This window comes from Rattus norvegicus, chromosome 1 (assembly GCF_036323735.1).
Source record: "Rattus norvegicus strain BN/NHsdMcwi chromosome 1, GRCr8, whole genome shotgun sequence".
In the NCBI taxonomy this organism is placed as follows: domain Eukaryota; kingdom Metazoa; phylum Chordata; class Mammalia; order Rodentia; family Muridae; genus Rattus; species Rattus norvegicus.
Window position 1 is genome coordinate 246971757 of NC_086019.1, and position 576716 is coordinate 247548472.

Sequence of the window (576716 nt, forward strand, 5' to 3'; positions counted from 1 at the left end):
ACCCAGATGCCCTACAACAGAGGAATGGATACAGAAAATGTGGTACATCTACACAATGGAATATTACTCAGCTATCAAAAACAATGACTTTATGAAATTCGTAGGCAAATGGCTGGGACTGGAAAATATCATCCTGAGTGAGGTAACCCAATCACAGAAAAACACACATGGTATACACTCATTGATAAGTGGCTATTAGCCCAAATGCTTGGATTACCCTAGATGCCTAGAACAAATGAAACTCAAGACGGATGATCAAAATGTGAATGCTTTACTCCTTCTTTAAAAGGGGAACAAGAATACCCTTGGCAGGGAATAGAGAGGCAAAGATTAAAACAGACACAGAAGGAACACCCATTCAGAGCCTGCCCCACATGTGGCCCATACATATACAGCCATCCAATTAGACAAGATGGATGAAGTAAAGAAGTGCAGGCCGACAGGAGCCGGATGTAGATCGCTCCTGAGAGACTCAGCCAGAATACAGCAAACACAGAGGCGAATGCTAGAAGCAAACCAGTGAACTGAGAATAGCACCCCCGTTGAAGGAATCAGAGAAAGAACTGGAAGAGTTTGAAGGGGCTAGAGAACCCATATGTACTACAATGCCAAGCAACCAGAGCTTCCAGGGAGTAAGCCACTACCTAAAGACTATACATGGACTGACCCTGGACTCTGATCTCATAGGTAGCAATGAATATCCTAGTAAGTGCACCAGTGGAAGGGGAAGCCCTGGGTCCTGCTAAGACTGAACCCCCAATGAACTAGATTGCTGGGGGGAGGGCGACAATGGGAGGAGGTTGGGGAGGGGAACAGCCATAAGGAAGAGAAGGGGTGAGGGTGATGTTTGCCCGGAAACCAGGAAAGGGAATAACACTTGAAATGTATATAAGAAATACTTAAGTTAATAAAAAAAATTAAGAGGCATGGGTGTATGGGGGTCACTGAAGATCTTGGTAGTGGACTCCACAATGAGGGCTACAAAGTCTGAAAATGGGTCTGTGGGTCCTTGCAGAACCTTGGTAAGTTTCCCGGAGACTGCCCCTCTATTAGGCAATGCTTTCCAGGCTTTAATGGCTATTTCATTAATCTGGCTATAGACCTGATCTGGATAACCAGTCTGGTCCAGAGCAAATCTGCCTATTCCCAATAGCATGTCAGCGTCCCAATGTCTCTGAGGGTCTGCTCCTGAAGGCAAATTGATGGCAGCTTGAGTGTTAGCATTTTCATAAAGGAAAGATTTCCAATCCAAATATTGACCCGGAGAAAGACAAGCTCTGGATAAACTCACCCAGTCTCCAGGGGTGAGACAGTATCTGCCAAGAGCCTCAATTTGAGTGATAACAAAAGCTGCCTTGACTCCATAGGTTTTGACTGACTCTGCTAATTGCTTTATTGTCTTAAAGTCAACAGGTTCATGATGTTGCTGCCCATTTACATCCAGAAAAACTGGAAAACTCAATCCTAACTCTTTGCATACTTCTGGGCAAAAAGAGTACCTCCTGCAGGCTTCACCATCCTTTGACATTGAAAGTTATACAGAGGTGCAGGGGGTGCCATTGGTATAATTGCTTTCTTATCTAATTCTTTGACTTGTTTCTGCATAGCATAGGCGTGTGGCCAGTCAGGATGATAAATCTCTTTCTCATACAGAGTGGCTTCTTCCTCAAGGTCAACTAAGTCATTATCACTAAGCTCTGAGTCACTAGACATTCCCAAGGTCAATGCCTTTAAGGAGGGATATATTTTCTTTGTCTCTAGGTCCTGATTATTACCTCTGTCTCTGTCTATCCTCTCCTTGGTCTTTTCTGTCTTTTCCTTTACTTCTTTTCCTCCTTTTCTTTTCTTTCCTTCCTTCAAAACTTTCTCTCCTTCTGACATACTCTCTTGTTGCTCTGTAAGGATTTTCTGACCTGTCCTAACAGCTTCTTCACATCGTTTATCTTCTAAACAGGCACGAACCATACACCAAAGCAGCTTTTTCCCTGGTTTAAGCTTGCCGTCTGTAGTTTCCCAATCCAGATCTTTTCCTCACTTGTCCCATGCTCTTAACTTGAGCGATCCTGACACTATAAAACACGGAGCACAATGGTTACATTCATCAAAAAAACTCAACAGGATTTTCTTTTCGATTTTAAGCTTACACTGACCAAGAAGCTCCTGAAGAGCTGACAGGAGTGGGGTGGAGTGTGAGTTTCCCATGCTTTTATGACTTTATTTATGATTGATTTACGAGCAGGGCGAGCTGGCATGTTTATTTACACACGATCTTGTGGCTCATCATTAGTGGGCTCTTCCCAGCAAATGCATTCGTGTCCTGGATGATGGCAATTCAAACAGTAGCAACACCACAACACAAAAAGAGTATAAGGCAAAAGTGCTAGTCCAACCCACAAAGGATCAAATGAGAAAGACAACATTGCTGTGTTCCACAAACCCTTTTGCCTCTAAACCAAGGCTTTCATCGTCTCTGCTTACACCAGAGAACCTTACTTTGTAGCCTTTATACCAAAGCTTTCATCGTCTCTGCTTACTCCAGAAAACCTTATTGTCCCATTAGAGAAATTTTATGATCCCTATTCCCCGGGAGCTTTATGGTCCCTTATTCAGAAGCTAATTGCCCCTTCTGGGAACTTACCGACTTTGCCTGTCCTGAAAACTAAAGACTTCTGAACTCACGAGAAAAGAGAATTTTCTCGGGTCCCCATACTTGGTCACCAGTTGAAGCACCCACCTCGACCAGCAAGGAAGATGCGACACCGTTGGATTCTTCTCAACAGCCTTTATTGCAGGAACACCTCATTCTTGATACGGGGGACTCCAGGGAACAAAGGCACTCGCCTTAAGTACAAAACAGACAGTGGCTGTAAAATTGTCCTCCGGGGATTGGTGGAGTATGAGATACCTTATTAGCATGCATATCACCCTGGCTTTGTAAATGCCAGAGGAAATGCCAAGGACACAGCTAATTGGTTGTAATACCACAAACGACCACTAGATGTCAGCGCCATCTTTAGCCGCTCCCAACATCAGCCAATTATGGGAACAGAATGTTCTGCTTTCAGGCATGTAGTCTTTCCTGTCTACTGGTCTTCAGCTGTTCCTGTGGGCCTGTGTCCTGAGTCCACCAGGCAGGTTGCTTGGAGCAGAAAAGTTGGCCTTACCTGTGGTCCCACGGCTCAAGTTTGCTTGTGGGGGGATGCTTTTGAGCTCTCAGTGAGGGCGGCAACCAGGAGGGCCTGCACCGCCTTTTCTGGTAGCCCCTGTGCACTGGGGTCCCAGATGGCGTTAGGTATTTTCCTCTGGTGTCCGAAATGTGGGCAGAGTGTATTCTCTTCTGGCTTCCCAGGCCTCTCTGCCCCTCTGAATGTTTAGCTCTCCCTCCCATCGGATATGGGTGCAGAGAACTGTTGACTGCGTCCCTTCAGGTCTGGGTGGTGTCTCTGTTTTTGGCTTCTTTATTAAAAAAAAATCAAGTGTCCATAGGTGTGTGTGTTCATTTCTGGACCTTTGATTTGAATCTATTGATCAGCTTGTCTCTTTCTTTACCAATACCATTTTTTCACTATTGCTGGGTAGTATAGCTTGAGGTCAGGGATGGTGATTCCCCCAGAAGTTCTTTTATTGTTTGGGAATGTTTTGCTATCCTGGGTATATTATTTTTTCACATGTATTTTGAGAATTGCTCTTTCAAGATCTTTAAAAAGTCATGTTTGTATTTTGATGGGGATTATATTCAATCTGTAGATTTCTTTTGGTAAGATGGCCATTTTCACTATGTTAATCCTACTTATCCTTGAGCGTGGGAGATATTTCCATCCTCTGATAATTGTCTTCAATATCCTTTTTCAGACACTTAAACTTCTTGTCATATAGACCTTTCAATTTCTTGGTTAGATTTACAAGATATTTTTATTATTCATGGTTATTGAAAAGTGTAGGAAATATCCTAAATTTCTTTCTTGGCCAGTTTATCACTTGTATAAAGAGTTCTTTGAGTTAAATTTGTATCCAGTCACTTTGTTGAAACTGTATGTCAGCTGTAGAAGTTCTCTGATAGAATTTTTGGGGTCACTTATGTATACTATAATATCATCCATAAATGATGACATCTTGAATTCTTCTTTTCCAAGTTGTATCCCCTTGATCTTCTTTAGCTGTCTTATTGCTCTGGATAGGAATACAAGTATTATATTGAATAAATAGTGAGGAGCCTTTCCTATTCCCTGCTTTAATTTTTTCTCCATTTAGCTTGATATTGGCTATTGACTTGCTGTATATACCTTAGATTATGTGTAGGTATGTGCCTTGTATCCCTGATCTCTCTAGTACTTAAAAAATTTTATTAGATATATTTCTTCACTTAAATTTCAAACGTTAGTCCCCTTCCTGGTTTCTTGTGCTGCATAAGCCCCCATTCCCTCCCCTCCCCCATAAGGGTATTCCCCCTATAACTCCCCCATTTTGCCCCCCATATTCCCCTGCACTATGGGTTCAATCTTGGCAGGATCTGGTGCCCCAACAAAGCTATTCTCTGCTATGTATGCAGTTGGAACCCTGGTTCAGTCCATGTATAGTCTTTGTGTAGTGGTTTAGTCCCTGGAAGCTCTGGTTTGTTGGCATTGTTGTTTTTATGGGGCTGTAAGCTCCTTCACCTCTTTTAATACCTCCTCTAATTCCCCCCAAGAGTGTCCTAGTCTCAGTTCGGTGGTTTGCTGCTAGCACTGACTTCTCTATTGGACATGCTCTGGATGTGTCTCTAAGGAGAGATCTATATTCAGTCCCTTTAAGCATGCACTTCTTAGCTTCGTCAATCTTATCTAGTTTTGGTGGCTGTATATATATATATATATATGGGCCACATGTGGGTCAGGCTCTGAATGGCCATTCGTTGGGTCGCTGCTCTAAACTTTGCTTCCATATCCCCTCCTATGGATATTTTTCCCCTTTTAAGAAGGAGGGGGAGCAGCCACATCATGGAGGGGAGTTGGATTTTCAAAGCACCTAAGGAGATGATTGTAAGAATTTTTTATACAGTTTGTTTATATTGTGAACTATATTGATGAATTTTGTTATATCAAGCAATCCCCAAATCCCAGGGATGAAGCCTACTGGATATATTGTTATTATTATTATCATTATTATTATTATTATTATTATTATTATTATTATTATTATTATTATTGTTGTTGTTGTTGTTGTTGTACTATTATTATTTATTTTCCTTTTAAAAATATTGTATATTTCTTTATTTACATTTCAAATGTTATTCCATTTCCTGATTTCCTGTCCATAATCCATCTATCCCCTTCCACTCCCTTTCTTCTATAAGGGTGTTTCCCTCCCCATCCACCCTCACTTAACGCCACCCCAAAAGCCCCTTACACTGGGGGTCCAACCTTGGCAGGACTAAGGGTTTCTCTTGCCATTGGCGCCCAACAAGGCCATTCTCTGTTACATATACAGGTGGAGACATGGGTCAGTCCATGTGTAGTCTTTGTGTAGTGGTTTAGTCCCTGGAAGTACTGGTTGGTTGGCATTGCTCTTATGGGGTTGCAAGCCACTTCAGCTCTTTCAATCTAATTCCTTCCATGGGGGTCACATTCCCAGTTCAGTGGATTGTTGCTAGCATTCGCCTCTATATTTGACATGCTCTGGCTTTGTCTCTCAGGGAGGATCTATATCCGGTTCCTGTCAGATATATTTCTTCACTTAAATTTTAAACGTTAGTCCCCTTCCTGGTTTCTTGTGCATAAGCTCCCATTCCTTTCTTAGTTTCATGAATCTTTTCTAGTTTGGTGATATATATATATATCTATGAAAGGCTGTTCCTTCAGTTTCTGCCTAAACTTTGCCTCCATATTTTTGGTCATTGCCTCCATATTTTTTGGTCATTATTTTTCTTGAGCTTCATATGGTCCATGGATTGCATCTTGGGTAATTTGAGCTTTTGGGCTAATATCCACTTATCAATGAGTGCATACCAGGTGTGTATTGCTGTGGTTGGGTTACCTCACTCAGGATGATATTTTCTAGTTCAATCCATTAACCCATGAATTTAATAAAATCATTGTATTTGATAGCTGAGTAACATTGCATTGTGTAGATGTACAAAACTTTCTGCATCCATTCCTCTTTTGAAGGACATCTGGGCTCTCTCCAGCTTCTGGCTATTATAAATAAGGCAGCTGTGAACAGAGTGGAGCATGTGTCTTTGTTGAGTGTTGGAGCATCTTTGGGTATATGCCCAGGACTGGTATAGCTGGGTCCTCTGGTAGTGCAATATCCAATTTTCTGAGGAACTTCCAGACTAATTTCCAGAGTGGTTGTACCAGTTTGCAATCCCACCAAAAATAGAGGAGTGTTCTCTATTTCCACATCCTTGCATCTGCTGTCACGTGAGGTTTTTATCTTAGCCATTCTGACTGGTGTGAGGTGGAACCTGAGTGTTGTTTGATTTGCATTTCCTTGATGACTAAGGATGTCAAACATTTCTTTAGGTGCTTCTCAGCCATTCAATACTCCTCAGCTGAGAATTCTTTGTTCAGCTTTCTACTCCATATTTTAATAGGGTTATTTGGCTCTGTGGAGTCTAAGTTCTTTAGTTCTTTTTATATATTGGATATTAGCCCTTTATCAGATGTAGGATTGGTAAGTATCTTTTTTACAACCTGTTGGTTGCTGTTTTATCCTAATGACAGTGTCCTTTGCCTTACAGAAGATTTGCAGTCCATGAGGTCCCATTTGTCAATTCTTCTATTTTTTTTTTCGGAGCTGGGGATCCATTTGTCAATTCTTGATCTTAGAGCATAAGCCATTGGTGTTTTGTTCAGGAAAATTTCCCCAGTGCTCATGTGTTTGAGACTCTCCCCCACTTTTTCTTCTATTAGTTTGAGTGTATCTGGTTTGATATGGAGGTCCTTGATTCACTTGGACTTAAGGTTTGTACAGGGTAATAAGAATGGATCAATCTGCATTCTTCTATATGCTGATCTCCAGTTGAACCAGCACCATACGTTGAAAATGCTATTTTCTTTCCATTGGATGGTTTTAGTTACTTTTCAAAGATCAAGTGACTATAAGTGTGTAGGTTCATTTATAAGTCTTCAATTCTATTCCATAGATCTTCCTGCTGATCTCTTTATCAGTACCATACAGTTTTTTACCACTATTGCTTTATAATAATTCTTGATGCTGGGGGTGGTGATTCCCCCAGTTCTTTTATTGTTGAGTATAATTTTCACTATCTTGGGTGTTTTGTTATTACAAATGAATTTGCACATTGCTATTTCTGTCTCTGAAGAAATGAGTTGGGATTTTGATGGGGATTGCATTGAATATATAGTTGCTTTTGGCAAAATGGCCAATTTTGCTATATTAATCCTGTCAATGCATGAGCATGGGAGGTCTTTCCATCTTCTGAGATCTTTAATTTCTTTCTTCAGAGACTTGAAATATCTTTTCATACAGATTTTTCACTTGCTTGGTTAAAGCCACACTGAGGTATTTTATATTATATGGGACTATTGTGAAGGATGTCATTTTTACTTATTTCTATATCAGCCTATTTTTCCTTGGAGTAGAGGAAATATACTGATTTGTTTGAGTTAATTTTATACCCAGTCATTTTACTGAAGTTGTTTAAGAGGCTTAGTATTTCTCTGGTGAAACTTTGGGGTCACTTAAGTATACTACCATATCATCTTCAAATAGTGATATTTTGACTTCTTCCCTTCCAATTTGTATCCCTTTGACCTCCTTTAATTGTTTGATTGCTCTGGTTAGGATTTTGAGTACTATATTGAATAAATAGGGAGAGAGTTGGCAGCCCTGTCTAGTCCCTGATTTTAGTGGGATTGCTTCAAGTTTCTCTCCACTTAGTTTGATGTTAACTACTGGTTTACTGTATATTGCTTTTCCTATGTTTAGGTATAGGCCTTGAATTCCTAATCTTTCCAGGACATTTAACATGAAGGGATGTTGAATTGTGTCAAATGCTTTTTCAGCATCTAAGGAAATGATCATGTGGTTATTATCCTTGAGTTTGTTTATACAGTGGATTATGTTGTGCTGCATTTCCACATATAGAACCATCCCTGCATCCCTGTGGTGAAGCCTACTTGATCATGATGGATGATGGTTTTGATGTGTACTTGGATTCGGTTTGCAAGAGTTTTTTTTATTAGATATATTTATTTATTTACATTTCAAATGTTATTCCCTTTCCCAGTTTTCTGTGCATAAGCCCCCTTTGCTCCCCATGCATCTCCTTTATCCCCCCATTCCCCTGCACTGTGTGCCAACATTTGCAGGACCAAGGGTTTCCTCTTCCCCTGGTTCCTCAACAAGTCTATTTTCTGCTGCATATGAAGCTGGAGCCCTGGGTCAGTCCATGTATAGTCTTTGGGTAGTGGTTTAGTCCCTGCAAGCTCTGGTTGGTTGGCATTCTTGTTCTTATTGGGTTTTAAGACTTTTCAGCTCTTTGAATCCCTCCCCTGATTTCCCCAAAGGGGGTCCTGTTCTCAGTTCATTGATTTGCTGCTAGCATTGACCTTTGTATTTGACATGCTCTGGAAGTGTCTCTCAGTAGAGATCTATATCTTGTCCCTTTCCGCATGTACTTTTTAGCTTCATCAATCTTATCTAGTTTTGTTGGCTCTCTATATATGGGCAACATGTGGGGCAGGCACTGAATGGCCGTTTCTTCATTCACTGCTCTAAACTTTGTCTCCATATCCCCTCATATGGATATTTTTGTTCCCCCATTAACATTTTGGTCATCCTTCTTCTTGAGCTTCCTGAGGTCTATGGATTGCATCCTGGGCAATTCGAGATTTTGGGCTAATATCCACTTATCAGTTAGTGTATACCAAGTGTGTTTTTCTGTGATTGGGTAACCTCACTCAGGATGGTATTTTCTAATTCATTCCATTTGCGTATGAATTTCATGAAGTGATTTTTTCATAGGTATGTAATACTCCAGTGTGTAGATGTATCACATTTTTTGCATCCATTCTTCTGTTGAAGGGCATCTGCACTTTTTTCTAATTCTTGCTATTATAAATAAGGCTGCTATGAACATAGTGGAGCAGGTGTTTTTATTGTATTTTGGAGCATCTTTTGGGTATATGCCCAGGAGAGGTATAGCTGGGTCTTCAGGTATTTCAATGTCCAATTTTCTGAGCAACCTCCAGACTGATTTCCAGAGTAGCTGTACCAGTTTGCAGCCCCACCAACAATGGAAGAGTGTTCCTCTTTCTCTATATCCTCACCAACATCTCCTGTCACCTGAGGTTTTGATCTTAGCCATTCTGACTGGTGTGAGGTGGAATCTTAGGTTTGTTTTGATCAGTATTTACCTGTTGACTAAGGATGTTGAACATTTTTTAGGTGCTTCTCAGCCATTCGGTATTCCTCAGCTGAGAATTTTTTGTTTAGCCTGTACCCCACTTTTAAATAGGGCTATTTAGCTCTCTGGAGTCTATCTTCTTGTGTTCTTTGTATATTTTGGATATTGGAGTTTTATTAGATGTAGGATTGGTAAAGATCTTTTCTTAGTCTGTTGCTTGCCATTTTGTCCTAATGACAGTGTCCTTTGCCTTACAGAAGCTTTGCAATTTTATGAGGCCCCATTTGTCGATTCTTGATCTTAGAGCATAAGCCATTGGTGTTCTGTTCAGGAAACTTTCCCCAGTCCCATGTTTATGAGGCTTTTCCCCAATTTTTTTCCTCTTAGTTTAGGTGTATCTTGTTTGATGTGGAAGTCCTTTATCCACTTGGACTTAAGCTTTTTACAGAGTGATAAGAATGTATTGATTTGCATTCTTTTTCATTCTCACCTCTACTTGAACCAGCACCATTTTGTTGAAAAAGCTATCTTTTTTCCCATTGCATCATTTTAGCTCCTTTGTCAAAGATCAAGTTACCAGAGGTGTGGGGGATAATTTCTGGGTCTTCAATTCTATTCCAGTGATTTATCTACCTGTCTCTGTACCAATACCATACAGTTCTTACGACCACTGTTCTATAATAGTGCTTGAGGTCAGGGATGGTAATTCCCCCAGAAGGTCTTTTATTGTTGAGTATAGTTTTCTGATGTCCTGGGTTTTTTGTTATTCCAAATGAATTTGCCAATTCTTCTTTCTTTCTTTCTCTATGAAGAATTGAATAGGAATTATGATGGAGATTGCATTGAATCTGTAGATTGCTTTCGGTAAAATTGTCTATAGTTTGGAAAGTATTGGTATGAGGTCTTCTATGAAGGTTTGATAGAATTCTGCACTAAACCCATTTGGTCTTGGGCTCTTATTGGTTGGAAGACTTTTAATAACTGCTTCTATTTCTTTAGGAGTGATAGGATTGTTTAGATGGTTTTACTTTGGTACCTGGTATTTTTCTGGAAAATTGTCCCTTTCTTCCAGATATTCAAAGTTTGTTGATTATAGGCTTTTGTAGTAGCATCTGATGATTTTAATTTTTTTTCAGATTCTGTTGTTATGTCTCTTTTTTATTTCTGATTTTGTTAATTTGGATACACTCCTTGTGCCTTCTGGGTAGTCTGGCCAAGGGATTATTTATCATGATGATTTTCTCAAAGAACCAGCTTCTAGTTTGGTTGATATTTTTGTATAGTCCTTTTTGTTTCTGCTTAGTTGATTTCAGCCCTGAGTTTGATTATTTCCTGCCTTCTACTCCTCTTGGATATATTTACTTCTTTTTGTTCTAGAGCTTTTAGGTGTGCTCTCAAGCTGCTGATATATGCTCTTTCCTGTTTCTTTGTGCAGGCACTCAGAGCTATGAGTCTTTCTCTTAGCTCTGCTTTGATTTTTTTCCCCAACTTTTGGTATGTTGTACCTTCTTTTTCATTAAATTCTTGGAAGTCTTTAATTTCTTTCTTTATTTCTTCCTTAACCAAGTTATCATGGACTAGAGCATTGTTCAACTTCAATGTATATGTGGGCGTTTAGTTGTCATTGTTGTTATTGAAGACCAGCTTTAGTCTTTGGTGATCTGATAGCATGCATGAGATTATTTCTATCTTCCTGTATCTGTTGAGGCCTGTTTTGTGACCAATTGTATGGTCAATTTTGGAGAAGGTACCATGAGGTGTCTAGAAGAATGCATATCCTTTTGTTTTATGATGGAATCTTCTGTAAGTATCGTTTAAGTCCATTTGGTTCATAATTCTGTTAGTTTCTCTATGTTTCTTTTCTGTTTCCATGATCTACCCATTGATGAGAGTGGGATGTTGAAATCTCCTACTATTATTGTGTGAGGTGCAATGTGTGCTTTGATCTTTAGTAAGGTTTCTTTTATGTATGTAGGTGCTCTTTTATTTGGAGCATAGATATTTAGGATTGAGCGTTTATCTTGGTGGATTTTTCCTTTGATGAATATGAAGTGTCCTTCCTTATCTTTTTTGATGACTTTTGGTTGAATGTCGATTTTATTGGATATTTGAATGGCTACTCCAGCTTGCTTTGTCAGACCATTTGATTGGAAAATGATTTTCCAACCATTTTCCTTGAGGTAGTGTCTGTCTTTGTCTCTGAGGTGTGTTTCCTGTATGCAGCAAAATGCGGGGTCTTCTTTATCTATCCAGTATGTAAGTCTATGTCTTTTTATTGGGGAGTTGAGTCCATTGATGTTGCGAGATATTAAGGAATAGTGATTGTTGTTTCCTGTTATTTTCCTACTTAGAGGTCGATTTATGTTTGTGGTCTCTCTGCTCATTTCATTGCAAGGAGATTACTTTCTTGCTTTTTCTGGGGTGTAGTTTCTCCCCCAATTTTGGGCTCTTCCATCTGTTGTTCTTTGAGTGCTGGACTCAAAGAATGATATTATGTAAATTTGTTTTTTTCATGGAGTATCTTGGTTTCTCCATCTATGTTAATTGAGAGTTTGATGGATATAGTAGCCTGGACTGGCATTTTGCTGTCTAAGGGTCTGTATGACATCTGTCCAGGATCTTATGACTTTCACAGTCTCTGGTGAGAAGCCTGGTGTAATTCTGATAGGTCTGCCTTTATATGTTACATGACCTTTCTCCCTGCTTTTAATATCCTTTTTTTTGTTTTGTGCATTTGGTGTTTTGCCTATCATGTGATGGGAGGAATTTCTTTTCTGGTCCAATCTATTTGGAGTTTTGTAGGCTCCTTTTTTGTTAATGGGCATCTCTTTGTTTACATTTGGGAAGGTTTATTTTCTATAATTTTGTTGAAAATATTTGCTGGCTTTTTAAGTTGGGATTCTTCATTCTTCATACCTATTATCCTTCGATTTGATCTTCTCATTGTATCCTGGATTTCCTGGATGTTTTGGGCCATTGTTTTTGGATTTCACATTATCTTTGATGGTTGTTTTGATGTTTTGTGTGGTATCTTCTGCCTCGAGATCCTCTCTTCTATCTCTTGGTGATGCTTGCATCTATGACTCCTGATCTCTTCCCATGGTTTTCTATCGCTAGGGTTGTCTCTCTTTGTGCTTTCTTTATTGTTTCTATTTCCATCTTTAAATCTTGGATGATTTTGTTCAATTCCTCCACCTCTTTGGGTATATTTTCTTGTAATTCTTTAAGAGCTTCTTGTATTTCCTCTTTAACTGCTTCTACTTGTTTACTTGTGTTGTTCTTTATTTCTTTAAGGGAATTTTTATGTCTTTCTTAAAGTCCTCCTCCATCATCATCATCATCATCATCATCATCATCATCATCATCAAATGTTATTTTAAATCTAAATCTTGCTTTTCTGGTGTATTTGGATATCCAGTATTTGCTTTGGTGGGAGAACTGGTCTCTGATGATGCCAAGTAGTCTTGATTTCTGTCACTTAGGATCCTGCACTTCCCTCTCAAGATCAGGTTGCCTGTGGTGTTAGCTTTTCTTGCTGTTTCTGACAGTGGCTTGATCCTCCTGTAGGCCTTTGTGTCAGCACTCCTGTAGAGATGTTTTCCTGTTTTCTTTCAGTTTTTATTTGTTGAGGAATGCCATGATGGCAAAAGCAGAGAACATGTGTTGAATTAATATGTTTGAGTTTTTACTTGTTTGGGCTGTAGCCAATATGTGTATGGAACTGTTGTAACTTTGACTACCAAAAAGTATGTTTGAGAAACATGGGTGACATCAATTTTCCATAAGGTGTTTTATTAGAGGCCTCTTGGGTTGGTGTCCACCATTTGTAAAGTGAGAATGGTTATAAAGGATGCACAGGAAGAGCATGTTTTCATTATCCTTTGGAGTTGAGCCGGGGTGATGTGGGGGAAGCTGGCATGAAGCCGTTTTATATTTGTATGTATGCAAATAGAATTGGTCTGTTTGTTCAATGGAGACCCCACTATTTAGTAGAACTGACTTCATGATGGAAGTACCATTTAGGACAAAAAACTCAGAGCACAGACAATACTACCAGTCAAAATGAAAACAAAACAAACAAAAACTAAAAAACAAAAAACCAAAAAAGGCTTTAGTCATCAAAGTCCAGTTCTGGGAATGTCTCTAAATGTATTATTCTTCCTTTTTGGCTTCCATAATTCTGTTTCTAGCTTTCCATCATTCTTGTTAAGTGAAGTATGTCAATATAGAATATGGTTTTTGTGCTGAAAAGTTTATCATGAGGAAGACTCAGGGCTACTTTGAGATTCCAAACAATTAAAGCAGTTAGCAGATGGCTAACAGGCTTACTGTTGGCTTAAACCTATGTCTAAGCAGTCTTCCTTGGTGGGTACCTTTATGACACCTTCCTTGATGTCTTTCCAAGAAAGACAATTACTCTTCACTGTACTTCCTGATGTTGGAGGATGGATAGTTTGGGCAGCCCTTTGAAAAGTAATGCTGTTTATCTTATTCTATCCTGAAACCATAGCTCAGACCAGTTCTGAGACCAGTTCAGTAAAGGGGAAGGACCAAGGTGAGCTCATGCTGCTTATATACTGATACCTCTGACAGTGATGTGTAGCTCAAGATTTTATTTGCTAACTACAATGATTTTGGTGCAAAATACAATCGGTTAGGACCTATGTCTCTAGCTGTTCCAAATTCTTTGTCCTCAGCTAGTACCCTGAACATTGAGGCCATTAGGATCTCATCAGTTTAAGAGCTTACCAATTTCCAATATAAATTCCAATATAAATTTGTATATAAAGTCTTATGTTTTTTAGTCTAGTAAATGGAACTTTGTTTCTTTGGGATTTTAGGTCAACATGGGTCAGGCAACAAATTCTGGTTATCTTACGCAGGATAAAAGGACAAGATGACTTTTGGTAACCAAAGGTCTAAAGATTATTAAAATAGAACTTTTCTGACCTCCATGTCAGAATACAATGATCTAATTATTAACTAGATTTGAAAGATGATAAGGATCAAACATTTTGATCTCAATGTCAAGTATTAACAAATAATGTAATTATTAACTAAGTTCACGTTTGTTTTAAATAGGATTTAATAAGGTTGATATTGAATCACAGTACACAGTCAGTAAAGGTTGGTAGATGCAATAGAACTGAATGTCTATATGGAGAAAAAAAAGGACAAGATAAGGACTCACACCCTGGCTCTACTACCTATAGTCTCTGTCTGCCTAGCCAACGGACAGAATATGCAAGGCTTACCTTTTAATCCCTGGTGGTAATAATTTTGGCCTAGAAAAAGAAAGTAGAAAAAAATCAGAAGAAATACTGAAGTCAGAATATGTATAATATGATTTATGAAATACTGTATAACATAGTCTTAAAAGACAGTTTTCTGTTTCAAGAGAGCTTATCAATATCTTTTTAGTAATTTAGAACAAATATGATGCCATCTCTACAAATTCAGACTTTGCGTGAGCTTTGCCATTATACTTAGAAAAATAGCTCCAACATACAACAAAGACACATGCTCCACTATGTTCATAGCAGCCTTATTTATAATAGCCAGAAGCTAGAAAGAACCCAGATGCCCTTCAACAGAGGAATGGATACAGAAACTATGGTACATCTACACAATGGAATACTACTCAGCTATCAAAAACAATGACTTTATGAAATTCATAGGCAAATGGATGGAGTTGGAAAATATCATCCGTAATGAGGTAACCCAATCACAGAAAGACACACATGGTATGCACTCAATGATAAGTGAATATTAGCCCAAATGCTCCAATTACCCAAGATGCACAGAACACATGAAACTCAAGAAGGATGACCAAAATGTGGATGCTTCTCTCCTTCTTTAAAAGGGGGACAAGAATACCTTTAAGAGGGGATAGGGAGGCAAAGTTTAGAACTGAGACTGAGGAAACACTTATTCAGAGCCTGCCCCACATGTGGCCTATACATATACAGCCACCAAATTATTTAAAATGGATGAAGCAAAGAAGTACAGGTTGACCGGAACTGGATATAGATCTCTTCTCAGAGACACAGCCAGAATATGACAAATACATAGTCGAATGCCTGCAGCAAACCACTGAACTGAGAACTGGAGCCCCGTTGAAGGAATCAGAGAAAGGACTGAAAAAGCTTATGGGGCTTGAGACCCCATATAAACAACAATGCCAACAAACCAGAGCTTCCAGGGACTAAGCCAGTACCTAAAAACTTTACATGGACTGACCCTGGGCTCCAAATTCATAGGTAGCAATGAATAGCCTAGTAGAGGCACAAGTGGAAGGGGAATCCCTTGTTCTTGCCAGGGCTGAACCCCCACTTAAAGGGATTGTTTGTGGGGAGGGCATTAATGGGGGAAGGGGAACACCCATATAGAAGGGGAGGGGGAGGGGCCAGGGGGATGTTGGCCTGGAAAATGGGAAAGGGAATAACATTTGAAATGTAAATAAGAGACCTGATAAACAGTTCTCTGCACCCAAATCCCATGCGAGGGAGAGCTAAACCTTCAGAGAGGCAGACAAGCCTGGGAAACCAGAAGAGACTGCTCCCTGCACACACATCTCGGACGCCAGAGGAAAAAGCCAAAGACCATCTGGAACCCTGGTGCACTGAAGCTCCCGGAAGGGGCGGCACAGGTCTTCCTGGTTGCTGCCGCTGCAGAGAGCCCCTGGGCAGCACCCCACAAGCGAACCTGAGCCTCGGGACCACAGGTAAGACCAAATTTTCTGCTGCAAGAAAGCTACCTGGTGAGCTTGGGACACACGGAAGCAGAATTTCTCTAGGACCCGGCACGTTCTGTGTTTACCGGAAGTCCCACACCCGCGGATCCCGGCCCGCAGCAGCTCTCTGCTCCCAGACCCGGTGAGAGAGAGACCCAACCGCCTGGTCAGGTGGGCACTCCTGAGGCTGCAGAGCGGAAGAGACCACCAACACTGCTCACCCCTGCCCACATCCCTGGCCCAAGAGGAAACTGTATAAGGCCTCTGGGCTCCCGTGGGGGAGGGCCCAGGAGCAGCAGGACCCCTGCCTGAGACACCGCAGGAACCTGAAAGAAACAGACTGGATAAACAGTTCTCTGCACCCAAATCCTGTGGGAGGGAGAGCTAAACCTTCAGAGAGGCAGACAAGCCTGGGAAACCAGAAGAGACTGCTCCCTGCACACACATCTCGGACGCCAGAGGAAAAAGCCAAAGACCATCTGGAACCCTGGTGCACTGAAGCTCCCGGAAGGGGCGGCACAGGTCTTCCTGGTTGCTGCCGCTGCAGAGAGCCCGTGGGCAGCACCCCACGAGCGAACTTGAGCCTCAGGACCACAGGTAAGACCAAATTTTCTGCTGCAAGAAAGCTGCCTGGTGAACTCAAGACACAGGCCCACAGGAAGAGCTGAAGACCTGTAGAGAGGAAAAACTACACGCCCGAAAGCAGAACACTCTGTCCCCATAACTGACTGAAAGAGAGGAAAACAGGTCTACAGCACTCCTGACACACAGGCTTATAGGACAGTCTAGCCACTGTCAGAAATAGCAGAACAAAGTAACACTAGAGATAATCTGATGGCGAGAGGCAAGCGCAGGAACCCAAGCAACAGAAACCAAGACTACATGGCACCATCGGAGCCCAATTCTCCCATCAAAACAAACATGGAATATCCAAACACACCAGAAAAGCAAGATCTAGTTCCAAAATCATTTTTGATCATGATGCCAGAGGACTTCAAGAAAGACATGAAGAACTCCCTTAGAGAACAAGTAGAAGCCTACAGAGAGGAATCGCAAAAATGCCTGAAAGAATCGCAAAAATCCCTGAAAGAATTCCAGGAAAACATAAATAAACAAGTAGAAGCCCATAGAGAGGAGACACAAAAATCCCTGAAAGAATTCCAGGAAAACACAATCAAACAGTTGAAGGAATTAAAAATGGAAATAGAAGCAATCAAGAAAGAACACATGGAAACAACCCTGGATATAGAAAACCAAAAGAAGAGACAAGGAGCTGTAGATACAAGCTTCACCAACAGAATACAAGAGATGGAAGAGAGAATCTCAGGAGCAGAAGATTCCATAGAAATCATTGACTCAACTGTCAAAGATAATGTAAAGCGGAAAAAGCTACTGGTCCAAAACATACAGGAAATCCCGGACTCAATGAGAAGATCAAACCTAAGGATAATAGGCATAGAAGAGAGTGAAGACTCCCAGCTCAAAGGACCAGTAAATATCTTCAACAAAATCATAGAAGAAAACTACCCTAACCTAAAAAAAGAGATACCCATAGACATACAAGAAGCCTACAGAACTCCAAATAGATTGGACCAGAAAAGAAACACCTCCCGTCACATAATTGTCAAAACACCAAACGCACAAAATAAAGAAAGAATATTAAAAGCAGTAAGGGAAAAAGGTCAAGTAACATATAAAGGGAGACCTATCAGAATCACACCAGACTTCTCGCCAGAAACTATGAAGGCCAGAAGATCCTGGACTGATGTCATACAGACCCTAAGAGAACACAAATGCCAGCCCAGGTTACTGTATCCAGCAAAACTCTCAATTAACATTGATGGAGAAACCAAGATATTCGATGACAAAACCAAATTTACACAATATCTTTCTACAAATCCAGCACTACAATATAAAGGATAATAAATGGTAAAGCCCAACATAAGGAGGCAAGCTATGCCCTAGAAGAAGCAAGAAACTAATCGCCTTGGCAACAAAACAAAGAGAATGAAAGCACACAAACATAACCTCACATCCAAATATGAATATAAAGGGAAACAATAATCACTATTCCTTAATATCTCTCAATATCAATGGCCTCAACTCCCCAATAAAAAGACATAGATTAACAAACTGGATACGCAACGAGGACCCTGCATTCTGCTGCCTACAGGAAACACACCTCAGAGACAAAGACAGACACTACCTCAGAGTGAAAGGCTGGAAAACAACTTTCCAAGCAAATGGCCAGGGGAAGCAAGCTGGAGTAGCCATTCTAATATCAAATAAAATCAATTTCCAACTAAAAGTCATCAAAGAAGATAAGGAAGGACACTTCATATTCATCAAAGGAAAAATCCACCAAGATGAACTCTCAATCCTAAATATCTATGCCCCAAATACAAGGGCACCTACATACGTAAAAGAAACCTTACTAAAGCTCAAAACACACATTGCACCTCACACAATAATAGTGGGAGATTTCAACACCCCACTCTCATCAATGGACAGATCATGGAAATAGAAATTAAACAGTGATGTCGACAGACTAAGAGAAGTCATGAGCCAAATGGACTTAACGGATATTTATAGAACATTCTATCCTAAAGCAAAAGGATATACCTTCTTCTCAGCTCCTCATGGTACTTTCTCCAAAATTGACCATATAATTGGTCAAAAAACGGGCCTCAACAGGTACAGAAAGATAGAAATAATCCCATGCGTGTTATCGGACCACCACGGCCTAAAACTGGTCTTCAATAACAGTAAGGGAAGAATGCCCACATATACATGGAAATTGAACAATGCTCTACTCAATGATAACCTGGTCAAGGAAGAAATAAAGAAAGAAATTAAAAACTTTTTAGAATTTAATGAAAATGAAGATACAACATACCCAAACTTATGGGACACAATGAAAGCTGTGCTAAGAGGAAAACTCATAGCGCTGAGTGCCTGCAGAAAGGAACGGGAAAGAGCATATGTCAGCAGCTTGACAGCACACCTAAAAGCTCTAGAACAAAAAGAAGCAAATACACCCAGGAGGAGTAGAAGGCAGGAAATAATCAAACTCAGAGCTGAAATCAACCAAGTAGAAACAAAAAGGACCATAGAAAGAATCAACAGAACCAAAAGTTGGTTCTTTGAGAAAATCAACAAGATAGATAAACCCTTAGCCAGACTAACGAGAGGACACAGAGAGTGCGTCCAAATTAACAAAATCAGAAATGAAAAGGGAGACATAACTACAGATTCAGAGGAAATTCAAAAAATCATCAGATCTTACTATAAAAACCTATATTCAACAAAATTTGAAAATCTTCAGGAAAGGGACAATTTCCTAGACAGATACCAGGTATTGAACTTAAATCAGGAACAGATAAACCAGTTAAACAACCCATAACTCCTAAGGAAATAGAAGCAGTCATTAAAGGTCTCCCAACCAAAAAGAGCCCAGGTCCAGACGGGTTTAGTGCAGAATTCTATCAAACCTTCATAGAAGACCTCATACCAATATTATCCAAACTATTCCACAAAATTGAAACAGATGGAGCCCTACCGAATTCCTTCTATGAAGCCACAATTACTCTTATACCTAAAACACAAAGACACAACAAAGAAAGAGAACTTCAGACCAATTTCCCTTATGAATATCGACGCAAAAATATTCAATAAAATTCTGGCAAACCGAATTCAAGAGCACATCAAAACAATCATCCACCATGATCAAGTAGGCTTCATCCCAGGCATGCATGGATGGTTTAATATACGGAAAACCATCAACGTGATCCATTATATAAACAAACTGAAAGAACAGAACCACATGATCATTTCATTAGATGCTGAGAAAGCATTTGACAAAATTCAACACCCCTTCATGATAAAAGTCCTGGAAAGAATAGGAATTCAAGGCCCATACCTAAACATAGTAAGAGCCATATACAGCAAACCAGTTGCTAACATTAAACTAAATGGAGAGAAACTTGAAGCAATCCCACTAAAATCAGGGACTAGACAATGCTGCCCACTCTCTCCGTACTTATTCAATATAGTTCTTGAAGTTCTAGCCAGAGCAATCAGACAACAAAAGGAGATCAAGGGGATACAGATCGGAAAAGAAGAGGTCAAAATATCACTATTTGCAGATGACATGATAGTATATTTAAGTGATCCCAAAAGTTCCACCAGAGAACTACTAAAGCTGATAAACAACTTCAGCAAAGTGGCTGGGTATAAAATTAACTCAAATAAATCAGTTGCCTTCCTCTATACAAAAGAGAAACAAGCCGAGAAAGAAATTAGGGAAACGACACCCTTAATAATAGACCCAAATAATATAAAGTACCTCGGTGTGACTTTAACCAAGCAAGTAAAAGATCTGTACAATAAGAACTTCAAGACACTGAGGAAAGAAATTGAAGAAGACCTCAGAAGATGGAAAGATCTCCCATGCTCATAGATTGGCAGGATTAATATAGTAAAAATGGCCATTTTACCAAAAGCAATCTACAGATTCAATGCAATCCCCATCAAAATACCAATCCAGTTCTTCAAAGAGTCAGACAGAACAATTTGCAAATTCATCTGGAATAACAAAAAACCCAGGATAGCTAAAGCTATCTTCAACAATAAAAGGACTTCAGGGGGAATCACTATCCCTGAACTCAAGGAGTTTTACAGAGCAATAGTGATAAAAACTGCATGGTATTGGTACAGAGACAGACAGATAGACCAATGGAATAGAATTGAAGACCCAGAAATGAACCCACACACCTATGGTCACTTGATTTTTGACAAAGGAGCCAAAACCATCCAATGGAAAAAAGATAGCATTTTCAGCAAATGGTGCTGGTTCAACTGGAGGGCAACATGTAGAAGAATGCAGATCGATCCATGCTTATCACCCTGTACAAAGCTTAAGTCCAAGTGGATCAAGGACCTCCACATCAAACCAGACACACTCAAACTAATAGAAGAAAAACTAGGGAAGCATCTGGGTCACATAGGCACTGGAAAAAATTTCCTGAACAAAACACCAATGGCTTATGCTCTAAGATCAAGAATCGACAAATGGGATCTCATAAATCTGCAAAGCTTCTGTAAGGAAAAGGACACTGTGGTTAGGACAAAACGGCAACCAACAGATTGGGAAAAGATCTTTACCAATCCTACAACAGATAGAGGGCTTATATCTAAAATATCCAAAGAACTCAAGAAGTTAGACCGCAGGGAAACAAATAACCCTATTAAAAAATGGGGTTCAGAGCTAAACAAAGAATTCACAGCTGAGGAATGCCGAATGGCTGAGAAACACCTAAAGAAATGTTCAACATGTTTAGTCATAAGGGAAATGCAAATCAAAACAACCCTGAGATTTCACCTCACACCAGTGAGAATGGCTAAGATCAAAAACTCAGGTGACAGCAGATGCTGGCGAGGATGTGGAGAAAGAGGAACACTCCTTTATTGTTGGTGTTATTGCAGACTGGTAAAACCATTCTGGAAATCATTCTGGAGTTTACTCAGAAAATTGGACATTGAACTGCCTGAGGATCCAGCTATACCTCTCTTGGGCATATACCCAAAAGATGCCTCAACATATAAAAGAGACACGTGCTCCACTATGTTCATCGCAGCCTTATTTATAATAGCCAGAAAATGGAAAGAACCCAGATGCCCTTCAACAGAGGAATGTATACAGAAAATGTGGTACATCTACACAATGGAATATTACTCAGCTATCAAAAACAACGAGTTTATGAAATTCGTAGGCAAATGGTTGGAACTGGAAAATATCATCCTGAGTGAGCTAACCCAATCACAGAAAGACATACATGGTATGCACTCATTGATAAGTGGCTATTAGCCCAAATGCTTGAATTACCCTAGATCCCTAGAACAAACGATACTCAAGACGGATGATCAAAATGTGAATGCTTCACTCCTTCTTTAAATGAGGAAAAAGAATACCCTTGGCAGGAAAGGGAGAGGCATAGATTAAAACAGAGACTGAAGGAACACCCATTCAGAGCCTGCCCCACATGTGGCCCATACATATACAGCCACCCAATTAGACAAGATGGATGAAGCAAAGCAGTGCAGACCGACAGGAGCCGGATGTAGATCGCTCCTGAGAGACACAGCCAGAATACAGCAAATACAGAGGCGAATGCCAGCAGCAAACCACTGAACTGAGAATAGGTCCCCTGTTGAAGGAATCAGAGAAAGAACTGGAAGAGCTTGAAGGGGCTCGAGACCCCAAAAGTACAACAATGCCAAGCAACCAGAGCTTCCAGGGACTAAGCCACTACCTAAAAACTATACATGGACTGACCCTGGACTCTGACCCCATATGTAGCAATGAATATCCTAGTAAGAGCACCAGTGGAAGGGGAAGCCCTGGGTCCTGCTAAGACTGAACCCCCAGTGAACTAGTCTATGCGGGGAGGGCGGCAATGGGGGGAGGGTTGGGAGGGGAACACCCTTAAGGAAGGGGACGGGGGAGGGGGATGTTTGCCCGGAAACCGGGAAAGGGAATAACATTCGAAATGTATATAAGAAATACTCAAGTTAATAAAAAAAAAGAAATGTAAATAAGAACTACCCAATTTAATAAAGTTGGAAGAAAATAATAATTAGAATAACACATATCATTCCACTTAATATTTGAATATTTTTGATTCTCTTCTGAATAGTCTGGTCATTTTAAACTATGATTTGTAACATCCTTGAGTACCTACAATTTATTAAAGTCAGAGGAAACTACTCTGTCTTCAACCTCATTATTTATTATGTAGTAATTTTTATTCTTATCAATTACAGAATTATGATGACAGTTTTATGTCAAGTTGACACAAGCTAGTGTCATTTTGAAAAAGTGAACCTCAATTGATAAAATGTCTCCCTAAGAACTGGCTATAGATATAGTTTTAATTAGTTATTGATTGAATAGAACCCATCTCCTGATGGGTGGGGCCAACACAGGAGGGTGTTCCTGTGTTTTAGGAGAAAGCAGGATGAGCAAGCCTTGGGAAACAAGGCAGTAAGAGGCACCCTTCCATGACTTCTGTATCAAACTATACTTCCTGAACCCTACCCTGCCTGAGTTCTTGTTTTGACCTCTTCCAACGATGAACCATGATGTGGAATTGTAAACCAATTAAAGTCTTTACTCTCTAATTTGCTTTTGGTTATGATATTTCATCACAGCACTATTAACTCTAATTTAGACAAGAATAAAAAAATACAAAACACCTTTTCTTGGGGAGACAATATATTCAAGGACTCACAGTTCCTCAAGTACTTTCTGCTTAGTTATCAGATGTTTCTGTGGTCAGTTATACTGAGCTAGTTTTACTTCTAGAGTGATGTGAAGGGTGCAATCGCAATACTTTTCTTACATAGTCATATAGCTGATAGAGTGGTGATTTTGTGGAACTCCTAACTGATGTGATGGCTCTTTTGCCTGATCTTGAATCTCTTTTCCTTTCAACTCTGTTGTCTTATCCAGTCTCAATATGAGGGCCCTTGTGTTGATTTACTGTATCCTTATTTGCCCCATTTGACTGTCATCTCTTGAAGGCCTGCACGTTTCTGAACAGAAAAAAGTGGGGGAGTAAATCTGGGGGAAGAGGAGAGGTAGGTGGAAAATGCAGAAGTAGAGGCATGAGAGGCGTGGATGTACGATATTAGATGAGAATCTATTTTAAATAAAAAGGTATAATAAAACTACAGAGAATAACTATGGCCATAAGAAAATCTCATTGAATTCATTTTTTATATAAATTTTGTGATACTGACAGTTCTTCTGTTTGTCTTTTCACCAGTAGAACAAATAACAAGTCTTTATTTTCCATGACTTGTATTATAGGACGGGATAATACATAACCTTTTATTAAAGATGTCTGAGTAACACTAGACATACTTTATTTACTTAGTTGTATTCTTCAGTCTTTTAAATACTTTTTTTAAAAAATTATTTATTCTTTTTGATTTACATGCCAGATTATGTTTCCCTCTGGGTCCACCCTCTGACTGTTCCACATCCCATATCTCTTCCACCTCAACAACCTCACCATTTCCAAGAAGATTTCCACACCAACCACTTCACAAGACCTCTTAAATCCTTGAGGCTTCCAGTCTTATGATGCTTAGGTGAATCTTCTCTGACTGAACACAGAGCCAGCAATCCTTTGCTGTATATGTGTTGGGAGCCCCATATCAGCTGGTGTATGCTGTCTGGTTGGCAGTTCAGTGTGTGAGAGATCTTGGAGGTCCAGTTTAATTGAGACTGCTGGTCTTCCTACAGGGTTACCCTCCTCCTCAACCTCTACTAGCATTCTCTAATTCAACCACAGGGACCAGCAGCTTTTGTCCATTTGTTGGGTATAAATATTTGAATCTTACTCTTTCAGCTCCTTTTTGGATCTTTCAGAGTGCAGTCATGATAGGTCGGTTTTTGTGAACATTCCATGGCCTCAGTAATAGGGTCAGGCCTTGAGGCCTCCCCTTGAGCTAGATCCCACTTTGGGACACTGAATTTAATAGAAGAGAAAGTGAGAAAGGTTCTTGAACTTATTGGCATAGGGGGAATTTTCCTAAATTGAACTCCAATGACTTATACTCTAAGATCAAGAATTGACCTCACAAAACAGAAGGAAAGCTTCTGTAAGGCAAAGGACATAGTCAACAGGGAAAATCAGAAACCTACAGATTGGGGAAAGAAACTTCACTAACTTGACATCTGATAGAGGGCTAATATACACAATCTATAAAGAATTCAAGAACCTAACCACCAAAGAACCCAAAAAACCCAATCAAAAAATGGTGTATTAAATGTGTATAAATCTACACTTATTGAGAATGCTTGTGTAAATGTTTAATATTTGAAGTTAAATACACAGTTAAGTATGCCGTTAAACTTGGGCATGGTGGCTCATGTATACACTTCTAACCTTGGGAAGCTAAAGCAGATGAGTAGATAGTTTGAGGTATATCATGAGATATTAAAGCATGAAGAACAGCTTATTTTTGTTATTGTCACTAGAATAAAGTCCATGTAAAAGACAGATTACAGATCAGAAGCTAGCTGATTAGTCAATTATGCCATATTGATTCTGTAGCCACATGATAAAAGCTCTAAGCTACCTGATCAGAGCTGTGTCACTAAAGAGAAACTCAATGGATCTGGTCATGTTGCTGGTGCTCACTCTCTCCTGTCTCATTCTCCTGTCTATCTGGAGACAGAGTTCTGGGAGAGGAAAGCATCCTCAGGCCCTACTCCTCTCCCAATTATTGGCAATTTCTTTCATCTAGATTTGAATAACATCACCCAATCCTTAACCAGTGTAATTATGCTCCTCTAGTACCTTGCAAAGAAAGATAAATATAACTCTTTTAAAAATTTCTTTTCATTTTGAGATTATAATTACATAGTTATTATTTTGAGATTATAATATATTCTTCCTCTTTTCTCTTTCCAATCCTTCCCATATACTCCTTCTTGTTCTTTTATATAATCCGTGGCCATTCTCTTATTATTGTTGTTACATGCATATAGATATATTTATATATATATATATATATTCCTAAATATAAGCTGTAAAGTCTGTATAACATTATTTTTGTGTACATTTTCAGGACTTGCCCAAACGGCATTGTAATCAATAATTGTAAAGCTAAAAACCTGTAAAGGTCATTTTTTATCCCCATCAGAAATTGAAGAAAAAGCAATTTTTATGGTGAATTAGAGAACTTTGGGTATTTACATATTATAATGACATTTGGAAAATTGCAAAAACTATGTATACTTCTCATCTTTATTTTATTTCTGTTTCCATATTTTTTGCTAAGTCTCTGGAAAGGGACACATGATACCATCCACCAAGTCAGGCAGCACTTTAAATCTCTGTATTTATTAGCATTTGGTGCTGAAGTTCTCTAAATAGCTGATGTTTTATTAAAAGAAACTATCCGTAGATGACGCAAAACACAGGAAATAAGAGAACTAAACATATTTGATACTATCCAAATTGACTTTTCTTCTGTGCCTGGGACCATGAATGCCTCAGGGTGAATCTGTTCTCTTAGCAGATGCCCATGCTGTGTGCTGCTTCAGTGGTGCACCATCTCCACATCTCTAGTAATGATAGAATGAACTTAGGGTCCCCACTATGGATTTTCTCTCTTCTTCCTGGGGCTAAGCTGCACAGGAAAAGCCTTATAGGTGTTGCTGAAACTGTCATCTGAGCATTGATACTTATTTTATTATGAGTGAACATGGAATTAGATTGTCCAGGTATCAAGTGATAAAAAAGAGTATTTTTAAATGTTGAGTACTCTTAGATTTTTAGTTTATTATTATTATTATTATTATTATTATTATTATTATTATTATTAAATTATTTACCTCCCAAATGTTGCCTATTACTCCCTTGAAGAGTTCTTCTTCATTCCCTTTCTCTTTTGTTTCCGAGAGGGTGACTTAGTCATCCCCCTTTCCTGGTATATAAAGTCTCTGTAGACTTAGTCTCATCCTTTCCCACTAAAGCCAGAAGCCATGTTTAGTCCTCTGCTATACATGTGTGAGAAGCCTTGTACAAGTTTGTGTATGCTCTTTAGTTTGTGGCTTATTCTCTGGAAACTCCCAGTGGTCCAGGTTAGTTAACACTCTTTGTCTTCCTGTGGGGTTGCTATCCCCTTCAGTTTCTTCAATCCTCCCACTCTTCTTTACCCTTCTTATAGTCCAATGTTGAACTGTAAATATATATCCTTTTCAGTCAGCGGCTTGTAGAGCCTCTCATTGGAAAGAAATGCTAGGTTTCTGTCTGTAAGCACAACATAGCATCAGTAATAGTGTCAGCATTTGGTGACTGCCCATGGGATAGAGTCTTTTATTCATGAGCAATTCATCCCCAAAATGAATTTGGAAAACTCTTGCTTCAAGTACTTACTGAAACATGATCAAGAGACTTGCTGAATATTTTGATGTGACTCTTTATTGTAATCTAAATTTCAACTGTCTGGGTCATCACATTGTGACAACACTGAAAAGTAACAATTACCCATTATTATGCTTTTCAATTTCCAGTTCTCAAAAGTGAATGGCTCTGTGTTCACTCTGTACTTTGGCATGAAGCTCATTGTGATATTGCATGGATATGCAGCAACAAAAGAAGGCTTGATTGATCACGGAGAGGAGTTTACTAAAAGAGGAAGCTTCCCAGTAGCTGAAAAAATTAATAAAGGCCTTGGTAAGTGTACATGTTTATGAGTGAGCTGGGTAGCATTCACAGTGAGGAAGAAGATAGAGAGCAAAGGCCAGACTTGATCCTGGGGCTCAGACTATGCCTCTCTAGGGTTGTGTCTTCTCCAATGCTCTCCTTCTTCCTGGGATCACATTGTAGTTTCTATTCCCATTTGTTCAGGAATTGCTTTTAGCCATGGAAATAGATGGAAAGAAATAAGACGCTTTACACTCATGACCTTGCAGAATTTGGGTATGGGGAAAGAGAGCATTGAGGACCGTGTTCAAGAGGAAACACAGTGCCTTGTGTAGGAACTGAGGAAAACCAATGGTGATCATACTTTCCTGTTTTGACTTTTCCATCCTGATACAGGTTAGAGTCCAATGGATCTACTGGTATTATTCTATTCAAAATGATGTTTTCTCTGTTGCTTTTGAATCAGGTATCATGAACACAGCATTTATTTTAATTTTCTAATAACTTACATCCTTAGAACAAACATACATTATTTATTGCTAGTCGTTTTTACCACAGATCAATTGCTATTTAAAATGGTGGCAGTGACTTCATCTACATTTAAAGATTCCAAACCAGATGTTATTTTTTTCATTTTCTTGAACTACTTTCATCTCCCCAACTTCACTGATGTGGCAATGTGTCTTGAATGCTCATTTTCATAGTCCTGGGTACTTATGAGTCAAAGTATATTTTCATTCCTTAGCTGTATTTAATAGAATTTCGTCATGATTTGAAAACTTATCATAATTTCATTTTATTATGATTTGTATGCTTTAAGAATTTACACATGACAGTATTAATCTTCAAACACAAAGAACTTAATAAAATGACTTGTTTAAGTAACCTTGAATTGTTTTCATTACCAACATCTCATTTTTGCTAATTATATTACATATCTGTCTTCTGTTGTGTAAACCATTTCTCTCTGTATTTGCTGTTTTGGCTTAGGTGATGAACAGATCTTCAATTACTATGTGAATGCTACTCAACCCTGAAATACATTTCATAGAACAGTCAAGTTATCTGCTTAAATTATGAAGAAACTTGTCTTTAAGTACTTTCTCCAAAATAAAATGAAGACTGACAATCATATTTTGGTGAAGTTTAAAATTTCTCCAGGGATTTTACCCATTAACAAAGATAAAGTGCCCTCTTGGTATATTTTAATAACATATTACAATTGTTTCCCATTCCTCAGGCTCACCCTGTGACCCTACCTTCATCTTGGGCTGTGCTCCTTGCAATGTCATCTGCTCCATTATTTTCCAGAATTGTTTTGATTATAAAGATCAAGATTTTCTTAGCTTGATGGAAAAACTCAATGAGAACATCAAGATTGTGAGCAGTCCCTGGATATAGGTGAAGAAAATTCATCTCCTCCTGAAAGCAAAGTTATGACTATTCTTTTTCACAGATCAAATTACAAGGGGACTAATAGTGATGTAATGGTACCCATGCCCTGCCTAGAGTAGTATGAATGGGACCTCTGGAAGAGAGGTCTATGTCCTTCGCTAAACCAACAGATAAATAAAGCACAAATGCCAAGAAAGCTCAAGCTGCTTATCTTCCTATGTGATGTTATTTTTATTTGACACACAGAGAGGTTTTTCTACAAATTAATCCATTGATTTTTAGAAAGATATTCAGTCACTCATAGAAGAACATTTTTGAACTACTCACAAGTTCTTGTACTATCAATAGTTAAAACCTACCCATTTCTGTATTTGGCATAAATAACAGTGTAGACAGAAAATATTCTTCTAAAGATATTTTGGATAATGATACGGGAAGCACTGAAACCACTGAAATGTTTGCTGCTTTATTTTGGATCCTCCATGACAAGGGAACAGGAAGAAATGATAATATGAATGGTGGATCATGAATATCTTCACAATCTTTCCCTGTGATGAATTAGCATCTCCAGCTCTCTGCCTATATAGTAGTTATGGACCACAAAGAAGTAAATAATGGTGTGTACTTTTTGTCAAGGAATCTTTAGAGGCGCACACAATTCCACGTTCTCACTTCATGTCAGAGATTGGATGATTGAAAAGCTTTCTGCAGTAAATTATGTACCCTATTTTAGCATGTACTAGCATCCAAAGTGTAAGGATTACATTACTTAATATCATATGATATTTAAAATTTGTAGGCAAAATTGAATTATTACTGAATATGAAAAAATTCACTGTGAACCAGGATTATATGGGCAGGATTTTCTTCCTCAATTTTTCTACTACATAGAATTTATATATAATTTTATTATGTATAAAATGGAGCAACTCTTTTTCAAGGTGAAAATAAACCATTCATGGGACTATAAATCAAAATCAGGCTTGCTAGATTATAGTATTTATGTACTTCTTTATTATACCTTATGCATTTAATAAATTCTTGGTGTTTTTCCTTGTAGTTCTGCAGTTCTTTCCCTGTTTTCATTGATTATTGTCTGGGAAGTCATATGACATTAGCTAAAAAATGTGTATCATACTAGAAACTACATTCTGAAGAAAATAAAAGAACATCAAGAATCACTGGATGTTACAAATCCTCATGACTTTATTGATTATGACCTAATTAAGTGGAAGCAGGTAAAGCGTTGATATATACTCATTTATTTCATTTTTCAAGTATTTTCTCATTCACTGAATACTTAAATATTTGCCAGAGCTTTGTAAACACTCAGTTCAGTGTCATTTGAACACTAACTTGAATAGTTATTGGGTGTGTGAAAATACAATATGGATTCAGGAACACATAAGGAGAATTGGTTAATTAGAACACATTGCCATTTATCTTAGCACATAAAATAAACAAAACCGAGTAGAAAGACAATATTAAGTGCAGCAGAGATGGAAACTGACCCAAATCATGCCATAAAGTATAAGTTATTGTGACTGATAAACTTTGTATTTTTTTGTTTTTCCCTGCTTTTCCAAATTCATGCCATTGTGTGATTTCATTTATTATTTATTCAATACATTGTGTAAGAAAGTATTCATTTGTAATTATCATTTTGTGCCTTAAGCATTTTTCAAACAGAAATGAGATTTTATTTTATTTTAATTTTTATGTTTTTTGTTCTATTCTTTATTTTTATGGTCCAGTCTTTATTCCTCTCTCAGTTCGCCTTCTGATTGTTCTTCATCTTATTCTTCCTCACCACCCTTGTCTACAAAAGGTTGTCCCCACCAGCACTAGGCCACCAGACCTTCCCACTTCCTGGGGCCTCAATTCTCTGAAGGGTTAGGTGCATCTTCTCTCACTGAGGTCAGAGCAGGTAGTTCTCTGCTGTAGATGTGTTGGGGGCCTCATGTCAGCTGGTGTATGCTTCCTGGTTGGTGGCACATGGTCTGAGAGATCTTGGGGATCCAGGAAGACTGCTGGTCTTCCTATGGGGTCACCCTTCTCCTTACCTTCTACTAGTTTTACCCTAATTCAACCACAAGGGTCAGTAGCTTCTGTCCATTAGTTTCCTATAAGTATCTGCATCTGATTCTTTCAGCTGCTTGCTGAGCCTTGAATTGGATCCCAATTTGGGCCTGTCACTGGACCTCCTTACCTTCAGTCTCTTCTCCATTTTTGTCCCTGCAATTCTTTCAGACAGGAAAAATCTGGGTCAGAGTTTTTGACTGTGGGATGTCAACCCCATTCCTTCACTTGACAATCTGTCTTTCTACCAGTTTCCTCTCCTGACTGTAGGGCATTACTTTTTTTAAAATTTAATTTATCAATTTATTTATTTATATTTCAAATGTTATCCTCCTTCCCAATTTCCCCTCCAAAAGCACCCTACACCACCCTATCCTCCTGCTTGCATGAGGTGGCTCCCCTACACACCCACTCACTCCACATCACTGCCTTAGCATTTCCCTACACTGGGGCATCAAGCCTTCAAAGGACCAAGGGCCTCCCCTCCCATGGATGCCAAATAACTCTGTCCTCTGCTACTTCTGCAGCTGGAACCCTGGGTCCTTCCATGCCTATTCTTCGGTTCGTGGTTTATTCCCTGGGAGCTCTGGGTGTCTGGTTGGTTTATATTGTTATTCTTCCTATGGGGTTGCAACTCCCCTCGGCTATCTCAGTCCTTTCTCAAACTCCCATGTGTGTCAGTCTCTGGTTGGTATGTCTTTCAGTCTCTGCTCCATTCTTTCTCCTTCTATTTCCTTTAGCCAGGAGAAATTCAGGGTTAAATTTTTGAAGGGTGAATGGCCCCATCACCAACCAGGGGCTGTGCCTAACCTCTGGATATGGTCTCTACAGGTTCCCCCTCCCCTTTGTTGGGTATTTCAGCTAATATCATTCCTGTTGGGTCCTGGGAGCCTTTGCTTTCCTGGCATCTGGGTCTTTCTGTTGGCTTCCCCCTGTTCCCCGTCTTTCATCACTACACACCTCTGTTCAATTTCTTGACCATCTGAACATCTCCCCTGTCTCCTTCCACATCTGATCCTGCCCCCTTCTTTTGCCTCTACCCCTCCTCTCTTCCTCCTATGTCCCTCCCACTTATACCTCCTGTTGTTACTTTGCTGCCCTTTCGATGTAGGACTGAAGCATCCACACTTTGGTCTTTCTTCTTCTTCAGATTCTTATGGTCTCTGAGTTATTCTGAGCTTATGGTCGGTATTCTGAGCTTTTGTACTAATGTCCACATATCAATGAATACATACCATGTGTGTTCTTTTGTGATTGTGTTACCTCACTTAGGATGACATTTTATAGTTTTGTGAGTTTCATTGTTTTAAATGGTGGTGTAGTACTCCATTTTGTAAGTGTACCAACATTTTCTGTATCCATTTTTCTGTTGAAGGACATTTGGTTTGTTTCCATTCTTTGGCTATTAGAAATAAGGCTGATATGAACATAGTGGAGCATATGTCCTTGTTATATGTTGGAGCATCTTTCAGGTGTATGTCCAGGAGTGTATAGCTGGGTCCTCATTTGGTACTATGTCCAATTTTCTGAGGGCATTTCTTCTGGAGTCCCTCCCTTTGTGTCCTGAGAATCTCTCACCTCCCAGGTCTCTGGTACCTTGTAGAGGGTTCATCTACAACCTATCTCCCAAGGTTGCCTGTTTTCACTTTTTTCAGCTGATCCTCAGGGCTTTAGTCCTGTTTACCCCCAATACCAGATAATGTTTCCTCTTTTGCCTGTCTTCTTTCCCACCCTAGTCCCTTCTTCCTTCTGCGCCCCACGATTGCTTTCTTCTCCCTGTCAAGTGGATTGAGGCATCCTCACTTGTGTCCTTTGACTTGTTAGCTTCCTTGAATTCTATGGACTGTATCCTGGGTATTCTGTACTTTTTTGGCTAATATGCACATATTAGTGAGTACATGCCATGCATGCCACTTTGGGTCAGAGTTACCTCACTTAGGATGACATTTTCTAGTTCCATCCATCTGCTGGCAAAACTCAGGATGTCCTTGTTGTCAATAGATAAATAGTATTTTCTTACGCAAATGAATCATGTTTTCCCTATCCATTCTTCCATCGTGGGACATGTGGGTTGTTTACAGCTTCTGACTGTTACAAATAAAGCCACTATGAACAAGTGGAACACATACTCCTGTAGCATGGTGGGGCATTTTCTGGGTATATGCCCAGGAGAGGTATAGTGGGTCTTCAGGTATATATATATTTCCAATTTTCTGAGGAATCTGCAAACTGATTTCCAGAGTGGTTGCACCAGTTTGCAATCCCACCAGCAGTTGAGGAAGGTTCCTTTTCTCCACAACCTTGCCAACATGTGCTGTAATGTGAATTTTTGATCTTAGCCATTTTGATGGGCTAAGGTGGAATCATGGGGTCATTTTGATTTGCATTTTCCTGATCACTGAGGACTTTGATCATTTCTTTAAGTGATTCTCAGGTATTCGAGATTCCTCTTTTGTGAATTCTCCGTTTAGTTTTATACCTTATTTTTTCATTATTTCCTGCATTCTACTCCTTTTGAGTGAATTTATTTCTCTTTGTTCTAGAACTTTGGTGTGCTGCCAATAGAGCAACATGAGCCAGGCAAAATATTACTGCTAAGTGGGAGATGGGAATGCAGGGAATACCATGATGTATCAATAACATTGAAGACCTAAATATATCACATGCTTGAGCTATAGAACATGAAGAAATAAATCAGACATGATGATCTGTATACCAGAAGACATCCATGGAGATCTGTGGGGGTGGGGGACAGCTGAAGCAAACAAACCATTACACTCTTTGAGGGGGAATAGGGAGCCATGTCAAGGTAGCCACTTTCTTTCACTGCTATTATGTTGCTGAAAGGCTAGCACAAGTAGGGAGTGGAATTGTATTTGAAGCTTCTGCTATGGTTGGCACAAAGTGGTGAAGCACTGGCAGGGGGCTAGGATAGCAGGTAAAATGCAGTGGACAGGTTGGGGCTACTGGGTAGGAAGTGACTGTGGTGTGTTGCCAGGGCAGCATCTAGTGGCAGAATCTCTTGGAGAGAATTCTTCCTCCTCCTCCTCTTCCTCCTCCTCCTCCTCCTCTTCCTCCTCCTCCTCCTCCTCCTCCTCCTCCTCCTCCTCCTTTGCACTTGATCTGCCATATTCTTGGTTGACGGGGTGGTGTCAGGCATTTCTGTTAGGAACCAAGATAGGCTTAGGTTGATCCGGTGGGAAAACGTAAGTCAACCACACCCAGTTTAAGTTGAGGGTCTGGTCCCTTCCAAATTCCATCCAAAGGACCATGTCCATATATTATGGCAGGGGGAGATAAATTTGGTGTGTGTCAGTGGAGGAAGATAGGAGGGTGTTTGGAGTTTTTGTAAATGTTAAATTTGTTTAGTGTAGACAGAGCTATTATTAATTGTACATTAGGGGGTATGTGGTTGTCTTTTGTTTTTGAAATTGGATTTCAAGGGTTTGATGTACTTTTTCTACTATTCCTTGAGGGAAATCCCTGTATGGTGAACAATTTCCCAACATGTGCAGAAGGTTTTGAATTGAGAGCTAGTGAAGTCAGGGAGATTATCAGGTTTTATCTGTTGAGGAATGTCATGATGGCAAAGGTAGAGAGCATATGGTGAATTAGCTGTTTTGACTTTTCACTTATTTGGGCTGTAGCCCACATGTGTATGGATCTACTGTAACAAAAGCATACTTTTGCCTAGCAAATTGAGAAACATAGATGACACCAATTTACCCTCAGGTGATTTATTAGAGAGCTCTGGGGTTGGGGTCCATCATTTTTAAAGCCGGGATGGTAATAATTGATGCACATGAGGAACATGCTTTTATTATCCTTCAGATTTAAGCCAGGGTGATGTGGGGGAAGCTGGCATGAAACCCTTTCATATTTGTGTGTATACAAATAAAATTTGTCTGTTTGTTCAATGGAGACCCCCACAGCTTACTACAACTGACTTCATGATGAACGTACCCTTAGGACATAAAACTCAGAGCACAGCCAATACTACTTGCCAAAATGAAAACAAAACAAACAAAACAAAAACTGAAAAACTAAAAACGAAAAAAACCCCTTAGTCATGAAAGTCCAGTTCTGGGAAAGTCTCCCAATGTATTATTCTTACTTTTTGGCTTCTGTAGTTCAGCTTCTAACTAATCATATTTTTAACTGAAGTATGTTAGCATAGAGTATGGTATTTGTGCTTAAAAGTTCATCATAAGAAATGCTCAGGGCTACATTGAGATCCAGAAAAACCAATGCTGTTACCAGCTGGCTAATAGATTTACTGTTGGCTTAAACCTATGTCTGAGCAGTCTCCTTTTATGGGTACCTATAAGACACCTTCTTTTGTGTCTTTCCTATGAAGACAATTACTCTTCATTGTGCTTCCTGATGTTGGAAGAAGGATAGTATGGGCATCCCTTTGAAAACCAATGCTGTTTGTCATATCCCATCCTGAAACTATAGTTTAGACCAGTCCAGAGACAAGTTTAGTAAAGGGAAAGGACCAAGGTTAGGTCATGCTGCCTATGTACAGATACTTCAGATTGTGTTTTGTAGCTCAAGGTTTTATCAGCTACCCACAATGATTCTAGTGGGAAATAAAACAGGTTAAGACATATTTCTCTAACTATTCCATAGGCTCTGACTTCAGCTAGTATCCTGGGCATTGAGGCCATAAGGATCACATCAATTTAAGAGCTTACTAATTTCCAATATAAATTCAAATATAAAGTTTTATGCTTTTTAGTCTAGCTTATGTCTAGTAAATGTAACTTTGTTTCTTTGGGATTTTAGTTCAATGTGAGTCAGGCAGCAAATTCTGCTTAACTTACACAAGATGACTTTTGGTCACCAAAAGTCTAAAGAATATTAATATAGAACTTTTCTGACTTCCATGTCAGAAAACAATGATCTAATTATTAACTAGATTTGAAAGATAAGGATCAAACTTTTTTGATCTCAATGTCAAGTATTATGATGTAATTATTAACTAAGTTCATGTTTGTTTTAAATAGGATTTAATAAGGTTGATATTGAATCACAGTACACAGTCAGTAAAGGTTGGTAGATGCAATAGAACTGAATGTCTATGTGGAGAAAAAAAAAAGGGCAAGATAAGGACTCACATCCTGGCTCAACTACCTGTCTCTGTCTGCCTAGGCAAAGGACAGAATCTCCAAGACTTACCTTTTAATCCCTGGTGGAAATAATTTTGGCTTAGACAAAGAAAGTAGAGAAAATCAAATGAAATACTGAAGTGAGCATTTTAAGAAAATACACAGAATATGTATAATATGATTTATGAAATACTGTATAACAGTTTTAAAAGACAATTTTCTGTGATAAGAGAGCTTAGCAATATCTTTTTAGCCAATTTAGAACAAGTATGATGTCACCTCTACAAGGATGCCACTGCGTGAGCTTTGCCATTATAATTAGAATAACATATATCATTCCATTAATATTTGAATTTTTATGATCCCATTCTGAATGGTTTGGTCATTTTAAACTATGATTTCTAACATTCTCAATTACCTATGATATATTAAAGCCAGAGGAAACTGCACTGTTTTCAACTTTCATTATTTATTGTATAGTATTTTTTTCTTATCAATTACAGAGTTATGATGACAGTTTTATGTCAAGTTGAAACAAGCTAGAGTCATTTTGAAAAAGTGAACCTCAATTGATAAAATGTCTCTCTCAGTTCTGGCTATAGATATATTTTTAATTAGTGATTGATTGAAGAGGACCCAGCTCATGATGGGTGGAGCCATCTATGGGAGGGTGTTTCTGTGTTTTAGGGGAAAGCAGGATGAACAAGCCTTGGGAAACAAACCAGTAAAGTCATCTCTCCATGACTTCTGTATCAGTCTCTACTTCCTGAACACACCCTGCTTGAGTTCTTGTTTTGACTTCCTCCAATTATGAACCATCCTGTAGAATTGTAAACCAATTAAAGACTTTCCTCCTTAATTTGCTTTTGGTTATGATATTTCATCACACCATTATTAACTCTAATTTAGACAATAATAAAAAATAGAAAACACTTTTTCTTGGGGAGACAATATATTCAGTTACTCACAGTTCCGCAAGTATTTTCTGCTCAGATATCAAATGTTTCTGTGGTCAGTTATACTGACCTAGTTTCTCTTCTAGAGTGATGTGAAGGGGGCAATTCCAATACTTTATTAATGTAGTCATATAGGTATACAGCTGTACTTTGGTGATTTTGTGGACTGCCTAACAGAGGGTGTAGCTGTTTTGCCTGAACTTGAAACTTTTTTCCTTCCTACTGTGTTGTCTTTTCTAGTCTCAAATAAGGGCTCTTGTATATTTTTACTGTATCATGATTTGCGCCATTTGACTGTCATCCCTTGAAGGCCTGCACTTTTCTGAATAGAAAACCGAGCATCGAGAGGAGTAGTACTGCGGAGAGAAGGGAGATGGAAGAAACAAGGAGAAGTAGAGGGATGAGAGGCCTGGATGTATGATATTAGATAAGAATCTATTTTAAATAAGAAGTTGTAACAAAACTACAGTGAGTAACTATGGCCATAAGAAAATCTCACTGAATTCATTTTTTTCTATGTACTGTGTGATACTGACAGTACTTCTGTTTGTCTTTTCACCATTAGGACAAATAAAAAGTATTTTCCATGGATTGTATTTTATGATCTTTTATTCAAGATGTCTGAGTAACACTAGGCGCACTTTTTTACTTAGTTGTATTTATCAGTATTTTTTATTGGATATATTTCTTTATTTACATTTCAAATGTTATTTCCTTTTCTGGTTTCATGTCCATAAGACTCCTAGCCCCTTAGCATCTCCCATAAAAGTGTTCCCCCCCATACGGACCACTACAATCCCCCTGACATTACCCTGCACTAGGGGTCCAACTTAGGCAGGACCAAGGGTTGCCCCTTCCACTGGTGCCCCAACAAGACTATTCTCTGCTACATATGTAGTTGGATACCTGGGTCAGTCCATGTATAGTTTTTGGGTAGTGGTTTAGTCCCCAGAAGCTCTGGTTGGTTGGCATTGCTGTTGTTATGGCATTGCAAGTCCCTTCAGCTCTTTCGATCCTTTCTCTAATTCCCCCAAATTGTGTCCCATTCTCAGCTCAGTGGTTTGCTGCTAACGTTTATCTCTGTATTTGACATGCTCCTGTTGTGTCTCTCAGGAGAGATCTATATCTGATACCTGTTAGCATGCACTTCTTAGCTCCATACATCTTATCTAGTTTTGGTGGCTATATATGCCACATGTCGGCAGGGTCTGAATGGCTGATCCTTCAGTTTCTGCTCTAAACTTTGCCTCCATAACCCTTCCTATGGATATTTTTCCTTCATTTTAAGGAGTGAAAGCACCCGTATTTTGGTCATGCTACTTCTTGAGCTTCATGTGGTCTGTGAATTGCATCTTGGGTAATTCGAGTTTGGGACTAATGCAGACTTATCAATGAATGCCCACCATGTGTGTTTTTCTGTGATTGGGTTACCTTACTCAGGATGATATTTTCTAGTTCATTCCATTTGCCTATGAATTCCATGAAGTCATTATTTTTTTTCTTTTTTTCAGAGCTGGGGACCGAACCCAGGGCCTTGCGCTTGCTAGGCAAGTGCTCTACCGCTGAGCTAAATCCCCAACCCCAGTCATTATTTTTGATTGATTAGTAGTACTCCTTTGTGTAAATGTACCACATTTTTTGAATCCATTCCTCTGTTGAAGGGCATCTGGGTTCTTTCCATCTTCTGGATATTGGAAATTAGGCTGCTATGAACATATAGGAGCATGTTTCTTTGTTGTATGTTGGAGTACCATTTGGGTATATTCCCAGGAGAGGTATAACTGGGTCCTCAGGTAGTGGAATGTCCAGTTTTCTGAGGAACATCCAGACTGATTTCCAGAATAGTTCTACCAGTTTTCAATCTCACCAACAATGGAGGAGTGTTTCTCTCTCTCCACATCCTTGCAAACATCTGCTGTCACCTGAGATTTTTATCTTATTCATTCCGACTGGTATGAGGTGGAATCTGAGAGTTGTTTTGATTTGCATTTCTCCGATAACTAAAGATGTTATTTCTTTACATGCTTCACAGCCATTCGATATTCCTCAGCTTAGAATTCGTTGTTTAACTCTGTACCCCACTTTTTATAGGGTTATTTGGCTATCTGGAGTCTAACTTCTTGAGTTCTTTGTATATTTTGGATATTAACCCTCCATTAGATGGAGGATTGATAAAGATCTTTTCCCAATCTGTTGATTGCCGTTTTGTCCTAATGCCGGTGTCTTTTTCCTTACAAAACTTTGCAGTTTTTTGAGGTCTCATTTGTCTATTCTGGTTCTTAGAGCATAAGCTGTTGGTGTTTTGTTCATGAAGTTTTCTCCAATGCCTATGTGTTCGAGCATCTTCCTCACTTTTTCTTCTATTAGTTTCAGTGTATCTGGTTTGATGTGGAGGTTGTTGATCCATTTGAACTTGTGCTTTGTACAGGGTGATAAGAATGGATCAATCCACATTCTTCTACATGCTGACCTCCAGTTGAATCAGCACCATTGTTTGAAAATGCTATCTTTTTTCCATTGGATTATTTTAGCTCCTTTGACAAAGATCATGTGACCATGGGTCTGTGGGTTTATTTCTGGGTCTTCAATTCTATTCCATTGATATAATCTGCCTGTCTCTGTACCAATAACAGTTTTTATGACTATTGCTCTGTAATACTGCTTGAGGTTAGGGATGGTGACTCCCCCAGAAGTTCTTTTATTGTTGAGGATATTTTTCTCTATCCTGTTTCTTTTCTTATTCCAAAGGAATTTGCAAATTGTTCTTCCTATTTCTATGAAGAATCGAGTTGGAAATTTGATGGGGATTGTATTGAATCTGTTGATTGCTTTTGGCAAAATGGCCATTTTTACTAAATCAATCCTGCCAATCCATGAGCATGAGAGATCTGTCCATCTTCTGAGATATTCTTTAATTTCTTTCTTCAGAGACTTGAAGTTCTTGTCATACAGATCTTTCACTTGCTTAGTTAACGTCATATCAAGATATTTTATTTATTTATTTGAGACTATCATAAAGGGTGCCATTTCCCTAATTTCTTTCTCAGCCTGTTTATCCTTTGAGTAGAAGAAGGCTACTCATTTGTTTGAGTTAATTTTATCTCTAGACATTTTGTTGAATTTTTTTAGCTGGTTAATAGTTCTTTGGTAGAACTTTTGGGGTCACTTTAGTATACTATCATATCATCTGCAAATAGTCATATTTGACTTCTTCCCTTCCAATTTGTATCACTTTGACCTCCTTTCTTTGTCTGATTGCTATGGCTAAAACTTTGCATACTACATTGAATAAATAGGGAGAGAGTGGGCAGTCTCATGTAGTCCCTGATTTTAGTGGAATTGCTTCATATTACTCTTCATTGATTTTAGTGTTACCTACTGTTTTGCTGTGTGTTGCTTTTACTATGCTTAGTTTGGGCCTTGAATTTCTGATCTTTCCAGGGCTTTTGTCATGAAGGGGTGTTGAATTTTGTCAAATGCTTTTTCTGCATGTAATGAAATGATGATGTGGTTCTTATCTTTGAGTTTGTTTATATAGTGGATTACATTGATGGATTTCTGTATATTAAACGATCCCTGCACCCCTGGGATGGAGCTACTTGATCATTATGGATGATCATTTTAATGTGTTCTTGGATTTGGATTGCAAAAATTTATTGTGTATTTGTCAGTCGATATTCATAAGGGGAATTGGTCTGAAGTTCTCTTTCTTTGTTGAGTCTTTGGTTTTGGTTTAAGAGTAGTTGTGGCTTCATAGAAGAAAACTGATAGTGCTCTGTCTGTTTCTATTTTGTGGAATAGTATAGACAGTATTGGTATGATGTCTTCTATGAAGTCTGATAGAATTCCGCACTAGTCTTTTAAATACTTTTTAAAAATTTATTTATTATCTTTATTTAACACTCTAGAATATGTTTCCCTCTGGGTCCACCCTCTGACTGTTCCAATCCCGTATCTCCCCCACTTCAACAAACTCCCTATTTCCACGAGGATTTCCCCACTGCCACCCCATCAGACTTCTTAAATCCTTGAGGTTTCCGGTCTCTTGAGGGTTAGGTGCATATTCTCTGACTGAACACGGCCTGAGCAGTCCTCTGCTGTAGATGTGTTGGGAGCCCCATATCAGCTGGTATCTGCTGCCTGGTTGGAGGTTCAGTTTATGAGAGCTCTCGGAGGTCCAGGTTAATTGAGACTGCTGGTCTTCCTAAAGGGTTGCCCTCATCCTCAGCCTCTTCTAGATTTCCCTAATTCAACCACAGGGGCTGGTAGCTTCTGTCCATATGTTGGATATGAATATCTACATCTTTCTCTTTCAGCTGCTTGTTGGGTCTTTCAGAGAGCATTCATGATAGGTCCATTTTTGTGAACACTCCATAGCCTCAGTAATATTGTCAGTCCTTGGGGCCTCTCCTTGAGCTGGATCCCAGTTTGGGACACTGATTTTAATAGAAGAGGAAGTGGGAAAGTTTCTTGAACTCACTGGAAAAGGGGAAATTTCCTAAATTGAACTCCAATTGCTCATACTCTAAGATCAAGAATTGATAAACGGGACCTCGCAAAATTTGAAAGCTTCTGTAAGGCAAAGGACATAGTCAATAGGGAATATCAGCAGCCGACAGATTAAGGAAAATTATTTCACTAACTTGACCTCTGATAGAGGGCTAATATCCAAAATCTATAAAGAACTCAAAAAGCTAACCATCAAAGAACCAAACAACCCAATGAAAAATGGGGTATTAAATATTTATAACGTTACAGTTATTGAGAATGCTTGTGTAAATGTCTGAGGTAACAAATATTTCAATTATACACACAGTTAAATATACAGTTAAACTTGGGCATGGTGGCTCATGCATATACTTCTAACCTTGGGAAGGTCAAGCAGATAAGTACACAGTTTGAGTTATATCATGAGATGTTTAAGAACGAAGAAGAGCTTATTTTTGTTATTGTCCCTAGGATAAAGTTCATGTAAAAGAAAAAGATCAGCAGGTAGCTGATTAGTCAATTATGCAATATTGATTCAGCAGCCACATGATAAAAGCTCTATGCTTCCTGGCAGAGCTGTGTCAATAAAGAGAAACTCAATGGATCTGGTCATGTTGCTGGTGCTCACTCTCACCTGTCTTATTCTCCTGTCAATCTGGAGACAGAGTTCTGGGAGAGGAAAGCTCCCCCCAGGCCCTATTCCTCTCCCAATTATTGGCAATATCTTTCAGCTAAATGTGAAGAACATCACCCAATCCTTAACCAGTGTAAGTATGCTTATGCTCCTCTTTTACCTTGCAAGGAAAGGTGAATATAACTCTTTTAAAAATTTCTTTTCATTTTGAGATTATAATTACATAATTATTATTTTGAGATCATAATATATTCCTCTTTCACTTTTCTCTTTCCAAACCCTCCCATACACTCCTACTTTTCTTTTATACAATCAATGGCCATTCTTTTATTAATTGGTACATGCAAATAGGTATATTTATATACATATATTCATAACTATAGCGTATAAAGTCTGTGTAATCTTATTTTCATTTACATTTTCAGGACTTGCCCAAATGGCCTTCTAATTGATTAATGATTGTAAAGTTAGAATCCTATGAAGGTTCATTTCTATCCCCATGAGAAATTGAAGAAAAAGCAATTTCTATGGTGAATTAGAGAACTTTGTGTCTTTACATATTAAAATAACATTTGGAAAATTGCGAAAACTATGTATACTTCTTTTCTTTATTTTATTGCTGTTTCCATATTTTTTGCTAAGTCTCTGGAAAAGGGCATATGACACCATCCACCAAATCATGCAGCATTTTAAAGATGTGTATTTATTATCTTTTGGTATTGAAGTTCCCTAAATAACTGATGTTTTATTAAAATAAAATATCCATAGATGAGGCAAAACACAGGAAATAAGAGAACAAACATATTTGATACTATTCAAATTGACTTTTATTCTGTGCCTCAGGGTGAAACTGTTCTCTTAACAGATGCCCATGCTTTGTGCAGCTTTGGTACTACACAGTCTCCACACTTGTGGTAATGATAGAATTAACTTGGGGTCCTCACTATGGATTTTCTCTTTTATTCCTGAAGGTAAGCTGCACAGAAAAAGGCTTACAGGTGTTGGTGAAATCGTCATCTGAGCATTGACACTAATTTTAGTATGAGTGAACATGGAATTAGATTGTCCAGGCATCAAGTGATAAAAAAGAGTGCTTTTAAATGTTGAGTACTTTTACATTTTTAAATTAATATTAGTTATTATTATTATTATTATTATTATTATGTTATTTACCCCCCCAATATTGACTATCATCCCCCTTGCATAGTTCTTCCTCATTCTCCTTCTACTTTGTTTCTGAGAAGGTGCCCCTTATTCATCTCCCTTCCCTGGTGTATAAAGTCTATGTAGGATTAGGCACATCCTTTCCCACTGAAGCCAGACAAGGTAGTCCTCTCCTATATATGTGCCGAAGCCTCAGTTCAGGGTTTGTATTCTCTTTAGTTTGTGATTTAGTCCCTGAAAACTCCCAGTGGCCCAGGTTAGTTAACACTCTTTGGTTTCTTATGGAATTGCTATTCCCTTATGTTCCTTCAATCTTCCCACTCTTTCTTACTCTTCCTACAGTTCGATTTTTGACTGTAAACATCTATAATTTTGTCAATCAGTTGCTCTTTGAGCCTCTCATAGGAAAGTCATACTAGGTTCCTGTCTGCAAGCACAACATTGAATCAGTAACAGTTGCCAGGGTTTGGTGACTGCCCATGGAATGGATCTTTTATTCATGAGCAATTCAGCCCCAAAATGAATTTGGAAAACTTTTGCCTGAAGTACTTACTGAAATACAATCAAGAGACCTGCTGAATATTTTGATGCGGTACTTTATTGTATTCTAAATATCAAGTGCCTGGGCCATTGTGACATCACTGAAAAGTGACAAGTACCCATTGGTTGCTTTTCAATTTCCAGTTCTCAAAAGTGTATGGTCCTGTATTTACTCTTTACTTTGGCCTGAAGCCCACTGTGATATTGCATGGATATGAAGCAGTAAAAGAAGCTTTGATTGATCATGGGGAGGAGTTTGCTGAAAGAGGAAGCTTCCCAGTAGTTGAAAAAATTAATAAAGACCTTGGTAAGTATGCATTTTTATGAGTGAGCTGGGTAGCATTCACAGAGAGGAAGAAGATAGACAGCAAAGGCCAGACTTGATCCTGGGGCTCAGACTATGCCTCTCTAGGATTGTGTCTTCTCCAGTGCCCTCTTTCTTTCTGAGATCACATTGTAGTTTCTATTCCCATTTGTTTAGGAATTGCTTTTAGCCATGGAAATAGATGGAAAGAAATACGACGCTTTACCCTCACAACTCTGCGGAATTTGGGCATGGGGAAAAGGAACATTGAGGATCATGTTCAAGAGGAAGCACGGTGCCTTGTGGAGGAACTGAGGAAAACCAATGGTAAGTAAATTTTTGTGTTTTGAGTTTTCCATCCTGTTAGAGTACAAAGCATCAAAGGATCTACTGGCATTACTTTACAACAGCTTTTATTTTAATTTTCTAATGAGTTCCATTCTTAGCGCGAACATAACTTATTTATTGCTGATCATTTTAGTACAGAAGAGTTGCTATTGATAATGGTGGTAGTGACATCATCTACATCTATAGATCCCAAACCAGATGATATTTGTTTTCATTTTGTGGACCTACTTTCATCTCCCCAAATTCACTGATGTGGCAATGTGTCTTGAATGCTCGTTTTCATAGTCCTGGTTAATTATGAGTCAAAATATAATTTCATTCCTTGGCTATGTAATAGAATTTCATCATGATTTGAAAAATTATCATAATTTCATTTTATTATGTTTTGTATGCTTTAAGAAATTACACATGACAGTATTAATCTTCAAACACAAAGAACTTACTAAAATGACTTGTATAAGTAACCTTGAACTGTTTTCATTAACAACATCTCATTTTTGCTAAGTATATTACATATCTGTCTTCTGTTGTGTAAACCATTTCTCTCTGTATTCGCTGTTTTAGCTTAGGTGATGAACAGATCTTCAATTGCTATGTGAATGCTACTCACCCCTGAAATACCTTTCACAGAACAGTCAAGTTATCTGCTTAAATTATGAAGAAACTTGTCTTTAAGTACTTTCTCCAAAATAAAATGAAGACTGAAAATCTTATTTTAGTGAAGTTTAAAATTTCTCCAGGATTTTTATCTATTTACAAAGATAAAGTGCTCTCTTGGTATATTTTAATAACATATTGCAATTGTTTCCCATTCCTCAGGCTCACCCTGTGACCCCACGTTTATCCTGGGCTGTGCTCCTTGCAATGTCATCTGCTCCATTATTTTCCAGAATCGTTTTGATTATAAAGATCAGGATTTTCTTAACTTGATGGAAAAACTCAATGAGAACATGAAGGTTTTGAGCAGTCCCTGGACACAGGTGAATAAAATTCATCTCCTCCTGGAAACTTGTGACTATTCTTTCTCTCAGGTCAAATTACAAGGGGACTAATAGTGATGTAATGATACACATGACCTGCCTAGAGTAGTATGGATAGGACCTCTGCAAGGGAGGTCTACATCCTTTGCTTAACCAACAGATAAACAAAGCACAAATGCCAAGATGGCTCAAGCTACTTAGCTTCCTATGTGATGTTATTTTTAGTCATTGACTTTCAGAGAGCTTTTTCTACAAATTAATCCATTGATTTTTAGAAAGAAATTCAGTCACTCATAAAAGAATATTCTTGCATTACTCACAAGTTCTTGTACTGTGAAAAGTTAAGACCTACTCATTTCAGTATTTGGCATAATTGCTCAGTGTAGACAGAAAATAATCTGCTAAAGGAAACTTTGGATAATGATACAGGAAGCACTGAAATCATTGGAATATTTGCTGCTTTATTTTGGATCCTCCCTGACATGGGAACAAGAAGAAATGGTGGTATGAATGGTTGTATGGTGTGTAGGTCACTAATGTGACAATCTTTCCATGTGAGGAATTAGCATCTCCTGCTCTCTTTCTATATTGTAGTTATGGACCACAGAGAAGTAAATAAAGGTGTATAATTTTTGTCCAAGCAGCTTTAGAGACCCACACAATTCTATACTTTCACTTCATCTCAGAGATTGGCTGATTGAAAAGCTTTCTGCAGTAAATTATTTACCCTATTTTCTTAACATATACTGGCATCCAGAATGTATGGATTACACTACTTTATATCATATGATATTTAAACTTTGCAGGTAAAATTGAATTATTACTGAATGTGGAAAATTCACTATGAACCAGAATTATATGAGCAGGATTTTCTTCCTCAATTCTTCTATAGCATAGAGTTTATATATAATATTATTATACTAAAATGGAACAACTCTTTTTCAAGGTGAACCTAAGCCATATATGTAACTATAAACCAAATGAGAATTGCTGGATTATAGTATGTATGTATTTCTTTACTATACATTATGCATTTAATAAATCCTTGGTGTTTTTCCATGTAGTTTTGCAGTTTTTTCCCTGTTTTAATTGATTATTGTCCGGGAAGTCATACGACATTAGCTAAAAATATATATTATATTAGAAACTACCTTCTGAAGAAAATAAAAGAACATCAAGAATCACTGGATGTTACAAATCCTCGGGACTTTATTGATTATTACCTAATTAAGTGGAAGCAGGTAAAGCATTTATATATATTCATTTATTTCATTTTTCAAGTAAATTCACAGTCACTGAAAACTTATTTGCCAGAGCTTTGAAAAGCCTCGGTTCAGTATCATTTGAAAACCAACCTGAATAGTTATTGAGCCATGAAAGTACAATATGGATTCAGGAACAAATAAGGGGAATTGGTTAATCAGAACACATTGACAGTTATTTCACCACAAAAAGTAACATAACTGAGGAAAAAGACAATATGAAGTGCAGCAGAGATGTAAACCGACTCAAATCATGTGATAAAGTATAAGAAATTGTGAATAAATAAGCTTTGTATTTTTTCCACTGCTTTTCCAAATTCATGCCATTATGGGATTTTCATTTATTATTTATTTAATATATTATGTAAGAAAACTATTCATATACAATTATCATTTTGTGCCTTAAGCATTTTCTGAAATAGGAAAGAGATTTTAATTTTATTTATTTTAATTTTTGGTTTTGTTTTATTCTTTAATTTTTTTTAGGTTTTTTTCATCTTTATTAACTTGAGTATTTCTTATTTACATTTCGATTGTTATCCCCTTCCCGGTTTCTGGGCCAACATCCCACTAACCACTTCCCCTCCCCTTCTCTATGGGTGTTCCCCTCCCCATCCTCCCCATTACCATCCTCCCCCCAACAATCACGATCACTGGGGGTTCAGTCTTGGCAGGACCAAGGGCTTCCCATTCCACTGGTGCTCTTACTAGGCTATTCATTGGTACCTATGCAGTTGGAGTCCAGGGTCAGTCCATGTATAATCTTTGGGTATTGGCTTAGTCCCTAGAAGCTCTGATTGGTTGGCATTGTTGTTCTTGTGGTCTCAAGCACCTTCAAGCTCTAAAAGTCCTTTCTCTGATTCTTTCAACATGGGTCCCGTTCTCAGTTCAGTGGTGTAATGATGGCATTCACCTATGTATTTGCTGTATTGTGGCTGTATCTCTCAGGAGATCTACATCCGGTTCCTGTCAGCCTGCACTTCTTTGCTTCATCCATCTTACCTAGTTTGGTGGCTGTATATATATGGGCCACATGTAGGGCAGGCTCTCAATGAGTGTTCCTTCTGCCTCTGTTCTAAACTTTGCCTCCCTATTCCCTTGCAAGGATATTCTTGTTCCCCTTTTAAAGGAGTGAAGCATTCACATTTTGGTCATCCTTGAGTTTCATGTGTTCTGTGCATCTAGGGTAATTTGAGCATTTGGGCAAATAATCACTTATCAATGAGTCCATGTGTGTTTTTATGTGATTGGGTTACCTCACTCAGGAGGATTTTCTCCAGTTCCATCCATTTGCCTATGAATTTCATAAAGTCACTGTTTTTGATAGCTGAGTAATATTCCATTGTGTAGATGTACCACATTTTCTGTATTCATTCCTCTGTTGAAGGGCATCTGTGTTCTTTCCAGATTCTGGCTATTATAAATAGGCTGCTATGAACATAGTGGAGCATGTGTCTTTGTTATATGTTGGGGCATTTTTTGGGTATATGCCAGAGAGGTATAGCTGGGTCCTCAGGTAGTAATGTCCAATTTACTGGGGAACCTCCAGACTGATTTCCAGAATGGTTGTACCAGTCTGCAATCCTACCAAAAATGGACTGTTCCTCTTTCTCCACATCCTTGCCTGCATTTGCTGTCACCTGAGGTTTTGATCTTAGCCATTCTCACTGGTGTGAGGTGAAATCTCAGGGTTGTTTTGATTTGCATTTCCCTTATGACTAAAGATGTTGAACATTTCTTTAGGTGTTTCTCAGCCATTCCGCATTCCTAAGCTGTGAAATATTTGTTTAACTCTGAACCGCATTTTTTAATAGGGTTATTTGTCTCCCTGCAGTAGAACTTCTTGAGTTCTTTGTATATTGTGGATATAAGGCCTCTATCTGTTGTAGGATTGGTAAAGATCTTTGCACAATCTGTTGGTTCTTGTTTTGTCCTAACAACAGTGCCCTTTGCCTTACAGAAGCTTTGCAGTTTTATGAGATCCCATTTGTTGATTCTTGATCTTAGAGCATAAGTCATTGGTGTTTTGTTCCTGAAATTTTCTCCAGTGCCCATGTGTTCAAGATGCTTCCCCACTTTTTCTTCTATTAGTTTGAGTGTATATGGTTTGATATGTAGCTCCTTGATCCACTTGGACTTAAGCTATGTATAAGGTGATAAGCATGGATCGACCTGCATTCTTCTACATGCTGACCTCCAGTTGAACCAGCACCATTTGCTGAAAATGCTATCTCTTTCCCATGGGATTGTTTTGGGTCCCTTGTCAAAAATCAAGTGACCATAGGTGTGTGGGTTCATTTCTGGGTCTTCAATTCTATTCCACTGGTCTATCTGTCTGTCTCTGTACCAATACCATGCAGTTTTTATCACTATTGCTCTGTAATACTGCTTGAATTCAGGGATAGTGGTTCCCCAGGAAGTCGTTTTATTGTTGAGGATAGTTTTAGCTATCCTGAGTTTTTTGTTATCCAGATGAATTTGAAAATTTTTCTGTATAACTCTCTGAGGAATTGGATTGGTATTTTGATGGGGATTGCATTGAATCTGTAGATCCCTTTTGTAAAATGGCCATTTTTCTATGTTAATCTTGCCAATCCATAAGCATGGGAGATCTTTCCATCTTCTGAGATCTTCTTCAATTTCTTTCTTCAGAGGCTTGAAGTTCTTATCATACAGATACTTCACTTGCTTGGTTAAAGTCACACCGAGGTATTTTATATTATTTGGGACTATTATAAATGGTGTCATTTCCCTAATTTCTTTCTCGGCTTGTTTCTCTTTTGTGTAGAGGAAGGCTACTGATTTATTTGAGTTAATTTTATTCCCTGCTACTTTGCTGTATGTGTTTATCAGGTTTAGTAGTTCTCTGGTGGAATTTTTGGGATCACTTAAATATACTATCCTATCATGTGAAAATAGTGATTTTTGACTTCTTCTTTTCCAATCTGTTTCCATTTCATCTCCTTTTGTTATCTGGTTGCTCTGGGTAGAACTTCAAGAAATATATTGATTAAGTAGGGAGAGAGTGGGCAGACTTGACTAGTCCCTGATTTTAGTGGGATGGCTTCACGTTTCTCTCCATTTAGTTTAATATTAGCTACTGGTTTGTTGTGTATGTCTTTAAATATTTTTAGGTATGGGCCTTGAATTCCTATTCTTTCCAGGACCTTTATCATGAAGGGGTGTTGAATTTTGTCAAATGCTTCCTCAGCATCTAATGAAGATCATGTGGTTTTGTTCTTTCAGTTTGTTTATATAATGGATCACATTGATGGTTTTCCATATATTAAACCATCCCTGCATGTGTGGGATGAAGCCTACTTGATCATGGTGGATGATTGTTTTGATGTGCTCTTGGATTTGGTTTGCCAGAATTTTATTGAGTATTTTTGCATACATATTCTTAAGGGAAATTGGTCTGAAGTTCTCTTTCTTTGTTGGGTCTTTGTGTCATTTAGCTGAAAGGGTAATTTTGGCTTCATAGAAGGAATTCGGTAGCACTCCATCTGTTTCAATTTTGTGGAATAGTTTGGATAGTATTGGTATGAGGTCTTCTATGAATGTCTGATAGAATTCTGCACTGAACCCATCTGGACCTGTGCTCTTTTTGGGTTGGAGACCTTTAATGACTGTTTTTATTTCGTTAGGAGTTGTGGGGTTGTTTAAATGGTTTATTTGTTCCTGATTTAACTTCAGTACCTGGTTTCTGTCTAGGAAATTGTCCATTTCCTTCAGATTTTCATGTTTTGTTGAATATTGCTTTTTGTAGTAGTATCTGATGATTTTTTGAATTCCTCTGATACTGTAGTTATGTCTCCCTTTTCATTTCTCATTTTGTTAATTTGGACACAGTCTCTGTGTCCTCTCATTAGTCTGGCTAAGGGTTTTTGTATCTTGTTGATTTTCTCAGAGAACCAACTTTTAGTTCTGTTGATTCTTTGTATGGTCCTTTTTGTTTCTACTTGGTTGACTTCAGCTCTGAGTTTGATTATTTTCTGCCTTCTACTTCTCCTGGGTGTATTTCCTTCTTTTTGTTTTAGCGCTTTTAGGTGTGCTGCCAAGCTGCTTATATATACTCTCTCTTGTTTCTTTCTGCAGGCACTCAGATCTATGAGTGTTCGTCTTAGCACATCTTCCATTGTGTCTCATAAGTTTGTGTATGTTGTACCTTCATTTTCATTAAATTCAGAAGTTCATTAATTTCTTTCTTTATTTCTTCTTTGACCAGGTTATCATTGACTAGAGCATTGTTCAACTTCCATTCTTCTCTTATTGTTATTAAAGACCAGCTTTAGCCCGTGATGGTGTGATAGGACACATGTGATTATTTTTATCTTTCTGTATCTGTTGAGGCCTGTTTTATGACTGATTATATGGTCAATTTTGGAGAAAGTTCCATGAGGTGGTGAAAAGAGGGTATATCCTTTTGTTGTAGGATAGAATGTTCTATAAATATCTGTTAAGTCCATTTGGTTCATGATTTCTCTTAGTCTGTCTATGTCTCTGTTTAATTTCTGTTTCCATTATCTGTCCATTGATGAGAGTGGGGTGTTGAAATCTCCTACTATTATTGTGTGAGGTGCAATGTGTGCTTTGAGCTTTAGTAAGGTTTCTTTTATGTATGTAGGTGCCCTTGTGTTCGTAGCAGAGACATTTAGAATTGCGAGTTCATCTTGGTGGATTTTTCCTTTGATGAATATGAAGTGTCCTTTCTTATCTTGTTTGATGACTTTTATTTGAAAATTGATTTTATTTGATATTAGAATGTCTATTCCAGCTTGCTTCTTCAGACCATTTGCTTGGAAAGTTTTTTTTCCAGCCTTTCACTCTGAGGTAATGTCTTTCTTTTCCTCTAAGGTGTGTTTACTCTAGGCAGCAGAATGCAGGGTCCTCATTGCGTATCCAGTTTGTTAATCTATGTCTTTTTATTGGGGAGTTGAGTCCATTGATGTTAAGAGATATTAAGGAATAGTGATTGGTGCTTCCTGTTATATTCGTGTTTGGATGTGAGATTATGTTTGTGTGCTTTTCTTCTCTTTGTTCTGTTGCCAAGACAATTAGTTTCTCGGTTTTTCTAGGGTATAGCTTGCCTCCTTATTTTGGGCTTTACCACTTATTATCCTTTGTAGGGCTGGATTTGTAGAAAGATATTGTGTAAATTTGGTTTTGTCATGGAATATCTTGGTTTCTCCATCTTTTTTATTGAGAGTTTTACTGGATACAGAAACCTGTGCTGGCATTTGTGTTTTCTTAGGATCTGTATGACATCTTTCCGGGATCTTCTGGCTTACATAGTGTCTGGTGAGAAGTCTGGTGTGATTCTGATAGGTCTGCCTTTATACGTTATTTGACCCTTTTCCCTTACTGCTTTTAATATTCTTTCTTTGTTTTGTGCATTTTTTGTTTCGACTATTATGTGATAGGAGGATTTTCTTTTCTGGTCCAATCTACTTGGAGTTCTGTAGTCTTCTTGTATGTTGATGGGCATCTCTTTCTTTAGGTTAGGGAAGTTTTCTTCTATGCTTTTGTTGAAGATATTTACTGGTCCTTTGAGCTGAGAGTCTTCACTCTCTTCTATACCTATTATCCTTAGGTTTGATCTTCTCATTGTGTCCTTGATTTCCTGTATGTTTTGGACCAGTAGCTTTTTTCGTTTTATGTTATCTTCGAATGTTGTGTCAATGATTTCTATGGAATATTCTGCTCCTGAGATTCTCACTTCTATCTCTTGTATTCTGTTTGTGGTGCTTGTATCTATAGCTCCTTATGTCTTTCTTTGGTTTTCTATATCCAGGGTTGTCTCCCTTTGTGCTTTCTTTATTTCTTTTATTTCCGATTTTAATTCCTTTGCCTGTTTGATTGTGTTTTCCTGGAATTCTTTCAGGGATTTTTGTGATTCCTCTCTATATGCTTCTACTTGTTTATTTATGTTTTCCTCAGTTTCTCTAAGCGAGTTCTTCATGTCTTTCTTGAAGTCCTCCATCTTCATGGTCAAATGTGATTTTAAATCTAGATCTTGCTTTTCTGGTGTGTTTGGATATTCAGTGTTTGCTTTGGTGGGAGAATTGGCTCAGATGATGCCATGTAGTCTTGTTTTCTATTACTTGTGTTCCTGTGCTTGCCTCTCGCTGTCAGGTTTTCTCTGGTGTTACCTTGTTATGCATTTCTGAGAGTGGCTAGACTGCCCTATATTCCTGTGTGTCAGAAGTGTTGTAGCCCTGTTTTCCTGTTTTCTTTCAGCCACTTATGGGAACAGAGTGTTCTGCTTTTGGTGTGTAGTCTTTCATGTGTACTGGTCTTCAGCTGTTCCTGTGGCCTGTATACTGAGTCCACCAGGCAGGTCTCTTGGAGCAGAAAAGTTGGTCTTACCTGTGGTCCCCTGGCTTGAGTTGCTCGTGGGGGGGCAGCTTTTGAGCTCTCTGTTAGGGCAGCAACCAAGAGGGCCTGTGCAGCCTTTTCCTCAGGCCCCATGCACCGGGGTCACAGATAGCTTTAGGTGTTTTCCTCTGGAGTCAGAAATGTGGCAGAGTGTAGTCTCTTCTGGCTTCCCAGGTGCGTCTGCTCTTCTGAAAGTTTAGTTCCCCCTCCCATGGGATTTGGGTGCAGAGAACTGTTGACCAGTTACCTTCAAGTCCGGCTGGTGTCTGGACTGCAGGGAATCTGCCATTCGAGTGCCTCTATCTTCAGGTTCCCAGAGGCCGTATACAGTTTCCTCTTGGGCCAGGGATGGACAGTATTCATGGTTTCTCCCACCCTGCAATCTCAGGAGTGCCCACCTGTCCAGGTTGTGAGCTCTCTCTCCCAAGGGGTTTGGGAGCAGGGAACTCTGGGCAGGGATCAGTGGGGTTGTGGCTCCAGGTAAAAACCGGAAGTGTCCAGTCCCAGAGGAATTTTGCCTCTGTGTGTCCTGAGTCTACCAGGCATGTCGCTTGGAGCAGAAAAGTTGGTCTTACCTGTGGTCCCTCGGCTGAAGTTGCTCATGGGGGGCTGCTTTTGAGCTCTCTGTGATGGCGGCAACGAGGAGGGCCTGTGCTGCCTTTTCTCGGGGCCCCTGTGCAAAAGGATCCCAGATTGAATTAGGTGTTTTCCTCTGGAGTCAGAAATGTGGGCAGAGTTTAATCTCTTCTGGCTTCCCATCCATGTCTGTCCCTCTGAAGGTTTAACTCTCCCTCCCAAGGGATTTGAGTTCAGGGAGCTTTTGATCAGATCCCTTCGGTTCTGGGCGGTGTCTGGACTGCAGGGGACCTCTTTAATGTTTTTTACAGTCCAGTTTTTATCTCCCTCTCAGTCTGCCTTCTGATTGTTCTTCATCCTATATTTCAGCAGTGCCCCTGTCTCCAATAATTTGTCCCCAACAGCATCATGTCACTAGATATTCACTCTTCCTGGAGCCTCAATTCTCTCAAGGGTTAGGTGTATCTTCTCTCCCTGAGGCTAGACCAGGTATTCCTCTGCTGTATATGCACTGGGGGCTTCAAATATGCTGGTGTATGCTGCCTTGTTGGTGGCAAACAAGGAAGACCTTGGGAGTCTAGGAAGACTGCTGGTCCTCCTATGGGGTTCCCCTCTTCCTCACTTTTTTCCAACTTTTCCGTAATTTGACCACAAGGGGACATAGCTTTTGTACTTCAGTATCCTGTAAGTATCTCCATCTGACTCTTTCAGCTGCTTCCTCAGCCTCTCAGACAGCAGCCATGCTAGGCTCCTGTTTGCAAATGCACCACAGTATCAGTAATAGTATTAGACCTTGGTGCCACCCTTGAGCTGGATCCCAATTTGGGCCTGTAACTGGACCTCCTTTCACTCAGTCTCTTCTCCATTTTTGTCCCTGCAGTTCTTTCAGACAGGAACAATTCTGGGTCAGAGTTTTTGACTGCGGAATGGCAACCCAATTCCTTCACTTGACATTCTGTCTTTCTACCTGAGGTGGACTCTACCTGTTCCCTCTCCAACTGTAGGGCATTTCCTTTTTTAAAAAAATTTACTTGTTCTTTTATTTATTTACATTTCAAATGTTATCCTCCTTCTCAGTTTACCCTATTCCCCTGTATGAGGTAGCTTCCCCACCCACTGATTCACTCCCAACTCACTGCCTTAGCATTCCCCTACACTGGGATATCAACCCTTCATAGGACTAAGGGCCTCCCCTCCCATGGATGCCAGATAACTCCATCCTCTGCTACATATGCAGCTGGAGCCCTGGGTCCTTCTATGTGCCTTCTTTCATTGGTGGTTTAGTCCCTGGGAGCTCTGGACTGTCTAGTTGGATGATATTGTTGTTTTTCCTATTGGCTTGCAACCCCCCTCAGTTACCTCAGTCCTTTCTCAAACTCCCATGTGTGTCAGTCTATGGTGGTCTGTCATTCAGTCTCTTCTCCATTCTTTATCGTTCTATTTCCTTTAGCCAGGAGCAATTCAGGGTTAAATTTTTGAGAAGGGTGAATGGCTCCATCCACCACTCAGGGATGTGCCTAACCTCAGGATATCGTCTCTACAGGTTCCCTCTCTCTTTTTTGGGGTGGTGGTGGTATTTCAGCTAATGCCATCCCTGTTGTGTCCTGGGAGCCTTTGTTTTCCTGGCATCTAGGACTTTCTATAGCCTACCACCCAGTTCTCCATCTTCTATTGCTACACACCTCTGTTCAATTTCCTGATCCTCTGAACATCTCCCCTGTCTCCTTCCAAACCTGAGCCTCGCCCCCTGTTTTTCCTCTCCACCTCCACTATTCCTTTCATGTTCCTCTAACACTAAACCTCCTGTGATTACTTTGCTCCCCTTTTTAAGTAGGACTGAAACATCCATACTTCGGTCTTCTTTCTTCTTGAGCTTCAATGGTCTCCGAGTTGTGTAGTCGGTATTCTAAGATTTTGTCCCAATATCCACTTGTCAATGAATACATACCCTGTGTGTTCTTTTGTGACTGTGTTAACTCACCCAGGGTGATGTTTTCTAGTTCTGTGAATTTCATGAAATCATTCTTTTTAATGGCTGTGTAGTACTCCATTGTGTAAATGTACCACATTTTCTGTATCCATTTTTCTGTTGAGGGACATTTGGGTTGGTTCCATTCTCTGGATATTATAAATAAGGCTATGATCATAGTGGAGCATGTGTCCTTGCTATATATTGGAGCATCTTTCCGGTATATACCCATGAGTGTATAGCTGTGTCCTCAGGTAGTTCTATGTCCAATATTCTGAGGGAATTTCTTTTGGAGTCCTTCCCTTTTTGTCCCGAGACTCTCTCACCTCCCAGATCTCTGGTACATTCTAGAAGGTTCCCCTACAACCCATCTTCCAAGGTTGCATGTTTCCATTTTTTTTTATCTGACTCTCAGGGCTTTAGTCCTGTTTCCCCCAATACAAGATAATGTTTCTTCTTTTGCCACCTCAGCTTCTTTCCCAGCCTGGTCTCTTCTTCCGTCTGATCTCCCGCCTACCACGATTGCTTTCTTCTCTCTGCCATGTTGATTGAAGCATGTTCAGTTGTGCCCTTTGGCTTGTTAGTTTTTTGAATTCTATGACTGTATCCTGGGAATTTTGTACTTTTTGGCTAATATGCATATATTAGTGAGTACATGCCATGCATGTCCTATTGGGTCTGAGTTACCTCACTCAGGTTGCCATTGTTGTTAATAGGTAAATAGTATTTCATTGTGCAAATGAACCATGTTTTCCTAACACATTCTTCCTTTGGGGGACATATGGGCTGTTTATAACTTCTGTTTGTCACACAGAAGGCCACTATGAACATAGGGGAAGACACACCCTGTGGCATGGTGGCACATCTTCTGGGTATATGCTGGGTCTTCAGGTAGATATATTTCCAATTTTCTGAGGAACCTGCAAGTTTATTTCCAGAGTGGTTGTGCCAGTTTGCAATCCCACCATCAATGGAGGAAGGATCCTTTTCTCCACATCATTGCCAACATGTGCTGACACCTGAATTTTTGATTTTAGCCATTCTGATTGGTGTACTGTGGAATCTCAGGGCCATTTTGATTTGCATTTTTCTGATCACTGAGGACTTTGATCATTTCTTTAAGTGATTCTCAGGCATTCGAGATTCCTCTTTTTTGAATTCTCTGTTAAGTTTTATACCTCATTTTTGAATGTGTGTTTTTTTTTTGTTTTTTGGTGGTTAGCTTTTGAGATTTTTGTATATTTTCAATACTAACCCCTATCAGATGTCAAGTTACTGAAGATTTTTTTCAATCTGTTGTATTTCAATTTGTCCTAATGACAATGTCCTTGTCTTACAGAACTTTTCAGTTTCATGAGGTCCCATTTATCAATTCTTTATATTAGAGCCTGAGCCATTGTAGCCATTTTATTTAGGAAATAGTCTCCTGTGCACATGAGTTCCATGCTCTTTCCCAATTTCCATTTTCATACATTGTACATTCAAAGTATCTTGTTTTAGGGTTGAGTTGCTTGACTCACTTGGACTTGAGCTTGTGTAATGTGACAAATATTGTTTTTTTCTGTCTTCTTTGTCAAAGATCAAGTGTCTGTAAGTTTGTATTGGTACAGGGACAGAAACACTGGTCAACGGAATAGAATTCAAGATCCAGAAATAAAATTACAAACTTACAGACACTTGATCTTTGACAAAGAAGACAAAAAATATACAATGGAAAACAGACAACTCCTTCAAAAACTAGTGTTGGTCTAACTGGCAGACTGTATGTAGAAAAATGAAAATAAAAAAAAACAATATTTGTTGGGATTTTACTGGGGGTTGCATCTAATCTGTTGATTGCTTTGGTAGTGTTATTTTGTTAATTCTACCAATTCATGACCATAGGAGATCTCTCCATTTTCTGAGATCTTCTTTGATTTCTTTCTTGAGAGTTTGTTTGTTTACTTATTCTTTCTTTCTTTCTCTCTCTCTTTCTTTCTTTCTTTCTTTCTTTCTTTCTTTCTTTCTTTCTTTCTTTCTTTCTTTCTTTCTTTTTGCACTCCAGATTTTATTCCCCTTGTGATCCACTCCCTGGGAGTTCTACATCCAATACCTGCTCCCTGTTTCCCGATACTCCCCACCCACCAGTTTCAAGAAAGATGTCACCACCGTACCCATCCCAACAGACCTCTAAACTTCCTAGGGCTTCCAGTCCCTTGAGGGTTAGATGCATCTTCTCTGACTTAACCCAGACCTGGGAGTCCTCTTCTGTATATGTGTTGGAGGTCTCATCTCAGTTGTTGTATGCTGCCTGGTTGGTGATCCAGTGTCTAATCTCAGGGTCCCAAGTTAATTGAGGCTGCTGGTCCTCTTACAGGGTTGGCCTCCTCTTTAGCTTCCTACAGCTCTTCCCTAATTCAACTGGAGGGTAAGCAGTTTTTTTTTCCATTGGTTGGGTACGCATATCAGCACCTGACTCTTTCAGCTGTTTGTTGGGTCTTTTGGAGAGAAGTCATGGTAGGTCCCTTTTTGTGAACACCCCATAGGGTCAGTAATGGTGTCAGGTCTTGGGCTTCCCCTTCAGCTGGACCCCACTTTGGGCCTGTCACTGGACTTTCTTTTCCTCAGGCTCTTCTCCATTTTCATCCTTGCATTGCTTTCGGACAGGAAGAATTATGGGTCAGAGCTTTGGTTGTGTGATAGCAACCCCATCTCTCATTTAATGACCTGTCTTTCTGCTGGTGGCGAATTCAATAATTTCCTTCTCCCCACTGTGGGGCCTTTCATCTAGGGTATCTGCCCTCTCTGATTCCAGAGAATCACTCACTTCCCATGTCTCTGGTACATACTAGAGTGTCCTCCCAACCTCCTACCTCCTGAATTCACCTGTTTCAATTCTTTCTGCTGGCCTTCAGTGCTTCAGTCCTTTCACCCACACAATATAAGATTAAGTTACACTCTCCCCCAACACCTATCTCCTTTTCCCAACCTGTAGGATATCAATTTGTCTTATTGACTATGTCTGATGCCTTACAGAAGCTTTCTAGTTTCATGAGGTCCCATTTATCAATTCCTGAATTTAGTGCATGAGCCATCGGAGTTCTCATTAGGAAATTTCTGCCTGTGCCAATGAGTTCAAGGCCCTTTCCCCTCTTTATGTTCTATTAGATTCAGTGTATCTGGTTTTATATTGAGGTCTTCAAAACACTTGCACTTGAGCTTTGTGCATCGTGACAAATATGGGCCTATTTGTAATTTTTTACATACAGACATCCAGATAGAATGGCACCATTTAATGAAGATGCTTTCTTTTTTCCTTTGTATATTTTTGGCTTCTTTGTCAAAGATCAAATGTGCTTAAGTGTGTCGTTTTATTTGCACATCACTTCTCTGCATCCTATCCTCTAATTCTTACAGCTTTTCTACCACTTCTTAGCAGGAATATGGGATTAATAAAGGGCTGAGTACACGGACTCTTATTTTTTGCACTTTTATAATACACACATCTCTGCATAGACTTCTAATCTGTAAACAGAAACTTATTGTACCTAAATTTATAACAGCACAAGTTTATGTACACACACACACACACACACACACACACACACACACACAGTAGTTGAACATTATGACCATTAGCATTATAACATCAGTAAGCTGTAACCTCGGGTTTTTGGCTTCTCCATCCATGGGCTTTTAACCAGCAACACATTTCTGGGTACTAAATTCCTTGCTGCAGGCTTTAAAACTAATCCAAATGTAGTTGGGTATCTTGTAATACTCATAGTTTTATTTACCAGTGAATATCCAAGATGGTGACGTTATATGACCACTGATATAGACCAGAGGTTCCAGATGCAGATTAGGGATAGGATTTGACCCTGGGTAAGGACCGCAGGTGAGGGAGGAGTTTCTCAATCTTTGGTAGTGGAAGCTATGGACCTGAGTGGAAGTATCAGCTATTCTGGACTAAGGCACACATAGAGTGGCAGTTGAACAACTCAGTACAAGTTGCATTGAGCCAGATAAATCTGAGTAACTTAGAAAATGTGCACAATAGTAAAACTGTAGATGGGAAATTGAAAACTACCTAACCAAATTAAGCTAATGAGAAGTAAGTATAAGTCAGTCTTATTAGCTTTACTGCTATCAACACTTTGTATTTAGGACTTATGAACAAGCAACCAGGGTCACAAATTAATTTTATTTGTAATAAAATGCCAAGACAAGGTAGTCACTTTATTATTTGTAGTATAGGACTACTAATTATATGGAATGTGTGCCTGCAAACCTGACATATGTATATGGGTGCATATGTGTATATGCACATGCATGTGTACAACTCTGTATATGAATATATGATCATATATACATATAACCTAACCGTGAAAGGTTAGTATCATTTATAAGCTTCTCAGAAATGACTGTTTTGAGCTCAAATGCTGATCTCTGTGAACAGCAATATTTTGTGATCTGGAATGTAAACTGAGAAAGACATACTTCTTAAGAATATTTAGGAGAAAACCAATGAATATTCTATATATCATTTAAGTAATTTACGCACATGTATTACATTGGCAATGAAGTCAGAAGGCATAGTATGCAATCAATTTTTAGATTCTACATTTGGATCCAGACACACTGCTAAGTGGACTTAGAAAACTGTGTATGTAGAGCAGCACTTAGTTATTGTCTGCTATGTAGCATTTGGTAAGTAGAGAATATATAGCAGAGGGTGGCATTGTCCAGCATCAATAGGAGGAAAAGCAGTTGGTCCTTGGAAGTCTCCTGTCTTCAATGTGGGGTAATGCAAGAGTATAGACGTTGGAGTGGGTAGGTGGGAGTGGGAGCATCTTCATAGAAGGAGAGGGACGGGAGTAGATTCTGGGAGAGGAGGGAAAGGGGATAACATTTGAAATGTAAATATATAAAGTGTCCAAGAAAATTTAAATGAAAAGAAAAATAAATAATAAAAAGTTTTTTTTGTTGGATATTTTAAAATTTACATTTGAAATGGTATAGCCTTATCCAGTTTCCCATGCATAAACCCCCTATTCCATCTCCCCCTTCCTCTGTTTCTGGGAGAGTGTTCCCCCAGCCTCCCATCCACCCCTACCTAACTCTCTGCTCTGACTTTCCCCTACAATTGGGCACCAAGCCTTGGCAGGACCAAGGGCTTCTCCTCCAATTCGGGGCTGACAATGGCATACTCTGCTACATATGCACCTGGAGCCAGGAGTATGTCCACATATACTCTTTGGATGGTGGTTTAGTCCCTGGAATCTCCGGTTTGTTGGTATTGTTTTTCTATTCTTTTCTTTTTTTTTTGTAATTATTTGAACTTATAATATTTCCTTTTATTTATCGGCTATTGTTCCTTTTTTTTTATTAACTTGAGTGTTTCTTATTTACATTTCTATTGTTATTCCCTTTCCTGGTTTCTGGGCAAACATCCCCCTAAACGCTCCTCCTCCTCTTCTTTATGGGTGTTCCCCTCCCCATCCTCCCCCCATTGCCTCCCTACCCCCAACAATCACGTTCACTGGGAGTTCAGTCTTAGCAGGACCAAGGGCTTCCCCTTCCACTGGTGATCTTACTAGAATATTCATTGCTACCTATGAAGTCAGAGTCCAGGGTCAGTCCATGTATAGTCCATAGGTAGTGGCTTAGTCCCTGGAAGCTCTGGTTTCTTGGCATTGTTGTTCATAAGGGATCTCGAGCTCCTTCAATCTCTTCGAGTTCTTTCTCTGATTCCTTCAACGGGGGTCCCGTTCTCAGTTCAGTGGTTTGCTGCTGGCATTCGCCTCTGTATTTGCTGTATTCTGGCTGTGTCTCTCAGGAGCGATCTACATCCGGTTTCTGTCGGCCTGCACTTCTTTGCTTCGTCCATCTTGTCTAATTGGATGGCTGTATATGTATGGGCCACATGTGGGGCAGGCTCTGAATGGGTGTTCCTTCTGTGTCTATTTTAATCTTTGCCCTTGGCAAGAATACCTGCCAAGGGTATTCTTGTTCCCCTTTTAAAGAAGGAGTGAAGCATTCACATTTTGATCATCCATCTTGAGTTTCATTTGTTCTAGGCATCTAGGGTAATTCAAGCATTTGGGCTAATAGTCGCTTATCAATGAGTGCATACTATGTGTGTTTTTCTGTGATTGGGTTACCTCACTCAGGATGATATTTTCCAGTTCCAACCATTTGCCTATGAATTTCATAAAGTCATTGTTTTTGATAGCTGAGTAGTATTACATTTTGTAGATGTACCACATTTTCTGTATCCATTCCTCTGTTGAAGGGCATCTGGGTTCTTTGCAGCTTCTGGCTATTATAAATAAGGCTGCTATGAACATAGTGGAGCACGTGTCTTTTTTATATGTTGGGGCATCTTTTGGGTATGTGCCCAAGAGAGGTATAGCTGGATCCTCAGGCAGTTCAATGTCCAATTTTCTGAGGATCCTCCAGACTGATTTCCAGAATGGCATTGTTTTTCTTAAGGGGTTGCAAACCCATTCAGCTCCCTCAATACTTTCTCTAACTTATCCAATTGGGACCCTATTTTCAGTTCAATGGTTGGCTGCAAGCCAACCTGTATTTGTCATGATCTGGCAGAGTCTCTCAGAAGACAACAATATCAGGCTCCTTTCAGCATGTACTTCTTGGAATCAGCAATATTGTCTATATTTGGTGGCTATATATGGGCTGAAACACCAAGTGCAGAGTCTCTGTATGGCCTTTCCTTCAGTCTGTGCTCCCATCTTTGTCTCCATATTTCCTCTTATGAATATTTTTGTTCTACCTTCTAAGAAATACTGAAGCATCTACACTTTTGTTGTCCTTCTTGAGCTTCATATGGATAGTTGATAAGGTAATCAGAGCTTTTGGGCTAATATCCACTTATCAGTGAGTGCATGCCACGTGTAATTTTTTGTGTTTGGCTTACTACACTGAGGATGATATTTTCTACTTTCATCCATTTGTGTAAGAATTTCATTTTTCATGAAGTCATTCTTTTGAATAGTTGAGTAGTATCCCATTGTGTAACTGTACCACATTTTCTGTCTCCATTCCTTTCTTAAAGGACATCTGTGTTCTTTCCAGTGCCTGTCTATTATTAAGAAGGCTGCTGTGACCATAGTGGAGCATGTCCTTGTTATACAGTGGAACATCTTTTGGGTATATGCTGAGGAGTGGTATAGCTGATTCCTCAGGTAGTCCTATGTCCAATTTTCTGAGGAAACTCCAGACTAATTTCCAGAGTGATTGTATCAGCTTTCAATCCCAGCAACAATGGAAAAGTATTCCTCTTTCTCCACATCCTCGCCAGCATCTGCTGTCACCTGAGTTTTTTATCTTATCCATTCTGACTGGTATGAGGTAGAATCTCAGAGTTGTTTTGATTTGCATTTCCCTGATGTCTAGGAATGTTCAACATTTCTTTAGGTACTTTTCAGAAATTCCATATTCCTCACTGAGGATTCTTTGTTTACTTCTGTACCACATTTTTAATAGGCTTATTGGAGGTAGGTGGGAAGGGGTTGTTGGTTGGTTGGGGAAACACCCTCATAGAAGAAGTTGAAGGGAAAATGAGCTAGGGGCTTATGGATTTCAATCGAGGAAAGGGGATAATATTTGAAATGTAAATAAAAATATCCTAGTGAAAAAGCAGAAACAATAAATTATTATTATTATTATAAACAAGGGAATGAAACAATTTGGATTCTTCTACCTACTGACTGCCATTTGAAAAACACCATATGTTGAAAATGCTATCTTTTTTTTCCATTGGATGTTTTTAGCTCCTATGTTAAAGATCAAATGACCGTAGGTGTATATGTTCATTTCAGTCTCTTCATTTCTATACCATTGATCTACCAGTCTGTTTCTGTCCCAATACCAAACAGATTTTATCACTATTACTCTGTAATACATCTTGAGGTCAGGGACTATGATTAACCCAGAAGTTCTTTTATTGTTGAGAATAGTTTTTGCTTCCCTGGGTTTTTTTTTTTTTTGTTATTCCAAATGAATTTGCAAGTTGCTGTTTCTAATTCTATGAAGAATTGAGTTGGAATTTTGATGGGAATTGCACTGAATTTATAGATTGCTTTTGGCAAGATGGCCAATTTTACAATATCAATCCTGCCAATCCTTGAGCAGGGGAGATCTTTCCATCTTCTGAGGTCTTTCTTCAGAGACTTGAAGTTCTTGTCATACAGATATTTTGCTTCCTTGATGAGAGTTCCACAGAGGTATTTTATATTAATTGTGACTATTATGAAGGGTGTCATTTCCCTAATTTCTTTCTCAGCCTGTTTTTACTTTGTGTAGAGGAAGGCCACTCATTTGTTTGAGTTAGTTTTATACCCAGCCACTTTGCTGCCATTTACCACATTGAGGATTTCTCTGGTAGATCTTTTGGGGCTATTTAAATATACTGTCATATCATCTGCAAATAGTGATATTTTGAGTTCTTCCTTTCCAACTATATCCTCTTTGCCTCATTTTTTTCCAATTGCTCTGGGTATAATTTGAGTACTACATTGAATAAGTAGGGAGAGATTGGGCAGCCTTGTCTAGTTCCTGATTTTAGTGGGATTATTTAAAGTTTCTCTCCATTTAGTTTGATGTTGGCTACTGGTTTGTTGTATAGTGCTTTTACTATGTTCAGGTATGGGCCTTGAGTTTCTGATCTTTCCAAGACTTTTAACATGAAGGGGTGTTGGATTTTATCAAACGCGTTTTCAGCATCTAATGAGATGATTATGTGGCTTTTTCTTTGAATTTGTTTATTTAGTGAATAATCTTGATGAATTTCTGTATAATGAACCATCCTTGCATCCCTGGGATGAAACCTACTTTATCATGATGTATGATCATTTTAATGTGTTCCTGGCTTTGGTTTGTAAGATATTTATTGAGTAATTTTTCATTGATATTCATAAGAGGAATTGGTCTGAAATTTTCAAAGAGACCAATCAGTATGACTGTGCTAGAGCATAGACTTGTAAACTTTTTTTTTCTGTGTAGGGTCAGCTCGTGAATACTTATTTTCCATAGAAAGAACATATGGCCACAATCATTTGGTGCCATCTTTCTATTAAAAATGGACAACAGGATGTGACATAGATTTGTAAAAATTTATTCATAAGTGCAGGTACAGGTTATGATTTGCTGTCTTTCATGCCGTACTTTGTTGTCTGGAATAAAGAATTAGAATTGAAGAATGCATGCTTTTACTAGTCTTTCCCAGACAATTCCCATGGTCTGGACCACTGTACTAGGGCTAACAAAATAAGAAAAAAGGACAAAATATGACTTCTCATGATTTTTCTGAAGGATCCACCAGAACAATAAGATAAAATGAATTTCAGGAAACAAAAGTACCTGAAGTAATATGAGAAAGGGAGATGTGTATTTTTCACAGATACTAACATAGATAAGGTGATTTAAATTGTGTTAATAGTGTTATTACATAATATCAAACACTGTAGTGTTACTTATTTTTAAATTAGGATATATGAATAATCATATCCTGACTAAATATCCATAGATATAATATGATGAAATCCCTATCGTACGCTATCTGCTAAGCTTTATTCCTCATTTTCATAATTATGTTATATATACTCTCTCCTTCATCCTAGTAGAGCTATTTGTGTGTATTTCCCCTGTCTTCATGACCTATTCTCTCCTCAGTTTATATGGTCCAATTATTCTTCCCTATACATGGCATGTTACTAGTGAACTCGCTTATGGAATGGAGCCATGGTATTTTCATATTGTGAGACTATTTTTTCCCCATTCCTTCTAGATATTTGAACTTTTATACTTTTTACAAGTTCAACTTTGGTGCAAATTTGCAGCAGTATTGAGTCCATAAAGTTGTGAACAAAGCAATGAATAACAAATGTGTAATATAAGCTTGTAACATCTTGCACAGTGTGTAACCACTTTCTCAATTCTATTGATTTAAGAGTAGTACAAATACCTTAAAGAAAGAACTGGTTTATTTTACTACAGTGCAAGCAGTTTGGATTATAGACCAGTTGTAGCATAACAGAGACCCCCATATTGTTAGAGTCAAATGCCTTTGATTTTTTTCTCACTATATTTAGCATATGGATTTTTGTTTTTAATGAATGAACAACAATCTTGTTTACATCCTTTTAAGTCTTGATGCTAATTTTTATCATACAAATTTAGATGTAGAGTATCTCTGAATTCAAGCAAAAATATATGAGTGTACGGAATGAAATTTAGATCCTCTGTATTAGTCTCTGCAATGTTGTGCTAATTTCTTCTGGCACTATATTTTCAGTTCTGTGTTGGTAACCAGGCAGAAAATGGGGTGATATTGTAGAATCATTGTTATCATAGGTGCTTGTAAACAATTTACCAGAAAATTACATCAATCAGTTCTTAGGAAAGTCACAATCCACATTTGGAATTTACACTTGAGAACTTATCAGTCACTGTGACTGATTTGTTTGGTGCTGGGACAGAGACAACAAGCACAACACTGAGATATGCTCTCCTGCTCCTGCTGAAGTATCCAGAAGTCACAGGTAAGGACACAGGTGGTGAACCTTGGCATTCTCATAGTATGCTGGGAAGACGTTGTTGATGTCCTGTGTATTATTCTTAGAAAAGTCTGCCCTTGACTTTTTGTGCTACTGGCCAGAAAGTGTAGGATGAATGAGAGGAATGAAGAGACTATGCACATAGGAAAAGAATGCTGTTAAGTGTCTAGGTTCTTTTGGAGATAATCTGGGACAGGCACGTACAGTCTTCTTTGGCTTGTTTTGCCTCTACATTTTTTGTCCCCAAATTAGGTTTTCAGAGCAGGCAACTTTTTGTACTTACCTTCTTTGTTTCTAATAAACCTAATTTTGAGGTATACAGAGGTGAAAACTTACTTCACTGAAATAAGCATGAATTCTGGAATTTCTGAGCTTATCTGAGATAATGTCTACCCTGAGAAGGAGTAAAAATAATCAATTCATTAGAAAGTTATTTCCATATAAGGCAATAGTTATAGAAAAGGAAAGTTATTATTTCAAATATCCATTTCCATGCAACCTATATTGCTCACACTTATTCCAGTTATACCAGCAGCATTTATTTTAAATATATTATTATAGAAAAGTTATTCTACTATTATTATTTTACAGTATTTATTAAGTTATCTATCATGCTTCTAAATAGGTCTGTATACTTAAAATTTAAGAAAAAATATATTACTGGATAGAACAAAAGTTTCCCTATGACACTTATGTAGCCAGATACCTTTAAATGTTACTATTGCACATGTGGTAAGTATGCAGTTTTAATGCTTTCATTAGTCTAACATCTGGAGATAGAAAAAAAGGAAATAACAAAGTGCGACAGACGTTTTTCTTATATTATTGTCATCAGAGAAGGAGAGCATCCATAAGAACTGTCTTAATTTCTTCCAAAGGGGACGTGGTTCCCTCTGTTTCCTCTTTTTTTTTTATTATTAACTTGAGTATTTCTTTTTTTTTTTCAACTGAAAATTTTTTTTTATTAACTTGAGTATTTCTTATATACATTTCGAGTGTTATTCCCTTTCCCGGTTTCCGGGCAAACATCCCCCTCCCCCCTCCCCTTCCTTATGGGTGTTCCCCTCCCAACCCTCCCCCCATTGCCGCCCTCCCCCCATAGACTAGTTCACTGGGGGTTCAGTCTTAGCAGGACCCAGGGCTTCCCCTTCCACTGGTGCTCTTACTAGGGTATTCATTGCTACCTATGGGGTCAGAGTCCAGGGTCAGTCCATGTATAGTCTTTAGGTAGTGGCTTAGTCCCTGGAAGCTCTGGTTGCTTGGCATTGTTGTACTTTTGGGGTCTCGAGCCCCTTCAAGCTCTTCCAGTTCTTTCTCTGATTCCTTCAATAGGGGACCTATTCTCAGTTCAGTGGTTTGCTGCTGGCATTCGCCTCCATATTTGCTGTATTCTGGTTGTGTCTCTCAGGAGCGATCTACATCCGGCTCCTGTCGGTCTGCACTTCTTTGCTTCATCCATCTTGTCTAATTGGGTGGCTGTATATGTATGGGCCACATGTGGGGCAGGCTCTGAATGGGTGTTCCTTCAGTCTCTGTTTTAATCTTTGCCTCTCCCTTCCCTGCCAAGGGTATTCTTTTTCCTCATTTAAAGAAGGAGTGAAGCATTCACATTTTGATCATCCGTCTTGAGTTTCGTTTGTTCTAGGGATCTAGGGTAATTCAAGCATTTGACTAATAGCCACTTATCAATGAGTGCATACCATGTATGTCTTTCTGTGATTGGGTTAGCTCACTCAGGATGATATTCTCCAGTTCCAACCATTTGCCTACGAATTTCATAAACTCGTTGTTTTTGATAGCTGAGTAATATTCCATTGTGTAGATGTACCACATTTTCTGTATCCATTCCTCTGTTGAAGGGCATCTGGGTTCTTTCCATTTTCTGGATATTATAAATAAGGCTGCGATGAACATAGTGGAGCACGTGTCTGTTTTATATGTTGAGGCATCTTTTGGGTATATGCCCAAGAGAGGTATAGCTGGATCCTCAGGAAGTTCAATGTCCAATTTTCTGAGGAACCTCCAGAATGATTTCCAGAATGGTTTTACCAGTCTGCAATCCCACCAACAATGGAGGAGTGTTCCTCTTTCTCCACATCCTCGCCAGCATCTGCTGTCACCTGAGTTTTTGATCTTAGCCAATCGCACTGGTGTGAGGTGAAATCTCAGGGTTGTTTTGATTTGCATTTCCCTTATGACTAAAGATGTTGAACATTTCTTTAGGTGTTTCTCAGCCATTCGGCATTCCTCAGCTGTGAATTCTTTGTTTAGCTCTGAACCCCATTTTTTAATAGGGTTATTTGTTTCCCTGCGGTCTAACTTCTTGAGTTCTTTGTATATTTTGGATATAAGGCCTCTATCTGTTGTAGGATTGGTAAAGATCTTTTCCCAATCTGTTGGTTGCCGTTTTGTCCTAACCACAGTGTCCTTTGCCTTACAGAAGCTTTGCAGTTTTATGAGATCCCATTTGTCGATTCTTGATCTTAGAGCATAAGCCATTGGTGTTTTGTTCAGGAAATTTTTTCCAGTGCCCATGTGTTCCAGATGCTTCCCTAGTTTTTCTTCTATTAGTTTGAGTGTGTCTGGTTTGATGTGGAGGTCCTTGATCCACTTGGACTTAAGCTTTGTACAGGGTGATAAGCATGGATCGATCTGCATTCTTCTACATGTTGCCCTCCAGTTGAACCAGCACCATTTGCTGAAAATGCTATCTTTTTTCCATTGGATGGTTTTGGCTCCTTTGTCAAAAATCAAGTGACCATAGGTGTGTGGGTTCATTTCTGGGTCTTCAATTCTATTCCATTGGTCTATCTGTCTGTCTCTGTACCAATACCATGCAGTTTTTATCACTATTGCTCTGTAATACTGCTTGAGATCAGGGATAGTGATTCCCCCTGAAGTCCTTTTATTGTTGAGGATAGCTTTAGCTATCCTGGGTTTTTTGTTATTCCAGATGAATTTGCAAATTGTTCTGTCTAACTCTTTGAAGAATTGGATTGGTATTTTGATGGGGATTGCATTGAATCTGTAGATTGCTTTTGGTAAAATGGCCATTTTTACTATATTAATCCTGCCAATCCATGAGAATGGGAGATCTTTCCATCTTCTGCGGTCTTCTTCAATTTCTTTCCTCAGTGTCTTGAAGTTCTTATTGTACAGATCTTTTACTTGCTTGGTTAAAGTCACACCGAGGTACTTCATATTATTTGGGTCTATTATGAAGGGTGTCGTTTCCCTAATTTCTTTCTCGGCTTGTTTCTCTTTTGTATAGAGGAAGGCAACTGATTTATTTGAGTTAATTTTATACCCAGCCACGTTGCTGAAGTTGTTTATCAGCTTTAGTAGTTCTCTGGTGGAACTTTTGGGATCACTTAAATATACTATCATGTCATCTGCAAATAGTGATATTTTGACCTCTTCTTTTCCGATCTGTATCCCTTTGATCTCCTTTTGTTGTCTGATTGCTCTGGCTAGAACTTCAAGAACTATATTGAATAAGTAGGGAGAGAGTGGGCAGCCTTGTCTAGTCCCTGATTTTAGTGGGATTGCTTCAAGTTTCTCTCCATTTAGTTTAATGTTAGCAACTGGTTTGCTGTATATGGCTTTTACTATGTTTAGGTATGGGCCTTGAATTCCTATTCTTTCCAGGACTTTTATCATGAAGGGGTGTTGAATTTTGTCAAATGCTTTCTCAGCATCTAATGAAATGATCATGTGGTTCTGTTCTTTCAGTTTGTTTATATAATGGATCACGTTGATGGTTTTCCGTATATTAAACCATCCCTGCATGCCTGGGATGAAGCCTACTTGATCATGGTGGATGATTGTTTTGATGTGCTCTTGAATTCGGTTTGCCAGAATTTTATTGAGTATTTTTGCGTCGATATTCATAAGGGAAATTGGTCTGAAGTTCTCTTTCTTTGTTGTGTCTTTGTGTGGTTTAGGTATAAGAGTAATTGTGGCTTCGTAGAAGGAATTTGGTAGTGCTCCATCTGTTTCAATTTTGTGGAATAGTTTGGATAATAATGGTATGAGGTCTTCTATGAAGGTTTGATAGAATTCTGCACTAAACCCGTCTGGACCTGGGCTCTTTTTGGTTGGGAGACCTTTAATGACTGCTTCTATTTCCTTAGGAGTTATGGGGTTGTTTCACTGGTTTATCTGTTCCTGATTTAAGTTCGATACCTGGTATCTGTCTAGGAAATTGTCCATTTCCTGAAGATTTTCAAATTTTGTTGAATATAGGTTTTTATAGTAAGATCTGATGATTTTTTGAATTTCCTCCAAATCTGTAGTTATGTCTCCCTTTTCATTTCTGATTTTGTTAATTTGGACACACTCTCTGTGTCCTCTCGTTAGTCTGGCTAAGGGTTTATCTATCTTGTTGATTTTCTCAAAGAACCAACTTTTGGTTCTGTTGATTCTTTCTATGGTCCTTTTTGTTTCTACTTGGTTGATTTCAGCTCTGAGTTTGAATATTTCCTGCCTTCTACTCCTCCTGGGTGTATTTGCTTCTTTTTGTTCTAGAGCTTTTAGGTGTGCTGTCAAGCTGCTGACATATGCTCTTTCCTGTTTCTTTCTGCAGGCACTCAGCGCTATGAGTTTTCCTCTTAGCACAGCTTTCATTGTGTCCCATAAGTTTGAGTATGTTGTATCTTCATTTTCATTAAATTCTAAAAAGTTTTTAATTTCTTTCTTTATTTCTTCTTTGACCAGGTTATCATTGAGTAGAGCATTGTTCAATTTCCACGTATATGTGGGCATTCTTCCCTTACTGTTATTGAAGACCAGTTTTAGGCCGTGGTGGTCCGATAGCACGCATGGGATTATTTCTATCTTTCTGTACCTGTTGAGGCCCGTTTTTTGACCAATTATATGGTCAATTTTGGAGAAAGTACCATGAGGAGCTGAGAAGAAGGTATATCCTTTTGCTTTAGGATAGAATGTTCTATAAATATCCGTTAAGTCCATTTGGCTCATGACTTCTCTTAGTCTGTCTACATCACTGTTTAATTTCTGTTTCCATGATCTGTCCATTGATGAGAGTGGGGTGTTGAAATCTCCCACTATTATTGTGTGAGGTGCAATGTGTGTTTTGAGCTTTAGTAAGGTTTCTTTTACGTATGTAGGTGCCCTTGTATTTGGGGCATAGATATTTAGGATTGAGAGTTCATCTTGGTTGATTTTTCCTTTGATGAATATGAAGTGTCCTTCCTTATCTTTTTTGATGACTTTTAGTTGGAAATTGATTTTATTTGATATTAGAATGGCTACTCCAGCTTGCTTCTTCTGACCATTTGCTTGGAAAGTTGTTTTCCAGCCTTTCACTCTGAGGTAGTGTCTGTCTTTGTCTCTGAGGTGTGTTTCCTGTAGGCAGCAGAATGCAGGGTCCTCGTTGCGTATCCAGTTTCTTAATCTATGTCTTTTTATTGGGGAGTTGAGGCCATTGATATTGAGAGATATTAAGGAATAGTGATTATTGCTTCCCGTTATATTCATATTTGGATGTGAGGTTATGTTTGTGTGCTTTCATTCTCTTTGTTTTGTTGCCAAGACGATTAGTTTCTTGCTTCTTCTAGGGTATAGCTTGCCTCCTTATGTTGGGCTTTACCATTTATTATCCTTTGTAGTGCTGGATTTGTAGAAAGATATTGTGTAAATTTGGTTTTGTCATGGAATATCTTGGTTTCTCCATCAATGTTAATTGAGAGTTTTGCTGGATACAGTAACCTGGGCTGGCATTTGTGTTCTCTTAGGGTCTGTATAACATCAGTCCAGGATCTTCTGGCCTTCATAGTTTCTGGCGAGAAGTCTGGTGTGATTCTGATAGGTCTCCCTTTATATGTTACTTGACCTTTTTCCCTTACTGCTTTTAATATTCTTTCTTTATTTTGTGCGTTTGGTGTTTTGACAATTATGTGACGGGAGGTGTTTCTTTTCTGGTCCAATCTATTTGGAGTTCTGTAGGCTTCTTGTATGTCTATGGGTATCTCTTTTTTTAGGTTAGGGAAGTTTTCTTCTATGATTTTGTTGAAGATATTTACTGGTCCTTTGAGCTGGGAGTCTTCACTCTCTTCTATACCTATTATCCTTAGGTTTGATCTTCTCATTGAGTCCTGGATTTCCTGTATGTTTTGGACCAGTAGCTTTTTCCGCTTTACATTATATTTGACAGTTGAGTCAATGATTTCTATGGAATCTTCTGCTCCTGAGATTCTCTCTTCCATCTCTTGTATTCTGTTGGTGAAGCTTGTATCTACAGCTCCTTGTCTCTTCTTTTGGTTTTCTATATCCAGGGTTGTTTCCATGTGTTCTTTCTTGATTGCTTCTATTTCCATTTTTAATTCCTTCAACTGTTTGATTGTGTTTTCCTGGAATTCTTTCAGGGATTTTTGCGATTCCTCTCTGTAGGCTTTTACTTGTTTATTAATGTTTTCCTGTGCTTCCCTAAGTGTGTTCATGTCTTTCTTGAAGTCCTCCAGCATCATGATCAAATATGATTTTGAAACTAGATCTTGCTTTTCTGGTGTGTTTGGATATTCCATGTTTGTTTTGGTGGGAGAATTGGGCTCCGATGATGGCATGTAGTCTTGGTTTCTGTTGCTTGGGTTCCTGCGCTTGCCTCTCGCCATCAGATTATCTCTAGTGTTACTCTGTTCTGCTATTTCTGACAGTGGCTAGACTGTCCTATAAGCCTGTGTGTCAGAAGTGCTGTAGACCTGTTTTCCTCTCTTTCAGTCAGTTATGGGGACAGAGTGTTCTGCTTTCGGGCGTGTAGGTTTTCCTCTCTACAGGTCTTCAGCTGTTCCTGTGGGCCTGTGTCTTGAGTTCACCAGGCAGCTTTCTTGCAGCAGAAAATTTGGTCTTACCTGTGGTCCCGAGGCTCAGGTTCGCTCGTGGGGTGCTGCCCAGGGGCTCTCTGCAGCGGCAGCAACCAGGAAGACCTGTGCCGCCCCTTCCGGGAGCTTCAGTGCACCAGGGTTCCAGATGGTCTTTGGCTTTTTCCTCTGGCGTCCGAGATGTGTGTGCAGGGAGCAGTCTCTTCTGGTTTCCCAGGCTTGTCTGCCTCTCTGAAGGTTTAGCTCTCCCTCCCACGGGATTTGGGTGCAGAGAACTGTTTATCCGGTCTGTTTCCTTCAGGGTCTGGCGGTGTCTCTGGCAGGGGTCCTGCTGCTCCTGGGCCCTCCCCCACGGGAGCCCAAAGGCCTTATACAGTTTCCTCTTGGGCCAGGGATGTGGATAGGGGTGAGCAGTGTTGGTGGTCTCTTCTGCTCTGCAGCCTCAGGAGTGCCCACCTGACCAGGGGGTTGGGTCTCTCTCTCACCGGGTCTGGGAGCAGAGAGCTGCTGCGGGCCGGGATCCGCGGGTGTGGGACTTCCCGAGTATTTCTTATATACATTTCGAGTGTTATTCCCTTTCCCGGTTTCCGGGCAAACATCCCCCTCCCCCCTCCCCTACCTTATGGGTGTTCCCCTCCCAACCCTCCCCCCATTGCCGCCCTCCCCCCATAGACTAGTTCACTGGGGGTTCAGTCTTAGCAGGACCCAGGGCTTCCCCTTCGACTGGTGCTCTTACTAGGATATTCATTGCTACCTATGGGGTCAGAGTCCAGGGTCAGTCCACGTATAGTCTTTAGGTAGTGGCTTAGTCCCTGGAAGCTCTGGTTGCTTGGCATTGTTGTACTTTTGGGGTCTCGAGCCCCTTCAAGCTCTTCCAGTTCTTTCTCTGATTCCTTCAATAGGGGACCTATTCTCAGTTCAGTGGTTTGCTGCTGGCATTCGCCTCTGTATTTGCTGTATTCTGGCTGTGTCTCTCAGTAGCGATCTACATCTGGCTCCTGTCGGTCTGCACTTCTTTGCTTCATCCATCTTGTCTAATTGGGTGGCTGTATATGTATGGACCACATGTGGGGCAGGCTCAGAATGGGTGTTCCTTCAGTCTCTGTTTTAATCTTTGCCTCTCCCTTCCCTGCCAAGGGTATTCTTTTTCCTCATTTAAAGAAGGAGTGAAGCATTCACATATTGATCATCCGTCTTGAGTTTCATTTGTTCTAGGGATCTAGGGTAATTCAAGCATTTGGGCTAATAGCCACTTATCAATGAGTGCTTACCATGTATGTCTTTCTGTGATTGGGTTAGCTCACTCAGGATGATGTTTTCCAGTTCCAACCATTTGCCTACAAATTTCATAAAGCCGTTGTTTTTGATAGCTGAGTAATATTCCATTGTGTAGATGTACCATATTTTCTGTATCCATTCCTCTGTTGAAGGGCATCTGGGTTCTTTCCAGCTTCTGGCTATTATAAATAAGGCTGCGATGAACATAGTGGAGCACGTGTCTTTTATATGTTGAGGCATCTTTTGGGTATATGCCCAAGAGAGGTATAGCTGGATCCTCAGGCAGTTCAATGTCCAATTTTCAAAGGAACCTCCAGACTGATTTCCAGAATGGTTTTACCAGTCTGCAATCCCACCAACAATGGAGGAGTGTTCCTCTTTCTCCACATCCTCGCCAGCATCTGCTGTCACCTGAGTTTTTCATCTTAGCCAATCGCACTGGTGTGAGGTGAAATCTCAGGGTTGTTTTGATTTGCATTTCCCTTATGACTAAAGATGTTGAACATTTCTTTAGGTGTTTCTCAGCCATTCGGCATTCCTCAGCTGTGAATTCTTTGTTTAGCTCTGAACCCCATTTTTTAATAGGGTTATTTGTTTCCCTGCGGTCTAACTTCTTGAGTTCTTTGTATATTTTGGATATAAGGCCTCTATCTGTTGTAGGATTGGTAAAGATCTTTTCCCAATCTGTTGGTTGCCGTTTTGTCCTAACCACAGTGTCCTTTGCCTTACAGAAGCTTTGCAGTTTTATGAGATCCCATTTGGCGATTCTTAATCTTAGAGCATAAGCCATTGGTGTTTTGTTCAGGAAATTTTTTCCAGTGCCCATGTGTTCCAGATGCTTCCCTAGTTTTTCTTCTATTAGTTTGAGTGTGTCTGGTTTGATGTGGAGGTCCTTGATCCACTTGGACTTAAGCTTTGTACAGGGTGATAAGCATGGATTGATCTGCATTCTTCTACATGTTGCCCTCCAGTTGAACCAGCACCATTTGCTGAAAATGCTATCTTTTTTCCATTGGATGGTTTTGGCTCCTTTGTCAAAAATCAAGTGACCATAGGTGTGTGGGTTCATTTCTGGGTCTTCAATTCTATTCCATTGGTCTATCTGTCTGTCTCTGTACCAATACCATGCAGTTTTTATCACTATTGCTCTGTAATACTGCTTGAGTTCAGGGATAGTGATTCCCCCTGAAGTCCTTTTATTGTTGAGGATAGCTTTAGCTATCCTGGGTTTTTTGTTATTCCAGATGAATTTACAAATTGTTCTGTCTAACTCTTTGAAGAATTGGATTGGTATTTTGATGGGGATTGCATTGAATCTGTAGATTGCTTTTGGTAAAATGGCCATTTTTACTATATTAATCCTGCCAATCCATGAGCATGGGAGATCTTTCCATCTTCTGAGGTCTTCTTCAATTTCTTTCCTCAGTGTCTTGAAGTTCTTATTGTACAGATCTTTTACTTGCTTGGTTAAAGTCACACCGAGGTACTTTATATTATTTGGGTCTATTATGAAGGGTGTCGTTTCCCTAATTTCTTTCTCGGCTTGTTTCTCTTTTGTATAGAGGAAGGCAACTGATTTATTTGAGTTAATTTTATACCCAGCCACTTTGCTGAAGTTGTTTATCAGCTTTAGTAGTTCTCTGGTGGAACTTTTGGGATTTACTTAAATATACTATCATGTCATCTGCAAATAGTGATATTTTGACCTCTTCTTTTCCGATCTGTATCCCCTTGATCTCCTTTTGTTGTCTGATTGCTCTGGCTAGAACTTCAAGAACTATATTGAATAAGTAGGGAGAGAGTGGGCAGCCTTGTCTAGTCCCTGATTTTAGTGGGATTGCTTCAAGTTTCTCTCCATTTAGTTTAATGTTAGCAACTGGTTTGCTGTATATGGCTTTTACTATGTTTAGGTATGGGCCTTGAATTCCTATTCTTTCCAGGACTTTTATCATGAAGGGGTGTTGAATTTTGTCACATGCATTCTCAGCATCTAATGAAATGATCATGTGGTTCTGTTCTTTCAGTTTGCTTATATAATGGATCACGTTGATGGTTTTCCGTATATTAAACCATACCTGCATGCCTGGGATGAAGCCTACTTGATCATGGTGGATGATTGTTTTGATGTGCTCTTGAATTCGGTTTGCCAGAATTTTATTGAGTATTTTTGCGTCGATATTCATAAGAGAAATTGGTCTGAAGTTCTCTTTCTTTGTTGTGTCTTTGTGTGGTTTAGGTATAAGAGTAATTGTGGCTTCGTAGAAGGAATTTGGTAGTGCTCCATCTGTTTCAATTTTGTGGAATAGTTTGGGTAATATTGGTATGAGGTCTTCTATGAAGGTTTGATAGAATTCTGCACTAAACCCGTCTGGACCTGGGCTCTTTTTGGTTGGGAGACCTTTAATGACTGCTTCTATTTCCTTAGGAGTTATGGGGTTGTTTAACTGGTTTATCTGTTCCTGATTTAACTTCGATACCTGGTATCTGTCTAGGAAATTGTCCATTTCCTGAAGATTTTCAAATTTTGTTGAATATAGGTTTTTATAGTAAGATCTGATGATTTTTTGAATTTCCTCTGAATCTGTAGTTATGTCTCCCTTTTCATTTCTGATTTTGTTAATTTGGATGCACTCTCTGTGTCCTCTCGTTAGTCTGGCTAAGGGTTTATCTATCTTGTTGATTTTCTCAAAGAACCAACTTTTGATTCTGTTGATTCTTTCTATGGTCCTTTTTGTTTCTACTTGGTTGATTTCAGCTCTGAGTTTGATTATTTCCTGCCTTCTACTCCTCCTGGGTGTATTTGCTTCTTTTTGTTATAGACCTTTTAGGTGTTCTGTCAAGCTGCTGACATATGCTCTTTCCTGTTTCTTTCTGCAGGCACTCAGCGCTATTAGTTTTCCTCTTAGCACAGCTTTCATTGTGTCCCATAAGTTTGAGTATGTTGTATCTTCATTTTCATTAAATTCTAAAAAGTTTTTAATTTCTTTCTTTATTTCTTCTTTGACCAGGTTATCATTGAGTAGAGCATTGTTCAATTTCCACGTATATGTGGGCATTCTTCCCTTATTGTTATTGAAGACCAGTTTTAGGCCGTGGTGGTCCGATAGCACGCATGGGATTATTTCTATCTTTCTGTACCTGTTGAGGCCCGTTTTTTGACCAATTATATGGTCAATTTTGGAGAAAGTACCATGAGGAGCTGTGAAGAAGGTATATCCTTTTGCTTTAGGATAGAATGTTCTATAAATATCCGTTAAGTCCATTTGGCTCATGACTTCTCTTAGTCTGTCAACATCACTGTTTAATTTCTGTTTCCATGATCTGTCCATTGATGAGAGTGGGGTGTTGAAATCTCCCACTATTATTGTGTGAGGTGCAATGTGTGTTTTGAGCTTTAGTAAGGTTTCTTTTACGTATGTAGGTGCCCTTGTATTTGGGGCATAGATATTTAGGATTGAGAGTTCATCTTGGTGGATTTTTCCTTTGATGAATATGAAGTGTCCTTCCTTATCTTTTTTGATGACTTTTAGTTGGAAATTGATTTTATTTGATATTAGAATGGCTACTCCAGCTTGCTTCCCCTGGCCATTTGCTTGGAAAGTTGTTTTCCAGCCTTTCACTCTGAGGTAGTGTCTGTCTTTGTCTCTGAGGTGTGTTTCCTGTAGGCAGCAGAATGCAGGGTCCTCGTTGCGTATCCAGTTTGTTAATCTCTGTCTTTTTATTGGGGAGTTGAAGCCATTGATATTGAGAGATATTAAGGAATAGTGATTATTGTTTCCCTTTATATTCATATTTGGATGATAGGTTATGTTTGTGTGCTTTCATTCTCTTTGTTTTGTTGCCAAGACGATTAGTTTCTTGCTTCTTCTAGGGTATAGCCTGCCTCCTTATGTTGGGCTTTACCATTTATTATCCTTTGTAGTGCTGGATTTGTAGAAAGATATTGTGTAAATTTGGTTTTGTCATGGAATATCTTGGTTTCTCCATCAATGTTAATTGAGAGTTTTGCTGGATACAGTAACCTGGGCTGGCATTTGTGTTCTCTTAGGGTCTGTATGACATCAGTCCAGGATCTTCTGGCCTTCAGAGTTTCTGGCGAGAAGTCTGGTGTGATTCTGATAGGTCTCCCTTTATATGTTACTTGACCTTTTTCCCTTACTGCTTTTAATATTCTTTCTTTATTTTGTGCGTTTGGTGTTTTGACAATTATGTGACGGGAGGTGTTTCTTTTCTGGTCCAATCTATTTGGAGTTCTGTAGGCTTCTTGTATGTCTATGGGTATCTCTTTTTTTAGGTTAGGGAAGTTTTCTTCTATGATTTTGTTGAAGATATTTACTGGTCCTTTGAGCTGGGAGTCTTCACTCTCTTCTATACCTATTATCCTTAGGTTTGATCTTCTCATTGAGTCCTGGATTTCCTGTATGTTTTGGACCAGTAGCTTTTTCTGCTTTACATTATCTTTGACAGTTGAGTCAATGATTTCTATGGAATCTTCTGCTCCTGAGATTCTCTCTTCCATCTCTTGTATTCTGTTGGTGAAGCTTGTATCTACAGCTCCTTGTCTCTTCTTTTGGTTTTCTATATCCAGGGTTGTTTCCATGTGTTCTTTCTTGATTGCTTCTATTTCCATTTTTAATTCCTTCAACTGTTTGATTGTGTTTTCCTGGAATTCTTTCAGGGATTTTTGCGATTCCTCTCTGTAGGCTTCTACTTGTTTATTAATGTTTTCCTGTGTTTCCCTAAGTGTGTTCATGTCTTTCTTGAAGTCCTCCAGCATCATGATCAAATATAATTTTGAAACTAGATCTTGCTTTTCTGGTGTGTTTGGATATTCCATGTTTGTTTTGGTGGGAGAATTGGGCTCCGATGATGGCATGTAGTCTTGGTTTCTGTTGCTTGGGTTCCTGCGCTTGCCTCTCGCCATCAGATTATCTCTAGTGTTACTTTGTTCTGCTATTTCTGACAGTGGCTAGACTGTCCTATAAGCCTGTGTGTCAGGAGTGCTGTAGACCTGTTTTCCTCTTTTTCAGTCAGTTATGGGGACAGAGTGTTCTGCTTTCGGGCGTGTAGTTTTTCCTCTCTACAGGTCTTCAGCTGTTCCTGTGGGCCTGTGTCTTGAGTTCACCAGGCAGCTTTCTTGCAGCAGAAAATTTGGTCTTACCTGTGGTCCTGAGGCTCAAGTTTGCTCGTGGGGTGTTGTTTATGAGCTCTCTGTGGCGGCCGCAACCAGGAAGATCTGTGCCACCCTTTCCGGAGCTTCCGGGCACCAGGGTTCCAGATGGCATTTGGTGTTTTCCTCTGGAATCAGTAATGTGTGCAGAGTGCAGTCTCTTCTGGTTTCCCAGGCTTGTCTGCCTCTCTGAAGGTTTAGCTCTCCCTCCCACGGGATTTGGGTGCAGAGAACTGTTTATCCGGTCTGTTTCTTTCAGGTTTCGGAGGTGTCTCAGGCGCAGGGGTCCTGCCGCTCCTGGGCCCTCCCCCACGGGAGCCCAGAGGCCTTATACAGTTTCCTCTTGGGCCAGGGATGTGGGCAGGGGTGAGCAGTGTTGGTGGTCTCTTCCGCTCTGCAGCCTCAGGAGTGCCCACCTGACCAGGCGGTTGGGTCTCTCTCTCACCGGGTCTCCCTCTGTTTCCTCTTAAAGGGGAGTGTGTACCCTGGAGAAAGCACCTGAGTGTGCCAACTCAAAAGTTACTTTTAAATACATTCAATATTTTATCATATATGAAGTTCACCTCTCAATTTTATGTAATTTACATTAAAGTGACTCTAGCAAAAATATGAATAATAATTAATAATTAAAGGGTAGGAGAAATGGAAAATGGCACATGATTAAGAGCTTCACAAAAATACTTAAATACAACAGTGTAATGAGGAACAAAGAAAAATGGGGCAGGGAATATGACACTGTAACATAGATATCAGATGAACATGTAAGCTACATTTCTACAGTTACAGTATGGATGTCGATTGAAAACAATAAGGAGCCAACATAGGGTTATAAAAGGTTTATAAAAGGGGTCTCTTCTTGCTTGGGCTCCCTTTCTACCCACAGTCCTGCAGTGACTAAGTGTCCCCCATGGAAGAAGACAGAGTTGCTTTTAAAGAGTCAGCCTAAGTAGCCCTGTATTCAAAGATCTTTAGTGGCTGACAGAGAAAGAGCAATCTACAGGGATGAAAGGGGAAGAGTTACCATGTTCCAGTTCCAGAAATGAGAGGATCAGAGCACCTTTCTCTAATTTGCTTGTGAATTTTAGTGGCAAGATCTACCTCTTAGTTAAGTTAGTAACTGTGTGTGTGTGTGTGTGTGTGTGTGTGTGTGTGTGTGTTATCTATCACCTTAATAAATCATTCTAAATACTCTGCAATGTGAAGAGAATGAAACCACTAATCCAAGAAACAGTCACAGAGTTTCAGAACATCAGACTAAATATAAGCATGACATCCTCTAGAAAGATCCCTGAGTCACATGTAAACACTTGCCTTGAGACTGCTGAGCAAAAATGTAAGCCTGGACTCCAGTATTCGTAGAAATGTGTCTTTTCTTAATGAAACACCTGAGAATATTTTTATCTACTCCTCTGAATCAGGGTCAAGGAAGTCATGGGCTCCAGGAATCAGAACAGCCCACATAGAAAGATAAGATAAGGGCTAGGTTTCTGGACACACGACCTATAGATATCTCTATTCTGTTTTTACCATGTGGATCCTGTATTCATGAACAAAGATGAGGAAAAAGGAGAAGTAATATGTGGTCTGATGCCTACATCAACTGAGCTTTTATTTCAAGAGCTATGAATTTAAATACTTAGAAACAATTTTAAACTCATAAAATGGAATATTACAAACTAAATATAAATGACTAGTACTAGTAGAAGATAATCAAATTTTTCATGATGGAGAATCATATTTATATACTGTCAATGAATCTCACAGTGAAAATTGGAATAACTAATTCTGAAATCCAACACATTGTTCATGAAGTAACAGAAAGTGTGATGCTTGTGTTGTCTTTTTGAAGCTGTCTTTTAGTATATGGAATATAACTGTAATTCATGTTTTTCATTTTTCACAACAGAAGATATGTTATGTAATTGGCTGCATAGCAAACATTAATTATTTACAAATATGGTTATACTTCAGAAGCACTTGTTGACTTTGATGGTGACCTATTATGAACATTATATCCCACCAAATTTCTCTCTCTCTCTCTCTCTCTCTCTCTCTCTCTCTCTCTCCCTCCCTCCCTCTCTCTCTCTCTCTCTCTCTCTCTCTCTCTCTCTCACACACACACACACACACACACACACACACACTAAAGATATTTTAAGATATATTTTTGACAAAAATTCAATGTTTGATTTCTAATTATCTTTATCAGAGTATGATATGATGTTATTTATGTTGTTATGCTATTTGAAGTATTTACTTAATCCTTTTGTTCTTGTTATTATAATAATACATAGTGATGTATTGTAACAGCTATTAGTGAGATAGTGGTATGCATCTATATATAGCATATCTGCATGTCTTAATGTACTCCTGGATATAAAATGCATTTGTAATGCTACTTTTGTGCATCATGTAGTCATGCATTGTGATAAACAGTTTACTTCTTTCCCATTTCAACACTTCTACTGTGACCAACCAGCTAAAGTCCAGGAAGAGATTGATCGTGTGGTTGGCAAACATCGCAGCCCTTGCATGCAGGACAGGAGCCGCATGCCCTACACAGATGCCATGATTCATGAGGTTCAGAGGTTCATTGACCTCATTCCTACCAACCTGCCACATGCGGTGACCTGTGACATTAAGTTCAGGAACTACCTAATACCCAAGGTAAGTTTTCCTTTTCTCTGCTGCACATCTGTGCTATGTGCTCCAGTCTTCTCAGTCACACTTTACCTTTGATTCCTATATTTTTTCTCCCCATTCACGGTGTTCCCTTGAGATTGAGGATATGATTGAATCCTTAATCCTTATTTTTTTCTTTTCCTTATTTCTCTATCCATGCTTAAACTTATCACTTCTATCATACTTGCCCTGTTCTTTGATAGTATACACATTCAATTATACCCCTTTATTACATATTTTTTCCCTTGGACTGTGAGTTTCCCATTGGGAATGCTATGTAGGTTTCCACATAGCTTCTTACATACATCATATTTTGTTTAAGCCTTCATTTTTATTGCCAACTTTCCCTTTCATATAACTTTACTACCTCTTTGAATCCTGCCCCCAGTATTGTCCTTTCTACTTTCATTTAACATGTATTCTACTACCCCCATGCATTTCCACTGACAATAACCTGCATTTAGCTATCTAGCCTCCACATATACCCTAAGTTAAAAAGCCTAAAACACACAAATATTTTAACCAGGACTCTCAAGATAGAGAAAATATGTAGCATTTGTATCTTTGAGCTGTATGACCTAAGTAAGTATACATTTTTCTCATGAGTATGAGAAGTGTTTTCTTCTTTTGGGTAGGGTCATCCCAGCATTTCTGGATTTAACCAGTCTGGTTGTGATGAATAATGTTTTTGATATGAACTTTGGAAAGGTAAATTTTATTCATCTGATGAAGTTGTCATCTAGGTTTACTGCTAAATGAGCACATCCTTTCTAGTTCTTTTTGAACTCTGGTTGGCTGGTTTAACTCAGTTCTTTTGGCCCAAACTTCTCTCCAAGCTGACTGATTCAATCTGACTTCTCTCAGATTCTCACCCAATTCCTCCTCTGCTGGGTATCAAACTAACTCTGGCAATCTATTCTAATCTTTGGACTCTTTCATATTGTCTGAGTCATTCTGCCTTTACTTGTGTCTAACTTGTTCTCCTTGAAACCTGTCTCTGTAAATCTGCCCCTGTTAAAAACTGCTGCTGAACTCCACAAAATGAACTACCATGAACTCCACTCCTTTCTCCTGTCTTTTAGATCACTGAACTAATGGAACTAATTGAATGGAAGTCAGAGATTTATATGTCTCTCTCTCCTGAGTGCTGGGATTAAGGGTGAATGCTACCATTCCTGGACCTATGCTTTGGTTTAAGTGAAACTTGCTCTATGCAATACTGGTCTTGAACTCAGAGGTTTGCTTGCCTTTGTCTCCTGGAATTTAAGGCATATCTGTATTACAGCCAGATCGCACAGATCTAGAAGGAGTTTGGATATGATCCCTTTCCCAAGCAGCTTGCTTAAAATTCTGCTAGAGATGATGATTTCACTACTGAAGTACTGACCTAAAATTGATCTGAAGGCACTTTAGTAACATCACTGTCACAGTTCTCATACTCTTCCTATGCTTTCTCTGCCATAAATATACCCGATATTCTTTAAACTTAATCTTACCTATGGACCAGAAGATTGAACTATGTTATTTACTATTTTCCTTATAAGTCATGAATTTTTGTAACTTGCTTGTTTGTTACTCTTCTGTGTGTCATTACAGGGAACAACAATAATAACATCACTCTCATCAGTGCTGCATGACAGCAAGGAATTCCCCGACCCAGAGATATTTGACCCTGGCCACTTTTTAGATGGGAATGGAAAGTTTAAGAAAAGTGACTATTTCATGCCTTTCTCAGCAGGTAATAGAAACTCATTTCCATGGTTCCAGTGACATGCAGAACCGTGGGGACTTAGAGTGTGACTCCACATGTGCTGATAGATTTGCATCTGCATGATAAGGAGCATAATTTTCATTGTGTATGCACTGTCCTTGATATGATCACCTTCTTTGTCAGGGTATGAAAATGAGTGTTGTGATTGTTTATCAGTTGTTCATAAATCGAGAAACCTAGAGTATAGGGAATTTGCTTTCTTCCTTTAGGTACATTACAGAAATACCAAGGATACCATTCTAGAAACTAAACTTCACTAACATTTTACTTACTCCCCATGAAAATGGAGACTTCTTCAAAATTAAATTCCTTCTTTGCTCTTACTCACCTCCAGACTGGATAATAAGCTATGTCTCCTAAAACATAGAAAAGCACCAAGGGGCCTAAAACATATACAGGAAACAGAGGAGTGATTACTTCATGCCAATACAGTATAGTTAATGCATGTGAGATTATCACATATCCCCAGGCCAGAGGGATACTGGGAAAAGTTCATACCTTGCTCTTTCACACACTACATTTTGTACAAAACATAGAGCAGCATTCTCATTAAAATGTCTAGCTTACTCAAAGGGTATAGGTCACAAATAATATTCAAAAGAACATGGAGATCATTTCATTGAAGTTTCTTAACCAATTGAACAGGAAATTTTCTCTCTTTTGAAAAATTTTCAGATCACCTTAGTTTGATGAAAATATTGTAGATATGCCATCATGCCCTGCCGTGGCCCAGGGTTCCCCTCTCCCAAATTCAGGGTATGAACAGTGGATATAAAGTACATTTCTAAGTGTGTGTGCTACCTTAGTTTTATGTTCTTTATGAAAAAATTAAAAACCGCCCCCTCCACAACTTTCCTGGTGCTTTGAATATAGGTAAGATCATAACATCCATCTAGCTGACTAGTACTTTTGTATGATGTATTCTTTGATATCATATGTTAGTTTGAAAAATGACTCTTTTTGTCTAAAATGTTTTTTCCTTTAGCCATCCATTAATCTAAAAAATGTATGCTTTAACTCAGTAGTTACTGTTATCCCCTTGTATTTTTTGTACCAGTGCAATACATCTCAGGTCAACACCGTATACAAGGAATAATTACCTTTTTTGGCATTTCCCTCCTAGGAAAACGGATGTGTGCAGGAGAGGGCCTAGCCCGCATGGAGTTATTTTTATTCCTGACCACAATTTTACAGAACTTTAAGCTGAAATCTGTACTTCAACCAAAGGATATTGATACAACTCCAGTTTTCCATGGATTTGCCTCTCTACCACCATTTTATGAGCTGTGCTTCATTCCTCTCTAAAGAGATCAAATTGCCTGGCTCCTGATGTGTTGTATTTTCTCCCTTCAAATAACTCCTATATTCTTCAAGATTCAAGAAATATCCATATTGCATTTTCCAGTTTCTGGAGTCACTGCTCACATATATCTGCACTTCCCTATTCTCTGTAACAGTCTCCCCATCTCATGTACCTATGTAGATCTAAATTTGAGTTCTTACTGTGGTTTAGCTGTAGCACTGGTAATTCACAAAAATTTATCTTCTTTATGTTCTCAAAAATAAGATCTTTTGATTGAGTTGCCTTTGTTCAGTGTTTCCTTACAATTCAGGCTAAAACCAAAACACTAGATTCTCAATATATCATGTTGTTCCATATAATGATAACAGAGCATGTAAAGTGGCAGTTCTGGGGAGGAACAGGTTCCCCCTGTTGCCCTTTTCATTCAAGTCTGAAGACCCAACCTTCATCTTCAGTGCATGTCTCAAAGTCAATGCATGTGCTCGTTATACCAGGGTTTGAGAGGCAGGCACAGGAGGATCCCTTGGGTTTCCTGGTCACCCATATTAGATTAATAGCCGTACTAGGGAGATAAACTGTCTCGCAAAACAAGACAAGATGTTTCTAAAAGAAACAGTACTAGTAAAAGTTTTACTTCTGGCCTTTACATAGATATGACTCTCTTCTCAACTGTTTTTTTTTTTTTTTTTTTTTTTTTTTTTTTTTTTTTTGGAGCTGGGGACCGAACCCAGGGCCTTGCGCTTCCTAGGCAAGCGCTCTACCACTGAGCTAAATCCCCAACCCCCATGACTCTCTTCTCAAACATCCAACTATTCATGCACACACTATCTTCCCCTTTAACTAATATAAACGGGAATGTGAATGGGAGATTAGTAAGAAAGCTTTTTTTTCCTTAATGTTAAGTATAGCCACTAGCAGTATTTGTGTTTGAAACATATAAATGCTGATGAGGAACTGAAGCACTCTGTAGACAAATATAATGAAGACAACTCACAGGGAGGAATAAACATGCAGGTTGTGTCAAGATTTGCTTTCAACAATACTGACAAAAGACTCTTAGTGCTTTTTCCTTTGATTTATTCTTTCTTCATATAGCATCTCCTCACTACAGCCCCTCCCCCAACATTCCACTTCTTCAAGTTCCTCTTGAAGGAACCATTATTCTTCCCCAGATCCATTGTTCTTTCATTTCCCTTCAGAAAATAGCAGGCCTTCTAGGGATATCAAGCCAACTTGGTATAAAAAGGTGTGACAAGATTAGCCACAAATCGTCATATCAAGGTTCGACTCGACAAGGAAGAGGAAAATGGTCCAAAGAGTAGACAACTGAGGCAGAGATACCCAGACTCCTCCTGTTAGGAGTCCTCAAAACACTAAGCTATGCAACCACATCATGTATGCAGAGGACCTAATGCAGACCCATTTGGTCTTTGCTTCCATCTATGTGAACTGTTATGAGCTCTGAATAGTTGATTATCTAGGCTGTGTTCTCATGATGATTTTTTTTTGTATACATGTGCTTTTAGGACTGACCACTTGGTATTTGTGCTAGTAAGAACTTTTTCCCATGGGATTTGGGTGCATGAAACTGTGGGATGTTACCAGTTCACTTCCGGGCAGAGCCAAAAACAGGAAGGGCTCTGACCCCAAGGAATTCTGCCTCTGTGTATCCTGAATCCACCAAGCAGGTCACTTGGTAGCAGAAAAGTGGGTCTTATGTCTGCTCTTAACTGTGGTGGCGCTTCTGGGACTGTCTTCCAGCTCTAGGCGTGGGCAGGAATTAAAGGGTCCTGCCCCTAATTGCTCCTATAGGTTCTTGCACCCAGTGGCCACAGATGGCACTGTGCAATTCTCTTGGGTCTGGACTGTGGGCAGAGGATCTTCTCCTCTCACTTCTCAGAAGTATCCACACTTCTGAATGTCCAACTCTCTCCCCCATGGGATATTGGTGCAGGGAGCTGTTTGGCCAGTTCATTAAGGTCCTGGGCACAGAAAATTAATTATTCCATTTGTTTACACTTCAAATGATATCTCCCTTGCCAGTTAACTCACTATACCACACCCATGCCATCTACCATCTCCCCTCTCAGCTTTGCCTACATTAGGGTGCTTCCCACCCCATCCACCCACTCCTGCCCCACCATTCCAGCATCCTCTTATGCTGGGGCATCAAATCTCCCCAGTACCTCTGGCTTTCCCCCATTGATGTCAGGTAAGGCCATACTTAGCCATATATGTATCTGGAGCCGTGGATCCTTCCCTGTACACCCCTTGGTGCTATAATTCCTGGGAGCACTAGGTAGTCTGGATAGCTGATGTTGCTCTTCCTATGGGGCTGCAATCCCCCTCTGCTACCCCATCCCTTCTGCTGTCTCCCCTACCAGAGGCCTGGAGCTCAGTGTGATGGTTGGCTCCAAGCTTCTACATCTGCACTGATCAGTTGCTGGCTGAACCTCCCAGTTAACAGCTAGACCAGGTTCCTGTTAGCATTTGCCTCTTGTCAACAGCAACAGTGTCAAGATTGGTGTCTGCAGACAGAATAAATACCCAGATGAGATTGTCCCCCCATGGTCCTTCCTTCAGTCTCTGCTCCATTTTTTGTCCCTGTTCTTCCTTTGAACAGGAATATTAATGTGTTAAAAACCTTGTGATGGGTGGATGGCACTTTACATCAAATGGGGGTTGTGCCTATCTACTGAAAGTGGTCTCAACAGGTTCTATCTCCCCTTCCCTGTGCCTTTTGGCTAAAGTCATCACTGTTGAGTCCCTCAAGGGTATCTTAGACCCTCCACTCTCTACCCCATTTCTTCATCCCCCACTGCTACATATTGCTACTGTATCTCCTGACCCTCTGTTTCTCTCTCCTGTCTCTTTCAGTGCCTGATTCTGCCCACCTTTTTTCCTCTCCTGTTCTCTTCCTCCCAGGTGGCCCCTCCGTCCACTTCCTGAAATTGTCCAGTACCCGCTCTATGAAGGACTGAAGTGTCCACACCTACTCTTCCTTCCTTTTAAGTTCCATATAGTCTGTGGGTTGTGTCGTGGGCATTGCGGTCTTTTGGGCTAATATTCACTTATCAGTGAGTACATACTATGTGTGTTCTTTAGTGACTGTGTTACCTCATTCAAAATAATATTTTCTAGTTCCAACCATTTGCCTAAGAATTACCTGTAGTCGAGAAAGAACTGGAAGAGCTTGAAGGGGCTCGAGACCCCATATGCCCAACAATGCCAAGCAACCAGAGCTTCCAGGGACTAAGCCACTACCTAAAGACTATACATGGACTGACCCTGGACTCTGACCTCATAAGTAGCAATGAATATCCTAGTAAGAGCACCAGTGGAAGGGGAAGCCCTGGGTCCTGCTAAGACTGAACCCCCAGTGAACTAGACTGTTGGGGGGAGGGCGGCAATGGGGGGAGGGTGGGGAGGGGAACACCCATAAGGAAGGGGAGGGGGGAGGGGGATGTTTGCCCGGAAACCGGGAAAGGGAATAACACTGGAAATGTATATAAGAAATACTCAAGTTATTAAAAAAAAAAAAGAATTACCTGTAGTCATTTTTTTAGTACCTGAATGGTACTCTATTGTATAAGTGTACCATATTTTGTGTATCCATTCTTCCCTTGAGAGACATCTTGGTTGTTTCCAGCTTCTGGCTATTATTAATAAAGCTACTATAGACATAGTGGAGCATGTGTCCTTGTAATATATTGGAGCATCTTTTAGGTATATGCCCAAGAGTGCTATAGTTCGTTCCTCATGTAGAATTATATGTAATTTTCTCAGGAACTGCCAGATTGATTTTTATGCCTCTGACTACTACAGTCCTTCCTCCCACTCTTATGCATGGGTCACGGGCCTCATATTAGACCAGTCATTTGCAACACTGTATCTTCAATTAATAAGAGACCTCACTAAGGCCACCCTTTATTTATTTGGAGATCCTTTATCCACTTGGACTTGAGCATTGTTCAGAGCAATAAGAATGGATTGATTTACATTCTTCTATATGCTGTTCTCCAGTTGAACAAACACCATTTGTGGCTATCCTTTTGACACTGATGGTTTTAGTTCCTTTGTCAAAAATCAAGTGACCATAGATGTGTGGGTTCATTTATGAGTCTTCTATTCTATTCTTCTGATCTATCTGTGTGTCTCTTTTCCAATACCATGCAATTTTTATCACTACTGCTTTGCAATACAGCCCGAGGTCAGGGATGCTGATTGCCCTAGAAGTTCTTTTATTGCTGATGATAGTTTTCACTGTCCTGGATTTTTTGTCATTGCAAATGAATTTAAAAATAGCCCTTTCTATCTTTATGAGGAACTGAGTTGGAATTTTAATAGGGATTTCATTGAATCTGTAGATTGCTTTTTGGCAAGATGGCTACGTTTACAATATTAATCCTGTCAATCCATGAACATCTGAGATCTTTCCATCTTCTGACATCTTCTTCAACTTCTTTAATCAGAGATTTGAAATTCTTGTCATAGACATCTTTCACTTGTTTGGTTAGAGTCACACTGAGAAATTTTATATTGTGACTATTGTGAAAACTGTCATTTCACTAATTTCATTCTCAGCCTGTTTATCCTTTTAGCAGGGGATGGCTACTGATTTGTTTGAGTTAATTTTATATCTAGCCACTTTGCTGAAGTTGTTTATCAGGCTTAGGAGTTCTCTGGTTGAAATTTTGGGGTCATGTTGTATACTATCATATCATCTGCAAATAGTGATATTTTGAATTGTCTTTGACTTCGTTTTATTTTCTGATTGCTCTGGCTAGGATTTCACGTACTATATTGAATAGGAGGCAATGAGTTGGCAGCCTTATCTAGTCCATGATATTGGTCAGATTCCTTGAAGTTTGTCTCCATTTACTTGATGTTGGCTATTTATTTGCCATATATTGCTTTTACTATGTTTAGGTAATGGCCTTGAATTCCTGACCTTCCCTAGACTTTTAACTTGAAGTGGTGTTGAATTTTACCAAATGATTTCCCAACATCTAATGAGATGATTATGTGGCTTTTTCTTTGAGTTTGTTTATTTAGTGGATTATGTTGATGGGTTTCCATATACAGAGCTATTCCTTCATCCCTGGAAGGAATACTTGACCGTGATAGATAATCATTTTTGTCTGTTCTTGGATTCTGCTTGTGAGAATTTTACTGAGCAGTTTTGTGTTATAAGGGAAATTGGTCTGAAGTTCTTTTTCTTTTTTGGGACTTTATGTGGTTTAGGCACAAGAATAATTGTTGCTTTATAGAAGGAATTGTGTAGTCTTCCTTCCGTTTCTATTTTGGCGAATAGTTTGGACAGTATTAGTCTTAGGGCTTATAGGAAAGTCTGACAGAATTCTTCACTAAAACCTTCTGGTCTGGCGCTTTCTCTGGTTGTGAGACTTTTAATAAGTGCTGCTATTTCCTTAGGCATTGTGTAACTGTTTCGATGGCTTATTTGATGTGATTTAACTTTGGTACCTGGTATCTGTCTAGAAAATTGTCTATTTCCTCAGATTTTCCATTTTTGTTGAACATAGGCTTTTGTAGTTATTTTCGTGATGTTTAAATTTAGACATTTTCTTTTCTTATGTCTCCCTTTTCATTTCTGATTTTGTTAATTTGGATAGTCTCTCTGTGCCCTCTGGCTTGTCTGTCTAAGAGTTTTTTTCTATCTTGCTGATTTTGTCAAAGAACCATCCCATGTTTTCCTTTATTCTTTGTATAGTACTTTTTGTTTCTCCTTAGCTGATTTCAGCCCTGAGTTTCATTATTTCCTGCTCTCTACTATTCCTGAGTGTATTTGCTTCTTTTTGTTCTAGAGCTTTTAGGTGTGCTGTAAAGCTGCTTATGTATGCTCTTTCCAGCTTGTTTTGGAGGCACTCAGTGCTATGAGTTTTCCTCTTTCACTGCTTTCATTGTGTTACATAAATTTGGGTATGTTGTGCATTCATTTTCATTTAATTCTAAAAAGTCTTTAATTTCTTTCTTTATTTCTTCCTTGACCAGGTTATCATTGGGTAGAGCATTTTTCAGCTTCTATGTGTATGTGGGCTTTCTGTCATTTTGGTTTTTATTCAAGATCAGCCATAGTCTATATTGATCTGATAGGATACAATGTATTATTTCAATCTTCTTCTATCTGTCGAGGCATGTTTTGTGACCAATTATATTGTCAGTATTGGAGAAGATACCATGAGGTGTCAACTAGAAGATATATTGTATTCTTTTAGGATGAAATGTTCTATAGAAATCTGTTAAACACATTTGGTTCATAACTTCTTTTAGTTATTCAGTGCCCATGTTTAGTTTCTCTTTCCATGATCTGTCCACTGCTGAGAGAGGCATGTTGAAGTCTCCCAGTATTATTATGTGAGGTGCAATGTGTGTTTTTAACTTTAGTAATGTTTGTTTTTGAATGTAGTTGCCCTTGCATTTGCATCATAGTTATTCAGGACTGGGAATTCATCTTGGTGTCAATTTCTTTGATGAATATGAAGTGTCCCTCCTTACCTTTTTTGATAAGTTCTAGGTGAAAGTCAATTTTAATCTATATTAGAATGGCTACTTCAGATCTTTTCTTGGGATCATTAGCTTGGAAATATTTTTTCTCCATCTTTATTAAATTGGGTATTTTTATTTACATTATAATTGTTATTACCTTTCCAGGTTTCCAGGCCAAAATCCCCCTAAGTCCTCCCCTTCCCCGTTTATGAGGGTGTTCCCCTCTCCATCCTCCCTCCATTGCCACCCTCCTCCCAACAATACCGTTCACTGAGGGTTCAGTCTTGGCAGGACCAAGGGCTTCCCTTCCACTGGTGCCCTTAGTAGGTTATTTATTGCTATCGAAGCAATTGGAGCCCAGGGTCAGTCCACGTATCATCTTTGGGTAGTGGCTTAGTCCCTGGAAGCTCTGGTTGGTTGGCATTGTTGTTCTTATGGGGTCTCAAGCCTCTTCAAGTTCTAAAAGTCCTTTCTCTGATTCCTTCAACGTGGGTCCCGTTCTCAGTTCAGTGGTTTGCTGCAGGCATTCACCTATGTATTTGCTGTATTCTGGTTGTGTCTCTCAGGGGAGATCTACATCTGTTTCCTGTCAGCCTGCACTTCTTTGCTTCATCCATCTTATATAGTTTGGTGGCTGTATATGTATGGGCCACATATGAGGCAGGCTCTGAATGGGTGTTCCTTCAGCATCTGTTCTAAACTTTCCCTCTTTATTCCCTCCTAAAGGTATTCATGTTCTCCTTTTAAAGAAGGAGTGAAGCATTCCCATTTTGGGGATCCTTCTTGAATTTCATGTGTTCTGTTTATCTAGGGTAATTTGAGCATTTGGGCTAATATCCACTTATCATTGAGTACATACCATCTGTATTTTTCTGTAATTGTGTTACCTCACACAGGATGGTATTTTCCAGTTCCATCCATTTGCCTATGAATTTGCAGAAGTCATTGTTTTTGCTAGCTGAACAATATTCCATTGTGTAGATGTATGACATTTTATGTATGCATTTCTCTGTTGAAGGGCATCTGGATTCTTTCTAGCTTCTGGCTCTTATAAATAAGGCTGCTCTGAACATAGTGGAGTATGTGTATTTATTATTTTGGGGGGCATCTTTTGGGTATATGTCCAAGAGAGGTATAGCTGGTTCCTCATGTAGTTCAATGTAGAATTTTCTGAGGAACCTCCAGACTGATTTCCAGAACAGTTGTATCAGTCTGCAATCCCACCAACAATGGTGTGTTCCTCTTTCTCCACTTCCTTCCTAGCATCTGATGTAGCCGGAGTTTTTGATTTTAACAATTCTGACTGGCATGAGTAGGAATCTCAGGGTTGTTTTGATTTGCATTTCCCTTATGACTAAAGATGTTGAACATTTCTTTAGGTGTTTCTCAGCCATTTGGCATTCATCAGCTGTGAATTCTTTGCTTAGCTTTGAACCCCATTTTTAATAGGGTTATTTGTCTCCCTGCAGTTTAACTTCTTGATATCTTCGTATATTTTAGATATAAGTCATCTATCAGTTGTAGGATTGATAGAGTTCTTTTCCCATTCTGTTGGTTGTTGTTTTGACCTAAAAACAGTGTCCTTTGCCTTACAGAAACTTTGCAGTTTTATGAAATCCCACTTTTCAATTCTTGATCTTAGTGCATAAGCCATTGGCGTTTTATTCGAGAAATGTTCTCCAGTGCCCATGTGTTCAAGGTTCTTCCCCAATTTTTCTTCTATTAGTTTGAGTGTATCTGGTTTGTTGTGGAGGTCCTTGTTCCACGTGGAATTAAACTTTGTACAGGGTGATAAGAATGGGTCGATCTGCATTCTTGTACATGCTGACCTCGAGTTGAACCAGCACCATTTGCTGAAAATGCAATCTATTTTCGATTGGATGGTTTTGGCTCCTTTGTCAAAAATCAAGTGACCATGGGTGTGTGGGTTCATTTCTGGGTCTTCAGTTGCATGCTACTGGTTTATCTGTACCAAGACTATACAGTTTTTATCACTATTGCACTGTAATACTGCTCGAGTTCAGGGATAGTGATTTCCCCGGAAGTCGTTTTATTGTTGAGGATAGTTTTAGCTATCCTGGGTTTTTTGTTTTTCCAGATGAATTTGCAAATTGTTCTGTCTAACTCTCTGAACAATTTTATTGGAATTTTGATGGGGACTGCGTTGAATCTGTAGATTGCTTTTGGTAAAATGTCCATTTTTTACTATGTTAATCTTTCTAATCCATGAGCATGGGAGATCTTTCCATCTTCTGAGGTCTTCTTCAATTTCTTTCTTCAGAGGCTTGAATTTCTTATCATACAGATCTTTTACTTGCTTGGCTAAAGTCACACCGAGGTATTTTATATTCTTTGGGACTATTATGAAGTGTTATTTAATAATTTCTTTCCCAGCTTATTTCTTTTTTGTGTAGACATAGGGTACTGATTTATTTGAGTTAATTTTGTACCCAGCCACTTTTCTGAAGGTGTTTATCAGTTTCAGTAGTTCTCTGGTGGAACTTTTATGATCACTTAAATCATATCATATCATCTACAAATAGTGATACTTTGACTTCTACTTTTCCAATTTGTATCCTTTTGATCTCCATTTGTTGTCTGAGTGCTCTGGCTAGGACTTCAAGAACTATATTGTATAGGTAGGGAGAGAGTGGTCAGCCTTTTCTAGTCCCTGATTTTAGTGGGATGGCTTCACGTTTCTCTCCATTTAGTTTAATATTAGCTACTGGTTTGCTGTATATGGCTTTAACTTTGTTTAGGTATGAGCCTTGAATTCCTGTTTTTTCCATGACTTTTATCAGGAAGGGGTGTTGAATTTTGTCAAATGGTTGCTCGGCATCTAATGAAATGGTCCTATGGATTTTATCTTTCAGTTTGTTTATAGAGTGGATTACGTTTATAGTTTTCCATATATTCAACCATCCTTGCATACCCAGGATGAAGCCTACTTGATCATAATGGATGATTGTTTTGATGTGCTCTTAGATTCGGTTTGCAAAAATTTTATTGAGTATTTTTGCATTGATATTCATAAGGGAAATTGGTCTGAAGTTCTCTTTCTTTGTTGGGTCTTTGTGTGGTTTACGTATAAGAGAAATTGTGGTGCAACAAACCCAAACTTATGGTACAAAATGAAAGCTGTGCTAAGAGGAAAACTCATAGCTCTGAGTGCCTGCAGAAAGAAACAGGAGAGATCATATATCAGCAGCTTGACAGCACACCTAAAATATCTAGAACAAAAAGAAGCAAATACACCCAGGAGAAGTAGAAGGCAGGAAATAAACTCAGAGCTGAAATCAACCAAGTAGAAACAAAAAGGACCATTCAAAGAATCCACAGAACCAAAAGTTGGTTCTTTGAGAAAATCAACAAGATAGATAAAACCTTATCCAAACTAACAAGACAACACAAAGAGTATGTCCAAATTAACAAAATCAGAAATGAAAAGGGAGACATAACTACAGAATCAGAGGAAATTCAAAAAATCATCAGATCCTAGTATAAAAGCCTATATTCAACAAAACTTGAAAATCTGCAGGAAATGGACAATTTCCTAGACAGATACCAGGTACCAAAGTTAAATCAGGAACAGATAAACAACCCCATAACTCCTAAAGAAATAGATGCAGTCATCAAGGGTCTCCCAATCAAAAAGAGCCCAGGTCCAGATGGGTTCAGTGCAGAATTCTATCAAAACTTCATAGAAGACCTCATACCAATACTATGCAAACTATTCCACAAAATTGAAACAGATGGAGCGCTACTGAATTTCTTCTATAAAGCCACAATTACTCTTATACATAAACCACACAAAGACCCAACAAAGAAAGAGAACTTCAGACCAATTTCCCTTATGAATATTGATGCAAAAATACTCAATAAAAATGTGTCCAACCGAATCTAAGAGCACATCAAAACAATCATCCACCATGATCAAGTAGGCTTCATCCCAGGCATGCAGGGGTGGTTGAATATATGGAAAACCATCAACATAATCCATTATATCAACAAATTGAAAGAACAAAACCACTTGATCATTTCATTTGATGCTGAGAAAGCATTTGACAAATTTCAACACCCTTCATGATAAAAGTCCTGGGAAGAATAGGAATTCAAGACCCATACCTAAACATGGTAAAAGCCATATACAGCAAACCAGTAGCTAACATTAAACTAAATGGAGAGAAACTTGAAGCAATACCACTAAAATCAGGGACTAGACAAGGATGCCCACTCTCTCCCTACTTATTCAATATAGTTCTTGAACACATGGGCACTGGAGAAAATTTCCTGAACAAAACACCAATGGCGTATGCTCTAAGATCAAAAATTGATGAATGGGATCTCATAAAACTGCAAAGCTTCTGTAAGGCAAAGGACACTGTTGTTAGGATAAAACAACAACCAACAGATTGGAAAAAGATCTGTACCAATCCTACAACTGATAGAAGGCTTATTTCCAAAATATACAAAGAACTCAAGAAGTTAGACTGCAGGGAGACAAATAACCCTATTAAAAATGGGGTTCAGATCGAAACAAAGAATTCACAGCTGAGGAATGCTGAATGGCTCAGAAACACCTAAAGAAATGTTCAACATCTTTAGTCATAAGGGAAATGCAAATCAAAACAACCCTGAGATTTCACATCACACCAGTGAGGATGGCTAAGATCAAAAATTCAGGTGACAGTTAATGCTGGCGAGAATGTGGAGAAAGAGGAACACTCCTCCATTGTTGGTGGGATTGAAGACTGGTACAACCATTTTGGAAATCAGTCTGGAGGTTCCTCAGAAAATTGGACATTGAACTACCTGAGAACCCAGCTATACCTCTCTTGGGCATATAGCCAAAAGATGCCCCAAAATATAACAAAGAAACGTGCTCCACTATGTTCATAGCAGCCTTATTTATAATAGCCAGAAGCTGGAAAGAATCCAGATACCCTTCAACAGAGGAATGGATACAGAAAATATTGTACATGTACACAATGGAATAGTACTCAGCTATCAAAAACAATGACCTTATGAAATTCATAGGCAAATGAATGGAACTGGAAAATATCATCCTGACTGAGCTAACACAATCTCACAAAAACACACATTGTATGCACTCATTGATTAGCGGATATTAGCCCAAATGCTTGAATTACCCTTGATGTACAGAACACATCAAACTCAAGAAGGATGACCAAAATGCAAATGTTTCCCTCCTTCATTAAAAGGGGTCAAGAATACCCTTGGGAGGGAATAGGCAGGCAAAGCTTAGAACAGATGCAGAAGGAACACCCATTCAGAGCCTGCCCGACATGTGGCCCATACATATACAGTAACCAGTATAGATGTGATGGATGAAGCAAAGAAGTTCAGGCCGACAGGAACTGGACGTATATCTCTCTTGAGGGACACAGCCAGAATACAGCAAATACATGGGCAAATGCCATCAGCATACTACTGAACCGAGAACGGGACCCTGTTGAAGGAATCTTATAAAGGACTGAAAGAGCTTGAAGGGTCCAGTGACCCCATATGAACAACAGTGCCAACCACCTAGAGCTTCCAAGGACTAAGCCACTACCCAAAGACTGTACATGGACTGACCCTGGACTCCAACTGCATACATAGCCATGAATATCCTAGTAAGAGCACCAGTGGAAGGGAAAACCCTTGGTCCTGCCAAGACTGAAGCCCCAGTGAACGTGATTGTTGGGGGGAGGGCAGTAATGGGGGGAGGATGGGGAGGGGAACACTCATGGAGAAGGGGAGGAACAGGGGTTAGGGCAGCGTTGGCCCAGAAATCGGGAAGGGGAATAACAATCGAAATGTAAATAAGAAATACTCAACTTAATAAAGATAAAAAAAAAAAAAAAAAGAAAAAGTAACTGAGATGTGTCCTGAAAGAAGACTTGTGTAGAGGCCAGTACTGGACAAGCTTGTCAGCCTGTGGGAGACAGTCACGACCTGGGTGTGTTTCCACAATCGGAGACGTCAAAATCAGACTCTCCATTGCCGTATTCTACTTTGTCTATTCTTTTAGGTTTGAGAGTTGGTTTGATCCTTGTGGGTAAAGCCATGGGCCATAGGTTTCTTGAACTTTTTCTGCCAAATGGAAGACCAAGAGAGTTTTGGACACAGGGGTCTAGAGCCTTCAGTGTTTCTCTGAGCACAAAACAGGATAACAGGAAGGCTCTGTCCAGCAGCTGCGGGGAAGTGTTCCTCTAGTCTCATGCTGGGGAGCTAGAAGGGAGAGGAAGCTGAAGCATGGAAATCTAGAAGGACATATACAAAGGAGGCGTTCCTGGTTCGCAAGCAAATCAAGGGCATGGGGATTATTCCATTTCAGCCTCACAAGGTTGACCCAAGGCTCTTTTAAGGCCCGATGTCTGCCCAGGTCTTTGGCCCCTTTATTTCAGGATCTTCCTCAACTCTGATTTTGTTGAGGCTGCTGCCCCAGGTTGGCCTCAAAGAAGCCCTTGTTTGGAGTAGGTGTGTCACTGTAGGCATGGGCTTTAAGACTCTCATGCTAGCTGCCTGGAAGTCAGTATTCTGCTAGCAGCCTTCAGATGAAGATGTAGAACTCAGTTCCTCCAGCACCATGTCTGCCTGGATGCTGTCATGTTCCTGCCTTGATGATAATGAACTAAACCTCTGTACCTGTAAGCCAGTTCCAATTAGATGTTGTCTTTTAAAGACTTGCCTTTGTCATGGAGTCTGTTCACAGCAGTGAAACCTGAACTGAGACTCTGCTTGAATATGGGTGAAGTAAAATGATTTAGACCAGACTCGAGAAATCTTGGTCCAGCAAAAATATAATTAAAAATCTATCTGAGCCAGGGAAAAAAAGAAAGAGTAATTGTGGCTTCATAGAAGGAATTCGGTAGGGCTCCATCTGTTTCAATTTTGTTTAATAATTTGGGTAGTATTGGTATGAGGTCTTCTATGAAGGTCTGATAGAACTCTGAAGTAAACCAGCCTGGATCTGGGCTCTTTTTGGTTGGGAGACCTTTAATGACTGCTTCTATTTCGTTAGAAGTTGTGGGGTTGTTTAAATGGTTTATCTGTTCCTGATTTATATTCGGTAACTGGTATCTGTCTAGGAAATTGTCCATTTCCTGCAGATTTTCAAGTTTTGTTTAATGTAGGCTTTTGTAGTAGGATCTGATGATTTTTTAAATTCCTCTGATTCTATAGTTTTGTCTCCCTTTTCATTTCTGATTTTGTTAATTTGTACACACTCTCTGTGTCCTCTCATTAGTCTGGCTAATGGTTTATCTATCTTGTTGATTTTCTCAAAGAACAAACTTTTGGTTCTGTTGATTCTTTCTACGGTCCTTTTTGTTTCTACTTGGTTGACTTCAGCTCTGAGTTTGATTATTTTCTGCCTTCTGCTCCTCCTGGGTATACTTGCTTCTTTTGGTTCTAGAGCTTTTAGGTGTGCTGGTTTACTGCAGAGTTCTATCGGACCTTCATAGAAGACCTCAAACTAATACTATCCAAACTATTCCACAAAATTGAAACAGATGGAGCACTAATGAATTCCTTCTATGAAGCCACAATTACTCTTATACCTAAACCACACAAAGACCCAACAAAGAAAGAGAACTTCAGACCCATTTCCCTTATGAATATCGACATAAAAATACTCAATAAAATTCTGGCAAACCAAATCCAAGAGCACATCAAAAAAATCATCCACAATGATCAAGTAGGCTTCATCCCAGGCATGCAGGGATGGTTTAATATACGGAAAACCATCAACGTGATCCATTATATAAACAAATTGAAAGAACAAAACCACATGATCATTTCATTAGATGCTGAGTAAGCATTTGACAAAATTCAATACCCCTTCATGATAAAAGTCTGGGAAAGAATAGGAATTCAAGGCCCATAGCTAAACATAGTAAAATATTTATACAGCAAACCAGTTGCTAACATTAAACTAAATGTAGAGAAACTTGAAGCAATCCCACTAAAATCAGTGACTAAACAAGGCTTCCCACTCTCTCCCTACTTATTCAATATAGTTCTTGAAGTTCTAGCCAGAGCAATCAGACAACAAAAGGAGATCAAGGGGATACAGGTTGGAAAACAAGAAGTCAAAATATCACTATTTGCAGATGATATGATAGTATATTTAAGTAATCCCAAAAGTTCCACCAGAGAACTACTAAAGCTGATAAACAACTTCAGCAAAGTGGCTGGGTATAAAATTAACTCAAATAAATCAGTAGCCTTCCTCTACACAAAAGAGAAACAAGCTGAGAGAGAAATTAGGGAAATGACACCCTTCATAATAGAACCAAACAATATAAAGTACCTCGGTGTGACTTTAACCAAGCACGTAAAAGATTTGTACACTAAGAACTTCAAGACACTGGAGAAAGAAATTGAAGAAGACCTCAGAAGATGGAAAGATCTCCCATGCTCATGGATAGGTAGGATTAATATAGTAAAAATGGCCATTTTACCAAAAGCGATCAACAGATTCAATGCAATCCCCATCAAAATACCAATCCAATTCTTCAAAGAGTTAGACAGAACAATTTGCAAATTCATCTGGAATAACAAAAAACCCAGGATAGCTAAAACTCTTCTCAACGATAAAAGGACTTCAGGGCGTATCACTGTCCCTGAACTCAAGCAGTATTACACAGCAATAGTAATAAAAACTGCATGGTATTGGTACAGAGACAGACAGATAGACCAATGGAACAGAATTGAAGACCCAGAAATGAACCCACACACCTATGGTCACTTGATTTTAGACAAAGTTGCCAAAACCATCAAATGGAAAAAAGATGGCATTTTCAGAAAATGGTGCTGGTTCAACTGGAGGTCAACATGTAGAAGAATCCAGATCGATCCATGCTTATCACCCTGTACAAAGCTTAAGTTCAAGTGGATCAAGGACCTCCACATCAAACCAGATACACTCAAACTAATAGAAGAAAAACTAGGGCAGCATCTCGAACACATGGGCACTGGAAAAAATTTCCTGAACAAAACACCAATGGCGTATGCTCTAAGATCAAGAATTGATGAATGGGATCTCATAAAACTGCAAAGCTTCTGTAAGGCAAAGGACACTGTGGTTAGGACAAACGGCAACCAACAGATTGGGAAAAGATCTTTACCAATCCTACAACAGATAGAGGCCTTATACCCAAAATATACAAAGAACTCAAGAAGTTAGACCGCAGGGAGACAAATAACCCTATTAAAATGGGGTTCAGAACTAAACAAAGAATTCACAGCTGAGGAATGTTGAATGGCTCAGAAACACCTAAAGAAATGTTCAAAATCTTTAGTCATAAGGGAAATGCAAATCAAAACAACCCTGAGATTTCCACTCACACCAGTGAGAATGGCTAAGATCAAAAACTCAGGGGACAGCAAATGCTGTCGAGGATGTGGAGAAAGAGGAACACTCCTCCATTGTTGGTAGGATTGCAGACTGGTAAAACCATTCTGGAAATCATCAGTCTGGAGGTTCCTCAGAATATTGGACATTGAACGACCTGAGGATCCAGCTGTACCTCTCTTGGGCATATAGCCAAAAGATGCCCCAACATATAAAAAAGACACGTGCTCCACTATGTTCCTAGCAGCCTTATTTATAATAGCCAGAAGCTGGAAAGAACCCAGATGCCCTTCAATAGAGGAATGGATACAGAAAATGTGGTACATCTACACAATGAAATATTACTCAGCTATCAAAAACAATGACTTTATGAAATTCGTAGGCAAATGGTTGGAACTGGAAAATATCATCCTGAGTCAGGTAACCCAATCACAGAAAATCACACATTGTATGCACTCATTGATAAGTGGCTATTAGCCCAAATGCTTGAATTACCCTAGATGCATAGAACACATGAAACTCAAGACGGATGATAAAAATGTGAATGCTTCACTCCTTCTTTAAAAGGGGAACAAGAATACCCTTGGCAGGGAATAGAGAGGCAAAGATTTAAACAGAGACAGAAGGAACACCCATTCAGAGCCTGCCCCACATGTGGCCCATACATATACAGCCATCCAATTAGACAAGATGGATGAAGCAAAGAAGTGCAGGCTGACAGGAGCCTGGATGTAGATCTCTCCTGAGAGACACAGCCAGAATACAGCAAACACAGAGGCTAATGCCAGCAGCAAACCACTGAACTGAGAATAGTACCCCCGTTGAAGGAATGAGAGAAAGAACTGGAAGAGCTTGAAGGGGCTCGAGACCCCTTATGGACAACAATGGCAAGCAACCAGAGCTTCCAGGGACTAAGCCACTACCTAAAGACTATACATGGACTGACCCTGGACTCTGACCTCATAGGTAGCAATGAATATCCTAGTAAGATCACCAGTGGAAGGGAAGTACTTGGTCCTGCTAAGACTGAACCCCCAGTGAACATGATTTTTGGGGGCGGGTGGCAATGAGGGGAGGATGGGGAGGGGAACACTCATAAAGAAGGGGAGGGGGAGGGATTAGGGGGATGTTTGCCTGAACACCGGGAAAGGGAATAACACTCGAAATGTAAATAAGAAATACTCAAGTTAATAAAAAAAAGATAAACAATAATTCAGGTATAGAAGTCTGAGATCACTAAGACAGGATAAATAACAGAGTATGTCTCCAAGTTTGACAAATACATATAAACTGACCATTATGAATGTAATCTTACCTGATCGCTCTCATAAGTATTATTGTTGCTTTTAGTTTATTCTTGTAATTGGAAAAAGCCTTTGATTGAAACAAAAGGGAGAACTGTAGAGAAAACCTCTTGTATGGTATAGAAGAATCACTTGTCAATAAAATCGCTGTTGATTATTAGCTTAGGCAAGAAAAAGGGAGGTGGGACATCTGGCACATGAGAGGATTATGGCAGAGAGACAGACCAGGTTACCAGGCACATGGCAGAACTCAGAGAAGAATAACAGGGTGATTAATTTATCAGCTAGTCAGAGAATTAGCCAAAGAACCTGTCCAAGGCATTGTTAATATACATAAATATCGTGTTCTTCTGGGAGCTTGGGGCTGGGAAAAGCATAAATTAAGGGAAAATATGGAGTTGGGGATTTAGCTCAGAGGTAGAGCGCTTGCCTAGCAAGTGCAAGGCCCTGGGTTTGGTCCCCAGCTCCGGAAAAAAGAAAATAGAAAAAAAAAGAAAATACAATACAAATACTCCAATTGTTTTCTGTTTTCACGAAAACTTAGCTCATATAGAACTGTTTCTAATCTTGATCCTATTTTATAAGATTTTAAGCTGAAACCTTTCATTCACCAGAAGGGATTGGATATAAAACCAGTGTCAGACAATTCACTTCTTTCCCATCCTCACATTGGAGGTGAGATATACCCATAATAGAAGGCAATCTTTTCCTTTGGGACTCTGGGTTGTTGCCAAAAGACTCCCACTGGGGTTTGTGTAGTAGCACAAACAATAAGATATAGGAGGGCAGTGTAATGTATCTGGAATGAGATCTGAGAGGAAATAGCTTGACCTCTCTGTTGTAGTGCCAAGATGGCCTGGGGGGGTGAGGGTTTAGGGGGACAATGGATGAGAATCCCCTGAAAGAATTTTATTGAGAGGGACTAGAGCCTCAGGGGGAATTTTAGATGGGGGTGGATAAATTGGAGGTTTCCAAGTAATTGTTGAAAATCTTGTAAAGTTTTAAGGGATGAAGCTGGAGCTCAACTTTGGGGGTATGGATCTGTTCTAGTTTAAGTTCATACCCCAGGTAGGAATAGGGGTCTTGTGTTTGAATCTCTTCAGGGGTGATTTTAAGCGCCTGGGAGCTGAGTGTCTCTCAAAGATGTTGAAAACATGAAAGGGCTTGCTGCTGGCCAGGAACTGCCAGTATTACATGATCCATATAATGGAGGATATATATCTGTGGCCAAGCTCTCCTTAGAGGCTGGATTACATGGGCTACATATTTTTGAGCCAGGGTAGCACTGCTGGCCGTGCCCTGAGAAAGGACCCACCAATGAAAGCAGCCCATGGGCCACTGGAAATTAACTTGGGGAATTCTAAATGCAAAATGGTGACAATCTTCAGGGTGAAGAAATATGATAATGAAGCAATCTTTTAAATCAATAACAATTTTAAAGAGCTTGACAGGAATGGTGGTAGGAGATGGAAGATCAGGTTTTAGTGCTCCTATGGGTACCATAATTTTATTTACCACACAGAGATCTTGTACGAGTCTCCATTTGCCAGACATTTTCTTAATAACAAAGATCGGGGTATTCCAGGGGGAGGAGGATGGCTCAATGTGGCTAGCTGCTAATTGTTTCTGCACTAACTGTCTTGCAGCAGCCAATTTTTTCCTGAGTTAGCAGCCACTGATCAACCCAGACTGGGGCAGTATCTTTCCAAGAGATCTTTTCTGCATGAGCCTGGGGAACAGGCATGACTGCGATCTCTAGGGAAAATGTGAAGACAAGAATCTCAAGCCTCTTCGATCTAGCCTTTGTGTCATTGTCAATGGTTCTTTGATACCCTGTACCTGTTTTCCCAATCCTTGTCCAGGTAGGAGTCCCTGGGCTAGCTTCTGTTTTGTGACCACCTCATTAGGGTTACACATGAAAACATTCATCTGGAAAAGGAAATAACAAAGTGCGACAGACGTTTTTCTTATATTATTGTCATCAGAGTAAGTAGAGCATCCAGAAGAACTGTCTTAATTTCTTCCAAATGGGACGTGGTTCCCTCTGTTTCCTCTTTTTTTTTTTTATTATTAACTTGAGTATTTCTTATATACATTTCTAGTGTTATTCCCTTTCCCGGTTTCCGGGCAAACATCCCCCTCCCCCCTCCCCTTCCTTATGGGTGTTCCCCTCCCAACCCTCCCCCCATTTCCGCCCTCCCCCCATAGACTAGTTCACTGGGGGTTCAGTCTTAGCAGGACCCAGGGCTTCCCCTTCCACTGGTGCTCTTACTAGGATATTCATTGCTACCTATGGGGTCAGAGTCCAGGGTCAGTCCATGTATAGTCTTTAGGTAGTGGCTTAGTACCTGGAAGCTCTGGTTGTTTGGCATTGTTGTACTTTTGGGGTCTCGAGCCCCTTCAAGCTCTTCCAGTTCTTTCTCTGATTCCTTCAATAGGGGACCTATTCTCAGTTCAGTGGTTTGCTGCTGGCATTCGCCTCTGTATTTGCTGTATTCTGGCTGTGTCTCTCAGTAGCGATCTACATCCGGCTCCTGTCGGTCTGCACTTCTTTGCTTCATCCATCTTGTCTAATTGGGTGGCTGTATATGTATGGACCACATGTGGGGCAGGCTCTGAATGGGTGTTCCTTCAGTCTCTGTTTTAATCTTTGCCTCTCCCTTCCCTGCCAAGTGTATTCTTTTTCCTCATTTAAAGAAGGAGTGAAGCATTCACATTTTGATCATCCGTCTTGAGTTTCGTTTGTTCTAGGGATCTAGGGTAATTCAAGCATTTGGGCTAATAGCCACTTATCAATGAGTGCATACCATGTATGTCTTTCTGTGATTGGGTTAGCTCACTCAGGATGATATTTTCCAGTTCCAACCATTTGCCTACGAATTTCATAAACTCGTTGTTTTTGATAGCTGAGTAATATTCCATTGTGTAGATGTACCATATTTTCTGTATCCATTCCTCTGTTGAAGGGCATCTGGGATGTTTCCAGCTTCTGGCTATTATAAATAAGGCTGCGATGAACATAGTGGAGCACGTGTCTTTTTTATATGTTGTGGCATCTTTTGGGTATATGCCCAAGAGAGGTATAGCTGGATCCTCAGGCAGTTCAATGTCCAATTTTCTGAGGAACCTCCAGACTGATTTCCAGAATGGTTTTACCAGTCTGCAATCCCACCAACAATGGAGGAGTGTTCCTCTTTCTCCACATCCTCGCCAGCATCTGCTGTCACCTGAGTTTTTGATCTTAGCCAATCTCACTGGTGTGAGGTGAAATCTCAGTGTTGTTTTGATTTGCATTTCCCTTATGACTAAAGATGTTGAACATTTCTTTAGGTGTTTCTCAGCCATTCGGCATTCCTCAGCTGTGAATTCTTTGTTTAGCTCTTAACCCCATTTTTTAATAGGGTTATTTGTTTCCCTGCGGTCTAACTTCTTGAGTTCTTTGTATATTTTGGATATAAGGCCTCTATCGGTTGTCGGATTGGTAAAGATCTTTTCCCAATCTGTTGGTTGCCGTTTGGTCCTAACCACAGTGTCCTTTGCCTTACAGAAGCTTTGCAGTTTTATGAGATCCCATTTGTCGATTCTTGGTCTTAGAGCATAAGCCATTGGTGTTTTGTTCAGGAAATTTTTTCCAGTGCCCATGTGTTCCAGATGCTTCCCTAGTTTTTCTTCTATTAGTTTGAGTGTGTCTGGTTTGATGTGGAGGTCCTTGATCCACTTGGACTTAAGCTTTGTACAGGGTGATAAGCATGGATCGATCTGCATTCTTCTACATGTTGCCCTCCAGTTGAACCAGCACCATTTGCTGAAAATGCTATCTTTTTTCCATTGGATGGTTTTGGCTCCTTTGTCAAAAATCAAGTGACCATATGTGTGTGGGTTCATTTCTGGGTCTTCAATTCTATTCCATTGGTCTATCTGTCTGTCTCTGTACCAATACCATGCAGTTTTTATCAATATTGCTCTGTAATACTGCTTGAGTTCAGGGATAGTGATTCCCCCTGAAGTCCTTTTATTGTTGAGGATAGCTTAAGCTATCCTGGGTTTTTTGTTATTCCAGATGAATTTGCAAATTGTTCTGTCTAACTCTTTGAAGAATTGGATTGGTATTTTGATGGGGATTGCATTGAATCTGTAGATTGCTTTTGGTAAAATGGCCATTTTTACTATATTAATCCTGCCAATCCATGAGCATGGGAGATCTTTCCATCTTCTGAGGTCTTCTTCAATTTCTTTCCTCAGTGTCTTGAAGTTCTTATTGTACAGATCTTTTACTTGCTTGGTTAAAGTCACACCGAGGTACTTTATATTATTTGGGTCTATTATGAAGGGTGTCATTTCCCTAATTTCTTTCTCGGCTTGTTTCTCTTTTGTATAGAGGAAGGCAACTGATTTATTTGAGTTAATTTTATACCCAGCCACTTTGCTGAAGTTGTTTATCGGCTTTAGTAGTTCTCTGGTGGAACTTTTGGGATCACTTAAATATACTATCATGTCATCTGCAAATAGCGATATTTTGACCTCTTCTTTTCCGATCTGTATCCCCTTGATCTCCTTTTGTTGTCTGATTGCTCTGTCTAGAACTTCAAGAACTATATTGAATAAGTAGGGAGAGAGTGGGCAGCCTTGTCTAGTCCCTGATTTTAGTGGGATTGCTTAAGTTTCTCTCCATTTAGTTTAATGTTAGCAACTGGTTTGCTGTATATGGCTTTTACTATGTTTAGATATGGGCCTTGAATTCCTATTCTTTCCAGGACTTTTATCATGAAGGGGTGTTGAATTTTGTCAAATGCTTTCTCAGCATCTAATGAAATGATCATGTGGTTCTGTTCTTTCAGTTTGTTTATATAATGGATCACGTTGATGGTTTTCCGTATATTAAACCATCCCTGCATGCCTGGGATGAAGCCTACTTGGTCATGGTGGATGATTGTTTTGATGTGCTCTTGAATTCGGTTTGCCAGAATTTTATTGAGTATTTTTGCGTCGATATTCATAAGGGAAATTGTTCTGAAGTTCTCTTTCTTTGTTGTGTCTTTGTGTGGTTTAGGTATAAGAGTAACTTTGGCTTCGTAGAAGGAATTTGGTAATGCTCCATCTGTTTCAATTTTGTGGAATAGTTTGGATAATATTGGTATGAGGTCTTCTATGAAGGTTTGATCGAATTCTGCACTAAACCCGTCTGGACCTGGGCTCTTTTGGTTGGGAGACCTTTAATGACTGCTTCTATTTCCTTAGGAGTTATGGGGTTGTTTAACTGGTTTATCTGTTCCTGATTTAACTTCGATACCTGGTATCTGTCTAGGAAATTGTCCATTTCCTGAAGATTTTCAAATTTTGTTGAATATAGGTTTTTATAGTAAGATCTGATGATTTTTTGAATTTCCTCTGAATCTGTAGTTATGTCTCCCTTTTCATTTCTGATTTTGTTAATTTGGACGCACTCTCTGTGTCCTCTCCTTAGTCTGGCTAAGGGTTTATCTATCCTGTTGATTTTCTCAAAGAACCAACTTTTGGTTCTGTTGATTCTTTCTATGGTCCTTTTTGTTTCTACTTGGTTTATTTCAGCTCTGAGTTTGATTATTTCCTGCCTTCTACTCCTCCTGGGTGTATTTGCTTCTTTTTGTTCTAGACCTTTTAGGTGTGCTGTCAAGCTGCTGACATATGCTCTTTCCTGTTTCTTTCTGCAGGAACCCAGCGCTATGAGTTTTCCTCTTAGCACAGCTTTCATTGTGTCCCATAAGTTTGAGTATGTTGTATCTTCATTTTCATTAAATTCTAAAAAGTTTTTAATATCTTTCTTTATTTCTTCCTTGACCAGGTTATCATTGAGTAGAGCATTGTTCAATTTCCACGTATATGTGGGCATTCTTCCCTTATTGTTATTGAAGACCAGTTTTAGGCCGTGGTGGTCCGATAGCACGCATGGGATTATTTCTATCTTTCTGTACCTGTTGAGGCCCGTTTTTTGACCAATTATATGGTCAATTTTGGAGAAAGTACCATGAGGAGCTGAGAAGAAGGTATATCCTTTTGCTTTAGGATAGAATGTTCTATAAATATCCATTAAGTCCATTTGGCTCATGACTTCGCTTAGTCTGTCAACATCACTGTTTAATTTCTGTTTCCATGATCTTTCCATTGATGAGAGCGGGGTGTTGAAATCTCCCACTATTATTGTGTGAGGTCCAATGTGTGTTTTGAGCTTTAGTAAGGTTTCTTTTACGTATGTAGGTGCCCTTGTATTTGGGGCATAGATATTTAGGATTGAGAGTTCATCTTGGTGGATTTTTCCTTTGATGAATATGAAGTGTCCTTCCTTATGTTTTGATGACTTTTAGTTGGATATTGATTTTATTTGATATTAGAATGGCTACTCCAGCTTGCTTCTTCTGACCATTTGCTTGGAAAGTTGTTTTCCAGCCTTTCACTCTGAGGTAGTGTCTGTCTTTGTCTCTGAGGTGTGTTTCCTGTAGGCAGCAGAATGCAGGGTCCTCGTTGCGTATCCAGTTTGTTAATCTTTGTCTTTTTATTGGGGAGTTGAGGCCATTGATATTGAGAGATATTAAGGAATAGTGATTATTGTTTCCCTTTATATTCATATTTGGATGTGAGGTTATGTTTGTGTGCTTTCATTCTCTTTGTTTTGTTGCCAAGACGATTAGTTTCTTGCTTCTTCTAGGGTATAGCTTGCCTCCTTATGTTGGGCTTTACCATTTATTATCCTTTGTAGTGCTGGATTTGTAGAAAGATATTGTGTAAATTTGGTTTTGTCATGGAATATCTTGGTTTCTCCATCAATGTTAATTGAGAGTTTTGCTGGATACAGTAACCTGGGCTGGCATTTGTGTTCTCTTAGGGTCTGTATGACATCAGTCCAGGATCTTCTGGCCTTCAGAGTTTCTGGCGAGAAGTCTGGTGTGATTCTGATAGGTCTCCCTTTATATGTTACTTGACCTTTTTCCCTTACTGCTTTTAATATTCTTTCTTTATTTTGTGCGTTTGGTGTTTTGACAATTATGTGACGGGAGGTGTTTCTTTTCTGGTCCAATCTATTTGGAGTTCTGTAGGCTTCTTGTATGTCTATGGGTATCTCTTTTTTTAGGTTAGGGAAGTTTTCTTCTATGATTTTGTTGAAGATATTTACTGGTCCTTTGAGCTGGGAGTCTTCACTCTCTTCTATGCCTATTATCCTTAGGTTTGATCTTCTCATTGAGTCCTGGATTTCCTGTGTGTTTTGGACCAGTAGCTTTTTCCGCTTTACATTATCTTTGACAGTTGAGTCAATGATTTCTATGGAATCTTCTGCTCCTGAGATTCTCTCTTCCATCTCTTGTATTCTGTTGGTGAAGCTTGTATCTACAGCTCCTTGTCTCTTCTTTTGGTTTTCTATATCCAGGGTTGTTTCCATGTGTTCTTTCTTGATTGCTTCTATTTCCATTTTTCATTCCTTCAACTGTTTGATTGTGTTTTCCTGGAATTCTTTCAGGGATTTTTGCGATTCCTCTCTGTAGGCTTCTACTTGTTTATTAATGTTTTCCTGTGTTTCCCTAAGTGTGTTCATGTCTTTCTTGAAGTCTTCCAGCATCATGACCAAACATGATTTTGAAACTAGATCTTGCTTTTCTGGTGTGTTTGGATATTCCATGTTTGTTTTGGTGGGAGAATTGGGCTCCGATGGTGCCATGTAGTCTTGGTTTCTGTTGCTTGGGTTCCTGCGCTTGCCTCTCGCCATCAGATTATCTCTAGTGTTACTTTGTTCTGCTATTTCTGACAGTGGCTAGACTGTCCTATAAGCCTGTGTGTCAGGAGTGCTGTAGACCTGTTTTCCTCTTTTTCAGTCAGTTATGGGGACAGAGTGTTCTGCTTTCGGGCGTGTAGTTTTTCCTCTCTACAGGTCTTCAGCTGTTCCTGTGGGCCTGTGTCTTGAGTTCACCAGGCAGCTTTCTTGCAGCAGAAAATTTGGTCTTACCTGTGGTCCCGAGGCTCAGGTTCGCTAGTGGGGTGCTGCCCAGGGGCTCTCTGCAGCGGCAGCAACCAGGAAGACCTGTGCCGCCCCTTCCGGGAGCTTCAGTGCACCAGGGTTCCAGATGGTCTTTGGCTTTTTCCTCTGGCGTCCGAGATGTGTGTGCAGGGAGCAGTATCTTCTGGTTTCCCAGGCTTGTCTGCCTCTCTGAAGGTTTAGCTCTCCCTCCCACGGGATTTGGGTGCAGAGAACTGTTTATCTGGTCTGTTTCTTTCAGGTTCCGGCGGTGTCTCAGGCGCAGGGGTCCTGCCGCTTCTGGGCCCTCCCCCACGGGAGCCCAGAGGCCTTATACAGTTTCCTCTTGGGCCAGGGATGTGGGCAGGGGTGAGCAGTGTTGGTGGTCTCTTCCGCTCTGCAGCCTCAGGAGTGCCCACCTGACCAGGCGGTTGGGTCTCTCTCTCACCGGGTCTCCCTCTGTTTCCTCTTAAAGGGGAGTGTGTACCCTGGAGAAAGCACCTGAGTGTGCCAACTCAAAAGTTACTTTTAAATACATTCAATATTTTATCATATATGAAGTTCACCTCTCAATTTTATGTAATTTACATTAAAGTGACTCTAGCAAAAATATGAATAATAATTAATAATTAAAGGGTAGGAGAAATGGAAAATGGCACATGATTAAGAGCTTCACAAAAATACTTAAATACAACAGTGTAATGAGGAACAAAGAAAAATGGGGCAGGGAATATGACACTGTAACATAGATATCAGATGAACATGTAAGCTACATTTCTACAGTTACAGTATGGATGTCGATTGAAAACAATAAGGAGCCAACATAGGGTTATAAAAGGTTTATAAAAGGGGTCTCTTCTTGCTTGGGCTCCCTTTCTACCCACAGTCCTGCAGTGACTAAGTGTCCCCCATGGAAGAAGACAGAGTTGCTTTTAAAGAGTCAGCCTAAGTAGCCCTGTATTCAAAGATCTTTAGTGGCTGACAGAGAAAGAGCAATCTACAGGGATGAAAGGGGAAGAGTTACCATGTTCCAGTTCCAGAATTGAGAGGATCAGAGCACCTTTCTCTAATTTGCTTGTGAATTTTAGTGGCAAGATCTACCTCTTAGTTAAGTTAGTAACTGTGTGTGTGTGTGTGTGTGTGTGTGTGTGTGTTATCTATCACCTTAATAAATCATTCTAAATACTCTGCAATGTGAAGAGAATGAAACCACTAATCCAAGAAACAGTCACAGAGTTTCAGAACATCAGACTAAATATAAGCATGACATCCTCTAGAAAGATCCCTGAGTCACATGTAAACACTTGCCTTGAGACTGCTGAGCAAAAATGTAAGCCTGGACTCCAGTATTCGTAGAAATGTGTCTTTTCTTAATGAAACACCTGAGAATATTTTTATCTACTCCTCTGAATCAGGGTCAAGGAAGTCATGGGCTCCAGGAATCAGAACAGCCCACATAGAAAGATAAGATAAAGGCTAGGTTTCTGGACACACGACCTATAGAGATCTCTATTCTGTTTTTACCATGTGGATCCTGTATTCATGAACAAAGATGAGGAAAAAGGAGAAGTAATATGTGGTCTGATGCCTACATCAACTGAGCTTTTATTTCAAGAGCTATGAATTTAAATACTTAGAAACAATTTTAAACTCATAAAATGGAATACTACAAACTAAATATAAATGACTAGTACTAGTAGAAGATAATCAAATTTTTCATGATGGAGAATCATATTTATATACTGTCAATGAATCTCACAGTGAAAATTGGAATAACTAATTCTGAAATCCAACACATTGTTCATGAAGTAACAGAAAGTGTGATGCTTGTGTTGTCTTTTTGAAGCTGTCTTTTAGTATATGGAATATAACTGTAATTCATGTTTTTCATTTTTCACAACAGAAGATATGTTATGTAATTGGCTGCATAGCAAACATTAATTATTTACAAATATGGTTATACTTCAGAAGCACTTGACTTTGATGGTGACCTATTATGAACATTATATCCCACCAAATTTCTCTCTCTCTCTCTCTCTCTCTCTCTCTCTCTCTCTCTCTCTCTCCCTCTCTCTCTCTCTCTCTCTCACACACACACACACACACACACTAAAGATATTTTAAGATATATTTTTGACAAAAATTCAATGTTTGATTTCTAATTATCTTTATCAGAGTATGATATGATGTTATTTATGTTGTTATGCTATTTGAAGTATTTACTTAATCCTTTTGTTCTTGTTATTATAATAATACATAGTGATGTATTGTAACAGCTATTAGTGAGGTAGTGGTATGCATCTATATATAGCATATCTGCATGTCTTAATGTACTCCTGGATATAAAATGCATTTGTAATGCTACTTTTGTGCATCATGTAGTCATGCATTGTGATAAACAGTTTACTTCTTTCCCATTTCAACACTTCTACTGTGACCAACCAGCTAAAGTCCAGGAAGAGATTGATCGTGTGGTTGGCAAACATCGCAGCCCTTGCATGCAGGACAGGAGCCGCATGCCCTACACAGATGCCATGATTCATGAGGTTCAGAGGTTCATTGACCTCATTCCTACCAACCTGCCACATGCGGTGACCTGTGACATTAAGTTCAGGAACTACCTAATACCCAAGGTAAGTTTTCCTTTTCTCTGCTGCACATCTGTGCTATGTGCTCCAGTCTTCTCAGTCACACTTTACCTTTGATTCCTATATTTTTTCTCCCCATTCACGGTGTTCCCTTGAGATTGAGGATATGATTGAATCCTTAATCCTTATTTTTTTCTTTTCCTTATTTCTCTATCCATGCTTAAACTTATCACTTCTATCATACTTGCCCTGTTCTTTGATAGTATACACATTCAATTATACCCCTTTATTACATATTTTTTCCCTTGGACTGTGAGTTTCCCATTGGGAATGCTATGTAGGTTTCCACATAGCTTCTTACATACATCATATTTTGTTTAAGCCTTCATTTTTATTGCCAACTTTCCCTTTCATATAACTTTACTACCTCTTTGAATCCTGCCCCCAGTATTGTCCTTTCTACTTTCATTTAACATGTATTCTACTACCCCCATGCATTTCCACTGACAATAACCTGCATTTAGCTATCTAGCCTCCACATATACCCTAAGTTAAAAAGCCTAAAACACACAAATATTTTAACCAGGACTCTCAAGATAGAGAAAATATGTAGCATTTGTATCTTTGAGCTGTATGACCTAAGTAAGTATACATTTTTCTCATGAGTATGAGAAGTGTTTTCTTCTTTTGGGTAGGGTCATCCCAGCATTTCTGGATTTAACCAGTCTGGTTGTGATGAATAATGTTTTTGATATGAACTTTGGAAAGGTAAATTTTATTCATCTGATGAAGTTGTCATCTAGGTTTACTGCTAAATGAGCACATCCTTTCTAGTTCTTTTTGAACTCTGGTTGGCTGGTTTAACTCAGTTCTTTTGGCCCAAACTTCTCTCCAAGCTGACTGATTCAATCTGACTTCTCTCAGATTCTCACCCAATTCCTCCTCTGCTGGGTATCAAACTAACTCTGGCAATCTATTCTAATCTTTGGACTCTTTCATATTGTCTGAGTCATTCTGCCTTTACTTGTGTCTAACTTGTTCTCCTTGAAACCTGTCTCTGTAAATCTGCCCCTGTTAAAAACTGCTGCTGAACTCCACAAAATGAACTACCATGAACTCCACTCCTTTCTCCTGTCTTTTAGATCACTGAACTAATGGAACTAATTGAATGGAAGTCAGAGATTTATATGTCTCTCTCTCCTGAGTGCTGGGATTAAGGGTGAATGCTACCATTCCTGGACCTATGCTTTGGTTTAAGTGAAACTTGCTCTATGCAATACTGGTCTTGAACTCAGAGGTTTGCTTGCCTTTGTCTCCTGGAATTTAAGGCATATCTGTATTACAGCCAGATCGCACAGATCTAGAAGGAGTTTGGATATGATCCCTTTCCCAAGCAGCTTGCTTAAAATTCTGCTAGAGATGATGATTTCACTACTGAAGTACTGACCTAAAATTGATCTGAAGGCACTTTAGTAACATCACTGTCACAGTTCTCATACTCTTCCTATGCTTTCTCTGCCATAAATATACCCGATATTCTTTAAACTTAATCTTACCTATGGACCAGAAGATTGAACTATGTTATTTACTATTTTCCTTATAAGTCATGAATTTTTGTAACTTGCTTGTTTGTTACTCTTCTGTGTGTCATTACAGGGAACAACAATAATAACATCACTCTCATCAGTGCTGCATGACAGCAAGGAATTCCCCGACCCAGAGATATTTGACCCTGGCCACTTTTTAGATGGGAATGGAAAGTTTAAGAAAAGTGACTATTTCATGCCTTTCTCAGCAGGTAATAGAAACTCATTTCCATGGTTCCAGTGACATGCAGAACCGTGGGGACTTAGAGTGTGACTCCACATGTGCTGATAGATTTGCATCTGCATGATAAGGAGCATAATTTTCATTGTGTATGCACTGTCCTTGATATGATCACCTTCTTTGTCAGGGTATGAAAATGAGTGTTGTGATTGTTTATCAGTTGTTCATAAATCGAGAAACCTAGAGTATAGGGAATTTGCTTTCTTCCTTTAGGTACATTACAGAAATACCAAGGATACCATTCTAGAAACTAAACTTCACTAACATTTTACTTACTCCCCATGAAAATGGAGACTTCTTCAAAAATTAAATTCCTTCTTTGCTCTTACTCACCTCCAGACTGGATAATAAGCTATGTCTCCTAAAACATAGAAAAGCACCAAGGGGCCTAAAACATATACAGGAAACAGAGGAGTGATTACTTCATGCCAATACAGTATAGTTAATGCATGTGAGATTATCACATATCCCCAGGCCAGAGGGATACTGGGAAAAGTTCATACCTTGCTCTTTCACACACTACATTTTGTACAAAACATAGAGCAGCATTCTCATTAAAATGTCTAGCTTACTCAAAGGGTATAGGTCACAAATAATATTCAAAAGAACATGGAGATCATTTCATTGAAGTTTCTTAACCAATTGAACAGGAAATTTTCTCTCTTTTGAAAAATTTTCAGATCACCTTAGTTTGATGAAAATATTGTAGATATGCCATCATGCCCTGCCGTGGCCCAGGGTTCCCCTCTCCCAAATTCAGGGTATGAACAGTGGATATAAAGTACATTTCTAAGTGTGTGTGCTACCTTAGTTTTATGTTCTTTATGAAAAAATTAAAAACCGCCCCCTCCACAACTTTCCTGGTGCTTTGAATATAGGTAAGATCATAACATCCATCTAGCTGACTAGTACTTTTGTATGATGTATTCTTTGATATCATATGTTAGTTTGAAAAATGACTCTTTTTGTCTAAAATGTTTGTTCCTTTAGCCATCCATTAATCTAAAAAATGTATGCTTTAACTCAGTAGTTACTGTTATCCCCTTGTATTTTTTGTACCAGTGCAATACATCTCAGGTCAACACCGTATACAAGGAATAATTACCTTTTTTGGCATTTCCCTCCTAGGAAAACGGATGTGTGCAGGAGAGGGCCTAGCCCGCATGGAGTTATTTTTATTCCTGACCACAATTTTACAGAACTTTAAGCTGAAATCTGTACTTCAACCAAAGGATATTGATACAACTCCAGTTTTCCCTGGATTTGCCTCTCTACCACCATTTTATGAGCTGTGCTTCATTCCTCTCTAAAGAGATCAAATTGCCTGGCTCCTGATGTGTTGTATTTTCTCCCTTCAAATAACTCCTATATTCTTCAAGATTCAAGAAATATCCATATTGCATTTTCCAGTTTCTGGAGTCACTGCTCACATATATCTGCACTTCCCTATTCTCTGTAACAGTCTCCCCATCTCATGTACCTATGTAGATCTAATTTTGAGTTCTTACTGTGGTTTAGCTGTAGCACTGGTAATTCACAAAAATTTATCTTCTTTATGTTCTCAAAAATAAGATCTTTTGATTGAGTTGCCTTTGTTCAGTGTTTCCTTACAATTCAGGCTAAAACCAAAACACTAGATTCTCAATATATCATGTTGTTCCGTATAATGATAACAGAGCATGTAAAGTGGCAGTTCTGGGGAGGAACAGGTTCCTCCTGTTGCCCTTTTCATTCAAGTCTGAAGACCCAACCTTCATCTTCAGTGCATGTCTCAAAGTCAATGCATGTGCTCGTTATACTAGGGTTTGAGAGGCAGGCACAGGAGGATCCCTTGGGTTTCCTGGTCACCCATATTAGATTAATAGCCGTACTAGGGAGATAAACTGTCTCGCAAAACAAGACAAGATGTTTCTAAAAGAAACAGTACTAGTAAAAGTTTTACTTCTGGCCTTTACATAGATATGACTCTCTTCTCAAACATGCAACTATTCATGCACACACTATCTTCCCCTTTAACTAATATAAACGGGAATGTGAATGGGAGATTAGTAAGAAAGCTTTTTTTTCCTTAATGTTAAGTATAGCCACTAGCAGTATTTGTGTTTGAAACATATAAATGCTGATGAGGAACTGAAGCACTCTGTAGACAAATATAATGAAGACAACTCACAGGGAGGAATAAACATGCAGGTTGTGTCAAGATTTGCTTTCAACAATACTGACAAAAGACTCTTAGTGCTTTTTCCTTTGATTTATTCTTTCTTCATATAGCATCTCCTCACTACAGCCCCTCCCCCAACATTCCACTTCTTCAAGTTCCTCTTGAAGGAACCGTTATTCTTCCCCAGATCCATTGTTCTTTCATTTCCCTTCAGAAAATAGCAGGCCTTCTAGGGATATCAAGCCAACTTGGTATAAAAAGGTGTGACAAGATTAGCCACAAATCGTCATATCAAGGTTCTACTCGACAAGGAAGAGGAAAATGGTCCAAAGAGTAGACAAATGAGGCAGAGATACCCAGACTCCTCCTGTTAGGAGTCCCCAAAACACTAAGCTATGCAACCACATCATGTATGCAGAGGACCTAATGCAGACCCATTTGGTCTTTGCTTCCATCTATGTGAACTGTTATGAGCTCTGAATAGTTGATTATCTAGGCTGTGTTCTCATAATGATTTTTTTTTTGTATACATGTGCTTTTAGGACTGACCACTTGGTATTTGTGCTAGTAAGAACTTTTTCCCATGGGATTTGGGTGCATGAAACTGTGGGATGTTACCAGTTCACTTCCGGGCAGAGCCAAAAACAGGAAGGGCTCTGACCCCAAGGAATTCTGCCTCTGTGTATCCTGAATCCACCAAGCAGGTCACTTGGTAGCAGAAAAGTGGGTCTTATGTCTGCTCTCAACTGTGGTGGCGCTTCTGGGACTGTCTTCCAGCTCTAGGCGTGGGCAGGAATTAAAGGGTCCTGCCCCTAATTGCTCCTATAGGTTCTTGCACCCAGTGGCCACAGATGGCACTGTGCAATTCTCTTGGGTCTGGACTGTGGGCAGAGGATCTTCTCCTCTCACTTCTCAGAAGTATCCACACTTCTGAATGTCCAACTCTCTCCCCCATGGGATATTGGTGCAGGGAGCTGTTTGGCCAGTTCATTAAGGTCCTGGGCACAGAAAATTAATTATTCCATTTGTTTACACTTCAAATGATATCTCCCTTGCCAGTTAACTCACTATACCACACCCATGCCATCTACCATCTCCCCTCTCAGCTTTGCCTACATTAGGGTGCTTCCCACCCCATCCACCCACTCCTGCCCCACCATTCCAGCATCCTCTTATGCTGGGGCATCAAATCTCCCCAGTACCTCTGGCTTTCCCCCATTGATGTCAGGTAAGGCCATCCTTAGCCATATATGTATCTGGAGCCGTGGATCCTTCCCTGTACACCCCTTGGTGCTATAATTCCTGGGAGCACTAGGTAGTCTGGATAGCTGATGTTGCTCTTCCTATGGGGCTGCAATCCCCCTCTGCTACCCCATTCCTTCTGCTGTCTCCCCTACCAGAGGCCTGGAGCTCAGTGTGATGGTTGGCTCCAAGCTTCTACATCTGCACTGATCAGTTGCTGGCTGAACCTCCCAGTTAACAGCTAGACCAGGTTCCTGTTAGCATTTGCCTCTTGTCAACAGCAACAGTGTCAAGATTGGTGTCTGCAGACAGAATAAATACCCAGATGAGATTGTCCCCCCATGGTCCTTCCTTCAGTCTCTGCTCCATTTTTTGTCCCTGTTCTTCCTTTGAACAGGGATATTAATGTGTTAAAAACCTTGTGATGGGTGGATGGCACTTTACATCAAATGGGGGTTGTGCCTATCTACTGAAAGTGGTCTCAACAGGTTCTATCTCCCCTTCCCTGTGCCTTTTGGCTAAAGTCATCACTGTTGAGTCCCTCAAGGGTATCTTAGACACTCCACTCTCTACCCCATTTCTTCATCCCCCACTGCTACATATTGCTACTGTATCTCCTGACCCTCTGTTTCTCTCTCCTGTCTCTTTCAGTGCCTGATTCTGCCCACCTTTTTTCCTTTCCTGTTCTCTTCCTCCCAGGTGGCCCCTCCGTCCACTTCCTGAAATTGTCCAGTACCCGCTCTATGAAGGACTGAAGTGTCCACACCTACTCTTCCTTCCTTTTAAGTTCCATATAGTCTGTGGGTTGTGTCGTGGGCATTGCGGTCTTTTGGGCTAATATTCACTTATCAGTGAGTACATACTATGTGTGTTCTTTAGTGACTGTGTTACCTCATTCAAAATAATATTTTCTAGTTCCAACCATTTGCCTAAGAATTACCTGTAGTCGAGAAAGAACTGGAAGAGCTTGAAGGGGCTCGAGACCCCATATGCCCAACAATGCCAAGCAACCAGAGCTTCCAGGGACTAAGCCACTACCTAAAGACTATACATGGACTGACCCTGGACTCTGACCTCATAGGTAGCAATGAATATCCTAGTAAGAGCACCAGTGGAAGGGGAAGCCCTGGGTCCTGCTAAGACTGAACCCCCAGTGAACTAGACTGTTGGGGGGAGGGCGGCAATGGGGGGAGGGTGGGGAGGGGAACACCCATAAGGAAGGGGAGGGGGGAGGGGGATGTTTGCCCGGAAACCGGGAAAGGGAATAACACTGGAAATGTATATAAGAAATACTCAAGTTATTAAAAAAAAAAGAATTACCTGTAGTCATTTTTTTAGTACCTGAATGGTACTCTATTGTATAAGTGTACCATATTTTGTGTATCCATTCTTCCCTTGAGAGACATCTTGGTTGTTTCCAGCTTCTGGCTATTATTAATAAAGCTACTATAGACATAGTGGAGCATGTGTCCTTGTAATATATTGGAGCATCTTTTAGGTATATGCCCAAGAGTGCTATAGTTCGTTCCTCATGTAGAATTATATGTAATTTTCTCAGGAACTGCCAGATTGATTTTTATGCCTCTGACTACTACAGTCCTTCCTCCCACTCTTATGCATGGGTCATGGGCCTCATATTAGACCAGTCATTTGCAACACTGTATCTTCAATTAATAAGAGACCTCACTAAGGCCACCCTTTATTTATTTGGAGATCCTTTATCCACTTGGACTTGAGCATTGTTCAGAGCAATAAGAATGGATTGATTTACATTCTTCTACATGCTGTTCTCCAGTTGAACAAACACCATTTGTGGCTATCCTTTTGACACTGATGGTTTTAGTTCCTTTGTCAAAAATCAAGTGACCATAGATGTGTGGGTTCATTTATGAGTCTTCTATTCTATTCTTCTGATCTATCTGTGTGTCTCTTTTCCAATACCATGCAATTTTTATCACTACTGCTTTGCAATACAGCCCGAGGTCAGGGATGCTGATTGCCCTAGAAGTTCTTTTATTGCTGATGATAGTTTTCACTGTCCTGGATTTTTTGTCATTGCAAATGAATTTAAAAATAGCCCTTTCTATCTTTATGAGGAACTGAGTTGGAATTTTAATAGGGATTTCATTGAATCTGTAGATTGCTTTTTGGCAAGATGGCTACGTTTACAATATTAATCCTGTCAATCCATGAACATCTGAGATCTTTCCATCTTCTGACATCTTCTTCAACTTCTTTAATCAGAGATTTGAAATTCTTGTCATAGACATCTTTCACTTGTTTGGTTAGAGTCACACTGAGAAATTTTATATTGTGACTATTGTGAAAACTGTCATTTCACTAATTTCATTCTCAGCCTGTTTATCCTTTTAGCAGGGGATGGCTACTGATTTGTTTGAGTTAATTTTATATCTAGCCACTTTGCTGAAGTTGTTTATCAGGCTTAGGAGTTCTCTGGTTGAAATTTTGGGGTCATGTTGTATACTATCATATCATCTGCAAATAGTGATATTTTGAATTGTCTTTGACTTCGTTTTATTTTCTGATTGCTCTGGCTAGGATTTCACGTACTATATTGAATAGGAGGCAATGAGTTGGCAGCCTTATCTAGTCCATGATATTGGTCAGATTCCTTGAAGTTTGTCTCCATTTACTTGATGTTGGCTATTTATTTGCCATATATTGCTTTTACTATGTTTAGGTAATGGCCTTGAATTCCTGACCTTCCCTAGACTTTTAACTTGAAGTGGTGTTGAATTTTACCAAATGATTTCCCAACATCTAATGAGATGATTATGTGGCTTTTTCTTTGAGTTTGTTTATTTAGTGGATTATGTTGATGGGTTTCCATATACAGAGCTATTCCTTCATCCCTGGAAGGAATACTTGACCGTGATAGATAATCATTTTTGTCTGTTCTTGGATTCTGCTTGTGAGAATTTTACTGAGCAGTTTTGTGTTATAAGGGAAATTGGTCTGAAGTTCTTTTTCTTTTTTGGGACTTTATGTGGTTTAGGCACAAGAATAATTGTTGCTTTATAGAAGGAATTGTGTAGTCTTCCTTCCGTTTCTATTTTGGGGAATAGTTTGGACAGTATTAGTCTTAGGGCTTATAGGAAAGTCTGACACAATTCTTCACTAAAACCTTCTGGTCTGGCGCTTTCTCTGGTTGTGAGACTTTTAATAAGTGCTGCTATTTCCTTAGGCATTGTGTAACTGTTTCGATGGCTTATTTGATGTGATTTAACTTTGGTACCTGGTATCTGTCTAGAAAATTGTCTATTTCCTCAGATTTTCCATTTTTGTTGAACATAGGCTTTTGTAGTTATTTTCGTGATGTTTAAATTTAGACATTTTCTTTTCTTATGTCTCCCTTTTCATTTCTGATTTTGTTAATTTGGATAGTCTCTCTGTGCCCTCTGGCTTGTCTGTCTAAGAGTTTTTTTCTATCTTGCTGATTTTGTCAAAGAACCATCCCATGTTTTCCTTTATTCTTTGTATAGTACTTTTTGTTTCTCCTTAGCTGATTTCAGCCCTGAGTTTCATTATTTCCTGCTCTCTACTATTCCTGAGTGTATTTGCTTCTTTTTGTTCTAGAGCTTTTAGGTGTGCTGTAAAGCTGCTTATGTATGCTCTTTCCAGCTTGTTTTGGAGGCACTCAGTGCTATGAGTTTTCCTCTTTCACTGCTTTCATTGTGTTACATAAATTTGGGTATGTTGTGCATTCATTTTCATTTAATTCTAAAAAGTCTTTAATTTCTTTCATTATTTCTTCCTTGACCAGGTTATCATTGGGTAGAGCATTTTTCAGCTTCTATGTGTATGTGGGCTTTCTGTCATTTTGGTTTTTATTCAAGATCAGCCATAGTCTATATTGATCTGATAGGATACAATGTATTATTTCAATCTTCTTCTATCTGTCGAGGCATGTTTTGTGACCAATTATATTGTCAGTATTGGAGAAGATACCATGAGGTGTCAACTAGAAGATATATTGTATTCTTTTAGGATGAAATGTTCTATAGAAATCTGTTAAACACATTTGGTTCATAACTTCTTTTAGTTATTCAGTGCCCATGTTTAGTTTCTCTTTCCATGATCTGTCCACTGCTGAGAGAGGCATGTTGAAGTCTCCCAGTATTATTATGTGAGGTGCAATGTGTGTTTTTAGCTTTAGTAATGTTTGTTTTTGAATGTAGTTGCCCTTGCATTTGCATCATAGTTATTCAGGACTGGGAATTCATCTTGGTGTCAATTTCTTTGATGAATATGAAGTGTCCCTCCTTACCTTTTTTGATAAGTTCTAGGTGAAAGTCAATTTTAATCTATATTAGAATGGCTACTTCAGATCTTTTCTTGGGATCATTAGCTTGGAAATATTTTTTCTCCATCTTTATTAAATTGGGTATTTTTATTTACATTATAATTGTTATTACCTTTCCAGGTTTCCAGGCCAAAATCCCCCTAAGTCCTCCCCTTCCCCTTTTATGAGGGTGTTCCCCTCTCCATCCTCCCTCCATTGCCACCCTCCTCCCAACAATACCGTTCACTGAGGGTTCAGTCTTGGCAGGACCAAGGGCTTCCCTTCCACTGGTGCCCTTAGTAGGTTATTTATTGCTATCGAAGCAATTGGAGCCCAGGGTCAGTCCACGTATCATCTTTGGGTAGTGGCTTAGTCCCTGGAAGCTCTGGTTGGTTGGCATTGTTGTTCTTATGGGGTCTCAAGCCTCTTCAAGTTCTAAAAGTCCTTTCTCTGATTCCTTCAACGTGGGTCCCGTTCTCAGTTCAGTGGTTTGCTGCAGGCATTCACCTATGTATTTGCTGTATTCTGGTTGTGTCTCTCAGGGGAGATCTACATCTGTTTCCTGTCAGCCTGCACTTCTTTGCTTCATCCATCTTATATAGTTTGGTGGCTGTATATGTATGGGCCACATATGAGGCAGGCTCTGAATGGGTGTTCCTTCAGCATCTGTTCTAAACTTTCCCTCTTTATTCCCTCCTAAAGGTATTCATGTTCTCCTTTTAAAGAAGGAGTGAAGCATTCCCATTTTGGGGATCCTTCTTGAATTTCATGTGTTCTGTTTATCTAGGGTAATTTGAGCATTTGGGCTAATATCCACTTATCATTGAGTACATACCATCTGTATTTTTCTGTAATTGTGTTACCTCACACAGGATGGTATTTTCCAGTTCCATCCATTTGCCTATGAATTTGCAGAAGTCATTGTTTTTGCTAGCTGAATAATATTCCATTGTGTAGATGTATGACATTTTATGTATGCATTTCTCTGTTGAAGGGCATCTGGATTCTTTCTAGCTTCTGGCTCTTATAAATAAGGCTGCTCTGAACATAGTGGAGTATGTGTATTTATTATTTTGGGGGGCATCTTTTGGGTATATGTCCAAGAGAGGTATAGCTGGTTCCTCATGTAGTTCAATGTAGAATTTTCTGAGGAACCTCCAGACTGATTTCCAGAACAGTTGTATCAGTCTGCAATCCCACCAACAATGGTGTGTTCCTCTTTCTCCACTTCCTTCCTAGCATCTGATGTAGCCGGAGTTTTTGATTTTAACAATTCTGACTGGCATGAGTAGGTTGTTTTGATTTGCATTTCCCTTATGACTAAAGATGTTGAACATTTCTTTAGGTGTTTCTCAGCCATTTGGCATTCATCAGCTGTGAATTCTTTGCTTAGCTTTGAACCCCATTTTTAATAAGGTTATTTGTCTCCCTGCAGTTTAACTTCTTTATTTCTTCGTATATGTTGGATATAAGTCATCTATCAGTTGTAGGATTGATAGAGTTCTTTTCCCATTCTGTTGGTTGTTGTTTTGTCCTAAAAACAGTGTCCTTTGCCTTACAGAAACTTTGCAGTTTTATGAAATCCCACTTTTCAATTCTTGATCTTAGTGCATAAGCCATTGGTGTTTTATTCGAGAAATGTTCTCCAGTGCCCATGTGTTCAAGGTTCTTCCCCAATTTTTCTTCTATTAGTTTGAGTGTATCTGGTTTGTTGTGGAGGTCCTTGTTCCACGTGGAATTAAACTTTGTACAGGGTGATAAGAATGGGTCGATCTGCATTCTTGTACATGCTGACCTCGAGTTGAACCAGCACCATTTGCTGAAAATGCAATCTATTTTCCATTGGATGGTTTTGGCTCCTTTGTCAAAAATCAAGTGACCATGGGTGTGTGGGTTCATTTCTGGGTCTTCAGTTGCATGCTACTGGTTTATCTGTACCAAGACTATACAGTTTTTATCACTATTGCACTGTAATACTGCTCGAGTTCAGGGATAGTGATTTCCCCGGAAGTCGTTTTATTGTTGAGGATAGTTTTAGCTATCCTGGGTTTTTTGTTTTTCCAGATGAATTTGCAAATTGTTCTGTCTAACTCTCTGAACAATTTTATTGGAATTTTGATGGGGACTGCGTTGAATCTGTAGATTGCTTTTGGTAAAATGTCCATTTTTTACTATGTTAATCTTTCTAATCCATGAGCATGGGAGATCTTTCCATCTTCTGAGGTCTTCTTCAATTTCTTTCTTCAGAGGCTTGAATTTCTTATCATACAGATCTTTTACTTGCTTGGCTAAAGTCATACCGAGGTATTTTATATTCTTTGGGACTATTATGAAGTGTTATTTAATAATTTCTTTCCCAGCTTATTTCTTTTTTGTGTAGACATAGGGTACTGATTTATTTGAGTTAATTTTGTACCCAGCCACTTTTCTGAAGGTGTTTATCAGTTTCAGTAGTTCTCTGGTGGAACTTTTATGATCACTTAAATCATATCATATCATCTACAAATAGTGATACTTTGACTTCTACTTTTCCAATTTGTATCCTTTTGATCTCCATTTGTTGTCTGAGTGCTCTGGCTAGGACTTCAAGAACTATATTGTATAGGTAGGGAGAGAGTGGACAGCCTTTTCTAGTCCCTGATTTTAGTGGGATGGCTTCACGTTTCTCTCCATTTAGTTTAATATTAGCTACTGGTTTGCTGTATATGGCTTTAACTTTGTTTAGGTATGAGCCTTGAATTCCTGTTCTTTCCATGACTTTTATCAGGAAGGGGTGTTGAATTTTGTCAAATGGTTGCTCGGCATCTAATGAAATGGTCCTATGGATTTTATCTTTCATTTTGTTTATAGAGTGGATTACGTTTATAGTTTTCCATATATTCAACCATCCTTGCATACCCAGGATGAAGCCTACTTGATCATAATGGATGATTGTTTTGATGTGCTCTTAGATTCGGTTTGCAAAAATTTTATTGAGTATTTTTGCATTGATATTCATAAGGGAAATTGGTCTGAAGTTCTCTTTCTTTGTTGGGTCTTTGTGTGGTTTACGTATAAGAGAAATTGTGGTGCAACAAACCCAAACTTATGGTACAAAATGAAAGCTGTGCTAAGAGGAAAACTCATAGCTCTCAGTGCCTGCAGAAAGAAACAGGAGAGATCATATATCAGCAGCTTGACAGCACACCTAAAATATCTAGAACAAAAAGAAGCAAATACACCCAGGAGAAGTAGAAGGCAGGAAATAAACTCAGAGCTGAAATCAACCAAGTAGAAACAAAAAGGACCATTCAAAGAATCCACAGAACCAAAAGTTGGTTCTTTGAGAAAATCAACAAGATAGATAAAACCTTATCCAAACTAACAAGACAACACAAAGAGTATGTCCAAATTAACAAAATCAGAAATGAAAAGGGAGACATAACTACAGAATCAGAGGAAATTCAAAAAATCATCAGATCCTAGTATAAAAGCCTATATTCAACAAAACTTGAAAATCTGCAGGAAATGGACAATTTCCTAGACAGATACCAGGTACCAAAGTTAAATCAGGAACAGATAAACAACCCCATAACTCCTAAAGAAATAGATGCAGTCATCAAGGGTCTCCCAATCAAAAAGAGCCCAGGTCCAGATGGGTTCAGTGCAGAATTCTATCAAAACTTCATAGAAGACCTCATACCAATACTATGCAAACTATTCCACAAAATTGAAACAGATAGAGCGCTACTGAATTTCTTCTATAAAGCCACAATTACTCTTATACATAAACCACACAAAGACCCAACAAAGAAAGAGAACTTCAGACCAATTTCCCTTATGAATATTGATGCAAAAATACTCAATAAAAATGTGTCCAACCGAATCTAAGAGCACATCAAAACAATCATCCACCATGATCAAGTAGGCTTCATCCCAGGCATGCAGGGGTGGTTGAATATATGGAAAACCATCAACATAATCCATTATATCAACAAATTGAAAGAACAAAACCACTTGATCATTTCATTTGATGCTGAGAAAGCATTTGACAAATTTCAACACCCTTCATGATAAAAGTCCTGGGAAGAATAGGAATTCAAGACCCATACCTAAACATGGTAAAAGCCATATACAGCAAACCAGTAGCTAACATTAAACTAAATGGAGAGAAACTTGAAGCAATACCACTAAAATCAGGGACTAGACGAGGATGCCCACTCTCTCCCTACTTATTCAATATAGTTCTTGAACACATGGGCACTGGAGAAAATTTCCTGAACAAAACACCAATGGCGTATGCTCTAAGATCAAAAATTGATGAATGGGATCTCATAAAACTGCAAAGCTTCTGTAAGGCAAAGGACACTGTTGTTAGGATAAAACAACAACCAACAGATTGGAAAAAGATCTGTACCAATCCTACAACTGATAGAAGGCTTATTTCCAAAATATACAAAGAACTCAAGAAGTTAGACTGCAGGGAGACAAATAACCCTATTAAAAATGGGGTTCAGATCGAAACAAAGAATTCACAGCTGAGGAATGCTGAATGGCTCAGAAACACCTAAAGAAATGTTCAACATCTTTAGTCATAAGGGAAATGCAAATCAAAACAACCCTGAGATTTCACATCACACCAGTGAGGATGGCTAAGATCAAAAATTCAGGTGACAGTTAATGCTGGCGAGAATGTGGAGAAAGAGGAACACTCCTCCATTGTTGGTGGGATTGAAGACTGGTACAACCATTTTGGAAATCAGTCTGGAGGTTCCTCAGAAAATTGGACATTGAACTACCTGAGAACCCAGCTATACCTCTCTTGGGCATATAGCCAAAAGATGCCCCAAAATATAACAAAGAAACGTGCTCCACTATGTTCATAGCAGCCTTATTTATAATAGCCAGAAGCTGGAAAGAATCCAGATACCCTTCAACAGAGGAATGGATACAGAAAATATTGTACATGTACACAATGGAATAGTACTCAGCTATCAAAAACAATGACCTTATGAAATTCATAGGCAAATGAATGGAACTGGAAAATATCATCCTGACTGAGCTAACACAATCTCACAAAAACACACATTGTATGCACTCATTGATTAGCGGATATTAGCCCAAATGCTTGAATTACCCTTGATGTACAGAACACATCAAACTCAAGAAGGATGACCAAAATGCAAATGTTTCCCTCCTTCATTAAAAGGGGTCAAGAATACCCTTGGGAGGGAATAGGCAGGCAAAGCTTAGAACAGATGCAGAAGGAACACCCATTCAGAGCCTGCCCGACATGTGGCCCATACATATACAGTAACCAGTATAGATGTGATGGATGAAGCAAAGAAGTTCAGGCCGACAGGAACCGGACGTATATCTCTCTTGAGGGACACAGCCAGAATACAGCAAATACATGGGCAAATGCCATCAGCATACTACTGAACCGAGAACGGGACCCTGTTGAAGGAATCTTATAAAGGACTGAAAGAGCTTGAAGGGTCCAGTGACCCCATATGAACAACAGTGCCAACCACCTAGAGCTTCCAAGGACTAAGCCACTACCCAAAGACTGTACATGGACTGACCCTGGACTCCAACTGCATACATAGCCATGAATATCCTAGTAAGAGCACCAGTGGAAGGGAAAACCCTTGGTCCTGCCAAGACTGAAGCCCCAGTGAACGTGATTGTTGGGGGGAGGGCAGTAATGGGGGGAGGATGGGGAGGGGAACACTCATGGAGAAGGGGAGGAACAGGGGTTAGGGCAGCGTTGGCCCAGAAATCGGGAAGGGGAATAACAATCGAAATGTAAATAAGAAATACTCAACTTAATAAAGATAAAAAAAAAAGAAAATATAACTGAGATGTGTCCTGAAAGAAGACTTGTGTAGAGGCCAGTACTGGACAAGCTTGTCAGCCTGTGGGAGACAGTCACGACCTGGGTGTGTTTCCACAATCGGAGACGTCAAAATCAGACTCTCCATTGCCGTATTCTACTTTGTCTATTCTTTTAGGTTTGAGAGTTGGTTTGATCCTTGTGGGTAAAGCCATGGGCCATAGGTTTCTTGAACTTTTTCTGCCAAATGGAAGACCAAGAGAGTTTTGGACACAGGGGTCTAGAGCCTTCAGTGTTTCTCTGAGCACAAAACAGGATAACAGGAAGGCTCTGTCCAGCAGCTGCGGGGAAGTGTTCCTCTAGTCTCATGCTGGGGAGCTAGAAGGGAGAGGAAGCTGAAGCATGGAAATCTAGAAGGACATATACAAAGGAGGCGTTCCTGGTTCGCAAGCAAATCAAGGGCATGGGGATTATTCCATTTCAGCCTCACAAGGTTGACCCAAGGCTCTTTTAAGGCCCGATGTCTGCCCAGGTCTTTGGCCCCTTTATTTCAGGATCTTCCTCAACTCTGATTTTGTTGAGGCTGCTGCCCCAAGTTGGCCTCAAAGAAGCCCTTGTTTGGAGTAGGTGTGTCACTGTAGGCATGGGCTTTAAGACTCTCATGCTAGCTGCCTGGAAGTCAGTATTCTGCTAGCAGCCTTCAGATGAAGATGTAGAACTCAGTTCCTCCAGCACCATGTCTGCCTGGATGCTGTCATGTTCCTGCCTTGATGATAATGAACTAAACCTCTGTACCTGTAAGCCAGTTCCAATTAGATGTTGTCTTTTAAAGACTTGCCTTGGTCATGGAGTCTGTTCACAGCAGTGAAACCTGAACTGAGAATCTGCTTAAATATGGGTGAAGTAAAATGATTTAGACCAGACTCTAGAAATCTTGGTCCAGCAAAAATATAATTAAAAATCTATCTGAGCCAGGGAAAAAAAGAAAGAGTAATTGTGGCTTCATAGAAGGAATTCGGTAGGGCTCCATCTGTTTCAATTTTGTTTAATAATTTGGGTAGTATTGGTATGAGGTCTTCTATGAAGGTCTGATAGAACTCTGAAGTAAACCAGCCTGGATCTGGGCTCTTTTTGGTTGGGAGACCTTTAATGACTGCTTCTATTTCGTTAGAAGTTGTGGGGTTGTTTAAATGGTTTATCTGTTCCTGATTTATATTCGGTAACTGGTATCTGTCTAGGAAATTGTCCATTTCCTGCAGATTTTCAAGTTTTTTTTAATGTAGGCTTTTGTAGTAGGATCTGATGATTTTTTAAATTCATCTGATTCTATAGTTTTGTCTCCCTTTTCATTTCTGATTTTGTTAATTTGTACACACTCTCTGTGTCCTCTCATTAGTCTGGCTAATGGTTTATCTATCTTGTTGATTTTCTCAAAGAACAAACTTTTGGTTCTGTTGATTCTTTCTACGGTCCTTTTTGTTTCTACTTGGTTGACTTCAGCTCTGAGTTTGATTATTTTCTGCCTTCTGCTCCTCCTGGGTATACTTGCTTCTTTTGGTTCTAGAGCTTTTAGGTGTGCTGGTTTACTGCAGAGTTCTATCGGACCTTCATAGAAGACCTCAAACAAATACTATCCAAACTATTCCACAAAATTGAAACAGATGGAGCACTACTGAATTCCTTCTATGAAGCCACAATTACTCTTATACCTAAACCACACAAAGACCCAACAAAGAAAGAGAACTTCAGACCCATTTCCCTTATGAATATCGACATAAAAATACTCAATAAAATTCTGGCAAACCAAATCCAAGAGCACATCAAAAAAATCATCCACAATGATCAAGTAGGCTTCATCCCAGGCATGCAGGGATGGTTTAATATACGGAAAACCATCAACGTGATCCATTATATAAACAAATTGAAAGAACAAAACCACATGATCATTTCATTAGATGCTGAGTAAGCATTTGACAAAATTCAATACCCCTTCATGATAAAAGTCTGGGAAAGAATAGGAATTCAAGGCCCATAGCTAAACATAGTAAAAGCTTTATACAGCAAACCAGTTGCTAACATTAAACTAAATGTAGAGAAACTTGAAGCAATCCCACTAAAATCAGTGACTAAACAAGGCTTCCCACTCTCTCCATACTTATTCAATATAGTTCTTGAAGTTCTAGCCAGAGCAATCAGACAACAAAAGGAGATCAAGGGGATACAGGTTGGAAAACAAGAAGTCAAAATATCACTATTTGCAGATGATATGATAGTATATTTAAGTAATCCCAAAAGTTCCACCAGAGAACTACTAAAGCTGATAAACAACTTCAGCAAAGTGGCTGGGTATAAAATTAACTCAAATAAATCAGTAGCCTTCCTCTACACAAAAGAGAAACAAGCTGAGAGAGAAATTAGGGAAATGACACCCTTCATAATAGAACCAAACAATATAAAGTACCTCGGTGTGACTTTAACCAAGCAAGTAAAAGATTTGTACACTAAGAACTTCAAGACACTGGAGAAAGAAATTGAAGAAGACCTCAGAAGATGGAAAGATCTCCCATGCTCATGGATAGGTAGGATTAATATAGTAAAAATGGCCATTTTACCAAAAGCGATCAACAGATTCAATGCAATCCCCATCAAAATACCAATCCAATTCTTCAAAGAGTTAGACAGAACAATTTGCAAATTCATCTGGAATAACAAAAAACCCAGGATAGCTAAAACTCTTCTCAACGATAAAAGGACTTCAGGGCGTATCACTGTCCCTGAACTCAAGCAGTATTACACAGCAATAGTAATAAAAACTGCATGGTATTGGTACAAAGACAGACAGATAGACCAATGGAACAGAATTGAAGACCCAGAAATGAACCCACACACCTATGGTCACTTGATTTTAGACAAAGTTGCCAAAACCATCAAATGGAAAAAAGATGGCATTTTCAGAAAATGGTGCTGGTTCAACTGGAGGTCAACATGTAGAAGAATCCAGATCGATCCATGCTTATCACCCTGTACAAAGCTTAAGTTCAAGTGGATCAAGGACCTCCACATCAAACCAGATACACTCAAACTAATAGAAGAAAAACTAGGGCAGCATCTCGAACACATGGGCACTGGAAAAAATTTCCTGAACAAAACACCAATGGCGTATGCTCTAAGATCAAGAATTGATGAATGGGATCTCATAAAACTGCAAAGCTTCTGTAAGGCAAAGGACACTGTGGTTAGGACAAACGGCAACCAACAGATTGGGAAAAGATCTTTACCAATCCTACAACAGATAGAGGCCTTATACCCAAAATATACAAAGAACTCAAGAAGTTAGACCGCAGGGAGACAAATAACCCTATTAAAATGGGGTTCAGAACTAAACAAAGAATTCACAGCTGAGGAATGTTGAATGGCTCAGAAACACCTAAAGAAATGTTCAAAATCTTTAGTCATAAGGGAAATGCAAATCAAAACAACCCTGAGATTTCCACTCACACCAGTGAGAATGGCTAAGATCAAAAACTCAGGGGACAGCAAATGCTGTCGAGGATGTGGAGAAAGAGGAACACTCCTCCATTGTTGGTAGGATTGCAGACTGGTAAAACCATTCTGGAAATCATCAGTCTGGAGGTTCCTCAGAATATTGGACATTGAACGACCTGAGGATCCAGCTGTACCTCTCTTGGGCATATAGCCAAAAGATGCCCCAACATATAAAAAAGACACGTGCTCCACTATGTTCCTAGCAGCCTTATTTATAATAGCCAGAAGCTGGAAAGAACCCAGATGCCCTTCAATAGAGGAATGGATACAGAAAATGTGGTACATCTACACAATGAAATATTACTTAGCTATCAAAAACAATGACTTTATGAAATTCGTAGGCAAATGGTTGGAACTGGAAAATATCATCCTGAGTCAGGTAACCCAATCACAGAAAATCACACATGGTATGCACTCATTGAATAGTGGCTATTAGCCCAAATGCTTGAATTACCCTAGATGCATAGAACACATGAAACTCAAGACGGATGATAAAAATGTGAATGCTTCACTCCTTCTTTAAAAGGGGAACAAGAATACCCTTGGCAGGGAATAGAGAGGCAAAGATTTAAACAGAGACAGAAGGAACACCCATTCAGAGCCTGCCCCACATGTGGCCCATACATATACAGCCATCCAATTAGACAAGATGGATGAAGCAAAGAAGTGCAGGCTGACAGGAGCCTGGATGTAGATCTCTCCTGAGAGACACAGCCAGAATACAGCAAACACAGAGGCTAATGCCAGCAGCAAACCACTGAACTGAGAATAGTACCCCCGTTGAAGGAATGAGAGAAAGAACTGGAAGAGCTTGAAGGGGCTCGAGACCCCTTATGGACAACAATGGCAAGCAACCAGAGCTTCCAGGGACTAAGCCACTACCTAAAGACTATACATGGACTGACCCTGGACTCTGACCTCATAGGTAGCAATGAATATCCTAGTAAGATCACCAGTGGAAGGGGAAGTACTTGGTCCTGCTAAGACTGAACCCCCAGTGAACATGATTGTTGGGGGCGGGTGGCAATGAGGGGAGGATGGGGAGGGGAACACTCATAAAGAAGGGGAGGGGGAGGGATTAGGGGGATGTTTGCCTGAACACTGGGAAAGGGAATAACACTCGAAATGTAAATAAGAAATACTCAAGTTAATAAAAAAAAGATAAACAATAATTCAGGTATAGAAGTCTGAGATCACTAAGACAGGATAAATAACAGAGTATGTCTCCAAGTTTGACAAATACATATAAACTGACCATTATGAATGTAATCTTACCTGATCGCTCTCATAAGTATTATTGTTGCTTGTAGTTTATTCTTGTAATTGGAAAATCCTTTGATTGAAACAAAAGGGAGAACTGTAGAGAAAACCTCTTGTATGGTATAGAAGAATCACTTGTCAATAAAATCGCTGTTGATTATTAGCTTAGGCAAGAAAAAGGGAGGTGGGACATCTGGCACATGAGAGGATTATGGCAGAGAGACAGACCAGGTTACCAGGCACATGGCAGAACTCAGAGAAGAATAACAGGGTGATTAATTTATCAGCTAGTCAGAGAATTAGCCAAAAAACCTGTCCAAGGCATTGTTAATATACATAAATATCGTGTTCTTCTGGGAGCTTGGGGCTGGGAAAAGCATAAATTAAGGGAAAATATGGAGTTGGGGATTTAGCTCAGAGGTAGAGCGCTTGCCTAGCAAGTGCAAGGCCCTGGGTTTGGTCCCCAGCTCCGGAAAAAAGAAAATAGAAAAAAAAGAAAATACAATACAAATACTCCAATTGTTTTCTGTTTTCACGAAAACTTAGCTCATATAGAACTGTTTCTAATCTTGATCCTATTTAATAAGATTTTAAGCTGAAACCTTTCATTCACCAGAAGGGATTGGATATAAAACCAGTGTCAGACAATTCACTTCTTTCCCATCCTCACATTGGAGGTGAGATATACCCATAATAGAAGGCAATCTTTTCCTTTGGGACTCTGGGTTGTTGCCAAAAGACTCCCACTGGGGTTTGTGTAGTAGCACAAACAATAAGATATAGGAGGGCAGTGTAATGTATCTGGAATGAGATCTGAGAGGAAATAGCTTGACCTCTCTGTTGTAGTGCCAAGATGGCCTGGGGGGGGTGAGGGTTTAGGGGGACAATGGATGAGAATCCCCTGAAAGAATTTTATTGAGAGGGACTAGAGCCTCAGGGGGAATTTTAGATGGGGGTGGATAAATTGGAGGTTTCCAAGTAATTGTTGAAAATCTTGTAAAGTTTTAAGGGATGAAGCTGGAGCTCAACTTTGGGGGTATGGATCTGTTCTAGTTTAAGTTCATACCCCAGGTAGGAATAGGGGTCTTGTGTTTGAATCTCTTCAGGGGTGATTTTAAGCGCCTGGGAGCTGAGTGTCTCTCAAAGATGTTGAAAACATGAAAGGGCTTGCTGCTGGCCAGGAACTGCCAGTATTACATGATCCATATAATGGAGGATATATATCTGTGGCCAAGCTCTCCTTAGAGGCTGGATTACATGGGCTACATATTTTTGAGCCAGGGTAGCACTGCTGGCCGTGCTCTGAGAAGGGACCCACCAATGAAAGCAGCCCATGGGCCACTGGAAATTAACTTGGGGAATTCTAAATGCAAAATGGTGACAATCTTCAGGGTGAAGAAATATGATAATGAAGCAATCTTTTAAATCAATAACAATTTTAAAGAGCTTGACAGGAATGGTGGTAGGAGATGGAAGATCAGGTTTTAGTGCTCCTATGGGTATCATAATTTTATTTACCACACAGAGATCTTGTAAGAGTCTCCATTTGCCAGACATTTTCTTAATAACAAAGATCGGGGTATTCCAGGGGGAGGAGGATGGCTCAATGTGGCTAGCTGCTAATTGTTTCTGCACTAACTGTCTTGCAGCAGCCAATTTTTTCCTGAGTTAGCAGCCACTGATCAACCCAGACTGGGGCAGTATCTTTCCAAGAGATCTTTTCTGCGTGAGCCTGGGGAACAGGCATGACTGCGATCTCTAGGGAAAATGTGAAGACAAGAATCTCAAGCCTCTTCGATCTAGCCTTTGTGTCATTGTCAATGGTTCTTTGATACCCTGTACCTGTTTTCCCAATCCTTGTCCAGGTAGGAGTCCCTGGGCTAGCGTCTGTTTTGTGACCACCTCATTAGGGTTACACATGAAAACATTCATCTGGAAAAGAATGTCTCTCCCCAAGAGATTTATTGGCAAGTCAGGTATTACATAGGAGATCACAGTTCCTGAGTTTCCTTTTGGATGTGTCCACCTAATGGTCTGAGTGGTAATCTTAGGATTTTTAGAGTGTCCAATTCCTTGTGGGTGGATGGCTGAGTCAGGTAACATCCAGGCAGCTGGCCAGAACCTGTCAGAAATAACTGGCATCAGCCCCTGAGTCTAAGAGTCCTTGGAAGGTGTTTCCATTCAGAACCAAGTTAAGCATAGGCTGAGAAGAGGATATCTTTTGGGCCCAATAATTCTCTGATATCCATCTCTCTCCTGGAGCTCTGGCATCTTTATGATGTGGATTTTTGACTGGCATCTTGGGGAGTAACAACAACTGTGCGATTGCTTGTTGTGTGGGTATGAGTATCGGGGCACCTGTGATGCTGGCCGGGACCTGTATTTCTCCCTAGTGGTCAGGGTCTATAACCCCAGGAGTGATCTGGAGTCCCTTCAGGGATTGGGAAGATCTTCCCCAGAACCAAGCCAAGAGTATTTGGGGGTAGGGGGTCTGGAAACTTTCTTCAGGTGTTAATATTGTACTGGAGGAGGCACAGAGGTCCAATCCTGAGTTGTTCTTCGTGGTTTGGCAGAGATGGGCAATTGATTTGATGAATGGTGACTGGTTTGTTGAGGACAAACCCTATTGCCCCGGGACCTGTCCTGAAAGTGGGGGCCAGAAGCTGTCCCTGTGGAGAGTTTCCCAACTGCCATGGGAGCAGGGGACATCTTTGGCTGTCGGTTTTGGATCTACAGTCACTAGCCCAATTTTGGCCTCTAAGGCATAGGGGCACAACGTACTTGGTGGAGCCCATATTGGGGGAACATTCTTCTGTCCCTCAATTGGAGGGTTTTTTATTTTAGCAAGGGTGAGGGCATACTCTCATGAAATGACTGATCTGTTTGTAGTTAAAGCAGGTTTTTTTTGAGAATTATTTAACCCTGCCCTTTGAAGAGCAGCACCAATTGCTAGGCCAATTGCATGGCTTGTTCCCACCTGTGGGCAAGCTAATAAGTAGCATTTATTCGTCATCTCTGCTTCAATTCCTGCCTTCATGTTCTTGTCCTGACTTCCCTGGAAAATGGACTGCTACCAGAAAGTCTAAGCACAGGTAAACGTTTCCCTTCTCAAGGTTGTGATAGTCATGGTGTTTATTTTAGCAGTAGAAATAAAATTCCTAGAAAACATTAGTGTAATGACAGGAATTTCAGGAAAATTAGGTTTGAGAAAGACATGTTTGATATTCAGTTTACTAAGCCAGTTAGTACTGTGTTCATACTAGATTTAGAAAAAGACTTTTTTTTAATCTAGTAAGTACATTTAGACTATTACATGACTTTAGTGGTTCACTGTGCACAGATCGTTAATAGGGAAGGTCCTAACAGATCTGAATGAAATAAACCTGCACGTAAATTGTATTTCTAAACTGCAAAATCTATCACAAGGGCACAACGAGGGGGCAGAAAGGGAAACAAAATACAGGAGAAAATATCAAGACCTAATGTGGAGCAGTGACTGAAGGAAAGGCCATCCAGAAACTATCACACCTAGGGATCCATCCCACATACAGTCACCAAACCAAGACACTATTGCAGATGCCAAGAGGTGCATGCTGTCAGGAGATTGATGTAGCTCTCTCCCGAGAGCCTCTACCAGAACCTGACAAATACAGAGGTAGACGCCCATAGCCAACCATGGGACTGAAAATAGGGTCCCCAATGAAAGAATTAGAGAAAGGACTGAAGTAGCTGACGGGGTTTGCACCTCCATAGGAAGAGCAAAAATATCAACTGACCAGAATACCCAGAACTCCTGGAAAACAAACCATCAACCAAATAGTACACATGGAATAACCCATGGCTCTATCCACATAAATAGCAGAGGATGGCCATGTTAGGCATTGATGGAAGGGGATATCCTTGGTCCTAGGAAGGCTAGATGCCCTAGTGTAGGTGAATGCCAGGGCAAGTAGGCAGGAAGGAATGGGTAGTTGGGTTAGCACCCTAATAAAAGCAGGGGGTGGAATCGGGGGTCTCCAGGGGGCAGGAAAGGGGATAACATTTGAAATGCAAATAAAGAAAATATTCAAATTAAAAATGGTATTCTCATAGTTTAAAATCATGGCATTAGCTAAATGGCATTATTTTACTAATAGAATCCAATTAATTCTTTCTATCTCATTCCCTTCTTAATTTGTTTATTTTAAAGAAGAATAAATATTAATGATCAGTGAGGTATCTCTGTAGAACCAGACACTAAAAACTGAGTATAATATTAGGTTTTCCAAAAGGATTTTCTTTTCTGAGTTTTTAAAATTTTTTATTAGATATATTTCTTTACATACATTTAAAAGGTTATTCCCCTTCCCGGTTTCCTGTCCATAAACCCCCATTCCCTCCCTTCTCCTTCCCCTCCCTCATACAAGTATTTCCCCTATACATCCCCATTACTGTCACTCCATATTCCCCTGCACTGTGGGTCCAACTTCGGTGGGACCAAGGCCTTCCCCTTCCCCTAGTGGCCCAACAAGGCTATTCTTTGCTACATATGTAGTTGGAGCCCTGGATCAGTCTATGTATAGTCTTTCAGTGGTGGTTTAGTCCCTGGAAGTTCTGGTTGGTTGGCATTGTTGTTTTTATGGTATTGCAAGCTCCTTCAACTCTTTCAATATTTCCTGAAATCACCCCGGGGGTCCTATTCTCAGTTCGGTAGTTTAATGCTAGCATTGACTTCTGTGTTGGATATGCTCTGAATGTGTCTCTCAGGAGAGAGCTATATCCGGTCCTTTGCAGCATGCATTTTCTAGCTTCATCCATCTTATCTAGTTTTGGTGGAGATATATATATATATATATATATATATATATGGACCAAATATGAGTCAGGCTCTGAATAGCCATTCCTTGAATCGCTGTTCTAAACTTTGCTTCCATAACCCCTCCTATGGATATCTTCCCCCTTTTAAGAAGGAGTGAGAGCATCCTCATTTTGGTCATCCTTCTTGAGATTCCTGTGTTCTAAAGACTGCATCTTGAGTAATTTGAGCTTTTTGACTAATATTCACTTATCAATGAGTGCATACCAAGTGTGTTTCTCTGTGACTGTGTAACCATACTTAGGATATTTTCTAGTTCATTCCATTTGCCTATGAATTTCATGAAGTAATATTTTTGATAGATGATTAGTACTCCATTCAGTAGATATACCACATTTTTTGAATCCAGTCCTCCATTCAAGGGCATCTGGGTTCTTCCCAGCTTCTTGCTATTATAAATAAGGCTGTTATGAACATAGTGGAGCATGTGTCTTTGTTGTATGTTGGAGCATCTTTTGGGTATGTGCCCAAGAGAGGTATAGCTGGGCAATGTTCAATTTTCTGAGGAGCCTCCAGACTAATTTCCAGAGTGGTTGTACCAGTTTGCAGTCACACCAACAATGGAAGCATGTTCTTTCTCCACATCCTCGCCAACATCTGCTGTCACGTGTTTTATCTTAGCCATTCTGACTAGTATGAGGTGGAATCTCAGGGTTGTTTTGATTTGCAATTCTCTGATGAGTAAGGATGTTGAACATTTCTTTAGGTGCTTTTTGACCATAATCATAAGCAGAGAATGCTTTGTTTAGCTATGTACCCCATTTTAATAGGGTTATTTGGCTCACTGGAGTCTAACTTCTTGAGTTCTTTGCATATTTTGGATATTAGCCCTCTGTCAGATGTAGGATTGGTAAAGATCTTTTCCCAATCTGGTGGTTGCTGTTTTATCCTAATGACTTTTTTTTGCAAAAGCTTTGCAGTTTTATGAGGTCCCATTTGACAATTCTTGATCTTAGAGCATAAGCCATTCATGTTTTGTTCAGGAAAATTTCCCCAGTGCTCCTGTGTTCGAGACCCTTCCCCAGTTTTTCTTCTATTAGTTTGAGTGTATCTAGTTTGATGTGGTGGTCCTTGATGCACTTGGACTTAAGCTTTGTACATGGTGATAAGAATAGATCAATTTGCATTCTTCTACAACACCATTTGTTCAAAATGCTATCTTTCTTCCATTGGATTGTTTTAGCTCCTGTGTTAAAGATCAAGTGACTCTAGGTGTGTGGGTTCATTTCTGGGTCTTCAATTCTGTTCCACTGATCTATCTGCCTGTCTCTGTACCAATACCATGCAGATTTTTTGACTGTTGCTCTGTAATACTGCTTGAAGTCAGGGATGGTTATTCCCCCAGAATTTCTTTTATTGTTGAGTATAATTTTTGCTGTCCTGTATTTTTGTTATTCCAAATGAAATTGCAAATTGGTCTTTCTATCTCTACAAAGAATTGCGTCAGAATTTTAGTGGGGATTGCATTGAATCTGTAGATTGCTTTTGGCAAAATGGCCATTTTGACTTTTAATCTTGCCAATCCATGAGCACAGAAGGTCTTCTGATCTTCTGAGATCTTCCTCAATTTCTTTCTCCAGAGACTTGAAGTTCTTGTCATACAGATCTTTCACTTGCTTGGTTAAGTTCACACCAAGATATTTTGTTATTTGGACTATTGTCAAGGATGTCATTTCCTCAATTTCTTCCTCAGCCTGCTTATCCTTTTAGTAGAGGAAGTCTACTGATTTGTTTGAGTTAATTTTATACCCTGACACTTTGCTGAGGTAGTTTATCAGGTTAAGTAGTTCTATGGTGGAACTTTTGGAGTTGCTTAAGTACACTATCATATAATCTGCAAATAGTGATATTTTATTTCTTCCCTTCCAATTTGTATCCCTTTGACCTTCTTTTGCTGTCTGATTGCTTTGGCTAGGACTTTGATTACTATATTGAATAAGTAAGGAGAGAGTGGACAACCTTGTCTAGTCCCTGATTTTAGAGGGAATTGCTTCAAGTTTCTGTCCATTTAGTTTGATTTTATCTACTGGTTTGCAGTATATTGCTTTTACTATGTATAGATATGGTCCTTGAATTCCTGGTCTTTCCAGGGCTTTTATCATGAAGGTGTGTTGAGTTTTGTCAAATGCTTTCTCAGCATCTAATGAAATGATCATGTGGTTTTTATTTTTGAGTTTGTGTATATAGTGGATTCCATTGATGGACTTTCATATATTAAACCATCCCTGCATTCCTGGGATGAAGCCTACTTGATCATGATGGATGATTGTTTTGATGTGTTCTTGCATTCAGTTTGCAAGAATTTTATTGAATATTTTTGTGAAATATTCATAAGGAAAATTGGTCTGAAGTTCTCTTTCTTTGTTGGGGCTTTGTGTTTTTGGTATAAGAGTAATTGTGGCTTTATAGAAGGAATTTCGTAGTGCTCCCTCTCTTTTTATTTTGTGCAGTAGTTTGGACAGTATTGGTGTGAGGTCTTCTATGAAGGTCTGATAGAATTCTGTACTGAACTCATCTGGACCTGGGCTCTTTTTGGTTGGGAGGTATTTAATAACAGCTTCTATTTCTTTAGTAGTTATGGTGTTGTTTAGATGGTTTATTTTTTCCTGATTTAATTTTGGTACCTGGTATCTGTCTAGAAAATTGTCCATTTCTTCCAGATTTTCCAGTTTTGTTGAATATAGACTTTTGTAGTGAGATCCGATCCTTTATTTTTTTAAATGTCCTTAGATTCCGTTGTTATGTCTCACTTTTAATCTCTGATTTTGTTAATTTGGATGCACTTTCTGCGACCTCTGGTTACTCTGGTTCAGGGTTTATCTATTTTGTTGATTTTCTCAAAGAACTAGCTCCAGGCTTTGTTTATTCTTTGTATAGTACTTTTAGTTTCTAGTTGGTTGATTTCACTTCTGAGTTTGATTATATTCTGCCTTCTACTCCTTTTGGGTTTATTTATTTCTTTTTGTTCTAGAGCTTTTAGGTGTGCTGTCAGGCTTCTGACATATGTTCTCTTCTGTTTCTTTTTCAGGTACTCAGAGCTATGAGTTTTCCTCTTAGTAATGCTTTCATTGTGTCCCATAAGATTGGGAATATTATATCTTCATTTTATTAAATTCTAAGTAGTCTTTAATTTCTTTCTTTTTTCTTCTTTGCCCGAGTTTTCATTGAGTAGAGCATTATTCAACTGCCATGTATATGTGGGATTTCTGTCATTGTTGTTGTTATTGAAGACCAGACTTAGGGTGTGTTGATCTGATAGGATGCATGGTTTTATTTCTATCTTCCTTTATCTGTTTAGGCGTGTTTTGTGACCTCAACAAAGTTTTGTGATTATATGTTCAGTTTTGGAGGAGGTTCCATGAGGTGCTGAGAAGGTATATCCTTTTGTTTTAGGATGGAATGTTCTATAAATATCTATTAAATCCATGTGGTTCATAATGTCTGTTACTTTCTCTACGTCACTGTTTAAGTTCTGTTTCCATGCTCTATCCAGTGATGAGAATGGGGTGTTTATATCTCCTACTATTATTGTGTGACTTGCAATGTGTGCTTTGAGCTTTAGTATGGTTTCTTTTATGAATGTAGGTCCCTTGCGTTTGGAGTATAGATATTTAGGATTGAGAGTTCATCTTGCTGGATTTTTTTCCTATGATGATTAAGAAGTGTCCTTCCTTATTTTTTTAATCACTTTAGGTTGAAAGTCAATTTAATTTGTTATTAGAATGGCAACTCCAGCTTGTTTCTTCGGGACATAAGCTTGGAAAGTTGTTTTCCAGCCATTTACTCTGAGGTAATGTCTGTCTTGGTCTCTGAGGTGTGTTTCCTGCATTCAGCAAAATGCTGGGTCCTCTTTAAGTATCCAGTCTGTTAGTGTATGTCTTTTTAGTGTGGAATTGAGTCTGTTGATATTGAGAGATATTAAGGAACAGTGATTGTCACTTCCTATTATATTCGTTGTTAGATGTGGAGTTATGTTTGCCTCTTTTGGTTTCATTGCAAGGAAATTCTAATCTTGCTTTCTGTACAGTGTAGTTTGTCTCTTTGGTTTGGAGTTTTCCATCTATTATCCTTTGTAGGGCTGGATTTGTAGAAAGATATTGCATAAATTTGGTTTTGTCATGGATTATCTTGTTTCCTCCATCTATGCTAATGGAAAGATTTGCTGTATACAGTAACTTGGGCTGCATTTGTGTTCTCTTAGGGTCTATAAGACAGCTGTCCAGGATCTTCTGGCTTTCATAGATTCTGGTGAGAAGTCTGGTGTAATTCTTATAGGTCTGCTTTATTTATCACTTGACGTTTTTCCCATACTGCTTTTAATATTCTTTCTTTGTTTTGTGTATTTGTTGTTTTAACTATTATGTGACAGGAGAACTTTCCCTTCTGGTCCAATATATTTAGAGTTCTGTAGGCTTCTTGTATGTTTATGGGCATCCCTTTCTTCAGGTTAGGGAAGTTTTCTTCTATAATTTTGTTGAATATATTTACTGGCCCTTTAAGTTGGGAGTCTTCACTTTTTCTGTACCTATTTGATCTTCTCATTGTGTCCTAGATTTACTGTATGTTTTGGGCTAGGATCTTTTTGCGTTTTACGTTGTTTTTGACAGACATGTCTCTGTTTTCTACGGTATATTCTGCCCCTGAGATTCTCCCTTCTATCTCTTGTATTCTGTTGATGATGCTTGTATCTACAGCTCCTTGTCTCTTCCTTTAGTTTTCTATATCCAGGGTTGTCTCCCTTTGTGCTTTCTTTATTGTTCCTATTTCCATTTTCAATTTGTTCACCTGTTTGGTTGCATTTTCCTGTAATTCTTTTAGGGATTTTTGTGTTTCCTGTAATGGTTCTACTCATTTACTTGTGTTATCCTGCATTTCTCTAAGGAATTATTCATGTCTTTCTTAAAGTCCTCCATTATTATAAAAAATGTGATTTTAAATCTAAATCTTGCTTTTTTGCTGTGCTTAGATAACCAGTATTTTCTTTGGTGGGAGTACTGGGCTCTGATGATGCCAAGTAGTCTTGGTTTCTGTTGCTTAGGTTCCTGTGTTTGCCTCTAGACATTGGGTTGTCTCTGGTGTTTGCTTGTCTTGCTGTTTCTGGGAGTGACTTGAACCTGCCGTAGGCCGCTGTGTCAGTACTCCTGTAGAACTGTTTTCCTGCTTTCTTTCAGCCTTTCCTGAGTACAGGTGGTCTGATGTCAGGTGTGTTAGTGCTCCTGAAGACTGTCCTCCAGCTCTAGGCATGGGCATGGATCAAAGGCTCCTGCCTCTAATTGCTCATGTAGGTCCTTGCACCCTTCGGTCATAGTTGGCACTATGTGATTCCCTCTTGGATCTGTAAGGTGGGCAGAAGGTAGTCTTCTCTGACTTCTCAGTAGTATCCACATTTCTTTGGTTCCAGCTCTCTCCCCTACTGGATTTTGGTGCAGGCAGCTGATTGGCCAGATCAGTTCAGTCCTGGGCACAGAGGAGAACTGTGGGTACTGGTGGCTGTCTGCTCCCATATCCCTGTGTCCAGAGTTACTATGCAGTTTCCCATTGGAAAAGGCATGTGGGCTGATGTGTCTAGAGCTGTCCTGCAGCCTTGGAATGTCTGCACCTCTGGGTGGTCTGCTCTATTCCCCCTTCTTTTCCAATTAAAAGCCAATGTTGCATGTGTACTTTAAAGAACTTAGTTATTTCTACCTTTGTACATATAGCTCTTAATATATCCTAATAAATCAATGTAGTACTGTATTTTTAATGAGTCTGTAAAACATATCCCCTTGTATTGCTAATAAATAATTAAAAGTTGAAAAAAAGGATGGTTCAGAGCAGATGAAAGGAGTACACTGGTTTTACATGAATGCAATGTCTCAGCACATGTGTTGAAACTGGTATAGCTCAAGGGCAAATTGACAGAAAGTTGAGTGCTGTGGTATTGAGTATTGAGTATGTGGAAGCCTTTATAAACTTTGCACCAGTACATTCAAGGCAAATATAATATAATAGCACAGATATAGAAATATGAAGCTCCACCTAGGTGTGGGAAGTTATATACCTAGAGTAGATATTGTACATTTCTCTTCTTTATATATTCTGGTGTGAAGAGTGTTTTCCAAGTCACAAGCCTCTTAAACAGAAATCTATGTCCTGTGAAATAGACAGATGAATCATGGAGAAATATTGTGCATTGTGGAGGACTCACTAAGGTAAAGGCCTAATGTACACTGCTTTGCCAAACAGTACTTTTTTGACTAAATATTGGATAAAAATTATGAGAGATCTTTATTATGTGTTGGGGCTGTTAGTATTTCTTTTAAACAATCTTACCTGACCGAGACCAATTGTATTTTCTTAGAAAGGATAGTAGTAGCTCTTCAAATACATGGTATCTTTAACATAATGCTAAGCTTTGGGGTGCCTTGTAGATGTGAAATAACTTAGAACAGTAAAAATAGCAGTTTGAGGGTTTATACCTTGAACCTGCATGGGTTGAAGCAGAACCCTCAGGAGCCATAAGGCTTTTAGTTCAGCAACAAGTGTTTCTTTCTTTTATCTCCTCAAGAATTATTGACTAAGGAAATCTACAAATTTCTCCAGATCATAAGGGTCTTACTGCTATTGTTGGCTACACACTATATGGCAAGACCCTGTCCCAAAAAGCAACTCACATTTTGGATACAGGACATGGAGAAATCTGACTGAATGTGAGCTGGAAGTTTTCTCATTTCCAAGTAGTTTTTATACTACTTGAAAGTAACATACGAGCTCTCATGGACGGACTGTCACCAATAGTCCTACTTAGTTGAGGACCCTCATATGAGGGAAGATGTGTCAGTTGATATAATAATGAAGTTTCCAGGTAGAGTGTGAGAAGCAATATATAGGAAGGAATTTGCATTTGACTGTGTAAGTTAGGGTTTTTTTTTTCCTTTGGCTAGGAAGGTTGGTGATAGGCTATGTCGAATGAATACCATTTCAAAATGTCTAACTCAGTACATTGCCTTGATTTTTTTTAAATGTTGGTTGTAATTTTGTACTGAGACTTGTGTAACTGGAGGTAGCTGGATGAGTACAAATGTGGGCCTGTTAAGGCTCAAGAACGCTTGACCTCTCAGTGATGTGAACTAAGGAGAGGACAGAAATTTGGGCCAGGGACTGAGGTTCTAAGGATCTTTTACCTGCTAGTATTGGGGGATATGAAGACTGCAGAAGGCAGACTAGGGCCTCTGATTATATAGAGCCTTTACCTTGGGGATTCCTTAAACTAGAACATCAGTGAAATTTAATTATTTTAATATCAGGCATGATTACTATGAAGAGTTAATACCCCTCATCATAGTTTTAATCAGTTCTTACTTTACATGTTTGACACTATTATCTCAGCACACAAGAACACTGTACCTTGTGTTTAGGTTTGCCACAAGACAGGCCTTTACCATGGACTATTTTTATATCAGCACTAGAGTGTGATCTAATCCAATAACACAGGTGGTTTATTTTCAGCATGAACTGGATTATAGTGATAGAGTGGAGGGGCATCTTGGGAAGTAAGGCTGTATAGCAATACAAGAAAAAAACAGCAGGGGCTGACTTTTTTATTAACTGGTTGAAAATATGGCTTCTTCCTATGCAGCTGATGTCATGTGGCCCAGGTGGGCAGAACAAGATAGAGACAGTCCGAAGTCCAACGTCACAGGGCCTGGGCAGTCAGAACACCACCAAGATTATCATGCCCAGTCCCAGGAGGCTGAGTTGGGCAAAGCAAGCCTTAGAGGATCCCCAATCTGGTGCTATGTGGCATGGGTGTGGCAGACAACTGCTGAGACAATCTTAGACACCCAGAAGCCCTGGGTATCACTAAGTTGAGCAAGTATTTGGTGGAGAGATGGAAGAGAAAGAGAAATAGAAGGATGTGTGCACAAGGAAGAGAGTTGGAACTGGACACTTGAGAGTAATGAAGAGCACCCTGATATGAATAGACAGCAATGCTGCCTAAGACCATTGTGAAGTCCTGGTCTATGCTGCCACCAAAGGTCATGTCTTGGTCCATGGCCCCAAGACACTAGGAGTCTGTTTTTGGCAAAGGATGTCCCTGGTCTGTTCTGCCATTTGGGTCCATGTTGATGTCTGAGAACTGTGCAGAGATGGCCTCTTTCTTTGCCTGTGCCTTGTGCAAGAGCTGGCTCTACTACTCTCCAGCTGCAACACTCTAAGAGCAGGTTCTGTACCTCATTCAGAAAGTACAGTAGAGCTGGTTCTGGTTGATTGTGTGTCAGCCCTGAATGTATGAGAGTAAGAAAGCTGCCCCTGCCATTTTCCTACCATGAGGAAATGGATTGTGTACTGGAGAGATACCTTCTCCATCTGCCATGGTTGGGGGTGATGGATGTATGATCATGGAAGAGCTAGCTCACCCCACCTTAGGTGCAGCACTGGGAGAGAGGCCTTGCATCTTACCCTGGGCAGCACAGTAGAGCTGGCCCTGATGGCAATGACATGGATGAGCCAGCTTGTACATTAAGAGAGTGTGAGAGTTGGCCATGTCCCTTGTTGGCTATACCATTGGGTGAGCTAGCTGGGACAATGCTGAAGACCTTGGCCTGGTGGTGTGCTGTAGGAGATCTGGTGTGATGACCAATGTAGCTACCACCTAGTCCCAAATACTGTGCTTTGAATTGGCCCACCCAAATATCTACATTATCTATGAACTGTTGAAGTGAACGAAAAAGCAGCCCCTGCAGATCGAAAGATATAGTCTCTCTATGAAAAATGACAAGAACAGGATATCTGAGAAGAGTTTCTGTGCATATTCACTATTGATGGTGTAGCAGAAGCCACAGGCTTTCAGCTAGACCAGTGCCCCACTGCAGTGAACATTAGCAATAAGGGTGTGTGGGAAAAAAGGATGCACTGTGGGGCAATTGTGGAAAACTAGAGTTTCCATAGTAGGATTTGTTTTTAATTTTAGTTTTTAATTTTTTATGTATTCACTTTACATTCAACTCACTTTCCCATTCCTTGTCACTCCTTCCCACAGGTCTTCTCCAATACCCTCTCTTCTGAGTGGATAGAAGTTCCCTGGGTATGTACTCAACCTGCCTTTTCAAGTCTCTGAGAGGATAGGTGCTTTCTTTCCCACTGAGACCTGTCAAGGCAAGACAAGCTATAAGTCTATATCCCAACTGCTGGCAACAGCTTTTGGGATAGGTTCCTTTCTAGTTGTTTGGGAACCACATGAAGACCAAGCTGCGCATCTGCTACATATGATGGAGGAGGTCTAGGTCCAGCCTGTGCATACTCTTTAGTTGGTGGGTCCATCTCTGAGAACCCCAAGGGTCCAGATTAGTTGGTTCTGTTTGTCTTTCTTTGGAGTTCTAATCTCTTTAAGAGTTGCAATTCTGCCTCTTCTTCTTATATAAGAGTTCCCAAGCTCCATCCACTGTTTGGCTGTGGGTCTCTGTATCTGTCTGAGTCAGTTGGTGGATAGATTCTATCAGAGGACAGCCATGCTAGACTCCTGTCTGCAAGCATAACAAAGTATCAGTAATAGTATCAGGATTTGGTGACCATCCATGCAATGGGACTAAAATTTGGCTGTTATCGATTGGCTGTTTCCTCGGTATATGCTCCTTTAACAATCCGTACATTTTTTGTAGACAGGATAAGTTTTGAATCAAAAATTTAGTGAGTTTATTGGTCCCCCTGTCTCTCAACCTAGGTTACTGTCTGGCAACAGGAGGCAGACTCTTAAAGCTCAATATCCCCAAACCTGTGAGTCATAGCTAAGGACACCTCCATTGATCCTTGGGTGCCTTCCCTATCTTAGGTCTTGCACAGACACAGAAACTATGATGGGAACAATTATAACTGTAGTGGGCCCTCAGATATAAACACAATTGACTTCATGATGGATGTACCATTCAGACCATAAAACTCAGCACATAGTCAATACTACTTGTCAAAAGAGAACAAACAAACAAAGGAACAATAACAAATCCCACAAAAGCAAAAACAAAAAACAGGAAAACACAAAAAACCCAAAACCCCTATAAGTCCTTAGTAATCAAAGTATAGTTCCGATAAAGTCTCTACATGGATTAACCTTGCTTCTTTGGCTTCTGTTAGTTTTGGCTAACCATTGTTAACTGAAGTATGCCAACATAAAAATGTCTTTTTGTGTGTGTTCTTAAAGCACATTATGATAAAGGCACAGGGCTACACTGGTATCCTGAACACTTGTAGTACCAGCTTGCTAATAGACTCTCTATTGGCTTAACCATATGTCTAAGCAATCTTCGTTGGTGGGTACCCATCAAAAATAATCTTCTTTGTCACAACTTGTTATCCACTTCCCATATTCTCTTTTTCTCTAAAGACAATTACTGTTCATGGACCTTCCTTATATTGAGAGAGCAATAATGTGGGCAGGCCTATGGAAACCAATGCTGCATGTTGGACCCCATCCTAAACCCATAGCTCAGACAAGTTCTGAGACCAGCTCAGAAAAGAGGAAGGACCAAGGTCATACTGTTAATATACTGATACTTCTGAGGGTGCTGTGTAGCTCAAGATTTTATCAGCCACCCACAATGATTCTGGTGCGAAATGCAGCAGGTTAGGAAATATGACTCTGTCCACTTCAACTAGTACTATAGGCATTGAGGCCCTTAGAATCTCACCAATGTAAGATTTGACTAACTTTAAATATTAGTCTAGCTTCTGCCTAATAAATGGAACTTGTTTCTTTTAGATTTTAGGTCAACATGAGCCAGGTAACAAATTCTGTTTACCTTGCAAAGACAACAGGGCAAGATGACTTTGGATCACCGGATGTCTAAAGATAATTAAGGTCATACCTTTTCAATCTCCATGTCAGAAAATGATGAGCTAATAATTAACTGGTTTCAAAACATCATTAAGATCAAACTTTTCTGACCACTGTGTCAAATATGATGATGTAATTAGTAACTAAATTCATGTTTGTTTTGAATAGGTCCGAATAAGGTTGATTTTGAATCAGAGTACACTGTCAGTAAAGGTTGGTGGATGCAATAGAGCTGAATTTCTATATGGAGAAAAAAAGGGCAAGATAAGGATTCACACCCTGGCTCAACTACCTATATTCTCTGTCTGCCTAGGCAAAGGACAAAATGTACAAGGCTCAGCTTAATGGCCAGTAGAAATAGTTTTGTCTTAGACAAAGAAAGTAGAGAAAATCAGAAGAAATACTGAAATGAGAATTTTAAGAAAATCCACTGAATTTGTGTAATATCATTTAGGAAATACTGTATAACAGTCTTTTCTTAAAAAAAGATCTTTTTGCTTGTTTTGGCAGTACATATACCAAAATTGGAATGATATAGAGAAGATTAGCATGACCCCTGTGCAAGATGACATGCAAATTCGTGAAAAATTCCATATTTTTAACAAGTAGAAGCCCATAAAGAAGAAACAAAAAAATCCCAAAAGAATTACAGGAAAACACAACCGAACAGGTGAAGGTATTGAACAAAACTGTCCAGGATTTAAAAATGGAATTATAAAGAATAAAGAAAGCACAAAGGGAGACAACCCTGGAGATAGAAAACCTAAGGAAGAGACAAGGAGTCATAGATACGAGCATCTCCAATAGAATACAAGAGATAGAAGAGAGAATCTCAGGGGCAGAAGATACCATAGGAAAATTTGTACAACTATCAAAGAGAATGTAAAACACAAAAAACTCCTAGCCCAAAAGATCCAGTCAACACTGGATGTAATCATTAGGATAATAGGTATAGAAGAGAGTGAAGACTCCCAGCTTAAAGGGCCAGTAAATATATTCAACAAAATTATAGAAGAAAACTTCCCTAATCTAAAGAAAGCGATGCCCAGAAATATACAGGAAACCTACAGAAGTCAGAATAGATTGGATCAGAAGAGAAATTACTCCCATCACATAATAGTTAAAACACCAAGTGCACAAAACAAAGGAAGAATATTAAAGGCAGCAAGGGAAAAACGTCGAGTGACGTATAAAGGCAGACCTATCAGAATTACATGAGACTTCTCACCAGAGACTATGAAATCCAAAAGATCCTGGGCAGATGTCATAAAGACCCTAAGAGAATAAAAATGCCAGCCCATGCTATTATATCCAGCAACATTCTCAATTAACATAGAAGGAGAAACCAAGATATTCCATGACAAAACCAAATTTACACAATATCTTCCTATAAAGGATATAAGATGGAAAACTCCAACACAAGGAGAGAAACTATGTCATGCAGAAAGCAAGAATATAATCTCCTTGCAATGAAACTAAAAGAGAGACACACAAACATATTTCTACCTCTAACAACGAAAACAACAGGGAGCGACAATCACTATTTCTTAATATATGTCAACATCAATGGAATCAATTCCCCAATAAAACGTCATAGACTAACAGACTGCATACATAGAGAGGACCCAGAATTTTGCTGCATACAGGAAATAAACCTGAGAGACCACAGCAGACTCTACCTCTGAGCAAATGGCTGGAAAAAAATTTCCAATCGTATGGCCTGAAGAAACAAGCTGGGGTTGCCATTCTAATATTGAATAAAATTGACTTTCAACTAAAAGTCATCTAAAAGATAAGGAAGGACACTTCATGTTAATCAAATAAAAATTCACAAAGATGAATTCTCAATCATAAATATCTATACTCCAAATGCAAGGGCACCTACATTCATAAAAGAAACCTTACTAACGCTCAAATCACACATTGCACATCCTACAATAATAGGTTCAGCGCTCCACTCTCATCAATGGACAGATCATGGAAACAGAAATTAAAAAGGGACATAGAGGAACTAACAGAAGTTATGAACCAAATGAATTTAACAGATATTTATAGAATGTTCCATCCTAAAACAAAATGATATACATTCTTCCCAGCACCTTATGGTACCTTTTCCAAAATTGACCATATAATTGGTCACAAACAGGCCTCAACAGATACAGAAAGATACAAAAACGTCCATGAAGCCTATCAGATCACCACAGAACGAAGTTGGTCTTCAATAACAACAATAATGACAGAAAGTCCAACAGACACATGGAAGTTGAACAATGCTCTATTCAATGAAAACTTAGTCAAGTAAGAAATAAGGAAATTAAAGACTTCTTACAATTTAATGTAAATGAAGACGCAACATACCAAATTTATGGGACATAATTAAAGCTGGGCTAAGAGGAAAACTCATACCTGTGAGGGCCTGAAAAGAAAAAGGGGAGAGCGTATGTCAGCAGCTTGACAGCACACCTAAAAGCTCTAGAACAAAAAAATGAGCCCAAGAGAAGTAGAAGGAAGGAAATAATCAAGCTCAGGGCCAAAATCAAACAAGTAGAAATGAAAATGACTATACAAAGAATCAACAAAACCAGGAGTAGCTTCTTTGAGAAAAATAAAAAAAAAAGATAAATCCTTAACCAGACTAACCAGAGGTCACAAAGAGTGCATCCAAATTTTCAAAATCAGAAATGAAAAGGGGGACACAACAACAGAATCTGAGGAAATTAAAAAAATCATCAGATCCTACTGCAGAATCCTATATTCAAAAAAAGTCTGGAGGAAATTCACAATTTTCTAGACAGATACCAGGTACCAAAGTTAAGTCAGTAACAAATAAACCATCTAAACAACTCATAATTCCTAAATAGAAGCAGTTATTAATAGTTTCCCAACCAAAAAGAGCCCAGGACCAGATGGGTTTAGTGCAGAATTCTATCAGACCTTCATAGAAGACCTCATACCAATATTGTCCAAATTATTCCAGAAAATAGAAACAGAAAGAGCAGTACCATATTTATTCTATGAAGTCACAATTACTCTTATACCTAAACCACACAAAGACCCAACAAAGGAAGAGAACTTCAGACCAATTTTCCTTATGAATATTGATGCATAAATATTCAATATAAATCTTGCAAACCAAATCCAAGAACACATCAAAAGGATCATCCATCATGATCAAGTAGGCTTCATCTCAGGATGCAGGGATCATTTAATATATGAAAACCCATCAATATAATCCACTAAATAAACAAACCCAAAGATAAGAACCACATGATCATTTCATCAGATGCTGAGAAAGCATTTGACAAAATTCAACACCCCTTCATGATAAAAAGTCCTGGAAAGATTAGGAATTCAAGGCCCATATCTAAACATATTTAAAGCCATATACAGCAAACCAGTAGCTAACATCAAACTAAATGTAGAGAAACTTGAAGCAATCCCACTAGAATCAGGGACTAGACAAGGCTGCCCATCCTCTCCCTACTTATGTAATACAGTACTCGAAGTCCTAACCAGAGCAATCAGACAACAAAAGGAGGTCAAAGGGATACAAATTGGAAGGGAAAAATCAAAATATCACTATATGTAGATGATATGATAGTAAACTTAAGTGACCCCAAAATTTCATCCAGAGAACTACTTAACTTAATAAACAACTTAAGCAAATATTCAGGGTATAAAATTAACTCAAACAAATCCCTGGCCTTCCTCTACTCAAAGGATAAACAGGTTTGGAAAGAAATTAGAGAAATGACACTCTTCACAATAATCCCAAATATTATACAATATCTTGGTGTGACTTTAACCAACAAGTGAAAGACCTGTATGACAAGAACTTCAACTCTCTGAAGAAAGAAACTGAAGAAGATCTCAGAAGATGGATGGGTCTCCCATGATGATGGATTTGCAAGATTAATGTAGTATAAATGAACATTTTGCCAAAAGCAATCTACATATTTAATGCAAATCCCTTCAAATCCCTTCTCAAATCTTCATAGAATTAGAAAGAGCAATTTGCAAATTCATTTTGAATAAAAAGAAAAAGTGAGAATAGCAAAAGTATATTCAAAAATAAAAGAACTTCTTTGGGAATTATCATACCTGACCTCAAGCTATATTACAGAGCAATAGTCATAAAAACTGTATGGTATTGGTAGAGAGACAGGCAGATAGATCAGTGCAGTAGAATTGAAGACCCCCACATGAACCCAGACACCTGTGGTCACTTGATCTTTGACAAAACAGCTAAAACCATCCAATGGAAAAAAAGATAGCATTTTCAACATATGGTGCTGGTTCAACTGGAAGTCAGCATGTAGAAGAATGCAAACAGATCCATTCTTATCACCATGTACAAAGCATAAGTTCAAATGGATCAAGAACTTCCACATCAAACCAGATACACTCAAATTAATTGAAAAATTAAGTGTGTATGAGTATCGAACACATGGTCACTAGGGAAAATTTATTAAACAAAACACCACTGGCTTATGCTCTAAGATCAAGAATCAACAATGGGACATCATAAAACTGCAAAACTTTCGTAATGCAAAAGACACTGTCATTAGGACAAAATGGCAACCAACAGATTGGGAAAAGATCTATACCAATCTGATAGAGGACCTATGTCCAAAATATACAAAGAACTCAAGAAGTTAGACTCCAGAAAGCCAAATAACCCTATTAAAATGGTGTATAGAGGTGAAAGAAACATTCTCAGCTGAGGAATATTGAAAGACTGAAAAGCACCTAAAGAAATGTTCAACATCCTTAGTCCTCAGGGAAATGAAAATCTAAACAACCCTGAGATTCTTCCTCATACCAGTTAGTACAGCTAAGATGAGAACCTCAGGTGACAGCAGATGCTGGAGAAGATGTGTAGAAAGAGGAACACTCCTTCACTGTTGTTAGGATTGCAAACTGGTAAAGCCTCTCCAAAATTAGTCTGGAGGTTCCTCAGAAAATTGGACATTGCACTACCTGAAGAGCCATCTGTACCTTTCCTGGGCATATACCCAAAAGATGCTAAAACATACAACAAAGACACATTCTCAACTATGTTCATAGCAGCCTTATTTATTATAGCCAGAAGCTGGTAAGAACCCAGATGCCCTTTCACAAAGGATTGAATTAAAAAATGTGGTACATCTACACAATGGAGTACTACTCAGCTATCAAAAACAATGACTCTCTAAAATTCATAGGTAAATGGAATGAACTCAAAAACATAATCCTGAGCAAGGTAACACAATCACAGAAAAACATACATGGTATTCAGTCATTAATAAGTGGATATTAGCCCAAGAGCTTGAATTACCCAAGATGCAATCTAAAGGCCACAGGAAAATCAAGAAGAAGCATGATGGAAATTCAGATTCTCCCACCCCTTGATCAAAGGGGTAACAAAAACATCCATAGGAGAGGATACAGAGGCAAAGTTTAGAACAGAGCCACAGAGCCTGAAGGAACAGCTATTCAGAGCCTATACCACATGTGGCATATATACATACATATATATATATGTATATATATATATATATATATATATATATATATGTTTGAAAATAAAAAAATGCATGCTGAAAGGGACCAGATATAGATCTCTCCTGAGAGATACATCCAGAACATGTCAAATACAGAGGTCAATGCCAGCATCAAACCATTGAACAGAGAACAGGACCCCCTTTCAGGGAATTAGAGGAAGGATTGAAGGAGCTGAAGGAGCTTGCAAACCCATAAGAGCAACAATGCCAACCAAGCAGAGCTTCCAGCAACTAAATCACTACCCAAAGTCTATACGTGGACTGACCCAGGGCTCCAATTGCATGTGTAGCAGAGAATAGCCTTGTTTGGGCACCAGTGGAAGGGGAAGACCTTGGCCCTGACAAGGTTTGACCCCTAGTGCAGGGGAATATTGGTGGGGGGCTGGTAGGGGAGTAGATGGAGCGGAATACACGTATGGTGGAGGGGGAGAGGATGGTTGCTTATGGACAGAAATCTTGGAAAAGGAATAACATTTGAAATGTAAATAAAGAAATATATTTAATAAAAATAAAATAAAATAATAAAAATAAAGATTTTTTTTTATTGTATATGAGTACCCTTTAGCTATTTTCAGACACACCAGAAGTAGGCATCAGATCACATTATAGATAGTTGTGAGCCACCCTGTCGTTGCTGGGAATTAACTCAGGACATCTGAAAGAGCAATTAGTGCTCTTACCCAATGAGTCATCTCCCTAGCCCCATAACATAGTCTTAAAAGACAATTTTCTGTTGTAAGGGAGCTTAGCAATATCTGTTGTCAATTTAGAATATCAGGCCATCTCTACAAATCAAGCCTTTGCTTGTGCTTTGTCATTATAATTAGAATAACACATATCATTTTATTCTTATTTGATTCTTTATAGTATCTATTTCTTCCCACCCCATTTTGAACAGTCTGGTCATTGTATACTATGAATTCCAACATCCCTAAGCAACAATGTTTTATTAAAGCCAAGAGTGATATGAAGGGGACAATCCCAATACTTTTCTTACATAGTCATATAGCTGCTAGCTATAGTGTTTTTGTGGAACTCCTAACAGGGGGAGTGGTTCTTTTGCCTGATCTTGAAACTCTTCCCCCTTATTGTGTTGTCTTTTTTAGCCTCAACATGAAGGCTCTTGTCTTGCCTTACTACTATGTCTTGATTTGTCCAATTTGACTGTCATCTCTTGGAGACCTGCAATTTTCTGAAGAGAAAAAGAGGGGGAGTAAATTTGGGAAATAAGAGAGATGGGAGGAGCTGGAAAGAATTGTGGAGGGAGGAGTGGCCTGGATGTATGGTATTAGACAAGAATAAATTTTCAATAAAAAATTGTAATAAAACGTCAGTGAGTAACTATGGCCATAAGAAAATCTCATTGTATTCAACTTCCTTTTTCTATGAACTGTATCATGGTGACAGTACTTCTGTTTGTTTTTTCACCATTAGGACAAATTGATTTTATATGAATTGTGTCATATAGAGGTCATGGACAAGATAATGCATCTTCTTTTATTCAAGATATCTGAGTAGCACTAGACACACCTTATTTACTTAGTTGTATTTGTCATAGTGTATGAAATTACACTTATTGAGAATGCTTGTGTAAATGTTTATGGTAACAAATATATATTTTAAATATATAGTTAAACCTGGGCATGGTCACTTCTAACCTTGGGAAAGTAAAGAAGATTGGTAGATAGTCTGAGCTATAACATGAGACTTTTGTAAACATGAAGAACAGTGTTTTATTGATCACATTTTTGTAATTTTGTGTTTATCACTAGGATAATGTCCACATGAAGGATAGATTAAAGAGCATCAGCTAGCTAGTTAGTCAATTATGAGGACATCTTGATTCTGAGCCACAGGATAAAAGTTCTGTGTTGTCTGATCAGAGCTGGTTCAGTAAGTAGGAACTCAATGGATCACACTACTGGTACTTACACGCTCTCTCTCATTCTCCTCTCACTCTGAAGACAGAGTTCTGGGAGAGGGAAGATTCCTCCTGGCCCCACCCCTCTTCCAATTATTGACAATTTACTCCAGCTAGATATAAAGAATGTCACTCAATATTTAGCCAATGTAAGTATGTATAAGTATACCTTATGCTCCTTTAGTACCTTGCAAAGAAAGATAAATTGGACTGTTCTCTTAAATTATTCATTTTATATTATATTTACATTAGTATTATTTGATATTATAATATATTACACTTTCTCCTAACATGGTGAAAGATGTGACTTGTTCCTTACCAGAGACCTTTAGCAAAAATTGTTGGAAATGATTGTAAGACAAAAATGGGAAGAAGTATACAAGCTTTTGCAATTTTGCAAGCTGTCCCATACACTTCTTGTTCTATTTAAAAATCCATGGCCTATTCTTTTTATTAAGTGTTATTACAGGTGTATATGTACTATATATATATAATTCCTACATATAACCTCTGTAGTCTGTATAATGTTATTTTGTGCATATTTTCAGAACTGGTCAAACCAATAATGTAATCATCGATTATAAAGTTAGAAACCTGTAAAGTTGCATTTCTTGTCCCCATCAGAAATCGAGGAAAAAGTGATTTCTATTTTAAATTAGAGAACTTTTGGGTCTTTGCATATTGTAATAACATTTGCAAACTTGCAGAAGTTGTGTATACGTCTTTTGATCTTCATTTAATTGCTGTTTAACATAGTTTTTTCTTAAGTGTCTGGTAAAGGGTACAATACCTCCAAGGGAGGCTGCACTTTAGAGATGCAGTTTTATTGGATGTAGCCTTTGAATAACTGATGCTCTCTGAATAACATGCTTTATTAAAAGAAATATCTATAGATGTGGCATAATACAGGGAATAAGAGAACTAAACATTTATGATCCTATCTAAATTGATTTTTATTCTGTGTCCAGGACCATGACTGCCCCAGTGTAAGAAACTGTTCTCTTAGCAGATGCACATGCTGTGTGCAGCTTGTAGTAATGACAGAATGAACCTGGTGTTCTCACTACGGATTTCTTTTTCTCTTACTGGATATTTTATGTCTTTACATTTCAAATGTTATTTCCCATCTGGGTTTCCCCTCTGCAAACCCCCTATCTAATCACCCTTCCAGTACTTCTCTGAGGGTGCTCCCCCATCCCACCAACCCAATCCCACACCAGCGTCCTGACATTACACTGGGACAGGGAGCCTCCACAGGACCAAGGGCCTCTCCTCTCATTGGTGCCAGATTAGGCCATCCTCTGCCACATATGTAGCTGAAGCCATGGGTCACTCCATATGTACTCTTTGGTTGGTGGTTTAGTCCGTAGAAGCTGTGGGATGTTGGCTTGGTTAATACTGTTGTTCTTCCTCGGGGGTTTCAAATACATTTAACTCATTCAATCCTTTTCCAAACTGTTCCACTGGGGTTGCTGTGCTCAGTGCAATTGTAGTCTACAGTCAGCCTCATCTGTATTTGTTAGGCTCTCATGAGAGAGATATATCAAGCTCCTGTCAGCAAGCACTTCTTGGCATCAGCAATAGTGTCTGGGTTTGGTGTCTGTATAAAGGATGGATCCCCAGGTGGGGCAGTCTCTGGATGGTCTTTCCTCAGTCTCATTATGTATTTCCACTCTTTTTCTAGGGGCTAAGCTCCACAAGAAAAGTTGTACAGGTGTTTCTGAAACCATCATCTGAGCATTGATACTTATTTTAGTATTGAGTCAAAGTGGAATTAGATTGCCCAGGCCTCAAGTGTTAAAAGAATACCAATGTTGAGGGTTTTTTTTTTAATTGGATTTTTTTAAATTTACATTCCAAATATTATTCACTTCCCCAGTTTCCCATATATAATGCCCTATCCAAAACCCGCCTCCCCATTCTTCCATAAGGGTGTCCCAAGCCATTCTTGCCTCCCTGACCTGACATTCCACAACATTGGGGGCAGGGTCCAGCCTTGGCAGGACCAAGGGCTTCTCCTCTCATTGGTGCTCAACAAGGTCATCCTCTGATACATATGCAGCTGAAGCCATGGGTCTGTTGGTGTGTAGATTTTGAGTTGTAGTTGAATCCCTTGGAGCTGTTGTTGGTTGGTATTATTGTTCTTATAGTGTTGCAAGCCCTGTCAGCTTCTTCTACTTTTTTTTTTAATCTCTTAAGTTTTTTTTTAATTGAAATGAGAAGACCATGTTATTTGTCCTATCTTACATATTACTCTGATAATCTTTTAGTTTTGACTTTCATTACCATGAATCAAGAGGGCAGGGACAGTGTAAACAATCAGAAGACACAGAGCGTACACCAGCCCAGGAATGCTCATGTATGCCTTTCCAGTCCACTCATCTGCTGTGGGCGATAGGTTTCCCCATTCTATTTTTTTATTATTTTTTTCATTATCTTTATTAACTTGAGTATTTCTTATTTACATTTCGATTGTTATTCCCCTTTCCGTTTTCCAGGTCAACGTCCCCCTAACCCCTCCGCCTCCCCTTTTATATGGGCTTCCCCTCCCCATCCTTCCCCCATTACCACCCTCCCCCCAACAATCATGTTCACTGGGGGTTCAGTCTTGGCAGGATTACCACATGAGCGTGAATGATATTTTCTTTCTTTTTTTTCCCAATTTTTTTCTTTTTTTCTTTTTTCTTTTTTATTTACTTGAGTATTTCTTATTTACATTTTGAATGTTATTCCCTTTCCCGGTTTCCCAGCAAACATCCCCCAAATCCCTCCCCCTCCCCTTTTTTATGGGTGTTCCCTTCCCCACCCTCCCCCCATTTCCGCCCTTCCCCCAACAATCACTTTCACTAGGGGTTCAGTCTTAGCAGGACCAAGGGCATCCCCTTAAACTGGTGATCTTACTAGGATATTCATTGCTACCTATGAGGTCAGAGTCCAGGGTCAGTCCATGTATAGTCTTTAGGTAGTGGCTTAGTCCCTTGCAGCTCTGGTTGCTTGGCATTGTTGTTCATAAGGGGTCTGGAGCCCCTTCAAGCTCTTCCAGTTCTTTCTCTGATTCCTTCAATGGGGGTCCTACTCTCAGTTCAGTGGTTTGCTGCTGGCAATCGTCTCTGAATTTGCTGTATTCTGGCTGTGTCTCACAGGAGAGATCTACATCCGGCTCCTGTCGGCCTGCACTTCTTTGCTTCATCCATCTTGTCTAATTGGGTGGCTGTATGTGTATGGGCCACATGTGGGGCAGGCTCTGAATGGGTGTTCCTTCTGTCTCTGTTTTAATCTTTGCTTCTCTATTCCCTGCCAAGGGTATTCTTGTTCCTCCTTTTAAAGAAGGAGTGAAGCATTCACATTTTGATCATCTGTCCTGAGTTTCATGTGTTCTATGCATCTAGGGTAATTCAAGCATTTGGGCTAATAGCCACTTATCACTGAGTGCATACCATGTGTGTTTTTCTGTGATTGGGTTACCTCACTCAGGATGATATTTTACAGTTCCAACCATTTGCCTATGAATTTCATAAAATCATTGTTTTTGATAGCTGAGTAATATTCCATTGTGCAGACGTACCACATTTTCTGTATCCATTCCTCTGTTGAAGGGCATCTGGGTTCTTTCCAGTTTCTGGCTATTATAAATAAGGCTGCTATGAACATAGTGGACCACATGTCTTTTTTATATGTTGGGGCACCTTGTGGGTATATGTCCAAGAGAGGTATAGCTGGATCCTCAGGTAGTTTAATGTCCAATTTTCTGAGGAACCTCCAGACTGATTTCCAGAATGGTTGTACCAGTCTGCAATCCCACCAACAATGGAGGAGTGTTCCTCTTTTTCCACATCCTCGCCAGCATTTGTTGTCACCTGAGTTTTTGATCTTAGCCATTCTCACTGGTGTGAGGTGAAATCTCAGGGTTGTTTTGATTTGCATTTCCCTTATGACTCAAGATGTTGAACATTTCTTTAGATGTTTCTCAGCCATTCGGCATTCCTCAGCTGTGAATTCTTTGTTTAGTTCTGAACCCTATTTTTTAATAGGGTTATTTGACTCCCTGCGGTCTAACTTCTTGAGTTCTTTGTATATTTTGGGTATAAGGCCTCTATCTGTTGTAGGATTGGTAAAGATCTTTTCCCAATCTGTTGGTTGCCGTTTTGTCCTAACCACAGTGTCCTTTGCCTTACAGAAGCTTTGCAGTTTTATGAGATCCCATTCATCAATTCTTGATCTTAGAGCATACGCCATTGGTGTTTTGTTCAGGAAATTTTTTCCAGTGCCCATGTGTTCGAGATGCTGCCCTAGTTTTTCTTCTATTAGTTTGAGTGTATCTGGTTTGATGTGGAGGTCCTTGATCCACTTGAACTTAAGCTTTGTACAGGGTGATAAGCATGGATCGATCTGGATTCTTCTACATGTTGACCTCCAGTTGAACCAGCACCATTTTCTGAAAATGCCATCTTTTTTCCATTTGATGGTTTTGGCAACTTTGTCTAAAATCAAGTGACCATAGGTGTGTGGGTTCATTTCTGGGTCTTCAATTCTATTCCACTTGTCTGTCTGTCTTTGTACCAATACCATGCAGTTTTTTATCACTATTGCTCTGTAATACTGCTTGAGTTCAAGGATACTGATTCCCCCACAAATCCTTTTATTGTTGAAGATAGTTTTAGCTATTCTGGGTTGTTTATTTTTCCAGATGAATTTGCAAATTGTTCTGTCTAACTCTCTGAAGAATTGGATTGGTATTGGAATGTTATTGGATTGGATTTGATAGGGATTGCATTGAATCTGTAGATCGCTTTATAAGACTTGCTTTGGCTGTGGTGTCTGTTCACAACTGTGAAACCTTAACTAAGGCATTGTTGTTAATATCATTATTGTTAATTATCATTTTTATCATCATCATCATCACCACCACCATCATCATCATCATTATTATTCATTCACTTCTGTAATTTTGCACTTCATCCACTCTTGCAGATTTCTTCCCCCATCATCTCTCCCCTGTCATTCTGAGAGTGTATCTTCAACCTATTTCCCCCTTCCTCACATATCAAATTTCTACAGGATTAGGAACATCCTCTCGAACTAAGGCAAGACAAGGCAATTCTCTGCTACATTTGTGGAAGGGGGGGCTTAAACTTTTCAGGACATGCTTTTAGGTTGGTGGCATAGACTTTGGGAGCCCCCAGGTGTCCAAGTTAGGTGACAGTGTTGGTCTTCCTATGGGGTCACTATACCCTTCAGTTCCTTTAATCCTTCCCCTACTCTTTAGTAAGAAGTTCTCTGACCTCAGTCCAATGCTTGGCTGTGAGTAACTGCATCTGTTTCAGTCAGTTCCTGGAAAAGCCTTTCAAAGGACAAACATGCTCAGCTCCTGTCTACAAGCATAATATAACACTGGTAACAGTGTCAACATTTGGTGTCCTGCCTATGGGATGGAGTCTTTTATTCATGAACAATTAAGTCCTAAAATCAATCTGGAAAACTCTTGCCTCAGTTATTTGTTGAACATGATCAAGAGACCTGTTGACTATTTTGAAGTGACATTTAACTGTAATCCAAATACCACCTGCCTGGGTCATCACAAGGTACATTGTGACATCAATTACCCAATATTTTGATTTCCAAATTCCAGTTCTCAAAAGTGCATGGCCCTGTGCTCACTCTGTACTTTTGGATGAAGTCCAATGTGGTGTTGCATGTAGATGAAGCAGTAAACGAAGACTTGATTGATCATGGGGAGTAATTTGCTGTAAGAAGAAGCATCCCACTAGCTGAAAAATTAATAAAGGCCTTGGTAAGTAAGTGTGCATGTTCATATGTTGGCTGTGTAGCAATCATAGTGAGAAACAAGATAGAAAGAAAAGCCAGACTTGATCCTATGGCTTATCCACTGCCTCTCTATGGTTATGTCTTCTCAGATGCCCTTTCTCTTTCTGGGATCACATTGTTGTTTCTGTTATTATTTGTTAGGAAAGTTTTTAGCCATGTAAGCAAGGGAAAGAGGCAAGACCTTCACACTCATGACCCTTCAGAATTTAAGAATGGGGAAAGGGAACATTGAGGACCATGTTCAAGAGTAAGCACAGTCCTCAGACACAAAACCTGCCTTCAGAGAGCTGGTATGACAGGAACACTCTGCCTCCTAAACCAACAGCCCAGAGGTAGGACCTTACTTTCTCTCAACTGACTCCCATAAAGAGACCCACCATTAGTGGAAGGATTCAGAAGCCACCAGGTAGCCTGGAACAGGACACTTCTAGTCTCCATCTATGCCCAGAGCTGGGGCTGTTCCACATCTCTCTGAACCAAAAGCTGCCAGCAGAGAGCAGGTCTCCCAGGAGCACTCTTATTTCAAAGATCACAGGCTCATGGGCTCATAGGCTCACAGGGTCACAGGCTTACAGTCCCACAGACCCAAATTAGAGACACGCTCCACTCAGAGACTGTAAGACCAACTAACATCGGAAACAACTAGATTGTGAGAGGCAAGAGCAAGAACCTAAGCACAAGAAACCAAGACTACTTGGCATAATCAGAACCCAGGTCTCCCAACACAGTAAATACTGGATATCCCAACATACCTGAAAAGTAAGATTTGGCTTTAAAATCACATCTCATGATGCTGTTAGAGGACTTTAAAGAAGGACATAAACAACTACCTTAAAGAATTACAGGAAAACCCAACCAAAAGGGTGAAGGAATTGAACAAAGCCATCTAGGATCTAAAAATAGGAATAGAAACAATAAAGAATTTACAAAGCAGGATAACACTGGATATAGAAAACATAGGAAAGAGATCATGAGTCATAGCTGCATTCATCACCAATAGGATACAAGAGATTGAAGAGAGAATCTCAGGGACAAAAGATACCATAGAAAACATTGACATAATAGTCAAAGAAAATTCAAAAGCAAAAATCTCCTAACCCAAAACTTTCAGGAAATCCAGGCCATGGGGACCCACATGAAGACCAAGATGCACATATGTTGCATATGTACAGGTGTACAGGTATGTTCAGTCCATACTTGCTCTTGGTTGGTAGTTCAATCTCTGGGAATCTCCAGGGGTCCAAGTTAGTTGATTCTGTTGGAGTGCCTATCTTCTTGTGGTCTCTCAATCCTTCCCCAACTCTTTCACTAGACTCTCTGTGCTTTATTTAATGTTTGGATTTGTGTATCTGTATCTGTTTCCATTGGCGTCTGGGTAGAGCCTCTCAGATGACTGTTATGCTAGGCTCTGGTCTCCAAGCATAATCTATTATGTCTAGTATCCTTAATAGTGTCCAGGATTGGATTTTGCTCATGGGATGGATCTCGATTTGGTTGGCTCTTCCTCCATCTTTGCTCCTTCTTTGTCTCTGCACATCTTGTAGGCAGACTACACTTTAGGTAGAAAGTTTTGTGGGTGAGTTGGTGTCTTTATTTATCCACTTTGAGTCCTGCCTGGCTCCAGGCCATGGTCACTTCAGATGCCACATCCCGCACTGCTAGAAGTCTCAGGTAGAGTCACTCCCATAGATTCCCTGGGGCCTCCCCTTTGAGATATTTATTAACAAAGAGTGTAGTCTATGACATGGAAGGACATTTTAGAAGAGAAATATTATTAGGATTCCTAATGTGGAGGAAACAACTGGCAAAAAAAGTGTTTCTAATTTCCAAGTCATTACATAAGGACTTGATATTAATAATAGGTATTATGAATTCTATTCAATTTTGTAATCAATATGCACTAATATTTTTTTCAAAATGACATAGAAATGCTTCAAAATATGTGTTGATGGGTGAAGATACATGCCAATAAATGAAATGATATGAAGAAAAGCGTCAAGAAAAAGTTTACACAAAATCTTTAATCTTAGATAGAGTTGCAATGATTGCTGATACGCCATGCATCACTAACAGCTCCTTCCTCAAAAATCAAGCAAAATATAGTCTACTTGAGCTCAGAGCCTCATCTCTCTCTAAGTATTCTGTAATTCTTATATTTGATAAAGGAAAAGTTGATCCAAAGGCCCAAAATGTCTTATAAGTAAGTGAAATTGTACCAGAATCAATATCTCTCCAGGCATAAAAAGATATCTGATTGTATGCATACATATAATCTATTTTTTGGGGGGGGATTTTAGAGTTATATAATATGATAACAACAAACTTCTTCTTTCTCTGCTGTAAATGATGAGAATAACCCTGACATTGGGCCACTGAAGTTCTGAACATTATAAAATAAATAAAGCTTTTTGACTCTAAGGTTAAAGAATATAATTATTAACTAGAGTCATGTTTATTTTTTGTGATAGTGGTTATCATCAATATATTTACATAATGAATAGTCAAGTAATTATGGACATAATAGTTCAGAATTGAGCTGTTGTTTATGTAGAAATGTCCTCCTTAGCCTCAGACATTTGAACACTAGGTACCCTGTTGGTACTGCTGTTTGGGAAGACTTAGCTGGTATCAGTTATTGTTATTTTCTCTGTACAGAATCATGCTTAACCAGTTTCATATGTGCAGTAGTGGAAAATGGAGAATCATGAAACTTTTCTTCAAGAATCTATAATAAAGTCAGGGTAATAAGCATGCTCGTTAGATATTCACAGTGGATTTTAAATTCTTCCAACTATGATCTGTGAGATACTGACAGTTCTTTTTGTTTCACCACCCTTAGAAAAAGAATAATGGTCTTTTATAATTGAGTAAAGATGTGTGACTGACATGTATGTTTTCTGTTCTTTGTTTTGTATTGGACAAGAGTAAAATAAGGAGCTATAAAGCATATGTTATTGAACAAAATCTGTTGGAATGTTTAGTATAGAAAATAAACATTTTAAGTATGCATGATCTTTGTGGTATGTAAATATATTTCTGGTTATTAGGGCAATGTAGCAGAAGAGCTGTCAGTTAGAGACCTGCCTATGTTATATAGTATGATTTTGTTAAAAATAAACATATTTCATTGAGTATATAAATATCATAAGTAATATATGACTTAAGTCATATATGGAGGAGTTTTCTTGAATCTTAAAATTAATATATTAATTCTGAAGAATTACCACACATTAGAAAATATTTGTTTACTTTTATTATCAGTAATTGGGCACCAATCCTTAGTATTAGCCAGAAATTCAAATGGGCACTGTATAAAGGTCAAAGTAAATGATATCTTATATTTATCTCTATCAAAGGGACAAAGATCACTTGATAGAGAGCAAGTGGGATTAAAGATTCCCTAATGGACTAATCAATGATGCTCAAAGAGGTGCATGTTGTTTCAGCATGTTATAAAATCTCTGTGCTGCCTGATCACAACTGCATCAGTAAGGAGGGTCTCCATGGATCTGGTCACTTTCCTGGTACTTACTCTCTCCTCTCTCATTCTCCTTTCACTCTGGAGACAGAGCTCTAGGAGAAGGAAGCTCCCTCCTGGCCCCACTCCTCTCCCAATTATTGGTAATTTCCTCCAGATAGATGTCAAGAACATCAGCCAATCCTTAACCAAGGTAAGTATTGTCTGTGATCCTGTAATAACTTGATAAGGAAGATAAATTAGAACTTCTTTTAAATGAAAATATAGTACTGAAGACAGTAATGTTATAAACAATCATAAAGTCATACCTCTCACCAAGTATTGTGTAGCTTATGCCTTTTATAACTGGCACTTGTCAGGAATTGAATAATGAGCAAGGTTTCATGTTGAAGAAAGTTAGGTCATGGCATTAATTTATTAATTATTTTAGTAACTCAAATCCTGACTGTAGCTTCTTCTTAGCTCTTCCTAATATTTGGTTGTGAGTTTCCATCTATTTCCAACTGCTGATTGTTGAAGCCTATCAGATGACAGTTATGCTAGTCTCATGTCTGTAAGTATAGCAGAATATCATTAATAGGGTCAAGGATAGGCTTTTTCTTAAGGAATGTCTCTCAAGTTGGGCCAGGCATTGTTTGGTAATTTCTTCAAATTTTGCTCCAGCTTTATCCATACACAACTTGTAGACATGAAAAATTGTGACTTGAAGGTTTTGTGGCTGGGATGGTGTCCCTGCCTGTCCACTAAAGTTTTGCCTGGTCTTAGCAGATGGCTATTTTAGCGTCTATATCCCCTACTGAAACAGTTATGGCTACAGTCACCCTCATAGATTACTGGAGTTTCTATTTTACTAGGTTCCTAGCTTGTTCAAGAAGGATTTTCTTTTCTTTTCTTTCCCTTCCTTCCTTCCTTCCTTCCTCCTTCATTCCTTCCTTCCTCCCTCCCTCCCTCCCTCCCCCTCTCTCTCTCTTTCTCTCTTTCTTTCTTTCTTTCTTTCTTTCTTTCTTTCTTTCTTTCTTTCTTTCTTCCTTTCTGTCTGTCTTTCAATACACACCACAGGGGATCAATGAGTTTGAGGCCCTTTCCATGTTCTCTCAGATAAATCATCTAAACTGACCCACGAGCCCAAGGCAAGAGAAGCAGTCATTAGAAGTCTGCCAACCAAAGATTAAAACAGGGGCAGAAGGAACACCCATTCAGAGCCCGCCCCACATGTGGCCCATACATATAGAGCCACCCAATTATACAAGATGGATGAAGCAAAGAAGTACAGGCCGACAGGAACCGGATGTAGACCTCTCCTGAGAGCAACAGCCAGAATACAGCAAATACATAGGTGAATGCCAGCAGCAAACCACTGAACTGAGAACGGTACCCCCATTGAAGGAATCAGAGAAAGGACTGGAAGAGCTTGAAGGGGCTCGCAACCTTACATGAACAACAATGCCAACCAACCAGAGCTTCCAGGGACTAAGCCACTACCCAAAGACTATACATGGACTGACCCTGGGCTCCAACCTCATAGGTAGCAATGAATAGCCTAGTAAGAGCACCAGTGGAAGGGGAAGCCCTTGGTCCTGCCAGACTGAACCCCCAGTGAACGTGATTGTTGGAAGGAGGGCAGTAATGGGGGGAGAATATGGAGGGGAACACCCATATAGAAAGGGACGGGGAGGAGTTAGGGGGATGGTGGCCCAGAACCGGGAAATGGAATAACAATAAAATGTAAATAAAAAATACCCAAATTAATAAAGATGGAAAATAAAAGAATACTTAAAAAAATATAAATGTTACCCCCTTTCCAGGTTTACTGTCCGTCAGCCCCCTAACCCCTCCTCCCTTTCTGTAAGAGTGTTCCCCTTCCCATCCATCTCCCCCTAACCTCTGTAAACAATCCCCTGAAGTGGGATTCCAACCTTGGCAGGACCAAGGGCTTGCCCTTCCATTGGTACCCCAACAAGGCTATTCACAGCTACATGTGTAGTTGGAGCCCAAGGTCAGTCCATGTATTGACTTTGGGTGGTGGTTTAATTCCTGGAAGTGCTGGTTGGCTGTCATTGTTATTCTTTTGGGGTCGCAAGCCCCTTCAGCTCTTTCAATTCTTTCTCTAATTCCTCCAACAGGGGTCCCATTCTCAGTTCAGTGGTTTGCAGCTAGCATTCGCCCCTGTATTTGACATGTTCCGTTGTGTCTCTTGGGAGAGATCTATATCTGGTTCCTGTCATCATTCACTTCTTTGCTTCATGCATCTTATCTGTTTTGCTGGATATATGTGTGTATATATATATATATATATATATATATATATATATATATATATATATGTATGTATATGGGCCCCATGTGGTACCGGCTCTGAATGGCCATTCCTTCAGTCTCTGCTCTAAATTTTGCCTCCATATCCCCTCCTATGGATATTTTTTATTTTCCCTTTTAAGAAGGAATGAAGCATCCACATTTTGTTCATCTTTCCTGAGTTTCATGTGATTCATGCATTGCATCTTGGGTAATTCGAGCATTTGGGCTAATATACACTTATCAATGAGTGAATACCATGTGTGTTTTTTGTGATTGGGATACTTCACTCAAAATGATATTTTCTAGTTCCTTTCATTTGCCTATGAATTTCATGAAGTCATTGTTTCCATAGCTCAGTAGTACTCTATAGTGAAGATGTAATACATTTTCTGTATCCATTCCTTGATTGAAGGGCATCTGGGTTCTCTCCAGCTTCTGGCTATTATAAATAAGGCTGCTATGAACATAGTGGAGCATGTGCCTTTGTTGTATGACAGAGCATCTTTTCTTTTGAATATATGCCCAGGAGAGGTATAGCTGGGTCCTCAGGTAGTGCAATGTCCAATTTTCTAAGGATCCTCCAGACTGATTTCCAGAGAGGTTGTACTAGTTAGAAATCCCACCAACAATGGAGAAGTGTTCCTCTTTCTCCACATCCTCATCAGCATCTGCTGGTGGCTGAGTTTTAGATTTTACCTTTCTGACTGATTTGAGGTGGAATCTCAGGGTTGTTTTGATTTGCATTTCCCTGATGACTAAGGATGTTTAACATTTCTTTAGGAGCTTAGCAGCCATTTCATATTCTTTAACTGTGAATTCTTTGTTTAGCGCTGTACCCCATTTCTTTTTTTTTTTATTAACTTGAGTATTTCTTGTATACATTTCGAGTGTTATTCCCTTTCCCGGTTTCCGGGCAAACATCCCCCTCCCCCCTCCCCTTCCTTATGGGTGTTCCCCTCCCAACACTCCCCCCATTGCCGCCCTCCCCCCATAGACTAGTTCACTGGGGGTTCAGTCTTAGCAGGACCCAGGGCTTCCCCTTCCACTGGTGCTCTTACTAGGATATTCATTGCTACCTATGGGGTCAGAGTCCAGGGTCAGTCCATGTATAGTCTTTAGGTAGTGGCTTAGTCCCTGGAATATCTGGTTGCTTGGCATTGTTGTACTTTTGGGGTCTCGAGCCCCTTCAAGCTCTTCCAGTTCTTTCTCTCATTCCTTCAATAGGGGACCTATTCTCAGTTCAGTGGTTTGCTGCTGGCATTCGCCTCTGTATGTGCTGTATTCTGGCTGTGTCTCTCAGGAGAGATCTACATCCGGCTCCTGTCAGTCTGCACTTCTTTGCTTCATCCATCTTGTCTAATTGGGTGGCTGTATATGTATGGGCCACATGTGGGGCAGGCTCTGAATGGGTGTTCCTTCAGTCTCTGTTTTAATCTTTGCCTCTCCCTTCCCTGCCAAGGGTATTCTTATTCCTCATTTAAAGAAGGAGTGAAGCATTCACATTTTGATCATCCGTCTTGAGTTTCGTTTGTTCTAGGGATCTAGGGCAATTCAAGCATTTGGGCTAATAGCCACTTATCAATGAGTGCATACCATGTATGTCTTTCTGTGATTGGGTTAGCTCACTCAGGATGATATTTTCCAGTTCCAACCATTTGCCTACGAATTTCATAAACTCGTTGTTTTTGATAGCTGAGTAATATTCCATTGTGTAGATGTACCACATTTTCTGTATCCATTCCTCTGTTGAAGGGCATCTGGGTTCTTTCCATTTTCTGGCTATTATAAATAAGGCTGCGATGAACATACTGGAGCACGTGTCTCTTTTATATGTTGAGGCATCTTTTGGGTATATGCCCAAGAGAGGTATAGCTGGATCCTCAGGCAGTTCAATGTCCAATTTTTTGAGGAACCTCCAGACTGATTTCCAGAATGGTTTTACCAGTCTGCAATCCCACCAACAATGGAGGAGTGTTCTTCTTTCTCCACATCCTCGCCAGCATCTGCTGTCACCTGAGTTTTTGATCTTAGCAATTCTCACTGGTGTGAGGTGAAATCTCAGGGTTGTTTTGATTTGCATTTCCCTTATGACTAAAGATGTTGAACATTTCTTTAGGTGTTTCTCAGCCATTCGGCATTCCTCAGCTGTGAATTCTTTGTTTAGCTCTGAACCCCATTTTTTAATAGGGTTATTTGTTTCCCTGCGGTCTAACTTCTTGAGTTCTTTGTATATTTTGGATATAAGGCCTCTATCTGTTGTAGGATTGGTAAAGATCTTTTCCCAATCTGTTGGTTGCCGTTTTGTCCTAACCACAGTGTCCTTTGCCTTACAGAAGCTTTGCAGTTTTATGAGTTCCCATTTGTCGATTCTTGATCTTAGAGCATAAGCCATTGGTGTTTTGTTCAGGAAATTTTTTCCAGTGCCCATGTGTTCCAGATGCTTCCCTAGCTTTTCTTCTATTAGTTTGAGTGTGTCTGGTTTGATGTGGAAGTCCTTGATCCACTTAGACTTAAGCTTTGTACAGGGTGATAAGCATGGATCGATCTGCATTCTTCTACATGTTGACCTCCAGTAAAACCAGCACCATTTGCTGAAAATGCTATCTTTTTTCCATTGGATGGTTTTGGCTCCTTTGTCAAAAATCAAGTGACCATAGGTGTGTGGGTTCATTTCTGTGTCTTCAATTCTATTCCATTGGTCTATCTGTCTGTCTCTGTACCAATACCATGCAGTTTTTATCAATATTGCTCTGTAATACTGCTTGAGTTCAGGGATAGTGATTCCCCCTGAAGTCCTTTTATTGTTGAGGATAGCTTTAGCTATCCTGGGTTTTTTGTTATTCCAGATGAATTTGCAAATTGTTCTGTCTAACTCTTTGAAGAATTGGATTGGTATTTTGATGGGGATTGCATTGAATCTGTAGATTGCTTTTGGTAAAATGGCCATTTTTACTATATTAATCCTGCCAATCCATGAGCATGGGAGAACTTTCCATCTTCTGAGGTCTTCTTCAATTTCTTTCCTCAGTGTCTTGAAGTTCTTATTGTACAGATCTTTTACTTGCTTGGTTAAAGTCACACCGAGGTACTTTATATTATTTGGGTCTATTATGAAGGGTGTCGTTTCCCTAATTTCTTTCTCGGCTTGTTTCTCTTTCGTATAGAGGAAGGCAACTGATTTATTTGAGTTAATTTTATACCCAGCCACTTTGCTGAAGTTGTTTATCAGCTTTAGTAGTTCTCTGGTGGAACTTTTGGGATCACTTAAATATACTATCATGCCATCTGCAAATAGTGATATTTTGACCTCTTCTTTTCCGATCTGTATCCCCTTGATCTCCTTTTGTTGTCTGATTGCTCTGGCTAGAACTTCAAGAACTATATTGAATAAGTAGGGAGAGAGTGGGCAGCCTTGTCAAGTCCCTGATTTTAGTGGCATTGCTTCAAGTTTCTCTCCATTTAGTTTAATGTTAGCAACTGGTTTGCTGTATATGGCTTTTACTATGTTCAGGTATGGGCCTTGAATTCCTATTCTTTCCAGGACTTTTATCATGAAGGGCTGTTTAATTTTGTCAAATGCTTTCTCAGCATCTAATGAAATGATCATGTTTTTCTGTTCTTTCAGTTTGTTTATATAATGGATCAACTTGATGGTTTTCCGTATATTAAACCATCCCTGCATGCCTGGGATGAAGCCTACTTGATCATGGTGGATGATTGTTTTGATGTGCTCTTGAATTCGGTTTGCCAGAATTTTATTGAGTATTTTTGCGTCGATATTCATAAGGGAAATTGGTCTGAAGTTCTCTTTCTTTGTTGTGTCTTTGTGTGGTTTAGGTATAAGAGTAATTGTGGCTTCGTAGAAGGAATTCAGTAGGGCTCCATCTGTTTCAATTTTGTGGAATAGTTTGGATAATATTGGTATGAGGTCTTCTATGAAGGTTTGATAGAATTCTGCACTAAACCCGTCTGGACCTGGGCTCTTTTTGGTTGGGAGACCTTTAATGACTGCTTCTATTTCCTTAGGAGTTATGGGGTTGTTTAACTGGTTTATCTGTTCCTGATTTAACTTCGATACTTGGTATCTGTCTAGGAAATTGTCCATTTCCTGAAGATTTTCAAATTTTGTTGAATATAGGTTTTTATAGTAAGATCTGATGATTTTTTGAATTTCCTCTGAATCTGTAGTTATGTCTCCCTTTTCATTTCTGATTTTGTTAATTTGGACGCACTCTCTGTGTCCTCTCGTTAGTCTGGCTAAGGGTTTATCTATCTTGTTGATTTTCTCAAAGAACCAACTTTTGGTTCTGTTGATTCTTTCTATGGTCCTTTTTGTTTCTACTTGGTTGATTTCAGCTCTGAGTTTGATTATTTCCTGCCTTCTACTCCTCCTGGGTGTATTTGCTTCTTTTTGTTCTAGAGCTTTTAGGTGTGCTGTCAAGCTGCTGACATATGCTCTTTCCTGTTTCTTTCTGCAGGCACTCAGCGCTATGAGTTTTCCTCTTAGCACAGCTTTCATTGTGTCCCATAAGTTTGAGTATGTTGTATCTTCCTTTTCATTAAATTCTAAAAAGTTTTTAATATCTTTCTTTATTTCTTCCTTGACCATGTTATCATTGAGTAGAGCGTTGTTCAATTTCCACGTATATGTGGGCATTCTTCCCTTATTGTTATTGAAGACCAGTTTTAGGCCGTGGTGGCCGATAGCACGCATGGGATTATTTCTATCTTTCTGTACCTGTTGAGGCCCGTTTTTTGACCAATTATATGGTCAATTTTGGAGAAAGTACCATGAGGAGCTGAGAAGAAGGTATATCCTTTTGCTTTAGGATAGAATGTTCTATAAATATCCGTTAAGTCCATTTGGCTCATGACTTCTCTTAGTCTGTCGACATCACTGTTTAATTTCTGTTTCCATGATCTGTCCATTGATGAGAGTGGGGTGTTGAAATCTCCCATTTTTATTGTGTGAGGTGCAATGTGTGTTTTGAGCTTTAGTAAGGTTTCTTTTACGTATGTAGGTGCCCTTGTATTTGGGGCATAGATATTTAGGATTGAGAGTTCATCTTGGTGGATTTTTCCTTTGATGAATATGAAGTGTCCTTCCTTATCTTTTTTGATCACTTTTAGTTGGAAATTGATTTTATTTGATATTAGAATGGCTACTCCAGCTTGCTTCTTCTGACCATTTGCTTGGAAAGTTGTTTTCCAGTCTTTCACTCTGAGGTAGTGTCTGTCTTTGTCTCTGAGGTGTGTTTCCTGTAGGCAGCAGAATGCAGGGTCCTCGTTGCGTATCCAGTTTGTTAATCTATGTCTTTTTATTGGGGAGTTGAGGCCATTGATATTGAGAGATATTAAGGAATAGTGATTATTGTTTCCCTTTATATTCATATTTGGATGTGAGGTTATGTTTGTGTGCTTTCATTCTCTTTGTTTTGTTGCCAAGACGATTAGTTTCTTGCTTCTTCTAGGATATAGCTTGCCTCCTTATGTTGGGCTTTACCATTTATTATCCTATGTAGTGCTGGATTTGTGGAAAGATATTGTGTAAATTTGGTTTTGTCATGGAATATCTTGGTTTCTCCATCAATGTTAATTGAGAGTTTTGCTGGATACAGTAACCTGGGCTGGCATTTGTGTTATTTTAGGGTCTGTATGACATCAGTCCAGGATCTTCTGGCCTTCATAGTTTCTGGCGAGGAGTCTGGTGTGATTCTGATAGGTCTCCCTTTATATGTTACTTGACCTTTTTCCCTTACTGCTTTTAATATTCTTTCTTTATTTTGTGCGTTTGGTGTTTTGACAATTATGTGACGGGAGGTGTTTCTTTTCTGGTCCAATCTATTTGGAGTTCTGTAGGCTTCTTGTATGTCTATGGGTATCTCTTTTTTTAGGTTAGGGAAGTTTTCTTCTATGATTTTGTTGAAGATATTTACTGGTCCTTTGAGCTGGGAGTCTTCACTCTCTTCTATACCTATTATCCTTAGGTTTGATCTTCTCATTGAGTCCGGGATTTCCTGTATGTTTTGGACCAGTAGCTTTTTCCGCTTTACATTATCTTTGACAGTTGAGTCAATGATTTCTATGGAATCTTCTGCTCCTGAGATTCTCTCTTCCATCTCTTGTATTCTGTTGGTGAAGCTTGTATCTACAGCTCCTTGTCTCTTCTTTTGGTTTTCTATATCCAGGGTTGTTTCCATGTGTTCTTTCTTGATTGCTTCTATTTCCATTTTTAATTCCTTCAACTGTTTGATTGTGTTTTCCTGGAATTCTTTCAGGGATTTTTGTGTCTCCTCTCTATGGGCTTCTACTTGTTTATTTATGTTTTCCTGGAATTCTTTCAGGGATTTTTGCGATTCTTTCTGGCATTTTTGCGATTCCTCTCTGTAGGCTTCTACTTGTTCTCTAAGGGAGTTCTTCATGTCTTTCTTGAAGTCCTCCAGCATCATGATCAAATATGATTTTGAACCTAGGTCTTGCTTTTCTGGTGTGTTTGGATATTCCGTGTTTGCTTTGGTGGGAGAATTGGGCTCCGATGATGCCATGTAGTCTTGGTTTCTGTTGCTTGTGTTCCTGCGCTTGCCTCTTGCCATCAGATTATCTCTAGTGTTACTTTGTTCTGCTATTTCTGACAGTGGCTAGACTGTCCTATAAGCCTGTGTGTCAGGAGTGCTGTAGACCTGTTTTCCTCTCTTTCAGTCAGTTATGGGGACAGAGTTTTCTGCTTTCGGGCGTGTAGTTTTTCCTCTTTACAGGTCTTCAGCTGTTCCTGTGGGCCTGTGTCTTGAGTTCACCAGGCAGCTTTCTTGCAGCAGAAAATTTGGTCTTACCTGTGGTCCTGAGGCTCAAGTTCGCTCGTGGGGTGCTGCCCAGGGGCTCTCTGCAGCGGCAACAACCAGGAAGACCTGTGCCGCCCCTTCCGGGAGCTTCAGTGCACCAGGGTTCCAGATGGTCTTTGGCTTTTTCCTCTGGCGTCCGAGATGTGTGTGCAGGGAGCAGTCTCTTCTGGTTTCCCAGGCTTGTCTGCCTCTCTGAAGGTTTAGCTCTCCCTCCCACGGGATTTGGGTGCAGAGAACTGTTTATCCAGTCTGTTTCTTTCAGGTTCTGGTGGTGTCTCAGGCAGGGGTCCTGCCGCTCCTGGGCCCTCCCCCACGGGAGCCCAGAGGCCTTATACAGTTTCCTCTTGGGACAGGGATGTGGGCAGGGGTGAGCAGTGTTGGTGGTCTCTTCTGCTCTGCAGCCTCAGGAGTGCCCACCTGACCAGGCGGTTGGGTCTCTCTCTCACGGGGTCTGGGAGCAGAGAGCTGCTGCGGGCCGGGATCCGCGGGTGTGGGACTTCCGGTAAACACAGAACTTGCCTGGTCCTAGAGAAATTCTGCTTCCGTGTGTCCCAAGCTCATTGGCAGCTTTCTTGCAGCAGAAAATTTGGTCTTACCTATGGTCCCGAGGCTCAAGTTCGCTCGTGGGGTGCTGCCCAGGGGCTCTCTGCAGCGGCAGCAACCAGGAAGCCCTGTGCCGCCCCTTCCGGGAGCTTCAGTGCACCAGGGTTCCAGATGGTCTTTGGCTTTTTCCTCTGGCGTCCGAGATGTGTGTGCAGGGAGCAGTCTCTTCTGGTTTCCCAGGCTTGTCTGCCTCTCTGAAGGTTTGTACCCCATTTCTTAATGGTGTTATTTGGCTCTCTGGATTCTAACATCTTGAGTTTTTGTATATTTTGGATATTAGCCTTCCATCGGATGTACAAGTGTTAAAGATATTTTCCAAATCTGTTGGTTACCGTTTGTTCTAATGACAGTGTTCTTTGCCTTACGGAAGCTTTGCAGTTTTTTGAGTTTCCATTTGTCAATTCTTGATATTAGATTATAAGCCATTGGTGCTCTGTTCAGGAAAGTTTCCCCAGTGCCCATGTGTTCAAGACTCTTCCCTACTTTTTCTATTACTTTGAATGTATCTGGTCAGATGGGGAGAGAGTACTCTCCTCTTGTTTCTCAGAGTATATAGCTCCCCCCACTGCAAGTGATTTGGGTATAGGGAACGGTTTGACTGGTTCAGTTCAGATCTGGGCACAGATCTGGATCTTGGGGCTCCTGCAGCTGACTGCTGCTATATATATTTTTTTAACTTTTTGAAACTTAATTTTTATTTTAAATCTTTTTTTTATTAACTTGAGTATTTCTTATATACAATTCGAGTGTTATTCCCTTTCCCGGTTTCCGGGCAAACATCCCCCTCCCCCCTCCCCTTTCTTATTGGTGTTCCCCTCCCCATCCTCCCCCCATTGCCGCCCTCCCCTCAACAACCTAGTTCACTGGGGGTTCAGTCTTAGCAGGACCCAGGGCTTCCCCTTCCACTGGTGCTCTTACTAGGATATTCCTTGCTACCTATGAGGTCAGAGTACAGGGTCAGTCCATGTATAGTCTTTAGGTAGTGGCTTAGTCCCTGGAATATCTGGTTGCTTGGCAAGGTTGTTCATAAGGGGTCTCAAGCCCCATTCAAGCTCTTCCAGTTCTTTCTCTGATTGCTTCAACGGGGGTCCTATTCTCAGTTCAGTGGTTTGCTGCTGGCATTCGCCTTTGTGATTGCTGTATTCTGGCTGTGTCTCTCAGGAGCGATATACATCTGGCTCCTATCGGCCTGCACTTCTTTGCTTCATCCATCTTGTCTAATTGGATGGCTGTATATGTATGGGCCACATGTGGGGCAGGCTCTAAATGGGTGTTCCTTCTGTGTCTGTTTTAATCTTTGCCTCTCTATTCCCTGCCAAGGGTATTCTTGTTCCTCCTTTTAAAGAAGGAGTGAAGCATTCACATTTTGATCATCTGTCCTGAGTTTCATTTGTTCTAGGCATCTAGGGTAATTCAAGCATTTGGGCTAATAGTCGCTTATCAATGAGTGCATACCATGTGTGTTTTTCTGTGATTGGGTTACCTCACTCAGGATGATATTTTCCAGTTCCAAACATTTGCCTACGAATTTCATAAAGTCATTGTTTTTGATAGCTGAGTAATATTCCATTGTGTAGATGTACCACATTTTCTGTATCCATTCCTTTGTTGAAGGGCATCTGGGTTCTTTCCAGCTTCTGGCTATTATAAATAAGGTTGTGATGAACATAGTGGAGCACGTGTCTTTTTTATATGTTGGGGCATCTTTTGGGTATATGCCAAAGAGAGGTATAGCTGGATCCTCAGGCAGTTCAATGTCCAATTTTCTGAGAAACCTCCAGTCTGATCTCCAGAATGGTCGTAACAGTCTGCAATCCCACCAACAATGGAGGAGTGTTCCTCTTTCTCCACATCCTCGCCAGCATCTGCTGTCACCTGAGTTTTTGAACTTAGCCATTCTCACTGGTGTGAGGTGAAATCTCAGGGTTGTTTTGATTTGCATTTCCCTTATGACTAAAGATGTTGAACATTTCTTTAGATGTTTCTCAGCCATTGGGCATTCCTCAGCTGTGAATTCTTTGTTTAGCTCTGGACCCCATTTTTTAATAGGGTTATTTGTCTCCCTGCGGTCTAACTTCTTGAGTTCTTCTTATATTTTGGATATAAGCCCTCTATCTGTTGTAGGATTGGTAAAGATCTTTTCCCAATCTGTTGGTTGCCGTTTTGTCCTAACCACAGTGTCCTTTGCCTTACAGAAGCTTTGCAGTTTTATGAGATCCCATTTGTCGATTCTTGATCTTAGAGCATAAGCCATTGGTGTTTTGTTCAGGAAATTTTTTCCAGTGCCCATGTGTTCGAGATGCTGCCCTAGTTTTTCTTCTATTAGTTTGATTGTATCTGGTTTGATTTGGAGGTCCTTGATCCACTTGGACTTAAGCTTTGTACAGGGTGATAAGCATGGATCAATCTGCATTCTTCTACATGTTGACCTCTAGTTAAACCAGCACCATTTGCTGAAAATGCTATCTATTTTCCATTGGATGGTTTTGGCTCCTTTGTCAAAAATCAAGTGCCCATAGGTGTGTGGGTTCATTTCTGGGTCTTCCATTCTGTTCCATTGGTCTATCTTTCTGTCTCTGTACCAATACCATGCAGTTTTTATCACTATTGCTCTGTAATACTGCTTGAGTTCAGGGATAGTGATTCCCCCTGAAGTCCTTTTATTGTTGAGGAGAGTTTTAGCTATCCTGGGGTTTTTGCTATTCCAGATGAATTTGCAAATTGTTCTGTCTAACTCTTTGAAGAATTGGATTGGTATTTTGGTGGGGATTGCATTGAATCTGTAGATCGCTTTTGGTAAAATGGCCATTTTTACTATATTAATCCTGCCAATCCATGAGCATGGGACATCTTTCCATCTTCTGAGGCCTCTTCAATTTCTTTCTTCAGAGTCTTGAAGTTCTTATTGTACAGATCTTTTATTTGCTTGGTTAAAGTCACACCGAGGTACTTTATATTATTTGGGTCTATTATGAAGGGTGTCGTTTCCCTAATATCTTTCTTGGCTTGTTTCTCTTTTGTGTAGAGGAAGGCTACTGATTTATTTGAGTTAATTTTATACCCAGCCACTTTGCTGAAGTTGTTTATCAGCTTTAGTAGTTCTCTGGTGGAACTTTTGGGATCACTTAAATATACTATTATATCATCTGCAAATAGTGATATTTTGACTTCTACTTTTCTGATCTGTATCCCCTTGACCTCCTTTTGTTGTCTGATTTCTCTTCAGATCATATAAATCTTTTGCCGTGCTCCTATATTTCTATGCTCAGAGTCACTACGCAGTTTCCTCTTGTGACTGTGATGTAGGCAAATGTGGGCAGAAGTTGCAGTCTGTACTGCCCTGCAGTCTCAGGATTGCCTGCACTTCTGAGTGTTCTGTTCTCTCTCCCATGGGTTTGTGAGCAGGGAGCTGTGGGCTGGGATCAGATATGTTCTGGCCACAGTCAGAAACCAGAAGTGCCCATTCCCAGAGTACTTCTATCTTTGTGTGTCCTGAGTCCACCAGGCAGGTCACTTGGAGCAAAACAGTTGGCCTTACCTCTGCTCTCAGGCATATAGTTGCTTCTGACAGCTGGCTTTCAGCTCTTGGTGAGGGCAGCAACTGGAAGGGTCCTGCCTCTATTGCTCCTAGTTCCCTGTTCCCAGGGCAGAGATGGCACTAGGTATTTTCCTCTTTAGACCAGAAGGTGGGTAGAGAGTAGTCTCCTCTCGTTTCTCAGGAGTGTCCACACTTCTGAGGGTCTAATTCTCCACCCCCACGGGATTTGGATGCTGGGAGCTGTTTGACCTGTTCAGTTCAGATCTGGGCACAGATCTCCACCTTGCTCCTGCAGATGACTGCTCCTATATTCCTGTGTCCAGAGGCACTATGTGGTTTCCTTTTGGGCCAGGGATGAGGACAAGGCTAGGCAGAAGTGGCAGTCTGTTCTGCCCTGCAGTCTCAGGATTGCCCGCACCTCTTGGTGTTCAGCTCTCTCTCCCATGGGATTTGGGAGCATGGAGCTGTGGGCCAGGATCAGAAAAGTTACAGCCACAGTAAGAAACTGCATTTTTATTGATAAAATAACCAATGATTATGAATTGCTGTTATTCTCATGATAATGGTGTGTGTGTGTGTGTGTGTGTGTGTGTGTGTGTGCATACACCTTCTTTTGATTTTATTTGTAAGGAATTATTTATTTCTTGTGTTTTCATGGGTATAGTCAATATCCTTGAGTTAAAGTTTTCCTTCCAGTATCTTCTATAGGGCTAGATTGTTGAAAGATATTCTTTTAAATTTGGTTTTGTCATGGAATATCCTACTTTCTCCATCTATGGTGAATTTGAATTTTGCAGTGTATAGTAGTTTAGGTTGGTTTTGATGGTTTCACAGATTCTACAAGACATTTGTCTGGGATCATTTCATTTTTAGAGTCTCTATTAAGAATTCAGTATAATTCTGTTAGGTCTCCCTTTGCATGTTACTTGGTATTTCTTCCTTGGATCTTTAAATATTCTTTGTTTGTTCTTTAGGTTTTATGTTTTCATTAATATACAGTGGAAATATTTTCTTTTCTGGCTCAATCTAGTTGGAATTTTGTAAGCTTTGCATATGTTCATAGTCAGTTTTTTCTTTAGCTTGGGGGAAATTTTCTTCTATGATTTGATTGAAAATACTTTCTGGGCATGTAGCTGGCAATCTTCTTTTACTACTATCATTCTTTGGTTTGGTCTTTCATACTGTCCCAGATTTTATTAATGTTTTGTGTCAGAAACTTTTTATATTTATCATATTCTTTACAGATGAATTGATTTATTCTATCATACCTTTTTATGCTTGTGATTATTTCTTTGATATCTTTTAATTTGTAGCTTCTGTTCTTTTACCTAATTGTTTTATCTCCAGGATTTTTATATTTGTGTATTTTTTGTTTGTGTTTGTTGCTGTTTGGTATTTATTTGTTTGCTTACTTATTTACTTATTTATTGCTTTATTTCCATTTTGAGAACTTAAACAGTTTTATTCATTTCCTCGTAAAGTCCTCTATCATCTTTATTGGATTTAAGGTCATTTTTTCATGTTTTAACTATGTTAGCATATATGCGGCTTGCTAGAGTAGAATATCTAGGCTCTGGTGGTGCCATTTTGCCCAAGTTTTTCTTGATTTTGTTCTTAAGCTGCCTTTTACCAAAGTGACTGTCCCAGTTACTGGCAGGCCTCCAGGAATGCAGGCAGAGTTTTGAGCTGCACAATGGAACACAAGAGACCATGTGCAGCTTAGGACCCTTTGGTATGATTTAGAGGGTATTGGTTTGCAGGGACCTTGGAGGTGAGCATTTTTACCTGGTTTCCCCCACTGCATGCAGTCTCAGAGAATGGAGATACAGGGACAAAATGGAACACAGGGGGTAACGTTCAGGTTGCTTTTGCTTGGTGGCCCATGGAGGCAAGCAGTCTGGGGCTGGTTCTTACCAAATTATCCTTGAGCATGTAGGTCTCCAGAAAAGTTGGAAGAGCTCAGGGGACAGGGCATAGATCGTTGGTGATGGGCATATGAGAAATGGAAGGCACACTTTGTGAGGGAGGGGTCCAAATGCTTATCCCTGGTGCTTTCAGGCCTCCAGGAATGCAACTGAGCTATAAGTTGTAAATGGCGCTCCAGCTCAAAACATTTTTTAAATAAAAAATAAAAATCCACTCAAACTAGAAAATTTATGAATATTTGTTTTCTTTTTAAAAAACAGCTTTTCCGATTAGTTTTGTTTGGGAGTCAATAGTGAGTAACATTTTATTCAATAAGTCAGGTATACTTTTAGACATATATCTTTATTGAGGTTATCTACTTGACACTGGACTCTAGAGAACTAATACCTAATTTATCTAAATACCAATGGACATGGAGTAACACAAGAAATGCAAAAATATCATTCTGCATATTTACAGATATTCATATCCATTTTTGGTTCATGCATGCCTAAATCTGGTGTTAAGAATACTGCCATATAAGGGACCAGTTTTTCAGGAAATACTGTATACCTGTGGTGTTCACACCTGCTTCTGCAGTGTTCATTCTCTGTGTTTGTGGTAGCAGTAAGCCAAATCTGGACTCATCAATAGAATCATTGGTGTTGTCTTAAAAATTTACACTTCAAACATTAATTGGGCCTAATTTTGCTGATTTATGTCTGCATCATTAAAATGCAAAGACAATGTTAGTGTGAATGAGGTTTACACTATGTAGATTAAGATAACATATGTTTGCTAGTATTTGCATTTTCTTTCCTATTTCCAGTTTTCAAAAACCTATGGCCCTGTGTTCACTCTGTATTTGGGCTCACAGCCCACTGTCATATTGCATGGATATGAAGCAATAAAGGAAGCTCTGATTGATAACGGGGAGAAGTTTTCTGGTAGAGGAAGCTATCCAATGATTGAAAATGTTACTAAAGGTTTTGGTAAGTAAGTGTACATATTTATGTGTGTGTTGTACCATGTTTATATTAAGATATAAGTTTGAACGAAAGAGGTGGACTTCCTTCTTAAGCACAGTAGGACACCTCTATGGCTTCCATTTTCATCTGTTCCTAGCATCTATTTCCAGTATCTTCTCATTTCTTTAGGCATTGTTTTTAGCAATGGAAACAGATGGAAAGAGATGAGACGATTCACAATCATGACCTTTCGGAATTTGGGAATAGGAAAAAGGAACATTGAGGACCGTGTTCAAGAGGAAGCACAGTGCCTAGTGGAAGAACTGAGGAAAACAAAAGGTAAATACAAATTTATACATTTACATCTTAGTTAGGGTATGCATGGCTAAGTTATGTTGATAATGTTCTATCTAAAACAATTTCATTGTTTTTAATCAGAAATAACAATATATGCTTCATGTAATTTTATGCTGAGTTGTGGAACTATGTAGTCTTATTAGAATAGATGTGGTTTCCCCATTTTGTATCATTTCATCAAAGAATAAATGCTACTGATAAAGGTGGCAGAAGATATTTGCTTACATTTTCTTGAACTACAGATAAATTACACTGTATTAACTACAGATTCATTCCAACATCAAACTAAATGGAGGGAAACTTGAAGAAATCCCACTAAAATTAGGGACTATCCAAGGTTGCCCACTCACTCTACATTTTCAATATAGTAGTTGGAGTCCTAGCAAGAACAATTAGACAATTAAAAGAGGTTAAAGGGATACAAATTGGAAAAGAAGATGTCAAAGTATCATTATGTGCAGATGATATGATAATACAAATTAAGTGACCCCAAAACTTCCATGAGAGGAATGCTAAACTGATAAACAATTTCAGCAAAGGAGTTACGTATAAAATTAACTCAAACAAATCAGTAATCTTCCTCTACTCAAAGGATAAACAAGCTGAGAAAGAAATTAAGGAAAAGACACCCTTTACAATATTCACAAATAATATAAAATACCTTGGTGTGACTCTAATCAAGGAAGTGAAACATCTGTATAACAAGAGCTTCAAGTCTCTAAAGAAAAAAGTTGAAGTTCTCAGAAAATGAAAACATATCTCATGCCCATGGATTGGCAGGGTTAATATAATGAAAATGGCCATTTTTCTGAAAGCAATCTACAGATTCCATTCAATCTCCAGCAAAATTCAAAGTCAATTCTTCATCCACCAAACCCAGTCACTACTGCTGATACCAAGAAGTGCTTGCTGACAGGAGTCTGATAGAGGTCTCCTGAGAGGCTCTGCTATATCCTTACTAATACAGATGATGATGCTTGCAGCTAACCACTGGACTGAGCACAGGGATTCCAATGGAGGAGTTAGAGTAAACACTGAAGAAGTTGAAGTGGTTTGCAACCTGATAGGAAGAACAACAATATCAACTAACACTAACTAGACCTCTCAGAGCTTCAGGGACTAAACCACCAACCAAAGTGTTGGGAGACATTTAATGACTGCTTCGATTTCTTAGGGGTTACAGAACTATTTGGATTGTTTATCTGACCCTGATTAAACTTTGGTACCTGGTATCTGTCTATAGAATTGTCCATTTCATCCAGATTTTCCAGTTTTGTTGAGTATAGTCTTTGGTAGTAGGACCTGGTAATTTTTTGAATTTCCTCAGTTTCTGTTATGTCTCCCTTTCCATTTCTGATTTTGTTAATTTGTATACACTGTCTGTTCCCTCTGGTTAGCCTGGCTAAGTATTTATCTATCTTGTTGATTTTCTCAAAGAACTAACTTGTGGTTTTGTTGATTCTTTGTATAATTATTTTTGTTTCAACATGGTTGATTTCAGCACTGAGTTTGATATTTTCTACATTCAACTTCTCCTGGGTGTATTTGCTTATTTTTTCTAGAGTTTTCAGGTATGCTATCAGGCTTGTTGGATACATTATATATGATTTTACAACCAAACAGCTCTGCCAAGGGTCATGCAGGAGAAATGACAAATGGCTTTAGAATTTATGTAATTCAGTCCATGGGTTACCATAGCACTATGGGAGGGCCTTTTTGTGTCACAGCCCTGAGACCTATGTGTCCCGTGGACATTATGCTGTTATGGAGTTCTGCTCTGTTTGTTGCACTCTTAGTTTAAGAGTTATATGAAAACTTTAAGCAGGCTTCCATTCCCTCACTGGGAAGTCTTGGTGGCATTCACAATATTAGTGCCTGATTTATTTTTGGCATTACTACTGGAACACTACCTTAGAGAAGAACTTAGAGATTTAGATTGTGAACAATGACTACCACCCTTAGAAAACTTTGGGAAAAATAAGTCAGTTAAGCTTGGTTGAGATAATTTTTATTACTGTTTCCTATGTAAAAAATCTTAGGGAACAGTGTGAAGTTCAGAAAGGTACACTTTTAGTTAAGCTAGGGACCTTTTATGGTCAGGGAACAAGAACAGTGTCATTATTCTCTGATGTCATTACATCTCATTGAGGATGGACTGGTGATAACTGATTTCATATATCATATTTTGCATTCAGCTTTCCGATATGATTTATTAACTATTGTTGATGAGTAGATGTACATTTTGAGGATTTAAGACAGCTATGACTGTGAGTAAGAGAGCTGAACACCCAAAGTGCAGACCATCCTGAGACCTCAAAGCAGACTGCCACTTCTACCCACTTTTGCCAATATTGCTTTTTCAAGAGGAAACTTGATAGTGCCTCTGGACACAGGAATATAGGAACAATCAGCTGCATATACCTGCCATTCTGGTCTTTGCCCAGAACTGAACTGAACTGGACAAACAGTTCCCTGAACCCAATCCCTCAGGGGAGAGAGTTGGACCTACAGAAGTGCAGACACTTCTGAGAAATCAGAGGAGACTACTCTCTGCCCACATACCCCACCCAAGAGGGAATCACGTAGTGCCAGCTGTGCCTGCTGGATGCAGGGAACTAGGAGCAGTCAGGCACAGGACCCTTCTGATTCTTGCCTTCGTCGAGAACTGAAAGACAGTAACCAGGAGCACCTACACACCTGAGAGCAGAGGTAAGACCTATTTTTCTGCTCCAAGTGACCTGCCTGGTAGACTCGAGACACACAGAGGCAGAATTCCAAATCCAAACAACCCTGAGATTCCACCTCACACCAGTCAGTCTAAGATGAAAAACTCAGGTGATAGCAGACGCTGGCAAGAATGTGGAGAAAGAGGAATACTCCTCCATTTTTGGTGGGACTGCAATCTGGTTCAACCACTCTTGAAATTAGTCTGGAGGTTTCTCAGAAAATTGGACATGGCACTTCCTGAGGAGCCAGCTATACTTCTGCTGGGCATGTACCCAAAAGATGCTCCAACATACAACAAAGACACATGCTCCACTATGTTTACAGCAGCCTTATTTCTAACAGAAGCTGGAAAGAACCCAGATGCCCTTCAAAGGAATGTATTAAGAAATTGTGGTACATCTACACAATGGACTATTACTCAGTAATCAAAATCAATGACTTCATGAAGTTCATAGGCAGATGGAATGAACTAGAAAATATCATCCTGAGTGAGGTACCCCAATCACAGAAAAACACGTATGGTATGCACTCAGTGATAAGTGGATATTAGCCAAAAATCTCGAATTACCCACGATGCAATCCACAGACCACAGGAAGCTCAAGAAGAAGGATGACCAAAATGCAGATGCTATCACTCCTTCTTAAGAGGGGTAGCAAAAATGTCCATAGGAGGGGATATGAAGGCAAAGTTCACAGCAGTGACTGAAAAATGGCCATTCAGTGCCTGCCCCATATGTGACCCATATGTATACAGCCGCCAAAGCTAGATAAGATTGATGACGTTATGAAGAGCATGTTGAAAGTGATTGCATATACATCTCTCCTGAGATACACAACCAGAGTATTTCAATTACAGAGGTGAAGGCTAGCAACAAACCACTGAACTGAGAATGGTGCCCCCTTTGGGGGAATTAGACTAAGGGTTGAAAGAGCTGAAGGGTCTTCAAACCCATAAGTACAGCAATGCCAACCAACCAGCAATTCCAGGGATTAAACGACCATCCATATACTGATCCAGGGCTCTGACTGAATAAGTAGCAAAGAATAGCTTTGTTGTGGCACCAGTGGAAGGGGAAGCCCTTGGTCCTGCCAAGGGTAGACTCCCGGTTCAGGGGAATGTTGGGGGGGTTATAAGGGGTGGTTGATTGGGGAAACATCCTTATGGTGGAGAGAGAATGGGAGGGTGATTATGGACAGGAAACCGGGAAAGGGAATAACATTTGAAATGTAAATGAAGAAACATGTCTAATAAAAAAGATAGATATGACTGATTTTTATATAAAAGTTTAGATTTGTGATTATGATTTTACAGGATTACTTTTAAAGATAAATAGTATTGTAATACTTCTTTCTTTATAACAGCAAATTGCTGCCTTCCAGTAAGAGAAAAAACCATGAGAAACTCTCTTGCTTGCTTACATTTTGTTAAACTATAGATGTTGCTTGTTTATGAATGCATATGATTTTTTAAGATTAATTTGATCTTTACATGTGCTATGTAATATTATATTTCCTAAAGTTAGGAGAAAACATACTGTTTCTTCATAATCATTCACCAGAAGAAAACTAACATGTAATCACATTATAATTATATACTGCTTGAAAGATTTTGCTGGGATATATGAGCTGTAGAAGAAAGAATAAACTAAGATAGGGTGTGGCTAGAACATTGTTTCTCTCATACATCAACTATGTGTATGTGAATGGTTTGGCATGGACATTGCCTCTCACAGCCATCAGCTGTAAGTGTGTGTGTGTAGAGTTTGTGCAAATGGGACTTGGAACATTGTTCCTTCCATCCACCAGTTGTGTGTATGTATGTATGTATGTATGTATGTATGTATGTATGTATGTATGTGTGTGTGTCTATGTATGTATGTATATATGTATGTATGTAATACTTGGACTTTGCATGCTGGAGCTTTTTTCTAACCATTCAATAGGTGAATATTTATTTGTCTGTCTGATCATCTGTATGCGTGTGTGTATGTTTGTATGTATATACGCAAGCATATTTGTGTGTATGAAGTTGGACTCTGCTTTTTGATTTGTCCATTCTATCTGTGAGTGTGTGTGTGTGTGTGTGTGTGTGTGTGTGTGTGTGTATGAACTTTCTCTTTCATCCTCTTTCTCTCTGACCCCAAGGAGTTAAAAGAGTTCATAGGGTTTTTTTTTTGTTTGGCTGTTTTTTTTGGGGGGGGAGGACTGGCAATATAGAGTGCCAGACCCAGCCAATTAAGCTCCCTTCCTTCAGCAAATATGTCTGCTGAGCAACTTCTCTAATCTGCCTTTAGCAGCAGCCCCTGTAGGTATCTCGATCAACCCTTGTCAGTGACTTTAAGCACTGACCTCCAATGGTTCAGTTTACCCACCATGTGGATGACAAAGCCAGTCACTAGCAATTAACAACTTATGAAACCAATAAGTGGGCTTATCATTACAGAGGTTAATTTTCCTCACCCCATCAGTCATATATAGCTCTCTGTCTAAGGGTAGCGTCTGAGCTTTTTATCTTCCCACATTAACACTCCTAATGATTCAGTCATTTTTCTAATTATTTTTGCAGCCATTTCCAGGACAAGTTTTCACAATAGATTTCATGCTATTCTTGTTCTTACAATGTTTCTGCCTCCTCTTCTGCATGTTCCCTGATCTACAAATGCAGAAGTTGAGACTTAGATGTGTTGGTTGAAGTTGATATCCCTACAATCTGTTGATATCTGCATTGTATCCAATTGTGCCTTTCTGTGATGGTCCCACATATGCTCTAAGAAGAGATATCTTTTATAAGGTGTGGCAGCTATACTTTTAGAGGAATTTGACACTTCCTCTTCCAGAAGCTAATAATTGCAAATAATTCCTTCACTATGTACAGCACATCATGCCCAGCTACCGTTTTAGGATGTGTTATGACTTTGGCTTGCACAGGTCTTGCTCATCCTATTATATTTGCTGTGACTTCATATGTGCAGCTGTCCTGCTGTGCCCAGAAGACATTTTTTCCTTGTGGTTATCCACCACCTTTCTGTTCCCTATTTCTCAATGTTCCCTGAATCTTTCAAGGAAGGAGGATAATACATAAGTTATATTTAGGACTGAACATTTTGAAGTCTCTTATTCTTTGCTCTGTGTTCTCTTGTTGTCTCTGTGTTGGTCATCATCTACTATAAACAGAAGCTTCTCTGACAGTGGTTAAGAAATGTCATGTATGTGTGGCATTCTTCTAGAGTACAATTGACATATTATAGACAGCCATACTTTTAAAGAAAGTCAAATAATTCTGTCTTAAGAACCAAGAAGTGCCAGTAATTCTTGACTATTGGTGGAACTTTGGAGCCTTCTCCCCTCTCCATCCTTTATGATCTAGTCGTATTCATTCCAGAGATTCAGGGACATTTTAATTAATAAAAATCAAGAAATATAATCAATTTAATTATTTCTTCTTTTATATACTCAGAATTCTGACGTATGTTCTAATAAAATACATATGACATCCCAGATCTTTTTTTTTTTTAAAGATTTATTTATTATATTTATATTACACTGTAGCTGTTCAGACACACCAGAAGAGGGCATCAGATCTTATTACAGATGGTTATAAGCCACCATGTGGTTGCTGGGATTTGAACTCAGGACCTTCGGAAGAGCAGTCAGTGCTCTTAACCACTGAGCCATCTCTCCAGCCCGACATCCCAGATCTTTAAAAATGCACAGAGAAGCTGTGGAAATATTTTCAAACTAAATCATTTTTTAAATTAAATGTCAACTATTTCAACTAACTCTGCTGCCTGCCATTTCTACACAAGTTAACTCTTTGTGAGTGTTTGTCTGAAAAAAGATTTTTCTTTTCCTACTACAGTGGATGGTACTACTCAACAAGTTTCTGAAGGAAAAATTTGATTAGCCATTTGATTTCTAATGATTTTTAAGTTAGTCTTCCAAATAAAGAGAAAGGAAAGAACGAAAAATCAAATTTAACCTGTGGGTAGCATGTATACACTCTTGAAAATTCCCAAATGTTTATCTTCCACTCCTTTTTGGTAAATTAAAACATTACTTGACAATATAGAATATAATTATGTTTTAAAAGTCCAGTATACTAACAGCAATTGTAAGGATTTTATTTTATTTAAATGTTCATTAATTTATTCAGAAAAGTGGTAATTTAATGATCCCTATGTGAAGTCTTCAGACTTAAATTAAGGATCACCTGGAAAATAAAGACTACTGATCATTTGATCAAAAAAATTCTCTATAGAAAGGACATCAGAAGAAACTTCCCTGAGAGACGGCTTATCACCTAGGAGAGTATGTTTCTCCAGAGGAGCAGCAATGGGTTCCCAGCAACTATATAAGGTAGCTCCATGACATATGACATGCTCTCCAGATCTCCCTAAGTATAAACACACACACACACACACACACACACACAACACAACACACACACAGACACACACACACAACACAACACAATGCTTCTGTGATGTATTCACAGAACTAAAAAAAGAATTTTCTTATGAATTTTGAACCTGTAAGATTATTGACATCAATGTGATGCATAATTTTAAGCATTATATTTACACAGAAATTTGATGATGATGATTTTTGAAAATGTTTACAAAAGTATAAATCTCGTTTTCCCCCAGACATTTTGTGTAGAGTGTGATTGAACATGCTTGTTATTTAGTTCTCTTGTAAAAAAGATCAATACTAATAGTATATATAGTGAGGGTTTCATAAAGACCCTTATTGTAGTGTACCATGTGCTTTGAACATGCTCACATACCATCACCTTTCTGGAAATTCTATTTCAGTTTTTCCTATTCCTTCCTTCTCCAGAATTGTTACTTAAATATTTGTGTTTATTTTTAGTTTCTTTATATAAATGCTTACCTACAAATATAGGAGTGCACCACTAGCATGCTTGGTGGTCACAGAAGTAAGGAAAGTGTGTCTGGTGATCCCCCTAACTATGCAGTTTTGAAACCAATTCTCCATTCTTTCCAATGTCTTTCTGAGGGTTCTCGGGTATCTATATGCGATCCTTTCTGTTTATCTCTCAGAATCATGTCTACAGCTGAGATAAAGACCTAGTACTGACACTTCTCTTTTCCATAACTTGGGTACCATTAGCTAAAAATGTCTACCTATGGACTGTCTTATCTTCTAGCACCTTGTGTTGTTGAGTTCCTTTGTGAAATTTCTTAATCTTTGCCCTAAGCACCCTGAAACTTTGGCCTATGGTACAAAATTGTGAATGCAAGACATGGCACTCAGCAAAATATATTGCTTTCAGGTGACAAAATGAATATAGAAGTCTCTATCAATTCTTTCATGTTTTTTCCCCTCCTAGAATATGTACGGTAAAATTTTATATTTAATTTAGTCATATCAACAAATCCACAGAGAACTGGCTGTTCTTGGAGTTGCACCATCTTCTTGTATAGCAAGGAGCAGTTCTCATCATGGTTTTTCCTCTCATACGGAAACCACCTGTAGTGTGGTCCTCTCCTCCTTTTTTGGATCAATAGTTGCTTTTTTGATTTATTGATTGTGGATACACAACTTCCAGGTATACACTTTTCTATTTCCTTCTGAGTATCAAATAGCCTATAGGCAGTGAAGTAAGATAAAATTCTGCTCTGAATCTCTGAATACATGAAAATTTTATTATAACGTTTTTGTTTCCTTTCAGTACAGAAGAGAGTTAAAACTGTTGAATTGGTATAATAGATGTTCCTTAAGAGTTTTAAACCTGTAAGATCATATACCTCAATATGATGCAAAATTGTAAGCACTATATCAGCACAGAAATTTGATGATATTGGAAAATATTTACAAACCTATAAATTTTGCTTCTCCCCAGAAAAATCACCTCAGGTTTAAGATCAAAGAGATATGTGAATTTTATATATAATAAATTCTTAGCTACTAGGAAAATTGTAGGCAAGATATGATTTAAAACTCCTAAAGAATATTTACCTTTTAACAGAAACAACGTGTCTTATTTGTCTATTTTAATGGTATTTTTCTAATTTTTTCTAAATCTTCAGGCTCACCCTGTGACCCCTCCTTGATCCTGAACTGTGCTCCATGCAATGTCATCTGCTCCATTACTTTCCAGAGTCATTTTGATTATAAAGATAAGGAAATGCTTACGTTCATGGAAAAAGTGAATGAGAATCTCAAGATTATGAGCTCCCCATGGATGCAGGTGATGTCAATATTTTTTTACCTTGTGAGAACACAAATGATACTTTACTGGCACAGATCTAATTCAATATTTCCCAAAAAGTGATGTGATAAGACACCTTGGTTCTGACCAATGTATTATGTAAAGAATATTCATTGATCTTCCCATGAATGGACAGAGAACTGTTGGTATAAAGCACAACATTTAATACACTTAAAGTGTGCCCAATAAATCACAGGACATTATTCAATGCAACATTCTTGTTGTCTTTAAACTACTAAGCAATGCTCATCATATTTCTGGACAGAAATACCTTAGTTTAGAATCAATATTCTCGTAAGGAGAAAGAATATCAGTGGCAATGAAATCTGCCTTGAAAGCATGTTTATTTTCAATGCTTTGATTTTTGAGCCACAATCCTAGTGATGAGGTGACAGGTAGAAATAGAATATGAATAGTTCAATGCTGTGTAGACCACAAATGTCCTTACATGGTTGTCATAGCTCGAATTAGCATCTCCTGAATTCTGCATAATAACTTTGTGGTCATAGAGAATCTTGTAAGTGGTATGATGTACATTTGCATTCAAGGCTCTTAGGAACCCCAACCACTTCTGAATATTCACTCTTTGCTGAGACTGGTTTTAGGAAGTTAAATATACCTTTTGTTCTGTAAATCAAGTCACTTAACACTTCCCTTCTGCTACCATCTGAATACTATAAATGGCAATAATTAACATATCATATTTCAAACTCAATAATGTGGAAACTTATGATCTTTGATCAATTGGTCAGGAATTTTTCACCCAATTCTTTCTATACTCAGAGGGCATTACATTATTCCGTGCCTGAAATGAAATACATTTCTTTATGTTAGACAACATTTTTATTCATGTCTGCATTCATAAACCCATGCTGGACATTGTATATATTTTAGATATGTGCATTTCTTCAAATCTATCCATTGAAAAGGATTCTTTGGCAAATGTATAATGAATATCATTTTGTATCTGTGTAGTAAATTAGCACAGAGGGTGCTTTTCTTTATCTTAGCTAGTTCCCCAACAATGACACAGATAGATCAAGACAGTTTCCAAGTTAAAACATAATATCTAGCATTAAAATTATATTCTAATTCTCTAATCAAATATGTCTGTCTACCAGCAAAATCCCCAACCATTTGAATTTTTGGATTGGTTTGACTATCTGGAATCCAAATGTATATTGCTTTTTATGTCTGTCTAGATCCCTTCCTCATGCTGAATCCTCTCTTCCTTTCTCTTCCTTATCCCCTGGCTGGTAAAAGTCCTGCCCTATACTTTCTATTGCCTAGTTATTTCCAGCTTTTATGGACAAGTCAGAGAATAAATGATGAACCTTGTTTACACAAACCTCATACAAGAGTTGCTTAACATAAGCAGTATAATGCTGTCTCAGATTGAAACAAGAGAGTAGGATAGGGTCATCAGCATTTGAGTGATAGAAGGATACATTTTACAGAGTACACAATATATTATGCCTATAGTCAGGGACTGAATAGATGCATCAGTGCTTAAGGTTGTGTGTTACCTTCCAAAGGATCTGAGTCCAATCTTCAGTACTCATGCCAGGTGGTTCACAACCACTAGTTTCAGAGGCTCTAATACATCTGGCCTTCAAAGGCACCCATCCATATATCATACACTTGCATGTGTATGTATAGACACACACAGATACACAAGCACAAACAATGACACACAGGTACACAAATACATACACATATTCACACACATACACGCACACATAAATAAAATTAAAGCAACACATATTAACAAAATAAATTATTGGTCTGGTTTTATAGGTCTGCAATAGTTTTCCTTCACTCGTTGACTATTTTCCTGGAACTCATCACAAAATAGCAAAAAATATTAATTATATGAAAAGCTATTTGTTGAAGAAAATAGAAGAACACCAGGAATCATTGGATGTTACAAACCCTCGTGATTTTGTTGATTATTACCTGATTAAACAAAAACAGGTAAAATGTTAATATAAGATTATTTTATTTTTCAAACATTTTCTGGTTTGTTGAACATTGAAACGTTTGTCAGAGATGTTTGACGTCAGTATACTTTGAAAAAGATTTCTGTATATGTTATATGTTAGAATGTAGCATGCAGATACTTGTGATATTAAGGGAATTTGTTAATCAGAGCACATTAACTCCACTGTAGTTGTGGAGAAAACAAGCCAAAGGGCAGATAAGATTAGAAAAATGTAAAAAAAAGTGTGGATGCTACAGTCCTACTCAGTAGGGGAAGAGAATAATCTCTGGGAAGTAGAGGGAGACAGGTATCTGGGAGGGAGAGAGGAGGGTGAGGGGAAAGTGAGGGCAGTTCAGATAAGGGAGGAGATTGGGAAGAAGTACAAAGAATCAAAATTTGAAGGTAAATGTGTAGAAATGGGGGAGGGGGAACTGGGGAGTAGCCACTTGAAAGTCCCAGATGCCAGGGACACAAGAGGTTTCCAGGACCCTACAGGTAGGACATTAGGCAAAATACCCAACAAAGGGGAGATAGAACCTATAGAGACCATATCCAGTGGATAAGTATGGCCCCAGGTTGAGGGATGGGACCACCCACCCACCTCAAAAATATTAATCCAGAATTCCTCCTGTCAAAAGGAAATGAAGGGACAAAGGGTGGAGCAGAAACTGAAGGAAAGGCCATCCAGAGACTGCCCTACCTAGGGATCCATCCCATCGGCTGACACCAAACCCAGACACTATTGCTGATGCCAAGAAGTGTTTCCTGAGAGAAGCCTGTTATAGCTGTCCCCTGAGAGGCTCTACAAGAACCAGACAAATACAGATGCAGATGTATACAGTCAAATATTAGACTACACATAGGGACCCAAATGGAGAAGTTAGGGCAAGGACTATAGGAGCTGAAGGGGTTTGCAACCTTATAAGAACAACAAGAATATCAACCAAACAACCCCACTAAGAGTTCCCAAGGACTAAAACACCAACCAAAGAGTATACAGGGGGTACCTATGACTCCAGATATGTAGCAGAAGATTGATTGATTTATCTGGCATCACTGGGAGGGTAACCTCTTGGCCCTCTAGAGTCCTGATGATTCTTGGTGATGGAATGCTAGGGTGCTGAGGCAGGAGTAGGTGGGCAGGTGGAGGAGGACCCTTATGGAAGAAGGGAGGTGGGAGGAGTGGATATGTGGCTTATGGAGGGGAAACAGAGAAGGGGGATAACATTTGCAATGTAGATAGGTAGAATAACAATAAAATGAAAAAAATTCTAATCAAGTAAAAAGCAACCAACTGTCATGGAAGTATGCATATTGGCACCATAAATGCACATATTGTGTGGCTAGATTTCCTGCATGTCTAGCGGATTAAACTTTATCTAGCTATATTGTTTATTTTATAATGATAGGTATAGAAGCTAATTTCTGAACGACTGAATGGTATATGAAAAGGCATGTTGTGGGAAGAGTTAGTGTATCAAAGAGCAAGACTTTGAGTATAACCTCAAGTTAATATTCACCAGAAGTGATTGAAGAGTGGTATCTGTTGCTTATCCTGGTAGCATGGACTGTGTTCGCACCATACAGTTTGTGCAAAAGACATTTCTCAACTGAATTTTCTTCAGACTCTGTATAAATGTGTTGACAATAGATTTTTGGGGTTGTTTGTGCACATCGATTCTGCTCCACTGATCTTAACTTTCTTTTGCTAGTCCACCACCATGATTTCTTCACTCCTGTAATTGTATAGCAGTACTTACTATCCAAGTGTTTAATGTCTTTGATTTTGCTGTAATTTGATTTCTCTTGAATGACTATTTTGTCACATCTGTGTCCTTTAAATTTGTATTCTTGTAAGATTATAATTCAGAAAGTCAGATCAGGATGTTTAATTGGTACCTCAGGGCAATAACCCTGTTTCTTTTATTTTATGGTGGTATTTTATGTGCCTACAAAACACTGCAAGTGCCAGTTTCTGCTGTTTGGAGAGCATCTTATCACTATGTAACCACTTATGAAAACCCCTGATGTCCTGTGATGTCTTGTAGATTTTATTTTATTTCTTATTTTGTTATTTTGCGTTTAGGTTCTTCTAAGTGTCTCTTGGCAGTAACTTCTGTGGCACAGTTCAGATTCCCCTGGGACAACTCTCAGCAGCAGTCTTCTCTTCTACTCTCTGATCCTACTCTTTTGTCTCTTGGTCTATTCTCCTGTTTAGTCTGCAATCTTCTATTTTTTATTTTTATTTTACTGGGTTTTTAATTTACATTTCAAATGTTATTCCTTTTCCTGGTTTCAGAGATATAAGCCCCCAATAGTATTCCCCTGCCCTTCTTCTATGAGAGTGCTCCCCTCCCCATCCACTCCCTCCCTTCATGCAAGCCCCCACCACCCCATGATATTTCCCTACACCGGGGGTCAAGGGCTTGGCAGGATCAAGGGCTTCTCCTTCCACTGGTGCCCAACAAGGGCATTCTCTGCTAAATATGCAGCTGGAGCCATGGGTCAATCCGAATATGTTCTTTGGGTAGTGGTTTAGTCCCTGGAAATTCTAGTTGGTTAGCAGTGTTGTTCTTCTGGGGTTGCAAGTCCCTTCACCTCTTTCAATCCTTTCTCTAATTCTTCCAACGGGGGACCTATTCTCAGTTCAAAGGTTTACTGCTAGAATTTGCCTCTGTATTTGCCATGCACTTACTGTATCTCTCTGGAGACATCTATATCCAGTTCCTGTCAGCATGCACTTCTTAGCTTCATCAATCTTTTCTAGTTTTGGTGGCTGTATATATATGGGCCACCAAACTTTGATTCCATATCCCCTCCTATGAATATTTTTGTTCCTCCTTTTAAGGAGTGAAATATCCCTACTTTGGTAACCGTTCTTCTTGAGCTTCATATGGCCTGTGGATTGTATCTTGGATAATTTGAGCTTTTGGGCTAATATCCACTTACATAATGTGCATTTTTTTTGGTTGCGTTACCTCACTCAGGATGATATTTTCAAGTTTAATCCATTGGCGGGTGAATTACTTGAAGTCATTGTTTTTGATAGCTGAACAGTACTCCATTGTGTAGATGTACCACGTTTTCTGTATCTATTCTTCTGTTTAACAGCATCTGGGTTCTTTCCAGCTTCTGGCTATTATAAATAAGGCTGCTATGAACATAATGGAACATGTGTTTGTGAATTGGTTTGGAATTTTGATGAGAATTGCATTGAATCTGTAGATTGCTTTTGTCAAAAGGGCCATTTTTACTATACTAATTCTGCAAATCCATGAGCATGGGAGGTCCTTCCATCTTCTGAGATCTTCTTCAATTTCTTTCTTCAGAGACTTGAAGATCTTCTCATACAGATCTTTCATTTCCTCGGTTGGAGTCCCTCTGAGGTATTATGGTATTTGGGACTATTGTGAAGGGTGTCAATTCCCTAATTTCTTTCTCAGCCTGTTTATTCTTTGAGTAGAAGAAGGGTCCTGATTTGTTTGATTTAATGTTATACCTACCCACTTTGTTTTTCAGGATTAGTAGTTCTCTGGTGGAACTTTTGAGGTAGCTTAAGTATACTACCATATCATCTGCAAATAGTGATATTTTGACTTCTTTCTTTCCTATTTTTCATCCCTTTGACCCCATTTCGTTGATGTTCCTTGAATTCCTGAACTTCCCAGGTCTTTTATCATGAAGGGGTGTTGAATTTTGACAAATGCTTTCTCAGCATCTAATGAGATGATCATGTGATTTTTATCTTTGAGTTTGTTTATGTGGGGGATTACGTTGATGCATTTCCATATATTGAACTATCCCTGCATCCCTTAGATGAAGCCTACTAGATTGTGATGAATGATAGTTTTGATGTTTTCTTGGATTCGTTTTGCAAGAATTTTATTGAGTATTTTTGTGTCAATATTCATAAGGAAAATTGTCTGAAGTTCTCTTTCTTTGTTGGGTCTTTGTGTGATTTAGGCATAAATATAACTGTGCCTTCATAGAAAGAATTTGATAGTGTTCAGTCTGTTTCTATTTTCTGTAATAGTTTTGACAGTATTGGTATTAGGTCTTCTACGAGGTCTAATAGATGTGTGCACTGAACCCATCTGGTTCTGGTCCCTTTTTGGTTGGGAGACTTTTGATAATTGCTTTTATTTCTTTAGGAGTTATGGGGGTTATTTAGGTAGTTTATCTGTTCCTAATTTAACTTTGGTAGCTGGTATCTGTCTAGAAAATTGTCCATTTCAGTCAAATTTTCCAGTTTTGTTGAATATAGGCTTTTGTAGTAGGATCTGATGGTTTTTTGGATTTCCTCCAATTCTGTTGTTTTTGTCTCCCTTTACATTTCTGATTTTGTTAATTTTGATATGCTATCTTTGCCTTCTGGTTAGTCTGGCTAAGGGTTTATCTATCTTGTTGATTTTCTCAAAGAATCAGCTCCTGGTTTTCTTGATTCTTTGTATAGTCCTTGTTTTCTGTTTGATTTCAGCCCTGAATTTGAGTATTTCCTGTCTTCCTGGGTGTATTTGCTTCTTTTTGTCGTAGAATTTTTGGTGTGCTTTCATTGTGTCTCATAAGTTTGGGTATGTTGTGCCTTCATTTTTATTAAATTCTAAGAAGTCTTTAATTTCTTTCTTTATCTCTTCCTTGACCATGTTATCATTGACTGGAGAGTTGTTCAACTGCCACGTACATGTGGGCTTTCTCTTGTCTTGTTGTTATTGAAGACCAGCCTTAGTCCATGGTGATCTCATAGGATGCATGGGATTATTTCTACCTTCTTGTATTTGTTAAAGACTGTTTTGTGGCCAATTATATGGTCAATTTTGGAGAAGGTACCATGATATGCTGAGAAAGTGGTATATCCGTTTTTTTTTTTTTTTTTTAGGATGAAATGTTCTATAAATATCTGTTAATTCCATTTGGTTAATAACTTCTGTTAGTTTCTCTGTGTCACTGTTTAATTCTGTTTCCATGATTCCTCCATTGATGAGAGTGGTGTGTTGAAATCTTCTAGTATTATTGTGTGAAGCATAATGTGTGATTTCTTTTATGGATGTAGGTAATCTTGAATTTGGAGCATAAATATATAGGATTGAGAGTTCATCTTGGTGGATTTTTCCATTGAGGAATCTGAAGTGTCCTTCCTTAACTTTTTTGATATCTCTTGTTTGAAAGTTGATTTTATTTGATATTAGAATGGCTATTCCAGCCTATTTCTTCAAACAATTTTTATTGGAATTTTACCTCTTACTCTGAGGTATTGTCTGTCTTTGACTCTGAGATGTATTTCTTTTATGTAGCAAAATGCTGTGTCTTGTCTGTTAGTCTATATCTTTTTGTTGGGGAATTGAGTCCATTGATGTTACAAGATATTAAGGAATAGTGATTGTTGCTTCCTGTTATTTTGTTGTTAGAGGAAAAATTATTTTTGTGTGTCTCTCTTATTTCAGTTTCATTGCAAGATTAATTTCTTATATTTTCTAGGGTGCAGTTTTCCTCCTTGTATTGGGGTTTTATGTCTATTATCTTTTTGTAGGGCTGGATGTATAGAAAGATATTGTGTAAATCTATTTTTGTCATGGAATGCTTTTGTTTTTCCACCTACATTAATTGAGAGTTTTGCTGGATATATTAGCCTAGCATGGCATCTTTGTTTTCTTATGGTCTGTATGACATCTGCCTAGGATTTTCTTGCTTTCATAGCCTCTGGCGAGAAGTCTGAAATAATTCTTATAGGTTTGCCTCTATATGTTACTTGACCTTTTTCCCCTACTCCTTTTAATATTATTTCTTTGCTTTGTGCATTTTGTGTTTAAATATTATGTGATGGGAGAAATTTCTCTTTTGTTTCAATCTATTTGGAGTTCTGTAGGCTTCTGGTATTTTTATTGGCATCTCATTCTTTAGGTTAGGGATGTTTTCTTCTATAATTTTGATGAAGATATTTACTGTCCCTTTAATTTGGGAGTCTTCACTCTCTTCTATACCTATTATTCTTAGGTTTGATGCTTTCATTGTGTCCTGGATTTCCTGGATGTTTTGGGATAGGAACATTTTGCATTTTACATTATCTTTGATTTTCTTGCCAATGTTTTCTATAGTATTTTCTGCCCCTGAGATTCTCTCCTTTCTCTCTTGTATTCTATTGGTGATGCTTGCACCTATGACTCCTGATCTCTTCCCTAGATTTTCTATCTCCAGTGATGTCTCCCTTTGTGCTTTTTTATTGTTCTTATTTCCATTTTTTTAACCCTGGATGGTTTGTTCAATTCCTTCACCCGTTTGGTTGTGCTTTCCTGAAATTCTTTAAGGTATTTTTGTGTTTCCTCTTTAATTCCTTCTACTTATTATTCGTCTTGCCCTGCATTTCTTTAAGGGCATTCTTTATGTCCTTCTTAAAGTTCTTTATTATCATCATAAAATTTAGTTTTAAATCTAAGTCTTGCTTTTCTGGTATGGTTGGATATCCACAACTTGCTTTGTTTGGAGTACTGTGCTCTGAAGATGCCTGGTAGTCTTAGATTCTGTTGCTTAATCTCCTTTGCTTGCCTCTCACCATCATTTTGTCCCTGGTGTTAGCTTGACTTGCTGTCTCTGACAGTGGCTTGACCTCCCTGTTGGCCTGTGTGTCAGCACTCCTGTAGACCTGTTTTCTTTCATCCTGATCTGGGAACATAGAGCTCTGCTCTCCATTGTATAAGTGCTCCTCATGACTGGCTTTCTACTCTCCATGCAGGCAGAATCCAAAAAGGTCCTGCCTCTGACTGCTCCCAGGTTCCTGTGCCCAGTGGGCACAGATGGCACTAGGCAATTTCCTCTTGGGTCAGAAATGTGGGCAGAAAGTAGTTGTTTCCTCTGATTTCTCAGGAGTGTCCACACTTCTGAGGACCCTGCTCTCTTACCTAGGGAATTTGGGTGCAGTGAACTGTGTGAACTGTTAAGTTCAGTTCCTGGCACAGGCAGAAACCTCTGTTCCTGCTGCTGACTGTGCCTATATTCTTGTATCTAGAAGTACCATGCAGTTTCCTCTGAGTCCAGGTATGTGAACAGAAGTGTGCAGAAGTGGAGGTCTGTTCTGAGGTCTCAGGATTATCTGTGCTTCTGGGGTTTCAGTTGTGGCATCGGTTCAGTTCAGTTCTGGGAACAGTCAGAAACTAGAAGTGCACTGTTCCAGAGTACCTCTGCCTTTGTGTGTCCTGAGTTTACCAGGCAGGTTGCTTGGAGCAAAAAGATGGTCTTACCTCTACTCTTCGGTGTTTAGGCAATCTTGGGAACAGGCAGAAACCTGAAGGGTCCTGCCCCTGACTGCTTCTAGGTCCCTTTGCCCGGAGGTCACTGATGGCACTAGGTGATTTCCTCTTGGGTCAGGAATGTGGGCAGAAAGTGGTTGTCTCCTCTGAGTTCTCAGGAGTGTCTACACTCTGAGGGCCCACTTTCGCCCCCACAGGATTTGGGTTCAGGGATCTGTGGGACATGTTCAGTTTTCTAGTGTCCAATATTACTAGTCAACTTTCAGCCTCTGTTATGCTTTTGTAACCTCTCCCATTCCCAGAATTCCAAGAGGCAACTGACACTAAAGGTCATAGTATGAAGCAGTTCTAGAGAATAATAATTCGAAAAGAGTTAGTTGACTAGCCATATGTCATCCATTAAAGGGATAACTTTGCAAAATAAAGCACCTTCTATTTCCTGTCATTTGTTTTAGCTACTGATTATGCAGTTTTGACGCTGCTTTTCCATTTTTCCCAATGTCCTTTCCAGGGTTCTTAGGTGTTTGATGTGGTCTTTCTGTTGACCTTTCAGTATCCTATCCACAACTGAGATAAAAACCTAGCAGTGATGCTTTTCTTTTCTGTAACATGGATTCTGCTTCCTGAACCTTTTATATGTAGAGACTATCTGATATTCTATAATCTTCTATTCTGGAGTTCCTTGCTGCAGTGTTTTAGTCTGTGCCCACACCTTTGTGAACTTTTGGGTTGTCTCAACTTGGTAATTCAAGATGTAGTATTCAGAAGAGTCTTTTTAAAGTCCAGTTCACAGTCCTATTGTTGCTCAGCATTGTGGATGGCTCTGTACTGCAGGAGATCAAAACCCTGCTCATAGGTCTTTCAGAAATATATGGTAAATGTTTCTCATTCAGGCTTTTCCTACTTGCAGAAGAAAGCAGTGACTTGATAGGCTCTGTTCTTTCCTCTTTTGGGATCAGTGGTCAAGGTTTCCAGAATATCTCCCATGCTTAACTCTGAGATTTATTAGTTTTTTAGTATTCATAGTTTCTTTTTGAAAAAATATAAACAAGTCCATGTCCTTAAGACAAAACATTCTCTGATGTTAACACATTCTTATAGTCCACAGGATGATTTAATTCCAGTTTTTTCTATAACCCCATGTATTTCAGCTGCTGTCCTTTTTTGTATGGCGTATAAACTTTAATTTTCTTGTTCTGCGAGATGAAACATGTCCACCTGCCAGTTTTCATTTGTTTTGGTACTCTTAAAGTTGATTCCAGCAGGAAGTGGAGTTGGGTTATACAAAGGGCCAGTAGAACATTTTATTGTAATTACCTCAGTTTGTTTCCAGGAGATAGAAAAGTTTTTCTTTAAACATTTACTGTTAACTTGAGATTAAATGTGATATTTTGGGGTTACCAATATATTTCCTACTAACAATTGATCAGCGTTTTCATTTCTTTTGTCAAAGTATTTTGCAAGCTTGTATATATGAGATAGAAGATGGTTAATATGATGTATAGTTTCCATTTATGATTGCTTATTGCATTTGCTTAAATAACAAGGATAATTCTGAATTATCTATTAAAATTCATCTGTTTCTATATTTAAAATAACTCGACATATTTAGAATTAGTAATTATATTCAGAGTTTCAGGAAAATCTAATAATTCAATGATAATTACATAACACTCTGATTTTTGAAGGGAATTATATGGGCCTTCTATCAGTTTCTGACTTATAACTAGGCATTCCCAAATTTTTACATCAGAATAGATTATAGGTGGTTAAAGAATTGATGTTCCTTTTCCAAAACACAGAATTCAATTAGTGCTTTTTATAAGCTAAAGATGCTTGCTTTTAAGATATTGTTGTTAATTTCCCCCAAATAGTTTCTATAAGCTCTTTGACAATTTTTAGTGATTACACAAAACATAGAATATTTTTACTTTGTGTACCAAGAAAATCTTTTCTAAAATACTTTCTTATATAATTGAAAACTCAGTCCTTGTTGTGTTCTGTTTGGATAAACTGCAAAGTATATGGTTGTTTTGGATGTTATTTTTCTGTAGTTTCCCAAGGAGTATGTTCCATTTCACCCTTAATTTTAGGGACTGTATTTGGTATCGAGAGAATATTAATATGAGTTCCCCAGCGCTGTACTGAAAGTCATCACTATAAGTCCAGGACTTTGTCAGTCATATAAGGTTTTAACTTTCCTATTTAACCTTCTAGTCCCACACGTGTAAGGTATCACAAGTTTGTTTTATGTGAGGTGACTTTCCAATACCTAGATATTTTTTTGAAGTGGCCATTATGAAACCAAAGGTTTGTGTGAAATAATAGTTACATTGGCTTCTGTATGCAATACATCTTCTATTTCAATATCATTCACTTGTGACTTTATTATTGGACTCTGGTGATTAATAACTGCAAGAATTCATGTTTTCCTGTAATTCCAAACTCTTCTGATCTTTCAACTGGAACAGCTTTATCATTAACATAGAAAAATAATAACAGCTGAGCAATGTCATCATATATGTTAATTGCATATTTTCTTTATTTTTTTTAAACTCCAGAATTTATCCCCCTCCCAGTCCATCCTCAGATTGTTTCACATACCAAATGTCCTCCCCTCCACTCCACAAGGATGTCTTCATTCCCCCACCCCAACATCCTGCTCCTCCCTGGGGCCTCCAATCCTTGAGCGTTAGGTGCATCTTTCCTGACTGAATATGGTCCTGGCAGTCCTCCACTTTACATGTGTTGGGGGCCTCATATCAACTGGTGTATGCTGCCTGGTTGGTGGGCTAGTGTCTGAGAGATCTTGGGGTGTCTAGGATAGTACACTTTCGAACCAATAGCATTTGTATTCTTTTTTTTTTCTGTTCATCCTTGGGCATTTTCTATGGTTTTAGTGGTGTAATAACTTTTCCACATTCTTAATTCCAATTATTGAATTTTAGGTTCTCTACCAACACCTTGATTCTGATTAGATATGATTATGTTTGCCACTGGGATCAATCTTTGTAAAAAGAAAACAAAAAACAGTGAAATCTTATCCTAAGCCTTATATAAATTTTGTAAAAAAGTTAGAAATGTTTTTTATCTGGATTCTCAAATTTGTTCCAAGTTCTTAAAACTTCTAAATAACATAGTTCTGTGATTGCATCTTCAAATTATACCTGTTCTTGTATATTAGCATAATAACCTTCAGTAATATACTGATCCCTCACTACATTATTAATTTCCTTAGTTCTATTGAGTTGTGCCACATTTTTGGCTTCATCTCTTAACCATGACAACCACTGCAATTCAGGGCCAGCATCTAGTACAGCTGTTACCAATCCCATCAGTCTTGGGGTATTCTATTTTGAGTAGCCCAATTATTTAGAGTTTGTTTCACATGGTATGAGTCCACACCATTAGACATCATTGCCTCTTTTGATTTATCTATCTATCTATCTATCTATCTATCTATCTATCTATCTATCTATCTATCTACCTCTATCCATTTATTTTAATAATCCATATTTTATTCCTCTCCCAATCTACCCCATAGAATTCCACATCCCATATCTCCTACCCACCCACCCTTCACTCCCCCTTGCTATGTTTCCACAAGGATGTCCCTACTTCACCCACCCCACCAGACCTTTAAACATCCTGGGGCCTCCAGTCTCTTGAGGGTTTGCCTGCAAAAACTCAGGATTTCCTCATTCTTTTTTTTTTCTTTTTTTCAGAGCTGGGGACCGAACCCAGGGCCTTGCGTTTACTAAGGATTTCCTCATTCTTAATAGCTGAGTAGTACTTCATTGTGTAAATGAACCACATTTTCTGTATTCATTGTTCTGTCATGAGACATCTGGATTGTTGCCAGTTTCTGGCTATCACAAATAAGGCCACTAAAACAGAGTGGAACATGTGTCCCTATGTCATAGTGGTGCATATTTGGGGTATATTCCAAAGTGGGGTATTTCTGAGTCTTTAGGTCTATTTCCAATTTTTTGAGGAAACACCAAATTGATTTCCAGAGTTGTACCAGTTTGCAATTCCACTAGCAATGGAAGAGTGTTCCTCTTTTTCCACATCCTTGCCAACATGTGTTGTCACCTGAGGTTTTGATCTTAGCCATTCTGACTGGTGTGAGGTGGAATCTCAGGGTTGTTTTGATTTGCATTTCTCTGACCATTAAGGACTTTGAACATTTCTTTAGGTGCTTCTCAGTCATTCGAGATTCCTCTATTTTATATTATCCATTGATGACAGTTGGGTGTTGAAATCACTTACTATTATCATGTGAGGTGCTATGTGTGCTTTGAGCTTAGGTAAGGTTTCTTTTATGAATGTAGGTGCCCTTCCATTTGGAACATAGATATTTAGGATTGAGAGTTCATCTTGGTGGATTTTTTCTTTGATGAATATGAAGTTTCCTTCTTATCTTCTTGAATGACTTTTGGCTGAAAGTCAATTTTATTTGATATTAGAATGAAACTCCTGCTTGTTTCTTTGGGCCATTTGATTGAAAAGGTGTTTTCTAGCCATTTACTCTGAGGTAGTGTCTGTCTTTGTCTCTGAGATGTGTTTCTTGCATGCAGCAACATCCTGGGTCCTACTTACTTGTCCAGTCTGTTAGTCTATGTCTTTTTATTAGGGAATTGAGTCCGTTGATGTTGAGAGATATTAAGGAATAGGGATTGTCACTTCCTGTTATTTTCATTGTTAGAGGTGGAATTATGTTTGTTTATTTTTCTTTTGGTTTCATTGCAAGTAAATTATATACTTGCTTTCTATACAGTGTAATTTCTCTCCTTGTGTTGGAGTTTTCCATACATTATCCTTTGTAGACCTGGATTTGTAGAAAGATATTGCACAAATTTGGTTTTGTCATGGAATATCTTAATTTCTGCATTTATGTTACTTGAGAGTTTTGCTGGATACAGTAACTTGGGCTGGCATTTGTGTTCTCTTAGGGTCTGTGTTATATCTGTCCAGAATCTTCTGGATTTCATAGTCTCTGGTGAAAAGTCTGGTATAATTTTTGTAGTTCCGCCTTTATATGTCACTTTGACAATTTTTACTGCTTTTAATATTCTCTCTTTGTTTTGTGCATTTGGTGTTTTAACTATTATGTGATTAGAAGAAATTCTCTTCTGGTCTAATCTATTTGGAGTTGTGTAGGCTTCTTGTATATTTATGGGCATATCTTTCTTTAGGTTAGGAAAATTTTCCTCTATTATTTTGTTGAATATATTTACTGGCCCTTTGAGTTGGGAGTCTTCACTTTCTTCTATACCTACTATCCTTAGGTTTGCTCTTTGCATTGTGTCCTGGATTTCCTGTATGTTTTGGCCTAGGACCTTTTTGTGTTTTACATTATCTTTGACAGTTGTGTCGATATTTTCTATGGTACTTTCTGCCCCTGAAATTCTCTCTTCTATCTCTTGTATTCTGTTGGTGATGCTTGTATCTATGACTCCTTGTATCTTCCTTAGGTATTATAAATACAGAGTTGCCTCCCTTTGTGCTTTCTTTATTGTTTCTATTTCCATTTTCAATTTGTTTACCTGTTTATTTGTGTTTTCCTGTAACTCTCTATCTATTTATACATATATATATATATATATATCATAATCGAAAGGATATGTTTATTTCTCCTCTACTCTATATTCTAGGGTCTTTGTTACCATCACCATAAAACTTTAAAAACTATATAAGGTTTAGTATAAAGTAACCTTGTAAATGAATAAATATATCATGTGAAAAATTATACCCAAAATCTATTCAACTCGGTGAATTTCTATACAGTTGGAATAGCCATTGAACTATGTACTTTCTCTTGAATTTTAAAACTTCAATATCAACTATTCAACTGTACAAATTGTACAAACATTCAAATGTACAACTGTAGATTCACTGTAATAAGTTGTGTTGGTAAGTAATTTACTAGATTTCCGCATCAAATTATTTATAGGCAAACAACATCGAACAATCAGAATATTCACATGAAAATCTGACATGCAGTATCATGGATCTCATTGGTGCAGGGACAGCGACAATGAGCACAACATTGAGATATGCTCTCCTGCTTCTGATGAAGTACCCACATGTCACAGGTATGTCACAGGTAAGGGCACAGGTGGTGAACAAAAGTGGTTCCGTAAGATACTGGAAAGATGATACCAGGATTCAGCATGTTGTTTTAGTTAGAGCTGTCTCAGTTCTTCACTTTTTGCGCTACTGACTATGATGAATAGCATGACTGAGATGAATGGATTCTGGCTGTAGGAAAAGCAATCAACTGCTGGTCGGTATCTGGGTTCCCTGGGTAGAATATATTGCCTGACGGAAACATATCTTTCTTTTTTATTTTATTTTATTATTTTTACACTTTGGATTTTATTCCCCTCCCAGTACAATCTCTAACTATTCCATATCACAGACTTCATCCCCATACCCCTCATCCCTAATCTCTAGGAGAATGTCTGCCCCTGACACCTCACCCCATCAGACCTCTAAACTCTTTGGAGCCTCCAGTCTCTTTAGAGTTAAGTACATCTTCCCTGACTGAAGCCAGAGTATTCTTCTGTATGTATGTTGAGGGGCTCATATCAGCTGCTGTATCTGCCTAGTTGGTGATCCAGTGTCTGAGAGATCTTGAGGTTCTAGGTTAAATTGAGACTGTTGTTCCTCCTACAGGATTTCCCTCCCCCTCAGATACCTCCAGATTTCTCTAATTCAAGCAAAGGGGTCAGCAGTGTCTATTTCTCAGTTGGGTGCAAATATCTACATTTGACTCATTCAGCTGCTTGGCCTTTCGGAGGGCAGCCACAATGGTCCAATTTTTTGTCAGAGTTCTATACTTTAGTAATGGTATCAGGTCTTGGGGCCTCCACTTGAGATGGGTCCCACTTTGGGACTGTCATTGGCCCTTCTTTTCCTCAGGTTTTTCTCCATTTCCATCCTTACAGTTCTATCAGACAGGAAGACTAATGGTTTGGGTTTTTGACTGTGAGATAGCAACCTCATCCCTCACTTGATGCCCTGCCTTTCTGCTGGAGGTGGGCTCTACAAGTTCCCTCTCCACACTGTAGGGCATTTCATCTAGTTCTCCCAATTTGAGTCCTGAGAGTTTCTCACCTCCCAGGTCTCTGATACATTCTATAGGGTACACCCAACCTCCAACATCCCGAGGTTGCCTGTTTCCATTCTTTCTGCTGGCCCTAAGGGCTTCAATTCCCCACCCAATACCAGATCATGTTACCTTCTCCAGCCATCCCATTCCCTTTGTCTCCCAGTACCCTCCTACCCTTCCCCCTTATGGTTGCTTTCTTCAACCTATCAAGTAGTACAGAGGTGTTGTTACTTGGGACTTTTAGTTTGTTGACCTTTATGACTTCTGGGGACTGTATCATGGGTAGTTGGTACTTTTTTGGCTAATATCCACTTATTAGTAAGTACATAACATTCATGTCCTTTTGTAACTAGAAGATACATATTCTTTCATTCTTAAAATTCTTTAAATTTTCTTTAAAAACTCTGTAAGTCAGCTAAAATCTTATGGTCTCATGTCCTTATTTTGATGAATTTAATTTTAGCATAGAAAAAAGAGAACTTACTTCACTGAAGCATAACCTGAAAGTCAAGAACTTATTATGATTGAGATAATGTACCCACTGACAAGAAATCAAAATATTTAGATTATCTAGTGACGTGTTTCTATTCATGCAGAATATTTAGATAATCACACCACACTGTTAGTCCACTTACTTAACCTTCTGTTGAACAATGGTGTTTTTCACCTCTACCAATGATGTTTTCTTTTACAGTGTACTTTAAATCAGATCGAGTGCTTCACCATAAATGAAACACACCTTCACTTCTTTGCCTAACATTTCCTACTTTAAAAAGTACAAATTTAATATTTTTAATGTATGAGAAGATAACAATAAGGCTTCTCAAATTTACTAAAACAAAATATGATGTTTAAGAAAAAAAGAACAAGATTATATTGAAATTTAAATGTTATAAGGACACACATGCATTAATCAAAACATGTTAAGGATGTATATCTACAAACCAGAAAAGACTAGTACTGTTCAACAGTCATAAAAGTTTAAATAGAAAACAAGGTTATACAGACCATGCTCATCTTGCTAAAAATGCCTTCCTACTCGAATCATCAGAGGACTTACCTTCCAGATTCACTGAATTCTTAAATAAGGGTATAGGGTTGTCTAAGAGGTCTTTTTCCTGAGACATCAGTTGTTAACAGGGAATGAGCAATGAATAGGTATGAAAGGGGAGACAGGCAATATTTGATTCCTGAATTCTCCTTCTATCTGTGCCTCTTCCCTGATTTGTTCCATGAATGTAAGCTTTAGGCTCAATCCTCTAGACACAGAGTGTTAATACTGTTCCATATTTTACTATCCTAGTAGAAAAGACTTTCCAAGTATTCATCAGAATGGATTAAAAACATCCACCAAAGACACAGGTTCATAGTTTCATGAGTCTTCTCTTTATGTGGACTCATGAATAGAAGGGTGAAACCCTTCAGGGAGATCCCTGAGTCAAATGTAAACTATTCTCTTAGAGACTACATCAGAATTTTCAAGAGAAATGGATTTCTGGTAAGTTTATAAATTAAAATCCAAATGAGACCTCTGTTTGCTTCCCCCATTTTTCAGGTCTACTTGAATCTGTGAGATTGTTTTTTATTCTATGATCTACAGCAAAGTCACAGGAATTCATGGAGTCCAGGAGTCTGAATAACTAATCAAAGAGAATGAGGGTTTCAATGAGGTTCCTGGGTCCCAGGTTTGCTAAGTCCCAAAGTCAGTATTTATATTATTGGTGCTGCAGGTGTGAATGAAAAAGGAGATGAAAGGAAACATTCTGTAGCCTAAAGCTCCCATTACTCGAGTATAATTACCAGCATCTTAAAAAAAATCTATCTCAATATTAAGTATAATTCTTTATCAAGGAATGCAAATTTACAAATAAAAATGTATCCAATTATCAAAATGTGCTAATGAAAGGTAATCACAATTTATTTTCATGACAATGAAAAGTCTTTATTATCATGAATAATATTTTGTGATTAAAATTAATCTAACAATGAATATTGGTTTAACAAAGAATTATAATTTAATCTGCTTTTTTTTCTGTTAATTGAAAATTATTTTTTCTCACCTACTATATCATAATTATGGTTTCTCCTCCTTCTTCTCAACCCTATTTTTCCTCACCTTCCACAACCTGCAGATCTACTTCCTTTCTGCCTCTAATTAGAATACAATCAGGCAGCTAAGAGCCAGGACAGTTTCACAGCCCTCACACACAAACTTGCCCTCAGACAACTGGTCCATCAGTAGCACTATCCCTTCTAAATCCTTAGCCGACAGGTGAGACTCTACTACCTTCCGCATTGTCTATCCAAGGAGAGATCCAACAGAATGCACAGTGCTGAGGAGCCACAGTGCAGTCTGGGAATGGACCCTTCTAGTCTCCATCTGTGCCAGAGCTGGGTTTTTCCCCACAGCATTATGGACAATAAAACTGTACACAGAGAGCTGGTCTGCAAGGAGCACTCTCCCTACTAAACCCACAGCCCACAGGAGATATCACACTTTCTCCCCACTGACTATCTAAGGAAACATATACTGGGAGCACATGGGCACAGGAGATGTAGCACAGCCTAGGACAGGACCCTTCCAGTCTCCATCTAAGCCCAGAGCAGGGGTTGCCCCATAGCTCTCTGACCCAAAACATGCCCACAGACAGCTGGTCTTTCAGGAACTCTCTCACTCCAAAGATCACAGGCTCAAAGGCTCACAGATCCACAGGACAGAGAAGCTCCAGTCAAGGACCGCAAGACCAACTAACATAAGAGATAACCAGATAGCGAGAGGCAAGCACAGGAATCTTAGCAACAGAAATTTCTAAAGCTCAAAACATTTATTACACTGCACACGATAATAGTAGGAGACTTCAACATACCACTTTCATCAATGGACAGATCATGGAAACAGAAAATAAATGTAGACACAGTGAAAATAACAGAAACTTGGAACCAAATGGATCTATAGAACATTTCATCCTAAAACAAAAGAATATACATTCTTCTCAATACTTCATCATACCTTCTCTGAAATTGACTATATATTTGGTCACAAAACAGGCCTTAATAGATACAAGGATATTGACATAATCCCATGCATTCTATCAGGTCACCATGGACTGAGGCTGGTCTTTAATAACAACAAAAACATGAGAAAGCCCACATACACGTGGAAGCTGAATATTGCTCTTCTCAATGACAACATGGTCAAGGAAGAAATAAAGAAATTAAAGTTTTTTTAGAATGTAATGAAAATGAAGACACAACATACCCAAACTTATGGGAAACAGTGAAAGCTGTTCTAAGAGGAAAACACATAGCTCTGAGTGCCTGCAAAAAGAAACAGGAGAGAGCATACATCAGCAGCTGGACAACATACCTAAAAGCTCTAGAATAAAAAGAAGCAAATACATCCAAGAAGAGTACAAGGCAAGAAATAATCAAAACCATACAAAGAAAGAGAACTTCAGACCAATTTCCCTCATATATCGATACAAAAATACTCAATAAAATTTTCACAAACTGAATCCAAGAATACATCAAACTGATCATTCACCATGATCATGTAGAAGTCATCCCAGGGATGCAATGATGATTTAGTAGATGGAAATCCATCAACATAATCCACTAGTAAAGAAACTTAAAGGAAAGCTGACATGATATCCACAGATGCTGAGAAAGCTTTTGAAAATACTCAATACACAGGAAAACACACTTGGTATGCACTCATTGATAAGTGGATATTAGCCAAAAGGCCCGAATTACCCATGATGCAATCTACAGACCACAGAAAGTTCAAGAAGAAGGATGATCAAAGTGCAGATATTCACACTCCTTCTTAAAAGGGGAAAAATATTCATAGGAGAGGATATGGAATTATAGTTTAGAGCAGTGACTCAAGGAATGGCCAATCAGAGTCTGACACACATGTGGCCCTTATATATACAGCCACCGAAACTAGATAAGATTGATGAAGCTAAAAAATGCATGCTGAAAGGGACTGTATATAGTTCTCTCCTGAGAGACATATCCAGAGCATGTCCAATACAGAGGTCAATGCTAGCTGCAGACCACCGAACTGAGAATAGGACCCCCTTGGTGGGGGGATTAGAGGAAGTATTAAAACAGTTGAAGGAGTTTGCAACCCCATAAAAACAACAATGCCAACCAGCTAGAGGTTACGTGAACTAAACCACTACCAAAAGACTACACATGGACTGACCCAGGGCTCCAACTGTATATGTAGCAGAGGATAGCCTTGTTGGGGCCCAGTGGAAGGGAAAGCCCTTGTGCAGGGGAATACCCATATGGGGGAGAGGTAGAGGAGGGAATGGGGGCTTATGGACAGTAAACCCGGAAAGGGACTAACATTTGAAATGTAAGTAAAGAAATATATAATAAAAAATTCAAAAAAAGAAAAGTAAAGAAATATATAATAAAAAATTTTAAAAAAAGGAAAAATAGTAGCTTATTTGAATTTCCGGGTTTGGATTATATAGTGATACTTTTATTTTTTTATTTTCTTTCCATTTTTGATGTATTTATTCTTTGACCATCTCACACATACATATAATGAATTCCCATTGTTCTCTCCTCCATTATCCTTTGTCACATCACCACTCACCCCACTGAAAACCCTTCTACCCAGAACGCTCCCCAAAAAGCCACTACTTTAATGTCTTCTTTGTCTATTCAACCCACACATTTCTTTCTCTTTTTTTTAAACATTTTTTTGATATTCCTTTATGTACATTTCAAATGTTATTCCCTTTCCTGGTTTCCAGTCCATAAGCCACCTATCCCCTACCCTCCCCTTCTTCTATCAGTGTGCTCCCTTCCATATCCAGCCCCCCCCCCTTTTCCTCCCTCTAGATATCCCCTTACACTGGGGGTCCAACCTTGGCAAGATCAAGGGATTCTCTTTCCACTGGTGGCCAAAAAGGCCAAGCTCTGCTACATATGCAGCTGGAGCCATAGGTCAGTCCATGTAGTCTTTGGGAGTGGTTTAGTCCCTGGAAACTCGTGTTGGTTTGCATTGTTGTTCTTTTTTTTTTTATTAACTTGAGTATTTCTTATTTACATTTCGAGTGTTATTCCCTTTCCCGGTTTCTAGGCCAACATCCCCCAACCCCTCCCCTTCCCCTTCTTTATGGGTGTTCTCCTCCCCATCCTCCCCACATTGCAGCCCTCCCCCCAACAATCACGTTCACTGGGGGGTTCAGTTTTAGCAGGACCCAGGGCTTCCCCTTCCACTGGTGATCTTAGTAGGATATTCATTGCTACCTAGGAGGTCAGAGTCCAGTGTCAGTACATGTATAGTCTTTAGGTAGTGGCTTAGTCCCTGGAAGCTCTAGTTACTTGGCATTGTTGTTCATATGGGGTCTCGAGCCCCTTCAAGCTCTTCCAGTTCTTTCTCTGTTTCCTTCAATGCGGGTCCTGTTTTCAGTTCAGTGGTTTGCTGCTAGCATTCGCCTCTGTATTTGCTGTATTCTGGCTGGGTCTCTCAGGAGAGATCTACATCCAGCTGCTGTCTGCCTGCACTTCTTTGCTTCATCCATCTTGTCTAATTGGTTGGCTCTATATGTATGGGCCACATTTGGGGCAGGCTCTGAATGGGTGTTCCTTCTGTGTCTGTTTTAATCTTTGCCTCTCTATTCCCTGCCAAGGGTATTCTTGTTCCTCTTTTAAAGAAGGAGTGAAGCATTCACATTTTGATCATCCGTCTTGAGTTTTATGTGTTCTAGGCATCTAGGGTAATTCAAGCATTTGGGCTAATAGCCACTTATCAATGAATACATACCATGTGTGTTTTTCTGTGATTGGGTTACCTCACTCAGGATGATATTTTCCAGTTCCAACCATTTGCCTACGAATTTCATAAACTCGTTGTTTTTGATAGCTGAGTAATATTCCATTGTGTAGATGTACCACATTTTCTGTATCCATTCCTCTGCTGAAGGGCATCTGGGTTCTTTCCAGCTTCTGACTATTATAAATAAGGCTGCTATGAACATAGTGGAGCATGTTTCTTTGTTATATGTTGGGGCATCTTTTGGGTATATGCCCAGGAGAGGCATAGCTGGGTCCTCAGGTAGTTCAATGTCCAATTTTCTGAGGAACCTCCAGACTGGTTTCCAGAATGGTTGTACCGGTCTGCAATCCTACCAACAATGGGGGAGTGTTCCTCTTTCTGCACATCCTCGCCAGGATTTGCTGTCACCTGAGTTTTTGTGCTTAGCCATTCTCACTGGTGTGAGGGGAAATCTCAGTGTTGTTTTGATTTGCATTTTCCTTATGACTAAAGATGTTGAACATATCTTTACGTTTTTCTCAGCCATTCAGCATTCCTCAGCTGTGAATTCTTGTTTAGCTCTGAACCCCATTTTTTAATAAGGGTATTTTTCTCCCTGCGTTCTAACTTCTTGAGTTCTTTGTATATTTTGGATATAAGACCTCTATCTCTTGTAGGATTGCTAAAGATTTTTACGCAATCTGTAGGTTGCTGTTTTGTTCTAACCACAGTGTCCTTTGCCTTACAGAAGCTTTACAGTTTCATGAGATCCCATTTGTCGATTCTTTATCTTAGAGCATAAGCCATTGGTGTTTTGTTCAGGAATTTTTTTTCCAGTGCCCATGTGTTTGAGATGCTGCCCTAGTTTTTCTTCTATTAGTTTGAGTGTATCTGGTTTGATGTGGATGTCCTTCATCCACTTGGACTCAGGCTTTGTACAGGGTGAAAAGCATGGATCGATCTGCATTCTTCTACATGTTGACCTCCAGTTGAACCAGCACCATTTGCTGAAAATGCTATCGTTTTACCATTTGATGGTTTTGGCTCCTTTGTCAAAAATCAAGTGACCATAGGTGTGTGGGATCATTTCTGGGTCTTCAATTCTGTTCCATTGGTCTATCTGTCTGTCTCCGTACCAATACCATGCAGTTTTTTATCACTATTTCTCTGTAATACTGCTTGAGTTCAGCGATAGTGATTCCCCCTGAAGTCTTTTATTGTTGAGGATAGTTTTAGCTATCCTGGGTTTTTTTGTTATTCCAGATGAATTTGCAAATTTTTCTGTCTAACTCTTGGAAGAAATGGATTGGTATTTTGATGGGGATTGCATTGAATCTGTAGATCGCTTTTGGTAAAATGGCCATTTTTACTAAATTAATCCTGCCAATCCATGAGCATGGGAGATCTTTCCATCTTCTGAGTCTTCCTCAATTTCTTTCTTCAGAGTCTTGAAGTTCTTATTGTACAGATCTTTTACTTGCTTGGTTAATGTCACACCAAGGTACTTTATATTATTTGGGTATATTATGAAGGGTGTCATTTCCCTAATTTCTTTCTCGGCTTGTTTCTCTTTTGTGTAGAAGAAAGCTACTGATTTATTTGGGTTAATTTTATACCCAGCCACTTTGCTGAAGTTGTTTATCAGCTTTAGTAGTTCTCTGGTAGAACTTTTGGGATCACTTAAATATACTATCATATCATCTGCAAATAGTGATATTTTGACCTCTTCTTTTCCGATCTGTATCCCCTTGATCTACTTTTGTTGTCTGATTGCTCTGGCTAGAACTTCAAGAACTATATTGATTAAGTAGGGAGAGAATGGGCAGCCTTGTCTAGTCCCTGATTTTAGTGGGATTGCTTCAAGTTTCTCTCCATTTAGTTTAACGTTAGCAACTGGTTTGCTGAATATGGCTTTTACTGTTTAGGTATGGGCCTTTAATTCCTATTCTTTCCAGGACTTTTATCATGAAGGGGTGTTGAATTTTGTCAAATGCTTTCTCAGCATCTAATGAAATGATCATGTGGTTTTGTTCTTTCAGTTTGTTTATATAATGGATCACGTTGATGGTTTTCCCTATATTAAACCATCCCTGCATGCCTAGGATGAAGCCTACTTGATCATGGTGGATGATTGTTTTAATGTTCTCTTGGATTCAGTTTCCAGAATTTTTTTTTATTTATAATACATTTTATTTATTTATTTTTTTATTAACTTGAGTATTTCTTATATACATTTCGAGTGTTATTCCCTTTCCCGGTTTCCGGGCAAACATCCCCCTCCCCCCTCCCCTTCCTTATGGGTGTTCCCCTCCCAACCCTCCCCCCATTGCCGCCCTCCCCCCATAGACTAGTTCACTGGGGATTCACTCTTAGCAGGACCCAGGGTTTCCCCTTCCACTGGTGCTCTTACTAGGATATTCATTGCTACCTATGGAGTCAGAGTCCAGGGTCAGTCCATGTATAGTCTTTAGGTAGTGGCTTAGTCCCTGGAAGCTCTGGTTGCTTGGCATTGTTGTACTTTTGGGGTCTCGAGCCCCTTCAAGCTCTTCCAGTTCTTTCTCTGATTCCTTCAATAGGGGACCTATTCTCAGTTCAGTGGTTTGCTGCTGGCATTCGCCTCTATATTTGCTGTATTCTGGCTGTGTCTCTCAGGAGCGATCTACATCCGGCTCCTGTCGGTCTGCACTTCTTTGCTTCATCCATCTTGTCTAATTGGGTGGCTGTATATGTATGGGCCACATGTGGGGCAGGCTCTGAATGGGTGTTCCTTCAGTCTCTGTTTTAATCTTTGCCTCTCCCTTCCCTGCCAAGGGTATTCTTTTTCCTCATTTAAAGAAGGAGTGAAGCATTCACATTTTGATCATCCGTCTTGAGTTTCGTTTGTTCTAGGGATCTAGGGTAATTCAAGCATTTGGGCTAATAGCCATTTATCAATGAGTGCATACCATGTATGTCTTTCTGTGATTGGGTTAGCTCACTCAGGATGATATTTTCCAGTTCCAACCATTTGCCTACGAATTTCATAAACTCGTTGTTTTTGATAGCTGAGTAATATTCCATTGTGTAGATGTACCACATTTTCTGTATCCATTCCTCTGTTGAAGGGCATCTGGGTTCTTTCCATTTTCTGGCTATTATAAATAAGGCTGCGATGAACATAGTGGAGCACGTGTCTCTTTTATATGTTGAGGCATCTTTTGGGTATATGCCCAAGAGAGGTATAGCTGGATCCTCAGGCAGTTCAATGTCCAATTTTCTGAGGAACCTCCAGACTGATTTCCAGAATGGTTTTACCAGTCTGCAATCCCACCAACAATGGAGGAGTGTTCCTCTTTCTCCACATCCTCGCCAGCATCTGCTGTCACCTGAGTTTTTGATCTTAGGCAATCGCACTGGTGTGAGGTGAAATCTCAGGGTTGTTTTGATTTGCATTTCCCTTATGACTAAAGATGTTGAACATTTCTTTAGGTGTTTCTCAGCCATTCGGCATTCCTCAGCTGTGAATTCTTTGTTTAGCTCTGAACCCCATTTTTTAATAGGGTTATTTGATTCCCTGCGGTCTAACTTCTTGAGTTCTTTGTATATTTTGGATATAAGGCCTCTATCTGTTGTAGGATTGGTAAAGATCTTTTCCCAATCTGTTGGTTGCCGTTTTGTCCTAACCACAGTGTCCTTTGCCTTACAGAAGCTTTGCAGTTTTATGAGATCCCATTTGTTGATTCTTGATCTTAGAGCATAAGCCATTGGTGTTTTGTTCAGGAAATTTTTTCCAGTGCCCATGTGTTCCAGATGCTTCCCTAGTTTTTCTTCTATTAGTTTGAGTGTGTCTGGTTTGATGTGGAGGTCCTTGATCCACTTGGACTTAAGCTTTGTACAGGGTGATAAGCATGGATCGATCTGCATTCTTCTACATGTTGCCCTCCAGTTGAACCAGCACCATTTTCTGAAAATGCTATCTTTTTTCCATTGGATGGTTTTGGCTCCTTTGTCAAAAATCAAGTGACCATAGGTGTGTGGGTTCATTTCTGGGTCTTCAATTCTATTCCATTGGTCTATCTGTCTGTCTCTGTACCAATACCATGCAGTTTTTATCACTATTGCTCTGTAATACTGCTTGAGTTCAGGGATAGTGATTCCCCCTGAAGTCCTTTTATTGTTGAGGATAGCTTTAGCTATCCTGGGTTTTTTGTTATTCCAGATGAATTTGCAAATTGTTCTGTCTAACTCTTTGAAGAATTGGATTGGTATTTTGATGGGGATTGCATTGAATCTGTAGATTGCTTTTGGTAAAATGGCCATTTTTACTATATTAATCCTGCCAATCCATGAGCATGGGAGATCTTTCCATCTTCTGAGGTCTTCTTCAATTTCTTTCCTCAGTGTCTTGAAGTTCTTATTGTACAGATCTTTTACTTGCTTGGTTAAAGTCACACCGAGGTACTTTATATTATTTGGGTCTATTATGAAGGGTGTCGTTTCCCTAATTTCTTTCTCGGCTTGTTTCTCTTTTGTATAGAGGAAGGCAACTGATTTATTTGAGTTAATTTTATACCCAGCCACTTTGCTGAAGTTGTTTATCAGCTTTAGTAGTTCTCTGGTGGAACTTTTGGGATCACTTAAATATACTATCATGTCATCTGCAAATAGTGATATTTTGACCTCTTCTTTTCCGATCTGTATCCCTTTGATCTCCTTTTGTTGTCTGATTGCTCTGGCTAGAACTTCAAGAACTATATTGAATAAGTAGGGAGAGAGTGGGCAGCCTTGTCTAGTCCCTGATTTTAGTGGGATTGCTTCAAGTTTCTCTCCATTTAGTTTAATGTTAGCAACTGGTTTGCTGTATATGGCTTTTACTATGTTTAGGTATGGGCCTTGAATTCCTATTCTTTCCAGGACTTTTATCATGAAGGGGTGGTGAATTTTGTCAAATGCTTTCTCAGCATCTAATGAAATGATCATGTGGTTCTGTTCTTTCAGTTTCTTTATATAATGGATCACGTTGATGGTTTTCCGTATATTAAACCATCCCTGCATGCCTGGGATGAAGCCTACTTGATCATGGTGGATGATTGTTTTGATGTTCTCTTGGATTCAGTTTCCAGAATTTTATTGAGTATTTTTATGTCGATATCATAAGGGAATTTTGTCTGAAGTTCTCTTTCTTTGTTGAGTCTTTGTGTGGTTTAGGTATAAGAGTAATTGTGGCTTCATAGAAGGAATTCGGTAGTGCTCCATGTGTTTCAATTTTGTGGAATAGTTTGGATAATATTGGTATGAGGTCTTCTATGAAGGTCTGATAGAATTCTGCATGAAACCCGTCTGGACCTGGACTCTTTTTGATTGGGAGACCTTTAATGACTGCTTCTATTTCCTTAGGAGTTATGGAGTTGTTTAACTGGTTTATCTGTTCCTGATTTAACTTCAGTACCTGGAATCTGTCTAGGAAATTGTCCATTTCCCCCAGATTTTCAAGTTTTGTTGAATATAGGCTTTTATAGTAAGATCTGATGATTTTTTGAATTTCCTCTGAATCTGTAGTTATGTATCCCTTTTCTTTTCTGATTTTGTTAATTTGGACACACTCTCTGTGTCCTCTCGTTAGTCTGGCTAAGGGTTTATCTATCTCGTTGATTTTCTCAAAGAACCAACTTTTGGTTCTGTTGATTCTTTCTATGGTCCTTTTTGTTTCCACTTGGTTGATTTTGGCTCTGTGTTTGATTATTTCCTGCCTTCTATTCCTCCTGGGTGTATTTGTTTCTTTTTGTTCTAGAGCTTTAGGTGTGCTGTCAAGCTGATGACATATGTTCTTTCCTGTTTCTTTCTGCAGGCACTCAGCGCTATGAGTTTTCCTCTTAGCACAGCTTTCATTGTGTCCCATAAGTTTGGGTATGTTGTACCTTCATATTCATTAAATTCTTATGGGGCTGCAAGCCACTTCAGTTTTTTCAATCCTTTCTCTAATTTCTCCAACGGGGGTTCTGTTTTCAGTTCAGTAGTTTGCTGCTAGCATTTGACATGCCCTTGATGTGTCTCTCAGGAGAAATCTATATCTGGTTCCCGTCAACATGCACTTCTTAGCTTCATCAATCTCATCTAGTTTTGGTGGCTGTATATATATGGGCCACATGTGGGGCAGGCTCTGAATGTCCATTCCTTCAGTCTCTGCTCTAAACTTTGATTCTGTACCCCCTACTATGAATATTTTTGTTCCCCTTTTTAAGAAGGAGTGAACGAACTATCTTCATTTTGGTCATCCCTCTTCTTGAGCTTCATGTGGTCCCTGGACTGCATCTTTAGTAATTCGAGCTTCTTGGCGAATATCCACTTATCAATAACTGCATACCATTTGTTTTTTCTGTGATTGAGTAACTTCATTCATGATGATATTTTCTAGTTCGTTCTATTTTCCTATGAATTTCATGAAGTCATTTTTTTTTACAGCTGAGTAGTAGGCCATTGTGTAGATGTACCATATTTTTTGAAACCAGTCCTCCAGTGAAAGGCATCTGGGTTCTTTCCAGCTTCTGGCTATTATAAATAAGGCTGCCATGAACATAGTGGAGCATACATCTTTGTTGTATGCTGGATCATCATTTGGGTATATGCCCAAGAGAAGTATAGGTGGGTCCTCAGGTAATGCAATGTCTAATTTTCTGAGGGCCTTCCAGTCTGATATCCAAAGTGTTCTTCCTCACTTTTTCTTCTATAAATTTCAGTGTATCTTGTTTGACATGGAGTTCCTTGATCCACTCAAACTTAAGTTTTGTAATCCCACCAACAATGGAGGAGTGTTCCTCTTTCTCCACATCCTCGCCAGAATCTGCTGTCACCTGAGTTTTTATCATAGCCATTCTGACTGGTATGAGGTGGAATCTTAGGTTGTTTTGATTTGCATTTCCCTGATGATTAAGGATGTTTTGCATTTCTTTAGGTACTTCTCAGGCACTTGCTATTCCTCAGGAGAGAATGTTTTGTTTAGCTCTGTGCCCCATTTTTCCTGGGGTTATTTGGCTGTCAGGATTCTATCTTCTTGAATTCTTTGTATATTTTAGATATTAGCCCTCTACTGAATATAGGATTGGTAAAGGTAATTTCCCAATTTGTTGTTTGCTGTTTTGTCCTTATGACAGTGTGTTTTTCCTTACAGAAGCTTTGCAGTATTATGAGGTCGCATTGTCAATTCTTCACCGTAGAGCATGGTGGTTTTTTTTCCAGGAAATTTTCCCCAGTGCCCATGTATTCAAAACTCTTCCTCACTTTTTCTTCTATAAATTTCAGTGTATCTTGTTTGACATGGAGGTCCTTGATCCACTTGAACTTAAGTTTTGTAAGGGCCATAAGAATGGATTGATTTGCATTCTTCTACATGCTGACCTCCAGTTCAGCCAGCACCATTTGCTGAAAAAAATCTTTTCTTCAATTCTATTCCGCAGATCTACCTGCCTGTTTCTATACTAATACCATACAGGTTTTATCACTATTGCTCTGTAATACTGCTTGCAGTCAGAGGTGGTGATTCTCCCAGAAGTTCTTTTATTGTTGAGCATAGTTTTCACTATCCTGGGTTTTTGTTATTCCAAATGAATTTGCAAATTGCTATTTCTATCTCTGTGAAGAATTGGGTTTGAATTTTGATGGGGATTGCATTGACTCTTTTGGTAAAATGGCTATTTTTACTCTATTAATTCTGCAAATCCATGAGCATGGGAGATCTTTCCATCTTCTGAGATATTCAATTTCTTTCTTCACAGACTTGAAGTTCTTGTCATACAAATCTTTCCCTTACTTGCTTAAAGTCACACCGAGGTATTTTATATTATTTGCAACTCTTGTGAACTTTGTCATTTCCTTAATTTCTTTCTCAGCCTGTTTATCCTTTGAGTAGAAGAAGGCTACTGATTTTTTTGAGTTAAATTTATACCCAACCACTTTGCTGAAGTCGTTTTTCAGGCTTAGTAGTTCTCTGTTGGAACTTTTGAGTTCTCTTAAGTTTACTATCATATCATCTGCAAATAGTTATATTTTTACTTCTTCCTTTCCAATATGTATCCCTTTGACCTCCTTTCATTGTCTGATTGCTCTGGCTAGGACTTCGAATGTTGAATAAGTAGGGAGAGTGTGCAGTCTTGTCTCGTTCCTGGTTTTAATGGGATTGTTTCATGTTTCTCTCCATTTTGTCTGATGTTATGTACTGGTTTGCTTTATACTGGTTTTACTATATTTAGGTATGGGCCTTGAAAATCTGGTCTTTACAGGACTTGCATCATGAAGGGGTGTTGAATTTTGTCAAATGTTTCATAGCATCTAATGAAAAGATCATGTGGTTTTTATCTTTGAGTTTCCTTATAGAGTGGATTAAGTTGGTGCATTTCTGTACATCATATCATCCCTGCATCCCTAGGATGAAGCCTACTTGATCCTGATGGATGATCATTTTGATGTGTTCTTGGATTCGGTTTGAAGAATTTTCTTGAGTATTCTTGTCTCAACATTCATAACAGAAATTGGTCTGTAGTTCTTTTTCTTTGTTGGGTGATTTTGTGGTTTAGGTATAAACATAATTGTGGCTTCATAGAAGGAATTTTGTAGTGCTCTGTTTTTCTATTTTAGGGAGTAGTTTGGATAGTATTGGTATGAATGGAGGAATGTTCCTATTTCTCTACCAGCATCCGCCCTGAGTTTTTTTTAATGGATAATTTTTATTTGCATTTCAAATGTTATCCCCTTCCCCAGTTTCCTGGCCAGAAACCCCCTATTCCATCCTTTTCTCCCTTCTTCTATGAAGATGTTCTCCCACCCATCAACCAACCCCTTCCCATCTCCCCATTCTGATATTCCCCTACACTGGAGGGTCGAGCCTTGGCAGGACCAAGGGCTTTTCCTCCCAGTGGTGCCCAACAAGGCCATCCTCTGCTAATTATGCAGCTGGAATCATGCATCTGTCCATGTGTACTCTTTGGATGGTTGTTTAATCCCTGGGAACTCTGGTTGGTTGGCATTGTTGTTCTTATGGGGCTGCAAACCTCTTCAGCTCCTTCAATCCTTTCTCCAACTCCCCCAACTGGGACCCCTTTCTCAGTTCAATAGTTGTCTGTAAGCATCCTCCTCTGCATTTGTTAGGTTATGGCAGAGCCTTTCAGAAGACAGCTATATCAGGCTACCACCAGCATGCACTTCTTGAAATCAGCAATATTGTCTGGGTTTTGTAGCTGTATGTATATGGGCTGGATTCCTGTTGGGCACTTTCTAAATGGTCTTTCCTTCAGTCTTTGCTCCAAACTTTGTCTCCATATTTACTCCTGTGAATATTTTTGTTCCCCATTTTAGGAATGACTGAAGCATCTGCATTTTTTGAATGTTTAAGGTTAGGAGCTTTTTACCCTTTGTATTTTCCTTGACTGTGTGTTGATATCTTCTATGGTATCTTCTGTACCTGAAATTATCTCCTCTATCTCTTGTATCCTGCTGGTGATGCTTGCATCTGTAACTCCCACCCTTTCCTATGTTTTCCATCTCCAGGGCTGTCTCCCTTTGTGTTGTCTTTAATGTTTCTATTTACATTTTCAGATCCTGGATGGTTGTGTTCAATTCTGTCACTTGTTTGATTGGCTTTTCCTCTATTTCTTTAAGGGTTTTTTTTTTGTGTTCTCTCTTCATGGGTTTCTACTTGTTTATCTGTATTTCTTTTAATGGAGTTATTTATGTCCTTCAAGGCCTCTATCATCTCTATGCGATGAGAATTTAGATCTGAATCTTGCTTAATAGATGTATTGTGGTATCCAGGGCTTTCTGTAATGGGAGAAATGGGTTTTCATGCTGTGAGCAATATTGGTTTCTGTTGCTTATGTTCTTAAGCTTGCCTCTTGCCATCTACTTATCTCTGGTGTTAACTGGCCTATCTGTCCCTGGCCTGTTCTTCCAGTGAGCCTCTGAGCTTGTGATTCTGTGAGACTGAATGAGTCAGAATCCCTGGGGTTTGAGCTTACTGGGGTGTGGTCCACGTGGATTGGGATCCAGAGCAGAGGCTATACTCCAGGTACAGGTGTAAACCTCAAGGAATGCAGGTCTCTCACTGGGCAGGATATCTGCAATGCAGGGTCCATGGATCTGGTTCCACCAGGTATTGGGCTGGGGTTTGGGAGTCTCATCTGTGATTGTGGATGTGTCAGAATACCTGGTGATTGAAGTTGCAGGTTGTGTGTGGGTTGAGTTTGTTTGGATCCAGAGCAGAGCCTCTGATACTAGCACAGGGGCAAAAGGGAAATAGCACAGGTCTGGAATGAATTTTGGGTTTAAAACCTAACACTAATAACTTTAACCAAGGACTAAAATATGTTGACTAATTATACTGCTTTATTTGATATTTTAATTACTTATACTTTCTTTGTTCTCATGACTCCAAAATAATGAGTATATGCTGTTTTGTCTAAATATTTCTTTTGGCATACTTATATTGAACTCTGTATGTCCTGAAATTATGACAAACCTGTCACTTTCCCCACATTTTCCTGCTTTTTACTATGACCAACCAGCTAAAGTCCAGGAAGAGATTGACCGTGTGATTGGCAGACATCGCAGCCCCTGCATGCAGGATAGAAAACACATGCCCTACACAGATGCCATGATTCATGAGGTACAGAGATTCATTAACTTTGTCCCGACCAACCTGCCCCATGCAGTGACCTGTGACATTAAATTCAGGAACTACCTCATCCCGAAGGTAAGCTCCTTTCTTTGTTGAGCCTCCAAGTTCTTGATGCTTCTAGTTTCATAGTGTGGTACCAGTCCTCTGATATATCTGTGCCTGCCTTCATGATCCAAAGGGCAGCTCTACTGCAGCCACAGATATATTTTGTATTGACACCGCCACATTTGCTTAGCCTTCCACATACTGTTTTGCAAAGATTAGGTATTTCTCTGTGAATGTTTCACTATTTTGTCAATTTTCCAAAAGTCTTTTCTGAAATTTTTATGACTGTGAGAAATAAATCTCCAAGTTTGAAAACAAAATGAAATGCTGAATACTTTAATTTATCAATGCCATTCATTTATGTATTGGGGATGTTAATTTTCTCTATGCCTTGTTTCTTTGTCATAGAGCAGCCCATTCATATCTACTTAGAGTTTTCATGAATGGTAAATATACTTCTGTTATCATTTCTCTAAGTGCCTCTGACATTCTTTCTATCTGCTTAATTATTTATTCACTCTGTTGAATTTAAATTTATCCCAATGTAAATGTTTACTTATATTTATATGCATGTAAATGTATGTGGAATTTAAAGTGTTATGTGAGCTAATTCTTTTGTATGTACTTTTTGTATCCTGCGTTATTAGTTTCTCTTCGTTGTGACAAATTGATGTGCAGACCTGGTTCCCTTAGGCATGACTTGTATCATTTCTCATTAGGCTGAAAAATCATAATTTTAACATCTCCATATCAAATTTGATGTTTTAGAAATACACAGTCATGTTGATCAGATGAACATTTTTTAAGTCTGTTCTGTTTAAAGATATAAAGGACACTTTATTTTGGAACAAATTATGTATGAGTATGACCAAGAATACTTATCTATACTTTGGAATGATATTTCTATCCAAAGTCTCTACATTATTTCCAAAATTTTTCGCAGCAACATTTTAATGATTCTATGCCTTGTTTACTTTTCTTTTAAACTATTGACTGTATATTGTAGAAACATGGATGTACATTGGATATTTTCTGCTTTACGTTGCCTATGGCTTCTATCATAAGAAATCTCTGTTCTTATTTTTGCTTCCTTAAACTTGTTAGAATTTTGATACTAAAACTGAGATGGCTGCTTAAAACTAAGTTGAAAAATGTTCCCTGATGTGGTTCTGTTTTTATATATTTAATTTTTTGTAGTTACTTAATGTTAATTTCAAGACACTGAAAAAATTCTGATTGAGGATATGGTATTACAGATGAAAAATGCCAAAGTTTTATAATGATAACTCCATTCAGAAAGAGTTCAATGCTATCTCTTGGGCAATTTCATATTTTTAGGGAGTTGAGCCAAAATGATACAGGTAGAGTTCCCACTACTCACATCATGTGGTGCTGATGGAACTAACTTTGCCAGGTGGTAATGGGCCTTGCTGTGTAATGCCAGGCTTGGTATAAGTGTTAGGATACCAGTTTGCTCTCTTTAGCCAAATGATATTTTTGAGATATTGTTTTCACTTATTATAGTTGAGATCTATTGCTAATTTTCAAAACTTGTTTATGTTGTATGACCTTAGACCCATCTAAATGGTAAATAGAATGAAAAACAAGATAGGAATGACTTGTGTCATGATAGATTTCTTGAATTTAATGCCTAGCTTGAGGCTAGTGCTGCATCAGTTAAATTTCCCACCCTTTATACTGCTGTTGGCTCATGACATGATTGGTCTCTGTACTCCAGTGGAGTAGAATATTCCATTATTTTCTTTTTCAAATTTACCTGGTTTAGAAATAAGCATCGCTTCACAGCTGAAAAATGAGGTAATTGATTTGTTTGATAAAACTCAAGCCACTGCTCTTAGTAGAACTAATAGAATAAAGAAGAACCATTCATCTTTGCCATAATAAGCATAGTAGATTTCAGGCTTTCTTGACCATTAGGATTATGCTTCTTCTTCAGAAGCTCTGTCATGAGTAGCAGAGAAGTAATCACAGGCAGTGTGTAAACAAATGACTATGAATATAATATGTTCCATGCTTACTGAGACTTGGACTTAATTTTCACACAACTTAACAATGTATTCTTTCGGGATTTTAAATATTAAATATATTTATTTAAGCTGAATTCAAACACATGTGACAGGCTTGTGAGACCTGTGAACAGAACATTCTTAGAACATTTGCAATGATATGAGGTTACTTTGTGCTTTAGTTAAAGAGAATTTTTCAGTACAAGTTCCCAAAATTTCTGTGAATCTTCAGAAGTTTTATGATTTAGCTTCCATCAGGTTATGGCTATTAAGACTTACACTGTGTCTTATTTTGTTTTATTTTATTTTCTTCTTCTCCAACTCCTTCTATTTCTTCCCTTACTTTTCCCACATATCCCTCATCCTGCTTTACAATCACACACACACACACACACACACACACACACACACACACAAACACACACATATATATGTATATCTGAGAATTTGCATCTGCACATTACTAAAGATCTATAAATTATATATATATATATATATATATATATATATATATATATATATATATATATGATAGCACACCTCTACTCTGGCACATATCCCCGCATTTACATTTATATGATATAAATATATAGACAGATGGATGAATAAATAGAGTACATGAAGGGGAAATGTAGTATTTGTCTTTCTATACACTTCCTAATGTGCTTAATGAATTTGGAACTCTCAACATATTATTCCTTTTGGACTCTGATTCATGTGATGTGTATGGAGTCAGATGTGATGAGCTAGAACAGTGAGTGCTACGAGAAGCAAGAGTCCAATCTACAGGAAAGGGAGAAGAAACTCAGAAATTTTCATTCAAGAACTCATGTGAAATGTTACTGGAAGGCACTTTGGCCACATCAGTATGACTGGCCTCAGATAAATTTCCACCCCCTCCTCCAATACTTTGTGCATTAAAATGTCACTGCCATTCTTTGTATTCAACTCCTTCTATATAGCAAAAGATGTGAATTATGTTATTTTCCTGGTAACTTTAGCCCTATGATTTCTTTGTAACTTGATGCTTCTGTGTATTGTTCTAGGGAACAAAAGTGTTAACATCACTGACATCAGTGCTGCATGACAGCAAGGAGTTCCCCAACCCAGAGATGTTTGACCCTGGCCACTTTCTAGATGAGAATGGAAACTTTAAGAAAAGTGACTACTTTTTGCCTTTCTCAGCAGGTAATAGAAACTCATTTTTATGGTTTCAGTGACATGAAGATCTGTGGAGACTTACACAGTGGCTCCCAATTCCTGAGAGACTTGCAATTTATACACAATTGAAAGCATACTTATCCATGTCTCAGTGTCATCCTAGAAGGCAAACTTCATTTACAATTTACTATCTCACTACAGAATTGAGGGAATCATAATTTAAATTCATATTTCTTGTGTCACTCACCTCCATGCTCAGTTAGCCAATATCAAGTATCAAAAATATAGAAACCCACAAGGGAGCCTCAAGTACACTCAGTATTCGCATGAATGACTACTACTTTTTAAACGTCTGCTGGAGAGGATAATGAAAAAGTCTCCAAGATCTCTGGGTTTTTGAGAAGATAGCAAATTTCTTGCTCAAACCTTAAATTTTACAACTGCAAAACATATCACCATCTTAATAATTGACTTCTTAGTTGTTTCAGAATATGGGTAATGGAGAATTATAAGGAGAAACTGCATATCAATGAGGAAGCATTAGATCAGAACCTTTCTATGTGAGTCGAATAACAGAAACTTCAAGATTATTATGAGATGATGGAGACTTTGTATTTATGCCATGATTTTCCACAGTGAAACCTTGGGAAATCACTGGGAACCTTGTTTTCCTCCATTCAAGCTGAGAGTTATGGATTTTGAGTCTAAACTTATTTTGTAGGGTCTGACTTCTGATATGCAGTTTCTTTCCTTGGGTTTGATTTTTGATAGTAAACATAGAATACTTCTTAAATATCCCAGACAGTTTGATTATAAATGTGAACTGTTACACTTTGCTAAAAAGTATTTGCAATTCTCTATATTATATTAGTTGAAAAACAAATTTGTTCTATCTTTGACTGTTTATCTAGTCCTTTCCCCTAGCCACCCAGCTAACTACCAATACAATGACTCACCATTCATTCATAATCTTATGGGTCAGATACAAGAATCGTGTATTGCACATTTAGGGATATTTAGTAATCTACTTTGACTTTTTTCTAGGAAAACGAGCTTGTGTTGGAGAGGGCCTGGCCCGCATGCAGTTGTTTCTATTCTTGACAACCATTTTACAGAACTTTAACCTGAAATCTCTGGTTCACCCAAAGGACATTGATACGATGCCAGTTCTGAATGGTTTTGCCTCTCTGCCACCCACTTACCAGCTCTGCTTCATTCCTTCCTGAATAGATCAGGCATTTTGGCTTCTACTGTGTTGCCTTCTGCAATCCCCTTCAGGTTTTTATCCAGTCCCTTCCCTCTATCATCCATCCTGACTCTTGTCTTAAGATCCAGAAAGCACATGCAGTTTCTGGAGTTATAGCACAAATCCACTTGTATTATCTCTTTCATATAACAATTTATGATCCCTTGTGTCATTGTGTATCCATTCCTGAGTTAAAATAAAGCTTCACTATAAAATAATAATTATCATAATTCCTAGTTATTTTTTATTTTGCATATTTTCAATAATATTTATACTTTATTTGTGTACCTGCTCTAAGACTTGCTTAAAATTTATGTAATAAATTGGCAACTTAACACATCCTTCAGGTCTACATCAAAAGAAGCATAGAGAATGCAAGAGAAACTGTTAGGGAATATATATTGTTTTCTAAACTGCTTTCAGCTGTATACAATCTCTAGCACACACACACACACACACACACACACACACACACACACACACACGTGTGTATATATTGACACAGGGACAGTCAGATAGATCAGCGGACTAGAATTGAAGACCCAGAAATGAACCCACATACCTATGGTCACATGATCTTTGACAAAGGAGCTAAAACCATCCAATGGAAAAAAGATAGCTTTTTCAACAAATGGTGCTGTTTCAACTGGAGATCAGCATGTAGAAGCATGCAAATAGATCTATTCTTAACACCCTGTACAAATCTTAAGTCAAAGTAGATCAAGGACCTCCACATCAAACCAGATACTCTCAAACTAATAGAAGAAAAAGTGGGGAGGAGTCTCAATCATGTGGGTACTGTGGAACATTTCCTCAACAAAACACAAATGGCTTAAGATTCAAAGATCCAGAATTGACAAATGGGACCTCATAAAACTGCAAAGCTTCTGTATGTCTAAGGGCACTGTCATTAAGACAAAACAGCAACCAACAGATTGGAAAATACCTTTACCAATACTGCATTTGATATAGGGCTAAAATCCAAAATATCCAAAGAATTCCAAAAGGTTATTTGACTCCAGAGAGCCAAATAACACTATCAGAAACTGGGGTATAGATCTAAACGAAGAATCTTCAGCTGATGAATATCGAATGAAAAGTACCTAAAGAAATGCTCAACATGCTTAGCCATCTGGGAAATGCAAATCAAAACAACCCTGACATTTCACCTCACATGAGTCAGAATGGCTAGGATAAAAACCTCAGGTGACAGCAGAAAGGGGAAAACTCCTCCATTTTTGGTGGGATTGTAAACTGGTACAACTCTGGAAATCACTCTGTATGTTCCTCAGAAATTGAGACACTCCACTACCTGAGGACCCAGCTATACCTCTCCTGAGCATATACCCAAAAGATACTCCAGCATACAATAAAGACACATGCTCCACACTGTTCATAGCAGTCTTATTTCTAATAGCCAAAAGCTGGAAAGAATCCAGATGCCCTTCAACAGAGGAGTGGATACAGAAAATGTGGTAAAGTACATCTACACAATAAAGACTCAGAATGCTCATAAAATTTACAAAATCCAAACACATTCACCTTCAAAGGTATATAAGCAGGAAAAGTTGCTAGAGGTTATGTCTAATTAACTCAGCTTTATGAAGTTGTTCCAAATGTCTATGAGTAAGACCTTAGCTATGGGCTTTTAAGACGTTCTAATAAATTCATTGATTCACTAAGAAAAAAAACAAGAAGAATTAGATGGAACTTCTCAACAGAGACACTAAAATTCAGAAGAACCTGGTTAAAGGTCATGCAAACTCTAAAAGAACACAAATACCAGCCAGGTTACTATACCCAGCATAACTCTCAAACAATATAGGTTAAGAAACAAAAATATTCCTGGACAAAACCAAATTCAAACAGTACCTATCTGCAAATCAAGCCATACAGAGTACTCTAGAAGGAAAACTCCAACATAAAGAGGGTACTCACAACAAAGTCAAAATGAGAGAAACACATGCACATAATGCCATCTACAAAAAATAAATAAAAAAAATGACAGAAGCTAACCACCATCTGCCTTATCATCTCTCGATGTTAATGGACTCATCTCACCTATAAAGAGATACGGGCTGGCAGACTGGATATGTAAACAGAGTCCAGAGTTTTTCTGCATATACAAGGCACCTAAATAACAAAGACAAACATTACCTCAGAGTAAAAGGCTGGAAAAAATATCTTCCAAGAAACTGGTCCCAAGAAACAAGCAGTACTTGCCATTCTAGTATTCAATAAAATAGACTTTCAACCAAAAGCTATCAAGAGGAATAAGAAAGGACACTTCATATTCATGAAAGAAAAAATTCACCACAAGGAAGTCCCAATTCAGAACACTATTCCCCAAATACAAGGCCAACAACATTCATAAAAGAAACTTTACTAAAGCTCAAAACGCACATTGATCTTCACACAACAATAGTAGAAGAGTTCAACAGTCACTCTCACTAAATAAAGGTCATGTCATTGAAACAGACTAAGCAGAGACACAGTGAAATTAATAGAGGTTTTGAACCAAATAGATTTAACAGATATCTACAGAACATTTCACTCTAAAACTCTTCTAACGACTGCCTGTATTCATGTGTTATATACTTGTTTATGTGCTATTTAATTGTTTATCTGATCTTGTTTTTACTTCAGTATATTTTATATATATATATATATATATATATATCAGTAAATGATATATATTTTTAAATTATATATATATGTATACACATATAATTAATAAAGAAAAGTATGCATTTATAGTTTTTTTATTTTATGGAGAACATGTCTTTAAAGTATGAGTTGATGATTCATTGAATTTCCTTGCTGTCTGATGTTATGTCTCCCATTTCATTTCTGATTTTGTTAATTTGGACATTCATTTTCTCCTTTTTAGGTAGTTTGGATCAGGGTTTTTCTATGTTGATGATTTTCTCAAAGAACCTACTTTGTTTTATTACTTCTTTGTATTGCTCTCTTGTTTTCATTTTATTAATTTCAGCCTTTATTCTCCTATTGCTATTATTCTTTTTTAGTCAACTAGAGTTGGTCTTTTCATAGTACTGCAGATTTCTTGGATGTTTTGTTTCAGAAAGCTTTTTTACATATAACCTTTTCTTTGACTGATGTATACATTTCTTCTATTATTTTGCAATTGGCTGAGGTTGGTATCTGTAACTTCTGTTTACATACCTAGATTTTCCATTTTCAGAATTTTCTTTTTGTGTTTTATTCATTGCTTCTTTTTCCATTTTTCATCAACTGTCTGTTCATTTGTTTGTTTTTATTTTTCTTCTTGTTTGAGGAATTTATTTATTCTCTCCAATTTTTTGTTTGTCTTTTCTTCAATTTCTTTAAGGAATCCACTCACTTCATTAGTGTCTTCTGTCTTGTTCATAATGTTGATACTGATGTCTTTTCCTTTTGCTTTTAACTGTGTTAGAGTATTCCAAGCTTCCTGCAGTAGCCTAGCTGTGCTGTAATAGTGAAATAATGCTTTGGCTATTGATTTTGTTCTTATCTTGACATCTAAGCACCTGGGTTTGGTGAGATTATACATCTAGGTGCTGATTTTCAGGTTTTTCTTTGCTACATGTCTGTTTTGTTCCTTGCTTTATGTTTCTACTCTGGCCTTCTGGCCTGTATGATCAGGTTAAGTAAGAGGTCTCCACTGAGTTTGGAGGCTAGATAACTGGTGGCCAGCATAATCTTTTGTCAAACTGGGGGTCACTGTCAATTTAGGAACTGGTCTTCTAGTAGGCTGTAATAAAATGCTTAAATGGAAGATAATAAAACTTGTGGCTATGGTTGGTGGTCATGATCTACGTGTAGCAACTAAAGAAACACAGTTCTGAAAACACATGAGATTTGAGGTAGTGGTTCTAGGCTCTCTTCAATTAATAATCGAAGTGAATTCATATTCATTTTAAATTTCTAATGGGTCCTCGTGATCTTCAGAACTTTTACAAGATTGGATTTTGTAGCAATATATTAATTTAAATAACATATTTAAAATTTAAAAAACAAAAAGTTATTTTTGACATATGGAATTATTTGAAAATTAAATGCTAGTTTCAAATTTTTGGAATATTGCTGTTCTCATTTATGTGCACATTGCCTATCACTGTTTTTCTACTATAGTTGCATATTTCAAAAGCATCAGCAAATGCTTGTGAAGTAAAGTGTAAAGTGTTTTTCACAAAGTCATCTGTAAGCAAATTATTACTCTTGTCTTTATCTATTGTCTGAAGTGATATTAGTTGCCCCATCTGTTAAAGAAGTTATTATTTTCATGGTTAGTAAGAGTGTAAAGTCAGTTATAAAAATCATGATATTTCTTTACCAAGTAATTCCAAGAATGAAAAGAATATGATTCAGTTCATAAGACCCAAAGTGTACAAGCATATTATGCATTACAGGTTAGATGGAGGGTTATGAATATATCAAATGTGATAATTGATATAAAGCTTGACTATACTGAACTCATGCTGAGGGGATCTGTGTCATAAGACATCTCTCATTCTTCAGTCTCTTTAGCATTTATTTATCTGTAATGATTTAACTTAAATGTTGCCACATTATACATAAACCCAATATTTAGAAACAAAAAAATATGTCAGAAAGTTCATTTGGCTACAACTTAATAAAAAAACACTTTCCAAATCATATAAATTCTTTTAATTTGACAGAGAAATGTTACAGTTATATTGTTCAAAAATGACATGAACATGCCTATGTATTAGACATACCTATTCTCTCGTATTTACCTCATAATATTTATGCCAATCCTGTCAATTGTCTGGATGAATTATGAATTGATAGTATAATCGACATTTTGAGTTTCTGAAGATCTTTCCATTATTTGGGTACACACATATTCCAAGTGTTCTGATATATTTCTATAAACATCTTATTTTCATGAATTTACAAATTAGCAGCAGTTCAAATTACTGATTAATGAAATTCATCATTTGGGTCAATAATAAGTTAAATGATAATGAAGTACAAACATATGAAAATAAATTTACAGATAAAATGTTCACCAGAAGTCACCTTTAATTTTGCATATAGTTTTAGAAGAAACATCTGTAACTAGCAAAATATATGAGATTAGGTAAAGTAAGATCATGTAATGATTAAATCATTTTGAAACAGTAGCTTTAAAAGTAATAAGAAAAGAATATTCATTATTCAAGAAAACTCAAAACTATTTACGAGTTATAGCATTAAAAGGAAATTATTGTGACTTATTATGACTGAAATACACCAAACATAAGTCAAAGTATGATATAGCCTTTTTCATAACTTGAAGAATTATGCATATAAACTACTTTGAATTATTTGTAGTTTTTTTCAGTATTAAAAACTCCCAAACATCTTTTTTGTGTTCAACACAAATTGGAAAATATACCTGAAATTATAAACAACTAATTTTCATACAAAAATCTTTGGAAAAGAAAGACAAAACAAATGTGGAAATGCCCATGTCCTTGCTTTCTTAGAACTGCTTTCCCAATTGTGAACCTGCATAAGTAATAGGAAGCACAGTGTTATGGAGAGTACTTGAATCAAACTGAAACTGGGAAGATCAAGAGCACAGAAGTGTAGCAGAGAGAACGAAGCTTACTTTGGGTATGAAGTAGTTTCTGAATTTAGTATCACAGGTCACTTCATACACTATATTGTTTGGGACAATGTTACTCTATCTCTGTACCTCATGCACCATGGCATTTGTGTAGGGCATGTGATTCCTGTCCTGCATACAGGGGCTGGGGTTTCTCCCAATCACCTGGTCAATCTCTTCTTGGAATCTAACTGGATCTTAGCAATGAAAAATATTGTAAAATGAGAAATACAGCCTGTATTTCCCATTAATGCATAACTACCTAGGCCACGAAGAAAGTGACCCAATAGCATTTGAACTTACATTTCACACTGAGGAGTAAACTTAGATACATAGAATTATTTTAATACAGATTTATACTATTATTCTATCACATAAATAATATGATTCATTATTATATGCCAATTGTTTTTATTCATGGTATCAAATAATATGATATGTAATTCAATATTGGTAATAATAAAACAGAATACAATTAATTTGACATTTATAGACAATATTAAAACATATCAGAAATAAGTTATAAAGTGCTGAATGCAGTACTGATTTTAAAATTATATATGTGAAGATCTTGTTGGTGTCATTTTATGTTCTTTTTTTAACTATTTGTGTGAAGGTTCATCACCAACAACTATGGAGAAATATATTTGTATTTTAAACAATAACTGTTTTTATGTACTCAATCATATACAATATTTTATTAAAATATTGGTATCAAATGAGAACATATCCATTATATCTATAGTTTATTTATAAATACACATCTACAAGTAGATAATGAACTTACATACCATATACATGTAAATGTACACACATGCATCATTCTTAGATTACCATATTTAGTAATATAGACAAATTGGGGAAAGAGTTAGTTGTAGACATATAAATATAATACCCAGAAGCTGGAAGAACGCAGATGCCCTTCAACAGAGGAATGGATTTAAAAAATGTTTTACATCTACACAATGGAGTATAATCAGCTTTCAAAAAATGAGTACATGAAATTCATAGGCAGATGGAATGAACTAGAAAATATCACCCTGAGTGAGGTTACTCAATCACATAAAAACACACTTGGTATGCACTTATGGATAAGTGGATATTTCCCAAAAACTCAAATTACCCAAGATAAAATCCACAGGAAGCTCAAGAAGAATGAACAAAATGCAGATGCTCCCACTCCTTCTTAAAAGAGGAAAAACATGCATAGGAGGGTATATGGAAGCAAAGTTTAGAGCAGCGACTCAAGGAATGGCCATTTGGGGCCTGACCCACATGTGGCCCATATATATACAGCCACCAAAACTAGAAAAGTTTGATGAAGCTAGAAAATGCATGCTGAAAGAGACTGGATATAGATCTCTCCTGAGAGACACATCCAGAGCATCTCCAATATAGAGGTCAATGCTAGCAGCAAACCACTGTACTGAGAATAGGACCACCTTGGGGGGAATTAGTGGAAGTATTGAAAGACATGAAGGAGCTTGCAACCCCATTAAAACAACAATACCAACCAACTGGAGCTTCCAGGGACTAATCCACTCCTGAAAGTCTATATATGGACTGATGCAGGACTCCAACTGCATATGTAGCAGAGAATAGCCTTTTCGGGGCACAAGAGGAAGGGGAAGGAAGCCATTGGATCTGCCAAGTTTGGACCCCTAGTATAGAGGAACATGGGGGGGCAATAAGGGGCTTGTATAGGGGGAATACCCTTATGGTGGAAGGGGAAGTGAAAGAATGTCGGCTTATGGACAGGAAACTGGGAAAAGGAATAATGTTTGAAATATAAGTAAAGAAATATATCTAATAAAAAGTAATAAAAGTAAAAAATGCACCCCATGGAACTGGAAATTTTCTTTAAGCAAAAGGATATGGTCCATATTGCAAATAATCAACTTACAGATTGTGAAAAACATTTCATTAACTCCATATTCCAATAGATGGCTTAAATCCAAAGTGTATAAAGAACTCATGAAATTTAACACCAAAAACGCAAACAACCCAATCCAAAAATGTGGTATAGAACTAAATAGAGAATTCTCAACAGAGGAACTGTAAACGGTTGAGAAGAACTGAAAGAAATGTTCAAGTCACTAGTGATCAGTGATATATAAATCAAAATGACACCTTACACCAAGCAGAACGGTTATGGTCACAATTTCAAGTGACAGCACATGCTGGCAAGGATATGTTTAAAGAGGGCCTCTTCTCCATTGGACGTGGAACTGCAAATTATTACAACCATTCTGGAAATAAATCTGGAGTTTCCACAGAAAATCGGATATAGATTTACCTGAAGAACTTGCTATACCACCATTGGGTAATGCCTAAAGATGCCCTACTATATCACAAAGGCACTTGTTCCACTATGTTTTTATCAGCTTTATTTTTGATCGGGAGAATGTTGAAACAATCCAGAGGTCCCACAAAGGAAGAATGGATACAGAAAAAATGGTTCGGGTACGCAATATAATATTACTCATCTATTAAGAATGAGGGCATCCTGAGGTTTTTAGGCAAATGGATGGAAATAGAAAATGTCATCCTGAGTGAGGTAACTGAGACCCAAAAGTACATTCATTCTATATCCTCATTAACAAGTGATTATTAGCCAAAAATTTACAGACTACCCAGGACAATCATCAGAACTAAAGAAGGTTAACAAGCTGAAGGGCCCAAGTGAGAATACCTCAGTTCCACTGGTGAGAGAAAAGACAGCAATTGGGGGTTGGGGGCAGAAAGAGGGAGGAACCTAGTTTGGAGAGGGCACAGAATGTGTTAAAGGTGAACATGATGAGGTATTGGTGTGGGAAGCAAGACTGAAGCCCTCAGAGCCAGCAGAAAGAGTGAAAACAAGCAACATCAGGAGGTAGGATGTGGCATATCCTTTATGATGTTCCAGAGACCAGGTAGATGAGAGATTCTCAAGATTCAAAGAGAGGGAAATGTTCTACAGTTCAGAGAGGGAGAATTCAGAGTCTACCTCCGGTAGAGCGACAGGATAACATGTGAAGTGATAATGTTGCCATCCCACAGCCAAAATTCTGACCCAGATTTGTTACTGTCTGAAAGAACTGCAGGAACAAAAATGGATAAGAGCCTGAGGGAAGGGAAGCAGAATGACTGGCTCAAATTGGGATCTAGCTCAAGGGAAGGCTCCAAGGCCTGACATTATTACTGATGACACGCTGTGCTTACAAAAAGGAGTCTACCATGGCTGCCCTCTGAGAGGCCAAACAAAGAGCTGAAAAAGTCAGATACAGATACTTAAACCCAATCAGTGTACAGAAGCCAGGGGCCCCTTTGGTTGTATTAGGGAAAAGCTGGAAGAAGCTCTGGAGAAGGGTGACCCCATAGAAAAATCACCAGTCTTATCTAACCTGAACACCTGAGATCTCTCAAGACAATGAGCCACCAATCAGGTAGCATACACGAGATAATCTGGGGCCCCTGACACATATAAAGTGGCCTCAGTGAGGGAAGATGCACATAATCCTTGAGAGACTTGAGAACACAGGGAGTGGGGAAGTCTATTGTGTTGGGGTTTGTGGTTGGGGATATCTTGTTCGAGACAAGGGACAAGGTATAGATTGAAGATCAGTCAGTGGGCAGACAGGGAGGGGCATAAAGAATAGATGGTAAAAATGGAGTAAAAACAACAACAACAACAACAACAACAACAACAACAACAACAGTAATGGGTAAAAATCAACATACATAAAAAAGGCCAATCTCTGTGAGTCCTCACTGGCCTCCTTACAGTAATTGACAACATATCTTTAAATTCATATGGAAGTTTAAGGATGTAGAATGATCAACAGTCTTGAAAATATGTGGCAAATTCCAGGGACATACAGTCTGGGCTTTTAAAACAGGGTTTGAATGTTTCATTAATAGGGATCTGGGACACTGCACCACTAGTAAAGGATATAAACAAAGACAAAGGGAACAGAACTGACTCCTAACAACTAACCTCAATGTCATTAAATGTTTTATAAATTAGAATGTCACATTGTGGAAAAACAGTTTTTCCTAAATTACACAATGCCAATAGTTAATCTTGACAGTTTATTTAATAAACACCTATCTTTAATTCAACTAAGGCAAATTCATCAAAATTATTCTCAGAACTTTCATTCACCTACTCATTCTAATGGTACAACACAATTATCTGTTAAAAAACCTCTATAGGGCTTATTGGTACAAATATGTCCATATCTTTTTAAATACACATGAAATACAAGTGATGCACACACTGGGTAATGGTGGTGAAAATTTTCATATTAATACAGAACTATTTATGATTTGTAAGAATGTTGAATATTGCTTCATTTTATCTGCCATTTATCTTACGCTATTCTGCTTCATTATTTTAAATTTTCCTGCAGAATCACCATCCCTCATCTCAAGCTATATTACAGGTAATTGTGATAAAAACTGTATCATATTGGAACATAGACAGGAAGGTTGAAAATGGAATGGAACTGAAGACCCAGAAATGAACCCCCACAGGTAAGGTCCCTTGAACGTTGACAAAGGAGGTAAAAACATACAGTGGGAAAAAGATAGCATTTTTAACACATGGTGCTTGTTCAACTGGAAGTCAGCATGTAGAAGAATGCAAGTTGATCCATTCTTTTTCCCCTATCCAAATCTCAAGTTCAAGAGGATTAGGACCTCCTCATAAAACCCAATATACTCAAAGTAATAGAATAAAAATTGGGAAAGAGTCTCAAACACATATGCACTGTGGAAAATTTCCTAAACAGAACACTAATGGCTTATGCTATAAGATCAAGAATTGACAAATGGGACCTCATAAAACTGCAAAGCATATGTAAGGCAAAGGACACTCTCATTAGGACAAAACAACGACCAACACACTTGGAAAAGATCTTTACCAATCCTACCTCAAATAAAGGACTAATATCCAATATATACAGAGAACTCATTAAGTTCAACTTCAGAGAATCAATTAATACTATTAAAAATGGAGTACAGAGATACAAAAATTCTCCTCTGAGGAATATAGAGTGGCTGAGAAGTACCTAAAGAAACGCTCTGAATCTGTAGGTTGCTTTTGGCAAAATGACCGTCGTTACTATATTAATCCTGCCAATCCATGAGCATGGAAGGTCTTTCAATCTTCTGAGATCTTCCTCAATTTCTTTATACAGAGACTTGAAGTTCTTGTCATACAGATCGTTCACTTGCTTGGTTAAAGTCACACCAATATATTTTATATTATCTGGGGCTATTGTGAAGGATGTCATTTCATTAATTTCTTTCTCAGCCTGTTTATCCTTTGAGTAGAGGAAGGCTACTGATTTGTTTGAGTTACTTTTATACCCCGACACTTTAGTGAAGTTGTTTATCAGGTTAAGTAGTTCTCTGGTGGAAGGTTTGGGGTAACTCAAGTACACTATCAAATCATCTGCAAATAGTGATATTTTGACTTCTTCATTTCCAATCTGTATCCCTTTGATCTCCTTGTTGTCTGATTGCTCTGTCTAGAACTTCAAGAACTATATTGAATAAGTAGGGAGAGAGTGGGCAGCTTTGTCTAGTCCCTGATTTTAGTGGGATTACTTCAAGTTTCTCTCCATTTAGTTTAATATTAGCTACTGGTTTGCTGTATATTGCTTCTACTATGTTTAAATATGGGCCTTGAATTACTGATCTTTCCAGGACTTTTATCATGAAGGGGTGTTGAATTTTGTCAAATGCTTTCTTCAGCATCTATTAAAATGATCATGTGGTTCTTATCTTTAAGTTTATTTATATAGTGGATTACATTGATGGACTTTCGTATATTAAACAATCCCTGCATCCATGGGATGAAGCCTACTTGATCATGATGGATGATTGTTTTGATGTGTTCTTGGATTTGGTTTACAAGAATTTCATTTTTTGTGTCAATATTCATAAGGAAAATTGGTCTGAAGTTCCCTTTCTTTGTTGAGTCTGAGTGTGGTTTCTGCATAAGAGTAATTGTGGCTTCATAGAAGGAATTTGGTAGTGCTCTGTCTGTTTCTATTTTGTGGAATAGTTTGGACAGTATTGATATGAGGTTCTATGAAGGCCTGAAAGAATTCTGCACTGGACCAATCTGGACATGGGCACTTTTTGGTTGGGAGAGTTTTAATAACTGCTTCTATTTCTTTAGGAGTTATGGGGTTGTTTAGATGATTTATTTGTTCTTGATATAACTTAGGTACCTTGTATCTGTCTAGAAAATTGTCCATTTCCTCCAGATTTTCCAGTGTTCTTGAATATAGGCTTTTGTATTAGGATCTGATTTTTTTTAATTTCTTCAGATTCTGCTGTTATGTCTCCCTTTTCATTTCTGATTTTTTTAATTTGGGTACACTCTCTGTGCCACCTCGCTAGTCTGGCTAAGGATATATCTATCTTGTAGATTTTCTGAAAGAGGCAGTTCCTGGCTTTGTTTATTCTTTGTATAGTCCTTTTCTTTTCAACTTGGTTGATTTCAACTCTGAATTTGATTTCCTTCCTTCTACTCCTCTTGGGTTTATTTAGTTCTTTTTTCTAGAGCTTTAAGGTATGCTGTCAAGCTGGTGACATATGCTCTCTCCTGTTTCTTTTTACAGGAACTAAGGGCTATGAGTTTTCCTCTTAGTACTTCTTATATTGTGTCCCATAAGCTTGGGAATGTTGTGTCTTCATTTTCATTAAATTCTAAGAAGTCTTTAATTTCTTTCTTTTTTCTTCTTTGACTAAGTTGTTATTCAGTAGAACATTGTTCATTTTCCATGTATGTGTGGGCTTTCTCTCATTATTGTTGTTATTGAAGACCAGTCTTCATGCTTGGTGATCTGATAGGATGCATTGGATTATTTCTATCTTACTGTATCTGTGGAGGCCTGTTTTGTGACCGATTATATGGTCAATTTTAGAGAAGGTTCCATGAGGTGCTGAGAAGTATGTGTATCCTTTTATTTTAGGATGGAATGTTTTATAAATATCTGTTAAATCCATTTGTTTCACAAATTCTGTTAGTTTCTCTATGTCTCTGTTTTCATGATCTGTTCAGTGATGAGTGGGGTGTTGAAAACTCATAGTATTATCACGTGATGTGCAATGTATGCTTTCAGCTTTAATAAAGTTTCTTTTATGATTGTAGGTGCCCTTGCATTTGGAGCATAGATATTTAGGATTGTGAATTCATCTTGGTGGATATTTCCTTTGATGAATATAAAGTGTCCTTCCTTATATTTTTAATGACTTTTTGTTGAAAGTTAATTTTATTTCATATTAGAATGGCAACTCCAGCTTGTTTCTTTGGACCACATGCTTGAAAAGTAGTTTTCCACCCATTTTCTCTGAGGTAGTGTCTGTCTTTTTTTCTGAGGTGTGTTTCCTGCATGCAGTAAAATGCTGGGTCCTCTTTACGTATCCATTCTGTTAGTCTATGTCTTTTTATTGGGGAATTTATTCCATTGATGTTGAGAGATAGTAAGTTATAGTGATTGTCACTTCTTGTTATTTTCATTGTTAGAGGAGGAATTATGTTTGTCTCTCTTTTTGTTTCATTGCAAGGAAATTATATTCTTGCTTTCTGTACAGTGTAGTTTCTCTCCTTTTCCTGGAGTTTTCCATCCATTATCCTTTGCAGGTCGGTATTTGTAGAAAGATATTGCATAAATTTGTTTTTGTCATGGAATATCTTGGTTTCTCCATCTATGTTAATTGAAAGTTTTGCTGGATACAATAACTTGGGCTGGCACTTGTGTTCTCATAGGGTCTGTATGACATGTGTACAGTATCTTTTTGCATTCATAGTCTCTGGTGAGAATCTGGTGTAATTGTTATAGCTCTACCTTTTTCTGTCACTTTAACTTTTTCCCTTACTGCTTTCAATATTCTTTTTTGTTGTTTTGTGCATTTGTGTGTTTGGTGTGACAGGAGGAATTTCTCTTCTGGCTCAATCTATTTAGAGTTCTGTAAGCTTCTTGTACGTTTACGGGCATCTCTTTCTTTAAATTAGGGAAGTTTTCTTCTATAATTTTGTTGAATATATTTACTGGCCCTTCATGTTGGGAGTTTTCCCTCTCTTCTATACATATTATCCTTAGGTTTGATCTTCTCATTGTGTCCTGGATTTCCTCTATGTTTTGGGCTAGGATCTTTTTGCGTTTTACATTATCTTTGACAATTGTGTCAATGTTTTCTATAGTATCTTCTGCTCCTGAGATTCTCTCTTCTATCTTTTGTATTCTGTTGGTGATGCTTGTATCTATGGATCCTTGCCTCTTCATTTGGTTTTCTATATCCAGGGTTGTCTCCCTTTGTGCTTTCTTTATTGTTTCTATTTCCCTTTTTCAATTCCTTCACCTGTTTCGTTGTGTTTTCCTGTAATTCTTTCAGGGATTTTTGTGTTTCTTCTCTAAGGGCTTCTACTTGTTTACTTGTATTTTTTGCATTTCTCTAAGGAAGTTCTTTATTTCTTCCTTAAAGTCCTCCTTCATCATTATCAAAAATGTGATTTTAAATCTAAATCTTGCTTTTCTTGTGTGTTTGGATATACAGTATTTTCATTGGTGAGAGATCTGGACTCTGATGATGCCAAGTCGTCTTGGTTTCTGTTGCTTGGGTTCCTGTGCTTGCCTCTAGCCATTGGGTTGTCTCTGGTGTTTGCTTGTCTTGCTGTTTCTGAGAGTTACTTGACCCTTCTGTAGGCCTTTGTGTCAGCACTCCTGTAGAACTGTTTTCCTGTTTTCTTTCATCCTTTCCTGAGAATAGGTGCTCTGATTTCAGGTGTTTTGGCACTTCTGGAGACTGTCTTCCAGCTCTAGACATGGGCAGGAATCAAAGGGTCCTGCCCCTGATTGCTCATGTAGTTCCTTGCTCCCAGAGGGCACAGTTGGCACTATGTGATTCTCTCTCATGTCTGGACTATGGGCAGAGGATAGTTTTCTCTGACTTCTCAGGTGTATCCACACTTATGCGGGTCCAGCTCTCTCCCCCATGTGGTTTGGGTGCAGGGCGATGTGTGGCAGTTCAGTTTGGTCCTGGAGGCAGACCAGAACTGCAGCTACCACTGACCATCTGTTCCTATGTCCCCATGTCCAGAGACACTGTGCAGTTTCCCCTTGGAACAGGGATGTGGGCCGAGGTATCCCTTTCTTCTTTTAATATTCTTTCTTTGTTTGCGCATTTGTTATTTTAACTATTATGTGACGGGAGGCATTTCTCTTCTGGTCCAATCTATTGAGATTTCTATAGGCTTCTTGTATGTTTTCACGCATCTCTTTCTTTAGGTTAAGGAAGTTTTCTTCTATAATTTTGTCGAATATAATTACTGGCCCTTTAAGTTGGGAATCTTCACTGTCTTTCATACCTATTATCCTCATGTTTGACCTTCTCATAACATCCTGAATTTCCTGGATGTTTTGGGGTAAGAGTATTTTGCATTTTACATTATCTCTGACAATTGTATAAATGTTTTCTATAGTATCTTCTGCCCCTGAGATTCTCTCTTCTATTTCTTGTATTCTGTTGGTGATGCTTATATCTATGACTTGTCTCTTCCTCAGGTTTTCTTTTTCCAGAGTTGTCTCACTATGTGCTTTCTTTATTCTTTCTATTTCCTTTTTTAAATTCTGGACAGTTTTGTTCAATTTGTTCACCTGTTTAGTTGTGTTTTCCTGCAATTCTTTTAGGAATTTTTTTGTGTTTCCTCTTTATGGGCTTCTACTTGTTAAAATATGGAATGCTTCACGAATTTGCATGTCATCCTTGCACAGGGGTCATGCCAATCTTCTCTGTATCATTCCAATTTTAGTATATGTGCTGCCAAAGCAAGCAAAAAAACATCTTTTTAAAAAAATACTGCTTTACAGTATTTCGTAAATCATATTACATAAATTCTGTGGATTTTCTTAAAATTCTCATTTCAGTATTTCTTCTGATTTTCTCTACTTTCTTTGTCTAAGCCAAAGCTATTTCTACTGAGCATTAAAGCTGAGACTTGTAGATTCTGTCCTTTGGTAGGCAGACAGAGAATATAGGTAGTTGAGCCAGGTTTTGAGTTCTTACCTTGCCCTTTTTTCCTCCAGATAGACATTTGGTTCTATTGCATTCACCAGCCTTTACTGACAGTGTACTCTGATTCAATATCAACCTTATTCAGTCCTATCCAAACAGACATGAATTTAGTTAATAATTAGATCATCATATTTGACGTAGAGATCAGAAAAGTTTGAACTTAATGATGCTTTGAAACCAGTTAATGATTCAATCATCATTTTCTGACATGGAAATCGAAAGGGTATGACCTTAATTATTTTTAGACATCTGGCAATCCAAAGTCATCTTGCCCTGTTGTCTTTGCAAGGTAAGCAGAATTTGTTACCTGGCTCATGTTGACGTAAAATCTAAAAGAAACAAATTCCATTTATTAGACAAAAGCTAGACTAAAATTTAAAGTTGGTTAAATCTTAAATTGGTGAGATTCTAAGGGCCTCAATGCCCAGAGTACTAGCTGAGAAGGACAGAGTCTATGGAATAGTTAGAGACATATGTCCTAACCTGTTGCATTTCCTACCAGAATCATTGTGGGTGACTGTTAAAATCTTGAGCTACACAGCACCCTCAGATGTATCAGTATATTAGCAGTATGACCTTGGTCTTACTCTTTGCTGAGCTGGTCTCAGAACTTGTGTGAACTATGAATTTAGGATGTGGTCCAACTTACAGTATTCATTTCCATAGGTCCATATTATTGCTCCCTCAATATCAGGAAGGTCCATGAGAGTAATTGTCTTTATAGAAGAGAGGAGAATATGGGATGTGGGTAACAAGTTGTAACATAAAAGATTATTTTTGAAGGGTACCCACCAAGGAAGATTGCTCAGACATATGTGTAAGCCAATAGTCTATTAGCCAGCTGGTATTACTAGTGTTCTGGATACCAGTGTAGCCCTATGCCTTTCTCATATTGTGTGTTAAGCACACACACAAAGAGACATTTTTATGTTGGCATACTTCAATTAACAATGGTTAGCCAGAAGCAGAATTGCAGAAGCAAAAATAAGCAAAGTAAATACATGTAGAGATTTTTCTCAGAACTATATTTTGATGACTAAGTTCTTTTAGGGGTTTTCGGGTTTTTGTTTGTTTGGTTATTTTTTTTGTTTTTGTTTTTGTTTTTGGGAGATGTGTTGTTGATTTGTTTGTTTGTTCTCATTTTGACAAGTAGTATTGTCTATGTGCTGAGTTTTATGGTCTCAGCGGTACAGCCATCATGAAGTCAATTGTGCTAATATCTGAGGGCCCATTACAATTATAACTGGTCCCATCACAGTTACTGTGTCTGTGCAAGACCTGAGATAGGGAAGGCACCCAAGGATCAATGGAGGTGTCCTTAGTTGTGACTCACAGGTTCAGGGATATTAAGCCTGGAGCATCTGCCTCCTGTTGCCGGGCAGAAACCTAGGTTGAGAGATAGGGGGACCAATAAACTCACAAAATTTTTGATTCAAAACTTATCCTGTCTACAAAAAATGTATGGATTGTGAATGGAGCAGAGACTGAGAAAACAGCCAATCAATAACAGCCAAACTTTAGCACTATTGCATGGATGGTCACCAAATCCTGATACTATTACTGATACTTTGTTATGCTTGCAGACAGGAGTCTAACATGGCTGTCCTCTGATAGGATATATCCACCAACTGACTCAGACAGAAACAGACACCCACATCCAAACAGTGGATGGAGCTTGGGAACTCTTATGGAAGAAGAAGAGACAGGATTGTAGCTCTTAATGAGATTAGAACTCCAAAGAAAGTCAAACAGAATCAACTAATCTGGACCCTTGAGGTTCTCAGAGATGGACCCACCAACCAAAGAATATATGCAGGCTGGACCTAGGCCTCCTCCCTCATATGTAGCAGATGTGCAGTTTGGTCTTCATGTGAGTCCTGAACAACTAGAAAGGAACCTATCCCAAAAACTGTTGCCAGCAGTTGGGATAAGGACTTACAGCTGGGCTGCCTTGTCAGGCCTCAATGGGAAAGGAAGCACCTATCCTCTCTGAGACTTGAAAAGGCAGGTTGAGGAGCAATCCAGGGATCTCCTACCCACTCAGAAAAGAGGGTAATGGAGAAGGATTGTGGAAAGGAGTGACCAGGAGCAGGAAAGTGAGTTGGATGTAAAGTGAATATGTAAAAAATTAAAAACTAAAATAAAACATTCTATTATGGAAACTAGTTTCCCACAATGTGCCTCACAGTGCTCCCCTTTTTCCCACATATCCTTACTTACAAATGCTTACTGCAATGAGGCATTGGTCTAGTTGAAACCCTATGGCTTCTGCTACACCATCAATAGGGGATTAGCACAGGAACTCTTCTCAGATATCCTGTTTTTGTCATTTTAAATAGAGATCCTATATCTTTCTCTCTACAGGGGTTGCTTTTTCATTCACTTCAGCAGTTCATACATAAGGTAGATATTTGGGTGGGCCAATTAAAAGCCCAGTTTTTGGGACTAGGTGGTAGGTAAGTTGGTCATTCCATCAGATCTCCTGCACCACACCACCAGGGCAAGATCTTCAGCATCATCTCAGCTAGCTCACCCAATGCTGTAGTCAACAAGGGACATGGCCAGCTCTCACACTTTCATAATGTAAAAGTTGGCTCATCCATGTCATTGCCATCAGGGCTATCTCTACTGTGCTGCCTATGTAAGATGCAGGGCCTCTCTACTGGTGCTGCAGCTAAGGTTGGGTGAACTAGCTCTTCCATGATCATACATCCATTTCCTTCAACTGTAGCAGGTGGAGAGGGCATTTCTCCAGTGCCCACTCCATTTCCTCATGTTAGGAAAATGGCAGGGCCAGCTTTCCCAATCTCACACATTGAGGGCTGACACAAGCAATCAGAACCAGCTCTACTGTACTTGTTGGATGAGGTACAAAACCTGCTCTTAGAGTGCTGCAGCTGGAGAGCTGTGGAGCCAGCTCTTCCACAAGGCACAGGCAAAGAATGAAGCCATCTCTGCACAGCCCTCAGACATCAACATGGACCCAAATGGCAGAAGAGACCAGGGACATCCTGTGCTTACAACAGACTCCTACTGTCTTGGAGCCATGAACCCAGACATGGCCTTTGGTGGCAGCATAGACCAGGACTTCACAATGGCCTTAGGCAGCATTGCTGTCTATTCATATCAGGATGCTCCTCACTACTCTCAAGTGTCCAGTTACAACTCTCTTCCTTGTGCACACATCCTTCTACTTCTCTTTTTCTTCTATCTCTCCACCAATTACTTGCTCAACTTAGTGATACCCATGGTATCTGGGTGTCTAAGAATGTCTCATCAGTTCTCTGCCACACCCATGCCACATATCGCCAGGCTAGGGATCCTCTAAGGTTTGCTTTGACAAACTCAGCCTCATGGGACTGGGCATGGTAATCTTGGGGGTGTTCTGACTGCCCAGGCCCAGTGACACTGGGCTTGGGATTGTCTCTGGCTTGTTCTGCCCACCTGGGCCACATTACATCAGATGCATAAGAAGAAGCCACATTTTCAACAAGTTAATAAAAAAGTCAACCCTTGCTCTTTTTTTTCTTGTATTGCCATACAGCCTGAGTTTCCAAGATGCCCCTCTGCTCTATCACTGTAATCCAGTTCATGCTAAAAACACACCACCTGTGTTATTGGATTATCACCCTCTAGTGGTGATGTAAAAATACTCCATGGCAAAGCCCCATCTTGTGGCAAACCTAAACACAAGATACAGTGTGCTTGTGTGCTGAGATAATAGTGTCAAACATATAAAGTAAGAACTGATTAAAACTATGATGAAGTATATGAACTCTTCATAGTAATCATGCCTGATATGTAAAAAATTAAATTCCTTTGGTCTCCTAGCTTCAAGAATCCCCAAGGTAAAGGCTCTATATAACTGGAGGCCCTAGTCTGCCCTCTGCCGTTTTCATATCACCTAACCCTGGTACGTAAAAGGTCCTTAGAAACTCAGTCCCTGGCCCAAATGTCTGTCCTCTGCTTAGTTCATGGAACTGACAGGTCAAGGGTTCTTGGGCTTTCACAGGCCCACATTTGTACACATCCAGCTAACTCCAGTTACCCAAGTTTCAGCACAAAATTAGAACCAACATTAAAAAAATCAAGGCAATGTACTGAGCCAGAAATTTTAAAATGGTATTCATTCGACATAATCTATCACAAATCCTCCTAGCCAAAGGGGAAGACCATGACTTACACAAAGAGGGTGCTCCCACACCTACCCACCGAATCCCTCCTCCTTACCTGCCCTGACATTCTCCTCCACTGGGGCATGGAACCTTAACAAGGCCAAGATCCTCTCCTATTGACACTCAACAAGTCAGTTATTTGCTACATATGCGACTGAAACCATAGGTCCATCCCTGTTGATTCTTTGGATCGTGGTTTAGTCCCTAGAACCTTTGAGGAGGGGTGTGTATACTATTGTTTTTCTTATGGGGTTTCAAAACCCTTCATATCCTTTAGCCATTACTCTAAAGCCTCCACTGGGGATCCCATTTTCAGCTTAATTGTTGGCTGTGAGCATCTACCTCTGTATTTGTCAGGCACAGGAAGAGACTCTGAGGAGACAGTTATATCAGGTTCCTGTCAGCATGCACTGCTCTTTTATTTGTTCTGCTATCCCATCTCCCTCTTTGGGGCAGGCTTTGTGTCCAAGGTCTATCGTCTGGGCACAGATGAAAACTGGAAAGCTAATTTTCTCTTTCTTCTTTTTTGATGGGATTTTTCTCTTAGTACTTCATCTATTCATGCTGAAGTATACCTCAGAATACCTTTCCTTAAAAATTTAAGTCAGATATATTTATTTATTTATTCACTTATATTTATTTATTCACATTTATTTATTTATTTAGTGTGTGTATGTGTGTCTTTGTGTGTGTGTGTGTGTGTGTGTGTGTGTGTGTGTGTGTGGGTGTGTTTCTGGGGTGCTTATATGCAACAGTTGACATATAGAAGTCAGAAGACAATTTGTGGAATTTGGTTCTCCCCTTCTACCACATGGGGCCTGGGGTTTGTTCTCAGGCTTACCCTCTGAACCATCACATTAGACCTTTCTGTCCTTTTAAAGCTGAAATCATATTCAATTGTCTCTATGCAATACCATTAATTATCCATTCATCTGTCAGTAGAAGGATGACTTGAAAGAGTAGAGATATGTATGAAGTCATCATACATGGAGGAAACAGTGTTGGATGGAGGCTCTCTCAGATAAAGAACGTGGCAATGTAGTAAGCAAGTCCTAGGTTCATACTGACTGCTTTCAGGGATCCAGGTTCATCAGATGACCTGGAGTTATAATGAACTGCTATTGTTAGGAACATGTCCTTGGTTTGGTGAGCATTGTAGTGTCATGGAAGACTATTGATCAATGAAATGAATAGAAAAACGGTGGTATGTTAATTAACTGAGTTTTATTCCTCTTCAGAAACAGACAAATGAAACATGGATGGAGGGTTTCCTGGAAAAAGAGATATTTGGGAATATTTCTATTTGTTTGGAGACCAATAGGAAACAAAGAGTATTCCAACTTCCAGGCTTGGCTTTTTAAGTGATAAAAAACTATTTACACCTTTCTGATGATATGACAGAATGATTTCCAGAGTGGTTGTACCAGCTCACAATCCCACCAATAAGGAAGGAATCTTCATCTTTCTCCACATCGTCATTATGATTATCTGGCATCTGAGTTTTGATCTTACCCATTCTGACTGGTGTGAAGTAGAATCTCAGGGTCACTTTGATTTGCATTTTCCAGAGGACTAAGATGCTTCACAAATTTACAAGTTTCTCTACCTATTCAATATAGGACTTGAGGTCCTAGCCAGAGCAGTTAAACAACAAAAGGAGGTCAAAGGTACACAAATTGGAAATGAAAAAGTCAAAATATCCCCCTTTGCATATGATATAATAGTATACATAAGTGACCCAAAAATTCCACCAGAGAAGTTCTACAGCTGATAACACAGCTAAGTGGCTGGATACAAAATTAACTAAAACAAAAAAATAATGAGTAGCCTTCCTTTACTCAAAGGATAAACAGACCGAAAAAGAAATGAGAGAAATAAACCCCTTCATAATGGCCACAGATAATATAAAATACCTTGGTGTGACTCTAACCAAGCAAGTGAAAGATCTGTATGACAAGAACTTCAAGTCTCTCAAGAAAGAAATTGAAGATGATCTCAGAAGATGAAAAAATCTCCCATGCTCATGGATTGCCAGGATTAGCATACTAAAAATGGCCTTCTGGCCAAAAGCAGTCTAAAGATTCAATGCAATCCCCTTCAAAATTCTTCATAGAGTTAGAAAGAGCAATTTACAAATTGATGAGGAATAAGAAATAGCTGAGGGTAGTGAAAACTATCTTCAACAATAACAGAACTTCAGGAGAAATCACCATCCCTGACTTCAAGCTGTATTACAGAGTAATCATGACAAAAACTCCATGGTGTTGGTATAGATTTAGGCAGGTAGATCAATGGAATAGAATTGAATGACGAGAAATAAACATACAAACATATGATTGTTTGATTTTTGACAAAGGAACTAAAACCTTCTTGTGGAAAAAAGCATTTTCAACAAATGGTGCTAGTTAAACTGGAAGACAGCATGTAGAAGATTGCAAACTGACACAATCTTATCTCTTTATATAAAGCTCAAATACAAGTGAATCAAGGACCTCCACATAACACCAGATACACTGAAACTTACAGAAGACAAAGTGGGGAAGAGCCTTTAACACATAGGCTCAGAGGAAGATTTCCTGAACAAAACACCAATGGCTTATGCTCTAACATAAAAAAAATAACAAATGGAACCTCATAAAATAGAAAAGCTTCTTATGTAAGGCAAAAGACACTGTCAATAGGACAAAATGTCAACCAAAAATGGAGAAAAATCTTTACTATTCCTACCTTGGAAAGAGAGCTAGTATCTAATATATTCAAAAAACTCAAGAAGTTAGACTCCAGAGAATAAAAGCATCCCATTAAAAATGGGCTACAGAGCTGAGACACCGCCGGAACCTGAAGGAAACAGGCCGGATAAACAGTTCTCTGCACCCAAATCCTGTGGGAGGGAGAGCTAAACCTTCAGAGAGGCAGACAAGCCTGGGAAACCAGAAGAGACTGCTCTCTGCGCACACATCTCGGACGCCAGAGGAAAAAGCCAAAGACCATCTGGAACCCTGGTGCACTGAAGCTCCCGGAAGGGGCGGCACAGGTCTTCCTGGTTGCTGCCGCTGCAGAGAGCCCGTGGGCAGCACCCCACGAGCGAACTTGAGCCTCGGGACCACAGGTAAGACCAAATTTTCTGCTGCAAGAAAGCTGCCTGGTGAACACAAGACACAGGACCACAGGAGCAGCTGAAGACCTGTAGAGAGGAAAAACTACACGCCCGAAAGCAGAACACTCTGTCCCCATAACTGACTGAAAGAGAGGAAAACAGGTCTACAGCACTCCTGACACACAGGCTTATAGGACAGTCTAGCCACTGTCAGAAATAGCAGAACAAAGTAACACTAGAGATAATCTGATGGCGAGAGGCAAGCGCAGGAACCAAAGCAACAGAAACCAAGACTACATGGCACCATCGGAGCCCAATTCTCCCATCAAAACAAACATGGAATATCCAAACACACCAGAAAAGCAAGATCTAGTTTCAAAATCATTTTTGATCATGATGCTGGAGGACTTCAAGAAAGACGTGAAGAACTCCCTTAGAGAACAAGTAGAAGCCTACAGAGAGGAATCGCAAAAATGCCTGAAAGAATTCCAGGAAAACATAAATAAACAAGTAGAAGGCCATAGAGAGGAGACACAAAAATCCCTGAAAGAATTCCAGGAAAACACAATCAAACAGTTGAAGGAATTAAAAATGGAAATAGAAGCAATCAAGAAAGAACACATGGAAACAACCCTGGATATAGAAAACCAAAAGAAGATCCAAGGAGCTGTAGATACAAGCTTCAACAACAGAATACAAGAGATGGAAGAGAGAATCTCAGGAGCAGAAGATTCCATAGAAATCATTGACTCAACTGTCAAAGATAATGTAAAGCGGAAAAAGCTACTGGTCCAAAACATACAGGAAATCCAGCACTCAATGAGAAGATCAAACCTAAGGATAATAGGTATAGAAGAGAGTGAAGACTCCCAGCTCAAAGGACCAGTAAATATCTTCAACAAAATCATAGAAGAAAACTCCCCTAACCTAAAAAAAGAGATGCCCATAGACATACAAGAAGCCTACAGAACTCCAAATAGATTGGACCAGAAAAGAAACACCTCCTGTCACATAATTGTCAAAACACCAAACGCACAAAATAAAGAAAGAATATTAAAAGCAGTAAGGGAAAAAGGTCAAGTAACATATAAAGGCAGACCTATCAGAATCACACCAGACTTCTCGCCAGAAACTATGAAGGCCAGAAGATCCTGGACTGATGTCATACAGACCCTAAGAGAACACAAATGCCAGCCCAGGTTACTGTATCCAGCAAAACTCTTAATTAACATTGATGGAGAAACCAAGATATTCCATGACAAAACCAAATTTATACAATATCTTTCTACAAATCCAGCACTATGAAGGATAATAAATGGTAAAGCCCAACATAAGGAGGCAAGCTATACCCTAGAAGAAGCAAGAAACTAATCGTGTTGGCAACAAAACAAAGAGAATGAAAGCACACAAACATAACCTCAGTTCCAAATATGAATATAACGGGAAGCAATAATCACTATTCCTTAATATCTCTCAATATCAATGGCCTCAACTCCCCAATAAAAAGACATAGATTAACAAACTGGATACGCAACGAGGACCCTGCATTCTGCTGCCTACAGGAAACACACCTCAGAGACAAAGACAACACTACCTCAGAGTGAAAGGCTGGAAAACAACTTTCCAAGCAAATGGTCAGAAGAAGCAAGCTGGAGTAGCCATTCTAATATCAAATAAAATCAATTTTCAACTAAAAGTCATCAAAAAAGATAAGGAAGGACACTTCATATTCATCAAAGGAAAAATCCACCAGAATGAAGTCTCAATCCTAAATATCTATGCCCCAAATACAAGGGCACCTACATATGTAAAAGAAACCTTACTAAAGCTCAAAACACACATTGCACCTCACACAATATTAGTGGGAGATTTCAACACCCCACTCTCATCAATGGACAGATCATGGAAACAGAAATTAAACAGAGATGTAGACAGACTAAGAGAAGTCATGAGCCAAATGGACTTAACGGATATTTATAGAACATTCTATCCTAAACCAAAAGGATATACCTTCTTCTCAGCTCCTCATGGTACTTTCTCCAAAATTGACCATATAATTGGTCAAAAACGGGCCTCAACAGGTACAGAAAGATAGAAATAATCCCATGCGTGCTATCGGACCACCACGGCCTAAAACTGGTCTTCAATAACAATAAGGGAAGAATGCCCACATATACGTGGAAATTGAACAATGCTCTACTCAATGATAACCTGGTCAAGGAAGAAATAAAGAAAGAAATTAAAAACTTTTTAGAATTTAATGAAAATGAAAGTACAACATACCAAAACTTATGGGACACGATGAAAGCTGTGCTAAGAGGAAAACTCATAGCGCTGAGTGCCTGCAGAAAAAAACAGGAAAGAGCATATGTCAGCAGCTTGACAGCACACCTAAAAGCTCTAGAACAAAAAGAAGCAAATACACCCAGGAGGAGTAGAAGGCAGGAAATAATCAAACTCAGAGCTGAAATCAACCAAGTAGAAACAAAAAGGACCATAGAAAGAATCAACAGAACCAAAAGTTGGTTCTTTGAGAAAATCAACAAGATAGATAAACCCTTAGCCAGACTAACGAGAGGACACAGAGAGTGCGTCCAAATTAACAAAATCAGAAATGAAAAGGGAGACATAACTACAGATTCAGAGGAAATTCAAAAAATCATCAGATCTTACTATAAAAACCTATATTCAACAAAACTTGAAAATCTTCAGGAAATGGACAATTTCCTAGACAGATACCAGGTATCGAAGTTAAATCAGGAACAGATAAACCAGTTAAACAACCCCATAACTCCTAAGGAAATAGAAGCAGTCATTAAAGGTCTCCCAACCAAAAAGAGCCCAGGTCCAGACGGGTTTAGTGCAGAATTCTATCAAACCTTCATAGAAGACCTCATACCAATATTATCCAAACTATTCCACAAAATTGAAACAGATGGAGCCCTACCGAATTCCTTCTATGAAGCCACAATTACTCTTATACCTAAACCACACAAAGACACAACAAAGAAAGAGAACTTCAGACCAATTTCCCTTATGAATATCGACGCAAAAATACTCAATAAAATTCTGGCAAACCGAATTCAAGAGCACATCAAAACAATCATCCACCATGATCAAGTAGGCTTCATCCCAGGCATGCAGGGATGGTTTAATATACGGAAAACCATCAATGTGATCCATCATATAAACAAACTGAAAGAACAGAACCATATGATCATTTCATTAGATGCTGAGAAAGCATTTGACAAAATTCAACACCCCTTCATGATAAAAGTCCTGGAAAGAATAGGAATTCAAGGCCCATACCTAAACATAGTAAAAGCCATATACAGCAAACCAGTTGCTAACATTAAACTAAATGGAGAGAAACTTGAAGCAATCCCACTAAAATCAGGGACTAGACAAGGCTGCCCACTCTCTCCCTACTTATTCGATATAGTTCTTGAAGTTCTAGCCAGAGCAATCAGACAACAAAAGGAGATCAAGGGGATACAGATCGGAAAAGAAGAGGTCAAAATATCACTATTTGCAGACGACATGATAGTATATTTAAGTGATCCCAAAAGTTCCACCAGAGAACTACTAAAGCTGATAAACAACTTCAGCAAAGTGGCTGGGTATAAAATTAACTCAAATAAATCAGTTGCCTTCCTCTATACAAAAGAGAAACAAGCCGAGAAAGAAATTAGGGAAACGATACCCTTCATAATAGAGCCAAATAATATAAAGTACCTCGGTGTGACTTTAACCAAGCAAGTAAAAGATCTGTACAATAAGAACTTCAAGACACTGAGGAAAGAAATTGAAGAAGACCTCAGAAGGTGGAAAGATCTCCCATGCTCATGGATTGGCAGGATTAATATAGTAAAAATGGCCATTTTACCAAAAGCAATCTACAGATTCAATGCAATCCCCATCAAAATACCAATCCAATTCTTCAAAGAGTTAGACAGAACAATTTGCAAATTCATCTGGAATAACAAAAGACCCGGGATAGCTAAAGCTATCCTCAACAATAAAAGGACTTCAGGGGGAATCACTATCCCTGAACTCAAGCAGTATTACAGAGCAATAGTGATAAAAACTGCATGGTATTGGTACAGAGACAGAAAGATAGACCAATGGAATAGAATTGAAGACCCAGAAATGAACCCACACACCTATGGTCACTTGATTTTTGACAAAGGAACCAAAACCATCCAATGGAAAAAAGATAGCATTTTCAGAAAATGGTGCTGGTTCAACTGGAGGGCAACAGGTAGAAGAATGCAGATCGATCCATCCTTATCACCCTGTACAAAGCTTAAGTCCATGTGGATCAAGGACCTCCACATCAAACCATATACCCTCAAACTAATAGAAGAAAAACTAGGGAAGCATCTGGAACACATGGGCACTGGAAAAAATTTCCTGAACAAAACACCAATGGCTTATGCTCTAAGATCAAGAATCGACAAATGGGATCTCATAAAACTGCAAAACTTCTGTAAGGCAAAGGACACTGTGGTTAGGACAAAACGGCAACCAACAGATTGGGAAAAGATCTTTACCAATCCTACAACAGATAGAGGCCTTATATCCAAAATATACAAAGAACTCAAGAAGTTAGACCGCAGGGAAACAAATAACCCTATTAAAAAATGGGGTTCAGAGCTAAACAAAGAATTCACAGCTGTGGAATGCTGAATGGCTGAGAAACACCTAAAGAAATGTTCAAAATCTTTAGTCATAAGGGAAATGCAAATCAAAACAACCCTGAGATTTCACCTCACACCAGTGAGAATGGCTAAGATCAAAAACTCAGGTGACAGCAGATGCTGGCGAGGATGTGGAGAAAGAGGAACACTCCTCCATTGTTGGTGTGATTGCAGACTGGTAAAACCATTCTGGAAATCATTCTGGAGGTTCCTCAGAAAATTGGACATTGAAGTGCCTGAGGATCCAGCTATACCTCTCTTGGGCATATACCCAAAAGATGCCTCAACATATAAAAGAGACACGTGCTCCACTATGTTCATCGTAGCCTTATTTATAATAGCCAGAAGCTGGAAAGAACCCAGATCCCCTTCAACAGAGGAATGGATACAGAAAATGTGGTACATCTACACAATGGAATATTACTAAGCTATCAAAAACAACGAGTTTATGAAATTCGTAGGCAAATGGTTGGAACTGGAAAATATCATCCTGAGTGAGCTAACCCAATCACAGAAAGACATACATGGTATGCACTCATTGATAAGTGGCTATTAGCCCAAATGCTTGAATTACCCGAGATCCCTAGAACAAACGAAACTCAAGACGGATGATCAAAATGTGAATGCTTCACTCCTTCTTTAAATGAGGAAAAAGAGTACCCTTGGCAGGGAAGGGAGAGGCAAAGATTAAAACAGAGACTGAAGGAACACCCATTCAGAGCCTGCCCCACATATGGCCCATACATATACAGCCACCCAATTAGACAAGATGGATGAAGCAAAGAAGTGCAGACCGACAGGAGCCCGATGTTGATCGCTCCTGAGAGACACAGCCAGAATACAGCAAATACAGAGGCGAATGCCAGCAGCAAACCACTGAACTGAGAATAGGTCCCCCGTTGAAGGAATCAGAGAAAGAACTGGAAGAGCTTGAAGGGGCTCGAGACCCCAAAAGTACAAGAATGTCAAGCAACCAGAGCTTCCAGGGACTAAGCCACTACCTAAAGACTATACATGGACTGACCCTGGACTCTGACCCCATAGGTAGCAATGAATATCCTAGTAAGAGCACCAGTGGAAGGGGAAGCCCTGAGTCCTGCTAAGACTGAACCCCCAGTGAACTAGACTATGGGGGGAGGGCGGCAATGAGGGGAGGTTTGGGAGGGGAACACCCATAAGGAAGGGGAGGAGGTAGGGGGATGTTTGTCCGGAAACCGGGAAAGGGAATAACACTTGAAATGTATATAAGAAATACTCAAGTTAATAAAAAAATGGGCTACAGAGCTAAACAAAGAATTATAAATGAGGAATAACAAATGGCTAAGAGCCACCTAAAGAAATGTACAACATCCTTAGTCATCAGGGAAATGCAAATCCAAACAACCCTGAGATTCCTCTTCATACCATTCAGAATGGCTAATATCAAAAACTCAGATGGTACTCAGACCACTCTGGAAATCAGTCTGGTTATTCCTCAAAAAATTGGACACCATATTACCTGAGAATCCCACTATACCACTATTGGGCATACACTCAAGTAATCTCTAATATACAACAAGTAAACATGCTCTACTATGCTCATTGCAGCTTTATTTATAAAAGCCAAAAGCTGGAAAGAACCCAAATGTCCTCAACAGAGGAATGGATACAGAATATATAATACATCAACACAGTGGATTAATACTCAGCTATTATAAACAATGATTTCATGAAATTCATAGGCAAATGGATGAAACTAGTAAATATCATCCTGAGTGAGGTAACCCAATCACAAAAGAATACACATAGTATTCACTCAGTGATAAGTAGAAAGCTTAGAAAACTTCAGAAAAAAATGCACAGATCATATAAACCTCAAGAATAAAGAAGACCAAAATGTAGATACTTCAGACAATCTTAGAAGGGAGAACAAAATGCTCACAGTAGGATAGAGACAAAGTGTGGATTAGGCACTGAAGAAAAGTCATCTAGAGATTGCCCCATCTGGGGATCTATTGCATATGCAGCCAGCAAAACCAGTCACTAATGCAGATGCCAACAAGTGCTTGCTGAAAATAGACTAATGTGGATATCTCTTGAGAGAGTCTTCTAGAGCCTTACTGATACAGATGATTATGCTTGCAACTAAACATCAGACTCATAAAGGGGACCCCAATTGAGGAGTTAGATAAAGGATTGAAGGAGCTGAGGTGTTTACAATCCCATAGGAAGAACAACAATGTCAACCCACTAGACTCCCAAAGCTCCCATGGACTCAATCACCAACCAAAGTGTACAAAAGGATGGACCCATGGCTCCAGCTGCTTATATAGCAGAGGATGACATTGTCTGGAATCAGTAGGGTGAGAAGTCCTTGATCCAGTGTACGCACATTTCACTACTGTAGAAAAATCCCAGGTTGTTGATGTGGGAGTGGGTAGGTAGAAATGGGAGCATATTCAGTGAAGCAGAAGGAGAGTGAGTGGAACACACAAACAGAGAAAGTAGGATAACATTTGAAATGTAAATACATAGAATATTCAATAAAAATAAATAAAAAAGTAAGCAAAACATAATTTACCGAGGAATTGCGAATGGGGAAGAAACACCTTAAGAAATGTTCAAATTCTTGGGCACTGGAACTGCAGGTCCCCAGCACTCCACATACTGCCCGGACCTGAAGGGACCAGATCAACAGTTCACTGTACACAAATCCCATGGGAGGGAGAGCTAAACCTTCAGAAAGGCAGACACACCTGGGAAGCTAGAAGAGACTACACTCTGCCCACATTTCTGACTCCAGAGGAAACCACCTAGTGCCATCTGGGATACCTGTGCATGGGGGCTCCCGGAAAAGGCAGCACAGGCCCTCCTGGTTGCTGCCCTCACTGAGAGCTCAAAAGCAACACCTCACAAGCAAACTTGAGTTGTAGGACCACAGGTAAGAACAACTTTAATGCTCCAAGCAACCTGCCTGGTGAACTCAGGACATAGGCCCACAGGAACAGCTGAAGACAAGTAGACAGGAAAAACTACACGCCCGAGAGCAGAACACTCTGTTGCCATAACTGGCTGAAAGAAAACAGGAAAACAGCACTCCTGACACCCTGGCCTATAGGACAGTCTAGCCACTGTCAGAAATAGCAGAACAAAGTAACACCAGAGATGGCGAGAGGCAAACACAGGAACTCAAGCAATAGAAACCAAGACTACGTGGCATCATCGGAGCACAATTCTCCCACCAAACCAAACACTGAATATCCAAACACACCAGAAAAGTAAGATCTAGATTTAAAATCATATTTGATCATGATGCTGGAGGACTTCAAGAAAGACATGAAGAACTCCCTTTGTGAAATGTAGGAAAACATAAATAAAAAGTAGAAGCCAATAGAGAGGAATCACAGAAATCCCTGAAAGAATTCCAGGAAAACACAAACAAACAGGTGAAGGAATTAAAAAGGGAAACAGAAGCAATGAAGAAAGAACGCAGGGAAACAACCCTGGATATAGAAAACCAAAGGAAGAGACAAGGAACCGTAGATACAAGCATCACCAACATAATACAAAAGATAGAAGAGAGAATCTCAGGAAAAGAAGATTCCATAGAAATCATCGACACATCTGTCAAAGATAATGTAAAATAGAAAAAGCTACTGGTCCAAAACATACAAGAAATCAAGGAGAAGATGAAACCTAAGGATAACAGGTATAGAAGAGAATGAAGACTCCCAGCTCCAAGGACCAGTAAATATCTTCAAAAAAATCATAGAAGAAAACTTCCCTAACCTAAGGAACGAGATGCCCATAACATAGAAGAAGCCTACACAACTCCAAATAGATTGGACCAGAAAAGAAACTCCTCCTGTCACATAATATTCAAAACACCAAATGCACAAAATAAAGAATGAATATTAAAAGCAGTAAGGGAAAAAGGTAAAGTAACATATAGAGGCAGACCTATCAGAATCACACCAGACTTCTTGCCAGAGACAATGAAAGCCAGAAGATCCTGGACAGATGTCATACAGGCCCGAAGAGAACTCAAATGCCAGCACAGGTTACTGTATCCTGCAAAACTCTCCATTAACATAGATGGAGAAACCAACACATTCCATGACAAAACCAAATTTAACAATATATTTCTACAAATCCAGCGCTACAAAGGATAATAAATGGTAAAGCCCAACTTAAGGAGGTAAGCTACACCCTAGAAAAAGGAAGAAACTAATCATCTCCGCAACAAAACAAAGAGAAGAAAAGCACACATACATACCTCACATCCAGATAGGAATATAACAGGAAGCAATAATCACTATTCCTTAATATCTCTCAACATCAATGGTCTCAACTCACCAACAAAAAGACATAGATTAACAAACTGGATAGGCAATGAGGAGCCTGCATTCTGCTGCCTACAGGAAACACACCTCAGAGACAAAGACAGACACTACCTCAGATTGAAAGGCTGGAAAACAACTTTTCAAGCAAATGGTTGGAAGAAGGAAGCTGGAGTAGCCATTCTAATATAATAAAGTCGATTTTCAAGTAAACATCATCAAAAAAGATAAGAAAGGACACTTCATATTCAGCAAAAGAAAAATCCACCAAGATGAACTCTCAATGCTAAATGTCTATGCTTCAAATACAAGGGAACCTACATACATAAAAGAAACCTTACTAAACTTCAGAACACACATTGCACCTCAAACAATAATAGTAGGAGATTTCAACACCCCACTCTTATCAATGGACAGGTCATGGAAACAGAAATTAAACAGAGACATAGATAGACTAAGAGAAGTCATGAGCCAAATGCCCTTAACAGATATTTATAGAACATTAGATCCTACAGCAAAAGCATATACATTCTTCTCAGCACATCATGGTACTTTCTCCAAAACTGACCATATAATTGGCCATAAAACAGGCCTCAACAGATACAGAAAGATAGAAATAATCCCATGCGTCCTATCTGACCACCACAGGCTAAAGCTGGTCTTCAATAAAAATAAGTGAAGAAAGCCCACATATACACGGAAGTTGAACAATGCTCTACTCAATGATAACCTGGTCTAGGAAGAAATAAAGACAAAAATTAAAGACTTCTTAGAATTTAATGAAAATGAAGGTACAATGTACCCAAACTTATGGAACACAATGAAAGCTGTGCTAAGAGGAAAACTCATAGCTCTGAGTGCCTGCAGAAAGAAACAGGAGAGAGCATATGTCAGCAGCTTGACAGCACACCTGAAAGCTCTAGAACAAAAAGAAGCAAATACACACAGGAGTAGAAGGCAGGAAATAATCAAACTCAGAGCTGAAATCAACCAAGTAGAAACAAAAAAGACCAGAGAAAGAATCAACAGAACCAAAAGTTGATTTTGAGAAAATCAGCAAGATAGATAAACCCTTAGCCAGACTAACGAGAGGACACAGAGAGTGTGTCCAAATTAAGAATATCAGAAATAAAAAGGGATACATAACTACAGAATCAGAGGAAAATCAAAAAAACATCAGAACCGACTACAAAAGCGTATACTCAACAAAACTTGAAAATCTGCAGGAAATGGACAATTACCTAGACAGATACCAGGTACCGAAGTTAAATCAGGAACAGATAAACCAGTTAAACAACCACATAATTCCTAACGAAATAGAAGTAGTCATTAAAGGTATCTCAACCAAAAAGAGCCCAGGTCTAGATGGGTTTAGTGCAGAATTCTATAAGACCTTCATAGAAGATCTTATATCAATACTATCCAAACTATTCCACAAAATTGAAACAGACGGAGCACTACCGAATTCCTTTTATGAAGACACAATTACACTTATACATAAGCCACACAAAAACCCAACAAAGAAAGAGAAGTTCAGTCCAATTACCCTTATAAATATCGACACAAAAATACTCAATAAAATTCTGGCAAACCGATTCCAAGAGCACATCAAAACAGTCATCCAGCATGATCAAGTAGGCTTCATCCGAAGCACGCAGGGATGGTTTAATATACAGAAAACCATCAACGTGATCCATTATATAAACAAACTGAAAGAACAAAACTACGTGATCATTTCATTAGGTGCCAAGAAATCCTTTGAAAACACTCAACACCCCTTCATGATAAAAGTCCTGGAAAGAATAGGAATTCAAGGCCCATACCTGAATATAGTAAAAGCCATATACAGCAAACCAGTTGCTAACATTAAACTAAATGGAGAGAAACTTGAAGCAATCCCAGTAAAATCAGGGACTAGACAAGGCTGCCCACTATCTCCCTACTTATTCAATATAGTTCTTGAAGTTCTAGCCAGAGCACTCAGACAACAAAAGGAGATCAAGTGGATACAGATTGGAAAAGAAGTTAAAATATCATTATTTGCAGATGATATGATAGTATATTTAAGTGATCCCAAAAGTTCCACCAGAGAACTACTACAGCTGATAAACAACTTCAGCAAAATGGCAGGCTATAAAATTAATGCAAATAAATCAGTAGCCTTGTTCTACACAAAAGCGAAACAAGCTGAGAAAGAAATTAGGGAAACAACACCCTTCATAATATACCCAAATAATATAAAGTACCTCTGTGTGACATTAACCAAGCAAGTAAAAGATCTGTACAATAAGAACTTCAAGACTCTGAAGAAAAAAACTGAAGGAGACCTCAGAAGATGGAAAGATCTCCCATGCTCATGGATTGGCAGGATTAATATAGTAAAAATGGCCATTTTACCAAAAGCAATCTACAGATTCAATGCAATCCCCATTAAAATACCAATCCAATTCTTCAAAGAGTTAGACAGAGCAATTTGCAAATTCATCTGGAATAACAAAAAATCCAGGAAGCTAAAACTATTCTCAACAATAAAAGGACTTCTGGGGGAATCACTATCCCTGAACTCAAGCAGTATTACAGAGCAATAGTGATAAATACTGCATGGTATTGGTACAGAGACATACAGATAGACCAGGGGAATAGAATTGAAGACCCAGAAATTCACCCACACACCTATGGTCACTTGATTTTTGACAAAGGAGCCAAAATCTTCAAATGGAAAAAAGAGCATTTTCAGCAAATGGTGCTGGTTCAACTGGAGGTCAACAGGTAGAAGAATGTAGATTGATCCATGCTTATCACCCTGTACAAAGCTTAAGTCTAAGTGGATCAAGGACCTCCACATCAAGCCAGATACACTCAAACTAATAGAAGAAAAAGTGGGGAAATATCTCAAACACATGGGCACTTGATAAAATTTTTTGTATAAAAAACCAATGGCTTATGCTTTAAGATCAAGAAATGACAAATGGGATCTCATAAAACTGCAAAGTTTCTGTAAGACAAAGGACACTGTGTTAAGGACCAAACGGCAACCAACAGATTGGGAAAAGATCTTTAGCAATTGTTCAACTGATGGAGGGCTTATATCCAAAATATAGAAAGAACTCAAGAAGTCAGACCGCAGGGAGACAAATAGCCCTATTAAAAATGGGGTTCAGAGCTAAACAAAGAATTCACAGCAAAGGAATGCCGAATGGCTGAGAAACACCAAAAGAAATGTTCAACATCTTTAGTCATAAGGGAAATGCAAATCAAAACAAACCTGAGATTTCACCTCACACTAGTGAGAATGGCTAAGATCAAAAACTCAGGTGACAGCAAATGCTGGTGAGGATGTGGAGAAAGAGGAACACTCCTTCATTGTTGGTGGGATTGCAGACTGGTACAACCATTCTGGAAATCAGACTGGAGGTTCCTCAGAAAATTGGACATTGAACTACCTGAGAACCCAGCTATACCTGTCTTGGCCATATACCCAAAAGATGGCCGAACATATAACAAAGACACATGCTCCACTATGCTCATAGCAGCCTTATTTATAATAGCCAGAAGCTGGAAAGAACCCAGATGCCCTTTAACAGATGAATGGACACAGAAAATGTCTTACATCTACACAATGGAATATTTCTCAGCTATCAAAACCATGACTTATGAAATTCATAGGCAAATGGTCGGAACTGGAAAATATCATCCTGAGTGAGGTAACCCAATCACAGAAAAAACACACATGGTATGCCCTTATTGATAAGTGGCTATTAGCCCAAATGCTTGAATTGACGTAGATGCACAGAACACATGAAACTCAAGATGGATGATCAAAATGTGAATGCTTCACTCCTTCTTTAAAAGGGGAAGAAGAATACCCTTATCAGGGAATAGGGATTCAAAGATTAAAACAGAGGCAGAAGGAACAGCCATTCAGAGCCTGCCCCACATGTGGCCCATATATATACAGCCACCCAATTAGACAAGACGGATGAAGCAAATGAGTGCAGCCAGACAGGAACTGGATGTAGATCTCTCCTGAGAGACACACCCAGAATACAGCAAATATATAGCAAATGCCAGCAGGAAACCACTGAACTGAGAACGGGACCCCCGTTGAAGGAATCACAGAAAGAACTGGAAGAGATCTAAGGGGCTCGAGACCCCATACGAACAACAATGCCAACCAACCAGAACTTCCAGGGACTAAGACACTACCCAAAGACTATACATGAACTGACCCTGGGCTCCAACCTCATAGGTAGCAATGAATAGCTTAGTAAGAGCACCAGTGGAAGGGGAAGCCCTTGGTCCTGCTAAGACTGAACCCCCAGTGAACGTGATTGTCGGTGGGAGTGCGGTAATGGGTGAGGGGAACACCCATGTAGAAGGGGAGTGGGAGGATTTAGGGGGATGTTGTCCCAGAAACCAGGAAAGGGAATAACAATCGAAATGTTATTAAGAAATACTCAAGTTAATAAAGAAAAAAAAAAGAAATGTTCAAATTCCCTAGTCATCGGAGAAATTCAAGTTAATATGACCCTGAGGTTCCACCTTACACCAATCAGAAGGGATGGTGACGACACCTGCAGATCAGGATTTGGAGAAAGAGAGAGGTACATTTTTTTTCATTTTGGTAGTATTGCAAGCTTGTAAAAGCACTTTGTGAAACAATCTGGTGGTTCCACAGAAAATTAGAAATAGTTTCTCCTGGAGACACAGCTATATCCCAGTACTGGGTATATAGCCAACTGATGTTCCAACATATAACAATTATACATGCTTCACTTTGTTCAAAGAAGCCAAAAGCTTGAATCAACCCAGATGTCTCTTCACAGAAGAATTGATACAGAAAGTGGGGTACAATTCCATAAAATATATCAATAGAGTACATCTATTAAAAATACCACCTTGAGTGTGATAGCCCAGACCTCAAAGGACATACATAGTTTGTAGTCACTGATAAGCGCACATTAGTCCCAAAACTCAAATTTTTCATCATACAACTCCAAGACCATATAAAGCTTAATAAAATCAAAGGCCACAGTTTAGATACTTCAAACCCATTTAAAATTGGGAATAAAATAATCACAGAAGGCAGAGCTGGCTGGAAGAGGGAAGAGGAATAAAAAATGGGGATGGGTTGGGGACAGGACCAGTTATGGGAAGAGACAGGAGAGAAGTTCAGAGTGCCAGGAGAAGAAATAGAAATATGTTGGGGTGGGAACATGGAGCTTGGGGAAGATTAAAAAGTCCAAGATGCTAGAGTTGCAAGAGACTCCTAGGACCCATTGGGGATGATATTAACCAAAATACCAACAACAGAGAAATAGATGTTGAAGAGACTACTTCCATTAGATAGACGTGATACCCAGCTGAGGAATGTGGCCACCACCTATCTCAAATTTTTCAACCCAGAATTGTTCCTGTATGAAAGGAATGCATGGATAGAAATGGAGCAGAAACTGCAGGAAAGACCATTCAGAGACTGCTTCACCATAGCAATCATTCCATCTATAGACACCAAACCCCAATACTACTGAGGGTGCAAAATGTGCTTACAGACAGGAACCAGGTATGGCTGTCCTCTGAGAGGCTCTGCCATCACCCTACTAAAACAAAAGCAGTTGCTCATAGCCAATCATGGTACCTTGCCTTGGGTCCAGAATGGAAGAGTCTCAGTGAGGGAAGAAGGAGATGAATGGAATTGCAAAGTCATTAGAAAAGGAACAGTATCGAATACCTGGACCTCTCAGAGCTCTAAAGGACTAAACCATTAATCAAACTGTATACATGAGCTGGTCCATTGCTCCCACTACATTTGTACCTAAGGACTGCCTCATCTGGCATCAGTGGGAGAGGAGGCACTTGGACTTGTGGAAACTTGATCCCCCAGAGAAGGGGCATGTCAGAGGGGTGAGATAAGAGTGAGTGGATGGGTTGGGGAACACACTCATGAAGACAAAGTACAGGGGAATGACATGAAGAATTTGTGAATAAAAGACTAGAAGTGGTGATAACATTTAAAATGTTATTAATTAATGAAATTATTAATAAAAATGATTCAATATATCTGGTTTTATGTTGAGGTGCTTGATCCATTTGGACTTTGTGCAAGGTGATATATATGGATCTATATTCATCCTCCTACATACAGGTCTATAGTTAGATCAGCACCATTTATTGAATATGTCTTAAAGCCATAATTGCATCATTTATGGTTAGAGAAAAAAAAACCATGAAGCTGCATCACAAAGGATTACAAAGGGAGTTGAGTATCTTTTTCTGGTTGGTATCAATAGAGAATGCTAGTGCTTTTGATAGTGTTGGTCATACAATATTAGAGGGACTGAAGACACTCTGGAGATTATGATGATATCAAGATGACTATTAGAAAAGAAACTATATTTTGTTTATAATCCTGCATCAACATTTAAATCTATAATCTTATTAACAATTCTGTAGCACATGATCTTTGCAACTTTGTCACCTGTATTCCTCTTGTTCTCTGCTTTATGTTGTGAAGGTTACAAATGTGTCTTGTTTTGTCTTCACAACTTAGTATCTTGTCATTTATATTATCAAACCTTTCAAATTATATAGATTATATTCCTAATTGTTGTTCACATAAAGTGGAGCATGTTTGCACTGACTGTGAATCTATCTAATCTTGCTAGGACTGATTCATCACTTCATTTATAAAATTTGAACTTTGTTCAGAGTGTGCAGCTAGCTATTGTTAGTAGATAAAAACTTTGAGATTATGTTTAAAGCGAACTCTTTATACAAACTTGGTGCAGCTAGCATAATGTCTCCAACTTCTTATTTGTACTAAATCAAATTGTGCTTCCTAACAAATAAAGGGAAGTCTAGCTATGGATGCCTTAAAAATATAAAGGATGAGTGGACAAAGAAACTCATTGTAACCCACTGATAACCCACAAGGAGATATAAAGCATTAGAGTCAAGTGCCTTTCAATATTCTTACTATGTTTAGTGTGTAAGCTTTCTTTGAATAAATGCATCTCCTTATGCCTAGATAAGATGAAACCTCAATCTTTCCTTATATGTGTTTTAATAGAAAGAAACAACAAAATATTAGCATCTCTTCATATTTTTGTAGACTTATTATGCATTGTACACACACACACACACACACACACACACACACACAAGAACATTAAACATGACCTTGGGCATGCTGTTTGACAAACAGAAAAAATGAGTGTGGAAAATGAAGTTTAGATCATACACACCCCAGTCTCTAAAATGCTATAATAGGTTTTGGCTCTGATGATTCTAGATTCTGTGCTGTCAACAATATAGATTTGTCCAGTCTTTTCTATTCAATTATAGTTGATTATTCAAGGACAATATTTATCAGGAAATAGTATCAATCCATTCTTAGGAAAATGGCAATCAGCAGATGAACTATACACAAGAACATCTGGCAACCATGGTGACTGATCTGTTATTTTGGTGGAAGAGAGACATTAAACTCAACGATGAGATTTGTGTTTCTGTTTTTGATGAAGTACCCATACACCACAGGTAAGGACATCAGTGTTGAAGCACAGCATACATGGAGGTTGCTGGGAAGATGCAGCTTATAGCCTGCAGGTTGTTAATCAAAATATCAATATTTATCTTTCTGTTCCATTGTCTTTAATGAGAATGATGACTGAATTAACTGAGGAGACATTAGATTTTGAAAAAGGCATCAAGGGTAGTCCTTTGCCAGAGTTCTCTGTACCTTGAGCATACATTCGTTCATGATTGCATAGTGTTGTCTTCCCCTAAATCAGGCCTTCAGAGCAGATGAATTCTTGCAGTTACTTTAATCACTGTGATAAATTTAATTCTGGTTTAGATAAAAGAATACTCAGCTCATTAAAGCATAAAATAAAGTCGAGTTTTTAATGTGTTTTTGTGGGAATTTTTTTTTCTGTGAAGGATTTTAAATTGTTTGGTTCATCATAATTGTATTGCACTAAAGGTCAAGGTTATGATGTCAAATTTATAAAAGACAGAGTTTTGTCATTTCTAATAAAAATTCTCATGAGTAATATTTTTCCAAATATGTGACAAAGTTTCATTTTACAAATATAATTATTGCAAAATTTTATTTTTAAACAGAAACAGGTGTTCAACATTAAACATACATTTTACCCTGTGTCAATATCTGCTGAAATCACAATAGCAGAAATTTTGAAACAGAATTAGTTCATTTAGGCTAGCAAATGAAGAAAACAATAAACAGCAGAATCCTTCATAATATAACTATAATAATGTAGTAGTGGTAGTGAAGAGTGAGTGGGGAAAGGTCGTGGAAGATGATAGGGTAACATATGCTTGAAGAAATGTTATATAATAGGAAAAGCATACTGTGCCTCACCGGTCTTCCTAAGAATCCCTCTTTATAAAAATATTTTATTAGATATATTTCCTTACTAAAATTTCAAATGTTATTCCCCTTCCCGGTTTCATGTCCATAAACTCACATCCTTTCTCCTCCCCCCCCATACAGGTATTCCCCCATACATCCCCTTACTGCCCCCCATATTTCCCTGTACTGGGGGGGACTAACCATGGCAGGACCAAGGGCTTCCCCTCTGACTGGTGCCCCAACAAGGCTAATCTCTGCTACATATGCAGTTGGAGCCCTGGATCAGTTCATGTATAGACTTTCAGGAATGTTTCAGTCCCTGGGAGATCTGGCTGGTTGGCATTTTTGTTTTTATGGGGTTTCAAGCTCTTTCAGCTCCTTCAATACTTCCTCTAATTCCCCACAACGAATTCTCAATGTAGTGGTTCTCAGTTCTCAGTTCAGTGGTTTGCTGCGGGCATTGACTTCTGTGTTGGACATACTCTGGATGTGTCTCTCATGAGAGATCTATATCTGGTCACTTTCAGCATCCATTTTTTAGCTTCATCAATCTTATCTACTTTAGTGGCTGCACATATATGGGCCACATGTGGGGCAGGCACTGAATGGCCGTTCCTTGAGTCACTGCTCATATCCCCTCATATCCCCTCATATGGATATTTTTCCCCTTTTAAGAAAGAGTGGGAACTTCTGCATTTTGGTCTTCCTTCTTCTTGAGTTTCCAGGGATGTGTACTTCAAGCTTTTTGGCTAGTATCCACTTATCAAGGAGTGCATACCAAGTGTGTTTTTCTGTGACTGAGTTACCTCACTGAGGACGATATTTTCTAGTTACTTCGATTTGCCTATGAATTTCATGAAGTCATTGTTTTGATAGCTGAGTAGTACTCCATTGTGTAGATTTACCATATTTTTTAATCCATTCCTTTGTTGAAGGGCATCTAGGCTCTTTCCAGTTTCTGGCTATTATAAATAAGGCTTCTATGAACATAGTGGAGCATATGTCTTTGTTATATGTTGGGGCATCTTTTGGGTATATGCCCAAGAGAGGTATAGCTGGGTTCTCAGGTAGTTCAATGTCCAATTTTCTGAGGAGCCTCTAGACAGACTGATTTCCAGAGTGGTTGTACCAGTTTGCAGTCTCACAACAATGGAGGAGTGTTCCTCTTTCTCCACATATTCTCCAGCATCTGATGTTACAGGAGTTTTTATCTTAGCCATTCAGACTGGTTTGAGGTGGAATCTCAGGGTTGTTTGGATTTGCATTTCCCTGATGACTAAGGGTCTTGAACATTTCTTTAGGTTCTTTTTGGCCATTTGATAATCCTCAGCTGAGAATGTTTTTTTAGCTCTGTACCCCATTTTTAATAGGGTTATTTGGCTCTCTGGAGTCTAACTTCTTGAGTTCTTTGTGTATTTTGGATATTAGTCCTCTGTTAGAGGTGGGATTGGAAAAGATTTTTCCCAATCTGTTGGTTGCTGTTTTGCGCTAATGACAGTGTCTTTTGCTTTATAAAAGCTTTGAAGTTTTATGAGGTCCCATTTGTTGATTCTTGATCTTAGAGCATGAGCCGTTGGTGTTTTGTTCATGAAATTTTCCCCAATGTCCATGTGTCTGAGAATCTTCCCCACTTTTTCTTCTATTAGTTTGAATGTGTCTGGTTTTCCTTTTATCTTACAAATTTACATAGAACCAGGTTGGAACTGGTGTATGCTCTGCTCACTGATCCTGTAATTACTTTATCCTTCAGATGAGAGTTTCTAAAACAAAAAACAGAATTATTTTAATTTTCATGATATACAAGCCCCAAATTTTTTAACTCTATGTTTTTTCATACTTAATTATTTTCAAAATGGAAATTTAGGAAGACCCAGAAAAGACAAAAGGAGAAGAGAAAAGAGACAAATAATTAACAGTAATAAGAAGCAAAATAAACAATGGATATAGAGCCAAAAGTAAGATGGAGACCTGGCTTCTATCTTGTGCTTGGTTACACGGGATCCATCTCTACCACATGGCTTAAACAAAAGACTGACAAAAAACAATGTTGATCAACATATGAACAAGTATATTATATATCATTGATATTAATTTAAAATTGTATAACAACCTTTTAAAAATTGCTAAGAATCTCCTTCTCAATATATGTGTAACCAAGCCACATCACTGTTGGTCATACACAAGTGAATTAGTTTATATATATATATATATATATATATATATATATATATATATATATATATATATATATTCATAATATAATCAGATGCTACTCAACAGTTAAAAGGATATATAAATGATATTGTGCTTAATATAATGTACATCAATAGAAAAAGATGAATTCTTTTACAGGCAACAACATGAATGTTAGAGATAGCTCCTTTTTTTAATGGGTATTTCCTTATTTACATTTCAAATGTTAAATCCATCCAATGAAAAAAAGATAGCATTTTAAACAAATGGTGCTGGTTCAACTGGAGGCCAGCATGTAGAAAAATGCAAATCGACTCATTCTTATTGCCCTCTACAAAGCTTTAATGCAAGTGATCAAGTACCTCCACATCAAACCAGATATACTCAAACTAATAGAAGAAAAAGTGGGAAAGAGTCTTGATCACATGGACACTGGGCGAAATTTCCTGAACAAAATACCAATAGAATTACTTTAAAAAATAACCACAAATCCATATGTAAAAGAGCACTGAAGTCTTGACAGGGAAAGGATTATGTAGAAGGTGAAAGTAGAGTATGGGCAATGTTGAATAGAGAGTCTCAGAGCCCTTTACTCCACTCTTTCATGAATAGCAAGACCATTTTTTCCCCATTGGGAGACTTTTAATGGCTGCTCCTATTTTTTTAGGTGTTATGGAACTGTGTAGATGATTTATCTGATCCTGATTTAAGTTTTGTACCTGGTATAGGCTTTTATAGTAGGGTCTGATGGTCTTCTGATGGTTTTGGGCATTTTTTATTTTTTGTTCAGTTTTGTTTTGTTTTTATTAGGTACCCTTGATTTTTGTTGTTATATCTCTCATTCATTTTTGATTTTGTTAATTTGGATATTAGCCCCAAAATTGCAATACTTAAGAATAAATTCACAGATCATATGAAGCTCTAGAAGAAGGAAGACCAAAATGTAGATGCTTCAGTCCTTCTTAGTAGGAAGAACAAAATAATAACCAGAAGAAAGACAGGGACAAAGAGTGGATTAGGGACAGAAGAGAAGGTCATCCATAGACTGTACCACCTGGGGATCCATCCCATATGCAGCCAGCAAACTCATTCACTATTGCTGATGCCAAGAAATGCTTGCTGACAGGAGCCAGATGGGGTTCTTTTTAGAGGCTCTGTCAGAGCCCTACTGATACAGATGAGGATGCTTGACCATTGGAATTAACAAGCGAACATCAATGTCAGAATTAGAGAAAAGATTGAAGGAGTTGAAGGGGTTTGCCACCCCACAGAAGAACAACAATATCATCTAACAAGATCTCACCAGAGTTTCCAGAAACTAAACCAAAATCCAATATGTACACATGGAAGAACCCAACACTCCAGCCACATATGTAGCAGAGGATGGCATTTTCCAGTATCAATAGAAGGAAATTTCCTTGGTCCTGTGAAGGCTTATTTCCCCAGTGTAGGGGAATTCCAAGGTGTTGAAGTAGGATTGGGTAGGTGGGAGTGGGAGCATCCTCCTTTAAGTAGGGGGAGGCAGTAAGAGGCCTGGGAAATGCGGGAAATGTAAATACATAAAATATAAATAAATAACAATAAAAATAATACAAAAATGAATATAAAATGCTTGGTATAACACCCAGACTGTAATGCAGTAAAAACAGCTCTGTATTTTGCATAGACATTTTTCCAAATAGCCTTCAAATATAACAATATAAATACCAGGATGTATACAATGGAATGAGACCACAAAAATATTCAGGTTCTCTGACAATCTCGTTTAAAATATAGACACTACACCAAAATTCTCAAGAGCAGGTGGTCATTGCATTATACATGAAAAAGGCAAGATTGTAAAGATCAATCTTCAATTTTAAATGTTGTTCCCAAATTTGCTTCTTTTATGAATCCCTGTAGGAGGTTTTCCACCCAATTGTCTAGAGTAAATTTCTGGCAAGCAATTAAATCTAGATACCTGTATAATTTATAACAGAAGCTGATATTTTCAAGGAGTTTTCTGGACACTAGAATTAGAAATCCCCATATTTGATACTTACCTGGGGTTACTGCAGGAATAAATAGAGAATGAGGAAAAGCACAGAATTAGTGTGTCTTCTGATGTCTTCATTAAATGCACATTTATTTTAGTCTCTGAACCATACACTTGAATAGGGGGAATTCTAAATCATGTAAAGGAAAATTACTAAAGTGAACAGCATGCATTAATTCAATTAATTAAATAAATAAATTAAAAGTATATCAATAATGTAAACTAACTCATATCAGAGATAGGAGTCATATTTATATATCTGCAACTCATTACACAACTTGTCTATATTATTAAATATGGTAAATATGGTGTGTACATTTACGTGTAAATGTTATGTATGTATGGTCATTATTTACTTTTGGATACATATTTGTAAATAAAATATGGGCATAACTGTTATGCTCTACTACCAATATGTCAAATATATTATAAACAATCAAGTACATAAATAGGATTGTTTAGAATACAATAATATTTTAAATAATTGTTAGTGATGGACCCTCACACTTGTAATTAAAAATAAGACAGGTAGAATAAAATTGCACAAAGACTTTCACATACATTATTTTAAGATCAATACTATATTCTCTAATTTAATAATTGATTTCTGATATATTTTATTGATGTGTATAATGTCAAATTATTTGAACTCTGTTTTATGGTTATCAATATTTAATTATAACTCATATTATTTGATAAAATGGATAAAAACAAATAGCATATAGTAATGAATCATATTAGCTAAGTGATAGGACAATGCTATAAATTTATATTAGAATCATTCTATGTATCTAAGTTTACTCCTCAGTATGAAATGTATGTTCAAAACTTTATTGGCTACTTTCTTCATGATATAGGTATACATGCATTAATGGGAGATACAGGCTACATTTTTCCTAGTCCAAAATTTGCCATTTCTTATATCCAGATAAATGAAGAGATTGGCCAAGTGATCTGGAGACACCACAGCCCCAGTATGTTAGACTGGAGCCATATGATCTACACAAATGCCATGGTTCATGAGGTTCAGAGATATATTGATCTTGCCCCAAATGGGGTGGTGTGTGAAGTGAACTGTGACACTAAATACCCAAGAGACTACTTCATACCCAAATTAAGATTCTTTCTCTCTGCTATACTTCTGTGCTCTTGATGTTTTCACCAACAACGATAGGAAAATGAACTTCAGGAATTGGCAATACAATAGAAGAAATATATACATCAGTCAAAGAAAGGTAAATATTTTTTAAATATTAAATTTTAAATATTAAAAACCCTGAAATAAAATATTCAGGAACTATGCAGTAGTATGAAGGGACCAAATATAATTAACTAAATAATAATAATAGGAACAAGAGAGGAAATTAATGCAAAGATAACACCCCAAATTATTTTTTACTAAATCATACAGGAAATTTTTCCTAACTTAAAAAAGAAGATGCTTATAAGAATATAAAAAGGAATCAGACATGAAACATTGCACCAGAAATAAAAGTTCATTCTCAACATAATCATTGAAATACTAAACATGCAGAACAAAGAAATAATATTAAGAGGTGCAGGGGGGAAATCAAGTTACTTATAAATATAGATATATTAGAATTGTACCTGACTTCTTAATGGAGATTCTAAAAAGGAAGTGGCTGGGGAGATGTACTGCAGAGCTTAGGCAACAAAGGTATCAGTCAAAACTACTAGATTCAGGAAATATTTCAGTCACCATAAAGAAAACAAGTTATTATATGATAAATTTGAACTCAAACACAATCTAAAAACAAATCCAGTCTTACAGATGATATTAGAAAGAAAACCTGAGGCCAAGAAGGTTAAATATACCTATGGACACACAGAAAACATATAAACTCACATCAACAAAATCAAAATAAAGACTTCTACCACCCATCTCTCTGTCTCTGTCTCTATCTCTGTCTCTATGTCTCTCTCTCTCTCTCTTACACACATACACACACACATACACACACACACACACACACACACACACACACACACATCACCATCACTACCACCACCACCACCACATGAATCAATACAATAACAAGAATTGTTCACTGATATCTCTCAGTATTAGTGGATGCAACCCTCCCGCAAAAGACTGAAACTAACAGAATGAATAAAGAGCAGTATCTATCCTGTAGGGGCAAACAATAAATAAACTTTGTCATCAAAGATGGGCATTGCTTCAGAGTTAATGGTCAGAAAAATGTTTTCCAAGCAAAGGGACCTAAGAAGCAACCTCTTACAGACATTGTAATAGCTATTAATTAGACCTCCAATGAAAATGAGGAAGGACACTTCATATTCAATTAAGGAGTAATGGACCAAGATGGTATTTTACTTCTTAACTTTTATGCCCCTAACACCAGTGCACCTTTTATTGTAACAGAAAATTACTAAAGTTTAAATAACACATCAACACTCACACATTGGTAGTAGGAGAGTTTAATATTAAACTTCTACCAACTAACAGACCATCCAGATGAAAACTAAACAGAAAATTGTGAAGCTAAGAGATATTATCAAATAACAATCATCACAAATATCTACAGAACATTTACCCAAAACACAAAAGAATATTTCTTCTTCTGAGAAACCCATAGAAAATTCTCCAAAATTGAGCATACACTGTTTCCTACAGCAAGTCTTAAAAGATACCAAACAATTTAAATTAATGGAGACCACTACAAATTAAAACTTGGTTTCAACAACAGCACAAACAATAGAAACCTACAAACTCATGAAAACTGAGGAACTCTCTCATGATTGAAAACCGTGTCAAGACAAAAACGAAAGAAAGGAAAAATGAAGGAAAGAAATAAAAATTAAAGTCTTTCTATATATCAGTGAAGATGCATGCACAACATACCTAAATGTATTGGATACAATGAAGTCTAAAAGGAAAATTCATAGCACTAAGTGACTAAAGTTAAAAAAAAAGAGTAATCTCCCACTAATAATTTGACAACACAAGGACAGACTAAAGGACCTGACAGGGTTTGCAAGCCCATAGGAAGAAAAATGTCATCAAATCATCGGACCCCACGAGAGCTCTCAGAAACTAAACTAACAACTAATGAGTAAATGTGGAGAGACCCATGGCTCCAGCCACATATGTAGCAGAGGATGGTATTATCCAACATTAAAAGGAAGAAAAGCCCTTGGTCCTATGAAGGGTCATTTCCCCAATGTAGGGAATGCCAAGGTGTTGAGTTATGAGTGGAAGGGTGGAAGTGGGAGCATCCTCATTGATTCCAGGGGCGGAGGAAGGGAGGATAGAGAGGGGTGAAGTAAGAAAACATTTGAAATGTAAATACATAAATTATCCAAGGAAAATAAGATGGCAAAAAGGTAATAGAGGCTGTCATTAAAATTGTTTTTAGCACAGAATTTTACAAGTCTTTTAAAGAAGAATTAATGCCAATAATACTCAAATTATTCAGAAAAATGAAACAGAAGGAACATCAAAAAGTTCATGTTATAAGGCCACAATCACAATGTTATTAAATCCACAGAAAAATCAACAAAGAATTTTATATGAAAATTTAACATAGATGTAATAGTACTCAAAAAGGTTTTTGCAAAATATTAAAAATCAAATAAAAAATCCTTTATGAATGGCTACATACTAGAGATGTAAACATGGTCCAACATACAAATTACCCACCCTACATATAGAAAGACAAAATCCCATGATCATCCCATTTGAAACTAGAAAAACCTTTGACAAAAAAGAACCCCCTTCCATATTAAAGTCTTGGAGAGATTAGACTTCAAAGGCACATACTTAAAAATAAATGAAATTCATTTCAAGCCTATAGCTATTCTCAAATTAAAGTGGAGGGGTGTCAAAGAAATACCACTAGAATCAGAAAATGGATATAGGCACAACAATAAAAGAAGTGAAAGAAATGAAATTGGTATATATTGAAAAAGAAGAAGTCTGTTTATATTTATATTTATTTGCCATTAATATGATAGTATGCATAAGAAACACCAGATATTTTACAAGGAAACACCTACATCCAATAAATTCCTTCAGAGATGTGATATGAGATTAACTTGATAAAAAAAATCAGCAACCCTCCTTCATACAAATAAAAATGTAGTGAGAAAGAAAAGAGGGAAACAATATTCATCACTATAGCTATTAACAATATTAATCTTTGGGCTAACCCTAACCAAGTGAATAGAAAATCTTCTATAATGAAATTCATGTCTTTGAAGAAAGAAATAGAAGATATCAAAAGAAGAAAAGATCTCTCATGCTTACAGACTGCTAAAATTAACATAGTAAAAACGCCCAATGTACCAAAATATCTACAAATTTAATGCACTCTCCATTAAAATTTCAACTCAATTCTTCTCAGTCCTTAAATGTACAATTATCAACACCTACATATGGAAAAACAAAAAGCCTCCATTAGCTAAAGTAATCCTGAAAAAGAGAAGTTCTAATGGTATCACCATTCCTTACTTCAACCTATAATACAGAGTAATATTATTAGTACTGATGGTAATTATATATAACAGACATGTTAATTATTGGAATAAAATTGAAAAGCCAGACATAAATTTACATACCTATAGCTAACTTACTTTTGATAAAGTAGCCAGAATAATAGAATGGAAAAAAATCCCACTAGAATCAGGAACTAGATTTAGGCACAATAATATAAGTGAAGGAAATCAAGTGGGTGTATTTTGGAAAAGAAATCAGTTTACATTTATTTGAAGCTAATACGATAGCATGCATAAGCAACATTAGATATTCTATGAGGAAACTCCTACATCTAATATAATCCTTCAGAGAAGTGATATGAGATTAACTTGAAAAATCAGTAACCCTCCTTCATACAAATGTAAATTGAACGACAAAGAGAATAGGGAAGCAATATCTATTACTATTGCTATCAACAATATTAAAACGTTGGGCTAACTGTAACCAAGTAAATAAATTTTCTATGATAAACTTCATGCCTTTGAAGAAAGGAATAGAAGCTATAAGAAGTTGAAAAGATCTTCTTCCATCCTTCAGATTGCTAGAATTAACACAGTAAAAATGCCCAGTGTACAAAAAAACATCAATCTACAAATTCAATGTAATCTCCATCAAAATTCTAACTCTATTCTTCTCAGACCTTAAAAGTACAATGATCAACTTCATATAGGAAAAATGCCTCTGATAACTAAATGCCAGGAACCTTGATATTTTAGAGCAAGTTGAGACCTGGAGTCTCAATGGGCACACACCAGAGACTTAGCTTATCCCTACACCCTGCCAGATTCTTGGCATGTAACAGATGCCATATTCCTCACAGAAGGAAATGTGACCTATGGTCACATAGTCCAGAACAGAGTTCTCCATGCTAGTGAGGTACCTAGTGGTCCAGAGGGCTTATCCAATAAACTTTCCTCCCTGCAAAAGTTATTTAATCTCAGGTCCACTCTAAGCAGTTGGTACCAAACAGCATACATGGATTCTACACAATGAACAGTCAATAATCAGTTGACAACCATGGACTGTCTCTTTCATCAAGTTCCTCCTCAGGCAGCCTTGGAGAAGGCATTTGCTTATAGAACCTCAACTTAATTCCCCAGGAGAAGGCTCCTCTGTGTTCCTAGCAATAACTGCCACCAGGCGAAGAATAGGCAACACTGGAACAAGTCAGAGCTCTTCTTTCCTCAGTCCCAAGGATAGACACTGTCCACAGACTGTGGACTCTGACTCTGTTCTCAGCTCCTCTGCAACTCCTAGCTGCACCTGGAAGTCTAAGAGTCAGAGAATCCCCTTGGCCACAGGTTTGTCACATCTCAGACTGCTTTCCACCATTGAGCAGTGTCTTGGTGCTTCCCTACAGCACAGCACATAACCTACCAGTGGTGTGGGACAAGCACAGACAAGCTGCCTATGTTCCACCTATGCAAGAGGCTGTGACTAGCAACAGGGTAGATGTGGACTCACATCACCACACAACCAGACACAGTAAACCTGATAGAAGAAGAAATAGGAAATAGCTCTGTATGCCTTGGCATGAGAGACAATTTCCTAAACAGAATATTGATATTGCAGTTCTTAATACTGACAATTAATAAATGAGATCTCGTGAAAGTAAAAAGATTCTTTAAGGCAAAAGACATGGTCAATATAACACAATGGCAGCCTTCCAAATGGGAAAACGATTTTCACCAACTTCACATCTGACAGCATACTAATACCTAAAGTATATAAGCAAAGACTAGACATTAACAAACCAAAGAATGAAATTATTTAAAAATGTACATATCTAAATGAAGAGTTGTCAGTTGAGGAATCTTAAATGGCTGAGAAACAAAGAGTAAAAAATGTTCATCATCCTTATCCATCATGAAAGTAAAAATCAAAAAGACTATGAGATTCCATTATACCTCTCAGAGTACATAAGATCAATTGCATAAGTGACAGTTCATGTGGGATTAGGAAATCAACCCAGTTATAAGACTTTCAATCTAAAATTTGTCCTTCCTGGAAATGTTCTGAAGTAATGGCAAGTCTCAGAACTTGTGAGAATAACCAATCACTGACTGGTGTAAATTAAGTCTCATGCCAAGTCAGGGGGCATAGGCTGGACACTGTCTCGGTGTAGATGGCCCAAACTGAATGTTGCACATCTCGGGTATCTACAGTAGAGATGAACACAATTTGCAGCAAATAAATCAATTAAATTAGTTGTAATTATATTCTGCTATGTTAGTACCTAGACTAGTTGTCATCAGAGATGATTATTAAGGCAGTGACTAGGGGCAGATACAGAGACCCACAGCCAAAATTAAAGTACAGCTTGGGAAACACCACAAAAGAAGGTGAGATAAGATTGTTGGAAACAGAGGAAATGAAGACACCAGAAGAACATGACACACAGAATCAACTAACTGGGCTGATAGGTACTTACAAAGATAGATACAACCTGAGAATGAGAATGGGTCTGGACTAGGTATTCTGAAAATACATTATGGTTGATTGGATTGGAGTTCTAGTGGGACCTCTAACAGTGGGACTGGGATGTGTCTCACTTTTCCCTGTTCTTCTTAGTAAAATGAATACTTCTTCTTACTAAGTTTCCTGCTTTGATATGAGGGCTTATGCCTTGTCTTAATAGATCTTGTTGTGACATGCTCAGTTTATTTTACTGGTAGAGCATTGTTTGTATTTATTTATTTATATTTCTTTATTTAGTGAAGGTAAAGAGCAGGGCAGTGGCCTTGGGTAAAGAGGAGGATAGTGAGTAGAATGGGAAGAGTAGAAGGAGGGAGGATACTGACAGAATTTATTGTATGAAAGAAGAATAAATACGAGGAAAAAATAGTAAAATGGGTCCTATTGTTTCCTCTAATTACTTTCTTTCCTTTCACAGTCTTCCTTCTATTTGTATATTTGCATCCGTCTTTATATACATAAATTCTGTTTGTGAAAGTAAACTCTTCCATCCATACATATAAGATCTTAATTATGTGTGTGAGAAAAAATAAGAAGAAATTTTCTTAGTAGACGTTTTTTGCCAGCACGAATGATTCCTATTTGCCTCACATAGAAAACAAGTCTTCATTTGAAATCATGACTGATGTGACTTATGAAAAGCATTGACAAACAAGAGTGGCAGGTGATGAAACAAACCTGCAGGGAAAGAGAAAAGAGTCACCAGCATTGTCACCAAATCCCCAATGCTGACTACAAATGTCACTGAAGGCACCTACTCACACCACTGTGGCTAATCTCAGACTCCTCCCTGTTCCTTGCATGTTCTGTGTTCAAATGACCCTTTTATTCTTTGTACTTCCTCTAAGGAGGAGAAGGTGAACAATATTAGTTCCCTTATCTTTTAGCACTCTGTTATATTTGTTCATTGCTTCCTTTATTGTGTGTAGTTTGCAGCAAACAATAGTAATAACATAACTGACATCAGTGCTGCATGACAGCAAGAAATTCCCAAACCCAGAGATGTTAGACTCAGGTCACTTCCTAGATGAGAATGGAAACTTTAAGAAAAGTGAGTACTTCATGCCTTTCTCAGCAGGTAATAGAAACTCATTCCAAGGGCTCCAGTTACATGAGTGAGGTCCTCTGGGAAAGTTTATAGTGACTCCCAACTGTTGGTGGACTTGTAATTTGTGCATGATCAGAACCATTACTTCCAGTGTCCTTGTCATTGATAATAATGACTCTTTCTCCATGACTGAATCAAACATTAAGAATTCAATTTGTTCATTCTTTCCTAGCCATCCTAGTGGTTATACACTTGCAATTTTCCTTAATGTACATTTTGGGGAGGGAAAGACACTATCCTAGAGAATAAGTGCCACTAGCCTTTGATCAACCACCATTAAGATAAAGAATCAACCATAATTTTTTGTGTCTCTCTCCTTCAGGCTCAGCTATACATAAAAATTAAAAAGTTGAAATAAAACAAATAAGAGAAAATGACCAAAAACCTTCAATAGGCATAATATTCATGGAGGGAAGTCAATGAGCAAATGGGCTGATATAGTTGGACTTGTGGTTGGAGAGAATTACATATCACTGAACAAGCAGGCTGCTTGATAAAATCCTCCATAATTTTTCCTCTTTAGTATGTCAAAATCAAAATGGAAACGTGAATCAACATTATAATTGAGAATTTTCTACCTGCCACAAAGAACATAAGTGATAGACAAAAGGAAATAAAAGAATATTTTAAGGTCTCATTTTTTTATTGTTTTAGCTTTGTACGTGTACAGAAGGCTGTACTTTTATATGTTCATTTGTTTATTAACCATCTCTGGAGAATAATAACCCACAAATGGCCTAAGATTAGTAAAACTGTCTTTCCCTCTCTTAGTAGCCTGCAGTTACCAGTAACTTTTCATTAGAATTTAGGATTTGTGAGTACATTCCCAGCAATTACTGGAAATTTGGCTGGTGTTTGACATTCTGACAAAGCTAATAAATGGCTTAATAGATGGCTCAGCAATTAAGAGAACATGCAGCTCTTGCTATAAACCTGAGTTGAATGCCTAGCACCTATCTTGGGTGCTAAGGACCACCTGCATTTCCTCCTCCTGTAGACCTTGAGAAGTCTTCTAAACTCCCTTAAATAGCTAACTTTGACATTCACTCACCAACACATGCAAACACTATACACATTTATTTATATAAATAAGATAATGAAACACAGTTATACAATACTTTCTAGGTCTAGATATTAGAAACTTCTAGGTCCCAATAAGGTCATTGAGACCTTGTAATTGTGACAGGAGACTAGGCTTGGATCATGGGCTTCCCTACTGCTCCATCAATGAGGATATTTTATGAGTATCACATCTCCTTACCTACAGTGTTAGTTTAGGTTCTGGTGATGGATTCATGTTCAGTCATCAATTGAGTTTGATAAAAAACTCATAACTTGACTCTTTCATCCTGTTTGATTTTGTGTCAATACCATCCTGATCCTATTACTATAGCACTGTATTACAATTTAAGGTCAGTGACAGTTACATCACTGTCCATTTTGTAATCATTCAGAATTGTTTGTTCTATCATGGCATTTTGTGTTTATTTTATATTAAACTGAAAATTCTTCATTACGTTGGAATTTCAACAAGGATGGTGCTGAATCTCTATAGTGCTTTTGGTAGACTAACCATTTTTCACTCTGTTAATCCTGCTGATCCATGAGCATTGATGATCTCTTTGCATCTTCTGATTTCTTCTTCAATATTTTAATTTTTTGTCTTCTAAGTCTTTCACTTACTTTTTCAGAGTTACCCTAAGATTTTTTTTGTTGTTGTTAAAAAAGTGGAAGTCGCTGTTGCTCTGACATCTCTCTCAGTACAGTTGTCATTTGTACATAGAAAGCCTGTTTATTTTGTGTTAATTTTGTATAATGATACTTTCCTTAAGAAGTATCAACTGCTGAAGTTACCTAGAAGAGATTTTAGGGTTTTATAGATATAATTTTTTCATCTACAATTAAGAATATTTTGAAATATTTCTTTACTACTTGTATTACCTCAATCTCCTTCACTTGTCACATTACTGTAATGTAGATTCAAGTACTATATTGAATAAGTATGGAGATAATGGAAATCCTTTTCTTGTTTCTGTTAGTAAAAATGCTTTAAGACATTCTGTTTAATTTGATTTCAGGTTTTCTCTAAAATAACTTGTGTTATCTTGAATAAGGTTCCTTCGGCTTATAATCTTTCCATACTTTTCTCATGAAGGAATGCTGTGTTTCAGCAAAATCCTCTTCTAATGAGAAAATCATATTTTTGTCTTTTAATATGCTTAAATTGTGGATCACATTGATTTATATATGTCAAACCATCTGTTCATCTCTAGGATGAAGCCAACTTGATAATCTTTTTGGGTATTCTAGTATTTTATTATGAAGTATTTGTACTGAGAATTGTTACATCTATGATTGTAAGACAATTTGGTTTATAATTCTCTTTTATATTTGGGTCTTTACGTGGTTTAATTATCTGGGTAATTGTGACCTTGTAACATGAATTAGGAAGTTTCTTTTGTATCTATTTTGAAGAATAATTTTGTTATTGTTGCCTTTAATTTTCTTTGAAACTGGTACAATTTCTTGCTGAATCCTTCTGACCACAGACTTTAAATTACTGCTCCTCTTTAACTCTGAGTAATAAATTGGAAGCTTGATTTAACTTTTTGTATATATATCTTATAACTTTCTCTTAGTTTTTACAATTTGATAGGGTTTATAATTTTTTAAATTAATCATTCCATTCATATATATCTCAAATGTTATTCCACTTCACAGTTACCCCGTGACTACTCCCATCCCATATCTCCCCTCTCCTCTTTGCCTATACGAGAGTGGTCTTCGACCCACCCCCCCTCTTTTCCTCCACCACTCCAGCATTCTCCTCTGCTGGGGCATCAAACTCCACAGGACCAAGGGCCTCCCTTCCCATTGTGGTCAGTCAAGGTCATCCTCTGTTACATATGTATCTTGAGCCATGGATCCCTTTCTGTATACACCTTGGCTGGTGGTCTAGTTCCTCAGAGCATTGGTTGGTCTGGCCAGCTGATGTTGTTCTTCCTATGATGTTGCAGTCCCCCTTAGCTCCTCCAGTCCTCATGCCAACTGCTCTACTAGAGTCCCTGGGCTCAGTCTGATGGTTAGCTCCAAGCATCCACATCTGCATTTGTCAGTTGCTATGCAAACCTCCAAAGGAACAGCCACACCAGGTTCCTGTAAGTAGGCTATTCTTTGCAAAGGCAACAGTGTTGTGTGGGTGTCTGTAGACAAGGTGGATCCCCATGTGGGACAGTCCCTGAATGGCCCTTCCTTTAGTTCTCTGCTCCATTTTTGTCCCTGTCTTTCCTTTAGTCAGGAAGGTTTCTGGGATAAAAACTTTGAGATGGATGGATTTCCCCATCCCTCAACTGGGGCCCATGCCTATCTACTGGTGGTGATCTCAACAGGTTCTATCCCACCATCTCTGCACATTTCAGCTATAGTCATCCGTGTTGGTTCCTGGGAGCCTCTCATTTCCTTGGCATCTGGGACACTCCAGTGGCTATCCCCAGTTCCTCATCCCCCCACCACTACTTATTTTAATTCGATTTCCTGATCCTCTGTACCTCTCTTCTGTGCCCTACAGCACCTCATAGCATTCCTTTATAATTCTCTGGATTTCTTCACCCTATTCTCATGTCTAATTTTCAACTCTAATTTTATTCACTACCATTTTATCTATTCATCATTTAGATAGTTTTGTCAATGGTTTATCAATCTTGTTTTCTCAAAGAATCAACACTTTCTTTTATTGATTCTTGTACTGTTTTGCTGTTTTTTTCAATTTGTTGAATTCAGACCTTTATTTGTTTCTTACCACTTACATCTTCTGAATGTTATTTTTTCATTTATGCATAGAGCTTTCATATATAAAATTAAGTTAATATGAGTCCTGCCACTCTCCCACCTCTGTTCATCTCTCCTTCTCTCCTTGTTTTAATAAACAGGTCTATGACTTTGCCTCTTAGGAATGACTTTATTATGTGCCATTGGTTTCAGTTTTCATTATCATTTAATTTTTTACATTTCTTGCTTAACATGTTTTTTTCCCTCGGTATTGCCTACTTAAATTTCTATTAATTTTGTAAACCTGTGGTTTCTGTTGTTTTTAGTATTCATGAAGAAATCCATGGAAATCAGATTTTGTCTTGTTTTTTCTGTATTTATTGAGACATGCTTTGTTTCCACTTAAGTCTTCACTTATGAGAAAGTTCCATGAACTTCTGACAATGAAGTACATGCTTTGGTATTTAGTTGAAATGTTTGTGGATATCTGCTAGGTTCATTTGACTTATGATGTCATTTGTCTTCAACAGTTTTCTTTTGATTTAACTGGATGACCTGTTTCCAACAATACATTTCTTCTTTATTTTTCCCTTTTTAATGGATATTTTATTTATTTACATATCAAAGGTTATCCTGCTTCCCAGTTTCTTTCCAGCACCCTCATCACCTCATTCATCAACCTGCTACTATGAGGGTGCTCTCTCATCCATCCACTCCTACCTCACTGTTCTAGCATTCCCATATGCTGGAGCAATGAGCCTTTACAGAACCAATGGCCTACCCTCCCATTGATTCGAGATAAGGCAATCCTCTTCTACAGATGCAACTGGAGCCATAGGTCCCTTCATGTGTACTCTTTGGTTAGTGGTTTAGTCTTTGGGTGCTCTAGGGTGTCTGGTTTGTTGATATTGTAGTTCTTCCTTATGGGGATGCAAACCCCTTCACTTCCTTCAGTCCTTATCCTAGCTCCTCCATTGGGGTTCCCATGCTCAGTCTGATGTGTGGGTTCAAGGATCCATATCTTTTTTTGTCAGGCTCTGGTAGAACCTCCTGGGAGACAGTTTATCGAGTGCCTGTAATCAAGAACTTCTTGCCATCAGCAATAGTATCTGGGAATGATGTCTGCAAAGGAGTAAATCTCAAGGTGGGGAAGTCTCTGGATGACCTTTCCTTCAGTCTCTTCTCTATTCTTTGTCCATGTATTACTATTAACAAGTCTATATTAACATTTTTGAAATGGGTGGGTGGCCCCAATCCTCAACTGAGGTCAATACCTAACTTCTGGTAGGGTCTCTACAGGTTCTCTCTCCTCTTTCTTGAATATTTCAGCTAATGTTATCCCCATTGGGTCCTTGTTTTCCTGGTTTATGGGAGTTTCTGGTAGCTGCACCCAGTTCCCCAACCCAATGTTATTCAGCACTTTTCAATTTCCAGATCTTCTGTGCATCTCCTGTGGCTCCTCCCACACAATGTCCTACCCCATTTACTATCCCCTACCTCTCTCCCTCCCAAGTACCTCCCTTCCTCTGCCTCCCAGCATTATTTTCTTCTCCATTCTAAGAAGGACTGAAGAAGCATCTAAATGTTGGCCTTCCTTCTTCTTGAGCTTTATATGAGCTGTGAGTTGTATGGTGGGTATTCCAAGCTTTATGCATAGTGTTCACTTATCAGTGACTTTGTCCTATGTGTGTTCTTTTGTGACTTGGTTACTTCACTCAGGCTATTTTCTAGTCCCATCAATTTGCCTAAGAAATTTATGAAGTCAATTTTTTAATAGCTGAGTAGTACTCCATTGTGTAAATGTACCACATATTCTGTATGCATTCTTTTGTTGAGAGACATTGGGATTGTTTCCAGTTTCTGGCTATTATGAATAAGGCTACTATGAACATAGTGAGGCGTGTGTCCTTGATTTATGTTGGATCATCTTTTGTGTATACACCCAGAAGTGGGGTAGCTGGGTCTTCAGGTAGTACTATGTCCAATTTTCTGAGGAACCACCAGACTGATTTCCAGAACAGTTGCATCAACTTGCAATCACAACAGCAATGGAGGAGTGGTCCTCTTTCTCCACATCCTCCCCAACATCTGTGCTCACCTGAGCTTTTAACTTAGCCATTCTGACTGTTATGAGGTGGAACCTCAGGGTCGATTTGACTTGCCTTTCTCTGATGAGTAAGAGTGATGAACATTTCCTTAGGTACTATTCGGCCATTTGAGATTCAGTAGTTGAGAATTTTTTGTTAGCACCATCTACCATTTTTAAATAGGTTTATTTAATTCTCTGGAGTTTAACTTCCTGAGTTCTTTGTATATATTGGATATTAGCCTTCTCTCAGATGTAGAATTGGTAAAGAACTTTTCCAATTTGTAGATTGCCAATTTGTCCTGATGACAGTATCCTTTGGCTTACAGAAAAATTTTCAATTTTATAAAATCTCATTTGTCTATATTTGATCATAGAATCTGGGCCATTGTTGTTCTATTCAGGGAATTTTCCCCTGTGCCAATGTGTTGAAGGCTCTTTACTATTTCCTCTTCTTTTCAGTGTATCTGGATCTATTTGGAAGTCTTTGATACACTTGGACTTGAACATTGACAATGTCAAAAATGGTTCAATTTACATTCTTCTCCATGCCAACAACCACTTAAGGTAGCACCATTTCTTGAATATGCTCTCCTTTTTCCATTGGAGGGCTTTGGCTTCTTTGCCAAAGATAAGGTGACCATAGGTGTATGGCTTTAATTCTGAGTCTCCAATTCTATTACTTTGATCTTCCATGCTTGTCTCATTACCAATACCATTCAGTATTTATCAGTATTGCTCTGTAATACAGCTTGAGGTCATGGATGGTGATTCCCCCAGAAGTTCTCTTATTACTGAGAATACTTTTTGGTATCCTGGGTTTTTCGTTGTTCCAAATAAATTTGAGAATTGTTTTTTCTCTCTCTGTGAAGAATTGACTTAGAATTTGGATAGGGATTGCATTGACTCTGTAGATTGCTTTTGGTAAGATAGGCATTTTTACTATGTTAATTCTGCTGATCCATGAGCATGGGAGAACATTCCATCTTCTGAGGTTTTCTTCTATTGCTTTCTTCAGGAACACATAGTTCTTGACATACAGATCTTTCACTTGTTTTGTTAGAGTCAAACCAAAATACTTTATATTATTTGTTACTATTGTGAAGGCTATTGTCATCCTATTTATTTCAAGCCATTTTGCTGAGATTTTTTTCAGCTACAGGAGTTCCTTGGTAGAATCTTTGTGATCACAGAAGTAAACCATTATATCATTGGCAAATAATGATAACTTTACATCTTCATTTTCAATTTATTTCCCCTTGACCACCTTTTGTTGTCTAATTGCTCTGGCCAGAACTTCAGGTATTACATTGAATACCTAGGGAATGAGTAGGTAGCCTTGTCTAGGCACTGATTTTTTTTTGGGGGGTGGGTAGGTGGGTGGGAGACTTTTAATGACAGGTTCTATTACTTTAGGCATTATGAAACTGTTTAGATGGTTCAACTTTTGTACCTTGCATTTGTCTAGAAAATTGTCCATTTCATAAAGAGTTTCCAGGTTTTTGAGTATAAGCTTTTGTAGTAGGATTTGATGATTTTTTAAAATTTCTTCAGTTTCTGTGGTTTAGTCTCCCTTTGCATTTGTAATTTTGATAATTTTGCTACTGTCTTTGTGGCCTCTGGTTAGTCCGACTAAGGGTTTATCTATCTTGTGGATTTTCTCAAAGAACTAGCTCATGGTTTTGTTGATTCTTCGTATAATTCTTCTACTTGGTTGGTATCAACCTTGGTTGATTATTTCCTGCCATCTACTCCTCATTGATATTTTTGCTTCTTTTTTTTCTAGAGATTTTAGATGTGCTGTTAAGTTGCTAGTGTATGCTCTCTCCAATTTTCTGCAGGCAACCAGAGCTATGAATTTTCCTCTTAGCAGCCCTCATGTAATATAAATTTGGGTATGTTGTATCTTCATTTTCATTAAATTCTAAGAAGTCTTTAACTTTTTTTTATTTTTTACTTGACCAAGTTATCATTGAGTAGAGAGTTGTTCAGCTTCCATGTGTATTTGTTTTCTATTGATGTTTTTCTTTCTTTTGTTTTTTAGAAAGAAAGAAACTACTTTTTCTTTTTTTAAAGAGATTTATTGCATGTGAGTACACTGCAGCTGTCTTCAGACACACCAGAAGAAGGCATCAGATCTCATTACAGATGGTTGTGAGCCACCATGTGGTTGCTGGGATTCGAACTCAGGACCTCTGGAAGGGCAGTCAGTGCTCTTAACCGCTGAGCCATCTCTCCAGCCCAGATGTTTTTCTTTTTTTAATTGAAGATCAGTCTTAATCTGTGGTGACGTGACAGGGTACAAGGGATTTTTCAATCTTCTTGTTTCACTGAGAGCTGTTTAGTGACCAATTATATGTTCAATTTTGGAGAACATTGCATGAGGTATTGAAAAGGAGGTATATTCTTTTATTTTATTGTAAATATATATATATATATATATGTTATATCTATTTGGTTCATTTCTTCTTTTAGTTTTGCTGTGTCTGTTCATTTGTGATAATATGCTGTGGATGTTTCCCACTATTGTTCTGTTAGGTTCAATGTGTGCTTTGAGTCTTAAAGCCATTGTTTTTTAACAAACATGGTTGTTTTTGCATTTGGTGCATAGATGTTCAGAACCGAGCATTCAACTTGGAAGATTTTTCCTTTGAAGAGTATAAAGAATCCTTCCTCATCTTTCTTGATAACTTTAGGTTGAAAGTCAACTTTACTCAGTATTTGAATGGCTACTCTAGCTTGTTTCTTGCAAACATTTACTTGGAATTTGTTTCTAGCCCTTTACTCTGAGTTAGTGTTTGTCACTGAGGTATGTTTCCTCTATGCAGCAAATTCTGGGTCCTGTTTACATATTCATTGCATTAGTGTAAGTCTTTTTATAAGGAACATAATTCCATTGACATTAAGAAATAGAAGTGACCAGTTATTGTGCTTCTTGATGTTTTTACTGTGAGAGGTAGAATTATGTTTGTGTGATTATCTTCTTTTGGGTTTCATTTAAGAAGATTAATTTTTGCTTTTTCTTCTGAATAGTTTCCCTCCTTGTGTTGAAGTTGTCCATTTTTTATCCATTGTAGAATTGGATTTTGGAAAGATAGTCTGTAAATATTTTTTTCATGGAATATCTTGGTTTCTACATCTATGTTATTGGAGAGTTTTGCAGTGTATTGTAAGTAGCCTTGGCTGCCATTTTTGTTCTGTCAGGTATAACATGACATTTGCACAAATCTTCTAGCCTTTATTCTTAGTTCAGACGTGATCGGTCTGCCTTCATATGTTACTTCACCATTTTCCCTTAGCACTTCTAATATTCTTTCTTTGTACTGTGTATCAGTTGTTTTAATTATTATGTAGAGGAATTTCTTTCATGGTTCAATCTATTTGGGGTTGTATAGGCTTCTTTATCTTGATGGGCATCTCTTTCTTTAGGTTCCAGAAGTTTTCTTCTATACTTTTGTTGGAGATAGTTACTGGCCTTTTGAGTTGAGAACCTTCCCTTTCCACTATAACTAGTATTCTGAGGTTTGGTTTTTTTATATTGTTCTGGATTCCCTGGATGTTTGTTCTAGGAGCTTTTTGTGCTTTACATTATCAATGAGGGCTGTGACAAAGTTTTTTATGGTGTCTTCTGCCCCTGAGATTCTCTGTTCTATATCTTGTATTCTGTTGGTGATGCTTGTGTCTGTGACTCCTAATCTGTTTCCTTGGTTTTCTATCTCCAGCGTTTCCCCCTTTGTGATTTCTTTATTGATTCTATTTTCATTTTTAAATCTGGATGATTTTATTCAATTCCTTCACCTGTTTGCTTGTGTTTTCCTGTATTTCTTTAAGCTATTTAGGGATTCTATCTGTCTACCTGTGTTCTCATATATTCTTTAAAGGGAGTATTTATGTCATTTTTAAATCCTCAATCATGAAGCAAGCAACACGCCATGAGCAAACTTGAGCCTCGGGACCACAGGTAAGACCAACTTTTCTGCTGCGAGCGACCTGCCTGGTGAACTCAGGACACACAGAGGCAAAATTCCTCTAGGACCGGACACTTCCAGTATTTAGCAGGAGTCCCAAACCTGCGGATCCCTGCCCGCAGCAGCTGTCTGCTCCCAAACCCCATGGGAGAGAGCCCTCACCGCCTGGTCAGGTGGGCACTCCTGAGACTGCAGAGCGGAAGAGACCACAAACACTGCCCACCCCTGCCCACATCCCTGGCCCAAGAGGAAACTGTATATGGCCTCTGGGTTCCCGTACAGGAGGGCCCAGGAGCAGCAGGTCCACTGCACCTGAGACACCGCCAGAACTTGAAGGGAACGACCAGATAAACAGTTCTCTGTACCCAAATCCCGTGGGAGGGAGAACTAAACCTTCAGAGAGGCAGACGCACCTGGGAAACCAGAAGAGACTGTACTGATTCCAAAGGAAAACACCAAACACCATCTGGAACCCTGGTGCACAGAAGCTCCCGGACAGGGCGGCGCAGATCTTCCTGGTTGCTGCGGCCGCAGAGAGCTCATAAGCAACAACCAATGGGCAAACTTGAGCCTCCGGACCACAAGTAAGACCAACTTTTCTGCTACAAGCGACCTGCCTGGTGAACTCAAGACACAGGCCCACAGGAACAGCTGAAGACCTGTAGATAGGAAAAACTACACGCCCGAAAGCAGAACACTCTGTCCCCATAACTGGCTGAAAGGAAACAGGAAAACAGGTCTACAGCACTCCTGAAACGCAGGATTATAGGACAGTCTAGCCACTGTCAGAAATAGCAGAACAAAGTAACACAAGAGATAATCTGATGGCGAGATGGAAGCGCAGGAACCAAAGCAAAAGAAACGAAGACTACATGGCATCATCGGAGCCCAATTCTCCAACCAATGCAAACATGGAATAGCCAAACACACCAGAAAAACAAGATCTAGTTTCAAAATCATATTTGATCATGATCCAGAAAAACTTAAAGAAAGACGAGAAGAACTCCCTTAGAGAACAAGTAGAAGCCTACAGAGAGGAATCACAAAAATCCCAAAAAGAATTCCAGGAAAACATAAATAAATAAGTAGAAGCACATAGAGAGGAGTCACAAAAATCCCTGAAAGAATTCCAGGAAAACACAATCAAACAGTTGAAGGAATTAAAAAATGGAAATAGAAGCCATCAAGAAAGAACACATGGAAACAACCCTTGATATAGAAAACCAAAAGAAGAGACAAGGAGCTGTAGATACGAGCTTCACCAACAGAATACAAGAGATGGAAGAGAGAATTTCAGGAGCAGAAGATTCCATAGAAATCATGGACTCAACTGTCAAAGATAATGTAAAGTGGAAAAAGCTACTGGTCCAAAACATACAGGAAATCCAGGACTCAATGAGAAGATCAAATCTAAGGATAATAGGTATAGAAGAGAGTGAAGACTCCCAGCTCAAAGAACCAGTAAATATCTTCAACAAAATCATAGAAGAAAACTTCCCTAACATAAGGAAAGAGATATCCATAAGCATAAAAGAAGCCTACAGAACTCCAAATAGATTGGACCAGAAAAGAAACTCCTCCCATCACATAATAGTCAAAACACCAAATGCACAAAATAAAGAATATTAAAAACAGTAAGGGAAAAAGGTCAAGTAACATATAAAGGCAGACCTATCAGAATCACACCAGACTTTTTGCCAGAAACTATGAAAGTCAGAAGATCCTGGACAAATGTCATACAGACCCTAAGAGAACACAAATGCCAGCCCAGGTTACTGTACCTGCAAAACTCTCAATTAACGTAGATGGAGAAACCAAGATATTCCATGACAAAACCAAATTTACACAATATCTTTCTACAAATCCAGCACTACAAAGGATAATAAATGGTAAAGCCCAACATAAGGAGGCAAGCTATACCCTAGAAGAAGCAAGAAACTAATCGTTTTGGCAACAAAACAAAGAGAAGAAAAGCACACAAAGATAACCTCACATCCAAATATGAATAAAACAGGAAGCAATAATCACTACTCCTTAATATCTCTCAATATCAATGGTCTCAACTCCCCAACAAAAGGACATAGATTAACAACCTGGATATGCAACAAGGACCCTGCATTCTGCTGCCTACAGGAAACACACCTCAGAGACAAAGAAAGACACTACCTCAGAGTGAAAGGCTGGTAAACAACTTTCCAAACAAATGGTCGGAAGTAGAAAGATGGAGTAGCCATTCTAATATCAAATAAAATCAATTTTCAACTAAAAGTCACCAAAAAAGATAAGGAAAGACACTGCATATTCCTCAAAGGAAAAATCCACCAAGATGAACTCTCAATCCTAAATATCTATGCCCCAAATACAAGGGCACCTACATCCGTAAAAGAAACCTTACTAAAGCTCAAAACACATATTGCACCTCACACAATAATAGTAGGAGATTTCAACACCCCACTCTCATCAATAGACAGATCATGGAAACAGAAATTAAACAGAGATATAGACAGACTAAGAGAAGTCATGAGCCAAATGGACTTAACAGATATTTATAAAACATTCTATCCTAAAGCAAAAGGATATACCTTCTTCTCAGCTCCTCAAGGTACTTTCTCCAAAATTGACCATATAATTGGTCAAAAAAAGGGCCTCAACAGGTACAGAAAGATAGAAATAATCCCATGCGTACTATCAGACCATCACGGCCTAAGGCTGGTCTTCAATAACAATAAGGGAAGAATGCCCACCTATACGTGGAAATTGAACAATGCTCTACTCAATGATAACCTGGTCAGGAAGAAATAAAGAAAGAAATTAAAGACTTTTTAGAATTTAATGAAAATGAAGGTAAAACATACCCAAACTTATGGGACACAATGAAAGCTGTGCTAAGAGGAAAACTCATAGGTCTGAGTGTCTGCAGAAAGAAACAGGAAAGAGCATATGTCAGCAGCTTGACAACACACCTAAAAGCTCTAGAACAAAAAGAAACAAATAGACCCAGGAGGAGTAGAAGGCAGGAAATAATCAAACTCAGAGCGGAAATCAACCAAGTAGAAACAAAAAGGACCATAGAAAGAATCAACAGAACCAAAAGTTGGTTCTTCGAGAAAATCAACATGATAGAGAAACCCTTAGCCAGACTAATGAGAGGACACAGAGAGTGTGTCTAAATTAACAAAATCAGAAAAGAAAAGGGAGACATAACTACAGATTCAGAGGAAATTCAAAAATTCATCAGATCTTACTATAAAAGCCTATATTCAACAAAACTTGAAAATCTGGAGGGAATGAACAATTTCCTAGACAGATACCAGGTACCGAAGTTAAATCAGGAACAGATAAACCAGTTAAAAAACCCCATAACTCCTAAGGTAATAGAAGCAGTCATTAAAGGTCTCCCAACCAAAAAGAGGCCAGGTCCAGACGGGTTTAGTGCAGAATTCTATCAGAGCTTCATAGAAAACCTCATACCAATATTTTCCAAACTATTCCACAAAATTGAAACACATGGAGCACTACCGAATTCCTTCTATGAAGCCACAATTACTCTTATACCTAAACCACACAAAGACCCAACAAAGAAAGAGAACTTCAGACCAATTTCCCTTATGAATATCGACGCAAAAATACTCAATAAAATTCTGGCAAACCAAATCCAAGAGCACATCAAAACAATCATCCACCATGATCAAGTAGGCTTCATCCCAGGCATGCAGGGATGGTTTAATATACAGAAAACCATCAACGTGATCCATTATATAAACAAAGTGAAAGAACAAAACCACGTGATCATTTCATTAGATGCTGAGAAAGCATTTGACAAAATTCAACACCACTTCATGATAAAAGTCCTGGAAAGAATAGGAATTAGAGGCCCATACCTTAACGTAGTAAAAGCCATATACAGCAAGCCAGTTGCTAACATTAAACTAAATGGAGAGAAACTTGAAGCAATCCCACTAAAATCAGGGACTAGACAAGGCTGCCCACTCTCTCCCTACTTATTCAATATAGTTCTTGAAGTTCTAGCCAGAGCAATCAGTCAACAAAAGGAGGTCAAGGGGATACAGATCGGAAAAGAAGAAGTCAAAATATCAGTATTTGCAGATGATATGATAGTATATTTAAGTGATCCCAAAAGTTCCACCAGAGAACTACCAAAGCTGATAAACAACTTCAGCAAAGTGGCTGGGTATAAAATTAACTCAAATAAATCAGTAGCCTTCCACTACACAAAAGAGAAACAAGCCGAGAAAGAAATTAGGGAAACGACACCCTTCATAATATAACCAAATAATATAAAGTACCTCGGTGTGATTTTAACCAAGCAAGTAAAAGATCTTTACAATAAGAACTTCAAGACTTTGAAGAAAGAAATTGAAGAAGACCTTAGAAAATGGAAAGATCTCCCATGCTCATGGATTGGCAGGATTAATATAGTAAAAATGGCCATTCCACCAAAAGCAATCTACAAATTCAATGCAAGTCCCATCAAAATACCAATCCAGTTCTTCAAAGAGTTAGACAGAACAATTTGCAAATTCATCAGGAATAACAAAAAACCCAGGATAGCTAAAACTATCCTCAACAATCAAAGGACTTCAGGGGGAATCACTATCCCTGAACTCAAGCAGTATTACAGAGCAATAGTCATAAAAACTGCATGGTATTGGTACAGAGACATACAGATAGACCAGTGGAAGAGAATTGAAGACCCAGAAATGAACCCACACACCTATGGGCACTTGATTTTTGACAAAGGAGCCAAAACCATCCAATGGAAAAATGATAGCATTTTCAGCAAATGGTGCTGGTTCCACTGGATGTCAACATGTAGAAGAATGCAGATCAATCCATGCTTATCACCCTGTACCAAGCTTAAGTCCAAGTGGATCAAGGACCTCCACATTAAACCAGATACACTCTAACTAATAGAAGAAAAACTAGGGAAGCATCTGGCACTGGAAAAAAATTTCCTGAACGAAACACCAATGGCTTATGCTCTAAGATCAAGAATCGACAAATGGGATCTCATGAAACTGCAAAACTTCTGTAAGGCAAAGGACACTGTGGTTAGGAGAAAACGACAAGCAACAGATTGGGAAAAGATCTTTACCAATCGTACAACAGATAGAGGCCTTATATCCAAAATATAAGAAGAACTCAAGAAGTTAGACTGCAGGGAGACAAATAACCCTATTAAAAAATGAGGTTCAGAGCTAAACAAAGAATTCACAGCTGAGGAATGCTGAATGGCTGAGAAACACCTAAAGAAATGTTCAACATCTTTAGTCATAAGGGAAATGCAAATCAAAACAACCCTGAGATTTCACCTCACAACAGTGAGAATGGCTAAGATCAAAAACTCAGGTGACAGCAGATGCTGGCGAGGATGCAGAGAAATAGGAACACTCCTCCATTGTTGGTGGGATTGCAGACTGGTACAACCATTCTGGAAATCAGTCTGGAGGTTCCTCAGAATATTGGACATTGAACTGCCTGAGGATCCAGCTATACCTCTCTTGGGTATATAATCAAAAGATGCCCCAACACATAAAAAAGACACGTGCTCCACTATGTTCATCGCAGCCTTATTTATAATAGCCAGAAGCTGGAAAGAACACAGATGCCCTTCAACAGGGAATGGATACAGAAAATATGGTACATCTATACAATGGAATATTCCTCAGCTATCAAAAACAATGACTTTATGAAATTCGTAGGAAATGGTTGGAACTGGAAAATATCATCCTGAGTGAGGTAACCCAATCACAGCAAAACACACATGGTATGCACTCATTGATAAGTGGCTATTAGCCCAAATGCTTGAATTACCCTAGATGCCTAGAACACATGAAACTCAAGACGGATGATCAAAATGTGAATGCTTCACTCCTTCTTTAAAAGGGGAACAAGAATACCCTTGGCAGGGAATAGAGAGGAAAAGATTAAAAGAGTCACAGAAGGAACACCCATTCAGAGCCTGCCCCACATGTGGCCCATACATATACAGCCATCCAATTAGACAAGATGGATGAAACAAAGAAGTACAGGCCGACAGGAGCCGGATGTAGATCTCTCCCTAGAGACACAGCCAGAATACAGCAAACACCGAGGCGTATGCCAGCAGCAAACAACTGAACTGAGAATGGGACCCATGTTGAAGGAATCAGAGAAACAACTGGAAGTGCTTGAAGGATCTTGAGACCCCTTATGAACAACAATGCCAAGCAACCGGAGCTTCCAGGGACTAAGCCACTACCTAAAGACTATACATGGACTGACCCTGGACTCTGACATCATAGGTAGCAATGAATATCCTAGTAAGATCACCAGTTGAAGGGGAAGCCCTTTGTCCTGCTAAGACTGAACCCCTAGTGAACCTGATTGTTGGGAGAAGGGTGGCAATGGGGGGAGGATGGGGAGGGGAGCACCCATAAAGAAGGGGAAGGGGAGGGATTAGGGGGAGGTTTGCCCGGAAACCAGGAAAGGGAATAACACTTGAAATGTAAATAATAAATACTCAAGTTAATAAAAAAAATCCTCAGTCATCATCATGAGATGTAATTTTTAGATCAGAAGCTTCCTTTTCAGGTGTGTTGTTGTATCAAAGGCTTGATATGTTGGGAAAACTGGGATCTGATGATACCAAGTAGCCTTTTTTTCTGTTGCTTCTTTTTTTGAACTTGCCTCTTTCCATCTGGTTATCTCTGGTGTTAGCAGGTCTTGCTGTCTCTGACTGAACTCATTCTTTGTGTGAGCCTGTGAGCCTGTGAGCTTAGATGTGTCAGCAGTACTGGGGAACAAGTTAACTCCAGGTTTGATTGGGGTAGGTATGGCTGTGGCACATGGCCTGCTCCCAGGGGCAGATAGAAACTGGAAGCAAAAATATATTTCTCAACATTATATGTTAGTAGGGAAAATATATCACACCTTTGTGTACCAAAGGATACACATGGAGGGACCCATGGCTCCAGCACATATACCGTAGAGGACTGGAATCAGTCAGAGAAAGTGCAGCTAACTGTCAAGAGATTCGAGGCTCCAGGGAGTGGGCAATTTTGGTTGGGTGGAGACATTCTCCTGGAGATGGTTGGGGGCTATGGAATGTGGAACCATCAGAGGGTAGACTGGGAAGAGGTTAAAATCTAGACTTTTACAAAACAAACAAAAATTTTTAAAAATGTTCAAAGTAATTAGTCATTGGGGAAATGCAAACCAAAACTACTATGAGATTCCACCTTACAATAATCACAATGGCTAACATAAAAAATCAAGTGACAGCTCATGTTTTGAGGATGTGGAAAAAGAGGAATATTCCTCGATTACTGATAGGAATGGAAACTGGAACAACCACTTTGGAAATCAATCTGGCTATTACTAAGAAATTTGGAAATAATTCTAAATGAAGAGCCAACTATGCTATTTCTGAGCATGTACACAAAAGATGCTGTATCATATCATACTACAAGAACACATGTTCCACTATGTTCATAACAGCCTTATTTGTAATAGACAGAAGTTGGGAAGAATTCAGATGTCCTTTACTCAAAGAATGAAAACAGAAAAGATGGTACATTTACATATTTCAATACTATTCAACTATTAAAAACAAGGGCATCATGAATTTGTAGGAAAATAGATGGCACTAAATATATCATCCTGTTCATGGTAACTCAGACCTAAAAGAACGTATATGGTTTGTTCTCACTGACAAGTGGGTATTAGTCAAAAAGTACAGAAACAACACACAGAACTTAAACGTTTAAAAATATTCAAGTGAAGGTGCTTCAATCCCACTTAGAAGGGGTGGGTATTTGGGAAGGAGGAACACTCTCATAGGGAAAAGAGGAGAGGGGAGGGATGGGGACTTATGGATGTGAAAGCAAGAAAGGTGATTACATCTGAAATGTAAATAAAAAATCCAATAAAAGAAGAAAAAGTGTTGAGAATTAAATTATGCACTAATAGTGTTGCTCAGCAGTATTGGCTGCTGAGGAGAATCTTGATTCTTCAGTGCCTAGTTGTAATGTTCGTAATATGTATACTAGGCCAAATTGACTTAAAATAATTTTAATTATACTGTTATATTAGATTCACTCACTCTCACTGTTACGGTGTTAATCATTGGTTTTAGATATAATAATAATTTCTTATGAAACGGAATGTATCTGCCTTTAAGAGTCATTTAATTTCTCTTACAGATTTTAATGAACTTCCTTTAATCTCTCATTTTAGTGTTTTAACTATAATGTCATGATTGCATTTTTCTCATCCTACTTATTTCCAGTTCTATAGATCTCTTCTACCTAGGTTGACATCTCCTACTCTAGATTTAATCTAGATATTATTTTCTATGTATTTGCTCTGGTATTCTTCTATACCCATAATCTCATCGTTGGGTCATACATGTTGTCCAACTGCTCTTTTAATTTGTTTATATTTACTTTTCTAATTTATCATTTGCTTATACAGAGTTATCTATGTCTTCTCTCTATTATGTACCTGGTAAATTTACTTAAAGAATATCATTATTAATTTTTAAATACTTTATTTAAATACATATAGTATTACTCCCCTTCACACTTTTTATCTACCAACATCTCTCATGCCCCTGTATGACTTTTGGTTTTGATGGTCTCATAATTTTAATCATCATTGCTGTTTGTGTGTATGTATGTGCACGTGTGTGCATTCATATGTGTGTTACATATATAAATGCTACCACTTGATTTATTTAGTATTGATTGTATTTTATATTTTGAAACTGCCATTTATTGTGGGGTAACATTAGAGTTTTCAACTCTGAAAAAAACTAAATCTCCACATGTCTTCAATTTTTAATTCCCTAGATCTCTTCATCTAGGGTTGAATTCACATTACATCTTTCTTATGTATATCATTATTCCCCTGATGTTATCATTGCTCAGATCTTTTTTCAGCAAGAATGTTTTTGAGATTTCATGGCAGTAATTTCCTCATATCTAAAAGAAGCAATCTTGGAGCCTATTCCCCTGGTTCTTACAATCTTTCTTTCCCTTCTTCAAAGGGGGGTGATTGTAGCTCCATGGAACTGAGTTTGGTAGTGTTTCTTCTTGTATTACAATTTGTGAAATCATTTGAAGAGTATTGATATTAGCTCTTATTTGAAAGTATGCTAGAATTCTACACTGAAACTATCTGCCTGTTTGCTATCTTGAGTTCAGAGGTTTTAATGACTGCTTCGCTTTTCTTAGTTATGGGACTGTTATATAGGTTACATGATCTTGATTTAATTTTGGTATATGGTATTGCCTTGAAAATCATCCATTTCACTTAGATTTTCAAGTTTGTTAAGTTTAATTTTTGAAGCAATGCCTGCTGATATTGTTTAAAAAATTTAACCTTTGTATGGAACAGACAATGAGCTAGCTTGTTTTCCTAATATGTTTTAGACCCATATAATTTTTAATAACTTGGTGTCTCTGTGTTTGTTGTTCCAGGGAGTGATGGTAATAACATCACTCTCATCAGCGCTGCATGATAACAAGGAGTTCCCCAACCCAAAGAGATTTGACCCTGGCTAATTTCTAGATAGGAATGGAAACTTTAAGAAAACTGACTACTTCATTCTTTTTTCAGCAGGTAATACAAATTCATTTTCATGTATCTGAATTACCATTTCAGTTGTGATAAAGCACGATGACCAAAAGCAATTTGGAGAGGAGAGGTTTTATTTCATCTTCCAACTTGTTATTTAGCAACAGGAGTGTCTGGAAAGAAATTAAAGATAGGCACCTGGAGTCTGGAATTGATGCATCAGTCATGGTGGTGTGCTGTTAACAAGTATCTTTAAACTTGTTTTCTAATGAAACCCTGGGTCAGCAGCCCAGAGGTGGCACTACCTATAATGAGCTGGGTCCTCCGATACGAATCTTCATCAAAAAAATCCACAAGGCTTGCCTACAGGCCAATCTGGTCAAGCATTTTCTTGGTTAAGGATCCTTTTTCCCAAAGCTCTTTACCACTCCTACAACTGATAGAGGACTTATATCCAAAATACACAAAGAACTCTAGAAGTTAGACTGCAGGGAGACAAATAACCCTATTAAAAATGGGGTTCAGAGCTAGACAAAGAATTCACAGCTGAGGAATGCTGATTGGCTGAGAGACACCTAAAGAAATGTTCATCTTTAGTCATAAGAGAAATGCAAATCAAAACAACCCTGAGATTTCACCTCACACCAGTGAGAATGGCTAAGATCAAAAACTCAGGTGACAGCAAATGCTGGCAAGAATGTGGAAATAGAGGAACACTCCTCCATTGTTGGTGGGATTGCAGACTGGTACAACCATTCTGGAAATCAGTCTGGAGGTTCCTCAGAAAATTGGACATTGAACTACCTGAGGACCCAGCTATACCTCTCTTGGGCATAAAGCCAAAAGATTCCCCAACATATAACAAAGACACATGCTCCACTATGTTCATAGCAGCCTTATTTTTAATAGCCAGAAGCTGGAAAGAACCCAGATGCCCTTCAACAGAGGAATGGATACAGAAAATGTGGTACATCTACACAATGGAATGTTACTCAGCTACCAAAAACAGTGATTATGGGCCCGCAGCAGCTCTCTGCTCCCAGACCCGGTGAGAGAGAGACCCAACCGCCTGGTCAGGTGGGCACTCCTGAGGCTGCAGAGCGGAAGAGACCACCAACACTGCTCACCCCTGCCCACATCCCTGGCCCAAGAGGAAACTGTATAAGGCCTCTGGGCTCCCGTGGGGGAGGGCCCAGGAGCGGCAGGACCCCTGCCACAGACACCGCCGGACCCTGAAGGAAACAGACCGGATAAACAGTTCTCTGCACCCAAATCCCGTGGGAGGGAGAGCTAAACCTTCAGAGAGGCAGACAGGCCTGGGAAACCAGAAGAGACTGCTCCCTGCACACACATCTCGGACGCCAGAGGAAAAAGCCAAAGACCATCTGGAACCCTGGTGCACTGAAGCTCCCGGAAGGGGCGGCACAGGTCTTCCTGGTTGCTGCCGCTGCAGAGAGCCCCTGGACAGCACCCCACGAGCAAACCTGAGCCTCGGGACCACAGGTAAGACCAAATTTTCTGCTGCAAGAAAGCTGCCGGGTGAACTCAAGACACAGGCCCACAGGAACAGCTGAAGACCTGTAGAGAGGAAAAACTACACGCGCGAAAGCAGAACACTCTGTCCCCATAACTGACTGAAAGAGAGGAAAACAGGTCTACAGCACTCCTGACACACAGGCTTATAGGACAGTCTAGCCACTGTCAGAAATAGCAGAACAAAGTAACACTAGAGATAATCTGATGGCGAGAGGCAAGCACAGGAACCCAAGCAACAGAAACCAAGACTACATGCCATCATCGGAGCCCAATTCTCCCACCAAAACAAACATGGAATATCCAAACACACCAGAAAAGCAAGATCTAGTTTCAAAATCATATTTGATCATGATGCTGGAGGACTTCAGGAAAGACCTGAACACACTTAGGGAAGCACAGGAAAACATTAATAAACAAGTAAAAGCCTACAGAGAGGAATCGCAAAAATCCCTGAAAGAATTCCAGGAAAACACCATCAAACAGTTGAAGGAATTAAAAATGGAAATAGAAGCAATCAAGAAAGAACACATGGAAACAACCCTGGATATAGAAAACCAAAAGAAGAGACAAGGAGCTGTAGATACAAGCTTCACCAACAGAATACAAGAGATGGAAGAGAGAATCTCAGGAGCAGAAGATTCCATAGAAATCATTGACTCAACTGTCAAAGATAATGTAAAGCGGAAAAAGCTACTGGTCCAAAACATACAGGAAATCCAGGACTCAATGAGAAGACCAAACCTAAGGATAATAGGTATAGAAGAGAGTGAAGACTCCCAGCTCAAAGGACCAGTAAATATCTTCAACAAAATCATAGAAGAAAACTTCCCTAACCTAAAAAAAGAGATACCCATAGACATACAGGAAGCCTACAGAACTCCAAATAGATTGGACCAGAAAAGAAACACCTCCCGTCACATAATTGTCAAAACACCAAACGCACAAAATAAAGAAAGAATATTAAAAGCAGTAAGGGAAAAAGGTCAAGTAACATATAAAGGGAGACCTATCAGAATCACACCAGACTTCTCGCCAGAAACTATGAAGGCCAGAAGATCCTGGACTGATGTTATACAGATCCTAAGAGAACACAAATGCCAGCCCACATTACTGTATCCAGCAAAACTCTCCATTAACATTGATGGAGAAACCAAGATATTCCATGACAAAACCAAATTTACACAATATCTTTCTAAAAATCCAGCACTACAAAGGATAATAAATGGTAAAGCCCAACATAAGGAGGCAAGCTATACCCTAGAAGAAGCAAGAAACTAATCGTCTTGGCAACAAAACAAAGAGAATGAAAGCACACAAACATAACCTCACATCAAATATGAATATAACGGGAAGCAATAATCACTATTCCTTAATATCTCTCAATATCAATGGCCTCAACTCCCCAATAAAAAGACATAGATTAACAAACTGGATACACAACGAGGACCCTGCATTCTGCTGCCTACAGGAAACACACCTCAGAGACAAAGACAGACACTACCTCAGAGTGAAAGGCTGGAAAACAACTTTCCAAGCAAATGGTCAGAAGAAGCAAGCTGGAGTAGCCATTCTAATATCAAATAAAATCAATTTCCAACTAAAAGTCATCAAAAAAGATAAGGAAGGACACTTCATATTCATCAAAGGAAAAATCAACCAAGATGAACTCTCAATCCTAAATATCTATGCCCCAAATACAAGGGCACCTACATATGTAAAAGAAACCTTACTAAAGCTCAAAACACACATTGCACCTCACACAATAATAGTGGGAGATTTCAACACCCCACTCTCATCAATGGACAGATCATGGAAACAGAAATTAAACAGTGATGTAGACAGACTAAGAGAAGTCATGAGCCAAATGGACTTAACGGATATTTATAGAACATTCTATCCTAAAGCAAAAGGATATACCTTCTTCTCAGCTCCTCATGGTACTTTCTCCAAAATTGACCATATAATTGGTCAAGAAACGGGCCTCAACAGGTACAGAAAGATAGAAATAATCCCATGCGTGCTATCGGACCACCACGGCCTAAAACTGGTCTTCAATAACAATAAGGGAAGAATGCCCACATATACGTGGAAATTGAACAATGCTCTACTCAATGATAACCTGGTCAAGGAAGAAATAAAGAAAGAAATTAAAAACTTTTTAGAATTTAATGAAAATGAAGATACAACATACTCAAACTTATGGGACACAATGAAAGCTGTGCTAAGAGGAAAACTCATAGCGCTGAGTGCCTGCAGAAAGAAACAGGAAAGAGCATATGTCAGCAGCTTGACAGCACACCTAAAAGCTCTAGAACAAAAAGAAGCAAATACACCCAGGAGGAGTAGAAGGCAGGAAATAATCAAACTCAGAGCTGAAATCAACCAAGTAGAAACAAAAAGGACCATAGAAAGAATCAACAGAACCAAAAGTTGGTTCTTTGAGAAAATCAACAAGATAGATAAACCCTTAGCCAGACTAACGAGAGGACACAGAGAGTGTGTCCAAATTAACAAAATCAGAAATGAAAAGGGAGACATAACTACAGATTCGGAGGAAATTCAAAAAATCATCAGATCTTACTATAAAAACCTATATTCAACAAAATTTGAAAATCTTCAGGAAATGGACAATTTCCTAGACAGATACCAGGTATCGAAGTTAAATCAGGAACAGATAAACCAGTTAAACAACCCCATAACTCCTAAGGAAATAGAAGTAGTCATTAAAAGTCTCCCAACCAAAAAGAGCCCAGGTCCAGACGGGTTTAGTGCAGAATTCTATCAAACCTTCATAGAAGACCTCATACCAATATTATCCAAACTATTCCACAAAATTGAAACAGATGGAGCCCTACCGAATTCCTTCTACGAAGCCACAATTACTCTTATACCTAAACCACACAAAGACACAACAAAGAAAGAGAACTTCAGACCAATTTCCCTTATGAATATCGACGCAAAAATACTCAATAAAATTCTGGCAAACCGAATTCAAGAGCACATCAAAACAATCATCCACCATGATCAAGTAGGCTTCATCCCAGGCATGCAGGGATGGTTTAATATACGGAAAACCATCAACGTGATCCATTATATAAACAAACTGAAAGAACAGAACCACATGATCATTTCATTAGATGCTGAGAAAGCATTTGACAAAATTCAACACCCCTTCATGATAAAAGTCCTGGAAAGAATAGGAATTCAAGGCCCATACCTAAACATAGTAAAAGCCATATACAGCAAACCAGTTGCTAACATTAAACTAAATGGAGAGAAACTTGAAGCAATCCCACTAAAATCAGGGACTAGACAAGGCTGCCCACTCTCTCCCTACTTATTCAATATAGTTCTTGAAGTTCTAGCCAGAGCAATCAGACAACAAAAGGAGATCAAAGGGATACAGATCGGAAAAGAAGAGGTCAAAATATCACTATTTGCAGATGACATGATAGTATATTTAAGTGATCCCAAAAGTTCCACCAGAGAACTACCAAAGCTGATAAACAACTTCAGCAAAGTGGCTGGGTATAAAATTAACTCAAATAAATCAGTTGCCTTCCTCTATACAAAAGAGAAACAAGCCGAGAAAGAAATTAGGGAAACGACACCCTTCATAATAGACCCAAATAATATAAAGTACCTCGGTGTGACTTTAACCAAGCAAGTAAAAGATCTGTACAATAAGAACTTCAAGACACTGAGGAAAGAAATTGAAGAAGACCTCAGAAGATGGAAAGATCTCCCATGCTCATGGATTGGCAGGATTAATATGGTAAAAATGTCCATTTTACCAAAAGCAATCTACAGATTCAATGCAATCCCCATCAAAATACCAATCCAATTCTTCAAAGAGTTAGACAGAACAATTTGCAAATTCATCTGGAATAACAAAAAACCCAGGATAGCTAAAGCTATCCTCAACAATAAAAGGACTTCAGGGGGAATCACTATCCCTGAACTCAAGCAGTATTACAGAGCAATAGTGATAAAAACTGCATGGTATTGGTACAGAGACAGATAGATAGACCAATGGAATAGAATTGAAGACCCAGAAATGAACCCACACACCTATGGTCACTTGATTTTTGACAAAGGAGCCAAAACCATCCAATGGAAAAAAGATAGTATTTTCAGCAAATGGTGCTGGTTCAACTGGAGGGCAACATGTAGAAGAATGCAGATCGATCCATCCTTATCACCCTGTACAAAGCTTAAGTCCAAGTGGATCAAGGACCTCCACATCAAACCAGACACACTCAAACTAATAGAAGAAAAACTAGGGAAGCATCTGGAACACATGGGCACTGGAAAAAATTTCCTGAACAAAACACCAATGGCTTATGCTCTAAGATCAAGAATCGACAAATGGGATCTCATGAAACTGCAAAGCTTCTGTAAGGCAAAGGACACTGTGGTTAGGACAAAACGGCAACCAACAGATTGGGAAAAGATCTTTACCAATCCTACAACAGATAGAGGCCTTATATCCAAAATATACAAAGAACTCAAGAAGTTAGACCGCAGGGAAACAAATAACCCTATTAAAAAATGGGGTTCAGAGCTAAACAAAGAATTCACAGCTGAGGAATGCTGATTGGCTGAGAGACACCTAAAGAAATGTTCATCTTTAGTCATAAGAGAAATGCAAATCAAAACAACCCTGAGATTTCACCTCACACCAGTGAGAATGGCTAAGATCAAAAACTCAGGTGACAGCAAATGCTGGCAAGAATGTGGAAATAGAGGAACACTCCTCCATTGTTGGTGGGATTGCAGACTGGTACAACCATTCTGGAAATCAGTCTGGAGGTTCCTCAGAAAATTGGACATTGAACTACCTGAGGACCCAGCTATACCTCTCTTGGGCATAAAGCCAAAAGATTCCCCAACATATAACAAAGACACATGCTCCACTATGTTCATAGCAGCCTTATTTTTAATAGCCAGAAGCTGGAAAGAACCCAGATGCCCTTCAACAGAGGAATGGATACAGAAAATGTGGTACATCTACACAATGGAATGTTACTCAGCTACCAAAAACAGTGATTATGGGCCCGCAGCAGCTCTCTGCTCCCAGACCCGGTGAGAGAGAGACCCAACCGCCTGGTCAGGTGGGCACTCCTGAGGCTGCAGAGCGGAAGAGACCACCAACACTGCTCACCCCTGCCCACATCCCTGGCCCAAGAGGAAACTGTATAAGGCCTCTGGGCTCCCGTGGGGGAGGGCCCAGGAGCGGCAGGACCCCTGCCACAGACACCGCCGGACCCTGAAGGAAACAGACCGGATAAACAGTTCTCTGCACCCAAATCCCGTGGGAGGGAGAGCTAAACCTTCAGAGAGGCAGACAGGCCTGGGAAACCAGAAGAGACTGCTCCCTGCACACACATCTCGGACGCCAGAGGAAAAAGCCAAAGACCATCTGGAACCCTGGTGCACTGAAGCTCCCGGAAGGGGCGGCACAGGTCTTCCTGGTTGCTGCCGCTGCAGAGAGCCCCTGGACAGCACCCCACGAGCAAACCTGAGCCTCGGGACCACAGGTAAGACCAAATTTTCTGCTGCAAGAAAGCTGCCGGGTGAACTCAAGACACAGGCCCACAGGAACAGCTGAAGACCTGTAGAGAGGAAAAACTACACGCGCGAAAGCAGAACACTCTGTCCCCATAACTGACTGAAAGAGAGGAAAACAGGTCTACAGCACTCCTGACACACAGGCTTATAGGACAGTCTAGCCACTGTCAGAAATAGCAGAACAAAGTAACACTAGAGATAATCTGATGGCGAGAGGCAAGCACAGGAACCCAAGCAACAGAAACCAAGACTACATGCCATCATCGGAGCCCAATTCTCCCACCAAAACAAACATGGAATATCCAAACACACCAGAAAAGCAAGATCTAGTTTCAAAATCATATTTGATCATGATGCTGGAGGACTTCAGGAAAGACCTGAACACACTTAGGGAAGCACAGGAAAACATTAATAAACAAGTAAAAGCCTACAGAGAGGAATCGCAAAAATCCCTGAAAGAATTCCAGGAAAACACCATCAAACAGTTGAAGGAATTAAAAATGGAAATAGAAGCAATCAAGAAAGAACACATGGAAACAACCCTGGATATAGAAAACCAAAAGAAGAGACAAGGAGCTGTAGATACAAGCTTCACCAACAGAATACAAGAGATGGAAGAGAGAATCTCAGGAGCAGAAGATTCCATAGAAATCATTGACTCAACTGTCAAAGATAATGTAAAGCGGAAAAAGCTACTGGTCCAAAACATACAGGAAATCCAGGACTCAATGAGAAGACCAAACCTAAGGATAATAGGTATAGAAGAGAGTGAAGACTCCCAGCTCAAAGGACCAGTAAATATCTTCAACAAAATCATAGAAGAAAACTTCCCTAACCTAAAAAAAGAGATACCCATAGACATACAGGAAGCCTACAGAACTCCAAATAGATTGGACCAGAAAAGAAACACCTCCCGTCACATAATTGTCAAAACACCAAACGCACAAAATAAAGAAAGAATATTAAAAGCAGTAAGGGAAAAAGGTCAAGTAACATATAAAGGGAGACCTATCAGAATCACACCAGACTTCTCGCCAGAAACTATGAAGGCCAGAAGATCCTGGACTGATGTTATACAGATCCTAAGAGAACACAAATGCCAGCCCACATTACTGTATCCAGCAAAACTCTCCATTAACATTGATGGAGAAACCAAGATATTCCATGACAAAACCAAATTTACACAATATCTTTCTAAAAATCCAGCACTACAAAGGATAATAAATGGTAAAGCCCAACATAAGGAGGCAAGCTATACCCTAGAAGAAGCAAGAAACTAATCGTCTTGGCAACAAAACAAAGAGAATGAAAGCACACAAACATAACCTCACATCAAATATGAATATAACGGGAAGCAATAATCACTATTCCTTAATATCTCTCAATATCAATGGCCTCAACTCCCCAATAAAAAGACATAGATTAACAAACTGGATACACAACGAGGACCCTGCATTCTGCTGCCTACAGGAAACACACCTCAGAGACAAAGACAGACACTACCTCAGAGTGAAAGGCTGGAAAACAACTTTCCAAGCAAATGGTCAGAAGAAGCAAGCTGGAGTAGCCATTCTAATATCAAATAAAATCAATTTCCAACTAAAAGTCATCAAAAAAGATAAGGAAGGACACTTCATATTCATCAAAGGAAAAATCAACCAAGATGAACTCTCAATCCTAAATATCTATGCCCCAAATACAAGGGCACCTACATATGTAAAAGAAACCTTACTAAAGCTCAAAACACACATTGCACCTCACACAATAATAGTGGGAGATTTCAACACCCCACTCTCATCAATGGACAGATCATGGAAACAGAAATTAAACAGTGATGTAGACAGACTAAGAGAAGTCATGAGCCAAATGGACTTAACGGATATTTATAGAACATTCTATCCTAAAGCAAAAGGATATACCTTCTTCTCAGCTCCTCATGGTACTTTCTCCAAAATTGACCATATAATTGGTCAAGAAACGGGCCTCAACAGGTACAGAAAGATAGAAATAATCCCATGCGTGCTATCGGACCACCACGGCCTAAAACTGGTCTTCAATAACAATAAGGGAAGAATGCCCACATATACGTGGAAATTGAACAATGCTCTACTCAATGATAACCTGGTCAAGGAAGAAATAAAGAAAGAAATTAAAAACTTTTTAGAATTTAATGAAAATGAAGATACAACATACTCAAACTTATGGGACACAATGAAAGCTGTGCTAAGAGGAAAACTCATAGCGCTGAGTGCCTGCAGAAAGAAACAGGAAAGAGCATATGTCAGCAGCTTGACAGCACACCTAAAAGCTCTAGAACAAAAAGAAGCAAATACACCCAGGAGGAGTAGAAGGCAGGAAATAATCAAACTCAGAGCTGAAATCAACCAAGTAGAAACAAAAAGGACCATAGAAAGAATCAACAGAACCAAAAGTTGGTTCTTTGAGAAAATCAACAAGATAGATAAACCCTTAGCCAGACTAACGAGAGGACACAGAGAGTGTGTCCAAATTAACAAAATCAGAAATGAAAAGGGAGACATAACTACAGATTCGGAGGAAATTCAAAAAATCATCAGATCTTACTATAAAAACCTATATTCAACAAAATTTGAAAATCTTCAGGAAATGGACAATTTCCTAGACAGATACCAGGTATCGAAGTTAAATCAGGAACAGATAAACCAGTTAAACAACCCCATAACTCCTAAGGAAATAGAAGTAGTCATTAAAAGTCTCCCAACCAAAAAGAGCCCAGGTCCAGACGGGTTTAGTGCAGAATTCTATCAAACCTTCATAGAAGACCTCATACCAATATTATCCAAACTATTCCACAAAATTGAAACAGATGGAGCCCTACCGAATTCCTTCTACGAAGCCACAATTACTCTTATACCTAAACCACACAAAGACACAACAAAGAAAGAGAACTTCAGACCAATTTCCCTTATGAATATCGACGCAAAAATACTCAATAAAATTCTGGCAAACCGAATTCAAGAGCACATCAAAACAATCATCCACCATGATCAAGTAGGCTTCATCCCAGGCATGCAGGGATGGTTTAATATACGGAAAACCATCAACGTGATCCATTATATAAACAAACTGAAAGAACAGAACCACATGATCATTTCATTAGATGCTGAGAAAGCATTTGACAAAATTCAACACCCCTTCATGATAAAAGTCCTGGAAAGAATAGGAATTCAAGGCCCATACCTAAACATAGTAAAAGCCATATACAGCAAACCAGTTGCTAACATTAAACTAAATGGAGAGAAACTTGAAGCAATCCCACTAAAATCAGGGACTAGACAAGGCTGCCCACTCTCTCCCTACTTATTCAATATAGTTCTTGAAGTTCTAGCCAGAGCAATCAGACAACAAAAGGAGATCAAAGGGATACAGATCGGAAAAGAAGAGGTCAAAATATCACTATTTGCAGATGACATGATAGTATATTTAAGTGATCCCAAAAGTTCCACCAGAGAACTACCAAAGCTGATAAACAACTTCAGCAAAGTGGCTGGGTATAAAATTAACTCAAATAAATCAGTTGCCTTCCTCTATACAAAAGAGAAACAAGCCGAGAAAGAAATTAGGGAAACGACACCCTTCATAATAGACCCAAATAATATAAAGTACCTCGGTGTGACTTTAACCAAGCAAGTAAAAGATCTGTACAATAAGAACTTCAAGACACTGAGGAAAGAAATTGAAGAAGACCTCAGAAGATGGAAAGATCTCCCATGCTCATGGATTGGCAGGATTAATATGGTAAAAATGTCCATTTTACCAAAAGCAATCTACAGATTCAATGCAATCCCCATCAAAATACCAATCCAATTCTTCAAAGAGTTAGACAGAACAATTTGCAAATTCATCTGGAATAACAAAAAACCCAGGATAGCTAAAGCTATCCTCAACAATAAAAGGACTTCAGGGGGAATCACTATCCCTGAACTCAAGCAGTATTACAGAGCAATAGTGATAAAAACTGCATGGTATTGGTACAGAGACAGATAGATAGACCAATGGAATAGAATTGAAGACCCAGAAATGAACCCACACACCTATGGTCACTTGATTTTTGACAAAGGAGCCAAAACCATCCAATGGAAAAAAGATAGTATTTTCAGCAAATGGTGCTGGTTCAACTGGAGGGCAACATGTAGAAGAATGCAGATCGATCCATCCTTATCACCCTGTACAAAGCTTAAGTCCAAGTGGATCAAGGACCTCCACATCAAACCAGACACACTCAAACTAATAGAAGAAAAACTAGGGAAGCATCTGGAACACATGGGCACTGGAAAAAATTTCCTGAACAAAACACCAATGGCTTATGCTCTAAGATCAAGAATCGACAAATGGGATCTCATAAAACTGCAAAGCTTCTGTAAGGCAAAGGACACTGTGGTTAGGACAAAACGGCAACCAACAGATTGGGAAAAGATCTTTACCAATCCTACAACAGATAGAGGCCTTATATCCAAAATATACAAAGAACTCAAGAAGTTAGACCGCAGGGAAACAAATAACCCTATTAAAAAATGGGGTTCAGAGCTAAACAAAGAATTCACAGCTGAGGAATGCCGAATGGCTGAGAAACACCTAAAGAAATGTTCAACATCTTTAGTCATAAGGGAAATGCAAATCAAAACAACCCTGAGATTTCACCTCACACCAGTGCGATTGGCTAAGATCAAAAACTCAGGTGACAGCAGATGCTGGCGAGGATGTGGAGAAAGAGGAACACTCCTCCATTGTTGGTGGGATTGCAGACTGGTAAAACCATTCTGGAAATCAGTCTGGAGGTTCCTCAGAAAATTGGACATTGAACTGCCTGATGATCCAGCTATACCTCTCTTGGGCATATACCCAAAAGATGCCTCAACATATAAAAGAGACACGTGCTCCACTATGTTCATCGCAGCCTTATTTATAATAGCCAGAAGCTGGAAAGAACCCAGATGCCCTTCAACAGAGGAATGGATACAGAAAATGTGGTACATCTACACAATGGAATATTACTCAGCTATCAAAAACAACGAGTTTATGAAATTCGTAGGCAAATGGTTGGAACTGGAAAATATCATCCTGAGTGAGCTAACCCAATCACAGAAAGACATACATGGTATGCACTCATTGATAAGTGGCTATTAGCCCAAATGCTTGAATTACCCTAGATCCCTAGAACAAACGAAACTCAAGACGGATGATCAAAATGTGAATGCTTCACTCCTTCTTTAAATGAGGAAAAAGAATACCCTTGGCAGGGAAGGGAGAGGCAAAGATTAAAACAGAGACTGAAGGAACACCCATTCAGAGCCTGCCCCACAGGTGGCCCATACATATACAGCCACCCAATTAGACAAGATGGATGAAGCAAAGAAGTGCAGACTGACAGGAGCCGGATGTAGATCGCTCCTGAGAGACACAGCCAGAATACAGCAAATATAGAGGCGAATGCCAGCAGCAAACCACTGAACTGAGAATAGGTCCCCTGTTGAAGGAATCAGAGAAAGAACTGGAAGAGCTTGAAGGGGCTCGAGACCCCAAAAGTACAACAATGCCAAGCAACCAGAGCTTCCAGGGACTAAGCCACTACCTAAAGACTATACATGGACTGACCCTGGACTCTGACCCCATAGGTAGCAATGAATATCCTAGTAAGAGCACCAGTGGAAGGGGAAGCCCTGGGTCCTGCTAAGACTGAACCCACGGTGAACTAGTCTATGGGGGGAGGGCGGCAATGGGGGGAGGGTTGGGAGGGGAACACCCATAAGGAAGGGGAGGGGGGAGGGGGATGTTTGCCCGGAAACCGGGAAAGGGAATAACACTCGAAATGTATATAAGAAATACTCAAGTTAATAAAAAAAAAATAAAATAAAAAAAATAAAAAAAAATAAAAAAAAATAAAAAAAAATAAAAAATAAAAAAAAAACAGTGATTATATGAAATTCATAGGCAAATGGATGGAACTGGAAAATATCATCCTGAGTGAGGTAACCCAATCACAGAAAAACACACAAGGTATGTACTCATTGATAAGCAGATTTTCTTTTCTGGTCCCATCTATTTGGAGCAGATATTAGCCCAAATGGTCAAATTACCCTAGATGCACAGAACACATGAAACTCAAGAACGATGACCAAAATGCGAATGCTTCACTAGTTCTTTAAAAGGGGAATAAGAATACCCTTGGGAGGGAATAGGGAGGCAAAGTTTAGAACAGAGGCAGAAGGAACACCCATTTAGAGCCTGGACCACATGTGGCCCATTCATATACAGCTACCAAACTAGATAAGTTGGATGAAGCAAAGAAGTCAATGCCGACAGGAACCGGACGTAGATTTCTTCTGAGAGACACTGCCAGAATACAGCAAATACATAGGCAAATTCCATCATTAAACCACTGAACTGAGAATGGGACCCCCCTGAAGGAATCTTAGAAACGACTGAAAAAGGTTGAAGGGGCTTGAGACCCCATATGAACAACAATGCCAAGCAACCAGAGCTTCCAGGGACTAAGCCACTACCCAAAGACTATGCATGGACTGACCCTGGGCTCCAACCTCATAGGTAGCAATGAATAGCCTAGTAAGAGCACCAGTGGAAGGGGAAGCCCTTGATCCTGTCAAGACTGAACCCCCAATGAACCAGATTGTTGGGGGGAGGGCGGCAATGGGGGGAGGATGGGAAGGGGAACACCCGTAGAGAAGGGAGGGGAGGGGTTAGGGGGATGTTGGCCCGGAAGACGGGAAAGGGAGTAACAATCGAAATGTAAATAAGAAATACCCAAGTTAATAAAGATGAGAAAAGAAAAATATCCCTGTTCCCAAATTACACAATCTTTGACCAAACTGACATAAAACTAGTCCAAAAACAGGCATATTGTGGATATTTTGAGACTTACATTGCGAGTTCCATAAGGTTAATAGATTTGTAATTTGTGTATAACTAGGGGCATGACTCCAAGTACCTTGAAGCATTTTTTTCTGTCAAAAGCTCAAGTGAGATCTAAGTTTTCATAATCATTTTTGACAATTTAAGAAAAGTAGAGTACATGGTATTGTAGTCTTCATTTAGCTGTATCACAAAAACACTGAAGAAGTTCTTAATGACTTCTGGAAATCTTATATCATGTAGCCTTTGCTCATTTACTGTGTATATATATAGATTGCCATATTTTGGCCTTTTCGTTCTTATTGCTCCTTCCTCACACCCTGGTTTGGTTAAATTGAAACAAGTTTCTAAACACACAGAAAAGCTCTAAAAAGCAAGCTCAGTCAGAAAAACGGAAGAGTGAATGTGGTGATACAGTTATACTAGTGCCATGAGAGAGAATCACACATCACTATCCATGGGACTGTTAAGAATTACCAAATTCTTATTCTTACCTCAGTCATATAGTAAGTAAAAAAATGTAATAACATTCTAGTTAAGGACTTGTGTCTGCCTGAAAGAACATTAGTGATACAGTTCAAGAAGAAAAAGAATATATATATATATATATATATATACATATATATATCTTACTTGTATCCAACATGTTTTAAACAGATAAACAGATGCACTACCAATATATCCCTCTAGTCCTTCCATAAGCCCAAGTACCATTTTCTCTCCCAGTGCTGCTACTTTGTGTATGGGTGTAGAACCATCCAGTGCAAATATGGGAACCTACCAGGGGTCACACACATGACTAAACTAGTTCTTCTTCTCCCAGTAGCCATTAGTTGCCAATAGTTCCTCAGATCAGATTAGTAATTGTGAACATACTACTAGAATTTGCAAAAACAGGCCATTTTTACAAAAGTAAGAATGGTTTTGAAGATATGACTCAGCAGTTTAGATAAGTTGCTGCACCTGCAAAGGCCCTGGGCAGAATGCTCTATACACATTTTCAGTAGCTCTTCCCTTTTCCTTAAGATCATATGATATTTTGGAAATAAATGTGACCCACTTTTGTCAACTTGCCTGATGTAGTGTCCTCTTAGCAGTTCATCCATCTACCACATATTCAATAACTCAACAGTTATTCTTAATCTCAAATGTTAGTTAAGAGAACTGTGTGTCTTGGGATCACACCTGTAAATAAGGCATAATTACCTCTTTGACCTTTTTTTAACAGGGAAACAAATAGCTTTGTGTTGGAGAAGGGCTGACACCTATAGAACTGTTTCTGTTCCTAACCAGAATTTTACAGAACTTCAATCTGAAACATCTGACTCATACAGAGGCCGTAGATACTACACCAGTGCTTAGTAGATTGACCTCAGTGTCTCCTGCTTTAAAGCTCTTCTTCATTCCTGACTGAAAATTGAATGACTGGCTCCATCTAAAACATTTTCTTTCATCACCTTGAGGCTTTGGTTCACTGCTTTCCACACTGGACACACTGCATTTTATTCATTTATTTTGTGTCTTCATAATATCATTAGGTTCAGTGAACACATATTTTCAAATTGGTAGTTTATTCATAAATATTTTCTAAAAACAGGGTTACTATGCTCTGTGACAATATGTATCTAATCCTGAATCAAACATGGCCTCATTATTACATAGAAATTACTATTTTAGGATAATTTATATCACTTCTCTTCTGCATTTTCTTAATAATAAATTGTTTTGGTATACCTATTTTCAGACTTTTCTTCTAATTCAAATAATAAATGAAAGCAAATGGAGTTCTAATACATCTTTTTGGTCCACTTAGTGCAACATATATAGGACGTAATAGAGTGCCAGAAAAGACAACACCTCTATACACCTGCCACAACCTGCTTCCAAAAAGGTACATTGGATTGTGCTTCCTAACCTTATAAGAATAGTTTGGACAGTCCCCTGGACATCATGTTTAACACAGCCCACTGTGAGATCTGAGACCAGCAAAATACTACAGTAAGGAAAAATCTACACTACCATACAGCAGCATGCTATAGACACTGTGAGGACAAGGCACAAGAAAGAACACATACCTACATGGTGGTGACCTTGGCCTACTTTACTTTTACCAGGAGAGTAAACATTCTATCTGTGCTTTTCTCCTCCTGTTTCCAGCTTAGTACAAAGCATGGTATTGCTACTACATTCTTGGTGTGTTCTCTTCTCTTTCTGCAAAAATAATCGTCCCAGAAAGTTATCATTTTGTTATTATTTCTAGTTGCTATTTTCCTTTCCCACTCATTGAAAGCTACTAAATTAAAAAAAAAAAAAAGACAACACTCATGAACTCTTTCTGTCTCTGTCTCAAGGAATCACTTTGCCTGCTCTCACTTAGTCATTATGCTATTATCTAATGCAGACATATGTCTGCACAGACATCAGTTCTCAGACATAAATACGCACAAGGTATTGGACTGATGTACAGATAGTTGCTGTGGATTTTAAAACTCTAAATAATTAAATTTTTAGAATTAACTAGGTTTAAGTTTTACTATGCCAAAGGCCCTCCCAATATTAGAAATATTTACTTCAAACTAATATACAAAGAACAAAATTAGATTTGACACATCTGTATTACCATAACCGATTGACCATCATACACTACAGAAACACAACTTGACAAATCACAATTAAAACAAGATACGTTGAGCTCATTATCAGAGCCAATAACAAAGATAATATTCCCAATTACTAAAAGATTAGATGGAGTATCACAGAATTTTTCATTTACCTTAACACACTAGAACCTGTTCCATTTTTATTCTATGTTGTCTGACAAGGAGGTGCCAGCATGTATCATTTCCTTTTCATTGGCATTTAAATTTAAACTAAAATTTAAAAAAATGTGATCTATCTCTGGGGCTCTTTATTATGCCTTTCTGCTTATTGAGCATATCTTTAAAATTATAATTAATCTTTCTATATCTGTTTGTCCTGTAGGACTTGAGGTATTGCTAAAATGTGTTTTATGTTGTAATATCAAAAAACTGTTTCATTTTACAAGAAAAATATGATGGGGGCATTTTAAGTCATAATTTGTCCAGGTCTTCCGTCATACACATAACTTCTAATAAATGTGTAATTACATAATCAGACTTTTCAGAGCTTAAACCATTGGTATTGAAATCCTGATTATTTTTCTGATTATTGTGTATCTGATTATTTATGATGAACAAACTTTAATTTTCCAAGTGGTGTAAAATGAAAACCATTGATTTGCCAAATATCATTTCTTTGGTTACCTTTTGAGATATTTAGTATAGTCTATGGATTTGGCTTATATAAAGAATAAGTAGGCCACTTTGTATTGCAGTAAATCTCCAACCCCAATAAGTCCATGCCAAAAAAAAAACCCAACACATAACTCAGTTATGACATTTATAAACTCTACACCTAGATTTGGCAGACGTACCATTATACTAATGTATTCATGTGCTATGAGAAAAGTTGTTACCTTCAGATTCTTTAGGACATGTAATTCTGCTTCACCTGCCTTCCACATCTCTTCCTCTCTCCTTCCTCCTCTACTTTCTAAAACCTCCAGCCCTACCTTTTTCTTCCACTGTCCAATTATGGGCTCTAGCCATTATTTGACCTATTAAAATGAAGATAAGGCTCATATAAAATCGCCTGAGTAAATGACCCTTTCCTCTTCAGGGACTGCCCCTCTTGAGGAAACAAAATTAACATCAGATTATAAACAGCACCAGGTCAACCCACAATATTCACCCCACTTCGTGCAATGAAAAGTCTCTTTTCTCTCAGATATACATTGATCTCAAACATTAAAATTATGCAAATGATAAAGTATAAGAGACACTTAACACCCAGTTTGTCATTATGTCAATTTAAATAAAGCACTCTAACATCTTCCCTAACTTAATAGCTTATCATTCTATACCAGAATTATGTTATGATTTTAGCTTGTATTACCATCTGAAGATCATCCTTCCAAATCTGTCATCTTTCTCAATGCTAAAGAACTTGAGTTGACTATGAGACTATAACTCATCTTCAAACGCTCCTGAATCTGACAGCAACATAAACATTAATGGAAATTATATAAAGCACAAAACACAGCTTCCAAAACTTAATCAAATTGTAGAGATGTTTGGCTGTCTTTATAGTCCCTCATGTCTCAAAACTTTGCAGCATAAGCCTTCTGGCCAGGCATCATCTAGTAGACATTTATAAAACAGAATTATGAAGGACTGCTTACCCTGCTTTTGCAGAGCTATCAGTCAACTATTCTGCACAGTGTGTCCTTTTCCAGGACAGCATTTTTTCTGTAAATTAATTAAGGCAATTCTTGTCCATTGGCTATATCTTTCCACAACTGGAAAAATTCCATTATTCTCAGTTTTTTTGTTATTGTTGCTGTTGTTGATAGTATTGAAACAAGAGTCTCCTGTAGTTTATGCTGGCATCAAACTTGCTGTGCAGCAAAAGATTGTCTTGTCATCGGAATATTCTGCCTCCAACTCCCCAGTCTGGTATTATGTGTATACCATGATACCCGGCCTCAAGAACATTTAGAATCAAGTTTTATGTACTGCTAATATGAACAACAATGAGCCAGATGTGGTGGGGCACGCCTTGGGAGGCATAGGCAGAGAGAGACTATCTGAAAACAAAACAAAACAGAAAAAAACAACAAAAAAATACCCCAAAATGACTTCTGCTTTTGTATTATGTACAATGTGCTAAGCAAGTGAAGGATCTGGACTTGGTTGTCTATTGCCACTCAATGACATCACATTGTGTTGTCACACACAGCCAATGAAGTCACCATAAATGCTATTTTTTCTTTTTTTCCCTTCTTTATTAAATTGGGTATTTCTTTTGTTTTCTCCATCTTTATTAAATTGGATATTTCATATTTACATTTCAATTGTTATTCAATTTCCCAGTATCTAGGCCAACATCCACCTAAACCCTTCCCCTACCCTTCTATATAGGTGTTCCTCTCCCCATCCTCCCCCAATTACCGCCCTCCCCCCAACAATCCTGTTCAATAGGGGTTCAGTCTTGGTAGAACCAAGGCTTCCCCTTCTACTCGTGCCCTTACTAGGCTATTCATTTCTACCTATGCAGTTGGAGCCCAGGATCAATCCAGGTATACTCTTTGGGTAGCGGCTTAGTCCCTGGAAGCTCTGGTTGGTTGGCATTGATGTCGATATGGGGTCTCAAGCACCTTCAAACTCTTTCAGTCCTTTCTCTGAATCCTTCAACGGTGGTCCCGTTCTCAGTTCCATGGTTTGCTGTTGGCTTTCGCCTATGTATTTGCAATATTCTGGCTGTATTTCTCAGGAGAGGTCTACATCCGGTTCCTGTCAGCCTGCACTTCTTTGCTTCATCCATCTTATCTAGTTTGGTGGCTGTATATGTATGGGCCACATGTGGGGCAGGTTCTGAATGGGTGTTCCTTCAGCCTCTCTTGTAAACTTTGTCTCCCTATCCTCCCCCCCACGAAGTGTATTCATGTTCCCCTTTTAAAGAAGGAGTTAGCATCGGCATTTTGGTCATCCTTCTTGAGTTTCATATGTCCTGTGCATTTAGGGTATTTTGAGCATTTGGGCTAATATCCACTTATCATTGAGGGCATACCATGTGTGTTTTTCTGTTATTGGGATACCTCACTCAGGATGATATATTCCTGTTCCATACATTTGCCTATGAATTTCATTAAGTCATTGTTTTTGATAGCTGTGTAGTATTCCACTGTGTAGATATACCACATCTTCTGTATCCATTCCTCTGTTGAAGGGCATCTGTGTTCTTTCCAGATTCTGGCTATTATAAATAGGCTGCTGAGAACATAGTCGAGCATGTGTCTTTGTTATATCTTGAGGCATCTTTGGGGTATATGCCCAAGAGAGGTATAACTGGGTCCTCAGGTAGTACAATGTACAATTTTCTGAGGAACCTCTGAGGATTTCCAGAATGGTTGTACCAGTCTGCATTCCCACCAAAAATGGAGGAGTGTTCCTCTTTCTCCATATCCTCACCAGCATCTGGTATCGCCGGAGTTTTGATCTTAGCCATTCTGACTGGTGTGAGGTGGAATATCAAAGTTGTTTAGATTTGCATTTCCCTTATGACTGAAGATGTAGAACATTTTTTTAGGTGCTTCTCAGCCATTCATCATTCTCAGCTGTGAATTCTTGTTTATCTCTGAACCCCATTTTAATAGGGTTATTTGTCTTCCTGCAGTCGAACTTCATGAGTTTTTTGTATATTTTGGATATGAGCCCTCTATCAGTTGTAGGATTGGTAAAGATCTTTTCCCAATCTGTTGGTTGCCGTTTTGTCCTAACTACAGTGTACATTGTATTACAGAAGCTTTGTAATTTTATGAGATCCCATTTGTTGATTCTTGATCTCAGAGCATAAGTCATTGGTGTTTGCTTCAGGAAGTTTTCTCCAGTGCCCATGTGTTCGAGATTCTTCCCCTATTTTTCTTCTATTAGTTTGAGTGTATCTGGTTTGATGTGGAGGTCCTTGATCCACTTAGACTTAAGCTTTGTACAGGGAGAAAGGAATGGATTGATCTGTATTCTTCTGCATGCTGACCTCCAGTTGAACCAGCAACATTTGCTGAAAATGCTATCTTTTTTCCATTGGATGGTTTTGGATCCTTTACCAAAATTCAAGTGACCATAGGTGTGTCAGTTCATTTTTGGGTCTTCAACTCTATTCTGCTGGTCTATCTGCCTGTCTCTGTACCAATACCATACAGTTTTTATCACTATTGCTTTGTGATACTGCTTGAGATCAGGGATAGTGATTCGCCCGGAAGTCCTTTTATTTTTGAGGATAATTTTAGATATCCTGTTTTTTTGTCATTCCAGATGAATTTGCAAATTGTTCTAACTCTCTGAAAAATTGGATTGAAATTTTGATGGGGATTGCATTGAATTTGTAGATAACTTTGGTAAAATGACCATTTTTACTATATAATCCTGCCAATCCATGAGCATGGGAGATCTTTCCATCTTTTGTGATGTTCTTCAATTTCTTTCTTCTGAAACTTGAAGTTCTTATCATAGAGATCTTTCACTTGTTGGTTAAAGTCACACTGAGGTATTTTATATTATTTGGGAGTATTATGTAGGGTGTCATTTCCCTAATTTCTTTCTTGGCTTGTTTCTCTTTTGTGTAGAGAAAGGCTACTGATTGATTTAGTTAATTTCATACCCAGCCACTTTGCTGAAGCTGTTTATCAGATTTAGTAGTTCTCTGGTTGAACTTTTGGGATCCCTTAAATATTCTATCCTATCATCTGCAAATACTGATATTTTGACTTCTTCCTTTCCAGTCTGTAATCCTTTGATCTCCTTTTGTTGCCTCATTGCTCTGCCTAGAAACTCAAGAACTATATTGAATAATTAGGGAGAGAAGGGTAGCCTTGTCTAGTCCCTGATTTTAGTGGGATTGCTTTACGTTTCTCTCCTTTTAGTTTAATATTAGCCACTGGTTTGCTGTATGTGGCTTTTATTATGTTTAGCTATGGGCCTTGAATTTCTGTTCTTTCCAGGACTTTTATCATGAAGGGGTGTTGAATTTTGTCAATAGATTTCTCAGCATCTAGAGAAATGATCATGTGGATTTTATCTTTCAGTTTGTTTATATAGTGAATTAGGTTGCTGGTTTTCCATGTATTAAACCATCCCTGCATCCGTGGAATGAAGCCTACTTGATCATGGTGGATGATTGTTTTGATGTATTCTTGGATTTGGTTTGCAAGAATTTTATTGAGTATTTTTGCGTCGATATTCATAAGGGATATTGGTCTGAAGTTCTCTTTCTTTGTTGGGTCTTTGTGTGGTTTAGGTATATGGGTAATTGTGGCTTCAAAGAAGCAATTCAGTAGCATGCCATCTGTTTCAATTTTGTGGAATTGTTTGGATAGTGTTGATATGAGTTCTTCTATGAAGGTGTGATAGAATTCTGAACTAAACCCATCTGGACCTGGGCTCTTTCTGGTTGGAAGACTTTTAATGATTGTTTTTATTTCTTTAGAAGTTATGAGGTTGTTTGTATTGTTTTTGTGTTCCTGATTTAACTTTGGTACCTGGTATCTGTCTAAGAATTGTCCCTTTCCTCCAGAATTTCAAAATTTCTTGAATATAGGCTTTTGTAGTAGGATCTGATGATTTCTTGAATATCCTCTGATTCTGTTCTTATGCCTCCCTTTTCATTTCTGAGTTTGTTAATTTGGACACACTCTCATTGTCCTCTTGTTTGTCTGGCTGAGGGTTTATCTATCATGTTGATTTTCTCAAAGAACCAGCTTTTATTTCTGTTGATTCTTTGTATAGTCCTTTTGTTTCTACTTGGTTGATTTCAGCTTTGAGTTTGAGTATTTCCTGCCTTCTAGTCCTCCTTGATGTGTTTGCTTCTTTTTGTTCTGGAGCTTTTAGTTGTGCTGTTAAGCTGCTTATATATGCTCTCTGCTCTTTCTTTCTGCAGGCACTCAGAGCTATGAAATTTGCTCTTAGCATGGCTTTCATTGTGTCCCCTAAGTTTGGATATATTGTACCTTCATTTTCATTAAATTCTAAGAAATCTCTAATTTCTTTCTTTATTTGTTCCATAACCAGTTTATCATTGTTCAACTTCCATGTATATGTGGGCATGCTTTCCTTATTTTTATTGAAGACAAGCTTTAGTCTGTTGTGGTCTGATAGAAACCATGGGATTATTTCTATCTGGCTGTATCTGTTGAGGCCTGTTTTATGACTGATTATATGGTCATTTTTGGAGAAAGTACCCTGAGGTGGTGAGAAGAAGGTATATCCTTTTGTTTTAGGATAGAATGTTCTATAAATATCTGTTAAATCCATTTGGTTGATGACTTTTCTTAGTCTGTCTATGTATCTCTTTAATTTCTGTTCCATGATCTGTCCATTGATGAGATTGCAGTATTGAAATCTTCTACTATTATTGTGTGAGGTACAATGTGTGCTTTGAGCTTTAGTAACATTTCTTTTATGTATTCAGATGCCCTTGTATTTGGAGCATAGATATTTAGGATTGAGAGTTCATCTTGGTGGATTTTTCCTTTGATGAATATGAAATGTCCTTCCTTATCTTTTTTGATGACTTTTGGTTGAAAATTGATTTTATTAGATATTAGAATGGCTACTCCAGCTTGCTTCTTCAGAACATTTTCTTGGAAAGTTGTTTTCCAGCCTTTTACTCTGAGGTAGTGGCTGTGTTTGTCTCTGAGGTGTGTTTCTTGTAGGCAGCAAAATGTTGGGTCCTCATTGTGTATCCAGTTTGTGAATCTGTTTCTTTTTTGGGGGGGGGGGGATTGAGTCCATTGTTATTGCTAGATATTAAGGAATAGTGATTGTTGCTTCCTTTTATATTCATGTTTGGATGTGAGATCATGTTTGTGTGCTTGTCTGCTTTCTGTTTTTATTAGTTTCTTGCTTTTTCTAGGGTGTAGCTTGCCTCCTTGTGTTGGCTTCACCATTTATTATCCTTCATAGGGCTGGATTTGTAGAAAGATATTGTGTAAATTTGGTTTTGTCATCGAATATCTTGGTTTTTCCATGTATGTTAATTGAGAGTTTTGCTGGATACAGTAACCTGGGCTGGTATTTGTGTTCTCTTAGGGTCTGTATGACATCTATCTATCCAGGATCTTCTGGCTTTCATAGTCTCTGGTAATTCCGATAGGTCTGCCTTTATATGTTACTTGATCTTTTTCCCTTAGTGTTTTTAATATTCTTTCTTTATTTTGTGCATTTGGTGTTTTGACCATCATGTGATGGGAAGACTTTCTTTTCTGGTCTAATCTATTTGGAGTTCTGTAGGTTTCTTGTATGTTTATGGGCATCTCTTTCTTTATGTTAAGGGAGTTTTCTTCTATGATTTTATTGAAGATATTTACTGGTCTTTTGAGTTGAGAGTCTTCACTCTCTTCTATACCTATTGTCCTTAGGTTTGATCTTCTCCCTGAGTTCTGGATTTCCTGTATGTTTTGGGCCAGTAGGTTTCTCCATTTTACATTATCTTTGACATTGTCTCAGGAGTGCTCACACTTCTGGGTTATGAGCTTCTCACAGGGTTTGGGAGCAGGGAGCTGTGTGCTGGGATCATCGAGGTTCCTCAGTTTCTTATTTAGACAAAGAAGGGTATGCTGTCAGGAACAGTCAAGTCCCTGGTTAAATGATCTTTAATAAAGAAGTGGTCTTAAATATCATACTCTGTGAACTTCTGATGATGTTGAAGCCTATTTATCTATGTAAAGTATATCTGAACTGCTAAGCCTTAAGTATTTTAGTTATTTCTATTTGAGTAAATTAAAAAAACACTATTATAATTTAACCAGAATCTAATATAACCATGATTTTAATATATTGCTCTTAACTTGTGGTACTTAATCGTCCTAAACAGTTCATAATGGAAGTTACTAGAAATCCTATGTCTAAGCCTTTTTTTCCTAGGTGAGTTGCATAGGCACAATCCCTATCAAAGAGTAGCAATATTCATTTCAAATTTATTATCAATATAAGATTTCACACCAAACAAAGCCTTAAATCTGCATCAATTTATAAATTCTATTCTAATGTTAAATTAAAACTTCATTTTGCATCAATTGTAAAGATTTGTACCAATGTAAGATATTGCTATACAGTGTGTTTTAAGAGTAAATTTGATAACCTATTCCTATTTATCCATTTCTCTAATTTCTCTGACATTAGTATGTCTCCCCTTTTCTCTTTTTACCCCCTTAGCTTTACCTAAGAAGGAAGGATAGAGGACAGGAAAAGAGAGGTAGAAATCCCTGAAGCTAAGCTCTCTAGTTTCCTTCATGTCCAATCTACAATATTTGTAAATCATCCTTTAAAATGACAAAATATCTGTAATTCATAAAATAACCAGAACTATCTACCTTATCCTTTGTGACTGAGACAACAATCTTTTGCTTGCTATAGCAGAAATGGAATGAAGCATCCCCTTCTGGGTGCTCAAAGGGAAATAGGAAAATTGATTGTTCCAAAGGAGTGTGAGTTGGCATCATTTGCCTTCCAGTCTCTATGTGCTGAGAAAGTTAATGGCTTAGTTGACATTCTGACTGTAACAGTCTGACATGCTGAAAGGGTAAGCTAGGTGTTCTATAAATTTCATGCAAGTAAGGCTTTAGAGGAAACAGCGTTGATGAAGTTGAGGTAGAGTGTAACAAAAATTTAGAATAGAAGGTCCCAGAATCCCACCATCCAGGATTGTGAATCTTTTCAGGCTTTCTTTCTTCTCTTTCATTCTGCAACATACGGACTGTACATGCAATGTATAGCTCTGTAAAGACATATGGAATGTGCAGGGTGTTCGAATTGGTTCATAAAGATCAATAAAGAAAGACAGCTGTCTTTTAGAAGTTAGTTTAATCACATAATCAAACTGTGATATGAATTTCCTTTCTTATCATCTTAAAGTATGATATGTAATAACAAGTCTTGATAATTTTGTACCCAAAAAAGAGTTATTGCCTGTATATAGATATTTAAGTCTCCACCAGTTTCAGAGATGTCTCTGTGCACAGAGACATATACATCACCACATATACATCACTTACCATGTTGATCTTGTTAGACTCCTTCATCTTGTTCATAGCCAGGATGTTCTGGGGGGGGGGGGTTGTCTCCCTTTGTCATATCTGATTTTTACCAATTTGGAAAGAACCCATGGCTTTTCTTTTCTGGGGGAAATATAGGTATTACACCTTACCCACCCTAACACATTTCCTGTTTTCCATTCTGATATAACGTCTTTAAAATGAACAGATTAGTTTTGTTCAGCAATTTTTCTACAATCTAATATCTTTCAGCTGCCATAGTTTTTGTTATTAGTATTTTAAAAATCCAAGGTTAATAGATTATGTAACACAAGCATTACATAATCTATTCCATTTTTTTTTATTTTTTGTTTTTTGTTTTTTTGTTTTTTTTTTTTTTTGGTGTGCCACCCCTTGCCTGGTAAACATCTCCTTTAGAGTTCAATAAGATCTCTCCACAATCATGTGACCTGTAGGATTATGTGATATGTCTATAACATGTTTTATATTACCAAATATAAAAAGAAAATTTGCTTCATCCTATGAAAGACATATGTGAAACTGTTGTCCATTTTAATTTGTATGGGTATTCCTATAATGGCCATAACTCCCTTCAAATATGTAATTAGCTGTTTGTGAAGCTAAGGCAACAGCCCATTGAAGTCCTGAATATGTGTCTATACTATTATGTATATACTTCCTTTTACCAAATTCTGTAAAATTGAAGACATCTGCTTGCCAAATAGCATTCCTTTGGGTACCTTTAAAGTTACTTATTGTGGGTAATGGAGTTTGGTTATAAAATGACCAAGTAGGATTATGCCACACAATTTTCCTTGGCTTGTAGCCAAAAATAGTGAATTCTTTCTTTATACCTTTTTTAAAACACATTTTGGTGGAATTCTGAAGCCTCAACTCTAGTTCACGTTTTTTTTAATTGTACTTCTCATTTTCTAATAGATATTTTTATTTACATTTCAAATGTTATCTCCTTTCCTGGTTTCTCCTCCAGAAACCCACTGTCCCATCCTCCTTCCCCCTCCTTCTGCGATGGTGCTCCCCTTTCTACCACCCACTTCGTCCTCCCTCCCTGTCCAGACATTCCCCTACACTGGGGCATTATGCCTTGACAGGACCAAGGGTCCCTGCTCTCATTGATGCTTGACAAGACCATCCTCTGCTACATATGTGGCTGGAGCCAGGTGTAATCTTGGAATGGTGGTTTAGTTCATGGTAGCTCTGCTGGGTCTGGTTAGTTGATATTATACTTTTATGGGGTTGGAAACCCCTTCAGCTCCTTCAGTTCTTTCTCTGATTCCTCCATTGGGGAAGCCATTCTCTTACTCTTTTTTTATTAGATGTACTTTTATTTATAGTTCAAATGTTATCCCCTTCCCACTAATCAAACCCCACACCCTTTCTTGCCTCCCCACTCTTATATCCTGCTACACTTGGGGATCCAGCCTTGTTGTCCAAGAAGTCCACCATCTGCGACATATGAATCTGGAGCCATGCATCTGTTTATTTGTACTGTTTGGAGGGAGGTTTGGTCCTTGGGAACTCTGTTTACTATTGTTGTTCTTATGGGGTTGCAAGCTCCTTCAATCTTTTCACTAACACCTCCAATGGGAACCCCATTCTTAGGTCAACTGTTGGCTCCTAGCATTCACCTCTGTATTTGTTATGCTTTGGAAGAGCTTCTCAGGAGACAAATATATCAGGTTCCTGTCAGTATGTACTTCTTTCCATCAGCAATATTGTCTGGGTTTGGTGGCTGTATGTATATGGGCTGAATCCTCAGGTGGGGCAGGCTGTGAATTGCCATTACCTCAGTATCTGCTCCAGACTTTTTATCCATATCTCCTCCTATGAATATTTTTGTTCCCCTTTTTAAGAAGGACTTAAGCATTTGCACTTTGGTTATCTTCTTCTAAAGCCTCATGTGGTCTGTGTGTTGTAATTTGTGTAAACCAAGTTTTTGGGCTAATATCCACTTATCAGTGAGTGCATATCATGTGTGTTCTTTTGTGATTGGGTTACCTCATTCAGGATTATATTTTATAGTTCCTTCCATTTGCCTGAAAATTTCATGAAGTCATTGTTTTTAATAGCTGAAAAATACGCCATTGTGTAAATGTACCACATTTTCTGTACCCATTCCTCTGTTGAAGGAATCTGGTTTCTTTTCAGCTTCTGGTTATTATAAATAAAGCTGCTATGAACATAGTAGAGCATGTGTCCTTGTTATATGTTGGAGCACCGTTTGGGTATAGCTTGGTCTTCAGGTAGTACTATGTCCAAGTTTTTGAGGAATGGTTGTACAAGCTTGCAATCTCACCAACAATAGAGAAGTGTTCCTCTTTCTCCACATTCTCCCCAGCATCACCTGCATTTTTTATCTTAGCCATTCTGAGGAGTGTGATGTAGAACCTCAGGGTTGCTTTTATTTTCATTTTCCTGAAAACTAAGAATGTTGAACATTTTTAGGTACTTCTCAGCCATTCAAAATTCCTCACCTGAGAATTTTTTGTTTACTTCTGTACCCTATTTTAATAGGGTTGTTTGACTTCTGGAGTCCAACTTCTTGAGTTGAAGAGAAGAATGCTACTGCATATCAGAGAGTATACCATACTACATTGCAAGAAAATATATGGACTCATGAAAAGATGGTTTAAATGGCATTCAAGTAAATTTATCCACTGGACAGAGACTGAGGGAAACCAGGCACCACAGCATTTCTGCTTTGTGGGATAAAGGAATGCACAAATATAACAGTTCTCTGGCAAAGTTTTGTGGGAAATAAACCTATGCTTTGTCAACCTCATAGAACTGACCTTAAGATTTTGGACTGGTCAGAATATAGGAGAGTTGAGAGACTGAATAATTATGCTAGTGGCTCTCTGTCTCTGCCTATCCTCCCCTACACAGCTTTGTCTGCTAGACTCTGGTGGATGCACAGGTTATCAGCAAGGATACTATAGAAGTTGGGTGTTGTCTTAGAGAATGTGCTTAGCCTGAAAGAACAATTCCAGCCTATGAAAGGGCCTATTGTAGCATGAGTTTGGATGCCTTATGTGTTATTATTCGGAAATATTAGCTTTATTCTACATTCTAAATTAATACTTTTGATGTGTCTTGTTTTGACTGTAATTTGACTAATTGTGTTTCAAAAGCCTATTCTAAGCATTCTGTAATTATTTCATAACAATCTGCTTATGTGATGGCCTGTAAATATTATTGAAGATTGGTTTGATGACAAGGTCTACAGGTTATTGAAGTGTTAATAAGGGCATTGGCCAGGACTAAATACATGATAAAAACCAAGCTAAAGGTGTTGTACGTTTGATTACCTTAATAACCACTACTGCTACAGCTGTTATTGCCCTATCCCAAAGGGTTCAAACTGCTAATTTTGTACTTGGCATTGCATACACAGTAGGATATAGATGATAAAATGCAACAAAAATTAAATGCCTTATTTGAGGTATTTTGAAAAAAAAAACAGGGATTAAAATGCCGACTAGATTAGGTGTCATGCTAATTATCAATGGATATGTGCAATGACAAAATTTTTTAATGATACTACATATACTTGGGAGAGTGTCCAATCTCACTTGCAAAATGTTTGGAATCATGTGAGGAGCTGTCCGAGGAGCTGTCCTCATAGATGTGAGGAGCTGTCCGAGGAGCTGTCCTCACAGATGTAGGAGCTGTCCGAGGAGCTGTCCTCACAGATGTGAGGAGCTGTCCTCACAAACTCCATTACAAGATGGCACCGGCATCCGGCAGAACGCACCTAGTAAAAAGGGCAATACGCAGGCGCCTGGTAACTTCCCTACTCAAAGGGACACGTACGTTTTGGTACCTCATCTGGCATAATTGGCAGCGACCAGTCAGAGAGTGACACGTCCTAGGCGAGGATAGTTTCCTATATAAGGGACGGTTATTCCTCACTCGGCGTCTCCGCATTGTAAGCTTATGCTCTCCCTCTCAAGACGCATTAAAGCTTTTCTGCAGTAGGATCCTGTGTGTGCCGCGTCGTTCCTGCTGGCGAGACGTAGCGCGGGACATCTGGTGCCAAAAACCCGGGAAAGACCTCGCCATCGTCAGCACCTTCGGAGATCCCTTGGCAACAAGGAGGATTCAGAACTGCAGGTAGATACGTTCGGAGAGGCAGCCCTCTCTTGGACTTTGGTCTGGGGTTGTTACCGCCTTGGGAAGGATTTGTTGAGGCTATAGTATTTGTCCTGGGAGCCACCCTACTCTTTATGTTCTGTTTTCACCGTTTTCACTGTTAAAAGGACGATCACAGCAGCTGAAGGCGCGTCTCAGTCTCTTGTATATAAGTGAGCTTCACGCAGCTCCCTTTTACCTTCGATTTTGACTGTTGAGGAACAAGGACGCGATAAGGCTGACATAGATGAGCGGCACCATCCGGGGAGGCGCGTGTAAGACTCCCGTACATAAGAGAGCAGCGTGTCCGTCTCTACCCTTTCACCTCACGCCTTGTCAGACGGACGTAGATAAGCCGCCGGTGTTCCTGGCCCATCATGGGATCCTCATAGTCTGTGGTCACGGCCTTGGAAACAGTGTTAAAGCAGAGGAACATCAAAATTGGAGGAGGAACACTTAAAAACTTTGTGAAGGAGGTGGAGAGGGTGGCGCCTTGGTTTGCCTGTTCAGGCTCGTTTACGATTGCCTCATGGAACAAACTTGGAAAAGACCTTGACAGAAAATTGGCGGAAGAGGATCTGCGCCGAGGGACCAAAGCTATATGGAAGCTGGTTAAGAATTGTTTAAAGGATGAAACGTGTAAGGCAGCAGTAGAAGAAGGACAGGCCACTCTCGAGGTAGTCTGGGAAAGTCTGTCAGAAACCGAACGTAGTGAGAGGTTGGGCGCACGCAAGAAAAAAGACGTCCTAAGAAAGAAAAAGGGCCCTCCTGGTAAGTCCGCAGACAAGGGAGCATTGAAATTTTCAGATTCCAGCACTTCCTCCTCTACACATAAACCAGGAGCCAGCCTATACCCTGTGAAAGAGCTAGAAGCGCTGAACCTCGACAGTTCTGAAAGCTCTGAAAATAAAACCTTAGACTCAGAGGAGGAGGCCGAGCTAGTGCTGTTAGTATTCTTGAAACCGCCGGTATAATTAAAACCACTAGTAAGGTGGCAGATATTTTCCGAAAAATCCAAATTATCCTATTAAATAGAAGATTCCCTGTATACATTACTCATATACGGGCCCATTCTGGACTCCCTGGCCCAATGAGTTCAGAGAATATTTGGCTGACAAAGCCACAAAAATGATAGCTGTGGCCCTGGCCTCTCCTTTAGAGGCCGCTAAAGCCTTTCATGGCAATTTCCATGTCACCTCAGAAACTTTACGCCGCCGCTTCTCTATAACTAGAAAAGAGGCACGTGATATAGTCACCCAATGCCAACAGTGCTGCCAGTTCCTCCCAGTTCCTCACATCGGGGTCAACCTGAGAGGAATACAGCCATTGCAAATCTGGCAAATGGATGTTACTCATAATTCTACTTTTGGAAAATTACAGTTTGTGCATGTATCTATAGACACATGTTCTGGCATTCTACATGCCACCCCACTTACAGGAGAAAAAACAACACATGTCATTCAGCACTTCCTTGAAGCATGGAATGCTTGGGGAAAGCCAAAATGTGTAAAAACTGACAATGGCCCCGCCTACACATCTCAAAAATTCCGTCAGTTTTGTGCTCAGATGCAGGTTACCCACCTGACGGGCCTGCCCTACAACCCTCAAGGACAGGGAATCATAGAGCGTGCTCATCAGACGCTCAAATCATATTTAATAAAACAAAGAAGGGGAATTATGATAGAACTCCCCCCAACACCCCGAGTGGCCACTGCTCTGGCCCTTTTTACCTTAAATTTTTTAAATCTTGATGAAGCTGGACAAACAGCGGCTGAGCGACATTGCTCAGAGCCCAAGAGGACAAAAGAATTAGTCAAATGGAAGGATGTATTAACAAATGAATGGAAAGGCCCTGATCCTGTTTTAATAAGATCCAGGGGAGCTGTCTGTGTTTTTCCACAGGACAATGAAAATCCCATATGGATCCCAGGATGACTTACTCAGAGCATCACAGCAAGTGATCAAGAAGGGACTGGGACTCCTGCACCTCCTCACTCTTCTTCCATGGATGCCAGCAACGGTGCAGGGCGAGCTACGATGGGGAGTAATGTCAACCTTTCCACTCCCGATGCCGGTGATGTACCACTAACAGGGATTTAGGGTTGGCCTATTTACCTAAGGATCCACAGGTTGAACGACTAAAAGAAAATAGGACTATTCCCCTTAAGGGCAGCCTTTGTTTTGGCATATTCAACAAAACATCTTTTGATCTCCCTTGCATTATGTTATATAATCAATCTTCTGCTTGGTTAAGGGAGGCCACATGGGGAACTGGTGAGGAGGACATTGTGGCTAACGCCACAGTTCTCTATCGTGGTGGCCTTACATTGCGTTAATGGTAGCTGCACTGATCTTACGCCCATGGCGATGCTACTTGGAGGAAAGGGCGAAAAGGGACGGTTGTCATTTTCCCGGATGGGGAATATCAAACCTGCTGCCTCTGTCTGGACAGCTACTCATATAAAATATCGCAGTAGTTACCCGCATGCCTCGCTTTATCCCAATCCCTGTTGATACCTCGGGGACCATGACCTTATTTAGAGGAAAAAGAGATTTTGGTACTTCTGCAATTATTGCTGGCATTATTGCTACGGCAGCAGTCGCTGCCTCGGTTACTGCCTCGGCATTGGCCTTGTCAAATTCAGTACAGACAACCCAAACTATCAATGATTTATCGGCCACCGTCTCTGTGACTCGGGACAGACAGGCCTCGGCCAATACTCAGACATAGGGAGGCCTTATGCTTGTCAACCAACGTATAGATCTGGTCCGAGAGCAATTAGACATTCTATGGCAACTGGCCCAGCTTGGCTGTGAGCAAAAACTCCCAGGCCTTTGTGTCACCTCCATATAATATGACAAATTTACCCGAGCTGCTAATCTGTCTAAGAGTCTTTCACAGCATCTGTTACAGAATTGGACCTCGGAGTTTGAACAGACACTTCGGGAGCTGAGAGCGACCATCATTCAAGTAAATTCTACCCGACTGGACCTGTCTTTGACGGAGGGATTGTCGTCCTGGATCACCTCAGCAGTCTCTTATTTCAAGGAATGGGTGGGAGTGGGACTTTTTGGAGTGATCCTCTGCTGTGGATTAGTGTTACTCCTCTGGTTGCTTTGCAAATTGAGATCTCAAACAAGAAAGGACAAAGTAGTGATCGCCCAGGCACTTATAGCCCTTGAACAAGGAGCATCAGCCGATATCTGGTTGACCATGCTCAAGCAACAGGTTGCCGGCTGGACAGCTCTTGCACTCCTAGAACCTCGGTTCATTGCACAGGATTAGAGTGTCCGGCTTGAGCAGCCCATGAGGGGTGACGAGCTTAGCATCGCACAGGGAAGTTCTACCAAATACGCTCCCTGGAAGGCATGTCATATTACATGAGGGTTTCTGCCCCAGTTTTCCCTCCCTCGAAAAATGGCAGTGCGACGGGTCGGGAGTGCCCTGGGTCCCAACAACAGCCTAAGGGTATCTCTCTTGTACAGGTTCGCCAACTTTGTACGAGGATATGACCTCTGTCTTCACCCTCCTATATCTGGGTGTCCTGTTTGCTTAAAAAAACAGAAAAGGGGGAGATGTGAGGAGCTGTCCAAGGAGCTGTCCTCACAGATGTGAGGAGCTGTCCGAGGAGCTGTCCTCACAAACTCCATTACAAGATGGCACCGGCATCCGGCAGAACGCACCTAGTAAAAAGGGCAATATGCAGGCGCCTGGTAACTTCCCTACTCAAAGGGACACGTACGTTTTGGTACCTCATCTGGCATAATTGGCAGCAACCAGTCAGAGAGTGACACGTCCTAGGCGAGGATAGTTTCCTATATAAGGGACGGTTATTCCTCACTCAGCGTCTCCGCATTGTAAGCTTATGCTCTCCCTCTCAAGACGCATTAAAGCTTTTCTGCAGTAGGATCCTGTGTGTGCCACGTCGTTCCTGCTGGCGAGACGTAGTGCGGGACAGAATCATGCAACTTTGTCTTTGGACTTATTAAAATTACACCAAGAAGTTATTTAGTAAAAGCAGAGCTTCCACATTTTGATGTAGCTCAGTCAGCTCGAGCTCTAAGACAGTTGCAGAGTTGATTTCTGACTTGGTCTGCACTACTGCAACACAACATTTTTGTTGTCACACTTGGTATAGTTTTGCACCTTTGTTTAATGTTGTCATTTGTCCTTCAGGACATGTCACAATTTTACATTTGAAGAGTCAGATACATGGTCTCCATCTAAAAACATCCTCCTCTCTTCTTTGACTGAATATGCCCAATGACAGGTAAGAATATTCTTGAATTCCTATCAACCTAAGACAGAATATACATCAATGTTACCTATGGAAGAGGAGGTCTTTGGTCCTGTGAATGCTCAATGCCCCAGTGTAGGGGAATTCCAGGGCAGTTAGGTGGGAGAGTGTGGAGGTTTGGGGTAGCACTATCATAGAAGGAGGCAGAGAGGGGATGGGATAAGGGGTTTTGAGAGGAGAAAAAGAAAAGGGGAATAATATTTGAAATGTAAATAAATATCCAATAAATTTTTAAAGATATAAAATTGTGTTTCTCAACTGTTAGTGATTCCTACCTTGAGAATTCTCTGTTTAGTTCTGTATCTTAATTTCAACTGGGTTATTTGTTTTTGTAAAATTATATATGGTGTTTATATTCTTCAGTTCTTTATATATTGTGGATATTAGTCCTTTGTCAGACATAAGGTTGGTGAAGACCTTTGTCATTCTGTAAGCCACCTTCATATCCTACTGATGGTGTTCTTTGTTTTACAGAATCTTTTCATTTTCATGAGTTCTCGTTTAGTAAATATTTATCTTAGTGCCTCAGCTATTGGTGTTCTCTTCAGGGAGTATTCTCCTATACCAATGCCTTCAAGGCAGTTTCCCACTTTCTCTTCTATGAATATAGTATGCCCAGTTTTATGTTGAGGTCTTTGAACCACACGGCCTTGAGTTTTGAGCATGGTGATAAATATTAATTTATTCACAGTATTCTATTTGCAGATGTCCAGTTAGGACAGCACCATTTTTTGAAGATGCGTTCTGTTTTTTTTTTTTTTTTCACGTTGTATGGTTTTGTTTTCTTTTTCAAAAATCAAGTGGTGGTAAGAGTTCGTGTATATTTCTGGGTTTTTGATTCAATTCCACTGATTAATATGTCTAATTCTATACTAATACCATACAGCGTTCTTTTGTTTGTTTGTTTAGTTCTTTTGTTTGTTTCGTTTTGTTTGTTATTGCTCTGTAGTACAGCCTCCTATCAGAAATGGTATAAGTCCAACAGTTCTTCTATTATACAGGATTGTTTTAACTATAATGTAGTCCTCATGGAAGATGAAAATTAAACTTTCAAGGTCTGTAAAGAATTGTGTTCGAATTTTAATGGAAATTGCATTGAATCTGTAAATTTCTTTGGGTAAGGTGGGCATTTTTACTATGTTAATTGTACTGATCCATGAGCATTGGAGGTCTTTCCACTATGTGATATCTTCTTCAATCCATTTTTCAGAGACTTGGAGTTCTTTTCATACAGGTCTTTCATTCACGTTTTTTGGAGTTACATGGAATATTTTATACTATTTGTGGCTAGTGTGAAGGGTATTTTTTCTGTGATTTTCTAACCTACTATAAAAGAGGGCTACTGAATTTTTTAAATTAATTTTGTATCCAGCAACTTTGCTGAAAATATTTATCAGCTGCAGGAGCCTCTGTTTGAAATTTTTGTGTCATTTTTGTAGACTCTCATATTTGCAAATAGCAATACTTTGACTAATTTTCTAATTTGTATCTAATTGATCTCCTTTAATTTTTTTATTCTTCTAGCTGAAACTTCAAATACTATATTAAAGAGATATGGAGAAAATGGACAACCTTGTCTTGTCCCTGATTTTAGTAGAATTGAATTAAGTCTCTCCATTTAATTTGATGTTGCTATTGGCTTGTTGTACTTATTATGTTTCGGTAAGCACTTCGATCCCTGATCTGTCCAAGACATTCAACATGAATGTGTGTTAAATTTTTATAGGTTATGCAGAATATAATAAGATCATCATATGTTTTTTCATTCTTTTTTTATATAGTGAATTACATTGATGGGTTTTTGTGTATTTAACCATGTCTACATTCTGGAATGATGCCTGCCTGATTATGGTGGATGTTATATTCTATGTGTCAATTGACTTGGTTTAAAAGTATATGTTGAATATTTTCCTCTATGTTCATAAGGGAAATTGCTCTGACATTCTCTTTATTTCCTGATTTCCTGATATTTTGTGTGGCTTAGTTCACATAGTAACTGAGGCCTCAGAATGAGTATGCTATGTTCCTTCTGGTTCTATTTTTTTGGAATAAATCGTGGAGTGTTATCTGTTTCTATTTTATTGGAATAGACTGTGGAGTGTTAGTATTAGCTCTTCTGTGAAAGTCTGGTAGAATTTTGCATTAAAACATTTAGCCATTTATTTTTTGGTTAAGAGATTTTAATGACTGTTTCTATTTTGACAGGGCTTAGAAGAGTATTTGGATTGTGTATGTGATCTTGATTTAACTTTTGTAAGTGTGATCCATCAATAAAAGCATCCATTTTGTTTAGATATTCCAAATTTGTGGAGTATAGGCTTTGAACGAGACCTAATGATGTCTTGTATTTCACCATTGTCTGTTGTTTTGTATCCCTTTTCATTTCTGATTTGGTTGACTTGGATATTGTCTCCTTGTCTTTTAGTTAGTTTGACTGAGAGCTTATTCATCATGATTTTCTGAAAGAAACAGCTCTGGGTTTAGTTGATGGTTTGTATTGTTTACTTTGTTTTCACTGATTGATTTCAGGCCATAGTTTGACATTTTTCTGCCATGTACTTCTCTTTCAGATGTTTGTTTGCTTTTTCTTCTAGAACGTACAGGCATACTTTAAGTTGCAAGCATGAGATCTCCTCAAGTTATTTATGAAGTCATTCAGTTCTCATGAACTTTTCTGTTAGCAGTGCTTTCATTGTGTCCCATAACTTTGAATACGTTAGCTCTTCATTTTCATTGAATTCTATAAATTCTATAATTTCATTATTTCTTCATTGACATAGAAAATATTGAGTATAACATATGTCCTTATGGAATAGTAGAGTGTCCTTTGGGTATATGCATAGAAGTGGTATAGCTGTATCTTCTGATAGAACTGTTTCCAATTAGTACCTCAACACAAATCCAGATAGACTGAATCTAATAGAAGAGAAATTGGAAAAGAGTCTAGAATGCATTGGCACAGGGAAAAATTCCTCAAACCAAATGCCAATGGTTCAGGCTCTAAGATCAACAATTGATAAATGGGACCTCATGAAAGTGAAAAGCTTCTTTAAGGCAAAGGAGACTGTCAATAGGCCAAAACAGCAATGTACAGATCAGTAAAGGATCTTCATTAACCACACATCTAATAGAGAGCTAATATCCAAAATATATAGATAACTCAAGAAGACAGACTCCAAAAAAAGCCGAATTAACACAATTTTAAAAATGGGCTACAAAGCTAAAGAGAGACATCTTAGCAGAATAATCTCAAATGGCCAAGAAACACTTAAAGGAATATTCCATATCCTTAGTCATGTGGAAATGGAATTCAAAACGATCCTGATATTCTACCTTATACCAATCAGAATGGCGAAGACCAAAATCTCAAATGTCAGCACATGCTGAAAAGGGTGTAGAGAAAGAGAAACACTCCTACATTGTTGGTATCATTGCAAACTAGTCAATGGAAATCAACCTGTTACCTCAACAAGGGGTATTTCAATTTTCTTCTGTTTGTCCAAGATTGCTCTGTGATGAATATATGTTCAATTTTGTAGAAGATTCCATGAGATACTGTGATAGTTTGCATATGATGGGCCAATGGAGTGGAACTATTAGAATGTGTGACCTTGTTGGAGGAAGTATGTCACTATGGGAGTGGGCTTGGAGACCCTCCTTCTAGCTGCATGAGGATGCTCAGTCTGTTCCTGGCTTCCTTCAGGTGAGGATGTAGAATTCAGCTCCTATTGCACTATGCCTGCCTGGATGCTGCCATGCTACTGCCTTGGTGATAATGGACTGAACCTCTGAACCTGTAGCGAGCCCCAATTAAGTGTTGTCCTTGTATTGTTCCCAGCAATAAAACCCTAACTAAGACAGATACTGTGAATAAAATATATTCCTTTTGAGTTCAAGGTGAAATGTTCTGTAGATAACCATTAGGTCTATTTGATTCATAACAACTGTTGACTTCATTATTTCTGTTTAGTTTCTGTTTCCATTTCATGTATGTTGGTGAGAATGGAGTATTCAAGTCTTACAACTAATGTGAGGGTTTCAATATGTGATTTAAGCTTTAGTACTGTTTCTCTTCTGAATGTGGGTTCCCTTGCATTTGTGGCATAGATGTTCAGAGTTGAGACTTAAACATGGTGGATTTTTCATTTGATAAGTATTAAATGTCCTTCTCCATCTCTTTTGAATACTTTTGGTTGAAAGTTAAAGTGGAAATGTCTGATTGTATCACATGTTACAGACTCATGAGAGCTTTTGGTAAAGCTGATTTTTGTGGTATTTTGCTGAAGCAGACTCGTCTGAGGTTTTGCTGAAGCAAGATCCAGAAGGACATAAGATATTTGGAGAATGTGTAAGTAGGACCCAAAAGACAGTGACAAGGCACCTACCCTTGCATCACTATCTAAGCAATGCTTCATTGATCTCATGTCTTCCCTGATCTTCACTTCATTGAGGCAGGCACTGGAAAGAACCTCTCAACACATTCAGGCTGGTCCCTGCCTCCCCTAAAGACTCGTTTCAATTCAGCTAAGGCCTCACTGTTCCTGCTGAATCATGCCTCTTTTGCTGATTTGCTTTTGCTGATACTTTTGAATTAGACTGCTGGTATCTTGGCAATGAGAATTGGAATCATCCCAAAAGAAGTACTTCTAAACAGGCCTATGTCACCTTTTAGTATATACCATATTTTCTCCCCTACTTTTGGATGGTAGGCTAGAAAGGTGGTGGAAGCATTTAAGAATCCTTAATAAAGTAGATTTTGAAAAAAAATTAAGCCTACATAAAGTCTATTTTATTAGATATTATAGTGGCTGCTCCAGCCATATGATTGGAATGTTTATGTACCCATTCTGTTAGCCTGTGCCATTTTATTGGGGATTGATTCCATTGATGTTGACAGATATTAATGGTCGAATTCTAATTTCTTTTATTTTTTATTGATGGGGTAGTGTGTATATGTGTGCGTGCGTGCGTGCGCGTGCACGCGCGCGTGTGTGTGTGTGTGCGTGTGTGTGTGTGTTTTATAATTGGTTTCACTAGTGTGAAGTTATTTACTTCTGTGTTTTCTTGGGTATAGCTAGCCCCGTTGGGTTGGAGCTTTCCTTCTAATACTCTGTGTATGGCTGGATTTGTGGAAATACATTCTTTAAATTTGGTCTTTCATGAAATATATTATTTTCTCCATCTATAGTGCTTAAAGTTTTGCTAGTTATAGTAATCCGGGCTCTAATCTGTTATCTCTTAGGGTCTGCAAGACATGAGTCCTGGCCCTTATGCACTTTAGAGTCTCTGTTTGGAAGTCAGGTGTTATTCTAGTAAGTTTGCCTTTATATATTACTTGGTCTTTTTTCTCTTGCACCTTTTAGTGTTCTTTATTTTGTCTATACATTTATTGTTATGATTATTCTGTGGCAGGAGGGTTTTCTTTTCTGATCCAATCTATATTGTACTCTCTAAGCTTCTTGTATGTTTATAGATACCTCTGTCTTTAGGTTAGGGAGATTTTGTTCTATTACTTTGTTAAAGACATTTTCTTAGCCTCAGAGCTATTCCTCCAATTCTTTTTTTCCTTTTATCTTTTATTTCTTGGGTATTTTCTTTACTACATTTCAAATGTTATCCCCTTTTCCAATTTACCCTCTGGAATTCCCCTATCTTTTCCCCCATGTCCTTGCATCTATGAGAGAGTTCTCCCAAACACTCATCCACCTACTCCCTCCCATCTCCAAGTGTTGGCATTCCACTACATGGAGTACATGGAGGCATTGAGCCTTCATAGGTCCAAAGCTATCTCCTCTCCCTGTTAACAGATAAAGCTATCTTCTGCTATATATTTGGATGGAGGCATGGGTTCCTTCCTGGGTGCGCTCTTTGGTTCATGGTTTATACTCTAGGAGTACTGTGTGTGTCTGGTTGGTTGATATTTTTGTTATTTGAATGGGGTTGAAAACCTCTTCACCTCCTTCTTTCAACTCTTCCACTGGGGGCCCCGTTTTCAGTCCAATGGTTGAGAGCATCTGACTCTTTATTTTTCTTGCTCTGGCAGACCCTCTCAGGAGACAACTATATCAGTTTCCTGTCAGTATGGACTTCTTGGCATCGACAAATTGTCTGGGATTGGTGACAGTATATGGTATAGGATGGATCCCCTGTAGGGCAGTCTGTGGAAGATCTTTCCTTCAGTCTCTACTCCACACTTTCTCTCTTTGTTTGCTTCTGTGAGTATTTTGTTCTCCCTTTTAAGAAGGACTGAAGCATCCACTCATGGGTCTTCCAACTTCATGAGCTTCATGTGGTCTGTGGATTGTATCTTGGGTATGCTGAGCTTTTGGGCAAATAGCCACTTCTCAGTAAATGCATACCATGTGTGCTCTTAGGTGATTGGGTTACCTCACTCAGGATGATATTTTCTAGTTCAATCCATTTACCTAACAATTTCATGAAGTCATTGTTTTTAATAGCTGAAAAATGCATCATGTAAATATACCACATTTTCTGTATCCATTCCTCTGTCGAAGGACATCTGGGTTCTTTCCAGCTTTTGGCTATTATAAATAAGGCTGCTAAGAACATAGTGGAGCATGTGTCCTTGTTATATTCTAGACCATCTTTTGGGTATATGCCCAGAAGTGGTATAGCTTGGTCCTCAAGAAGTACTATGTCCAATTTTCTGAGAAACTTCTGGACTGGTTTCCAGAGTTGTTACACCAGTTTACAATCCCACCAAAAATGGAGTGTTCTTCTTTCTCCACAACATTCCCACCATCTACTTTCACCTGAGTTTTTGATTTTAGCCATTCTGACTGGTGAGGTATTATCTCAGGGTTGTTTTGAGTTTCATTTTCCTAATTACTAAGGATGTTGAACATTTCTTTAGGTGCTTCCCAGCCATTCAATATTCTTCAGGCGAGAATTCTTTGTTTAGCTTTGTACCCATTTTTTAAAAGAATTATTTGATTCTCTGGTGTCTAACTTCTTGAGTGCTTTACATATATTCAATGTTAGCCCTCTCTCAGATATAGTATTGGTAAAGTCCTTTTCCCAATCTGTTAGTTACCATTTTATCCTATTGACTATGTCTTTTGCCTTACGGAAGCTCTGTAATTTTATGAAGTTCCATTTGTTGATTCTTGATCTTAGAGCATAAGCCATTGGTGTTCTATTCAGGAAACTTTCACCTTTGCCTATGTGTTCTATCTTTTTCTTAACTTCTCTTCTACTAGGTTCAGTATGGTTGTATATGGAGGTCTTTGTTCTACCTGTACAAGGAGATAATTGAGTAGGTCGATTTGAATTCTTATACATGGTGACCTCTACTTGAATTAGCACCATTCACTCAAAATGTTGTGTTTTTCCACTGGATAATTTTAGCTCCTTTGTCAAAGATCAAGTGACCATAGGAGTGCGGGTTCATTTCTGTGTCTTCAATTCTATTCCATTGATCTACCTGCATGTTTTTTTTACCAATACTATACAGATTTTATCATGATGGCTCTGTAATACAGCTTGATATTTGGGAGCATGATTCCCCCAGCTGTTCTTTTATTTTTTCCTTTTGAGAATATTTTTCCCTATCCTTGGTTTTTGTCTTCCTAAATTAATTTGAAAAGTTCTCTTTCTAACTCTATGAAGAATTGAGTTGGGATTTTGATGGGGATTGCACTGAATCTGTAGATTGCTTTCGGCAAAATTGCCATTTTTACTATATTAATTCTGCCAATCCATGACATTGGAGATCTTTCCATCTTCTAAAATCCTCAATTTGTTTCCTCAGAGTCTTGAAGTTCTTGTCATACAAATCTTTCTCTTGCTTGGTTAGAGTCACACCAAGGTATTTTATATTGTTTGTGACTATTGTGAATGTTGTCATTTCCCTAATTTCCTTCTCACCCATTTATCCTTTGAGTAGAGAAAGGCTACTTAATTGTTTGAGTTAATTTTTATCCAGCCAATTTGCTGAAGTTATTTATGAGGTTTTCTAGTTCTCTGGTGGAATTTTGTGGTGACTTAAGTATACTATCAAAATCCAAGAACAAATCAAAATGATTATCCATCTTGATCAAGTAGACTTCATCTCAAGGATGCAAGGATGGCTCAACATATGGAAATACATCATCATAATGCACCATATAAAATAGGATCACAGAAAAAAACCACATGGCCATCTCAGTAGATGCTGAGAAAGCATTTACCAAAATTCCACACCCCTTCACGATAAAAGTCTTGGAAAGATCAAGAATTCAAGGCCCCTACCTAAACATAATAAAAGCAATATACAACAAACCAGTAGCAAAATTAAACTTAATGGAGAGAAACATCAAGCAATCCCACTGAAATCAGGGCTCTAGACAAGGCTGCCCACTCTCTCCCTACCTACTCAATGCAGCATTTGAAGTCCTAGCCAGAATAATTAGATAACAAATAGGGTTCAAAGTGATATAAATTGGAAAGGAAGAAGTCAAAATATTCCTACTATTCTTAGGTTTGGTCTTTTTATACTATCCAAAATTTCCTGAATGATTAGTGTTAGAAACTTTGTATGTTTGCATTTTACTTGAACATATCAATTTCTGCTACCATATTTTCTATGCTTGAGATTCTTCCATCCCTTGTATTCTGTTGATGATACTTGAATCTGTAGGTCCTATTCTCTTTCCTAGGTTTTCTTTCTCAAGTATTGTCTAACTTTTGTTTTCTTTATTGCTAGTCCTCTTTATATTTTCTGGTCTTGAACAGTATTATTCACTTTGTTTTGTATATTTTTGTATTTCCTCATATCTATACATTTCCTCTACCTGTTTGATTTTATTTTACTATATTTCTTTAAGGGACTTATTTTTTAATTACTTTTATTTTTTTATAGTCCAATCATTAGTCCCCTCCTCGCCCAGCCGCCCATAGCTCTTCATCTTATTCCTCCTCTTCCCATGTCTCCAAGTACATGTCCCCACTCCACCATACCTCCCACATCCTGAGACCTTAAGTCTCTGGAGAGTTAAGTGTATTTTCTCTCACTGAGTCCAGACTAGGCAGTCCTCTGAGGTTTATGAGTAGGAGGCCTCTGACCAGTTCCTATAATGCTGCCTTGTATGAGCTCTTTGTGGTTCAGTGTCTGAGGGATCTCACTGGTCCAAGTTAGTTAAGACTGCTCATCTTTTCTCTTTTTAAATCCTTGTTTATTTTAATATTCTATTGTGTCATGAATAAGTAATGTACTGAGTTACAACATTTTTACTCTTTCCTTCCATGACTCCTTAACCTTCTATCCACTTATTCTAAACTTCATGCCTAGTTTAATTATTCTTTTAGTTTTTTCAAGACAGAATTACTCTATGTAACAGCCTTGGCTGTCTTGAAACTTGTTGTTCATACTATGTTGTATCTTAAGTCAAAGAGATCTTCCTGGGAATACAGTCATTTGCCACCGTGACTATTTGATTATTCCTGTTAAAATATTCATATATTTATATTATCAATACAGAATGAGAACATACCGAGTATATTTAGTGTTGTTCATATGTAGATGTATTCATTCTCAAACTCATTATTAATATATTAATTGAAAATTTCACTCATGTGTATAATAAATTCTGCTCACAATTATTCTTCCACATATACTTCCTCAATTCCTCAGGAAAAGATTCTACACTCCAAAACTCCAAATTTTTATAGTATTTCACTGAAAAATATCTTGTAGCTAAAAATGTATTGCCATGCATTTAATATCAGTCCTTTGGGGACAAAGGCTGACAAATCTTTAATTAAAAAAAAAACCTGTTGTACAGAGCTAATTATAAAATAACCAAGCAGAAGCAATGAAAAACATCATTGAAAAGAGGAAGCTGGTGAAAATGTTTTTATTGGGCCAGAGGTCATGTTCCAACCAAAGCAAGAAAAAAGACTTGCCAATTTTAGCTCTGTGGTTCTGGCTTTAGAGTCAATGATATAGAATATGGGTTATGGAATCTCCCCCTGTGTCCAAGCAAAGGTGCTAAGGCTACTTGTGTGTCAGGGATAGCCCTGCATGGAGACCCAAAAAGGACATTGTGTGAACCTGCAATCATGAATCCTAAATTTCAATGGGGGCCCTATGATGCAGGATATATAGGAATCATGGGTGAGCTGACCAGTAAAGCTGTGAACAGGGTGTGAAATGAGTCCAAGGGAAATCAGCTTGTTATGGGCAGCACAGCTGTACGTATTGGAGATATGAAGAGTAATTTGACATCAGACATGGAGATACAGAGTTTGGAGGTTGATCAGCTATGTTTTTTTCTGCTCTTGCTCTGGTACAGTATTTCCTTACTATGCTCCTTTCCCTCCATTTTTTAAGGATAATGGATAACTTTTATTAGTATAGGTTGCAGTATGTAATATGCTTTTGTATTTTGATTATACAGGTATTCCAGTTAAGAGATTGCCATGAGTCTCCAAAGAGTTCTTTGGACTTCAGACAGTGTTGAGAACATTATTGATTCAGGTGACTTTTGAAATTTTACTGGATATACTTTTGCATTCTAATATGAATGCAAGCACATGGGTCCCTGGAAGTAGAATGTGGTTGTTGCTTTAATAGGAATGACTCTCATGGGTTCATATACTTGATTGAATTCTTGTTCATAAGGGAATAATATTACATGTCAAGGATGAGAAGATATGGCCTTGCTGGAGTTGTGTGTCATTTTTGGAAGAAGTATGCCACTGGTGGTGACCCTTTGGCTGTCAAACACTCAAACCAATACAACTTTCTCTTTCTTCCTGTTGCCTGACAATCCAGATGTAGAATTTCCCGCTCCCTCTCCAGCACATGTCTCCCCACAAGGTGTCATTCTTCCTTCCATGAGAATAATTGACTAAACTTCTAAAATTGTAAGCCAGCCCCAATTAAATGCTTTCCTTTATAAGATTTGACATGGTCATTATGTCTCTTCACATAGGAAAACAATAACTCCGACACTAAATATAAGGGGTTCCTTTGTTGTACCGTGACCTGGTTCCTCTGTTTACAAAGAAAGGAGGCCTAAGTAAAATAAGATTTCTTCCAGAAAGACATCTTGAGAAGCTCAGTAGAATCATTTGGTGGAGCCTCTAAATCACTGAGAAGCAGATTTACATAGAGATTCGTGCCTCTAGCCCCATGGAGATAGCTATTCGTGCCATTAACAGAAGTACGTGTTCATAGCTCTAGTCACATCAACTGGGCCATAACATACCAGATACAAAGCTTGCTTGCCTGCCAAGAAAGCCATGAAGTAGTCATTCTACTTGAAGTTGCCTGTCATCCAGAAAGTTGCCATGATCAAACTTCTTAGAGTGGGGAAGAAAGAATGAAGTATGAAAAGTATTATTCTGAAGAAAGAAGTGGGGATAAAAAGTTTTATGTTCTATGTTAGAGCAAACATCAACCTCAGGCATAACGTGTCTTATATATTATAATCTACACTCCATATTATTTTTTAACAATTGTCCTCACATTAACTGCCACTACTTTATGGTTTGACTCCATTACCTTGCTGAAGTACTGTACAGTGCATCATTTCACAGGGCAATTTTAATTTTTGGAAAAGGAAGTATAATGATTATAAGAACCAGTGGAGATGGAGGACCCAAAGAAAACAAGGCCTTCTAAACACAAAATGACTGGCATGCAGTATGAACTCACCAAAGCTATTAGCATGAACAGATTCTTCAAAGGTCTAAAGCAGATAGCTGGTGTTCCAACTCTGAGAAGAGAAGTGGGGAACACTCCAATCCTTAATCAAAAGGCTATCTCAGATTATTAGCCACTCCCATGGACAAAATATTTTCTCCAACACTCTCAGTTGGGAAACAAATAAATACACTTTATGGAAAGCAAAATGCCCAGTAATTGATGACCAATCCAAATCTAACTCAATGGTATTTTTTAAGGGTTCACGTTTATAATGTATTGTCTGAGATGTTTTTTAACTTACATATCTTTTGTTTATGTATCATGGTTTCTGCTTCTGTGTATGTTAATGTCGATGCATCTCAATCTGTATGATTTAGTGCGTTTCTTCGTATCATTTTTTTCTTTTTTATAATTAATTGCTTGTTATTTTTATTAGTGGTATTTTTTTGTTTGTTTAGTTGTTTGATTATTAATGAGAGAGAAAAGGAAAGGGTGTTGAGTTGGGGACCTAGGGAGGTGAACAAGATCCTCTCCTCTCCCCTAAAAAACTAAAAGAAACTGTGGACAAATATACTGTATTAATTTTCTAATTATTTCTATTTCCATGAAAAAAATGAATTGATCTCATATACTTTAGAATGAACTGTTATTTTTTTCCATTTTTTCACAGACCAGATTTTGTACCCCTCCCTGTCTGTGCTCTGACTGTTCCACATACCACACCTCCTCCCTCCATGTGCACAAGAATGTCTCCATTCCCTCACCCCCACCAGACCTCCCCACTCTCTGAGGCCTCCAGTCTTTGGAGGGTCAGGTGCATCTTCTCTGACTGAATTCAGAAGGCCTTATTGCTGTTTTCTTCAAAAACTTTCACTCTTCCATCAGAGGATAAGGTAGAAAAATCTCTCCCTGTGATTGTATTCTTTTAGAAAAGGGGGAGGGGTTAGGGGGATGTTGGCCTGGAAACCTGGAAAGGGAATAACAATTGAAATGTAAATAAGAAATACCCAAGTTAATAAAGATGGAAAAAAGAAGAAGAATTGTAACATTCTGATTGGAGAAAGAGAGATATTTCAATTTCAAAATTATTACTTCACTGAGAAGAGTAGTATTATAAACCAATGTAATGAATTAGAATTTAGTTTTCAGAATAAATGGAGTATTAGCATATGTTTTAAGTTTGAGCTTTATAGCCGTACAGAGGTTAATATTCATTTACAGTTCTAAAAAGTCCTATTTTATTAAGAGTTCTCAAGTGTTTTGACTCCCTTATGACCCATCATCCAAAAGTAGGGTAGAAAAGATGGCAACTAGTAGAAAGGAATGTGGACTTCTTTAGAAGTAGTTTTGTTGGAGTGATTTCAGTCTCTTTTGTCAGGATACCAGCAGTGAAGTTTAGTAGATTCAGCAGTGGCAAGATCCAGCAGAAAATGCCAGGATACCACTGAATCAGCACAAGTCAGTGGTAGTGACCAGGACCTACTGACATGCCAGGTTTTCCCTGTTAAGCCACTTTCAATGAAATGAAAATCATCTAAGATGCACGACCAACAAAGCATTGTACAACTGGATATGCAACTACCACATCATTGTCCATCGTGTTCTATTAATACTCTCCAAACATCATGTGTCCTCTCGTGCATGTTGCCTTAGCAAAAAATCACATTAATCTTCTTTGACAAAACATCAAGTGAATTTCCTTGAGCAAAATATCACATGAGACTTCTTTCTGTACTGTCTTTTTCTGATACAACAAACTTCAGCTTTCAACTATGGAGATCTTAAAGTACTTATTCATTATTCATGCATGTTTGCATTATTTCTGCCTAAGACTTGTCTGAGTTATTTATCTATGAATCCCTGTGTACATATTTCTTGATGGTATATTTTCATTTTTTATGTTTAAATCCTGAATAACAAGGCTCATTCAAACTAAAATTTCACATTTTCTTTTTGTGGAAAACACTTAAAGTTTTCAAAAGATCACCTAGGTTTTAATAGCTTTGAGAGATTCTTATTTGTTATTTTAAGTACTTACACCATGTGTAAAGTAGTTTTGCTTTCATACAAGTGTACATAATCTGGACATCAAAGCTCTTTATATCTTGATGGTGATCTGTGTGTCAACATAATATTTCTATAGTCCACTGTGATTTTTCAAATGTAGGTTTCAAACTCTCTCCACGTCTACATTTGCATTTGAATTTCAGGAATTATTTTCCCATTCAAACTTTAGAATCTAGAGATGGAAGTGATACATTACTTTCAGGAGTATTACATCATTTAAAACTATTGCAATTTCCAACATAAGCAGATTTTTCACTTATGTATAAAGATAGTTTTGTTTCCGAGTAACAGAAATTCAGATATTACATTATTTTTGATTAGTTCACTAATTTCTTTTGTAGACAGTTACAAGGAAGTTTAAGTTTTCTTTTGATATTGTGCTGATATAAATTATCACCTTTCTTTTTTTCCTTTTGTTTTGTGGGATTTTTCATAAATACTTTTATAACTTTGATGCAGTTCATTTAGTTCAGATTAGGAAGCTAACATTTGCTTTTCCTAAAAAAATGAGTATTACTCTGTCAAGTTTAATATTCTGTACATTTCTTTATAGGTTTGCATGATTTTCGTTATTTTAAATATTCTTTCTTTCCCATTCAATTGGTTTCTGTCTAGATTATCTTGCATTATATAATGGTAAATGTCATATTTGTTTGCAAAATTTTCAATTATTCTTAGGAGGTCTGCTTGATAATTATTGGAGGTCATTTATTTTGATACATGCACATTTTCAACTTAATGACTGTTTTAGTAAATTAATCATATTTTAATATAAATTATCCACTATATGTTATTTTAATTTATTCTAATAATTCTTTCAGTGCATCACAAAATGTTTTGATGATATTCACCTCCAACTGATCCATGCCTTTATTCATTCCTTATTAACCTCCTACTATCTCTACCCAAATTTTTCTTTCTTTATTTATTTAATTATTTTTACACTCCATACTATATTCTCCTCCTGGTCCACCCCTCGAGGCTTCCACATCCCATGTCTCCTCCCTGCCTCCTCTTCCCCGCAACCCCCCACTCCTGTCTCTACAGGATGTCCCCACCCACCCACCCCACAAGACCTCTAAACTTCATAACTCCTCCAGTCTCTTTAGCTTTAGGTGCATCTTCTCTGACTGTGCCTAGACCAGGTAGTTCTCTGCTGTATATGTGTTGTAGGCCTCATCTTAGCTGATGTATGTTACCTGTTTGATGATCCAAAGTGTAAGAGATCTCAGAGGTTAACGTTAATTGAGACTGCTGGTCCTCCTACAGGGTTGCGCGCCTCCTTAGCTTCCTCCAGCTTCTGGCTGTATTTTACAGTTTTCTTTTTTTAATTGGATAATTTTATTTATATTTCAAATGTTATCCCTTTTCCCAGTTTCCTGTCCACAAACCCTCTACCCCATTGCCACTTCCATTTCTTATATTAAGGTCTTCTCCCTCCCCAATAACCCACCCCTTACTGCCTCTCCATCTTGACGTTCCCCTACAACCGGGTGTCCAGCCTTGGAAGGACCAAGGGCTTCTCCACCCATTGGTGCCAAAAGGTCATTCTCTGCTACATACCATGTGTGTATGTTTGTGATTGGGTTACCCCACTCAGGATGATATTTTCTAGTTGCATTCATTTACCTATGAATTTGATGAAGTCATTGTTTTTTACTATAGCCCAACTTTATATTTTATATATGTAAGCAAAACTGACATTTGTGGATATTTTCCATCAATTATATATCAAGATCTTATAGAATAAAACTATTTAATATGTGCACTATATTGATCATGTAATTTGTTTCACATGTAAAGAAAAAAATAATCAGCTTTTGTACTGTTTATTTTAGTCAAATTGATGCAAACTACAGTCATCACAAAAGAAGGAACCTCTCTCAAGTAATTGTTCCATCAAATGGGAATCTGGGGTCATGTCTTTCTGTACTATTTTTTCATTGATGATGATGGGTATGGGAACTAAACCCACTATGGGTAGTTTCAGTCTTGAGCAAACGATTCTGGGCTATAGAGGAATGAAAATGAGAAGATAAGTGGAACAGTATACTGAGCAGCTATCCTCCATATTTTCCTCTGTAGTCTTTGCCTGCAGGTTCCTTCTTGAGATCCTGCCCTGAGTTTCCTCAATAGGAGTTTCCTCAGTAGGCTGTAACCCATAAGGCACGTGATCCCACTACCATCATAGTTGTTTTATGACAGAAACAACATCAGTAACAATCTATGAGAACATGATTATTTCTTTTTTATTGCATTCTGTAGTGAAATTACTTTGAGCAAGAGATCTTATGATATAAGTGATTTTAAATTATGTAGTTGCATGAGTTAACAAAGTTGGATATTAAACATGTGGAATTCCTTAAGATTATTTATGATATATCAGAAATTTACCACCTTACAATATATTAAAATACCATAATTCTTCAAAGGAAAGAGAATTAACCGTAAATTTTAAGATTACTTTTTGTCATGGGCATGTCATTCTCAGGTAAAATCTGACTGTAAAACTTTTACTGTATTTGGAACAAAAAAATGTTAAAAACTATTTATGTAGATATAAAAAACTATAATACTCTCTTTTAAAGTACTAGGTAAGTAGCATCCAGAGTGCCAGCAAAGTAACAGCCATCAATTTTCTAATACAAAAACTGAAGGTGAATATGACTTCAAAGCCAAAAAAATTAAATAAGGAAATGCTAGAATCAGTGAAACTATTTCTAGTTTAGTTAAATGAATCATTTTTCTAATTTACATATGTGCATAAATTTTCAATGGTTTGTGTTGAAATGAGTTCTGGTAAAGGTTAAAAATCAAAATATTTAATGCCACACAAGAATAAAGAAAGATAACATTCTGAAATCATTTTATAGTCAGAAATATAATATTGATGAAAATTCGATTACAAACAGCTGGGTAATGAAAATAATCCCTCGCATATAAAGAACTACAAACATTGTAAAGGACACTTAGAAACTTGAGTGAAGTACTTTCTCCAAAATTGACCATATAATTGGTCAAAAAACGGGCCTCAACAGGTACAGAAAGATAGAAATAATCCCATGCGTGCTATCGGACCACCACGGCCTAAAACTGGTCTTCAATAACAATAAGGGAAGAATGCCCACATATACGTGGAAATTGAACAATGCTCTACTCAATGATAACCTGGTCAAGGAAGAAATAAAGAAAGAAATTAAAAACTTTTTAGAATTTAATGAAAATGAAGATACAACATACCCAAACTTATGGGACACAATGAAAGCTGTGCTAAGAGGAAAACTCATAGCGCTGAGTGCCTGCAGAAAGAAACAGGAAAGAGCATATGTCAGCAGCTTGACAGCACACCTAAAAGCTCTAGAACAAAAAGAAGCAAATACACCCAGGAGGAGTAGAAGGCAGGAAATAATCAAACTCAGAGCTGAAATCAACCAAGTAGAAACAAAAAGGACCATAGAAAGAATCAACAGAACCAAAAGTTGGTTCTTTGAGAAAATCAACAAGATAGATAAACCCTTAGCCAGACTAACGAGAGGACACAGAGAGTGCGTCCAAATTAACAAAATCAGAAATGAAAAGGGAGACATAACTACAGATTCAGAGGAAATTCAAAAAATCATCAGATCTTACTATAAAAACCTATATTCAACAAAACTTGAAAATCTTCAGGAAATGGACAATTTCCTAGACAGATACCAGGTATCGAAGTTAAATCAGGAACAGATAAACCAGTTAAACAACCCCATAACTCCTAAGGAAATAGAAGCAGTCATTAAAGGTCTCCCAACCAAAAAGAGCCCAGGTCCAGACGGGTTTAGTGCAGAATTCTATCAAACCTTCATAGAAGACCTCATACCAATATTATCCAAACTATTCCACAAAATTGAAACAGATGGAGCACTACCGAATTCCTTCTACGAAGCCACAATTACTCTTATACCTAAACCACACAAAGACCCAACAAAGAAAGAGAACTTCAGACCAATTTCCCTTATGAATATCGACGCAAAAATACTCAATAAAATTCTGGCAAACCGAATTCAAGTGCACATCAAAACATTCATCCACCATGATCAAGTAGGCTTCATCCCAGGCTTGCAGGGATGGTTTAATATACGGAAAACCATCAACGTGATCCATTATATAAACAAACTGAAAGAACAAAACCACATGATCATTTCATTAGATGCTGAGAAAGCATTTGACAAAATTCAACACCCCTTCATGATAAAAGTCCTGGAAAGAATAGAAATTCAAGGCCCATACCTAAACATAGTAAAAGCCATATACAGCAAACCAGTTGCTAACATTAAACTAAATGGAGAGAAACTTGAAGCAATCCCACTAAAATCAGGGACTAGACAAGGCTGCCCACTCTCTCCCTACTTATTCAATATAGTTCTTGAAGTTCTAACCAGAGCAATCAGACAACAAAAGGAGATCAAGGGGATACAGATCAGAAAAGAAGAGGTCAAAATATCACTATTTGCAGATGACATGATAGTATATTTAAGTGATCCCAAAAGTTCCACCAGAGAACTACTAAAGCTGATAAACAACTTCAGCAAAGTGGCTGGCTATAAAATTAACTCAAATAAATCAGTTGCCTTCCTCTATACAAAAGAGAAACAAGCCGAGAAAGAAATTAGGGAAACGACACCCTTCATAATAGACCCAAATAATATGAGTACCTCGGTGTGACATTAACCAAGCAAGTAAAAGATCTATACAATAAGAACTTCAAGACACTGAGGAAAGAAATTGAAGAAGACCTCAGAAGATGGAAAGATCTCCCATGCTCATGGATTGGCAGGATTAATTTAGTAAAAATGGCCATTTTACCAAAAGCAATCTACAGATTCAATGCAATCCCCATCAAAATACCAATCCAATTCTTCAAAGAGTTAGACAGAACAATTTGCAAATTCATCTGGAATAACAAAAAACCCAGGATAGCTAAAGCTATCCTCAACAATAAAAGGACTTCAGGGGGAATCACTATCCCTGAACTCAAGCAGTATTACAGAGCAATAGTGATAAAAACTGCATGGTATTGGTACAGAGACAGACAGATAGACCAATGGAATAGAATTGAAGACCCAGAAATGAACCCACACACCTATGGGCACTTGATTTTTGACAAAGGAGCCAAAACCATCCAATGGAAAAAAGATAGCATTTTCAGCAAATGGTGCTGGTTCAACTGGAGGTCAACATGTAGAAGAATGCAGATCGATCCATCCTTATCACCCTGTACAAAGCTTAAGTCCAAGTGGATCAAGGACCTCCACATCAAACCAGACACACTCAAACTAATAGAAGAAAAACTAGGGAAGCATCTGGAACACATGGGCACTGGAAAAAATTTCCTGAACAAAACACCAATGGCTTATGCTCTAAGATCAAGAATCGACAAATGGGATCTCATAAAACTGCAAAGATTCTGTAAGGCAAAGGACACTGTGGTTAGGACAAAACGGCAACCAACAGATTGGGAAAAGATCTTTACAAATCCTACAACAGATAGAGGCCTTATATCCAAAATATACAAAGAACTCAAGAAGTTAGACCGCAGGGAAACAAATAACCCTATTAAAAATGGGGTTCAGAGCTAAACAAAAAATTCACAGCTGAGGAATGCCGAATGGCTGAGAAACACCTAAAGAAATGTTCAACATCTTTAGTCATAAGGAAAATGCAAATCAAAACAACCCTGAGATTTCACCTCACACCAGTGAGAATGGCTAAGATCAAAAACTCAGGTGACAGCAGATGCTGGCGAGGATGTGGAGAAAGAGGAACACTCCTCCATTGTTGGTGTGATTGCAGACTGGTAAAACCATTCTGGAAATCAGTCTGGAGGTTCCTCAGAAAATTGGACATTGAAGTGCCTGAGGATCCAGCTATACCTCTCTTGGGCATATACCCAAAAGATGCCTCAACATATAAAAGAGACACGTGCTCCACTATGTTCATCGCAGCCTTATTTATAATAGCCAGACGCTGGAAAGAACCCAGATGCCCTTCAACAGAGGAATGGATACAGAAAATGTGGTACATCTACACAATGGAATATTACTCAGCTATCAAAAGCAACGAGTTTATGAAATTCGTAGGCAAATGGTTGGAACTGGAAAATATCATCCTGAGTGAGCTAACCCAATCACAGAAAGACATACATGGTATGCACTCATTGATAAGTGGCTATTAGCCCAAATGCTTGAATTACCCTAGATCTCTAGAACAAACGAAACTCAAGACAGATGATCAAAATGTGAATGCTTCATTCCTTCTTTAAATGAGGAAAAAGAATACCCTTGGCAGGGAAGGGAGACGCAAAGATTAAAACAGAGACTGAAGGAACACCCATTCAGAGCCTGCCCCACAGGTGGCCCATACATATACAGCCACCCAATTGGACAAGATGGATGAAGCAAAGAAGTGCAGACCGACAGGAGCCGGATGTAGATCGCTCCTGAGAGACACAGCCAGAATACAGCATATACAGAGGCGAATGCCAGCAGCAAACCACTGAACTGAGAATAGGTCCCCCGTTGAAGGAATCAGAGAAAGAACTGGAAGAGCTTGAAGGGGCTCGAGACCCCAAAAGTACAACAATGTCAAGCAACCAGAGCTTCCAGGGACTAAGCCACTACCTAAAGACTATACATGGACTGACCCTGGACTCTGACCCCATAGGTAGCAATGAATATCCTAGTAAGAGCACCAGTGGAAGGGGAAGCCCTGGGTCCTGCTAAGACTGAACCCCCAGTGAACTAGACTATGGGGGGAGGGCGGCAATGGGGGGAGGGTTGGGATGGGGACACCCATAAGGAAGGGGAGGGGGGAGGGGGATGTTTGCCCGGAAACGGGGAAAGGGAATAACACTTGAAATGTATATAAGAAATACTCAAGTTAATAAAAAAAAAAGATATAGTAAAATAAACTCTCATGTTGATGAAAAGGATTCCTCAAAAATAAAACGATGGGGGGAAGAAAAAGAAAGACATTATTTTTCTTGTCCTTGATTCTCTCCTATTCTAGATATTTTTCTTTTAATTATGCAAATGGGGATAATAGCTACGTAGCATATAATAAAATATCTCTGAAATAGAAGTACAAGATATTTGATGCATAATGTGTGCAAGTAGCTTGTCAACAAGGCTTTTGAACTCGTCAAGCTGTATCTAAATTATATATTCTGAAATAAAAATTTAATAGCTTCCAAAAAAAAGAAACTTGAGTGAAGAAGTTGTTTTTGAAAAAAAAGAATAAGGGGGAGGAGGAAAAGGAGAAGAAGAAGAAAGAAGAAGGAAGAAGGAGGAGGAGGAGGAGAAGGAGAAGGAGAAGGAGAAGGAGGAGAAGGAGAAGAGAAAATCCCCAGTATCTGGTCAGGATTCCTGACATTTACATGGTAACTATTGTCATTGATAATCATTGTCTCATGCTGCTATGCAAAGAACAAATGATATTTGCATTTAGGGGAATTTATGGCTCCACAATATACTAAAAATTAACTATACTCATAATATCTAATTTGAAAAAAATCTTAGAATAGGATCAAAACATCACATCTCACACACAGCCATGAAGAGACCAAGATACAGACATCAGATTCTAACCTGCACTTACTGTTGATTTTCTTCAATTCCTTCACAAGACACTGTGCTTCCTCTTGAACTTTGTTTTTAATGTTATCATTTCCCATGTGTAAATTCTTCAGGGTAATTAATGTGAAGAACCTTTTGACTTTCCATACATTTTTATGGCTAAATCCAATGCCTAAAGAAATTGGAACAGACACTGGAAATCTCAGACATAAAAGGAGCTGACAGAAGCAGCCACAATTTCCCAATCTATGCATGAAAAGCAAGGATGACCTTTACTCTCCAGCTTCCAGCTCACTCTGGAAACTACCCAGTACACACATAAGCAAAAGCACACATGTGTCCTGTACTTTAGAAAACTTACCAAAAATTGAGAACCATCCTCTTCAAGAGAATTATCTAGAATGATCAACGAAGGCTCCTTTCACTGCTGCATAGCCACAAAATACTACAGCAGGCTGTAAGCTGAAATGCTGAGTATACAGAGGGCCAGAGGTTTTTAGAAAACTGGAAAGAAAACGGAAAATATAAATAGTAATCAAAAATGCAGTTGTGTTTTCCATAGAGTCAATTTATTTACCTTGTTCATAGTAATGTGTTATAATATTTTCATTCAGAAAATCTCAGTTTAAAGATTGTATAATTCCTTACATATGGATGATGTACAGTGTGCTAAAGAATCTAACAGGATGTTGACCGACTAAAGCCAGAGAATCACCACACTATGATATTAATCTCATAAGTTTTTCATATTAGATAAAAACACCGAAGTAGAACTTTCACCTTTATTTCCAGGATTCTATTGAAACTAAGTAGACTCAAATTTAACACTCTGCTTATTCATTATTGGATACTTGAACATCACTCCTATTACATCTTCATGAAGAAATGGGTATCAAATTCGGTGAGTGCTACATAAAGAGCTCAGAATTTCTTCCTGTTAAAACTAAGAGAGACGTGTGATAAGGAGTAGAAATCTAAAAATCTTAGATTACTACAAATGTTTGATTTAAATTCTCATCTATTGTTACAAATGTACAGAGAGTCGGCATCTAGAAAGAAATGTGTGTGTGTGTGTGTTTGTGTGTGTGTGTGTATATATGTATGTATATGTATATGTATACATATATGTATACGTATACGTATATGTATATGTATATGTATACTATGATGATTACCAATTTCCTGAGGAGAATTAGAGAAAAAATCAGAAAAGAAAACATACAACACTACGGTTTATAACTTTTTATTCACTTTCACAATATTTTTTCCAGCAATAGAATTTCATTGAGAGAAAAATGACTTGCATCTCCCTATGCAATGTACCAGAGGAGAATAAGGCCTATATATATTTATTAAGGATTGGCAGATGTCCTTCATAAGTACCTAAAAGAAATATCCAAGAATTGGGAGAGAAGTGGGGTCAAGAGGGAGTTTTCCTTTGCTAGAGATCTGACTAGACAGTGAGAGAAGTAGTAGGAAAGACTGAGAACCAAGACCACAACTGAATTCATGGAGACCTTTTTTACTGACACAAGTGTGATTAGACATTCCAGATATTTTATAATGCACCATCAGAATCAATATTTTATGTTTTGGCACCTTTGTACAATCAACTAGTCACTGTTTAACTCTCTTCCAAATGGCCTTTGTCTCAATGAGAAGACAAAAGCTCTTAAAACTTGTCATTTTAATATGATGCCTGTTAAAGATTTTAGCTTCATTATACTCAGTTGTGATACATATTTCTGATAATTTTGATCATTTAAACTTTAATATATATTTAAATAATTTTAAAATTATTTTATTGGATATATTTTTATTTACATTTCAAATGTTATCCCCGTTCTCCCATACACCCAACCACCCACCCCTTCCTGCATCCCCGCCCTGATATTTCCCTACACAAGAGGGTCCAGGGTTTGCATGACCAAGCGACTCTCCCCTCTGAAACCCAACAAGGCTATGCTCTGAAACATATGCAGATGGTGACATAGGTCTGTCCATGTGTACTCTTTGGATGGTGGTTTAGTCCCTGGGAGATCTAATTCTTTAGTATTGTTCTTATGGGGTTGCAAGTCCCTTCCACTCATTTAATCCTTTCTCTGACTCCTCCAATAGCGACCCCATTCTCAGATGAATGGATGGCTATGAGCATTCACCTCTGTATTTGTCATGCTGTGGGAGAGTCTCTCAGGGGACAGCTATATCAGGATCCTGTCAGGATCCCCAGGTGGGGCAGGTTCTGAATGGTCATTCCTTCAGTCTCTGCTCCAAATGCTGGCTCCATATCACAACCTATGAATATTTTTGTTTCCTCTTCTAAGAAGGACTGAAGCATCTGCCCCTTAGTTTTCCTTCTTCATGAGGTTCATGTTATCTGTCGGTTGTGTCTTGGGTAAACCAAGCTTTTGGGCTAATATCCACTTATCAATGAGTGTATATTTCCCCCCCCTCTTTCTCTTTCTCTCTCTCTCTCTCTCTTTGTGTTTGGCTTACCTCATTCAGGATGATATATTTTAGTCCCATTCATTTGCCTAAGAATTGCATGAAATCATTGTTTTGAATAGGTGAGTAGTATTCCATGGTGTAGATGTACCACATTTTCTCTATCCATTCCTCTAATGCAGGACATCTGGGCTATTTTCAGCTTCTGGCTATTATAAATAAGGCAGCAATGAACATAGTGGAGCTTGTGACCTTGTTATTTGTTGGAACATCTTTTGGGTATATGCCCAGGAGTGGCATAGATGGGTCCTCAGGCAGCACTATATCTAATTTTTTGAGGAAACTCCAGACTGATTTCCAAAGTGGTTGTACCAGCTTACAATGCCAACAACAGCGGAGGAGTGTTCTTCTTTCTCCACAACCTTGCCAGCATCTATTATCACCTGAGTTTGTTGTCTTAGCCATTCTCACTGGTATGAGGTGGAATTTCATGGTTGTTTTGATTTCCATTTCCCTGACAACTAAGGATGTTGAGCATTTCTTTAGGTATTTCTCAACCATTCAATATTCTTCACCTAAGAATTCTTTGTTTAGCTCTGTACCTCATTTTTAATAGGTTTATTTGATTCTCTAGAGTCTAACATCTTCATTTCTTTTTATATTTTGTATATTAGCCCTCTATCAGATGTAGGATAGGTAAATATATTTTCCCAACCTGTTGGTTGTTATTTTTTCCTAATTACAGTGTCCTTTGCCTTAGAGAAACTTTGCATTTTTATGAGGTCCCATTTGTAGATTCTTGATCTTAGAGTATAAGTCACTGGTGTCCTGTTCAAGAAGTTTTCACCAGAGCCCATGTGTTCAAGCCTTTTCCCCACTTTTCTTCTATTAGTTTGAGTGTATCTGGTTTTATGTGGAGGTTCTTGATCAACTTTGAATTGAGCTTTGTACAGGGTGACAAAAATGAAACAATTTGTATTGTTCAACATTCTGAACACCAGTTGAAGAAACACCAATAGTGGTCTCCTGGGAGTCTCTGCCAGAGCATGACAAATACAGAGGCTAATTCTAGCAAACAACCATTGAACTGAGAATGGGGTCCACATTGGAGGACTTAGAGAAAATATTGACAGAGATGAAGGGGCTTGTAACCCCATAAGAATAGCAATACCAAGCAACCTGAACTCCCAGGGACTAAACCACAACCCAAAGTATACACAATGACAGACCTACAGCTCTACCTGCAGATGTAGTAGAGGATGGCCTTTTTGGGCACCAATGGGACTAGAAGATCTTCATACTGCCAAGGCTTGATCCCCTATTGTAGGGGAAAATCAAGGCTGCTAATTGGGAAGGGGTGGGTGGTTGGGTGGGGGAACACACTCATACGAGAAGGGGGACTGGTGATGTTATAAGGAGTTTATGGACAGGAAACCAGGAAAGGTGATAACATTGGGTTTGCAACCCCATAAGAACAACTATACCAACCAACTAGAGCTCTCATGGACTAAACCAACATTCAAAGAGGACTCATGGACAGACTCATGGCTTCAGCTGCATATGAAACACAGGATGACCCTGTTGGGTACCAGTGAGAGGTAAGCCTTTGGTCCTGCAAAGACTGTACCACCTCCAGTGTAGGGCAATGTCAGGGTGGGAAGACAGCAATGGATGGGTAGTTGGGTGGTGGAACATCCTCATACAAGAAAGGCGAGAGGAAATGGGATAGGGGTTATGGGCGTGAAACCAGGAAAGGGGAAACACTTGAAATGTAAAATTTAAAAAGTCCAATAATATAAAAAGTAAAGAAAAAAAGAACTCGGTTGGGGATTTAGCTCAGTGGTAGAGCGCTTGCCTAGCAAGCGCAAGGCCCTGGGTTCGGTCCCCAGCTCCGGAAAAAAAAAAAAAAAAAGAAAAGAAAAAAAGAACTTTTTCTTGTCTTAAAACTGAGACAAATTTCATTTGGAATAGTATTAAACAGTGACTATTTGGTTGTTCAAAGATGCTGAAACACAAAATATTGATCCTTGTGTTGCACTATAAATTCTCTGAAGTGCTGACCATACCTATGTCAGTAAGAAGGGTCTCCATGGATCCAGTTGTGGTCTTGATGCCCAGTTTCTCTTCTCTGCTTCTCCTCTCATTATGGAGACAGAACTCTTGGAGGAGGAAGCTCCCTCCTGGCCCTAATCCTCTCCCAATTATAGGAAGTTTTCTTCAGATAGATTTGAATGACCTCTGCCAATCCTTAATTAATGAAGTATGTCTCATGTTCTTCAGGTACATTGCAAAGAGAGATATAAGTCGTGCTGCCATGTGAGATTCTATTACTGGCAAAAGTATCGTGACAATGAGTGTAAAGACAAAAATTGTAAAGTTCTATGTTCTTTTCTGACTTTTGCCTCTAGTTCTGATCAGGAAATTAGTAATGCTCTACGGTTCGGATTAATGAAATTGAAATGCATGTAATTATATATTACTTTTAATGAATTCAGGTAAATATATACTATTTTTACAAACATTCTATTATCTTGACTAAAGGTAAAGAGTAAGAAATACTTTATTCAAAGACTCAGAATTTTAGACATGCGTTGCTCTTGGATTTGAATTAATGTTGTACTCTCAAATTTACTGGTGTTTTATTTGAACTAAATCCAATGTGCATTAACTCATAAATGAAATAAAAGCAATAAATAGTGTGTGGTAGCATATGTGATATTTTCCAAATTACCTGTTATTTCATTCATAGACTGTAGCTTGAGCTTAGAATACTGATTAGTGAGAATGTGTTTTTTTCTTTTTTCTTTTTTAGTGAAATTGCATGAGTTACTTATTTATTCCCCCTTCCCTCCTCCCTCTCTAAATGGATAGATAGATAGATAGATAGATAGATAGATAGATAGATAGATAGATAGATGAATTACACCTGCACATAGTAGGTCTTCCCTGCACATAGCTCATTCTTTTATTGTATAAAATATAAGCTGGAATTTAACAAAGTTGTTTTTTTTTCTTCTATTGGGTATTTTCTTTGTTTACATTTCAAATATTAGCCCTCTTTTACCAGTTTCCCATCCAGAAAACCTCTATTACATTAACCCTCCCCTCCTTCTCTGAGATTGCTCCTACAATCACCCACCTGCTTTCTTGTCCCGGCATTCACCTTCACTGGGGCATTGAGCCTTCACTGGATCAAGGGCTTCCTATTGATGCTCAACAGGGCCATCCTCAGCTACATTCGCAGCTGAAGCCATGGATCACTCCATGTGTAAGCTTTGGTTGGTGGTTTAGTACCTGAGAATTCTGGGGTGTCTGCTTTGTTGATAATGTTGTTCTCCTTGGGGGTTGCAAATCCCTTCAACTATATCAGTCTTTTCTCTAATGGAGGCATTGTGGATCCTGCTCTCAGTCCAATGGTTGTCTGTGGGCATCCACTTCTGTATTTTTGAGGTTCTGGTAGAGCCTATCAAGAGACAACTGTATCAGGATACTGTCAGCATGCACTTCTTAGCATCACAATAGTGTCTGAATTTGCTAACTCTATTTAGGATGGATCCCAGGTGTGGAAGTCTCTGGATGTCCTTTCTTTAAGTCTCTGATCCACACTTTGTTTCCCAATTTTCTCCTGTGAGTATTTTGTAGGACCTTCTAAGAAGGAATGAAACATCCACAATTTGGTCTTCTTTCTACTTGAGCTTCATGTGGAATGTGAATTATATCTTGAGTGTTCTAAACTTTTGGGTTATTATCCACTTATCAGTGAGTACATATCATGTGGGCACAGGGGAATATTTCCTGAACAGAATACCAATGGTTTATGCTCTAAAATCAACTATAGATAAATGGGACCTAATATAATTGCAAAGCTTCTGTAAGGCAAAGGACAATGTTAAGAGGACAAAACGGCAACAAACAGGATGGGAAAAGATCTTCACCAATCCTATATCTGATAGAGGACTACTATCCAATACATACAAAGAACTCAATGTGAATTTTTGATTTCCATTATGGAAATCAGTCTGTTGGTTCCTCAGATAATTGGATATAGTATTACCTGAATACCCAGCTATACCATTCCTGGGTATATACCAAAAAGCTGTTCCAGCATATAATGAGGAAACATACTCCACTATCTTCATAGCAGCCTTGTTTATAATAGCCAGAATCAGAGAATCAAATAACCCTATTAAAAATGAGATACATATCTAAACAAAGAAATCTCAAATATTGAATGGCTGCTAAGCACCTAAAGAAATGTTCAACATATTAATGGTAAGGGAAATGCAAATCAAAACAACCTTGAGATTCCACCTCATTCTAGTCAGAATGGCTAAGATCAAAAACTCATGTGACAGTAGATGCTGGCAAGGATGTGGAGACAGGGTAACACTCCTCCACTGTAAGTAGAATTGCAAGCTGCTTCAACCACTCTGGAAATTAGTCTGTTGTTTCCTCAGATAATTGGATATAGTACTACTTGAAGACACAGCTATACCATCCCTGGGTATATACCCAAAAAGCTGTTCCAGCATATAATGAGGACACATACTCCACTGTGTTCATAGCAGCCTTGTTTATAATAGCCAGAAGTAGGAAACAACCCAGATGTCCTTCATCGGAATGATGGATACAGAAATTGTGATACATTTACACAATGAAGTACTACTCAGCTATTAAAAACAATGAATTCATGAAGGTTGTAGGCAAATGAATAGAACTAGGAAATATGTATCCTATTTTAATAGAGGCATTTTATTCTCTGGTGTCTAAGGTCTCAAGATCTTTTTATATATTATATTGTGTGTTAGTCCTCTACCAGATGTAAGATTGGTAAAGATCTTTTCCCAATCTGTTGGTTGGTGTTTTGTCCTAGTGACAGTGTCCTTTGCCTTAAAGAATCTTTGCAATTTTATGAGGTCCTATTAGTCAATTCTTGATGTTAGAGCATAAGCCATTGGCATTTTGTTCAGGAAAATTTCCCTTGTGTCCAGGTGTTAGAGTCTTTTCCACACTTTCCATTATTATACTGTATAAAAACTGACAAAATCACAAATGAAAAAGGAGACATAACATCAAAATCTGTGGAAATTCAAAAAAATCATCAGATCCTACAACAAAAGTCTATATTCAACAAAGTTTGAAAATCTGGAGGAAATGGACAGTTTTCTAGACAGATACCAGGTACCAAAGTTAAATCAGGAACAAATAAACCATCTAAACAACCCCATAACTCCTAAAGAAATAGAAGCAGTTATTAAAAGTTTCCAAACCAAAAAGAACCCAGGACTGACTGGGTTTATTGCAAAATTCTATCAGAACTTCATAGAAGACCTCATACCAATACTGTCCAAACTATTCCACAAAATTGAAACAGACAGAGCACTACCAAATTCCTACTATGAAGCCACAGTTATGCTTATCCCTAAAACCCACAAAGACACAATAATGAAAGAGAACTTCAGAACAAATTCCCTTATGAATATTGATGCAAAAATACTCAATAAAATTCTTCAAAACCAAATCCAAGAACACATCAAAATGATCATCCATCATGATCAAGTAGGCTTCATCCCAGGGATGCAGGGATGGCTTAATATATGGAAACCATCAACGTAATCCTCTATATAAACAAACCCAAAGATAAAAAACGACATGGTTATTTCATTAGATGCTGAGAAAACGTTTGACAAAACTCAACACCCCTTCATGATAAAAGTCCTGAAAAATCAGGAATTCAAGGCCTGTACATAAACACAGTGAAAGCAATATTCAACAAACCCGTAGCTAACATCAAACTAAATGGAGACAAACTTGAACCAATCCCACTAAAATCAAGGAGTAGAAAAGGCTGCCCACTCTCTCCCTACTTAGTCACTATAGTACTCGAAGTCCTAGCCACAGCAATCGGACAACAAAAGGAGGTCAAATGGATACAAATTGGAAGGGAAGAAATCAAAATATCACTATTTTCAGATGATAGGATAGTACACTTAAGCGACCCCAAAGTTCCACCAGAGAAGTACTAATCCTGATAAACAACTTTGGCAAAGTGCCAGGTATAAAATTAATTTAAACAAGTCAATAGCCTTCCTCTACTCAAAGGATGAACAGGCTGAAAAAGAAGTTAGAGAAATGACACCTTTCACAATAGTCCCAAATACTATAAAATATCTTGGTAAATTTTAACAAAGCAAGAGAAAGGTCTGTATGACAAGAACTTTAAGTCTCTGAAAAAGAAATTGAAGAAGATCTTAGGAGATGGAAAGATATTTCATTCTCATGGTTGTCAGAATTAATATAGTAAAAATAGCCATTTTGCCAAAAGCAATCTACAAATTCAATGCAATACTCATCAAAATTCCTACACAATTCTTTATAGAGATAGAGTAATTTGAGAATTCATTTGGAATTAAAAAAAAACAGGATTGCAAAAACTATACTGGACAATAAAAGAACTTCTTTGGGAATCACCATTCTGACCTCAATCAGTATTAAGGAGCAATAATCATAAAAACTGTATGGTATTGGTCAAAGGCATGCAGACAGGTCAGTGGAAGAGAATTGAAGAACCAGAAATGAACCCATAGACCTATGTTCATTTTACTTTTGACAAAGGAGCTAAAACCATCCAATGGTAAAAAGACAGCATTTACAACAAATGGTGCTAGTTCAACTGGAGGTCAGCATGTAGAAGAATGCAAATCGATTCTTTCTTATCCTTACAGAGCTTAAGTCGAAATGGATCAAAGACATCAACATCAAACCAGATACAAACTTGTAGAAGAAAAATTGTGGAAGAGTTTGAACACATGGGCACTGAGAAAAATTTCCAGAACAAAACACCAATGGCTTATGCTCTAAGATCAAGAAAGAGACAAATGGGACCTCATAAAACTGCAAACCTTCTGTAAGGCAAAAGACACTGTCATTAGGACAAGATGGCAAATGACAGATTGTGAAAAGATCTTTACCAATTCTACATCTAATAGAGGGCTAATATCCAAAATACACAAAAACTCAAGAAGTTAGACTCCAGAGAGCCAAATAAACCTATTAAAATGGGCTACACTGCTGAACAAAATATTTTCCGCTGAGGAATATTGAATCACTGGAAAGCACCTAAACAAATGTTCAACATCCTCAGTCATCAGGGAAATGCAAATCCAAACAACCCTGAGATTCCACATCACACCAGCCAGAAAGGCTAAGATGAAAAATTCAGGTGATAGCAGACGCTGGCAAGAATGTGGAGAAAGAGGAATACTCCTCCAATTTTGGTGGGACTGCAATCTGGTACAACCACTCTTGAAATCAATCTGGAGATTTCTCAGAAAATTGGACATTGCAATACGTGAGGCGCCAGCTATACCTCTGCTGGGCATGTACCCAAAAGATGCTGCAACATACAACATAGACACATGCTCCACTGTGTTCATAGCAGCCTTATTTATAATAACCAGAAGCTGGAAAGAACCCTGATGCCCTTTAATAGAGGAATGAATTAAAAAATTGTGGTACATCTACATAATGGTGTGCTACTCAGTAATCAAAATCAAAGACTTCATGAAGTTCATAAGCAAATGGAATGAACTAGAAAATTTCACCATGAGTGAGGTAACTCAATCACAGAAAAGCAAACATGGTATGCACTCATTGATAAGTGGGTATTAGCCCAAGATCTCGAATTACCCAAGATGCATTTCACAGACCACAGGAAACTGAAGAAGAAGGATGACCAAAATGCAGATGTTCTCACTCCTTCTTAAAAGGGGGAGCAAAAATATCCATAGTAAGGGATAAGGAGGCAAAGTTTAAAGCAGTGACTGAAAGAACGGCCATTCAGTGCCTGCCCCGTATGTGGCCCATATATATACAGCCACCAAAGCTAGATAAGATTGATGAAGCTAAGAAGTGCATGTCGAATGGGACTGCATATATATCTCTCCTGAGAGACACAATCAGAGCATTTCAATTATACGGGTGAATGCTAGGAACAAACCACTGAACTGAGAACAGTGGCCCGTTTGGGGGAATTAGAGGAAGGGTTGAAAGATTTGAAGGGCCTTGAACAGCATTGTCAACCAACCAGCCCTTCCAGGGATTAAACCACTATCCAAAGACTGATCCAGGGCTCCAACTGCATGTGTAGCAAAGGATAGCTTTGTTGCAGCACCAGGGGAAGGGGAAGCCCTTGGTCTTGCCAAAGGTGGACCACAATTTCAGGGGAATGTCGGGGGGTTATAAGGGGCGGTTGATGGGGGGAACACCCTATGGGGGAGGGGGAGGGGACTTATGGACAGGAAACCAGGAAAGGGAATAACATTTGAAATGTAAATAAAGAAATATGTCTAACAAAAAAGATAGATGTGACTGATTTTTATATAAAGGTTTAGATTTGTGATTAAGCTTTTTATAGGATTACTTTTAAAAATAAATAATATTGAAATTACTTCTTTCTTTATAACAGCAAATTGCTACCTTCCAGTAAGAGAAACAGATGATGAGAAACCCTCTTGCTTGCTTACACTTTGTTAAACTATAGATGTTACTTGCTTATGAATGCATATGATTTTTAAGAATAATTTGTTTCTTTACTCATGCTATGTAATATTATTCTTCCTAAAGGTAGAAGGAAACATACTGTTTCTTCACAATCACTCACCACAAAAAAACTAACATGTAGTCACATTATAATTGTATACTGCTTGAAAGATTTTGCTGGGATATATAAGCTGTAGAAGAAAGAATAAAGTATGGTAGGGTGTGGCTGGACCATTGTTTCTCTCATACATCAACATGTGTATGTGAATGGTTTGGCTGGAACATTACTTCTCACATCCATCAGCTATAAGTGTACATGTAAAGTTTGTGCAAATGAGAGTTGGAACATTGTTCCTTCCATCCACCAGTTGTGCGTACTTTTGTGTGTATGTGTGGAATACTTGGACTTTGCTGACTGAGGGTTTGTTCTAACCATTCAATAGGTGAATATTTATGTGTCTGTCTGATCATCTGTATGCATGTGTGTATGTTTGTATGTATATATGCATGCATATTTGTGTGTATAAAGTTGGTGGACTCTGCTTTTTGATTTGTCCATTCTGTCTGTGAGTGTGTGTGTGTGTGTGTGTTTGTGTGTGTGTGTGCGTGTGTGTGTGCGTGTGTGTGTGTGTGTGTATCTGAACTTTCTCTCTTTCATCCTCTTTCTCTCTGACCCCAAAGTGTTAAACGATTTCATAGGATTTTTTTGTTTGGTTGTGTTTGTTTATTTTTGGGGGGGTGGCCATATAGAGTGCCAGTCCCAGTGAATTAAGCTTCCTTCCTTCAGCAAAAGTGTCTGCTGAGAAACTTCTCTAATCTGCCTTTAGCAGCAGCCCTTGTAGGTATCTGGATCAACCCTTGTCAGTGACTCTAAGCACTGACCCCCAACGGCTCAGTTTACAGTGGGTAAACTGAGCCGTTGGGGGTCAGTGCTTAGAGTGGATGACAAAGCCAGTCACTGGCAATTAACAACTAATGAAACCAATAAATGGGCTTATCATTAGCAGAAGATAATTTTCCTTATCCCATCAGTCATATGTAGCTCTCTGTCTAAGGGTAGCCTCTGAATTTTTTATCCTCCCACATTAGCCCTTCTAATGATTCAGTCTTTTTTCTAATTATTTTTGTGGCCATTTCTCGGACAAAATTTTTCACAATAGATTTCATGCTTTTCTTTTTCTTACAATTTTTCTGCCTCTACTTCTGCATGTTCTCTGATCTATATATGCAGAAGTTGCAACTTAGATGTGTTGGGTGAGTTTGGTATCCCTACAATCTGTTGATACCTGCATTGTGTCCAATTGTGCCTTTCTGTGATGGTCCCACATATGCTGTAAGAAGAGACATCTTTAAGTGGCAGGTATACTTTTAGAGGAATTTGACACTTCCTCTTCCAGAAGCTAATAATTGCAAATAATTCCTTCACTATGTACAGCACATCATGCCCAGCTACCATTTTAGGATATTTTCTGACTTTGACTTGCACAGGTCTTGCTCATCCTATTATATTTGCTGTGACTTCATAAGTCCAGCTGTCCTGCTGTGCCCAGAAGACATTTTTTCCTTGTGGTTATCCACCACTTTTCTGTTCCCTATTTCTCAATGATCTCTGAATCTTTCAAAGAAGGAGGATAATGCATAAGTTATATTTAGGCCTGAACATTTTGAAGTCTCTTATTCTTTGCACTGTGTTCTCTTGTTGTCTCTGTGTTGGTCACCATCTACTATAAACAGAAGCTTCTCTGACAGTCGTTAAGAAATATCTTTTATGTGTGGTATTCTTCTGGAGTGTGATTGACAAATTATAGGCCATACTCTAAAGAAAGCCAAATAATTCTGTCTTAAGAACTAAGAAGTGCCAGTAATTTTTGACTATTGGTAGAACTTTGTAGCCATCTCCCCTCTTTATGCTGGGATTAGTTCTGACATAAGTTTGTGTTGGTCTTGGGTATGTTGCCAGAGCCACTTTAAGTTGACAAATGCAGCTACTTTGCTATGTCCAGGAGACCCTGTTTCCTCTGTCCAAGAGACACCATTTCCTTATAGTCATCCACCTCTGACTTCTAGACTTGTTCTTCCACTCTTTCATCATGACCCCTATGACTTAAGAAAAATCCATGATATGTAAATGTCTCATTCAATTCTGAGTATACCATTGTTTCTTTTTGCTCTGTGCCTTGAGTTTCTGCAGTTCTCTGTGATAATTTTCATCTACTACAAGTAGAAATTTCTCAGATGAGGGTTGTGAGATGCATGAAGAATTGAATACCATGGGTACCTCCATGTGTACTCTTTGATTGGTGGTTTTGTTATGGGGACGGGTGTCTGGTTGGTTAGTATTGTTATTATTCCTATGGGTTGCAAACCTCTTTAGCTCCTTCAGTCTTTTCTATGGCTCCAGTTGCCATAGGATGGCCTTGTTGGGCATCAGTGGGAAGAGAGGGCCTTGGTTCTATGAAGGCATGATGCCACAGTATAGGGGAATGCCAGGGGAGGGAGGTTGGAGGGAGTGGATCAGTAAGTGGGAAAGCACCCTCATAGAAGTAGGGGGAGGGATGATGCAATAGGGGGTTTCCAGAGGGAAAATGAGGAAAGGAGATAACATTTGAAATATAAATTCAGAAAATATCCAATAACACAGAAATGGATATTATGAAAAGTTATTTGAAATTGATTAACACTAAGTCCACTTAGAGTGACATTAGATTCTTTTTCAGAGTCCGTGACATGTCTGGCCACAGTGTCCTGGCCTGTTAATGATGCCAAATATGTGTTTTGTCTCATGGAACAGGCCTTAATCCAAAACAAAAAAAAAAAACTGTAACTTAAATGATATGCATGTTACTATGGCACCAGTTGATATCCCTTGCTCCACAATTTGTTACTGTAACTCAGAGTTTTTAATCTGGGTAACCTTGATCATTAATTTCCCATCCAGTAGTCCACATTGCACCTTCAATCACTATGATAGTTAGCCTATATCAAAAATTTGACCAATATAAAATTTGTAACATAATGATGCACCTGCAAACTTTCAAAAATACCAAAAACTATCGTAAAATGTAGAAAAAAAGAAGGCTAGGTTTACTGGTGCATGGTTTTAATTTCAGCACTGAGGAGTTATCAACAAGTAGATCTATAAAAAGGGAGGAAAGGAAGGAAGGAAAGAATGAAGGAAGAAAATTATAGGCTAATACCTCTGAAGATTATAGACATTTTTTTCAATAAAATATTTGTAACAAAATTCCCAAATGAATTAAATTGAGTATCCTTTATGATCTAGTCATATTCATTCCAGAGACTCAGGGACATTTTAAAAAATATAAATCAAGAAATATAATCAATTTAATTATTTCTTCTTTTATAGTACTCAGAAATTTGACTTATGTTCTAATAAAACAGACATGACAACCCAGAGCTTTAACATGCACAGAGAAGCTGTGGAAATATTTTCAAACTAAATCATTTTTAAATTAAATCTCACCTATTTCCACTAACTCTTCTGCCTGTCATTCCTATACAAGCTAACTCTTTGTGAGTGTTTGTTTAAAAAAAGACTTTTCTTTTTCTACCACAGTGAATAATACTACGCAACAAGTTCTTGAAGTGAAAAATTTGATTAGTCATTTGATTTCTAACGATTTTTAAATTAGTCTTTCAAATAAAGAGAAAGGAAAGACTGAAATATTAAATATAATCAGTGAGTGGCATCTATATACACATGAAAATTCCCAAATGTTTACCTTTCACTCCTTTTTGGTAAATTAAAACATTTCTTGACAATATAGAATATAATTATGTTTTAAAAGCCCAGTATACCAACAGCAATTGTAAAGATTTTCTTTTTATTAAAATGTTCATCAATTTATTCAGAAAAGTGTTAATTTAATGATCCTTATGTGAAGTCTACAGACTTAAATTAAGGATCACCTGGAATATGAAGAGTACTGATCATTTGATCAAAACAAATTCTCTATAGAAAGGACATCAGAAGAAACTTCCCTGAGAGTTGAAGAGACGGCTTATCACTTGAGAGAGTATGTTTCTTCAGAGGAGCAGCAATGGGTTTCCAGCAACTATATAAGGTAGCTCCATGACATATGACATGCTCTCCAGATCTCCCTAAGTGCACACACACAGACACACACACACACACACACACACACACACACACGCACACACACAAAAAAACACCTATGTGCTTGTATTCACACAACTAAAAAAAAGAATTTCTTCTGAGTTTTGAACCTGTAAGATTATTGACATCAATGTGATGAATAACATTAAGCATTATATTAGCATAGAAATTTGATAATGATGTTTTAGAAAATGTTTACAAAACTATAAATCTAGTTTTTCCCCAGACAGGTTGAGTAGAGTGTGATTGAACATGCTTGTTATGTAGTTCTCTCATAAAAACATCAACATTAATATTGTATATAGTGTTGTTTTCATAAAGACACTTATAGTAGTATACCATGAGCTTTGAACACACTCACATACCATCACCTCTCTGGACATTCTATTTCAATTTTTCCTATCTCTTTCTCTTCCAGAATTGTTATACTTAAATATTTGTGTTTATTTTTAGTTTCTTTAAATAAATGCGTACCTACAAATATATAAGTGCACCACTAGAATGCCTGGTGGTCACAGAAGTAAGGAAAGTGTGTCTGGTCTGATCCTCCTAACTATGCAGTTTTGAAAACGATTCTCCATTCTTTCCAATGTCTTTCCCAGGGTTCTTGGATATCTAAATGTGATCCTATTATTGTGTGAGGTGCAATGTGTGTTTTGAGCTTTAGTAAGGTTTCTTTTACGTATGTAGGTAACCTTGTATTTGGGGCATAGATATTTAGGATTGAGAGTTCAACTTGGTGGATTTTTCCTTTGATGAATATGAAGTGTCCTTCCTTATCTTTTTTGATGACTTTTAGTTGAAAATTGATTTTATTTGATATTAGAATGGCTACTCCGGCTTGCTTCTTCCGACCATTTGCTTGGAAAGTTGTTTTCCAGCCTTTCACTCTGAGGTAGTGTCTGTCCTTGTCTCTGAGGTGTTTCCTGTAGGCAGCAGAATGCAGGGTCCTCGTTGCATATCCAGTTTGTTAATCTATGTCTTTTTATTGGGGAGTTGAGGCCATTGATGTTGAGAGATATTAAGGAATAGTGATTATTGCTTCCTGTTATATTCATATTTGGATGTGAGGTTATGTTTGTGTGCTTTCATTCTCTTTGTTTTGTTGCCATGATGATTAGTTTCTTGCTTCTTCTAGGGTATAGCTTGCCTCCTTATGTTGGGCTTTACCATTTATTATCCTTTGTAGTTCTGGATTTGTAGAAAGATATTGTGTAAACTTGGTTTTGTCATGGAATATCTTGGTTTCTCCGTCAATGTTAATTGAGAGTTTTGCTGGATACAGTAACCTGGGCTGGCATTTGTGTTCTCTTAGGGTCTGTATGACATCAGTCCAGGATCTTCTGGCCTTCATAGTTTCTGGCGAGAAGTCTGGTGTGATTCTGATAGGTCTGCCTTTATATGTTACTTGACCTTTTTCCCCTACTGCTTTTAATATTCTTTCTTTATTTTGTGCGTTTGGTGTTTTGACAATTATGTGACGGGAAGTGTTTCTTTTCTGGTCCAATCTATGTGGAGTTCTGTAGGCTTCTTGTATGTCTATGGGTATCTCTTTTTTTAGGTTAGGGAAGTTTTCTTCTATGATTTTGTTGAAGATATTTACTGGTCCTTTGATCTGGGAGTCTTCACTCTCTTCTATACCTATTATCCTTAGGTTTGATCTTCTCATTGAGTCCTGGATTTCCTGTATGTTTTGGACCAGTAGCTTTTTCCGCTTTACATTATCTTTGACAGTTGAGTCGATGATTACTATGGAATCTTCTGCTCCTGAGATTCTCTCTTCCATCTCTTGTATTCTGTTGGTGAAGCTCGTATCTACAGCTCCTTGTCTCTTCTTTTGGTTTTCTATATCCAGGGTTGTTTCCATGTGTTCTTTCTTGAGTGCTTCTATTTCCATTTTTAATTCCTTCAACTGTTTGATTGTGTTTTCCTGGAATTCTTTCAGGGATTTTTGTGACTCCTCTCTATGGGCTTCTACTTGTTTATTTCTGTTTTCCTGGAATTCTTTTAGGGTTTTTTGCGATTCCTCTCTGTAGGCTTCTACTTGTTCTCTAAGGGAGTTCTTCACGTCTTTCTTGAAGTCCTCCAGCATCATGATCAAATATGATTTTGAAACTACATCTTGTTTTTCTGGTGTGTTTGGATATTCCGTGTTTGCTTTGGTGGGAGAATTGGGCTCCGATGATGCCATGTAGTCTTGGTTTCTGTTGTTTGGGTTCCTGCGCTTGGTTCTCACCATCAGATTATCTCTAGTGTTACTTAGTTCTGCTATTTCTGACAATGGCTAGACTGTCCTATATGCCTGTGTTTCAGGAGTGCTGTAGACCTGTTTTCCTGTTTTCTTTTAGCCAGTTATGGGGACAGAGTGTTCTGCTTTCGGGCGTGTAGTTTTTCCTATCTACAGGTCTTCAGCTGTTCCTGTGGGCCTGTGCCTTGAGTTCCCCAGGCAGGTTGCTTGTAGCAGAAAAGTTGGTCTTACCTGTGGTCCCGAGGCTCAAGTTTGCTTGTGGGGTGTTGCTTATGAGCTCTTCGCGACCTCAGCAACCAGGAAGATCTGCGCCGCCCTGTCCGGGAGCTTCCGTGCACCATGGTTCCAGATGGCATTTGGTGTTTTCCTCTGGAATCAGTAATGTGTGCAGAGTGCCTTCTCTTCTGGTTTCCCCGGCATGTCTGCCTCTCTGAAGGTTTAGTTTTCCCTCCCACGGGATTCGGGTGCAGAGAACTGTTTATCTGTTCGGTCCCTTCAGGTTCTGGCCGTATCTCAGACGCAGGGGACCTGCTGCTCCTGGGCCCTCCTCTATGGGAACCCAGAGGCTGTATACAGTTTCCTTTTGGGCCAGGGATGTGGGCAGGGGTGGGCAGTGTTGGTGGTCTCTTCTGCTCTGCAGTCTCAGGAGTGCCCACCTGACCAGGCAGTGAGGGCTCTCTCCCATGGGGTTTGGGAGCAGAGTGCTGCTGCGGGCAGGGATCCGCCGGTTTGGGACTCCTGCTAATACTGAAAGTGTCTGGTCTTAGAGGAATTTTGCCTCTGTGTGTCCTGAGTTCACCAGGCAGGTTGCTTGCAGCAGAAAAGTTGGTCTTACCTGTGGTCCCAAGGCTCAAGTCTGCTCATGGGGTGTTGCTTGTTTATCTCTCAGGAACATAACTTCAACTGAGATAAAGACCTAATAATGACACATCTCTTTTCCATAACTTGGGTAACACTAACTAAAAATTTATAACTTTGGACTGTCTATATTCTATCACCTTGTGCTCTGGAGGTCCTCATAATCTTTGCCCTAAGCTCCAAGAAACTTTGGCTTATGGAACCAAACTGCAAATGCAAGACATGGCACTCAGCAAAATATATTGCTTTCAGGTGATAAAATGAATATGAAAGTCTCTATCAATTATTTCATGTTGGTTTCCCCTCCTAGAATACGTAAGGTAAAAATTTTCATTTTAATTAGTCATATTAACGAATCCACAGAGATCTGGCTGTTCTTGGTGTTGCACCATCTTCTTGTGTAACAAGGAGCAGTTCTCATCATGGTTCTTCCTCTCATATGGAAACTCACCTGCAGTGTGACCCTTTCCTCTTTTTTGGATCAATTGTTTTTTTGATTTGCTGATTGTGGATACAGAACATCTAGGTATACACTTTTCTATTTCCTTCTGAGTATCAGATAGCATATAGGCAGTGCACTAAGATAAAATTCTGCTCTGAATACATGAAATTTTGATTATAATTTTGTTTCCTTTCAGTATAGTTGAGAGTTAAAACTGTTGAAGTGGTATAATAGATATGTTCCTTAAGAGTTTTAAACCTATAAGATCATATACCTCAATATGATGCAAAATTGTAAGCACTATATCAGCACAGAAATTTGATGATATTGGAAAAATTTACAAACCTATAAATTTTGGTTCTCCCCAGAAAAATCACCTCAGTTTTAAGATCAAAGTGATATGTGAATTTTTTATATAATAAATGCTTAGCTATTAGGAAAATTGTAGGTAAGATGTGGTTTAAAACTCCTAAAGAATGTTTACCTGTCAACAGAAGCAACATGTCTTATCTGTCTATTTTAATGGTATTTTTCTAATCCTGAGCTATGCTTCATGCAATGTCATCTGCTCCATTACATTCCAGAATCGTTTTGATTATAAGGATAAGGAAATTCTTACGTTAATGGAAAAAGTAAATGAGAACGTCAAGATTATGAGCTCCCCATGGATACAGGTGAAGTCAATAATTTTTCCATCTGTGAGAACACATATATGGTGCTTTATTGGCACAGATCAAATTCAATATTGACCAAAAAGTGATGTGACAAGACACATTGGTTCTGACCAATGTATTATGGAAAGAATATTCATTGAACTTCCCATGGATGTACACAGAACTGTTGGTATAAAGCACAGCATTTAATACACCTACATTGTGCCCAAACAATCATAGGACATTATTCTATGTAACATCCCTGTTGTCTTTAAACTGCTAAGCAATGCTCACAATATTTCTGGGCAGAAATATCTTAGTTTAGAATGAATATTCTTGTAAAGGATAAAGAATATCAGTGGTAATGAAATCTGCCTTGAAACCATGAGTATTTTCAATTCCTTGATTTTTGGGTCACAATCCTAGTGATGAGAAAACAGGAAAAATAGAATATGAATAGTTCAATGCTGTGTGGACCACAAAACAGGTTGGAGTAACCATATCAAATAAAATCATATTTCAAATAAAAGTTATCAAAAAGACATGTAAGGACACTTCATACTTATCAGAAGAAAAATCTAGCAAGATAAACTCTCAATCTTGAATATCTATGCTTAACATGCAAGGGCACCCACATTCATAAAAGAAACTTTACTAAAGCTCAAAGCATACACTGCACCTCACAAAATAATAGTGGGAGACTTCAACACACTAGTCTCATCAATGGACAGACTATGGTAACAGAAACTAATCAGAGACACAGTGAAACTAACAGATGTTCTGAATCAAATGGATTTAACAGATATCTATAAAACAGTTCATCCTAAAACAAAATAATATCCCTTCTTCTCAGCACCTCATGGTGCCATCTCCAAAACTTACCACGTAATTGGTCACAAAACATTCCTCAACAGATACAAGAAGGTTGAACTAATCCAATGCATCCTATCAGATCACCATGGAATAAGGCTCGTCATCAATAACAACAAAAACAACAAAAAGCACACAATTATATGAAAGCTGAACAACCCTCTCCTTAATGGTCAAGAAGAAATAAAGAAATCAGACTTTTTAGAATTTAATAAAAATGAAGGCACAGCATACCCAAATTTATGGGATACAATGAAAGCAGTGCTAAGGGGAAAACTCATAGCTTCGAGTACCTCCAAAATGAAACTGGAAATAGCATACACTAACAAGTTGATAGCACACCTGAAAACTTTACAACAAAAGGAAGCAAATTCACCTAAGAGGAGTAGAAGGCAGGACATAGTAAAACTCAGAGCTGAAATCAATAAAGTGGAAACAAAAAGAACAATACAAAGAATCAACAAAAGCAGGAGCTGGCTCTTGGCGAAAATCAACAACATAGATAAACACTTGGCCAGACTAACCAGAGGGCACAGAAAGAGTATCAAAGGTAACAGAATCAGAAATGGAAAGGAAGATATAACATCAGAAACTGAAGAAATTAAAAAAAATTATTCCTACTATAAAAGTCTATACTCATCAAAACTGGAAAATATGGATGAAAGACAATGTTCTAGACAGAAACCAGGTAGCAAAGTTAAATCAGGATCAGATAGGCCATCTAGAGTTCCCTAAAGACATAGAAGGAGTTTTTAAAAGTCTCCCAACCAATAAAAACCCATTACCAGATGGGTTATTGTGGAATTCTTCAAAGAAACATAATACTAATACTTTTCAAACTATTCCACAAAATAGAAAGAGAAGGAACACTATCCAATTGATTCTTTGAAGTCACAATTATGTTTATACCTAAGCCAAAAATTCCCAACAAAGAAAGAGAATTTCAGAAAAATTTCCCTTATGAATATGCAAAAATGCTGAATGAAATTCATGCAAACAGAACCAAGAACACTTCAAAACAATCACACATCATAATCAAGTAGGCTTCATTCCAGGGATGCAATGATGGCTCAATATACAGAAATTTATCAACTTAATCCACATATAAACACCTATAAGGGTGAACCAAATTATCAAGGGAAGAAATGCAAGGACAAGGAGCATGGACGGAAGAAAAGGTCATCCAGAGACTGCCCCACCTGTGGATCCATTCCATATGCAGCCACCAAACCCAGTCATTACTGCTGTTATCAAGAATTGCTGGCTGACAGGAGCCCGATATGGATGTCTTTTTAGAAGGTCTGCCAGAGTCCTACTTATTACAGATGAAGATGCTTGCAGCTAACTATTGTACTGAGCACTGGGACCCCAATGGAGCAGTTAGAGAAAAGACTGAAGGAACTGAAAGGGTTTTCAACCCCATAGGAAGAACAAGAATATCAATTAACAAGACTACACCAGAGTTCCCAGGGACTAATCTCCTGACCAATGTGTACACATGGAGGGACCCATGTCTATAGCCCCACAGGTAGCAAAGGATTCCATCTTCCTTCATCAATAGGAGGAAAAACCTTTGGCCCTGGGATGTCTCCCAATGTAGGGGATTGACAGTGTGTTTGAGTGAGAGTGAGAGGGTGGGAGTGGGAGGGTTCTCATACATGCTTGGGGAGGTGGAAGGGGTATGGAAGAGTGGGGAATGGAGATAACATTTGAAATGTAAACGCATAAAATAGCCAGGAAAATAAAATTAAAAAGTCAAAAAAATAAACCATGTAGCACAATTGTCTTTGATTGGACTATATTGTACAACCAATATATGTTACATCCATGCATAAAATTCTGATAGAATTTTGCTGTATAACACTTTTTTGCATGGCTTATATTAATAAAGATTTATCAGTTAATGTTCTATTGAAATACTAGCGCAACTTATAAAAATTAGAATAAATTACTTATTATTTTATGCTATTGATTTATATTTTTGAATAAATGTATACGATTTTAAACATCAATGCTTAATATCAGTGGTTGGTATAACTAGGTTTCATTATTGGCTCTATCTTCATGTATTTATCTCATTTCCTTTTATTTGATGTATTAGGCATTGCAAATTTATAACAATAATTGTTTTCTTTCATTCTCAGGTTTAGAAGGATTTTGAAGTACTTGTCACAATGAAACATGACGTGGTTTTGAAATGCTGTATTTCACATTAAGTGACAGAAGAGAAAAAAGTCAGATTTCTATTCTGAGTCACACATACATCCATGCTTCTTTAGGAAAATTTATTTTGTTCTTTGACATAACAAAATATTTATTGAGAGAATATTTCCGGCAATGCTATATTGTTTAATGTACATCTGATTTGAATGATTAACTCAATTTCTTATTATCTAACATCCCAGTATTTATTCAAAGTACTTTTAAAAAAGCCGATTTTTTATTTTTTGTATAATTTCTTTGGCACTGGGGGCAGATTTCTTTCCTTTGTTTTTTTTTTATTGGATATATTTTATTTACATTTCAAATGTTATTCCCTTTCCCCTAAGTCCCCTATCCCCTCCCATTCCCCTTCCAAAGTACTTTTAATTCAAGTTATTTTTATTTTAGGTTTCAAGTTTTCTACGTATTTCATTGATTTGATTATGAAGTCCTCCTCAAACAATACACAAATGTTAAAATGTAATAATGTTAAATGATGATGGACATTTTTGGTACTTTTGTTGCTATAATAAAATACCTGACAAAAGCATCCGAAGGAGGATAATTTGGGATTATAGTTTTTGGTAATAATCTATCATGATGGAATTTCACAGAAGGGGAACTTGAATCACTTCCTGATTACTCCATGGTTCCTGGAACATATGTAGCACAGGAGTACCTTGTCTGGCCTCAGTGGGAGAGGATGGGCTTAATCCTGTACAGACTTGATACCTCAAGGAAGGGGAACGCTGGGGAGGTTGAGGTGGGGGTAGGTGGGTGTGTAAGCAGGGAGGTTGGGTACGGGAGCAAACTCTTATGGGCAAAGAGGAGGGATGGAGTAAAGAACTTTGAGAGTGGGACAGGACGGGGCAACATTTGGAATGTAAATAAATAAAACAATTTATAAAATATAAATAAATATGAAGTATAATCATGAAAAAGTGGGCCTGCTTAGCCAACTCCCTTCAATTTATGAAGTCCAGGACCTAAGCCTATGGAATGGTGCTAATCAATTGGATGGGTCTTCCCACTCCACTGGTATGTCTAGAAGCTCCTCTTCCTTGTGATATGAAAGCCTGTCACAATGATAATCAGTATTCAGCAACTTAGACATCTAGTTCCCTTTAAATGGGGGGAAATTATAAGGAGTTTTTGAAATAAAAGAAATAATTAAAATTTTATCTATTTATTACTTTTGTTTTCTTTCCTTTTGGGGACATCTTTCAAATAAAGGTTGTCATCAAATAAAGGCTCTCATCTTAATTTTGGTCTAAGAAATCAGTTTTATATTTAATACCTATTTATATAATTTTCATGTCACATAACATAGATGCCTTTCATTTTCATGTTAGTTTTCCCAATACATGAACTTGACAATCTTTATTTACTATATTCTACTGGCTAAAGACATGAATCTTTTAACTGCTACATATAAATGTTTCTAGGATTCCATATCCCCCCCACTTTTTGGAGGGGGATGTTTTTTCTCTTTCATTTTTATTAGTTCTTTGAGAAGTTTGTACGGTGCATTTTGATCATACTCATCCCCAAAATGTTCCCAGATCCACATTGCCTTCCACCCCCATTCATCTTTGTACTGTGTTGTTTAGAGCCTTGACAAACAGATATGTCTAACTTCTAGCTTTGGATTGCTAAAGATTTGCAGTCTTTTTCCTCTTTGCAAAAGAGCAGACACCTTGTTTGAAAGGCCAGCCAATAGAGGTATGAAAATAGAACTGAGCATACTTAAATTCATGACTTAGATAGCAGGCCAGGTCAATGAACTTAAATAAACGTAAAAATGGTGCACAGGTGTAGTCCATACAGTTATGTCTTTCAGGACATATGTGGATAAGACTTGCTTAAATTATCATCAGTTTCTTTATCTGCTAAGAGACATCATTTTGTGCATATCATCATTTTGTGTACATATGAAATACATATGTATTTCAGTATCATTTTATAATTGTTCCCAATCCTTTAGGTGTACCCTGTGATCCCACCTTCATCCTGGGCTGTGCTCCTTGCAATGTCATCTGCTCCATTGTTTTCCAGAATCATTTTAATTATAAAGATCAGGAATTTCTTGCCCTAATAGAACCTTAAATGAAAATGTAGAGATTCTAAGTTCTCCTTGAATTCAGGTGCAGGAAAACACAATCAAACAGTTGAAGGAACTAAAAATGGAAATAGAAGCAATCAAGAAAGAACACATGGACCCGAGGATCCTGGCCCGCAGCAGCTCTCTGCTCCCAGACCCCATGAGAGAGAGACCCAACTGCCTGGTCAGGTGGGCACTCCTGAGGATGCAGAGCGGAAGAGACCACCAACACTGCTCACCCCTGCCCACATCCCTGGCCCAAGAGGAAACTGTATAAGGCCTCTGGGCTCCCTTGGGGGAGGGCCCAGGAGCGGCAGGATCCCTGCCTGAGACACCACCGGAACGTGAAGGAAACAGACCAGATAAACAGTTCTCTGCACCCAAATCCCGTGGGAGGGAGAGCTAAACCTTCAGAGAGGCAGACAAGCCTGGGAAACCAGAAGAGACTGCTCTCTGCACATACATCTCGGAAGCCAGAGGGAAAAGCCAAAGACCATCTGGAACCCTGGTGCACTGAAACTCCCGGAAGGGACGGCACAGGTCTTCCTGGTTGCTGCCACTGCAGAGAGCCCGTGGGCAGCACCCCACGAGCGAACTTGAGCCTCGGGACCACAGATAAGACCAAATTTTCTGCTGCAAGAAAGCTGCCTGGTGATCTCAAGACACAGGCCCACAGGAACAGTTGAAGACCTGTAGAGAGGAAAAACTACACGCCTGAAAGCAGAACACTCTGTCCCCATAACTCACTGAAAGAGAGGAAAACAGGTCTACAGCACTCCTGACACACAGGCTTATAGGACAGTCTAGCCACTGTCAGAAATAGCAGAACAAAGTAACACTAGAGATAATCTGATGGCGAGAGGCAAGCACAGGAACCCAAGCAACAGAAACCAAGACTACATGGCACCATTGGAGCCCAATTCCCCCATCAAAACAAACATGGAATATCCAAACACACCAGAAAAGCAAGATCTAGTTTCAAAATCACTTTTGATCATGATGCTGGAGGACTTCAAGAAAGACGTGAAGAACTCCCTTAGAGAACAAGTAGAAGCCTACAGAGAGGAATCGCAAAAATGCCTGAAAGAATTCCAGGAAAACATAAATAAACAAGTAGAAGCCCATAGAGAGGAGACACAAAAATCCCTGAAAGAATTCCAGGAAAACACAATCAAACAGTTGAAGGAATTAAAAATGGAAATAGAAGCAATCAAGAAAGAACACATGGAAACAACCCTGGATATAGAAAACCAAAAGAAGAGACAAGGAGCTGTAGATACGAGCTTCACCAACAGAATACAAGAGATGGAAGAGAGAATCTCAGGAGCAGAAGATTCCATAGAAATCATTGACTCAACTGTCAAAGATAATGTAAAGCGGAAAAAGCTACTGGTCCAAAACATACAGGAAATCCAGGACTCAATGAGAAGATCAAACCTAAGGATAATAGGTATAGAAGAGAGTGAAGACTCCCAGATCAAAGGACCAGTAAATATCTTCAACAAAATCATAGAAGAAAACTTCCCTAACCTAAAAAAAGAGATACCCATAGACATACAAGAAGCCTACAGAACTCCACATAGATTGGACCAGAAAAGAAACACTTCCCGTCACATAATTGTCAAAACACCAAACGCACAAAATAAAGAAAGAATATTAAAAGCAGTAGGGGAAAAAGGTCAAGTAACATATAAAGGCAGACCTATCAGAATCACACCAGACTTCTCGCCAGAAACTATGAAGGCCAGAAGATCCTGGACTGATGTCATACAGACCCTAAGAGAACACAAATGCCAGCCCAGGTTACTGTATCCAGCAAAACTCTCAATTAACATTGACGGAGAAACCAAGATATTCCATGACAAAACCAAGTTTACACAATATCTTTCTACAAATCCAGAACTACAAAGGATAATAAATGGTAAAGCCCAACATAAGGAGGCAAGCTATACCCTAGAAGAAGCAAGAAACTAATCATCATGGCAACAAAACAAAGAGAATGAAAGCACACAAACATAACCTCACATCCAAATATGAATATAACAGGAAGCAATAATCACTATTCCTTAATATCCCTCAATATCAAAGGCCTCAACTCCCCAATAAAAAGACATAGATTAACAAACTGGATACACAACGAGGACCCTGCATTCTGCTGCCTACAGGAAACACACCTCAGAGACAAAGACAGACACTACCTCAGAGTGAAAGCTGGAAAACAAATTTCCAAGCAAATGGTCAGAAGAAGCAAGCTGGAGTAGCCATTCTAATATCAAATAAAATCAATTTCCAACTAAAAGTCATCAAAAAAGATAAGGAAGGACACTTCATATTCATCAAAGGAAAAATCCACCAAGATGAACTCTCAATCCTAAATATCTATGCCCCAAATACAAGGGCACCTACATACGTAAAAGAAACCTTACTAAAGCTCAAAACACACATTGCACCTCACACAATAATAGTGGGAGATTTCAGCACCCCAATCTCATCAATGGACAGATCATGGAAACAGAAATTAAACAGTGATGTCGACAGACTAAGAGAAGTCATGAGCCAAATGGACTTAACGGATATTTATAGAACATTCTATCCTAAAGGAAAAGGATATGCCTTCTTCTCAGCTCCTCAAGGTACTTTCTCCAAAATTGACCATATAATTGGTCAAAAAACGGGCCTCAACAGGTACAGAAAGATAGAAATAATCCCATGCATGCTATCGGACCACCACGGCCTAAATGTGGTCTTCAATATCAATAAGGGAAGAATGCCCACATATACGTGGAAATTTAACAATGCTCTACTCAATGATAACCTGGTCAAGGAAGAAATAAAGAAAGAAATTAAAAACTTTTTAGAATTCAATGAAAATGGAGGTACAACATACCCAAACTTATGGGACACAATGAAAGCTGTGCTAAGAGGAAAACACATAGTGCTGAATGCCTGCAGAAAGAAACAGGAAAGAGCACATGTCAGCAGCTTGACAGCACACCTAAAAGCTCTAGAACAAAAAGAAGCAAATACACCCAGGAGGAGTAGAAGGCAGGAAATAATCAAACTCAGAGCTGAAATCAACCAAGTAGAAACAAAAAGGACCATAGAAAGAATCAACAGAACCAAAAGTTGGTTCTTTGAGAAAATCAAAAAGATAGATAAACCGTTAGCCAGACTAACGCGAGGACACAGAGAGTGTGTCCAAATTAACAAAATCAGAAATGAAAAGGGAGACATAACTACAGATTCAGAGGAAATTCAAAAAATCATCAGATCTTACTATAAAAACCTATATTCTACAAAACTTGAAAATCTTCAGGAAATGGACAATTTCCTAGACAGATACCAGGTATCGAAGTTAAATCAGGAACAGATAAACCAGTTAAACAACCAAATAACTCCTAAGGAAATAGAAGCAGTCATTAAAGGTCTCCCAACCAAAAAGAGCCCAGGTCCAGACGGGTTTAGTGCAGAATTCTATCAAACCTTCATAGAAGACCTCATACCAATATTATGCAAACTATTCCACAAAATTGAAACACATGGAGCCCTACCGAATTCCTTCTACGAAGCCACAATTACTCTTATACGTAAACCACACAAAGACACAACAAAGAAAGAGAACTTCAGACCAATTTCCCGTATGAATATCGACGCAAAAATACTCAATAAAATTCTGGCAAACCGAATTCAAGAGCACATCAAAACAATCATCCACCATGATCAAGTAGGCTTCATCCCAGGCATGCAGGGATGGTTTAATATACGGAAAACCATCAAAGTGATCCATTATATAAACAAACTGAAAGAACAGAACCACATGATCATTTCATTAGATGCTGAGAAAGCATTTGACAAAATTCAATACCCCTTCATGATAAAAGTCCTGGAAAGAATAGGAATTCAAGGCCCATACCTAAACATAGTAAAAGCCATATACAGCAAACCAGTTGCTAACATTAAACTATATGGAGAGAAACTTGAAGCAATCCCACTAAAATCAGGGCCTAGACAAGGCTGCCCACTCTCTCCCTACTTATTCAATATAGTTCTTGAAGTTCTAGCCAGAGCAATCAGACAACAAAAGGAGATCAAGGGGATACAGATCGGGAAAGAAGAGGTCAAAATATCACTATTTGCAGATGACATGATAGTATATTTAAGTGATCCCAAAAGTTCCACCAGAGAACTACTAAAGCTGATAAACAACTTCAGCAAAGTGGCTGGGTATAAAATTAACTCAAATAAATCAGTTGCCTTCCTCTATACAAAAGAGAAACAAGCCAAGAAAGAAATTAGGGAAACGACACCCTTCATAATAGACCCAAATAATATAAAGTACCTCGGTGTGACTTTAACCAAGCCAGTAAAAGATCTGTACAATAAGAACTTCAAGACACTGAGGAAAGAAATTGAAGAAGACCTCAGAAGATGGAAAGATCTCCCATGCTCATGGATTGGCAGGATTAATATAGTAAAAATGGCCATTTTACCAAAAGCAATCTACAGATTCAATGCAATCCCCATCAAAATACCAATCCAATTCTTCAAAGAGTTAGACAGAACAATTTGCAAATTCATCTGGAATAACAAAAAACCCAGGATAGCTAAAGCTATCCTCAACAATAAAAGGACTTCAGGGGGAATCACTATCCCTGAACTCAAGCAGTATTACAGAGCAATAGTGATACAAACTGCATGGTATTGGTACAGAGACAGACAGATAGACCAATGGAATAGAATTGTAGACCCAGAAATGAAACCACACACCTATGGTCACTTGATTTTTGACAAAGGAGCCAAAACCATCCAATGGAAAAAAGATAGCATTTTCAGCAAATGGTGCTGGTTCAACTGGAGGGCAACATGTAGAAGAATGCAGATCGATCCATCCTTATCACCCTGTACAAAGCTTAAGTCCAAGTGGATCAAGGACCTCCAGATCAAACCAGATACACTCAAACTAATAGAAGAAAAACTAGGGAAGCATCTGGAACACATGGGCACTGGAAAAAATTTCCTGAACAAAACACCAATGGCTTATGCTCTAAGATCAAGAATCGACAAATGGGATCTCATAAAACTGCAAAGCTTCTGTAAGGCAAAGGACTCTGTGGTTAGGACAAAACGGCAACCAACAGATTGGGAAAAGATCTTTACCAATCCTACAACAGATAGAGGCCTTATATCCAAAATATACAAAGAACTCAAGAAGTTAGACCGCAGGGAAACAAATAACCCTATTAAAAATGGGGTTCAGAGCTAAACAAAGAATTCACAGCTGAGGAATGCCAAATGGCTGAGAAACACCTAAAGAAACGTTCAACATCTTTAGTCATAAGGGAAATGCAAATCAAAACAACCCTGAGATTTCACCTCACACCAGTGAGAATGGCTAAGATCAAAAACTCAGGTGACAGCAGATGCTGGCGAGGATGTGGAGAAAGAGGAACACTCCTCCATTGTTGGTGGGATTGCAGACTGGTAAAACCATTCTGGAAATCAGTCTGGAGGTTCCTCAGAAAATTGGACATTGAACTGCCTGAGGATCCAGCTATACCTCTCTTGGGCATATACCCAAAAGATGCCTCAACATATAAAAGAGACACGTGCTCCACTATGTTCATCGCAGCCTTATTTATGATAGCCAGAAACTGGAAAGAACCCAGATGCCCTTCAACAGAGGAATGTATACAGAAAATGTGGTACATCTACACAATGGAATATTACTCAGCTATCAAAAACAACGAGTTTATGAAATTCGTAGGCAAATGGTTGGAACTGGAAAATATCATCCTGAGTGAGCTAACCCAATCACAGAAAGACATACATGGTATGCACTCATTGATAAGTGGCTATTAGCCCAAATTCTTGAATTACCCTAGATCCCTAGAACAAATGAAACTCAAGACGGATGATCAAAATGTGAATGCTTCACTCCTTCTTTAAATGAGGAAAAAGAATACCCTTGGCAGGGAAGGGAGAAGCAAAGATTAAAACAGAGACTGAAGGAACACCCATTCAGAGCCTGCCCCACATGTGGCCCATACATATACAGCCACCCAATTAGACAAGATGGATGAAGCAAAGAAGTGCTGACCGACAGGAGCCGGATGTAGATCGCTCCTGAGAGACACAGCCAGAATACAGCAAATACAGAGGCGAATGCCAGCAGCAAACCACTGAACTGAGAATAGGACCCCCGTTGAAGGAATCAGAGAAAGAACTCGAAGAGCTTGAAGGGGCTCGAGACCCCAAAAGTACAACAATGCCAAGCAACCAGAGCTTCCAGGGACTAAGCCACTACCTAAAGACTATACATGGACTGACCCTGGACTCTGACCCCATAGGTAGCAATGAATATCCTAGTAAGAGCACCAGTGGAAGGGGAAGCCCTGGGTCCTGCTAAGACTGAACTCCCAGTGAACTAGACTATGGGGGGAGGGCGGCAATGGGGGGAGAGTTGGGAGGGGAACACCCATAAGGAAGGGGAGGGGGTAGGGGGATGTTTGCCCGGAAACCGGGAAAGGGAATAACACTTGAAATGTATATAAGAAATACTCAAGTTATTAAAAAAAATAAAGAACACATGGAAACAACCCTGGATATAGAAAACCAAAAGAAGAGACAAGGAACTGTAGGGTTTGGCCTAAGCCTACTGACTGGTGTAAAGTAGAATAACAAGGTCATTTTGATTTACATTTCTCTTTTCACTAAGGACTTTGAACATTTCTCTAGGTGCTTCTCTGCCATTCAAGATTCTTCTGTTGTGAATTGTCAGTTTAGTTTTGTACCCCATTTTTTATTGGGTTATATGTTTTTTTGTTGGTTAGCTCCTTGAGTTCTTTATGTGTTTTGGATATTAGCCCCTTACCAGATATGGGGTTAGTGAAGATGTTTTCCCAATCTGTAGGATGTTGACTTGTCTTATTGAGTATGCCCTTTGCCTTACAGAAATTTCCAGTTTCTTGATCTTAGGGTGAGACATTGGAGTTCTGTTTAGTAATTTCCCCCTGTGAAAGTAATTTCAAGGGTCTTTCCCACTTTCTCTTCTATTTGATTCAGTGTGTCTAGTTTTATGTTGAGGTCCTTCATCCACTTGCACTTGACCTTTGTGTATAGTGAAAAATATGGGTCTATTTTCATTTTTTAGCATACAAACTGCCAGTTAGATCAGCACCATTTACTGAAGATGCTTCCCCCCCCATTGTATATTTTTAGTTTCTTTGTCAAATATCAAGTGTATGTAAGTGTGTGGTTTTATTTCTGGGTCTTCAATTTTATTCCATTGATTAACCTTTGCGTCTCTGTACCAATACCATGCACTTTTTTTATCACTACTGCCTTGTAGCAGAGCTTGAGGTCAGAGATGGTGATTCACCCAGCAGTTCTTTTATTGTTAAGAATTATTTTTTGGCTACTCTTGGATTTTTGACTTTTCAGATGAATTTGATAATTGCTTTTTCCATGTGTTTGAAGAAGTATGTTGGGATTTTGATGTGGACTGCATTAAATCTGTAGATTGCCTTTGGTAGGGTGGCCATTTTTACTATGTTAATTCTGCCAATCCATGAGCATGGGAGATTTCTGAGATCTCTGAGATTTCTGAGGTCTTCTTTCATTTCTTTCTTGAGTTCTTATCATAATGATATTTCAGTTGTTTGGTTAGAGTAACACCAAGATATCTAATATTATCTGTGGCTTTTGTGAAGGGAGTTGTGTCCCTTTTTCCTCCAGTCCATTTATCATTTGCATAAAGGAAGGCTACTAATTTATTTTAGTTAATTTTATATCCGGCCACATTGCTGAAGTTATTTATCACATTAGGGTTCTTTCCAGGTTCTGGCTATTATAAATTTGACTGGTACAAACATAGTGGAGCCTGTGTCATTGTGGTAGTTTGGAGCTTCATTTGGGGATATAAACAGTGTGGTATAGCTGGGTCCTCAGGCAGTACAATGTGCAATATTCTGAGGAAACTCCAGACTGATTTCCAGAGATTGTACTAGTTTGCAATCCCACCAACAGTGTTCTTCTTTCTCCATATCCTCTCCAGCATCTGTTGTCACCTGAGTTTTGATTTTAGCCTTTCTGACTGGTGTGAGGTGGAATCTCAGGGATATTTTGATTTGCATTTCCATGATGACTAAGGATGTTGAATATTTTTTAATTACTTCTTAGTCATTCAATATTCCTCAGCTGAGAATACCTTGTTTAGCTCTGTTCCCCATTTTAATAGGGTTATTTGGCTCTCTGGAGTATAACTTCTTAAGTTATTTGTATATATTGGAAATTATCCTTCTATTGGATGCATTATTGGTAAAGATCTTTTCCTAATCTATTGGTTCCTAATGACAGTGTCATTTGCCTTACAGAAGCTTGGTAGTTGTATGAGGTCCTATTTGTTGATTCTTAATCTTAGAGCATAAGTCATTGGTTTTTTTGTTCAGGAAATTTTCCCCAGTGCCCATGTGCCCCAATTTTTCTTCTATTAGTTCGAGTGTATCTGGCTTGAGGTTGACGTCCTTTATCCATTTGGACTTAAGCTTCATACAAGTCAGTAAGAATGGGTTGATTTACATTCTTCTACATGCTGACCTTCAGTACCAGTTGTTGAAACTGCTATCTTTTTTCCGCTGGACAGTTTTAGCTCTTTTGTCAAATATCATGTGACTATAGGTGTGTGGGTTTCTTTCTGGGTCTTTAATTCTATTCCACCGATCTACCTGCCTTTATCTGTACCTATACCATACAGTTATTTTTTTATCACTATTGCTATGTAATACTGCTTGAGGTCAGGGATGGTGATTCTCCCAGAATTTCTTTTATTGTTGTAGATAGTTTTTGCTATTCTAGGTTTTTGGTTATTTCAAATGAATTTTGCAAATTGCTCTTTCTAACTCTATGATGAATTGAGTTGGAATTTTGATGGGGATTGTATTGAATTTATAGATTGCTTTTTGCAAAATGGCCATTTTAGTATATTAATCCTGCATTCCTTGAGCATTAGAAGTCTTTGCATCTTCTGAGATCTTCATCAGTTTCTTTCCTCAGAGATATGAAATTCTTGTCATACAGATATTTGACTTGCTTCATTTTTATTTTTTTTCAAAGCAGTCTTCAGATTTCCACTCCTATTATATATTTGTTTACTGCAACAGACTACTTTCTTTTTTTTTATTAACTTGAGTATTTCTTATATACATTTCGAGTGTTATTCCCTTTCCCGGTATCCGCGCAAACATCCCCCTCCCACCTCCCCTTCCTTATGGGTGTTCCCCTCCCAACCCTCCCCCCATTGCCGCCCTCCCCCCACCAGTCTAGTTCACTGGGGGTTCAGTCTTAGCAGGACCCAGGGCTTCCCCTTCCACTGGTGCTCTTACTAGGATATTCATTGCTACCTATGAGGTCAGAGTCCAGGGTCAGTCCATGTATAGTCTTTAGGTAGTGGCTTAGTCCCTGGAAGCTCTGGTTGCTTGGCATTGTTGTACATATGGGGTCTCGAGCCCCTTCAAGCTCTTCCAGTTCTTTCTCTGATTCCTTCAACGGGGGTCCTATTCTCAGTTCAGTGGTTTGCTGCTGGCATTCGCCTCTGTATTTGCTGTATTCTGGCTGTGTCTCTCAGGAGCGATCTACATCCAGCTCCTGTCGGTCTGCACTTCTTTGCTTCATCCATCTTGTCTAATTGGGTGGCTGTATATGTATGGGCCACATGTGGGGCAGGCTCTGAATGGGTGTTCCTTCAGTCTCTGTTTTAATCTTTGCCTCTCTCTTCCCTGCCAAGTGTATTCTTGTTCCCCTTTTAAAGAAGGAGTGAAGCATTCACATTTTGATCATCCGTCTTGAGTTTCATTTGTTCTAGGCATCTAGGGTAATTGCTTCATTAGAGTCACAGCGAGGTATTTTTTTTTTATTTATGACTATACTGAATGGTGTCATTTCCCTAATTTATTTCTCTGCCCGTTTATCCTTTGAGTAGAGGAAGGCTACTAATTTATTTAAGTTAATTTTAAATAAAGCCACTTTGCTTTAGTGGTTTATCAGGCTTAGTCATTCTCTGGTCGAACTTTTGGAGTCATTTAAGTGAACTATCATAGCATCTGCCAACAGTGACATTTTGACTTCTACCTTTGCAATTTGTATCCCTTTGACTCCTTTTTGTTGTCTGTTTCCTCTGGCTAGGATTTCAAGTACTATATTGAATAAGTAGGAAGGGAGTGGGCAGCCTTTCCTAGTCCCCTATATTAGTGGGATTTCTTCAAGTTTCTCTCCATTTAGATTAATGTTGACTACTGGTTTGCTCTACATTGCATTTACTATGTTTAGGTATGGGCCTTGAATTCCTATTCTTTCCAGGACTTTTATCATGAAGGGGTGTTGAATTTTGTCAAATGCTTTCTCAACATCTAATGAAATGAACATGTGTTTTTTTCCTTTGATTTTATTTACATGGGGAATTACATTGATGGAATTCCATATATTGAACTATCTCTGCATTCCTGGGATGAAGCCTACCTGATCATGATGGATGATCACTTTGATGTGTTCTTGGATTTGGTTGTGAGAAGTGTTTTGAAGATTTTTTTGCATCAATATTCATAAAGGAAATTGGTCTGAAGTACTCTTTCTTTGTGTGGTTTAGGTATAAGCCTAATTGTGGCTTCATAAAAGGAATTTAGTAGTGCTCCTTCTGTTTTTAGTTCGAGGATACTTTGGACAGTATTGGTACGAGGTCTTCTATGAAGGTCGGATAGAATTCTGCTCTAAACCCATCTGGTCCTGGGCTCTTTTTTGTTGGGAAACTTTTAAGAACTGCTTCTTTTTTTTTTTTTTTTTTTTTAGGATTTATAGGATTGCTTAGATGGTTTATCTGATCCTTATTTAACTTTGTTACTTGGTATCTGTTTAGAAAGGACTGAAAGAGCTTGAAGGGGCTTGAGACCCCATATGAACAACAGTGCCAACCAACCAGAACTTCCAGGGACTAAGCCACAACCCAAAGACTATACATGGACTGACCCTGGGCTCCTTATTAATTTGAGTATTTCTTATTTACATTTTGATTGTTATTCCCCTTCCGGGTTTCCAGGCCAACATCCCCCTATCCCCTCCCCCTCCCCTTCTGTATGGGTGTTCCCCTCCCCGTCCTCCCCCCATTACCACCCTTCCCCCAAACTCTCACGTTCACTGGGGGTTCAGTCTTGGCAGGACCAAGGACTTCCCCTCCCACTGGTGCTCTTACTAGGCTGTTCATTGCTACCTATGAGGTTGGAACCCAGGGTCAGTACATGTATAGTCTTTGGAGAGTAGCTTAGTCCTGGAAGCTCTGGTTGGTTGACATTGTTGTTCATATGGGGTTTCGAGCCCCTTCAAGCTCTTTCAGTCCTTTCTAAGATTATTTCTCCCTGTTTATTTCTGATTTGGGTAATTTGGATACACCCTCTGGTTAGTCTGGCTATGGATTTATCTCTCTTGTTGATTTTCTCAAAGAACCAGCTCCTGGTTTTGTTTACTCTTTTTTTTTTTTTTTTTTTTTTTTTTTTTTTTTTTTTGGAGCTGGGGACCGAACCCAGGGCCTTGCGCTTCCTAGGTAAGCGCTCTACCACTGAGCTAAATCCCCAGCCCCTTTGTTTACTCTTTATGTAGTCCTTTTTGTTTCTACTTGGTCAGTTTCAGCCCTGAGTTTGAGTATTTCCTGCCTTCTACTCCTCTTGCATTTGCTTCTTTTTGTTCTAGAGCTTTTACATTTGCTGTCAAGTTGCTAATGTATGATCTCTCCTGTTTCTTTTTGGAGGCAGTCAGAGCTATGAGTTTTCCTCTTAGCCATACTTTCATTGTGTCCCATAAGTTTGCGTATGTTGTGCCTTCATTGTCATTAAATTCTCAAAAGTGTTTAATTTCTTTCTTTATTTCTTGATCAAGTTATCGTTGAGTAGGTCATTGTTCAATATCCAAGTACATGTTGGCTTTCTGTCTTTATTGTTGTTATTGAAGACCAGCTTTAGTCTGTGGTGATCTGATAGGATGCATGGGATTATTTCAATCTCCTTGTATTTGTTGAGGCCTGTTTTGTGACCGATTATATGGTCAATTTGGAGAAGGTACCATGAGTTGCTGAGAAGAAGGTATATCCTTTTGTTTTAGGATGAAATGTTCTATAAATATCTGTTAAATCCATTGGGTTCATAACTTCTGTTAGTTTCTCTATGTCTCTGTTTAGTTTCTGTTTCCATGATCTGTACATTAATGGGAGTGAGGTGTTGAAATCTCCTGCTATTATTGTGTGGGGTGAAATATGTGCTTCGATGATGATGAAGTGTCTTTCCTCATCTTTCTTGATAACTTTTGGTTAAAAGTTGATTTTATTCAATATTAAAAAAAATGACTACCCCAGCTTGTTTCTTCAGACCATTTGCTTGCAAAGTTTTTTCCAGCCTTTTAGTCTGAGGTAGTGACTGTCTTTGAGATGTGTTTTCTCTATGCAGCAAAATGTTGGGTCCTCTTTACATATCTGGTCTGTTAGTCTATGTTTTTATTAGGGAATTTAGTTTATTGATGGGTTTATCATGAAATATCTTGGTTTTTCGTTCTATGTTAATTGAGAGTTTTGTTAGATACAGTAGCCTGGGCTGGGATTTGTGTTCTCTTAGGGTCTGTATGATATCTGCCCAGGATCTTCTGGCTTTCATAGTCACTGGTTAATGTCTAATGTAATTCTGATAGTTCTGCCTTTATATGTTACTTGACATTTTTCCCCTCCTGATTTTAATATTCTTCTTTTGTTTTGTATATTTGGTATTTTGACTTTCATCTGACAGGAGGAATTTCTTTTCTGGTCCAATTTATTTCAAGTTCTGTATGCTTCTTGTTTGTTTATGGGCATCTCTTTTTTTAGGTTAGGGAAGTTATATTCTATCATTTTGTTGAAGATATTTACTAGCCTTTATGTTGGGAGTCTTAGCTCTCTTCTATACCTATTACCTTTAGGTTTGATCTTCTCATTGTGTCCTGGATTTTCTGAATGTTTTGGATTAGGAGGTTTCTTCATTTTACATTATCTTTGATGGTTGTGTCAATGCTTTCTATGTTATCTTCTGCCCCTGGGATTCTCTCTTCTATCTCTTGTATTCTGTTGGTGATGCTTGTGTGTATGACTACTGATCTCTTTCATAGTTTTCAATCTCCAGTGTTGTCTCTCTTCATGATTTTTTTATTGTTTCTATTCACCCTTTTAAACCCTGGAGGGTTTTGTTCAATTCCTTCACCTGTTTTCTTGTGTTTTCCTGTAATTTTTTAAGGGATTTTTGTGTTTCATCTTGGCTTCTACATGTTTACCTGTGTTGTTCTGAATTTTTTTAAAGGGAGTTATTTATGTCCTTCTTAAAGTCCTCTATCATCATCATGAGATGTGATTTTAAATCCAAATATTGCCATTTCGGTGTGTTTGGATATCCAGTATTTGCTTTGTTGGAGTAACAGGGCTCTGATGATCCTAAGCACTTTTGCTTTCTGTTGCTTAGGTTCCTGCCCTTGCTTCTCTCCATTAGGTGGTCTCTGGTGTTAGCTGGCCTTGCTCTTTCTGACAGAGGCTTGACCCTCCTGTAGACCTGTTTTCTTCCAGCCAGATCTGGGTAGAAAGAGCTGTGGGACTGTTTATCTCTGGGTGCAGGCTGAAACAAGTAGGGTCTTGCCCCAGAGTGCTCCTGGGTTTTTTTGTCCTGAGGGTTCTAGGTGGGTCACTTGGAGCAGAAAATTTGGTCTTATGTCTGCTCTTAGACAGACAGGTAGATCAGTGGAATAGAATTGAAGACCCAGAAATGAACCCACACACATATGATCACTTGATATTTGACAAAGGAGCTCAAACCATACAGTGGAAAAAATAACATTTTCAACAAATGGTGCTAGTTCAATCGAAGGTAAGAATGTAGAAGAATACTAATTGATCCATTCTTTTTTCCATATACAAATCTTAAGTCCAAGTAGATTATGGACATCCACATAAAACCAGATACACTCAAACTAATAGAAGAAAAATTTGGGAAGAGCCTTGAACACATAGGTATAGGGGAAAATATCCTGAACAAAACACCAATGGCTTATGCTCTAAGATCAAGAATTGACAAATGGGACCTCATAATACTGCAAAGCTTCTGTAAGGCAAAAGACACTGTCATTAGAACAAAACAGCAACCAATATATTGGGAAATGATATTTACCAATCCTACATCCAATAGACAGCTAATATTCAATATATACAAAGATCTCAAGAATTTAGACTCCAGAGAGTCAAATTACCCTATTAAAAATGGGGTACAGAGCTAAACAAGATATTCGCTGTTGAGGAACATCTAATGACTCAGAAATACGTAAGGAAATGTTCAACATCCTTTGTCATCATGGAAATGCAAATCAAAACAAGCCTGAGATTCTACCTCAGACCAGTCAGAATGGCTAAGGTCAAAAACTCAAGTGACAACAGATGCTGACAAGGATGTGGAGAAAGAGGAACACTCCTCCATTGTTGATGGGATTGAAAGCTGGTCAAACCATTCTGGATATTAGTGCGGAGCCTTCTCAAAAAATTGGACATTTTACTGAGGACCCAGCTATTCCACTCCTGGACATATACACAAATGGTGCTCAAACATACAACAAGGACACATAGTCTACTCTGTTCATAGCCACCTTATTTATAAGAGCCAGAAGGTGGAAAGAACCCAGATGCCCTTGAACAGTGGAATGGATACATAAAATGTGGTACATTTACAGAATGGAGTACTACTCATTTAACAAAAGAATGACTTAATGAAATTCATAGGCAAATGAATGGAACTAGAAAATATCCTGAGTGAGGTAACCCAATCACAAAAAAACACACAGGGTATGCACTCACTGATAAATGAATATTAGCCCAAAAGCTCAAATTACCTATGATACAATCCACAGACCACATGAAGCTCAGGAAGGAAGACCAAAGTTTGGATGCTTCTGTCTGTCTTAAAAATATTCATAGGAGGAGATATGGAGACAAAGTTTGGAGCAGAGACTGAAGGAATGGTAGACAGTATTGCTGAAGCCACGAAGTGCATGCCGACAGGAGCCTGGCATATCTGTCTCCTGAGAAGCTCAGTCAGAACGTGACAAATACAGAGGTGAATGATAGAAGCAAACCATTGACCTGAGAAAGGGGTCCGCGTTGGAGGAGTTAGAGAAAGGGTGGAAAGAGTTGAAGGGGCTGGCAGCCCCATTAGAACAACAATACCAACCAATCAGAGCTCCCAGGGACAAAATCACTACTCAAAGACTACCCATGAACCGAACCATGGCTCCAGCTTTATATGTAGCAGAGGATGGTCTTGTTGGGCACAATGAAAGGAGAAGCCATTGGTCCTTGCAAGGCTGAACCCTCCTTCTCCAAGTGTAGGGGAGTATCAGGGCAGGGAGGAGGGCAGGGGGTGGCTGGAGAGGGGGAACACACTTATAGTGGGAGAGGGCGGGATAGGGGGCTTATAGATGGGAAACAGCGAAAGAGAATAACATTTGAAGGCAAATAAAAAATATCCAGGATGGGGGGAGGACCAGCTAGAAGGGGATAGGTATTAAGCGTGTTGGGTTTTGTGGCCATGGTGAGTCCCCAAATCCAATGGCCCCCAGCAGCATCTGTGGGACTTCGGGGCTGGGTTCATACAAAATGTTAAATGCAGTGGATCCTTTGGAATGTCTCAGGGTATAGCCTCTTCTGGGGAGGAGTCTAGCTAGCAGTCTGTCCCAGCAGAAAAGTGGAGGTGGCAGAGGCTATCTGGTTTTGTTTTTGTTTTGTTTATTTTTTTGTTATTCCAAATATATTTGCAAATTGTTCTTTCTTACTCCATGAAGAATTGAGTTGGAAATTTGATGAGGATTGCTTTGAATCTGTAGATTGCTTTTAGCAAGGTGCCAGTTTTTACTAGATTAATCCTGCCAATCCATGAGCATGGGAGATCTTTTCAGTTTCTGAGATCTTCAATTTCTTTCTTCAGAGACTTGAAGTTTTTTGTCATAGGATCTTTCACTTGCTTGGTTAGAGTCACACCCAGGTATTTTATATTATTTGTGACTATTGTGAAAGCTGTCACTTCCCTCATTTCTTTCTTAGCCTGTTTATCCTTTTGAGCAGAGGAAGGCTACTGTTTTATTTGAGTCAACTTTTGTCCGGCCAATTTGTTGGAGTTGTTTATCATGTTTAACAGTTTCTGGTGTAATTTTTGGAGTCGTACATATATTATCATATCATCTGCAAATATTGATATTTTAACATTTACTTTTCTAATCTGCATCCCTTTGATTTCTTTTTGTTGTATAATTTCTCTGGGTAGGACTTCAAGTGCTATATTAAATAGGTAGGGAGAGATTAGGCAGCCTTGTCTAGTCACTGATTTTAGTGGCATGGCTTCAAATTTCTCTCTTGATGTTGGCCACTGATTGGCTGTATATTACTTTTACTATGTTCAGGTATGGGCCTTGAATTCTTTATCTTTCCAAGACTTTTATCATGATGGAGTGTTGAATTTTGTCAAATGCTTTCTCAGCAGTTAATGAAAGGATCATATAGTATTTTTTTTTGAGTTTGTTTTATAGTGGATCACATTAATGGATTTCTGTATATTGAACTATCCCTGTGTCCCTGGAATGAAGCCTACTTGATCATGATGGATGATCATTTTGTTGTGTTCTTCGATTCAATTTGTGAGAATTTTATTGAGTATTTTTGCATCATTATTCATAAGAGAAATTGGTCCAAATTTCTCTTTCTTTGTTGGGTCTTTGTTGTCATTTAATTATAAACGTAATTGTGGCTTCATGGAATGAATTGAATAGTATTTCTTCTGTTGCTATTTTATGGAATAATTTGAGAGTATTAGTATTAGGACTTCTTTGATGGTCTGATAGAATTCTGCACTAAACTGATCTGGTTTGGGGCTTCTTTTTGATTGGGAGACTATTTTTTCCATGTGGAGAGGTTTAATGAGAGAAGAAGAGAGAAGAGGAAAGAAGGCTAGCCATGGGCATATGGGGGAGGGGGAGGGAGTATGGGGAGAAAAGAGACAAGGAAGAGCAGAGAAGAACAGAGAGAACAAGCCGGAGATATTTTTAATGACTGCTTCTATTTCTTTAGGGATTATGGGAGTGTTTAGATGGTTTATCTGATTCTGATTTAACTGGTGTCTGTCCAGGATATTTTCCATTTCCTCCAGATTTTCCAATTTTGTTGAGTATAGACTTTTGTAATAGGATCTGTTGATTTTTTTTCAACTTTCTTGGTTTCTGTTGTTTGTCTCCCTCTTCATTTCTGATTATGTTAATTTGGATACACTCTCTGTGCTCTCTGATTAGTCTGGCTAAGGGTTTATCTATCTTGTTGAGTTTCTCAAAGAACCAGCTCCTGGTTTTGTTGATTTTGTTTCTACTCGGTTGATTTCAGCCCTGAATTCGATTGTTTCCTGTCATTACTCCTCTTGGGTGTATTTGTTTCTTTTTGTTCTAGAACTTTTAGGTGTGCTGTCAAGCTGCTACTGTATGTTCTCTCCTGTTTCATTTTGGAGGCACTCACAGCTATAAGTTTTCTTTTTAGCACTACTTTCATTGTGTCCCATAAATTTGGGCATGTTGTGACTTCATTTCTATTGAGTTCTAAAAAGTCTTCATTTTCTTTATTTCTTCTTTGACTAAGTTATCATTGAGTATAATGTATTCAGCTTCCATGTGTATGTGTGCTTTCTGTTGATTTTGTTGTTGAAGAACAGCCTTATTCCATGGTCATCTGATAGAATGCATGGGACTATTTCAATCTTCTTATATTTGTTGAGACCTGTTTTGGGACTGATTATATGATCAATTTTGGAGAAAGTCTTATGATGTTCTGAGAAGAAAGTATATTCTTTTGTTTTAGCATGAAATGTTCTATAGGTATCTGTTAAAACCATTTGGTTCATAACTTCTGTTCCTTTTACTGTATCTCTGTTCAATTTCTGTTTCCATGATCTATCCATTGGTGAGAGTGGAATGTTGAAGTCTCCAACTATTATTGTTTGAGGTACATTCTGTTCTTTTATCTTTAGTAAAATTTCTTTTATGAATGTGGTTGCCATTGCATTGGGATAATAGTTGTCTAGAATTGAGAGTTCAGCTTGATGGATTTTTCCTTTGATGAATATGAAATGTCCTTCCTTATCTTTTTTAATAACTTTTCTTTGAAAATCGATCATATTCGATATTAGAATGGCTACTACAACTTTTTTTGTGGGGACCATTTGCTTGGAAAATGTATTTTCCAGTCTTTTACTCTGAGATAGTGTCTGTTTTTCTCACCGTGCTTTGTTTTTTTTATGGAGCAAAATGCTGGGTCCTGTTAACTTATCCAGTTTGTTAGTCTATGTCTTTTTTTTTTTACCTAACATTTTTTTCCATCTTTATTAAATTGGGTATTTCTTATTTACATTAAAATTGTTATTCCATTTCCAGGTTTCCAGGCCAACATCCCCCTAATCCCTCCTCCTCCCCTTCTATATGGGTGTTTCCCTTCTCATCCTCCCCACATAACCGCCCCCCCAACAATCCTGTTCACTGGGGGTTCAGTCTTGGCAGGACAAAGGGCTTCCCCTTCCACTGGTGCCCTTACTAGATTATCTATTGCTACCTATGAGGATGGAGCCCAGGGTCATTCCATGTATAGTCTTTGGGTAGTGGCTTAGTCCCTGAAAGCTGTGTTTGGTTGGCATTGATATTCATATAGGGTCTCAAGCCCCTTAAAGCTCTCTCAGTCCTTCTTCTGAATCCTTCAATGGGGGTCCCGTTCTCAGTTCCTTGGTTTGCTGCTGTCCGTCGCCTATGTATTTGATGTATTCTGGCTTTGTCTCTCGTTAGAGATCTATATCTGGTTCCTGTCAGCCTGCACTACTTTCCTTCGTCCATCTTGTCTAATTGGGTGGCTGTATATGTATGGGCCACATGTGGGGCAGGTTCTGAATGGGCGTTCCTTCAGCCTCTGTTCTAAACTTTGCCTCCCTGTTCCCTGCCAAGGGTATTCTTGTTCCCTTTTTAAAGGAGTGAAGAATTTGATTATTTCCTGCCTTCTACTCCTCCTGTGTGTATTTGCTTCTTTTTGTTCTAGAGCTTTTAAGTGTGCTGTCAAGCTGCTGATATATGCTCTCTCCTGTTTCTTTCTGCAGGCACGCAGAGCTATGAGTTTTACTCTTAGCACAGCTTTCATTGTGTCCCATTAGTTTGGGTATGCTGTATCTTCATTTTCATTAAATTCTAAGACGTCTTTAATTTTTTTCTTTATTTCTTCCTTGACCAGGTTATCATCGAGTAAAGCATTTTCAACTTCCATGTATAAATGAGCATTCTTTCCTTATTGTTATTGAAGACCAGCTTTAGCCTGTGGTGGTCTGATAGGACACATGGGATTATTTATATGTTTCTGAATCTGTTGAGGCCTTTTTATGACAGATTATATGGTCAATTTTGGAGAAAGTACCATGAGGTGGTGAGAAGAAGGTATATCCTTTTGTTTTAGGATAAAATGTTCTATACACACCTGTTAAGTCCATTTGGTTCATGATTTCTCTTAGTCTGTCTATGTCTCTGTTTAATTTCTATTTCCCTGATCTGTCCATTGATGAGAATGGGGTGTTGAAGTCTCCTACTATTACTGCATGAGGTGCAATGTGTGTTTTGAGCTTTAGTAAGGTTTCTTTTATGTATGTAGGTGCCCTTGTATTTGGAGCATAGAAATTTCGGATTGAGAGTTCATCTTGGTGGATTTTTCCTTTGATGAATATGAAGTGTCCTTCCTTATCTTTTTTGATGACTTTTGGTTGAAAGTCTATTTTATTCGATATTAGAATGGCTACTCCAGCTTGCTTCTTCAGACCATTTTCTTTGAAAGTTGTTTTCCAGCCTTTTACTCTGAGGTAGTGTCTATCATTGTTTCTGAGGTGTGTTTTTGGTAGGCAGCAAAATGTTTGGTCATCATTGCATATCCAGTGTGTTAATCTGTGTCTTTTTATTGAGGAATTGACTCCATTGATTTTGAGAGATATTAAGTTATAGTGATTGTTGCTTCCTGTTTTATTCATGTTTGGATGTGAGATTATGCTTCTGTGCTTGTGTTCTGTTTGTTTTGTTGCAGAACTATTAGTTTCTTGCTTTTTCTAGGGTATAGCTTGCCTCCTTCTGTTGGGCTTTACCATTTATTATTGTTTGTATGGCTGGATTTGTAGAAAGATATTGTGTAAATTTGGTTTTGTCATGGAATTTCTTGGTTTCTCCATCTATGTTAATTGAGAGTTTTGCTGGATACAGTAACCTGGGCTGGCTTTTGTTCTCTCTTAAGGTGTATTTGACATCTATCCAGGATCTTCTGGCTTTCACAGTCTCTGGTGAGAAGTTTGGTGTAATTCTGATATGTCTGCCTTTATATGCTATTTGACCTTTTTCCCTTACTGCTTTTAATATTCTTTCTTTGTTTTGTGCATTTGCTGTTTAGACTATTATGTGATGGGAGGAGTTTCTTTTCTGGTCCAATCTATTTGGAATTCTGTAGGCTTCTTGTATGTTTATGGGCATCTCTTGCTTTAGGTTAGGGAAGTTTTCTTCTATGATTTTGATTTTGTTGAAGATATTTACTGGTCCTTTTTGTTTGGAGTCTTCACTCTCTTCCATACCTATTATCCTTAGGTTTGATCTTCTCATTGTGTCCTGGATTTGCTGTATGTTTTGGACCAGTAGCTTTTTCTGTTTTACATTATCTTTGACAGTTGAGTTGATTATTTTTATGGAATCTCTGCTCCTGAGATTATCTCTTCTATCTCTTGCATTCTGTTGGTGATACTTGTATCTATGGCTCCTTTTCTCTTCCTTTGGTGTTCTATATCCAGGGTTGTCTCCCTTTGTGTTTTCTTTATTGCTTCTATATCCATTTTTATTTCCTTCATCTGTTTGATTGTGTTTTCCTGTAATTCTTTCAGGGACTTTTGCATTTCCCCTCTATAGGCTTCTGCTTGTTTATTTGTGTTTTCCTGCATTTCTCTAAGGGAGTTCTTCATGTCTTTCTTGAAGTTGTCCATCATCATGATCAAATGTGATTTTAAATTTAGATCTTGCTTTTCTGGTGTGTTTGGATATTCAGTGTTTGCTTTGGTGGGAGAATTGAGCTCCGATGATGCCATGTAGTCTTGATTTCTGTTGCTTGGATACCTGCGTTTGCCTCTTGCCATCACGTTGTCTCTGGTGTTACCTTGTTCTGCTATTTCTGACAGTGGTTAGACAGTCCTGTAGGCCTGTTTGTCAGGAGTGCTGTAGACCTGTTTTCCTGTTCTCTTTCAGCCAGTTATGGGAACAGAGTGTTCTGCTTTCAGGTGTGTAGTCTTTCCTGTCTACTGGTCTTCACGTGTTCCTGTGGGTGTGTTTCCTGAGTCTACCAGGCAGGTCAGTGTGAGCAGAAAAGTTGATCTTTTCTCTGGTCTCAAGCCTGGTGTCACTTCTCACACCTGGTTTCTGCTCTCAGTGGGGGCAGCCACCAGAAGGTCCTGCCCCACCTTCACTTGGGACCCTGTGCACACGGGGCACAGTTGGTGCCAGGCATTGTCCTCCAGAGTCAGAATTGTGGGCAGTGAGTAGTTTCCTCTGGCTTTCCAGGCATGTCTGCCCCTCTGAAAGTATAGCTCTCCCTCCCAAGGGTTTTGGGTACTGGGAGCTGTTTGACCAGGACTTTTCAGATCCGGATGCTGTCTGGACTTCAGTGTTGAGTGCCCCTATCCTTCTTTTTCCAGAGGCCCTATACAGTTTCCTCTTGGGCCAGGAATGTGGGCAAGGTGGGAAGTACTGGTGTTCCCTCCTGCCCTGCAGTCTCTGGAGTGCCCACCTTTCTGGGTGGTGAGCTCTCTCCTCCCAAGGGTTTTGGGAGCAGAGAGCTCTGGGCTGGGATCAGTGAGGTTTGGGTCCCAGCTACAAACCGGAAGTGCCTGGTCCCAAAGGCATTTTGTCTTTGAGAGTCCTGAGTCCACCAGGCTGGTCACTTGGAGCAGAAAAGTTGGTCTTACCTCTGGTCTTGAGCCTGGAGTTGCTTCTCCGAGCCAGTGTTTCAGTTCTCCATGAAGGCAGCAACCAGAAGGGCCTGCCCTGCCTTTGCTCGGGACCCTGTGCATAGGGGGCCCAGATGGTTCTAGGCGTTTTCCTCTAGTGTCAGAAATGTAGGCAGAAAGTAGTCTACTCTGGCTTCCTAGGCATGTCTGTCCCTCTGAAGTTCTAGGTCTCCTTCCCACGGGATTTGGGTGCAGGGAGCTGTTTGACTGGGTCCCTTCAGATTAGGGTGATGTCTGGGCCACAGCGTTGAGTGACCCTATCTTACTGTTCCCAGAGGCCCTATACAGTTTCCTCTTGTACCAGGGATGTGGGCAAGGGTGGGCAGTACTGGAAGTCTCTCCTGCACTGCAATCTCAGGAGTTCCCACCTATCTGGCTGGTGAGCTCTCTCTCCCACGGGTTTTGGGAGGAAGGAATTGTGCTTTTTTGGGTTTTTTGAAAGAACTTTACTTTCGTGCCTTTCCTAGCATGTAGTTTCCCTGCTTTTGTTGGAGTTTTTCAATCTATTTGAAGCTCCCACCTCGACCAGCAAGGAAGATGCAATACCGTTGGATTCTTCTCAACAGCCTTTATTGCAGGAACACCTTATTCTTGATACGGGAGACTCCGGGGAACAAAGGCACTCACCTTAAATACAAGACAGAGAGTGGCTGTAAACTTGTCCTCTGGGGATTGGTGGAGTATGAGATACCTTATTAGCATGCATATCACCCTGGCCTTGTAAATGCAAGAGGAAGGCAAAAGACATGGCTATAATGGGTGTAATACCACATACGACCACTAGATGTCAGTGTCATCTTTAGCCGCTCCCAACACTATTATTCTTTGTAGGGATGAATTTGTGTAAAGATATTGTGTAAATTTTGTTTTGCCATGGAATATCTTGGTTTCCTCATTCATGTTAATTGAGAATTTTGCCTTGGTTGGTATTTGTGTTCTATTAGGTTCTGTGTGACATCTGTCCAGGATCTTCTGGCTTTTAGAATCTCTGGTAAGAATTATGTTGTATTTCTAACATGTCTGTATTTATATGACAAGTGACTCCTTTTCCCTTACTGCTTTTAATTTTTTTTTGCATTTGGTGGTTAGATTATTATGTGAGAGTAAGGTATTATTTTCTGGTTCAACCTGTTTGGCTTTCTTTAGTCCTCTTGTATGTTCATGGGCATCTCTTTCTTAAGGTTAGGGACATTTTCTTCTATTATTTTGTTCAAGATATTTACTGGCCCTTTAAGTTAGGAATCTTCACTGTCTTCTATACCTATTATAATTAGGTTTGGTCTTCTCGTTGTTTCCTGGATTTTCTGGATGTTTTGGGTTAGGAGCTCTTTACATTTTGCATTTTCTTTGACTGTTGTGTCAATGTTTTCTATGAAAATTTTGCACCTGAGATTTACTCTTTTACCTTGCTGATGGAGGGTAGGAAGAGCCTTACCTCAGTTACTCTGTGGTTCCTGATCTGTGTGGTCTCCTAGTTGGTCATTCTTGTGCCATTTTTTGTAGCAAAATATTTGTCTAACATGTGAACTTAGGAGCAAAACACTCCTGAGAGACCAGCTCTCTGGGAGGCGTTTGTGTCTGCAGAGTTGTGCCACAGTGTTAACTCTGGGGTGCAGATGGATACCAGAAGACTCCCTACTAAAAGTCTTTTTTAGACATTTTTACAAGCAAAAATTTCTATGTAAAGCATAAATTTACTTATCAGGGTGGATAACATTATTTATATTTGTATTTACTTTTCCTGTCCAAGATATACTGTACTATAAGTTGCACATACATGCATTCTGTGTTTTAAACTTCTATCATTTTCTTTTGTAGATTTGCGATAATTTTCCTGCTATCATTGATTATTTACCAGGAAGACACAGAAAATTACTTAAAAAATTTGCCTTTGCAAAACATTACTTTTTGGCCAAAGTAATACAGCACAAAGAGTCACTGGATATTAACAATCCTCGGGACTTTATTGATTGTTTCCTGATCAAAATGGAACAGGTAAAATGTTAATAAAACTCCAATTTAGTTATGTGACTGCTTGAGCATTTTTTGTTCCATGAATTGTCTGTGTTTACAGGGACATTTAAATGGTTCAGACTGGCAATTTTTGACAAGCACTTTATGTGCCTACTGTGTATATGAATTTTCAGTAAACATTCCAGACATTACAAAGTTCAGTAATTTGATTATATTGGCCGTATTTTGTAGACAAAAATAACCTTAATAAAGATTCATAGGATGCAATGTGTCCATAAAATGGATATATTTCCAAAATTCTCAGAAAATGTCATGTCATATAATAGAGATGAATACTGTCTTTGTAGACAATATATCAAAACTTAGAAAAGCAGTTCAAGATAGGCAGACTAACTACAACATCTGCAGGTGGAATTTTAAGATACCAAATCTTATAATATTAGCTGTGTATAGGTGAAGGGCTTTCAGATGGAATCTAAGGTGTACGTTGTAGCATGAGAAGTAAATCATTAGTACTAAGGATGAAAGGTTTCTTAACTGTGTAACTTCAACTGAATTTACATGGATATGGAATTATAGATTAATTTTAAGGCACCTATATGAATATATATGCTTCTCTCATGGCTTCATTTTGTTGAAAAGCCACTTGTTTCCATTGAATTCTGTTGGAACTCACCATAAATGTCTTTGTTGGTCTTCGTTTTGTTAGCTCTCCATTCTGATCCACCGTCATATCCACTTATGCTAGCTATGTAATGGATTTTCTTTCTTATTCAAGCAGTATACTTACCTGATGAGTCAGTGACCTTCCAGTTTTCTTTACTACATTTACAATTGAGACCTTTATCGTCATGACTAGCTCCCATATCACAGGACATCTGCTTTTTATCCTTATGTATGTTATGAGTAAAACCTGTTTTTTACAAAAAGGAAATGGGGACCATTTCTTTTGTTTATCTATTTTTGGGAATGCAGTAGGCTTCATGTCGCACCTGACTAAAGAGTCTCATGAAAAATTTTCCACACAAGAAACTTGGTGTAAGATTGGAAGATAGGGCAGGGGGTGTACATATCTCCTGAACACAGGCCAGTTTCTTCGTTTGCTAAACTCTGTAAGGTCTGGCAGGTCAAACTTTCCATGTATAAATAATTTTATTCACTCTAATATGCACATTGACAAATTATTTGCTGGATAACACAGTCAAACCGTTCCTAGGAAAAACACAACCCAAAGACGGAGTTTACTTGTAAGAACTTGATCTTCACAGCAGCTGATCTCTTTGCTGCTGGGACAGAGACAACTAGTCCAACCCTGAGGTACTCTCTGCTGCTCCTGCTCAAGTATCCAGAAGTGACAGGTAAGGACATAGGTGGGAAGCAAGTGGTTTCAGAACAAAATTAGAAGATACCCCTGAATTCTTCATTTTGCTTGTCTAAGAGAAGCCTCACAATTTAATCTTTTGCAGAACTACAATCTGTTACATTTTCCAGTAGGACCGAAGTGAGATATCTTAGTCCATAACAGAGGGGGATGCTGTATAAAAGTGAAGACACAAGGCAGGAGAAAAAAAATAAAGATTTCTAAAGTCCAGATTTAGTGCATAAATTTCATAGCAAGTGATTGTGTTCGTACAAATTGTTTTAAAAATACAAGTTAGTTTAAATAGGAAAAAGCTATACTGAATAGCAGATCCATTCTCGAAGGTATTTTTACTTATTCTTATAATTCTTTTCTTGTTATAGAAACTTTTTTTACAGAAAATAAATATCAGTTTTAGAATTTAATGAGAGGACATCTCCTTTTAGGCAGAATTTCTAAAAAATCTTCACATCTGTTATTTTAGAAATCTGCTTCCCTAAAATATTATTTAACAAAGAACAAATTATTGAGGAACTATAAATTTTTAAATTAAAATTTTTCTATGTATATGAATGTTTTGCCTACATTTATTTCTGTGTACCATGTGCATGCCTATTGCCCACAGAGGTTAGAAGAGGGAATCATAGATCTAGAACTGTAGGTTATACATGGTTATGATCCAATGTATGAATGATGGGGAATGAATCTAGGTCTTTTCAGGAGCAACAAGTTCTCTTAACCTCTCAGCCATTTTTCTTATCTTTATTAAGTAGTTAATCAATTAACAAACCCAAACACTGCTCCCCCTCCCAGCCCTTCCCTCACAGAGTCCCTCCTCTCTCCCATTCTCTTCTGAGAGGGTGAGGCCCTCTAGGTTTTCTCCAACCCTGGCACATCAAGTATCTGGCAGATTAGGTTCATTCTCCCACTTAGGCCCAACAAGATAGCCCTATAATTTTCTCTTTTAAGAACATCTCTATAATTTTTATTAAAGAGTTACAAACAAGAGCAGTCAGATGCCTCAATGAGGAAATGTTCTTGCTGAAAATCTACATTCCTTGCTCCCAGGTATATAGTGGAAGAAGAGAATGGACTCCTTGATGTCATAGGTCTTCCTCCATACACACACTGCAGCACATGCAAAACTGCACATCCACATACCCACATTCATGTCCTCATGTGAATGCATGCACATGCATACACATACTACACACACACACACACACACACACACACACACACACACACACACACCACATACAAAGTCAGAGAGAGAGAGGGGGAGGGAGAGAGAGAGAGAGAGAGAGAGAGAGAGAGAGAGAGAATAAAAAATGTAAGAAAGTAACCTGAACTATGTCACACATGTGAAAAAAACTTTGCAATTTTGCCACAAGTACACTCAAGTGATGATTACTTTTTCTTTTTTCCGTTTTTAATGGATTATTTTATTTGTTTACATTTCCAATGTTGGAAAATTTTTTCCAGCCTCATACCCTAAGGTAGTATCTGTCTTTATCACTGAGAATTGTTTCCTGTATGTACAAACATGCTTGGTCCTATTTATATAACCAGTATGCTAGTGTACGTCTTTTTATTGGGGAATTGAGCCCATTGCTATTGAGAGATATTCACTACTAATGATTGTTGCTTCCTGATATTTTTGTTGTTAGAGGAGGTTTTATTGTTTGTGTGGTTCTCTTCTTTTGTTTTTGTTTTTTTGACAGAAGATTAATTTCTTGTTTTTTCTTGGGTGCAATTTCCCTCCCTGTGTTGGGATTTTTTTCTGTCATCCCTTGTAGGGCTGGATTGGTTTTGTCAAATTTGGTTTTGTCATGGTTTCTTCTTCTATGGTAATTGAGTGTTTTGCTGGATATGGTAGCCTGGGCTGGCATTTTTGTTCTCTTTGGGTCTGTATGACATCTGTTCAAGACCTTCTGGCTTTTAGTGTATCTGTTGAAAAGTATGGTGTAATTCTGAGACATCTGCCTTTATATGTTACTTGGCCTTTTATCCTTATCACATCTAATATTCTTTGTTTTGTGCAGTTGGTGTTTTGATTACTATGTGACCAGAGGAACTTCTTTTCTCATCCAATCTATTTGGGTTTCTGTAGATTTCTTGTATGTTTATGGGCATCTCTTTCTTTAGTTAGGGAAGTTATCTTCTATGATTTTCTTGAAGTTGTTTACTCACCTTCTGTGTTGGGAATCTTCACTCTCTTCTATTCCTATTATTCTTCGGTTTGGTCTTTTCATCCTAAATTTCTTGGATGTTTTGGGCTAGGAGCTTTTTTGCCCTTTGCCTGGTACTGTTGTGTCAATATCTTCTTTGCTACCTTCCACACTTTAGATTCTCTTTAGATTCTATCTCTTGTATCCTGCTGGTGATGCTTGTATCTGTGATTTCTGTCCTCTTTCCTAGGTTTTCTGACTCCAGGATTGTCTCTCTTTTTGATTTTTTTGATTGTTGCTCTTTCCATTTTTAGATCCTGCACAATTTTGTTCAATTCCTTCACTTATTTGATTGTGTTTTCCTGTATTTATTTATGGCATTTATGTGTTTCTTCTTTAAGGGGTTCTACCTGTTTACCTGTCTTCTCTTGTATTTATTTAAGGGAGCTATTTATTTCCTCCATTAGGTCCTCTATCATCTTCAGGAGATGGGATTTTAGATCAGAATCTTGCTTTTCAGGTGGGTTATGGTATCCAGGGCTTGCTGTGGTGGAAGAATTGGGTTTTGATGTTGCCACATAACATTGGTTTCTGTTTCTTATATTCTTGTGCTTGTCTTTCATCATTTGGTTGTCTCAGATATTAAGTGGCCTTGCTGTCTCTGACTGAAGCCTGTTTTGCCTTTGAGCCTGGTTATACTGTGCTTTTTGGGGTCAGATTGTCTTTAGGTATGGAAGGGAATCTAGAGAGACTGATCTGTGTGCTTGACTGTGTCAGAAGTCCTGAGAGTCAAGCTGTCTCTGGATGTTGACAATGTGCAGAAGGGGACTGTAGCCCAAGATCTGCTCCCAGTTGTACATGTCTCTAGCAGGGCAGGAGATCTTGCATCCTCTGAGCCTTGGAGGGGTTCTCAGTTATGTTTGGTATTGGGGTATGGCAAAGGACTCACCTGTGTGCCTGGGGGTGTCAGAAATCCTGGGAATCAAGCTTTCTCTAGGTTTGGGCAGGGTGGGGATCAAGTGGAGTACAGGATATGCTCCCCAGCACAGATTCAAATTGTAAGGTATTTGTATCTCTGGCAAGGTGGGAGGTTCTGCTTCCTCTGGGCCCTGGGTGGGGGGCCATGATAGACCAGGGATTGGGGAGTAGGGGACACACCTGTGAGCCTGGAGGTGTCAGAACTCTTGGGGGTCAAACTGTCTCTGGGTGTGTGTGGGTAGAGCTGGAGCACACGATCTACTTCCAGGCACAGTTAGAGATCTGAAATAAGATGTGTCTGCAGCAGGGTGGGAGATCTTTGGTGATGATAATTTCAAAACTGAATTAATACTTTTAAGTTCAGAGGAGTTGAGATTGCTTACTAAAATTGACCAATGAAGGAGCTCACTTGGGCCCACAGCTCTCTGTACCCAAACCTGGTGGGGGAGAGAGGTGGACACTCAGAAGTGTGGACAATCCTCAGGGGAGCTCAGGGGAGACCACTACTTCTGCACACATTCCTGGCCCCAAGAGGAACCTGCCTAGAGCCCTCTGGACACTGGAACCTAGGAGCAGTCAGGGAGAGGATCTTTCCATTCCCTGCCAGTGCCAGGAGCTGTAAACCAGTCTCCAGGAGCACTGACACACCTGAGAACAGAGGTTAGACTAACTCTTTTTCTCTGAGCAGCTGCCTGGAGGATTCAGGATACACAAATTTAGGAGCAGTCTCAGACAGGACACTTCCAGTTTCTACCTGGGCCCAGAGCTGACCCAGCTGCACAGCTCTCTGTACTCATATTTCACTAGGAGAAAGCAGGACTCCAGGAGTGCTGAAACATAGGTTTACAGGAATGTCAAGCCACTGTCAGAGACATCAAGACCAGCTAACACCAGAGACACCCTTATTGTGAGAGGCTAGCACAGGAACTTAAGCAACAGAAACCAAGACTACTTGACATCACCAGAACCCAATACTCCTAACCTAGAAAGTTCTGGATACCCAAACAAAACAGAAAAGCAAGATTTGGATTTAAAAATCACATCTAATGATAATGATAGAGGACTTTAAGAAGTACATAAGCAACTCCCTTAAAGACATCATGATAATACAGATGAAAAAGTAGAAGATCTTAAACAGGAAATACAAAAATCTCTTAAGGAATTACAAAAAACACAACCAAACAGGTAAAAAAAATTGAACAAAACATTCCATGATCTAAAAGTGGAAATAGAAGCAATAAAGAAATCACAAAGGGAGACAACCTAGAGATAGAAAACATAGGGAAGAGATCAGGAGACATAGATGGCAAGCATCATCATCAAATACAAGAGACAGAACAGAGAATATCAGGGGGATAAGTTACCATAGAAAACACTGACACAAACATCAAAGAAAATGTAAAATGTAAAAATATCCTATCCCAAAATATTCAGAACACAATGAGAAGACCAAACTTCATTATAATAGGTATAGAAGATAGTGAAGTTCCTCAACTTAAAGGCCCAGTAAATATCTTCAACAAAATGATAGAAGAAAACTTCCCTAACCTAAAAAAGAGATACCAATAAACAGAAAAGAAGCCTACAGAACTCCAAATAGGTGGGACCAGAAAAGAAATTCTTTTTGTGGAATACTTTGAACAGTATTGGTATGAGGTCTTCTATGAAAGTCTGATAGAATTCTGCACTAATCCCATCTGGTCCTGGGCTCTTTTTGGTTGGGAGACTTAATAACTGCTTCTATTTCTTTAGTAGAGATGGGGTTGTTTAGATGGTTTATCTGATCCTGATTTAACTTTAGCACATGGTATTTGTCCATCAAATTGTAAAATTTCTCTAGATTTTCCAGTTTTGTTGGATATAGGCTTTTGTAGTAGGATCTGATTTTTTTATTAAATTTCATCAGATTCTGTCATTATGTCTTTCTTTTCATTTCTGATATCTGACACAAAGTCGTAAGAAGTAATGGGCTACAGGAATTTGGAGTACTCATGGGGAGATTGAAATGTAAAGGAGGCTGCTGGGCATCACACCTAAAAACTCACTGATCATTTCAGAACAACTGATGGATAATAAAAATGTGAGAAGAGAACAAGGAAGTAAGCAGAAATAAGTGGTTGATAATATAAAACATATAATTGGACATGTTTCAGTTGAACTTTGAAACATCTACTTGAGTATTTCAAAATAATTCCAATAAAATGAAAAAAATCTAAACTGATAAAGAGAAATAGAGTTAAGTCCAAGGTATCATCAACAATGAAAATAGTCATTGTTTTCTTAACAGGCACGGATTCTCCTCTCCTCCCTCTTCTCTTCCCAGTCCCATTTTTGTAAGTGCCTCCCCAATTGGTCCCTCCCCTTCTCAGAAAAGAGGAGTCCCCTGGGGTCCCACTCCACTCTGGGGCATCTAGTCCCATTAAGACTAGGCATACCTTTTTCCACTGAGGCACAACCAAGCAGTCCAGGTAGGGAAAAGGGGTCCCAGTGACAAGGACCAATACCAAAACACCCCTCCATTTCACTTGTTAAGGGCCCTATATGAAGACCAACTTGTAAATTTGCTAAAAATGCATGGGTGTGCTCTAGGTTCAGCTCCTGCATGCTTTCTGGTGGTGGTAGGGCACAGATTTTATGTAGTAACAAAGATTTAACCAATGAATAGAACACAGTTGCCCTATGAGAATTAGACTCAGGGAAATTTGTTTATATTTAACACATCTACAAAATATGAAACCCCAATTCCCACATGAAGAATTAAATTTCTCCAATGATAGATAAGAATGAAATAGTCATTACATATAAACATAAATTTCAGGAGAAATTGTTAGATGCGGCCATACTCAGCAAGTTACACAGTCTTACATACCTTTGGAAATTTCGTAAAAACATTCACACAATGCCATTAAAATGAGTTTTAAATGTATTATATTGTTTTGGTATAAACATAGTTGTTTAATAGCTTTCTTCTATAAAAGCTATTTTTCTTGAATTAATGTTCTTTTCATTGTTTGAAATCAATATCAAATTTAAGTATGCTAATTTATACATAAGGGTTATATAGTGTGACACCTAATATATTGGATGTTAGTATTTATATCATACCAACTGTCACTTCATTAGCATATATCGTGTTTTCAAAATATTGCCAGGCATGCTCATCTAGCATCCTGCAAGCAATCCTGAGTTGTGACTAGTGTGCCACTTCTTTCCATTTCTGTCATTTTTCACTGTCTTGAAACAGCCAAAGTCCAGGAAGAGATTGACCATGTGATTGGCAGACACAGGAGCCCTTGCATGCAGGACAGGCATCACATGCCCTACACTGATGCTGTATTGCATGAGATACAGCGATACATTGACCTCCTTCCCACCAGCCTTCCCCATGCACTGACCTGTGACATGAAATTCAGAGATTATTTCATTCCCAAGGTAAGCTTCCTTCTTCTACACTGTGCCTTAATGGTCTTGATCTCAAATGAGTGAGTGACATTAGATCATTGGTCCAAGATATTGGATCTTGCAATTTCAGATTATCAATGTTAAAGAGAAAGAAAAAAAAAAAAATATATATATATATATATATATATATATATATATATATATATATATATATATATATATATATATACCTTCAAGGAGTTTAGGTGATTAAGCCAACCAAAGTACAGATAGCATATTCAAAATCAGACTGTCCTAGAATTCTTAAGAATTTACTCAGTGGTTGATTGCAGTTTTCTGTCCCCATAATAACAAACAATTTAAGTATGGAACCTGGATAAACTTTATGCTATTTCCAGTAAGAGCTGGAGAGTAAATTTTTAGATCAAGTCTTAGTTTTTGGCTCTGTAGGACTTCCAAATTTATCTTGGCTATTCACATTTCAAATAAAATTTAAATTTCAGATTATAGGTCTCTGTGAAGATTCATCTATGATTTTATCAGAATGCCAAGAAGAATATAGGTACATTTAGCATAATTCATATATTGACCTATTAAATATTCCAGTTCATATAATTATGTCCTCTGTTTCAGGGTTGGCTTGCATGTCATTGTCCTTTAATAGTTTGCTACCAGTTAAAGCTTTGGCAGAAAAATGGACAAATGAGATACTACAGGGTTCTCATGTTGTAAGGTGGGCTGGAGCATGTTAACTATGCTGTTAGTGGATATGCCTACATCTTGTCTTAAGGTGATATTTAGATCTCCCCATTACAGGAGTTCTGCTCTTTTGTACTTAATAAAACCTATGGTATAGCTCATTGGCATCTTATGAATATCCCATTTATGTGAGTCATCTGATCAGTTTTGCAGTTTCAATGTTTATACTCAAGTAAACTGATGTCTCTGACTGAAGTTCCTAGAAAATCACGAAGTTTCTAAGTCTGTCATCTCTTTAGTTTTTTTCCCCAGTTGTCTTGACTATGAAAAGACCTCACCTATGTTTTAAAATTAAGGCAAATAAACTGTGTGTCAGGGAAAACTCTGAATAATTTGGTTTTGTCCATGTTATTCCACAAGACATTTTTACTTTCATCAGATACTACTTATGCAACACTGCTATGAGTAGATACTTCCAATTTTCACACAAAACCTTACATTTGAAACCACATTTCAAGCATGCATGATTCAGTAATAACAGTGGCATAGGAAAGAAGTGGATGGTGATGCATAACAGTGTTCTGTTGATAACAGAACATACCATTACTTATTTGGAGGACACTGTATCAAGATTACTGCCACTGGATTACTGCCAACCCATTCCTGTGTATTACATGATTTGTCTGTCTAGATATACTCTTGTATATGTACCCTTGTTTGGGTATGATTTGCTCATAAGCTTTTACTATGCCATGATCATTGTTTTGTAATCTTTTTATAACTTGACCTGTCTATTCTTTTTGTTTCCAGGGCACCACTGTCATAGCATCATTGACTTCTGTGTTGTATGATGATAAAGAATTCCCCAACCCAGAGAAGTTTGATCCTAGTCACTTTCTGGATGAGAATGGCAAGTTTAAGAAAAGTGACTACTTTTTCCCTTTCTCAACAGGTATTCAAAATTATTTCCTGGGCTTTTTGAATCTTACAATATTTCCACCTATGCTTTTGCAATGCTCCTTGAGCCTTACCTGCAGGACTTATGTTGTAGATGTTTCTGCTGGAGCTAGACACCCAGTGCTCAATTATTCTTTGAATTTTTATCAGTTATGGTTTTATATAAGGGTCTTTCTTTGTTGCAAAGGCAAACTTCTTTGATGAATGTGAGAAAGACACTTGTCTGCAAATATAGATAAGAAGAAGCAGGACCTCGCTATCTCAGAGAAGTTGAATAAATTTCCAGTACCTCTTGGAGGGACTTTAAAAACAATTAGACAGAGACACACTTGGGAAGCCAGAAGAGACTACTCTCTGGCCACATTCCAGACTCTAGAGGAAAATGTCTAACACTATCTATGCTCCCCCCAGTGCACAGGGTCCTGAGAGAAGGTGGGGCAGGCCCTTCTGGTTGTTGCCCTCACTGAGAGCTGAAACCCAGCTCTGAGGAGCGACTTCATGCCAGAGACAAGAGGAAAGACCAAATTTTCTGCTCCAAGTGACCAGCCTAGTGGACTCAGGACACAAAAATTCCTCTGGGACCGGACACTTCTGGTTTCTAGCTGGGGCCTGAACCTTGCTGATCCCGGCCCACAGCTCCCTGATCCCAAACCCTGTGGGAGAGAGAGAGAGAGCTCATCGCCCAGACAGATGGGCACTCCTGAGATTGTAGGGCAGGAGAGACCACCAGTACTGCCCACCCTTGCCCACATCCCTGGCCCAAGAGGAAGCTGTATAGGGCCTCTGAGAACAGGAAGAAGGGGGCACTCAAGCTGCAGGAACTCTGTGGTCCAGGCTGCGGTCCAGACTGCTCCCGTGTCTGAAGGGACCCAGTCAAACAGCGCCCTGCACCCAAATCACATGGGAGGGAGCTAGACCTTCAGAGGGGCAGACACACCTGGGATGCCATAAGAGACTACTCTCTGCCCACATTCCCGACTTTAGAGGAAAACACATAGCACCATCTGTGCCCTCTGTGCACAGGGACACAAGAGAAAGTGGGACAGGCCCTTCTGTTTGATGCCCTCACTGAGAGCTGAAACCCAGCTACTAGGAGTGGCTTCAGGCCTTTGACGAGAGGCATGACTAACATTTCTGCTCCAAGTGACCTGCCAAGTGGCCTCAGGACCCATGCCCACAGAAACACTTGAAGACCAGGAGACAGGAATGACTACACACCTGAAAGCAGAACACCCTGTTCGTATAACTGGCTGAAAGAAAACAGGAAAACAGGTCTACAGCACTCCTGACAAACAGGCCTATAGGACGGTCTAACCACTGTCAGAAATAGCAGAACAAGGTAACACCAGAGACAACATGATGGCAAGAGACAAGCTCAGGAACCCAAGCAACAGAAACCAAGACTTTATGGCATCATCAGAGACCAATTCTCCCACCAAAGCAAACACTGAATGTCCAAAGACACCAGAAAAGCAAGATCTGGATTGAAAATCACATTTGGTCATGATGATGGAGGACTTCAAGAAAGACATGAAGAATTCCCTTAGAGAAATGCAGGAAAACACAAATAAACAAACAGAAGCGTATAGAGAGGAAACACAAAAATCCCTGAAAGAATTATGGGAAAACACAATCAAACAGGTGAAGGAATTAAAAATGTATATAGAAGCAATAAAGGAAGCACAAAGGGAGACAACCCTGGAAATAGAACACCAAAGGAAGAGACAAGGAGCGGCAGATACAAACATCACCAACAGAATGCAAGAGATAGAAGAGGGTATCTCAGGAGCAGAAGATTTTATAGAAATCATCGACACAACTGCCGAAGATAATGTGAAACAGAAAAAGCTACTGGCCCAAAACATAAAGGAAATCCAGGACACAATGAGAAGATTAAACCTAAGGATAATAGGTATAGAAGAGATTGAAGATTCCCAAATCAAAGGACATGGAAATATCTTCAACAAAATCATAGAAGAAAACTTCCCTAACCTAAAGCAAGAGATGTCCATGAACATACAGGAAGCCTACAGAACTCCAAATAGATTGGACCAGAAAAGAAAGTCCTCCCGTCACATAATAGCTAAAACGCCAAATGCACAAAACAAAGAAAAATATTAAAAGCAGTAAGGGAAAAAGGTCAAGTAACATATAGAGGCAGACCTACCAGAATTACACCAGACTTCTCACCAGAGACTATGAAAGTCATAAGATCCTGGACAGATGTCACACAGACATAATAGAACAAAAATGCCAGCCAAGGTTACAGTATGCAGCAAAACTCTCAATTAACATAGATGGAGAAACCAAGATATTCCATGACAAAACAAAATTTACACAATATCTTTCTACAAATCCAGCCCTAAAAAGGATAATAAATGGTAAACCCTAACACAAGGAGGTAAGCTACACCCTAGAAAAAAGCAAGAAATTAATCATTTTTGCAAAAAAACAAAGAAAAGCACACAAACATAATCTCACATTCAAACATAAATATAACAGGAAGCAACAATCACTATTTCTTAATATCTCTCAACATCAATCGAGTCAATTCCCCAATAAAAAGACACAGATTAACAAACTGAATACGAAATGAGGACCCAACATTTTGCTGCCTACAGGAAACACACGTCAGAGAAAAAGACAGACACTACCTCAGAGTAAAAGGCTGGAAAACAACCTTCCAAGCAAATGGACTGAAGAAGCAAGCTGGAGTAGCCATCCTAATATCGAATAAAATTGATTTTTAACCAAAAGTCATCAAAAAAGATAAGGAAGGACACTTCATATTCATCAAAGGTAAAATCCACCAAGATGAACTCTCAATACTAAATATCTATGTTGCAAGTACAACGTCACCTACATACATAAAAGAAACCTTACTAAGCTGAAACACTCCTTGCACCTCACACAATAATAGTAGGAGATTTCAACACCCCACTCTCATCAATGGACAGATCATGGAAACAGAAATTAAACAGAGACGTAGACAGACTAAGAGAAGTCATGAACCAAATGGACTTAACAGACATTTGTAGAGTATTCTATCCTAAAACAAAAGGATATACCTTCTTCTCACCACCTCATGGTACGTTCTCCAAAATTGACCATGTAATTGATCAAAAAACAAGCCTCAACAGATACAGAAAGATAGAAATAATACCATGTGTCCTAGCAGACCACCACGGGCTAAAGCTGGTCTTCAATAACAAGGGAAGAACACCCACATATATATGGAAGTTGAACAATGCTCTACTCAATGATAACCTGGTCAAGGAAGAAATAAAAAAAGAAATTAAAGACTTCTTAGAACTTAATGAAAATGAAGGTACAACATATCCAAACTTATGGGACACAGTGTAAGCTGTGCTAAGAGCAAAACTCATAGCTCTGAGTGCCTGCAGAAAGAAACAGGAGAGAGCATATATCTGCAGCTTGACAGCACACCTAAAAGCTCTAGAACAAAAAGAAGCAAATACACCCAGGAGGAGCAGAAGGCAGGAAATAATCAAACTCAGAGCTGAAATCAACCAAGTAGAAACAAAAAGGACCATAGAAAGAATCAACAGAACCAAAAGTTGGTTCTTTGAGAAAATCAACAAGATAGATAAACACTTAGTCAGACTAACAAGAGGACACAGAGAGTGTGAACACATTAACAAAATCAGAAATGAAAAGGGAGATATAGCTGTAGAATCAGAGGAAATTAAAAAAAATCATCAGATCCTACTACAAAAGCCTATATTCAACAAAACCTGAAAATCTGCAGGATGGAGAATTTCCTAGACAGATACCAGGTACCGAAGTTAAATCAGGAACAGATAAACTAGTTAAACAACCCCATAACTCCTAACGAAATAGAAGCAGTCATTAAAGGTCTCCCAACCAAAAAGAGCCTAGGTCCAGACAGGTTCACTGCAGAATTCTATCAGACCTTCATAGAAGACCTCGTACCAATACTATCCAAACTATTCCACGAAATTGAAACAGATGGAGTGCTACCGAACTCCTTCTATGAAGCCACAATTACTCTTATACCTAAACCACACAAAGACCCAAGAAAGAAAGAGAACTTCAGACCAATTTCCCTTATGAATATCGACGTAAAAATACTCAATAAAAATCTGTCCAACTGAATCCAAGAGCACATCAAAACAATCATCCACCATTATCAAGTAAGCTTCATCCCAGGCATGCAGGGATGGTTTAATGTATGGAACACCATCAAATTAACCCACTATATAAAGAAACTGAAAGAATAAAACCACATGATCATTTTATTAGATGCTGAGAAAGCATTTGACAAAATTCAACACCCCTTCATGATAAAAGTCCTGGAAAGAATAGGAATTCAAGGCCCATACCTAAACATAGTAAAAGCCATATACAGCAAACCAATCGGTAACATTAAACTAAATGGAGAGAAACTTGAAGCAATTCCACTAAAATCAGGGACTAGACAAGGGTGCTCACTCTCTCTCTACTCATTCAATATAGTTCTTGACGTCCTAGCCAGAGCAATAAGACAACAAAAGGAGGTCAAGGGGATACAGATTGGAAAGGAAGAGGTCAAAACATCACTATTTGCAGATGATATGGTAGTATACTTAAGTGATCCTAAAAGTTCCACCAGAGAACTACTTAACCTGATAAAAACCTTCAGCAAAGTGCCTGGGTATAAAATTAACTCAAATAAATCAGTAGCCTTCCTCTACACAAAAGAGAAACAAGCCGAGAAAGAAATAAGGGAAATGACATGCTTCATAACAGTCCCAAATAATATAAAATACCTTGGTGTGACTTTAACTAAGCAAGTGAAAGATCTGTATGAGAAGAATGTCAACCCTCTGAAGAAAGAAGGTGAAGAAGATCTCAGAAGTTGGAAAGTTCTCCCATACTCATGGATTGGCAGGATTAATATAGTAAAAATAGCCATTTTACCAAAAGTGATCTACAGAGTCAATGCAATCCCCATCAAAATTTCAACCCAGTCTTCATAGTGTTAGACAAAACAAATGGCAATTTCATCTGGAATAACAAAAAACCCAGTATAGATAAAACTATTCTCAACAGTAAAAGGACTTCTGTGTAAATCATTATCCCTTATCTCAAGCAGTATTACAGAGTGATAGTGATAAAAACTGCATGGTATTGGTATAGAGACAGACAGATAGACCAGTGGAATAGAATTGCAGGTCCAGAAATCAACCCACACACCCATGATCAGTTGATTTTTGACAATGGAGCCAAAATCGTCCAATGGATAAAAACAGCATGTTCAGCAAATGGTGGTCGTTCAACTGGAGGTCAGCATGTAGAAGAATGCAGATCATTCCATGCTCATCAATCTGTACAAAGCTTAAGTCCAAGTGGATCAAGGACCTCCACATCAAACCAGATCCACTCAAACTAATAGAAGAAAAAGTGGGGAAGAATCTTGAACACAGGGGCACTGGAGAAAACTTTTGGAACAAAACACCAATGGCTTATGCTCTAAGATCAAGAATCGGCAAATGGGATCTTGTAAAACTTCAAAGCTTCTGTAAGTCAAAGGACATTGTTGTTATAACAAAACTGCAAGCAACAAATTGGGAAAAGATCTTTACTAATTCTACAACTGATAGAGGGCTTATATCCAAAGTATACAAAGAACTCATGAAGTTAGACTGCAGAGAGGGCTTATATCCAAAGTATACAAAGAAATCATGAAGTTAGACTGCAGGGAGACAAATAATCCTGTTAAAAATGGGGTTCAGAGCTAAACAAAGAATTCACAGCTGAGGAACGCCGAAAAGCTTAGAAACACCTAAAGAAATGTTCGACATCTTTAGTCATAAGGGAAATACAGATCAAAACAACCCTGAGATTCCACCTCACACCAGTCAGAATGGCTAAGATCAAAAACTCAGGTGACAGCTGATGTTGGTGAGTATGTGGAGAAAGAGGAACACACCTCCATTGTTGCTGGGATTGCAGGCTGGTACAACTATTCTGGAAATCAGTCTGGAGCTTCCTCCGATCATTTGGTATTGAACTACCTGAGGACCCATCTATACCCCTCTTGGGTATATATCCAAAAGATGCCCCAATGTATAACAAAGACATATGCATCACTATGTTAATAGCAGCCTCATTTATACTAGCCAGAAGCTGGTAAGAGCCCACATGTCCTTCAACAGAGGAATGGCTACAGAAAATGTGTTACATCTACACAATGGAATATACTACTTAGCTATCAAAAACAATGACTTTATGAAATTCATAGGCAAAATGATGGAACTGGGAAGTATCATCCTGAGTGAGGTAACCCAATCACAGAAAAACACACATGGTATACACTCATTGATAGGTGGATATTAGCCCAAATGCTCAAATTACCCTAAATGCACAGAACACATGAAACTCAAGAAGGATCACCAAAATGTGGATGCTTCACTCCTATTTTAAAAGGGGAACAAGAATATCCTAGGGAGGGGATATGGAGGCAAAGTTTTGAACAGAGACTGAAGGAATGCCCATTCAGAGCCTGCCCCACATGTGGCCCATACATATACAGCCACCAAACTCGATTCAATGGATGAATGAAAGAAGTGCAAGCTTACAGGGACCAGATGTAGATCTCTCCTGAGAGACACAGCCAGAATATGGCAAATATATATGTGAATGCCAGCAGCAAACCACTGAACTGAGAACTCAACCCTTGTTGAAGGATTCAGAGAAAGGACTGAAACAGTTTGAGGGGCCTTGAGACCCCATATGAACAACAATGCCAACCAACCAGAACTTCCAGGGACTAAGCCACTACCCAAAGACTGCACATGGGCTGACCCTGGACTCCAACTGCCTATGTAGCCATGAATAGCCTAGTAAGGGCACCAGTGGAAAGGGAAGCCCTTGGTCCTGCCTCGTCTGAACCCCCAGTGAATGGGATTTTTGGAAGGAGGGTTGCAATGTGGGGAGGGTGGGGATTGGAACACCCATATAGAAGGGAAGGGAAGGGTTTAGGGGTATGTTTACCTGGAAACAAGGAAAGGGAATAACATTTGTAATGTAAATATGAAATACCCAATTTAATAACAATGGAGAAGAAAATTTAAAAAAAAAAAGACCAATTATTCAGTGCTGGGGGGCCAGCTGCAGCATTAGTCTTCTTTATTGTTGGTTCTTCTTGAGGCAGCAGAGGGGGAAGAGTGTTGGCAGAGGGTAAGACTTTCTCTTAAGAGATATGGGTTTAAAACTCTTCTTAGAAGATATTTAGGGTTGCTGTATAATAATATGTTTTCTTAGCTAAGTCTAAGTTACTATGTTACTGTAGCTGATTTACTTATTTATATCTAAGTCACTATGCTCTGCTATTGTAACTGACATGCCTTTTGTTTTACTCTGAGGCCAGAAACTTCAGTCTCTGGCATTTAGCACCTCATTCTAGGACATCAGGAGATAAAGTAGAGGATAAATTGTCAGAGCCTTTTCCCTTTTGTCCCTAGGCTTCTTGCTTGTCATGCTAGGCGTAAGTTTGGAGCAATAAAGGTCTATTGAACCAAGAGAAGTGACTAGCACTTGCAGAAGGAAAAACTTTTACATAGGCAAATATGCATAAATGTATATACTTTCATATATGTACTATTTATACATTTAGACTCAAAATAGTAGGACTCAGCCTACATGCATTCTCACAATTACATTCTTACACATACACATGCATACAATCTCACAATTACATACTTACACAGACATCCATACTTGCATATGCATATGGAGCAAAATACCAAGCCCCAGTACAGAAAGAACTCATTCATTCTGTATGAAAGATGAGCTTTAATCTTTATTGCATAGGGAAAGAAATAGCTTCTACCCTTTTAATGCTAAATTACTTAAACCCAAGTTTGTAAGAGAAAAGACATATTCCTTTTAATAAGACTAAGCCTGCGTTGCTATTGAGAAATGACCTGTTTTGTTCCATGGTAAGGAAAAACCTGCCTGCTCCTTCTGCTCTCTCCAGTTTCTTCATTTGCCTCTTTCCCTTTGCATTCTGCACATTTCTCTCTTATGTTACCTGTAGTCTCTAAGTTATTCCACTCTGCATTTCTTCTCAGCCCAGATCTTTTTAGCTCAGTTCTCCTAGCTCAATTCAGTTCAGTTCTACTTCACTCAGTCCTGACTCAATCCCCTCCAGCTCAGTCCTTGACTCTTGAGCTCAGTCTTCAGCATTTAAATATCTTACAGAATACATGATCACATGTTATAAAGTTCATCACAAGTTAATATGAAAATTCAAATCATAAATTGAAATAGAAGTTAAAACAGAGAATATTTACATGCATATCCATCAGCAGTAATTATGTTGCCAACCATCCATCACCTGTCACAGCTCCACGGTTCACTGAATGTTTAAAATCATAACTAAGTTATTAGTGAAGCTTTGTATAGATAAACCCAGTAAATATTTTATCCGCTGTCCTAGCACTTATAATAAATCACTGGTTCCCTTTTTTATGATTGTTGGTTAATTGTTTTACAACCTCTTAGAATGTGTTCTGAGTAGGAGAAAGTCTGGTTACTAGGAACAATTAACTCTTGACACTTGGGAGACTGGCAGAGTTCTTACTGCAGTTTTGACTATCAGAAAAAGACTTAATAGCAGTCCCACTATAAAAGAGCTTAACAATCACTGATATAATTTAGGAATTCTTATAGGATTATCATTAAGACTTAAGAAGTGATCTATTTGTCTATATGGCAGCACTACGAGACAGTACATTTTCATTGATCGCAGAGATCTGCTCCAAAGGGGTGTGCTATTACTTAATGATTGTTGTATATGTTTAATAATAACAACAGGAAAAGCATTTTAATAGCAGACATCTTTCCTAAAATGAGTCTCTTACAGCCTTGCTTCATAAGGGCAAACCAGTCACAGATTATATAATAATCCAAGGGTGGCCATCCCAGGATGATCATCTGCTGGTTATTAGCTTGTCTATTATGGCTCCTGACAAGACAGCCACTGTTTACCAATAAGATATGTGTTGTCACTATTGAACCCATAGAGATATTTTGACATGCTTGGTATTATTGTAGATCATCAATATCATAGATAGGTAGGAATATTGGTTGCCTCCTTCCCTTATGAAATTGTGTCTCCTAGAAGTGACAGGAAAATTCTACCCATTATATCTCAGTTATACTGCTGCCTAACAATATCTGAGCATATACAGCACCAATAGGTATGCTAGCATGAAAAAGGGAAATCTCTTGGGGCTCCATTCCTAAACAAAGTACCACAGACAGCTAAAGAATACCAAGAGTGGGGAAAAAACTTTGTCCCCATTGATGAGCCTCCTAATTGTTTTTAAATTACTAACTTGTTAGCTTTTAAATTATATGCAAACAAGTAACTTTTTTTTATTAACTTGAGTATTTCTTATATACATTTCAAGTGTTATTCCCTTTCCCGGTATCCGGGCAAACATCCCCCTCTCCCCTCCCCTTCCTTATGGGTGTACCCCTCCCAACCCTCCCCCCATTGCCGCCCTCCCCCCACCAGTCTAGTTCACTGGGGGTTCAGTCTTAGCAGGACCCAGGGCTTCCCCTTCCACTGGTGCTCTTACTAGGATATTCATTGCTACCTATGAGGTCAGAGTCCAGGGTCAGTCCATGTATAGTATTTAGGTAGTGGCTTAGTCCCTGGAAGCTCTGGTTGCTTGGCATTGTTGTACATATGGGGTCTCGAGCCCCTTCAAGCTCTTCCAGTTCTTTCTCTGATTCCTTCAACGGGGGTCCTATTCTCAGTTCAGTGGTTTGCTGCTAGCATTCGCCTCTGTATTTGCTGTATTCTGGCTGTGTCTCTCAGGAGCGATCTACATGCGGCTCCTGTCGGTTTGCACTTCTTTGCTTCATCCATCTTGTCAAATTGGGTGGCTGTATATGTATGGGCCACATGTGGGGCAGGCTCTGAATGGGTGTTCCTTCAGTCTCTGTTTTAATCTTTGCCTCTCTCTTCCCTGCCAAGGGTATTCTTGTTCCCCTTTTAAAGAAGGAGTGAAGCATTCACATTTTGATCATCCGTCTTGAGTTTCATTTGTTCTAGGCATCTAGGGTAATTCAAGCATTTGGGCTAATAGCCACTTATCAATGAGTGCATACCATGTATGTCTTTCTGTGATTGGGTTAGCTCACTCAGGATGATGTTTTCCAGTTCCAACCATTTGCCTACGAATTTCATAAAGTCGTTGTTTTTGATAGCTGAGTAATATTCCATGGTGTAGATGTACCACATTTTCTGTATCCATTCCTCTGTTGAAGGGCATCTGGGTTCTTTCCAGCTTCTGGCTATTATAAATAAGGCTGCAATGAACATAGTGGAGCACGTGTTTTTTTATATGTTGGGGCATCTTTTGAGTATATGCCCAAGAGAGGTATAGCTGGATCCTCAAGCAGTTCAATGTCCAATTTTCTGAGGAACCTCCAGACTGATTTCCAGAATGGTTGTACCAGTTTGCAATCCCACCAACAATGGAGGAGTGTTCCTCTTTCTCCACATCCTCGCCAGCATCTGCTGTCACCTGAGTTTTTAATGTTAGCCATTCTCACTGGTGTGAGGTGAAATCTCAGGGTTGTTTTGATTTGCATTTCCCTTATGACTAAAGATGTTGAACATTTCTTTAGGTGTTTCTCAGCCATACGGCATTCCTCAGCTGTGAATTCTTTGTTTAGCTCTGAACCCCGTTTTTTAATAGGGTTATTTGTTTCTCTGCGGTCTAACTTCTTGAGTTCTTTGTATATTTTGGATATAAGGCCTCTATCTGTTGTAGGATTGGTAAAGATCTTTTCCCAATCTGTTGTTTGCCGTTTTGTCCTAACCACAGTGTCCTTTGCCTTACAGAAGCTTTGCAGTTTTATGAGATCCCATTTGTCGATTCTTGATCTTAGAGCGTAAGCCATTGGTGTTTTGTTTAGGAAATTTTTTCCAGTGCCCATGTGTTCCAGATGCTTCCCTAGTTTTTCTTCTATTAGTTTGAGTGTGTCTGGTTTGATGTGGAGGTCCTTGATCCACTTGGACTTAAGCTTTGTACAGGGGGATAAGCATGGATCGATCTGCATTCTTCTACATGTTGACCTCCAGTTGAACCAGTACCATTTGCTGAAAATGCTATCTTTTTTCCATTGGATGGTTTTGGCTCCTTTGTCAAAAATCAAGTGACCATAGGTGTGTGGGTTCATTTCTGGGTCTTCAATTCTATTCCAGTGGTCTATCTGTCTGTCTCTGTACCAATACCATGCAGCTTTTATCACTATTGCTCTGTAATATTGCTTGAGTTCAGGGATAGTGATTCCCCCTGAAGTCCTTTTATTGTTGAGGATAGCTTTAGCTATCCTGGGTTTTTTGTTATTCCAGATGAATTTGCAAATTGTTCTGTCTAACTCTTTGAAGAATTGGATTGGTATTTTGATGGGGATTGCATTGAATCTGTAGATTGCTTTTGGTAAAATGGCCATTTTTACTATATTAATCCTGCCAATCCATGAGCATGGGAGATCTTTCCATCTTCTGAGGTCTTCGTCAATTTCCTTCTTCATTGTTTTGAAGTTCTTATTGTACAGATCTTTTACTTGCTTGGTTAAAGTCACACCGAGGTACTTTATATTATTTGGGTCTATTATGAAGGGTGTCGTTTCCCTAATTTCTTTCTCGGCTTGTTTCTCTTTTGTATAGAGGAAGGCAACTGATTTATTTGAGTTAATTTTATACCCAGCCACTTTGCTGAAGTTGTTTATCAGCTTTAGTAGTTCTCTGGTGGAACTTTTGGGATCACTTAAATATACTATCATATCATCTGCAAATAGTGATATTTTGACTTCTTCTTTTCTGATCTGTATCGCCTTGACCTCCTTTTGTTGTCTGATTGCTCTGACTAGAACTTCAAGAACTATATTGAATAAGTAGGGAGAGAGTGGGCAGCCTTGTCTAGTCCCTGATTTTAGTGGGATTGCTTCAAGTTTCTCTCCATTTAGTTTAATGTTAGCAACTGGTTTGCTGTGTATGGCTTTTACTATGTTCAGGTATGGGCCTTGAATTCCTATTCTTTCCAGGACTTTTATGATGAAGGGGTGTTGAATTTTGTCAAATGCTCTCTCAGCGTCTAATGAAATGATCATGTGGTTTTGTTCTTTCAGTTTGTTTATATAATGGATCACGTTGATGGTTTTCTGTATATTAAACCATCCCTGCATGCCTGGGATGAAGCCTACTTGGTCATGGTGGATGATTGTTTTGATGTGCTCTTGGATTCGGTTTGCCAGAATTTTGTTGAGTATTTTTGCGTCAATATTCATAAGGGAAATTGGTCTGAAGTTCTCTTTCTTTGTTGTGTCTTTGTGTGGTTTAGGTATAAGAGTAATTGTGGCTTTGTAGAATGTATTCGGTAGTGATCCATCTGTTTCAATTTTGTGGAATAGTTTGGATAATATTGGTATGAGGTCTTCTATGAAGATTTGATAGAATTCTGCACTAAACCCGTCTGGAACTGGGCTCCTTTTGGTTGGGAGACCTTTAATGACTGCTTCTATTTCCTTAGGAGTTATGGGGTTGTTTAACTGGTTTATCTGTTCCTGATTTAACTTCGGTACCTGGTATCTGTCTAGGAAATTGTCCATTTCCTGAAGATTTTCAAGTTTTGTTGAATATAGGTTTTTATAGTAAGATATGATGATTTTTTGAATTTCCTCTGCATCTGTTGTTATGTCTCCCTTTTCATTTCTGATTTTGTTAATTTGGACGCACTCTCTGTGTCCTCTCGTTAGTCTGGCTAAGGGTTTATCTATCTTGTTGATTTTCTCAAAGAACCAACTTTTGGTTCTGTTGATTCTTTCTATGGTCCTTTTTGTTTCTACTTGGTTGATTTCAGCTCTGAGTTTGATTATTTCCTGCCTTCTACTCCTCCTGGGTGTATTTGCTTCTTTTTGTTCTAGAGCTTTTAGGTGTGCTGTTAAGCTGCTGACATATGCTCTTTCCTGTTTCTTTCTGCAGGCACTCAGAGCTATGAGTTTTGCTCTTAGCACAGCTTTCATTGTGTCCCATAAGTTTGGGTATGTTGTACCTTCATTTTCATTAAATTCTAAAAAGTTTTTAATTTCTTTCTTTATTTCTTCCTTGACCAGGTTAACATTGAGTAGAGCATTGTTCAATTTCTTATTGCTATTGAAACCAGTTTTAGGCTGTGATGGTCCGATAGCACACATGGGATTATGTCTATCTTTCTGTACCTGTTGAGGCCCGTTTTTTGACCAATTATGTGGTCAATTTTGGAGAAAGTACCATGAGGAGCTGAGAAGAATGTATATCCTTTTGCTTCAGGATAGAATGTTCTATAAATATCCGTTAGGTCCATTTGGCTCATGACTTCTCTTAGTCTGTCTACATCTCTGTTTAATTTCTGTTTCCATGATCTGTCCATTGATGAGAGTGGGGTGTTGAAATCTCCCACTATTATTGTGTGAAGTGCAATGTGTGTTTTGAGCTTTAGTAAGGTTTCTTTTACATATGTAGGTGCCCTTGTATTTGGGGCATAGATATTTAGGATTGAGAGTTCATCTTGGTGGATTTTTTCTTTGATGAATGTGAAGTGTCCTTAACTTTTTTGATGACTTTTGGTTGAAAATTGATTTTATTTGATATTAGAATGCCTACTCCAGCTTGCTTCTTCTGACCATTTGCTTGGAAAATTGTTTTCCAGGCTTTCACTCTGAGGTAATGTCTGTCTTTGTCTCTGAGGTGTGTTTCCTGTAGGCAGCAGAATGCAGGGTCCTCGTTGCATATCCAGTTTGTTAATCTATGTCTTTTCATTGGGGAGTTGAGGCCATTGATGTTGAGAGATATTAAGGAATAGTGATTATTGCTTCCCGTTATATTCATATTTGGATGTGAGGTTATGTTTGTGTGCTTTCATTCTCTTTGTTTTGTTGCCAAGACGATTAGTTTCTTGCTTCTTCTAGGGTATAGCTTGCCTCCTTATGTTGGGCTTTACCATTTATTATCCTTTGTAGTTCTGGATTTGTAGAAAGATATTGTGTAAATTTGGTTTTGTCATGGGATATCTTGGTTTCTCCATCTATGTTAATTGAGAGTTTTGCAGGATACAGTAACCTGGGCTGGCATTTGTGTTCTCTTAGAGTCTGTATGCCATCAGTCTAGGATCTTCTGGCCTTCATAGTTTCTGGCGAAAAGTCTGGTGTGATTCTGATAGGTTTGCCTTTATATGTTACTTGACCTTTTTCCCTTACTGCTTTTAATATTCTTTCTTTATTTTGTGCGTTTGGTGTTTTGACTATTATGTGACGGGAGGTGTTTCTTTTCTGGTCCAATCTATTTGGGGTTCTGTAGGCTTCTTGTATGCCTATGGGTATCTCTTTTTTTAGGTTAGGGAAGTTTTCTTCTATGATTTTGTTGAAGATATTTACTGGTCCTTTGAGCTGGGAGTCTTCACTCTCTTCTATACCTATTATCCTTAGGTTTGATCTTCTCATTGAGTCCTGGATTTCCTGTATGTTTTGGACCAGTAGCTTTTTCAGCTTTACATTATCTTTGACAGTTGAGTCAATGATTTCTATGGAATCTTCTGCTCCTGAGATTCTCTTTTCCATATCTTGTATTCTGTTGGTGAAGCTTGTATCTACAGCTCCTTGTCTCTTCTTTTGGTTCTATATCCAGGGTTGTTTCCATGTGTTCTTTCTTGATTGCTTCAATTTCCATTTTTAGTTCCTTCACCTGTTTGATTGTGTTTTCCTGGAATTCTTTCAGGGATTTTTGCGATTCTTTCAGGGATTTTTGCAATTCCTCTGTGTAGGCTTCTACTTGTTTATTAATGTTTTCCTGTGTTTCCCTAAGGGAGTTCTTCACGTCTTTCTTGAAGTCCTCCAGCATCATGATCAAATATGATTTTGAAACTAGATCTTGCTTTTCTGGTGTGTTTGGATATTCCATGTTTGTTTTGGTGGGAGAATTGGGCTCCGATGATGCCATGTAGTCTTGGTTTCTGTTGCTTGGGTTCCTGCGCTTGCCTCTCGCCATCAGATTATCTCTAGTGTTACTTTGTTCTGCTATTTCTGACAGTGGCTAGACTGTCCTATAATCCTGTGTGTCAGGAGTGCTGTAGACCTGTTTTCCTCTGTTTCAGTCAGTTATGGGGACAGAGTGTTCTGCTTTCGGGCGTGTAGTTTTTCCTCTCTATAGGTCTTCAGTTGTTCCTGTGGGCCTGTGTCTTGAGTTCACCAGGCAACTTTCTTGCAGCAGACAAGTTGGTCTTACCTGTGGTCCCGAGGCTCAAGTTCACTCGCGGGGTGCTGCCCATGGGCTCTCTGCAGCGGCAGCAACCAGGAAGACCTGTGCCGCCCCTTCCAGGAGCTTCAGTGCACCAGGGTTCCAGATGGCCTTTGGTGTTTTCCTCTGGCGTCCGAGATGTATGTACAGAGAGCAGTCTCTTCTGGTTTCCCAGGCTTGTCTGCCTCTCTGAATGTTTAGCTCTCCCTCCCCCCGGGATTTGGGTGCAGAGAACTGTTTATCTGGTCTGTTTCCTTTAGGTTCCCGAGGTGTCTCAGGCAGGGGTCCTGCCGCTCCTGGGCCCTCCCCCACAGGAGCCCAGAGGCCTTATACAGTTTCCTCTTGGGCCAGGGATGTGGGCAGGGGTGGGCAGTGTTGGTGGTCTCTTCCGCTCTGCAGCCTCAGGAGTGCCCACCTGACCAGGCGGTGAGGTCTCTTTCCCATGGGGTCTGGGAGCAGAGAGCTGCTGCGGGCCGGGATCCGCGGGTCACAAAGAAGTAACGTTAATGGAGTCAGCATGGTATGTTTTTATATCTATGTATATATGTTATGTATACGTTTAATTTTATATATATGTGTATATATATTTTAACATTTACATGTAACAATAACATAGTAAAAGAGATCATGGATTTGAGAGGGAGCAAGCAGGGCATGGGGAAGTTTACAGAAAGTAAAGGGAAGGAGTCAATGTTGTAATTATATTTGGATTTCAAAAAAAAAATCTGGGTAACACAGACTAACTTGTATGCATCCCTTGAAACTTACATCTATTTTCTTCTGGGTTAGTAGATTAGATTTTATCTGATCATTATTCTCAATGCCCATGCATTTTCTCTGAGGCAAGACATATCTTCAGACCCACATTAGTGTGCCTTTAGAATGTTGACCTATTTTTTCTAAACTCATCAACTAGATCATAGTGTGGTTGGATTGTGTGTCTAGATATAAAACTATTTTCCTAGACAGTAGGACACCTTGCACTTGTGAGGAAGGCTGCCAGTATCATGATAGCCCACACCTTGGTACCAGTATTCTGTGCAAGTTATTTTTCTTGTTCTTGTATACAAATGCCAGTTAAGCAGTATAAGGACTTATTTTGGCTTAAGATTTGAGGAAGGATAGTCTAAAGTGGAAGAAGAAACATGACACAGAAGCCCCAGTTTGTTCAAAGAAATGATGGTTTCCTAGCACTTGCTACTTGGTAGGAGGCTTGGGGAACTGGAAATATGTGGCACTGGGGTGGCTGGAAACATACACTTCACATTGTGGCTGAACATGAAACAGATGGCCTGGTGGAAGCTAGAGAGACTATAAACATTCAAGATACATCTTCAGTGACTGAGTTTCAATCCTAGGTTTCTACCTACTAAAGTTTCCACATTATAAAACAGCATTGACAATTATGGACTATATATTTAATCGAATATATGAGTCAATGGATGACATATTGTATTCAGTACACATTACACATTCTTTTCTAAGCAACTGTCTCTGGTGACAACTACCTGTCCAGTTATAGCTGTAAACTGTCCATCTGTAGTGACTCAGTTTGTAATGATATCAGGTATTCTAGTCTCCAGAGAAGTTTAAGTTTTATAATTTAGGATTATTCTCAAGATGGCTGCTGGCTATAGTACTCTGAGTATTTGCTAAGAGATATGTGAAGGTTTTCTGTAAAGTTCCTTGGTTAGGAAGGTTTTTGGTTATCTGCTTATTTAAACCATTTTTATTTGGGTGGAGCCTTCTGTCTATGTTGCCCCACTTTCTCTTCTCCCCTTTTTCCCTTTGATGATAGTCTTTTAAATTATCCTGGTATTTGTTTCCAGAACAGTGGTAAGCTGATTCTTGCATACTTCATATTCTCTGGAGCACACCAGCTCTCCTATTGTGCTCAATTAAATTCCAGGGTTTACCAGGGCTACTCACTTCCAGGAGCAGTTAAATAAGTGTTGCTTTGTTGTCATTGTGTTGATGGGACGTCCAGTGTTCAGAATAGCTATTTCATCCACTCAAGCTTTTTATACAGTTACTTTAATACTGTGTTTCCTTGTATTAGACACAGAGAAAAATATGTCTATCATTTTTACATTTGTCCATCCAAATGACCATCCATCTATCCATCCATCCATCCATCCATCCATCCATCCATCCATATCAAAGAGAGACATAGATTGTCTATTATTATAGTGGTGAGCACAGTCCTTATCCAAGTCAAGTACAAGGAGTTAATTACATTCTGTATTTTTTTATTTGCAGGAAAACGAATTTGTGTGGGAGAGGGTCTGGCTCGAACAGAATTATTTTTATTCCTGACCACAATTTTACAGAATTTTAACCTGAAATCTCCAGTTGATCTGAAAGAACTTGATACCAACCCAGTTGCCAATGGATTTGTTTCTGTGCCACCCAAGTTCCAGATATGCTTCATTCCCATATAATGGATTTCTCCCTAAAGCCCTTTCCTTGAGGGTATAGGTAATCTCTTCTGTCATACATATCTCTCTACCCTACCACCTGAGTTCTGGGAATCTATCTATCTATCTATCTATCTATCTATCTATCTATCTATTATCTATCTATCTATCTATCTATCTATCTATCTATCTATCTATCATCTATCTATCTATCTATCTATCTATCTATCATTTATCTATAGCAAAAACTGATACATTGTCCTTTTTTGGTCATAAGGAAAGTGGTAATAAATTAAAAGAATGTCTCAAGATAGTTTTGTTTCTTCATTATAGTATAAAGAAAGAAAGAGTGAGTGGTAGAAAGGCTCTTTAGCAAAGTCTCACTAATAGTAACTGCAGTGTTAGATCAAAATAAGAAGGATGCTATAAAAGAACACAGAGAAAGGGCCCAACATAGGGAGGATGGCACATTAACTGTCATGATTGCTCTCTCCTGTTTCTTTCTGCAGACCCTTAGAGCTATGAGTTTTCCTCTTAGCATAGGTTTCATTGTGTCCCATAAGTTTGGGTATGTTGTACCTTCATTTTCATTAAATTCTAAGAAGTCTTTAATTTCTTTCTTTATTTCTTCCTTGACCAGGTTATCATTGAGTAGAGCATCGTTCAACTTACATGTATATGTGGGCATTTTTCACTTATTGTTATTGAAGACCAGCTTTAGCCTGTGGTGGTCTGATAGGATACATGGGATTACTTCTATCTTTCTGTATCTGTTGAGGCCTGTTTTGTGACTGATTATATGGTCAATTTTGGAGAAAGTACCATGCGGTGGTAAGAAGAAGGTATATCTTTTTGTTTTAGGATAGAATATTCTATAAATATCTGTTAAGTCCATTTGGTTCATAACTTGTGGTAGTCTGTCTATGTCTCTGTTTAATTTCTGTTTCCATGATCTGTTCATTGATTTGAGTGGGGTTGTTGAAATCTCCTACTATTATTGTGTGAGGTGCAATGTGTGCTTTGAGATTTAGTAAGGTTTCTTTTATGTATGTAAGTGCCCTTGTATTTGGAGCATAGATATTTAGGATTGAAAGTTCATCTTAGTGGATTTTTCCTTTGATGAATATGAAGTGTCCTTCCTCATCTTTTTTAATGACTTTTGTTTGAAAATTGATTTATTTAATATTAGAATGACTACTCCAGCTTGCTTCTTCAGACCATTTGCTTGGAAAGTTGTTTTACAGCCTTTTAAACTGAGGTCATGTCTGTTTTGCTCAGAGGTGTGTTTTTTGCATGCAGGAAAATTCTGGATCCTCATTGTGTATCCAGTTTGTTAATCTGTCTTTTTATTGTAGAATTGAGTCCATTGTTATTGAGAGATAATAAGGAACAGTAATTGTGATTTCTTGTTATCTTCATATTTGGAGGTGAAATTATGTTTGTGTGCTTCTCTTCTCTTTGCTTTTCAGAAAAAAGATTAGTTTCTTGCTTTTTCTAGGGTGTAATTTGCCTCATTATGTTGGGGTTAACCATTTATTTTCCTTTGTAGGGCTGGATTTGTAGAAAGATATTTTGTAAATTTGGTTTTATCATGGAATATCTTGGTTTCTCCATCTATGTTAATTGAGGTTTTTGCTGGATATAATAATCTGGGCTGGCTTTTGTGTCCTCTTATGGTCTTTATGACATTTGTCTAGGACCTTCTGGCTTTTATAGACTCTGGTGAGAAGTCTGGTGTAATTCTGATAACTCTGCCTTTATACATTACTTGACCCTTTCCCCTTACTCTTTTAATATTCTTTGTTTTGTGCATTTGGTGTTTTGACTATTATGTGACGGGAGGAGTTTCTTTTCTGGTCCAATCTATTTGGAGTTCTGTAGGCTTCTTGTATGTGGGCATCTCTTTCTTTAGGTTAGGGAATTTTTTTCTATGATTTTGTTGAAGATATTTACTGGTCCTTTGAGTCAGGAGTCTTCACTCTCTTCTATACCTATTATCCTTCGACTTGATCTTCTCATTGTGTCCTGGATTTCCTTAATGTTTTGGGCTAGTAACTTTTTCTGTTTTACATTATCTTTGGTAGTTGTGTATGGAATCTTCTTCTCCTGAGATTCTTTCTTCTATCTCTTGTATTCTGTTGGTGATGCTCGCATCTCTGACTCCTTATCTCTTTCCTAGTTTTTCTATCTCCAGGGTTGTCTCCCTTTGTGCTTCCTTTATTGTTTCTATTTCCATTTTTAACTCCTGGATGGTTTTGTTCATTTCCTTCTCCTGTTTGTTTGTTTTTTCCTGTAGTTTTTTAAGGGATTTTTGTGTTTCCTCTTCAAGGACTTCTAGTCGTTTACTTTTGTTGTCCTGTGTTTCCTTAGGGTTATTTATGACCTTAAAGTCCTCCATCATCATGATAAAATGTGATTTGAAATCTAGTTCTTGCTTTTCTGGTGTGTTTGGATATTCAGTGTTTGCTTTGGTGGGAGAATTGGGCTCTGATGGTATCATCCAGTCTTGGTTTCTGTTGCTTGGGCTCCTGCACTTGCCTCTCGCCATCAGGTTGTCTCCGGTGTTACCTTGTATTGCTGTTTCTGACAATGGTTGTCCCTCCTGTAGGCATGAGCATTAGCCCTGACTGCTACTGGATCCCTGTGTGCAGGGGGCCCAGATGGCACTAGGTGTTTTCCTCTAGAGTCAGAATTGTGGGCAGAGAGTAGTCTCCTCTGGTTTCTCTTTTATTGGATATTTTTAAATTTACATTTAAAATGTTATCCCCTTCTCATTTCATAAAGCCTCTATTCCGTTCCCCTCCCCTTCTTCTATGAGGATGTTCCCCCATCCACCTCTCACCCCTTCCTACCTCCCTACCCTGACATTCCCTTACATTGGGGGATCCAACTTTGGCAGGGCCAAGGACTTCTCCTCTCATTGGCACCCAACATGGCCACCCTCTCCTACATATGCAGCTGGAGCCATGGGTCTGTCCATGTATACTCTTTCGGTAGTAATTTAGTCCCTGGGAACTCTGGTTGGTAGATATTGTTTTTCTTATGTGGTTGCAAACCTCTTCAGCTCCTTCAATTCTATTTCTAACTCCTCCAATGGGGACCCCATTCTCTGTTCAGTGGTTGGCTGTCAGCATTTGCCTCTGTATTTATCATACTCTGGCAGAGCATTGCAGGATACAGGTATATGAAGCTCCTGTCAGCATTCACTTCTTGGCATCAGCAATATTGTCTGGGTTTGATCAGCCTGTATTCTTAACCACTGAGCATCACTCCAATTCAGTAATTGGCCTTTTGAAGTTCATTTCTCAAAGAATCTGTTTGCCATTCTCTTTGTTAGAGCTGCAATCACACTGGTTGTTCCTGTCAAGTAGAAGGGGTTAATTATATACTTTTTTACAGGAAAATGGATTTGTGTAAGAGAGGATCTGGCTCAAATGACATTATTTTTATTCTGCCCTACTATTTTGAAGAACTTTAACTTAAAATCTCAAGTTAACCCAAAAGAACTGATATCACTGATTAATGTAAGATATTAATGCTTAGATGTATATATATCTGCACATATACATGGGTACATTTACAACTTACTTCCAACACATGCCATATATACATATGCATTTATATGGAAGTAAATAAAATTCATTGTTAAATTGAACTCATATAGCTTGTACCTTGTATTTTGCTATTTTCTATGTAAATGTAACTTTTATTCATCAGATGTAATTGCTGTCTTGGATGCTTAATGTTGAAGATGCTTACGTTTCTAGTTTTCTCTGAATTCTGGCTGGCTGGTCCAATTCAGCTATTTTGACACAAAGTACTTTCCAAACTGATTGACTCAATCTGGCTTCCCTCAATTTCTTTCTGAATGGCCCTGATTGGCCTGAAACTAATTCTGGAAATATGTTCTAATCCTTTGGCTTCTTATTCTCTGGCTTCAACTTCCTCTGCTGACCTGCACTGAACTGCATGAACTTATAAATGAACTCAACTCCACTGCACTGCACTCACTGCACTGCCTCCAAGCTCACTCAAATGCTCTACACAAAACTGACTGACTCTCCTTGCGCTACTCTTAAATAGCTTCTCTTTTCTGTCCTATTCTCATGAGAGTTGGGCACATCCTACCTGGCTCTTTCTCTATAAACTTTCTCTGTTGTATCATTTTGTCTGCACCTCAATTAGATGTCACTTTCAAATATGGCTGTTTCCTTCTGCCAACTAATTTTATCTTAAAGGTGCATACCAAACATGTATTACAGAAAATTTTAATCCCCATCTGGAATTTCTACCCAGCCTTGATCTTTCAGATCCTAGATAAAAGACACACAATTTTGATTATTTACAATGAACCTTAAACATCACAAGAGCTTGGTAGATATCTGCTGTCTATGCTATTAAAATTTATTTTCCTATGGATAACATTGAGAAATTACTTACTATATTTCATCTGGGATGCTCTTAAGTCCAATTGGCCCAGATATATATTACTGTCAAAGGGGAAGGAAAGGAAATATACTAGGAAATACTGGACCAAAGTTATACTGAAAACCTGCAGAGTAAACCCCAAATTCTGCATTTCCATGTCTGATGTCAAAATATTCTTCATATTTCCAATTCCTTTTGGATTTGCTGACTGTAACATACTTCATCCACTTGGTCTGGTTCCACACCTGATCTGTAGCTTTCCTTGTCAGGTATCCTACAGTTCTGGTATCTCTTACTGGGGGTAGGGCTTGAGGTTTTTGAAAATCCAAGCCAGGCCCAATGGCCTTCTCATTCTTCTGCCTGTGAATCTGTATGTACATTCATATATATAAAATAGTAACATCAGCAAAATAAAAGGATTCATAAAACATGAACTAAAAAAAGTCCAATTGGCCAACCTTTAGGGCCACATTTTCATGACTCAACTTACCTATCATGGTTTCTCCATCATGCCCTTCTTTCTCTTGTGGTTCTTCCCCCAATCCAAAGCCCTGGAATCCTCAATACTGCCTATGTTTCTTCTTCCCAACTATTGGTAGTTGGCGTCTTTATTTACCAATCAGAAAAAACTTGGGAGTAAGGTCACATAGTATCACTTTTGTTTATCTATGTGTGGACTCTTTTGTCTCTGGGGTAACCAGGTCTTGAGGAATCAGCATTAGGTCCACCCACTACACCTGTGTGTCTAAATTCCAACCAAAGGTATTAAAGATGTGTGGTTTGTCTGCATTCCAGCTAGATCACACAACCTTGGTCTTTGGACATGATCCCTTGCCAGAGTGACCATGTTGCCGGATTAAAATCCTCTATACTTCTATAAAGCAGTATTCCAGGAAAAGCCTTAGGATAACAGAATGATGATAAATGATCTCAAAATCCCTCCCCACTTATTTTTGTTTTGTTTTTTTTTGTTATTTTGTTTTTGTTTTTGTTTTGTTTTGTTTTGTTTTGTTTTGTTTTGAGACAGGATTTCTATTTGTAAGTCTGGCTGTTCTGGAACTCTTTCTGTAGACAAGACTGGCTTGGAATTCAGAAATCAACTGCTTCTGCCTTTTGAATACAGGGATTAAAGGCATATGCCACCACCACCTGACTGGCATTTTACTTGTTAGAGCAGTTAATATCATTGACTTATTTTGCATTATTAAAAAGTATTTCTTGGGATCTCAGAGTCTTTTTTCAGCGTCTAATGGCATGCATGGTATGTCCTCACTGATGAGTAGATATTATTTTTAAGTAGAGAATACTCTTGATACACTCATAAGCTCAAAGAAGTTAAATGAGAAGGCCTGAGCAAAGATGCTTGAATCATACTTAGAAGGGGAAACCAAATAGTCACAGGGAGTAGAGGGAGGGAGGGAGCTGGGCGCGAGGAGGAAGGGAAAGGGGGACTGGGAGACAGGATCAGGTATGGGGAGAGACAAGAGAGAGACCCAGAGGACTAGGAGAATGTATTGAAATCTCCAACTGCTGAGGTTGGGGAAAAGGGAGTGGAGAGGGGAGGGGAATCTCTAAGAAGTCCCAGAGACTTTGGATAGGGGAGGCTCCCAGGAGTCAATGTGGGTGACTTTAGCTGAGATACTAAATAGTGGGGACATGGAAACAGAAGAGGCCACCTCATGTAGCTAAGTGATGGAGAGATGGAAGAGAAAAAGAAGTGGAAGGATGTGTTCACAATGTAAAGAGTTGGAACTGAAGACTTGAGAGTAGTGAGGAGCACCATGATATGAATAGACAGTGATACTGCCTAAGGACATTTTGAAGTCTTGGTCTATGCTGCCATGGAAGGCCATGTCTAGGTTCATGACCCTGAGACAGTGAGAGTCTATTATCACCAAAGACCAGGAGAATGTCCCTGACCTGGGCTGACATTTGGGGTCATGTTGATATCTGCAGCCTGTGAAAAACTGCCTCATTCTTTGCTGGGGCCTTGTAGAAGAGTTGGCCCCATTGCTCTCCAGCTGCAGCACCCCGAGAGTAGGCTCTGCAGCTCATCCTGAAAGTACAGTATAGCTAGGCCTGGTTGCTTGTGAGTACATCAGCCTTGAGTGTGTGAGAGTGAGAAAGCTGGACTTGCCACTTGCCTACCATGATGTGGGGTAGACACTAGAGAGATGCCCTCTCCACTATCATGGTTTGAAGAAATAGACATGGGGTCATGAAGGTAGGAGGACTGGCCCACCCCACCCTTGCTGCATCACTGGGAGAGAGGCCCTGCATTTTGCCTGGGTAGCACAGTAGATGACATGATGACATGATGACAATGGCATGGGTGAGCTAGCTTCTACAGTATGAAATTGTAAGAGTTGGCCTCATTCCTTATTGATTACAGTTCTGTGTGAGATAGCAGGTGTAATGCTGGAGAGTTTGTCCTGGTGGTATGAGTTCAGGAGAGCTGGTGGGACCATCAATTTAGCTACCACACAGCCCCAAATGCAGGGCTTTGAGTTGACCCATCCTTAACATCTACCTCATCTATGAACGGCTGGAGTGTGTAAAAGGGCAGGTCCTGCAGATCCAAAGCTAAAGGATCTCTATGACATATGCCAACATCAAGGTATGTGAGAGGAGTTCCTGTCAGGGTCTTTTATTGATGATGTAGTGGAAGCTAGAGATCTTCAACCAGACCAATGACTCATTGCAATGAACATTTTCAAGTAAAAATATGTGAATAAAAGGGTGTATGGTGGGACACATAGTGGTAGACTACACACATTCTACAACAGGATTTTCTGTTTTATTTTTATTTATTTTATTTTCTATTATTACTTTTATTTTTTTATAGTCCAGTCATTGCCCTCCTCCCTGGTCACCCTCTTACAGTTCCTTATCCCATTCATCTTATCATCTCCAAGAGGATGTTCCAACCTCATATGGCCAAGCCTCCACACTTCCTGAGGCCTCAACTCTCTCCAGGGTTAGGCACTTTTCCCATTGAGGCCAGACCAGGAAGTCTGCTGTATATATGTCAGGGGACCTCAGACCAGCTCATGTATGCTGCTTGGTTGTTGGTTTCGTGAAAGAAAGATCTCAGGGTTTCAGGTTAGTTGAGATTGATGATTTTTCTCTGGGGTCACCCTCCTCCTCAGCTTCTTCCAGTCTTTCCCTAATTCAAACACAGGGGTCCCCAACTTCAGTCCATAGTTTAGGTATAATTATTGCATCTATATCAGTTGTTTGTTGGATCTCTCAGATGAATGACATGCTAGGCTCCTGCCTATAACCACACCACAGCATAAGTAATAGGGTCAAGCCGTGGAACAACCACCTGAGCTGAGTCCAAAGGTGGGCCAATCGCTGAACCTCCTTTCCCTCAGATTCTTCTTCATTTTTGTCCCTGAAGTTATTTTAAACAGGAACAATTCTGGGTCAGGGGTTTGACTGTGAGATGGCAACCCCAAATGTACACTTGATGCCCGGTCTTCCTATTTGAGGTATGCTGTACAAGGTCCCTATCTCTACTGTAAGGCATTTTATTTAAGGGTTCTTCATTTGAATCCAGAAATTCTCTCACCTCCCAGATTTCTGGTTTTTAGAGGGTAACCCCAGATCCCAACCCCTGTGGTCACATAATTACATTTGTTATACTGGCCTTCAGAGTTTCTATCCTATTTCTCCACCCTGTATGCGACCCTGTTCCCCCTTGCCCTTTCCAGTATTCTTCCCAAACCCAAGTTCTCCCCTCCCTCTGGCCTCTGGGATTTTCATCTTATTCTTCCCGTTTTTTTTTCTTTTTTCCCCTCATCTTTATTAAATTGGGAATTTTTATTTACATTTCAAATGTTATTCCCTTTCCTGGTTTCCAGGCCAACATACCCCAACCCCTACACCTCTTGTACCAGTCTGGAATCCCACCAACAATGGAGGAGTGTTCATCTTTCTCCACATCCTCACCAGCATCTGCTGTCGCTGAAGTTTTTTTTTTTCTCCATCTTTATGAAATTGGGTATTTCTTATTTACCTTTCGATTGCTGTTCCCTTTCCTGGTTTCCAGGCCAACATACCCCTAACCGCTCCCGCTCCCCTTCTATATCGGTGTTCCCCTTCCCATCCTCCCCCCATTACTGCCCTCCTCCTAAAAATCCCGTTCAGTGGGGGTCCAGCCTTGGCAGGACCAAGGGCTTCCCCATCCACTGGTGCCCTTACTAAGCTATTCATTGCTACCTATGCAGTTGGAGCCCAGGGTCAGTCCATGTATAGTTTTTGTGTAGTGGCTTAGTCACTGGAGGCTATGGTTGGTTGGCATTGTTGTTCATATGGGATTTCAAGCACTTTAAGCTCTTTCAGTCCTTTTCCTGATTCCTTCAATGGGGGTCCTCCTCTCAGTTCAGTGGTTTGCTGCTGGCATTTGTCTATGTATTTGCGATATTCTGGCTGTGTCTCTCAGGAGAGATCTACATCTGGTTCCTGTCAGCATGCACTTCTTTGCTTCATCCATCTTGTCTAATTGGATGGCTGTATATGTATGGGCCACATGTGGGGCAGGCTCTGAAGAGGCGTTCCTTCAGCCTCTGTCCTGAACTTTGCCTCCCTATTCCCTCCCAAGGGTATTCCTGTTCCCCTTTTAAAGAAGGAATGAAGCATTCTCAATTTGTTCATCTTTCTTGAGTTTCATGTGCTCTGTGCAGCTAGGGTAATTCAAGCATTGGGCTAATATTCATTTATCAATGAGTACATACCATGTGTGTTTTTCTGTGATTGGGTCTCCTCAGTCTGGATCCCAATTTTCCAGTTCCATCCATTTGCCTATGAATTTCATAAAGTCATTGTTTTTTGATAACTGAATAGTATTCCATTGTGTAGATGTACCACATTTTCTGTATCATTCCTCTGTTGAAGGGCATCTGGGTTCTTTCCAGATTCTGGCTATTATAAAGAAGGCTGCTATAAACATAGTGGAGCATGTGTCTTTGTTATATGTTGGGGCATCGTTTGGGTATGTGCACAAGAGTGGTATGGCTGGGTCCTCAGGTAGTTCAATGTCCAATTTTCTGAGGAACGTCCAGACTGATTTCCAAAATTGTTGAACCATTCTGTAATCCCACCAACAATGGAGGAGTGTTCCTCTTTCTCCACATCCTTTCCAGCATTTGCTGTCACCTGAGTTTTTAATCTTAGCCATTCTGACTGGTGTGAGGTAGAATCTTGGGGTTGTTTTGATTTGCATTTCCCTTATGACTAAAGATGTTGAACATTTCTTTAGGTGCTTCTCAGCCATTTAGCATTCCTCAGCTGTGAATTCTTCGTTTACCTCTGAACCCTATTTTTTAATAGGGTTATTTGCCGCCCTGCAGTCTACCTTTGTGAGTTCTTTGTATATTTTGGATATAAGCCCTCTATCAGTTGTGGGATTGGTAAAGATCTTTTCCCAATCTGTTGGTTGCTGTTTTTTCCTAACAACAGTGTCCTTTGCCTTACAGAAGCTTTGCAGTTTTATGAAATCCCATTTTTCGAATCTTGATCTTAGAGCATAAGGCTTTGGTTTTTGTTCATGAAATTTTCTCCAGTGCCCAAGTGTTTGAGATTCTTCCCCACTTTTTCTTATGTCTTTTTAAATTCACCCTGTTAACTTCATGAGACAGGAGTTCAGGTCAACATCATAATTTTCATTTGCTTTGGGGTATCCAAATGAGTTCTTATGGTGCCAGTGTACATTGCTTTCATTGATTATGCTCTTGCACTTGCTTCTCAATATCTGATTATCTCTATTGTTAACTGATTTAGTTTTCTCTGTTTTGCATCTACCTCCTGTGTCAATGGTTTGCTTCAGTAACCCTGGGAGATCTGTGGCCCTTGTTGTAGGTCTCCTGGGCTTCCTTCATACTGTGTGGTCTCTTGCCTTAGGTGTAGCAGTCCCCCTAGTAGGCCTTCTTTCTGTGGGATCTTTTGCCCTGGGTTCAACAGATCTCCTGGGTGTCCTTCAGATTGTGGAATCATCAGAAGGGCAGATATGCTGATGATACATCCTGGCAGAAGATGCAGGCTTACAGGGAGGTGGAGTTTGAATGGAGATATCCAATGGGTTCCTCAGGGGTCCTATGTGCTGTGGTTATTTGTGAGTGTTCTTTACCTGTTGCTATGGGTGTGCAGAAGTTCTTCTGGGATGCCTTCAGACTGTGGAGTCTTCTGAGGGACTGATATGCTGATGATCTGCTCATGCAGAAGGCACTGGCCAGAATGGATGTAGAGTTTGTGTAAATGAGATGGGTACCTAGACCACTGGACTCCTTGGGGGCCCACCTACTGAAGTTATTTGGGATGGTACCTTCTCTGTTGCCTTGGGTGCAGCAGATCTTCTTGGAGGACTTCAGGTTGTAGAGTCTTCAGAGGGGCACACATGCCAATGACCTCTATTTTTTTATTTTTAATTATTCACTTTACATGTGGCCCACTTCCCTTCCCACTCAACCCCCCTCACATACTCCTTCCCCAGTCCTCTCTTACTTTCTCCTTTCCGTGGTTGGGGGACTCCTGGGTATTCCCCAATCCTACACTTCAAGTCTCTGCAAGAGTAGGTGCCTCCTCTCCCACTGAGTCCTGACAAGGCAGTACTAGAATAACATATCCTACATAGATCAAACAGCTTTTGGGATAGCCTCAGTTTCATTTGTTCAGGTCTCAAATGAAGGCCAAGCTGTACATCTGCTATATATGTGCAAAGAGACCTAGGTCTAGCGTTTTTATGTTCTTTGGTTGGTGGTTAAGTCTCTGAAAGCCCCAATATCCGAGGTCAGTTGATTCTGTTGGTCTTCTTGTGGAATTCCCATCTCTGAAAAGATATTCTGTTGGTCTTCTTGTCGATTTCCCCTCTCTAAAAAGAGAGCTCGCAATCCTTCTTCCTCTTCTTCCATAAAAGTCACCAAACTCCATCCACTGTTTGGCTGTGGGTGTCTGCATCTGTCTGAGTCAGTTGGTAGTTTGAGCCTGTCTGAGGACAGCCATGCTTGACTCTTGTCTGCAGGCATAACAGAGTATTAGGAATAGTGTCAGGGTTTGGTGTTTGTCCTTGGGATGTGTCTCAAGTTGGGCTGGTTTTGTTTGGCCATTCCTTAGGCTCTACTCCATTTCCAAGCCCTGCATTTCCTGTAAACAGGAAAAGTTTTGGATCAAAATTTTTGGATGGGTTGGTTTTCCTATTGCTTAACCTGGGTTCCTGCCTTCCCAGGCTCCATATACCCAAAGCTGTGAGTCACAGGTAAGGATACAACTACTGATTCTTAGATGTCTCTCCTAAACCAGGTCTCTTTCTTTACCTGAAATTGCCCTTCCCCCTGTTAGTTGCTGCTTTCCATTCATTCTCATGGCCATTCAGCCATCTCCCCTGTTCCTCCACACAACCAACACTGAATCTCCCACCACATTTCATGATCCCTTCTCCCACTCAGTTCCATATCCCCATCTGCCTTCCACAATTCTCTGTCCCCTTCCAAGTGATCATCAAACATCCTTGATTGTGCTCTCCTTCTGTTACAGTCTCCTTGAGTCTGTGGTAGCATGGATACCCTGTAATTTGTGGCTAATATACACTTACAAGAGCATGTCCTTTGGAGACTGGGTTAACTTAGGATAAAATTCTTAAGATCCATCCATTTGCCTGTAAAATTCAGGAAGGATTTGTTTTTTTATAGATGAAAGTATACTGTTGTATAGACATACCACACTTTCATTAACCATTCTTCAGTTGAGGGACATTTAGATTGTTTTCAGTTTCTGACAACTACAAATAAAGCTGCTATTACATAGTTGATTAACTGTCTTTGTGGTATTGTGGAGCATCTTTTGGATATGTGCCCAGGGAGTGATATATCTGGGTCTTGAGGTATAGCCATTCCTAGTTTTCTGTGAAAGCATCAAATTGATTTTCCAAGTGTTTGTAAAAGTTTGCACTCCTACCAGCATTGGAGCAGTGTTCCCTGTGCTCTACAACCTCATGAGTATGTGCTACCATCTGAGTTTTTGATCTTAGCCATTCTGACATATGTAAGATCAAATCTTAGAATTGTTTGATTTGCATTTTCCTGATGACTAAGGACTTTGAACATTTCTTTAAGTGTTCTTCAGACAATTGAGTTTCCTCTCTTTTCTTCTGTACCCCATTTTAAAATTGCATTGTGGGTGTCTAACTTCTTGAGTTCAAGGACCCAAAACCATCCAGTGGCAAAAATGATAGCATTTTCAACAAATGTTGACGGTTCAACTGGTGGTCAGCATGTAGAAGAATGCAAATTGACCTATTTTTATCTCCTTGTACAAAGCTCAAGTCCAAGTGGATCAAGGACCTCCACATAAAACCAGATATGATAAATCTAATAGAAGAAAAAGTGGGAAAGAACCTCAAACACATTGGCACAGGGAAAATTTCTTGCATAGAACATCAATGGTTATGCTCTAAGATCAAGAATTGACAAGTGGGAACTCATAAAATTGCAAAGATTCTGTAAGGCAAAGCACATGGTCAATAGAACAAAATGGCAATGCAAAGATGAGTTGTCTTTAACAATCCTACATCTGATACTGGGTTAATATCCAAAATATACAAATAACTCAGGAAGTTAGACTCCAGAGAACCAAATAATCCTACTAAAATGGGGCACAGAGCTAAACAGAGATTCTCAGTTCAGGAATCTCAAACAGCCAAGAAGAGAAGCACCTAAAATTTTTCAACATCCTTCGTCATCAGGGAAATGCAAATCAAATCAACCCTGAGAATCCATCTCACACTAGTCAGAATGGCTAGGATCAAAAACTCAGATGCTGGTGAGGATGTGCAGAAAGAGAACACATCTCCATTTCTGGTGGGATTGCAAGCTGGCACAACCACTGTGGAAAACAGTCTGGCAGTTCCTCAGAATGTTAGAATTAGTTCTACTTGAGTACCCAGCTGTACTTCTCCTGGGCATATACACAAAAGATGCCCTAACATATAACAAGGACATATGCTCATCTATGTTCTTAGCCGCCTTGTTTATATTAGCTAGAAGCTGGAAAGAATCAAGATGTCTCTCAACAGAAGAATGGATTTAGAAAACGTGGTACATTTACACAACGAATACTACGCAGTTATTAAAAATAATGACTTCATGAAATTCATAGGCAAATGGATGGAACTTGAAAATATCATCCTGAGTGAGTTAACCCAGTCATAAAAGAACACACATGTTATGTCCTAATTGATAAGTGGATATTAGCCAAAAAGAAACTTGGCATACATATGATGTGACCAACAGACCATATGAAACTAAAAAAAAAAAGGAGATCCACAAAGTGTGGATGCTACAGTACTACTCAGTAGGGGGAAGAGAATAAACTCAGGAACGTAGAGGGAGACAGGGATCTGGGAAGAAGAGAGAAGGTGGAGTGAAAAGGGGGTCAGTTCAAATATGGAAGGAGATGGTGGAGAAATACAGAGGGTTAGGAATTTGAAAGTAGATGTGTAGCAAGTGGGGGAAGGGGAACTGTTGGTAGCCCCTAGAAATTCCCAGATGCTAGGGATCCATCCAATCTGATAACACCAAACAAAGACACTATTGCTAATGCAAAGAAGTGCTTACTGAAAGGAGCCCAGTAGAGCTTTCCCCTGAGAGGATCTGCCAGATTCAAACCAATACAGATGTGGATGTACACAGCCAATCATTGGACAAAGCATGGGGACCTGGAAGGAAAAGGGAAAGGACAGTAGCAACTTCATAGGAAGAACAACAATATCAACCAATCAGAGCCCCCAATGTTCCCAAGTACCAAACCACCAACCAAAGAGTATACTGGGGTCCTCCATGCCTCCAGCTGGATATTTATCAGAGGATTGCCTTATATGGTGTCACTGGAAGGGAACCCCTTGGTCCTATAGAGGCTTGATGACCCAGGATAGGAAAATGCTACGCTACTGAGGCCATAGTGGGTGGGCAGGTGGGAAATAGGGGCAGGGGGAGTAAGGAGAGGATAGGGGGCTTGTGGAAGGAAAACTGGGAAGGGGCATAACTTTTGAAATGTAAATGAATAAAAAACCAGTAAAAAATTTAAAAAATAAGTTTCAGATATTAGCCTTCTTTCATATGTAGGTATGTTCAGATCCTTTCATAATCTGTAGGCTGCCATTTTGCCCTATTGACAATATCCTTTGACTTACAGAAGCCTTTGAGTTTCACGAGGGCCCATTTATCAATTGTTGATCCTCAAAACTGATCTGAGACACTGGTGTTCTGTTCAAGATATTGTCTCCTGTTCCAATGTGTTCATGGGTATTTCCCACTTTCTCTTCTATGATATTTAGTGTATCAGTTTTAATTTGAAGTCCTTGATCTATTTGGACTTGAATTTTGTACAAGGTGATGAATATGGATCTATTTTCTTTCTTCTACATATTGTCTTTCAGTTAGATCAGCATCATTTGTTGAAGATCATTTATTTTTGCCATTGTAGGCTTTTGGCATCTTTTTATTTTTTTCATCTTTATTAACTTGAGTATTTCTTATTTACATTTCAATTGTTATTCCCCTTCCCGGTTTCCAGGTCAACATCCCCTAAACCCTCCCATGCCCCTTGTACATGGGTGTTCCCCTCCCCATCCTTTCCCCATTACCGCCCTCCCCCCAACAATCACGTTCACTGGGGGTTCAGTATCGGCAGTACCAAGGGCTTCCCCTTCCACTGCTGCTATTACTAGGCTATTCATTGCTACCTATGAGGTTGGAGCCCACGGTTAGTTCATGTATAGTCTTTGGGTAGTGGCGTAGTCCCTGGAAGCTCTGGTTGGTAGGCATTATTGTTCATATGGGTTCTAGAGCCCCTTCAAGCTCTTCTAGTCCTTTCTCTGATTCCTTCAACAGGGGTCCCATTCTCAGTTCAGTGGTTTGCTGCTGGCATTCACCTATATATTTGCTGTATTCTGGCTGTGTCTCTCAGGAGAGATCTACATCCGGTTCCTGTTGGCCTACACTTCTTTGCTTCATCCATCTTATCTAGTTTGGTGGCTGTGTATATATGGGCCACATGTGGGGCAGGCTCTGAATGGGTGTTCCTTCTGCCTCTGTTCTAAACTTTGCCTTCCTATTCCCTGCCAAGGGTATTCTTGTCCCCCTTTTAAAGAAGGAGTGAAGCATTCACATTTTGGTCATCCATCTTGAGTTTCATGTGTTCTGTGCATCTAGGGTAATTCAAACATTTGGGCTAGTACACATTTGTCAATGATTGCATACCATGTGTGTTTTTGTGATTGGGTTACCTCACTCAGTATGATATTTTCCAGTTACATCCATTTGCCTATGAATTTCATAAAGTCATTGTTTTTGATAGCTGAGTAATATTCCATTGTGTAGATGTACCACATTTTCTGTATCCATTCCTCTGTTGAAGGGCATCTAGTTTATTTCCAGCTTCTGGCTATTATAAATAAGCCTGCTATGAACATACTGGAGCATGTGTCTTTGTTATATGTTGGGGCATCGTTTGGGTATATGCCCAAAAGAGGTATAGCTGGGTCCTCAGGTAGTTCAATGTCCAATTTTCTGAGGAATCTCCAGACTGATTTCCAGAATGGTTGTACCAGTCTGCAATCCCACCAACAATGGAGATGTGTTCCTCTTTCTCCACATCCTCGCCAGCATGTGCTGTCACCTGAGTTTTTGATTTTAGCCATTCTCACTTGTGCGAGGTGAAATCTCAAGGTTGCTTTGATTTGCATTTCCCTTTGACTAAAGATGTTGACATTTCTTTAGGTGTTTCTCAGCCATTAGGCATTCCTCAGCTGTGAATTCTTTGTTTAGCTCTGAACCCCATTTTTAATAGGGTTATTTGTCTCCCTGCAGTCTAAATTCTTGAGTTCTTTGTATACTTTGGATATAAGCCCTCTATCTGTTGTAGGATTGGTAAAGATCTTTTTCCAATTTGTTGGTTATTGTTTTGTCCTAACAACAGTGCGCTTTGCCTTACAGAAACTTTGCAGTTTTATGAGATCCCATTTGTCGATTTTTGATCTTAGAGCATAAGCTTTTGGTGTTTTGTTCAGGAATTATTCTCCAGTGCCCATGTGTTCAAGATGCTTCCCCACATTTTCTTCTATTAGTTTGAGTGTATCTGGTTTGATGTGGATGTCCTTGATCCATTTGGACTTATGCTTTGTACAGGGTGATAAGCATGGATTGATCTGCATTCTTCTACATGCTGACCTCCAGTTGACCATTTGCTGAAAATGCTATCTTTTTTCCATTGGATGGCTCTGGCTCCTTTGTCAAAAATCAAGTGACCATAGGTGTGTGGGTTCATTTCTGGGTCTTCAATTCTATTCCACTGGTCTATCTGTCTGTCTCTGTACCAATAGCATGCAGTTTTTACCACTATTGTTCTGTAATACTGCTTGAGTTCAGGGAAACTGATTCCCCCAGAAGTCCTTTTATTGTTGAGGATAGTTTTAGCTATCCTGGGTTTTTTGTTATTCCAGATGAATTTGCAAATTGTTCTGTATGATTCTCTGAATAATTGGATTGGTATTTTGATGGGGATTGCATTGAATCTGCAGATTGCTTTTGGTAAAATGGCCATTTTTACTATATTAATCCTGCCAATCCATAAGCATGGGAGATCTTTCCATCTTCGGAGGTCTTCTTCAATTTCTTTCTTCAGAGGCTTGAAGTTCTTATCATACAGATCTTTCACTTGCTTGTTTACATTCACACTGAGGTATTTTATATTATTTGGGACTATTATGAAGCATGTCTTTTCCCTAAATTCTTTCTCGGCTTGATTCTATTTTGTGTAGAGGAAGGCAACTGATTTATATGAGTTAATTTTGTACCCAGCCACTTTGCTGAAGGTGTTTATCAGGTTAAGTAGTTCTCTGGTGGAACTTTGGGGATCACGTAAATATACTATCATATCATCTGCAAATAGTGATATTTTACTTCTTCTTTTCCAATCTGTATCCCCTTGATCTCCTTTTGTTGTCTGATTGCTCTGACCAGAACTTCAAGAAGTATACTGAATAAGAAAAGAGAGAGTGTGTAGCCTTGTCCTATCCCTGATTTTATTGGGATTGCTTCAAGTTTCTCTCCATTTAGTTTAATGTTAGCAACTGGTTTGCTGTGTAAGGCTTTTACTATGTTTAGGTATAGGCCTTGAATTCCTATTCTTTCCAGGACTTTTATGATGAAGGGGTGTTGAATTTTGTCAAATGCTTTCTCAGCATCTAATGAAATGATCATGTGGTTTTCATATTTCAGTTTGTTTATATAATGGATTACATTGATTGGCTTTTTGTATATTAAACCATCCCTGCATGTCTGGGATGAAGCCTACTTGATCATGGTGGATGATTGTTTTGATGTGCTCTTGGATTCGGTTTGCCAGAATTTTATTGAGTATTTTTGCATCGATATTCATAGGGGAAATTGGTCTGAAGTTCTCTTTCTTTGTTGGGTCTTTGTGTGGTTTAGGTATAAGAGTAATTGTGGCTTCATAGAAGGAATTCGGTAGTGCTCCATCTGTTTCAATTTTGTGGAATAGTTTAGATAGTATTGGTATGAGGTCTTCTATGAAGGTCTGATTAGATCTCTGCACTAAACCCGTCTGGGCCTGGACTCTTTTTGGTTGGGAGACCTTTAATGACTGCTTCTATTTCGTTAGGAGTTATGGGGTTGTTTAAATGGTTTATCTATTCCTGATTTAACTTCGGTACCTGGTACCTGTCTAGGAAATTGTCCATTTCCTGCAGATTTTCAAGTTTTGTGGAATATAGGCTTTTGTAGTAGGATCTGATGATTTTTTTTGAATTTCCTCTGATTCTATAGCTATGTCTCCCTTTTCATTTCTGATTTTGTTAATTTGTACACATTCTATGTGTCCTCTCATTAGTCTGGCTAAGGGTTTATCTTTCTTGTTGATTTTCTCAGAGAACCAACTTTTGGTTCTGTTGATTCATCCTATGGTCCTTTTTGTTTCTACTTGGTTGATTTCAGCTCTGAGTTTGATTATTTCCTGCCTTCTGTTCCTCCTGGGTGTATTTGCTTCTTTTTGTTCTAGAGCTTTTAGGTGTGCTGTCAAGCTGCTGACATATGCTTTCTCTTGTTTCTTTCTGCGGGCACTGAGACCTATGTGTTTTCCTCTTAGCACAGCTTTCATTGTGTCCCATAAGTTTGGAGAAGTTTTACCTTCATTTTTATTCAATTCTAAAAAGTCTTTAATTTATTTCTTTATTTCTTTCTTGACTAGATTATCATTGAGTAGAGCATTGTTCAACTTCCATGTATATGTGGGCATCCTTCCCCTTTTGTTATTGAAGACCTGATTTAGCCCGTGATGGTCTGATAGGATGCATGGGATTATTTCTATCTTTCTCTATCTGTTGAGGCCTGTTTTATCACCAATTATATGGTCAATTTTGGAGAAAGTAATATGAGGTGGTGAGTAAAACATATATCCTTTTTCTTTAGTGTAGAATATTCTATAAGTATCTGTTAAGTCTATTTGGTTCATGACTTCTCTTAGTCTGTGTATATCTTTGTTAATTTCTGTTTCCATGATCTGTCCATTGATGAGAGTGGGCTTTTGAAATCTCCTACTATTATTGTGTGATGTGCAATGTAGGCTTTGAGCTTTAGTAAGGTTCCTTTTATTTAGGTAGGTGCCCTTATATTTGGAGCATAGATATTGAGGATTGAGAGTTCATCTTGGTGGATTTTTCCTTTGATGAATATGAAGTGTCCTTCCTTATCATTTTGATGACTTTAAGTTGAAGGTCGATTTTATTCGATATTAGAATGGCTACTCCATCTTGCTTCGTCAGATCATTTGCTTGGAATTTTGTTTTCCAGCATTTCACTCTGAGGTAGTGTATGTTTTTGTCTCTGAGGTGTGTTTCCTGTAGTCAGCAGAATGCAGGATCCTCATTGCATATCCAGTTTGTTAATCTATTTCTTTTTATTGTGGAGTTGAGACCATTGATGTTGAGAGATATTAATGAATAGTGATTATTGCTTCCTGTTATATTTATATTTGCATGTGAGATTCTGTTTGTGTGCTTTTCTGCTCTTTGATTTTTTGCCAAGATGATGAGTTTCTTGGTTTTTCTAGGGTCTAACTTGCCTCCTTATGTTGGGCTTTACCATAGATTTTCCTTTATACTGCTGGATTTGTAGAAAGATATTGTGTAAATTTGGATTTGTCATGGAATATCTTGGTTTCTCCATCTACGTTAATTGAGAGTTTTACAAGATACAGTAATCTGTGAAGGCAATTGTGTTCTCTTAGGGTCTGTATGACATATGTCCAGGGTCTTCTGGCTTTCATAGTGTCTGGTGAGAAGTCTGGTGTTATGTTGACAGGTCTGCTTTTATAAGTTACGTGACCTTTTCCCCTTACTGCTTTTAATATTCTTTCTTTGTTTTCTGCATTTGCTGTTTTGACTATTATGTGACAGGAGGAGTTTCTTTTCTGGTCCAATCTATTTGAAATTCTGTAGTCTTCTTGTATGTTCATGGGCATCTCTTTCTTTAGGTTAGGGAAGTTTTCTTCTATGATTTTTTGAAGATAATTACTGGTGCTTTGAGCTGGGAGTCTTCACTCTCTTCTATACCTATTATCCTCAGGTTTGATCTTCTCATTGAGTCCTGGATTTCCTGTATGTTTTGAACCAGTAGCTCTTTCCATTTTATATTATATTTGACAGTTGCGTCGATGATTTCTATGGAATCTTCTGTTCCTGAGATTCTCTCTTCTGTCTCTTGTATTCTTTTTGTGATGCTTATATCTATGGCTCCTTGCCTCTTCCTTTGGTTTTCTATATCCAGGGTTGTTTCCCTGTGTTCTTTCTTCTTTGCTTCTATTTCCACTTTTAATTCCTTCAACTGTTTGATTGTGTTTTCCTGAAATTCTTTCATGGATTTTTTTGATTCCTCTCCATTAGGCTTCTACTTGTTTATTTATGTTTTCCTGTGTTTCTCTAAGGAAGTTCTTCATGTCTTCCTTGAAGTCCTCCAGCATCATGATCAAATGTGTTTTTAAATCTAGATCTTGCTTTTATTTGTGTTTGGATTTTCAGTGTTTGCTTTGGTGGGTGAATTGGGCTCTGATGATGCCATGTAGTCCTGGTTTCAGGTGCTTGGGTTCCTTTGCTTGCCTCTTGCCATCAGGTTGTCTCGGGTGTTACCTCGTTCTGCTATTTCTGACAGTGGATAGACCTCCTATATGTATGTGTGTCAGGAGTGCTGTAGACCTGTTTTCCTGTTTCCTTTCAGCGTGAAGCACCCACCTCGACCACGCAAGGAAGCTGCGACACTGTTGGGTTCTTCTCAACAGCCTTTATTGCAGGAACACCTCATTCTTGATACAGGGGACCCCGGGGATCAAAGGCACTTGCCTTAAGTACAAAACAGACAGTGGCTGTAAACTTGTCCTCTGGGGACTGATGGAGTATGAGATACCTTATTAGCATGCATATCACCCTGGCCTTGTAAATGCCAGAGGAAATGCCAAGGACACAGCTAATTGGTTGTAATACCACAAACGACCACTAGATGTCAGCGCCATATTTAACCACTCCCATCAACTCCACCTTTATTGTATTATATAAATGAAACCATTAGATGGAGGTAGTGGTCTGAGAGAGATCAGACATGCCTCATAGAGTGCCCAGCTCGGCCATGGCAAGCCACTCTTGCAGTTAGGACTGCACCCCAATGGCTAGAGATGATTTATGTTGTAACACACCATTCTGGGCTATTCGTGTGTGTTTAATTTGGGGGAGAAACTGGGCAGAAGGGCATTTGACCAGCCCAAATGTTCAAACGGGGCGTAGCCACCTCTGTCTATGACTGGTCTAGATTAGGGTGTCAAGTCATTATTGTCATTGCTCCTGTCTTAGGTCGTTCCTCTTGACAGTTCGGCATTACCTGTCGTTGGATAACCCTATCGCCACCAGGATCCTTCCTTAGGTTGGTCCAAGCCTGAGGAAAGTTGCCTGTCTCTGGATACAATGACTTCACATAACAGTGACAAAATACGATCTAGGGCGACCTCTTAATTTTTCAAAGAGGCCAGCCATATATTGGGAGAAGCACCACTTTCAATGGCAACCATAGCCTGATAAACAATCACTTTGTGTCTGGCATGCTCTCGTTGTAAATGGCAAAAGATCCATAGACATACTCCACATCCCAAGAGGACAATGCCCCCCCAGGCAAACATGCCAGCCCGTTCTTTAAAAAAGGAGAAAGCATTGATAATCCACAAGGTGAAATCTCCAAATGTGATGGGTTCCATTCTAGTGTTATTAAGGACAGCAATCTGCACCAGCAATTGTCTCGATAATTGCTCCGCTTTCATGGACCAGTTTTCTTTCAGATAATTCGAGATTTCTTTGCTCTGCTGAGAATACTGAGAAAGTTTAGCTTGCAAAGGTGTAATACATAAGCCTCTAAGGGAGGAAACACAGGTCAGCTGTGTCATATGATATAATGCCTCAATTTGTTCTTGAATTAAATCAATTCGTTGGTTAGCTAATAGAAAGCCAGATGCCAAGTGGGCATTAAATTCTTCTTGTATCTCTAATGCCACTGCGGTTCTTTCCACAATCTGATTGATAGTCTCAGCCATCTGTACTTGATTAGTCATAGCAATCGTGGCTGTTGTTGCTGCAGTGGCTGATAGTACAATGGCTGAAATTATAGCTGCTGTAATACCAAAATCCTTTTTGGTTCTTAGTAAATGAAGTATGGGGAAATTATCTGGATTTGCTTCCACAGGGATAGGCAGAAAAGAAGGAATCTTGACCATCACTGCGGTATCATTGGTGCCATCCCAGCATTCAGCTAAATAATAGACTACATCAGAGTTATTACAATTTAAAGCATTATCGCTTAAATTAGTGCTTATGAAAAAATAGAAAGGTGGTCTAACACATACTGAAGCACCAACGGCAGTATCATTTGCTAAAAGGCCATTAACCTTTACATTTACTAAACTGGTTTTGTTATTAGTTCTAGTGGCTGAAATATTATACAATGTAAATTCTTCACCTAATAATCGAGCAAAAGAAATTAGAGATGTGTATGCTCCCTGCTCATTTGATAATGCCCATTGATACCAAGGCCAAAAATTAAGCTTGCCAGTCTTATTTTTTTCCTGATCATACTGTACATTGCCAAGAGGAGGGGAAAATTCAAATCCCGGTAGGAATTGGTTTGCTCTATGGAATGGACTCTAACATGGGGTAAAATTAGGTGGAAAGGCTTGATATGGGGGGCAAGTAGGTAGGACTCTACGACAGGTAGAGTTATCCAGTGTGTGAATGCCTTGCCCTGGGGTGATGGAAAACTACAATTATGCATCATAATTAAAGTTGTAATGTTCAACTTAGCAGAATTATTGATTGATGTGTCTCCATTTGACTCAAGGCAGCCAGGATGTTTCCAATGCCCATAGCACTATTACTCACAGGATCTAACCAATTTGCCAATGTTGTCCTTCGCAGCTATATGCAAGGCTGGGAGGAATTTTTAAGAGTGAAACATAATGTATGTAACAAAGAAAGATTAGTGGCAGTATACCGTTGGGGCAATTCTCCATTTGGCACTATACAAGGAACATCACGCAAACAGCATGTGGAGAAAAAGGTTGGCAAAACAGTAGAATTGCTATGACCTGTCATAAGTACTGGCCAGGATCTGGCAATAGCCCACAGCGTGAGTGAATCAACCTGGATTACCATTCCCAGTAGTAATAGTAGGGTTCGTAGTCTCATCTTCAGGAATAGAAGGAGGCAGTTTGCGAGTCAAACGTTCAGGCACCCAGATCGGATTGTCTTGATTCTATGGAAAAACACAAACAGCTCCCCTAGATCTCAAAATTACGGGATCTGGGCCACACCATTCACCAGTTAAGACATCCTTCCACTTTACGTCTGCATTAGTCATAGGTTTAGTAGCAGCATGGCGATCTGCAGCAGAGCAGCCATGCGCGTCCAAAATTAAGAAATTCCGAGTAAAAAGAGCCAAGGACAACTGTTCTCTTGGTGTTCTGCCATAGGCAATTCCCCCTTTTTGTTTTTGTAAGAGCTCTTTTAAGGTACGATGTGCTTTTTCCACAATTCCTTGACCTTGGGGATTGTATGGCAATCCTGTAGTATGTTTGACCTGCATAGTTTGGCAAAATGCCCAAAAGGACTTTGCAGTGTAGGCAGGCCCGTTGTCTGTCTTGAGACTATCAGACTTTCCCCAGGCTGCCCACACCTCTAAGCAATGACTAATGGCATTACGAGCCTTTTCACCAGTCATCAGAGTGGCATGTATAATACCGGAGCAGGTATCAACAGAAACATGAGCATATTTTAAATTTCCAAATTGAGATATGTGTGTGACATCCATCTGCCAAAGTCTTAGCAGACGGACCACGAGGGTTAATTCCCACCTGAGGAAGGGGGTGAAATTGAACACAATTCTGGCAACTTAGCACCACATTACGAGCTGCAGCTCTAGAGATTTTAAATTTTTGTTGAAGAGTGAAAGCAGGAACATGGAACTTTTGATGAAATTCTCTAGTGAGATCAACTGGAGCTGCATGAAAAATAAATTCTCTATGAGTACTACCATCCACCAGGGCATTATTACTGGCCATGGGACCAGGCAAATTAGTATGAACTCGAATATGTTGTATGAAAAATTTATTTTTTCTGGCCCAAATCAATTTTTGTAATTCTAAAAGAGTTTGACATACAGTAGTAGTCGACCTAATTGGCCCTGCAATTTCAAGTGAGCGCACAGTCTTAACTACATAAGCAGAATCAGAAATTAAATTAAAAGAATCATGAAATCTTTTAAAAACTTCCAATACAATTTTACATTCTGTAATTTGGGGGTGCCTGGACTGTATTGAATTAATACTGGTTCTTGAGAATCAACCATATAGGCACCTACACCTGTTTTGGAGCCATCTGTATAAATATCTAATGCTCCAGACAAAGGCTCTGAGGCAGTGACTTTAGGAAAAGTCACTGGATGTTCAGTAAAAAAAACTGTAACAAAGGATCCTTAGGATAATGATTGTCAAACTCTCCATCAAAACTACAGCATAATATGGCCCAATCATCTATTAGAGCACACAGTGTTTCCACCTGTGTTGCAGTATATGGTATAATAATTTTCTTGGGTAAAATACCAAAATGCTGAATACAAGATTTAACACCTAACATAGCAAGCTGTGCAACAGCAGAAGGATAATATTCAAGGGTCTTATTAGGAGAAATATGGGGATAAATCCACAGAAGTGGTCCTTGTTGCCATAGCACTCCTGTAGACTGACAAAAAGTTCTCAGTATACACAAAAGAACATCCTCCTTTTCCTTGTACCTTCTTAGCATTGCCTTTTCCAGTCCTTTCTCTACTTTCCTTAAGGAAAATCGTGCGTCCTTGGTTAAAGCACGGGGTGAAGTAAGCTGAGAATCCCCTTTCAGGATCTCATAGAGTGGCTGTAAATCTACATTAGGCATTTTAATATAGGGTTGAATCCAATTTATGCTTCCTAGTAACTTTTGAAAGTCATGTAATGTTTTTAAATGATCTTTTCGTAATTCAATTTTCTGAGGGGAAATACTATGAGGAGTAATCTTTGTTCCTAAATACTCTCCCTTTTTACCCATTTGAACCTTTTCTGGTGCTATAAACAATTGATTGTTTTCAAGCATCTTAACCACTTTAGCATAGGCCATTTCTAGGGTGCTACAATCTTTAGCAGAAAGCAATATATCATCCATAAAATGTATTATTCTTAATTTTGGGAATTGGTCACGTATAGGCTGTAGGGCTTGTTGTACATACAGCTGACACATAGTAGGGCTATTAGCCATACCTTGAGACAAGACCACCCACTGATAATGCTTATCAGGTTCTTCATTATTCATAGAGGGTAAAGTAAATGCAAATTGCACGCTATCTTGTGGGGCAAGAGGAATGGAATAAAAAGCAGTCTTTAATGTCAATAATAATAATAGGCCAATCACCAGGAATACTAGAGAGCGGTGGTAAACCTCTCTGTATGCGACCCATTATTTGCATCTGAGAATTGATAGCTCTTAAATCATGTCATAATTGCCACTTTTCTGATTTTTTCTTGATAACAAATATAAGTGTGTTCCAGGGTGATGTGGATGGCTGTATATGTCCCAATTGCAGCTGTTCAGACACTAATTCAGCAGCAGCAGTTAATTTTTCAGAGGATAAAGGACATTGAGGAATCCACATATGTTCCTCTGTTTTCCATGTAATGGGTATGCCTCCCTCAATGGCCCCTAGGAAAAACCGAGACCTGTCCTGTCCCTTTTAGAATTCAGCAGCACTGGGTCAGCTTGTCCTTGTAAATTTTTTCCTAGACCTTTTCTGGGCATGTAGCCCATTTTTATCATCATATCCTTGGCCTGTGGGAGTACTCATTAGTCAGTCTCATGTCTAGATTTATTAACACATCTCTGCCCCACAGAGTCACAGGAATGTCGATAATATATGGAGTAATCTTTCCTGACCTTCCTTCTGCATCCTTCCATGTCAACTCCTTGGAGCTAAGTAAGGGAGCCATTTCGTACCCTAGACCACATAGGGCCTGAGATGATGTTTGTGTAGGCCACCTGGGTGGCCAGTCATGAACAGAGATGACACTACGATCTGCTCCAGTGTCTAACAAACCAAGGAAAGAACATCCCTCCACAGTCAAAGTTAACATTGGACAATTACCTGGTTCTAACGAGATAAAGGCAAATCGGGAGCCTGTAGATCCTAAACCTCCGTCTCCTCTGACTCTATTTTCAGCAGGAAAATGCCTATGTAAGCTAGGCAGAAGCAGCAGCTGGGCAATTCTGTCTCCAGGAGAAATAGCAGTAATTCCCTGGGGAGAGGTTACCAGGACTTTTACTGTGCCTAAATAATCAGGGTCAATTACTCCAGGTACAATTTGTAAACCTTTCAGGGCAGAGGAGGAGCGTCCCAACAATAGCCCAACTGTATCTTTAGGGAGAGGACCTCTAAAATCTGTGTCTATAGGCTGTACTCCCATTTGGGGGGTCAGCATGAGTCTGGTGGTGGAGTGGAGGTCCAGTCCTGCGGAGCCTTTAGTGGCTCTCCTCGGTCCTTTGGATGGTGAAGAGAAGGCCAAGGCTTCTGTTTGTCTTGTCCCTGCCTGTCGTTCTGTAGAGCCCCATATATTTGAGGGCCCTGGGGACGTTTGTCTGTTTTTTTGGCTGTGCACCACCATATCCTGTCGCTAGGGTGCGACCATCCAAGTCTTTTATAGATCGACATTCATTTGCCCAGTGGTTCCCTTTCTTACAGCGGGGGCACAATCTAGGTTGTGGAGGTCTGCTATTACTCTGTTCTCCACTTCTGTCTGGGCACTGACTTCTATAGTGCCCTTTACGGCCACATCTGAAGCAAGTCTCCATAGTACTCTTCCTTTTTAATTGTATCATTGCTGCAGCTAGGCCAACATTAGTCAGTGGCCCTCCTATCTCCCTGCAGACCTTCATCCAAACTTCTAAACCTTTATGTTTATATGGCGTTATAGCAGTGCTACAATCTTTTGTACATTGTTCATACACTAGCTGCTTAATAAGAGGCATAACTGTATCGGGGTCTCCGAAGATCTTGGTAGCGGACTCCACAATGGGGGCTACAAAGTCTGAAAATGGCTCTGTGGGTCCTTGCAGAACCTTGGTAAGGTTCCCGGAGACTGCACCTCTATTAGGCAATGCTTTCCAGGCTTTAATGGCTATTTCATTAATCTGGCTATAGACCAGATCTGGATAACCAGTCTGGTCCAGAGCAAATCTGCCTATTCCCAATAGCATGTCAGCGTCCCAATGTCTCTGAGGGTCTGCTCCTGAAGCCAAATTGATGGCAGCTTGAGTGTTAGCATTTTCATAAAGGAAAGATTTCCAATCCAAATATTTACCCGGAGAGAGACAAGCTCTGGCTAAACTCCCCCAGTCTCCAGGGGTGAGACAGTATCTGCCAAGAGCCTCAATTTGAGCGATAACAAAAGCTGCGTTGACTCCATAGGTTTTGACTGAGTCTGCTAATTGCTTTATTGTCTTAAAGTCAACAGGTTCATGATGTTGCTGCCCATTTACATCCAGAAAAACTGGAAAACTCAATCCTAACTATTTCCATACTTCTGGGCAAAAAGAAGTACCTCCTGCAGGCTTCACCATCCTTTGACATTGAAAGTTATACGGAGGTGCAGGGGGTGCCATTGGTATAATTGCTTTCTCATCTAATTCTTTGGCTTGTTCCTGCATAGCATAGACATGTGGCCAGTCAGGATGATAAATCTCTTTCTCATACCGAGCAGCTTCTGCCTCAAGGTCAACTAAGTCATTATCACTAAGCTCTGAGTCACTAGACATTCCCAAGGTCAATGCCTTTAAGGAGGGATATATTTTCTTTGTCTCTAGGTCCTGATTATTACCTCTGTCTCTGTCTATCCTCTCCTTGGTCTTTTCTGTCTTTTCCTTTACTTCTTTTCCTCCTTTTCTTTTCTTTCCTTCCTTCAAAACTTTCTCTCCTTCTGACATACTCTCTTGTTGCTCTGTAAGGATTTTCTGACCTGTCCTAACAGCTTCTTCACATTGTTTATCTTCTAAACAGGCATGAACCATATGCCAAAGCAGCTTTTTCCCTGGTTTAAGCTTGCCCTCTGAAGTTTCCCTATCCAGATCTTTTCCTACCTTGTCCCATGCTCTTAACTTGAGCGATCCTGACACTATAAACCACGGAGCACAATGGTTACATTCATCAAGAAAACTCAACAGGATTTTCTTTTCGATTTTAAGCTTACGCTGACCAAGAAGCTCCTGAAGAGCTGACAGGAGTGGGGTGGAGTGTGAATTTCCCATGCTTTTATGACCTTATTTATGATCGATTTACGAGCAGGGTGAGCTGGCATGTTTATTTACACACGATCTTGTGGCTCATCATTAGTGGGCTCTTCCCAGCAAATGCATTCGTGTCCTGAACGATGGCAATTCAAACAGTAGCAACACCACAACACAAAAAGAGTATAAGGCAAAAGTGCTAGTCCAACCCACAAAGCATCAAATGAGAAAGACAACATTGCCGTGTTCCACAAACCCTTTTGCCTCTAAACCAAGGCTTTCATCATCTCTGCTTACACCAGAGAACCTTACTTTGTAGCCTTTATACCAAAGCTTTCATCGTCTCTGCTTACTCCAGAAAACCTTATTGTCCCATTATAGAAATTTTATGATCCCTATTCCCCGGGAGCTTTATGTTCCCTTATTTAGAAGCTAATTGCCCCTTTTGGGAACTTACCGACGTCGCCCATCCTGAAAACTGAAGAGTTCTGAACCCACGAGAAAAGAGAATTTTCTCGGGTCCCCATACTTGGCCACCAGTTGAAGCACCCACCTTGACCAGCAAGGAAGATGCAACACAGTTGGATTCTTCTCAACAGCCTTTATTGCAGGAACACCTCATTCTTGATACGGGGGACCTCGGGGAACAAAGACACTTGCCTTAAGTACAAAACAGACAGTGGCTATAAACTTGTCCTCTGGGGATTGGTGGAGTATGAGATACCTTATTAGCATGCATATCACCCTGGCCTTGTAAATGCCAGAGGAAATGCCAAGGACACAGCTAATTGGTTGTAATACCACAAACGACCACTAGATGTCAGCGCCATCTTTAGCCGCTCCCAACATCAGCCAATTATGGGAACAGAGTGTTCTGCTTTCAGGCATGTAGTCTTTCCTGTCTACTGGTCTTCAGCTGTTCCTGTGGGCCTGTGTCCTGAGTCCACCAGGCAGGTTGCTTGGAGCAGAAAAGTTGGTCTTACCTGTGGTCCCGCAGCTCAAGTTTGCTCATGGGGTGATGCTTTTGAGCTCTCAGTGAGGGCGGCAACCAGGAGGGCCTGCACCGCCTTTTCTGGTAGCCCCCATGCACTGGGGTCCCAGATGGCGTTAGGTATTTTCCTCTGGTGTTAGAAATGTGGGCAGAGTGTATTCTCTTTTGGCTTCCCAGGCCTGTCTGCCCCTCTGAAGGTTTAGCTCTCCCTCCCATCGGATATGGGTGCAGAGAACTGTTGAATGCGTACCTTCAGGTCTGGGCGGTGTCTCAGCTTTTGGCTTCTTTATTAAAAAAAAATCAAGTGTCCATAGGTGTGTGGGTTCATTTCTGGGTCTTTGATTTGATTCTATTGATCAGCTTGTCTCTTTCTTTACCAATACCATTTTTTCACTATTGCTGAGTAGTATAGCTTGAGGTCAGGGATGGTGATTCCCCCAGAAGTTCTTTTATTGTTTGGGAATGTTTTGCTATCCTGGGTATATTATTTTTTCATATGTATTTTGAGAATTGCTCTTTCAAGATCTTTAAAAAGTCATGTTTGTATTTTGATGGGGATTATATTCAATCTGTAGATTTCTTTTGGTAAGATGGCCATTTTCACTATGTTAATCCTACTTATCCTTGAGCGTGGGAGATATTTACATCCTCTGATTATTGTCTTCAATTTCCTTTTTCAGACACTTAAAGTTCTTGTCATATAGACCTTTCAATTTCTTGGTTAGATTTACAAGATATTTTTATTATTCATGGTTATTGAAAAGTGTATTATTTCCTAAATTTCTTTCTTGGCCAGTTTATCACTTGTATAAAGAGTTCTTTGAGTTAAATATGTATCCAGTCACTTTGTTGAAACTGTATGTCAGCTGTAGAAGTTCTGTGATAGAATTTTTGGGGTCACTTATGTATACTATAATATCATCCATAAATGATGACATCTTGAATTCTTCTTTTCCAAGTTGTATCCCCTTGATCTTTAGCTGTCTTATTGCTCTGGATAGAAATACAAGTATTATATTGAATAAATAGTGAGGAGCCTTTCCTATTTATTCCCTGATTAGTGGAACTGCTTTAATTTTTTCTCCATTTAGCTTGATATTGGCTATTGACTTGCTGTATATACCTTAGATTATGTGTAGGTATGTGCCTTGTATCCCTGATCTCTCTAGTACTTAAAAAATTTTATTAGATATATTTCTTCACTTAAATTTCAAACGTTAGTCCCCTTCCTGGTTTCTTGAGCATAAGCCCCCATTCCCTCCCCTCCCCCATAAGGATATTCCCCCAATACCTCCCCCATTTTGCCCCCCCCCCATATTCCCCTGCACTATGGGTTCAATCTTGGCAGGATCTGGTGCCCCAACAAAGCTATTCTCTGCTATGTATGCAGTTGGAGCCCTGGTTCAGTCCATGTATAGTCTTTGTGTAGTGGTTTAGTCCCTGGAAGCTCTGGTTTGTTGGCATTGTTGTTTTTATGGGGGTGTAAGCTCCTTCACCTCTTTTAATACCTCCTCTAATTCCCCCCAAGGGGTCCTAGTCTCAGTTCGGTGGTTTGCTGCTGGCACTGACTTCTCTATTTGACATGCTCTGGATGTTTCTCTCAGGAGAGATCTATATTCAGCCCCTTTAAGCATGTACTTCTTAGCTTCGTCAATCTTATCTAGTTTTGGTGGCTGTATATATATGGGCCACATGTGGGTCAGGCTCTGAATGGCCATTCGTTGGGTCGCTGCTCTAAACTTTGCTTCCATATCCCCTCCTATGGATACTTTTTCCCCTTTTAAGAAGGAGGGGGAGCAGCCACATCATGAAGGGGAGTTGGATTTTCAAAGCACCTAAGGAGATGATTGTAAAATTTTTTATACAGTTTGTTTATATTGTGAACTATATTGATGAATTTTGTTATATCAAGCAATCCCCAAATCCAAGGGATGAAGCCTACTGGATATTGTTGTTGTTGTTGTTGTTGTTGTTATTATTATTTATTTTCCTTTTTAAAAAATATTGTATATTTCTTTATTTACATTTCAAATGTTATTCCATTTCCTGATTTCCTGTCCATAAACCATCTATCCCCTTCCACTCCCCTTCTTCTATTAGGGTGTTTCCCTCCCCATCCACCCCCACTTAACACCACTCCAAAAGCCCCTTACACTGGGGGTCCAACCTTGGCAGGACCAAGGATTTCTCCTGCCACTGGTGCCCAACAAGGCCATTCTCTGTTAGATATGCAGGTGGAGACATGGGTCCGTCCATGTGTAGTCTTTGTGTAGTGGATTTCACATTATCTTTGATGGTTGTTTCGATGTTTTGTGTGGTATCTTCTGCCTCTGAGATCCTCTCTTCTATCTCTTGGTGATGCTTGCATCTATGACTCCTGATCTCTTCCCATGGTTTTCTATCACTAGGGTTGTCTCTCTTTGTGCTTTCTTTATTGTTTCTATTTCCATCTTTAAATCTTGGACGATTTTGTTCAATTCCTCCACCTCTTTGGGTATATTTTCTTGTAATTCTTTAAGAGCTTCTTGTATTTCCTCTTTAACTGCTTCTACTTGTTTACTTGTGTTGTTCTTTATTTCTTTAAGGGAATTTTTATGTCTTTCTTAAAGTCCTCCATCATCATCATCATCATCATCATCATCATCATCATCATCATCATCATCAAATGTTATTTTAAATCTAAATCTTGCTTTTCTGGTGTATTTGGATATCCAGTATTTGCTTTGGTGGGAGAACTGGTCTCTGATGATGCCAAGTAGTCTTGATTTCTGTCACTTAGGATCCTGCACTTCCCTCTCAAGATCAGGTTGCCTGTGGTGTTAGCTTTTCTTGCTGTTTCTGACAGTGGCTTGATCCTCCTGTAGGCCTTTGTGTCAGCACTCCTGTAGAGATGTTTTCCTGTTTTCTTTCAGTTTTATTTGTTGAGGAATGCCATGATGGCAGAAGCAGAGAACATGTGTTGAATTAATATGTTTGAGTTTTCACTTGTTTGGGCTGTAGCCCATATGTGTATGGAACTGTTGTAACTTTGACTACCAAAAAGTATGTTTGAGAAACATGGGTGACATCAATTTTCCATAAGGTGTTTTATTAGAGGCCTCTTGGGTTGGTGTCCACCATTTGTAAAGCGAGAATGGTTTTAAAGGATGCACAGGAAGAGCATGTTTTCATTATCCTTTGGAGTTGAGCCAGGGTGATGTGGGGGAAGCTGGCATGAAGCCATTTTATATTTGTATGTATGCAAATAGAATTGGTCTGTTTGTTCAATGGAGGCCCCACTATTTAGTAGAACTGACTTCATGACGCAAGTACCATTTAGGACAAAAAACTCAGAACACAGACAATACTACCAGTCAAAATGAAAACAAAACAAACAAAACAAAACAAAACAAAACAAAAACTAAAAAACAAAAAACCAAAAAAGGCTTTAGTCATCAAAGTCCAGTTCTGGGGAAGTTTCTAAATGTATTATTCTTCCTTTTTGGCTTCCATAGTTCTGTTTCTAGCTAATCATTCTTGTTAAGTGATCAATGTCAATATAGAATATGGTTTTTGTGCTGAAAAGTTTATCATGAGGAAGACTCAGGGCTACTTTGAGATTCCAAACAATTAAAGAAGTTAGCAGATGGCTAATAGGCTTACTGTTGGCTTAAACCTATGTCTAAGCAGTCTTCCTTGGTGGGTACCTTTATGACACCTTCCTTGATGTCTTTCCAAGAAAGACAATTACTCTTCCCTGTACTTCCTGATGTTGGAGGATGGATAGTTTGGGCAGCCCTTTGAAAACTAATGCTGTTTATCTTATCCTATCCTGAAACCATAGCTCAGACCAGTTCTGAGACCAGTTCAGTAAAGGGGAAGGACCAAGGTGAGCTCATGCTGCTTATGTACTGATACCTCTGACAGTGATGTGTAGCTCAAGATTTTATTTGCTAACTACAATGATTTTGGTGCAAAATACAATCGGTTAGGACCTATGTCTCTAGCTGTTCCATATTCTTTGTCCTCAGCTAGTACCCTGAACATTGAGGCCATTAGGATCTCATCAGTTTAAGAGCTTACCAGTTTCCAATATAAAATCCAATATAAATTTGTATATAAAGTCTTATGTTTTTTAGTCTAGTAAATGGAACTTTGTTTCTTTGGGATTTTAGGTCAACATGGGTCAGGCAACAAATTCTGGTTACCTTACACAGGATAAAAGGACAAGATGACTTTTGGTAACCAAAGGTCTAAAGATTATTAAAATAGAACTTTTCTGACATCCATGTCAGAATACAATGATCTAATTATTAACTAGATTTGAAAGATGATAAGGATCAAACATTTTGATCTCAATGTCAAGTATTATGATGTAATTATTAACTAAGTTCACGTTTGTTTTAAATAGGATTTAATAAGGTTGATATTGAATCACAGTACACAGTCAGTAAAGGTTGGTAGATGCAATAGAACTGAATGTCTACATGGAGAAAAAAAAAGGACAAGATAAGGACTCACACCCTGGCTCTACTACCTATAGTCTCTGTCTGCCTAGCCAACGGACAGAATCTCCAAGGCTTACCTTTTAATCCCTGGTGGTAATAATTTTGGCCTAGAAAAAGAAAGTAGAAAAAATCAGAAGAAATACTGAAGTCAGAATATGTATAATATGATTTATGAAATACTGTATAACATAGTCTTAAAAGACAATTTTCTGTTTCAAGAGAGCTTATCAATATCTTTTTAGTAATTTAGAAAAAATATGATGTCATCTCTACAAATTAAGACTTTGCGTGAGCTTTGCCATTATACTTAGAAAAATAGCTCCAACATACAACAAAGACACATGCTCCACTATGTTCATAGCAGCCTTATTTATAATAGCCAGAAGCTAGAAAGAACCCAGATGCCCTTCAACAGAGGAATGGATACAGAAAATGTGGTACATCTACACAATGGAATACTACTCAGCTATCAAAAACAATGACTTTATGAAATTCATAGGCAAATGGATGGAGTTGGAAAATATCATCCGTAATGACGTAACCCAATCACAGAAAGACACACATGGTATGCACTCAATGATAAGTGAATATTAGCCCAAATGCTCCATTTACCCAAGATGCACAGAACACATGAAACTCAAGAAGGATGACCAAAATGTGGATGCTTCTCTTTTTCTTTAAAAGGGGGACAAGAATACCTTTAAGAGGGGATAGGGAGGCAAAGTTTAGAACTGAGACTGAGGAAACACTTATTCAGAGCCTGCCCCACATGTGGCCTATACATATACAGCCACCAAATTAGATAAAATGGATGAAGCAAAGAAGTACAGGTTGACAGGAACTGGATATAGATCTCTTCTCAGAGACACAGCCAGAATATGGCAAATACATAGTCGAATGCCTGCAGCAAACCACTGAACTGAGAACTGGAGCCCCGTTGAAGTAATCAGAGAAAGGACTGAAAAAGCTTATGGGGCTTGAGACCCCATATGAACAACAATGCCAACAAACCAGAGCTTCCAGGGACTAAGCCAGTACCCAAAAACTTTACATGGACTGACCCTGGGCTCCAAATTCATAGGTAGCAATGAATAGCCTAGTAGAGGCACAAGTGGAAGGGGAATCCCTTGTTCTTGCCAGGGCTGAACCCCCACTTAAAGGGATTGTTTGTGGGGCGGCATTAATGGGGGAAGGGGAACACCCATATAGAAGGGGAGGTGGAGGGGCCAGGGGGATGTTGGCCTGGAAAATGGGAAAGGGAATAACATTTGAAATGTAAATAAGAACTACCCAATTTAATAAAGTTGGAAGAAAATAATAATTAGAATAACACATATCATTCCACTTAATATTTGAATTTTTATGATTCTCCTCTGAATAGTCTGGTCATTTTAAACTATGATTTGTAACATCCTTGAGTACCTACAATTTATTAAAGTCAGAGGAAACTACTCTGTCTTCAACCTCATTATTTATTATGTAGTAATTTTTATTCTTATCAATTACAGAATTATGATGACAGTTTTATGTCAAGTTGACACAAGCTAGTGTAATTTTGAAAAAGTGAACCTCAATTGATAAAATGTCTCCCTAAGAACTGGCTATAGATATAGTTTTAATTAGTTATTGATTGAATAGAACCCATCTCCTGATGGGTGGGGCCAACACAGGAGGGTGTTCCTGTGTTTTAGGAGAAAGCAGGATGAGCAAGCCTTGGGAAACAAGGCAGTAAGAGGCACCCTTCCATGACTTCTGTATCAAACTATACTTCCTGAACCCTACCCTGCCTGAGTTCTTGTTTTGACCTCTTCCAACGATGAACCATGATGTGGAATTGTAAACCAATTAAAGTCTTTACTCTCTAATTTGCTTTTGGTTATGATATTTCATCACAGCACTATTAACTCTAATTTAGACAAGAATAAAAAAATACAAAACACCTTTTCTTGGGGAGACAATATATTCAAGGACTCACAGTTCCTCAAGTACTTTCTGCTTAGTTATCAGATGTTTCTGTGGTCAGTTATACTGAGCTAGTTTTACTTCTAGAGTGATGTGAAGGGTGCAATCGCAATACTTTTCTTACATAGTCATATAGCTGATAGTGTGGAACTCCTAACTGATGTGATGGCTCTTTTGCCTGATCTTGAATCTCTTTTCCTTTCAACTCTGTTGTCTTATCCAGTCTCAATATGAGGGCCCTTGTGTTGATTTACTGTATCCTTATTTGCCCCATTTGACTGTCATCTCTTGAAGGCCTGCACGTTTCTGAACAGAAAAAATTGGGGGAGTAAATCTGGGGGAAGAGGAGAGGTAGGTGGAAAATGCAGAAGTAGAGGCATGAGAGGCGTGGATGTACGATATTAGATGAGAATCTATTTTAAATAAAAAGGTATAATAAAACTACAGTGAATAACTATGGCCATAAGAAAATCTCATTGAATTCATTTTTTATATAAATTTTGTGATACTGACAGTTCTTCTGTTTGTCTTTTCACCAGTAGAACAAATAACAAGTCTTTATTTTCCATGACTTGTATTATAGGACGGGATAATACATAACCTTTTATTAAAGATGTCTGAGTAACACTAGACATACTTTATTTACTTAGTTGTATTCTTCAGTCTTTTAAATACTTTTTTTAAAAAATTATTTATTCTTTTTGATTTACACTCCAGATTATGTTTCCCTCTGGGTCCACCCTCTGACTGTTCCACATCCCATATCTCTTCCACCTCAACAACCTCACCATTTCCAAGAAGATTTCCACACCAACCACTTCACAAGACCTCTTAAATCCTTGAGGCTTCCAGTCTTGTGATGCTTAGGTGAATCTTCTCTGACTGAACACTGAGCCAGCAATCCTCTGCTGTATATGTGTTGGGAGCCCCATATCAGCTGGTGTATGCTGTCTGGTTGGCAGTTCAGTGTGTGAGAGATCTTGGAGGTCCAGTTTAATTGAGACTGCTGGTCTTCCTACAGGGTCACCCTCCTCCTCAACCTCTACTAGCTTTCTCTAATTCAACCACAGGAGCCATCAGCTTTTGTCCATTTGTTGGGTATAAATATTTGAATCTTACTCTTTCAGCTCCTTTTTGGATCTTTCAGAGTGCAGTCATGATAGGTCAGTTTTTGTGAACATTCAATGGCCTCAGTAATAGGGTCAGGCCTTGAGGCCTCTCCTTGAGCTAGATCCCACTTTGGGACACTGAATTTAATAGAAGAGAAAGTGAGAAAGGTTCTTGAACTTACTGGCATAGGGGGAATTTTCCTAAATTGAACTCCAATGACTTATACTCTAAGATCAAGAATTGACCTCACAAAACAGGAAAGCTTCTGTAAGGCAAAGGACATAGTCAACAGGGAAAATCAGAAACCTACAGCTTGGGGAAAGAAACTTCACTAACTTGACATCTGATAGAGGGCTAATATACAAAATCTATAAAGAATTCAAGAAGCTAACCACCAAAGAACCCAAAAAACCCAATCAAAAAATGGTGTATTAAATGTGTATAAATCTACACTTATTGAGAATGCTTGTGTAAATGTTTAAGATAACAAATATTTGAAGTTAAATACACAGTTAAGTATGCCGTTAAACTTGGGCATGGTGGCTCATGTATACACTTCTATCCTTGGGAAGATAAAGCAGATGAGTAGATAGTTTGAGGTATATCATGAGATATTAAAGCATGAAGAACAGCTTGTTTTTGTTATTTTCACTAGAATAAAGTCCATGTAAAAGACAGATTATAGATCAGAAGCTAGCTGATTAGTCAATTATGCCATATTGATTATGTAGCCACCTGATAAAAGCTCTAAGCTACCTGATCAGAGCTGTGTCACTAAAGAGAAACTCAATGGATCTGGTCATGTTGCTGGTGCTCACTCTCTCCTGTCTCATTCTACTGTCTATCTGGAGACAGAGTTCTGGGAGAGGAAAGCTTCCTCAGGCCCTACTCCTCTCCCAATTATTGGCAATTTCTTTCATCTAGATTTGAATAACATCACCCAATCCTTAACCAGTGTAAGTATGCTCCTCTAGTACCTTGCAAAGAAAGATAAATATAACTCTTTTAAAAATTTCTTTTCATTTTGAGATTATAATTACATAGTTATTATTTTGAGATTATAATATATTCTTCCTCTTTTCTCTTTCCAATCCTTCCCATATACTCCTTCTTGTTCTTTTATATAATCCATGGCTATTCTCTTATTATTGTTGTTACATGCATATAGATATATTTATATACATATATTCCTAAATATAAGCCGTAAAGTCTGTATAACATTATTTTTGTGTACATTTTCAGGACTTGCCCAAACGGCATTGTAATCAATGATTGTAAAGCTAAAAATCTGTAAAGGTCATTTTTTATCCCCATCAGAAATTGAAGAAAAAGCAATTTCTATGGTGAATTAGAGAACTTTGGGTATTTACATATTATAATGACATTTGGAAAATTGCAAAAACTATGTATACTTCTCATCTTTATTTTATTTCTGTTTCCATATTTTTTGCTAAGTCTCTGGAAAGGGACACATGATACCATCCACCAAGTCAGGCAGCACTTTAAATCTCTGTATTTATTAGCATTTGGTGCTGAAGTTCTCTAAATAGCTGATGTTTTATTAAAAGAAACTATCCGTAGATGACGCAAAACACAGGAAGTAAGAGAACTAAACATATTTGATACTATCCAAATTGACTTTTCTTCTGTGCCTGGGACCATGAATGCCTCAGGGTGAATCTGTTCTCTTAGCAGATGCCCATGCTGTGTGCTGCTTCAGTGGTGCACCATCTCCACATCTCTAGTAATGATAGAATGAACTTGGGGTCCCCACTATGGATTTTCTCTCTTCTTCCTGGGGCTAAGCTGCACAGGAAAAACCTTATAGGTGTTGCTGAAACCGTCATCTGAGCATTGATACTTATTTTATTATGAGTGAACATGGAATTAGATTGTCCAGGCATCAAGTTATAAAAAAGAGTATTTTTAAATGTTGAGTACTCTTAGATTTTTAGTTTATTATTATTATTATTATTATTATTATTATTATTATTATTATTATTATTATGAAATTATTTACCTCCCAAATGTTGCCTATTACTCCCTTGAAGAGTTCTTCTTCATTCCCTTTCTCTTTTGTTTCTGAGAGGGTGACTTAGTCATCCCCCTTCCCTGGTATATAAAGTCTCTGTAGACTTAGTCTCATCTTTTCCCACTAAAGCCAGGAGCCATGTATAGTCCTCTGCTATACATGTGTGAGAAGCCTTGTACAAGTTTGTGTATGCTCTTTAGTTTGTGGCTTATTCTCTGGAAACTCCCAGTGGTCCAGGTTAGTTAACACTCTTTGTCTTCCTGTGGGGTTGCTATCCCCTTCAGTTTCTTCAATCCTCCCACTCTTCTTTACCCTTCCAATGTTGAACTGTAAATATATATATCCTTTTCAGTCAGCGGCTTGTAGAGCCTCTCATTGGAAAGAAATGCTAGGTTTCTGTCTGTAAGCACAACATAGCATCAGTAATAGTGTTAGCATTTGGTGACTGCCCATGGGATAGAGTCTTTTATTCATGAGCAATTCATCCCCAAAATGAATTTGGAAAACTCTTGCTTCAAGTACTTACTGAAACATGATCAAGAGACTTGCTGAATATTTTGATGTGACTCTTTATTGTAATCTAAATATCAACTGTCTGGGTCATCACATTGTGACAACACTGAAAAGTAACAATTACCCATTATTATGCTTTTCAATTTCCAGTTCTCAAAAGTGAATGGCTCTGTGTTCACTCTGTACTTTGGCATGAAGCTCATTGTGATATTGCATGGATATGCAGCAACAAAAGAAGGCTTGATTGATCACGGAGAGGAGTTTACTAAAAGAGGAAGCTTCCCAGTAGCTGAAAAAATTAATAAAGGCCTTGGTAAGTGTACATGTTTATGAGTGATCTGGGTAGCATTCACAGTGAGGAAGAAGATAGACAGCAAAGGCCAGACTTGATCCTGGGGCTCGGACTATGCCTCTCTAGGGTTGTGTCTTCGCCAATGCTCTCCTTCTTCCTGGGATCACATTGTAGTTTCTATTCCCATTTGTTCAGGAATTGCTTTTAGCCATGGAAATAGATGGAAAGAAATAAGACGCTTTACACTCATGACCTTGCAGAATTTGGGCATGGGGAAAAGAGCATTGAGGACCGTGTTCAAGAGGAAACACAGTGCCTTGTGGAGGAACTGAGGAAAACCAATGGTGATCATACATTCCTGTTTTGACTTTTCCATCCTGATACAGGTTAGAGTCCAATGGATCTACTGGTATTATTCTATTCAAAATGATGTTTTCTCTGTTGCTTTTGAATCAGGTATCATCATGAACACAGCATTTATTTTAATTTTCTAATAACTTACATCCTTAGAACAAACATACCTTATTTATTGGTAGTCGTTTTTACCACAGATCAGTTGCTATTGAAAATGGTGGCAGTGACTTCATCTACATTTAAAGATTCCAAACCAGATGTTATTTCTTTTCATTTTCTTGAATTACTTTCATCTCCCCAACTTCACTGATGTGGCAATGTGTCTTGAATGCACATTTTCATAGTCCTGGGTACTTATGAGTCAAAGTATATTTTCATTCCTTAGCTGTATTTAATAGAATGTCATCATGATTTGAAAACTTATCATAATTTCATTTTATTATGATTTGTATGCTTTAAGAATTTACACATGACAGTATTTATCTTCAAACACAAAGAACTTAATAAAATGACTTGTTTAATTAACCTTGAATTGTTTTCATTACCAACATCTCATTTTTGCTAATTATATTACATATCTGTCTTCTGTTGTGTAAACCATTTCTCTCTGTATTCGCTGTTTTGGCTTAGGTGATGAACAGATCTTCAATTACTATGTGAATGCTACTCACCCCTGAAATACCTTTCACAGAACAGTCAAGTTATCTGCTTAAATTATGAAGAAACTTGTCTTTAAGTACTTTCTCCAAAATAAAATGAAGACTGACAATCATATTTTGGTGAAGTTTAAAATTTCTCCAGGGATTTTACCCATTAACAAAGATAAAGTGCCCTCTTGGTATATTTTAATAACATATTACAATTGTTTCCCATTCCTCAGGCTCACCCTGTGACCCTACCTTCATCTTGGGCTGTGCTCCTTGCAATGTCATCTGCTCCATTATTTTCCAGAATTGTTTTGATTATAAAGATCAAGATTTTCTTAGCTTGATGGAAAAACTCAATGAGAACATCAAGATTGTGAGCAGTCCCTGGATATAGGTGAAGAAAATTCATCTCCTCCTGAAAGCAAAGTTATGACTATTCTTTTTCACAGATCAAATTACAAGGGGACTAATAGTGATGTAATGGTACCCATGCACTGCCTAGAGTAGTATGAATGGGACCTCTGGAAGAGAGGTCTATGTCCTTAGCTAAACCAACAGATAAACAAAGCACAAATGCCAAGAAAGCTCAAGCTGCTTATCTTCCTATGTGATGTTATTTTTATTTGACACACAGTGAGGTTTTTCTACAAATTAATCCATTGATTTTTAGAAAGATATTCAGTCACTCATAGAAGAACATTTTTGAACTACTCACAAGTTCTTGTACTATCAATAGTTAAAACCTACCCATTTCTGTATTTGGCATAAATAACAGTGTAGACAGAAAATATTCTTCTAAAGATATTTTGGATAATGATACAGGAAGCACTGAAACCACTGAAATGTTTGCTGCTTTATTTTGGATCCTCCATGACAAGGGAACAGGAAGAAATGATAATATGAATGGTGGATCATGAATATGTTCACAATCTTTCCCTGTGATGAATTAGCATCTCCTGCTCTCTGCCTATATAGTAGTTATGGACCACAAAGAAGTAAATAATGGTGTGTAATTTTTGTCAAGGAATCTTTAGAGGCGCACACAATTCCACGTTCTCACTTCATGTCAGAGATTGGCTGATTGAAAAGCTTTCTGCAGTGAATTATTTACCCTATTTTAGCATGTACTAGCATCCAAAGTGTAAGGATTATATTACTTAATATCATATGATATTTAAAATTTGTAGGCAAAATTGAATTATTACTGAATATGAAAAAATTCACTGTGAACCAGGATTATATGGGCAGGATTTTCTTCCTCAATTTTTCTACTACGTAGAATTTATATATAATTTTATTATGTATAAAATGGAGCAACTCTTTTTCAAGGTGAAAATAAATCATTCATGGGACTATAAATCAAAATCAGGCTTGCTAGATTATAGTATGTCTGTACTTCTTTATTATACCTTATGCATTTAATAAATTCTTGGTGTTTTTCCTTGTAGTTCTGCAGTTCTTTCCCTGTTTTCATTGATTATTGTCTGGGAAGTTATATGACATTAGCTAAAAATGTGTATCATACTAGAAACTACATTCTGAAGAAAATAAAAGAACATCAAGAATCACTGGATGTTACAAATCCTCATGACTTTATTGATTATTACCTAATTAAGTGGAAGCAGGTAAAGCATTGATATATACTCATTTATTTCATTTTTCAAGTATTTTCTCATTCACTGAATACTTAAGTATTTGCCAGAGCTTTGTAAACACTCAGTTCAGTGTCATTTGAACACTAACTTGAATAGTTATTTGGTGTGTGAAAATACAATATGGATTCAGGAACACATAAGGAGAATTGGTTAATTAGAACACATTGCCATTTATCTTAGCACATAAAATAAACAAAACCGAGTAGAAAGACAATATTAAGTGCAGCAGAGATGGAAACTGACTCACATCATGCCATAAAGTATAAGTTATTGTGACTGATAAACTTTGTATTTTTTGTTTTTCCCTGCTTTTCCAAATTCATGCCATTGTGTGATTTCATTTATTATTTATTCAATACATTGTGTAAGAAAGTATTCATTTGTAATAATCATTTTGTGCCTTAAGCATTTTTCAAACAGAAATGAGATTTTATTTTATTTTAATTTTTATGTTTTTTGTTCTATTCTTTATTTTTATGGTCCAGTCTTTATTCCTCTCTCAGTTCGCCTTCTGATTGTTCTTCATCTTATTCTTCCTCACCACCCTTGTCTACAAAAGGTTGTCCCCACCAGCACTAGGCCAGCAGACCTTCCCACTTCTTGGGGCCTCAATTCTCTGAAGGGTTAGGTGCATCTTCTCTCACTGAGGTCAGAACAGGTAGTCCTCTGCTTTAGATGTGTTGGGGGCCTCATGTCAGCTGGTGTATGCTTCCTGGTTGGTGGCACAGGGTCTGAGAGATCTTGTGGATCCAGGAAGACTGCTGGTCTTCCTATGGGGCCACCCTTCTCCTTACCTTCTACTAGTTTTACCCTAATTCAACCACAAGGGTCAGTAGCTTCTGTCCATTAGTTTCCTATAAGTATCTGCATCTGACCCTTTCAGCTACTTGCTGAGCCTTGAATTGGATCCCAATTTGGGCCTGTCACTGGACCTCCTTACCTTCAGTCTCTTCTCCATTTTTGTCCCTGCAATTATTTCAGACAGGAAAAATCTGGGTCAGAGTTTTTGACTGTGGGATGTCAACCCCATTCCTTCACTTGACAATCTGTCTTTCTACTAGTTCCCTCTCCTGACTGTAGGGCATTACTTTTTTTAAATTTAATTTATCATTTTATTTATTTATATTTCAAATGTTATCCTCCTTCCCAATTTCCCCTCCAAAAGCACCCTACACCACCCTATCCTCCTGCTTGCATGAGGTGGCTCCCCTACACACCCACTCACTCCACATCACTGCCTTAGCATTTCCCTACACTGGGGCATCAAGCCTTCAAAGGACCAAGGGCCTCCCCTCCCATGGATGCCAAATAACTCTGTCCTCTGCTACTTCTGCAGCTAGAACCCTGGGTCCTTCCATGCCCATTCTTCGGTTCGTGGTTTATTCCCTGGGAGCTCTGGGTGTCTGGTTGGTTTATATTGTTATTCTTCCTATGGGGTTGCAACTCCCCTCGGCTATCTCAGTCCTTTCTCAAACTCCCATGTGTGTCAGTCTCTGGTTGGTATGTCCTTCAGTCTCTGCTCCATTCTTTGTCCTTCTATTTCCTTTAGCCAGGAGCAATTCAGGGTTAAATTTTTGAAGGGTGAATGGCCCCATCACCAACCAGGGGCTGTGCCTAACCTCTGGATATGGTCTCTACAGGTTCCCCCTCCCCTTTGTTGGGTATTTCAGCTTATATCATTCCTGTTGGGTCCTGGGAGCCTTTGCCTTCCTGGCATCTGGGTCTTTCTGTTGGCTTCCCCCTGTTCCCCGTCTTTCATCACTACACACCTCTGTTCAATTTCTTGACCATCTGAACATCTCCCCTGTCTTCTTCCACATTTGATCCTGTCCCCCTCTTTTTCCTCTACCCCTCCTCTCTTCCTCCTATGTCCCTCCCACTTATACCTCCTGTTGTTACTTTGCTGCCCTTTCGATGTAGGACTGAAGCATCCACACTTTGGTCTTTCTTCTTCTTCAGATTCTTATGGTCTCTGAGTTATTCTGAGCTTATGGTCGGTATTCTGAGCTTTTGTACTAATGTACACATATCAATGAATACATACCATGTGTGTTCTTTTGTGATTGTGTTACCTCACTTAGGATGACATTTTATAGTTTTGTGAGTTTCATTGATTTAAATGGTGGTGTAGTACTCCATTTTGTAAGTGTACCAACATTTTCTGTATCCATTTTTCTGTTGAAGGACATTTGGTTTGTTTCCACTCTTTGGCTATTAGAAATAAGGCTGATATGAACATAGTGGAGCATATGTCCTTGTTATATGTTGGAGCATCTTTCAGGTGTATGTCCAGGAGTGTATAGCTGGGTCCTCAGGTGGTACTATGTCCAATTTTCTGAGGGCATTTCTTCTGGAGTCCCTCCCTTTGTGTCCTGAGAATCTCTCACCTCCCAGGTCTCTGGTACCTTGTAGAGGGTTCATCTACAACCTATCTCCCAAGGTTGCCTGTTTTCACTTTTTTCAGCTGATCCTCAGGGCTTTAGTCCTGTTTACCCCCAATACCAGATAATGTTTCCTCTTTTGCCTGTCTTCTTTCCCACCCTAGTCCCTTCTTCCTTCTGCGCCCCATGATTGCTTTCTTCTCCCTGTCAAGTGGATTAAGGCATCCTCACTTGTGTCCTTTGACTTGTTAGCTTCCTTGAATTCTATGGACTGTATCCTGGGTATTCTGTACTTTTTTAGCTAATATGCACATATTAGTGAGTACATGCCATGCATGCCACTTTGGGTCAGAGTTACCTCACTCAGGATGACATTTTCTAGTTCCATCCATCTGCTGGCAAAACTCAGGATGTCCTTGTTGTCAATAGATAAATAGTATTTTCTTATGCAAATGAATCATGTTTTCCCTATCCATTCTTCCATCGTGGGACATGTGGGTTGTTACAGCTTCTGACTGTTACAAATAAAGCCACTATGAACAAGTGGAACACATACTCCTGTAGCATGGTGGGGCATTTTCTGGGTATATGCCCAGGAGAGGTATAGTGGGTCTTCAGGTATATATATATTTCCAATTTTCTGAGGAACCTGCAAACTGATTTCCAGAGTGGTTGCACCAGTTTGCAATCCCACCAGCAGTTGAGGAAGGTTCCTTTTCTCCACAACCTTGCCAACATGTGCTGTAATGTGAATTTTTGATCTTAGCCATTTTGATGGGCTAAGGTGGAATTATGGGGTCATTTTGATTTGCATTTTCCTGATCACTGAGGATTTTGATCATTTCTTTAAGTGATTCTCAGGTATTCGAGATTCCTCTTTTGTGAATTCTCTGTTTAGTTTTATACCTTATTTTTTCATTATTTCCTGCATTCTACTCCTTTTGAGTGAATTTATTTCTCTTTGTTCTAGAACTTTGGTGTGCTGCCAATAGAGCAACATGAGCCAGGCAAAATATTACTGCTAAGTGGGAGATGGGAATGCAGGGAATAACATGATGTATCAATAACATTGAAGACCTAAATATATCACATGCTTGAACTATAGAACATGAAGAAATGAATCAGACATGATGATCTGTATACCAGAAGACATCCATGGAGATCTGTGGGGGTGGGGGACAGCTGAAGCAAACAAACCATTACACTCTTTGAGGGGGAATGGGGAGCCATGTCAAGGTAGCCACTTTCTTTCACTGCTATTATGTTGCTGAAAGGCTAGAACAAGTAGGGAGTGGAATTGTATTTGAAGCTTCTGCTATGGTTGGCACAAAGTGGTGAAGCACTGGCAGGGGGCTAGGATAGCAGGTAAAATGCAGTGGACAGGTTGGGGCTACTGGGTAGGAAGTGACTGTGGTGTGTTGCCAGGGCAGCATCTAGTGGCAGAATCTCTTGGAGAGAATTCTTCTCTCCAGGAAGAATTACAGTTCTTATATGACAGAAGCACTCAGAGCAATCCTTGATGGAGTAATTCTCATATTCTTATTCCTTCTTATACCTTATTGGTATAAGATATCATATGCATCTTGTCGTGGGTTGTGGTTTGACAGCAGAAGCTTTATATTTGCTTCATCTGAGATATTAGTGATGCCTCATCTGCATGTGGAGGGTGTTAGCACACTTATTGTCATAATCCTCCATGGGATACCACAGTCATTTTACAGGTATCTGGCCAGGGAGCAGGTGAAGCACCTACCACCCTCTGGTATGAAGGTCCAGTGCTTCCAAACCCACTCAACATTACCAAGTTTCCTGGTATGGTCCACTGCCCCACAATGCCTCCTTTTCTTTTTTTATAAAGGAAAGATGTCAACAGAATAACTGTCTTTTATATTGGGAAGAGTTTGATGTTGAACCAAACCTGATTAGTAGTGAGGTTTGAAATGCTAGTCAACAGTTATTTTATAAATTGGATGATGTGGGTTGCCAAAAGAACCAAGGCTCATATGGCTAGTATGGGCCTGATGAGAGGAAGAATCCAAGCTACCAAAAGTTTAGAGTACTAAGAGGTAGTGGTGTTGGGAACTTAGCTTCCCTGGAGATTTCCCTGGAGCTCTTTAGCATTTGTACATCTTTCTCTACTAGCCCAGATTTATTGACATGCAAACAACATTTCATCCCCAGCAAAACTTACATTCTTCTCTGTTTAGGGGTCAGTTTGTCCAGGGCCCTTGAGTTTTGCAGAACAACTCCTGCTAAGGAGGTTATCTGGCACTGAAGGGCCTCAAGAGTGTCTGATGTGGAAGACATTGCCTGGTCAATCTTGTCCTCAAAGTCACTGGCCAGATGTTATGTTTGGACAAGGGCTGTTCCATTTGTTCTTGTCATACCTAGTGAAACAGTGAGGCCCAGTCCAATGATGAGAAGGATGAAGATATCTCTCTTCTTTTGGTTCCTCCTATCTGCAAGGAACAATTATCACAAGGATCTAGAAGCCCTGAAAATGAGGGTTAATATAGGAACCTATAGTGCCTTTGTAACAGACGATAGCAGGAGAGTTAATACATATTGGTTTGGTGATGGTGATGTCATGGCCATATGTAAGATGCAGTTTTATGAAGGGTCCTACAGGGCAAAAATGGAAGTGGTGGGAAAAAGAGAGGAAGGTCTTGTGTTTTCCTTGTGGGTAAGGGTCCATGAAATTCATGAAGAGAAATGCTAATGGGAACAGATGTTAATAGTGGTTGGGTGAGCAAAGCAAAGGAAAAACATTGGGGGGAGTTGGGATTGTTGGTTAAGGGAAGGAAGTCAGCTGTATATGGATGTATTGTAGCTAGAAGACAGTAGTTTGGAGTTCCTTCTGAGGTTGATTTTACTGGTGAAGAATATTAACATGGGTAAAGACTGATTTGGAGATGGGAAAAAACTCATGGAGACATGATTATTAGCTATGGGTTTTTGGCATAGCCATAATGGTAGAGTTTACTCATGACTCTGGTTCACCAATGTTCAACCCATGGGTCACTGATGGAAAGCTGAAAACCAGCTTTAACATTGGTGAATGTTGGCTGGTGAATTTTATACCTCTGTATGGTGAGACCTCATGGAGGTAGTCACCTGCATTTTGGTAAGGAAAGCAGAGAAATGGACTGGTGTGGGTTCACCTACAGCTCAGGAGGTTAAATTCTGGAAATTTGATTGCACATGTCCCACATGATCACCCATCGGTTGTGGTTGGGCTTCAAGGTATCTTGGAGACACTGCTTTATATGGGGAAAACTCAGTCTGACAGGTGTGGAAGTCAAAGCTGATTCAGGTGTCCTGGGCCTGCAATGAGTCCAGGGTCATGAGCTTCTCAGATTCTTGGAAATATGTGCATCACTGAAAGTTGCAATGAGCTGAGAATAGAGTTGGGGCCCATAGGCTGAACACTGCTGTCTAGCCTGGGGCTGGGGGAAAGGGGAACTCTGGCTTGTTTCAGAAGTGATTGTCCTTAGTTTGGTTGTAGAGTTGTGGTTGGGAGTTCAGAGAGACCTAATACAGGATAACTGAGCTGTGACTTAATAGTTGAATGCCTTCTCCATGTCACCCCACAGTGGCTCTTCATGAAAGAGACAGTCCACAGTTTTAACTGTTTATTGACTGTTCATGTGGAGAATAGTTGCATACTATACCAACTTCTCAGGGTGGAATGTCTGAAAAGGGGAGCTTATTGGCTAAGCCCTCATGGTCTCTAGGTACCTCATTAGCATGGAGAACTCTGTGCTGAGCCTATTTGACCAGAGGTCACATTTCCTTAAGTGGGGAGTGTGGCACATTTTCCATGCTGGGAATGGCAGGGAATGAAGAGTTATGTAAAACTCAGGTGTTTGCACACCAAATCTTCAGTTCTCAAACCTGTTCTACATTACCAAACCTCCTGGCATGATTTTACCATCCCATCGTCTTGGAGAAGTGGAGATGGAATCTGGGTGTGTGGATATCTCAATCCTGATCCAGCAACCTTCAAGTGGGCAATCCTACATTCCTATGAATTTGTTATGTTCGTTGTAGGTTTCTCTAGCAAAGATACTCTAGTATAGGTCCTGGGAAGGGTAGGGGTAGTCTTGACAGTAGCAGAGTTAGTATGAAGAATGATAAAAACACCCAAGAGAATGGAGGAGAGGGAAGCTTGTGGCCTGGGCAGCATTCACCAGATCATGGATGTCCTTACAGGAGACCTTGCCTTTCCTCTGTGTTTGGAAATTCCTCCTCCTCCTCTTCCTCCTCCCCTTCTTCTCCTCTTCCTCCTGCTCTTCCTCCTCCTCCTCTTCCTCCTCCTCTTCCTCCTCCTCCTCTTTCTCCTCCTCTTCCTCCTCCTTTTCCTCTTCCTCCTCCTCCTTCTCCTCTTCCTCCTCCTCCTCCTCCTCCTCCCCCTCCTCCTCCTCCTCCTCTTTCTTTGCACTTGATCTGCCATATTCTTGGTTGATGGGGTGGTGTCAGGCATTTCTGTTAGGAACCAAGATAGGCTTAGGTTGACCCGGTGGGAAATCATAAGTCAACCACACCCAGTTGTAAGTTGAGGGTCTGGTCCATTCCAAATTCCATCCAAAGGACCATGTCCATATACTATGGCAGGGGGAGATAAATTTGGTGTGTGTCAGTGGAGGAAGATAGGAGGGTGTTTGGAGTTTTTGTAGATGTTAAATTTGTTTAGTGTAGACAGAGCTATTATTAATTGTACATTAGGGGGTATGTGGTTGTCTTTTGTTTTTGAAATTGGATTTCAAGGGTTTGATGTACTTTTTCTACTATTCCTTGAGGGAAATCCCTGTATGGTGAACAATTTCCCAACATGTGCAGAAGGTTTTGAATTGAGAGCTAGTGAAGTCAGGGAGATTATCAGGTTTTATCTGTTGAGGAATGTCATGATGGCAAAGGTAGAGAGCATATGGTGAATTAGCTGTTTTGACTTTTCACTTATTTGGGCTGTAGCCCACATGTGTATGGATCTACTGTAACAAAAGCATACTTTTGCCTAGCAAATTGAGAAACATAAATGACACCAATTTACCCTCAGGTGATTTATTAGAAAGCTCTGGGGTTGGGGTCCATCATTTTTAAAGCCGGGATGGTAATAATTGATGCACATGAGGAGCATGGTTTTATTATCCTTCAGATTTGAGCCAGGGTGATGTGGGGGAAGCTGGCATGAAACCCTTTCATATTTGTGTGTATACAAATAAAATTTGTCTGTTTGTTCAATGGAGACCCCCACAGCTTACTACAACTGACTTCATGATGAACGTACCCTTAGGACATAAAACTCAGAGCACAGCCAATACTACTTGCCAAAATGAAAACAAAACAAACAAAACAAAAACTGAAAAACTAAAAACAAAAAAAACCCCTTAGTCATGAAAGTCCAGTTCTGGGAAAGTCTCCCAATGTATTATTCTTACTTTTTGGCTTCTGTAGTTCAGCTTCTAACTAATCATATTTTTAACTGAAGTATGTTAGCATAGAGTATGGTATTTGTGCTTAAAAGTTCATCATAAGAAATGCTCAGGGCTACATTGAGATCCAGAAAAACCAATGCTGTTACCAGCTGGCTAATAGACTTACTGTTGGCTTAAACCTATGTCTGAGCAGTCTCCTTTTATGGGTACCTATAAGACACCTTCTTTTGTGTCTTTCCTATGAAGACAATTACTCTTCATTGTGCTTCCTGATGTGGGAAGAAGGATAGTATGGGCATCCCTTTGAAAACCAATGCTGTTTGTCATATCCCATCCTGAAACTATAGTTTAGACCAGTCCAGAGACAAGTTTAGTAAAGGGAAAGGACCAAGGTTAGGTCATGCTGCCTATGTACAGATACTTCAGATTGTGTTTTGTAGCTCACGGTTTTATCAGCTACCCACAATGATTCTAGTGGGAAATAAAACAGGTTAAGACATATTTCTCTAACTATTCCAAAGGCTCTGACTCCAGCTAGTATCCTGGGCATTGAGGCCATAAGGATCACATCAATTTAAGAGCTTACTAATTTCCAATATAAAATCAAATATAAAGTTTTATGCTTTTTAGTCTAGCTTATGTCTAGTAAATGTAACTTTGTTTCTTTGGGATTTTAGTTCAATGTGAGTCAGGCAGCAAATTCTGCTTAACTTACACAAGATGACTTTTGGTCACCAAAAGTCTAAAGAATATTAACATAGAACTTTTCTGACCTCCATGTCAGAAAACAATGATCTAATTATTAACTAGATTTTAAAGATCAGGATCAAACCTTTTTGATCTCAATGTCAAGTATTATGATGTAATTATTAACTAAGTTCATGTTTGTTTTAAATAGGATTTAATAAGGTTGATATTGAATCACAGTACACACTCAGTAAAGGTTGGTAGATGCAATAGAACTGAATGTCTATATGGAGAAAAAAAAAGGGCAAGATGAGGACTCACACCCTGGCTCAACTACCTGTCTCTGTCTGCCTAGGCAAAGGACAGGATCTCCAAGACTTACCTTTTAACCCCTGGTGGAAATAATTTTGGCTTAGACAAAGAAAGTAGAGAAAATCAAATGAAATACTGAAGTGATCATTTTAAAAAAATACACAGAATATGTATAATATGATTTATGAAATACTGTATAACAGTTTTAAAAGACAATTTTCTGTGATAAGAGAGCTTAGCAATATCTTTTTAGCCAATTTAGAACAAGTATGATGTCACCTCTACAAGGATGCCACTGCGTGAGCTTTGCCATTATAATTAGAATAACATATATCATTCCATTAATATTTTAATTTTTATGATCCCATTCTGAATGGTTTGGTCATTTTAAACTATGATTTCTAACATTCTCAATTAATTATGATATATTAAAGCCAAAGGAAACTGCTCTGTTTTCAACTTTCATTATTTATTGTATAGTAATTTTTTCTTATCAATTACAGAATTATGATGACAGTTTTATGTCAAGTTGAAACAAGCTAGAGTCATTTTGAAAAAGTGAACCTCAATTGATAAAATGTATCTCTCAGTTCTGGCTATAGATATATTTTTAATTAGTGATTGATTGAAGAGGACCCAGCTCATGATGGGTGGGGCCATCTATGGGATGGTGTTTCTGTGTTTTAGGGGAAAGCAGGATGAACAAGCCTTGGGAAATAAACCAGTAAAGTCATCTCTCCATGACTTCTGTATCAGTCTCTACTTCCTGAACACACCCTGCTTGAGTTCTTATTTTGACTTCCTCCAATTATGAACCATCCTGTAGAATTGTAAACCATTTAAAGACTTTCCTCCTTAATTTGCTTTTGGTTATGATATTTCATCACATCATTATTAACTATAATTTAGACAATAATAAAAAATAGAAAACACTTTTTCTTGGGGAGACAATATATTCAGTTACTCACAGTTCTGCAAGTATTTTCTGCTCAGATATCAAATGTTTCTGTGGTCAGTTATACTGAGCTAGTTTCTCTTCTAGAATGATGTGAAGGCGGCAATCCCAATACTTTTTTTATGTAGTCATATAGGTATACAGCTGTACTTTGGCGATTTTGTGGACTGCCTAACAGAGGGTTTAGCTGTTTTGCCTGAACTTGAAACTTTTTTCCTTCCTACTGTGTTGTCTTTTCTAGTATCAAATAATATTTTTACTGTATCATGATTTGCGCCATTTGACTGTCATCCCTTGAAGGCCTGCACTTTTCTGAATAGAAAACCGAGCATCGAGAGGAGTAATACTGCAGAGAGAAGGGAGATGGAAGAAACAAGGAGAAGTAGAGGGATGAGAGGACTGGATGTATGATATTAGATAAGAATCTATTTTAAATAAGAAGTTGTAACAAAACTACAGTGAGTAACTATGGCCATAAGAAAATCTCACTGAATTCATTTTTTTCTATGAACTGTGTGATACTGACAGTACTTCTGTTTGTCTTTTCACCATTAGGACAAATAAAAAGTATTTTCCATGGATTGTATTTTATGATCTTTTATTCAAGATGTCTGAGTAACACTAGGCGCACTTTTTTACTTAGTTGTATTTATCAGTATTTTTTATTGGATATATTTCTTTATTTATATTTCAAATGTTATTTCCTTTCCTGGTTTCATGTCCATAAGACTCCTAGCCCCTTAGCATCTCCCATAAAAGTGTTCCCCCCCCATACGGACCACTACAATCCCCCTGACATTACCCTGCACTAGGGGTCCAACTTAGGCAGGACCAAGGGTTGCCCCTTCCACTGGTGCCCCAACAAGACTATTCTCTGCTACATATGTAGTTGGATACCTGGGTCAGTCCATGTATAGTTTTTGGGTAGTGGTTTAGTCCCCAGAAGCTCTGGTTGGTTGGCATTGCTGTTGTTATGGCATTGCAAGTCCCTTCAGCTCTTTCGATCCTTTCTCTAATTCCCCCAAATTGTGTCCCATTCTCAGCTCAGTGGTTTGCTGCTAACGTTTATCTCTGTATTTGACATGCTCCTGTTGTGTCTCTCAGGAGAGATCTATATCTGATACCTGTTAGCATGCACTTCTTAGCTCCATACATCTTATCTAGTTTTGGTGGCTATATATGCCACATGTCGGCAGGGTCTGAATGTTCTGCTCTAAACTTTGCCTCCATAACCCTTCCTATGGATATTTTTCCTTCATTTTAAGGAGTGAAAGCACCCGTATTTTGGTCATGCTACTTCTTGAGCTTCATGTGGTCTGTGAATTGCATCTTGGGTAATTCGAGTTTGGAACTAATGCAGACTTATCAATGGATGCCCACCATGTGTGTTTTTCTGTGATTGGGTTACCTTACTCAGGATGATATTTTCTAGTTCATTCCATTTGCCTATGAATTGCATGAAGTCATTATTTTTTTTTCTTTTTTTCAGAGCTGGGGACCGAACCCAGGGCCTTGCGCTTGCTAGGCAAGTGCTCTACCGCTGAGCTAAATCCCCAACCCCAGTCATTATTTTTGATTGATTAGTAGTACTCCTTTGTGTAAATGTACCACATTTTTTGAATCCATTCCTCTGTTGAAGGGCATCTGGGTTCTTTCCATCTTCTGGATATTGGAAATTAGGCTGCTATGAACATATAGGAGCATGTTTCTTTGTTGTATGTTGGAGTACCATTTGGGTATATTCCCAGGAGAGGTATAACTGGGTCCTCAGGTAGTGGAATGTCCAGTTTTCTGAGGAACATCCAGACTGATTTCCAGAATAGTTCTACCAGTTTTCAATCTCACCAACAATGGACGAGTGTTTCTCTCTCTCCACATCCTTGCAAACATCTGCTGTCACCTGAGATTTTTATCTTATTCATTCTGACTGGTATGAGGTGGAATCTGAGAGTTGTTTTGATTTGCATTTCTCCGATAACTAAAGATGTTATTTCTTTACATGCTTCACAGCCATTCGATATTCCTCAGCTTAGAATTCGTTGTTTAACTCTGTACCCCACTTTTAATAGGGTTATTTGGCTATCTGGAGTCTAACTTCTTGAGTTCTTTGTATATTTTGGATATTAACCCTCCATTAGATGGAGGATTGATAAAGATCTTTTCCCAATCTGTTGATTGCCGTTTTGTCCTAATGCCGGTGTCTTTTTCCTTACATAACTTTGCAGTTTTTTGAGGTCTCATTTGTCTATTCTGGTTCTTAGAGCATAAGCTGTTGGTGTTTTGTTCATGAAGTTTTCTCCAATGCCTATGTGTTCGAGCATCTTCCTCACTTTTTCTTCTATTAGTTTAAGTGTATCTGGTTTGATGTGGAGGTTGTTGATCCATTTGAACTTGTGCTTTGTACAGGGTGATAAGAATGGATCAATCCACATTCTTCTACATGCTGACCTCCAGTTGAATCAGCACCATTGTTTGAAAATGCTATCTTTTTTCCATTGGATTATTTTAGCTCCTTTGACAAAGATCATGTGACCATGGGTCTGTGGGTTTATTTCTGGGTATTCAGTTCTATTCCATTGATATAATCTGCCTGTCTCTGTACCAATAACAGTTTTTATGACTATTGCTCTGTAATACTGCTTGAGGTTAGGGATGGTGACTCCCCCAGAAGTTCTTTTATTGTTGAGGATATTTTTCTCTATCCTGTTTCTTTTCTTATTCCAAAGGAATTTGCAAATTGTTCTTTCTATTTCTATGAAGAATCAAGTTGGAAATTTGATGGGGATTGCATTGAATCTGTTGATTGCTTTTGGCAAAATGGCCATTTTTACTAAATCAATCCTGCCAATCCATGAGCATGAGAGATCTGTCCGTCTTCTGAGATATTCTTTAATTTCTTTCTTCAGAGACTTGAAGTTCTTGTCATACAGATCTTTCACTTGCTTAGTTAACGTCATATCAAGATATTTTATTTATTTATTTGAGACTATCATAAAGGGTGCCATTTCCCTAATTTCTTTCTCAGCCTGTTTATCCTTTGAGTAGAAGAAGGCTACTCATTTGTTTGAGTTAATTTTATCTCTAGACATTTTGTTGAATTTTTTTAGCTGGTTAATAGTTCTTTGGTAGAACTTTTGGGGTCACTTTAGTATACTATCATATCATCTGCAAATAGTCATATTTGACTTCTTCCCTTCCAATTTGTATCACTTTGACCTCCTTTCTTTGTCTGATTGCTATGGCTAAAACTTTGCATACTACATTGAATAAATAGGGAGAGAGTGGGCAGTCTCATGTAGTCCCTGATTTTAGTGGAATTGCTTCATATTACTCTTCATTGATTTTAGTGTTACCTACTGTTTTGCTGTGTTTTGCTTTTACTATGCTTAGTTTGGGCCTTGAATTTCTGATCTTTCCAGGGCTTTTGTCATGAAGGGGTGTTGAATTTTGTCAAATGCTTTTTCTGCATGTAATGAAATGATGATGTGGTTCTTATCTTTGAGTTTGTTTATATAGCGGATTACATTGATGGATTTCTGTATATTAAACGATCCCTGCACCCTTGGGATGGAGCTACTTGATCATTATGGATGATCATTTTAATGTGTTCTTGGATTTGGATTGCAAAAATTTATTGTGTATTTGTCAGTCGATATTCATAAGGGAAATTGGTCTGAAGTTCTCTTTCTTTGTTGAGTCTTTGGTTTTGGTTTAAGAGTAGTTGTGGCTTCATAGAAGAAAACTGATAGTGCTCTGTCTGTTTCTATTTTGTGGAATAGTATAGACAGTATTGGTATGATGTCTTCTATGAAGTCTGATAGAATTCCGCACTAGTCTTTTAAATACTTTTTAAAAATTTATTTATTATCTTTATTTAACACTCTAGAATATGTTTCCCTCTGGGTCCACCCTCTGACTGTTCCAATCCCGTATCTCCCCCACTTCAACAAACTCCCTATTTCCACGAGGATTTCCCCACTGCCACCCCATCAGACTTCATAAATCCTTGAGGTTTCCGGTCTCTTGAGGGTTAGGTGCATATTCTCTGACTGAACACGGCCTGAGCAGTCCTCTGCTGTAGATGTGTTGGGAGCCCCATATCAGCTGGTATCTGCTGCCTGGTTGGAGGTTCAGTTTATGAGAGCTCTCGGAGGTCCAGGTTAATTGAGACTGCGGGTCTTCCTAAAGGGTTGCCCTCATCCTCAGCCTCTTCTAGATTTCCCTAATTCAACCACAGGGGCTGGTAGCTTCTGTCCATATGTTGGATATGAATATCTACATCTTTCTCTTTCAGCTGCTTGTTGGGTCTTTCAGAGAGTATTCATGATAGGTCCATTTTTGTGAACACTCCATAGCCTCAGTAATATTGTCAGTCCTTGGGGCCTCTCCTTGAGCTGGATCCCAGTTTGGGACACTGATTTTAATAGAAGAGGAAGTGGGAAAGTTTCTTGAACTCACTGGAAAAGGGGAAATTTCCTAAATTGAACTCCAATTGCTCATACTCTAAGATCAAGAATTGATAAACGGGACCTCGCAAAATTTGAAAGCTTCTGTAAGGCAAAGGACATAGTCAATAGGGAATATCAGCAGCCGACAGATTAAGGAAAATTATTTCACTAACTTGACCTCTGATAGAGGGCTAATATCCAAAATCTATAAAGAACTCAAAAAGCTAACCATCAAAGAACCAAACAACCCAATGAAAAATGGGGTATTAAATATTTATAAAGTTACAGTTATTGAGAATGCTTGTGTAAATGTCTGAGGTAACAAATATTTCAATTATACACACAGTTAAATATACAGTTAAACTTGGGCATGGTGGCTCATGCATATACTTCTAACCTTGGGAAGGTCAAGCAGATAAGTACACAGTTTGAGTTATATCATGAGATGTTTAAGAACGAAGAAGAGCTTATTTTTGTTATTGTCCCTAGGATAAAGTTCATGTAAAAGAAAAAGATCAGCAGGTAGCTGATTAGTCAATTATGCAATATTGATTCAGCAGCCACATGATAAAAGCTCTATGCTTCCTGGCAGAGCTGTGTCAATAAAGAGAAACTCAATGGATCTGGTCATGTTGCTGGTGCTCACTCTCACCTGTCTTATTCTCCTGTCAATCTGGAGACAGAGTTCTGGGAGAGGAAAGCTCCCCCCAGGCCCTATTCCTCTCCCAATTATTGGCAATATCTTTCAGCTAAATGTGAAGAACATCACCCAATCCTTAACCAGTGTAAGTATGCTTATGCTCCTCTTTTACCTTGCAAGGAAAGGTGAATATAACTCTTTTAAAAATTTCTTTTCATTTTGAGATTATAATTACATAATTATTATTTTGAGATCATAAAATATTCCTCTTTCACTTTTCTCTTTCCAAACCCTCCCATACACTCCTACTTTTCTTTTATACAATCAATGGCCATTCTTTTATTAATTGGTACATGCAAATAGGTATATTTATATACATATATTCATAACTATAGCGTATAAAGTCTGTGTAATCTTATTTTCATTTACATTTTCAGGACTTGCCCAAATGGCCTTCTAATTGATTAATGATTGTAAAGTTAGAATCCTATGAAGGTTCATTTCTATCCCCATGAGAAATTGAAGAAAAAGCAATTTCTATGGTGAATTAGAGAACTTTGGGTCTTTACATATTAAAATAACATTTGGAAAATTGCGAAAACTATGTATACTTCTTTTCTTTATTTTATTGCTGTTTCCATATTTTTTGCTAAGTCTCTGGAAAAGGGCATATGACACCATCCACCAAATCATGCAGCATTTTAAAGATGTGTATTTATTATCTTTTGGTATTGAAGTTCCCTAAATAACTGATGTTTTATTAAAATAAAATATCCATAGATGAGGCAAAACACAGGAAATAAGAGAACTAAACATATTTGATACTATTCAAATTGACTTTTATTCTGTGCCTGGGACCAAGAATGCCTCAGGGTGAAACTGTTCTCTTAACAGATGCCCATGCTTTGTGCAGCTTTGGTACTACACAGTCTCCACACTTGTGGTAATGATATAATTAACTTGGGGTCCTCACTATGGATTTTCTCTTTTATTCCTGAAGGTAAGTTGCACAGAAAAAGGCTTACAGGTGTTGGTGAAATCGTCATCTGAGCATTGACACTAATTTTAGTATGAGCGACAAGGAATTAGATTGTCCAGGCATCAAGTGATAAAAAAGAGTGCTTTTAAATGTTGAGTACTTTTACATTTTTAAATTAATATTAGTTATTATTATTATTATTATTATTATTATGTTATTTACCCCCCCCCAATATTGACTATCATCCCCTTGCATAGTTCTTCCTCATTCTCCTTCTACTTTGTTTCTAAGAAGGTGCCCCTTATTCATCTCCCTTCCCTGGTGTATAAAGTCTCTGTAGGATTAGGCACATCCTTTCCCACTGAAGCCAGACAAGGTAGTCCTCTCCTATATATGTGCCGAAGCCTCAGTTCAGGGTTTGTATTCTCTTTAGTTTGTGATTTAGTCCCTGAAAACTCCCAGTGGCCCAGGTTAGTTAACACTCTTTGGTTTCTTATGGAATTGCTATTCCCTTATGTTCCTTCAATCTTCCCACTCTTCCTTACTCTTCCTACAGTTCGATTTTTGACTGTAAACATCTATAATTTTGTCAATCAGTTGCTCTTTGAGTCTCTCATAGGAAAGTCATACTAGGTTCCTGTCTGCAAGCACAACATTGAATCAGTAACAGTTGTCAGGGTTGGTGACTGCCCATGGAATGGATCTTTTATTCATGAGCAATTCAGCCCCAAAATGAATTTGGAAAACTTTTGCCTGAAGTACTTATTGAAATACAATCAAGAGACCTGCTGAATATTTTGATGCGGTACTTTATTGTATTCTAAATATCAAGTGCCTGGGCCATTGTGACATCACTGAAAAGTGACAAGTACCCATTGGTTGCTTTTCAATTTCCAGTTCTCAAAAGTGTATGGTCCTGTATTTACTCTTTACTTTGGCATGAAGCCCACTGTGATATTGCATGGATATGAAGCAGTAAAAGAAGCCTTGATTGATCATGGGGAGGAGTTTGCTGAAAGAGGAAGCTTCCCAGTAGTTGAAAAAATTAATAAAGACCTTGGTAAGTATGCATTTTTATGAGTGAGCTGGGTAGCATTCACAGAGAGGAAGAAGATAGACAGCAAAGGCCAGACTTGATCCTGGGGCTCAGACTATGCCTCTCTAGGATTGTGTCTTCTCCAGTGCCCTCTTTCTTTCTGAGATCACATTGTAGTTTCTATTCCCATTTGTTTAGGAATTGTTTTTAGCCATGGAAATAGATGGAAAGAAATAAGACGCTTTACCCTCACAACTCTGCGGAATTTGGGCATGGGGAAAAGGAACATTGAGGATCATGTTCAAGAGGAAGCACGGTGCCTTGTGGAGGAACTGAGGAAAACCAATGGTAAGTAAATTTTTGTGTTTTGAGTTTTCCATCCTGTTAGAGTACAAAGGATCGCGATCTACTGGCATTACTTTACAACAGCTTTTATTTTAATTGTCTAATGAGTTCCATTCTTAGCGCGAACATAACTTATTTATTGCTTATCATTTTAGTACAGAAGAGTTGCTATTGATAATGGTGGTAGTGACATCATCTACATCTATAGATCCCAAACCAGATGATATTTGTTTTCATTTTGTGGACCTACTTTCATCTCCCCAAATTCACTGATGTGGCAATGTGTCTTGAATGCTCGTTTTCATAGTCCTGGTTACTTATGAGTCAAAATATAATTTCATTCCTTCGCTATGTAATAGAATTTCATCATGATTTGAAAAATTATCATAATTTCATTTTATTATGTTTTGTATGCTTTAAGAAATTACACATGACAGTATTAATCTTCAAACACAAAGAACTTACTAAAATGACTGGTATAAGTAACCTTGAACTGTTTTCATTAACAACATCTCATTTTTGCTAAGTATATTACATATCTGTCTTCTGTTGTGTAAACCATTTCTCTCTGTATTCGCTGTTTTGGCTTAGGTGATGAACAGATCTTCAATTGCTATGTGAATGATACTCACCCCTGAAATACCTTTCACAGAACAGTCAAGTTATCTGCTTAAATTATGAAGAAACTTGTCTTTAAGTACTTTCTCCAAAATAAAATGAAGACTGAAAATCTTATTTTAGTGAAGTTTAAAATTTCTCCAGGATTTTTATCTATTTACAAAGATAAAGTGCCCTCTTGGTATATTTTAATAACATATTGCAATTGTTTCCCATTCCTCAGGCTCACCCTGTGACCCCACGTTTATCCTGGGCTGTGCTCCTTGCAATGTCATCTGCTCCATTATTTTCCAGAATCGTTTTGATTATAAAGATCAGGATTTTCTTAACTTGATGGAAAAACTCAATGAGAACATGAAGATTTTGAGCAGTCCCTGGACACAGGTGAATAAAATTCATCTCCTCCTGGAAACTTGTGACTATTCTTTCTCTCAGGTCAAATTACAAGGGGACTAATAGTGGTGTAATGATACACATGACCTGCCTAGAGTAGTATGGATAGGACCTCTGCAAGGGAGGTCTACATCCTTTGCTTAACCAACAGATAAACAAAGCACAAATGCCAAGATGGCTCAAGCTACTTAGCTTCCTATGTGATGTTATTTTTAGTCATTGACTTTCAGAGAGCTTTTTCTACAAATTAATCCATTGATTTTTAGAAAGATATTCAGTCACTCATAAAAGAATATTCTTGCATTACTCACAAGTTCTTGTACTGTGAAAAGTTAAGACCTACTTATTTCAGTATTTGGCATAATTGCTCAGTGTAGACAGAAAATAATCTGCTAAAGGAAACTTTGGATAATGATACAGGAAGCACTGAAAACATTGGAATGTTTGCTGCTTTATTTTGGATCCTCCCTGACATGGGAACAAGAAGAAATGGTGGTATGAATGGTTGTATGGTGTGTAGGTCACTAATATCGTGACAATCTTTCCATGTGAGGAATTAGCATCTCCTGCTCTCTTTCTATATAGTAGTTTTGGACCACAGAGAAGTAAATAAAGGTGTATAATTTTTGTCCAAGCAGCTTTAGAGACCCACACAATTCTATACTTTCACTTCATCTCAGAGATTGGCTGATTGAAAAGCTTTCTGCAGTAAATTATTTACCCTATTTTCTTAACATATACTGGCATCCAGAATGTATGGATTACACTACTTTATATCATATGATATTTAAACTTTGCAGGTAAAATTGAATTATTACTGAATGTGGAAAATTCACTATGAACCAGAATTATATGAGCAGGATTTTCTTCCTCAATTCTTCTACTAGCATAGAGTTTATATATAATATTATTATACTAAAATGGAGCAACTCTTTTTCAAGGTGAACCTAAGCCATATATGTAACTATAAACCAAATGAGAATTGCTAGATTATAGTATGTATGTATTTCTTTACTATACATTATGCATTTAATAAATCCTTGGTGTTTTTCCATGTAGTTTTGCAGTTTTTTCCCTGTTTTAATTGATTATTGTCCGGGAAGTCATACGACATTAGCTAAAAATATGTATTATAATAGAAACTACCTTCTGAAGAAAATAAAAGAACATCAAGAATCACTGGATGTTACAAATCCTCGGGACTTTATTGATTATTACCTAATTAAGTGGAAGCAGGTAAAGCATTTATATATATTCATTTATTTCATTTTTCAAGTAAATTCACAGTCACTGAAAACTTATTTGCCAGAGCTTTGAAAAGCCTCGGTTCAGTATCATTTGAAAACCAACTTGAATAGTTATTGAGCCATGAAAGTACAATATGGATTCAGGAACAAATAAGGGGAATTGGTTAATCAGAACACATTGACAGTTATTTCACTACAAAAAGTAACATAACTGAGGAAAAAGACAATATGAAGTGCAGCAGAGATGTAAACCGACTCAAATCATGTGATAAAGTATAAGAAATTGTGAATAAATAAGCTTTGTATTTTTTCCACTGCTTTTCCAAATTCATGCCATTATGGGATTTTCATTTATTATTTATTTAATATATTATGTAAGAAAACTATTCATATATAATTATCATTTTGTGCCTTAAGCATTTTCTGAAATAGGAAAGAGATTTTAATTTTATTTATTTTAATTTTTGGTTTTGTTTTATTCTTTATTTTTTTTTAGATTTTTTTTCATCTTTATTAACTTGAGTATTTCTTATTTACATTTCGATTATAATTCCCCTTCCCAGTTTCTGGGCCAACATCCCACTAACCACTTCCCCTCCCCTTCTCTATGGGTGTTCCCCTCCCCATCCCCCCCATTACCATCCTCCCCCCAACAATCACGATCACTGGGGGTTCAGTCTTGGCAGGACCAAGGGCTTCCCATTCTACAGGTGCTCTTACTAGGCTATTCATTGGTACCTATGCAGTTGGAGTCCAGGGTCAGTCCATGTATAATCTTTGGGTATTGGCTTAGTCCCTAGAAGCTCGGATTGGTTGGCATTGTTGTTCTTGTGGTCTCAAGCACCTTCAAGCTCTAAAAGTTCTTTCTCTGATTCTTTCAACATGGGTCCCGTTCTCAGTTCAGTGGTGTAATGATGCCATTCACCTATGTATTTCCTGTATTGTGGCTGTATCTCTCAGGAGATCTACATCCGGTTCCTGTCAGCTTGCACTTCTTTGCTTCATCCATCTTACCTAGTTTGGTGGCTGTATATATATATATATATATATATGGGCCACATGTAGGGCAGGCTCTCAATGAGTGTTCCTTCTGCCTCTCTTCTAAACTTTGCCTCCCTATTCCCTTGCAAGGATATTCTTGTTCCCCTTTTAAAGGAGTGAAGCATTCGCATTTTGGTCATCCTTGAGTTTCATGTGTTCTGTGCATCTAGGGTAATTTGAGCATTTGGGCAAATGATCACTTATCAATGAGTCCATGTGTGTTTTTATGTGATTGGGTTACCTCACTCAGGAGGATATTCTCCAGTTCCATCCATTTGCCTATGAATTTCATAAAGTCACTGTTTTTGATAGCTGAGTAATATTCCATTGTGTAGATGTACCACATTTTCTGTATTCATTCCTCTGTTGAAGGGCATCTGTGTTCTTTCCAGATTCTGGCTATTATAAATAGGCTGCTATGAACATAGTGGAGCATGTGTCTTTGTTATATGTTGGGGCATTTTTTGGGTATATGCCAGAGAGGTATAGCTGTGTCCTCAGGTAGTAATGTCCAATTTTCTGGGGAACCTCCAGACTGATTTCCAGAATGGTTGTACCAGTCTGCAATCCCACCAAAAATGGAGGACTGTTCCTCTTTCTCCACATCCTTGCCTGCATTTGCTGTCACCTGAGGTTTTGATCTTAGCCATTCTCACTGGTGTGAGGTGGAACCTCAGGGTTGTTTTGATTTGCATTTCCCTTATGACTAAAGATGTTGAACATTTCTTTAGGTGTTTCTCAGCCATTCTGCATTTCTAAGCTGTGAAATCTTTGTTTAACTCTGAACCGCATTTTTTAATAGGGTTATTTGTCTCCCTGCAGTTGAACTTCTTGAGTTCTTTGTATATTTTGGATATAAGCCCTCTTTCAGTTGTACGATTGGTAAAGATCTTTGCACAATCTGTTGGTTCTTGTTTTGTCCTAACAACAGTGCCCTTTGCCTTACAGAAGCTTTGCAGTTTTATGAGATCCCATTTGTTGATTCTTGATCTTAGAGGATAAGTCATTGGTGTTTTGTTCCTGAAATTTTCTCCAGTGCCCATGTGTTCAAGATGCTTCCCCACTTTTTCTTCTATTAGTTTGAGTGTATATGGTTTGATATGTAGCTCCTTGATCCACTGGGACTTAAGCTATGTATAAGGTGATAAGCATGGGTCGACCTGCATTCTTCTACATGCTGACCTCCAGTTGAACCAGCACCATTTGCTGAAAATGCTATCTTTTTCCCACGGGATTGTTTTGGGTCCCTTGTCAAAAATCAAGTGACCATAGGTGTGTGGGTTCATTTCTGGGTCTTCAATTCTATTCCACTGGTCTATCTGTCTGTCTCTGTATCAATACCATGCAGTTTTTATCACTATTGCTCTGTAATACTGCTTGAGTTCAGGGATAGTGGTTCCCCAGGAAGTCTTTTTATTGTTGAGGATAGTTTTAGCTATCCTGAGTTTTTTGTTATCCAGATGAATTTGAAAATTTTTCTGTATAACTCTCTGAGGAATTGGTTTGGTATTTTGATGGGGATTGCATTGAATCTGTAGATCCCTTTTGTATAATGGCCATTTTTCTATGTTAATCTTGCCAATCCATAAGCATGGGAGATCTTTCCATCTTCTGAGATCTTCTTCAATTTCTTTCTTCAGAGGCTTGAAGTTCTTATCATACAGATACTTCACTTGCTTGGTTAAAGTCACACCGAGGTATTTTATATTATTTGGGACTATTATAAATGGTGTCATTTCCCTAATTTCTTTCTCGGCTTGTTTCTCTTTTGTGTAGAGGAAGGCTACTGATTTATTTGAGTTAATTTTATTCCCTGCTACTTTGCTGTATGTGTTTATCAGGTTTAGTAGTTCTCTGGTGGAATTTTTGGGATCACTTAAATATACTATCCTATCATGTGAAAATAGTGATTTTTGACTTCTTCTTTTCCAATCTGTTTCCATTTCATCTCTTTTTGTTATCTGGTTGCTCTGGATAGAACATCAAGAAATATATTGAATAAGTAGGGAGAGAGTGGGCAGACTTGACTAGTCCCTGATTTTAGTGGGATGGCTTCACGTTTCTCTCCATTTAGTTTAATATTAGCTACTGGTTTGTTGTGTATGTCTTTAAATATTTTTAGGTATGGGCCTTGAATTCCTATTCTTTCCAGGACCTTTATCATGAAGGGGTGTTGAATTTTGTCAAATGCTTTCTCAGCATCTAATGAAATGATCACGTGGTTTTGTTCTTTCAGTTTGTTTATATAATGGATCACATTGATGGTTTTCCATATATTAAACCATCCCTGCATGTGTGGGATGAAGCCTACTTGATCATGGTGGATGATTGTTTTGATGTGCTCTTGGATTTGCTTTGCCAGAATTTTATTGAGTATTTTTGCATCGATATTCTTAAGGGAAATTGGTCTGAAGTTCTCTTTCTTTGTTGGGTCTTTGTGTAATTTAGCTGAAAGGATAATTTTGGCTTCATAGAAGGAATTCGGTAGCACTCCATCTGTTTCAATTTTGTGGAATAGTTTGGATAGTATTGGTATGAGGTCTTCTATGAATGTCTGATAGAATTCTGCACTGAACCCATCTGGACCTGTGCTCTTTTTTGTTTGGAGACCTTTAATGACCTTTTTTATTTCGTTAGGAGTTGTGGGGTTGCTTAAATGGTTTATTTGTTCCTGATTTAACTTCGGTACCTGGTTTCTGTCTAGGAAATTGTCCATTTCCTTCAGATTTTCATGTTTTGTTGAATATTGCTTTTTGTAGTAGTATCTGATGATTTTTTGAATTCCTCTTATACTGTAGTTATGTCTCCCTTTTCATTTCTTATTTTGTTAATTTGGACACAGTCTCTGTGTCCTCTCATTAGTCTGGCTAAGGGTTTTTGTATCTTGTTGATTTTCTCAGAGAACCAACTTTTAGTTCTGTTGATTCTTTGTATGGTCCTTTTTGTTTCTACTTGGTTGATTTCAGCTCTGAGTTTGATTATTTTCTGCCTTCTACTCCTCCTGGGTGTATTTCCTTCTTTTTGTTCTAGCGCTTTTAGTTGTGCTGCCAAGCTGCTTATATATACTCTCTCTTGTTTCTTTCTGCAAGCACTCAGATCTATGAGTGTTCTTCTTAGCACATCTTCCATTGTGTCTCATAAGTTTGTGTATGTTGTACCTTCATTTTCATTAAATTCAGAAGTTCATTAATTTCTTTCTTTATTTCTTCTTTGACCAGGTTATCATTGACTAGAGCATTGTTCAACTTCCATTCTTCTCTTATTGTTATTAAAGACCAGCTTTAGCCCGTGATGGTGTGATAGGACACATGTGATTATTTTTATCTTTCTGTATCTGTTGAGGCCTGTTTTATGACTGATTATATGGTCAATTTTGGAGAAAGTTCCATGAGGTGGTGAAAAGAGGGTATATCCTTTTGTTGTAGGATAGAATGTTCTATAAATATCTGTTAAGTCCATTTGGTTCATGATTTCTCTTAGTCTGTCTATGTCTCTGTTTAATTTCTGTTTCCATTATCTGTCCATTGATGAGAGTGGGGTGTTGAAATCTCCTACTATTATTGTGTGAGGTGCAATGTGTGCTTTGAGCTCTAGTAAGGTTTCTTTTATGTATGTAGGTGCCCTTGTGTTCGTAGCAGAGACATTTAGAATTGCGAGTTCATCTTGGTGGATTTTTCCTTTGATGAATATGAAGTGCCCTTTCTTATCTTGTTTGATGACTTTTAGTTGAAAATTGATTTTATTTGATATTAGAATGTCTATTCCAGCTTGCTTCTTCAGACCATTTGCTTGGAAAGTTTTTTTCCAGCCTTTCACTCTGAGGTAATGTCTTTCTTTTCCGCTGAGGTGTGTTTACTGTAGGCAGCAGAATGCAGGGTCCTCATTGCGTATCCAGTTTGTTAATCTATGTCTTTTTATTGGGGAGTTGAGTCCATTGATGTTAAGAGATATTAAGGAATAGTGATTGGTGCTTCCTGTTATATTCGTGTTTGGATGTGAGATTATGTTTGTGTGCTTTTCTTCTCTTTGTTCTGTTGCCAAGACAATTAGTTTCTCGGTTTTTCTAGGGTATACCTTGCCTCCTTATTTTGGGCTTTACCACTTATTATCCTTTGTAGGGCTGGATTTGTAGAAAGATATTGTGTAAATTTGGTTTTGTCATGGAATATCTTGGTTTCTCCATCTTTTTTTTTATTGACAGTTTTACTGGATACAGTAACCTGTGCTGGCATTTGTGTTTTCTTAGGATCTGTATGACATCTTTCCGGCATCTTCTGGCTTACATAGTGTCTGGTGAGAAGTCTGGTGTGATTCTGATAGGTCTGCCTTTATACGTTATTTGACCTTTTTCCCTTACTGCTTTTAATATTCTTTCTTTGTTTTGTGCATTTTTTGTTTCGACTATTATGTGACAGGAGGATTTTCTTTTCTGGTCCAATCTACTAGGAGTTCTGTAGTCTTCTTGTATGTTGATGGGCATCTCTTTCTTTAGGTTAGGGAAGTTTTCTTCTATGATTTTGTTGAAGGTATTAACTGGTCCTTTGAGCTGAGAGTCTTCACTCTCTTCTATACCTATTATCCTTAGGTTTGATCTTCTCATTGTGTCCTTGATTTCCTGTATGTTTTGGCCAGTAGCTTTTTCCGTTTTATGTTATCTTCGAATGTTGTGTCAATGATTTCTATGGAATCTTCTGCTCCTGAGATTCTCACTTCTATCTCTTGTATTCTGTTTGTGGTGCTTGTATCTATAGCTCCTTATGTCTTTCTTTGGTTTTCTATATCCAGGGTTGTCTCCCTTTGTGCTTTCTTTATTTCTTTTATTTCCGATTTTAATTCCTTTGCCTGTTTGATTGTGTTTTCCTGGAATTCTTTCAGGGATTTTTGTGATTCCTCTCTATATGCTTCTACTTGTTTATTTATGTTTTCCTCTGTTTCTCTAAGCGAGTTCTTCATGTCTTTCTTGAAGTCCTCCATCATCATGGTCAAATGTGATTTTAAATCTAGATTTGCTTTTCTGGTGTGTTTGGATATTCAGTGTTTGCTTTGGTGGGAGAATTGGCTCCGATGATGCCATGTAGTCTTGTTTTCTGTTACTTGTGTTCCTGTGCTTGCCTCTCGCTGTCAGGTTTTCTCTGGTGTTACCTTGTTATGCCATTTCTGAGAGTGGCTAGACTGCCCTATATTCCTGTGTGTCAGAAGTGTTGTAGCCCTGTTTTCCTGTTTTCTTTCAGCCACTTATGGGAACAGAGTGTTCTGCTTTTGGTGTGTAGTCTTTCATGTGTACTGGTCTTCAGCTGTTCCTGTGGCCTGTATACTGAGTCCACCAGGCAGGTCGCTTGGAGCAGAAAAGTTGGTCTTACCTGTGGTCCCCTGGCTTGAGTTGCTTGTGGGGGGGCAGCTTTTGAGCTCTCTGTTAGGGCAGCAACCAAGAGGGCCTGCGCAGCCTTTTCCTCAGGCCCCATGCCCCGGGGTCACAGATGGCTTTAGGTGTTTTCCTCTGGAGTCAGAAATGTGGCAGAGTGTAGTCTCTTCTGGCTTCCCAGGCGCGTCTGCTCTTCTGAAAGTTTAGTTCCTCCTCCCATGGGATTTGGGTGCAGAGAACTGTTGACCAGTTACCTTCAAGTCCGGCTGGTGTCTGGACTGCAGGGAATCTGCCATTCGAGTGCCTCTATCTTCAGGTTCCCAGAGGCCATATACAGTTTCCTCTTGGGCCAGGGATGGACAGTATTCATGGTTTCTCCCACCCTGCAATCTCAGGAGTGCCCACCTGTCCAGGTTGTGAGCTCTCTCTCCCAAGGCGTTTGGGAGTAGGGAACTCTGGGCAGGGATCAGTGGGGTTGTGGCTCCAGGTAAAAACCGGAAGTGTCCAGTCCCAGAGGAATTTTGCCTCTGTGTGTCCTGAGTCCACCAGGCATGTCGCATGGAGCAGAAAAGTTGGTCTTACCTGTGGTCCCTTGGCTGAAGTTGCTCATGGGGGGCTGCTTTTGAGCTCTCTGTGATGGCGGCAACGAGGAGGGCCTGTGCTGCCTTTTCCCGGGGCCCCTGTGCAAAAGGATCCCAGATCGAATTAGGTGTTTTCCTCTGGAGTCAGAAATGTGGGCAGAGTTTAATCTCTTCTGGCTTCCCATCCATGTCTGTCCCTCTGAAGGTTTAACTCTCCCTCCCAAGGGATTTGAGTTCAGGGAGCTTTTGATCAGATCCCTTCGGTTCTGGGCAGTGTCTGGACTGCAGGGGACCTCTTTAATGTTTTTTACAGTCCAGTTTTTATCTCCCTCTCAGTCTGCCTTCTGATTGTTCTTCATCCTATATTTCAGCAGTGCCCCTGTCTCCAATAATTTGTCCCCAACAGCATCATGTCACTAGATATTCACTCTTCCTGGAGCCTCAATTCTCTCAAGGGTTAGGTGTATCTTCTCTCCCTGAGGCTAGACCAGGTATTCCTCTGCTGTATATGCACTGGGGGCCTCAAATATGCTGGTGTATGCTGCCTTGTTGGTGGCACAACAAGGAAGACCTTGGGAGTCTAGGAAGACTGCTGGTCCTCCTATGGGGTTCCCCTCTTCCTCACTTTTTCCCAACTTTTCCGTAATTTGACCACAAGGGGACATAGCTTTTGTACTTCAGTATCCTGTAAGTATCTCCATCTGACTCTTTCAGCTGCTTCCTCAGCCTCTCAGACAGCAGCCATGCTAGGCTCCTGTTTTCAAATGCACCATAGTATCAGTAATAGTATTAGACCTTGGTGCCACCCTTGAGCTGGATCCCAATTTGGGCCTGTGACTGGACCTCCTTTCACTCAGTCTCTTCTCCATTTTTGTCCCTGCAGTTCTTTCAGACAGGAACAATTCTGGGTCAGAGTTTTTGACTGCGGAATGGCAACCCAATTCCTTCACTTGACATTCTGTCTTTCTACCTGAGGTGGACTCTACCTGTTCCCTCTCCAACTGTAGGGCATTTCCTTTTTTAAAAAAAAATTACTTGTTCTTTTATTTATTTACATTTCAAATGTTATCCTCCTTCTCAGTTTACCCTATTCCCCTGTATGAGGTAGCTTCCCCACCCACTGATTCACTCCCAACTCACTGCCTTAGCATTCCCCTACACTGGGATATCAACCCTTCATAGGACTAAGGGCCTCCCCTCCCATGGATGCCAGATAACTCCATCCTCTGCTACATATGCAGCTGGAGCCCTGGGTCCTTCTATGTGCCTTCTTTCATTGGTGGTTTAGTCCCTGGGAGCTCTGGACTGTCTAGTTGGATGATATTGTTGTTTTTCCTATTGGCTTGCAACCCCCCTCAGTTACCTCAGTCCTTTCTCAAACTCCCATGTGTGTCAGTCTATGGTGGTCTGTCATTCAGTCTCTTCTCCATTCTTTATCGTTCTATTTTCTTTATCCAGGAGCAATTCAGGGTTAAATTTTTGAGAAGGGTGAATGGCTCCATCCACCAATCAGGGATGTGCCTAAACTCAGGATATCGTCTCTACAGGTTCCCTCTCTCTTTTTTGGGGTGGTGGTGGTATTTCAGCTAATGCCATCCCTGTTGGGTCCTGGGAGCCTTTGTTTTCCTGGCATCTAGGACTTTCTATAGCCTACCACCCAGTTCTCCATCTTCTATTGCTACACACCTCTGTTCAATTTCCTGATCCTCTGAACATCTCCCCTGTCTCCTTCCAAACCTGAGCCTCGCCCCCTGTTTTTCCTCTCCACCTCCACTATTCCTTTCATGTTCCTCTAACACTAAACCTCCTGTGATTACTTTGCTCCCCTTTTTAAGTAGGACTGAAACATCCATACTTCGGTCTTCTTTCTTCTTGAGCTTCAATGGTCTCTGAGTTGTGTTGTCGGTATTCTAAGATTTTGTCCCAATATCCACTTGTCAATGAATACATACCCTGTGTGTTCTTTTGTGACTGTGTTAACTCACCCAGGATGATGTTTTCTAGTTCTGTGAATTTCATGAATTCATTCTTTTTAATGGCTGTGTAGTACTCCATTGTGTAAATGTACCACATTTTCTGTATCCATTTTTCTGTTGAGGGACATTTGGGTTGCTTCCATTCTCTGGATATTATAAATAAGGCTGCTATGATCATAGTGGAGCATGTGTCCTTGCTATATATTGGAGCATCTTTCCGGTATATACCCATGAGTGTATAGCTGTGTCCTCAGGTAGTTCTATGTCCAATATTCTGAGGGAATTTCTTTTGGAGTCCCTCCCTTTTTGTCCTGAGAATCTCTCACCTCCCAGATCTCTGGTACATTCTAGAAGGTTCCCCTGCAACCCATCTTCCAAGGTTGCATGTTTCCATTTTTTTTATCTGACTCTCAGGGCTTTAGTCCTGTTTCCCCCAATACAAGATAATGTTTCTTCTTTTGCCACCTCAGCTTCTTTCCCAGCCTGGTCTCTTCTTACGTCTGATCTCCCGCCTACCACGATTGCTTTCTTCTCTCTGCCATGTTGATTGAAGCATGTTCAGTTGTGCCCTTTGGCTTGTTAGTTTTTTGAATTCTATGACTGTATCCTGGGAATTTTGTACTTTTTGGCTAATATGCATATATTAGTGAGTACATGCCATGCATGTCCTTTTGGGTCTGAGTTACCTCACTCAGGTTGCCATTGTTGTTAATAGGTAAATAGTATTTCATTGTGCAAATGAACCATGTTTTCCTAACACATTCTTCCTTTGGGGGACATATGGGCTGTTTATAACTTCTGTTTGTCACACAGAAGGCCACTATGAACATAGGGGAAGACACACCCTGTGGCATGGTGGCACATCTTCTGGGTATATGCTGGGTCTTCAGGTAGATATATTTCCAATTTTCTGAGGAACCTTCAAGTTTATTTCCAGAGTGGTTGTGCCAGTTTGCAATCCCACCATCAATGGAGGAAGGATCCTTTTCTCCACATCATTGCCAACATGTGCTGACACCTGAATTTTTGATTTTAGCCATTCTGATTGGTGTACTGTGGAATCTCAGGGCCATTTTGATTTGCATTTTTCTGATCACTGAGGACTTGGATCATTTCTTTAAGTGATTCTCAGGCATTTGAGTTTCCTCTTTTTTGAATTCTCTGTTAAGTTTTATACCTCATTTTTGAATGTGTGGTTTTTTTTTTTTGTTTTATGGTGGTTAGCTTTTGAGATTTTTGTATATTTTCAATACTAACCCCTATCAGATGTCAAGTTACTGAAGATTTTTTTCAATCTGTTGTATTTCAATTTGTCCTAATGACAATGTCCTTGTCTTACAGAACTTTTCAGTTTCATGAGGTCCCATTTATCAATTCTTTATATTAGAGCCTGAGCCATTGTAGCCATTTTATTTAGGAAATAGTCTACTGTGCACATGAGTTCCATGCTCTTTCCCAATTTCCATTTTGTTACATTGTACATTCAAAGTATCTTGTTTTAGGGTTGAGTTGCTTGACTCACTTGGACTTGAGCTTGTGTAATGTGACAAATATTGTTTTTTTCTGCCTTCTTTGTCAAAGATCAAGTGTCTGTAAGTTTGTATTGGTACAGGGACAGAAACACTGGTCAACGGAATAGAATTCAAGATCCAGAAATAAAATTACAAACTTACAGACACTTGATCTTTGACAAAGAAGACAAAAAAATACAATGGAAAACAGACAACTCCTTCAAAAACTAGTGTTGGTCTAACTGGCAGACTGTATGTAGAAAAATGAAAATAAAAAAAAAAAACAATATTTGTTGGGATTTTACTGGGGGTTGCATCGAATCTATTGATTGCTTTGGTAGTGTTATTTTGTTAATTCTACCAATTCATGACCATAGGAGATCTCTCCATTTTCTGAGATCTTCTTTGATTTCTTTCTTGAGAGTTTGTTTGTTTACTTATTCATTCATTCATTCATTCATTCATTCTTTCTTTCTTTCTTTCTTTATTCATTTATTTATTTATTTTTGCACTCCAGATTTTATTCCTCTTGTGATCCACTCCCTGGGAGTTCTACATCCAATACCTGCTCCCTGTTTCCCGATACTCCCCACCCACCAGTTTCAAGAAAGATGTCACCACCGTACCCATCCCAACAGACCTCTAAACTTCCTAGGGCTTCCAGTCCCTTGAGGGTTAGATGCATCTTCTCTGACTTAACCCAGACCTGGGAGTCCTCTTCTGTATATGTGTTGGAGGTCTCATCTCAGTTGTTGTATGCTGCCTGGTTGGTGATCCAGTGTCTAATCTCAGGGTCCCAAGTTAATTGAGGCTGCTGGTCCTCTTACAGGGTTGGCCTCCTCTTTAGCTTCCTACAGCTCTTCCCTAATTCAACTGGAGGGTAAGCAGTTTTTTTTTCATTGGTTGGGTACACATATCAGCACCTGACTCTTTCAGCTGTTTGTTGGGTCTTTTGGAGAGAAGTCATGGTAGGTCCCTTTTTGTGAACACCCCATAGGGTCAGTAATGGTGTCAGGTCTTGGGCTTCCCCTTCAGCTGGACCCCACTTTGGGCCTGTCACTGGACTTTCTTTTCCTCAGGCTCTTCTCCATTTTCATCCTTGCATTGCTTTCGGACAGGAAGAATTATGGGTCAGAGCTTTCCTTGTGTGATAGCAACCCCATCTCTCATTTAATGACCTGTCTTTCTGCTGGTGGCGAATTCAATAATTTCCTTCTCCCCACTGTGGGGCCTTTCATCTAGGGTATCTGCCCTCTCTGATTCCAGAGAATCACTCACTTCCCATGTCTCTGGTACATTCTAGAGTGTCCTCCCAACCTCCTACCTCCTGAATTCACCTGTTTCAATTCTTTCTGCTGGCCTTCAGTGCTTCAGTCCTTTCACCCACACAATATAAGATTAAGTTACACTCTCCCCCAACACCTATCTCCTTTTCCCAACCTGTAGGATATCAATTTGTCTTATTGACTATGTCTGATGCCTTACAGAAGCTTTCTAGTTTCATGAGGTCCCATTTATCAATTCCTGAATTTAGTGCATGAGCCATCGGAGTTCTCGTTAGGAAATTTCTGCCTGTGCCAATGAGTTCAAGGCCCTTTCCCCTCTTTATGTTCTATTAGATTCAGTGTATCTGGTTTTATATTGAGGTCTTCAAAACACTTGCACTTGAGCTTTGTGCATCGTGACAAATATGGGCCTATTTGTAATTTTTTACATACAGACATCCAGATAGAATGGCACCATTTAATGAAGATGCTTTCTTTTTTCCTTTGTATATTTTTGGTTTCTTTGTCAAAGATCAAATGTGCATAAGTGTGTCGTTTTATTTGCACATCACTTCTCTGCATCCTATCCTCTAATTCTTACAGCTTTTCTACCACTTCTTAGCAGGAATATTGGGTTAATAAAGGGCTGAGTACTCGGACTCTTATTTTTTGCACTTTTATAATACACACATCTCTGCATAGACTTCTAATCTGTAAACAGAAACTTATTGTACCTAAATTTATAACAGCCCAAGTTTATGTATACACACACACACACACACACATACACACACACACACAGTAGTTGAACATTATGACCATTAGCATTATAACATCAGTAAGCTGTAACCTCGGGTTTTTGGCTTCTCCATCCATGGGCTTTTAACCAGCAACACATTTCTGGGTACTAAATTCCTTGCTGCAGGCTTTAAAACTAATCCAAATGTAGTTGGGTATCTTGTAATACTCATAGTTTTATTTACCAGTGAATATCCAAGATGGTGACGTTATATGACCAGTGATATAGACCAGAGGTTCCAGATGCAGATTAGGGATAGGATTTGACCCTGGGTAAGGACCGCAGGTGAGGGAGGAGTTTCTCAATCTTTGGTAGTGGAAGCTATGGACCTGAGTGGAAGTATCAGCTATTCTGGACTAAGGCACACATAGAGTGGCAGTTGAACAACTCAGTACAAGTTGCATTGAGCCAGATAAATCTGAGTAACTTAGAAAATGTGCACAATAGTAAAACTGTAGATGGGAAATTGAAAACTACCTAACCAAATTAAGCTAATGAGAAGTAAGTATAAGTCAGTCTTATTAGCTTTACTGCTATCAACACTTTGTATTTAGCACTTATGAACAAGCAACCAGGGTCACAAATTAATTTTATTTGTAATAAAATGCCAAGACAAGGTAGTCACTTTATTATTTGTAGTATAGGACTACTAATTATATGGAATGTGTGCCTGCAAACCTGACATATGTATATGGGTGCATATTTGTATATGCACATGCATGTGTACAACTCTGTATATGAATATATGATCATATATACATATAACCTAACTGTGAGAGGTTAGTATCATTTAAAAGCTTCTCAGAAATTACTGTTTTGAGCTCAAATGCTGATCTCTGTGAACAGCAATATTTTGTTATCTGGAATGTAAACTGAGAAAGACATACTTCTTAAGAATATTTAGGAGAAAACCAATGAATATCCTATATATCATTTAAGTAATTTACGCACATGTATTACATTGGCAATGAAGTCAGAAGGCATAGTATGCAATCAACTTTTAGAGTCTACATTTGGATCCAGACACACTGTTAAGTGGACTTAGAAAACTGGGTATGAAGAGCAGCACTTAGTTATTGTCTGCTATGTAGCATTTGGTAAGTAGAGAATATGTAGCAGAGGGTGGCATTGTCCAGCATCAATAGGAGGAAAAGCAGTTGGTCCTTGGAAGTCTCCTGTCTTCAATGTGGGGTAATGCAAGAGTATAGATGTTGGAGTGGGTAGGTGGGAGTGGGAGCATCTTCATAGAAGGAGAGGGACAGGGGAGGAGATTCTGGGAGAGGAGGGAAAGGGGATAACATTTGAAATGTAAATATATAAAGTGTCCAAGAAAATTTAAATGAAAAGTAAAATAAATAATAAAAAGGTTTTTTTTGTTGGATATTTTAAAATTTACATTTGAAATGGTATAGCCTTATCCAGTTTCCCATGCATAAACCCCCTATTCCATCTCCCCCTTCCTCTGTTTCTGGGAGAGTGTTCCCCCAGCCTCCCATCCACCCCTACCCAACTCTCTGCTCTGACTTTCCCCTACAATTGGGCACCAAGCCTTGGCAGGACCAAGGGCTTCTCCTCCAATTCGGGGCTGACAATGGCATACTCTGCTACATATGCACCTGGAGCCATGAGTATGTCCACGTATACTCTTGGATGGTGGTTTAGTCCTTAGAAGCTCCGGTTTGTTGGTATTGTTTTTCTTTTTCATTTTGTAATTATTTGAACTTATAATATTTCCTTTTATTTATCGGCTATTGTTTCCTTTTTTTTTATTAACTTGTGTTTCTTATTTACATTTCGATTGTTATTCCCTTTCCCGGTTTCCGGGCAAACATCCCCCTAACCCCTCCCCCTCCCCTTCTTTATGGGTGTTCCCCTCCCCATCCTCCCCCTATTGCCGCCCTCCCCCCAACAATCACATTCACTGGGGGTTCAGTCTTAGCAGGACCAAGGGCTTCCCCTTCCACTGGTGATCTTACTAGAATATTCATTGCTACCTATGAAGTCAGAGTCCAGGGTCAGTCCATGTATAGTCCATAGGTAGTGGCTTAGTCCCTGGAAGCTCTGGTTGCTTGGCATTGTTGTTCATAAGGGGTCTCGAGCTCCTTCAGTCTCTTCGAGTTCTTTCTCTGATTCCTTCAACGGGGGTCCCATTCTCAGTTCAGTGGTTTGCTGCTGGCATTCACCTCTATATTTGCTGTATTCTGGCTGTGTCTCTCAGGAGCGATCTATATCCGGCTTCTGTCGGCCTGCACTTCTTTGCTTCATCCATCCTGTCTAATTGGATGGCTGTATATGTATGGGCCACATGTGGGGCAGGCTCTGAATGGGTGTTCCTTCTGTATCTATTTTCACCTTTGCCCTTGGCAAGAATACCTGCCAAGGGTATTCTTGTTCCCCTTTTAAAGAAGGAGTGAAGCATTCACATTTTGATCATCCATCTTGAGTTTCATTTGTTCTAGGCATCTAGGGTAATTCAAGCATTTGGGCTAATAGTCGCTTATCAATGAGTGCATACCATGTGTGTTTTTCTGTGATTGGGCTACCTCACTCAGGATGATATTTTCCAGTTCCAACCATTTGCCTACTTATTTCATAAAGTCATTGTTTTTGATAGCTGAGTAATATTCCATTGTGTAGATGTACCACTTTTTCTGTATCCATTCCTCTGGTGAAGGGCATCTGGGTTTTTTCCAGCTTCTGGCTATTATAAATAAGGCTGCTATGGACATAGTGGAGCACGTGTATTTTTTATATGTTGGGGCATCTTTTGGGTATATGCCGAAGAGACGTATAGCTGGATCCTCAGGCAGTTCAATGTCCAATTTTCTGAGGAACCTCCAGACTGATTTCCAGAATGGTATTATTTTTCTTAAGGGGTTGCAAACCCATTCAGCTCCCTCAATACTTTCTCTAACTTATCCATTTGGGACCCTATTTTCAGTTGGCTGCAAGCCAACCTGTATTTGTCATAATCTGGCAGAGTCTCTCAGAAGACAACAATATCAGGCTCCTTTCAGCATGTACTTCTTGGAATCAGCAATATTGTCTAGGTTTGGTGACTATATATGGGCTGAAACACCAAGTGCAGAGTCTCTGTATGGCCTTTCCTTCAGTCTGTGCTCCCATCTTGTCTCCATATTTCCTCTTATGAATATTTTTGTTCTACCTTCTAAGAAATACTGAAGCATCTAAATTTTGGTTGTCCTTCTTGAGCTTCATATGGATAGTCCATAAGGTAATCAGAGCTTTTGGGCTAATATCCACTTATCAGTGAGTGCATGCCACGTGTGATTTTTTGTGTTTGGCTTACTACACTGAGGATGATATTTTATACTTTCATCCATTTGTGTAAGAATTTTATTTTTCATGAAGTCATTCTTTTTAATAGTTGAGTAGTATTCCATTGTGTAACTGTACCACATTTTCTGTCTCCATTCTTTTCTTAAAGGACATCTGTGTTCTTTCCAGCGCCTGTCTATTATTAAGAAGGCTGCTGTGACCATAGTGGAGCATGTGTCCTTGTTATACAGTGGAACATCTTTTGGGTATATGCTGAGGAGTGGTATAGCTGATTCCTCAGGTAGTCCTATGTCCATTTTTTCTGAGGAAACTCCACACTAATTTCCAGAGTGATTGTATCAGCTTTCAATCCCAGCAACAATGGAAAAGTATTCCTCTTTCTCCACATCCTCGCCAGCATCTGCTGTCACCTGAGTTTTTTATCTTATCCATTCTGACTGGTATGAGGTAGAATCTCAGAGTTGTTTTGATTTGCATTTCCCTGATGTCTACGGATGTTCAACATTTCTTTAGGTACTTTTCAGCAATTCCATATTCCTCACTGAGAATTCTTTGTTTACTTCTGTACCACATTTTTTAATAGGCTTATTGGAGGTTGGTGGGAAGGGGTTGTTGGTTGGTTGGGGAAACACCCTCATAGAAGAAGTGGAAGGGAAAATGAGCTAGGGGCTTATGGATTTCAATCCAGGAAAGGGGATATTATTTGAAATGTAAATAAAAATATCCTAGTGAAAAAGCAGAAACAATAAATGATTATTATTATTATAAACAAGGGAATGAAACAATTTGGATTCTTCTACCTACTGACTGCCAGTTGAAAACACCATATGTTGAAAATGTGATCTTTTTTTCCATTGGCTGTTTTTAGCTCCTATGTCAAAGATCAAATGACTGTAGGTGTGTATGTTCATTTCAGACTCTTCATTTCTATACCATTGATCTACCAGTCTGTCTCTGTCCCAAAACCAAACAGATTTTATCACTATTACTCTGTAATACATCTTGAGGTCAGGGACTATGATTAACCCAGAAGTTCTTTTATTGTTGAGAATAGTTTTTGCTTCCCTGGGTTTTTTTGTTATTCCAAATGAATTTGCAAGTTTCTCTTTCTAATTCTATGAAGAATTGAGTTGGAATTTTGATGGGAATTGCACTGAATTTGTAGATTGCTTTTGGCAAGATGGCCAATTTTACAATATCAATCCTGCCAATCCTTGAGCAGGGGAGATCTTTCCATCTTCTGAGGTCTTTCTTCAGAGACTTGAAGTTCTTGTCATACAGATATTTTGCTTCCTTGATGAGAGTTCCACAGAGGTATTTTATATTAATTGTGACTATTATGAAGGGTGTCATTTCCCTAATTTCTTTCTCAGCCTGTTTTTCCTTTGTGTAGAGGAAGGCCACTCATTTGTTTGAGTTAGTTTTATACCCAGCCACTTTGCTGCCATTTACCACATTGAGGATTTCTCTGGTAGATCTTTTGGGCTTATTTAAATATACTGTCATATCATCTGCAAATAGTGATATTTTGAGTTCTTCCTTTCTAACTATATCCTCTTTGCCTCATTTTTTTTCAATTGCTCTAGGTATAATTTGAGTACTACATTGAATAAGAAGGGGGAGATTGGGCAGCCTTGTCTAGTTCCTGATTTTAGTGGGATTATTTAAAGTTTCTCTCCATTTAGTTTGATGTTGTCTACTGGTTTGTTGTATAGTGCTTTTACTATGTTCAGGTATGGGCCTTGAGTTTCTGATCTTTCCAAGACTTTTAACATGAAGGGATGTTGGATTTTATCAAACGCGTTTTCAGCATCTAATGAGATGATCATGTGGCTTTTTCTTTGAATTTGTTTATTTGGTGAATAATCTTGATGAATTTCTGTATAATGAACCATCCCTGCATCCCTGTGATGAAGCCTACTTTATCATGATGTATGATCATTTTAATGTGTTCCTGGATTTGTTTTGTAAGATATTTATTGAGTAATTTTTCATTGATATTCATAAGAGGAATTGGTCTGAAATTTTCAAAGAGACCAATCAGTATGACTGTGCTAGAGCATAGACTTGTAAACATTTTTCTGTGTAGGGTCAGCTCATGAATACTTATTTTCCATAGAAAGAACATATGGCCACAATCATTTAGTGCCATCTTTCTATTAAAAAATGGACAACAGGATGTGACATAGATTTGTAAAAATTTATTCATAAGTGCAGGTGCAGGTTATGATTTGCTGTCTTTCATGCCGTACTTTGTTGTCTGAAATAAAGAATTAGAATTGAAGAATACATGCTTTTACTAGTCTTTCCCAGACGATTCCCATGGTCTGGACCACTGTACTAGGGCTAGTAAAATAAGAAAAAAGACAATATATGACTTCTCATGATTTTTCGGAAGGATCCACCAGAACGTTAAGATAAAATGAATTTCAGGAAACAAAAGTACCTGAAGTAATGTGAGAAAGGGAGATGTGTATTTTTCACAGATACTAACATAGATAAGGTGATTTAAATTGTGTTAATAGTGTTATTACATAATATCAAACACTGTAGTGTTACTTATTTTTAAATTAGGATATATGAATAATCATATCCTGACTAAATATCCATAGATATAATATGATGAAATCCCTATCGTATGCTATCTGCTAAGCTTTATTCATCGTTTTCATAATTATGTTATATATACTCTCTCCTTCATCCTAGTAGAGCTATTTGTGTGTATTTCCCCTGTCTTCATGACCTATTCTCTCCTCAGTTTATATGGTCTAATTATTCTTCCCTATACATGACATGTTACTAGTGAACTCGCTTATGGAATGGAGCCATGGTATTTTCACATTGTGAGACTATTTTTTCCCCATTCCTTCTAGATATTTGAACTTTTATACTTTTTACAAGTTCAACTTTGGTGCAAATTTGCAGCAATATTGAGTCCATAAAGTTGTGAACAAAGCAATGAATAACAAATGTGTAATATAAGCTTGTAACATCTTGAACAGTGTGTAACCACTTTCTCAATCCTATTGATTTAAGAGTAGTACAAATACCTTAAAGAAAGAACTGGTTTATTTTACTACAGTGCAAGCAGTTTGGATTATAGACCAGTTGTAGCATAACAGAGACCCCCCATATTGTTAGAGTCAAATGCCTTTGATTTTTTTCTCACTATATTTAGCATATAGATTTTTGTTTTTAATGAATGAACAACAATCTTGTTTACATCCTTTTAAGTCTTGATGCTAATTTTTATCATACAAATTTAGATGTAGAGTATCTCTGAATTCAAGCAAAAATATATGAGTGTACGGAATGAAATTTAGATCCTCTGTATTAGTCTCTGCAATGTTGTGCTAATTTCTTCTGGCACTATATTTTCAGTTCTGTGTTGGTAACCATGCAGAAAATGGGGTGATATTGTAGAATCATTGTTATCATAGGTGCTTGTAAACAATTTACCAGAAAATTACATCAACCAATTCTTAGGAAAATCACAATCCAAATTCAGAATTTACACTTGAAAACTTATCAATCACTGTGACTGATTTGTTTGCTGCTGGGACAGAGACAACAAGCACAACACTGAGATATGCTCTGTTGCTCCTGCTGAAGTGTCCAGAAGTCACAGGTAAGGACACAGGTGGTGAACCTTGGCATTCTCATTGTATGCTGGGAAGACATTGTTGATGTCCTGTGTATTATTCTTAGAAAAGTCTGCCCTTGACTTTTTGTGCTACTGGCCAGAAAGTGTAGGATGAATGAGAGGAATGAAGAGACTGTCCACATAGGAAAAGAATGCTGTTAAGTGTCTGGGTTCTTTTGGAGATAATCTGGGAAAGGCACTTACAGCCTTCTTTGGCTTGCTTTGCCTATACATTTTTTGTCCCCAAATTAGGTTTTCAGAGCAGGCAACTTTTTGTACTTACCTTCTTTGTTTCTAATAAACCTAATTTTGAGGTATACAGAGGTGAAAACTTACTTCACTGAAATAAGCATGAATTCTGGAATTTCTGAGCTTATCTGAGATAATGTCTACTCTGAGAAGGAGTAAAAATAATAAATTCATTAGAAAGTTATTTCCATATAAGGCAATAGTTATAGAAAAAGGAATGTTATTATTTCAAATATCCATTTCCATGCAACCTATATTGCTCACACTTATTCCAGTTGTACCAGCAGCATTTATTTTAAAAATATTATTATAGAAAAGTTATTCTACTATTATTATTTTACAGTATTTATTAAGTTATCTATCATGCTTCTGAATAGGTCTGTATACTTAAAATTTAAGAAAAAAATATATTACTGGATAGAACAAAAGTTTCCCTATGACACTTATGTAGCCAGATAGCTTTAAATGTTACTATTGCACATGTGGTAAGTATGCAGTTTTAATGCTTTCATTAGTCTAACATCTGGAGATAGAAAAAAGGAAATAACAAAGTGCGACAGACGTTTTTCTTATATTATTGTCATCAGAGTAAATAGAGCATCCATAAGAACTGTCTTAATTTCTTCCAAAGGGGACGTGGTTCCCTCTGTTTCCTCTTAAAGGGGAGTGTGTACCCTGGAGAAAGCATCTGATTGTGCCAACCCAAAAGTTACTTTTAAATACATTCAATATTTTAGCATATATGAAGTTCACCTCTCAATTTTATGTAATTTACATTAAAGTGACTCTAGCAAAAATATGAATAATAATTAATAATTAAAGGGTAGGAGAAATGGAAAATGTCACATGATTAAGAGCTTCACAAAAATACTTAAATACAACAGTGTAATGAGGAACAAAGAAAAATGGGGCAGGGAAGATGACACTGTAACATAGATATCAGATGAACATGTAAACTACATTTCTACAGTTACAGTATGGATGTCGATTGAAAACAATAAGGAGCCAACATAGGGCTATAAAAGGTTTATAAAAGGGGTCTCTTCTTGCTTGGGCTCCCTTTCTACCCACAGTCCTGCAGTGACTAAGTGTCCCCCATGGAAGAAGACAGAGTTGCTTTTAAAGAGTCAGCCTAAGTAGCCCTGTATTCAAAGATCTTTAGTGGCTGACAGAGAAAGAGCAATCTACAGGGATGAAAGGGGAAGAGTGACCATGTTCCAGTTCCAGAATTGAGAGGATCAGAGCACCTTTCTCTAATTTGCTTGTGAATTTTAGTGGCAAGATCTACCTCTTAGTTAAGTTAGTAACTGTGTGTGTGTGTGTGTGTGTGTGTGTGTGTGTGTGTGTGTGTGTTATCTATCACCTTAATAAACCATTCTAAATACTCTGCAATGTGAAGAGAATGAAACCACTAATCCAAGAAACAGTCACAGAGTTTCAGAACATCAGACTAAATATAAGCATGACATCCTCTAGAAAGACCCCTGAGTCACATGTAAACACTTGCCTTGAGACTGCTAAGCAAAAATGTAAGCCTGGACTTCAGTATTCGTAGAAATGTGTCTTTTCTTAATGAAACACCTGAGAATATTTTTATCTACTTCTCTGAATCAGGGTCAAGGAAGTCATGGGCTCCAGGAATCAGAACAGCCCACATAGAAAGATAAGATAAAGGCTAGGTTTCTGGACACAAGACCTATAGAGATCTCTATTCTGTCTTTACCATGTGGATCCTGCATGCATGAACAAAGATGAGGGAAAAAGGAGAAGTAATATGTGGTCTGATGCCTACATCAACTGAGCTTTTATTTCAAGAGCTATGAATTTAAATACTTAGATACAATTTTAAACTCATAAAATGGAATATTGCAAACTAAATATAAATGACTAGTACTAGTAGAAGATGATCAAATTTTTCATGATGGATAATCATATTTATATACTGTCAATGAATCTCACAGTGAAAATTGGAATAACTAAATTCTGAAATCAAACACATTGTTCATGAAGTAACAGAAAGTGTGATGCTTGTGTTGTCTTTTTGAAGCTGTCTTTTAGCATATGGAATATAACTGTAATTCATGTTTTTCATTTTTCACAACAGAAGATATTTTATGTAATTGGCTACATAGCAAACATTAATTATTGACAAATATGTTTATACTTCAGAAGCACTTGTTGACTTTGATGGTGACCTATTATGAACATTATATCCCACCAAATTTCTCTCTCTCTCTCTCTCTCTCTCTCTCTCTCTCTCTCTCTCTCTCTCACACACACACACACACACACACACACACACACACACTAAAGATATTTTAAGATATATTTTTGACAAAAATTCAATGTTTGATTTCTAATTATCTTTTTCAGACTATGATATGATGGTTATTTATGTTGTTATGCTACTTGAAGTATTTACTTAATCCTTTTGTTCTTGTTATTATAATAATACATAGTGATGTATTTTAACAGCTATTAGTGAGATAGTGATATGCATCTATATATAGCATATCTGCATGCCTTAATGTACTCCTGGATATAAAATGCATTTGTAATGCTACTTTTGTGCATCATGTAGTCATGCATTGTGATAAACAATTTACTTCTTTCCCATTTCAACACTTCTACTGTGACCAACCAGCTAAAGTCCAGGAAGAGATTGATCGTGTGGTTGGCAAACATCGCAGCCCTTGCATGCAGGACAGGAGCCGCATGCCCTACACAGATGCCATGATTCATGAGGTCCAGAGGTTCATTGACCTCATTCCTACCAACCTGCCACATGCGGTGACCTGTGACATTAAGTTCAGGAACTACCTAATACCCAAGGTAAGCTTTCCTTTTCTCTGCTGCACATCTGTGCTGTGTGCTCCAGTCTTCTCAGTCACACTTTACCTTTGATTCCTACATTTTTTCTCCCCATTCTTTCATGGTATTCCCTGAGGATTGAGGATATGATTGAATCCTTAACCCTCATTTTTTTCTTTTCCTTATTTCTCTATCCATGCTTAAACTTATCACTTCTATCATACTTGCCCTGTTCTTTGATAATATACACATTCAATTATACCCCTTTATTACATATTTTTTCCTTGGACTGTGAGTTTCCCATTGGGAATGCTATGTAGGTTTCTACATAACTTCTTACATACATCACATTTTGTTTAAGCCTTCATTTTTTGGCCAACTTTCCCTTTCATATAACTTTACTACCTCTTTAAATCCTGCCCCCAGTACTGTCCTTTCTACTTTCATTTAACATGTATTCTACTACCCCCATGCGTTTCCACTGACAATCACCTGCATTTAGCTATCTAGTCCCAACATATACCCTAAGTTAAAAAGCCTAAAACACACAAATATTTTAACCATGACTCTCAAGGTAGAGAAAATATGTAGCATTTGTATCTTTGAGCTGTATGACCTAAGTAAGTATACGTTTTTCTCATGAGTATGAGAAGTGTTCTCTTCTTTTGGGTAGGGTCATCCAAGCATTTCTGGATTTAACCAGTCTGGTTGTGATGAATAATGTTTTTGATATGAACTTTGTAAGGGTAAATTTTATTCACCTGATGAAGTTGTCATCTAGGTTTAATGCTAAATAAGCACATCCTTTCTTGTTCTTTTTGAACTCTGGTTGGCTGGTTTAACTCAGTTCTTTTGGCCCAAACTTCTCTCCAAGCTGACTGATTCAATCTGACTTCTCTTAGATTCTCACCCAATCAAACTAACTCTGGCAATCTATTCTAATCTTTTGACTCTTTATATTGTCTGAGTCATTCTGACTTTACTTGTGTCTAACTTGTTCTCCTTGAAACCTGTCTCTGTAAATCTGCCCCTGATAAAAACTGCTGCTGAACTCCACAAAATGAACTACCATGAACTCCACTCCTTTCTCCTGTCTTTTAGGTCACTGAACTAATGCAACTAATTAAATGGAACTCAGAGATTTATATGTCTCTGTCTCCTGAGTGCTGGGATTAAGGGTGTATGCTACCATTCCTGGACCTATGCTTTGGTTTAACTGAAACTTCCTCTATGCAATACTGGTCTTGAACTCAGAGGTTTGTTTGCCTTTGTCTCCTGAAATTTAAGGCATATCTGTATTATAGCCAGGTCACACAGATCTAAAAGGAGTTTGGATATGATCTCTTGCCCAAGCAGCCATGTTGCTTGCTTAAAATTCTGCTAGAGATGATGATTTCACTACTGAAGTACTGACCTAAAATTGATCTGAAGGCACTTTAGTAACATCACTGTCACAGTTCTCATACTCTTCCTATGCTTTCTCTGTCATAAATATACCCGATATTCTTTAAACTTAATCTTACCTATGGACCAGAAGATTGAACTATGTTATTTACTATTTTCCTTATAAGTCATGAATTTTTGTAACTTGCTTGTTTGTTACTCTTCTGTGTGTCATTACAGGGAACAACAATAATAACATCACTCTCATCAGTGCTGCATGACAGCAAGGAATTCCCCGACCCAGAGATATTTGACCCTGGCCACTTTTTAGATGGGAATGGAAAGTTTAAGAAAAGTGACTATTTCATGCCTTTCTCAGCAGGTAATAGAAACTCATTTCCATGGTTCCAGTGACATGCAGAACCGTGGGGACTTAGAGTGTGACTCTACATGTGCTGATAGCTTGCATCTGCATGATAAGGAGCATAATTTTCATTGTGTATGCACTGTCCTTGATATGACCACCTTCTTTATCAGGGTATGAAAATGAGTGTTTTGATTGTTTATCAGTTGTTCATAAATTGAGAAACCTAGAGTATAGGGAATTTGCTTTCTTCTTTTAGGTACATTACAGAAATACCAAGGATACCATTCTAGAAACTAAACTTCACTTACATTTTACTTACTCCCCATGAAAATGGAGACTTCTTCAAAATTAAATTCCTTCTTTGCTCTTACTCACCTCCAGACTGGATAATAAGCTATGTCTCCTAAAACATAGAAAAGCACCAAGGGGCCTAAAACATATACAGGAAACAGAGGAGTGATTACTTCATGCCAATACAGTATAGTTAATGCATGTGAGATTATCACATATCCCTAGGCCAGAGGGATACTGGGAAAAGTTCATACCTTGCTCTTTCACACATTACATTTTGTACAAAACATAGAGCAGCATTCTCATTAAAATGTCTAACTTACTCAAAGGGTATAGGTCACAAATAATATTCAAAAGAAAATGGAGATCATTTCTTTGAAGTTTGTTAACCAATTGAAGAGGACATTTTCTCTCTTTTGAAAAATTTTCAGATCACCTTAGTTTGATGAAAATATTGTAGATATGCCATCATGCCCTGCAGTGGCCTCAGGGTTCCCCTCTCCCAAATTCAGGGTATGAACAGTGGATATAAAGTACATTTCTGTAGTGTGTGTGCTACCTTAGTTTGATGTTCTTTATGAAAAATTAAAAACCTCCCCCTCCACAACTTTCCTCTTGCTTTGAATATAGGTAAGATCATAACATCTATCTAGGTGACTAGTACTTTTGAATGATGTATTCTTTGATATCATATGTTAGTTTGAAAAATGACTCTTTTTGTCTAAAATGTTTTTCCTTTAGCCATCCATTAATCTAAAAAATGTATGCTTTAACTCAGTAGTTACTGTTATTCCCTTGTATTTTTTGTACCAGTGCAGTACATCTCAGGTCAACACCGTGTACAAGGAATAATTACCTTTTTTGGCATTTTCCTCCTAGGAAAACGGATGTGTGCAGGAGAGGGCCTAGCCCGCATGGAGTTATTTTTATTCCTGACCACGATTTTACAAAACTTTAAGCTGAAATCTGTACTTCACCCAAAGGATATCGATACAACTCCAGTTTTCAATGGATTTGCCTCTCTGCCACCATTTTATGAGCTGTGCTTCATTCCTCTCTAAAGAGATCAAATTGGCTGGGGATTTAGCTCAGTGGTAGAGCGCTTACCTAGGAAGCGCAAGGCCCTGGGTTCGGTCCCCAGCTCCGAAAAAAAGAACCAAAAAATAAATAAATAAATAAATAAAGAGATCAAATTGCCTGGCTCCGGATGTATTGTATTTTCTCCCTTCAAATAACTCCTACAGTCCTCAAGATTCAAGAAATATACACATTGCATTTTCCAGTTTCTGGAGTCACTGCTCACATATATCTGCACTTCCCTATTCTCTGTAACAGTCTCCCAATCTCATGTACCTATGTATATCTAAATTTGAGTTCTTACTGTGGTTTAGCTATAGCACTGGTAATTCACAGAAATTTATCTTCTTTATGTTCTCAAAAATAAGATCTTTTGATTGAGTTGCCTTTGTTCAGTGTTTCCTTACAATTCAGGCTAAAACCAAAACACTAGATTCTCAATATATCATGTTGTTCCGTATAATGATAACAGAGCATGTAAAGTGGCAGTTCTGGGGAGGAACAGGTTCCTCCTGTTGCCCTTTTCATTCAAGTCTGAAGACCCAACCTTCATCTTCAGTGCATGTCTCAAAGTCAGTGCATGTGCTCGTTATACCAGGGTTTGAGAGGCAGGCACAGGAGGATCCCTTGGGTTTCCTGGTCACCATACTAGATTAATAGCCATACTAGGGAGATAAACTGTTTCGCAAAACAAGACAAGATGTTTCTAACAGAAACAGTACTAGTAAAAGTTTTACTTCTGGCCTTTACATAGATATGACTCTCTTCTCAAACATGCAACTAGTCATGCACACATTATCTTCCCCTTTAACTAATATAAAAGGGAACGTGAATGGGAGATTAGTAAGAAAGCTTTTTTTTCCTGAATGTTAAGTATAGCCACTAGCAGTATTTGTGTTTGAAACATATAAATGCTGATGAGAAACTGAAGAACTCTGTAGACAAATACAATGAAGACAACTCACAGGGAGGAATAAACATGCAGGTTGTGTGAAGATTTGCTTTCAACAATACTGACAAAAAACTCTTAGTGCTTTTTCCTTTGATTTATTCTTTCTTCATATAGCATCTCCTCACTACAGCCCCTCCCCCAACATTCCACTTCTTCAAGTTCCTCTTGAAGGAACCGTTATTCTTCCCCAGATCCATTGTTCTTTCATTTCCCTTCAGAAAATAGCAGGCCTTCTAGGGATATCAAGCCAACTTGGCATAAAAAGGTGTGACAAGATTAGCCACAAATCGTCATATCAAGGTTCGACTCGACAAGGAAGAGGAAAATGGTCCAAAGAGTAGACAAATGAGGCAGAGATACCCAGACTCCTCCTGTTAGGAGTCCCCAAAACACTAAGCTATGCAACCACATCATGTATGCAGAGGACCTAATGCAGACCCTTTTGGTCTTTGCTTCCATCTATGTGAACTGTTATGGCTCTGAATAGTTGATTATCTAGGCTGTGTTCTCATGATGATTTTTTTTTTGTATACATGTGCTTTTAGGACTGACCACTTGGTATTTGTGCTAGTAAGAACTTTTTCCCATGGGATTTGGGTGCACGAAACTGTGGGATGGTGCCAGTTCACTTCCGGGCAGAGCCAAAAACAGGAAGGGCTCTGACCCCAAGGAAATCTGCCTCTGTGTATCCTGAATCCACCAAGCAGGTCACTTGGTAGCAGAAAAGTGGGTCTGATGTCTGCTCTCAACTGTGGTGGCGCTTCTGGGACTGTCTTCCAGCTCTAGGCGTGGGCAGGAATTAAAGGGTCCTGCCCCTAATTGCTCCTATAGGTTCTTGCACCCAGTGGCCACAGATGGCACTGTGCAATTCTCTTGGGTCTGGACTGTGGGCAGAGGATCTTCTCCTCTCACTTCTCAGAAGTATCTACACTTCTGAATGTCCAACTCTCTCCCCCATAGGATATTGGTGCAGGGAGCTATTTGGCCAGTTCATTAAGGTCCTGGGCACAGAAAATTAATTATTCCATTTGTTTACACTTCAAATGATATCTCCCTTCCCAGTTAACTCACTATACCACACCCATGCCATCTACCATCTCCCCTCTCAGCTTTGCCTACATTAGGGTGCTTCCCACCCCATCCACCCACTCCTGCTCCACCATTCCAGCATCCTCTTATGCTGGGGCATCAAATCTCCCCAGTACCTCTGGCTTTCCCCCATTGATGTCAGATAAGGCCATCCTTAGCCATATATGTATCTGGAGCCGTGGATCCTTCCCTGTACAACCCTTGGTGCTATAATTCCTGGGAGCACTAGGTAGTCTGGATAGCTGATGTTGCTCTTCCTATGGGGCTACAATCCCCCTCTGCTACCCCATTCCTTCTGTTGTCTCCCCTACCAGAGGCCTGGAGCTCAGTGTGATGGTTGGCTCCAAGCTTCTACATCTGCACTGATCAGTTGCTGGATGAACCTCCCAGTTAACAGGTAGACTAGGTTCCTGTTAGCATTTGCCTCTTGTCAACAGCAACAGTGTCAAGATTGGTGTCTGCAGACAGAATAAATACCCAGATGAGATTGTCCCCCCATGTTCCTTCCTTCAGTCTCTGCTCCATTTTTTGTCCCTGTTCTTCCTTTGAACAGGAATATTAATGTGTTAAAAACCTTGAGATGGGTGGATGGCACTTTACATCAAATGGGGGTTGTGCCTATCTACTGAAAGTGGTCTCAATAGGTTCTATCTCCCCTTCCCTGTGCCTTTTGGCTAAAGTCATTACTCTTGAGTCCTGAGAGCCTTTTGCTTTCCTGGTATCTTAGACCCTCCAGTCTCTACCCCATTTCTTCATCCCCCACTGCTACATATTGCTACTGTATCTCCTGACCCTCTGTTTCTCTCTCCTGTCTCTTTCAGTGCCTGATTCTGCCCACCTTTTTTCCTCCCCTGTTCTCTTCCTCCCAGGTGGCCCCTCCGTCCACTTCCTGAAATTGTCCAGTACCCGCTCTATGAAGGACTGAAGTGTCCACACCTACTCTTCCTTCCTTTTAAGTTCCATATAGTCTGTGGGTTGTGTCGTGGGCATTGCGGTCTTTTGGGCTAATATACACTTATCAGTGAGTACATACTATGTGTGTTCTTTAGTGACTGTGTTACCTCATTCAAAATAATATTTTCTAGTTCCAACCATTTGCCTAAGAATTACCTGTAGTCAAGAAAGAACTGGAAGAGCTTGAAGGGGCTCGAGACCCCATATGCACAACAATGCCAAGCAACCAGAGCTTCCAGGGACTAAGCCACTACCTAAAGACTATACATGGATTGACCCTGGATTCTGACCTCATAGGTAGCAATGAATATCCTAGTAAGAGCACCAGTGGAAGGGGAAGCCCTGGGTCCTGCTAAGACCGAACCCCCAGTGAACTAGACTGTTGGGGGGAGGGTGGCAATGGGGGGAGGGTGGGGAGGGGAACACCCATAAGGAAGGGGAGGGGGAGGGGGATGTTTGACCGGAAACCAGGAAAGGGAATAACACTCGAAATGTATATAAGAAATACTCAAGTTAATAAAAAAAAATTACCTGTAGTCATTTTTTTAGTACCTGAATGGTACTCTATTGTATAAGTGTACCATATTTTGTGTATCCATTCTTCCCTTGAGAGACATCTTGGTTGTTTCCAGCTTCTGGCTATTATTAATAAAGCTACTATAGACATAGTGGAGCATGTGTTCTTGTAATATATTGGAGCATCTTTTAGGTATATGCCCAAGAGTGCTATAGTTCGTTCCTCATGTAGAATTATATGTAATTTTCTCAGGAACTGCCAGATTGATTTTTATGCCTCTGACTACTACAGTCCTTCCTCCCAGTCTTATGCATGGGTCATGGGCCTCATATTAGACCAGTCATTTGCAACACTGTATCTTCAATTAATAAGAGACCTCACTAAGGCCACCCTTTATTTATTTGAGATCCTTTATCCATTTGGACTTGAGCATTGTTCAGAGCAATAAGAATGGATTGATTTACATTCTTCTACATGCTGTTCTCCAGTTGAACAAACACCATTTGTGGCTATCCTTTTGACATTGATGGTTTTAGTTCCTTTGTCAAAAATCAAGTGACCATAGATGTGTGGGTTCATTTATGAGTCTTCTATTCTATTCTTCTGATCTATCTGTCTGTCTCTTTTCCAATACCATGCAATTTTTATCACTACTGCTTTGCAATACAGCCCGAGGTCAGGGATGCTGATTGCCCTAGAAGTTCTTTTATTGCTGATGATAGTTTTCACTGTCCTGGATTTTTTGTCATTGCAAATGAATTTAAAAATAGCCCTTTCTATCTTTATGAGGAACTGAGTTGGAATTTTAATAGGGATTTCATTGAATATGTAGATTGCTTTTTGGCAAGATGGCTACGTTTACAATATTAATCCTGTCAATCCATGAACATCTGAGATCTTTCCATCCTTTGACATCTTCTTCAACTTCTTTAATCAGAGATTTGAAATTCTTGTCATAGACATCTTTCACTTGTTTGGTTAGAGTCACACTGAGAAATTTTATATTGTGACTATTGTGAAAACTGTCATTTCACTAATTTCATTCTCAGCCTGTTTATCCTTTTAGCAGGGGATGGCTACTGATTTGTTTGAGTTAATTTTATATCTAGCCACTTTGCTGAAGTTGTTTATCGGGCTTAGGAGTTCTCTGGTTGAAATTTTGGGGTCACGTTGTATACTATCATATCATCTGCAAATAGTGATATTTTGAACTGTCTTTGACTTCGTTTTGTTTTCTCATTGCTCTGGCTAGGACTTCACGTACTATATTGAATAGGAGGCAATGAGTTGGCAGCCTTATCTAGTCCATGATATTGGTCAGATTCCTTGAAGTTTGTCTCCATTTACTTGATGTTGGCTATTTATTTGCCATATATTGCTTTTACTATGTTTAGGTAATGGCTTTGAATTCCTGACCTTCCCTAGACTTTTAACTTGAAGTGGTGTTGAATTTTACCAAATGATTTCCCAACATCTAATGAGATGATTATGTGGCTTTTTCTTTGAGTTTGTTTATTTAGTGGATTATGTTGATGGGTTTCCATATATAGAGCTATTCCTTCATCCCTGGAAGGAATACTTGACCGTGATAATCATTTTTATCTGTTCTTGGATTCTGCTTGTGAGAATTTTACTGAGCATTTTTGTGTTATAAGGGAAATTGGTCTGAAGTTCTCTTTTTTTGGGGGACTTTATGTGGTTTAGGCACAAGAATAATTGTTGCTTTATAGAAGGAATTGTGTAGTCTTCCTTCTGTTTCTATTTTGGGGAATAGTTTGGACAGTATTAGTCTTAGGGCTTATAGGAGAGTCTGACAGAATTCTTCACTAAAACCTTCTGGTCTGGCGCTTTCTCTGGTTGTGAGACTTTTAATAAGTGCTGCTATTTCCTTAGGCATTGTGTAACTGTTTCGATGGCTTATTTGATGTGATTTAACTTTGGTACCTGGTATCTGTCTAGAAAATTGTCCATTTCCTCCAGATTTTCCATTTTTGTTGAACATAGGCTTTTGTAGTTATTTTCGTGATGTTTAAATTTAGACATTTTCTTTTCTTATGTCTCCCTTTTCATTTCTGATTTTGTTAATTTGGATACTCTCTCTGTGCCCTCTGTCTTGTCTGTCTAAGAGTTTTTTTTTTTTTCTATCTTGCTGATTTTGTCAAAGAACCATCCCATGTTTTCCTTTATTCTTTGTATAGTACTTTTTGTTTCTCCTTAGCTGATTTCAGCCCTGAGTTTCATTATTCCCTGCTCTCTACTATTCCTGAGTGTATTTGCTTCTTTTTGTTCTAGAGCTTTTAGGTGTGCTGTAAAGCTGCTTATGTATGCTCTTTCCAGTTTGTTTTGGAGGCACTCAGTGCTATGAGTTTTCCTCTTTCACTGCTTTCATTGTGTTACATAAATTTGGGTATGTTGTGCATTCATTTTCATTTAATTCTAAAAAGTCTTTAATTTCTTTCTTTATTTCTTCCGTGACAAGGTTATCATTGGGTAGAGCATTTTTCAGCTTCTATGTGTATGTGGGCTTTCTGTCATTTCGGTTTTTATTCAAGATCAGCCATAGTCTATATTGATCTGATAGGATACAATGTATTATTTCAATCTTTTTCTATCTGTCGAGGCATGTTTTGTGACAAATTATATTGTCAGTATTGGAGAAGATACCATGAGGTGTCAACTAGAAGATATATTGTATTCTTTTAGGATGAAATGTTCTATAGAAAACTGTTAAACACATTTGGTTCATAACTTCTTTTAGTTATTCAGTGCCCATGTTTAGTTTCTCTTTCCATGATCTGTCCACTGCTGAGAGAGGCATGTTGAAGTCTCCCAGTATTATTATGTGAGGTGCAATGTGTGTTTTTAGCTTTAGTAATGTTTGTTTTTTAATGTAGTTGCTCTTGCATTTGCATCATAGTTATTCAGGACTGGGAATTCATCTTGGTGTCAATTTTTTTGATGAATATGAAGTGTCCCTCCTTACCTTTTTTGATAAGTTCTAGGTGAAAGTCAATTTTAATCTATATTAGAATGGCTACTTCAGATTTTTTCTTGGGATCATTAGCTTGGAAATATTTTTTCTCCATCTTTATTAAATTGGGTATTTTTATTTACATTATAATTGTTATTACCTTTCCAGGTTTCCAGGCCAAAAGCCCCCTAAGTCCTCCCCTTCCCCTTTTATGGGGGTGTTCCCCTCCCTATCCTCCCTCCATTGCCACCCTTCTCCCAACAATACCATTCACTGAGGGTTCAGTCTTGGCAGGACCAAGGGCTTCCCTTCCACTGGTGCCCTTAGTAGGTTATTTATTGCTATCGAAGCAGTTGGAGCCCCGGGTCAGTCCACGTATCATCTTTGGGTAGTGGCTTATTCCCTGGAAGCTCTGGTTGGTTGGCATTGTTGTTCTTATGGGGTCTCAAGCCTCTTCAAGTTCTAAAAGTCCTTTCTCTGATTCCTTCAACGTGGGTCCCATTCTCAGTTCAGTGGTTTGCTGCAGGCATTCACCTATGTATTTGCTGTATTCTGGTTGTGTCTCTCAGGAGAGATCTACATCTGTTTCCTGTCAGCCTGCACTTCATTGCTTCATCCATCTTATATAGTTTGGTGGCTGTATATGTATGGGCCACATATGAGGCAGGCTCTGAATGGGTGTTCCTTCAGCATCTGTTCTAAACTTTCCCTCTTTATTCCCTCCTAAAGGTATTTATGTTCTCCTTTTAAAGAAGAAGTGAAGCATTCCCATTTTGGGGATCCTTCTTGAATTTCATGTGTTCTGTTTATCTAGGGTAATTCGAGCATTTGGGCTAATATCCACTTATCATTGAGTACATACCATGTGTATTTTTCTGTAATTGTGTTACCTCACACAGGATGGTATTTTCCAGTTCCATCCATTTGCCTGTGAATTTGCTGAAGTCATTGTTTTTGATAGCTGAGTAATATTCCATTGTGTAGATGTACGACATTTTCTGTATCCATTTCTCTGTTGAAGGGCATCTGGATTCTTTCTAGCTTCTGGCTCTTATAAATAAAGCTGCTCTGAACATATTGGAGTATGTGTATTTATTATTTTTGGGGCCATCTTTTGGGTATATGCCCAAGAGAGGTATAGCTGGGTCCTCATGTAGTTCAATGTCCAATTTTCTGAGGAACTTCCAGACTGATTTCCAGAACAGTTGTATCAGTCTGCAATCCCACCAACAATGGTGTGTTCCTCTTTCTCCACCTCCTTCCTAGCATCTGATGTAGCCGGAGTTTTTTATTTTAACAATTCTGACTGGCATGAGTAGGAATCTCAGGGTTGTTTTGATTTGCATTTCCCTTATGAGTAAAGATGTTGAACATTTCTTTAGGTGTTTCTCAGCCATTTGACATTCATCAGCTGTGAATTCTTTGCTTAGCTTTGAAACCCATTTTTAATAGGGTTATTTGTCTCCCTGCAGTTTAACTTCTTGAGTTCTTCGTATATTTTGGATATAAGTCCTCTATCAGTTGTAGGATTGATAGAGTTCTTTTCCCATTCTGTTGGTTGTTGTTTTGTCCTAAAAACAGTGTCCTTTGCCTTGCAGAAACTTTGCAGTTTTATGAAATCCCACTTTTCAATTCTTGATCTTAGTGCATAAGCCATTGGCGTTTTGTTCGAGAAATGTTCTCCAGTGCCCATGTGTTCAAGGTTCTTCCCCAATTTTTCTTCTATTAGTTTGAGTGTATCTGGTTTGTTGTGGAGGTCCTTGTTCCACGTGGAATTAAACTTTGTACAGGGTGATAAGAATGGGTCGATCTGCATTCTTGTACATGCTGACCTCGAGTTGAACCAGCACCATTTGCTGAAAATGCAATCTATTTTCCATTGGATTTTTTTGGCTCCTTTGTCAAAAATCAAGTGACCATGGGTGTGTGGGTTCATTTCTGGGTCTTCAGTTGCATGCTACTGGTTTATCTGTACCAAGACTATACAGTTTTTATCACTACTGCACCGTAATACTGCTCGAGTTCAGGGATAGTGATTTCCCCGGAAGTCGTTTTATTGTTGAGGATAGTTTTAGCTATCCTGGGTTTTTTGTTTTTCCAGATGAATTTGCAAATTGTTCTGTCTAACTCTCTGAACAATTTAATTGGAATTGTGATGGGGACTGCGTTGAATCTGTAGATTGCTTTTGGTAAAATGTCCATTTTTTACTATGTTAATCTTTCTAATCCATGAGCATGGGAGATCTTTCCATCTTCTGAGGTCTTCTTCAATTTCTTTCTTCAGAGGCTTGAATTTCTTATCATACAGATCTTTTACTTGCTTGGCTAAAGTCACACCGAGGTATTTTATATTCTTTGGGACTATTATGAAGTGTTATTTAATAATTTCTTTCCCAGCTTATTCCTTTTTTTGTAGACATAGGGTACTGATTTATTTGAGTTAATTTTGTACCCAGCCACTTTTCTGAAGGTGTTTATCAGTTTCAGTAGTTCTCTGGTGGAACTTTTATGATCACTTAAATCATATCATAACATCTACAAATAGTGATACTTTGACTTCTACTTTTCCAGTTTGTATCCTTTTGATCTCCATTTGTTGTCTGAATGCTCTGGCTAGGACTTCAAGAACTATGTTGTATAGGTAGGGAGAGAGTGGACAGCCTTGTCTGGTCCCTGATTTTAGTGGGATGGCTTCACTTTTCTCTCCATTTAGTTTAATATTAGCTACTGGTTTGCTCTATATGGCTTTAACTTTGTTTAGGTATGAGCCTTGTATTCCTGTTCTTTCCATGACTGTTATCAGGAAGGGGTGTTGAATTTTGTCAAATGGTTGCTCGGCTTCTAATGAAATGGTCCTATGGATTTTATCTTTCAGTTTGTTTATAGAGTGGATTACATTTATAGTTTTCCATATATTCAACCACCCTTGCATACCCAGGATGAAGCCTACTTGATCATAATGGATGATTGTTTTGATGTGCTCTTGGATTCAGTTTGCAAAAATTTTATTGAGTATTTTTGCATTGATATTCATAAGGGAAATTGGTCTGAAGTTCTCTTTCTTTGTTGGGTCTTTGTGTGGTTTACGTATAAGAGAAATTGTGGTATAACACACTCAAACTTATGGTACAAAATGAAATCTGTGCTAAGAGGAAAACTGATAGCTCTGAGTGCCTGCAGAAAGAAACAGGAGAGATCATATATCAGCAGCTTGACAGCACACCTAAAATATCTAGAACAAAAAGAAGCAAATACACCCAGGAGAAGTAGAAGGCAGGAAATAAACTCAGAGCTGAAATCAACCAAGTAGAAACAAAAAGGACCATTCAAAGAATCCACAGAACCAAAAGTTGGTTCTTTGAGAAAATCAACAATATACAAAAACCCTTAGCCAGACTAATGAGAGGACACAGAGACTGTGTCCAAATTAACAAAATGAGAAATGAAAAGTGAGACATAACTACAGAATGAGAGGAAATTCAAAAAACCATCAGATCTTACTATAAAAGCCTATATTCAACAAAACTTGAAAATCTGCAGGAAATGGACAATTTCCTAGACAGATACCAGGTACCAAAGTTAAATCAGGAACAGATAAACAACCCCATAACTCCTAAAGAAATAGATGCAGTCATCAAGGGTCTCCCAATCAAAAAGAGCCAAGGTCCAGATGGGTTCAGTGCAGAATTCTATCAAAACTTCATAGAAGACCTCATACCAATACTATGCAAACTATTCCACAAAATTGAAACAGATGGAGCGCTACTGAATTCCTTCTATAAAGCCACAATTGCTCTTATACATAAACCACACAAAGACCGAACAAAGAAAGAGAACTTCAGACCAATTTCCATTATGAATATTGATGCAAAAATATTCAATAAAAATGTGTCCAACCGAATCTAAGAGCACATCAAAACAATCATCCACCATGATCAAGTAGGCTTCATCCCAGGCATGCAGGGGTGGTTGAATATATGGAAAACCATCAACATAATCCATTATATCTACAAACTTAAAGATAAAAATCATTTGATTTGATGCAGAGAAAGCATTTGACAAATTTCAACACCCTTCATGATAAAAGTCCTGGGAAGAATAGGAATTCAAGACCCATACCTAAACATGGTAAAAGCCACATACAGCAAACCAGTAGCTAACATTAAACTAAATGGAGAGAAACTTGAAACAATACCACTAAAATCAGGGACTAGACAAGGATGCCCACTCTCTCCCTACTTATTCAATATAGTTCTTGAACACATGGGCACTGGAGAAAATTTCCTGAACAAAACACCAATGGCGTATGCTCTAAGATCAAAAATTGATGAATGGGATCTCATAAAACTGCAAAGCTTCTGTAAGGCAAAGGACACTGTTGTTAGGATAAAACAACCACCAACAGATTGGGAAAAGATCTGTACCAATGCTACAACTGATAGAAGGCTTATTTCCAAAATATACAAAGAACTCATGAAGTTAGACTGCAGGGAGACAAATAACCCTATTAAAAATGGGGTTCAGATCGAAACAAAGAATTCACAGCTGAGGAATGCTGAATGGCTCAGAAACACCTAAAGAAATGTTCAACATCTTTAGTCATAAGGGAAATGCAAATCAAAATAACCCTGAGATTTCACATCACACCAGTGAGAATGGCTAAGATCAAAAACTCAGGTGACAGTTAATGATGGCGAGAATGTGGAGAAAGAGGAACACTCCTCCATTGTTGGTGGGATTGAAGACTGATACAACCATTTTGGAAATCAGTCTGGAGGTTCCTCAGAAAATTGGACATTGAACTACCTGAGAACACAGCTATACCTCTCTTGGGCATATAGCCAAAAGATGCCCCAACATATAACAAAGACACGTGCTCCACTATGTTCATAGCAGCCTTATTTATAATAGCCAGAAGCTGGAAAGAATCCAGATACCCTTCAACAGAGGAATGGATATAGAAAATATTGTACATGTACACAAAGGAATAGTACTCAGCTATCAAAAACAATGACCTTATGAAATTCATAGGCAAATGAATGGAACTGGAAAATATCATCCTGAGTGAGCTAACACAATCTCAGAAAAACGCACATCGTATGCACTCATTGATTAGTGGATCTTAGCCCAAATGCTTGAATTACCCTTGATGTATAGAACACATCAAACTCAAGAAGGATGACCAAAATGCAAATGTTTCACTCCTTTTTAAAAGGGGACAAGAATACCCCTGGGAGGGAATAGGCAGGTAAAGCTTAGAAAAGATACAGAAGGAACACCCATTCAGAGCCTGCCCGACATGTGGCCCATACATATACAGTAACCAGTATAGATATGATGGATGAAGCAAAGAAGTTCAGGCCGACAGGAACCTGCTGTATATCTCTCTTGCGGGACACAGCCAGAATACAGCAAATACATGGGCAAATGCCATCAGCATACTACTGAACTGAGAACGGGACCCTGTTGAAGGAATCTTATAAAGGACTGAAAGAGCTTGAAGGGTCCAGTGACCCCATGTGAACAACAGTGCCAACCACCTAGAGCTTCCAGGGACTAAGCCACTACCCAAAGACTGTACATGGACTGACCCTGGACTCCAACTGCATACGTAGCCATGAATATCCTAGTAAGAGCACCAGTGGAAGGGAAAACCCTTGGTCCGGCCAAGACTGAAGCCCCAGTGAACGTGATTGTTGGGGGGAGGGCGGTAATGGGGGGAGGATGGGGAGGGGAACACTCATGGAGAAGGGGAGGAACAGGGGTTAGGGCGGCGTTGGCCCAGAAATCGGGAAGGGGAATAACAATCGAAATGTAAATAAGAAATACTCAACTGAATAAAGATTAAAAAAAAAGAAAAAGAAAAAGTAACTGAGATGTGTCCTGAAAGAAGACTTGTGTAGAGGCCAGTACTGGACAAGCTTGTCAGCCTGTGGGAGACAGTCACGACCTGGGTCTGTTTCCACAATCAGAGACGTCAAAATCAGACTCTCAATTGCCGTATTCTACTTTGTCTATTCTTTTAGGTTTGAGAGTTGGTTTGATCCTTGTGGGTAAAGCCATGGACCATAGGTTTCTTGAACTTTTTCTGCCAAATGGAAGACCAAGAGAATTTTAGACACAGGGGTCTAGAGCCTTCAGTGTTTCTCTGAGCACAAAACAGGATAACAGGAAGGCTCTGTCCAGCAGCTGCGGGGAAGAGTTCCTCTAGTCTCATGCTGGGGAGCTAGAAGGGAGAAGAAGCTGAAGCATGGAAATCTAGAAGGACATATACAAAGGAGGCATTCCTGGTTCGCAAGCAAATCAAGGGCATGGGGATTATTCCATTCCAGCCTCATAAGGTTGACCCAAGGCTCTTTTAAGGCCCGATGTCTGCCCAGGTCTTTGGCCCCTTTATTTCAGGATCTTCCTCAACTCTGATTTTGTTGAGGCTGCTGCCCCAGGTTGGCCTCTAAGAAGCCCTTGTTTGGAGTAGGTGTGTCACTGTAGGCATGGGCTTTAAGACTCTCATGCTAGCTGCCTGGAAGTCAGTATTCTGCTAGCAGCCTTCAGATGAAGATGTATAACTCAGTTCCTCCTGCACCATGTCTTCCTGGATGCTGAAATGTTCCTGCCTTGATGATAATGAACTAAATGTCTGTACCTGTAACCCAGTTCCAATTAGATGTTGTCTTTTAAAGACTTGCCTTGGTCATGGGGTCTGTTCACAGCAGTGAAACCTGAACTGAGACTCTGCTTAAATATGGGTGAAGTAAAATGATTTAGACCAGACTCTAGAAATCTTGGTCCAGCAAAAAATATAATTAAAAATCTATCTGAGCCAAGAAAAAAAGAAAGAGTAATTGTGGCTTCATAGAAGGAATTCGGTAGGGCTCCATCTGTTTCAATTTTGTGTAATAATTTGGGTAGTATTGGTATGAGGTCTTCTATGAAGGTCTGATAGAACTCTAAAGTAAACCAGCCTGGATCTGGGCTCTTTTTGGTTGGGAGACCTTTAATGACTGCTTCTATTTCGTTAGGAGTTATGGGGTTGTTTAAATGGTTTATCTGTTCCTGATTTATATTCGGTAACTGGTATCTGTCTAGGAAATTGTCCATTTTGCAGATTTTCAAGTTTTGTTTAATGTAGGCTTTTGTAGTAGGATCTGATGATTTTTTGAATTCCTCTGATTCTATAGTTTTGTCTTCCAGTTCATTTCTGATTTTTTGATTTGTACAAACTATCTGTGTCCTCTCATTAGTCTGGCTAATGGTTTATCTATCTTGTTGATTTTCTTAAAGAACAAACTTTTGGTTCTGTTGATTCTTTCTATGGTCCTTTTTGTTTCTACTTGTTTGATTTCAGCTCTGAGTTTGATTATTTTCTGCCTTCTGCTCCTCCTGGGTGTATTTGCTTCTTTTTGTTCTAGAGCTTTAGGTGTGCTGGCTTACTGCAGAGTTCTATCAGAACTTCATAGAAGACCTCATACCAATACTATCCAACTATTCCACAAAATTGAAACAGATGGAGCACTACTGAATTCCTTCTATGAAGCCACAATTACTCTTATACCTAAACCACACAAAGACCCAATAAAGAAAGAGAACTTCAGACCCATTTCCCTTATGAATATCGATGCAAAAATACTCAATAAAATTCTGGCAAACTGAATCCAAGAGCACATCAAAACAATCATCCACCATGATCAAGTAGGCTTCATCCCAGGCATGCAGGTATGGTTTAATATATGGAAAACCATCAACATGATCCATTATATAAACAAACTGAAAGAACAAAACCACATGATCATTTCATTAGATGCTGAGAAAGCATTTGACAAAATTCAACACCCCTTCATGATAAAAGTCCTGGAAAGAATAGGAATTCAAGGCCCATACCTAAACATAGTAAAAGCCATATACAGCAAACCAGTTGCTAACATTAAACTAAATGGAGAGAAACTTGAAGCAATCCCACTAAAATCAGGGACTAGACAAGGCTGCCCACTCTCTCTCTACTTATTCAATATAGTTCTTGAAGTTCTAGCCAGAGGAATCAGACAACAAAAGGAGGTAAAGGGGACACAGATCGGAAAAGAAGAAGTCAAAATATCACTATTTGCAGATGATGTGATAGTATATTTAAGTGATCCCAAAAGTTCCACCAGAGAACTACTAAAATGATAAACAACTTCAGCAAAGTGGCTGGGTATAAAATTAACTCAAATAAATCAGTAGCCTTCCTCTACACAAAAGAGAAACAAGCCGAGAAAGAAATTAGGGAAACGACACCCTTCATAATAGACCCTAATATAAAGTACCTCGGTGTGACTTTAACCAAGCAAGTAAAAGGTTTGTAAAATAAGAACTTCAATACACTGAAGAAAGAAATTGAAGAAGACCTCAGAAGATGGAAAGATCTCCCATGCTCATGGATTGGCAGGATTAATAGTAAAATGGCCATTTTCCCAAAAGCGATCTACAGATTCAATGCAATCCCCATTAAATACCAATCCAATTCTTCAAAGAGTTAGACAGAACAATTTTCAAATTCATCTGGAATAACAAAAAACCCAGGATAGCTAAAACTATCCTCAACAATAAAAGGACTTCAAGGGGAATCACTATCCCTGAACTCAAGGAGTATTACAGAGCAATAGTGATAAAAACTGCATGGTATTGGTACAGAGACAGACAGAGAGACCAATGGAATAGAATTGAAGACCCAGAAATGAACCCACACACCTACGGGCACTTGATTTTTGACAAAGGAGCCAAAACCATCCAATGGAAAAAAGATAGCATTTTCAGCAAATGGTGCTGGTTCAACTGGAGGTCAACATGTAGAAGAATGCAGATCGATCCAGGCTTATCACCCTGTTCAAAGCTTAAGTCCAAGTGGATCAAAGCCCTCCACATCAAACCAGATACACTCAAACTAATAGAAGAAAAACAAGGGAAGCATCTGGAACACGTGGGCACTGGAAAAAATTTCCTGAACAAAACACCAATGGCTTATGCTCTAAGATCAAGAATCGACAAATGGGATCTCATAAAACTGCAAAGCTTCTGTAAGGCAAAGGACACTGTGGTCAGGGCAAAACAGCAACCAACAGATTAGGAAAAGATCTTTACCAATCCTACAACAGATAGAGGCCTTATATCCAGAATATACAAGGAACTCAAGAAGTTAGACCGCAAGGAGACAAATAACCCTATTAAAAATGGGGTTCAGAGCTAAACAAGGAATTCGCACCTGAGGAATGTTGAATGGCTCAGAAACACCTAAAGAAATGTTCAACATCTTTAGTCATAAGGGAAATGCAAATCAAAACAACCCTGAGATTTCACCTCACACCAATGAGAATGGCTAAGATCAAAAACTCAGGTGACAACAAATGCTGGCAAGAATGTGGAGAAAGAGGAACACTCCTCCATTGTTGGTAGGATTGCAGACTGTTAAAACCATTCTGGAAATCAGTCTGGAGGTTCCTCAGAAAATTGGACATTGAACTACCTGAGGATCCAGCTGTACCTCTCTTGGGCATATAGCCAAAAGATGCCCCAACATATAACAAAGACACGTGCTCCACTATGTTCCGAGCAGCCTTATTCATAATAGCCAGAAGCTGGAAAGAACCCAGATGCCCTTCAATAGAGGAATAGATACAGAAAATGTGGTACATCTACACAATGGAATATTACTCAGCTATCAAAAACAATGACTTTATGAAATTCGTAGGCAAATGGTCGGAACTGGAAAATATCATCCTGAGTGAGGTAACCCAATCACAGAAAAACACACATGGTATGCACTCATTGATAAGTGGCTATTAGCCCAAATGCTTGAATTACCCTAGATGCACCGAACACATGAAACTCAAGACGGATGATCAAAATGTGAATGCTTCACTCCTTCTTTAAAAGGGGAACAAGAATACCCTTGGCAGGGAATAGAGAGGCAAAGATTTAAACAGAGACAGAAGGAACAGCCATTCACAGCCTGCCCCACATGTGGCCCATACATATACAGCCATCCAATTAGACAAGATGGATGAAGCAAAGAAGTGCAGGCTGAGAGGAGCCTGGATGTAGATCTCTCCTGAGAGACACAGCCAGAATACAGCAAACACAGAGGCGAATGCCAGCAGCAAACCACTGAACTGAGAATAGTACCCCCGTTTAAGGAATCAGAGAAGGAACTGGAAGAGCTTGAAGGGGCTCGAGACCCCTTATAGACAACAATGCCACGCAACCAGAGCTTCCAGGGACTAAACCACTACCTAAAGACTATACATGGACTGACCCTGGACTCTGACCTCATAGGTAGCAATGAATATCCTAATAAGATGACCGGTGGAAGGGGAAGTACTTGGTCCTGCTAAGACGGAACCCCCAGTGAACATGATTGTTGGGGGCGTGTGGCAATGGGGGGAGGATGGGGAGGGGAACAGTCATAAAGAAGGGGAGGGGGAGGGATTAGGGGGATGTTTGCCTGAAAACCGGGAAAGGGAATAACACTCGAAATGTAAAGAAGAAATACTCAAGTTAATAAAAAAAAGATAAACAATAATTCAGGTATAGAAGTCTGAGATCACTAAGACAGGATAAATAACAGAGTAGGTCTCCAAGTTTGACGAATACATATGAACTGACCATTATGAATGTAAACTTACCTGATCGCTCTCATAAGTATTATTGTTGCTTGTAGTTTATTCTTGTAAGTGGAAAAAGCCTTTGATTGAGACAAAAGGGAGAACTGTAGAGAAAACCTCTTGTATGGTATAGAAGAATCACTTGTCAATAAAATCGTTGTTGATTATTAGCTTAGGCAAGAAAAAGGGTGGTGGGATGTCTGGCACATGAGAGGATTATGGCAGAGAGACAGACCAGGTAACCAGGCAGAACTCAGAGAAGAATAACAGGGTGATTAATTTATCAGCTAGTCAGAGAATTAGCCAAAGAACCTTTCCAAGGCATTGGTAATATACATAAATATAGTGTTCTTCTGGGAGCTTGGGGCTGAGAAAAACATAAATGAAGGGAAAATATGGAGTTGGGGATTTAGCTCAGTGGTAGAGCGCTTGCCTAGCAAGTGCAAGGCCCTGGGTTTGGTCCCCAGCTCCGGAAAAAAGAAAATAGAAAAAAAAAAGAAAATACAATACAAATACTCCAATTGTTTTCTGTTTTCAGGAAAACTTAGCTCATATAGAACTGTTTCTAATCTTGATCCTATTTTATAAGATTTTAAGCTGAAACCTTTCATTCACCAGAAGGGATTGGATATAAAACCAGTGTCAGACAATTCACTTCTTTCCCATCCTCACATTGGAGGGGAGATATACCCATAATAGAAGGAACCCTTTTCCTTTGGGACTCTGGGTTGTTGCCAAAAGACTCCCACTGGGGTTTGTGTAGTAGCACAAACAATAAGATATAGGAGGGCAGTGTAATGTATCTGGAATGAGATCTGAGAGGAAATCGCTTGACCTATCTGTTGTAGTGCCAAGATGGCCTGGGGGGGTGAGGGTTTAGGGGGACAATGGATGAGAATCCTCTGAAAGAAGTTTATTGAGAGGGACTAGAGCCTCAGGGGGAATTTTAGATGGGGGTGGATAAATTGGAGGTTTCCAAGTAATTGTTGAAAATCTTGTAAAGTTTTAAGGGATGAAGCTGGAGCTCAACTTTGGGGGTATGGATCTGTTCTAGTTTAAGTTCATACCCCAGGTAGGAATAGGGGTCTTGTGTTTGAATCTCTTCAGGGGTGATTTTAAGCCCGTGGGAGCTGAGTGTCTCTCGAAGATGTTGAAAACATGAAAGGGCTTGCTGCTGGCCAGGAACTGCCAGTATTACATGATCCATATAATGGAGGATATATATCTGTGCCCAAGCTCTCCTTAGAGGCTGGATTACATGGGCTACATATTTTTGAGCCAGGGTAGCACTGCTGGCCATGCCCTGAGAAAGGACCCACCAATGAAAGCAGCCCATGGGCCACTGGAAATTAACTTGGGGAATTATAAATGCAAAATGGTGACAATCTTCAGGGTGAAGAAATATGATAATGAAGCAATCTTTTAAATCAATAACAATTTTAAAGAGCTTGACAGGAATGGTGGTAGGAGATGGGAGACCAGGTTTTAGTGCTCCTATGGGTATCATAATTTTATTTACCACACGGAGATCTTGTAAGAGTCTCCATTTGCCAGACATTTTCTTAATAACAAAGATTGGGGTATTCCAGGGGGAGGAGGATGGCTCAATGTGGCTAGCTGCTAATTGTTTCTGCACTAACTGTCTTGCAGCAGCCAATTTTTTCCTGAGTTAGCAGCCACTGATCAACCCAGACTGGGGCAGTATCTTTCCAAGAGATCTTTTCTGCGTGAGCCTGGGGAACAGTCATGACTGCGATCTCTAGGGAAAATGTGAAGACAAGAATCTCAAGCCTCTTCGATCTAGACTTTGTGTCATTGTCAATGGTTCTTTGATACCCTGTACCTGTTTTCCCAATCCTTGTCCAGGTAGGAGTCCCTGGGCTAGCGTCTGTTTTGTGACCACCTCATTAGGGTTATACATGAAAACATTCATCTGGAAAAGAATGTCTCTCCCCAAGAGATTTATTGGCAAGTCAGGTATTACATAGGAGATCACAGTTCCTGAGTTTCCTTTTGGATGTGTCCACCTAATGGTCTGAGTGGTAATCTTAGGATTTTTAGAGTGTCCAATTCCTTGTGGGTGGATGGCTGAGTCAGGTAACATCCAGGCAGCTGGCCAGAACCTGTCAGAAATAACTGGCATCAGCCCCTGAGTCTAAGAGTCCTTGGAAGGTTTTTCCATTCAGAACCAAGTTAAGCATAGGCTGAGAGGAGGATATCTTTTGGGCCCAAAAATTCTCTGATATCCATCTCTCTCCTGGAGCTCTGGCATCTTTATGATGTGGATTTTTGACTGGCATCTTGGGGAGTAACAACAACTGTGCGATTGCTTGTTGTGTGGGTATGAGTATCTGGGCACCTGTGATGCTGGCCAGGACCTGTATTTCTCCCTAGTGGTCAGGGTCTATAACCCCAGGAGTGATCTGGAGTCCCTTCAGGGATTGGGAAGATCTTCCCCAGAACCAAGCCAAGAGTATTTGGGGGTAGGCGGCCTGGAAACTTTCTTCAGGTGTTAATATTGTACTGGAGGAGGCACAGATGTCCAATCCTGAGTTGTTCTTTGTGGTTTGGCAGAGATGGGCAATTGATTTGGTGAGTGGTGACTGGTTTGTTGAGGAACAAACCCTATTGCCCCGGGACCTGTCCTGAAAGTGGGGGCCAGAAGCTGTCCCTGTGGAGAGTTTCCCAACTGCCATGGGAGCAGGGGACATCTTTGGCTGTCGGTTTTGGATTTACAGTCACTAGCCCAATTTTGGCCTCTAAGGCATGGGGGCACAACGTACTTGGTGGAGCCCATATTGGGGGAACATTCTTCTGTCCCTCAATTGGAGGGTTTTTTATTTTAGCAAGGGTGAGGGCATACTCTCATGAAATGACTGATCTGTTTGTAGTTAAAGCAGGTTTTTTTTTTTTTGAGAATTATTTAACCCTGCCCTTTGAAGAGCAGCACCAATTGCTAGGCAAATTGCATGGCTTGTTCCCACCTGTGGGCAAGCTAATAAGTAGCATTTATTCGTCATCTCTGCTTCAATTCCTGCCTTCATATTCTTGTCCTGACTTCCCTGGAAAATGGACTGCTACCAGAAAGTCTAAGCACAGGTAAACGTTTCCCTTCTCAAGGTTGTGATAGTCATGGTGTTTATTTTAGCAGTAGAAATAAAATTCCTAGAAAACATTAGTGTAATGACAGGAATTTCAGGAAAATTAGGTTTGAGAAAGACATGTTTGATATTCAGTTTACTAAGCCAGTTAGTACTGTGTTCATAATAGATTTAGAAAAAGACTTTTTTTAAATCTAGTAAGTACATTTAGACTATTACATGACTTTAGTGGTTCACTGTGCACATGGTAGGTGAGATCGTTAATAGGGAAGGTCTTAACAGATCTGAATGCAATAAACCTGCACGTAAATTGTATTTCTAAACTGCAAAATCTATCAAAAGGGCACAACGATGGGGCAGAAAGGGAAACAAAATAAGGAGGAAATATCAAGACCTAATGTGGAGCAGTGACTGAAGGAAAGGCCATCCAGAAACTATCACACCTAGGGATCCATCCCACATACAGTCACCAAACCCAGACACTATTGCAGATGCCAAGAGGTGCATGCTGTCAGGAGATTGATGTAGCTGCCTCCCGAGACCCTCTACCAGAACCTGACAAATACAGAGGTAGATGCCCATAGCCAACCATGGGACTGAAAATAGGGTCCCCAATGAAAGAATTAGAGAAAGGACTGAAGTAGCTGACGGGGTTTGCACCTCCATAGGAAGAGCAAAAATATCAACTGACCAGAATACCCAGAACTCCTGGAAAACAAACCATCAACCAAATAGTACACATGGAATAACCCATGGCTCTATCCACATAAATAGCAGAGGATGGCCATGTTAGGCATTAATGGAAGGGGATATCCTTGGTCCTAGGAAGGCTAGATGCCCTAGTATAGGTGAATGCCAGGGCAAGTAGGCAGGAAGGAATGGGTAGTTGGGTTAGCACCCTAATAAAAGCAGGGGGTGGAATCGGGGGTTTCCAGGGGGCAGGAAAGGGGATAACATTTGAAATGCAAATAAAGAAAACATTCAAATTAAAAATGGTATTCTCATAGTTTAAAATCATGGCATTAGCTAAATGGCATTATTTTACTAATAGAATCCAATTAATTCTTTCTATCTCATTCCCTTCTTAATTTGTTTATTTTAAAGAAGAATAAATATTAATGATCAGTGAGGTATCTCTGTAGAACCAGACACTAAAAACTGAGTATAATATTAGGTTTTCCAAAAGGATTTTCTTTTCTGAGTTTTTAAAATTTTTTATTAGATATATTTCTTTACATACATTTAAAAGGTTATTCCCTTTCCCGGTTTCCTGTCCATAAACCCCCATTCCCTCCCTTCTCCTTCCCCTCCCTCATACAAGTATTTCTCCTATACATCCCCATTACTGTCACTCCATATTCCCCTGCACTGTGGGTCCAACCTCGGTGGGACCAAGGCCTTCCCCTTCCCCTAGTGGCCCAACAAGGCTATTCTTTGCTACATATGTAGTTGGAGCCCTGGGTCAGTCTATGTATAGTCTTTTAGTGGTGGTTTAGTCCCTGGAAGTTCTGGTTGGTTGGCACTGTTGTTTTTATGGTATTGCAAGCTCCTTCAACTCTTTCAATACTTCCTGAAATCACCCCGGGGGTCCTATTCTCAGTTTGGTAGTTTAATGCTAGCATTGACTTCTGTGTTGGATATGCTCTGAATGTGTCTCTCAGGAGAGAGCTATATCCGGTCCTTTTCAGCATGCATTTTCTAGCTTCACCATCTTATCTAGTTTTGGGATATATATATATATATATATATATATATATATATATATATATATATATATATATATATATATATATATATGGACCAAATATGAGTCCAGCTCTGAATAGCCATTCCTTGAATCGCTGTTCTAAACTTTGCTTCCATAACCCCTCCTATGGATATCTTCCCCCTTTTAAGAAGGAGTGAGAGCATCCTCATTTTGGTCATCCTTCTTCTTGAGATTCCTGTGTTCTAAAGACTGCATCTTGAGTAATTTGAGCTTTTTGACTAATATTCACTTATCAATGAGTGCATACCAAGTGTGTTTCTCTGTGACTGAGTAACCATACTTAGGATATTTTCTAGTTCATTCCATTTGCCTATGAATTTCATGAAGTAATATTTTTGATAGATGAATAGTACTCCATTCAGTAGATATACCACATTTTTTGAATCCAGTCCTCCATTCAAGGGCATCTGGGTTCTTCCCAGCTTCTTGCTATTATAAATAAGGCTGTTATGAACATAGTGGAGCATGTGTCTTTGTTGTATGTTGGAGCATCTTTTGGGTATGTGCCCAAGAGAGGTATAGCTGGGCCCTCAGGTAGTGCAATGTTCAATTTTCTGAGGAGCCTCCAGACTAATTTCCAGAGTGGTTGTACCAGTTTGCAGTCACACCAACAATGGAAGCGTGTCCTTTCTCCACATCCTCGCCAACATCTGCTGTCACGTGTTTTATCTTAGCCATTCTGACTAGTATGAGGTGGAATCTCAGGGTTGTTTTGATTTGCAATTCCCTGATGAGTAAGGATGTTGAACATTTCTTTAGGTGCTTTTTGACCATAATCATAAGCAGAGAATGCTTTGTTTAGCTATGTACCCCATTTTAATAGGGTTATTTGGCTCACTGAAGTCTAACTTCTTGAGTTCTTTGTATATTTTGGATATTAGCCCTCTGTCACATGTAGGATTGGTAAAGATCTTTTCCCAATCTGTTGGTTGCTGTTTTATCCTAATGACTTTATTTTGCTTTACAAAAGCTTTGCAGTTTTATTAGGTCCCATTTGACAATTCTTGATCTTAGAGCATAAGCCATTCATGTTTTGTTCAGGAAAATTTCCACAGTGCTCATGTGTTCGAGACCCTTCCCCAGTTTTTCTTCTATTAGTTTGAGTGTATCTAGTTTGATGTAGTGGTCCTCGATGCACTTGGACTTAAGCTTTGTACATGGTGATAAGAATAGATCAATTTGCATTCTTCTACAACACCATTTGTTCAAAGTGCTATCTTTCTTTCATTGGATTGTTTTAGCTCCTGTGTTAAAGATCAAGTGACTCTAGGTGTGTGGGTTCATTTCTGGGTCTTCAATTCTGTTCCACTGATCTATCTGCCTGTCTCTGTACCAATACCATGCAGATTTTTTGACTGTTGCTCTGTAATACTGCTTGAAGTCAGGGATGGTTATTCCCCCAGAATTTCTTTTATTGTTGAGTATAATTTTTGCTGTCATGTATTTTTGTTATTCCAAATGAAATTGCAAATTGGTCTTTCTATCTCTACAAAGAATTGCGTCAGAATTTTAGTGGGGATTGCATTGAATCTGTAGATTGCTTTTGGCAAAATGGCCATTTTGACTTTTAATCTTGCCAATCCATGAGCACAGAAGGTCTTCTGATCTTCTGAGATCTTCCTCAATTTCTTTCTCCAGAGACTTGAAGTTCTTGTCATACAGATCTTTCACTTGCTTGGTTAAATCCACACCAAGATATTTTGTTATTTGGACTATTGTCAAGGATGTCATTTCCTCAATTTCTTCCTCAGCCTGCTTATCCTTTTAGTAGAGGAAGTCTACTGATTTGTTTGAGTTAATTTTATACCCTGACACTTTGCTGAGGTAGTTTATCAGGTTAAGTAGTTCTATGGTGGAACTTTTGGGGTTGCTTAAGTACACTATCATATAATCTGCAAATAGTGATATTTTATTTCTTCCTTTCCAATTTGTATCCCTTTGACCTTCTTTTGCTGTCTGATTGCTTTGGCTAGGACTTTGATTACTATATTGAATAAGTAAGGAGAGAGTGGACAACCTTGTCTAGTCCCTGATTTTAGAGGGAATTGCTTCAAGTTTCTGTCCATTTAGTTTGATTTTATCTACTGCTTTGCAGTATATTGCTTTTACTATGTATAGATATGGTCCTTGAATTCCTGGTCTTTCCAGGGCTTTTATCATGAAGGTGTGCTGAGTTTTGTCAAATGCTTTCTCAGCATCTAATGAAATGATCATGTGGTTTTTATTTTTGAGTTTGTGTATATAGTGGATTCCATTGATGGACTTTCATATATTAAACCATCCCTGCATTCCTGGGATGAAGCCTACTTGATCATGATGGATGATTGTTTTGATGTGTTCTTGCATTCAGTTTGCAAGAATTTTATTGAATATTTTTGTGAAATATTCATAAGGAAAATTGGTCTGAAGTTCTCTTTCTTTGTTGGGTCTTTGTGTTTTTTGGTATAAGAGTAATTGTGGCTTTATAGAAGGAATTTAGTAGTGCTCCCTCTCTTTTTATTTTGTGCAGTAGTTTGGACAGTATTGGTGTGAGGTCTTCTATGAAGGTCTGACAGAATTCTGTACTGAACTCATCTGGACCTGGACTCTTTTTGGTTGGGAGGTATTTAATAACAGCTTCTATTTCTTTAGTAGTTATGGTGTTGTTTAGATGGTTTATTTTTTCCTGATTTAATTTTGGTACCTGGTATCTGTCTAGAAAATTGTCCATTTCTTCCAGATTTTCCAGTTTTGTTGAATATAGACTTTTGTAGTCAGATCCGATCCTTTATTTTTTTAAATGTCCTTAGATTCCGTTGTTATGTCTCACTTTTAATCTCTGATTTTGTTAATTTGGATGCACTTTCTGCGACCTCTGGTTACTCTGGTTCTGGGTTTATCTATTTTGTTGATTTTCTCAAAGAACTAGCTCCAAGCTTTGTTTATTCTTTGTATAGTACTTTTTGTTTCTAGTTGGTTGATTTCACTTCTGGGTTTGATTATATTCTGCCTTCTACTCCTTTTGGGTTTATTTATTTCTTTTTGTTCTAGAGCTTTTAGGTGTGCTGTCAGGCTTCTGACATATGTTCTCTCCTGTTTCTTTTTCAGGTACTCAGAGCTATGAGTTTTCCTCTTAGTAATGCTTTCATTGTGTCCCATAAGATTGGGAATATTATATCTTCATTTTATTAAATTCTAAGAAGTCTTTAATTTCTTTCTTTTTTCTTCTTTGCCCGAGTTTTCATTGAGTAGAGCATTATTCAACTGCCATGTATATGTGGGATTTCTGTCATTGTTGTTGTTATTGAAGACCAGACTTAGGGTGTGTTTATCTGATAGGATGCATGGTATTATTTCTATCTTCCTTTATCTGTTTAGGCGTGTTTTGTGACCTCAACAAAGTTTTGTGATTATATGTTCGGTTTTGGAGGAGGTTCCATGAGGTGCTGAGAAGGTATATCCTTTTGTTTTAGGATGGAATGTTCTATAAATATCTATTAAATCCATGTGGTTCATAATGTCTGTTACTTTTTCTACGTCACTGTTTAAGTTCTGTTTCCATGCTCTATCCAGTGATGAGAATGGGGTGTTTATATCTCCTACTATTATTGTGTGACTTGCAATGTGTGCTTTGAGCTTTAGTATGGTTTCTTTTATGAATGTAGGTCCCTTGCGTTTGGAGTATAGATATTTAGGATTGAGAGTTCATCTTGCTGGATTTTTTCCTATGATGATTAAGAAGTGTCCTTCCTTATTTTTTTAATCTCTTTACGTTGAAAGTCAATTTAATTTGTTATTAGAATGGCAACTCCAGCTTGTTTCTTCAGGACATAAGCTTGGAAAGTTGTTTTCCAGCCATTTACTCTGAGGTAATGTCTGTCTTGGTCTCTGAGGTGTGTTTCCTGCATTCAGCAAAATGCTGGGTCCTCTTTAAGTATCCAGTCTGTTAGTCTATGTCTTTTTAGTGTGGAATTGAGTCTGTTGATATTGAGAGATATTAAGGAACAGTGATTGTCACTTCCTATTATATTCGTTGTTAGATGTGGAGTTATGTTTGCCTCTTTTGGTTTCATTGCAAGGAAATTCTATTCTTGCTTTCTGTACAGTGTAGTTTGTCTCATTGGTTTGGAGTTTTCCATCTATTATCCTTTGTAGGTCTGGATTTGTAGAAAGATATTGCATAAATTTGGTTTTGTCATGGATTATCTTGTTTCCTCAATCTATGCTAATGGAAAGATTTGCTGTATACAGTAACTTGGGCTGCATTTGTGTTCTCTTAGGGTCTATAAGACAGCTGTCCAGGATCTTCTGGCTTTCATAGATTCTGGTGAGAAGTCTTGTGTAATTCTTATAGGTCTGCCTTTATATATCACTTGACGTTTTTCCCATACTGCTTTTAATATTCTTTCTTTGTTTTGTGTATTTGTTGTTTTAACTATTATGTGACAGGAGAACTTTCCCTTCTGGCCCAATATATTTAGAGTTCTGTAGGCTTCTTGTATGTTTATGGGCATCTCTTTCTTCCGGTTAGGGAAGTTTTCTTCTATAATTTTGTTGAATATATTTACTGGCCCTTTAAGTTGGGAGTCTTCACTTTTTCTGTACCTATTTGATCTTCTCATTGTGTCCTAGATTTACTGTATGTTTTGGGCTAGGATCTTTTTGTGTTTTACATTGTTTTTGACAGACATGTCTCTGTTTTCTACGGTATCTTCTGCCCCTGAGATTCTCCCTTCTATCTCTTGTATTCTGTTGATGATGCTTGTATCTACAGCTCCTTGTCTCTTCCTTTAGTTTTCTATATCCAGGGTTGTCTCCCTTTGTGCTTTCTTTATTGTTTCTATTTCCATTTTCAATTTGTTCACCTGTTTGGTTGCATTTTCCTGTAATTCTTTTAGGGATTTTTGTGTTTCCTGTAATGGTTCTACTCATTTACTTGTGTTTTCCTGCATTTCTCTAAGGAATTATTCATGTCTTTCTTAAAGTCCTCCATTATTATAAAAATGTGATTTTAAATCTAAATCTTGCTTTTTTGCTGTGCTTGGATAACCAGTATTTTCTTTGGTGGGAGTACTGGGCTCTGATGATGCCAAGTAGTCTTGGTTTCTGTTGCTTAGGTTCCTGTGTTTGCCTCTAGACATTGGGTTGTCTCTGGTGTTTGCTTGTCTTGCTGTTTCTGGGAGCGACTTGAACCTGCCATAGGCCGCTGTGTCAGTACTCCTGTAGAACTGTTTTCCTGCTTTCTTTCAGCCTTTCCTGAGTACAGGTGCTCTGATGTCAGGTGTGTTAGTGCTCCTGAAGACTGTCCTCCAGCTCTAGGCATGGGCATGGATCAAAGGCTCCTGCCTCTAATTGCTCATGTAGGTCCTTGCACCCTTCGGTCATAGTTGGCACTATGCGATTCCCTCTTGTATCTGTACTGTGGGCAGAAGGTAGTCTCCTCTGACTTTTCAGTAGTATCCACATTCCTGAGGTTCCAGCTCTCTCCCCTACTGGATTTTGGTGCAGGCAGCTGATTGGTCAGATCAGTTCAGTCCTGGGCACAGAGGAGAACTGTGGGTACTGGTGGCTGTCTGCTCCCATATCCCTGTGTCCAGAGTTACTATGCAGTTTCCCATTGGAAAAGGCATGTGGGCTGATGTGTCCAGAGCTGTCCTGCAGCCTTGGAATGTCTGCACCTCTGGGTGGTCTGCTCTATTCCCCCTTCTTTTCCAATTAAAAGCCAATGTTGCATGTGTACTTTAAAGAACTTAGTTATTTCTACCTTTGTACATATAGCTCTTAATATATCCTAATAAATCAATGTAGTACTGTATTTTTAATGAGTCTGTAAAACATATCCCCTTGTATTGCTAATAAATAATTAAAAGTTGAAAAAAAGGATGGTTCAGAGCAGATGAAAGGAGTACACTGCTTTTACATGGATGCAATGTCTCAGCACATGTGTTGAAACTGGAATAGCTCAAGGGCAAATTGACAGAAAGTTGAGTGCTGTGGTATTGAGTATCTGGAAGCCTTTATAAACTTTTCACCAGTACATTCAAGGCAAATATAATATAATAGCACAGATATAGAAATATGAAGCTCCACCTAGGTGTGGGAAGTTATATACCTAGAGTAGACATTGTACATTTCTCTTCTTTATATATTCTGGTGTGAAGAGTGTTTTCCAAGTCACAAGCCTCTTAAACAGAAATCTATGTCCTGTGAAATAGACAGATGAATCATGGAGAAATATTGTGCATTGTGGAGGACTCACTAAGGTAAAGGCCTAATGTACACTGCTTTGCCAAACAGTACTTTTTTGACTAAATATTGGATAAAAATTATGAGAAATCTTTATTATCTGTTGGGGCTGTTAGTATTTCTTTTAAACAATCTTACCTGACCAAGACCAATTATATTTTCTTATAAAGGATAGTAATAGCTCTTCAAATACATGGTATCTTTAACATAATGCTAAGCTTTGGGGTGCCTTGTAGATGTGAAATAACTTAGAACAGTAAAAATAGCAGTTTGAGGGTTTATACCTTGAACCTACATGGGTTGAAGCAGAACCCTCAGGAGCCATAAGGCTTTTAGTTCAGCAACAAGTGTTTCTTTTTTTTATCTCCTCAAGAATTATTGACTAAGGAAATCTACAAATTTCTCCAGATCACAAGGGTCTTACTGCTATTGTTGGCTACATACTATATGGCAAGACCCTGTCCCAAAAAGCAACTCACATTTTGGATACAGGACATGGAGAAATCTGACTGAATGTGAGCTGGAAGTTTTCTCATTTCCAAGTAGTTTTTCTACTACTTGAAAGTAACATACCAGCTCTCATGGACGGACTGTCACAAATAGTCCTACTTAGTTGAGGACCCTCATATGAGGGAAGATGTGTCAGTTGATATAATAATGAAGTTTCCAGGTAGAGTGTGAGAAGCAATATATAGGAAGGAATTTGCTTTTGACTGTGTAAGTTAGGGTTTTTTTCCTTTGGCTAGGAAGGTTGGTGATAGGCTATGTCAAGTGAATACCATTTCAAAATGTCTGACTCAGTACATTGCCTTGATTTTTTTTTAAATGTTGGTTGTAATTTTGTACTGAGACTTGTGTAACTGGAGTCAGCTGGATGAGTACAAATGTGGGCCAGTTACGGCTCAAGAACGCTTTACCTCTCAGTGATGTGAACTAAGGAGAGGACAGAAATTTGGGCCAGGGACTGAGGTTCTAAGGACCTTTTACCTGCCAGTATTGGGGGATATGAAGACTGCAGAAGGCAGACTAGGGCCTCTGATTATATAGAGCCTTTACCTTGGGGATTCCTTAAACTAGAACATCAGTGAAATTTAATTATTTTAATATCAGGCATGATTACTATGAAGAGTTAATACCCCTCATCGTAGTTTTAATCAGTTCTTACTTTATATGTTTGACACTATTATCTCAGCACACAAGAACACTGTACCTTGTGTTTAGGTTTGCCACAAGACAGGCCTTTACCATGGACTATTTTTATATCAGCACTAGAGTGTGATCTAATCCAATAACACAGGTGGTATATTTTCAGCATGAACTGGATTATAGTGATAGAGTGGAGGGGCATCTTGGGAAGTAAGGCTGTATAGCAAATACAAGAAAAAAACAGCAGGGGCTGACTTTTTTATTAACTGGTTGACAATATGGCTTCTTCCTATGCAGCTGATGTCATGTGGCCCAGGTGGGCAGAACAAGATAGAGACAGTCCGAAGTCCAACGCCACAGGGCCTGGGCAGTCAGAACACCACCAAGATTATCATGCCCAGTCCCAGGAGGCTGATTTGGGCAAAGCAAGCCTTAGAGGATCCCCAATCTGGTGCTATGTGGCATGGGTGTGGCAGAGAACTGCTGAGACAATCTTAGACACCCAGAAGCCCTGGGTATCACTAAGTTGAGCAAGTAATTGGTGGAGAGATAGAAGAGAAAGAGAAATAGAAGGATGTGTGCACAAGGAAGAGAGTTGGAACTGGACACTTGAGAGTAATGAGGAGCACCCTGATATGAATAGACAGCAATGCTGCCTAAGACCATTGTGAAGTCCTGGTCTATGCTGCCACCAAAGGCCACGTCTTGGTCCATGGCCCCAAGACACTAGGAGTCTGTTTTTGGCAAAGGATGTCCCTGGTCTGTTCTGCCATTTGGGTCCATGTTGATGTCTGAGAACTGTGCAGAGATGGCCTCTTTCTTTGCCTGTGCCTTGTGCAAGAGCTGGCTCTACTGCTCTCCAGCTGCAACACTCTAAGAGCAGGTTCTGTACCTCATTCAGAAAGTACAGTAGAGCTGGTTCTGGTTGATTGTGTGTCAGCCCTGAATGTATGAGAGCAGGAAAGCTGCCCCTGCCATTTTCCTACCATTAGGAAATGGAGTGTGTACTGGAGAGATACCGTCTCCATCTGCCATGGTTGGGGGTGATGGATGTATGATCATGGAAGAGCTAGCTCACCCAACCTTAGGTGCAGCACTGGGAGAGAGGCCTTGCATCTTACCCTGGGCAGCACAGTAGAGCTGGCCCTGATGGCAATGACATGGATGAGCCAGCTTGTACATTAAGAGAGTGTGAGAGTTGGCCATGTCCCTTGTTGGCTATACCATTGGGTGAGCTAGCTGGGACAATGCTGAAGACCTGGGCCTGGTGGTGTGGTGTAGGAGATCTGGTGTGATGACCAATGTAGCTACCACCTAGTCCCAAATACTGTGCTTTTAATTGGCCCACCCAAATACCTACATTATCTATGAACTGTTGAAGTGAACGAAAAAGCAGCCCCTGCAGATCGAAAGATATAGTCTCTCTATGAAAAATGACAAGAACAGGATATCTGAGAAGAGTTTCTGTGCATATTCACTATTGATGGTGTAGCAGAAGCCACAGGCTTTCAGCTAGACCAGTGCCCCACTGCAGTGAAAATTAGCAATAAGGGTGTGTGGGAAAAAAGGATGCACTGTGGGGCAATTGTGGAAAACTAGAGTTTCCATAGTAGGATTTGTTTTTAATTTTAGTTTTTAATTTTTTATGTATTCACTTTACATTCAACTCACTTTCACATTCCTTGTCACTCCTTCCCACAGGTCTTCTCCAATACCCTCTCTTCTGAGTGGATAGAAGTTCCCTGGGTATGTACTCAACCTGCCTTTTCAAGTCTCTGAGAGGATAGGTGCTTTCTTTCCCACTGAGGCCTGTCAAGGCAAGACAAGCTATAAGTCTATATCCCAACTGCTGGCAACAGCTTTTGGGATAGGTTCCTTTCTAGTTGTTCGGGAACCACATGAAGACCAAGCTGCGCATCTGCTACATATGATGGAGGAGGTCTAGGTCCAGCCTGTGCATACTCTTTAGTTGGTGGGTCCATCTCTGAGAACCCCAAGGGTCCAGATTAGTTGGTTCTGTTTGTCTTTCTTTGGAGTTCTAATCTCTTTAAGAGTTGCAATTCTGCCTCTTCTTCTTATATAAGAGTTCCCAAGCTCCATCCACTGTTTGGCTGTGGGTGTCTGTATCTGTCTGAGTCAGTTGGTGGATAGATTCTATCAGAGGACAGCCATGCTAGACTCCTGTCTGCAAGCATAACAAAGTATCAGTAATAGTATCAGGATTTGGTGACCATCCATGCAATGGGACTAAAATTCGGCTGTTATCGATTGGCTGTTTCCTTGGTATATGCTCCTTTAACAATCCGTACATTTTTTGTAGACAGGATAAGTTTTGAATCAAAAATTTAGTGAGTTTATTGGTCCCCCTGTCTCTCAACCTAGGTTACTGTCTGGCAACAGGAGGCAGACTCTTAAAGCTCAATATCCCCAAACCTGTGAGTCATAGCTAAGGACACCTCCATTGATCCTTGGGTGCCTTCCCTATCTCAGGTCTTGCACAGACACAGAAACTATGATGGGAACAGTTATAATTGTAGTGGGCCCTCAGATATTAACACAATTGACTTCATGATGGATGTACTATTCAGACCATAAAACTCAGCACATAGTCAATACTACTTGTCAAAAGAGAATAAACAAACAAAGGAACAATAACAAATCCCACAAAAGCAAAAACAAAAAACAGGAAAACACAAAAAACCCAAAACCCCTATAAGTCCTTAGTAATAAAAGTATAGTTCCGATAAAGTCTCTACATGGATTAACCTTGCTTCTTTGGCTTCTGTTAGTTTTGGCTAACCATTGTTAACTGAAGTATGCCAACATAAAAATGTCTTTTTGTGTGTGTTCTTAAAGCACATTATGATAAAGGCACAGGGCTACACTGGTATCCTGAACACTTGTAGTACCAGCTCGCTAATAGACTCTCTATTGGCTTAACCATATGTCTAAGCAATCTTCGTTGGTGGGTACCCATCAAAAATAATCTTCTTTGTCACAACTTGTTATCCACTTCCCATATTCTCTTTTTCTCTAAAGACAATTACTGTTCATGGACCTTCCTTATATTGAGAGAGCAATAATGTGGGCAGGCCTATGGAAACCAATGCTGTATGTTGGACCCCATCTTAAACCCATAGCTCAGACAAGTTCTGAGACCAGCTCAGAAAAGAGGAAGGACCAAGGTCATACTATTAATATACTGATACTTCTGAGGGTGCTGTGTAGCTCAAGATTTTATCAGCCACCCACAATGATTCTGGTGCGAAATGCAGCAGGTTAGGAAATATGACTCTGTCTACTTCAACTAGTACTATAGGCATTGAGGCCCTTAGAATCTCACCAATGTAAGATTTGACTAACTTTAAATATTAGTCTAGCTTCTGCCTAATAAATGGAACTTGTTTCTTTTAGATTTTAGGTCAACATGAGCCAGGTAACAAATTCTGTTTACCTTGCAAAGACAACAGGGCAAGATGACTTTGGATCACCGGATGTCTAAAGATAATTAAGGTCATACCTTTTCAATCTCCATGTCAGAAAATGACGAGCTAATCATTAACTGGTTTCAAAACATCATTAAGTTCAAACTTTTCTGACCACTGTGTCAAATATGATGATGTAATTAGTAACTAAATTCATGTTTGTTTTGAATAGGTCTGAATAAGGTTGATTTTGAATCAGAGTACACTGTCAGTAAAGGTTGGTGGATGCAATAGAGCTGAATTTCTATATGGAGAAAAAAAGGGCAAGATAAGGATTCACACCCTGGCTCAACTACCTACATTCTCTGTCTGACTAGGCAAAGGACAAAATGTACAAGGCTCAGCTTAATGGCCAGTAGAAATAGTTTTGTCTTAGACAAAGAAAGTAGAGAAAAATCAGAAGAAATACTGAAATGAGAATTTTAAGAAAATCCACTGAATTTGTGTAATATCATTTAGGAAATACTGTATAACAGTCTTTTCTTAAAAAAAATCTTTTTGCTTGTTTTGGCAGTACATATACCAAAATTGGAATGATATAGAGAAGATTAGCATGACCCCTGTGCAAGATGACATGCAAATTCGTGAAGAATTCCATATTTTTAACAAGTAGAAGCCCATAAAGAAGAAACACAAAAATCCCAAAAGAATTACAGGAAAACACAACCAAACAGGTGAAGGTATTGAACAAAACTGTCCAGGATTTAAAAATGGAATTATAAAGAATAAAGAAAGCACAAAGGGAGACAACCATGGAGATAGAAAACCTAAGGAAGAGACAAGTAGTCATAGATACGAGCATCTCCAATAGAATACAAGAGATAGAAGAGAGAATCTCAGGGGCAGAAGATAGCATAGGAAAATTTGTACAACTATCAAAGAGAATGTAAAACACAAAAAACTCCTAGCCCAAAACATCCAGTCAACTCTGGATGTAATCATTAGGATAATAGGTATAGAAGAGAGTGAAGACTCCCAGCTTAAAGGGCCAGTAAATATATTCAACAAAATTATAGAAGAAAACTTCCCTAATCTAAAGAAAGCGATGCCCAGAAATACACAGGAAACCTACAGAAGTCAGAATAGATTGGATCAGAAGAGAAATTACTCCCATCACATAATAGTTAAAACACCAAGTGCACAAAACAAAGGAAGAATATTAAAAGCAGCAAGGGAAAACGTCGAGTGACGTATAAAGGCAGACCTATCAGAATTACATGAGACTTCTCACCAGAGACTATGAAATCCAAAAGATCCTGGGCAGATGTCATAAAGACCCTAAGAGAATAAAAATGCCAGCCCATGCTATTATATCCAGCAACATTCTCAATTAACATAGAAGGAGAAACCAAGATATTCCATGACAAAACCAAATTTACACAATGTCTTCCTCTAAAGGATATAAGATGGAAAACTCCAACACACGGAGAGAAACTATGTCATGCAGAAAGCAAGAATATAATCTCCTTGCAATGAAACTAAAAGAGAGACACACAAACGTATTTCTACCTCTAACAATGAAAACAACAGGGAGCGACAATCACTATTTCTTAATATATGTCAACATCAATGGAATCAATTCCCCAATAAAACGTCATAAACTAACAGACTGCATACATAGAGAGGACCCAGAATTTTGCTGCATACAGGAAATAAACCTCAGAGACCACGGCAGACTCTACCTCTGAGCAAATGGCTGGAAAAAAATTTCCAATCGTATGGCCTGAAGAAACAAGCTGGGGTTGCCATTCTAATATTGAATAAAATTGACTTTCAACTAAAAGTCATCTAAAGGATAAGGAAGGACACTTCATGTTAATCAAAGTAAAAATTCACAAAGATGAATTCTCAATCATAAATATCTATACTCCAAATGCAACGGCACCTACATTCGTAAAAGAAACCTTAACTAACGCTCAAATCACACATTGCACATCCTACAATAATAGGTTCAGCGCTCCACTCTCATCAATGGACAGATCATGGAAACAGAAATTAAAAAGGGACATAGAGGAACTAACAGAAGTTATGAACCAAATGAATTTAACAGATATTTATAGAATGTTCCATCCTAAAACAAAATGATATACATTCTTCCCAGCACCTTATGGTACCTTTTCCAAAATTGACCATATAATTGGTCACAAACAGGCCTCAACAGATACAGGAAGATACAAAAACGTCCATGAAGCCTATCAGATCACCACAGAACGAAGTTGGTCTTCAATAACAACAATAATGACAGAAAGTCCAACAGACACTTGGAAGTTGAACAATGCTCTATTCAATGAAAACTTAGTCAAGTAAGAAATAAGGAAATTAAAGATTTCTTACAATTTAATGAAAATGAAGACGCAACATACCAAATTTATGGGACATAATTAAAGCTGGGCTAAGAGGAAAACTCATACCTGTGAGGGCCTGAAAAGAAAAAGGGGAGAGCGTATGTCAGCAGCTTGACAGCACACCTAAAAGCTCTAGAACAAAAAAGTGAGCCCAAGAGAAGTAGAAGGCAGGAAATAATCAAGCTCAGGGCCAAAATCAAACAAGTAGAAATGAAAATGACTATACAAAGAATCAACAAAACCAGGAGTAGCTTCTTTGAGAAAAATCAAAAAAAAAAAATAGATAAATCCTTAACCAGACTAACCAGAGGTCACAAAGAGTGCATCCAAATTATCAAAATCAGAAATGAAAAGGGGGACACAACAACAGAATCTGAGGAAATTAAAAAAATCATCAGATCCTACTGCAGAATCCTATATTCAAAAAAAGTCTGGAGGAAATTCACAATTTTCTAGACAGATACCAGGTACCAAAGTTAAGTCAGTAACAAATAAACCATCTAAACAACTCATAATTCCTAAATAGAAGCAGTTACTAATAGTTTCCCAACCAAAAAGAGCCCAGGACCAGATGGGTTTAGTGCAGAATTCTATCAGACCTTCATAGAAGACCTCATACCAATATTGTCCAAATTATTCCACAAAATAGAAACAGAAAGAGCAGTACCATATTTATTCTATGAAGTCACAATTACTCTTATACCTAAACCACACAAAGACCCAACAAAGGAAGAGAACTTCAGACCAATTTTCCTTATGAATATTGATGCATAAATATTCAATATAAATCTTGCAAACCGAATCCAAGAACACATCAAAAGGATCATCCATCATGATCAAGTAGGCTTCATCTCAGGATGCAGGGATCATTTAATATATAAAAATCCATCAATATAATCCACTAAATAAACAAACCCAAAGATAAGAACCACATGATCATTTCATCAGATGCTGAGAAAGCATTTGACAAAATTCAACACCCCTTCATGATAAAAAGTCCTGGAAAGATTAGGAATTCAAGGCCCATATCTAAACATATTTAAAGCCATATACAGCAAACCAGTAGCTAACATCAAACTAAATGTAGAGAAACTTGAAGCAATCCCACTAGAATCAGGGACTAGACAAGGCTGCCCATCCTCTCCCTACTTATGTAATACAGTACTCGAAGTCCTAACCAGAGCAATCAGACAACAAAAGGAGGTCAAAGGGATACAAATTGGAAGGGAAAAATCAAAATATCACTATATGTAGATGATATGATAGTAAACTTAAGTGACCCCAAAATTTCATCCAGAGAACTACTTAACTTAATAAACAACTTAAGCAAATATTCAGGGTATAAAATTAACTCAAACAAATCCCTGGCCTTCCTCTACTCAAAGGATAAACAGGTTGGGAAAGAAATTAGAGAAATGACACTCTTCACAATAATCCCAAATATTATACAATATCTTGGTGTGACTTTAACCAACAAGTGAAAGACCTGTATGACAAGAACTTCAACTCTCTGAAGAAAGAAACTGAAGATCTCAGAAGATGGATGGGTCTCCCATGATGATGGATTTGCAAGATTAATGTAGTATAAATGAACATTTTGCCAAAAGCAATCTACATATTTAATGCAAATCCCTTCAAAATCCTTCTCAAATCTTCATAGAATTAGAAAGAGCAATTTGCAAATTCATTTTGAATAAAAAGAAAAAGTGAGAATAGCAAAAGTATATTCAAAAATAAAAGAACTTCTTTGGGAATTATCATACCTGACCTCAAGCTATATTACAGAGCAATAGTCATAAAAACTGTATGGTATTGGTAGAGAGACAGGCAGATAGATCAGTGCAGTAGAAATGAAGACCCCCACATGAACCCAGACACCTGTGGTCACTTGATCTTTGACAAAACAGCTAAAACCATCCAATGGAAAAAAGATAGCATTTTCAACAAATGGTGCTGGTTCAACTGGAAGTCAGCATGTAGAAGAATGCAAACAGATCCATTCTTATCACCATGTACAAAGCATAAGTTCAAATGGATCAAGAACTTCCATATCAAACCAGATACACTCAAATTAATTGAAAAATTAAGTGTGTATGAGTATCGAACACATGGTCACTAGGGAAAATTTATTAAACAAAACACCACTGGCTTATGCTCTAAGATCAAGAATCAACAATGGGACATCATAAAACTGCAAAACTTTTGTAATGCAAAAGACACTGTCATTAGGACAAAATGGCAACCAACAGATTGGGAAGAGATCTATACCAATCTGATAGAGGACCTATATCCAAAATATACAAAGAACTCAAGAAGTTAGACTCCAGAAAGCCAAATAACCCTATTAAAATGGTGTATAGAGGTGAAAGAAACATTCTCAGCTGAGGAATATTGAAAGACTGAAAAGCACCTAAAGAAATGTTCAACATCCTTAGTCCTCAGGGAAATGAAAATCTAAACAACCCTGAGATTCTTCCTCATACCAGTTAGTACAGCTAAGATGAGAACCTCAGGTGACAGCAGATGCTGGAGAAGATGTGTAGAAAGAGGAACACTCCTTCACTGTTGTTAGGATTGCAAACTGGTAAAGCCTCTCCAAAATTAGTCTGGAGGTTCCTCAGAAAATTGGACATTGCACTACCTGAAGAGCCATCTGTACCTTTCCTGGGCATATACCCAAAAGATGCTAAAACATAACAACAAAGACACATTCTCCACTATGTTCATAGCAGCCTTATTTATTATAGCCAGAAGCTGGTAAGAACCCAGATGCCCTTTCACAAAGGATTGAATTAAAAAATGTGGTACATCTACACAATGGAGTACTACTCAGCTATCAAAAACAATGACTCTCTAAAATTCATAGGTAAATGGAATGAACTCAAAAACATAATCCTGAGCAAGGTAACACAATCACAGAAAAACATACATGGTATTCAGTCATTAATAAGTGGATATTAGCCCAAGAGCTTGAATTACCCAAGATGCAATCGAAAGGCCAAAGGAAAATCAAGAAGAAGCATGATGGAAATTCAGATTCTCCCACCCCTTGATCAAAGGGGTAACAAAAACATCCATAGGAGAGGATACAGAGGCAAAGTTTAGAACAGAGCCACAGAGCCTGAAGGAACAGCTATTCAGAGCCTATACCACATGTGGCATATATATATATATATATATGTATATATATATATATATGTATATATATATATATATGTATATGTATATGTATATATACACACACACACACACACACACACATATATATATATATATATATATATATATATATATATATATATATATATATATGTTTGAAAATAAAAAAAATGCATGCTGAAAGGGACCAGATATAGATCTCTCCTGAGAGATACATCCAGAACATGTCAAATACAGAGGTCAATGCCAGAATCAAACCATTGAACAGAGAACAGGACCCCCTTTCAGGGAATTAGAGGAAGGATTGAAGGAGCTGAAGGAGCTTGCAAACCCATAAGAGCAACAATACCAACCAAGCAGAGCTTCCAGCAACTAAACCACTACCCAAAGTCTATACGTACACTGACCCAGGGCTCCAATTGCATATGTAGCAGAGAATAGCCTTGTTTGGGCACCAGCGGAAGGGGAAGACCTTGGCCCTGACAAGGTTTGACCCCTAGTGCAGGGGAATATTGGTGGGGGGCTGGTAGGGGAGTAGATGGAGCGGAATACACATATGGTGGAGGGGGAGAGGATGGTTGCTTATGGACAGAAAACTTGGAAAAGGAATAACATTTGAAATGTAAATAAAGAAATATATTTAATAAAAATAAAATAAAATAATAAAAATAAAGATTTTTTTATTGTATATGAGTACTCTTTAGCTATTTTCAGACACACCAGAAGTAGGCATCAGATCACATTATAGATAGTTGTGAGCCACTCTGTCGTTGCTGGGAATTAACTCAGGACATCTGAAAGAGCAATTAGTGCTCTTAACCAATGAGTCATCTCCCTAGCCCCATAACATAGTCTTAAAAGACAATTTTCTGTTGTAAGGGAGCTTAGCAATATCTGTTGTCAATTTAGAATATCAGGCCATCTCTACAAATCAAGCCTTTGCTTGTGCTTTGTCATTATAATTAGAATAACACATATCATTTTATTCTTATTTGATTCTTTATAGTATCTGTTTCTTCCCATCCCATTTTGAACAGTCTGGTCATTGTATACTATGAATTCCAACATCCCTAAGCAACAATGTTTTATTAAAGCCAAGAGTGATATGAAGGGGACAATCCCAATACTTTTCTTACATAGTCATATAGCTGCTAGCTATAGTGTTTTTGTGGAACTCCTAACAGGGGGAGTGGTTCTTTTGCCTGATCTTGAAACTCTTCTCCCTTATTGTGTTGTCTTTTTTAGCCTCAACATGAAGGCTCTTGTCTTGCCTTACTACTATGTCTTGATTTGTCCAATTTGACTGTCATCCCTTGGAGACCTGCAATTTTCTGAAGAGAAAAAGAGGGGGAGTAAATTTGGGAAAGAAGAGAGATGGGAGGAGCTGGAAGGAATTGTGGAGGGAGGAGTGGCCTGGATGTATGGTATTAGACAAGAATAAATTTTCAATAAAAAATTGTAATAAAACGTCAGTGAGTAACTATGGCCATAAGAAAATCTCATTGTATTCAACTTCCTTTTTCTATGAACTGTATCATAGTGACAGTACTTCTGTTTGTTTTTTCACCATTAGGACAAATTGATTTTATATGAATTGTGTCATATAGAGGTCATGGACAAGATAATGCATCTTCTTTTATTCAAGATATCTGAGTAGCACTAGACACACCTTATTTACTTAGTTGTGTTTGTCATAGTGTATGAAATTACACTTATTGAGAATGCTTGTGTAAATGTTTATGGTAACAAATATATATTTTAAATATATAGTTAAACCTGGGCATGGTCACTTCTAACCTTGGGAAAGTAAAGAAGATTGGTAGATAGTCTGAGCTATAACATGAGACTTTTGTAAACATGAAGAACATTGTTTTATTGATCACATTTTTGTAATTTTGTGTTTATCACTAGGATAATGTCCACATGAAGGATAGATGAAAGAGCATCAGCTAGCTAGTTAGTCAATTATGAGGACATCTTGATTCTGAGCCACAGGATAAAAGTTCTGTGTTGTCTGATCAGAGCTGGTTCAGTAAGTAGGAACTCAATGGATCACACTACTGGTACTTACACGCTCTCTCTCATTCTCCTCTCACTCTGAAGACAGAGTTCTGGGAGAGGGAAGATTCCTCCTGGCCCCACCCCTCTTCCAATTATTGACAATTTACTCCAGCTAGATATAAAGAATGTCACTCAATATTTAGCCAATGTAAGTATGTATAAGTATACCTTATGCTCCTTTAGTACCTTGCAAAGAAAGATAAATTGGACTGTTCTCTTAAATTTTTCATTTTATATTATATTTACATTAGTATTATTTGATATTATAATATATTACACTTTCTCCTAACATGGTGGAAGATGTGACTTGCTCTTTACCAGAGACCTTTAGCAAAAATTGTTGGAAATGATAGTAAGACAAAAATGGGAAGAAGTATACAAGCTTTTGCAATTTTGCAAGCTGTCCCATATACTTCTTGTTCTATTTAAAAATCCATGGCCTATTCTTTTTATTAAGTGTTATTACAGGTGTATATGTACCATATATATATATATATATATATATATATATATATATATATATATATATATATATAATTCCTACATATAACCTCTGTAGTCTGTATAATGTTATTTTGTGCATATTTTCAGAACTGGTCAAACCAATAATGTAATCATCGATTATAAAGTTAGAAACCTGTAAAGTTGCATTTCTTGTCCCCATCAGAAATCGAGGAAAAAGTGATTTCTATTTTAAATTAGAGAACTTTTGGGTCTTTGCATATTGTAATAACATTTGCAAACTTGCAGAAGTTGTGTATACGTCTTTTGATCTTCATTTAATTGCTGTTTAACATAGTTTTTTCTTAAGTGTCTGGTAAAGGGTACAATACTTCCAAGGGAGGCTGCACTTTAGAGATGCAGTTTTATTGGATGTAGCCTTTGAATAACTGACGCTCCCTGAATAACATGCTTTATTAAAAGAAAATATCTATAGATGTGGCATAATACAGGGAATAAGAGAACTAAACATTTATGATCCTATCTAAATTGATTTTTATTCTGTGTCCAGGACCATGACTGCCCCAGTGTAAGAAACTGTTCTCTTAGCAGATGCACATGCTGTGTGCAGCGTGTAGTAATGACAGAATGAACCTGGTGTTCTCACTACGGATTTCTTTTTCTCTTACTGGATATTTTATTTCTTTACATTTCAAATGTTACTTCCCATCTGGGTTTCCCCTCTGCAAACCCCCTATCTAATCACCCTTCCAGTACTTCTATGAGGGTGCTCCCCCATCCCACCAACCCAATCCCACACCAGAGTCCTGACATTACACTGGGACAGGGAGCCTCCACAGGACCAAGGGCCTCTCCTCTCATTGGTGCCAGATTAGGCCATCCTCTGCCACATATGTAGCTGAAGCCATGGGTCACTCCATGTGTACTCTTTGGTTGGTGGTTTAGTCCGTAGAAGCTGTGGGAGGTCGGCTTGGTTAATACTGTCGTTCTTCCTCGGGGGTTTCAAATACATTTAACTCATTCAATCCTTTTCCAAACTGTTCCACTGGGGTTGCTGTGCTCAGTGCAATTGTAGTCTACAGTCAGCCTCATCTGTATTTGTCAGGCTCTCATGAGAGAGATATATCAAGCTCCTGTCAGCAAGCACTTCTTGGCATCAGCAATAGTGTCTGGGTTTGGTGTCTGTATAAAGGATGGATCCCCAGGTGGGGCAGTCTCTGGATGGTCTTTCCTCAGTCTCATTATGGATTTCCACTCTTTTTCTAGGGGCTAAGCTTCACAAGAAAAGTTGTACAGGTGTTTCTGAAACCATCATCTGAGCATTGATACTTATTTTAGTATTGAGTCAAAGTGGAATTAGATTGCCCAGGCCTCAAGTGTTAAAAGAATACCAATGTTGAGGGTTTTTTTAAATTGGATATTTTTTTAATTTACATTCCAAATATTATTCACTTCCCCAGTTTCCCATATATAATGCCCTATCCAAAACCGCCTCCCCATTCTTCCATAAGGGTGTCCCAAACCATTCTTGCCTCCCTGACCTGACATTCCACAACATTGGGGGCAGGGTCCAGCCTTGGCAGGACCAAGGGCTTCTCCTCTCATTGGTGCTCAACAAGGTCATCCTCTGATACATATGCAGCTGAAGCCATGGGTCTGTTGGTGTGTAGATTTTGAGTTGTAGTTGAATCCCTGGGAGCTGTTGTTGGTTGGTATTATTGTTCTTAGAGTGTTGCAAGCCCTGTCAGCTTCTTCTTCTTGTTTTTTTTTTTTAATCTCTTAAGTTTTTTTTTTAATTGAAATGAGAAGACCATGTTATTTGTCCTATCTTACATATTACTCTGATAATCTCTTAGTTTTGACTTTCATTATCATGAAACAAGAGGGCAGGGACAGTGTAAACAATCAGAAGACACAGAGCGTACACCAGCCCAGGAATGCTCCTGTATGCCTTTCCAGTCCACTCATCTGCTGTGGGCGATAGGTTTCCCCATTCTATTTTTTTTATTATTTTTTTCATTATCTTTATTAACTTGAGCATTTCTTATTTACATTTCGATTGTTATTCCCCTTTCCGGTTTCCAGGTCAACGTCCCCCTAACCCCTCCGCCTCCCCTTTTATATGGGCTTCCCCTCCCCATCCTTCCCCCATTACCACCCTCCCCCCAACAATCATGTTCACTGGGGGTTCATTCAGTCTTAGCAGGATTACCACATGAGCGTGAATGATATTTTATTTCTTTTTTTTCCCAATTTTTTTCTTTTTTTCTTTTTTCTTTTTTATTTACTTGAGTATTTCTTATTTACATTTTGAATGTTATTCCCTTTCCCGGTTTCCCAGGAAATCCCCCAAATCCCTCCCCCTCCCCTTTTTTATGGGTGTTCCCTTCCCCACCCTCCCCCCCATTTCCGCCCTTCCCCCAACAATCACTTTCACTAGGGGTTCAGTCTTAGCAGGACCAAGGGCATCCCCTTAAACTGGTGATCTTACTAGGATATTCATTGCTACCTATGAGGTCAGAGTCCAGGGTCAGTCCATGTATAGTCTTTAGGTAGTGGCTTAGTCCCTGGAAGCTCTGGTTGCTTGGCATTGTTGTTCATAAGGGGTCTGGAGCCCCTTCAAGCTCTTCCAGTTCTTTCTCTGATTCCTTCAACGGGGGTACTATTCTCAGTTCAGTGGTTTGCTGCTGGCAATCGCCTCTGTGATTGCTGTATTCTGGCTGTGTCTCTCAGGAGCGATATACATCCGGCTCCTGTCGGCCTGCACTTCTTTGCTTCATCCATCTTGTCTAATTGGGTGGCTGTATGTGTATGGGCCACATGTGGGGCAGGCTCTGAATGGGTGTTCCTTCTGTCTCTGTTTTAATCTTTGCTTCTCTATTCCCTGCCAAGGGTATTCTTGTTCCCCCTTTTAAAGAAGGAGTGAAGCATTCACATTTTGATCATCTGTCCTGAGTTTCATGTGTTCTATGCATCTAGGGTAATTCAAGCATTTGGGCTAATAGCCACTAATCACTGAGTGAATACCATGTGTGTTTTTCTGTGATTGGGTTACCTCACTCAGGATGATATTTTCCAGTTCCAACAATTTGCCTATGAATTTCATAAAATCATTGTTTTTGATAGCTGAGTAATATTCCATTGTGCAGATGTACCACATTTTCTGTATCCATTCCTCTGTTGAAGGGCATCTGGGTTCTTTCCAGCTTCTGGCTATTATAAATAAGGCTGCTATGAACATAGTGGAGCACATGTCTTTTTTATATGTTGGGGCACCTTGTGGGTATATGTCCAAGAGAGGTATAGCTGGATCCTCAGGTAGTTCAATGTCCAATTTTCTGAGGAACCTCCAGACTGATTTCCAGAATGGTTGTACCAGTCTGCAATCCCACCAACAATGGAGGTGTGTTCCTCTTTTTCCACATCCTCGCCAGTATTTGTTGTCACCAGAGTTTTCCATCTTAGCCATTCTCACTGGTGTGAGGTGAAATCTCAGGGTTGTTTTGATTTGCATTTCCCTTATGACTAAAGATGTTGAACATTTCTTTAGGTGTTTCTCAGCCATTGGGCATTCCTCAGCTGTGAATTCTTTGTTTAGTTCTGAACCCTATTTTTTAATAGGGTTATTTGACTCCCTGCGGTCTAACTTCTTGAGTTCTTCTTATATTTTGGATATAAACCCTTATCTGTTGTAGGATTGGTAAAGATCTTTTCCCAATCTGTTGGTTGCCGTTTTGTCCTAACCACAGTGTCCTTTGCCTTACAGAACTTTTGCAATTTATGAGATTCCATTTGTCGATTCTTGATCTTAGAGCATAAGCCATTGGTGTTTTTTTCAGGAAAAATTTTCCAGTGCCCATGTGTTCAAGATGCTGCCCTAGTTTTTCTTCTATTAGTTTGAGTGTGTCTGGTTTGCTGTGGAGGTCCTTGATCCACTTGGACTTAAGCTTTATACAGGTGATAAGCATGGATCGATCTGCATTCTTCTACATGCTGACTTCCAGTTGAACCAGCACTATTTGCTGAGAGTGCTATCTTTTTTCCATTTGATGGTTTTGGCTCCTTTGTCAAAAATCAGCTGATCATAGGTGTGTGGGTTCATTTCTGGGTCTTCAATTCTATTCCACTTGTCTGTCTGTCTTTGTACCAATACCATGCAGTTTTTTATCACTATTGCTCTGTAATACTGCTTGAGTTCAAGGATACTGATTCCCCCACAAATCCTTTTATTGTTGAAGATAGTTTTAGCTATTCTGGGTTGTTTATTTTTCCAGATGAATTTGCAAATTGTTCTGTCTAATTCTCTGAAGAATTGGATTGGTATTGGAATGTTATTGGATTGGATTTGATAGGGATTGCATTGAATCTGTAGATCGCTTTATAAGACTTGCTTTGGCTGTGGTGTCTGTTCATAACTGTGAAACCTTAACTATGGCATTGTTGTTAATATCATTATTGTTAATTATCATTTTTATCATCATCATCATCACCACCACCACCATCATCATCATTATTATTCATTCACATCTGTAATTTTGCACTTCATCCACTCTTGCAGAGTTCTTTCCCCATCATCTCTCTCCTGTCATTCTGAGAGGGTACCTTCCACCTATTTCCCCCTTCTTCACATATCAAATTTCTACAGGATTAGGAACATCCTCTCTAACTAAGGCAAGACAAGGCAATTCTCTGCTACATTTGTGGAAGGGGGGGCTTAAACTTTTCAAGACATGCTTTTAGGTTGGTGGCATAGACTTTGGGAGCCCCCAGGTGTCCAAGTTAGGTGACAGTGTTGGTCTTCCTATGGGGTCACTATACCCTTCAGTTCCTTTAATCCTTCCCCTACTCTTTAGTAAGAAGTTCTCTGACCTCAGTCCAATGCTCGGCTGTGAGTAACTGCATCTGTTTCAGTCAGTTCCTGGAAAAACCTTTCAAAGGACAAACATGCTCAGCTCCTGTCTACAAGCATAATATAACACTGGTAACAGTGTCAACATTTGGTGTCCTGCCTATGGGATGGAGTCTTTTATTCATGAACAATTAAGTCCTAAAATCAATCTGGAAAACTCTTGCCTCAGTTATTTGTTGAACATGATCAAGAGACCTGTTGACTATTTTGAAGTGACATTTAAATATAATCCAAATACCACCTGCCTGGGTCATCACAAGGTACATTGTGACATCAATTACCCAATATTTTGCTTTCCAAATTCCAGTTATCAAAAGTGCATGGCCCTGTGCTCACTCTGTACTTTTGGATGAAGTCCAATGTGGTGTTGCATGTAGATGAAGCAGTAAACGAAGACTTGATTGATCATGGGGAGTAATTTGCTGTAAGAAGAAGCATCCCACTAGCTGAAAAATTAATAAAGGCCTTGGTAAGTAAGTGTGCATGTTCATATGTTGGCTGGGTAGCAATCATAGTGAGAAACAAGATAGAAAGAAAAGCCAGACTTGATCCTCTGGCTTATCCACTGCCTCTCTATGGTTATGTCTTCTCAGATGCCCTTTCTCTTTCTGGGATCACATTGTTGTTTCTGTTATTATTTGTTAGGAAAGTTTTTAGCCATGTAAGCAAGGGAAAGAGGCAAGACCTTCACACTCATGACCCTTCAGAATTTAAGAATGGGGAAAGGGAACATTGAGGACCATGTTCAAGAGTAAGCACAGTCCTCAGACACAAAACCTGCCTTCAGAGAGCTGGTATGACAGGAACACTCTCCCTCCTAAACCAACAGCCCAGAGGTAGGACCTTACTTTCTCTCAGCTGACTCCCATAAAGAGACCCACCATTAGTGGAAGGATTCAGAAGCCACCAGGTAGCCTGGAACAGGACACTTCTAGTCTCCATCTATGCCCAGAGCTGGGGCTGTTCCACATCTCTCTGAACCAAAATCTGCCAGCAGAGAGCAGGTCTCCCAGGAGCACTCTTATTTCAAAGATCACAGGCTCATGGGCTCATAGGCTCACAGGGTCACAGGCTTACAGTCCCACAGACCCACATTAGAGACACGCTCCACTCAGAGACTGTAAGACCAAGTAACATCGGAAACAACTAGATTGTGAGAGGCAAGAGCAAGAACCTAAGCACAAGAAACCAAGACTACTTGGCATAATCAGAACCCAGGTCTCCCAACACAGTAAATACTGGATATCCCAACATACCTGAAAAGTAAGATTTGGCTTTAAAATCACATCTCATGATGCTGTTAGAGGACTTTAAAGAAGGACATAAACAACTACCTTAAAGAATTACAGGAAAACCCAACCAAAAGGGTGAAGGAATTGAACAAAGCCATCTAGGATCTAAAAATAGGAATAGAAACAATAAAGAATTTACAAAGCAGGATAACACTGGATATAGAAAACATAGGAAAGAGATCATGAGTCATAGCTGCATTCATCACCAATAGGATACAAGAGATTGAAGAGAGAATCTCAGGGACAAAAGATACCATAGAAAACATTGACATAATAGTCAAAGAAAATTCAAAAGCAAAAATCTCCTAACCCAAAACTTTCAGGAAATCCAGGCCATGGGGACCCACATGAAGACAAGATGCACATATGTTGCATATGTACAGGTGTACGGGTATGTTCAGTCCATACTTGCTCTTGGTTGGTAGTTCAATCTCTGGGAATCTCCAGGGGTCCAAGTTAGTTGATTCTGTTGGAGTGCCTATCTTCTTGTGGTCTCTCAATCCTTCCCCAACTCTTTCACTAGACTCTCTGTGCTTTATTTAATGTTTGGATTTGTGTATCTGTATCTGTTTCCATTGGCGTCTGGGTAGAGCCTCTCAGATGACTGTTATGCTAGGCTCTGGTCTGCAAGCATAATCTATTATGTCTAGTATCCTTAATAGTGTCCAGGATTGGATTTTGCTTATGGGATGGATCTCGATTTGGTTGGCTCTTCCTCCATCTTTGCTCCTTCTTTGTCTCTGCACATCTTGTAGGCAGACTACACTTTAGGTAGAAAGTTTTGTGGGTGAGTTGGTGTCTTTATTTATCCACTTTGAGTCCTGCCTGGCTCCAGGCCATGGTCACTTCAGATGCCACATCCCGCACTGCTAGAAGTCTCAGCTAGAGTCACTCCCATAGATTCCCTGGGGCCTCCCCTTTGAGATATTTATTAACAAAGAGTGTAGTCTATGACATGGAAGGACATTTTAGAAGAGAAATATTATTAGGATTCCTAATGTGGAAGAAACAACTGGTAAAAAAAGTGTTTATAATTTCCAAGTCATTACATAATGACTTGATATTAATAAAATGGTATTATGAATTCTATTCAATTTTGTAATCAATATGCACTAATATTTTTTTTCAAAATGACATAGAAATGCTTCAAAATATGTGTTGATGGGTGAAGATACATGCCAATAAATGAAATGATATGAAGAAAAGTGTCAAGAAAAAGTTTACACAAAATCTTTAATCTTAGATAGAGTTGCAATGATTGCTGATACGCCATGCATCACTAACAGCTCCTTCCTCAAAAATCAAGCAAAATGTAGTCTACTTGAGCTCAGAGCCTCATCTCTCTCTAAGTATTCTCTAATTCTTATATTTGATAAAGGAAAAGTTGATCCAAAGGCCCAAAATGTCTTATAAGTAAGTGAAATTGTACCAGAATCAATATCTCTCCAGGCATAAAAAGATATCTGATTGTATGCATACATATAATCTATTTTGGGGGGGGATTTTAGAGTTATATAATATGATAACAACAAACTTCTTCTTTCTCTGCTGTAAATGATGAGAATAACCCTGACATTGGGCCACTGAAGTTCTGAACATTATAAAATAAATAAAGCTTTTTGACTCTAAGGTTAAAGAATATAATTATTAACTAGAGTCATGTTTATTTTTTGTGATAGTGGTTATCATCAATATATTTACATAATGAATAGTCAAGTAATTATGGACATAATAGTTCAGAATTGAGCTTTTGTTTATGTAGAAATGTCCTCCTTAGCCTCAGACATTTGAACACTAGGTACCCAGTTGGTACTGCTGTTTGGGAACACTTAGCTGGTATCAGTTATTGTTATTTTCTCTGTACAGAATCATGCTTAACCAGTTTCATATGTGCATTAGTGGAAAATGGAGAATCATGAAACTTTTCTTCAAGAATCTATAATAAAGTCAGGGTAATAAGCATGCTCGTTAGATATTCACAGTGGATTTTAAATTCTTCCAACTATGATCTGTGAGATACTGACAGTTCTTTTTGTTTCACCACCCTTAGAAAAAGAATAATGGTCTTTTATAATTGAGTAAAGATGTGTGACTGACATGTATGTTTTCTGTTCTTTGTTTTGTATTGGACAAGAGTAAAATAAGGAGCTATAAAGCATATGTTATTGAACAAAATCTGTTGGAATGTTTAGTATAGAAAATAAACATTTTAAGTATGCATGATCTTTGTGGTATGTAAATATATTTCTGGTTATTGGGGCAATGTAGCAGAAGAGCTGTCAGTTAGAGACCTGCCTATGTTATATAGTATGATTTTGTTAAAAATAAACATATTTCATTGAGTATATAAATATCATAAGTAATATATGTCTTAAGTCATATATGGAGGAGTTTTCTTGAATCTTAAAATTAATATATTAATTCTGAAGAATTACCAACACAATTTAGAAAATATTTGTTTACTTTTATTATCAGTAATTGGGCACCAATCCTTAGTATTAGCCAGAAATTCAAATGGGCACTGTATAAAGGTCAAAGTAAATGATATCTTATATTTATCTCTATCAAAGGGACAAAGATCACTTGATAGAGAGCAAGTGGGATTAAAGATTCCCTAATGGACTAATCAATGATGCTCAAAGAGGTGCATGTTGTTTCAGCATGTTATAAAATCTCTGTGCTGCCTGATCACAACTGCATCAGTAAGGAGGGTCTCCATGGATCTGGTCACTTTCCTGGTACTTACTCTCTCCTCTCTCATTCTCCTCTCACTCTGGAGACAGAGCTCTAGGAGAAGGAAGCTCCCTCCTGGCCCCACTCCTCTCCCAATTATTGGTAATTTCCTCCAGATAGATGTGAAGAACATCAGCCAATCCTTAACCAAGGTAAGTATTGTCGGTGATCCTGTAATAACTTGATAAGGAAGATAAATTAGAACTTCTTTTAAATGAAAATATAGTACTGAAGACAGTAATGTTATAAATAATCATAAAGTCATACCTCTCACCAAGTATTGTGTAGCTTATGCCTTTTATAACTGGCACTTGTCAGGAATTGAATAATGAACAAGGTTTCATGTTGAAGAAAGTTAGGTCATGGCATTAATTTATTAATTATTTTAGTAACTCAAATCCTGACTGTAGTTTCTTCTTAGCTCTTCCTAATATTTGGTTGTGAGTTTCCATCTATTTCCAACTGCTGATTGTTGAAGCCTATCAGATGACAGTTATGCTAGTCTCATGTCTGTAAGTATAGCAGAATATCATTAATAGGGTCATGGATAGGCTTTTTCTTAAGGAATGTCTCTCAAGTTGGGCCAGGCATTGTTTGGTAATTTCTTCAAATTTTGCTCCAGCTTTATCCATGCACAACTTGTAGACATGAAAAATTGTGACTTGAAGGTTTTGTGGCTGGGATGGTGTCCCTGCCTGTCCACTAAAGTTTTGCCTGGTCTTAGCAGGTGGCTATTTTAGCGTCTACATCCCCTACTGAAACAGTTATGGCTACAGTCACCCTCATAGATTACTGGAGTTTCTATTTTACTAGGTTCCTAGCTTGTTCAAGAAGGATTTCTTTTCTTTTCTTTCCCTTCCTTCCTTCCTTCCTTCCTTTCTCCCTCCCTTCCTCCCTTCCTTTCTCCCTTCCTTCCTCCCTCCCTTTCTTTCTTTCTTTCTTCCTTTCTTCCTTCCTTTCTTTCTTTCTGTCTGTCTGTCTTTCAATACACACCCCAGGGGATCAATGAGTTTGAGGCCCTTTCCATGTTCTCTCAGATAAATCATCTAAACTGACCCACGAGCCCAAGGCAAAAGAAGCAGTCATTAGAAGTCTGCCAACCAAAGATTAAAACAGGGGCAGAAGGAACACCCATTCAGAGCCCGCCCCACATGTGGCCCATACATATAGAGCCACCAAATTATACAAGATGGATGAAGCAAAGAAGTGCAGGCCGACAGGAACCGGATGTAGACCTCTCCTGAGAGCAACAGCCAGAATACAGCAAATACATAGGCGAATGCCAGCAGCAAACCACTGAACTGAGAACGGTACCCCCATTGAAGGAATCAGAGAAAGGACTGGAAGAGCTTGAAGGGGCTCTCAACCTTACATGAACAACAATGCCAACCAACCAGAGCTTCCAGAGACTAAGCCACTACCCAAAGACTATACATGGACTGACCCTGGGCTCCAACCTCATAGGTAGCAATGAATAGCCTAGTAAGAGCACCAGTGGAAGGGGAAGCCCTTGGTCCTGCCAGACTGAACCCCCAGTGAACGTGATTGTTGGGAGGAGGGCAGTAATGGGGGGAGAATGTGGAGGGGAACACCCATATAGAAAGCGACGGGGAGGAGTTAGGGGGATGGTGGCCCAGAACCGGGAAATGGAATAACAATAAAATGTAAATAAAAAATACCCAAATTAATAAAGATGGAAAATAAAAGAATACTTAAAAAATATAAATGTTACCCCCTTTCCAGGTTTACTGTCCGTCAGCCCCATAACCCCTCCTCCCTTTCTGTAAGAGTGTTCCCCTTCCCATCCATCTCCCCCTAACCTCTGTAAACAATCCCCTGAACTGGGAGTCCAACCTTGGCAGGACCAAGGGCTTGCCCTTCCATTGGTACCCCAACAAGGCTATTCACAGCTACATGTGTAGTTGGAGCCCAAGGTCAGTCCATGTATTGACTTTGGGTGGTGGTTTAATTCCTGGAAGTGCTGGTTGGCTGTCATTGTTATTCTTTTGGGGTCGCAAGCCCCTTCAGCTCTTTCAATTCTTTATCTAATTCCTCCAACAGGGGTCCCATTCTCAGTTCAGTGGTTTGCTGCTAGCATTCACTTCTGTATTTGACACGTTCCGTTGTGTCTCTTGGGAGAGATCTATATCTGGTTCCTGTCATCATTCACTTCTTTGCTTCATGCATCTTATCTGTTTTGCTGGATATATGTGTATATATATATATATATATATATATATATATATATGTATGTATGTATGTATATGGGCCACATGTGGTACCGGCTCTGAATGGCCATTCCTTCAGTCTCTGCTCTAAATTTTGCTTCCATATCCCCTCCTATGGATATTTTTTATTTTCCTTTTTAAGAAGGAATGAAGCATCCACATTTTGTTCATCTTTCCTGAATTTCATGTGATTCATGCATTGCATCTTGGGTAATTCGAGCATTTGGGCTAATATACACTTATCAATGAGTGAATACCATGTGTGTTTTTTGTGATTGGGATACTTCACTCAAAATGATATTTTCTAGTTCCTTTCATTTGCCTATGAATTTCATGAAGTCATTGTTTCCATAGCTCAGTAGTACTCTATTGTGAACATGTAATACATTTTCTGTATCCATTCCTTGATTGAAGGGCATCTGGGTTCTCTCCAGCTTCTGGCTATTATAAATAAGGCTGCTATGAACATAGTGGAGCATGTGCCTTTGTTGTATGACAGAGCACCTTTTCTTTTGAATATATGTCCAGGAGAGGTATAGTTGGGTCCTCAGGTAGTGCAATGTCCAATTTTCTGAGGATCCTCCAGACTGATTTCCAGAGAGGTTGTACTAGTTAGAAATCCCACCAACAATGGAAAAGTGTTCCTCTTTCTCCACATCCTCATCAGCATCTGCTGGTGCCTGAGTTTTAGATTTTAGCCATTCTGACTGATTTGAGGTGGAATCTCAGGGTTGTTTGATTTGCATTTCCCTGATGACTAAGGATGTTTAACATTTCTTTAGGAGCTTAGCAGCCATTTCATATTCCTTAACTGTTTATTCTTTGTTTAGCGCTGTACCCCATTTCTTAATGGTGTTATTTGGCTCTCTGGATTCTAACATCTTGAGTTTTTGTATATTTTGGATATTAGCCCTCCATCGGATGTACAAGTGTTAAAGATATTTTCCAAATCTGTTGGTTACCGTTTGTTCTAATGACAGTGTTCTTTGCCTTACGGAAGCTTTGCAGTTTTTTGAGGTTCCATTTGTCAATACTTGATATTAGATTATAAGCCATTGGTGCTCTGTTCAGAAAAGTTTCCCCAGTGCCCATGTGTTCAAGACTCTTCCCTACTTTTTCTATTACTTTGAATGTATCTGGTCAGATGTGGAGAGAGTACTCTCCTCCTGTTTCTCAGAGTATATCTCCCCCCACTGTAAGTGATTTGGGTATAGGGAACGGTTTGACTGGTTAGTTCAGATCTGGGCACAGATCTGGATCTTGGGGCTCCTGCAGCTGACTGCTGCTATATATATATATTTTTTTAACTTTTTGAAACTTAATTTTTATTTTAAATCTTTTTTTATTAACTTGAGTATTTCTTATATACATTTCGAGTGTTATTCCCTTTCCCGGTTTCCAGGGCAAACATCCCCCTCCCCCCTTCCCCCTCCCCTTTCTTATCGGTGTTCCCCTCCCCATCCTCCCCCCATTGCTGCCCTCCCCTCAACAATCTAGTTCACTGGGGGTTCAGTCTTAGCAGGACCCAGGGCTTCCCCTTCCACTGGTGCTCTTACTAGGATATTCATTGCTACCTATGAGGTAAGAGTACAGGGACAGTCCATGTATAGTCTTTAGGTAGTGGCTTAGTCCCTGGAATATCTGGTTGCTTGGCATTGTTGTTCATAAGGGGTCTCGAGCCCCTTCAAGCTCTTCCAGTTCTTTCTCTGATTCCTTCAACGGGGGTCCTATTCTCAGTTCAGTGGTTTGCTGCTGGCATTCGCCTCTGTGATTGCTGTATTCTGGCTGTGTCTCTCAGGAGCGATATACATCCGGCTCCTATCAGCCTGCACTTCTTTGCTTCATCCATCTTGTCTAATTGGATGGCTGTATATGTATTGGCCACATGTGGGGCAGGCTCTGAATGGGTGTTCCTTCTGTGTCTGTTTTAATCTTTGCCTCTCTATTCCTTGCCAAGGGTATTCTTGTTCCCCTTTTAAAGAAGGAGTGAAGCATTCACATTTTGATCATCTGTCCTGAGTGTCATGTGTTCTATGCATCTAGGGTAATTCAAGCATTTGGGCTAATAGTCGCTTATCAATGACTGCATACCATGTGTGTTTTTCTGTGATTGGGTTACCTCACTCAGGATGATATTTTCCAGTTCCAAACATTTGCCTACGAATTTCATAAAGTCATTGTTTTTGATAGCTGAGTAATATTCCATTGTGTAGATGTACCACATTTTCTGTATCCATTCCTTTGTTGAAGGGCATCTGGGTTCTTTCCAGCTTATGGCTATTATAAATAAGGTTGTGATGAACATAGTGGAGCATGTGTCTTTTTTATATGTTGGGGCATCTTTTGGGTATATGCCAAAGAGAGGTATAGCTGGATCCTCAGGCAGTTCAATGTCCAATTTTCTGAGAAACCTAGAGACTGATCTCCAGAATGGTTGTAAGAGTCTGCAATCCCACCAACAATGGAGGAGTGTTCCTCTTTCTCCACATCCTCGCCAGTATCTGTTGTCCCCTGAGTTTTTGATCTTAGCCATTCTCACTGGTGTGAGGTGAAATCTCAGGGTTGTTTTGATTTGCATTTCCCTTATGACTAAAGATGTTGAACATTTCTTTAGGTGTTTCTCAGCCATTCGGCATTCCTCAGCTGTGAATTCTTTGTTTAGCTCTGAACCCCATTTTTTAATAGGGTTATTTGTCTCCCTGCGGTCTAACTTCTTGAGTTCTTTGTATATTTTGGATATAAGCCCTCTATCTGTTGTAGGATTGGTAAAGATCTTTTCCCAATCTGTTGGTTGCCGTTTTGTCCTAACCACAGTGTCCTTTGCCTTACAGAAGCTTTGCAGTTTTATGAGATCCCATTTGTAGATTCTTGATCTTAGAGCATAAGCCATTGGTGTTTTGTTCAGGAAGTTTTTTCCAGTGCCCATGTGTTCGAGATGCTGCCCTAGTTTTTCTTCTATTAGTTTGAGTGTATCTGGTTTGATGTGGAGGTCCTTGATCCACTTGGACTTAAGCTTTGTACAGGGTGATAAGCATGGATCAATCTGCATTCTTCTACATGTTGACCTCTAGTTGAACAAGCACCATTTGCTGAAAATGCTATCTTTTTTCCATTTGATGGTTTTGGCTCCTTTGTCAAAAATCAAGTTCCCATAGGTGTGTGGGTTCATTTCTGGGTCTTCAATTCTGTTCCATTGGTCTATCTTTCTGTCTCTGTACCAATACCATGCAGTTTTTATCACTATCGCTCTGTAATACTGCTTGAGTTCAGGGATAGTGATTCCCCCTGAAGTCCTTTTATTGTTGAGGACAGTTTTAGCTATCCTGGGGGTTTGCTATTCCAGATGAATTTGCAAATTGTTCTGTCTAACTCTTTGAAGAATTGGATTGGTATTTTGATGGGGATTGCATTGAATCTGTAGATCGCTTTTGGTAAAATGGCCATTTTTACTATATTAATCCTGCCAATCCATGAGCATGGGACATCTTTCCATCTTCTGAGGCCTCTTCAATTTCTTTCTTCAGAGTCTTGAAGTTCTTATTGTACAGATCTTTTATTTGCTTGGTTAAAGTGACACCGAGGTACTTTATATTATTTGGGTCTATTATGAAGGGTGTTGTTTCCCTAATTTCTTTCTTGGCTTGTTTCTCTTTTGTGTAGAGGAAGGCTACTGATTTATTTGAGTTAATTTTATACCCAGCCACTTTGCTGAAGTTGTTTATCAGCTTTAGTAGTTCTCTGGTGGAACTTTTGGGATCACTTAAATATACTATTATATCATCTGGAAATAGTGATATTTTGACTTCTTCTTTTCTGATCTGTATCCCCTTGACCTCCTTTTGTTGTCTGATTTCTCTTCAGATCGTATAAATCTTTTGCCGTTCTCCTATATTTCTATGCTCAGAGTCACTACGCAGTTTCCTCTTGTGCCTGTGATGTAGGCAAATGTGGGCAGAAGTTGCAGTCTGTACTGCCCTGCAGTCTCAGGATTGCCTGCACTTCTGAGTGTTCAGTTCTCTCTCCCATGGGTTTGGGAGCAGGGAGCTGTGGGCTGGGATCAGATATGTTCTGGCCACAGTCAGAAACCAGAAGTGCCCGTTCCTAGAGTACTTCTATCTTTGTGTGTCCTGAGTCCACCAGGCAGGTCACTTGGAGCAAAACAGTTGGCCTTACCTCTGCTCTCAGGCATATAGTTGCTCCTGACAGCTGGCTTTCAGCTCTTGGTGAGGGCAGCAACTGGAAGGGTCCTGCCTCTATTGCTCCTAGTTCCCTGTTCCCAGGGCAGAGATGGCACTAGGTATTTTCCTCTTTAGACCAGAAGGTGGGTAGAGAGTAGTCTCCTCTCGTATCTCAGGAGTGTCCACACTTCTGAGGGTCTAATTCTCCACCCCCACGGGCTTTGGATGCTGGGAGCTGTTTGACCTGTTCAGTTCAGATCTGGGCACAGATCTCCACCTTGCTCCTGCAGATGACTGCTCCTATATTCCTGTGTCCAGAGGCACTATGTAGTTTCCTTTTGGGCCAGGGATGAGGACAAGGCTAGGCAGAAGTGGCAGTCTGTTCTGCCCTGCAGTCTCAGGATTGCCCGCACCTCTTGGTGTTCAGCTCTCTCTCCCATGGGATTTGGGAGCATGGAGCTGTGGGCCAGGATCAGAAAAGTTACAGCCACAGTAAGAAACTGTATTTTGATTGATATTAATAACCAATGATTATGAATTGCTGTTATTCTCATGATAATGGAGTGTGTGTGTGTGTGTGTGTGTGTGTGTGTGTGTGTGTGTGCGCGCGCATACACCTTCTTTTGATTTTATTTGTAAGGAATTACTTATTTCTTGTGTTTTCATGGGTATAGTCAATATCCTTGAGTTAAAGTTTTCCTTCCAGTATCTTCTATATGGCTAGATTGTTGAAAGATATTCTTTTAAATTTGGTTTTGTCATGGAATATCCTACTTTCTCCATCTATGGTGAATTTGAATTTTGCAGTGTATAGTAGTTTAGGTTGGTTTTGATGGTTTCACAGATTCTACAAGACATTTGTCTGGGATCATTTCATTTTTAGAGTCTCTATTAAGAATTCAGTATAATTCTGTTAGATCTCCCTTTGCATGTTACTTGGTATTTCTTCCTTGGATCTTTAAATATTCTTTGTTTGTTCTTTAGGTTTTATGTTTTCATTAATATACGGTGGAAATATTTTCTTTTCTGGCTCAATCTAGTTGGAATTTTGTAAGCTTTGCATATGTTCATAGGCAGTTTTTTCTTTAGCTTGGGGAAAATTTTCTTCTATGATTTGATTGAAAATACTTTCTGGGCATGTAGCTGGCAATCTTCTTTTACTCCTATCATTCTTTGGTTTGGTCTTTCATACTGTCCCAGATTTTATTAATGTTTTGTGTCAGAAACTATTTATATTTATCATATTCTTTACAGATGAATTTATTTATTCTATCATACCTTTTTATGCTTTTGATTATTTCTTTGATATCTTTTAATTTGTAGCTTCTGTTCTTTTACCTAATTGTTTTATCTCCAGGATTTTTATATTTGTGTATTTTTTGTTTGTGTTTGTTGGTGTTTGGTATTTATTTGTTTGCTTACTTATTTACTTATTTATTGCTTTATTTCCATTTTGAGATCTTA

At 38.8% G+C, this 576716-nt stretch overlaps 7 protein-coding genes, 3 non-coding genes and 2 pseudogenes across 23 annotated transcripts in view; 10 read left to right on the top strand and 2 right to left on the bottom strand.

Moving 5' to 3' along the window:
* The window catches only part of LOC134484003 (cytochrome P450 2C7-like), a 301184-nt gene extending 219307 nt beyond the window's left edge, over positions 1-81877 (top strand). For both annotated transcript variants that reach the window (XR_010061296.1, XR_010061297.1), the window contains exon 7: positions 81814-81877. The gene's annotated coding sequence lies outside the window, so the exon portion shown is untranslated. The remainder of the gene's footprint in view (positions 1-81813) is intronic.
* Cyp2c6_v1-ps3 (cytochrome P450, family 2, subfamily C, polypeptide 6, variant 1, pseudogene 3) lies at positions 25263-29290 on the top strand (annotated as a pseudogene).
* LOC100911718 (cytochrome P450 2C6-like) lies at positions 41890-88481 on the top strand. Of its 7 annotated transcripts, none has more exons than XM_063280353.1 (10): positions 41890-42100; positions 42811-42938; positions 43816-43978; positions 44153-44302; positions 45143-45303; positions 46368-46544; positions 65891-66032; positions 81814-82001; positions 83613-83754; positions 84911-88481. In XM_063280353.1, exons 2-10 carry the CDS (start codon positions 42885-42887, stop codon positions 85090-85092), a joined length of 1359 nt encoding a protein of 452 aa, XP_063136423.1. In that variant the 5' UTR covers positions 41890-42100; positions 42811-42884; the 3' UTR covers positions 85093-88481. The 7 variants fall into 7 exon arrangements, 5 of the variants coding, with proteins under 5 accessions (XP_063136423.1, XP_063136422.1, XP_063136429.1 ...); XM_063280352.1 differs by having other exon boundaries at positions 42833-42938; XM_063280351.1 differs by lacking the exon at positions 42811-42938 and having other exon boundaries at positions 41891-42100; positions 84911-88478.
* A 24124-nt stretch (positions 88482-112605) lies between these two features.
* On the top strand, positions 112606-116223 carry LOC134484015 (cytochrome P450 2C6-like). The gene is made up of 3 exons (XM_063280375.1): positions 112606-112876; positions 114488-114629; positions 115787-116223. Exons 1-3 carry the CDS (start codon positions 112628-112630, stop codon positions 115966-115968), a joined length of 573 nt encoding a protein of 190 aa, XP_063136445.1. The 5' UTR covers positions 112606-112627; the 3' UTR covers positions 115969-116223.
* A 32921-nt stretch (positions 116224-149144) lies between these two features.
* On the top strand, positions 149145-149250 carry LOC120100165 (U6 spliceosomal RNA). Its single transcript, XR_005499958.1, has one exon. It is a non-coding gene; the product is annotated as a U6 spliceosomal RNA (small nuclear RNA).
* A 16049-nt stretch (positions 149251-165299) lies between these two features.
* On the top strand, positions 165300-431574 carry LOC120098584 (cytochrome P450 2C7-like). 2 transcript variants are annotated; one of them, XM_039098189.2, is made up of 9 exons: positions 165300-165611; positions 181431-181593; positions 181759-181908; positions 190707-190867; positions 192686-192862; positions 206067-206208; positions 223539-223726; positions 226770-226911; positions 227929-228351. In XM_039098189.2, exons 1-9 carry the CDS (start codon positions 165375-165377, stop codon positions 228108-228110), a joined length of 1542 nt encoding a protein of 513 aa, XP_038954117.2. In that variant the 5' UTR covers positions 165300-165374; the 3' UTR covers positions 228111-228351. The 2 variants fall into 2 exon arrangements, with proteins under 2 accessions (XP_038954117.2, XP_063136415.1); XM_063280345.1 differs by lacking the exons at positions 192686-192862; positions 206067-206208; positions 223539-223726; positions 226770-226911; positions 227929-228351 and adding exons at positions 404077-404253; positions 405449-405590; positions 411986-412173; positions 413653-413794; positions 431378-431574 and having other exon boundaries at positions 165340-165611.
* Positions 243473-243575, bottom strand: LOC120100152 (U6 spliceosomal RNA). Its single transcript, XR_005499945.1, has one exon. It is a non-coding gene; the product is annotated as a U6 spliceosomal RNA (small nuclear RNA).
* Positions 431575-443041: 11467 nt separating the features above from the next.
* Positions 443042-459400, bottom strand: LOC134484832 (deoxyuridine 5'-triphosphate nucleotidohydrolase-like). The gene is made up of 3 exons (XM_063280724.1): positions 459187-459400; positions 457734-457958; positions 443042-443106 (listed from the first exon to the last, which is right to left on the bottom strand). Exons 1-3 carry the CDS (start codon positions 459398-459400, stop codon positions 443042-443044), a joined length of 504 nt encoding a protein of 167 aa, XP_063136794.1.
* A 9807-nt stretch (positions 459401-469207) lies between these two features.
* Positions 469208-474136, top strand: Cyp2c6_v1-ps4 (cytochrome P450, family 2, subfamily C, polypeptide 6, variant 1, pseudogene 4; annotated as a pseudogene).
* Positions 474137-488706: 14570 nt separating this feature from the next.
* LOC134485234 (cytochrome P450 2C6-like) lies at positions 488707-519159 on the top strand. 4 transcript variants are annotated; one of them, XM_063281038.1, is made up of 9 exons: positions 488707-488914; positions 490646-490808; positions 490983-491132; positions 491971-492131; positions 493200-493376; positions 512709-512850; positions 515759-515946; positions 517691-517846; positions 518846-519033. In XM_063281038.1, the coding sequence occupies exons 1-9, from the start codon at positions 488708-488710 to the stop codon at positions 518873-518875; spliced, it is 1374 nt and encodes a 457-aa protein (XP_063137108.1). In that variant the 5' UTR covers position 488707; the 3' UTR covers positions 518876-519033. The 4 variants fall into 4 exon arrangements, with proteins under 4 accessions (XP_063137108.1, XP_063137106.1, XP_063137110.1 ...); XM_063281036.1 differs by lacking the exon at positions 517691-517846 and adding an exon at positions 517549-517690 and having other exon boundaries at positions 488710-488914; positions 518846-519159; XM_063281039.1 differs by lacking the exons at positions 488707-488914; positions 517691-517846 and adding exons at positions 489664-489769; positions 517549-517690 and having other exon boundaries at positions 518846-519159.
* Positions 519160-552383: 33224 nt separating this feature from the next.
* On the top strand, positions 552384-552489 carry LOC134485298 (U6 spliceosomal RNA). Its single transcript, XR_010063337.1, has one exon. It is a non-coding gene; the product is annotated as a U6 spliceosomal RNA (small nuclear RNA).
* A 16221-nt stretch (positions 552490-568710) lies between these two features.
* LOC134483996 (cytochrome P450 2C7-like) overlaps positions 568711-576716 on the top strand; it is a 56076-nt gene continuing 48070 nt past the window's right edge. For 2 of the 3 annotated variants that reach the window (XM_063280346.1, XM_063280349.1), the window contains exon 1: positions 568711-568998. In XM_063280346.1, coding sequence (XP_063136416.1) covers positions 568762-568998 — 237 coding nt within the window. In that variant the 5' untranslated portion in view covers positions 568711-568761. Of the gene's footprint in view, positions 568999-575587; positions 575745-576716 lie in introns of those variants that run through there. The other variant, XM_063280348.1, reaches the window with a different exon arrangement.

Excerpts from the sequence above, each read along its gene's own strand:
- LOC120098584 (XM_039098189.2), top strand. The coding sequence starts at position 165,375 with ATGTTGTTTCAGCATGTTATAAAATCTCTGTGCTGCCTGATCACAACT. Across the intron at positions 181,594-181,758 it reads AAATGTTACTAAAGGTTTTG|GCATTGTTTTTAGCAATGGA; the intron begins GTAAGTAAGTGT and ends TCATTTCTTTAG. Across the intron at positions 223,727-226,769 it reads GGAACTACCTCATCCCGAAG|GGAACAAAAGTGTTAACATC; the intron begins GTAAGCTCCTTT and ends GTATTGTTCTAG.
- LOC100911718 (XM_063280351.1), top strand. The coding sequence starts at position 41,894 with ATGCTTCCTGGCAGAGCTGTGTCAATAAAGAGAAACTCAATGGATCTG. Across the intron at positions 43,979-44,152 it reads AAAAATTAATAAAGACCTTG|GAATTGCTTTTAGCCATGGA; the intron begins GTAAGTATGCAT and ends CCATTTGTTTAG. Across the intron at positions 45,304-46,367 it reads TGAGCAGTCCCTGGACACAG|TTTTGCAGTTTTTTCCCTGT; the intron begins GTGAATAAAATT and ends TTTTCCATGTAG.
- LOC134485234 (XM_063281036.1), top strand. The coding sequence starts at position 488,747 with ATGGATCTGGTCATGTTGCTGGTGCTCACTCTCACCTGTCTTATTCTC. Across the intron at positions 488,915-490,645 it reads TCACCCAATCCTTAACCAGT|TTCTCAAAAGTGTATGGTCC; the intron begins GTAAGTATGCTT and ends TTCAATTTCCAG. Across the intron at positions 517,691-518,845 it reads TTTCATGCCTTTCTCAGCAG|GAAAACGGATGTGTGCAGGA; the intron begins GTAATAGAAACT and ends TTTTCCTCCTAG.
- LOC134484832 (XM_063280724.1), bottom strand. The coding sequence starts at position 459,400 with ATGTCTAGTGACTCAGAGCTTAGTGATAATGACTTAGTTGACCTTGAG. Across the intron at positions 457,959-459,186 it reads GATGGTGAAGCCTGCAGGAG|GTTTACAAATTGTACCTGGA; the intron begins GTACTTCTTTTT and ends CTGCCCTGAAAG. Across the intron at positions 443,107-457,733 it reads CTTTATCTCGTTAGAACCAG|GAAATGCAGGGCTTGGAAAT; the intron begins GTAATTGTCCAA and ends TCCTGTTTACAG.
- LOC134484015 (XM_063280375.1), top strand. The coding sequence starts at position 112,628 with ATGCATTGTGATAAACAGTTTACTTCTTTCCCATTTCAACACTTCTAC. Across the intron at positions 112,877-114,487 it reads GGAACTACCTAATACCCAAG|GGAACAACAATAATAACATC; the intron begins GTAAGTTTTCCT and ends GTGTCATTACAG. Across the intron at positions 114,630-115,786 it reads TTTCATGCCTTTCTCAGCAG|GAAAACGGATGTGTGCAGGA; the intron begins GTAATAGAAACT and ends TTTCCCTCCTAG.